General features: G+C 41.3%; 3 protein-coding genes across 6 annotated transcripts; 2 read left to right on the forward strand and 1 right to left on the reverse strand.

The window, feature by feature from the left end:
- Window positions 1-4,897: 4,897 nt before the first annotated feature.
- Window positions 4,898-249,256, forward strand: LOC121514750 (neural-cadherin-like). The gene is made up of 34 exons (XM_041795036.1): window positions 4,898-5,888; window positions 76,328-76,525; window positions 92,220-92,445; window positions 95,114-95,318; window positions 98,325-98,436; window positions 108,774-109,023; window positions 119,248-119,390; window positions 120,874-121,046; window positions 127,228-127,396; window positions 127,981-128,151; window positions 130,584-130,756; window positions 148,540-148,707; window positions 150,794-151,043; window positions 151,378-151,505; window positions 155,623-155,809; window positions 158,365-158,508; window positions 164,563-164,846; window positions 168,349-169,233; window positions 171,223-171,946; window positions 172,648-172,741; window positions 176,627-176,811; window positions 178,861-179,090; window positions 179,569-179,846; window positions 187,754-187,968; window positions 194,638-194,765; window positions 196,913-197,040; window positions 201,951-202,074; window positions 209,794-209,977; window positions 210,261-210,427; window positions 219,756-220,020; window positions 223,485-223,668; window positions 226,889-227,139; window positions 241,167-241,321; window positions 248,672-249,256. The coding sequence occupies exons 1-34, from the start codon at window positions 4,898-4,900 to the stop codon at window positions 249,236-249,238; spliced, it is 8,736 nt and encodes a 2,911-aa protein (XP_041650970.1). The 3' UTR covers window positions 249,239-249,256.
- Window positions 249,257-339,605: 90,349 nt separating this feature from the next.
- On the forward strand, window positions 339,606-392,207 carry LOC121514751 (teashirt homolog 3-like). Its single transcript, XM_041795038.1, has 2 exons — window positions 339,606-339,905; window positions 388,070-392,207. The coding sequence occupies exons 1-2, from the start codon at window positions 339,866-339,868 to the stop codon at window positions 391,363-391,365; spliced, it is 3,336 nt and encodes a 1,111-aa protein (XP_041650972.1). The 5' UTR covers window positions 339,606-339,865; the 3' UTR covers window positions 391,366-392,207.
- Window positions 392,208-476,800: 84,593 nt separating this feature from the next.
- On the reverse strand, window positions 476,801-569,387 carry LOC121514753 (zinc finger protein 536-like). 4 transcript variants are annotated; one of them, XM_041795043.1, is made up of 5 exons: window positions 569,080-569,387; window positions 540,956-541,024; window positions 527,342-529,050; window positions 501,755-502,564; window positions 476,801-477,208 (listed from the first exon to the last, which is right to left on the reverse strand). In XM_041795043.1, the coding sequence occupies exons 3-5, from the start codon at window positions 528,873-528,875 to the stop codon at window positions 476,973-476,975; spliced, it is 2,580 nt and encodes an 859-aa protein (XP_041650977.1). In that variant the 5' UTR covers window positions 528,876-529,050; window positions 540,956-541,024; window positions 569,080-569,387; the 3' UTR covers window positions 476,801-476,972. The 4 variants fall into 4 exon arrangements, with proteins under 4 accessions (XP_041650977.1, XP_041650979.1, XP_041650978.1 ...); XM_041795045.1 differs by lacking the exon at window positions 569,080-569,387 and adding an exon at window positions 550,933-551,015; XM_041795044.1 differs by lacking the exon at window positions 569,080-569,387 and adding an exon at window positions 544,151-544,182.
- Between the last annotated feature and the right edge of the window lie 7,329 nt (window positions 569,388-576,716).

Below are 576,716 nucleotides of genomic sequence, written 5' to 3' on the forward strand. Positions count from 1 at the left end.
ACTATCTAACACTATTTTTGAAAACTAAACACCACTCTCACTCGCTCTCCTTTTACTCTCTTCCTTCACTCTCCTTTCTCACTCGTCTTCTGCCAAAGCTGCCGTTTTCATGGTGCTGTTGGACATTACCGTAATATATATACCACACATCATATATTGCTGGAAAGCACAGATTCTCAGCTCTCTGTCAGCGTTGGAATTTTTAGATGAGCAAACTTTGGAGGAGTTAAAGTGTTGAGAATCTGTGTAGCGGTCTCGTGATACTTCTGGTGTTTTGCTATGAATGCCCACGTCATATGGTTGTGAGTGCCGTAATGAACCATATATGCGCGCATGCCCACAATTCTCAGCTTTCCAACCCCACTGGAATTTTTCTGATCGGACAAACTTTGACAGAGTTACGGTAATAATATAAAACACAGCGCCGGCGCTGGGACAGTAGGTAAAGGGTTAAAAGAAGACGGAGAACAGCAGTGAGTTGTTTTCTTTTCGAAAACGACAACAGTTGTGTACTGACATGCCTACAGTCGCCATGGTGCGTGTAATTCCTCCGTAGCTGCGCATGCGCACCTTGGTCACGGCTATGTCACGTGTTTTATTGCTCTGATTGGCCCGTAGAGATGTGACAGACAGAACGTTCATCCAATCACACTCCAAGTTTTTTTTAAAGGCTCTGCCCTTTCCCAAATGCTTAGTATTGAAGGTTTTCCAGATGGCCTGTCAGGTTATCGGTTTGGGAAACAGGGAGGAAAATACTCATGGAGCTGCACACCTTTTAACCACGTTAAAGTGACCAAATGAAGGTCACAATTCCACTGCCATGCACTGTGGAGACTTGATGAAGAGGAACTGGAAGTAACCCAGCAACGGCTGATATAAGAGGGTCTCTCTGACTGGTCCCACTGATCAAAGGACCCTTTTTTAATTGTCTTGCTGCAGTGCACCCCTGGAAACTAGACCTCGGTGTCAGTGGGCTCACAGCGCTAAAATAAAGGATAAAAATAAAAAACACTGTTGGAAAATCAATGCACAGAGCTCAAAGAAAGTCTTTTTTCTGCTCCTTCGTCTACAATATCAGTAATTGTTGCATCTATTTCCTGATTTATTTATGTCAGCGCTGCCCTCAGAAACCCCTGATTAAGTCCTAACATCACCCTCATACTTCCTGTTTTTCTCCACATTTCAAGGTAGAATATTAGATGACTAGCAGCTCTCAGGACCAGTACTTTACAGGACCTCCTGCCCCTGCAATCCCATCATGCCTTGTCTCCGAAGAGAACAGTAGCAGAGGTGGACTGTTTTGATGCTACAAGGCCTCAACCTTTGCCTTCAGAAGCTCCGTCTGCCCGTGTTTGAGTAAGGCGAATGGATCCAGTCAATTATTCAGTAAGTAAGCATGAAGCTTTCTAATGTTGCTCAACTGCTCTCTCTTCACTCTGTTTTTTTCTTGAATGCCCTGCAGCTCTCAGTTATCTGTTGGAGAAGAGCAATGATGAGACGTTTTCAGGGTTTTTTTTAAAATTCATTACGGCGTGGTTGTTTTTATTTGCTGCAGGTTGGCGTCTCAGATAACTGCTGCAGCCCTCTCACTGTAAACTCTCCTCACACTCCGGCCTCTGCCGCGTGATTGAATTAGCCTTTGCTACAGCTATCTCCCGTGCTGGCAGTCACGGCGAGTTCCAGCTTGTGAGACAACATGATAAAAGACAGAATTTGATTTGCATTCATGAGGCACTTAGGGAGTTCAAAGAGGAGAAGTTACTGAGCAGATTGAGAGCTCAGGGTCCTCTCAGACAGCTTCTATTTTCGATATTTCACCTTAAATGACAATAGCAGGGTGCTATTCGAGGTCAGGCGGCGGTCTGGGGTTGTTTCGGTGCACATGTTTGTTTGCTTTTCCCTCCTCAGGTCAGAGATTGTAGGGACACTAGTGAGCGTGGGATTGCTCGTGTGTCCTGGTGACATCGCCCACAGTTTGTGCCACGTTAAAGACCACAGAGATCAGCCAATATGAGCTGTGTGCTCCAGCTGCAGGCAGGCTGTGATTTAAAATTGTCTCGGGGCTCACTGCCAGTTACCAGACTTATTGCTTGAAAAAGAACAGTTTGCTGCAGAGAGTGGATTCGGCTAAAATTGCAGTGATGGATTGTGGTTTCAAATTGATAAGGATCTTTCAGCGGGAGCTTTGATGAATTTTCAAACTGAATAGCCTACAGATGCAACCCCAAGTACGAGCAGAGGAACATTGCATGGCATCGAATTACTCGTCCAGCATAACATCGCACCCCCTGATGCATATGGATATTGATCCGCGCACATGTGACGGATGGCATGACATGGGAGACGAACTCAATGGAGCGTGCCGCCGTGCTCCGCAGCCCATTATTTCCTTATCTCTGTGACAATTCACAGCCGTCTGCCCATGTAATATTTAGTCCTCTGACTCCACACGTACCAGGGAGAAGTGAGGGGAATGGGAAGTGTGCAGGCCGGGGAATTAAAGACAGCCTGAGTGTCCAGCATAGGGCTGGGCAACGTGGGCTGAAAATCAAACAATTCTATTCGTGAGCTGAGTGATCAGGCTCGATTTATTGCTGCCTCAAATGAGAAATAGAGGATTTAAAAAGAACTGTCATTTGTTTTCTGTGTCTAATTTCCCTAGATAAATGAATAGATGAAAATCAGTTTGTTTTTGGTTTGTGCTAATAATCTGTGTATCATCCTTTCAGTTGATATTTAAATAACAAATAAATGTTTATAAAACCAAATCAAATAATGAAAAATGGTTTGTTTTTTTCATTTATAATCAAGAAACTTTTTAAAAATGTTTATATATTTATGATCAAAGAATGTATTAAGGAAAAAGGACCACAAGCAGACGTTCTGATTTCATTACTCATTTGTTTATCCGGTGCAGGTGTTGCGTTCAGAAAAGCATCCTGAGAATCATGTGCCCATCAGCTCGTCTCCTCGCTGATGGGCACATGATTCTCAGGATGCTGTTCTGAGCTTCCAGGCCCAAGCCTGGTGCCCCAGGGCAGTATGTTTGCATTCACACTGACCAGAACCACTAGACTGTGGGCTCAAGAGTACTTGGATCCAGGACTGGATCCAGTATGAATGCACCCTCAGTGAGACCAAAGCAAACCTCTCCTGGAGAACAGCATGGACACAAAACCTGTTTTCTGCTTGAAGTATGCCTAGAAGGCAAAGAGAATGTTTTGTACGCGTGCATGGAGAAAAAAAAAGCAGAAGTTTTACACAAAACCCCCCAAAAACAACAACAACAAATAAACACTGAATCAACCCGAATGAGAGGAGAATGTTTAGAGCACAAGAACTAAAGACACGAGAGCAGACAGACATTCTAAACATGTGCTCATGTGCTTGATTTTTGCAACAATAATGACTCCATACAAAGTAGAGGCAAAAATCAAAGCCATCCTTTATCCAGATCTTCATTTTTGGTTCCTGTGGTGTCAAACAAGAACCAAAATCATCTGATGTTTGATTTTAGTTTCAATAATCCTTGAAAAAAGTTGTTGTTTCTCAGGGCAACTGAAAAAAGATGCAACCTTTTTGTACTTCTGAGATGAAAAACTGACTTTATTCTCAGAGTTCTTGTTCTAATCTCAGAATTCTTTTTTAAATCTCAGAATTATTTTATTCTCAGAATCCTTTTTTATGCTCAAAATTCTTTTTCTTAATCAAAGAATTTTTTTATTTTCAGAATTCGTTTTTAATCTCAGAATTCTTACTGTGATCTCTAAATTCTGTCATTAATTTCAGAGATTTGACTCTAATCTCAGAATTTTGCCTTCAGAAATGAAATGCTGGATCTAATCTTAGAAATCTCTTTAGAATTTGATAAAAATTAGAATAATGTGTATCTTTTTTTAGTGGCCCTAATCCTCTTGCCTCATACATAGATTTCTACATGAATGTTATAAACTGCCTCTCTGCCCAGCCCTACATCCTCTGACTCCACACATAGATTTCTACATGAATGTTATAAACTGCCTCTCTGCCCAGCCCTACATCCTCTGACTCCACACATACCAGAGTTTAGAGGAGTAGGAAGTGTGCAGGCAGCGGGAATTAACAGAAGCCACCTCCAGATTAGGTTTAGCGCGCCCTGGGTGCTCAGCATGCTGGCAGAGTGGGAGAGAGAGGAGGAGCGACCTGGGTGACGGTGTTCATGTGAACTCTGCTTTGCATACATCAGCTGCAGCAGGCTGTCTTACATCATCATGTTTACACAGTTTAACAGCCCAGATCCCATCATTTGCATTTATATTGAACCATTTTCCAGAGGTTCCCACTTTCTTAGAGCCATATATGACAGCATGATTGTGTGGGCACGCGGCTGCAGGGATGCAGAGCGATGTGGGAACTGTAAGCTAAAGTTTAGAGGGATGCTCGTGAGCAAGGCAGCTGTGTCTGCTGCATGGAGGGGTTTGATTCCCGCCAGATGGAGCCTGAGTGATTTCCTCTCCAACACTTCTTTACGCTCAGAGCGGATTTGGAGGCTGGCAGGAAGAGTCTAGCTGCGTGCGCACAGGCTCAGAGAGACGACCGTGGTCAGGTTTTGAGGCGGGGACCCTCCTGACCATCACGCTGGGTGGGGTTCACCGAGGAGCTCCGTCCCCGCGCGCCGCCACGCCCCCGCGCTTGGCGCTGTCCGGCGCTGTGGTGCTGAACGCTGGGCTACGATCAGAGGCAGCTGCCTGCAGCGCCGCGCGGAGCCAGGAGACGGATGTGTGAGGATGAGGAGGCGTTAAGTTCACAGGGCTCTCCTGGAGGATCAGATCGTGGAGAACTATGACGGGGAAGTGTTTCTCTTTTCTTTCTGATTGATTTTCTCCGAGGCGCGTAGAGGTGCTGAACTTCCACCAACATGATTTGGGTTTGTGTCTTTCTCTGCCTTCTCCCGCCTGCTGCCGCCGGATACCAGAGCCTGGGCCGTCTGCCTTTCTTTCACGGGCATGTTTTTGAGAACTCTCCGTCGGCTTCCAAAGTGAACGGACTGAGCATTCCGCTGAGGCGCATCGACGCGCAAAAATGGTGCCCGTTCTCCGGGATGCACTTCAGACTGCACGGGAACGGCAGCGAGGATTTCCACGCGTTCTCCCACCACAAGAAGGGGAATATTCTGCTGAAAACTTGCAGGGTTTTGGACAGGGAGGCTCGGGCAGAGTACACGCTGAGTCTGGCAGCCTGCTGTCAGAGCTGCGTGTCGGAGTCCGTCGTCTTCGAGGTCGCGTCGATAAAAGTGGACGTTTTGGACACCAATGACCACGAGCCCGCTTTACGCAGTGCAGACAGCGTGCACATAAGTTTAGATGACACGACAGCTCTCAGGAGTGTGGTTTACAGGCTGGAGGCTGTGGATGCTGACAGTGGGAACAACGCAGAGCTCACCTACGTCTGCGTCCCCAAGAACGGAAGCTTCTACGTGGTGCCCAAAACCGGAGAAGTTCTGCTGGTCGACTCCATCCTGGGGCTCCCCTCTGAGGTCTCGTTCTCTGTGTATGCCAGAGACCACGGCTGGCCCCCCCTCACCAGTAAGGCCGTACTGGTCACCGTGTCCCCACAGAGGTGGGAGACGCGTCCTGGGTCAGCTCGGGCAGGGCGCTCGCCCCGGGCGTTGCTGGACCCTGGCACGGTGCTTTCTCTCAACGTGTCCGAGGATGCCGGCGTGGGCTCGGTCATAACCAGCCTGAGTCCCAGCAGGTTCCAGGCAGCCGCCTACGAGCTCATTTCCCCCGAGCCCGAGAGCTCCCCGGTCAGCGTGGGGCGAGAGAGTGGAGATGTGACGATCGGCAGGAGGCTGGACCGAGAGACGGAGCCCGTCCTGGAGCTCACGGTGAAGATCCAGGACAAACGAGGTGTGTGCCGTGTTCCTCCATTAATCCGCATTTAAGCGGGGTCATGAACCCCTCTCATAGCTCCCGGGCATTACTTACTCTGTGATGGTGATGCCCTATTAACATGGGACTCCACATCACTCCACATCACTCCACCATTCACCATGGTGACTCCAGCTGCCATCTGGACTAGGGCTGGGCCATACCGACACTTTTAAGGGTTCCTTTTTTATCACGTCAGACATGATAAGACCATAAAGTTAGATCACTGAGGTTTATAAAGAACAATCCATGTCAGACTGACGCTCAGGTAAAAGTTTACTCCAAGAAAACAGAGATATGTTAGTAAACACGGCTGTCAGTTACACTTTTAATCAGTTAATCTCAAGATTAATCGCATCTCTTTTAACACATTTAAAATTCCTTTATCTTGCATTTAAAATGGTTTTTGTCTCATTTTGGATTTTTTCTACTGTCTGATTAAGGCAGGGGTGTCAAACCCAAGGCCCGGGGGCCAAATCCGGCCCATGGTACAGTTCTACCCGGCCTGCAAGACCGCTAATATTTTTATTATAACTGGCTCACTAGTATGAGGTCTGCAGATTTCTTCAGTAACTCTGACAGAATTATTACTAGCCTTTATTATATATACTATAAATATTATGAATGTAATTAATGTAATATTTTGACCTTTAAGACTCATGATTTTAACATTTTTTCTCATATTTTGGAGTTTGAAATGCATTATTTTGAATTTATATTTTGATGGATAAAACTCTGATTTGATCTCATATTGTGAGATCAAACTCATGATTTTGAATTTCTTAATCATATTTTGACTGATAAAACTCATGATTTCCAGTTTTATCTCATATTCTGACCTTTAAAGTTTATTATTTTGATTTTTATCTCATATTTTGACCTTTAAAACTTATTATTTCAAATTTTATCTCATATTTTGACTGATAAACTCATGATTTTGACATTTTATCTCATATTTTGAAGTTTAAAATGTATTATTTTGAATTTTATCTCATATTTTGACTGGTAAAACTCATGATTTTGACATTTTATCTCATATTTTGAAGTTTAAAATGTATTATTTTGAATTTTATCTCATATTTTGACTGGTAAAACTCATGATTTGCAGTTTTATCTCATATTTTGACGTTTAAAACTTTTTACTTGATCTATCTCATATTTGAGATAACTTTAAACTCATGATTTTGACTTTTTAAATCTCATTTTGAAGTTTCAGCGTATTATTTTTAATTCTTTCTCATATTCGGACTTTTAAAACTTTGTGATTCTGAATTTTTCTCGTGTAATTTCCTTTTAAAGACTTTAAATTTCATGTTCTGAGCTTTTGATCTTAAAAGTTTGACTTCTTATCTCAGATTTTGAGCCTTCAAAATGACCATTTAGACTTTTTTAAATCTCAGAATTTTTCCCATAATTCATTACTGATGACATGATGATGACAGGTTCTGGTTAAAAAGGTGACCCTGTTCGGCCCTCAGGTTAGACCTAAATCCAGAATCCGGCCCCTGCTGTGATTGAGTTTGACACCCCTGGACTAAGGCTAGCTGACTTCCTGCTGGGACACAGGCCTGCTTTTATTTTGAAAGAAAGTAAGGACTTCCAGGTAGACTGAAAAAAATGGAAAAAGGAATTTGTGATGGATTGAAAAGGAAATAAGGGGATAAAAGTAAAACGTTAAATGCTGTAAGGGGTAATAAAGCATGAGAATAAGAGCAGTTATAAAAAATGGACGCCCCATATCTAAGAAAAAGTGTGAAATGTTTAGTCTGAATATGAAGTTATTTAATTTTAGGGCTGTGAAGATTAACTGTATGGTAAAGATCTGCAGTTACTGCATTAATGTAGTCCACATCCACACAGTTAAAAATGACCCACGTCTCTTTTTTTCTGCTCATTTGTGACCGACATCTGATTTTTTCTGAGAGGATGAAGAGTACAAGTCACACAGGATCTGATATTTTCATATCAGATTCATATGTGGTTCTAAATCAGATACTTGTCTGTTTTTATTATTGTAGAAATCAGTAGAAATGACACCAAAGTTTGTGCCGTTAGAAGCAGAATCGATGGATCTTCCTCAGCTGAAGTTCACTGTGTTTCTGCACTCGTACTGTAAACGTGCTGTAAGGGCTACAGCGAGATCTGAGGTTTTTTTCCTCAAGAGAGAATTATTTTTTCTGTTATTTCAAACGTCTTGTCATGATTGTCTCAGGGAAGCACCATAAAAGCTGCCTTTGAATAATAAGAAACTGATTCCAGGAACAGGTCTGTGCAGTCTTAGCATATCTGTTGATTTATAAATATATCTGTCTATATGGACAAAAGTATTCAGCCACCTGCCCATTACACCAACAGGGACTGTAGTGACAGTATAAACAAATCCATGTACTTTGATATGGAGTTGGTGCCTTTTGCAGCTCTGACAGCCTCCACAAGATTCTGGAGTGTTTCTGTGGGAATGTGTGTCCGTTCATTCTGTAGAGCATTTATGAGGTCAGACTCTGATGTTGGACCAGAAGGCCTGGCTCACGATCTCTGATCCAGTTCATCCCAAAGGTGCTGGATGGGGTTGAGATCAGGACTCTGCGTGAACTCATCAAACCATGTCTTTCTAGTCCTTCTTTGTGCTCCGGGCCGAGGTTATTATAGTTCACTAAAACTAAATAACTCAAACTAAAATTCAAAAACCATTATAGTCAACTGAAACTAAATTAAAACTAAGCTTTACCAAAAAAAAAAAAAACTGAAACTAACTAAAACTGTATAGTGCACCTACAAAACTAACTAAAATAAAATAAAAATGGAGACAAAATGTCCTTCATTACCTCCACCAAGGAGGTCATGTGATCAGGTGGGTTTGTTAGTTTGTTAGCAACATAACTCAAAAAGTTGTGGATGGATTTTCATGCAATTTTCAAGAATGTCAGAAATGGCATAAGGAAGAACTGATTAAATTTTGGGACTGATCTGGATCACTGTCTGGATCCAGGAATTTTTTTGAAGGATTCTTTATTATTGGGAGGTAGGGCTAATGGCGGAGGTCTGCGCTGTTACCACTTTACACCAGGAGATGGTGGACATGAGTAACGTCAATCCCAGCAGCATTTTGGATGTTTCTATTCAAAGTTTTGGAGTTTACAGAGTTTGAAAGACGCAGGCCTGGTGGAGGAGACGAGTTGGAGCATAACAGAGAGAAAGACAGCGAATTGTAGCGAGAATACTCTCAATGCTGGGAGGAATAGAGGAATATTCACCCTCTGACATGACTGTAAGTCGTCCAGTGAGACCATGGGTCCACCATGACAGTCCACACGTAGGGAAGCCAATGCTTTGCCTCACCGTGTCTCCACCCCACCGGGGAGAGTAATCGGCAAATTAGATTTTGGGAGTGATCCGGATCACCGTCTGGATTCAGGAATGTTTTTAAAGGATTCTTCACTACTGGGAGAAAGGGCTGATGGCTCTTGCTCTGGGCCACAGTCATGCTGGAATAGAAAAGGCCCTTCCCCGACCTGTTGCCACACAGTTGGAAGCGTAGCATTGTCCTGAAGCATTAAGATCGGCCTTCTCTGGAGATAAGGACCAGACCCTGAAAAACAGACCTGTACCATTATCACAGTCCAGTTTCAGTGTGCTTTATTACACTCCATCCATCTGGGATTTGACTTGCTGATGTTTCAGTGTTTACAGTTGTTTAATTTACTGAAGTTTTTGTCCATTTTAGACAGTTTGCAGGAGTTTGCCTCTCTCCTCACAGTTCCATTCACTTTCCCAAAAGTAGCCAGCATAGTTGTGTAATTAGGCGCTCATTCTTATGGTTAAACATACGGCCATCAATCATGACGTTTCTGTCCTTTTTGATTCCACCAGCTGTGAAACATGTAGATGTGATGTTTGGTCCATATCGCCCAGCCCCCCTGGCCTTGTGACTGTGATGCTCTATTTTAATGGGATGCTCCACTTTGCATGGTAAAACGGAGCTGCCATCTGGACACGGCTCTCATCAGTGGAGCTCCTCAACAGGCTCGACAGCTTCATGCATCCAGAGCTGTCAGAGCGCGTGCAGCACAGGCTCATTCTACAGGTGCCTCATTATCATGTGTCCGTCCGACATATCATGGCTGAAATAATGCAGCTCTCAGGCAGGAGATGCTCCTCTTTTTAGCGCTGTTTAAAACTCCTCCAGTTTATCCTGATGTGCATGAGATGTCTCAGCTGATTGAACATTATGAGCTCATTTGCAGCCGGGAGAAGTTTCTGCGTTTATGTATAAGGACCGTTATGAGCTGCTTGAATTATGTCCTTGATTGACATAGTTTGCAAGTGTGAAGTTGTTTTCAGAGCTAATCCTTGCAGAGTGGCAAACCACTTCGACCCTCTCTCTCTCTGTCTCTCATCTACTGGCATTACCCCTCTAATCCTCCTCTCATTCACTCTCCAGTCCTGGGGATTTGAAGTAGCACCACCACAATCAGGCAACCTCTGCTATCTCGGAGGAAAGGTGAAACTTGTCTGTGTAACTTGTAGGGGTGACCCACGAACAGTCAAATATTTGACGATTCGTTCGAAAGAGCCTCATCATGACCAGTCTCATCACTTATGAAACCAGGATCGCTCCATTCCAACCATAAGGGGGTGTTAGATGTCTAATTTTACACCCATTTGTCTGTTTTCTCTAAATCATGACTCACAGCCTATCTTGGTATAGATATTATTAATACTTTTAGTGCAATTCTGAAAATAACTCATGCACTTTTAATTAATCTCTGTTGCAACATAAGAGATAAACCTCTAAATGCAGTGTTGTTGTTTTGTAGAAGCAGTTTGTCGTATTTATTTTTATATAATCCCAGATGTTGCGGTGCTATTTTCATGTAAATGTGAAGGAACCCAAATTTTAATTCCTCATTTGCTCTAATTTACAGCCTCAGTAAATTAAAGAGATTAAAAACTAAGCATATGTAAGCCTGATTGTTATTTACAGCTTTTTTTGCATTGCTCATACTTGTTTTTCCGTTCTATTGCTGATTGACAACAGCCTTGGTTCAGTTTTTGTCATTTGATCTTCCTGTTCATTTCCATGTGAAGCAAAAACAAAGTTTTGTTCCGAGTTTCTCTCATTTCCTGTATGATTGAGGCTCTGAGCCCTCTGTGTTAGAAATGGGCATGTGTGATATGGTTGTAATGTCACCTTAATGCAGACTTAATGAGTGAGAAAAAAGACAGATCGAGTCCAATCAGAGGATAAATTGTTATTCTGAGTCTAGAAGACAAATAGTTTCATTATGTGGTGTGTCTCTTGTATAATAAATGAGAATAGGAATCAGTAAGGGGTTAGTATTCATTACAAATTGTCTCACTATTAACAGCCAATACAGGCCCATATTTACAGCTGATTAGGCTGAAATCTACAGACAATATTGGCCAACAATTACAGCTGATATAGGCTGATATTTACAGCTGATATAGACTGATATTTACAGCTGATATAGACTGATATTTACAGTTGATATAGACTGATATTTACAGTTGATATAGACTGATATTTACAGCTGATATAGGCTGATATTTACAGCTGATATAGGCTGATATTTACAGTTGATATAGAGTGATATTTACAGTTGATATAGACTGATATTTACAGTTGATATAGAGTGATATTTACAGCTGATAAAGACTGATATTTACAGCTGATATAGACTGATATTTACAGCTGATATAGACTGATATTTACAGCTGATATAGACTGATATTTACAGCTGATATAGACTGATATTTACAGTTGATATAGACTGATATTTACAGCTGATATAGACTGATATTTACAGCTGATATAGACTGATATTTACAGCTGATATAGGCTGATATTTACAGCCAGTTTAGGTTGATTTTTAAATCCAGTTTATCATGAATAGTGACAGAAATTCTCAACATTAAGCTTGACATTTAAGCTTGCTAAACTTTCCCTGTAAAAATGTGAAGTACTCAGATTATCCTAGAAAGGTTGTGGACAGTTGGTGGCTTTCTGCATCCACTTTCTAAGGTCCCTCAGCCGTGCAGACGTGGGTCGCTCAGGTGAGACAGAATGTGTGCTTTCACATTTAAAAGGTCTACAGGCACGTTCTGACCAATCAGATTCTCCTCAGCTGTAGACACCCCTTACTCAACTTTTGTTTTACTCCTGCAGAAGTTCGACTTCAAGCTTGTAAAAATGGCAACAAAAACAAAAGAAAAACAGAGAATCAAGATGATTTGCTTTGTAATTGAGCTGCACAGTGTGCAGGAAACACTGTGTGCTGTTTTCATTTGAATTGCCTGCTGCTGTTACATTGCACAGCATGCTCTGGATTGTAATTGCATGCCTGATTGGGACACATTCTTGCTAAGGGGTGTCTGGAGGTTTTTCAGGGAGAGCAAAAATAGTCTGAATTCTGACGGGCTCCTATTTTTTCCCCACAGATGCATAACAAAAATAAGCTGCTCTACCCCGTCAGATATTCAGATACCTTCCTCCATTTTACCTCTCACCTGCAAAACTCTCCTCTCCTGATCAAAGACGTGGCGTGTCCTTTATCCCGCAACTGCAGATTTCCAGACAGAATCCTGACAGGCGGCGGGGAGGACAGGCCTTTCTTCTGCTCATCTCATCCCCAATCCTCCCATACAGTCCATTTCTGCTGTTTTTTTATTTTTTATTTTTAGAGATTTAACCTAATCTCCCACGTGAATTTGCCTCCTACGTCTGGATGTGTGTCTGCTTTGGTGTTACAATGAATTCCTGGTTTGTCTCTCAGATAAAGGAGTGAGCTCACACACATGAGAGAGGCGGATGAGTGAGCTGCTTTGTATGTGAGTCTTTGGAGGTGTTTGTTTGTATGCATGTGTGAGACTGTGTGGTCGGACTGAAACTGACCCCAGGTACAAAAACAACCCTTCTAATAAGGCCCCATGCGTTTCATCGTCTTAACTTATCTCCGCACCGTGAACTCTCGGTTGCACGGAGCTGTCCGCCGAGCTGACAGTCACCTGCTGAATGTCAAAGAGAAAGCTCTGTCAGCCAGGCAGCAGTCTACCTGCAGTTCAAAGCGGAATCTCTGTTTACCTTACAAATATTTATTCACATGCAAGCGCTCGACAAAATAAAGAGCTCACTCACACAATCCAATGACACAGCATGACAAGCCCCGCTCCAAACACAGACCCAGAGCAGGAATAGTGCTTCTCAAAGACAGGTAAAAAGGTCCAGAGCTACCTGTGCCTTTCCAGGTAGCTTTTACTGCAGAAGCTCTGTGGGGATTCTGCTCTATTGTCGAGTCTTCCTTTCATTATCTCCGCACCTCGTGTGCACTGAGTCACTTTCATTCTGACACCAGCGCTGATGAAAAGTCCTGCCTCTGGTCCTTTTCTTCTAAAACACTAAAACTGCTGCTTCCAACACTTTTACACCACGATTACTAGACCTGCTCCTTATGAGAAGAAATGCAGCGTGCATTTCCATCGATTGAAGCTGCCAGAACTTCAGAAAATAAAATAAGTTAACGAATATTCAAGAGTGCATGTTTACCCAGTGGTTTCATCTCTCTGCTGTTTTATCTTTGTTTGCATCCTGAATCCTTGATTAATACAAAAAAACCTCATTAATCTGCACCAAACAGGGAACGGTGATCATGTTGTGCCCCTTATATGGAGCCTGTAGTCCTCCAAGCAGGTGACCCAGACCTGGCTGGTTTTAGCTTTAGGCAATGGTGGGCACTTGCCTGCGGCTTCCATGAGGCTTTAAGTATTTTCGATATAGGTTTGCATCAAATATGAGGACTTAAATGACTTTCAGTAGTTATGACTCGTATTTGCAATGTAAATGAGGGGCCAAGAATGAATAAAAAAGTCTGAAAATAGAGCTCAATTACCCAGAAAGTTCATGGGGAGGACCCTGGTCCCAAAATCAAGGTTAAAGCCCTGCAAAATGTCTTCATATCAAGCCAAGTACAGGGAGGTAGATTCACACAGGCATGCTAAAACAATGAATTGGTGGATGACTGTGTGGTTTACACAATGGAAAAAAATGTCAGATTGGAACTAATACTGAGATTTAGCCAGATATTTGCAGAAGATACAGGCCAGTATTTACAGTTGATAAAGGTTGGTATTTACAGCTAATATTGAGTTAAATTTACAACCAAAATAGGCTAATAATAGCAGATGAAAAAGGCAGAAATTAAAAACAGATATGGGCCAATAATCACTGCTGATATAGAATAATATTTGCAGAAGATACAGATCAAGATTACAGCTGATATTGGCTGATATTTACTGCCAACAAAGCATATATATTTACAGCAGATATAGACCAATAAATACAGCCAATACAAACTGAAATTTACAGCCAATAGGGCCAATATTAACAGCTGATATAGATTGATAGTTACAGCTGATATATAGCTAAATTTACAAACAAAACAGGTTAATGTTTGGAGATGAAAAAGGCAGAAATTAAAAGCAGATATGGGCCAATAGTCACACCTTATATATAACAATATTTGCAGAAGATAAAGACCAAGATTTACTGCTGATATATGCTGATATCTACAGTCAATAAAGGCTTGTATTTACAGCTGATATAGACTGATATTTAGAGACGATATAGGCCAAGATTTATGCCAATATAGGATGAGATTTTCAGCTGATACAAATTGATATTTAGAGAAGAGGCCAGATATTTACTGCTGATATTGAATGACATATACAGCTATTGTAGGAAAATATTTACAGCCATTACAGGGCAATATTTTCTACTGATACAGGCTGATTTGTACGACAAATTTAGGTTGACATTTACAGCCAGAATGGACTGATGTTTACAGCAGGTTTAGGTAGATATTTAAAATGTCAGATTGGCACCAATATTGAGCATTTTTTTGTTTCATTGGTCCAAGTTCCACCTCGGTTCTCTCTGGACACTCCAGCTTCCTCCCACTGACCACAGACGTGCTCGTTAGTTTTAATTGGTGGCTCTGAATTGCCCAAAGGTGTGAGTGTGAGTGTTGATGGCTGATTGTCAGCCCGGTGATTGTCCAGCCTCAGTGTACCCCACCTCTCGCCCAATGAGAGCTGGGATTGACCCCAGCCCCTGCAGCCCCCTGTAGGACAGCTGATGGATGGATGAGGATGCTTTATTAACCCTTGCCTAATAGTCATTTTACTGACCGGACCTTGAACATTAAAATGGCTGATATGAGTGGAGGATGATGACTGACCTGCAGCAGCAGACGAGGTTTTTAAGCCAACAGCCAAAGAGCAGCAGTTTAATCTGACTCATAGTGCTGATGTGCATTAATCCTGATTAATTAAGGGTCACAATTAGTGCAAGAAGTGACTGCATAAACATTCCCTCCTTCTAGTCAGTATTTAGTAGAGGCTCCTTTGTCTGCAGTCTCAGCTCTGAGTCTGTGTGGATCGGTCTCAGTCAGGCTCAAACATCTGGTCTCTGAGATTTTACTCCATGCTTCTTGTTAAACAGCTCAAGCTCTGTCAGGTTGATCTGGGATCAACCCTTTTCAAGTCCAGCCTCTATTCTTTACTGAATTGAGGTCTGGGCTTTGACTCGGCCACTCCAGAACATTCTCCTTGTTGTCTTTAAACCATTTCTGTGCAGCTTCCTCTGGATGCTTCGGCTGATTTTCTGACTGTAAAATAAATCTTTTCCAAAGCCTTAGTTCTCTGTCAGACTGAAGATTGTTCATTTTACCCTCTACCTTTACAAGCCTTCCAGGGCCGGCTGTTGAGAAGCATCCCCACAGCATGATGCTGCCACCACCGTGCTCTACAGTTGGGATGGTGTGTTTGGTGTTTTGTTTGGTGTCTAAAATCTCCATTTTGGTCTCCTCAGACCAAAGAACTTTCTTCCTCTTGACCATGGAGTCTCCCACAGTCCTTCTGGTGAACTCTAGTCCAGATTGAATCTGAGTTTTCTTCAACATTTTTCTCCATCTCATCTGCTGAAGCTTGGAGCTCCTTCAGAGTAGTCACAGGTGCCTTGGTGGCCTCTCTCACTAGTCTCCTTCTTGCACGCCCACTCAGTTAGTGAGGACGGTCTGATCTAGACAGATTTACACATGTGACATATTCCTTCATTTCTTCATGATGGATTTAACTGAACTCTGGAGGATGTTCAGAGCAGTGTTAATTTTGACAGCACATTTTAATTTAGTTTTAATTTGAGTCTTTTGCCAAAAATATCTTTTAGTTTTAATCATAATTTAGTCATCTAAATTGTTTTAGTTTTAGTCTAGTTTTAGTTGATGAAACTTCCCAACATTTTAGTTGACGAAATTTACAGTAAATTTAGTCGACTGATTGGATCTCTCCCCAACGTACCCCGCCACAACACAGCAAAAGCAGTTGTGATTGGATCTCCCCCGTATCTCATCCCACCTTTCCACACAGTCAGCGTAGCTGTGATTGGATATATGCCTAACTTGCCCCTACTTTCTACATGACGAAATTAGGTCTGATTGGATAAAGTCTCGTTTTTATTTGTTGACTAAAATGTCAATTTCGTTTTAGTTTTTATCCATGTGCACTTGTTTTTATTAGTTACGGTCTAGTTTTCGTCAGGGGATAAAAGGCTATTAACGAAAACTATAATGAAAATAATTAGTCAACAAAATTAACACTGGTTCAGAGACTTGGAAATGTTTCTGTCTTCATCCTCTGACTTAGACTTTTCCATAACACTTTTTCTGAGTTGCTTTGAGTGTTCTTTTGTCTTCATGGTGTAATGGTAGCCATGAATACTGATGAACCAGTGACTTCCAGACACAGGTGTCTTTGTACTAAAATCACTGGAGACACATTCACTGACCTCAGCTGATCCTCATTTCACTAACTGTGACTGCAACATTTTCTCTCTTGCTTTTGGTTAAAATCTGACTGAAGATCTTTTATTGAAACTTTTTAGATTCTATTGATCACAAAATAAAGATTTTATCATTAATATAAAAATAAAGCTAATGTGATCTTAAGCCAGAGTGACAGATTTTCAGTCTCTCTGCTCCTTCATGACTCCACTAACAACCATGTTTGCCCGCGTGTGCATGAAGCGATGTGGTTATCAGCTGGTGAATGCAGATGTACAGTGAATGTGATCATTAACTGGTTAATTTGGCCGTGAAATGCTAATCAGACCGATGCGAGGCTTTCTTATGTTAATACGTTTGCTGTGGTAACACTGTTCTGATTAGAGCCATCAGAGGAGCCGATGTTTGATGGAGATTAAAAAGTCGACTTTGACACGCAGATATCTCAGATTAATTATTCTGGCACGCTGCAGATAAAGAGGGCTGAAACAGGAGAACCGGATTACTCTCAGCGGGGGTCCATCCTCACACAAACACTTACCTGAGAGGAAATATGCCTACCACAAAACTCTTCCTGTGCCCTCTGGATGTGGCGTGTTTGAACTCGGAGCGCTGTTTTTAGTCAGTCTGACGACTTTTATGAGCTTTTGTTTGGGAAAATGTGGAGAAATAAGGTTAAAAATGTGCCAAAAGGAGTGTCAGGTCTCACAAGTCTGAACATATCTGGTAAGAAAAGCTAGTGTGTTATTTATGCATGAATAGAAACAGGTTTACACATGAAACAGATCTAAAAAAAACTGTGGAAAACTGTTTTTCCTGTAATTTAAGTCAAAAAAGTGTCATTACTAATAAACTGAAATATTTCCTGTATTTTTGTTTGAACTTGATGATTCCAGTTCATGAAAATCTAAAATCCAGCACAAGACTCTGTACCCATGGCCCAACCCAACTACATATCTGCAATTCCAAAATAGTTGGGACAGCAACACATCAGTAGGGACAGGGCCGTGTTTACCGTTGTGTAGCATCTCCTCTTGTTTTAACAGCAGTCTGTAAACGTCTGGGAGGTGAGGAGACCAGTTGATGGGAGAGGAATATTGTCCCATTCTTGTCTGATGTAGGATTCTAGCTGGGTCTTCTTCCTTTTCTGGTGCTCCAAATGTTTTCTATTGGTGAAAGGTCTGGACTGCAGGCAGGCCAGTCCAGGACCCGGACTCTTCTCCTGTGAAGCCATGCTGTTGTGATGGATGTGGTATGTGGTTTAGCACAGTCTTGCTGAAATAGTCACAGCCTTCTCTGACAGAGACGTTGTCTGGATGGGAGCAGATGTTGCTCTAAAACCTCTCTCTACTTTCCAGCATTGATAGTTCCTCTCCAGATGTTAGAGCTGCCCACGCCATAGGCACTAATGCAACCCCATACCATCAGAGATGCAGGCTTTAGAGCTGAGCCAGGAGAACAAGCTGGATGCTCCCTCTCCTCTTTGGTCCACAGGACACGGCGTCTGTGGTTTCCTCTGACCACAGAACAGTTTTCCATGTTTCCTCAGTCCATGTTAAATGAGCTTTGGTCCAGAGAAGACGATGGTGTTCCTGGATCCTGTTCACATATTGCTTCTTCTCTCCATGATCCAGCTTTAACTGTCATTAGTGGATGGCACGGCCAACTGTGTTGACAGACGATGATTTCTGGAATGTTCCTGAGCCCATGCAGTGATTTCACTACAGAATCATGCCTGTTTTTAACGCAGTGGCCCCTGAGGGCCCCTTCAGCCTTGCCCCTTGCTCTCAGAGATTTCTCCACATTCTCTGAATCTGTTGATGACATTGTGGACTGTAGATGGAGGGAGATTCAAAGTTTATTTCTGAGAGACTCCGCCTCTCTAAAATGCTCCTTTTATATTCAGTCATGTTTCTGACCTGTTGATCATCAACCTAATTATTTTGAAAATGCTCCTCCAGCTGGTTTTCATTACTATCATTTACTTTTCCAGCCTTTTGTTGCCCTGTCCCTACTTTTTTGAGATATGTTGCTGTCATCAAATTCAAAATGAGCTAATATTTTCATGAAATGCCAAAATGTCTGTTTAAAATCTGATATGTTGTTTTTGTTCTATTCTGAATAAAATATGGGTTTATGAGATTTGACAAGCATTAACTCACTGATTTTTACCCATGATCCTTAGCAGTCGTTGACCCCGCTCCGTGATTTTCCATGGTCCTCTGCTTCGTGGTTGTGTTGTCAAACTCAACCACAGCAGGGGTCAGATTCTGAACTCGGGTCTAACCTGAGGGCCTAACAGCGCGGATATTTAACCATAAAATGTCAACCTTGTTTCCACCAGCAATGAATTATGGGGGTTAAAAGCTTGGCACTGATGATCAATGAGTTAAGTTGAGTAAAGTTAAAAACTCAAAATCTGAGATAAAAAGTCAAACTTAAAATTGTGAAAGGTAAGAACATGACATTTAAAGTCAAAATAATGTTTTTAAAAGGCAAAATATGAGATAGAAAACTGAAACCATGATTTTTAACAGTCAGAAAATGAGGCAAACATCAGAATCATGAGTTTAAAATGTCAAAATATGAGGAAAAAAATGTCAAATTAATGAGTTTTACAAGTTAAAATATGAAATAAAATTTAAAATCATGAGTTGTTAAGGTAAAAAGATGAGATAAAATTCAAAATCATGACTTTAAAACAGGGATGTCAAACTCATACTGAGTCCAGGTCCAGATATGGGAGGTCAAATATATGATAAGGTTAAATATGGGATTAAAAATGTATGATCATGAGTTTAATGGTCAGAATATGGGATTAAAAAATCAAAATCATAAATTTAAAGATTAAGATGCAGGATTAAAAAGCCAAAATCATGAGTTTTAAAATATGACTTAGAATTTCAAATTGTGCATCCAAAAGGTCAAAAAATGATATAAAAGTAAAAATTAATAGATGAAAAGTTTAGAATATGAAATAAAAAGTAAAAATACAAATCAATATCTTTTCCCATCTTCCTGACTTTTAATCTAATCATTTTAAGTCTTAACTTTTCATCTCATTATGATTTACCGATGATATTTTAAATCATCTAGTTGAAGTTTACTCTTTCATTCTCTAGGAAATCTGCAGACTTCATACCTGTGTGCCAGTTATAATAATAAAAATTTGATTTGATCTTGCAGGCCGGGTATAACGGTATAGCAGGCCTGATTTGGCTCCCAGGCCTTGAGTTTGACACCAAAATAGGATTTGAAGTTTATAATTATGAATCTAAAAGGTTAAAATATTAGATAAAAGTCAAAGTAATGAGATGTAAAGGTTAGAATATGAAATAAAACGTCAAAACCATAACCTCTAGTCATAACTGTGAGATGCAAAATTGAAAATATAGAGAAAACACTAATTTCCTCCCCCAGTTTTTTACTGTTTACTTTTTCTAATTCTTTATAAATCAAGGTTAAGTTTACATTCTTATACTGGAGGAAATCTGCAGTCCTCATACTGGTGGGCCAGTTAAAATGAAAATATCATAGGATCTGGTGGGCCGGGTATAACTGCACCATGGGCCGGATTTGGCCCCCGGGCCTTGAGTTTGACACCCCTGTCCCAAACTCTTCCACTAACAGCCGACCGGAATAATTGACAGGTGTGGCCAAATACTTTTGTCCACATAGTGTCCATGCCACGCCTCGGACATGTGAAACAGTCATCAGAGTGGAAAGACTTTCACTTTTGTTTTCCTCTGAATTCATTTAAAGATATTACACATCATCATCATCATCATCATCATCTTCATCACGCTGCTGTGATTCATGACACCACTTAGTTTGTAATTACGGACCCAAAGTTAAGAACGGATTCTCTTCTGCAACAACAAAAACAAACATTTTCTCTTAATTTCTTTCCCTTAAATTAAACTTTTCTCCTTCTTTCTCTGACGTCGCAGGAAAATGATGTTTTGTTGCTCCTCATTAGAGCCGATGTCTGCAAAATGAATCCCATTTGCAGAACTATCACCTTGTTTGCTGAAGAAGTCGGCCGCTCTGGTCCCTGCGGTAGCGTTCCTCCTTTCTCCTCGTGTAGATCCCCCTGATAATGTTGGGGAAATATTTACCTTCTAAACTAGATTCAGTACAACCAAAAGCCCTGGAGGAAACAAAGATTTTTCTGACATTGCGCGTGTGTATCAAACCAGCAGCAGAGGAGAAAAAAAGGTAAAAGCAATGGAAGTAGGCCATGACTCATGAATCACACCAACTGGTGGTGTGGTGTTGTTTGGAGGGGAGGGAGTGAGGGACCTCTGCAGCTCTTCCTGTAAAGGATTTCTGTTGGCCCACAGAGGACGTCACTTTAGATTTGGGTTGGTGGGGAATTTCTGCCTTGGTTTGTCCCGCCTGAAGAATCCTTTTCTCTGCAGCCGAGGAGGAATCTGTTAATGGTATTTGACGTGTTCGGAGGAGTATTGAACGAGTGCTGCAGTCCTTTGTGAGTTGGATGGGGGGGTGTTGGAGTGGTTTTCCCTCCACTTTAGGTGTCTGTGGGCAGGGTGGCATTCAGCTGGTGGTAATCACCTCTTCTCAGCCTGTTTTGTCAGGAAAGCTTCCCCTCCTCTCTCTTCCTGTCTCATAGTCAGCATCTTGCCTCGTGCTCTCTTTAATCCAATTTCCCCTTTCATACTTGCCCCCCCGTGCCCCCCATTATATTTGCATATTCCCCCTTGTGATGTGAAATGAATTGAGAGGAGACCCTATCTCATTGTTGTTTGTAATTTGTGACTGTAGGGCTGTTTGTTTAAGTAAAAAACAATTTCACAAAAAGCTGTCCGCATCTATTCAATTTAGGAACAGAAAATGCCCTTCGGTGCTCGTCTTTTTTTTATTTCGCTGTGTTTTAATCGTTCATTCACGTCTGGTTGTGTAAATGTTTTCGCACATAAGCCACTGAACGTGCTAAACGCCGTGATTGTCCTCTCACTATCCAGATCGCCCCGAGCACAGATTCTCTGATTTGTTGCTTCTGACGGCGAAGCTTCAACACGCCTGCAGCACATGATTCCCGCTCTGTGGTCTCTCTGATATCAAATGGATGTGCGTAAGCTCTGTCCCTGCAGCCTTTTCTTCTCTACAGTCCTAGCATGTTTCTAAAAGCATGTAGGAGGGAAGGGAAGTGCTTTTGCCACAGTTTTATTTTTTTTTTCCTCCACAAAAAATGGGCTTAAGAACAGAGAGAGAGAGAGAGAGAGAGAGAGAGATGGAGACGCAGGAAAGCTGAGAACACTTTATCTTCCGTTTCTTCATGCAGAAGGCACTGACATGTGTGCTGATTTATGCTATTTAAATCACGGTTCATACAGAATGACACATTTAAAAGGATTAGACACGCTGAAACGAATCGAAGCCTAATAAAGACAGAACAGAGCATTCTTAACAGGTGCATTTAGACAGAAAAGAAAGCATCTTAATCCCCACTGTTCTGACTGAGTATGAGATCAACATTATTAGATACACCTCAGTCTGCATGGATTCACAGTCATTCAGCTCATTTGTCATGCTGCATTCAAAGGCAGCGACAACCACCTCAGAAGGGCCACTTTTAGCAGCTTTTCTCCCCCGTTATGAGGAATTCATCCACGAATGAAAGCGGCTCACACTTTCATTATTAAACCGCAGAGTAGCTTTCTTTGGAACAGAATGTTATACTAAACCAAACAAAGGACTCAAATAAAGACTCTGAGAAAAAAGGAGAATTCAACGTCCGTTTAATCAGCCACACAAAAATCAAGAAGCTACATAGATAGCAGAGCTGTGTATCTAATGTAGCTCTCATAGCTACAGCTAAAGCTCACCATGCAGCTGCATAAGCTACATAGATAACAGAGCTATGCGTCTAATGTAGCTATGTAGCTAACATAGCTAAATCTAAGCTCACAAAGTAGCTGCATAAGCTATGTAGATAACAGAGCTATTTATCAAATGTAGCTATGTAGCTAACATAGCTAAAGCAGGAGCTTTACCTTCAGCCTGGACTCAGGTGTGATGCGTGTGGCGGCTGCGTGGCTGTGTTCATTAGACTGATGGACACAGACACAGTAGCACGGTCAAAGACGACCCCAGGCCCTCATCCTGACCCACCGCTGTACTTTAAGTCTCTGACATTTCTATAAATCGCTGAGGCAGAAGACCGCCTTATATTTTAATTTCATTCACTCTTTGTGATGCCTTTTAAGGCTCTGGATAATACTAATGTTTGGAACGGAGGCTCTTTGAACGCCTGTGTACGAGCGGCGCTCTATAAATAGACGGCTGGCGAGATGCTATCCGGAGCACAGAGAGGTCAGGATGGGGCGTAACACTGGAGAGCGGTCACAGAGCGTGGCTGTAAGGTCAGGAAGGTTAAGTAAGGCGAAGTTTAGGAACACGAGTTAGACTGAGACAAAGTTGGAGGCTGAAAAATGAGAGCGAGTGTGTAAATGTACGCCTGTGCCAGATTGTTTTTTCCTCTGTGGCTGTAAGCCTCTCAGAAGATAAGGAAGGGCGGCCGGATCACAGGCAGGGAGTTGTATAGTGCCGACGAGGTCGGCTTGGTGAAACATAATTGTCAGATGTTTAGAGGGCAGAGAGAGAGAGTGCTGGGCTGGCAGGAGGGGAATGAGGTGTGCATGTTCTGCAGCCTGTTGTGGGGAGTGGAGAGAAAAACATAGTACAGTACAGCAGCAAAAAGGGCAGTGTGTGCTAGTGTTTGTCTGGAGATTGTTGGAGGGCAAATGGAGTGTAGACGGGGAGAAAAGTACGCCTTGGCCTTTGGAGCGGCATAAAGAGAGAGAACAGAGATAGAAAGATTATCTGGGAAACAAACAGACGACGGATGCTGCCCTTTGTCTGCTGTCCAGAGAGTGTTGTGGCCGCTCATCACGGCTGGGATCAAATCTTTAAGATACGTCTGTGTATTTTCAAATAAAACCTGCCGACAGTATCAGTTTTATCAGTACAGATGCTTCAGAAATAAACCGATTTAACAGGAACACAAGTCTGAGACAGCCAGTACTTGGTAGTGTAGTGCTTAGATGATCACAACCTGCGGGCAAACGTCTTCATTCTGTGGTAAAAACATTTCTGTCCATTTAGGCTGTCAGCATGCTCGATCCTCTGAAACCCCATGTGATTTTAAATCTCCAGTATATTACTGAAAGGAGGACTCGGACACTTAAAATCTCATTTTCTGTCTTATTTTCACCAGAAATGAGAGAGCACTGTCTGAATTGCTCAAATACATTGGCAACCTTGGGTACAACTGAAGAGGATCATGGGAAACCCTAACACCGTGTCCTAACTAAAAATGAGTGTCAACAACAAAATCGTCTAGATTAGATTCCTATTATAGCATCCTGAAAGCATGTGAGAGAGGAACAGGGTCATGTTTTACCCCCTTGTTGCTCCTATTTTACTCCTGGTTGCAGAGAAGGGTGAGGATCAAGGAAAGAGGGAGATGATAAGGCAACAGGAGTGGAATTCCTCATTCCACGTTTCCCATTCTGGATGTGTAGACACATCCTGTGGTCGTGGAAAAAGATGTTGATGAAACTGCTAAAACTGGGTTAAGAACTGTCCAACACATTTTTAAAAACTGGAAGGATAGTAGGGAAGTATCATCTTTGAGGGAGAAATGTGGTCGGAAAAAAACCTTGAATGATCGTGATCAGTAATCACTCAAATGTTTAGTGAAATCACATCGTAAAAAACAACAGTAGAACCCACAGCTGTGTTTAATAGTGAAAGTAAGTGCATTTCCACACGCACAACATGAAGGAAACTCAAAAGACTGGGACTAAATGGTAGTGATGGGTCATTCATGAATGACCCGGTTCAAGGATCCAACTCTTTTATGTGAATGAGAAGAGCCGGATCCTGTTTGAGAGCCATCTTAAGTCATTATAACTATTACTTTTACTATTTATTTGTATGTGTTTGTGTGTTATGTGATTGATTATCAGGGATGATCTTTTCCACATACACTTCCATGGACACGTCTCGCATTAGAGCAGGGGTTCTCAACCTTTTCAGCCCACGACCCCCAAAATAAAGGTGCCAGAGACCGGGGACCCCCACTGTACCTGAAGGTGGTTGAAAACAGCCATGATCATTCTAGATCATGTGGAGACAAGGCCGTCCATTAGGGAAAAATGGGAGAGCTTTCCCAGCCAAACTGGAGGCCAACAAAATCATGCTCCATTGTGAAGTTAAGCTGTGGTATTTTATATTTAGCCTGAATCATAACCACTCTTATCAAAGAAACAAATACCGGTGAAATTCATTTGTGTAGTAAGTAGCCCTCTTTTAAAACTGTAAAGCCTTTTGTTAAAAACAGAAAAAAAATGGGTTAAAAGTAGCTAAAATTGGTGAATAATGGCAAAAAATGGTGGGAAAGGTGGTGAGATTGGATTTTAAAAGTAGCAGAAATGGGTTAGAAATGCCAAATAGACCACCTGTCATATTTGTCTCAGAGACCATCCAGCATCATGAAGTGCTTTAATGCGGACTCTTTCATTTTCAGTCAGCTCTCCTCGTTTTACCATTTTGAACAGGAATGAGGAATTTCAAACTGAATTCACCCAAATTTGAGCCAGCTCACTGGGCTTCTCTGAGAAGTCAAATGAATCAAGCATAACATTCAACCACTAAAACTCATTTTTCTCTTCAGGAATGACAGTAAATAACTATAATTTGACATATTAATCAAGAAATATTAATGTGTTTTACTATTTTTTCAGGTTTTTTGTAAATCAGTAAATTTGAAAATTCATGGATAACAATAATAATTATATTTTAGCATTAAAAATATCATTTGGGTTAAAGAGCTTCTACATATTGGTGTATTAACCATTGCAGAAACATAAAAAAATGATTTTGGTAATTACCAATGCTGTTAATTTAGGGCAGCTGTGGCATAAACCTTACTTTGGTTAGGGTTAGGGCGGTCTAATACATTTGTTAAGCACTGTAAGCGACAAAAAAATCACCAAAAAAAAGCAAAAATTGGTTAAAGTGGCAAAAAAAGGGCATATATGGTGGTAAAAGGGGATTAAAAAGTGTCTGAAATGATGTTAAAAGTTGCAAAACTAGGTGGAAATTTGGTGAAATGGGATGAAAAATTGATATCAACTGTCTAGAAAGGGTTAGCTGAAGCAGAAATAGGCAGAAATGGGTTAAACTGGCAAAAATGAGCATATCAAACTTTGAAATGTGGCGTAAAAAGAGGTAAAGAGGGGTTAATTGTGGCAATAATGAGTCGACAGAGCCAACAATAGGCTGAGAGTGACAAGATTTGGTTTAGATGTGGCAAAAACAGGCAGAAAAAAGTGGTGGAAAGGGTTTAATATTGACAAAAAAATTGGTTTTTAGTGGCAAAAATGTGTTAAAATTGGCAAAACTGGTGTAAGAGCCAACAGTGTAATTTTTAAAATATTCTTTGTTTTTTTAAGGCATCTGGAGAAATGGGGTCCTGAACCCAACGTTGAGAACCCCTGCATTAGAGAACACAAGCTTGATGATATAACATTAATGTTTTACATCAGGAGTGTCAAACAGCCGAGTGAGCAGATTTCATTTTAACTACAAGGTGTTTGGGGGGGGGGGGCAGTTTATTTAAAAAAAATAATAGCATTATATTTTCTTCAGTTCAAAAATCTGAGCACAGTTGGACTAACATACCAGCACAAATATCAGTCAGAGGTCATGATACTGCTAAATCTGTCGGGTTAAACGAACATAACCGGTTCCTGAATGAAGAGCCATTTGGGAGCAGAAAGAGCCGACTCTTCTTGCTGAGACGAACCACATGATCCGGATCACTGAAAAGAGCTGAAATTCCCATCTCTACTAAACAGCAGTGTAGCCTTAAGGAAAAGCACTTATCAGTGAGGCTAGTTGGAAAACAAGGCTTTATTTTGCTTGGGAGCATCGAGATTGGACTCTGGAGCAAACGAAGAAGGTTCATGTGGTCCGATAAGTCCAGACTGACCCTGTTCCAGATTGACTGGAGCATCAGGGTAAGAGGAGAGGAGGGTGAAGTGATGCTCCCATCATGCCTAGTGCCTACCGTACCAGCCTGTGGGGGCGGAGCTATGATCTGGTGTTGCTACAGTCAGTCAGGTCGAGGTTCAGCAACGTTATGAGCCTAAAGAATGAGGTCAGCTGAGGTCAGCCAGGTTATTCCATCAGTGGCATTTTTCTTCCCTGTATTCCAAGATGACGACGCCAGGATTCATCCGGCTCAGACTGTGAAAGAGTGGTTTTCACACATGGATTGGCCACCTCAGAGTCCAGACCTGAACCCCACTGAGAATCTTTGGGATGTGCTGGAGAAGACTTTGCACAGTGGTCCAACCTCCCCCATCAACACGAGATCTTAGCAAAAAATTAATGTGACTCTGGATGGAAATAAATGTTGTGACATTGCAGAAGCTCATGGAAACGATGCCACAGCCAGTGTAATCAAAGCTAAACCAAATATCAGAGTTTTTTTAGTTTGGAAAGCTGATAAGAGATAGTGAGGAAAGACATGCACCAACCAGTACTGAGACCAGGAGTCGATCCCATGACCAGTGGGATTCTAGGACGCTGCTCTACCCACTGAGCCAGACTGATTAAAAGATGTACCACACATCAGTTAGACTGACATTAGCCGCTGTTTTCCTCACCGTAGCATTGAAAACTTAGCTAAATATTATGCTCTTCTTATTTGTTTTTTTCATCCTGAGAATAAGCACCATGCAGTAATGATTAATAAGACAGAGCTCCTCTCTCTCCTCCTCTGCCCATGTCCTCAGCGTACACCTATGCGCACACACAGAAGCACTCTGAGCCACATGCAGGGATGCTAAATCACGTTATATCCAAATACTGATTCATCTATAGCGATGCAGACTGTCGCTAAATCAAGACCTTGTAAAAAGCTCAAAAGAATATGTTTTTTAAATCACTTGACAGTATTATTAACGATCAAAGATGGAAAGTGTTAGAAACAAATGTGTTTTATAGATTTGTTGTTCTGCTCCATGTTGGTGTCACCCGCTGACGGCTGATAAACTTTACTTTCACCTGACCTGATGAAAACCGTAGTGGTGGGCCTTCAGACATTTAACGGCCATGATGTCTCCCCCGCTGCGTCTTCTACGACCGTCACAGTTTGAACAACAAAGAGGAGAGATGTGTGACTGCAGGCCCAGGGTGAGAGGAGCCATTGTTTTTTGTCTGTTTGTGTTTGTGTGTGCCTCAGTGCATGAGGGCCGCCCTGACAGGAAGCATTAACGAGCTAACGATGGCTTAGCCAATCAGACGGAGATAAAGGCCTGTAGGGCGGGGTTTTCCCTCATGTAGGTCTGTCAAAGGCTGCTTGATTGCATGTATAAATGTATGTTTGACAAACATGGTGAAAAGAATACATTTATATATTTTTAGTGTGCTTTTGTTGAAATCATTCCTAATTTCACTTTATTTTATCATCTCTGAGACGTCTGTGTGCAACTTAGTTAGAAAAGAAATTTAAAAAATTAACCAGAAAAATCAATTATTGGAAAAATTACAGGCTAATAATCGTTATGAAATTAAATGGCCCTTTGAATAGGGCTCAAGTTAGCTTTAGCAAACAACACTGCAGCTAACTTAGATTGACATATAGATAACAGAGTGATACAGAGCGTACGTAGCTGCTTTGTGAACGTAGCTTTAGCTATATTAGCTATGTGAGCTACATTTGATACATAGCTCTGTTATCTATGTAGCTTATGCAGCTGCTTTGTGAGCTTAGCTTTAGCTATGTGAGCTACATTGGATACATAGCTCTGTTATCTATGTAGCTTATGCAGCTGCTTTGTGAGCTTAGCTTTAGCTATGTTAGCTATGTGAGCTACATTGGATACATAGCTCTGTTATCTATGTAGCTTATGCAGCTGCTTTGTGAGCTTAGCTTTAGCTATGTTAGCTATGTGAGCTACATTGGATACATAGCTCTGTTATCTATGTAGCTTTTGCAGCTGCTCTGTGAGCTTCAGCTATGTGAGCTACATATTTACTGTTACCTATTTAGCTTATGTAGCTAACTGAGCTACGGTAGCTTTGCTTGCTGTGTTAGAATGTCTTCATGGACAACAAGTTTTTTTCTCAGACTGTTAAATGAGCTTTATTTTAAGTTTTGTAATCAGGTTCTGCAGATCAGGTTTTCAACTTTTGGTATCCTCACACTTACCCTGACCCCTGAAAGAAGTTTAATCAGGTTTTATTTTTAAAGTTCTAGTGGGTTTCCATTCTGAGATTGGTGGGGGTTTCCATGTTAGGGGGGAGTTTGAACGATTGAACCTGCAACCTATAACAGTCTTTATAAAAAGAAAAGTACCATTACAATTATGAAAAAATAATTTCTCTCTGAAAGTTTTAGGAAATGTTTGAGATACTGTAGAAAGACGTACTTTATCATAGGAATGGACTTTTAAAGATTTTTTAGTGCAGAAATCCTACATACTGTATCTTCATTCATTAACAGAATAGTTCTGCAGATTAATTGATGATGAAAATAGTCGTTAGTTTGGGTTTTCGAAATGTTGCTAAAGTATTTGTGCAATTTAAAGAACTCTCCCTCTCTTTTTAAGTTTGAAATCTGACTAAGAGATGACAAAGTTTCTGTAGCTTTTAATCTGATCGATCATTAAAATAATGAAGATGTGATCATTTTGGTGGGTGTCACCGTGTGTCTAGGGCTTCTTTCTTCTTTCTCAGGTTTGAACTTGGTTGAATTTTAATAGAATCATATCAAAGTTTTTAAATCATCAGAATCAGAGAGTGACTCATGTCTTGCCATTCATCTAAGAAATATGGAGAAGATATTTTAGGTCCATTTTTTTCAGTGGTATCAGTCATCATGACATTGAAAACTTTTAATGCCAACGACAGAAGCGGAGTTCGAACTAGTAGAAAGTGGTGGATGTGAACTTTGAGAACAACTAGCAGAGGGAGGAAGGGAAGATTTGTCTGTCTGCTGATGTCAGAGCAGGATGAGTCGCCCTCAGTTGCCAAAAATGTAATTATAGATTGGCAGACGTGGAATCAGCGAGTATGCATATGTCATTCTGTTTACACCAGCGATGCATATCTCATTAGAGCAACACCTCTGCGCGCGGGAAACACATAAATTACAGGAGTTTGCTGTGCGAGGTGCAGTGGGAGGCGTGAGTGCTGCATATGTCGCAGTGCTGTGAGGACACTGGTGGCGACAGGGAGTTTTTATCTGGCCGAGGGTCTGCATTATTGATGCCCATTACCACAGACATTGTCAACTCCAGGCTGTGCACGGAGGCAGCCGCTGTCAGCTAAATGTCTCGCTGACCTCCAGCAGCACAAACTCACAGAAAGCCTGAGAGCATACCTGGTGTCTACCTGTGTGATAAATGAGCCTTACTCGCACATTGTACGAAGAGCTTATCACCCACTGAGAAGGTTTTCTTTTATTTAATATAATCCACGACTCACCGGCGCCAGCTTTGGGTTGAAGTTTGAGGGTTTTGTAGATGTAATTGAATTTTCTGCTGCTGTGTTTGCTGCGATTGCCTAAATGTGTAATGATTTGTAATGAACAGAGGAGCGGTTTATTTCCCCTCCACACCTGCCACTTTGAAACTTTTGTTTCAGCTGCACCTTTGCATGCTGGATCGCCTCTCTGTGCCATTTCCCCAGAGAGCCGGATTGATTTTGTGCTATTGATTAACCAGGAGCTGTTTTGCTCCCAGTCACAAAACATCACTTTAAACAACAATTTATATGTCGCAGAATAGGCTGTGACAGACTGTTGCTGATAGTTTACAAAGTCGCGGAGGGCTAGGTGTGTGATTGAGTCCACAGGCTGATAGAAGCGTCCTGAAGCACTCTAATGAATCAGCCTTTCCGTCAAGCCCGCCTGTAGGCCTGAATGAGCCGGGGAAAATTGGAGCCAGCGCCGGGCTATGCCATGGGAATTCGATGCTTGTGCTTATTTATCTATTTGGTCTTGAATTTCTCAACCTTTTGTACCCAAAGGTCCAATTAACTGAGCATAACAATGGTTGCAGCTGCGTTCTCTGTGGCCCAAGGAGGCGCTGATAAACACCCAGGACACAGACAAGTTTGAAAGCTTTGCTGGGTGAGCTGTGAGCGAGGAGATTTTTAATGCAGGACAAAAAGATCACATGGCTGGCCAAGTTGCCTAGTGAGATGTTTTGACACGCCATGAACTTTGCTTTAGAGTAAAGTGCACAAATTGCAGAAATTGTAGTAATTGCGCGACACCAATTTGCAGAGTGCGAGCGCAGGCTTTTGTTGAAAAGATGAAAATGACTGCCATGCAGAAAAGAGATGGTAGAATGGAGAGGAAGAGGGCCTTTTTTTTTTAGTCAGACTGCCAAATCAAAAAGACTGTGGAAAAGGGCAGGGGAAGTGCAGCTCGCGTTGGGAAATGTGTTTGAAAATGATGTCCATCTCATGGTTCAGTTATTTAATCAATTCCAGGAAACAAGAAGACGGTCTGCATCTCCATCACAGCCAGAGGGCGGCTGATTACAGAAGCAGGTGTCTTTGATGCAGAGAAAATGTAGTGCCTCTCAGCGCTGATGAGCATCCAGGAGGGAGTGAAGGAACATGGGCTGTTATAAGGATGTTTTCTTACATTTCCTCTGTGTTTTAGAGAGCTCCAGAGGGGAGAAATGCTCTCGTAAGTATGGAGTCATTATGGTTGCAAAACCTGAGAGTGCATTTTAAGGATTTGAGAGCCTGACCTATTCATTTAGGGCTCAGATGTTTCTTCACACTTTGTATTCAAACCTGCCTTTGTGCTCTAAATGTCTGCTTGCTCTTAGATCTGTAGCTGCCTGCTCAGACTTTCCCAGAGAGCCTTGCTGCAGACAACAGTCAGCCATAGCTGCATGGCCATTCATAGACATATGCATGCTTTTCTTCTGTTTTCCTAAACCAACTTTTAATCTTCACGGATAAATTACACATTAGAGAGAGAACGTTTTGTTGAAAGTGCTGACCTATTCCAGCAGTTTCCCAAAATGCTGTGCGTGGGGTTCCCATCCACCGGAAGCACACGCCATAACACGCCAGCGCTATAAAAATAGTTTTTCTTTATAAATATTTGAAATTCCTCCACAAAAACAAAGCATTAGTTTTCTTAATGTTCATCTGAGTCGCATGCTCAGAACAGAAACGCACTCTAAAACATCTGGAATAAAATCAAATTAAACTTCAATTTAGGGTAAAGGTCAAGGGAACAGGATACCAAAAGTTAAAACCCTGATTATAAAATGTTTTATAAAGCTGAGTAAACAATCTGCTTACAGAAAAAACCTCATCCTCCATGAAAACACTCTAACGCAACAAATGTAGCTTACAGAGCCAATGTAGCTAACACTTAGCTCACAAAGCAGCTATGTGTCTACATTATCTATGTAGCTAAGTTAGCTTAAGCTATGTTTAATAAAGCTCACAGTTCACAGTAGGTGACAGAGCTATGTTACAAACATAGCTATGTAGCTAAAGCTGAGCTCACAAAGCCGCTATTCAATATATGAAGATATTTTATCAATGTAGCCTCATAAGATTTAGCTACGTCTGCTAAAGCTCACACTGCTAAAGCCAGCTTTGCTATGTTAATATGTCAACTATGTAGCTAGGTTAGCTTTGGCTATGTGCTAAAGCTCACATTGCCAAAGCAAACTTAGCTAAATATAATTTAGCTGTGTTGCTAATTTAGCTACATGGCTTATTTAGCTTACACTAAGATCACAAAGCAGCTGTTTTAGTTACATAGATATGTTATCTTTGTAATAATTTAGATTAAACAACATTTGCTTAAGATCATGTTACTAAAGCTAGCTTTGCTATGTAGTTATGTTATCTTTTTAGCTAGGTTAGCTTTGGCTCACATTGCTAAAGCTAACTTAGCTAAAGATAATGTAGCTGTGTTGCTAATGTAGCTACATAGCTTATTTAGCTAAAGCTGAGATCACAAAGCCGCTATTCAATATATGAAGATATTTTATCAATGTAGCCTCATAAGATTTAGTTACGTCTGCTAAAGCTCACTTTGCTAAAGCCAGCTTTGCTATGTTAATACATTATCTATGTAGCAATGTTAGCTTTGTACATTGCCAAAGCTAACATAGTTAAAGATAATTTAGCTGTGTTGGTAATGTAGCTACATGGTTTATTTAGCTTACACTAAGATCACAAAGCAGCTGTTTTAGTTACATAGATATTTTATCTTTGTAATAATTTAGATTAAGCAACATTTGCTTAAGATCATGTTACTAAAGCTAGCTTTGCTATGTAGTTATGTTATCTTTTTAGCTAGGTTAGCTTTGGCTGTGTGCTCAGGCTCACATTGCTAAAGCTAACTTAGCTAAAGATAATGTAGCTTATTTAGCTAAAGCTAAGATGACAAACCAGCTGTTTTAGTTACATAGATATGATGTCTTTGTAATTATTAAGATTTAGCTACATTCGCTAAAGACCAGGTTGCTAAAGGCGGCTTTGCTTTATATTGTTATGTTATCTGTGTTGCTAGGTTAGATTTGGCCATGTGCTAAAGCTCACATTACTTAAGCTAACATAGTTAAAGATAATTTAGCTGTGTTGGTAATGTAGCTACATGGTTTATTTAGCTTACACTAAGATCACAGAGCAGCTGTTGAGTTACATAGATATGTTGTCTGTAATTATTTAGATTTGGCAACATTTGCTAAAGATCATGTTGCCAAAGCTAGCTTTGCCACATTGGCTTTTGTCGTAACATTAGTTATAAATAGCATTGCTAGGTTAGCTTAAGCTAAAGCTAACAAAGCTAAAGCAAGCCCCTACTTTTAAAACAGGTCTGTACAGGATATAATCCTGATTTACTAACCTGTTTGAGAAAGTTTCGTACGAAAACTTTTAGTGGACTCTGAGAGCGTTCGTACGCATGCAGAGTGACATTTGAAAGTGTCTGACCCACAAGGGCAAGAAATTAAAGCAAGCAACTAATGATTTCAGACTAAGCAGAAATTTGCACTCAAACAGAAAAAATATAAGCACAAGGAGGCACTTTTGAGCACAACGGCAGGTTTGAATGGAAATCTTGAGGAAAATCAGAACCCCAAATCAATCCGCCATCCTCTTAAAACATTAAAATAAATCTGTAGTCCTGCCACAGTAAAGACTGCATAGATGTGTTATTAAAGGTCCAAAAGCAGGCACAGATAAGAACATGTTTGTTGTTTTCTGATGTGGGTTTGGACTGTCTGCCGTCAGCTTTTGTAGCTTTCTTTCCATCTAGTTTTGGATTTTTTTTCCCCCCTCTCCTTCACCCGGGGGTCATGTGCCTGCACGCGTGTTGAGGGCTTTCTTCCAGCCTCCAATTTGTGTCTGTTCTCGGTGGAACCAGTGAACGTGCATGGCTTTCTCTGTGCCTCGACAGCGTAGGGCTTAATTCCGTGGACTAATCAGACCATATGGTCTCTACAGTCTTATGATGTGCTGAGAAGATGGGGCAGGGATGCTGCTGTGGTGTCGTTAGTGGTGCCAGCCTTTGTGGAAACACACAGACACGCACCAGCGCCGCACATTAAAGATCAAGATCTGGAACTGAGTGTTCAGACGTAGCCCCCGATAACCCCACTCACCTCAAATGAGGCCGAGGCAAAAAGTCTGAAAAATAAGAGACGATTTAGGGTTTTATGTGGTTGGACTGTCAACTCTCTTCTGTTCAGTTCATTTAATCGACTACAACTATGACTGAAAATGTTCAGTGACCAAATTTATCCACGAGAAAGACGAGATTAAAACTAAAAGTAGATCTCTGATGGGTTTAATTTCAATCACGGAGACGAGAAAAGACTAAAATTTTCTTACTAAAATCAGAGACATTTGTCCACTGGGTGTAAAAACCCCAGCAGAGATAGAGTACGGAGCATTCAGCTGTGTTAGGGTTTTCTGCTGCATGTTTAAAAGAATTTCAGCATCAATAGTGTATAGATGTATGACTGTTTTACATCTATATTAACTTTACATTATGAAAAAGAATTATCAGAAATAAAAAAATGCACCATTAATAAGGATATTTTGATTTTGTTTAGTTAAATGTTGATAAAATGTGCTGTCAAAATGTTCGATTAATTCTGATTAACACGTGAAAAATGCGATTAAAAAATATAAGCTGATTAATCGCTCTGAGCAGCTTTGAAACTGACATCGGATCATGTCAGAGTTCTCTGCAGTGTTAACTCTCTTTTTACTCTAACTTTACACTTTAACACGGCACCAAATTGTTGATCAGATAGTATGAGGTACAGACTCCAAATAGTAGAACAATCTAATATTTTACGCGAGTAGGAGTTGAAAAACGGTTTATTTACAACAAAGGCGTAGAACATGGCTGTCAAACTTAAGGCTTGGGGGTCAAATCTGCAGTTTCTCCCCTATAGAAATGTAAATTTAACCCTGATGATGTAAAATGTCCTTGTTAAGTAATAAAAAAATAATAAAAGAAAGAGTGAAAATTTATCAGATAAAAAGTCAGGAATGTGGGGAAAATAATTTGTGTTTTCATTTCATAATTTCAATGTTGCATCTCAGAATCATGACTTAAACATATGAGTTTGACTTTTTATTTCATACCTTAATATTGATTTTTATCAGAAATTTTGACCTTTTGGATTCACAATTTTAAATTTCAAGTCATATTTTTACCTTTTTAACTAAAGATTTCAAATTTCATCACGTGTTTGACCTTCTAATTCTTAACGTTGACTTTTAACCTCATATTTTTACCTGTTAGACTCAAAAGTTATGATTTGAACTCATATTCTGACCTTTAAAACTTATTATTTTGACTTTCTGGTTCATATTTACTTTAAAAAAAACATTATTTTGACTTTTAATAATATATTTTTACCTTTTGAACTCATTCATTTATTTTTTTAATCTCAGAGTTTGAGATCTTAAACTTCTCATTTTGACTTTTTTAAATTTCAAAAGGTTTTTTTTTGCCCGTAATTTATCACGGGTGAAAATGAGTTGACAGTTTATGGTTACATGTTGACAGGGGCGTAGGAAGGGATTTAAGGCCCCCATAAAGAACGTAACAAAGGGCCCCCCTTAATCGCCACGCCACGCCACAAATGTTTTATCATTTTTACAAATTCATGCATTTAATGTATTTTTGAACTATAATCTCTCAATTATTTATATATTCTAAATAAGAATATAACAATACAACAAAAATTTTATATGAATTGATATACAATATTTTTATTTTTTATTTTATTATTATTTTATATTTAATATACAATATTTATTTATATATTTTTATATTCTATTTATTATATATTTTATTTTCTATTATTATTTATATATTTTATTTTCTATTATTTATATATTTTATTTATTTTTATTTTTACTATACAATATTTTTATTTTTTATTTTATTATTCTAATATTAATTAATAGACAATATTTTAGTGATAATATTTTTTGGTTAAATTAAATGTGTTTATATTACTTCGCAGTGCTGGACTATACCATTTGGACATTTTTAAGGGAGGAGCAAGCCCCCCCCAGTATTTAATTTTATTCTATTTGATTCAAACTTTCAGGCTGTTGACTGATTAATTTAGTTGCTTTTGACACTAATTACTAAGAATAAATAGATAAAAACACACTGTCCATTACAGGGGGCCGGGGTAATCAGTACCTTTCTTCCCCCTGTGCTACGCCCATGCATGTTGACCCTGTTAGGCCCTCAGGTTAGACCTGAATCCAGAATCCAGCCCCGGCTGAGATTGAGTTTGACACCCCTGGTGTAGAAGAATTTCTTTTTCTACGGCAAATTTAGGTAGATTGACTGGGATGACACTGCGCATGTCAGAGCAGTTTTATTCAGATGAAATGTCTGATGCACGAGCACACCTCTGAATCAGATCCTATCTTTTAGCGTCTATGTGAACAGAGAAGTTTAAATCTCTGATCAGCATTAATTCAGTTGGATTGTGAAAAACGTGCTCATGTAACCTCAGCTAGTGTGTACTTTTATCGGCCTTACTAATCCAAATAACTAGGAGATATCAGGCATGAATGACAAAAGCAAACTTTGGCCCCAGGAGGTTCAAACCGCTGCAGAACTAACACTGGTTCTGTTTGACATTTTTCTCAAGTTATCGACTCATAATTACGGCCGCCCTTTCTGCCCTGTCACAGCAGCTCCAGTCTAATCGACTCATTTCAATAATTAATTGTTGAAATGTGCTGAACTTGGTGGTGATGGATATCTGCGGTGAGGAATGGCTGCGTCTGTCAAACAGTAAATTGAGGATCAGTCCCTAAATGTTCAGTGATCCCTCATGAATAATCATTCGCTCCAAATTACAAATGAAGTGAAATCACTCAGCCTGTCTTAATATTTGGATTGAGAGCAATCTGACCGTATATTCAAATTAAACCTCACTGATGGAGCGTTTAAAAGTATTAATAAGAGCTCATGTGTGAATATTATCACAGATTACAGTTGATTAACATGCTCTTTACTACATATGTTAGCTATAATCGTAGATATCTGCTGTGGCGCTCCTCTAAGGGCGTCATTGTGATAAATCGTGATGAGGTGGGGGAGTTAACGCTCGGGCTCTCTGGCAGACAGTGGGTGATAAACATTGATCTTGTTTAATCTTGCCGGCCTGCTGTTAATGACGGGAGATGATGGTCCACACAGGACAGACTGCTCTGTGGATTAGATATCTAAATGAGGACTTTATCCTCTCTTCCTCTCTCCATTACCAATAAGCCAAACCGCAGTCACATGCTGGGTTACATTTTAATGCATGTGACTAGCGCTGCGTTAGTGCGTGCGCAGACAATGGTGGTCATGCCCGAGTTTACATTTGAGGAGCCGAGTCCATCCCTCGCTAATCTGCTGTACTTCCAGGGGGAATAAATCTGCAATGTTCAACACGTTATTATAGCTCTGCACAATCCCAGGCAGTGATGGGTCGCTCCCACAATACCACCCTCTCTGGTGAGCCAAACAAACACAGACCCGGGTTCTGGTTTGGGTGATAGATTAATGCTGTCTGCACCCATACACTGTGGCTTGTTTCTTATTAAACCTGTGCAGCTCCCTCTGTTGCTTCTGCCTGGCCCCGCTCTCGCTGTGTGGGTGTGCGTGTTGGCATCGCCGAGCGTGCATGAGCCATGTTTGTTTGTTTATATTCCAGTTCCTATGGAAAGATATCGAAAGGGCTCCAAAGACAACCTCCATCAATCACCAACTCAGAAGCAAATGGAGAGAAGGATGGCGAGAGAGATGGAGGTCGCCACAGGAAGCAGCATTTGTAGAAAAGCAGACAGAGTGGATGAATGGATGGAGCGGCCCGGCTGCCTCTGATTGAGCTGGGTACTGTAGTTTATATCCTTTAGAGATAAGACTGGGGAGCAGTGCTCAGCAGCTTCCTCCCCCTGTAGCTTGAACTGAGCATGATAATAAGAAAGCGTGAATGGGGCAAATTGAATTAATGCTGCAGCACACCATAAAAGCCCTAACTATAATGCATTTTAAAATCCTATAATGAGCAGAGAGCTAAAATAATTTCACACTCCACTGAAGAAGATGGCCCTGTAACAGATTTGGGGCCTGGCTGACACTGCCGGAGCTTTGTCATTTAATGTGACCCTAGGTGCTATGTCAAAGGGATACTTGCTCTTACTCCCAGCAGCAAACTTAGCTGACTGGTGGACTCAGAGGGGAGGGGGCTGATGTCTGAACAAAGGCCACAAAAGAGGGCACTGGTGGATGCTTAAATGGTAGATGACCAGCATGCACTGCTCTCTGGGGTGCCCCGCAAGTAGACGGCGACTGTCGCTCTAGATCGCCTACAGCAGGGGTTCTCAGCCTTTTCAGCCCGCGACCCCTAAAATAAAGGTGCCAGAGACTGGAGACCCTGCTGGACCTGAAGGTGGTTCAACACAGCCATGAACACTCTAGAACAGTCGTGTGCAGACAGGGCTGTCCATTAGGGGGCAAAAATGGGGGAGCTTTCTGGGGCCCAGCTAGACTGGGGGCCAGCAAAACCACGGTCCATTATAAAGTTCAGCTGTGGCGTTTTTATTTCACCTGAATTATAACCACTCTTATCAAAGAAATACATTAAATTCATTTGTGTAGTAAGTATCCCTCTTTTAAAAATGTAAATCCTTTTGTTGAAAACAGAATGGAAACACATTAAATATAGCTGAAATAGGTTAATAATGGCAAGAAATTGTTGGAAAGGTGGTGGAATTGGATTTTAAAAGTAGCAGAAATGGGTTAAAGTGGCAAAAACTAGATAAAAGTGGCAAAATAACAAAAAAAAGGCAAAAGAAGGGTTAAAGTGGCAAAGATGTGCATATTAAGTGGTAAAGGGGATTAAAAAGTGGCTGAAATGGCAATAAAGTGCCAAAAAAAGATGGAAATTTGGTGAAATGGGATGAAAATTGATATAAACTGTCTAAAAAGGCTTAGCTATGAAAGAAAAAGTCAGAAACTGGCATGTCAAATTGTGAAATGTGTCTTAAAAAGTGGTAAAAGAGGTTAATGGTGGCAATAATGTCTCAACAGAGCCAACAAGGGAGAGTGGCAAGATTTGGTTTAGATGTGGCAAAAACAGGCAGAAAAAAAGTGGTGGAAAGGGTTTAAAGTATTAAATAAAAATGGGTTTAAGTTGCAGAAATGTGTTAAAATTAGTAAAATTGCTGCAAAAAAATGATAAAAAAGAGGTTAAAATTTGGCAAAATTGGTATAAGTGGCAACAGTGTCATTTTAAAAAATGGTCTTAGTTTTTTTAAGGCATCTGGAGACCCCCTCTCAGTGTCTTACAACCCTGAATAGGGTCCTGACCCCAATGCTGAGAACCCCTAGCCTACAGGGTTCCCCTTAAACCTGACAAAGTGCCCTCTTCTGTCCTCTGTAGGTGGATGAAATTTGAAAAGTGTTCTCTTATTAGACGGAGTCCCCTCTATTGAGCCCTCTACGTTGGCAAAGGTGGACAAAGTCCCCTCTATGGTGCCCTCTAAGTGGGCAAAGTTGGACAAAGTCCCCTCTATGGAGCCCTCTAAGTGGACAAAGTTGGACAAAGTCCCCTCTATGGTGCCCTCTAAGTGGACAAAGTTGGACAAAGTCCCCTCTATGGAGCCCTCTAAGTGGACAAAGTTGGACAAAGTCCCCTCTATGGTGCCCTCTAAGTGGACAAAGGTGGACAAAGTCCCCTCTATGGAGCCCTCTAAGTGGACAAAGGTGGACAAAGTCCCCTCTATGGAGCCCTCTAAGTGGACAAAGGTGGACAAAGTCCCCTCTATGGTGCCCTCTAAGTGGACAAAGTTGGACAAAGTCCCCTCTATGGTGCCCTCTAAGTGGAAAACGTTGGACAAAGTCCCCTCTATGGTGCCCTCTAAGTGGACAAAGGTGGACAAAGTCCCCTCTATGGAGCCCTCTAAGTGGGCAAAGCTGGACAAAGTCCCCTCTATGGTGCCCTCTAAGTGGACAAAGTTGGACAAAGTCCCCTCTATGGTGCCCTCTAAGTGGACAAAGGTGGACAAAGTCCCCTCGATGGAGCCCTCTAAGTGGGCAAAGTTGGACAAAGTCCCCTCTATGGTGCTCTCTAAGTGGGCAAAGGTGGACATAGTCCCCTCTATGGTGCCCTCTAAGTGGACGAAGTTGGACAAAGTCCCCTCTATGGTGCCCTCTAAGTGGGCAAAGGTGGACATAGTCCCCTCTATGGTGCCCTCTAAGTGGACGAAGTTGGACAAAGTGCCCTCTATGGTGCTCTCTAAGTGGACAAAGTTGGACAAAGTCCCCTCTATGGAGCCCTCTAAGTGGACGAAGTTGGACAAAGTGCCCTCTATGGTGCTCTCTAAGTGGACAAAGTTGGACAAAGTCCCCTCTATGGTGCCCTCTAAGTGGGCAAAGGTGGACATAGTCCCCTCTATGAGGCACTCTAAGTGGACAAAGTTGGACAAAGTGCCCTCTATGGAGCCCTCTAAGTGGACGAAGTTGGACAAAGTGCCCTCTATGGAGCCCTCTAAGTGGACGAAGTTGGACAAAGTGCCCCTTTGGCGCTCTCTTGGTTGTAAAAAATGACAAAGTGCTGTCTACATGCCCCTGTAAGTAGAAAAGAATAGCAAACTTGACTTTTTAGTGCCCGCTTATTAGACAGAATTTCACAAAGTGCCCTCTAGATTGTCCTTAAAGGGACAAAGTTCCCTCTTCAGTGCTTTAAGTAGAAAGAAATGACAAAGTGCCCTTTTCAATGGTAGTTTAGGGACCAAATTTGTCAGTGTCTAGTCTAAAAAGCCCTCTAAGTGGACAAAGGTCGACAGAGAGCCAACAGGGTATCTTCAGAATCGACAAACTGCCCTCTTTTTTTTGCCCTGTCAATAGAAAAATCGACAATGTTCCCTCTGGATCGTGGACAAAGGTGACAAATGCCTCCAGTGTACCCCTTAAATGGAGAAAATTTAACAAATTGCATTCTTTGGTGCACTTTTTGTAGACAAAATTTGACTAATTGCCCCCTTTTGTGTCATAGAAGTTGACAAAATTTGTCCATTTGGCCTCTAAGTGGAAGAATTACAAAAATAATATCAAACACGTTTGATATTTACGATTCTAGGTCGTAGTGCCGCTGACGGAGTACCCACAACAACCAATGACAGCGAGCACACCGGGTAGCCTCACCAGATGAATTATACGTACTTTCTCCACTCACAGCCATAAACACAACGGTACCTTAATTCCAGCCAGGATTTCATCCTGAGTCTTTCCCTTGTTTTATGATTGTTGCTGCATCTGTAACACACGCCAGGACAGCCTGTTGTGGAGAGACAGTAAGATGGTATCGACAGACATCCGTGTTTTGTTTTGTTTTTTTTCTGAAGTCACGTGATCACGTGAGGTCGTAGGCAGGTCGGCAGGTGTGTGGTCTCCAGTGATCTGACAGTCTGGCTGAGTCGTCTAGTGTGTGCATTCAGAGGATTAAAGATGAAAAATCTTTGTAAATTGTCCTGAAGTCCGTGGTCTCCCACTGTTTTAAAATCGTTTCAGATTAAAAAAATCGTCTCGTGTGTGGCCGGCCTAAGAGCTGAAAACATGTCAAAGGAAACTTTAGATCTCTCTCTGTGAGTATAAAAGGTGACAAAGGGCGTCCATGGTGCCCTATAAATAAAGAACCTTTGACCAAATGCACGCTTTGGTTCCCTGTATGTAGACAAATTTGTCAAGTACCCCCTTTGTTCACCTGTAAGTGGACTGATTATCACAAAGTGCCCACTGTGTTACCCTGCAGGTTGAAGAAAGGCTCTAGATTGCTTTCTCAGTAGACTGTAGGCTACTAAATTCCTCTAAATGGACAAAATGCCCCCGATAGCAAACGTCAAATAATGGAGAAAAGAGCAATCAAGCTCCATAAGTTCCTCAGTCTGACAGGTTTTTTTTAACCTACTTTTCTCTTGTGTATTGTTCGAAGTAAGACTCCCCGTCTGTTTAATTACAGTAATTTTGCAGCTTTAATGGAACCATTCCATCCTGACCAGGCTCTCTTGGTTTTCCCCATGAATGCATCACACCTTTTCTTGTTCTGATACAGCAGGCGCCCTTTTTTTAAATCTTATTTTTTATTTTCCCCCAGTCCTCCACTGGCTCTGCTGCTCAGACTCCTTCGACACGTGCATGCAGCGTTGGTATCAAAGCGGGGAGCGGCGGCCGCCTGCCGATGCCTCGCTCCGGTCAGTTTTGCATTCCCGGGGTAAAACAGTTGCAGAGAGGGCACATCTGCCATGAAAGTGCTCCCTCATTACTCTCCATTAACGGCCCATTCGGTGATGGGGACAGTGCTGGGAGTTGGACCCCATCCTGCTTGTGTCCACACGTGTGCGCGCTCAAACACACAGAGGGAGGAAAGGCGCAGTGTGTGCTTGTGTGAGTGCGCACAAAGTATTTTTCACTGTTTCCCGCCCTCACATGCTCTCAGCTCCCCCATTCTCATCATTAGAGTCATACTGTCATAAAGCTGAAATTACCTCTCCATCATCAAACCACGGAGAGAGAGAAAGATGGCTCTCTGACACACACTAACACTAACAGACGGCTGCTGATAGAGACTAATGACCAAATGAAAGCCTCTGCTATGAGCAGTGCCGCGTTCTGACTGGAATGGAGGAGGAGAACAATAACGACTTCCTCCTCTTGTCTCCTTTCTTCTCCCCTCTCTTCTCTCTATTGTCTCTTGAACTCCTTCAGCATCAAACCCAGCCCACTCCCCCCGGATCAAAGTTTTTCTTTTTCTCTGCAGCTCTGTTGGCTTTCTTCGAACTCTGTACTCTTTCCAGTTAACCCAAGGCAAGCGTGAGCTGAGGGCTGCAAAGATGCATCTCTCTCTTCTGCTTCCGACTAGAAAATGCACACAAACACTGGAGTCAAGGCTGCTTTTACACATCGCTACACAAACAACACAAACACTGAAGAGGCCGCGATGACATCACATCAGAAAATACATACACGCCTCATTTTTACTCACATGGAGGACCACAAACATACATGGATGCACAGGGAAGACTCATAAAAGCCTCACGTCATCAGCACTCATGCAGCAGGAGGGAGGGGAAATATGTGAATACCTCAACATGCATTTATTTACTTTAAAAATCAAAGAATTGCAGCTATTCTCTTAATTAAAAAAGGATATTTTCCTCAGTTATTTTCACCAGTGTCTACTTGTAATGCACTATTTCTGCCAGCATGCATGTGCAGAGGGGAAGCTAACCCCTGAATTCCACATACTCTGTATTCAAACAGCAATCCTCATGCAGAGCGCACTATTTGGTCAGTGCTTTTCTACTACAGCGCTCCATCTCGTCTCCCAGCAGCGGCACTCCTCTACGCTCTGCTTGAGGTGCCGGGTCTATTTAGGGTGCAGGCTGCAGCCAATCAGCGTGGAGCAGATCGATCAAAACAGCAAGAAAACCTTGCAAAACAGACGGTTAACTAACAGTGCACGGACCGCTGATAGTAAATCATCACTATATGAACATTACGTCTCATTCTGTTGCACAGACTACAGGTCAGCGGTCAGTCAGTGGGTCCCAGAGCTACCACAGCACCACTGATGAAGGACGGTTAACTTTTGAGGTGCCAAAACTACAGAATTTGACATGAAATCACAAATCCTTTGAAGCAAATAGGATGCACGATAATAGAGTTGGCTGCCCAGTGGCGCTGTTGCCTCAGCTAGAAGCTTCCCGGTTCGGTTCCTGGTCAGGGCCTGTTCTCCCTGTGCATGCGTGGGTTCTCTACGGATACTCCGGCTTCCCTGTTAGGTTAATTGGTCACTCTAAATTGGCCCTAGGTGTGAATTTGAGCATGCCTGGTTGTCTGTCTCTCTGATTGGCTGGCGTCCAGTCCAGGGTGTACCCTGCCTCTCGCCCAATGGGATAGGCTCCAGCCCCGCTGCGACCCCAAATGGGATACGCGGCATAGAAAATGGATGGATGGATGGATATTAGGTTTGTGTTGCTACCAAATCTGCAGATATTTCTAAACTCCTACCAAACATACATGCCATTTTTTAGGAATGTAATGGTTTAAAAATCTCATGGTACTTCAATAACTAGTCCACTGTTTCAGTATTTAAAAAAATGAGGATCTGGAGAAAAGTGACAGAAATTTATTAAACAACAATTCATATATGTGAAATTTGAAGCACACGAGTGAGGGAAGAATGGAGAAGGAGATCAACAGGCGGTTCGTGATGCGGTCTCTGCATCGGTCTGTCGTGGTGAAGAAAGAGCTGAGTCGAAAGACGAAGCTCTCGATTTACAGGTTGATCTACGTTCCTGCCCTCACCTACGGTTACGAGCTGTGGGTAGTGACTGAAAAACTAGATCATGGATACAGGCAGCTGAAATGAGTTTCCTCCGCAGGGTGTCTGGGCTCTCCCTTAGAGATAGGGTGAGAAGCTCGGCCATCTGGGAGGGACTCGGAGTAGAGCCGCTGCTCCTCCGCGTCGAGAGGAGCCAGATGAGGTGGCTCAGCTTTGCCTTAATTACGAATGTGGGCTTGGGGCTCCAGAGAAAAATGGTTGGGAACCACTGCTGTACTCTGTAGAGGATGGTCCCTAGGAACTTTTTTACTACAGGTTCCATAAGGTTCTTGATCTGAGGGTCGGTGCTCGGGCCCTAATTACAATAAGTGCAAAAAAGTTCCGCCCTCTTCTCCTGATCCTCCTCTCAGCTGGCAGCTAAGAGCAGAATCAGGACAGCCACATCTATTAAGCCACACCCATTTCCTGAGAGGGGTGGAGTCAGACAGCTCAGTGACGTTTAAAGCTACTGAAGCAGAGGGGTTTTTAAACATGCAGAAACTTCACAGGCATGTTTTGGGGACCTCTGAGACCGATATAAACTTGTCTTAAAGGGGTCAAATATGTGACCTTTAGGGCTGTCTAACAGGAAGTGGCACAGCCATGGTCTCTCTAAGAAGGGGCCTCTGATTGGTGACCAATTAAAGAGCCAATAAAAGACTGAGGAGTAATTTTCCTTGAAGTGCACACCCCAGGAGGTCGGTATATAACAGACATACATGCTCTCTCTATAGGCTGCTTACATAAAGCAGGGCAGACATCCAGAGCACATGTTCAAGCAGAAACACACGCCCTGAGCCATTTGGAAAGCCAGGCAGAGAGAGGCCAAACAACAATTTATGTATGTTTACCTAAGATCTGAGCGAGAGATTGCTCTGGAACATTCTATCTGGAAAGTCGTTTACGCTAACTCTCCTCGCCACCTTTTCAAATGACTGCTCTCTGCGATGAACCGTGCGGCGGCGGGGCGTGCGTCTGCGCCGCTGCACGTCCATGTCATTTACAGTGCAGTGGGTTGGTGGGTGGAGAGGTGGGTGAGTGCTCTCTGCTCCCCACCGCCCGTATGCCTGAGTGCATATTATTTCTACGCTAAGTGTGTGTTTGGACAGCGGCGACATAGTTCCAGCACAAATCTGAGAATAGAAGCGTACTTCACAGCTCCATCTAATTATGTATGATATCAGTGATAGTGGTGAAGATCATCCCATACTTGACTACTAATGTAGTGCTTATGTAAATGTAATCCTAATACCTGTCTGTGCCGTTATTCCTGCCTCATATGAGACAGAACGAGAGTCCCACACACTGTCACATCACCTGCACCACTTTAATTTCATATTACAACACCCACCACAGAGCCTCATCTCATTTATCTTCTTTGTGTTTCAGACTCAGAGAAGGCAGAGCTGCTGGTATCAGTGAGAAAAAAAGACTTGTTTTGTTCATTTTTATTTCTTCTTCTACATGAACAAAGGGAGTGTCTCTTAAGAGCGCTGCAGCCTACATTAATCCAAGAATTAATCTCATTATGAAATATGTTTTGTAAAGACTGTTTGAAGACGATCAAGCAGCTTCAATCAGGAGCATGAATCTTTGAAGGCACTTACTTTAAAAATGCAAATAATGACACTCTGGATTCAGCTGAAAACATAATCATCTCCTTCCCCGTGCCTGCTCCCGTTCTGCTGTAGGACTCGTATTGATTTGTTCAGAGCTCTGGGTCCTCTCGGTTTGATGCTGTAGTTAGCATTCCTTTACGTGCTGCTTGGACTTTGAAGCCGCTTCATTTGTGTTGGCGGTGCTTTTTATTTTCCACAAGGATGCAATGATACACTCAGAACTTGGTATCATGATTCTGGGCTCCCAGGTAGTGATACTCAACCTGTGGCTCTTTTATGTCTTAATTTGAAACATTATCCCCCAGAAAATCTTAAAAAAGGGAAACTTTTGCCCTTTTTTCACCTTTTTTGGGCCACTTTTCACCCATTTAAGCTACCTTTTGCCATTAAATACCACCTTTTTCTGACTTTTTACCCATTTTGACAAAATTTTTGCAACTTTTTACCCATTTTTGACACTTTTATCCCATTTTGCCCCTTTTCACAATTTTTTCTCCCAATTTTACACATTTAAGCCACATTTTGTCATTAAATACCACTTTTTTCCTAGTTTTTGCCCATTTTAGCCACTTCTTGTTGCCACTTTTATCCCATTTTTGCCCTTTTTCACTATTTTTGTTGCCATTTTTCACCCATTTAAGTATTTAAGCACCCATAATAATAATAATAATAATAATAATAATAATAATAATAATAATAATTAGATCAAAATTACAAATTCAGCTGAAATTACATGGGGATGCTGAGAGGTGAATTGTGGAAGAACTGCTGAAAATAGCCAAAGCACAAAAATAACTGAAAATAGAATAAAAAATGCATAAAATATAAAATGGCATAAAAACAGTTGAAAATGGTATTCAATAGTTAAAAAGGATTAAAAATAGCTGAAATAGCATGAAATGGCATAAAAATAGCGGAAAATATCATAAAAATTGCATAAAATATTATAAAATGGCATAAAAATAGCTGAAAATGGTATTCAATAGTTAAAAAATGATTAAAAATAGCTGAAAATAGCATAAAAATTGCATAAAAATAGCTGAAAATTGCATTCAATAGTTAAAAAAGGATTAAAAATAGCTGAAAATTGCATAAAAATTGTATAGAAAATAGCTGAAAATTGCATTCAATAGTTAAAAAAGATTAAAAATAGCTGAAAATAGCATAAAATTGCATAAAATAGCATGAAAAGGCAAAAAATAGCTGAAAATGGCATTCAATAGTTAAAAAAGGGTTAAAAATACGTGAAAGTAGCCTAAGAAAAAGCTGAAAATAGCCTTAAAATAGATGAAAGTAGCCTAAAATAGCTGAAAGTAGCCTTAAAACAGCTGGCAATAGCCTAAAATTAGCTTAAAGTAGCCTTAAAATAGCTGAAAATAGCATATAAAACGCTCGATGCTCAACATCCCCGCTAATAATAATTATAAAGATATTTACTTTCCTGATGCTCCAAATGTTTTCTAAACGGCAGGTAGGCCAGTTCAGGACCTGGACTCCTCTCCTGTAAGCCATGCTGTTTTGTTTATGAATAAAGTTGAATTAAAAAAAAATCTAAAACTAGAAATAAGCTGTACCATCAAATAACGGGATATCTGGTGTCACAGATGAACTATCTGTGAGAGCAGCCATCAGGATGTATGGTCTACAGCCAGACCCTCTGGAAGGGTAGGGCCCCTTAACACACCTAACACCACAGGAACATCAGGCCAGATGTTCTGTAGAGCCATCAGATCTGAAAGAGAGGAATCTGGATAAAAAAGGGCCGATTACGTTATTGGCTGTCTTTGTCAAGACTACCAATAGGGAAAGAGTTGAGTTAGCTGATTTTTTAAAATCTGTTCATCTTTACATGCTCAGAAATGAAACCAAACTGGTTGTAAAACCTCAGAAATTAATTCTGAGTATAGAAGAGAAAGAAAATAAAGAGATGCTGTAATTAAGAGGCACAGTTTAAAAGCTAAGTGTTTCTTTTGATGCCAGCTTTTGTCTCTGACAGCCGAACTAAACATTACACTCCAGCACTCCAGCCTTGAATGAACAGCTCTGACTGTGTGAGGCAGCAGACAGACTGTACATGCAGCATCTTTCTCCGTATGTCAGGACTCTTTTAGAAGGTGATGTTATCATTAACCTTTAACTGTGAGGAAGTAAAGACACAGCCTGTATGTTAAGTAACTAAAGTCAGACCTTCGAGCTCCACGCGTTTACATGTTTAATGAGTATGACATAAGTCCAAGTGTGAGCGGCTGTTATCACATTAATAAGTCATGGAGCTCACCCTTATTATTTATAGAAGAGACCCACTTCTTTGTTTTGATTCCTACACCAGAGAGACTCATTCATTTATGTTTTTCTAACCAGATATTCCTTCAAATTTATTCAAGTAGTTTCCGTTTGCATCACTGCTTCTGGAGGGAGAGTTTCACTCAAATGATTCAAATGCTACCTACACAACATTTAGTCTGTCTGAAAGATGCAGGCCATGATTTTACTTAAAAGTTAAGTCCTTTTAATAAAAGACTTACTTCAGCAAATAAAACGGTTGTTACCAGTAGTTCCCAGGCTTTATTATCCTCTGTTTCAGACTGGGAGCATGGCGGCCACATAATGGCTGCGTCATGGCCTGATTGTCATTTCAGCGTGCGTGTTCAGTCAGGGCTTTCAGAATGAGCCTGATAATCTTGTCTCACACATGGAGAAATCTTAAGAATATAACTCTCCTGTTATCTCTCAGCCTAAATAGACAGGAAATTGATAAACAGAGGGCCTTACAAGGGCCTGAGCGCTGACCTACGGTCAACGCGGATGCTGTATGTCTATACGTCATTTTTCTGGCAGAAGAGTCGCTAATTTGGGGGCTCCAACACGCACAAAAACTCACCATACTTTACAGAAAATTGTCCCTCAGTGGAAATGTTTGTGTTTAGGTGGAATCATCAAAATCTATGTCGCAGGGTCCCCACAAACAGGCCCCGAAAGTGAGATAAAGGACTGGGTAAGAACTGCAGTACTTGCATGAAAATCAGTACACATATGAATCATGATTAGACAAAAAAAAGTCACTCAGGGCCGTCCTCTAAAATGTACAGGAAGTTCACTACAAATGTCAATTTTTGGCCTTTTTGGGTGATTCACAAGTTTCATGTTTTCACAAACTAGTCTGAGAGATTTCATCCAATCGATTCCTGAATTTTTTTGCTCATACTAGACAACCTGGAGGTTTAAAGCGGTGCAAACCGTGAGTTTCGACCTTAGCTTGTGGTCGCCGCTGGAGCCCAAACTTAAACTTTTTTTCTGTACATTTTTATGCGGTGAAAATACGCCAGTAATGCCTTATAACTTTTTAGTGCTAATATCAAACATCACCAAACTTCACAGGGGTGATCACACACTGATCCAGAATACATTCATACATTAACATCATTACGTCGTCACAGCGCCCCCTTCTGGCAGTTGAACATTTCTGCCTCTGTTTTTTTTTAAAATTTTCCCTTTAAATATTCAGCCCCTGCACACCATTCAACCCAGGCTTATGATTTGTCTGCATATGTGTCATGAGACCTACAAAAAAGCCTCTTGGACCCATGCCCAAATCCAAACAGAAAGTCCACAAGCGTCATCTCAATTTCAAAATAAGGCATTTTTGATGGTGCCAAGTGACTTAAACCTGTTATAACTTCAGTATAAAATATGTGATCTTCTGCTCTTTCCTGCAAGACAACAGTATCACACTGAACACGCCCACATGTAAACATCTCATCATAGCACCCCCTACTGGCAAAAGAAAGTGGCACAAATGGTTAAATCTTCAATCTTCTTATTGTGCTTAACCTATTGAGCTGATATGAAGGAAAGACCTCAATAATTTGCCATGACACAGATGTGTTTCCTTGAAGGATGTCTCACTGCCGATGGCAAGAATTTCAATATCTCGCCAATTTGACAGGAAGTACTGTATGCATGTCCACATCAGTGGAAATGTCACAAGATAAAGATAAAACAGGATAACTTTTTATGGATTCTCATGGGGTCGTTTGATTATTTAACAACTCTGATAGCACCATCCCTGGGGCTACATGTAGCATTTATCCAGCAGCTTTGGCAGAGGTGTGGCATGGGAAAAATGGTATGTAGCATGGTTACACTTCTGGTTTGTGCTTTTCAAAGTAAAAGTCCGGTTTGGTGTGTATGCGGAGATACTCACCTCCTTTTTAGGGAAGGCTTTTACTCTTAAACTTTCCTGGCTTGGTCTGCGATAAATGAAGGTGCTTGTTTAGAGATTTATTGGGTTAGAACTGACAGAGAAAGACAGAGCTAGGAGAGACAGCCAACACGCATACATGATATAAAACGGGCATAACGGACACACCTAAAGGCCGGCTCAGACTACAGGAATTCAGCCAGATTTAAGCCTGACTGCGATGTCGCAGCTCGTCGTCAAAACTCGGGCCCAATTTAGAGCGTCGAGAATGACAAACCATCTTGTAATGTGACATAATTGATGATGTGTCCAAGACTCCTTACAATTCCTCACGACCATGATTCAACAAGACTAGCATGTCAGAATTCTTCATACATCGTTGTCTAGTTTGACACCCTGACCTGACGTTAACGACGTGAATACGTTATCACATGCATACCTTAAGTTCTATCTGAAGAAGAGCCGGTCCTTGTTGTCCTCCTTTTGATACATCTGTAACTGTTATCCATAATCTAATCCACAGCTGTTTCTTATTTTACTTTTTTAAGACCGCTACAAACACACTGAGCGCTTCTGTTGCAGAGTGATTGACACTCTTTGGCCCGCCCCCCATCAACCTGTGAACTCGCACTCAGTCACGGAGACGGTGGTGACGTCAGCATACACTGAGCGGTCAGGATCAATCTCATAGTGTGGCCAGGCTGTCGGCCAAGACGGGATAAGATTTGGTCGGATAGTCTGGCGTGGTGCCATCGTGAACGACCAAAGGAGTCGTGTAGTCTGAGCCGGCCTTAAGGGAATCTGATTGAGCCGCTATTCTGTCATTCTGGTTGTGTTGATTTTTCAAAAGCTTCGGTGCTTTTTGATACAATGATCAAATTAAGAGATTTTATCATTAAAATCAGAAAGTATTGGACAGAAAACTTTGACAGCCCTACAGCAGAGATTAACTCTCTGTGATCTCTTCGTTAGCTTTCATACTTCTGTTTGTCAGTCAAAAACCTGAACCTTTTTTTGTGTTGGTTTATCAAGGCCGCACAGATCCAGTCTCACTCGTCACATACTGCTATGGGTGTCAGATGTTAAACTCGGTAAACGCTCGGTCCATCAGCTCTCGACATTCTCCTGTTGTCTAACAAAGCCGGGCATGGTGGGAGGGCAGAGCGGCTTTTTAACGTACCGGGGGGCAATGTCAAGTACCGGTAAGCAGGAATATTCTCTGTAATGTGGATCAGCGATTAGCTTTCTTTTCTTTGTCCGTCTTTTAATGGAACTGACAGTTTAATGCCGCTGGTTTAGAAAGCGGCGCTTGATTAATCATTTCTCTTTATTGCAGCATGCCACATCCAAGGTAAACGTGGGATGATGTGCAACAAATCGCAGAAGAGAAGGAGAGCTGTAGCCTAAGTGAAGCTGAGTGTTTCTACCTTGAAGCCATGCAGCTGTACACAGATGTGGAGCTCAAACAGCCGTTTGATGAACAGATTCTTTGTAATGAAGCTAAAGTGAAGGCAGGCAGACGTATGAGTCTGTGTGAAATGATGTTATTGTCACTGTGGGCTTTCAGACACAATCAGCCCCTGTTTTAGCGCGGTATCGATCGCGTACAGTCAAAGGCAGGGATCAATTAAGTGTCCTTTGTCTCCAGAGAACATGAGGAGAAGAGGAAATAAACAGCTCCGCTGTAGCCGAGTGAGAACGTCCACCAAATAAGCATGCTTCTCCTCCTGGAACTCAGCTCTTTGTGTTTCAGAGACGTCTCCACCTCACACAAACAACGCGACTAAAAGATCCATGAACGCGTGACGCACATTCCCTTTAAGAGCAGGCCAAAGAGAGGAAACTGGGACTGACTTTGATGACAGCTGCTGACTAAGAAGTCATCTTAGAAGTGTTAAAATGAAAAATACGAGCGTCCAACATCTGAACACACACCAGATTTTTGAGGGGAGGCTGTGTAATTCCCACGTCATGGCAGAGAAACCTCACAGAGAGGTGAGCGTGGGGTTTCAGATCAATCCCAGTGACTCAAATACGTCTGCATCGCTTTATCACCCACTTTTCCATCAGCCCTACGACAATGAGGCTCCACGATGCAGAAAAAAGGAGGAATCCTCCACTGATGCCGATTTAAAAAAGAGACATGAACTGTTTTACTTGATTTACATTTTTAGTTTTTCTTCCTGGAGAGCAGCAGCTTTGCCGAGTCGTGTTGAAGTTATCAAAGGATGGATGTGTGTGATTGTAATAATGATCTAATCTCCAACGCTCCCAGCATCAAAAAGAAATCAGATATTTTACCCAGTTTTTGTTTGATTCTGCTCCGTTTGATCCATTTGATCATGCGGTTTTTCGAAGCACACATTTCCAGAAGCTTCATTTCTTTCTCATCAATCGGCCACTTTAACTGACTTCTACTGGGGATGGAGGGATACCTGACAACTGGCAACCCTAAACAGAGTGATACCTTTGGAGTCAACACTTTCATTGTGAAAGAAAACAGGACGTTTAGCAAGGCCAGCCTTAAGGAGGCAAAAAGACTAAAGCTTTCTGGGGCCCAGGGAAGTCAGCAAAAACAGCCCCTTAATTTAAGCACTGATGAGCCCTTATTTAAAACACAAACACTCAACATGACCTACAAACATCAATTTCTATCAGTTTCCAATATTTTTGCTCATTTTTGTGACATCTTTCTGCCACCTTTTCCCAAGTTTTGCCACTTCTATTCCATTTTTTGACCATTTAAGCTACCTGTTGCCATTAAATACCAGTTGTTTCCTTTATCTAAATTTCTGCCTCTTCTTTTTTTTTTGCCATTTTTACCCATTTGCACAATTTTTTGCCACTTTTTGTCCATTTAAACTACGCTTTGCCGTTAAGTACCACTTGTTTCCTCTTTTTTGCCTATTTTTTCCACTCTTGACTGCCTTTTACCCATTTAAGTCACTTTCCACTCATTTTTTGTCACTTCTCACAATTTTTTGCTTCTTTCTGACCATTTTTCCAATTTTTCTGCCCATTTTCACCCATTTTTTGTTGCTGTTTGACCATTTTTGCCACCTTTAACCTATTTTTATTGCTACTTCAAGTTGTTTTTGCCTCTTTTTACTTCTTAGATTGTGGCTCTTGCAAAGGTATTTTTCAATAATTTGGCTCTTTGGTTGAGTAACACTGCTCTATAACATAGTCCCTATAATAACTATTAGTCTATCCATTTTGCTCCATGCACAGCAGAGGTTAGCAAAGCAAATCACCTTTTTCAGGTTTATCGTTCCCCGCCTCCCCTGAAGCTCTGTGGCGCCCCCCAGGGTAGGCCCGCCTCACACTTTGAAAACCACTGGTCTACTCCAAAGCTGACTGGAGCCAGGCCCAGGAAGTGAATGAAAACCAGGGGCCTAGTCTAAAGAACGAATGTGCAGGTGTTGATATTGTTCAGTGGCGCTGGGATAGGACCCTTACTGAGCCTTCAAAGGCCAAGCCATGTTTGTGTGCAGGCCGGACATCCACCCAGCCAGCCAGCCAGCCAGCCAGCCAGCCAGCCTGTCTTTGGGCCTCATTTGGGTTTTACAGCTACATCTCAAAAAATTAGAATATCATGAAAAGTTAAATATTTTTGTCACTCATTTCTGAAGGGTAAACCCATATATTATATAGACTCATTACACATAGAGTGAAGTATTTCAAACCTTTATTTCTTGAAATGTTGATGATTATGGCTTACAGATAAGAAAACCCAAAATCCAGTGTCTCAGAAAATTTGAAAAGTTCAGTATTGTAAAGTCATGGTGTCACACCCTAATCAGCTAATGAACTCCAAACATCTGCAAAGGTTTCCTGAGTCTTTAGATGGTCTCTCAGTCTGGGTCAGTAGCTACACAATCATGAAGAAGACTGCAGACCTGACAGATGTCCAGAAGACAGTCATTGACACCCTCCACAAGGAAGGTCAGCCACAAAAGGTCATTGCTAAAGAAGCTGGTTGTTCACAGAGAGCTGTATCCAAGCAGATTCAGAGAAAGTTGCCGCAGCCTTGAGAGGATTGTCAAGAAAAATCCATTCAAAAATTTGGGGGAGCTTCACAAGGAGTGGACTGAGGCTGGAGACCAGTCCTAGACATGGACTACAAATGTGGCATTCCTCATGTCAAGCCAGTCCTGAACCAGAGACAACGTCAGAAGCGTCTTACCTGGACTGTTGCTCAGTGGTCCAAAGTCCTCTTTTCAGATGCAAGAAAATTTTTCATGTCATTTGAAAATCAAGGTCCCAGAGTCTGGAGGAAGAGTGGAGAGGACCAGAATCCACGTTGCTTGAAGTCCAGTGTGAAGTTTCCACAGTCAGTGATGATTTGGGCTGCCATGGCATCTGCTGGTGTCGGTCCACTGTGTTTTCTGAAGTCAATGCAGCCATCTACCAGGACATTTTAGAGACCTTCATGAAGCTTTATGGAGATGATGATTTCATTTTTCAGCAGGACTTGGCACCTGCCCACACTGCCGAAGGTACAAAAGCTGCTTCAGTGACCATGGAGTTACTGTGCTTGATTCTGACCTGAACCCCATAGAGAATCTATGGAAGATGAGAGACACCAGACCAAACAATGCAGATGACCTGAAGGCCGCTGTCAAAGCAACCTGGGCTTCCATTACACCTGAGCAGTGCCACAGGCTGATCGCCTCCATGCCATGCCGCATTGATGCAGTAATTCATGTAAAAGGAGGCCCAACTGAGTATTGAAGGCATAGAAATGAACATACTTTTCAGAAGCCTGACATTTCTGTTTAAAACATCTTTTTAATTGATCTTATGTAATATTCTCATTTTCTGAGACACTGGATTTTGGGTTTTCTTATCTGTACGCCATAATCATCAACATTTCAAGAAATAAAGGCTTGAAATATTTCACTCTATGTGTAATGAGTCTATATTTATATGGGTTTACCTTTCGGAAATGATGGACAAAAAATATTGAACTTGTTCATGATATTCTAGTTTTTTGAGATGCACCTATATATGCAGGATCTGAGGAGGTTAAAGGTCAACACTCCATAGGAAGAACAATGCAGCCTCATTACCCAGAATGCATGCTCTAATTTTCATGTATAAATCTAGTGTTTTCCGATGTTTCGGGCCGACATGTCTGAACACTCAGGCTTGGTTTGAGAGTTTCTAATCGAAGCATCTTTTTCCTGTCACTCCTCCTGGTCGTTACAAAGCCCTTGATTGCGTGATTTGCCGGAGGTCTCTGGACTGAAATCTGAATTGATCACACTAGAGAAGGCCGAGGCCTTGTTTTCATTCCAGACATGACAAATTCGTCTCCTCGTCTTCATCGCCAGCAGGGGTTTGATGACTCATTTGTGTAGTGACTAATGTTCATGTCATTGATGTATTTTTGCCTCTTGTCTCCTCTGTCTGTTCAAGTCTAAATGATGTCTGGTCAGCATGTTGTTCCAGCATCTCACAGGCTTTATGTGGCACAATATCCATGTCAGAGGCAAATGATGTGACGCTTGTCCTAATTCGTTTCTCAAGATGCAAATGCTGCAGAACCCAAAATTCCATCCCAGTTTTAAGACAAAAGACTTAATTCTGCTTCTTTAAAGGCCGCTACATTAACTCAGCAAAGCAAGAAGGATTAGGATTCTAGCTGAGTCTTCTTTGCTGGATTTTTCCTTTTCTGATGCTCTGATGTTTTCTATTGGTGCAGGCAGACCAGTTCATGACCCAGATTCTTCTCCTGTGAAGCCATGCTGTTGTGATGGATGTGGTATGTGGTTTAGCATGGTCTTGCTGAAATAGTTGCAGCCTTCCCTGACAGAGACGTTGTCTGGATGGGAGCATATGTGTCTCCAAAAGCTCTCTCTACTTTCCAGCATTGATAGTTCCTTTCCAGATGTTAGAGCTGCCCACGCCATAGGCACTAATGCAACCCCATACCATCAGAGATGCAGGCTTTAGAGCTGAGCCAGGAGAACAAGCTGGACGCTCCCTCTCCTCTTTAGTCCACAGGACACGGCGTCTGTGGTTTCCAAAAAGAATTTCAAATTTTGCTTCATCTGACCACAGAACAGTTTTCCATGTTGCCTCCTTCCTTTTGAACGAGCTTTTTCCCAGACGGTGGCGTTGATGACTTCTTTGGCTTCTTTCAACATCATCCCAACAGAGGTCACTCTTTAAAATGGTTCTAATTAGGTTAATTTTTTTGACATTCATTTTCAATGTACGTTTTTTCATTTATTTTTTTGGTCATTTTATATCGTTTTGTTTTTTTTCATCGTTATCTCAATTGTTTTTTCAATGTTTGTTTGTTTTGTTCATTTTTTCATTCATTTTTTTGACGTTCAGTTTTCTGATGTCTGTTTGTTTTGTTCTGTTTTTGTTTATTTTGTCGACATTTGTATTATTGATGTTCATTTGTTTTGTTCATTTTTCGTTCCTTTTTTTTACTTTTGTTTTTTGTTCATTTTTTAAACGTTCCTTTTTATTGATGTTCATTTGTTCGTTTTTTTTTTGACATTTGTTTTTTTGACATTTGTTTTGTTCGGTTTTTTTTTGACGTTTGTTTTTTTGACGTCCATTTATTTTGTTGGTTTGTTTTGTTTATTCTATTGTTTTCGTGACGTTTGTTTTTTTCGCCTTTCCCAGCAGTGGCATACACAGACTGATTAATTGGCGGTTGATATTAGAATATAAAAATGAACTGAAGCTGTCATAAGTGAGGTGACGTTTGTTCTGTCCAGAATAGTCCTCTGCTCTTCAATCATACCCATCCACATGAATCATAAGTTTGATTGAATGAAAATTATTGTTTAATTCAGTGACGATGACATTTAAAATCCCCCACAGTCTGTTGATTGCTTGTTTTGATGAACATTCAAGAGGTTTTCTGAAAAGGAAGTTGACGTGAAGGATTGTGGGTCATCTTTTCCTCTCTGCTTTGATGAAGGACGGTCCAGTGTTTCCTCTGCTAAAGGAGATAATAAAGGAAGCGATAAAGCCCCTTTCCTTATCGTTTAGAGAGTTTGAACAGCTCTTATCATGGCTGACATTTCAATACTCCCAGGTTGTTTCACTCAGGAACCACAACAGACTATCTGAACAGACCTGCAGTCTTTTCTTGCTCTTGTCCCAACTTTTTTGGAACATATCAAACTCAGACTGTGGGTATATTTGAAAATAAATGACATTGATTGATTTGAGTTTTAAACATCTTGACTGCAGGTTGGAAAGGGTTTTCATGTCAGTGGATTTTTAATTTGACGTCAGAAATCTGAAATTAGAAACGAGCCGTTTCTGAGACGTTCAGACTGGGAATCTAAAAACAAACAAAGATGAAGCGTTTCAGCTTTCATTTTGATCAGATGAAAAGACATTTTTATTTATGGTTTTGTTTTAATGTTCTGAACTTAAAGGGCTGTAACATTCCTTCTTTCTTCTATCTGTGACCTGCTGCTGGTGTTGGGGAAGAGCATGTTACAGCAAAACATAAAAATAAAAATAAATTGTTTTTAGGAATACAAATGAAGAAAAACTAGAAAGAAATACGGGACATAAAATAATTTTTTTTGCCTACCATTTTTTAACCCTGTCTGATGTTGTGGTATACACCAATAAAAGACAGGTTATAAAAAGTCTAATAACTTTTAAACAAGGGGTGTTTTTACTCTATATTTATTTATTTTTCCACTTGTCTTTTAGAAATCCTGAAAGCGTTTTAATTCATGACAACAAATGGGAAAAATCCTCTTTGGACGATGCAGACCTTATATTTTATCATACTACATTTTTTATTTACATACTATACATATAATTTTAATAGATTTTATTAATACAGTAGCTTCATTCCGTTCTATTTTATTCCAGATTAATATTCAAATTACAGTTATTTATTTCTATAAATAAACATATATACACACCCACATATACAAACTAGAAAACATATGGAGTGCAGACCTCCGCCATTAGTTCTACCTCCCAAAAGTGAAGAATCCGTTAAAAACATTCCTGGATCCAGATGGTGATCCAGATCACTTCCAAAATCTAATTGGCCAATTACTCCCTCCCCGGTGTGGACTGTCACAGCGGAAGCACCCATGGTCTCAGCGGACGACTGGAAGTCATGGCAGAGGGTGAATATTCCTCTATTCCTCCCAGCATTGTGAGTATTCTCACTACAATTCGCTGTCTTTCTCTCTGTTACACTCGTCTCCTCGACCAGGTGTGCGTCTTTCAGACTCGATAAACTCCAAAACTTTGAATAGAAACACACCCACAAATACTGCTGGGATTGAAGTTACTCATGTCTGCCATCTCCTGGTGTAAAGTGGTAACAGCTCAGACCTCCACCATTAGTCCTATCTCCCAATGGTACCGAATCCTTCAAAAATTTCCTGGATCCAGACGGTGATCCGGATCAGTCCCAAATCTAATCAGTTCTTCCTTATGCCATTTCTGACATTTCCTGAAAATTTCATGAAAATCCGTCCATGACTTTTTGGGCTCTAATTTTGTGGCGCAGCACAGGGTGGTGGAGCATGGCGCACCCCACGCAGTGGTAATTTCATCCGGCGCACCACCACCACCACCACAATTTGGCAATTTGGTAGACCGGGCTGCGCCGAGATGGGTGTGGCGGTGCACCAGGGGGAGGTGTCGACAGATTCAGCTTGGCGCAGTGACAATTTCGTGCCAAAACACTGCGCGGAAGGTGCGCTGAAAGCCCGTCAGCTCCAACCTGGTCTATTCTCGGCGCAGGCGAAGCGCGCCCGGTGTAGTGGTAATTTGGCTGACAGGCGCGCAGTGCGCACACGTCACCAAAGCCTCACAGGCAGGTTTCCAGAGTGTCAGCCACATTTCAATGCAATAAACAATCACAGCAACCACTATTTAATGGAACCGTCTGAACCAGCATATACATTTGTATCTATACAAACTGTCCCGTCACATCTGATGTCAGATCAAAGATGTTTGTCACACGTAATTGAAACTCAACCTGATGGCAGCTGGGAGTGATAAAAACAAGCGAGTTCACATCTCTCAGCCAACCACAAACAGCCACGGCATCCGATACGGAGTATATATTCAGCTTCTCTCATCTCATGAAATTCCAAAGAAAAGAAAAAAGAGAGAGATGCTCGCTGAATAAATAAGTCAGTCGGTGTCTTAAGGATTTACCTGTGATTGCCCTAAAAAACCAAAGGTTCTCCTATTTGGTGATGACAGAGCAGGAATGCACTGGACTGCGCCATGCATGAAAATTGCAAAATACCCTGGACACACCCCGTTGGTGCAGGGCAGGTGCGCTGCGCCTGCACCTGGTCTATGAAAATAGAGCCCTTTGAGTTATGTTGCTAACTAACAAACAAACAAACCCACCCGATCACATGACCTCCTTGGCAGAGGTGACACATTACAAAAATATCTCAGTATATCGCCTTGCTCATGGTATCACAATATATCAATATCAGCACTCCTGTATCACGATGCGTATCGTATCGCCAGATTCTTGCCAATTTTACACCCCTATTTTAAACCATGAATCATAACTTCTTACTATCTTCCCTCTTGAAGCTAGCCTTTGTGCCGTTCTGATTAAGGAAGAGCATCAAAATCCAGTTCCAACATGGTACCTGGTACCCTGCCTCCCTGAAAACAAAACCCTGATAGAATTTATGTAGTTTATGTGTAAAGTTACACTGTTTTCCTTTTCTTATCCCGTGTTCCACTGGAATCTTAGAACGACATTTCTGAAAATCATTTATGATAGGCAGGCAGCTTTTATTCTCCTGTTTCAACACGCTTTTTTTCTCTCAGAGGTGCCAATTCAGGCCCCATTTAGGCACCGGCAACATAAAAAAAAGTGTTGATTTAGCACCGATATCAGAAAAAAAAACAAATGATACCCAGCCCTATTTCTAATGTTGCTGTCTTCCAGGTGAGCCTGGAACTTGGGCGACTTTTCAGGATCTTTAAAGATTAAATCCACAGCTCTAACGCCAATATTGATTGTCTTTTTATCAATTTTTGAATCAATTTTTGATCTTGTTTTGCTGCTAGCTGCTAAGCTAAACACCAAATAGTTTTCCCAGAATGCTTTGTGAGCAGCTGTCAACACATGATAGGTTGTCCCGTCATACTGTGTCAAAGTGTGCATGTCTTAACTCTCAGATCCTGGAGCAGCTCATAACAGAAAGAAAGAGAGACAGCAAGCCTGTGACGTGTCCCTCTGTGTCTCTGCAGACAGAAACTACTTTGAATAATGGCTAATTAAATGCAAGAACTTTTAAAAAAAATTATGTGAATGTTTTGATTATTTTTTCACTTTTTGGTCCCTAAGAGAGGGCAGAACATGTGCAAAACAGTCTTATTGTTCAGTGTCACATGTGAGTTTAAATTTATATATTTTTTTCTTTATAGTCCGATAACTTTTCTAAAATTTCTAGATGGTTAAATGTGTAGTTAACATGAGCTGTCTGAGCCGAGGACTGTTTTTTTTCCTTCTTTTTTTCTATTTTAAAACCGTAATTGGGAAACAGCTTGTTTCTTGAATTTGGCTGTGCCCACGCTGACCTTTTCAAATTATTGTTTTCTGTTTTGTTCACATTTTACCCAATGCCCCGACTTTTTTGGAATCTAGATTTGTTGTTTGCTGTGACTGTTTCTTGTGATTGAAACCCACAGTTTTAGAAGCAAACAGCCGTGTTTTCTGGTCAACATTTGGGGTCTGTTTCAGACACTGGCAGGTTGAAGAAGAAGTGATGCTTCTTTAATCTTTCTGGAATCAGAAATCTGAAAATGTTATAAATACACATTTTTGGCTTTGCACCACAGAGACGGACACTTTCTCTTTCCGTTCTGCTGTAGCTTCACTGCTTCTGCTTGTATACATGCGGATGTGTGTGCTTTGCATGTGTGTGGGCAGTGCATGCAGACTTACTAACGGCGGTTTGAAGCCTTGGACGGAGAATCTCAGAAAAAGCCGAGTGATGCATGTGAGCCCCTCGCTGATGTGCAGCCTCTTATCTGGCCTTGTGTGTCTGTGGCTCTGCAGAGCAGCAGGAAATGTGGGTTAGGTGGGGGTGGGGGTTAAAACATGCCACTAAATCTTTTCCTTCTTTCTGAAGCATCATGGGAATCAGTCAGGATCAATCACAAACCTACTTTTATAGCCGTTTTCACTTAGTCATAACGGAGGTTCCCGCTCATTATTCATCTCATAGAACATTCAGGACATTTATTATTTAATGTGTGCTAGTTTGGGTGAAAAATTGGATGGAAAATATCTAGTAGATTTTGAAAGCAGGCTCCATGAGTGGAAATGGTATCAAGTAAATTTTAACAGTCCCTCTGAGTATCCAAAAGCACAGTCCTTATAAGACAAAATCCAGTTTTAGGCATATTTCAGAGATAATTCATATTTCCTCTTCCTGAAGGCTTTACCGTTAGAATATATCTCCATCCAACACTTGTTGTCTCTAAATCCTGGGCTGTTATGTAAGTGGATCGACAGGAATGTGGGACATTTTAGTCAGCGGAAAGCTTCAAAACAAAAAACAGGAAAGAAGAAAGTCCATAAACTGATGAAAGTTTGATGAAATAACATCCAACTATTTATCCATGCGTCTGTCCATCCATCTGTTCATCAATCCATCCATCCATGCACTCATCCATCCATCCATGCATCCATCCATGCAAACATCCATCCATCCATCCATGCATCCATCAATCCATGCATCCATCCATCCATGCATCCATCCATCCATGCATCCATCCATCCATGCACGCATCCATCCATGCACTCATCCATCCATGCATCCATCCATCCATCCATCCATGCACGCATCCATCCATGCATCCATCCATCCATCCATCCATACACGCATCCATCCATGCATGCATCCATCCATCCATGCATCCATCCTTCCATGCATCCATCCATCCATCCATCCATGCACGCATCCATCCATGCACTCATCCATCCATGCATCCATCCATCCATCCATGCATCCATCCATGCAAACATCCATCCATCCATCCATGCATCCATCAATCCATGCATCCATCCATCCATGCATCCATCCATCCATGCATCCATCCATCCATGCACGCATCCATCCATGCACTCATCCATCCATGCATCCATCCATCCATCCATCCATGCACGCATCCATCCATGCATCCATCCATCCATCCATCCATACACGCATCCATCCATGCATGCATCCATCCATCCATGCATCCATCCTTCCATGCATCCATCCATCCATCCATCCATGCACGCATCCATCCATGCATCCATCCATCCATCCATCCATGCACGCATCCATCCATGCACTCATCCATCCATCCATGCATCCATCCATCCATCAAATACAAAAATAATCCATATCATATCTTTTGAAGTTGAGTTTAGTTTTACAAATAAAACTTAAAAAAAGTTGAATCAGCACCCTCTTTGTTTCTCTCCTGTCTGCTTTACATCTGTAGATATTATTTGATCTTTACCTGTTAATATAAACGGTAGCGCAGTCACAGCCCTGCTCATTGTTTTCTGTATCTAAGTTCCTATAAGACACATCGGAGCCCCTGTATTGATCTGTGTTTGTGCATTTGTGGCAGAAATGCAGATTTTGGAGTAAAAACTGCAGATCTTGAGGATGTCTACTATTTGTAATTGTTCTGGGACAAAAATGCCTGCTCGGGTGTTTACACGGTTAGTGTGTCAGCCTTTCTGAGCTGTAAAGCCCACAGGGCGTTCGGTGCTGGGATCCCTGAGTTAATAGATTTCTGTCCCTGGTGCTTTTAGTGTGTTGATCTCCTGCTGACGACTTCACACTCTGCTTTAAGCACACAGATTGGTGGGTCGGAGGGGTGGGTGGCTTAGAATAGAGCCTCCTTAACACTGCAAACATTTGGTTAATGTACCTTATTACTCCCCCATTGAGCTGAATTTCACTTTCCATTCACATGCTGCTAAAAAAGCACTCCTGAAATTCCACGTCTCACACGGCCCATTGATATTTTTGCTTGCAGACGCAATTTGTTTAATCCCACAAAGAAATATTTGTTTGTTAATTTCCCCCTCTCTCTGGCCGAGGAGGAGCAGGGGAGCCATGAGGAGAGCCTGGGATATTAATTAAACTGTATGTTCAGAGTTAATTCTCTCCTCTCGTGGCCCCTGCTCTGCTGCTGTATGTTTTCTTTCCAAACATGGATGCTCCCAGCTATCTGTGCTACTCTCTTTGTTGTGCTTCCCTGGTGCGCTTGTTTCTGTTATGTTTCTCCACATTCTGAGCTCAGCATCACAAGGCTCTCCTTCCTCCACGCTGCCGGCTCCTTCCTCCTCTCTGTGTCTTCCTCTCCTCTGTAGATATTTGTGCTTCTCTATCTTTGCCTCTTTACTTCACTCGCTCCCTCTTTTCCCTTCCCACACTCGCTGTCCTTGTACTGTGGACAGCCTACATGTGCACACAAGCACTTGAGACAACTTTTTTTTTCATACCACCAAGCCACTTAGCAGCTTTATATAGCAACTACCCAAGGAGAGGATTAACAGCAGGAAACATCAACAGAATGGCTTGCAGTGATATGAAACGCACTCACACAAACACTCGGCATTCATCGTACTACTCACTGAGCCTTAGCCAACCGACACAGCACCCTGCTATGCACCTTTTTGTGATGCATTATTATGTTAGTCATCCAGCCGATGCTCTCATCCTTACGGGATTGTGGTGTAAAGTGTAGCCCAGCTTTTCATCAGAAAGCAGTTCTGACTTCTAAAATTCCTCTGGAGCCCATAAGTGTGTTCGTTATTTGATCGTCTGTCTCAGTCAGGTGAGGAGGGGCCTGCCGATTGACGTTTACATCGTACATGACTGTGCAGTATTTTTAAAAGTTGGTGCTTGGCAATTCATCGAGTTTCAATATTAATCACAATTTTACCCTCCCATCATCATGAATGCTAGTTAATCCTGATTATCTATTACTGTGCCGCGTATCGATCAATCAATGTTGATGCACCACACTACAGGCAACGCTTCACCTCCTCCACCCCAGCCTCCTCCTTTATAGCACGAACTTGTTTCACCCTCATATTCAGATTCATGCTACTACGGATTCATTGCTTCGCCTTTAAATTCATCTATTCAATATCTCTGTAACAAGGACAGACATGAAATCTGGACGGGCCAAATGCTTTGCAGAGTTTGATTGTTCCACTGTTTTAAAGTAAAGTGTAGCTGACTTCCTGTTTGGTTACAGACCTGCTTTTGTAGGTAGATGGAAGATTTTAAGAGAAAATCCCTCATGAGCAGATTCATTTGTCTGTTATTTGACCTATTGTCTTGGCCAGGACAGGAGGGGGGTCCAAATGTGACCCTTATGGAGAATTGCCAAAAGCAGTTTTGTTGTCGAAGGGATAGTTCAGTAGTATCCATGCATCCATCCGTGAATCCATCCATCCATGCAAACATCCATCTATCAATGCAAACATCCATCCATGCATCCGTCCATCCATGCATCCATCCATGCATCCATCCATCCATGCATCCATCCATGCATCCATCCATCTATCTATCCATCCATGCATCCATCCATCAATCTATACATCCATGCATCCATCGATCCATCTATCCATCCATCCATCCATTAATCCATCCATGCATCCATGCATCCATCCATACATCCATCCATCTATGCATCCATCCATCCATGCATACATTCATGCGTACATCCATCCATGCAAACATCCATCCTTGCAAACATCCATCCATGCATCCACATATCCACCCATCAATGCAAACATCCATCCATGCAAACACTATCCATGCATCCATCCATCCATTCATCCATGCAAACATCCATCTGTCAATGCAAACATCCATTTATGCATACATCCATCCATGCATCCATCCAACCATCCATGCAAACACTATCCATGCATCCATCCATACATCCATCAATGCAAACATCCATCCATGCATCCATCCATCCATGCATCCATCCAACCATCCATGCACGCATCCATCCATGCACTCATCCATACATCCATCCATGCAAACATCCACCCATGCATCCATCCATCCACCCATCCTTGCATCCCTACATCTGTCCATCCATTGACTTGTTCTCCATTAATTCCTTCATCATTCTCAATAAAATGCTTAAGATTTTTAAACATTCCAGCCTTTGATATTTGTTTGATTTTAACTTTAAACTCTCGTAATTAGTTGCAGAAACTTAACCCAAATGTAGCTCTCTATTGCCCAGCTGCCTTGTCAATGCTAAAGGGACAAAACACACTGAAATCTCTGGAGGCTAATGCCACAACTGTATCTGTCTACAACCCAACGTCTAAAATGCTGAATTATCCCTTTAATTCTCATGTCTCATGAGGAATATTGCTCATGTCTGCAGCCACAGATCACGCAGCATGGCTGCTTACATGCATGTGCGTGCAAATGATGTCTCTCCTCACAAACATGCTCGCACTAGTACATTCTTCATTATCATTCCAGAGCTGATAGGCTCTAATTATCTGCCTTGCCTCTGATTAGTCTCTCAGTAACAAGCTAATTAGATGGAGCCTTGTAAAATCATCACCAGCATTACCACAGAGACACGGTTGGGAAAGACACCAACAAGCAGAAGGCAGGAATGTGTCTTGCTCCGCTCCCCGCCAACATTTGATAGTCAACTAAATGTTAAGTGCTGGAGCTCTGATTTCTTTTTGATTAAGAGCCTTTTAAGCCCCTTCTCCTTTGCAGAACAATCTTTATCCTCTCATATTATTCATCACGCTGGGATCGTTCCATCTTACAGTGCAGGATGATCTGGCTTAAACTGCATAAACTGCCGCTGTCGACATTTTCGGAGATAGCATCTGAACATTGATTAGTTTCTCTGCCCCCACGATACAGCGGCTATTTATCCAAAACGATCTATCGTCAGATCCGAGTCAGAACTTTCCTCTCCGCCGAGCAACTTTAAAGCCTGAGCAGAAAGCTAGATTAATTCTCTCCTCCAGCGTCTTCCTCCCTCTCTTATTATCCCTCTAACAATCCTTTTAGGAGCTGTCACACACTTTATAGCTATTGTGTTACAGTTGTGAACACTCCACATCCAGTCTGCAGCGCGGCACATTGTATTTTCCATCAAAATGCATCCTAACTGTAAGCCAGTTAAAAAAGAAATAGGACTTGTGATCCCAGCTTCTGCTTCCTGCCTCGTTTGAGCGAACACGAGGAGCTGTTAAAGATTTATTGGTGTAATTCATGCAGTTTGAAGACTCTATGTGCATGTACTCCTCATTACCAGAGCATAGTTTTCTTTAATAGCCCATAATCATCTTTTTAGAGACATTATGTCACAGAAAATTAAGTAAATCAGCAAATTAGAATGTTTTCTAGCAGCGACAGCACATCTGTTGAGTCAGCCCTCAGCCAGTGAAAGGAGGCAACGCTAACTCCTGCTGCTTTTGTCTGGGATTAAGGGGAACATATATAGCCTGTGGTCACACACAGGGGAGCTTTTACATAATGGGATTTGAAATCCATAGTTACTTTTAGCCCTAAGGTTACAAAGGTGGAGGGTGTTTGTGAGTGGGAGAAGAGGAGGCTGAGACAGACGGAGACATGCTAACGACAGCTCTACGTCATCCGTGCCTGTGCTGTGATGGGATGACTGGTTTGTTTGTCAGATTTCCCGATCATTTCTGTTTGTCCTGGACGGGCTCCTTCTTCTCCGGGGGCGAGGCAGATGGCCTCTGTGGATGGCGGCCTACTGAGCCGGTTGGCAGCTCTTCTGACATTCCTTCATGCCACGTTGACACAAGATCACGGCCAATATTTGCTGAAATAGTGTCTCGGCTCACAATTGGGTGACTTGCTCCACTTTGCAGGAATAGATTGTACACAGAAAGTGCCCTAGATCTGGCCCGTGGCGGTGTCAGGAGTTTTCTGTGCGCATTGTTTCCAGATTTTGTCATTGCGTTTAATGTGGATAACGAACCCCTGCCATCAGTTCCAGCTAAAGGCACAGCGACGGCTTCTCTTTGGGCGCTGCTGTGCACTCTTGCTGTCTGGCCCGGCTCAGGGTGAGCGAGTTGGTAATTGGATTTCTAGAATCTTCTTATTCACTCCAGTGATGCAGTGTGCAGGCGACAAAATGCCCGCAGCCGTGAGGCTTCATCCCGAGGTCCCTGAGGGGGGATCAAGGTAGCCTTACACAGACGTGCTCGATGAGACTGAGGCTGTCTCCTGTGGGAGCTGGATGTCTCGGAGCCTGGTTGGAGCGCCGATGGAGAAGGTCTGATGACATCACTACTACCAACTCCCACCTTGGGCCCAAACAGCCCTCCTGACATCCACTTAAACCAATCTCCCAAACCTGGCAGCTATATTGAAGTGAAAGGAAGAAGGAAGATTGTGAGCAAAGTGTGGTGTTAGAGATAGTGCAGAGAAACTCTGAGCTGAATCCAGATCGTGCTGGTCTCACAGGACTGAGAGATGTGGACCAAAAATCCCAATCTGATATTATTTAGCAACACATAATAAATATAAATATATATATATGGTTGTAGGATTGGGTTCCCTGAGTTTTCTGTATTGATGCATCTGTTTTACCAACAGGTGTTTAAAATCCACATTATGCAGGAAGCATGTCAGACCAAGCACTCCACTGTGTGCCTGCACAAGCACAGCAAGCAGAGTGTGAGCAGCTACAGTGAGGATGTGACAACCGATGTGGGTCGATAGATCCAAAGACATCAATATGTAGATGCTGCCTGAGCCGCTGGCTTCCAGCGGCAAGTATGCATCATTCAGGACGACGTATGCAAGGGGCAAGTCGTGGCTGACAATGAATGCAAGTCATTGACAGAGGGAGGTCTGTCATGATGAAAATGCTTGTAACTCACTGAAATAATGAAAATATTTTAAGGCCGTTTGTTTGGTCAAAGACATCAGACGTGCATTTATGAGTATCCAATGAAAAACACAGGATTTCACAACAAAATTCTTCATCTAATACAATTTTTGTCAAGGCTCTAGGGATGCATGATATTATTGGCAGATATCAAAATTTTCGCCAATATTTAAATCTGATATTTTGGACGTACGTAAAACATATTTAAATATCTGTATCAATATCTGTATCGGCTAAAATGAATCTGTAAATATGGGTATGTCGGATGTCGGCAAAAATCCAATATTGTCCATCCCTAAAAGGCTCATTTACTTTGCAAATGTTAATGCATGGAGACATAGTACATTTAATTGTGAAAATACCAATGCATTTTATACTCTACATGCATATGTATGATATAAATGTATGGTATAAATTGCATGGTTGCATTGTTTTTTCCAGGATCAGATCAAAATGCTTGGCTATGCTTCACACAGACATTATCTTCTATTTTTAACCTTTTTTTGTGATTCTGAGATTTTAATCTTGTTAACTGAGAATATAAACTGAATTGGTATTTTCTCAGTTAAATGTACTATGCTTACATACGTTAACATCTACTCAGTATAATGGCTATTGTAATGCATCCATCCATCTGTAGAGAATCACTGGAACCTTGTGAAGAATGTCAGTATAAAATCCCGTGTTTTTCATTGGATCAGGTATCCTGGATCATGAAGGCACATCTGACGTCTGTGGCCAAACAAACGGCTTGAAATTTGGTTAATTTTTCAGTGAGTTACAAGCATTTTAATCGTGGATAGACCTCCCTCCGTCTCTGACAGTAATGACACACCTTTTTGCATATAGTGCCTCAGTGACACATCTGAGAAGCCTTAGCGCAGGATCTACGTATTCATATCCATTGATATGTTAAAAAGTTATCCAGTCAGATAAAAAGAAAGTTAAAACACTGATCTACACCATTACTTTATTCTGAAATCCCTCACTCACATTGACAGTTTTAGCTGCACATCATCCTGAACTTTCAAACAAGCTGGCAGTAAATGGGCTAACAGTTAGCCCAATCAGCTGTTTGGACTTATTTTGACATAGACAACATCAGATGGGCCTTCAAACTATTTTTCCAATTACGTTTACGGTTTTTAATTCACATACAAGTTAGAACTTGTTGAAGGATTCCCCTTGTTCTCCTCACACACATCAGGGGTTGTCGCCTAACCCCTGGATGTTGAGCAACACATTTCAAATCAGATGCATGAGATGTACGGCTAAATAATTCTGGTATAAGATCCAGATACGTGTTCGGTCCGTCTCCGCTCCAGCACGGTAACGGAGCAGACAGGTTTCAGTTTTAGCCAATGAGAGAGCCTCCACCAGCGCCGCTGCTCTGCATCTCTCCTCCGCCGCAGCAGATGCGTTGGACTTCTATTTCTGCAGGACGTTGAAGCCCTGCACATAAATTCAGCACGGAGCAGATCAAACGGGGCAGGAATTGTTGCCAAAACGAAATTAAAATATCCGGTTAAATTTCAGAATAAAATACTCCGTGTTGACGCCGGACTTATGCCAGACTGTATTTCCTTTCACCGTATGGACAAAAAGTCTTAATGGGGCATAGCAGAGCCCATGATAAACAGGTCAGAGGAGCAAAAAGAAGCACACTTATTTATTTATCAAGTTCATCCTACTCCTGCAGTTCAGAACAATGACTTCACGTGTGTTTATTATGTTTGATGGCACTCCAGGGGTTTCTACTCGCACGGTCAGGTGTGATTCTGTAACTACTGCAAAACTCCTCGGTCTCGCGAGTCTAGCAGTCCAGCGGTGCTGCTCATTACTGCACTGCAAACACAGCCAGACGGTGTTAACGGACGCGGGGAACGCAGTCAAACTTCAGCAGAGATGTATCTGGTGTATTTTAGGGGAAAGAGGTAGAGCAGAAGCCCTGAACGTATGAAGAGAGCAGCGTTGCACACGCATACTTAGACAGCAGAGTTTAAATAAATGTGTAAAGTAAGACCATTTTTATATCTACGTTGAAATTCACTGGAAGAGAAGCAGGGTTTGTATCCTTTATGTGTCATAACTTCAACTATCTCCTACGCTGCCTCTATTACTTTTTTTGATCAGAAAACGGAGCAGGAAAGCCGCACGGACCGTCAAAACACACAATAACCAACCTAAATGACAGAACTGCTGATTCGCACAGGATTAGAAATACCTGTGGACCTCTGTGTGCTGAAATTTGGTCCGCCGTATGCCCTGGAAGTTTTACTCCACAAACTACAGATGGTCGATTTGCATGGGATAAAAGAAAGATGTCCCATGTGATTATTACAAATTACCAGAGGTAGGTAATACTAATCCCATGCAAATAGAGCTTAAGACATGTCTGAGACCGACAGTCCAAGATTTAGTTAGACTTTTGCCCTGCCTTCTACGGTTTGATCCAGCAAAGCTAACATCAAAGCTAACAGTAAAACTAACGGCAAAGCTAACAGCAAAGCTTACGACAAAGCTAACAGCAATGCTAACAGTGAAGCTAACATTAAAGTTAACAGTAAAGCTAACAGTAAAGCTAACAGCAAAGCTAACAGCAATGCTAACAGTGAAGCTAACATTAAAGTTAACAGTAAAGCTAACAGTAAAGCTAACGACAAAGCTAACAGCAAAGCTAACAGCAAAGCTTACGACAAAGCTAACAGCAAAGCTAACAGTGAAGCTAACATTAAAGTTAACAGTATAGCTAACAGTAAAGCTAACAGCAAAGCTAACAGCAATGCTAACAGTGAAGCTAACATTAAAGTTAACAGTAAAGCTAACAGTAAAGCTTACGACAAAGCTAACAGCAAAGCTAACAGTGAAGCTAACATTAAAGTTAACAGTAAAGCTAACAGTAAAGCTAACAGCAAAGCTAACAGCAAAGCTAACAGTGAAGCTAACATTAAAGTTAACAGTAAAGCTAACAGTAAAGCTAACAGCAAAGCTAACAGCAAAGCTAACAGTAAAGCTTACGACAAAGCTAACAGCAAAGCTAACAGTGAAGCTAACATTAAAGTTAACAGTAAAGCTAACAGTAAAGCTAACAGCAAAGCTAACAGTGAAGCTAACATTAAAGTTAACAGTAAAGCTAACAGTAAAGCTAACAGCAAAGCTAACAGCAATGCTAACAGTGAAGCTAACATTAAAGTTAACAGTAAAGCTAACAGTAAAGCTAACATCAAAGCTAACAGTAAAGCTAACAGTGAAGCTAACAGTAAAGTTAACAGTAAAGCTAACAGTAAAGCTAACATCAAAGCTAACAGTAAAGCTAACAGTGAAGCTAACAGCAAAGCTAACATCAAAGCTAACAGTAAAGCTAACGACAAAGCTAACAGCAAAGCTTACGACAAAGCTAACAGCAATGCTAACAGTGAAGCTAACATTAAAGTTAACAGTAAAGCTAACAGTAAAGCTAACAGCAAAGCTAACAGCAATGCTAACAGTGAAGCTAACATTAAAGTTAACAGTAAAGCTAACAGTAAAGCTAACATCAAAGCTAACAGTAAAGCTAACAGTGAAGCTAACATTAAAGTTAACAGTAAAGCTAACAGTAAAGCTAACAGCAAAGCTAACAGCAATGCTAACAGTGAAGCTAACATTAAAGTTAACAGTAAAGCTAACAGTAAAGCTAACATCAAAGCTAACATTAAAGCTAACAGTGAAGCTAACATTAAAGTTAACAGTAAAGCTAACAGTAAAGCTAACATCAAAGCTAACAGTAAAGCTAACAGTGAAGCTAACAGTAAAGTTAACAGTAAAGCTAACAGTAAAGCTAACAGCAAAGCTAACAGCAAAGCTAAAAGTGAAGCTAACATTAAAGTTAACAGTAAAGCTAACGACAAAGCTTACAGCAAAGCTTACGACAAAGCTAACAGCAAAGCTTACGACAAAGCTAACAGCAAAGCTTATGGCAAAGCTAACAGTGAAGCTAACATTAAAGTTAACAGTAACGTTAACAGTAACACTAACAGAAAAGCTAACAGCAAAACTAATGGCAAAGCTAACAGCAAAGCTAACAGTAAAGCTAAAAGCAAAGCTTATGGCATAGCTAACAGCAAAGCTAACAGTATAGTTAAGGGCAAAGATAAAAGCAAATAGTAAAGCTAACAGCAAAGCTAAAAGTAAAGCTAATGGTAAAGCTAATGGTAAAGCTAACAGAAAAGCTAACACTAATACTAACAGCAAAGCTAATGGCAAAGCTAAAAGTAAAGCTAACAACAAAGCTAACAGCAAAGCTAACACTTATGCTAACATCAAAGCTAACAGTAAGCTAACAGCAAAGCTAACGGCAAAGCTAACAGCAAAGCTAACGGTGAAGCTAACAGCAAAGCCTACACTTATGCTAACAGAAAGGCTAATGGCAAAGCTAACAGCAAAGTTAATGGCAAAGCTAACAGCAAACAGGTGAGCTCAATCAGAGAGGAGGGAAACACAAGGGCAGGAAGTAACACCAGACACAACACCCTGGGGGTAAGAAATACGAAACACAGCAGATAACATTAACAGTAGAGTCACGACGAGACGAGGAGGAAATACGCGCAGGAGCAGAGAGACACTCAATGAGAAAACAACAGGAAGAAGGACAATATCAAACTGACAATCATGACGGGCTTATTTCAGAGACGAAGTCTGAGTGACGTCAGTGATTTGGACACTGAAGCAGGCTTTGAGATCTGTCGGTGGTTGCTGTAACTCAGAATAACCGAGAAACAGAAGAAGAGGTGGAGCTGAGGCAGGTCTCTAGGTTTTTATAAATTTATATTTTCATTTAAACCAAAACAGAAGATACCAAACAAAAGTCCACCCCCATAGTGTCGATAAAGACATGGACTCTTCCTGTAGGTATGTTTACTTCTGCTGTAAAGATGGAGGCTTTAACATGGGTGTGTATGGGACTCCTGCCTCTTCAGCAGACTGCCTCTAGTGGACACTTAAGGAACTGCTGGCTTGTGCATTTCTGCATTGGCTTCAACTTTCAACCACAGAGGAAAAGAACTACACTACCCACAATCCTCAAGGCGACCACTCTGGTTGAGCCCGCTGTTATCGCAGCAGAGGAACCATCGCTGCAGCCCTAAAGAGGTTTAGATGCAGGAGCCTGGTTTAACCTCTAGAGGGCAGCCTCTCTGAATATAAGTTAGTCTACGCTGTACGTTTGAAACACAGACTGGTCCGAGGTTTCTCTCCATAATATGCTTCCATTTCATTTGTTTTTCTGTTCTATTGATGTTCTGTTATTCTTGAGCAGTTGTTTTCAACATTTCTTTGCTCAAGCCAGATCTAAGATCAAGCCATAACCATATCGATGCAAAATAAGTTTCTTTAACACGTGCATCAGTATCTTTAGTTGTTGTGTAGCTGTGGCAGTAGTGCATGTTTGAATAAATTCCCTCAGTGCCTACCAGTGTGCCTCGGCTGGGCTCACCATCTCAGAAACACTGTAGACGATGCTCAACAGTCCTGGGTCTTCTGGATTTTTCCTTTTCTGATGCACCAAATGTTTTCTCCTGGTGAAAGGTCTGGACTCAGTTCAGGACCTGGACTCTTTTCCTGTGAAGCCATGCTGTTGTGATGGTTGTGGTATGTGGTTTAGCATGGTCTTGCTGGGAGCATATGCTGCTTTAAAACCTCTCTCTGCTTCAACATTGATAGCTCCTTTCCCTTTCTTCTCTTTAGTCCACAGGACATGTCGTTGGTTTCCAAAAAGAATTTTTAAATTTTTTATTCCTCTGACCACAGAACAGTTTTCCATGTTTCCTCAGTCCATGTTTCTGGATCCTGTTCACATATGGCTTCTTCTCTCCATGATCCAGCTTTAACTGTCATTAGTGGATGGCACGGCCAACTGTGTTGACAGACGATGATTTCTGGAATGTTCCTGAGCCCCTGCAGATATTTCACTACAGAATCATGTCTGTTTTTAATGCAGTGGCCCCTTCAGCCTGTTCCCTTGCTCTCAGAGATTTCTCCAGATTCTCTGAGTCTGTTGATGACATTATGGACTGTAGATGGAGGGAGATTCAGTCTTTATTTTACAGTCTACTGCAGTGATACTCTACCTGTGGCTCCTTTATGTCTTCATTTGAAATATTATTCCCTCAAAGAACCATAAAAAGAGAAACTTTGACCTCAGATATTACGCGTTACAAGTTACATTAATCAGTGTGTTTCCCACTATAATACAGGAGGCTTTAAATGTCACCTTTAATTATTTGTAAATTTTTCCTTTTCCACTTTTTTTTGCTACTTTTGATCAATTTTCACTGCTGTAGGCCTTTGTTGGCGTTTGTTTTCGCCACTTTTTGCCCATTTTTTCCAATGTTATCTCTCTTCTTTGCCCTTTTTCAATATTTTTTTTGCCACTTTTCACCCATTTTAACTGTGTTTTGCTATTAAATGCCACTTTTCCTATTTTTGCCCGCATATTTGCCTGTCTTTGCTGCTTTTTGCCCATTTTAGTCACTTTTCACTCATTTTTTGCAACATTTTGTTGGACCATTTTTGCCACTTGCAACTTCTTTTTTTGTCACGTATCACCCATTTTTCTTATTTACACCCCCTTTTTTTAATGTGTATGTGTGTGTGTGTGTGTGTGTGTGTGTGTGTGTATGTGGGGGGGGGGTTGGAGGATTTGCTTGTATTGCTGATTGTTTTTTTGTTTGTTTTAAATCTTCTGTAAAGAAGATTGACTTACATCTGTATGATATGTGCTATACAAATAATGTTGAATTGAATTTTCCACTTTTCCTTCCCATTCTTGCCACTTTATGCCGATTTTGCTCCTTTTCACCCATTTTTTTCACCAGTTTTTGATCATTTTAACCATGTTTAACTCACTTTTATTGCCACTTTAGCCCATTTAAGCCACTTTTCACCTCTTAGATCGTGGCTCTTGTGGAGGTTTTTTCAACTGTTTGGCTCTTTGGTTGAGGGGGATTGAGTAACACTGCTCTACTATTTTACATTGAGGAACATTTTTCTGAAATTGTTCCAGACAGCTGGAACTGTTTACCAGCTAGAATCCTACATCAGACATGAATGGGACCACATTCCTCCCCCATCAACTGTTCTCCTCACGTCCCAGACATTTACAGACTGTTGTTAAAAGACGAAATGCTGCTCATCTTTACTTCTGAGAGACTCTGCCTCTCTAAATGCTCCTTTTATACCCAGCCATGATTCTGGCCTGTTGATGATTAGCCTGATTAGTTTCAGACCGCTCCTCCAGCGGTGTTTCATTAGTGCCAGCCTTTTTTTTCTCTGTCCATACTTTTTTAAAATGCGTAGCTGCCATCATATTCACTCTGCTCTGTGAGTAGCCAGCTAAGCTAATAATAACAGCTGTTCTTTTTTTTTAATGTGAAACTCATCCATGAAACCAAAACGTCGCTTTACTTTTTAGTAGGTTAACTTTATGTAGAGCTGAACTGAATGACAGAGTCAGTTTGAAACCAAAGGTCAGTGATGGAGGCGGGCTGAGCTGAGCGCTGCAGCTCTGCTCTTCATCCTTTGTTATTGCTTTGATTGGGAGACTTTGACGAGTTTTATGGACTGTATGTTTATGTTGTAGTCAGATGTGAATCCAGACTGATCTCCATCAGTCCTTCATGGCCACATTCATAAGTTTCTTGCTGATGAAGATGTCTGAGGGTTAGCTCCTCTCTCACAGCGGTACCTGTTTCATCCCTGTCGTACCCTCGGTGACTCTCTCCTGTCGCGGCGCTGGCTTCCTCTGGCTGCTTGTCTCCGCTCTACACTCACAGTTACACGACAGCTGTCACTTTCACTAACCGCAGCTCCTCCACTATCTCTGCTCCCCCCCCTCCAGGCCCAGACTGGTACCTGAACAAGGTGAAGCTGAAGATCACTGATGTCAATGACAACGTTCCTGAGTGGAATATGAAGCCGTACCCGTACCTGGCTGTGGTGTCCCCGGAGGCCCCCGTGGGGACGTTCGTCTACCAGCTCCAGGCTCAGGATGGAGACGAGGGCAGGAGCGGGGAGGTGGAGTACTTTCTGTCCGACGGTAAGCTTCCTGCTCTTTGTACACGGAGATGAGAGGTATAGGAAGGAAGTGTATTAAAATAGCGGTAGGCTGTGTTGTTGTTAAAATAGCTTGACAGGCTATAGCGCCTCAAAAATAAATACAACTAGTCAGACACCAGCACAGTGGCTCCCACAGACAGCCACAGGCGCTCACACATCCATTCATGCATTCATACACTCTTTAGGTGTCCATTAGTTTCCGTCTCCCTGTCACCCCGTCTTGCTCTGCGTCTGTATCACCGCCGCTGCCTCTCTCTCTCTCTCTCTCTCTCAGCCAGAGGCCCTCACACATTTGTTTATGCACTTATCATGCGCTCTTGTCTATCTGTCTGCTTCTCTCTGTTTCATGCACGCACAAAATCATGCGAGCACAAACGCACAGACGAGGCAGGCTGCTGGAAATCTGCCAGAGTGGTAGACCCCCCGGTGTTTGTGGGGATAGAGGTTTGTTGGCATGTCAAAGATGGGGGATGTGCTAATCTCGCCAAAGGGGCTTTACGAAACACTAGACTTTGACTCACATTAGTGTGCTGCGCAGCTGAGGTAAACCACATTTACCACAATGCACCCTGTGGTCTGTATGAGCACGATAAGAACTCTTGTAAGCGCCGAGGTTTACCTCTGAAAGCTCAAATTAAATACTAAACAGTTTCCCCTAAAAGTCATCTGGACTGGACTTGAAGATTTCACATGTATTTATTTAACCCTCTTATCTTGTGCTTAAGTTTTAAGTCCTCCCAGGATGATTGTTGGCGGCCTTCTGATGTGCCAGGTCAGCCTGTCTGACCTCGTTTCCCACAGTTTAACTGTACTGAAAATTTGATCTTTTATTTAAAACGTGCCTTGAGGAGTTTACACACGCCGCGTGTTTCTTTGAGGACGTGATGAATGCATTTCCTGTCTCATAAAACATTTGTAAAGCCTATTTTTAAAGATTCAAAAATAGAAAACTGTTTACAGCCATGTAAGCTTGCAAGCAGTCTTCACTTCTTCGCACACCTTCATACAGCGCCTTAAAAATATTCACCCTCTCACGTTTTACCCTTTTGTTGATTTATTTATGAAGTGATTGTAGGATAAAGACACTGAGTCTTGAAGGTCTAGTCACTGGTTCATCAATATTCCTGGCTACCATTACACCATGAAAACAAAAAAACACTTCAAGCAACTCAGAGAAAAGGTTATTGAAAAGTCTAAGTCAGGGGATGGAGACAGAAACATCTCCAAGTCTCTGAACATCCCCCAGAGTTCAGTTAAATCCATCATGAAGAAATGAAGGACTATGTCACATGTGTAAATCTGCCTAGATCAGACCGTCCTCACTAACTGAGTGGGCGTGCAAGAAGGAGACTAGTGAGAGAGGCCACCAAGACACCTATGACTACTCTGAAGGAGCTCCAAGCTTCAGCAGCTGAGATGGAGAGACTCGGCAGACAACAACTGTTGGCCGGGTTCTTCACCAGTCAGAGCTTTATGGGAGAGTGGCAAAGAGAAAGACACTGTTGAAGAAAACTCAGATTCAGTCTGGACTAGAGTTCACCAGAAGGACTGTGGGAGACTCCATGGTCAAGAGGAAGAAAGTTCTTTGGTTTGAGGAGACCAGAATGGGGCTTTTAGACCATCAGACAAAACGCCAAACACACCATCCCCACTGTGGAGGACGGTGGTGGCAGCATCATGCTGTGGGGATGCTTCTCAGCACTGTGTAACTGACACCAATGATTACACCGAGCTCAGTACCAGGGTCTGGAACCACTACTGACACCAAAATTACGTCTTAAATTTTCTGAATTATTTTAAGTCGATTTTTATCTCATTATCTTGACCTCCTTCTTCTTATGAGTTGTCATTGTTTTCAGATGCATTTTTAAAGGTTTCATAGTTGTACAAATCATTTGTAGTTTAACAAATCTTCCCTTCTTAAAACCTTTTCCAATCGTCTATAAGTCAGGTTATTTTTAACTACATATCCCTGATTTTTTGGGCATTTTTCATTCAGATCAGGTCTAAGCTGTACTCTCTGAGCTGTCTCCTAACTCTTGAGTGATGGTTTAAGACCACGCTGGTGTAGCAGTACAGCACTCATTTAGATCATTTAAACATCAACATCAAAAAACATCAATTTGAGGTACGCAGATAGCCTAGCGGTGACCCATGTATGCAGGCGGCCCGGGTTCGATTCTGGCCTGTGGACCTTTTCCACTCTCGTCCCATTTCCAACACTGTCCTTGTCTGTCAAAAAAAGGCACAGAAAGCCCCCCCCCCCAAAAAAAATCATCAATATGACTTCTTCTGATTCATTAATCAACATGCAATCAAAGGTTAATTGCTGAAATATAAGGACTGAATGACTGATTGATTAAGGCTTAATCACCGTTAGCTGAATGTTGTGGGTTCAAGGATTGCATTCCTGCTGATTGTGATTCTCTTCTGTATTTTCATTTTGCAAAAATTCAATGAAAACATGAAAAACAAAGAATTGATTGTGTTCAGTTTATTTCTATGCTCCACGAAGCTTTGTGGATTTCAGATAGATGATGAAGAGCACACATCACTGAGCTACACTTGCAGCTGAAAATAGTCCCAGAAAATTTCACTTCAGTAAAAAGCTGGTTGTAAAAGATGATTGTAACACAGCAGTTTACTCTCCAGCAGGAGAAACGATGAGCGTAAAAAGCATGCGTCACTTTCCAGAGCAGCAGAAAGTTCTCATTCATAGTCATGGGTTTGCAAAGGTGCCAGCAGACTGCAGGCGTACTGGACTGGTCCCATGACAGTTTCCTAAAGGTAGACCAGAATAAAGACTGAAGACCGACATTAAGAGGGTGCTGAGATCTGTTTTGGCCCGAGTCCCTAAGAGCAGAGTGTGGTAATAAAACAACGAGAGGCGCTCGAGGCTGCACAACCACACAAACAATAGCTACATAATAAAAACAGTTCTGTTCATGCATACGTAGACGCTGTAATGGATAATCAATGATTCAAAAGGCCTTTTAAATGATGCATTTTAAAACCCCTGATTGATCGCTGGATCTTGGCCTCTCCCTCCTCTTAGCCATACTCCGGCACAGACTGGACTCTATCTGACGACTGAAGTCCACTTCACTGTGGCTCAGTTGTGGGTTCAATCCCCGGCTCCTGCAGCAGATGTGTCCTTGGGAAAGCCAGCTACTCCAGCTTGCTCTCACTGCTGCATCAGCGCTGTGTGAATGAGCTTGAATGGGATAAGGTAATACTGATGGACACTCTACATAGCAGCCTTCAGTGTGTGGATGTAGAGTGAATGGGCATGAATGGGTGGGGGTGACATGCAGGGCTTTGAGTCATTAAAGCAGGGGTTCTCAACCTTTTCAGCCAGCGAACCCCAAAATAAAGGTGTCAGAGACCATGGACCCCCACTGGACCTGAAGGTGGTTTAACACAGCCGTGCACAATCTAGAACAGTCATGTGGAGACAAGGCCGTCCATTAGGGGGGACGTGGGGTCCTGACCCTAATGTTGAGAACCCCTGCATTAGAGAAGTGATCTCCAAGCTCAGGTCCTGTTAAGATGGAGGGTTTAGATGCAGCAGCAGGATCTGGGACCAGCTCCCCTCACTCCTACTGGAAACAGGGACATCATAGTACTGTCACTGGTCCATTTCCATTGGACTGCCAAACAATAAGAATTTTTAATCACAGTCAATCTCAGAATTTCTGTAGTTAATCCTGATTAATTTCATCCTTTTTGATCAGCTGAGGTCAGGTGAGGGAGCGTATGCCGGTTCGACAGTTTGCCATGCCAGCCTTGGTCCTGTGCTGCTCTTGCCATCATCCAGGCCTACTCCAGGCCCATGCCCCATCTCTCCCGGTAACCTCCCAGCCCCCGACCGCCCCGACGTCTGGTCTAGCCCACAATGTCCCTGACACCCAGTATGTGGTGAACTGGATCAGGCCCAGGTGCCTGGAGAAGCACAGCTGCCACGCCAGTATCGAGCAGCTGACCCTTCCCATCCCCGCTTTCCTGAGCACGCCAGCCTTAGACACACGGTCTTCCCACTGATACCAAAAATGCACCAAAGAGACGTCATAAAGGAGTCCAGCAGGGCCGTCAGTCAACATGCAGGCCTGGCAAGAGGACAGGAAGACCAGGAGGATCTGGGACAGACAGACTCTAGCTTTTGTCTGCCTGCTCAGATACTATGAGCACCACGCCTCATGTTCCATGCCAAGTCTGTTGATCTTTGTCTCACAGTTAGTGGATCAGCGGACTATGCTGCTGGAACAGGGTGGATCGGTCCAGATCAGGACAGCTAACATCGTGGAATTCCACTTTTTTGGATTTAAAACTGTTTTTGAGTCATTTCTGATTTTCCTTTAACTAAGGGAACCGGACTTCCTGTTTGGATTGAGGCCTGCTTTAATAGCTACGGTCAGAGTTTTCTTCGAGCAGAGATGGTGAAAAAAGCTCCACGTCACACTGGCATTATTAACCTTCTCACAGCTGGCAGGATGTAGTTTCATCTTTCCCTGTTATAGCTCCACAGCTAAGTATACATTCATCCCTGCTGGATGCTGAGTGCAGGTTAACTGTCCCAGCGTGAACACATGAGAGGCATTCATGCACAGACAGTTAAAGAGTTCATGCACAGACACAAGCTTCAAATACACGCAAGATAAGGTAACAAAGAAGAAGATTCAACCTGGCATGAACATGACTATTCTGCACAATGGTGTTGATTTTTAGTTATCTTTTTGGAAGATAAACCCATCATTCATTAAGACAGAGGTGTCAAACTCAAGGCCTGGGGTCCAAATCTGGCCCTTGGAATGATTATATCTGGCCCGCTAGATCATATTTGTATTCTAACTGGCCCACCAGTATGAGCTCTGCAGATTTCCTCCAGTATGAGCTGTTGAAGAATGTGGGGACAGAAATTAATTTGTGTTTTTATTTCATATTTTCAATTTTGCATCTCAGGATTACGACTCAAACTTATGATTTTGACTTTTCATTTCATACTTTGACCTTTTCAACTCATAATTTGGACTTTATGTGTCACATTTTTCTTTTAGATTCCCAATTTTAAATTTTTAGTCATATTTTGACCTTTTCAACTCCTAACTTTAGCTTTTTAATCCCATATTTTGACTTTTAAACTCATGATTTAAATTTTTTTCTCATATTTTGACATTTTAAATGAATAATTTTTCATTTTTATATCATATTTTGACCTTTTAGGCTACCAAATTTAAATTTAAGTCATGTTTTTAACTTTTTAAGTCATCATTTTGAATTCTAGCTCGTATTTTGACATTTTCAACTCCCAATTTTGACCTATAATACTCACATTTTCAAATTTTCACATTTCAGAAGTTATATTTTCAATATTAAACTCATGATTTCAAATTTGATCTCATATTTTGACCTTTCTAACTTATGATCTCAACCTTCTCCTCATATATTTGCTCTTTGAAAACAGAATTCTTCTATTTTTAATATCGTGTTCTGATCTTTTGAACTAGTGAGTTGGAATTGTTATCTCAGTTTTGAGCTTTTAAACTTATATTTTTACTTTTTTGAATTTCTAAATGATTTATCATCAGTGCTGTTTTTATATTTTATTCCTGGTGAAAATGAGGTTGACAGTTTGAGGTTGTGTTGACCCTGTTAGGCTCTCAGGTTAGACCTGAATCCAGAATCCGGCCCCTGCATTAACAGATGTTGACTTTAGTGTTTAGGCCACATGCATGGACGCTGGTCTAAAAGAATTCCAGAACGGATGAGAAACAAAGTCATTGACATCTATCAGTCTGGAAAGGCCTTCAAAGACAGCCATGGTGAGAACCATTATCCACAAATGGAGAAAACTGTGAACAGTGGTGAATCTACCCAGGAATGGCCGACCTACCAACATGACTCCAAGAGCGCATGGATGACTCATCTGGGACGTCCCAAAAGAACCCAGAACCACATCTAAAGACCTGCAGGCCTGACTCTAGGCCTGCTCACAGATTTTGGCTGAGCTCCTGACAAACCCAGAGAACGGGCCCTGCCCGGTAGTGATTAATCGATAGTATCGATTATTTAATAGTGCCACTTCTGAACCCCTTTGAACCTCTGTTTCAACTCATTTTTTACAGTTTTGTTTGCCACTTTTTGACATTTTCAACTCCTAACTGTGAATTTTAATCCCAAATATTAACCTTTTCGATTTAAAATCTTAAATTTTGATCTCATCTTTGGACATTTATAATTCAGCATTTTTTTTTTTTTTTCTCATATTTTGACATTAAAAACATAATTTAGAATTTTATCTTATATTTGACCTTTAAAACTCTTGATTTTGAATTTTATCTCATATTTTCACCTTTCTAATGTCTTGATTTAGATTCTATTCTCAAATCTTGACATTCATCTCAATATCACTTTAAATCCCAAATATTGACCTTTTTGATTTAAAATTCTAAATTTTATTGTCTCATCCTTTTACCTTTAAAACTCAAAATTTTAATTTTATTTCATATTTTGATCTTTTTAATCTCTTGATTTTAAATTTTATCTCATATCTTGACCTTTTCAACTCCTTATTTTAACTTTACATCCCAAATATTGACGTTTTGATTCAAATTTCTTTTTTCATTTTCATTTTATCTCATAGTTTGACATTTAAAACTCATGATTTAGAATTTTAAATCATATTTTGACATTTAAAACTCATGATTTAGAATTTTAAATCATATTTTGACATTTAAAACTCATGATTTAGAATTTTAAATCATATTTTGACATTTAAAACTCATGATTTAGAATTTTAAATCATATTTTGGCATTTCAAACTGATGATTTTGAATTTTCTTTAGTAACTGTTAACAATTATGATTTTAACTTTTGACTTTTTTTTTAAAGTCAGAATCATTTATCATCAGTGTTATGGTTTTTTACCTATAATTTATTACTGGTGAAGATGAGGTTGACAGTCTGGGGGAAATTTTAGGCCCTCAGGTTAGACCTAAATCCAGAATCCGGCCCCTGCTGTGACTGAGTCTGACATCCCTGGTCTAAATCATTAAAGTGTGAAAAATATGCAAAAAGAAATAAACCAGGAATGAGGGAAATACTTTTTTTGCAGCGCTGTGCGTGCACAAGCATGCTAACGATGCAGAACACATACCTGACGATGTTTTCCTCACTTCTCCACGAACTGTTGAAATACAGGAAAAAGCACAGATGCATTAACAAGCATCATGACAAGCAGACAGCAGTTACTAAACATAGATACAAACAGCATGTCTGTACCATTTATTTAATCATGTTCTTCTCTGAGATCAAGTTTTAGTGTGCAGGAGAGACCCGAGACAAACATCTGCTCTGAGATAGGAGCAGCTCCACGTGCCTGAGCGGTTTCTACTGTTTGATTTCGTCCTCTCATTATCTTACTTTTGTCGCTGAATTAAAGCAGCATGCTGATGTGTGTTCCTCTGTATTTGAACTCCAAGAGTCTCATTAATGTTCCCAATAGACAGACGGCCTGATATGGCTTTAAGTTCACACTAGTTCAGTAGCGGAGGGCTCTTCAGCTCACTCACCGGGGATAGAAAGAGTTTTTCCTCCACCACTGTGAGCTGAAGTTATAAACAAGTGACGAGATGTGATGTTCTCCATCTTCAGCAGAAGACGCTCATTAAAGAGATAATAGCTGGTTGTTCTGGTCTTGTTGACCGCTCAGGTTTTCAGAGCTGAGGACAGTGTTTGTGTCCTGAACCAGGAGGACAGAGATGAAGAGCACCAGGTAGTTTTAAGGCCAGATTAGCGGTGAGCTGTTAAAGGATATTTCCAAGGATATTTTTCTGTACTCCAGAGAAAAATAAGCTCGACTCTGCCTTTAAACCAATTTTAATTATGAGATTTTGAGCACGTTGCTCCACAGGAGGATTAAAAGTAAGGCTGCTGTCTTCACCACATCTACTTATAGGACTGAAAACTTAAATTGTCGTCCGTTATGTGTTTGGCTGGCGGGGAGATGTGGGCAGAATTTAAAGCTCCTTCAGTATGAAACACCCACTGATTTATTCGTGCTCAGGCCAAGTTTGACGCCACAGCTTGACAACTTACAAAAATAAAGGACACCTGAATCACGTTCTAGGATGCCAGTCCTGCTAATCAATCACTGATGAGTGAGATCTACCAACACAGATCATATATTAATGATTTAGATCTAATGCTGCAAACTGATGTCACACTGTTCTGTTCTCTTAAATCCCATGTGCTCGATCTTCAATCTTCAGTCAGATTTTTAACTCAAACACTCATGCTGTTACCATGGAAACCCATTCATGAAGGTCCTGCTGCAGTTTTAGTGTTTACATTAACCCTATACCTACTGAGCCGGCGCTGGCGCTGTGTTTTATATGTCCGGAGTATTATTACCGTTACTCTGTCAAAGTTTGTCCGATCAGAAAAATTCTAACGGCGTTGGAAAGCTGAGAATTGTGGGCATACGCACATATGTGGTTCATTACGGTACTTGCAACCATATGACGTGGGCATTCATAACAAAACACAAGAAGTATTGCGAGACCGCTACACGGATTCTCAACACTGTAACTCCTCCAAAGTTTGCTCAATCTAAAAAATTCCAACACTGACAGAGAGCCGAGAATCTGTGCTTTACAGCAATGTATGATGTGTGGTTTGTACAGTGCTTAACAAATGTATTAGACCACCCTAACCCTAACCAAAGTCAGGTTTCTGCCACAGCTGCCCTAAATTAACAGCATTGGTAATTACCAAAATCACTTTTTATGTTTCTGCAATGGTTAATACACCAATATGTAGAAGCTCTTTAACCCAAATGGTATTTTTAATGCTAAAATAGAATTATTATTGTTATCCATGAATTTTCAAATTTACTGATTTACAAATAAACTGAAAAAATAGTAAAGCACATTAATATTTCTGATTAATATGTCAAATTATAGTTATTTACTGTCATTCCTGAACAGAAAAATGAGTTTTAGTGGTTGAATGTTATGCTTGATTCATTTCTGACTTCTCGGCTCAAATTTGGGTGAATTCAGTTTGAAATCCCTCATTCCTGTTAAAATGGTAAAACGTGGAGAGCTGACTGAAAATGAAAGAGTCCGCATTAAAGCACTTCATGATGCTGGATGGTCTCTGAGACAAATATGACAGGTGGTCTGATACATTTATTAAGCACTGTATATTACAGTAATGTCCAACAGCACCATGAAAACGGCAGCTTTGGCAGAAGACGAGTGAGAAAGGAGAGTGAAGAAGAGAGTTAAAGGAGAGCGAGTGAGAGTGGTGTTTAGTTTTCTAAAAACAGCGTTAGATAGTGGCATTTGTGCGTGTCTGTCATGTGCAATAACAATATGTTACTGAGAATGTGGAGAATGCATTTTTCAACCTTTATTTGCACTAATTGTCTCCTATGTATATAGTTATCTTTTGCACTGTGTTTTGCACACCCAGAGTCCTAGACTCAAAAATGACTGCTGATTGTTCTAAACATGTATAGATATAGATACATTTCAAATGTCAAATCAAAACTTCATGAGCAATAAGAAAATTTCTTCTCATAAAAGCCATGAAAAACAAATCTGTTTTTGTGTTTTCTTCTTTTAAACTGCTGACAATTCCGTATAATGAGCAATAATCATTAACCAGATGTTGAAAAGTCAAGTTCAAGTACTCCTGGGAAAAGGGACCAAAGCTCTCAGACTTAGGGCATTTCCTGACTATTTTACAGCCATGATAACACAATATGTCCAAGTCAACATTTTTAGGCTCAGGAGGTAAAGGGTTAATGCCAGTGGAAGCCGTCTTACGTCAAAGGTCTGATTTAAACACCTCAGTGTTACTTTTACTTGAAAATGTGCGTCATTGGCCTCCTCTGGCTGCAGCTGTTATTTCCCATTAAATTAAAGAGGTATTGACCAGTGAACGCCTCCATTCTCGCAGCGTTCCTGACAGCTGTCACTGTGATTCTGATGAATATAAAGCTTTAACAAAGAGGAAAGTGTTGATGTGAAGGGAGAATGAAATTCTTTCTGTTCGATAAAAATGACGTACCATCATTCACAGAGTTAATTCGACTTACTTTTCTTTACGCTGTCCAGAAAACGCGTCCAGACACTCCAACAGTTTCTCCAGCTTTGACTTTCCAGCTCCCGTTTGAAACAAAGCGAGCCGGCGTGGGCCGAGGCTGAGATTCCCATCCTGACATCTCAGCCGTCAGTGATAATAACAGCCAGCAGATCTCCAGGAACATGGAGCCCAGTGTTGAGACATTTATTCTCCACGGCTTCTCCTATTGTGGCCTGGATCGTACCTAATTTGTACATCGCTGTGGACAAAAGCCTCTGCCAAATGGATTCATGTAAATGGAAATGCAAATTCAGCTTAAAGTCAGCGTTGAATGTCTGCCATACCGGCTGAATATAAAACAGCAATTAAAGAGTCATTTTGATAAAGCTGCTTTATATATTTTAATCCGTGTGTCATGAAGAGACGATGAGGAACGTTGATGGCTTTAATAAAGGTAAAGGATGTTCAGGCAGTGGAGGACATGTTGGATTGATTTTTCCATATGTCAACACTAATTAGAGGTTCTACTGAAGCCCAGTGTTTTGGCTCAGGTGGATCTGTCCTGGAATTTCTCATTAGCCCGGTTTTTAGCCGCGATCGACAAAAGGAACAGTGACATTTGGAAGACTCCTCCCTTTAGTGTTTTATAATTTCTATTCTAACCCATTTTATTATTATGGAGTCATTATGGTTGCAAAACTTTAAAGCACACAAGATTGGATGTTTAATCCTCATCTATTTATGCATGGAAGAAAAAATCTACAGGCTGAGAAACTGAGAGGACAGAGAGACTGGAGTAAATAAAGAAACAGAAGAAAAATGCAGTTAAAAGAGTTCACAGTGTCATGAAAAAGTGTTTCTGATTCCTGATTTTTCTGCTTGTTTATCACACTTAAATTTTTCAGACCATCAAACCAATTTAATATCTCACAGAGACAACCAGGGTAGATAGAAAATGCAGGTTTAAAATGATAATTTTATTTATTAAGGAAAAAAAAATCCAAACCTATCCGGCCCTGTGTGAAAAGGTAATTGCTCCCCTTGTTAAATCATGAGACACGGCTTCAATAAGAGAAACGCTTCGACTTTAGAGACGCAATCAAAAGGCCAAACGAACTTCAAAAGGGGAAATGCGATGCAACTGACAAAACGCTCTCCAAGCACCAAAAACAAATTCATGAACGACAAACGCACCTCTAATACAGAAATGATTCAACACTCAGAACGATCCTGATCCAAAACAAGCTTCAAAACCAGAAACGCTGGCCTCCAGGGGGCGCTCTATCAGGAAGAGATAGAGACAGACAGATGGAAGAGAGAACGAGCCGAGGACGACTTATGATTGTGTTTTGTGGGAATAATACTCGTTTTGATTCTTGGAGAGCGTTTTGTCAGTTGCATCTCATTTCCCCTTTTGAAGTTTGGACTTTTGGTTGCGTCTCTAAATTTGAAGCGTTTCTCTTACTGAAGCCGTTTTGTTTCATTTAGAGTGCGTCTGGCTTTTGCAGACCATTTGCCCTTACCAGCCACTGTAAAAATCCCAAGAAAATTCCTGAAAAAAACTAACCCAAACTAACAGAAATTTACAAAAAAATTCCACCCCAAAATTCCAAACACATTCCCTCCATAATACACCGCTTTCCACATTCTTATGCAAATGACATTTTTCTCTAATTTTCCTAAATATTAATGCAAATGACAGTCAGAGTATTTTTCAAGTCATCAGCTGTTAGAGCATAATTCAAATGTTTTTGAACAAACTTCATATTGATTAACATTATTGTTTTAAAAATAAGAACCTCAAAATGCACTGTTCCACATTATTAAGCAAACAGAGTTTTAAAACATTTTATAGGTTGTAAAGAACTGAAAATGCTCATTTGTTGAGTTTGCAGCATCAGGAGGTCATATTTACTGAAATCAAAGCTATTTCAATCAAAAACATCTGAACAGGCCAAGTTCCATGTTAACATAGGAGCCCTTCTCTGATATCTCCTTCACTATTCTTGCATCCATTGAACTTGTGAGTTTCTGGAGAGTTTCTGCTTGAATTTCTTTGCAGGATGTCAGAATATCCTCCCAGAGCTGCTGTTCTGATGTGAACTGCCTCCCACCCTCATAGCTCTTTAGCTTGAGGATGCTCCAAAGGTTCTCAGTAGGGTTAAAGGTCAGGGGAGGATGGGGGCCACACCATGAGTTTCTCTCCTTTTATGCCCATAGCAGCCAATGACACAGAGGGATTCTTCGCAGCATGAGATGGAGCATTGTCATGCTTGAAGAAAATTTTGCTACAGAAGTCACGGTTCTTCTTTTTGTACCATGGAAGAAAGTGGTCAGTCAGAAACTCTATAGACTTTGCCGAGGTCATTTTCACACCTTCAGGGACCCTAAAGGGGCCTATCAGCTCTCTCCTCATGAATCCGGCCCAGAACATGACTCCGCCCCCTCCTTGCTGATGTCACAGCCTTGTTGGGACATGGTGGCCATCCACCAACCATCCACTACTCCTCCATCTGGACCATCCAGGGTTGCACGGCACTCATCAGTCAACAAGACTGTTTGAAAATGAGTCTTCATGTATTTCTGGGCCCACTGGAACCGCTTCTGCTTGTGAGCATTGGTTAGGGGGGACTGAATAGTAGGTTTATGCACGACTGCAAGCCTCTGGAGGATCCTACACCTTGAGGTTGGTGGGACTCCAGAGGCACCAGCAGCTTCAGAGACCTGTTTGCTGCTTTGTAATGGCATTTAAGCAGCTGCTCTCTTAATCTGATGAATCTGTCTGTCAGAAACCTTCCTCATTATGCCTTTATCTGCAGGAACCCATCTGTGCTCTGAATCAGCCTCAAATTTCTTCACAGTACGATGATCATGCTTAAGTTTTTGTGAAATATCTCATGTTTTCATTCCTTGTCCAAGGCATTACACCATTTGACACTTTCTGGCAGCTGAGATCCTTTTTCTTTCCCATATTGCTGAAACCTGTGGCCTGCTTAATAATGTGGAACAGTCAATTTTGAGGTTCTTATTTTTAAAAATAATGGTTATCGTTGTGAAGTTTGTTCAAAAACATTTGAATTATGCTCTAACGGCTGATGACTTGAAAAATACTCTGACTGTCATTGGCATTAATATTTAGGAAAATAAGAGAAAAATGTCATTTGCGTAATAATGTGGAAAGCGATGTACAAGCAAATTCCCTAAAAGTTCCATAATAATTCAGGAAAATTTTGAAGAACATCTCCTCCAGACATTTCCAATCAAATCCCCAAGTTTTACAAATGAATTCTTAAATTTCCATAAAAGTACCCAAAATCAATTCTCAAGATATTCCAAGCAAATAACTTTAAACTTCTAAGAAAATTCTGGACAAATACCTGTAAAGTTAATAGCAGAAATCATTAATGTGATTTTTCAACATGCATGTGGTTCTCTGCAACATGTTGGGATGTGGAGATATGAAGGGGAGGTTAATGGAAGGATAACTTCTCTATTTTAACATCTAAATACGTAACGTTTGTGCAGCATCAATGCAGATCTTCTATCATTTAACATCCACGATAATGATGAGAGCTGTAGCAACTTTAGATGCATTTTATTGTCATTGCATGAGTTGGCTTACTTCTACCAAAGATCATCAATGTCTGCAGCCTTTGCTCCAGATTCTCAGTGGACCTCTTCCTCGTTATCTTTCTACCTCGTTATCATCTCATGGCGGTGGTGTGTTTATGAACGGAAGTTACAGCACACTTGTTAACATTAACGCCTATACCTGAAGTCATACAGATACATAATTATGCCAATTAACTTACTTCAAGTTACTCAGTGCTATTTGAAGACACCGAGTTTTTTTCTTTCAGGATATAGATTATAATAACTCTAACACTACGCTCTGCTCACGGTGGGGTGGATGTGAAGAGACGGAGAGAGAGCGCCCCCCACAGACAGCTGGAGCAGACTCTGTTCACCTCAGAGTCCTCAGACACAAAACCAACCAGCTTAGACCAGAGTCCTCAACAAGAAGAAGAAGAACACTGTTTAGAAATGACCCAAACACAGCAAACTGGAATGCTGTTTGTCTTTGCAGAATACTTAGGCACTGTGGCTGATCCATGGCTGAGGAAATGTTTGACCATGACAGACTAAGTGAATCTCGCCACTGAGGCAGGACCCCATAGACAAAGCTGGGTCAGAGACCGTGCACCCGCTGCAGCCACCAGGAGGTGGAAACAGAGCTGGACTTTCTAACCACCTGTCCTTACAAGGACTTCAGAGATGAGTTCTTTACTTTTATCAGCTGCACTCAAAAATAAATCACCAGCATGAACAACCAACAGAAGCTTTCGTATCTGCTGGGAGAAGTGGAACAGCGTCAAATGTTGCAGCACTTTAGAGAGCTGTTGTGACAAAAATGCAGTGAAAATAATAATAAGAATGATATTATTATTATTATTATTATTATTATTATTCCTATTATTATTATTATTATTAGTAGTAGTAGTAGTAGTATTATATTATCATTATTATTATTATTATTATTATTATTGTCATCATATTATTATTATCCTATATTTTACTTTTTTATTTTTATCAGTAGGAATTTGTTGGTATTATTGTTAATTTTAAGATTTCAGTATGCTGATATAATAGAGCCCCTTTAGGAACCCAGGAAAAAAGCACACAACTTCCTCTCATGCCAAATATCACAAATAACTGGTGATGAACAGAAAACACTGCAAATATAAAGCACTGACTCCAGAATGAAAGCCTTACATCATAAAATGTGTTTTTTATGTTTGCTGTGATTCCTTGGATCAACATTGGGGTTCAGTGGGACTGATGTGGACAGAAAGTTAGCATTTTTCTCACCTTTACATGTAAACTGTTGGTTTCTTTCCTAAATCTGACCCCGGCTATATTTCCTTCTTCTTACACTGGAATAGTCCCAGCGTCCTCATATGAGTACTTGCTGTTTAGAGCTGTTGTAGCTTGTTTCTGTTAGTAAACTTGTCCAGTCTGCAGCTAAATCACACTACAGACATTAGCAACCATAAATGAATAAGTTTGAATCACAACATCTGAAGAGTTTTTGTACCTTGACCAGTCTACTGTTCATAGCAGCTGTGTTTTGGTCAGAATGGCGGCCATCTTGAATGGACACTGATGATCGTAATGTGCTTTTGTGACCACAGGAGGTGAGATAAAGTGTCCTTGAACGAGGCTAACAGGTCTAAGCTCAGCAACCTCGAGAGTAACAGTTTGGTGAACCCCAGGTGTAATGTCCTATAAAGATGCTGGGATGTAGGAGGTTAACGCAGATGTAGAGCCCAGTCAGAGCCTTAATGTCTGACTCCATGAAGTTCAGGAGAGTTAAAAAGGCTGGATTTAACATCCAGCTGAGGCTTGTTTGTTTAGTTGCTTCAACACCTTTCTATTTCCAGTGCATGCACTGAGCGAACCCAGCCGACTGAATCACCTGTTTGACAATGTAATTTGGGCAGCATTGGTATTCCAGCCAGCAGAGCTTGGCTTGGATTGGTTTGGATGTGCTTCTGTAAAAATAATATAATTGTGTCTCCCTGCAGGCGGCGACGGCTGTTTTTCCGTGGACAAGAAGACGGGCCAGGTGGTGACCACAGGCCTGCTGCTGCAGAGGGACAGGGAGTACTTGTTAAGCGTGGTGGCTTTGGACGGCCTGGGCAGCCGCAGCGCCCCCGCCATGCTCTCTGTGGTCGCCGGAGCCAGAGCGCCGCAGTTCACCAACAGCAGCTACGCCATCTCCATCCCGGAGAACACGCCGGAAGGACAGCCGTGAGTATCTGCTGTGTTTGTTTTCACTGGGCAGGAAGGAAGCGGTTCTGAGTGAAACATCAAAATGTCTGTTTTTGGCAGCTTGGCGAGACAGCATTTGTCCTTTTCAGGAGAAATTACACTGATGGGACGCCTTTCTTACAGTAAAAGTTTCTTTTATTCAAATGTTGTTTATTCCCATGAGGCTATCACCAAACGCTGTCAGATTCTTTATTGTTGCTGCGAAAGGTTTAATAATCGTCCAATAGTGAGGACAACAATGGAAGAAAGAGGGAAATATAAATAATACTGTCAGTGTGCCTCACATTTGTAAACACTAGTATCATAATTACCCGCCGACAGCAGATTTAGCCCCTGCTTTGTAACAATTAAACTCAAATAAATAAATAAATAATTCTCTGCACAAGCCGGTCCTAAAATAACCGCAGCATGCATGCAGACGCACGCTCGTCTGAAGTGTCAGTTTGCAAACACTACCTGTGAAGATTCCTGATGATGAATATTCATGTGGTCACAGCCGGGCACTGGAGCATGAATGGAGATATTATCACACAGCATTATGGGAAGACAGGCTCCTTTAACCACAAAAACAAACACTGACATCTCCATAACGGTGAGACATTATTACACAGCACTGACAAGTCCTGATTGACCGTGTTTATGGCGCTCAGTCAATGGGCCGTGCATGCATTTATTTCATTACAGCGCTCTGCTGATGCAGGAGAGCAGGATCCATCTGAATCCAACGCTGACGCAACTGAAACCAAAATCATAGATCCTATTTTTGATCTGGATGCCTTATGCATTTATAGATATCTAAATATTTTAATCTCTTACAAGGATCCTCACATAGTTATGTAACCGCTCTCCAGCAGACAGGGAAGGCTTCCTGTTCGCCGTTCCAGACTGGGTGTGTGGCGGTCACATAACAGCTGCATGATGGCGTGATTTCCATTTCTCAGTGTATTTTTTAACAAGTCAGTGCTTTCAGACTGAGGCTCTAGAACAGAGAAGTGTTTTTGTTGCTGGGGTCCCAACCATCATGGCCCAGTCAAAAACTGGCCTGACTGGTTCTCCATTAGGCCGGTTGACGTTGCAGAAATAAACATTTTGATCACTTCATGGCATAAAGGCAAAATGTGAAACAAAAAGAGGACCCTAATGCAAATGTAATTATGTTTTTTTTTTTACCCCTTTAGAGACCAGCGTTGTTATAAACAAGAAGAGACAAAGGTTACAAAAAGTTAAATCCCTTTTGAACCATAAATCTTAGCCTCTTACTTTTCCCCTCTATTCTGCCGCTCTAATGGCGCCGTCCATACCTACAGGTGCATCACAAAAAATGTGAACATGTGTTTTGTTTTAATCTCGATGATAATGGTTTACAGCTCACAAAAATCTAAACTTCACTATCGCTAAATATTAGAATATTGTTGGAAAGTCCAATTAGCCAAGGTTCCCTGAGCCTTCGTTCTCTCATCCTGGTTCAGTTCGCACAATCACAGTCATGGAGAAGACTGCTGACTGGACTACTGTCCAGAAGACAATCACTGACATCCTCCATGAGGAGGGTAAGCCACAGAAGGTCACTGCTAAAGGTCGGCCTGTTCTCAGAGGCTGGATCAGAGCAGATTCATGAACGCTGACTGAAGGGGAAAGGAGATCAACCAGCAGGGATGAGCCCAGCCTTCAGAGGATTGTCAAAGCAGATTCAAGAACTTAGGGGAGCTTCAGGAGGACTGGACTGAGACTGGAGTCAGTGGATCCAGATCCACCTCACAGACGGGTCCAGGAGATGGACTACAAGTGTCGTGGTCTTAGTGTGGAGCCAATCCTGAACCACAGACGTCATTAGAGTCTCACCTGGGATACGGAGAAAAGAACTGGGCCCTTGTGTCTAAATCCAGGTCTCAGAGTCTGAAGGAAGATCAGAGAGGCCCAGAATCCTTCAGGTCTTGTAGTCCAGTGTTTCCAGTCTCCACAATCAGTGATGGTTTGGGGTCCATGTCATCTGCTGCTGGTCCATTGGTCTTTATCAAGACCAGAGTACACACTGTCAGCGTCTACCAGATTTCAGAGCCCTCCAGGCTTCCGTCTGCTGAGAAGCTTCATGGAGATCCTGATTTCCTTTCCACCGTCCCACAGTGAAACCAGAACTACCAGAAACTGGTTTACTAACTGGGTTTGACTGGCCAGCCAACTGGTCTGACCTGGCCCCCATAGAGGATCTCTGGAGGATGAGAGACTCAACAATCCAGACCAGCTGAAGGTGCTATCAGAGCAACCTGGGCTTCATAACCCCCCAGCAGGACCACGGACTGATCGCCTCCATGACATGAGCAGATATGCAGGAATTCATGAGAAAGGAGGTCAGACCAAGTACTGGGAGATAAATGAGGGGGATTTACCAGAAGGTTAATCCATTTTTGGACCGATGTTTGTGAGATTCTAATATTTAGAGATAGTGGGTTTTAGATTTTCATGACATTTAAGCCGTAATCTTCAAGATTAAATCAAAAGTCTTGGAGTATTTTACTTTATAGAGATGAATCTGGAATATATGGAAGAGTCACTTCTTGGATTAAATCACAGGAAAAAACATGAATATGAAATTTTTCCGATACTCCTGTAAGCCCTTTTCTTCTTTCCACCCTTTTTGTCCATGCAGCTTCCTGGTGGTGCTCGCCATTTCCTTCCAAAAGCAGCCAATCAGCTACAGCCTCTTGATCAATCCCAGCAGCCTTTTCAGCATCCGGCAGGACACCGGAGAGATCAGCCTGACCAGAGCGCTAGATTACGAGAGCGACCAGCGGCGCTACCTGCTGATGGTGCGAGCCAGCGAGGAAACCGGCAGCCTGAGCACGGCTACGGAGGTAAATAAAGAGAGAGAGAGAGAAACATGAGTCATAGAGGAGCTCAGGTCAACTGAGCCCAGAGCTGAGGTCCACTGTGATGTTTTATTATCGCAGCTGTCACACAAACCTTTACTCTGACTGCTGAATAGAAGCTAAATAAATAAATCTGCTTTGTTGCCGACAATTGCAGCGCTTTTCTCTCTCACAGGACTCTCACAGAGCTTTCAAGCGGACCTCTTTCACCTTTATGTTGTGGCTCATTTCAAGTGACAGCGCTGCTTTTACCTGCAGTGATCTGATCTCAGAGCTGACCTGTTGACACTGCAGCCACTCAGCAATCATCAGAGAACAAGCAGCAGAGTCTGTTGATGTCTGCATGGCTGAATGGGTTGGAAATGTTAACGAGTGGGCCTGGGGCCAAAGTCAGGACGTTTACATGCACCGTTATGTTGAGCTGGATCAGGATATTTAAAGGAACAATACGTAGAATTTCAGCTCTGGATACTAAAATTCACTTACTTCTCACACAGAAACACAATTACATGACCCCTTTAGAGCTACCAGGGTCTAAATGATGACCCCCTTTAGAGCTACCAGGGTCTAAATGATAACCTCCTTTAGAACTAGCAGGGTCTAAATGATGACCCCCTTTAGAGCTACCAGGGTCTAAATGATAACCTCCTTTAGAACTAGCAGGGTCTAAATGATGACCCCCTTTAGAGCTACCAGAGTCTAAATGATAACCTCCTTTAGAACTAGCAGGGTCTAGATGATGACCCCCTTTAGAACTAGCAGGGTCTTAATGATGACCCCCTTCAGAACTAGCAGGGTCTAAATGATGACCCCCTTTAGAACTAGCAGGGTCTTAATGATGACCCATTTAGAACTAGTAGGGTTTAAATGATGACCCCCTTTAGAACTAGCAGGGTATAAATGATGACCCCCTTTTGAACTAGCAGGGTCTAAATGATGACCCCCTTTAGAACTAGCAGGGTTTAAATGATGACCCCCTTCAGAACTAGCAGAGTCTGAATGATGACCCCCTTTAGAACTACAAGGGTCTAAATGATGACCCCTTTAGAACTAGCAGGGTCAAAATGATGACCCCTTTAGAACTAGCAGAGTCTGAATGATGACCCGTTTAGAACTACCAGGGTCAAAATGATGACCCCCTTTAGAACTACCAGGGTCTAAATGATGACCCCCTTTAGAGCTATTGGGTCTAAATGATGACCCCTTTAGAACTAGCAGAGTCTAAATGATGACCCCTTTAGAACTACCAGGGTCTAAATGATGACCCCCTTTAGAGCTATTGGGTCTAAATGATGACCCCTTTAGAACTAGCAGAGTCTAAATGATGACCCCTTTAGAACTAGCAGAGTCTAAATGATGACCCCTTTAGAACTAGCAGAGTCTAAATGATGACCCCTTTAGAACTACCAGGGTCAAAATGATGACCCCCTTTAGAACTACCAGGGTCTAAATGATGACCCCCTTTAGAGCTATTGGGTCTAAATGATGACCCCCTTCAGAACTAGAAGGGTCTAAATGATGACCCCCTTTAGAACTTGCAGGGTCTTAATGATGACCCCCCTTCAGAACTAGCAGGGTTTAAATGATGACCCCCTTTAGAACTAGCAGGGTCTAAATGATGACCCCCTTCAGAAATAGCAGGGTCTAAATGATGACCCCCTTTAGAACTAGCAGGGTCTTAATGATGACCCCCTTTAGAACTAGCAGAGTCTGAATGATGACCCCCTTTAGAACTAGCAGGGTCTAAATGATGACCCCCTTTAGAACTAGCAGGGTTTAAATGATGACCCCCTTCAGAAATAGCAGGGTCTAAATGATGACCCCCTTTAGAACTAGCAGGGTCTTAATGATGACCCCCTTTAGAACTAGCAGAGTCTGAATGATGACCCCCTTCAGAACTAGCAAGGTCTAAATGATGACCCCCTTTAGAACTAGCAGGGTCTAAATGATGACCCCCTTCAGAACTAGCAGAGTCTGAATGATGACCCATTTAGAACTAGCAGGGTCTAAATGATGACCCCCTTTAGAACTAGCAGGGTCTGAATGATGACCCCCTTTAGAACTAGCAGGGTCTTAATGATGACCCCCTTCAGAACTAGCAGGGTCTGAATGATGACCCCCTTCAGAACTAGCAGAGTCTGAATGATGACCCCCTTCAGAACTAGCAGGGTCTAAATGATGACCCCCTTCAGAACTAGCAGGGTCTAAATGATGACCCCTTTAGCACTTCAACGTTCAGTTTTCGTCAGACTAAGACAGTAATTCAGCTTTTTTAGCTGCATGTAAACACACTGATATTTAGTTCCACATTAGTGTTTTTAATCGGGGTTGTAGTCGAGTGTTTTTGCTAAATGTGTGATCAAAACTTGCCAAAGCAGAGAGAACACGTTGACGCTGTGAGAACCTAAAACTCCATTCACAAATAAATATTGCTAGATAAAGTATGCATGAATTCAGAGCTCCTTAATAATTAATTCACAGACTTTGTTACCCAATTATCACGTCAGCCACTCACTTCACACCACAGATTAGGCAGCAGAAATCTCCCTCTGCTCAGATGCATGTTGTGGAGTCTGAGATGAGGCCTGGGAAAACCTATCCCAGTTATTTCAGGACTATTACTCAGCTGTCACTTCACACTTTACACACAGTGGTGACAGGGAGCTCGTAGGGCGCAGGGCGGCTGAGGGCCTTTGTCGAAAGCACACACATGCTCAGAACGTTTCTATTTTTGACTCGGGAAAATCATGAAGTGGAAGATAAAGAATGTGTTGAACCGGCAACTCCAGAAACTATAAAATGCAATTTAGATTAAATTTCTGGGTCAGCTTCCTGTGCAGAGAATTTCATATGGCTGCCTCCTGGATTTAAAGGTTATTAAAGAGAAGCTAATTTTGCATCTCTTACTCTGATTTCTCCTCTTTTCTCTCCTCTCCTGCCCTCATCTCTCCCTCTTCTCCTTTCCTCTCCCATCACTCCGGCCCTAATAAGGTTCAGGTGCTGATAACGGATGAGAATGATTGTGTTCCTGAGTTCCTCCAATCCATCTACAGTGTGGATGGAGTCCCCGAGACGGTAACCACAGCAACGTCTCTGCTGCAGGGTGAGGCTCCTACGACCCCATATTTCATATCCATCTGTTTCTTTTTGTTCCGTATTTAAAAAAAGCCACTTTTGTGCAGAAAACAACAGATGTATTTCACACTAAAGCCAAAGGTGTGACTCAGATTGGAGATGCCGCATGGAGATGTTAACATTTCCATTTGAGCATACGGACAGAAACTAATAGATCTGTCTCGTCTGAGCCCATGCTCCAATTACACTGCACTAAACAAGCGACAGACGCCATACATTTGTTTTGACTGATTATTTATTACATGAATAAGACACGCCACTTTACCCGTAAGCACCACTCTCCTTCTTTATTATTATAATTAACCTGTGAACAAAGACCACGGCCACTCTTTTCATATTTATAAGACATTTAACTTTGCCGGATTAACACTCACAATACTGCTAGATTATTACTATTCCCTGAAGTGCCTGCATTTTACAACCCATGTTTCAAAAAAGTTGGGGCGCTGTGTGAAATGTAGATAAAAACAGAAGCCAACGATTGTAAAATCTCATAAAACCCATATTTGATGCACAACAGAATAGAAACAACATTTCAGATGTTAACCTGAGACTTTTTACCATTTCAGGAAAAATATTAGCTCATTTTGAATTTTATGGCAGCAATGCATCTCAAAGAAGTTGGGACAGAAAAACAGAAGGCTGGAAAAGTAAGTGGCACTAATGAAAAACAGCTGGAGGAGCATTTTTAAAGATGGGCAGAGGTTCTAACCTGACACACATCCATCTGGGAAAGCTTCAATAGGAAACGTTTGAGAAATGGTAGAGGCTTTGAAAAAACCTCAGACTGCGATTGGATGAACGTTCTGTCTGTCACATCTCTATGGGTCAATCAGAGCAACACAACATGTGATGTAGCCGCTATTGAGCTGCGCATGCACAGCTACTGAGGAATAACTCCAAACATGGTGACTATAGACATGTCAGTACACGACTTTTGTCATTTTTGAAAAGAAACAACTCACTGCTGTTCTTTGTTCTTCTTTTAACAAAGAAATGTCATCAAGTTCTGATAAAACTGGCGCTTTAGCAGCATCCACGCTAATCTCTTCCTCCATAACTGCACCAGCTCTTGCTGCTGCTTGCTTACGTTTCGACTCCGCCGTGCTTGAAAGCACTGCCCCTCGTTGCTGATTGGTCCTGTCACTCTCTAACCGAGAGTCCAAACGGTTCAGACGGGAGCTTTGAAGATGGATTCACCAGTGAGACACACGGAAACGGGTGAATCCATCTGCTTTGCAAGATTACGACGTTTACAGACTGTTGTTAAAAGAAGAGGGGGTGCTACACAACAGTAAACATGGCCCTGTCCCTACTTTTAGAGATGTGTTGCTGCCATCAAATTCAAAATGAGCTAATATTTTCATGAAATGTTAAAATGTCTCAGATTCAACGTGTGGTATGTTGATTTTGTTCTGTTTTGAATCAAATATGGGTTTATGAAATTGGACAATCATTGACCTGTTCTTAAACTTAAAACAAAAAGCAAGGCAATTTGTGTTTGGTAAATGATTTCTTTGTTGTAACAATGCTTCTTGGTAATAAATCTTATACTGTTGGAAAGCCTGTTTACTACCCTTTTAAATGATGCCACATTTGTAAGGATCATGCATTTGTGGGATGAGCAGCAGAGCTGAGTATGTGGGTTGCACCCATGAAAAATGTGCCAAATCTTCTCTGCCAATGCTGAACAGCTGATTCTACTGAACGGTATAAGATTTATTGCCAAGAAGCATTGTTACAACAAAGAAATAATCTACCAAACACAAATTGCCTTACTTTTTGTTTGAAGTTTATTTACATTCTACAGTGTTCCAACTTTTTGGGAATTAGAGTGGTATATATATTTGGTATATATTTTAAAAAGCATGCTATAGACTTTTTTGCCACAGTTCTTTTTTCCAGGCATGTATCGACAACTCGCTGCACATGGCTTTGTGACCAAGCAGTCCAGAACCATTGCTGTAGATCAGTGTTGCTCAATCCTGCTCAACCAAAGAGCCAAACTGTTGAAAAATACCTTTGCAAGAGCCACAATCTAAGAGGGGAACAGTGGAAAAAATGGATTAAAGTGGCAATAAAACTAAGTTAAAGTGGGAAAAATGCCCAAAAAGTGTCAGAACATGGGTGAAAAGGGGGAAATAGACATAAAATTGCAAAAACTGGGTAAAAATGGCAAGAATGGGGAGAAAAAGTGGCAAGATTAATAGAACAATGAGTTACAGGTGGCAAAAATGGTCAATAGGCAGCAAGAGTGGCAAAAATGGGGAAAAGAAGTGGCATTCAATGGCAAAAGGCAGCTAAAAGTAATAGTGAACCCTCGGCTCAGAGCTAACTCCGCCCACCTCCCTTATTCAAAAAATGCACAGAAAGTGAACAGTTTGGTTCTGAGAGGAGGGAGGGGAAAAGGACGGGGCTATCCAGATGAGGCGGGAGTGACAGTGATGTCAGAGACACCTTCAGAGTCCCACAGCACTGCTGCCTCATAGCGATCTTTTAAAGTGCAGGAGTTTTCCCCTCTAGAGTCCCCCTGACTCTAGTGTGGTGGTGGACCGTGGTGGTCCTGAGCACGACCTGTTCGGTCCATCAGCTCCGGCAGCGGCGTTACTACAGCCGGAGCTCTCAGAGCCGAGACGGTGCAGGTGCAGGCAGGAGAGGATGGGAGTGGTCTCTGAATGGTGAGGTCAGTTAGAGGCGGTGACGCTCTACCGTTTATATAGAGTTTGTGACGTAGAAATCAACCAGGTCACATAAGCCCCACCTTTTCAGACAAGATTTTTCAAGGCAGATGTCCGTTTGAGCGAATTAAAAGCCTTAAAATCCAGATTTTTATCAGTTTGGTGCAGATTTCAGCTCTAACACCAACACTGATGTGCTTTATTATAGTTCAGTCAGATACCTCAGTGTACAGATGAAAAAAATGTTAAAGTGTTCACTACCTCTTTCTACGGGAGCGGCGTGGCAAAAAAGGGGGAAAATTTGAAAATATCAAAGAGCAGGATAAAAGAGGTAAAAATGGTTAAAAAAAAGGGCCAAAAATAGGAAGTTGTAAAATGGGCTTAAAGAGTAGAAAAATGTATTAAAAGTGGCAACAAAGGAAAAATAAGGGGGGAAATTACAAATAAGGGCAATAGAAATATACAAACAAAAAATAAAGGTTGACAATTAAAGCTGTAGCTGCACGAGAGAGACTGACTTCTGTTTTTATTGACATTTTACACAGCGCACCAACTTTTTTGAAACGTAGGCTGTAATTAAGATAAGATAAAAATATTACCAGTAATGAATGAAGATACACTGTTTTGTGTCAGGTTTATTTTGCTGTGACTTTAGTGAAACCTTTATGTAGTGAAAGTAATTTTTCTGGATTAATTTACAGCATAAACCTTTAATTCACAGCCAAACTGGGCCAACAGCTCTGTGCTTTTTTAAATAGATGTGCAGCACTCAGTAACGGCTCTCTATCGTCAGAGATAACTGTATTCAAAGATGCGTTTAACTCATCTCATGCCACCTTTGCTGAACTTCTTCACACTTCAATTATAACCATGTGCATCTGGGTTTTGATGTCACTCTGCAATCCCTCTGAGATATCCCATCCTCCTCAGGATCGTAGAAATCCCCCCAGCCTTTTCATATTTCACTCAGTTTACCAGGCTGTCGTTGCCAAAATCAAAGATCCAAACCCCCCCCCAAAAAAAAGAATCCCCTCAGCTTCACCTTCCACCCCTTCGTCGGTTACTTCTTGTCAAATGTTTGCTGCTCGCGGGACGTCCCTCCTCCCCATCACGGCCGACGCGAGATGATTTGTGGGAATCTCAAGCTGCAGGATAGTTCCTAGTGGATTCTGGGTGAGAAAAATGGAACAAATTTAATCTGAAAACATTCGAGCACACAGCCTGGAGCGGTAGAAATTGTTGGCACAGCAGAACCAGCAGTAGGAGAAAAACAGCACCCGATATAAACCGGAGCAACGGGGAGAAAAAAATAAAACAAGCGGTGTGGAAGAAAGAGCCCAGCAGAGGAGAGATCCAAGGTAGAGAAAGCGGAGATAGGACGGCCTGTGAAGGGAAAGTTAGATCTTCTGCTATGAATAGACTGGAGCTCACATTAGAGGCCCAGAATGCTCCACAATTCTGATCAAAGGGCAAAAATCCAGAAAAAAGAGAGCGAGTGGGTTCATTTCTTCATGTGTGGGGCTGCTCGGCTCACTAATGAAACGCCGAAGTATTGAGGAACGGGAAGAGTGAAATCCTTCACACCGCCAGCTGACTGTCTGCTGGGAAAAGGCACAAACCAACGCTTCACTGGGTCGCTGCAACTTTTAATCTAGCTAGGCTTTTCTGTTAAAGAGCTGCCACTGTATGCAGAGATGGACGGCTCTCTGGTGTGTACTAAAGTGAAGCCAAAGCACCTGCACTGACCATAGATGAGCGTTAAATACCTGTGTCAGTGTTACTCAACCCTGCTCAACAAAAGAGCCAAATTATTAATAATAAATTTGCAAGAGCCACAATCTAAGAGGTGAAAAGTGGAAATTAAAATAAGTTAATGATGGCTAAAATGGTCAAAAAGTGGAAAACACTGGGAGAAAAGTGGCAGAAAGGGCAGAACGTGGCAAAAATGGGTGGGAAGTGACAAAAAATAAGTTAAAGGTGGCAAAAAATTATCAAAGGTGGCAAAAAATCTGTACAAAGGTAGAAAAAAGTGGCAAAAATCAGAAAAATGGGTGGGAAAATGGGCAAGAAGTGGCATTTAATTGCAAAAGGAAGCTTAAATGGACAAGAAGTTGTAAAAATAGGCAAATAAGGGGCAAACACTGGGGAGAAAGTGGCAAAAATGGGTGATACTGTGGCCCAGGGCTTCCACCTCCATGGTAGCCTCATACCTGAGAGATGTAAAGTGTGGCTACCAGATAATGCAACAGCGACTCACCAATGGCAGGGCCTGTTATTGACAGCCGCCGAATGGATGGATGGTGGATTCCAGCCACGGAGCGTTCCTCAGTGAGGCGCTTTGGTGAGTTAAATTTATCAGCATCACAAACTCCACCTTCCTCTGACTGTGCTCGGCTCTTATTGCCAGTGTGTAGGAACTGGATGCTTGTTTCAATGACTGATTTACACATAAAGGGAGGATTTTTTTTTTAAATGTTGCCATATGGCCGAGTCTAGCGGTGCGTCCGTCATGGGTATTTGCGCAGACACTTTTGGCTTCATGCCGTCCACACAGCGACGCAAACATTAACGCCACTCACAGACAGACGAACACAAGCTAACGTGTTGGTGGTGCAGAGGAGAAAAGGATTCAACACAAAGCTGAACTTTTCTCCTTTAAAGCTCCTCTGTGACGCACACGTGCTTCTATATGAACAACCGCTCTCTCTCTTTCCTCCCTCTCTCTCCTCAGCGAGCTGCAGACTGTTAAATGATCGTTTTATTAACACTCTACTTCTATATTTTATCACAACGACAAAGACCGATTAAACATTAGTATTGAGCTCATCATCAAAACATTTGATAAAAAAATGATAAAATCTCTTACACCCTAATAACTGATCAGCAGGGCAGTGAGAAACAGGCAGACAGGAGCCAGGCTTAGAAAACTTCTACAGGAGTAAAAAGACTTCAGCTGAGGAGAGTAAAGCAGTAAATTTCTGTTTTTAATCATTTTATTACAGTAATGAGAGTTAAAACAGCTCATTACATCTTTGCCACAAGTTAACTTAATGTTACACATTCAAACACGCTATTATTTTAATAGTTATCTATCATTTTTGTAACATTAAATGGATGTCTATTTTTATGTAAACAAGGTTCCTTTAAAGAATGAAGCTGCTGAAATGATCAGGAAAGAGTTGATCTCCTATAATGGACCTGTTATAAAAGGATTTAAACCCTGATGTTTCTAACAGTGTGACATATTTCATATGATGTGCTGTTAAATTTGTGCTTTAGGAGAGCTGACTCTGATAAGGGCGATAAAGCAAGGGAACAGCGCTAGAGATTTATCTCGTCTAAGATGTTCTGGATTTCTGACTTTATCTATGAAACTACAAACTTTGTAAATGTCTGCTTTAACCTGAGGACAAATGCTTCTAAGTTAGAATCACAGTTTACTTTAACATTTCAAAGGATTGTAAATCATCCAAATGTAAACCTTGATTTAAAAAAGCAGGATTTCCATACATCAGAATTGGGGCTAGCTAAAACTCGAATGTCTGCTCAGTAGTTTTGAAAATTAAAGGAAACGTTGGTGAGAAGTGGTAAAAATAGGCAAAAAGGGGAAAACATTTGCAAAAAGCAGGATAATAGTGTCCAAAATGGGTTAAAAGTGACAAAAAAGTGGCAAAAATGGGCTAAAAGCGGCAAACACAGGGAGAAAAGTGGTAAAAATGGGCGAGAAATGGGAAAAAAATGAGTTACAGGTGGCAAAAATGGTCCAAAAGTGGCAAAAAATGAGTGAAAAGTGATTAAAATGGGCAAAAATCAGCAAAAGGTGTGAAAATGGGCAAAAAACATCAAAGAGTAGCAAAATTGTATTTATTTTATTTAACCTTTACTTATCCAGATAAAAACCCATTGAGATCGAGATCATAATGAATAATACATATTCAAGAGACAGTTAATAAATGTTAGAACACAAAATGAATAAGAAGCAGAGGTAGATCACATTTGAAAGTGCAGCAGTAGAAATCACAATAACAATTTAAAAACACGAGCACTGATCCAGGGTCTCGCACCGTCTGTCAGTTAAGATAGAGCAAAAGTTTTCCAGTGAAATAAGTTTTGAGCTTTTCTGGACTGGAGAGTCCGTGCCGATGGGGCGGCAAAACTGAACGCTCTTTTCCCCTGTTCAGTCCTGACCCGAGGAACGAGCAGATGAATATCACGAGAGCACAAGGCATAGCTTTTAGTTCTTTGCATAAGAGAACATAAATAAGACAGGACTAAGCCACGATGAGCCCTGTAAATCAGAGTCAGCCAGTGGGAAATCAGTGGCATTTAACTGCAAAAAGCAGGATAAAAGAGTCAAACAGAAGTGGCAAAAATGGGAATAATGTTTCAAATTTAGACATAAAAGAGCCACAAATCATCACAAAGAGCCGGATGTGGATCTAGAGCCGCGCGTTGAGTATCAAAGAGCTTGCTGCATCCTGTTTACTCTCTGACCACTTCAGCAGTGTAAAATGCTGGGACATGCTGCCATGACTGCCGGTCACCATCACACATTTCACAAACCTGTACCTCATTCTCACTGCTCAAAGCATGCTGGGATACATACTGCACCTACACAGACCAAGCTGGGGGTTTCCCTTCTTTTTAGCATCTTTTCCTTCTCATCAGAACATGCAGTGACTTCAGAAAGTATTCAGACCCCTTCACTTTTCCAGTTCTGCTATGTTTCCTGATGCTTTTTACAATAATCTCATACACACCTGGAGTGGGGGATTTTTTTGCCAATCTTCTTTTCACATCCTTTCAGTCCAGTTGAAATTGGAGCGTCAATGAACAGGCATTTTCATGACTGTCCAGAGATGTTGGTCAGGTTCCAGTCCAGGCTCTGGCTGGGCCCCTCTAGAACATTCACAGAGTTGTTCCTAGGTCTCTCCTGTGTGGTCTTGGCTGTGGTCTTAGAGTCATTGTCCCGTTGAAGGTGAACCCTCAGCCCAGTCTGAGGTCCTGAGAGTGGGTTTTCATTGAGGATACCTCTGCTCTACCAGTCCCTGCTGCAGAGAAACACCCCCACAGCATGATGCTGCCAACGCCATGCTTCACTGTTGGGAAGCAGCATTGTTCATCCTACAAAAATTATTATATAAATTATTATACAAAAATCACTTTTTCAGGATTTTCTGCCCCTGGCTGTCCACAATCCCCCCAAGAATCAGAAAATCCATTCCTTCCCCGTCTCTTTATCCACCTTTTAGAAAATGTGTGCTGAAACAAGCCGTTCTCAGATTATCCCCTCATGTTGTCATGTGGGGAGTTAGCCCCGCCCCCAGGTTCGGTTGGTCCACCCTGCTTAGAAGAAAGATCAGCCCTCTTCTCCTGATCCTGCTGAGAGGATCAGGTGAGCCACATCCATTAAACCAGCAGCTCTCAACCTTTTCAGCCCGCGGCCCCCAAAATAAAGGTGCCAGAGACTGGGGACCCCACTGGACCCCACCTCAGCCAAACTTGGGGCCAGCAAAATCATGGTCCATTATAAAGTTAACAGTGGTATTTTATATTTAACCTGAATAATAGCCAGTCTTATCAAAGAAACACATTTAAATTCATTTGTGTAGTAAGTAGCCCTCTTTTAAAAATGTAAATGCTTTTGTTGGAAACAGACTAACAATACAATTAAAAAATTAGGTAAAATTGGTCAATAATGGCAAGAAAAGATGGAAAAGGTGGTTAAATTGGGTTTTTAAGGTATCAGAAATGGGTTAGAAATTGCCAAAAATTTGATATAAGTGGCAAAATAACAAAAAAAAAAAAGGAAAAAATGAGTTAAAGTGGCAAAAGTTGGCATATAAAGTGGTAAAGGGGATTCAAAAATGGCTGAAATGGCATTAAAGTGGCAAAAATAGGTGGAAATTGGGTGAAATGGGATGAAAATTGATATAAACTGGCAAAAACAGCTTAGCTGATGCAGAAAAAGTAGGAAACTGGCAAAAATGGACATATCAAATTGTAAAATGTGGCTTAAAACGTGGTAAAAGGGTTAATAGAGTCAATGAGTCCACAGAGCCAACAGTAGGCAGAGAGTGGAAGATTTGGTTTAGAAGTGGCAAAAACAGGCAGAAAAAAGTGGTGGAAAGGGTTTAAAACTGACATTAAACGGGTGTTAAGTTGCAAAAATGTGTTAAAATTGATAAAATTGGTGGGAAAAAGTGATGAAAACGGGTTAAAATTAGCAAAATCGGTGTAAATGGCAACAGTTTAATTTTAAAAATGCTATTATTTTTTTTAAAGCCACCTGGAGACCCCATCTCAGTGTCACGCGACCCTAAATGGGGTCCTGACCCCAAGGCTGAGGACCCCTGCATTAAGCCACATCCATTTCCAGAGAGGGGTGGAGTCAGGGGCGGAGTCAGACAGCTCAGTAACATTTAAAGCCACAGACACAGAAGCGTCTCGTTCTGAGCAGGGCTGAAACAGAGGAGGGTTTTAGACATGCAGAAATCAATATTGGAGTGTTTTTTCAGAAACAAATTTCACGGCCATGTTTTGGGGACCTCTGAGACCGACATAAACTTGTCATAAAGGGGTAAAATATGTCCCCTTTAAACTGTCTGTAATTTTGTTAGTTTAATGGTGGCGGCGGTGTGAGGAGAAGCGTTCTCCTCAACTGTAAACACGACTGATGCTGAGTTCTGGATGTGACTTTTCTGGTTTTAGTGATTTGAATACTGTCCTTTTGCTGTTTAAGGCTCCAGAAGAGTAAAATGTTGGTGCTGCAGCTCCACGTTGTGGTCAACGGTAGCTAAATATTCATGATTACTGATCGCCATCACTGGGCTTCGAACCTCTTTAGAAACCAAAGGTTAGAGTTGCTGATGACTACATCCGTGTTTTTACAGGCTATGGTTTTGGCTTCACTTTTGCAGAGCTGTCTTCTCGTCCATCTTTATATTCAGTACAAATAACAGCTGTAGCGTTAGTGAAATGAGGGAACATTCACCGCGGTATTTCTGTGATGAGTCAGCATCCTGGAACAATCTCCATAAACAGAGAGTGAACAGTCATCATCTATAATAAAAGATGTTTAGAGAAAGAATGAAACATTGAAATGCAAAGGCTGTTCGTGGCGGCGTTTGACACCAAAGAAATAAACACATCAAAGAAGGCAATATAGGGAGTGTTATGAGCTCCAGGGGCTGAGAGAGAGACAGCAAGCTGGAGTAAAATCCAGCAAACTTACACTGAAATTAGCCCGGCAACCAGCAGTGTCAATATTTGTAGCTGTAGTCGAGGAAAGAAATCTCATCACACATTAGAAACTAATCCATAGTGTTTTTCTGTGTAATTACTTCAGTATAAAAAATCATTCCCAAACAGAAGACCCCGTTGTTCATTTCATTTGTTTGTGTTTTTGTCGTCTTTAAGCGGGTTTCTGCCGCCGTGGTTATTATTCCACCGAGGCGCTGTGCTGGTAATTGTGGCTGTCACAGCTTATGATCTATTACATGTTTAGCAAGGCCATAAAAAGATAATGATGTACACAGTTGTCAACATATTCATCAGCTGATGCCGCCTCATCCGCTCATTAAACCTTAAATTGATGGTCTCGCTGTGAATGTCTTCCCTCCTGCAGTTTTGGCCACGGACTGTGATTCGGGGTTAAACGCCGAGCTCACCTATTACACCCTCAGCCCAGACTTCAGCATCTCCCCCCATGGGACCGTTTTCCCCGCGGGCCGGCTGGACTATGAGAGGCCTAACCATCTGTACGAGTTCGTGGTGATGGCGACAGACGGCGGGGATGAGCCTCACTCCGGCACCGCCACGGTCCGTGTGAGGATGGCGAACATCAACGATGAGGCCCCGGAGTTCTCCCAGCCCGTGTGAGTAGATTAGTCCTGACCCGGACCAGTCAGCTGGGCCAAACCCCCTCCTCCTGCTGGACTGGTAATCAGGTTAGATCTATCAGGATTAGATGAACTTAATCACACTGTAGTTATAATATACAGCGTCTAGTACCATATAGTACAACACCAATCCCAAAAAAGCTGGGACAGAAGTCAATGATTGTCAGATTTCATAAACCCATATTTAATTCACAAAAGAACAAAAATCACACATCAGGCATTAAACTGAGACATTTCACCTTTTCATGAAAATATTAACTCACTTAGAATTCGATGGCAGCAACACATCTCAAAAAAGTTTGGACGGTGCAACAAAAAGATGGAAAAGGAAGTGATAAACAGCTGGAGGAGCGTTTTGCAACTAATTAGGCTAATTAGCAACAGGTGAGTCACATGACTGGGTATAAAAGGAGCATTTTAGAGAGGCAGAGTCTCTCAGAAGTAAAGATGAGCAGAAATATGTGTGATTTTAGACCAGAATCATCACAATTATCATCTAAATAAGACATTTCTATGAACTGGGGCTGTCCAGCCTCTGTTTTCATTCATTTCATTCGTTTCTAGTAAATTTTAGAATTCAACAACATGAAATTTCTGAGTTTATCATGACAGAATTTACCACATTTTTAAATTTAAATTTTTTCTTGTATTTTTTCCCAAACATGCTAGTGTTTTATGGATGCCAACATTATTTTACTTTGCAAACAGAAACAAAATTATTTCACAAAAACTACCGAGTCTCAATCAGGAGTTCTTGTTTAGCCTAGACGACCCACCATAACCCCAAACATAAAGTTGTGACCTTAAGTTCCACAAGTTTTCATCCACTACAATACATTTAAAGTTAACAAATAGGTGGAAAGTGGAGAAAATTGGTTAAAAGTGGCAAAAAGGGGTTAACAGAGACAACTAAAGGGTGGAAAGTGGCAAAAATGGGCAATAAAGGTAGGAAAGAAGGAAATGCACCTAAAATGTGGAGAACAGCACTTAAAACTGGCAAAAATGGATTAAAAGAGACAACAATAGGTGTAAAGTGGCAAAAATGGACATAACAATGGTGAGCTTTGGTTTAAAACTGGAAAAATGGTTTTAAATGAAGGGCAGTAAAGGTGATTTAATATGATGAAAGAGTGGTAAAAACTGGTGAAACTTGGCAACAATGGGTTAACAGCAGCAAAAACTGAGCAGAAAGTGGCAAAAATGGATATAACAATAGTGAATCTTGGTTTAAAACTGGAAAAATGGGTTTAAAAATGGAAATAAAGGGCAGTAAAGATGATTTAATATGATAAAAGAGTGTCAAAAATTGGTGAAAAGTGGCAACAATGGCCAGTAAAGTGGTAAAATCTGACTAAAATGTGGAGGACAGCATTTAACATTGGCAACAATGGGATATAAAAGAGACAACAACAGTTGCAAAGTAGCAAAAACGGACACAGAAAACAGTGAAATTTGGTTAAAAATTGGCAATAAAAGGGAATTAAAGCTGATTTAATATGGTGAAAGGGGCAAAAATTGATGAAACTTGGCAACAATGGGTTAACAGCAGCAAAAACTGAGCAGAAAGTGGATAAAATGGGTCAAAAGATGCAAAAAGGGGCACAAGATTGGTGAAAAGGGATTTAAAAAGGGTTAAAACAGGTAAAACAAGGCAAAAATGGGTGGAAAAGGTAGTGAGTGTGATTTTAAAGTCGCTCAAATTGGTTGAAAGTTGCAAAAATGTGTTTAAAGTGGCAAAACGGTAGGAGGAAGTGATGAAACATGGTTAAAATGTAGAAAATATAGAAAAAGGGGCTAAACAGTGCATACAATTGGTTACAAGTGGCAAAAATAGTGGTAAAATGGAAAAAAAAATGGTTTAAAGTGGTTAAAAGTGGCACAAATAAATAATTCAAACATCAGAAACCACTGATGACTTTACATGTTTTCAGCTGCAAAATGAAGAAACTGTTAGCCAGACTGTTAGCACCAGTACTGATCCAACACATACACTGATGCCATCAATGAACCAGAACTAGTGAGGGCCATACTGCAGGTTTTTAGGGCCCAGCCAGGTCTGTGGGCTGCCTGCTTATGAGGAGTCATTTTAATGACTGTTAAACGTCAACATGTTGTACCTTTAAGACTATTACAGAACAAAAGTCCTCTTACTGGATCAATAATGTTTGAAAAGTAGCGGGTGTATGTGGGTGTTTGCTTCATGTAAATGTTGCTTCAGCGACTAAATGATCTGTTTATTTCTATTAAACAAACCGTGAACCGCTCCAGCTGCTCTTGTTCTTCTCTATTCTTTCAAACTAAAAATCTGCTGTATCAAAAATCAAAGGCTGTCTCCCTGAGCAGTCTGATGGTTGCATCACTCATATTTAGGTCGTTACATCACTCATCACAGACCTGCCTTCCTTCAGGCCATTCTTTGCAATAATTTCTGATTCTGGGAGTCCTGCCATGAAGAGTTGGCAACTTGTGTTAACGCTGCTGTTGTTAAAGCAGCAGTGAGAAGACAAACGCATGCTGATTTACGGGGTGTTAATCACAGCAATCTGGCATCACAATCATCCGTGGCTCACTCGTACGTTAACGGCTAACACCCTGCGACCTTGTTGCTTCTTTGTTAAGCTCCTCTGAAAATATCTCATGTTTTAGTCAAACCCAGCATGCACATTGAACTTTCTGTGGTTTATTTTTGGCCTCATGCAAAGGTAGGCAGCAGACTGACAAGTGGATTCAGTCCAGGCCGTCTTCACTGACTTTTTGGCAATCCTGTGTGAGTGCGTGGGCAGAAACTGTCACCGGGCTCTGCTGCATTTATTCCTTAAAAAAGCGAGTGAGCTGCTCGTCCTTTCAGGCATGTCTCTGTGACCTTCACAGCAGTCTGATGTGTGCCCGTGTTTCTGCTGCAATGTCAGCTGTCTATCTGGGTGTGTGGCTAACAGAGGCGTGGAGATGGAGGCGGAGGACCAAAAATCAAACCCTGATATTCTGACGCTGAATGTTGATGCACGGTAGATTAATGTTTTACAGTAAAGAGAGAAAGGCTGTCAAGTACCAGAACCTCAAACAACCAACACATCGCAGACACTGGACAATTTTAACTCTTTAATCATCAAATAATACAGACTAACTCCTACATAGTTGCTAATTAGCACAAATGCATTGGCATTGGCTTTTCCAACAAAAATATGTGCCCCTGCCTGTCCATAAACCCCTCACATACCAGAAAAGCCCCCCCCCAACCCCCCCACCTTTCAGAAAATGTGTGCTGAAACAAGCCTTTCTCAAATTTTCCCCTCATGATGTCATGTGGAGAGTTAGCCCCGCCCCCTGGTTCAGTTTGCCCTCCCCACTTGGAAGAAAGTTCCACCCTCCTCTCCTGATCTTCCTCACAGTTAAGAGGAGAATCAGGAGAGCCACATCCATCCATTAATCCACATACATTTCCTGAGAGGGGCGGGGTCAGACTGCTCATTAACATTTAAAGCCACAGACACAGAAACGGCTCGTTCTGAGCAGGTCTGAAACAGAGAGGGTTTTTAGATATGCAGAAATCCAAGAGACCAATATAAACTTGTCTTAAAGGGTAGAGTATGTCGCCTTTAAAGGTACAATGTGGCATTTTTTGCACTGAAACACCTAGACTTATTTCAGAAATGTCTATTAATACATTTATATCTTTTCAGTTGAATTCTTACATTGCCTGAAATAATTCCAGCAGCTTTAAAACCACTTTTACATTGTTGCCACAGCTCTCATTTATCAAACACAGAAACCAACGCAGATTAGGGTGTAGAAATCATCTTATGACAGGGGCCACATGGTCCACATTAATAAAACGTGTGTATCTGGCCAATCACAGCATATAAAAAAGAAGGTGTTGATATATATGGTGTCTAAAAAACAATGGTCACTTAAAGGGGACATATTTAACTCCTTTAAGACAAGTTCATATCGGTCTCAGAGGTCCCAAAAACATGCCTGAGAAGTTTGTTGCTGAAAAACACACCAGTATTTGATTTCTGCATGTCTACAAAGTTCTCTGTTTCAGCCCTGCTCAGAACGAGCCGTTTCTGTGTCTGTGGCTTTAAATAATACTGGGCTTTCTGACTCCACCCCTGACTCCGCCCCTCTCAGGGAATGGATGTGGCTTAATGGATGTGGCTGTCCTGTTTGGCTGGCAGCTGAGGGGAGGGATCAGGAGAGGTGGGTGGAACTTTCTTCCAAGTAGGGCGGGCCAAGTGAACCTGGGGGCGGGGCGGGAGTGGATTTTTCTGGTACTTGAGGGGTTTGTGGACAGGCAGGGGTTCACATTTTCGTTAGAAAAGCCTGATAAAGTGATTTATGCGTAATACGTCCCCTATTAATGACACGCCCCTGTACAGTAACAGTTCAGCCGGCCTCTCCTCCAGAGTTTTCAACATGGAGGTCCACATGAGATTTATGAAACTTGAGAATCCGGAAAATAACAGCCCATCAGTGAGAGGGTGTTGATAAATATGGCGTCTGAAAACAATAATCACATAAATAACTACTCTCAGTATCAGGGGTGGCAAACTCAAGGCCAAGGGGCAACATCCGACCCTTGGAATGATGATATCCGGCCCGCAAGATCATATTTGTCTTCTAACTGGCCCACCAGTATGAGGTCTGCAGACTTCCTCCAGTTTAAGTTGTTAAGCCATAAATATCTCAAAGTAAAGAGTAAGAAAGATTTCATAAAAAGTCAAGAATGTGGGGACAGAAATTAAATTGTGTTTTTATTTCATATTTTCAATTTTGCATCTCAAGATTATGACTCAAACTTATGATTTTGACTTTTCACTTATACTTTGACCTTTTCAACTCATAATTTGGACTTTATATGTCACATTTTTATCTTTTAGATTCCCAATTTTAAATTTCAAGTCATATTTTTAACTGTTTAAGTCATCATTTTGAGTTCTAGCTCATATTTTGACATTTTAAACTCCAAATTTTGGCTTTAAATCCAATATTTTAACCTATAAAACTCACAATTAAAAATTTTCACATTTCATAAGTCATATTTTGACTTTTCATTTTAAACTTTGACCTTTCAACTCATAACTTGGACTGTAAATGTCACATTTTTTTCTTTAAGATTCCCAATTGTAAATTTTAAGTCATATTTTGACCGTTTCAACTCCTTACTTTGGCTTTTTAATCCCATCTTTTGACTTTTAAACTCATTATTTCAATTTTTTCTCATATTTTGACATTTGAGATTAATCATTTTTACTTTTTATATCATATTTTAACCTTGTAAACTCCAATTTTAAATTTGATATCATATTTTTTAACTGTTTAAGTCATCATTTTGGGTTCTAGCTCATATTTTAACATTTTAAATTTTGGCTTTTAAATCCAATATTTTAACCTATAAAACTCACAATTAAAAAATTTCACACTTCATAAGTCATATTTTGACTTTTAAACTCATGATTTCAGATTTGATCTCATATTTTGACTTTTCAAACATATGATTTCAACTTTCTCCTCATATATTTGCTTTTCAAAAACATTTTTTTTTACCATTTTTAAATTCATTTTTTGGTCTTTTGAACTAATGAATTGGAATTTTCTATCTCAGATTTAAGCCTTTAAACTTAACGATTTATCATCAGTGCTGTTATCTCTGGTGAAAATGAGGTTGACAGTTTATGGTTTGATGTTGACCCTGTTAGGCTCTCAGGTTGGACCTAAATCCAGAATCCGGCCCCTGCTGTGAGTTTGACACCCCTGCTCTGTATGTTTTCAGTTCAGCCGGCCTCTCCTCCAGAGTTCATCCTCTCATAATAACTGCAGTAGATCAGATTGATTATTTAAATCTCCACACATAGAAAGAGATTATGATCCGATGTAAGGTACGCTACACCCAGATTGATGAATGCAGAGTGTAAGATAAATGCTGGTTAAAGACTGCTATGTGAGGAAGCTGCCGTTCTGTTGCTGTATCTCTGCAGTCTCTGCTGCTGTGCTGACTGAACCTCCATGTTTTCTGCACCTCACATCCATGTGCTGTTAATTGTTGACCTATGTACGCATGTGCATCTCCTGCCTAACCCTACATTCAATCAGAAAATGTGTTCCTATACTTTAAAAATTGATTTATTTCCTAGCTCTTGTAGGCAGACAAGCTGAAGAGGAGAAAACAGTTAAACATTGTTTCAGGGCAAAACCAAAACAAACACGGCGAGTAGAGAGGAGACAGGCAGTCAGATATGCAGATAAACAGGGAAGCCTGTCGGCACTCAGACAAATACTCTTGCCAGACCCACACAGAGATCGTTAGAGATGCAGGCAGTTTGCCAGCCAGGGTTTGCTGTGTGCTTCCTCATACTGTGGCTCTCTGAGATGCAGATAAGCGCTGCGAGGGCACCAGAGGACAATGGAGCCAGAAGCGGCCGTAAGACGAGCATGTAGAGGAGGACAGATGGATGCAGAAGTCATCTTCAGCTCCGACTAATTGAGACCCTCCGTGAGCGGACAGGCTGATGTTTCCTGCCATGTCTCGTCACTTCACACGGAGTCTAAAAGTGATTGAAGTGCAGCACGGCGTGGCGCAAAATGCAAATATCAGACATGCAGTCCAGCAGACAGGCGGCAGACTCACACCGCCGGCGTTCACAGTTGAGTGAGACGTGGGGGAAAGCCGGGGGAGTGTATACGTCTCATCCCACAGAGCGGCGGAGAGGTGGCCTCTGAGCTGGGTGACAGATTACAGGTCACTCATGTTGCCACGGAGACTGCAGCGGCTGGCGGAGATGAATCACCCATCAGCGTTCTTCTGTAAACCATCAATCACCCTTGACTTCTCACTTCAGACCCCGACCCCCCCCCCCCCCCCCCCACACACATACATGCTAGGAGAGGATGCTGCTCAGAATCTCACAGAGGAGGAGTTCTGCTGACGAATCAACTCAAACTTAGAGGAAATGCCCCCCCATCCTCTCTGTCTATCAGCCTTCCTCTCCACTCACCCGCTCTCTCACCGCCACATATCACTTCACCTGTCACTTCAGTGCCAGCCTTCTTTTTTGTCACCTGCTCCTCGCTCGCCTTTGCCCTGTTTTCCATTTCTCTTCATCTCTGCGTCCTCCGAGTCACGCAGCTCATCTCCACCCCATCCAGCTTTGTTCCTGCGCCGTATATATCCGTCTCCGGCGTCTGGACTGGCATCTCGCTGCCCAGCACCACACAGCGAGCAAATCACTGTTGACATTTTAAAAGCCACTGGATCAAATGGCCCACAGAGGGCCGGGTATGTGGAAGAACCATTTGTTCAATGACTCCAACATCCCAGTAGACATTCTCATCTGTCTCCGGTCCGGCCGGCTAAGAGGAAAGGTTAAATCATAGTGACAAGCAAAAGCCGCCACCATAAGTCCAATCAGTACGGAAGCCTGCAGGGTCAACTGCAAAAGCATTTCTTTAAAAGGCAAAAAGGGTGGAACACAACAGAATAAGGTGGAACACAAGAACATCAGAAGGAACACAAGAACATCTGGAGGAACACAAGAACATCAGGAGAAACACAAGAACTTTAACATGAGAACATCAGGAGGAACACAAGAACATCTGGAGGAACACAAGAACATCAGGAGGAACACAAGAACATCAGGAGAAACACAAGAACTTTAACATGAGAACATCAGGAGGAACACAAGAACATCTGGAGGAACACAAGAACATCAGGAGGAACACAAGAACATCAGAAGGAACACAAGAACATCAGAAGGAACACAAGAACATCAGGAGAAACACAAGAACATCAGAAGGAACACAAGAACATCAGGAGGAACACAAGAACATCTGGAGGAACACAAGAACATCTGGAGGAACACAAGAACATCTGGAGGAACACAAGAACATCTGGAGGAACACAAGAACATCAGGAGGAACACAAGAACATCTGGAGGAACACATGAACATCAGGAGAAACACAAGAACATCAGAAGGAACACAAGAACATCAGGAGAAACACAAGAACTTTAACATGAGAACATCAGGAGGAACACAAGAACATCTGGAGGAACACAAGAACATCAGGAGAAACACAAGAACTTTAACATGAGAACATCAGGAGGAACACAAGAACATCTGGAGGAACACAAGAACATCAGGAGGAACACAAGAACATCAGGAGGAACACAAGAACATCAGAAGGAACACAAGAACATCAGGAGAAACACAAGAACATCAGAAGGAACACAAGAACATCAGGAGGAACACAAGAACATCTGGAGGAACACAAGAACATCTGGAGGAACACAAGAACATCAGGAGGAACACAAGAACATCTGGAGGAACACATGAACATCAGGAGAAACACAAGAACATCAGAAGGAACACAAGAACATCAGGAGAAACACAAGAACATCAGGAGAAACACAAGAACATCAGGAGGAACACAAGAACTTTAACATGAGAACATCTGGAGGAACACAAGAACATCAGGAGGAACACAAGAACTTTAACATGAGAACATCTGGAGGAACACAAGAACATCAGGAGGAACACAAGAACATCTGGAGGAACACAAGAACATCAGGAGGAACACAAGAACATCTGGAGGAACACAAGAACATCAGGAGAAACACAAGAACATCAGGAGGAACACAAGAACTTTAACATGAGAACATCAGGAGGAACACAAGAACATCTGGAGGAACACAAGAACATCAGGAGGAACACAAGAACATCTGGAGGAACACAAGAACATCAGGAGAAACACAAGAACATCAGGAGGAACACAAGAACATCAGGAGGAACACAAGAACATCAGGAGGAACACAAGAACATCAGAAGGAACACAAGAACATCAGGAGAAACACAAGAACATCAGAAGGAACACAAGAACATCAGGAGGAACACAAGAACATCTGGAGGAACACAAGAACATCTGGAGGAACACAAGAACATCAGGAGGAACACAAGAACATCTGGAGGAACACATGAACATCAGGAGAAACACAAGAACATCAGAAGGAACACAAGAACATCAGGAGAAACACAAGAACATCAGGAGGAACACAAGAACTTTAACATGAGAACATCTGGAGGAACACAAGAACATCAGGAGGAACACAAGAACATCAGGAGGAACACAAGAACTTTAACATGAGAACATCTGGAGGAACACAAGAACATCAGGAGGAACACAAGAACATCTGGAGGAACACAAGAACATCAGGAGGAACACAAGAACATCAGGAGGAACACAAGAACTTAAACACTAGAACATTAGTAAGAAATGAAAACATCAGTCGAAACAGTAGAACGTCAGTGCAACACCAAAACTTGAGTTGAAACTCAAGTCCTTCAGGTGGAACATGAGACCCTTAGGTGGAACACAAACTGTAGGTGAAACAAAACATCATGCAGCACAAGAACGTTAGTATGATCACTGGAACATCAGGAGGAACACAAGAACAGCAAAACATAGCTTTGTAGCTCCATTTAGCTAATTTAGCTGTAGCTATGTTTGCTAAAGCCCATGTTGCTAAAGTGAATTTAGCTACAGGTAGCATACATAGCTACCTAGCCATTGCTAAGCTCACAAAGCAGCAATGTAAACTGCCTATATCTACATCACTTAGTTAGCTTTAGCTGCGTTTGCTAATGCTAACATTGCTAACTTAGCTACACTGACTTATGAAGTTCTGTGTACAGTGTAGCTAGTGTAGCAATGTTAGCTTTAGCTAAAGCTTATGAATCTGCCACTGTTGGGATAACTACTTTTAAACAGGTTATTCATAATTTAATCCCAGATCTGACCTCTGACCTTTTACTTTGTTTTATTCATGAAATATTTCTCAGTCTGGAACGTTTGCTGTGTGGTTATTTCATGAATGTAACTGGAAACTGATGTGTTGTTTTAGTGGCCGTACTCTTCTGAAGTTAATACGAAGAGTTTTATGAGACATAAAACTGTTTAATGTTAAAAAAACATCTTTGATCAAAAACATCACATACATGAACACAAAAACATGAAGAGTTAAAACATTTCATATAACCTGAAAGAATGCCGTTAGATGAAGATGATTTATTTATTCAGTAGACTTCAGGGCCTCTGGACGTCAGACTGCTGATCTTTGGACTGAGGAGCTGATCCGTTTCTCCTGCCTGTGTTTGTGTCGATCATTGACTTCCATTTGTCTCTCCTCTTTTTCTTCTTCTTTGCAGATATCGAACGTTTGTGTCCGAGGACGCGGGCCCGAACACGCTTGTTGCTACGGTTTTAGCCAAAGACCCAGACGGAGACGGGATCATCTACTCGATAACAGCCGGCAACGAGGAAGGAAACTTTGTCATCGACAGTCAGAAAGGTGATACTTCTTCATTCTCCTTCTGGGCTTCGCACCTTCAGTTCTCACTCTAATTGACAGGCTTTTCGTCAAATCACACATTCAATTTCCCCGAACACGTCCCTCTCACAGGCGTGCGTAACGAATGCCCTCCGCTCTCAAAGTCGATACGAGGAGGGATTGAGAGTTTTTATTAAAAGCTATAACTTCAACATGAGTGCTGCTCTTTTACCATTGAGCTCATAAACGATGGCATTATGTGGGAAATTTCCACACTTGGTTTGTCTTTCTGCGCTTTCAGGGAGGAACATTTCCCATCTTTCTAGCCTTGGCGACTGCACAGTTTATCTTTTTTTATTTACGCTTTGATCCGAAACCAGTGGCAATCACTGTGACATTTGTCACCCAACCCTTTCAATTCAATTTCACAACAACTGCTCTATCATGGCTCACAATCTGCAGGCTGCGCTCTGCCGGCTCCTCTTTCTTTTGTGTCATTTTTTTTTTTTTTTTTTTTACACCTTTTCTGTGTATTCTCAGAGCAAAAAAATTGCCAGGTCTGATATCCTCTGGGTGCAGAAGGAGTCACTATATGGCTTCCCACTTACAGCGGCGTATATACCACGAGTGCTGGCTCATTGAATAGCTGCTTGAGCTCATGTCGCATTTGTAAACAAGGTTGACATTTAAGCCCGGAGAATTACCGCGTACATCCCACAGTTCACTTATTTTAATGTAGTGGTGCAGTGCTGTCAGCGTCACGCACTGTCATTAGGAGCCAGGATGCCGCTCTGCTCTCTGGGCAGCGGGGAGCGACAGTAAATTGGGTGAGAGGAAAGTCAGGCACTCGCATCCTCGTGTGTCAGCATGCCGAGCTGTCTTTAATCAAAAGCATTAAAAGAGATGAATCGAAACACGGGGAGAAAATAAAACCCTCACTTCAATGAGTTCCCCCACATCACACGCCGCTTGTTCGTCCTGCAACCTCTGATGTTTTTGTTGTAGTCTTGACGAGGAAGATGTTGACTCAGACGCTGCCTCCTTTTATCCCACCTTTGATCTGCACTGTTACACGAAAGTAGACAAAGAGGGATGGAGGGGGGAGCAGCTAATAGGCATCTGCTGAGCCTGGTTAACTTCTAACCCAGTCACTTACTACTTCATGTTTGTGCTCCACAGCCCGAGCTGGATGGGCATCTTCAGAAGAGAGCGTGCAATTATTAGATTAGAAAAGTGACGAAATCACAGCTGTGAAATTGCTTTTTGGATTTAGTCTGCATATCTGATGTTTTTACCTGAATTTCTGCGACTCGCTATCTCACTTTGAAGAACAACAACATCTAGTTTACATCCTTCGCTTTGTTTTTATTGATAGCATCCTTCAAGAAACAAGGCCGCGGCGGCAGAGACATCCTGCTCAGAGACTAATAGAATGGTTGGACTTCCTGTGTTAGGAAGAGCCTGCTTTATAACGTGTGATTTAATGTGTCTGTTGTCTTCGAAGGCTTGATCCGTCTCCGCTCCACTCCCCTGCCCAAGCTTCAAGGCCTGGAGTACGTCCTGAATGTAACGGCCACAGACGACAATGCATCAGGGGGGCCGCACTCGCTCTCCTCCACCGCGCGGGTCATCGTCGGGGTCGATGATGTCAACAACAACAAACCGGTGTTTGAAGAGGTCAGGACCTGTTCTGTTATGTACTGGGAAACTTTAGCCATAACTCAGGTTTTAGATCACCAGTGTCATCAGGATATATGAGGCTGATTCTCTGGACATTAGGATTTTCTCTGATAACACAAAGTCAGCCATGACACTTAAATCAACATCAGACAAACTTGGTCAAAGATAAAAAAAAAAATCCACTTCTGACTATTTCACTGCTGAAGGGTTTCTGGGTTTTAATGAAAAACAATCCTCTCAACAAAAGACCTTGTTTCATTCACACTGCTGTTTTTATTTTTACATGCAAACGATTCTTCTCCAGGTTTATTTTTGTGCTTTTTTGCTTCTGTTTGTTTGTGAAATGACCGCTCTCTCATTTTCCTCTGTTCATGTATGAAACTTTCTCTGCGCTCCTGCTTTTGGAACTTTTAATGAACCAACAAATAGGAAGTACAGGATTGACCAATCATGCTTTCTCTTCCTGTTGTTGCCGTGCTGTTCTCTACCAAACATTTTAGAGCAGTGTTGTTTGTCGACTAAAAGTTTGACTAAAAATATTCGTTGACAGCCTTTTATTCCATGACAAAGACTAGACTAAAACTAACAAAAATAGATCTGTGATGACTAAAACTGACAGAAACTAAGTTTAGTTTTCATCAGGATGACTAAAACTAGACTAAAATGTAATGTAGTTTTTGTCTGACATTTAAATCCATGATATTTCTCCACTGTGGGTAAATCTGTCGAATTATTTATCATTTATCATTATTTATCATTTAAAGACTAAAACTAAAACTGAAATTATAAACAGCTGCCAAAATTAACACTGTTTGAGAGGGACCTGGATGCAGCCGAGGACCTCCACTTCATATCGGAAGTCGGACTAGCGCTGCCATATCTCATCTTCTAATACTGGAAGTCCCTTGAACTGAATGTCTTCTTTGTTGTTTTCTTCGCCGCCATATTAATAGAGGCAGGTACGCCACATAAAGAGATACAAGTAGACGATAAATGTGTTTTTTTCAGACTAACAAGCACAGTAATAACATAATATTAATTTTGATAAATCCATTTATGATCCAAATTCACTAAGCACAGACATAATATGAGACAGGAAATGTGTTTGTCTTGCAACCATTATTTAAAATAAAGGTAAATTAGATTAAATGTACACACTAAAATAAATGTATCTTTCTTATTTTTTACAAGAAAGATACATAATTTGAACAAGTCATATCCAAGTCAACTGGATATGATTTACCATCCACAAAAATATGTTTTTAGTGTATCTATTTCTTCTCTGTTTAGCTGCAGAGCCTGTATCAGACACCACTCACACTACTTCAGTGATGTTTTTTAATCCATAAAAAATCCTGTAAAGAATTTGTAATTGCTAACATGGTCAGCAAATAAAGCTGGGGGGCTCTCCTGGTGTCATCTGTGTCCAAAGTTGTTTCATCACAGCTAATAGATATCTTTGTTTCAACCACAGCTGCTAACAGCAGAGCCTTTTACTGCTAGCTTGTTTGATGAGCATCTGAGTGGAAACTGTCAACAGGTCTACAGGAGGAATTTCAAAATAAAAGCTTAAACATGACAGTGTAGGTTGATGATCACATCCACGGACTGTCACATCTCTAGTCATAACTATGCAGAGTGATTTAACTGTGAGCATGAACCTGTTGTCAGTCGGTGCATGCTCTCACACCGGCAGCAGCAGTTCGCTGAGAAAAGTTGCAGCTTTTCTTTCTTCAGACGATGGCCGACTTTTCCAGTTTCACTTCCACTCTTCTGTCAGGAGTGAGAGTAACTTCAGGGGACGCCTGGCTGCCATGCTGAGTTTGGAAGCGCCTCATTATTCCCCCTTCTTTGTTTGTGCTAAGCTGAGCTAACCAGCTGTTGGCAGGAGTTTCAAGCTCTCAGTGGTGTAGAATCTGTTTCCCAGAATGTTGAACTGCTCCTTTAAAGCAGTGATACTCAACGCGTGGCTCTGGAGCCACATGTGGCTCTTTTGTGATGGATTGTGGCTCTTTTATGTCTAGTTTTGAAATATTATTCCCCAAAAGACCATAAAAAAGGGAAACTTTGACCTTAAAAATTACCCATTACAAGTCACGTTAATCAGTTTGTTTCCCACAGATATAAGGGAGGCTTTAATTGTCAACCTTAATTAGTTGTCTGTAAATTTCCATTACCCTTATTGGCTTTTTTTCCCCTTTCTTCCTTTTTTTTTTTTTTTTTTTTTTTTTTTGCTACTTTTGATCAATTTTGCTGCTTTAAGCCCTTGTTGGCACTTGTTTTTGCCGCTTTTTGCCCATTTTTGCCACTTTTATCTCTCTTTTTTGCCATTTTTTCACCATTTTCTTTCAGTCGCTCTGCCCCCAAACTCTGGAACTCTCTCCCTGCTGACCGCCGCTCCATTCAGTCCCTCTCCATATTCAAAACCCGGCTCAAAACTCACCTCTTTCGCCTTGCCTACCCCTCCTGATCCGTGTCTTTTATGTGTTCTTAATGTGTCTTTCTTTCTGTATCATGTCTAGTTGTCTGTTTTTAGACTCTTATGCAGTTTTTATTATTACAGCACTGTTTTGCTTGATTGTTGTCTGTAAGGTGACCTTGAGTGTCAGAAAGGCGCCCACAAACAAAATGTATTATTATTATTATTTTTTTTTTTTTTTGCTACTTTTATCTCTCTTTTTGACCCTTTTCACCATTTTTCACCTTTTATCTCTCTTCCTTGCTCTTTTTCACCATTTTTTGCCACTTTTATCACTCTTTTTGCCCTTTTTCACCATTTTTTGACACTTTTCACCTATAAAAACTGATTTTTGCTATAAAATGCCACTTTTTCCTATTTTCGCCTGTAGTGGTACCACTCTTTGCTGCTTTTTGCTCAAAATTTTTTGCCCATTTTTTCGCTAATTTTTTGCTGCTTTTGGACCTTTTTTTTTTTTTTTACCTGTAACTCATTTTTTTTTTACTTATGCCTATTTTACTCCTTTTACGCCAATTTTTTGCCACTTTTTGACCATTTTAACCATGTTTAACCATTTTTACTGCCACGTTAACCTGTTTTTGCCACTTTTCACCACTTAGATTGTGGCTCTTGCGGAGGTATTTTTCAACAATGGCTCTTTGGTTGAGCGGGGTTGAGTAACACTTTACAGCATTGTTGGGTTTTTTCTTTTTCTGCCGTCAACGTGAAGCCGTCTAAACCGCTGACAGTCGGTTCTTCTGACTCAAAGATTGTGTTTACAGAACAGGGCCTACAAAGTTTTCGCCTGTCTGCCTCTTCCTCTCTGTTCATTTCAGTTATTCCTCCGTCTATCACTCCATCCTCTCTCTCTTCATCCTGACTGCCAGGTCTCTTTTTTTTTTTTTTTGGCCGCGGCGTTCTCATTTCCCTGGCCTGCGTCTCTCTGCGCGCTCTATTCCCATGAGTTCTGATTAGCCTGCACACCCACTCTATCTTTAGGCGCTCTGTTGGGATTTCAGCTCATTTATGAAAAAAAGTGCAAAATCATCACAAAGTAGTATACCTGTTTAATTAACTTGCTCTTTAATAAGGAATGACTTGAACTTGGGCAGGAAGTGTACTCATGCACGGCTCCAGAGCTCTTACAGTTCCACTGGAGGACTTGGACTTTGATTGATAAGATCAAACCTCAGAACCATCCAGACCAGTGATTCTGGACCGGTCTGGTATTGGGACCCACCACCATCTCTTCAACAACACATGGCGACACTAATTTCTTCCCATTTTCAGTCATAACTGAATGAGAAATGCGTTTGTTTGGATTTGAGATGGAACTAAAGATGACAGTACAAATCTTTCAAAATAAAAGCACATCCTAGACTTTTTGGCACATATTTTTCCCAGCTGTACCTCAGCTGAACTGAGGATGTAGACCAGTGGTTCTCAGCTGAAAACATCATTTAAACATTTGAATAATTTATCTACTTTTTAAAGCTAAAATAAAGTCTGTAGGAGGAGCTGAGCTGGAGTTTTAGGGTTTAGAAGTGGGCTGAGATGATGTTTGTGTTTGTGGTTTTTTAAAGTTTAAATCATGGTCTGTGACATTTGTGATCAATTTAGATATTTAAATCTGAGTACAAGCAGTTATAACTGATCTTATGAAACTGCTAATTCCGAGTTACATTCTAATTATCTTTAAAGGTCACCAATTATTGAAATGCTTGTATTTTCCCAGCTTTTGTTTGGTCTGTTAAAGAACTAGCTTTATTATTCATGACTGAATCTCACATTTACGCTAAGCAAGGCCTCCTCCTTCCTCTCTCTTTACATCAGCCCCGTCTTTCCTTTTGAAAACTTCTTCTCTGTCTCTTGTGGTCGTTCCTCCTATGGCTGAAAGCAGTGGATGCCGGTAAAGCCAGATTCTGCTGGCATATGAGCCAAAGGAAGACATCTGCATATGCACTTCCCGATATTTCATATGTTCACAGATAATGTTTACAGAGATCCAATGTCATGCAGAAAAAAAATTAAGGGGGGATGCAGAGAAAGAAGATGGAGATGCAGAGAAAAGAGAGGGAGATGCAGAGAAAGGAGAGGGAGATGCAGAGAAAGAAGATGGAGATGCAGAGAAAGAAGGTGGAGATGCAGAGAAAGGAGAGGGAGATGGAGAGAAAGGAGTGGGAGATGCAGAGAAAGAAGATGGAGAAGCAGAGAAAGAAGATGGAGATGCAGAGAAAGAAGATGGAGATGCAGAGAAAGGAGAGGGAGATGGAGAGAAAGGAGTGGGAGATGCAGAGAAAGAAGATGGAGAAGCAGAGAAAGAAGATGGAGATGCAGAGAAAAGAGAGGGAGATGCAGAGAAAGAAGATGGAGATGCAGAGAAAGAAGATGGAGATGCAGAGAAAGAAGATGGAGATGCAGAGAAAGGAGAGGGAGATGGAGAGAAAGGAGTGGGAGATGCAGAGAAAGAAGATGGAGAAGCAGAGAAAGAAGATGGAGATGCAGAGAAAAGAGAGGGAGATGCAGAGAAAGAAGATGGAGATGCAGAGAAAGGAGAGGGAGATGCAGAGAAAGAAGATGGAGATGCAGAGAAAAGAGAGGGAGATGAAGACAGACAGAAGATGTACATATTGACAATGCATGAATTTACAGACGTCGGATGTTTGGGAGCAGATGCCTCTCATTCAAATAAAGATATAAGGTCATGTAGAAGACACAAGCAGGTATATATTTTCTCTAGCTTTAAGAAAGACATGGTTTATTCAGGATCTGAGGCCACAGCACTACATTACCCCCAATCCTAGAGTGCAACAGCACTGTCCCTGATTGGTGGAGCTGCAAATTTAGGCTGTGGGTGAAGCTGACTGTCAGGGAAATAGTATACAGTAAGTGTACGGCACCACAAAATGTAGAATTTAGATAATTTGTTCTGAAATGTTCAGATTTGTACCCTCACTGAGGAATAGCTTCACTAAATCCTCATAAACATAAGTTTACATCAGAATTAAAGGGGTCTGAGGGTTTCGTTACTCTTTAAATTCGAGGATATGGCATCACCGTATTACCGTCTACTTCTATCATGGAGGAATGATGGCGTGTATGCCGCAGACGTCAACGCCACGCCAGTCTGGAAGATGTTCAGCGCTAACCTCTGACTCCAGCAGAATTACAGGGAATTTCATGTCCATCACAGGATGATAGACGATGATTGCTGATGGGCTCTGAGATTGAATATTATGAGAATTTTATGAAAAGCTACCTTGGGGCCACACTGTCTGTGCCATCACGTCCCATTAACCCTGGCTTTATTCCTCTCTCCATCACTCCCTTAAATCCTTTGATCCGTCTCGGTCTACTCTCGCTCCGTCTTGCCTTTTGTTTTTCTTTTTCATGGTCATTCTGTGGAAAGAGGAGCTCGCATTTATGTCTGATTTCAAAAAGAAAGACTCCAGAGAGTAGTTCTTTATCTGGGGCATATGTTCATTAGTGGGAATGGATTGTATTCCCTGTTCAGACAGAGCTGTTCACTGCTGCTCTTCAAAAGCTCAAGTGTTTTCTCTCCATACTGTAGGAGTGTGTATCTATACCTCCCCGTGTAGCATTCTGGCCTATTTCTGTCCCTGGCCTTGTACCATTTCCTCACACTGTACTCTCATTTATACTAAAACTGCTTCTTGTTTTTGTTTGTCTCTCCTTCCTTCTCTCCTCTCTCAATCTCAGTGCCAGCGATATCGTGAGCAGGCTTCAGTGCTGGAAAACCAGCCAACGGGGACTTTTGTGTTGCAAGTGCATGCGGTGGATGCAGATGAGGGAGCAAATGGAAAAGTCAAATATGGCTTAATGCACAGAGACAGCGCTATGCCCGCCTTCAGAATCCATCCAGACACAGGTAGAGCGGACACGGATGTCGGGGCGAAAGAAGCTCTCAATTAGACACAGAGAGAAGAATTCACAGTAGAAAAAGACCAGGCAGCGCTGCTTTTAAATTGTAATTCTTATTTAGTCATTCAGTGTAGAGTGTGACCTTAGCCGAGAGGAAATGTTCACATCATTTAAATTCTACAGAATATGAGTCAAATGCCACAACCTGTCCATCAATCATGGCTTTATTTATCACATTTATTCAATGTGGACGTCTCAGTGTGAGCCCTGGGTGTATGAAAATGAATCTACATAATAACGCTAATACAGACTCCATTTTAAAGTCCTAACACGCCACACTGTCATTTTCTTTAAGGCCTCTCGTCTCCTCTCATCATCTCAAGATTTAATAACAAAGCCAGCGCGCCTTACAGAAATGCTCCACTTACTCGGGTTATAATTGTTGACTTGTTTCCTTGATTTCTGGATGGATGGTGAGTCGGATAAGGAGACGGATGGATGGTTAGATGGACGAATGCGTGCACAGACGGCTGAATGGGTGGCTGACTAAATATGTGCTCATGTGTGATTGTTTTCACTCTGTCTTCGCAGGAGTGATTGTGACAGCCCGGAGGTTCGACAGGGAGCGGCAGAGGGAGTATTCAATTACGGTCACGGCCACAGACTGGGCCGAGGAGCCGCTCATCGGCATCTGTCAGCTCACCATCCAGATTCTGGACCAGAATGATAACAGCCCAAAGTTTGAGAATTTACGCTACGAGTGTAAGTCTTTAACACGCCAGTGCAACGGGAAATAAGAACGACGTTAAAGCAGAGCTGAGCAGAGAGCTTAAATAGGATTGACTGTGTATAAACACTGACAGTGCATATCAATTTCCTCCTGTTTTGCAAAGTGAAGCCAAAATACTCCACAATGGACGCTCACATATTGCACATATGGTCTCAGCAGTAGAGGTCGGCTTTCAACTCACCAAAACATGCATTTAGCTTCCTGATAAATGGCGGGTACGGACCACAGCAGAACAGATTCTTTTGTGCTGGTTTTAATGGACGGATGGCGATATGCTGGTCCAGAAAAAGGGAGTTGAGCAGGATGGCAAATCCTCCACAATGCTCTGAGCTCAGGGTAAGGTATGGAGTCACTGTTGTTGCAAAACTCAAGAGCACATTTAAACGTTCTCTAAAATTTCCTGTGCTCTTGCTTAGTCTATCGTCCTCTCATTCAGGTTGATTCTGCTTGAAAATATCACTCTCTGATTTTTCTCACGTCCAAAACTTTCTCTGTGTGCTCAGAATGAATTTCTAATCTAGACGTATTTCTGCTCTTTCAGTATTTAATGAACTAACAGAGCTCAACACTGCCAAGTCCTCACTTTATCTGTGGCTCTTGTTCCAGAGAGAAAATTTCCCATTCAAATCCCCCGTAGTCATTTCTAAGAGTCCTTATTACAGTGATTCTAATGCATGAACCATGCTAACCAGACACCTGAGTACTCATCAAGGTTATTATCATGAAATAAAAATTACTAAACTACTGAAACTAAAATGTAAAAGTGACTTGAGTTAACAGGAACTAAATAGAAGTAAACCTTACAATAAAAATGGAGCCAATAGTTATAATAATATAGTTAATATCCAGAGCAGAAAAATTACTTTATTTACCCTCAAAGACAAGTAAATCAACCAGCAGAGAAGCAGGAAACATAGAACACACAACCAAAGATCCTCAGTGCCACAATGGCACATAGACAGTCACGCAACACAAGGAAGCAGTACACCTGCATGCACGCAAGCAACATATGTGGTGTGGCAGAAGTTTTACCAGCTTCAGGTTCAGGCGTCTCATCGTGATGCCTCCTGGGAACCTCCCTTTGGAGGTCTTCTAGGCCAGTCCAACCAAAAGGAGACCTCGGGGTGGACCCAGAATTTGCTTGAGGGATTATATAACGTTGAATCCACAGAATCCCCAAGAGGAGGTTGAAAATCGTATTTGGAAATGCGATGTTTGGGTTGACATGCTTAACCTGCTGCCACCATGACCCAGTCCTGAATGCCCATCACAAATCCAGTATCCCTGGTTATTTTGCGTTCCTGTGCGGCTGTTCAGTTAGAGTTTATTTTAGCATATGATTTATGTGTGCATGATTTTTACTCAGTTCTTAAACAGGATCAGCCTCCCAATTTTTGCAGAAAGCAGACTTGGTCACAATCAAAACACTACCTAGTTGGGCTTTGAGTGGAAAACAATGCTAGGCATTATCTTCTGTCTTTAGATATCACCAAGAACCAGGGGTGGGGTTCATCTAATCTGGACTAAAAGTGGGCATGAAGAATGGAATGTAGAGTTTGTAGTGTTTCACTGTTGGACAGAAAACCAGAGTACTGCTTCTTTTGTTGTCAGGGAGGAAGAAGGTCTGGGCTAACTGGTGGAAGGGGGGAATATCGCCACCTGTTATAGCAAAGTCAGGCATATTTCTGTCCATTAATTGATTTTCCTTCAGTGCATGCAGACTGGGACAGCACTCTAAGTGAACTAGAGCTCTTCTTTACCATGCATGTAAACGTACTGACTGTGTAGAAAAGCCAGCTCTTACCTGCATCTGCCTGCACCCTGCACTGTGGAGGTTCTCCTTATCATGAACATGTTTTATTTCCTCTGTTGTCAATGCTCCTGTTTCCTCTGCACATGCCACTGTCTGACTCCGGGACATCTTTGAAGTGCCACTCCAGCACCACTCAGGATACGCTCACAGATGGAGCCTGCTGCCAGCACAGGTCGAGCTGAACCGAGCAGACCCAGTAATTTAAAAATAAATGACATGCACTCTTATCAGACATCACATGGGAAAATGTTGTCAAATCAGGAGCCAGACGAGCAACAAACCAACCTCAGAAAGGCTGAAGTAGCTCCTTTATTCCTGCGTGGTTTGGTGAACTTTCAAATCCTGCCTCAGAAACGGTGCCAGTAGGGTACGGAGAGCGCCGTCAGATGTTGTAAAACCACAGCAGACAGGATGGATGCACATGTTTCTCTCCTTTCTTTAAGAAACTCACTAAAATAAGGATAATTCTACTATATTATGAGTTTTAACTGATCATTCATCATGTTTGACCTTTTCCATGTTTCACACTCAGCCTCTTTCCCTGTTTGACCAGCAAACCCAGTGCTCACTTGTTATTTTTATCCCCTGCAGACTTCCTGCGAGAGGACACACTGGTTGGTACGAGTTTCCTGCGCGTGGCGGCTCACGACGACGATTTTGGCACCAACGCAGCGATCACTTACTCCATGTCACTGGAGCAGCCCGAGTACCTGCGGGTCAACCCCGTCACTGGATGGGTCTACGTTAATCAGCCCATATCGCAGGTCAGTCGGCGTTTATTCCCCTCTATCAGCCCGCACGCCGTCTGACGAGCCTGTGGGTCCGTGTCAACAAAGTTAATGAACGAGCCACCTCAAAGTGAACCGTGGTGTGTGAACTCCCAGAGGCGCTGCATGTGGAAACACCAGTGAGGAAGAAGACGGAGGCAGAGTCATTCAGGCTAGACAAATTATTAAAGAATGAATCTACCAGCTCCTGCTTCCTGCAGTCATGTTTGGTGACTGCACTTCTGCTGCTGAAGAGTGAGGGTGAATGCAGACCGATAAATATCTGATGATTTGTCTGAATGAGCCTCAGTTTGGTGTCACTTCGATTGTTCCATCACAGCTGTAGGAGGGTCCTCAGTGTTTAATTTTACATTGGTTTGTCTGTTTCTTCCAAGTATGAACATCAACCTATCGCTTCTTTTGATGCACAGCTGGTGATCGCCTGTACTTTCAGTCAGTCTCTGTAGTGTATGCATTGATGAGTTACACATTCATATTACCATGTTGGACGGCTATTTGTTCCCGCATTGGCTTGGGGGCTTTTACACCAACAGTTTATTGACTGTTCCATCACTGGTAAAATTCCTGCCAGAGAATGGATTCTTAAAACCCTCTTCACTGGTTTGAATGCATGTGTTGTGCTGCAGAGCTCGTGCTCAGGTTAAACTGCTGGCGTAGCAGAGTGATATGAGACAGACAACAGCTCAGCCTGAGTCCAGCCATCAGCATATTTTACTCCAGTATTATGAGCAGCTTCGGATCTAACCGGACCCACTCATGCCGCTGTAATGAAGTGCATTCACGTAAAACACGTGCTCTGTCCTCTCCAAGCTTGATGTGTGTAATAACAGCAACATACAGCAAGTGTGCTCACTTTGCACAGCGTCTCTGCCCGACTGTCTGGGACTTTAAAGCCCAGCACTGCAGCGATGCATCTTATAATGACTTCAAAACTATTTAAAGAAACAAGAGGATCAGGGCCAGCAAACATTTATTTTTTCCAAGTTTAATCACAGAATTCTGACTTTAAACTCAGAATTGTTTTTTTTTTTAAGGATATTTAAACCCCTGTTAACCTCTTTTGCCACTTTAAATGTCCTATTTCACCAAAACCATCTTCTGCTTCTTTAACTAATTTTCACCTCTTTTAAACCCATTTCCACTACTTTTTCTGCCTGTTTTTGCTATTTTTTTAACCCATTTTTGCCACTTTCTGCCCACTGTTGCCTCTGTTGGCCCATTTTTGCTACAATAAACCTTGTTTCACTACTTTTTCTGCATATTTTTGCCACTTTAAACCAATTTATGCCATTTTTAGAGGCCAATTTAACCACCTTCCTTCCAATTTCTGCAACTTGTTGCCCATTTTTGCTACTTTTAACCCATTTTTGCCATTTTAGAACCCAATTTCATTACCTTTTCCCATTTCTGCAACTTGTAACCCATTATTGCTACTTTTGCCCACTGTTTTCTCTCTTGACCCATTTTTGCTACAATAAACCTTGTTTCACCACTTTTTCTGCACATTTTTGCTACTGTTAACCCATTTTTGCCATTTTAAAACCCAATTTTTGACTACCTTCTTTTCCCATTTCTGTTACTTCAATCCCATTTTTTGCCAGTTGTAAAATCTCATTTTACTACCTTTCTCTCTATTTTTGCAACTTGTAACCCATTTTTGCCATTTTAAAACCCATTTTCACTACCTTCCTTCCCATTTCTGCAACTTGTTATCCATTTCTTGTGATGTTATGCTGATTAGGACCAAGAAGCAGAGCTAGATGATGAAGAGGTTTATTAACAAAGGTGCAAACAAAGGTGAGCTGTCTGGTGGCTGGCAGAAACTAAAAGACAAGAGGATTAGAAAAAAAACAAACTACAAAAAAATCACAGCTGAAATCCCCAGTATAGGCACAGTAGTGGTTGAGAGTCCGGTTACCACTCAGTAGCTGAAGGAATACTCTGACAACTGAAGCTACAATCCAAGGTGGTCCAAAGGAGATCCTGATGTTCAAAAACTAGCTGCAGCTGAGACTGCCAGCTCTGCCCTGCCCGGCCAGCCTGCAGAGAGAAATCAAAAACGCAGAGAGCCTCCTCTCCAACACAAAACAATGTCCAAAAGCACAACTTTTAATTCTGTGGTAAGAAAAGGGTTTTACATTTTTAAGAAGCCTTTATGCTCTGGCATAAATAGATTAAATGTATTTGTTGTTTTGATAAAAGGGGTTTTTTATTCCGGAAAAAAAAAAATCTCATCTCAGCTTAACTTTACACTGGACCATGATTGTCCTGACCTCCGTGGGTCCCCAGTTCGGCTGGACCCCAGCAGGGTCTCCCCTGTACCCCCATAGGTGGCCTTGTTTAGAACTAGGAGTGCAGTGAGGATGAAGTGGCTGCAGAGACTTATGTAATAATTTTCTGTGCTTGTGCGCTCAGACATGGGTTCACGATGCCTGGTAGGCCTGTTTTGGGGGAAAGGGGGTGGTACACCTAAATAAGCATTTAAATGCATTGTCTGTGTTTAATTCATTAATACCGTGATTTAACGCCGTTACCGTAAAGGTGAGAAAAATACAGTGTTATGATATTTAAGCCGTAACACCCAGGCCTGATTCAGATGATGAAGTGGTTCATTGTTGCATGTCTCCCCTGAGCTGTTTTATGTTCACACTGCAATTTTCTAAAGCAGGCCAAAGAACATCATGACGTCACGATGGTTTTCCCAGGACACGGGTACAGGCCTGGAGTGGCTAATCTGGAGAAAACCCTGTGGGCCGGGCTGGTTGGAGGGTCATAAGGGCCAGTGAACTGAAAATAGATCATACAGGCACAAGGGACTGGCATGAGCAGTCATTGTTCAAGTAGTGTTTCCCCTCATATCTGCCCTCTCTGAATCTCCCTCCATCACTGTCTCTCCTGACTGTAAAGCTCTCTGTTCACTAACAAACCAGTCTGTCTGGATCTGGGAGGTCCGTCCCTGTCTGTCCAAGCTTTCTGCGTTTGGTTATTCAGTTCATTCATTGAAAACATTTAATCGTCCCACCCCGGCGCTAGAAGCTAGACTAAAAGCAGCAAAGCTTTAGAGGCTGACACAGCAAGATGCAGCAACTTTCTTCTTCATGTGTTTCTCTGTAAACAGGCCTGAGATGGCACAGGTACGAAACACCAAACCAGCATCCAAGTTTCTGAATCAGGTCCATGGATTAAAGCCATGAAACCCCAGAGCTGAAAACCAGACTTTAGAGCTGAGCCAGGAGAACAAGCTGGATGCTCCTTTCCTCTTTAGTCCACAGGACACGGCGTCTGTGGTTTCCTCTGACCACAGAACAGTTTTCCATGTTTCCTCAGTCCATGTTTCTGGATCCTGTTCACATATGGCTTCTTCTTTCCATGATCCAGCTTTAACTGTCATTGGTGGATGGCACGGCCAACTGTGTTGACAGACAATGAATGTTCCTGAGCCCATGCAGTGATTGAGATTGGTGAACCTCTGCCCATCTGTACTTCTGAGAGACTCTGCCTCTCTAAAATGCTCCTTTTATACCCAGACATTTTACTGGCCTGTTGACAGTTAACCTAGTTAGTGTCAAATAGCTCCTCCAGCTGTTCTTCCTTTGTATCACTTATTTTTCCAGCCTTTTGTTGACCCGTCCCTACATTTTTGAGAAGTATTGCTGCCATCAAATTCAAAATGATCTAATAATTTTATGAAATGGTAAAATGTCTCAGTTTTAACATCTGGTATGTTGTTTATGTTCTATTGTGAATCAAATATGGGTTTATGAGATTTATGAAAACTATTACATTTAGTTTTTGTTGACATTTTACACAGCGCCCCAGCTTTTTTGGAAATGGAGTTGTTTGTTAGTTTAACATTTGGTGGATTGAATCAGTTCAAAGAGAATAAACATTATGAGGAGAGTAAAGACTAAAATGTAAGAACTGGATAGTTGAAAGTTGTTTTAGTTTTCATCGACTATCACTAGAAACGTTAAAAACGCCTCAGATGTGACTAAAACTGGCGGCTGGTGCGTGCATGTGCATGTCTGCCTCCACTCTCTCTCTGCTGTGTTTCTCTCTTCAGGTGTGATGTCTGAAAGGAGGCAGGGAGCTTAAAAATCATCTTTAAAAATGTGACTACAACTACAGGACATTTTAGCCAAAAGATTATGAATATAGTTAGAATAGCCTCCAGAATAAACGCTGGATCAAGTCCTATTATAGCATTTTTTTAATTAAAGATCTTTAAGGTTGCTGCAAAATCCAGACTGTAAGTCACCCTGGTGTAAAGCTACAGCCAACTTGTGGCGTTTTTTTTCCAAACTCCAATCAGGATTCATGTGTTAACACTGAGGAGAGTCTTCATCTCTCCTCCATAAAGACCAGATCAGAGGAGGCTGCAGTGATGGTTGTCCTTCTGGGACTTTGTCCCATCTCCACAGGGTCTCTGGAGCTCAGTCAGAGTGACCACCAGGTTCTCACTAAGGTCCTTCTCCCCCGATGGCGACCAGCTCTAGAAGAGTCCTGGTTGGTCCAAACTTCTTCCATGTGAGAATTCTCTTTGGGAACCTTCAGAGCAGCAGAAATGTTTCTGTATCCTCCCCCAGATCTGTGCCTGTCAACAATCCTGTCTCTGAGCTCTGCAGCTCCTCTGACCTTTGACCCTTGGTTTCTGCTCTAGTGTCAGCTGTGAGGCCTTCTATAGAGAGGTGTGAGGCTTTAGAGCAGGGGTGTCAAACTCAATCACAGCAGGGACCGGATTCTGGATTCAGGACTAAACTGAGGGCCTGACAGGGTCACTGTTTTAACCATAAACTGTCAACCTTGTTTCACCACTAATAAAATATAAAAAACACTTAGCACTGATGATAAATGATTCTGACATTTAAAAAGTTAAAAAGAAAAGTTTAAAGGCTCACAATCTGAGAAAAGTAAATTTATTCATTCAAAAAGGTCGAAACATTAAATTGAAATCAAAAAATAATGTTTTTAAAGGCAAATATATTAGAAAGAAGTTAAAATCATGATTTTAAAAGGTCAGATATGAAATAAAATGTATAATCATGAAATCAAAGTCTAAATATGATTCAAGATTTAAAAGGTCAAACTATGGGATTAACGTCAAAGTTTGGAGTTGAAAATATGAGATATAATACAAAATAATTGCTTAAAAAGGTCAAAATATCACTGAAAAATCAGAATTATGAATCTTAAAGCTCAAAATATGACATTAGAAGTCAAAATAATAAGTTGAAATGCTCAAAGTATGAAATTAAAAGTCAAAATCCAAGTTTGAGTCCTAATTGTGAGATGCAAAATTGAAAATGTGAAATTAAAACACAAATTTATTTCTTTTCCCACATTCCTGACTTCTTATCTAAATATTTCACATTTTTATACTTCAGGAAATCTGCAGACCTCAGACTGAAGGGACAGTTAGAACAGACATATGAGATCGTCTTGCGGGCCGGATTTGGCCCCCGGGCCTTAAGTTTCACACCTGTGCTTTAGAATCACGTCCAATCAGGTAAATTTAGCTCAGGTGGGCTCCAATCAAGGTGTAGAAACATCTCAGCAGGGATCAGAGACATGGAGGCCTGATGTCAGTGTGATATTTCTAAGTTCATGTTTTCGCTTTGTCATGACGAGTACTGAGTGTAGATTAATGAGAATAAAGAAGAATTTATTTGGACTGTAGCGTCAGGCTAAAACATAACGGTCTAAATACTTTCTGTATGCACGATATCTGACCAATCAGATTCAGCTTTGCAAATCATAGAGATGATGCTATAAAAATGTGTAAAAACCCTTTAAATGCAGAAAACGGCGTGCTCTTCTTAAAGGTTCTCTAAGCTCATTATCAGAAGGCAGGACTCTTTGTTTGGCCTTGGTGCACCAGGTTCAAGACTTTAATTTAATTCATGGTATCACACTTTGATAAGGAGACTGACGGCGTGCAGCAGCTTTGGGCGAGCCGTGCACTTTGATGCTATTAGCTGAAACAATTTGAAGGCCGTACCAGCGCTTTAGCATGCAGAGCACGATCACGAACACCTTCTCCAAACCGCTGCTTTTTAAAAAGTGCTGCACAGATCATTTCCTGATGATAAATTAAAGAGTGTTTTATATGACTGGACTGACTGGAGTTCTGAAAGTGATTTTGTTTAGCATGAAAAGCAGCCTCAAAGACGAGACAGCTGTCCTTAAGTGGTTGATGTTTGGTGACTAATTGATGCTCTTTAAGTGGATTACTGTGTCAGAGTGTCCGTGATGTTGCACGTTTAGTTCATTTTGGATCGCTCTCATGTTTTCTGCAGCCTATCGGCGCTCGTCTCTCTGTTTTCCTTTTTCACTTATTCAAAGACTGAAGTTGTTCTGCAGCTACAAACTTGCTATAGCACTATAAAGCTGTGTATTATTTAGCATACTTTTTTAGTGTTGGAAGTCCCTGGCAATTTTGCTGCTGACTTCATGCAAAATTGAAAATGTTCTGCCCCAAACCTCGCTGAACAAAGCTGCTGCATATTTCAGAGTGGTTTCAGAGTCTGTTTGAATCATGCAACAATCTTTGTGCTGTAACTAAGATTGTAAAAGCACTTCATTAAATGTTAAAAGTCTCCGGTGGTCGGAGACATTGTTCCATTTTGATTTTCTCATCAGAGTTTCTCATTACAGGGAACAAGTATTCGGCAAATCTTTCGCATTCTCACAACACAAACTTCACAGGAAAATGCACAGCGCTGCTCCCAGCTGGCCTGCAGCCTTTGTGAAAATATATAAAGGAGGAAGCCCATTGAGTAACAGTTATTATTATTCATGTGCCCGAACACAGAAGAGCCAGCTGGATTCACGCAGGGCCGGCTTGCTGTACGGCGCAGATCTGCAGGGAATTAAGAGCAGCAAAGATGCTCTGGCTGAATCCAAGTTATGTGAAGGATAATTCCAGGTTCAGATGTGCCTCTGTTAATTCAATTCAGTGTTACTCAACCCTGCTCAACCAAAGAGCCAACCTGTTGTAAAATGCCTTAGCAAGAGCCACAATCTAAGTGTTGAAAATGGCAATAAAACTAAGTTTAAGTGGCAAAAATGGGTTAAAGTGGCAATAAAACTAAGTCAAAGTGGCAAAAATGCTCAAAAAGTGGCAAAGAAGTGGCAAAACATGAGGGAAAAGGGGCAAATAGGCATAAAATTGCAAAAACTGGGTAAAAACGGCAAGAATGGGGAGAAAAAGTGGCAAAATGAATAGAAAAATGAGTTACAGGTGGCAAAAATAGGCAAAAAGCAGTAGAAATGTTGCAAAAGATGAGTGAAAAGTAACTAAAATGGTCGAGAAGCAGTAGAAACACTGCAAAAAATTAGTGGAAAGTAACTAAAATGGTCAAGAAGCAGGAGAAACGTTGCCAAAATATGAGTGAAAAGTAAATAAATTTGTCAAAAAGCAGTAAAAACGTTGCATAAAGTGATGAAAAGTAACTAAAATGGTCAAAAAGCAGTAAAAACATGGCCAAAATATGAGTGAAAAGTAAGTAAAATGGTCAAAAAGCAATAAAAACATTGCAAAAAATGAGTGAAAAGTAAAAAAATGTTCATAAAGCATTAGAAACGTTGCAAAAAAATGAGTGAAAAGTAACTGAAATGGTCAAAAAGTAGTAAAAACGTTGCAAAAAAGTGAGTGAAAGTAACAAAAATGAACAATAAGCACTAGAAACATTGACAAAATGTGAGTGAAAAGTAACTAAATTTGCAAATATCAAAAAGTAGGATGAAAGAGGCAAAACTGGTTAAAAAGGGCCAAAAATCGGAGACTAGTGGAGGAAAGAAGTGGCAAAATGGGCTTAAAAAGTAGAAAAATGTATTAAAAGTGGCCAAAAGGAAAAACAAGGGGAGGAAATTGAAAATAAGGGCAATAGAAACATAAAAACAAAAAATAAAGGTTGACAATTAAAGCTATAGCTGCACAAGAGTGTAGTATGCTGAGGTCTGAGGTCAAAGTTGACCTTTTTAAGGTGAAAAATCTTTCAAATAAAGACATAGAAGAGCCACGCGTTGAGTACCACTGACCTCATTTAATAGAAACCTTTGCAGCTACCTCAGAGTCACTCAGACCTTCATCTGGAGCAGCGGCGTGGTCTACGTTGGACATCACAGATTAAAATCTCCGCGTAGCTCCAGCTCTGCACAGAAAGAAGACTTGTTCACAAATACTAATTGGATTGTCCCGGGAACAGAGGATGTAATTCTGGAGTTAAGAGAGATTCCTTTTTATCAGGCTGCAGCAGCACAATAATAGAGTCACTAGGCCTTGATTTGCATTAATACATTCATTACATTTTAACAATTGAATCCTTATTTGACCAATTTTTTATGAACAAAGTGGTTTAACTGTGACTTTTATTATCTTTAACTGTGAGTGGTTAGAATGAAATAAAAAAAAGACTCTTTAGAGAGTTTGAGGGATTTTATTCCCTCTGCTGTTGGTTTAATATTGATGTAGAACATTATCTCATTCAGACAAACAAAATCCAATACTTCAACAACAACATTAGGAATCTCAGCAGTGTCCCAGAATTACCTCCTTATTTCTAAAGCTTTATTTATAACCGCAGGATTCTAAAACCTGAGTGAGACTTAAACCCGCTCTCTCTGTCGATCTACAGCAACAGTTCTGGACTGGTGGGTCACAAAGCCGTGTGCAGCGAGTCTTCAATACATGCCTGGAAAAAAAACTGTGGCAAAAATCTAAAACCTGCTTTTTTAAATATGTACAATTCCAACTCCAAAAAAGTTGGAGCGCTGTGTTTGTAAAATCTCATACACCCTTATTTTATTCACAGTAGAACAGAAACAACACATCAGATTTTAAACTGAGACATTTTACCATTTATGAAAGTATTAGCTCATTTTGAATTTGATGGCAGCAACCCGTCTCAAAAAAGCTGGGACAGGACCATGTCTACAATTGTGTATCATCCCCTCTTCTTTTAACAACAGTCTGTAAATGTCTGGGAAGTGAGGAGACCAGCTGATGGGGGAGGAAAGTTGTCCCATTCTTGACTAATGTAGGATCCAGTCCTGGGTCGTCTTTGCTGGAGGTTTTTTTTTTTTCTTCAAATTTTAAATTTTGACTCATTTGACCACAGAAAATTTTTCCATTTAGCAGAGTGAGCCTCTGCCCATCTTTACCACTGAGTGACTCTGCCTCTCTAAAATGCTGCTTTTATACCCAGTCATGTTACTAATCTGTTGACAATTAACTTTATTAGTTGTAAAATTCTCCTCCAGCTGTTCCGTCCCTGCTTTTATGAGATGTATTACTGCAGTCTACCATCAACAAGACAATTTGACCCTGAGGTTTTACACTCACTGGATATTTTACTCTGTTTTTTACCATTTACTGTCAACCTTAGAGATATTTGTGATGGTCTAAAATTCCACATCAGTTTGGGAAAAACTCAGAGCAACTTTCAATAAATATTTCCTCCCCACTCTGATGCTCAGTTTGAACTCCAGAATATCGCCTTGGCCATGCCGACAGGAACTGTCTGCTTCCCTGTGATTGGCTAACAGAAATTTGCTTTGATAAGCAGGTGAACTGGTGTACCTAATGAAGTGACCAGTGAGTGTAAATTGTTAATGATTTCTATAACAAAAACAAAGCTCATGCAGAAACTGTCATCAGCATCATGGGCCCATCACTCAGTCTGCTTAGTGCTGGAGGATGCAACTTTAGAGAAACCAGCAAGAGAAGGCTAAATATGAAACTTCCATCACAAAAAGGTCAAAGTCCCTCCATCCAAACACAGAATGCATGAACTCATCCATGCTGCAGGATGTATCGAGCTGTCGTCCTCTTCTATTCTTGTGTCTTCTAGAAATCTGCTCATGCAAAATTGATGCATGTGCAGATGCTGTGCAGGTAGATATATGTGTAGGTAGATAGATGTACAGGTAGATATATGTGCAGGTAGATAGATGTACAGGTAGATATATGTGCAGGTAGATATATGTGCAGGTAGATATATGTGCAGGTAGATATATGTGTAGGTAGATAGATGTGTAGGTAGATATATGTGCAGGTAGATAGATGTGTAGGTAGATAGATGTGCAGGTAGATATATGTGCAGGTAGATATATGTGTAGGTAGATATATGTGTAGGTAGATAGATGTACAGGTAGATAGATGTGTAGGTAGATATATGTGCAGGTAGATATATGTGCAGGTAGATATATGTGCAGGTAGATAGATGTGTAGGTAGATAGATGTACAGGTAGATAGATGTGTAGGTAGATATATGTGTAGGTAGATGTGCAGGTAGATAGATGTGTAGGTAGATATATGTGCAGGTAGATATATGTGCAGGTAGATATATGTGTAGGTAGATATATGTGTAGGTAGATATATGTGTAGGTAGATATATGTGTAGGTAGATGTGCAGGTAGATAGATGTGCAGGTAGATATATGTGTAGGTAGATATATGTGCAGGTAGATATATGTGCAGGTAGATATATGTGCAGGTAGATATATGTGCAGGTAGATATATGTGCAGGTAGATATATGTGTAGGTAGATAGATGTGTAGGTAGATATATGTGCAGGTAGATAGATGTGTAGGTAGATATATGTGCAGGTAGATATATGTGTAGGTAGATAGATGTGTAGGTAGATATATGTGCAGGTAGATATATGTGTAGGTAGATATATGTGTAGGTAGATATATGTGTAGGTAGATATATGTGTAGGTAGATGTGCAGGTAGATAGATGTGCAGGTAGATATATGTGTAGGTAGATATATGTGCAGGTAGATATATGTGCAGGTAGATATATGTGCAGGTAGATATATGTGTAGGTAGATAGATGTGTAGGTAGATATATGTGCAGGTAGATATATGTGCAGGTAGATATATGTGCAGGTAGATATATGTGCAGGTAGATATATGTGTAGGTAGATAGATGTGTAGGTAGATAGATGTGCAGGTAGATATATGTGCAGGTAGATATATGTGTAGGTAGATATATGTGCAGGTAGATAGATGTGTAGGTAGATAGATGTACAGGTAGATAGATGTGTAGGTAGATATATGTGTAGGTAGATGTGCAGGTAGATAGATGTACAGGTAGATAGATGTGTAGGTAGATATATGTGCAGGTAGATATATGTGCAGGTAGATATATGTGCAGGTAGATAGATGTGTAGGTAGATAGATGTACAGGTAGATAGATGTGTAGGTAGATATATGTGTAGGTAGATGTGCAGGTAGATAGATGTGTAGGTAGATATATGTGCAGGTAGATAGATGTGTAGGTAGATAGATGTACAGGTAGATAGATGTGTAGGTAGATATATGTGTAGGTAGATGTGCAGGTAGATAGATGTGTAGGTAGATATATGTGTAGGTAGATGTGCAGGTAGATAGATGTGTAGGTAGATATATGTACAGGTAGATAGATGTGTAGGTAGATATATGTGTAGGTAGATGTGCAGGTAGATAGATGTACAGGTAGATAGATGTGTAGGTAGATATATGTGCAGGTAGATATATGTGCAGGTAGATATATGTGCAGGTAGATAGATGTGTAGGTAGATAGATGTACAGGTAGATAGATGTGTAGGTAGATATATGTGTAGGTAGATGTGCAGGTAGATAGATGTGTAGGTAGATATATGTGCAGGTAGATAGATGTGTAGGTAGATAGATGTACAGGTAGATAGATGTGTAGGTAGATATATGTGTAGGTAGATGTGCAGGTAGATAGATGTGTAGGTAGATATATGTGTAGGTAGATGTGCAGGTAGATAGATGTGTAGGTAGATATATGTGCAGGTAGATATATGTGCAGGTAGATATATGTGTAGGTAGATATATGTGTAGGTAGATATATGTGTAGGTAGATATATGTGTAGGTAGATGTGCAGGTAGATAGATGTGCAGGTAGATATATGTGTAGGTAGATATATGTGCAGGTAGATATATGTGCAGGTAGATATATGTGCAGGTAGATATATGTGTAGGTAGATAGATGTGTAGGTAGATATATGTGCAGGTAGATAGATGTGTAGGTAGATATATGTGCAGGTAGATATATGTGTAGGTAGATAGATGTGTAGGTAGATATATGTGCAGGTAGATATATGTGTAGGTAGATATATGTGTAGGTAGATATATGTGTAGGTAGATGTGCAGGTAGATAGATGTGCAGGTAGATATATGTGTAGGTAGATATATGTGCAGGTAGATATATGTGCAGGTAGATATATGTGTAGGTAGATATATGTGTAGGTAGATGTGCAGGTAGATAGATGTGCAGGTAGATATATGTGTAGGTAGATAGATGTGTAGGTAGATAGATGTGTAGGCAGATAGATGTGCAGGTACATAGATGTGTAGGTAGATAGATGTGCAGGCAGATAGATGTGCAGGTACATAGATGTGCAGGTAGATAGATATGTAGGTAGATAGATGTGCAGGCAGATAGATGTGCAGGTACATAGATGTGTAGGTAGATAGATGTGTAGGTAGATAGATGTGCAGGTACATAGATGTGCAGGTAGATATATGTGCAGGTACATAGATGTGCAGGTAGATAGATGTGCAGGCAGATAGATGTGCAGGTAGATATATGTGTAGGTAGATAGATGTGCAGGTAGATAGATGTGCAGGTAGATATATGTGTAGGTAGATAGATGTGCAGGTAGATAGATGTGCAGGTACATAGATGTGCAGGTAGATATATGTGTAGGTAGATAGATGTGTAGGTAGATAGATGTGCAGGTAGATAGATGTGCAGGTACATAGATGTGCAGGTAGATAGATGTGTAGGTAGATAGATGTGTAGGTAGATAGATGTGCAGGTAGATAGATGTGCAGGTAGATAGATGTGTAGGTAGATAGATGTGCAGGTAGATAGATGTGCAGGTACATAGATGTGCAGGTAGATAGATGTGTAGGTAGATAGATGTGTAGGTAGATAGATGTGTAGATAGATGTGCAGGTAGATAGATGTGTAGGTAGATAGATGTGCAGGTAGATAGATGTGCAGGTACATAGATGTGCAGGTAGATATATGTGTAGGTAGATAGATGTGCAGGTAGATAGATGTGCAGGTACATAGATGTGCAGGTAGATAGATGTGCAGGCAGATAGATGTGCAGGCACATAGATGTGTAGGTAGATAGATGTGCAGGTAGATAGATGTGCAGGTACATAGATGTGCAGGTAGATAGATGTGCAGGCAGATAGATGTGCAGGCACATAGATGTGTAGGTAGATAGATGTGTAGGTAGATAGATGTGCAGGTACATAGATGTGCAGGTAGATAGATGTGCAGGTAGATAGATGTGCAGGTAGATATATGTGTAGGTAGATAGATGTGTAGGTAGATAGATGTGCAGGTAGATAGATGTGCAGGTACATAGATGTGCAGGTAGATAGATGTGTAGGTAGATAGATGTGTAGGTAGATAGATGTGCAGGTAGATAGATGTGCAGGTAGATAGATGTGCAGGTAGATAGATGTGCAGGTAGATAGATGTGCAGGTAGATAGATGTGCAGGTAGATAGATGTGTAGGTAGATAGATGTGTAGTTAGATGTGTAGGTAGATAGATGTGCAGGTATGCCATCCATGCGTGTTGCTGGAGTGAGGGGGAAAGTGGGACTGACTTCTTAGGACTGATTTTAGGATTGGGCCCTCGAAATAGATACAAAATTTTTGTTTTCAATTCCTCCTTAGAACTGGTGAAACTACGTCCCCATGCCAGGGTTCATCAAGAATATTTGCACAAGAGCCAGATTTAGTCTTGACAGAGTCTCTGGGGGCCGGACTTACAAATAAAGATAAATTAAATCAATATTTTGTTCTGATAAATATATTATTTTATAAGAACTTTCTTTCAAAACGGAGGACATTTTTAGGCGTTACCAGTGAGATCTATCCTGATCTATAATGCCGTAGACCCACAGAACTGGTCCCAGAGAATGGACCCTCAACAATTATGATTCAGCACCAGCATGAACTCATGTTTCACACTTTCACTACTTCACTGCTTCATTCTGACATTTCTGGAACAATTTGTGCCACTTTTTTCTATTTTATCACTCTTTAACCCACTTTCCTGCATTTTCACTGCTTTGCCGTTGGCTATTTGCATCATTTTGCCACTTTTAACCAATTTTTTATGCTTTTTGCCCTTTTTTGACTCTCTTATAAAATTCTTGCCATTCTTTAACTCCTTTAAACCACTTTTCTTGCCTGTTTTATCCTCTTGTGCCACTCCTTTATCAATTTTGCCACTTTTTGTCTATTTTTGCTGCTTTTCATTACTTTTTATCACCATTTCTGCTACTTTTAAGCAATTTTTGATGTCATTTTCCCCCTTTTTTCCTTTGTTAATAATGATCTGCCTGATTTTAACCTCTTTTCACCACTTTTCCTGCAAGTTTTTCTCCCTTTGTGCTACTCCACAACCCATTTGGACACTTACCGCCCATTTTTGCCACTCTATAACCCCTTTTTTTCACCACTTTATCCAGCCATTTTTACCAGTTTAACACATTTTTAATGTTTACTAATAATGGGTGACAAATGACTTTCTGTAGTCATTCTAAAACTGTTTGACTGTGAATTGTCTGTGGGATGGATTTAACAGCTGCAGACATTTAAGGCCAAAAGATACTCTTAAAAACCACATTTTCTTTTCCTTCTTTTCTGAATTTCATTTCTGGGGGTCAGACAGGGAGCTTTGGGGGGCCTGATTTGGCCCCTGGGCCACCAGTTGATGATCAGTACTCTATGCTCTTCAGTACCTGTATGGACTGGATGATGGGGCGGGCAATGGGGCAGAGAACTGTGGAGTTTGCTGATGCCGTGATCCTGTTGGAGACTGTAGATGTCCTCTTGAAATTTGCAAACCATTTTGCATTTTTTTTTCATTTACATATTACGATCTGTCCCAACTTTTTTGGTATTTGGGTTGCAGAAAAGAGTATGGAAAAGCTTTATTTTGTGCACAAACATCACACTGATCCCTTGTATTGCAGGATGCATAACAGCCAGCTCTCTAAAGAAGTTTCTTGATAATTCCTGCGTTCACACATCAGCTGATCCAGACTTCCTGCTGGACTAGTTTCAGGAAAACGTCAGAGTGGGAAATTCAGCTGCAAACATGCAGCTCACCCAGAAAATCTTTGGAAGTTTCCACCAGTGTTGTGCAGGTGTACCACGAAGCTCTGCAGCATTAGACACTGGTCCTGGCTGAATGGAGTTTCCTTCAGTGATATTTAAACAGACCTTATCTTGGTCTGACCTGGGACTTGGTTAAATGTTCATCAGAGTGACAGCCTGGGGGGAAACTGTTCACGCATCAAATTAGATTAATCAGATATAATGTTCATACAGCTGGATAGTTTTTAATGGAAGGAGAATTTCAGCTCTTGGCTGGTCAGTAAGTTGCTTTGATTTTACTTTTTCATCTCTGTTTTTACTTCTTAATGAAATAAAAGCAGTTTTTTCCTCCCAGACTTCAGGTGGCTTAAAAACACTTCCAGAATGAAAGAGATGAAACTTTATGTTTCTTGCTCTTCCTCCTCTCTTTGTGTGTCTATTTTGATAGTGTATAGTCTCTATAGTCTTTCTTTGGTTACTGATGCACAGTCATGCTGGAATAGAAAAGGGCCTTCCCCAAACTGTTGCAGCACAGTTGGAAGCGTAGCATTGTCCAGAATGTCTCGGTCTGCTGAAGCATTAAGATCGGCCTTCACTGGAGATAAGGGGTCTAGACCAGACCACTATCCCAGCATCCTCCAAACCCAGACTCACCCATCTGACTGCAAACAGAACACGTCTCCACTGCCCCACAATCCAGTGTTGGCGTTGGACTTGGTGATGTGAGGCTTGCATGCAGCTGTTGCCATGGAAACCCATTCATGAAGCTCCTGCTGCAGTTTAAGTGTTTGCATTGATGCCAGAGGAAGTTCAGACCTGGGTGACCCCTCTCTGTGATTTTACGTGGTCTTCTGCTTTGCTGCTGTTGCAGGAAAGGCTTCAGCACTAAAGGACAGCCGTTGTGGGGTGTTCTTTGGCTTGATGTAGAACAGGGGTGTCAAACTCAAGGCCAGGGGGCCAAATCTGGCCCTTGGCACAGTTACACCTGGCCAACCATGATCCTATCATATCACTATTGGGGGGGGTTGCAGTAGCCCATTCTGGAAGGAGCCCTGCTGGAAGGAATCAGGCTGGAGAGCAGAAGGTCGCTGGCTCAAGCCCCGGTGGGAGCTGAGCCCGACCCTGGCCTGGTAGCTGCAGAGGCTCCATCACGTCCTGAGCAACGTCCAAGTGCCCTTGAGCAAGGCGCCAAACCCCCCAACAGCTCACGGCAGTGCTTAGCAATGAGCAGCAACGCCATCACTGTATAAATGTGTAATATGTAAAAAGCAATGAAACAGTGTAAACTATGAATTTCCCTTCGGGGATGAATGAAGTACAACTTTATCATGTTTTTATTTTAACTGGCCCACCAGTGTGACGTCTGCAGATTTCTGCTTTCATTTTGTATTTTCTCATTTGCATCTCACAAATATGATCAAAGTTTTGACTTTTTACATCATATTTGACCTTTTCAAATCATAATTTCGATTTTTGTCTCATATCTTGACCATTAAATTCATGCTTTTTAATTTTTAAGTCAGATTTTGATGTTTTAAATTCATGAATTTGAATTTAATTTTACCTTTTGACATTTTCAACTCCTAACTTTGAGTTTTAATCCCAAATATTAACCTTCTGGATTTAAAATCTTAAATTTTGATCTCATCTTTGGACATTTATAATTCAGTATTCTTAATTGTGTCTCATATTTTGACACGAAAAAACTCATAATTTAGATCTTGATCTTATATTTTGACCTTTAAAACTCTTAATTTTTAATTTTATCCCATATTTTCACTTTTCTAAAATCTTGATTGAGATTTTTTTCTCATATCTTGACATTTTCAACTCAATATCACTTTTAATCCCAAATATTGACCTTTTTGATTCAAAATTTAAAATTATATGATCTCATCTTTCTACCTTTAAAACTCAAAAATTTTTATCTCATATTATGACCTTTAAAACTAAATTTTGAATTTTTTCTCATGTTATGACCTTAAAAACTTTACATTTTGAGTTTTACCATGTATTTTCACCTTTAAATCTTTAAATTTTGAATTTTATTTCATATTATGACCTTTAAAACTTTAAATTTTGAATTTTATTTCATATTATGACCTTTAAAACTTTACATTTTGAATTGTATCTATATTATGACCTTTAAAACTTTAAATATTGAATTTCAATTCATATTTTCACCTTTAAACTTAAAGTTTTGAATTTTATTTAGTAACTGTTAAAAATCCTGATTTTAACTTTTGAATTTTTTATTTTAACTCAGAGTCATTTATCATCAGTTACTTTCTTCCCTATAATTTGCCACCGGTGAAGATGAGGTTGACAGTCTTTGGGAAGTCTCGACCCCGTTAGGCCCTCAGGTTAGACCCAAACTCAGAAGTGGGCCCCTGCTGTGATTGAGTCTGACATCCTGATGTAGAATATTGTGATGATGTGTCCAAAGGGAATTATTCTAACAAAGAGAAATCTGAATTAGGACAAACTAAATGAGCTATAGGTGTGAAATCAAACATTTGGCATGTTCTGGAAACCAGCTAGCCCCTCAGTGAGATTATTTATGCTAGCCCTCTTTGCCATGATCAGACTGTGATGTGATGTGTCGTTGTTCCCTGCAGAGAACGTACATCACACGGGAGATCATAGCGGCTGACGGAGGGAACCGAAGCACCTCTGTGGAGCTGTCCGTCACCATCACCAACGTGAAGAACCAGCCGCCGCAGTGGGAGAAGGAGAGCTACGGCGTGGTCATCCCTGAAAACACGGCCAGAGACACGCCCATCGTGGTACGAGTGACGCTTTCCTGTTTCCTAGTCCCAGATTTGCTGTTGAGACGTTCTCTTCATCTCACGCGGCTTTGGCGTTGCTTTAATTGTCGTTTGTTTGTTTGCTCGTCTGGATTAGAGCTCCGCCTGAGCCGCGTTCAGACACTGTTCTCTTTGTGATCAGAATGTGAAAGCTTGTCAGAGCGCTGAAGAATCAGTGAACGTGTTTGAGCTGGATGAGAAGCTGACACCAGATCGCATGTGTTAAGCAAGTTTCATGACTGCAGGCTAATTAAATCCAATCAGAACGTCTCCTTTGATGTGAAAATATATTCTGTCAATCTGGGGAGGGAAAAAATCCTTTTTTTTTTACAGTCCTCACAAGAGGATTCATTTTGAGATAAGAGGTTATTTCAGGACTCAGATAAAAGATAGGACTGCCACTGGTTTCTCTGTTTCTGCACGGATAATCCATTAGCACGGTTATTGCTATCAACGTTTGACTCCTTCAAACACAAAACATGGCCGACCCACTTCTCCTGTCGCCTGTCACACGTGAACAAACACCAGCATTTAGGACGATTTTATTCTGGTCCAGATTTACGCCGCTTTGATTTCTGGGTGTTTATTGAAGATTTTGATGATTTTCTCAGTTCTGTAGAAAAGTTTCCTCTGCACTGATTTCTTATTCCTTTGCAAATTGATCACACTTTTATTATTATTAGACACTGAGTGAATACAAAAGTCTGTTTTTAAATGATGATTTTATTTATTAAGGGAACAAACGTCCAAACCTACCTGGTCCTATGTGAGAACCGCCCAGTGGTCTAGGGACCACTAGAACCATGAATTCTGCTCTCTAGCAGAGAATGTCCAGCCATCAGTTCATGACCTCAAGCTCAAGCACACTTGGGTTATGGAGCAGGACCATGATCCCAAACACACCAGCAAGTCCACTTCTGAATGGACTAAAACTAAATGAAGGTTCTGGAGTGGTCTAGTCAAAGTCTGGACTTAAGCTCTGACTGAGATGCTGTGGGGTGACCTTAAACAGGCCGTTCATGCTGGAAAACTCTCAGTGTGGCTGAATTAGAACAATTCTGTTCATGCATTTTTGATGAAATTCTGTTAGTTTTACTCCAGAATGGGACACACCTTCCAGAAACTTCCACTTTAGTGTGGTGAATCCTCAGAATATTTTCCCAGAAGTCTTGGGGATCATCAGGATGTTTTTAGTCAAATGTGAGACAAACTTTGTGTTCTTTTTGCTCAGCAGTGGTTCTGGTCTTGAAACTCTCCCATGATGCCATTTTTGTCCAGTGTCTTTCTGATGGGTGAGTCATGAACTCTGACCTTAACTGAGTCAACTGAGGCCTGCACGTCTTTTCATGTTGTCATGTTGGTAGGCTGGCCACACCTGGAAAGGTTCACCCCTTCTCCAAGTTTTCTCCATTTGTGGATAATGGCTCTCACAGTGACCTGCAGGTCTTTTAGATGTTGTTCTGGGTTCTTCTGGGACGTCCTGGATGAGTCGCCCATGTTCTCTTGGAGTTATTTTGGTCCTGGGAAGGTTCACTACTGTTCACAGTTTTCCCTCTTTGTGGATAATGGCTCCCAGTATAGTCCCAAAGCCTTAGAAATGTCTCTGTAACCCTTTCCAGACTGATGGATGTCAGTGACTTCTTGAATTTCTTTAGATGGTTCCATGATGTGTTGGAGATCTTTAGCCTACTTCACTTTGTGTGTTTCCCTTTAATGAGCAAAATCATCATTTAAAAACTCACTTTTGTATTTCCTCAGGTTATCTTTATTTATTATTAGAATAAGTTTGTTGGTTTGAAACATATCAGAGTGACACTAAAGCCTCTTAAACACATCCTCTATAAAGGGATTGGTTGGAAACATCCTCAGCTCTCAGTGAAATCTTAATTTTTCATCTTTTGTCGCAGACAGAGCCCAGGAATCACTTCTGTTAGTTGAGTCAGACCTCTCTCTCCTTTGTTAGAACTTTTGTGTGATGCTTTTTCAGTCCTTCTGACTTTAACAGAACCTGACCTCCAGGCTTTCAGCCGAGCAGAATAAAGATCTCATTTGTCATCCTGCTCAGACGATCAAGGCCACCTCTCATCTGGGTGACCCGCGGGTGACCTACAACCTGGAGGACGGGATGGTCCCTGAAACCAACATGCCAGTTCGCTTCTACCTCTCCCCGAACCGCGAGGACGGATCCGCCTCCATCCTGGTGTCTGAGCCGCTGGACTACGAGACCACGCCGTTTTTCTCGCTGCGGGTCCGAGCGCAGAATGTGGCCGCGGTCCCTCTGGCTGCTTTCACCACCGTCTATGTCAACATTACAGGTAGGGTTCGTTGTTTTTAGCCTTACATTAGCAGGATTTACCCTCTGAGATTTCACAGAGAAAAGATCAGCTAATCACTGATTATCTTCCAACTATTAATAATCATGTTTAGCTAATGTGCAGAGGAAATCTTAGATTAAGTATGCGTGAGTCAGCAGCTGCAGAAACCACCATGTGCTCATGCTTTTTTTTCTGCAGGAGATCGAACCCCTAAATCTTTAATGCACCCAGTTATAGCGACTTCAGCCGGAGATGCAACAGAATTTATTATCTAATTACTCTCTGGAAATTAACAGGTTATTAATGCCCCACTAAATCTCTCCTCTTTCCAAAGACGTCAATGACAACGTGCCGTTTTTCACCTCCTCCATCTATGAGGCCTCGGTAACCGAAGGAGCTCAGATCGGGACGTCGGTGCTACAGGTGTCTGCCCACGACAAAGACCTGGAGCTGAATGGAGAGGTTGGTGTTAGACTTTTCAGACATTTTTAACCAAAGCTGTGGACTTTTTCCTTCCTTATGAGCGACGGCTCCAAGTATTAGTAATACAGTGGCTATAAAACGTATTCACAGTGCTGCTTTTATACCCTGAAAATGCAAAGTGTGTGTGGGTGAGTGAGTTTGGGTGATTGAACATTTGGCAGCCTCCATGTCTAGTTCAGTGGTTTTCAAACCTTTTTTCACCAAGGCACGCCTAAGGTTAAGCCAAAATCTCAAGGCACACCATATTTAAATCGATACAAAATACAATGTTAAATAATGTTACAGTCAAGGTTTCCTATAAGAGGAGAAAGGGGAGAGCTTTCTGGGGCCCAGCCAACTGGGGGATCATGGAGATGGCAAGAGAGAGCAAAAGGTGGCAAAAATGGGTTTAAGGTGATGAAAAACATGGCAAAATTGGGCAAAAAGTGGCAAAACAAAGTCAGAAATGGGCGGAAATTGATAAAAAAAAGTGGCTGAACAATGGGCTGAAATTGGCAAAACTTGTTAAAAGCATCACAATAGTGGCAAAAATGGGTTATACTTGGCCTAAAACGATTAACCATGTAACAAGGTGGTAAAAAGGGGTTAAAAGGGATGGAGAAAATGGCAAAAAATGGCCAAAAGGTTGCAAAAAAATGTGAAAAGTGGCAAAAAAGTCGCAAAAATGGGTAAAATGTTGCAAAAAATTCCAAAAAAGGTAGCAAAAATGGGTTAGATGTGGCAAAAAGTTCCAAAAAAAGGTAGCAAAAATGGGTTAAATGTGGTAAAAAGTTAAAAAAAAGTAGCAAAAATGGTTAAATGTGGGGAAAAAGTTAAAAAAAAGTAGCAAAAATGGGTTCAATGTGGCAAAATAGTTCCAAAAAAAGGTAGCAAAAATGGGTTAAATGTGGTAAAAAGTTCAAAAAAGTAGCAAAAATGGTTAAATGTGGCAAAAAAGTTCCAAAAAAGTAGCAACGTTGTGATAAGGGGTTATAGAGTGGCAAAAATGGGTGGTAGGTGTCCAAATGGGATTGTGGAGTGGCTCAAAGGGAGAAAAACTTGGAGGAAAAGTGGTGAAAAGAGGTTAAAATGTGGCAGACCATTAGTATAAAAGGAAAAAGGGGGAAAATGAGGTCAAAAATGGGTTAAAAGTTGCAAAAATGGTGATGAAAAGTGGCAAAAATGGATAATGTCGCTGCACTAAAGGGATAAGATGTGGTCTAAAGGAGTTCAAGAATGGCAAAAATTGGATTAAGAAGGCAAAAATGGGCAAAAAGTATCAAAAATGGGGGCGCAGGTGGCTGAGTGGTTTAAGGCACGCTCCATGTACGCAGACGGCCCTAGTTTTTATTTATTTTTATTTAACCTTTATTCAACCAGGATTTATTCCCACTGAGATAAAACAATTTAAAAAATTCTTTTTCACAAGGGAGTCCTGGCCAAGACAGCAACATGATGAAGTTCACATATATGACATTAGAACAGGACATAGAACAAAGGTTACATCAATCAACAAATCAGCAGCTTTCAGCAGAAAAACATGTGCACACACTGGTCAAATGTTCCCTAATTCTAGCTTTAAAATCTCCTAAACTGACACAGCGCTCAAGTTTAGGATGACCCTGTAACTCTGACCAAGACGATGGATCAAAAACACTAAAAGCTCTTTGACCAAAGACAGCGCGAGTGCGAGGAATCTCATGCATGATGAGTCCATGAGAACGAAGATTAAAGCTACTGACAGCTTTTGGAGTCAGTAAGGAACCAAGATAAGAAGGTAATTCATGTAACATAGCCTTATAAAGAAAGATATACCAATGTTGCATGCTTCTATTGTATAAGGGCGACCAACCAAGTTTCTCATATAAAACACAATGATGGGTCCTAAAACCCAGATCAGTGATAAATCGCAAGGAAGCATGGTAGACCGAGTCCAACATTTTCAGAGAGGATGAGGTAGCATGCATGTAAAGAACATCACCATAATCCATTACAGACAAATATGTTGCTTGAATGAGTTTCTTTCTTGCAACAAAAGAAAAACAGCGTTTGTTTCTATAGAAGAAACCCAGTTTCACCCTCAGTTTCTTTACAAGGCAATCAGTATGATGGTTAAAAGACAGATTCTCTTCTAACAAAAAGCCGAGGTACTTATATGTTTGAACACATTCAATTGTCTCATTGTTTAAGGTAAGAATCAGAGCACTGCCTTGAACTCGTGATTCAGACCTTGAGAAGCGCATCATTTTGGTCTTGTTGGCATTAAGAGCGGGTCTTAGGTCACAGAGGTTTCTCTGGACAACATTAAAGGCCGCCTGTAGTTTGTCTGTTGCACTTTCTGAGGAAGAGGACAGTGCATACATGACTGTATCCTCTGCATAGAAATTAAACTGTGCCTCAGTAACATTCATACACAACTTGTTTATGTAAATAATAAATCAAATTTACCTGAGGCCCTTTACTGCATGTCTCTCCCCCGCTCTCGTCCTTGTTTCTGAATCTATCCACTATCCTCCTCTATCAAATAAAGGTACAAAAATGCCCAGAATATACCTTCAAAAAAGTAACAAAAATGGGTTAAAGGTGGTTTAAAAAGACGAAAAGTGGCAAAAATGGATAATGTTGTTGCACAAAAGGGATAAGACAGGCAGAAAAGTGGTTTAAAGGAGTTAAAGAATGGCAAAAACCTGGGTTAAAGAGGCAAAAGAAGGCAAAAAGTATCAAAAATGGGTTAAAAGTGGCAAAATGGTGCAAAAATAGCCAATGGCAAAGCAGTGAAAAGGCAGGAAAGTGGGTTAAAGAGTGATAAAATAGCAAAAAGTGGCACAAAATGTTCCAGAAATGTCAGAATGAAGCAGTGAAGTAGTGAAAGTGTGAAACATGAGTTCATGTTGGTGCTGAATCACAGTGGTTGAGGGTCCATTCTCTGGGATTTTCAGGAGCCCGGCCATTTCTGTGGGTCTACGGCATTAAAGATCAGGATAGATCGCACTGGAAATGCCTAAAAATGTCCTTCGTTTTGAAAGAAAATTCTTATAAAATAATATGTTTATCAGAAAAAATTATTGATTTAATTTTTCTTTATTTGAAAGTCCGGCCCCCAGAGACTCTGTCAGGACTGAATCTGGCTCTTGTGCAAATGTTCTTGATGAGCCCTGGTCTGGGTGATCCTGGTGAGACCACAAGCCAGGCAAGCCTGTTCACACATGTGTAGAATATGTCAGAGGTAACACAGTAAGAGCACACTTCTGGTTTCCGCTTTTTTAAAATAAAAGCCTGGTTGGCATTTCCATGGAGTGGCTCACCTCGTTTGTCCAGAATACTTTTATTTTTCCAGCTCAGTTAAAAATGATTCAGGAGATTTATTGCAGAAAAACTGACACGTGCCTGGTGTGAAAGCTGTGACAGTGCAAGCCAGAGCGGATGCCTGCTGCAGCCACACGCAGCAAACACGCACCCCGCCTGAAACAGGACACGTGTGTGAACGCTATGCTCATGCTACAGCTGATCGAGTCAGCTGCAGTGGTTCTGGACTGGTGCAGCCTCAGGACCCACCATGTACTCCTTAGCGAGAAATAGCAGCACAAATTTCTGATATTTTTCAACCAATCAGATTTATTTTTTAAAAATAGTACAGTTTGGAGCACAGACAGCAGAAACAGTGTGATAAATCAAAGAGAGGGAGCAGTCAACCAGGCTTTAGAAGAGGTTTGCAGACTTTAGCACATTTTTTTCTCCAGGTAAACATTTGCAACCCTCTAAAAGGGGTTCAGTGACCCACTATCGGGTCTCAACCTCCAGTTGAGAACCACTCCAGCCTGAGAGTTTGTGTTGTTACTCATCTTCATGTTATATGCTGGGCTTCTCTCTATAAACGTCTGTGGATGTGTAATCGAGGCTGTCAGTAACGGAGCCATCACTCCTGTGTGACTGAGTGTGACCGTACCGTTGGGACGGAGTATCGATCCGTCTTCCCCTGTGATGATGAAGAGACAGTCTGTGGGACGATGATACAGAGCTGCTGACATTTTCAGAGCCTTTAATTCCTGCTGTTTCTACATGTGATAAGTTGTAAAAAACAGTGCAGCTGAGTTTTCTGATTCCCTGTGCTCCTCAGATCACCTACTCCCTGCTGAGCGACAGCAGCGGCGACCACCATCTGTTCCGCATAGACCCGAAACTGGGGATCATCTCCACTGAGGCCGTGTTCGATCGAGAGGCGCGGAGCTCCTATTTACTGGAAGTTCAGTCAGAAGACGGCCAGGAGTCGGCGCGACCCGGCAAGAACAAGCAGCCCAACACAGGTTGGATTTGAATAATGAAAGCAATCTGTTATTTTTCTGCTCATGAATAGTGATACACTTCACCTCATTTCATCCAAGGAATAGCTCTGCATTCTTAGAATGAGTAGTTTGTTTCTCTAAGGGCCTTTGCTCAGAGTCCGTTTATCTGTCTGCATGTTAGAGAGAAATATGAGCTCGTATTGAGTCTGCACACTGACTTTACTCTGCGGTCATTGTTTTTCTTTTTTCTTATCTGCCCACGTCATTTTAGAGCAGCAGCTGCAGCTCCCTCTCTCCTAAACTTCTATTCTATGGATTTCATCCATGCAACATCTTAAATTGAGACCAAAATGTATAAAAAATGATGCTCCAGCATTTTAAAGTGTCAGCTTTTATAATAAATGCATAGTTAAATCAAATCATACTCATTTAAAAATGGCCTCAGATGCCTGATTTAAATAATCGCTCCATTTCTTTTTACAGCCAGATTTATGCCTGATTCTGAACCAGTGATTTCATCAATGAATGTGTTTGTGGCACAAACACTCCCTTCAGAAAGACTTCACAGCCCCTTTACTGTTTCATCTTAGTTATGTTGCTCCTGATGCTACAGTCATTTGAATCCACGGTTTCCCCTCACTAATCTGCTCTCAGGACCCCGTCATGACTGAACAGAATTTTAGAATTTTTGCAAACTTATTGAAAATGTGAAAACTGAAAGATCTCATTGACATAAGTATCCAGACTATGCATATGTAGTTGAAGCACCGTTGGCAGCATGTCCAGCCTTGAGTCTTCCTGAATATGACTCAAAAGCTTTGCACTCCTGGATTTTGAAGTTTTCTGCCATTCTTCTTTACAAATTCTCTCAAGTTCCATCAGGTTGGGTGGGGATCATCGGTGGCTCTGGCTGAGCCCCTCCAGGACGTCCACAGAGTCGTCCCTGAGCACCTTCTGTGTAGTCTTGGCTGTGGTCTTAGAGTCATTGTCATGTTGGAAGAGGAACCTTCAGCCCAGTCGGAGGTCCTGAGTGCTGTAGAACAAGTTTCCATTGAGGATATCTGCTCCATTCAGCTTTCCCTCAACCCTGACTAGTCTCCTAGTCCCTGCTGTTGAAAAGCACCCCCACAGCATGATGCTGCCACCACCATGCTTCATTGTTTGGATGGTATTGGGCAGGTGATGAGCAGTGCCTGGTTTCCTCAAGACACAACATTAAGGGTGCTTTCGCACTACTAAATACGTAAGTGCGCCCGGGCTCAGCTCGATATTGCTAGTGTGAAAGCAAGCTGGGGTCGTGCCGGGGCGCGGTTCGAATCAACTGGGCCTAATGTGAAAGCACTCTTAGACAGCAGGAGGACAGGCTGGGAACCTCTGGGGTTTTTTCTGCACAGCTCTTGATGACTGTTGTAACATTTCAGAAAGTAAGAAAGCATGGCAGAGTTAGCTTTAAAGTGACCTCTATCCTGGTGGAGCAGTGTCCCATTCATAAAGACCTTTGTGGTTCTTCCCCATAAGCTCCTGGGTGTTACTGCAGACTCATCTGTGAGGAGCTGTTCCTGTTCTCTGTGCTTTAAACCACCTACAGGACTTTAACTTCATAAATGCCATGGGACTAACTTTGAGAAATAGTCCTGATTTGATTCATTCCAGTGCAACGAGCAGATAAGCTCGCTTCTTCTTGGAAACACCTCTGAGATTTCCTGGTACTCTTTAATTTTTTTGTCCTCTTTTCCTGCACCTATTTCAATTTTCGTTGTTCAATATTTAACCAGAACGGCCCAAGTTTGTTTACCATCTTCTCTTTGTGACATTTTGGCATTTGTAAAACCTGGCCGTGCATGCAGAGTTACATAATAAGACGTTTGGATTCAGGAGTGGGTCTTTGGTAAATGTTTGTGAAGGAGGTATTAGGGGTAAAGGGTGATGTTTTGGAGCAGTAAAGCCTTCTCTCCAGAGTCGCAGAGGCTGCTTAGCATTTGCAATGAGCCTTATGCTACAAATCTCCTACATCCAGAAGGGCTCATCTCCTCTGCAAACATTACCTGTCTCTCTGCGTCAGATGAAGGGGGAGGAGGGAGACGTAAAAGTGAGTCAAGAAAACAGAGGCACCTTCCACCTCCTCTTCACTGCAGCAGCGTTAAATGAACATGTCAGCCATGTGATATGTGAGCAGATAATTTTCTTAACTAAAGAAATAAACAGCGTAATGAGGGGGAAGCAACAACACTGTCATCATATAAATATTTAACCTTCCCAGTAGAGATTTTTATTCTTCTCTCTGCGATGGAGCGGCTTGTAGAGAAGGTTTAGTCCCATTAGCATTCCTCTCTCTGTTAGAACAATAAACTCTCAACAAAATGAATCATTTCTCTAATTTACTGCACATCTTTGTGAATAATGCTTTTTCTGATCCCCTGTCAATGAGGCGCATGCCGTCGGGTTAAGTGCCTCTTCCACTCTAAACAGTGACAATGAATTGTTAAATCAATAAACAGATGGAGAAAGCAGAGTACAGTGTTAGTGATTGTTTGTGTGCTTCCTCTTAACCGTCTGACTTTCTGTCATTCCTGCAGACACAGCGTATGTGAGGGTTTTCATCAGCGACGTCAATGACAACAAACCGGTCTTCGCTCAGAGGCTGTATGAAGTCGGAGTCGACGAGGACGCAGACGTGGGCCTGGCTGTTGTCACTGTTAGCGCTAACGACGAAGATGAAGGTACGCTTGATGAGGCAGCGGCTCCCACGGAGATTTAAACGGTGCCACTTCCTTGAAATAAAGGTCAAAGGAGCTAGCCAGCCGGAGAGGATGTGAAGGTTGTGAGGCTCTTTGAAACTTCACAGCCCAGTCTCTTTCCTGAAACATTCTGGCAGTTCATCAGTGACTTTTTCCTGCACAAACTTATTTACCACCTCTGTTAATCCTCTTGTTTTCTACTTCTGCGTATGCCGTTCCACTCCTGGGTCAAAGCCTCAAAACTTTGGAACATGCACGGAACGAACGGATCAGTTTGGGTCCATTTAAGGTGTACGAATGAAGAGCGAGGCAGACAAACATGCAGTTTCACCCCACAAAAACCCTCTTTAACCCTTTACCTTCTGAGCCTAAAAATGTTGATTTGGACATATTTTGTTATTGTGGCTGTAAAATAGTCAGGAAATGCCCTAAGTCTGAGAGCTTTGCTCCCTTTTTCCAGGAGTACTTGAACTTGACTTTTCAACATCTGGTTAATGATTATTGCACATTATATGGAATTGTCAGCAGTTTAAAAGGAGAAAACCACAAAAACAGATTTGTTTTTCATGGCTTTTATGAGAAGAAATGTTGTTATTGCTCATGAAGTTTTGATTAGACATTTGAAATGTGAACCTATACATGTTTAGAACAATCAGCAGTCATTTTTGGAGTCTAGGACTCTGGGTGTGCAAAACAGTGCAAAAGATAACTATATACATAGGAGACAGTTAGTGCAAATACAGGTGGAAAAATGCATTCTCCACATTCTCAGTAACATATTGTTATTACACATGACAGACACACACAAATGCCACTATCTAACGCTATTTTTGAAAGTTAAACACCACTCTCGCTCGCTCTCCTTTTACTCTCTTCCTTCACTCTCCTTTCTCACTCGTCTTCTGCCAAAGCTGCCGTTTTCATGGTGCTTTTGGACATTACTGTAATATATATACCACACATCATATATTGCCGGAAAGCACAGATTCTCAGCTCTCTGTCAGCGTTGGAATTTTTTAGATTGAGCAAACTTTGGAGGAGTTACAGTGTTGAGAATCCGTGTAGCGGTCTTGTGATAATTCTGGTGTTTTGCTATGAATGCCCATATCATATGGTTGTGAGTACCGTAATGAACCATATATGTGCGCATGCCCACAATTCTCAGCTTTCTAACGCCATTGGAATTTTTCTGATCGGACAAACTTTGACAGAGTTACGGTAATAATACTCCGGACATATAAAACACAGCGCCAGCGTCGGCTCAGTAGGTAAAGGGTTAATGTCAAAGTGATTTCTAGAGTAATGTCAATCAAAAACAAATCTCTCATGCAAAATAAGTGACTGCTTTGGCTGCAGTCACAGCTCTGAGTCTGTGAGGACAGGTCTCAGTCAGGCTCAATCATCTGGACTGTGTTGGATGTAGGTCTGGGCTTTGGCTCGGCCACTCCAGAACATTCTCCTTGTTGTCTTTAAACCATTTCTGCGTAGCTTTCTCTGGATGCTTCGGCTCATTGTCTTACTGGAAAAGTAAGCTGTAGTTCTCTAGATCAGTGGTTCACAACCTTGGGGTTGGGACCCCCTTCGGGTTGCGAGACACTGAGAGGGGGTCTCCAGATGCCTTTAAAAAACTAAGAATATATTTTTAAAATTATGTTGTTGCCACTTTACACCAATTTTACCAAATGTTAACCCTTTTTCATCACTTTTTAACATCAATTTTGCCAATTTTAGCACATTTTTTCCACTTAAAACCCATTTTTTGGTGATTTGAAACCCTTTCCATCACCTTTTTCTGCCTGTTTTTGTCACTTCTAAACCAATTCTTGCCACTTTCTGCCTGTTGTTGCCCCTGTTTACCCATTATTGCCTCTATCAACCGATTTTTTAAAAAATTTTTTGCCCATTTTAACCACAGTTAACCCATTTTTGCCCATTTATATCAATTTTTCATACCATTCCCCCTAATTTCACAATTTTTTTGCACTTTATAGCCATTTCAGCCAATTTTTTTTACAGCCTATTGCCACTTTTTGTGCACGTTTTTGCTACTTTAACCCATTTATGTTCTTTAAAAATCCAATTTCACTCCCTTGTTACCATTTTTAGCCATTATGAACAAATTTTAGGAATTTTTAACCCATATAAATAATATTTTTAATGGGTTTATACGTTTTCTTTAAGTTTTTTCATCTAAAGAAGTCTAAATGAATAAATAAAGATATTTGTTTGCTTATAAGAGTGGTCGTTATTCAGGTCATATATAAAATATGGTTTAACAGCTTAACTTTACAATGGAGCATGGTTTTGCTGACCTCCATGGACCCCCAGTTTGGCCGGGTCCCAGAAACCTCGCCCTTTATAACTCCTTATTGACAGCCTTGTCTGCACACGACTATTCTTGAATGTTCCTGGCTGTTCAACCACCTTCAGGTCCAGTGGGGTCCCCGGTCTCTGGCACCTTTATTTTGGGGGTCCCGGGCTGAAAAGGTTGAGAACCCCTGCTCTAGATTAGTGGTTCTCAACTGGTAGAGCCATGGTACCCACCATCAACTCCTCAAGGAGAGCTGCGACCAAAATCTTGGGGAGTTTTTTTGGTCAGTTAGATGTAAGTAATAAAAATAGTAGAGCTCAGGCCTAAGAAAGTACAAAAAGTGTGACAAAAACGATCAAATAGGACAAAACATGCATGTTTTATAGAGTCTCATAGACAATTTCGCACAACTTTTTTCCCAGGCACACATCCGCGACCCACTGAAAAGGGCTTTGCGACACACTTTTGGGTCCTGACACACCAGTTAAGAACCACTGCTCTAGATTGTTCTCCAGGATTTTCCTATATTCTGCTGCATTCATTCAACCCTCTCCCTTCCAGGGCCGGCTGCTGAGAAGCATCCCTACAGCATGATGCTGCTGAGAAGCATCCCCACAGCATGATGCTGCTGAGAAGCATCCCCACAGCATGATGCTGCTGAGAAGCATCCCCACAGCATGATGCTGCTGAGAAGCATCCCCACAGCATAATGCTGCCACCACCGTGCTCCACAGTGGAGATGGCCAGAAAGCACCAAAGAACTTTCTTCCTCTTGACCATGGAGTCTCCCACAGTCCTTCTGGTGAACTCTAGTCCAGACTGAATCTGAGTTTTCTTCAGCAGTGTCTTTCTCTTTGCCACTCTCCCATAAAGCTCTGACTGGTGAAGAACCCGGCCAACAGTTGTTGTCTGCAGAGTCTCTCCATCTCAGCTGCTGAAGCTTGGAGCTCCTTCAGAGTAGTCATAGGTGTCTTGGTGTCCTCTCTCACTAGTCTCCTTCTCGCACGCCCACTCAGTTAGTGAGGACGGTCTGATCTAGGCAGATTTTTAGGCAGACATATTCCTTCATTTCTTCATGATGGATTTAACTGAACTCTGGGGGATGTTCAGAGACTTGGGAATGTTTTTGTCTCCATCACCTGACTTAGACTTTTCTATAGCCTTTTCTCTGAGTTGCTTGGAGTGTTCTTTTGTCTTCATAGTGTAATGGTAGCCAGGAATACTGATGAACCAGTGACTGGACCTTCCAGACACAGGTATCTTTATTCTACAATCACTAACTGTGAGACTACTAGCACCAACTGGACCTCTGTTAAATTAGGTCAGTCACTGTAAAGGAGGTGAATATTTATGCCGTCACTTATTTTATTTAATTAACATTACATTGTAGAATTGTGTTTTTCCTGTGAGACAGGTCTTAGTCCTAAGGATAAGGAGTTCATTAATTTTAGTCTGGTTTTAGTCTAAAAATCAAGAGTTTTTCCTTTTTCGTCAGAACTTTTATTCCCTTTGAATCTGAAGCCAAATGATATTTGTGTTTTATTCCCCCTGCCAAACCCTGGGATCCCTGTTTTTCTACAGCTGAGAGGCAGACCAGATACAGACACGTTGTGTTTTGACGGATTTACCCACAGTGGAGAAATATCATGGATTTGAATGTCAGACAAACACTAAATTACATTTTAGCCTCCTTGATGAAAAGTAAATTTACTTTTAGAGTTTTTATCACCGAAGATCTATTTCTAGTTCGTCTCCGTCGGCCGCACTCTGCTGAGCATCACGTCAGAACGGGATCTGATGGCTGAGGGCATCTGTGTCAGTCTGAGCAGTGACGCCAGGACTGAAGCGCAGATACAGCGCCGCAGTAGAGCCCTGCACCGGGGCCTGAATCTGATGTTTACACATCAGATTCAGGCCACTTTCATACGTGGTCCTAAATCAGAGACTGATTCAATCTGGATTAGAGCTCACCCAAAGGCATGTGGGAGACTCCTGGTCAAGAGGAAGAAAGTTCATTGGTCTGATGAGACCAGAATGAAGCTTTTGACAATCAGACAAGACGCCAAACACTGACATCAGCAGAAACACACCATGCATCGTGCATCGAAGCATCATGCTGTGGGGATGCTTCTCAGCAGCATCATGCTGTGGGGATGCTTCTCAGCAGCACCGTGCTGTGGGGATGCTTCTCAGCAGCATCGTGCTGTGGGGATGCTTCTCAGCAGCACCGTGCTGTGGGGATGCTTCTCAGCAGCATCGTGCTGTGGGGATGCTTCTCAGCAGCCGGCCCCTGGAAGGCTTTTAAAGGTAGAGGATAAAATGAATGCAGCAAAATAAAGGAGCACAATCTTATTCAGTCTGGAGTTCAGTCCGAACAGCCAAACAAAAAAACAGACCTGAGCTCAAAGGCCTGCACTTGAGCGTTATCTGAATGAAAGACTAAACCGACCCCTGACCATGCCATCTATCTTTTTTTTTCTGTGAGTCTCTCTAAAACTTCAGAGCTGACTCTCTTCCCTGAAAATCTCTGGCAGTCTATCCGCCTGTTTTTTCCAGCAGAGACTTATTTACCGAGCTGGCACCTTTTTGGAGGATGTCCTGTGTTTGCAGCAGAGTGCATAAAGTGACCCTCTGGGCAGTCTCCCAATCCGGCCTGCTGAAATCATTCAGGCGTGCTAGATTTAGAGGCAGTCATTTAAGTGCTCAGTAATGTTCTGTAGCACATATGTTCCAGAGAGAGTGACACGCTCCCACACAGTGGGTGGGCGGGATTTAACCAATAAAGCAGTTGCTCATCCTTTAGTGGCCATAAGACCCCCTTTATCAAGCATGTTTGGGTGCATTAATCAAGTATTTATGGCGAGCGGGGGTGCAGCTTAGGCCGTCTGCAGCTCGAATGATGAATAGCCGCGGAATAACACCAACCCCCAGCATTAAAGTTGCAGTAGTGTTGCACTTGTGTCTAAGAGGCTACGCTCAATCCGTCTTGTTTAAAAACTCCACCCTGCGGTAAGCCAGTCGGATCCCTGTGGGAGGCAGGGAGCACTTTGTCAGCCAGGGTTGTGTTAATAGTACAGATTAGTGTATTTACATGGGATTGGAGCTACTTTAACCCGACAGCATGATTGAAAGCAAAGACTGTTCATTCCAGGAGATTATTTTATCTATTCCAGTGTTAAACCATTAGGCTGGACGGTCTCCATGGAGACGCAGCAGATAAGTTCAGATACAGACTTCCACTTTACTAAACTACCCCCCCCAACCCTCCGAATCATTCCCCAAAGGGTGCTATCAGAGTGCACTACAGTACGCTGCTTTAACTCTCTGCTCCCTTTTACTTTTTGGTCTCTCTTTTTTAATTAGTATCTGATAAAAGCCGAGGAGACGAGCTACAACGTTTCCATTTAATTAAGTAATCAAAACAAGAAAGGGATACATGAAAACCTACTAATGCTCAGGTCTCTGAGGAAATGAGGTGTAATGCTCCTGTGGTTACGCTGTTCTGTTGTTGGCAAATCAAAGTGCTTCTTTTTAAAGCAAGAAAAGCGACAATTCTGAAGTGTTCACACGCAGATTAAAGGAAATAACGTGGGATGCAGCTGCTGTAAAGTCTGCCGTCTCCTCAGAATGTTTCCACATCTATGATTTATCTTCTAATGTCACTGTTAAACTGAAGGAAGGCCACAGGTTCACATCAGCCACGCCTCCTGTCATCCCCACTGCAGGTGCAAACGCCAAGCTGCGGTACCAGATCACGTCTGGAAACAAAGGAGGCGTCTTCGACATCGAGCCAGAGGTGGGGACCATCTTCATCGCCCAGCCGCTGGACTACGAGGAGCAGAAGAGGTACAAGCTGCTGGTGCTCGCCTCAGACGGGAAGTGGGAGGACTACGCCGCCGTGGTCGTCACTGTGGTGAACAAGAACGACGAGGCGCCGGTGTTCTCCATGAGCGAGTACTACGGATCGGTCACGGAGGAGCTGGATGGCTCGCCTGTGTTTGTGCTGCAGGTGAGAGGGTGGAGTCTTACTGCTGAGTACGGTGGCCCTGGAGGGCAAAACATAATGGCGAATCAGAAGACAGAGCTGGGTGGAGATGGTCTAGTGGTTTAAGGTGTGCGCCAGATTCAAGTCCGGCTTTTTTCCCATGACTCCCATGACTCTCTCATCCAAAAAGAGCCCAAAAAGATGTATCTAAAATAAGAATACACATCAACAAATCACAAAATACAGTCAGAAAGCACAACAAAGAGAAAGAAAAAACATCATCATAAAAGAAAATACCTCAAAGAGATAAAAAAAATCAACTTTAAAGAAAATACGACAGAGAGAAATGAAAAATCTCAACAAAGAAAAACACAACAAAGAGATAAAATACACCAATATAATGGAAAACAGGAGAACAAAATCATGGCAAATCACAAAACACAGCAAATAATCAGAGAAACAAAACCAAGAAGACACAAATCTGCATAGACACGATGACAAATCACAAAAAGGATGAATTTAAAAAATCCCCCCAAAATGTAAACGACCTATCAGCAAAAAAGAAAAACCAGCGACTGATGAAATAAAGCAAAAGACTGTCAAAGAAAATACATATCACAAAATCATGACTTGTCATGAGAACACAACAAAGAATAAAACAGAACTCATCACCAAAAAAGGACTTTAAAAAAAACATCAACTAATAATAAAAATCTAAAAATTCCTTTTAAAAAATGACTAATCACAAAAAAGACTGATTTAAAAAAAATTATCACAAATAAATAAACAATTATCACAGAAGAGACCACCAATCACAAAACTGCAACCAATAAGAAAAGACTCAACACAAAAAGCGACCAATCAAAATTCGGCACCAAAAAATTAAAACATCCAATGACATGTGACAAAAAAAAACGAAAAAAAACTTTACTCATAAAAACACGACTGAAACGCAAAACAAATGACAAGAAAGAAAACAAAGTGACTAATCACAAAAAACTATTATGCTGAAACAGAACTTATCACCACAGATTCACTCATTTAACCCTTTAGAACCCAGAGTAGTACCGGCGCTACGATAAGCATATCCATATCCATAACCCTTTTTCGTTGCAGTGATGGGTTTGTAAAAATACACACTAAAATGCACATAAAATCTTTATAAACGAGACCACGGGTGTTTGCAGCACTTCCTACCTTGAAATAAACATCATCATGTTGTGGGCGTGACCTGCAACATGATTCTTAAGTGTCCCTACCCGATAGGCTCCCCACCCCAACAACAGGAAGTGGCGTATTTGTATTTGTGGTGGAGTTGAATTTTTTCAGGGGAATACATTGAAGAACTTCGCCTGTACACATACTCGCCCTCGCTCTCATTTCAGCCCTACTTTTTTACAAAAACACTCAGACACACAACCCACACACACCAGACATCCATCACACACACCTTTGACACACCCCTACACACATCTGTAGTTATGGATTTGCAAAATCCTCAACAGTTTTAGAGCTGGCACGAAGCTTTCGAACTAATTATAGCGCTGGATGAAGAAGTCAACTACTCATCTGGCTCGTTTTTTTTACAGGCTACATAATTGACTATATCTCAAAAAGCAAGTTATGTACCGACTCCAAATACATTTCCTGTGGTTTAAAAGGATATTGTGCAACTTTTTACGTTTACAAATGTGAGGGATACAGCTGTGCAATTTCTGTATTTTGAAATATATGTGAAAAAAACAAAAACGACTTGCATTTTTTTTAGGTTTATTGGACTTTTAAGCAATTTATTGTAGTAGTAAAGACATAAGTCAATGCATATTAAAACTTGGGATATGAGGGTTATATTGATCTAAAACAAATAAACATACTACCAAAAATGGCACTACAGTATGTAAAAATGTAAGAATATGTCCTGGTGGTCTTGCACAATGGAGGGTTTTAAAGGGTTAAAGAACAAAACAAAAATACAGTGACTTTTCAAAAAAAATGATAAAAAAATACATAAATCCCAAAAAGTGGCTTATCATGAAAACATGATGATCCAGCAAACAAAACACACTGTGATGCTAACAGGTGTGGCTGAATACTTTTGTCCATATAAGTCTATAACAAGACCAGACTAGCAAAACATTTTTGTGTGAATATGTGCCGTGAAATTGCACCGCCATGCTACAATGGCGACCACAAGAAACATGCATGGAGCCTCCAATCAGTGATGAATCATCCCGGTGCAGGAATCCTGCGTTCAGAACGAAAACAGTTCATGTGCAACACCGTCCTTGTAGCAGAAACAGATTTATTGCACAGGAAGTGAAAAAATAAATCACTGAATGGTCAAAACTGCTTTCAGAACGTTGCAGTCGAGGTTTACCTCACCTCTCTGCAAATCTTTGGTCTGAAGTGAGCTTTACAGAGCATCAAATAAACACTAATATAATCACGTCATGATCTGATTTTACTTTCCTTTTACTGACTACTACTGCATCTTTTCAACCCATACATATTTTGACTTTTTTTAGAATCACTGCTGTCTCTTTGCTGTTTTTGTCTCATGCTGCGCTGTTTTAAAAGGAGGCAGACTCACTCAATGTGTACCAAATCTACCTACAGGTATAATTAAAGGTACCTTATCTATCTGTGAAGCAGCTAAGATTGGGCCAGACTCGCCGCTCCGCCTCGGTCCTTATTAGACCTCGATTGATTTCACGATCCACCAAAGTTGCATTTAATTGGAAATACTGGCTCCCCTTTGCCTCTCTTTCTCATCCTCATCTTCGATGGCCTCTGCAGGCTGCCAGGCCTCCTCTTATTCTCATTCTTCTTCTTCCTCTGTGTTCCTGCTGCTCCATCTTGTCTCCTAACACCAGTACAGGCCTCTTATAGACTCAGACACGTGACTGAAGTCTTACTGCACAGGAGCATTGCAGGTTGAAGGCCTGTTATCTAGGTTGGCAAATTTGTGATGCATAGTGATTTCTAATCATATTTGGAGTCAGGTTGTTCATGCATAGCTGTGAGTTTTCTGAACTGCGTGCATAGTTCCACTGTTTTTGGCGTATACTTCTGGGAATAACTTGAATCCAGAAACGTTCAAGGTCAGCATCGACTCAGAATGTGATTTGTGTGGTTCAAGTAGAGCTTTATTTCTTCACATAACATGTTATTTCTCTGATTTAACCGATATCCTTTTAATGTTTTGAAGCTAAGAAGTCCAAAAGACTAAATGATGATTATTTAAATGTGTTAGAGAGGCTGCAGTGATTGATCTTGTGCAGAAGTTAAGCAGCGAGGCTGTCAGACGTACTCGGAGGCCAGATGTAAGAAACGTGGCTGATCAGAGCTCGTTGCTTTAATTTCAGCTGTCAGGGAAAAGTGCAAACACTTACACAGGCTGTCTGAAAAAATCTAAAAGCAAAGAAGACCTGGGTGAGTCTGAGAGGAGATAAGAGGAAGCAGTAATTTGGATTTGGCTGGATGAATAAACGTCCATTTCCTTAAAGAGCCGTCTTTTTCTCTGCAGGTGACGGCTACCGACCCAGACAAAGACGCTGACCAGGGCGCCATACGTTACTCCATCCATGGCCAGGGGGCGGAGTCACACTTCATGATCAATGACATCACAGGGGAGATGTACGCCCAGCGCACCATGGACCGGGAAGAGCGTGCTGTTTGGCGTTTTGTAGTAATGGCAACAGACGAGGGGGGCGAAGGACTCACCGGTTTCACGGATGTTATAATCAACGTGTGGGACATCAACGACAACGCTCCCACCTTCACTTGTGCGCCCGATAACTGCCACAGTAGCGTGGCGGAGAACTCCCCTCCTGGAACGTTTGTGGTGGAAATGACAGCCGTGGACCTGGACGATGCGGCGGTAGGTCAGAACGCGATCCTCACCTACAGGATTACAGAGAACGCTTTTAACAAGGACAAAGAGGAGCTGTTCGCTATTGATTCCAGCACCGGCACCGTCTCTGTGGCGGCAGAAGGCCTGGACCGCGAGTCCGCCGACAGCCACAGGATAGTAGTCGAGGCCAGAGATGGCGGCGGTATGACAGGAACCGCCACGGCCACCATCATGGTCGCAGACGTCAACGATCACGTTCCTAAGTTCAAAGAGGAGTGGTGTGGAGCTCGCGTGCCGGAGAGCACCGGTGAGGATGCTCCGATTCTGGAGCTGAGCGCCGTGGACCTGGACGCCGGCAGGTTTGGACAGCTGGCGTTCAGTGTGGTGGCGGGGGACGAGGAGCAGAGGTTCTACATGGTGAGCCACCGACAGGATCAGACCGGGACGCTGAGGCTGAAGAGGAAGCTGGACTTTGAGAAAGCAGGAGAGCAGCGCTTCAACCTCACTGTCAAAGTGGAGGACTCGGACTTCTCCAGCCTCATCCACTGCGTCATACAGGTCAGTTAAGAATGAGGTCATTTTTCTTTTATCGCATATTTTTATACATTTATTTTCAGTACCTTTTACTCATCTTTTAATGCTCCTGATGCCATAAATGTTAACTCTCTGAAACACTATGAATTGCTTTGAATGCATGGAGATTGCTTCTGCTTGAGTTTTGTCTTCCAGTGTACAAAACTTTCTCTGTGTGCGAAACTTTTTTTGCTCTTGGATTTTCATGTCAACCAAACCACTAGAACACAAGCCCAACATCGACCAATCAGGTTAGCTCTGCCCATTGTTGCTATGCTGTTCTCCAGGAGAGATTTGCTTTGATCTCACTAAGAGAGTCCCAACATTCTGTCACACACACAACCATTGTTAAAGTCTGAGAGCCAAAAGTTATCACCACACTTTAACAGTACTTATTAAAAATCTGTGAAATGATAGCAAAGCAGTGAATCCAGCATAAATAGCTGAATAATTTCTCCTCTTTTAAAAGCAAAATGTGTGTGCTACACTAGGGGCTCGGTCCTGGATCCGAGTGGACTTGAGCCCAAAGTCCGGTTCATTTTGGTAGTGTGAATGCAAACGAACCATGCCCAGGCGCCGGGCCTGGGCCCACTTAGGGAGGTGGTCTCGGGCGCGATTCAAGCGGACTCTGGCTTGGTTCGGATGAGACGTGAATGCAACCGCGTCCGGATGCAGGACAGAGCGCCGTATCAGCTTTATGACGTCATCATAAAAACTAAAGTTCTTTCCATGGAGTGGCAGTTTGTTCACATTTTTCCTCAATAAAGGATGAAAATCATCAGAATCCAGTCAATAAACGGTCTGTTGTGACTCACCTTACAGATGAACACAAGCTGGAGTCAGTGAGAGGAGGTGCAAAGGCAATAAAAGTCTCCTGTCACCTCAAAAACCGCTGTATCTGTGCAGTGCGAGCCCATTTAATCCTCTGAGCTGTAGTCGATGTGCAGATATGAAGAGTGACGCTGCTGGCATCTTAAAAATTGTTTTTAAATCCTCCATGGCTGCAGGATGGACTTTTTGCTGGGTCAAAACAAAAACAATCTTCGCTCAGGTCATGACCCCAGTGGTTGCCATGGTTGTAAACCAGCTACGTGCATACTGCCACCTGCTGTTTCCGACTGAGTAAATACTAAGTGCGCCAGGGCACAGATCGATGTCGCTAGTGTGAAAGCAAGCCAGCGGGGGAAGGGGGAGGGAGAGGAATCGTGCCGTGGCGCGGTTCAAAACAACTCGGCCTAATGTGAAAGCACCCTTAGTGAGATCAAAGCAAATGTCTCCTGGAGAACAGCATAGCAACAGCAGACAAGGACAATTTGATTGGTCGATCCTCAACCTCAGTGTTACTCAACCCAAAGAGCAGGGTTGAGTAGCACTGCAAGAGCCAGAATCTAAGTGGTTAAAAAAGGGAAAAATGGCTTGAAGTAGCAATAAAAATAAATTACAGGGGGCAAAAATGGTTCAAAAGTGGCAAAAACGTGACTAAAATGGGCAAAAAGCAGTCAAGGGTGGCAAAATAGGGTAAAAACAGGAAACGTGGTATTTAATGGTAAAGGGTAGCTGAAATGTGCAAAATGGTGAAAACAGGCAAACATGGGATAAAAGTGGCTAAAAAAAGTTGCAAAAATGGGCGACAAAAGAGGAAACAAGTGGTATATAATGGCAAAAGGTAGCTTAAATGGGTGAAAAGTGGTGCAAAAATGGTGAGAATGGCAAAAATGGTCCAAAAGTAGCAAAAAAATGAGAGAAAAGTGACTAAAATGGGCGAAAAGCAGTAAAGAGTGGCAAAAATGTGTAAAAATAGGAAAGAAGTGCTGTTTAATGGCCAGGTAGCTTAAATGTAAATAGAAAGATGTGTGAGAATTCACGTCTGAATTTTTTGCGTCTTTGTGACGTTTATTTGCGACGCCCTTAAGATGAACTGTGAAGCAGCTGCCACGATTACCACTGTTTACTGATGAACTCTCCTCGCCACAGGTGGAGGACGAGAACGACAACGCTCCCGTCTTCACCCCCAGCTCCCACCTGCTCTCCGCTCTACCCGAGGATGTTACCGTGGGAACCAGCATCGTCCAGGTGGCGGCCTCCGACACCGACTCTGGCCTGAACGGGGAGATTCTGTACAGCATCCTCTCTGACTCTGACCCCTACGGACATTTCTCAGTCAGCCGTGCCGGCGTGGTCACAGTGGCGAGCGCGCTAGACAGAGAGACGGTAGCGGGTTATGAGCTGGTTGTCATGGCGACCGATCGGGGCACCCCAGCGCTGACTGGCAGTGTCACGGTCCACTTGCCGCTCTTAGACGTGAATGACAACGGGCCGGAGCTGGAGACGGCGTACGCTCCTGTGCTGTGGGAGAACAGCCCGCCGCCTCAGGCGGTCTGGCTGAACCGGACGTCCACTCTGCTCCACGTTGTGGACAGAGACTCCCCAGAGCACGGGCCTCCCTTCCTGCTCTCCCTCCCCTCGCTGCACTCTGCAGACTTCCACCTCCAGGATCACGGAAACGGCTCTGCAACTCTCACCGCCCTGCGGAGGTTTGACAGGGAGAGGCAGAGAGAGTTCCGCTTGCCCGTGGTTATGACTGACAGTGGCCATCCTCCAATGACATCCACTCACACGCTCACTATCACCGTCGGTGACCAGAATGACAACGCCCACCAGGCAGGAGAGAAAGATGTCTATGTGCACTGCCGCAAGGGTGAGTGGCCCGCTCCCCCTCATTTCATTCTCTGCGCCCTGTGCCTCCTCCACAGAGCGTTTCTCTGCAGGCAGAGGGAAAGTTTGGCTCCTATACCTGCGCCGTCTAGTCCTGAATTCATAATATTACTTTCCTTTTACATTCTGACGGTGTTTTGTTATGCTAATATCTTTGTCAAATCCTCTCTGCACATCCCTCCCTCGCCAGCCCTCCGCCTAAAGCTCGTCTCAACATCACATTATGATAAGGATCATGATTCTTCCCTTTCTGTAGTTTTTCTACCCTCAAGGCAAGTTAGCAAGGTGTGTTGCTTTGTTAGCATTTGATCACACACTCAGCTACATGGCAGTTTTGGTAATTGTGGAAAACAGGAGCGCTGTGACTCACCCAGGCTGCCATTGTTTACCCAGCTGCAGTACTCTGGCACTGCAGGTCGATAATAACATAATCCATACTGAGATAGCCCTGCTTCCTTAAGCTCCACGCTCTCTGAAGTGAAGCACTGAGAGCCTATTCATTCCAGCAGTGGGGCTCCACAGTTATGAGCATAATAAGTAGAACAGAACACAAGAATGCAAGATAAGGAGAAGAGAGGGACCAAAAGATAAGTGTTGGCATCAGCAGATTCTGTCCAGACTGAATCAATGTGTGTGTGTGTGTGTGTGTGTGTGTGTGTGTGTGTGTGTGTTTACCTTGAACAGGAAGGATGGCAAATGCGGCACTGGGGAGGGTGTATGCCCCAGATCCTGATGACTGGGACAACAAGACCTACACTCTGGAGACAAGTGCAGCCAAGTAAGAGTGCTCTGTTAAATGCATATCATTTTTTTTCTCCTGCTGAGCTTCAAATGTGCAGCACAAGAACAAGAACAAGAGCTAAAGCAGCGGGGAATCAGAGGAAGCGCCTACAGTATGGAGTGTGAAAGATAAAGAGGATGGGGACTGGGTTTCTCTAACACGGCCTCCTTCAATCATGCTTAGCCTCAAACGTGCACTACCTTAGGCTGGAGACACGCTCTCTGTTTACGCAGCGTTTGGTGTGTTTAGATCAGCGAAAATACATATGATAGCGTCCAACGCAAAAAAGTGCAATTTTAGTGCAGTTCCCTGAGGATAGGATCTGCACGTTTTGTCTGTTTTCACTATCCAGAAGTTTGTAATTGGTTTGTCCAGTGTAACTGTGATGTCCACATCAAATAAACAATAAATAAATAATAAGCCTTTTGGTGAACAGCCGCGACAGAAATGACCAATATGAAGGAAAGACGTTGGCCTGCCTGGAACGTGGCACATTTCAGGAAATATCCCTTTAAAACAGGGGTGTCAAACTCATGGCCCAGGGGCCAAGTCCGGTCCATGGAGCGATTATATCCGGCCTGCAAGATCATGTTTGTATTCCAACTGGTCCACCAGTATGAGCTCTGCAGGTTTCCTCCAGTATAAGTTGTTAAGCCATAAAAATCTAAAAGTAAAGAGTAAGAAAGATTTCATTTTTCCAATTTTGCATCTCAAGATTACTCAAACTTATGATTTTGACTTTTCATTTCATACTTTGACCTTTTCAAATCTGAATTTGGACTTTATATGTCACATTTTTATCTTTTAGATTCCCAGTCAAATTTTGACCTTTTCAACTCCTTACTTTGGCTTTTTAACCCCATTTTTAACTTTTAAACTCATGATTTAACATTTTTTCTCATATTTCAACATTTTAAATGAATCATTTATACTTTCTATATCATATGTTGACCTTTTAGAGTCCCAATTTTAAATTTAAGTCATATTTTTAACTTTTTAATTCATCATTTTGCATTCTAGCTCATATTTTTGACATTTTCATCTCCTTACTTTGGCTTTTTAATCCCATATTTTGACTTTTAAACTTTTGATTTCAATTTTTTTCACATATTTTGACATCTTTCATTACTATTTTTTACTTTTTATTTCATATTTTGACCTTTTCGATTCCCAATTTTAAAATTTAAGTCATATTTTGACATTGTCATCTACTTTCTTTGCCTTTTCATCCTGTTTTTTGACTTATAAACTCATGATTTCAATTTTCTCATATTTAGACATTTCAAATGAATAATTTTTACTTTTTATATCATGTTTTGACCTTTTACAATCCCAATTTTAAATTTAAGTCATATTTATAACTTTTTAAGTCATCATTTTGCATTATAGCCCATATTTTGACATTTTCATCTCCTTACTTGGGCTTTTTATTCCCATATTTTGACTTTTAAACTCGTTATTTTAAATTGTTTCTCATGTTATCATATTTTGACCTTTTAGAGTCCCAATTTTAAATTTAAGTCATATTTTTTAACTTTTTAAGTCATCATTTTGAATTCTAGCTCATATTTTGACATTTTCAACTCCTAATTTTGGCTTTTTAATCCAATATTTTAACCTATAAAACTCTCATTTTAAAATGTTCACATTTCATAAGTCATATTTTGTCTTTTAAACTCATAATTTTAAATTTGATCTCATATTTTGACCTTTCAAACTTATGATCTCAACTTTCTCCTCATATATTTTCTCTTTAAAAACATTATTTTTCTATTTTATTATATTGTGTCCTGATCTTTTGAACAATAAGTTGGAATTTTTATCTCAGATTTGAGCCTTTAAATTGATCATTTTTACTTTTTTTTATTTCCTCATGGTTGATCATCAGTTCTGTTTTGTTATATTTTATTACTGGTGAAAATGAGGTTGACAGTTATGGTTAAATGTTGACCCTGCTAGGCTCTCAGGTTAGACATAAATCCAGAATCCGGCCCCTGCTGTGATTGAGTTTGACGCCCCTGCTTTAAAACATGTGGCGTGGCACAGATGGCCCCTTCATGTATGTTGCCATGTCTGTCCTGTGGCTCTCTTCCCATGTGTCATTCCCTGCTCTCTCTTCCCTGCTCTCTTAAAAATGGGATAAAAGCCCATAAATGAATTATAAAACAGACATAGGAACATCTGCACAGGTCATACGACTGCATTCAACAGGAAAGAATGACTTGGGTTGACTTTCCTCCATGAATTTACGTATGAAAATAAGCGGTTACCCAATGTTTCCACTTATGCATGTGGTTGATGTCCACAGATCCAAAAATATACAGCACAAATGATTTCTTATAATATGGGTGAAAACTACCAGCAGACAGTTGGAGAGGCTAATTTTGTCTGCGTTTCACCACCCAGTTGAAGAAGAGGCCTTCTGGAGAATTCTGGACAAAAACAGGTCCGATATAACCTCGCAAAGCAGATGGATTCGCCCGTTTCCGTGCTTCTCACTGGTGAATCCATCTCTCAAAGCTCCCGTCTGAACCGTCTGGGCCCGGTTAGAAAGTGACAGGACCAATCAGCGACGAGGGGCAGTACTTTCAGGCGTGGCCGAGTCGTGACGTAAACAAGCAGCAACAAGAGACCGGTGCAATCATGGCGGAAGGATTAGCGTGGATGCTGCTAAAGCGCCAGTTTCATCAGACCTTGACCACATTTCTACGTAGCAGCAACTCAGCAGTGAGTTGTTTTCTTTTCAAAATGACAAAAGTCGGGTACTGACATGTCGCCGTGGTTCGCGTTTGCTGCACACGCACCTCAGTAGCAGCGACGACGTCATGTGTTTTGTTGAGATGTGACAGAACGTTCATCCAATCACACTCTTATATCGGAGGTTTTCCAGATGCATGTGTGAAACCCATGTTAGGTCTAACATTAAATGGCAACAATGAAGTAGAGAAGTTGGCCTGCCAGGAGCAGAGCATGTTTTGTGAAATATTTCATTAGAGATCCATGATAGATCCTACTTGTAGTAAACACGGCAATAGCAAGGATCTCTAGATGGGGCCTATATGGGTCTCTTGTGGGCCGATCCACCATCACAGGTGGGGCCAACATGGAACCCATGGCCAAACCCTCACATATTATAACCCACATATACAGTAACCCGTGCTGGCTGGGAGGATTGAGCCACAAAGCTAGAAGTAGGACTGTCTCTCCTCCAGTCAGCCATGTTCCCTCTGCGTCTCACATCCAAGTCGTGTTCTTCAGCCACACCGATGCAGCGCTAGTGTAGCAGCCATCATGCAGCTGCGTATGCGTAGTTAACAGCAGAGTATATCACCAACCCTACTGGTGCCTCCACTAATCTCACATCTAATTCCCTGGCCTCTAATATAAGCTGTATTTTCCAGAGGGAGTGCTATCACGGCCGTCAACGGTGATTGCCTCTCCTGAAAATGCAATCAGATTGAAACAAACGAAGCAATCTGGGTCCACCTGTAAGACGAAGCAGGCCGACTTCATCGGGGACCTTGTGCTGCTACTCAGTATTCAAACCCTCAAGATCAGATTAGAAATACCAATCGCATATTTGTTTTATTCACATAACAAATTCTGACAGTTACCATGACAACTATCAAGCTCTTTTGGAGACCAAGATTTTTTTCTTTTCTTCCTGGCTGCTTTTCTTTTTCTATTTTCTTTGTGTTTTTTTGACTGAATTCACATTCTGGAGTTAAACCAGCTACCGCTGACCAATTCTCTTCTTGTCAGGCTGCCATCTGTCAGGTATTTTTCCCTGGAATAAAAAGAAGCCACTTGTCTTTGTTGTTTTCTTTCTCATCTCCCAGCTAAGCCGTCTTCTCCTACTCAACAGCTCCTTTCCTTTCTCAGGTACTTCTCTTTGAACCAGAGCTCAGGAGAGCTCACCGTCCGGCAGAACACCCCGGCGGGCAGCTACTGGCTGAGGGTCGGCGTGTCCGATGGGGTTTGGCCCGATGTGATCTCGGGGATCAGAGTTCATGTCAGGGAGCTGGAGGAAAAGGCCATCCTGTCGTCCGCCTCGCTGCGTCTGACCGGTAACATTAGCAGAGATGCTGACTCATCTGTCGGCTGTGTGTTTCTGAAAGCGTGGTGTGCCCGCAGCTCTGCAGGTGGATAGGTGCTGCTGTGATTTTACCTGATACCTCTCTGCGTGACCTCTAAAGACAATAAACGGCACCGTTCTGAAGGCATAAAGCAATATGTCTGAGGCAGGGGTTCTCAACTGGTGGGTTGAGACCAAATGTGGGTCATGGAGCTGTTTTCAGTTGGCTGTACATGTGTGCCTGAAAAAAAGATGAACAGAAGTCTAAGTAAATACAAAAGTCAGGTTTTAAATGATGATTTCATTTATTAAGGCAAAAAAGCCATCCAAACCCACCTGGCCCTCTGTGAAAAAGTCATCACCCCTCTTGTTAAATCATGAACTCTGATAAAACACATCAGTTTTGATAGCCACACCCAGACCTGATTACTGCCAGACCTGCTGTGTCCAGAATCCCTTAAAAAGAACCTGTCTGACAAAGTGAAGTAGGCTAAAAGATCTCCAACACATCATGGCGCTGTCCAAAGAAATCCGAGAACAGATAGGAAACAAAGTCACTGACATCTAACAGTCTGCAAGGGTTACAAAGACATTTCTAAGGCTTTGGGACCCAGTGAGAGCCATTATCCACAAGTGGAGAAAACTGTGAACAGTGCTGAACCTTCCCAGGAGTGGCCGGCCTACCAGAATGACTCTAAGAGCGCATGGAAGACTCATCCAGGATGTCCCAGAGGAACCCAGAACATCATCTAAAAACCTGCAGGCCTGACTCTTGGCCAGGGCTGTTCAATTACAAATTTAACACAACCAAATTTTAGAATCAAGAAATATAGCCGGGCCGGACATGTTCAGCATCCAGTAAGCAGCTGGTAATGTCAAATTTGGAACCAATACAAATCAATTTGATGAAAATTATGCACTTTTTATTCATAGCCTCCCTTTTAGATTTAATATTAATTTTTGTTAATGTGAAAGTCCGGCCCCCAGAGTTTCTGTCCAGACTAAATCTGGCCCTTGTGCGAATGTGAGTGATGACCACTGGTTTAAAATCTCATAATAACTCTCTAACTAGTCTGCAGCACTAGCTAAGATTTTTTTTCATGGCACCAGTTTCGAACCAGTACACCCAAGAAGTCTTCTGAACGGTATCGAGGACAATGGAGCAACAGTGTGGCGTTTAAATGGAAACGGACAGACGGACAGACAGACCGCCAATTACAGCAGTAAGATATGAGCATTAAAATGACAACAGCATCAGATGGGAAAGACGACTGTGCTACACGTTAAAACCCTGCGTACGTCAGGGCCTTAAATGTTTTCATTTGGATTCCCTCTCTTAGTCAATCTCCACTAAAAAGAAATCTTCCTCTTTCTTGCAGCTGCGTTTGTTTGGTTCTTTTGTGAAGCTGAATCTGAAAGCAGCAGTTTCGAACAAAGTGGCTCTTTTCATTGAACGATGATCAAGTTGTCAATCCAGTTAACTCCGATAATAATAGGCTGTGGGAGAACATTTTTATTCATACATCATTAGACATTTCTCCGTTTGTTAGTTAGACTTTCCCTCTTCGCCTTTTTGTGGAGTTTATGTTGCAGTGTTCATTTTTCTGTCAAGCTCTCAGAACAAATTGGAGAGAGAAAGGTCAATTTGGAAGTGTCAGGGAAAGTCCTTGACATTTAAAAAGCCATTCAGCCTGGGCTTTATGGATGCCTCTGACTCGGGGTCATTATCATTTTTGGAGATTAAGAACGACTGCCCACATGCTCCAGATATTATTGGAAGGTGAAATCTTAAATGTGATTGATTTTCTGGGCGTTTTGTAAAAGGGCCTGACTTTGTTTCAGTGAAGGAATGAGTGATTCTCAGAGACTGGCTCACCTTATGGATGATTCAGTGAGTGAGCGGATCGATACGAGGAGATGTAGGTCTACCTCTGCTCTAATGGAATGGGGAACTCGGTAGACTTTGATCAACTCTGTAGTTGTCATTGACGAGTCGGTAGCTCTTATTTTCATGAACCCTCTTTCTCTTTGTCTCCCGAAGGCACTACAGCAAAAGATTTTATCGACTCGCACGTCGAGGGGAAGAGTCGGCTGGAGATGTTCTGGGACTTCCTGTCTGAAACGCTGTCCGTCAGGCCGGGGAGCATCAACATTTTCAGCATAGCGGACAGGGAGCAGAGGACGGTGGACATCCATTTCTATGTGCTAACAGATAATGGCTACCTGCGCCCTGAGAAGCTGCACGCCATGCTGGCTGCACATAAACAGAAGGTATATATAACGTGGTGTCTGATAGATAGGGATCAATGCTCATATATCAAGTGATACACTTTGGAGCTTGAGGGGAAGAGATAACAGGCCTTTTTATCTGCCCTTTTATTTTCAAACCAACTTTCCGTCTGTTTACCGCCCGGCCCTGTCATGTCTCTTTATCGCTCACATTTATTTCCCCGATTTGGCCTTTTCAGTGCCTGTCTTTCACCCTTGTTTTGATTGTGCATCATTCTGACACATCTGTCATTCCTATTCATGTGTCCTGCTCTTCAGAAATACCCTGTTGTTGCATTTTAAGAGCTTTTATGTAGATCAGGCCTTCCTCTTTTGCTTTCTGCCTCCAAATGTATCACTGTGCACCCCTCGTCGCCAGCGCTGGAGATACAAATCCTTGTATCTGCACTGATAATTGCTGTAATTCCCACGTTTCCCTCCCCTGGTCTCCTCCCGTCCTGCCTCCTCTGACTCTCTGCAGCTGCAGTCACTGCTGCGTGTCGCTGTGAGCCAGGTGCAGATAGACGAGTGTGTGCGTGCAGACTGCAAAACATCCGGCGGCTGCTCAACACGGTTAAGCATCAGCGACTCGCCCACCCTGGTGGACTCGGGAGCTTTATCCCTGGTGTCAGTGAAGGTGGCGTCCTCGGCTGTGTGCGGCTGCGCTGCCCGGGAAATGACCCACCAGCTCTGCTCCTCCTACCCCACCAACCCCTGCCTCAACGGGGGGACCTGCATCGACACTCAGAACGGATACAGGTGAGAGAATATGGAGCAGGGGAGGTAATGAGGCTTTTAAGAAGCATAAAAGTGGAATGGGAGTCCTTTCAGACGGTCAGAAACTCTCCCTGACTGTCCACACTCTCATGGTTTTTAGAATCAATTTTGGTTCTTATCCAACCATCACAGCAACGATCCACCCATCCATCAGACCACTGAACAACAAACTTCAATTAGAGGCTCTAATATTCTCTCCTGATATTACAAACCCAATTCCAAAAAAGTTGGGGCACTCTGTAAAAAGTTTACAAAAACATAAGTCAATGACATCTTGATTCATCTGACCACAGAACAGTTTTCCATGTTTCCTCAGTCCATTTTAAACAAGCTTTGGTCCAGAGAAGACAGCGGTGTTTCTGGATCCTGTTCACACATGGCTCTGTCTTTGAATTATACCCTTGTAACTGGATGGCATGGTGAACTGCCATTTACTTTTCCAGCCCTATTTGCCCCGTCCCTACTTTTTTGAGATATGCTGCTACCATTAAATTCAAAATGAGCAGATATTTGTTTAATTAAATGGTAAAATATTGCAGTTTCAACATCGGTTATGTTGTTTATATTCTATTGTTAATATAAATATGGGTTTATAACATTTACAAACTATTTACTTTAATTTACATTTTACACAGCGTACCAACTTTTATGGAACTGGGTTTGTAGTATCAGATTGAATCCAAACATCACATCCTTAAAGATCAATGGGTTATTCTAAGCTAGAAATAACAGGACTTTTAAAATATGAATATCAGTCTACAGCAGAGATCTAAAAGTCCAACTGATCCAAAAAAAGTTGGGACACTGAAAAATATATGAATAAAAACAATCACAGTGATTTACAAATTCTTTGCAACCTTCGTTTATCTGAACACAGCAAAAAGACAAGACAAGGTTTTCAGGAAAATCCACACATTATGAATTTTATGCTCACGGTGTGCTCCAGAAAAGTTGGGACAGGAACATGATGAACATGAAATAATGGTTAAAAAAAAAGGGCAAAAATTGGATAAAAGTGGAAAAAATGGGGAAAAGTGGCAAAAAAAAGTTGAAAAATGGCCCAAAAATATGAAAAATGGTATTTAATGGCATTATAACTGAATAAGAGGGAGAGGCAGATGTTTAAGGACATTTGCAAACCAAAATATCCAAAATATATTAATGTTAAAAATGTTTAAAGCTTGGACATAAATGTTTGAAATGTCCTTTTTGTGGGTGGGGATCCATGAATAATTTCTTGTTGGGGGGGGGCTCACTGTCACACACTTTGAAAACCTCTGGCATAGAGCATAGAGAACAATCTGGATGGTCTCTTTCTTCTTAAGCCCAGAGGGCTCAACAGCCATTCATTCCACTCAGTATTAACCTCCTGAGACCTGAGCCTTTGTTAGGAGAGCATTTTTATTTTCTCCCACTTATGTGGGATAAATACTGTCTAATACGTTAATACATCAGGCTTGTCGTTGAGCAGGACATTCTTGGAAATTTTCCCTTCTAAAACCCAAACAAATGCCATAAAATTAACCCATATAAACCCAAAATATATCCAAATATTCCTTCAGATAGTCCTCAGATCTTTTAAGGAAACTTCCTCATAAAGCCTTAAAATTCCCCAAAAAATTTCCCTCCAAAATTCAAGCAATACAAAAGCAAATTCCCCCCTAAATTTCTTGTCAGATTCAAGAAATGTTCAAAAACATTCTCCAAAGTACCATGAAAATGATGGAAACATCCAAAAAAAATAAAAGAATAAAAAAACCCTGAAAGTTTTAAAGGACAATCCCAAAACCCAAATTCCCAATCCACTTGCCCCCAATATTTGGTAATAAATTTCCCAAACTCCCCTGAAAATGCAAAACAAACAAACAAACACAGAAACAAAAAAGCAAAAATAAAACTCTCCGAAACATACAATATCCTCTTAATTTCAGTAAGAAAAGCAAATTCCCTAAAACAGGGGTTTTCAAAGTGTGAGGGAGTGAACCTCCCCCAGGAGAAAATAATTTATCCTCTGGACCCCCACCCCCTTCAAAATTTTAGATTTAAACACAATATTTTCAAACATTTATGTCTCATTTTTATTTTTAACATTTTTGTATTTTGATTTTTTTTTGCAAACGTATTTAAACATCAATCTTTCCCATGCAATCAGTTATTTACCATGACTGCCTGATAATTATGCTCTAATTTAGCAGGAACTATGAGTACTCATCTATGCAGATGATGCAGTATTCCATAACTGCAGATCATCCTCCACCTTCAGCCTCTCAGTACTTTCTTTTGATCATTGTTGGTGCCAAAACCTGCATGAACTGTCTCAGTTACCATCATTGAACCATATTTGTTTTAATTCCTGTGAAGAACTCTACAAACAGCAGAAGTAAGCAAAGCAAATCACCTTTTTTCTGGTTTATGGTTCCACGCCTCCCTTGATGTCCTGTGGCGCCCCCCAGGGGAGGTGCGCCTCACACTTTGAAAACCACCGCCCTTCAAGCAAATTCAAGCAAATACCTTAAACTTGAATGGACATTATTTTGTACAACTATCTAATCAAATACCAAAAATGATTACTATAATGTAGCAAAGCCAAAATGTAATGTCCTCATTTGTGAACTCAGGGTCTTAGGAGGTTAATGCTGCCATCACAGATGTACAAGTGACCCATGCCATGGACACTAAAACACCCCACAGCATCATGGATGCTGGCCTTTGAACTTGCCATGGTGACAATCTGGAGGTGGACAACCTGACATGTGGACTCTTCAGACCACAGAACCCTTTTCATATTCAGTCATCCATCTGGTTGGACCCAGAGGATTGGGAGGGGCTTCCAGATGCTCTTGATATAAAGCTTTGCCTTAACTTTCATTTATAGATGCAGTGGTGTACTAGGTTAACGTACAACGGTTGTGCGGAGTCCTTCTGAGCCCACGTTGTGATATCTATCACAGAAAGGTCCAAGGTTTCAGGCACTCAGTGTTGGTTTTCAGCCTTGTCTCTGACATGCAGAGATTTCTCCAGATTCTCTGAATAATTTGATGATATTATGGTCTGTAGATGGTCAAACCTCTAAATTCCTTGTATGTTGACAAATGCTGTCAAGAACACAATGCCAGGCAGAGTTACAACACCATGGCTTCACTGTAAAGGTTGTCTCTTCAGTCCCTTGGCGCTTACAGAGTTCTTTCAGAGAGAAAAAGATGGAACACAGTGGTTATCATGCTCCTGTCCCAACTTTTTTGGAACATGTTGTTTGCATCAAACTCAGAATGTGTATATAATTCCTAAGAGCACCAAAAGTTACCATTTTGAATGTGAAATATCTAGTCCCTGTGCTGTATTCAGTTGAATAAATGCTGAGAAGGATTTGCAAATCACTGTTCTCAGTTTCTATTCTCAGTTGTACAATGTCCCAACTTTTTTAGGAATTTGAGTTTGTGCATAGTTTTGTATAACTGAAGCAGCATGGGGGGATTTTTTCTGGATGTTAATAAGCTCCTGCTTAGAAAAAGGCATTAATGGAAACTGAATTTAACTAAAAGAAAATAAAAAAATAAAAAATACATTAAACCATTAACACTGAAAATAAACAGATTAAGGACGTGTGTCCGGCTCTGCCTCTGCTTTAGGAGATGACTGACGTAACAGCGACGCTCCTTTCCTTACTTTTAGAGGAGTCAAACAGCTCCCATCGTGTCTGACTCTTAAATATTTCCAGGTTGTTTAACTCAGTCGGGAACTTTCCTAACCAAGAAGGACTACTGGAACGTTCCCTCAGAGCTCCCCGGTGTGCTGCTGGTTTCTCTCTCTCTGAGCTCAACTCACTGTAAAAGTGACATCGCACAAAATGAACCCAAAATTACTAACCGCTCCCCACAGTAGAAAAAACTCCTTCACCTGCAGCTTGACCCAACTTTTTGGAGCTGCTGTGCTGTGTTGTCAGCTGAATATAGAGCAGCAGCTTTGGGCTTTTTTTTTTTTGCCATGGAAGCAATATGCATGTTTGTGCATTTCTGAGTGCATCTCGCCAAGATTATTAAATTAGGGCCCCGGATTTTATGGCCTCGTATCGATTCTTTTAAAGCTGTGGTGTGCTGTGTTTTGCAGAAGTTAACTGTAATTAATGAACATAGCCTTTGGATCAGGGTTAGTGGCCTGTGCTTAGATTTTAACCCTCGGTGGTAACAGTTGAATGCACGCTCAGTCTGCATGTGAATGGTGAATGGACCTGAGCTTGGATGGAGCTCTGCTAGCTGTCTGACTACTCAGAGCACTTTTTACACCTCAGATCAGACCTTCCATTCACGCCACATTCCCACACTGATAATGGAGGCTTCTATGTAGAGTGGCCGTCACTATTTAATCGTCCCTTTGAGGGCTTTGATGAGTGTGAACTGTATTAGTGCAGGGAAAATGACTTGATTTACCATGGCAGTCACATACAGCTATAAAGATGAAAGGGAATCACTTTATCAGGTGTGTCCAAACTATGGCCCGGGGGCAAAATGTGGCCCCCCAATAACGTTTTAAATTAAATGAAATATGGCCCTCAATAGACCATGATGCTTGTGCTAGACTGTATTATTCTTAGTTTGGCACAAGGCAGTGCTACCATGCTAATGCTGTAAACAAACATTATGACAAGTTTTAGTGCTGTTTTTAAGGACTAAACTGAGACAACACTATAAATCAGCGATACTCAACGTCTGGCTCTTTTGTGATAATTTGTGGCTCTTTTACGTCCTCATTTGAAATATTATTCTTTTAAACTTTGACCCTTTGAAATGTATCATTGTAAATTACGTTAACCAGTTTGTTTCCCCACATTTATACAGTAGGTTTTAACATTCAAACTCAATTGTCAACCTTTATTTATTTTTTATCATTTCTGCTGCTTTTAGCCCATTTTTACCGCTTGTTTTCACACATTTTTGCCACTTTAATCCCATTTTTGTCCTTTTCCTTCAGTTTTAGCCACTTTTTTCCTGCTTCTTTGTATTTTTTTCCCCATTTCAGCTGCCTTTTGCCATTAAATGCCACTTTTCTCCCATTTTCCCACCTTGTTACAGCTTTTTTGCCCACTTTAGTCACTTTTCACACATTTTTTGGTGCTTTTTTACCAACTGTAGCTCATTTTTTTTGACTTTGCACCCATTTTTGCAACTTTTCACCCAGTTTTCTCCATTGCATGCCTATTTTGCCCCTTTTCCCCCACTTTTTGCCACGTTTAATCCGTTTGTGCTGCATTTAGCCCATTTTAACCCTTTCCCTTAGTCACTTTTCATCCATTTTTGCCACTTTTATCCCACTTTGCTTTTTTTTATTATCAGTTTTAGCCACTTTTGTCCTGCTTCTTTGCATTTTTTTTGCCCATTTCAGCTGCTTTTTGCCATTAAATGCCACTTTCCCCCATTTTTCAGCCTTTTTACTGCTTTTTTGCCCACTTTAGTCACTTTTTACCATTTAGGCTCTTGCGATAGAATTTTTCAACAATTTGCCTTGTCAGCCATCAACTAGCCAGTTAATCAGTCACTGAGGCTATCTTAACCTACATTAGATTGGTTTTATTTACTTTAATATCAAGGAGATTTATGTGACAGGGGCCCTACTATCCCTGTATGTGGCCCCCAATGGAAAAAGTCTGGACACCCCTACACTACATGGACAAAAGTATTCAGACATCTGTCTGTTACACCAACAGGGACTGTAATGGTATTGCCTTCAAATTCGGGAACATGAAGGCGGCCCTCCTTTTGTAGCTGTTGGTTGTTTGCACTCATGAGATCCAGAGTGTCAGAGGAGGCTCAGGAAGTAGGGGACAGGCATTAGTAATGAATGGGAAAAGAGTTGAGTTAGCACTTAACAATAGGCCTGAATCCTGCAATTATGATCCGTACACTTTACAAAACAGTGATTTTGACTGATTTACCTGGCATGGAGGCGATCAATGTCACAAGTAGTCCTGCAGACCTCCTGGTGTCTAGCATTGTCTGTCAAACTAAAGGGAGACCAGAGTCTAGAGGAGTCTGGAACTGAGCTAAGAGGCTAGCTGAGCCCCTTTGACAAATAAAAAAATCCTCTTTTTGTCAGAAACATGCCTTTAAATGATGCGACGGATCATCTTCCAACAGTGATTTAGTTTTCTATCTGCGGTTAATAAGCTGTTCAATGTCAGTGGTTAACTAACAGTCCTCCATCAGTGCTATTTATGAAAATCAAGGCACGTTAATGACGGGTAAATTTGACCCGTTGGCTGTTTCAGGTGTATAGAGATCCACGGTGGTTCTAGTGTTAAGAAGCGATGAATCTACCCTCGATCCTGACATGGTATTATCATTAAGAATTCAGTTATTTGCAGCAGTTCTGTCAAACAAAAGCCTGGAGGGGCGTTTGCTCCTGTTCTGATTATTGTAGGGATGCTGAGGTGAAATTTAGGGCACAAAAACTCCTTTAATAAAGATAAATGCATGTCATCAATATAAAGGCCTTCAAGTGGTCTCAGAGTGTATGGCTGCAGAAGGAGAACATATTTGATTTCATGCACACACTAATGCGCAGATTAAATAAATATAGGGCAAAGGGATTAGTAGAAATGCTCCCCCTCTATGCTCACAACTTCTCAAAAATCTCCTTTAATGCCGTTTACATGAGCGTGAGTTAGTGAGAGCCAGAGAGAGGATGCACAGGAGTGCTTTTCTCCCTCTTTATCTTAAATTGTCTCCGCTGCACACTGCTGCCAGAGGCCTCTTTTCTGTGAGAGCAGTATCTCCTCCTATGTACTATACGTGACCTCATGTGGTTACTCCTCAACCATAAAGAATCCAATTTTTGGTTCTGTGGTCTGTCAGAGGAGCTTAACAGACATCTGGAGAGAGGGCTGATCAGATATTGTCAGTCAGAAGAGAGAAAAACATGCCCTGCTCTCCTTGATTTGGGTTGGCATTGCTCTCTTGAGCCACATGAAAGAGCAGTGAAAGGTGTGCTGCTCGCCGTCTGGATATGTATGCATAAGGCTACGCTCCGCCTAAGCCGTCCCTTTTGCTGCGTTCGGATCAGTATTCCCGACATGTGTTGCCCCTCTGCAGAATAAACAGCAATGGGGAGAAACAGCCCCTAACAGCCTCGGCACACACAGCTCCTCTCACACACTGCATGAAAATAGATGGCTTTGACATTATCAGCAGAGCCAGCTTGTCGCACATGCCTGCAGTGGAGGGGACGGGATGAGATCAAGCGGTCGCCTCCATCCTCGCCGTAACAGTTAAAGAATGAGCTGTTTTTCATCACTGCATGTATCTCCTCCTTTATGCTGCTTTGGTAGGATTGTTCATATTAACCTTTACGCTCTCATACATAAAAGCTTCAAGAGGAAGCATTTCATTTCTGCAGGAGCAGTGATCTTTAACACTCCAGCCCCAATCAAAGCAGATAAGAAGGAGAATGCACAGAAATCAAGCTGGGTGGGATTTTAGTGAGAGATTCCAGGAAATCAGCGTCTGCAAAGCAAAGTGAAATAAGTCGAATTAATTATCCGTTAACAAAGGATGTGTGATGTGCTGAGTCTCCAGAGGGTTCAGCTGTGATAGATAAAGAAGAGAGCCCCGCTCTGTTGTGTTCATCACTAATTGATTTAATGTAGAATTAAATATTCAGGGCTCGCCGCCTAATGCAAACTGTGATTGATAAAAGGTTCTGTCTGCAGAGAGTCAAAGTCAAAACCTTGGCCGGCGGACATCAACACGACTGTCACGTCCGCTGCAGAGAAGTCGCCGCGCTGCGATCCTGAGATTGAACAGCGTGAAGATTTCACACAACACAAAACAAGAATCGAACTGATTGTTTCTCTCTCCTGATTCTTCTCACTTTTGTCTCTCTCCTCGGTGCTACAGGTGCCGCTGCCCGCCGCAGCTGGAGGGGCCAGACTGTCAGCAGACGAGACTCAGTTTCCTTGGTGACGGTTATGCCTGGTTTCCCCCCATAAGGCCGTGCTTTGATAGCCATCTTTCACTGGAGTTTATGACGGAGGAGGACGACGGGCTGCTGCTCTACGCCGGCCCACTGGCCACGCTGCTGCCAGGAGACGCCGAGGACTACATGGCCATCGGTAGGACGGATAATTAGACGGCAGCCTGCGGGCTGTTATTGCTCTGAAACATGGAACTTCATTCTGTGGTTAATTACTGAGTGCTGGCTAATCAGATATACAAGGCACATTTGTACCGCTGAGGGAAATGAGCAAATACTTAATATGGTGCAGCAAAGGCGACCCCATTTTACCGTTTACAGTGTCTGCAGTCCTTCATGGTGAGCTATAAGGAACGCCGTCTTTGTTTACCCTTCCTCAGCGTCAGAGCTGAGCACCGACTCTCACTCAAGGACACATCAGCAGGGATTATTCTTCACAAACCCAAATCCTTCAAGTGAAGGACAGTAGTAAATATTTGATCAAACTGAATCTCTGCTTGGATTTAGAGATGGATTTGGACTTACAATGTGTCTATTATTAGTCTTCACTCTCGTTTAGAGGCCGATTTTAATTCAGCTTCAAATAAACCAAGGCTAGAAGTAAAACAGGATCGTTTCTGTGATTATTCACCGAGGTTGTTGATGCTGTGGGTCGTGATGTTCACTCACAGCTCCTGAGACCAACTTTTGGTTTGTGTGGAAGTTTTTCTACTCAAAATTAAACTCACACATATTCTAGATTCACACACTGTTAAATACAACCCCAGCTCCAAAAAAGTTGGCGCGCTGTGTAAATATAACCGCAAAACAGAATCAGTGATTGTCAAATCTCATAAACCCTTATTTTATTCATGATAGAACTTAAGCAACATATTAGATGTTAAACTGAGAGTTTTCACCTTTTCATGAAAAATATTAGCTCATTTGGAATTTGATGGCAGCAACACATCTCAAAAAAGTAGGGTCAGGACTAGTTACCGTTGTGCAGCATCCCCTCATCTTTTAATGAAACGTCTTGGAAGTGAGGAGCACAGTTGATGGGGAGGAATGTTGTCCCATTCATGCCTGATGTAGAATTCTAACTGCTCGACAGTCCTGGGTCTTCTCTGCTGGATTTTTCCTTTTCCGGTGCTCCAAAGCAGTTTTAATTTTGTTGACCAAAACTATGACTAAAAATATTCATCAACAGCCTTTTTTTCCGTGACAAAACTAGACTAAGACTAACAAAAATAGATCTGTGATGACTAAAACTAGACTGAGACTAACAAAAATAGATCTGTGATGACTAAAACTAGACTGAGACTAACAAAAATAGATCTGTGATGACTAAAACTAGACTGAGACTAACAAAAATAGATCTGTGATGACTAAAACTAGACTAAGACTAACAAAAATAGATCTGTGATGACTAAAACTAGACTGAGACTAACAAAAATAGATCTGTGATGACTAAAACTAGACTAAGACTAACAAAAATAGATCTGTGATGACTAAAACTAGACTGAGACTAACAAAAATAGATCTGTGATGACTAAAACTAGACTAAAATGTAATGTAGTTTTCTTCATACATTTGAAATCCATGATATTTCTCCACTGTGGGTAAATCTGTCAAAAACAACACATCTGTATCTATTCTGCCTCTCAGCTGTAGAAAGCAGGGACCCCAGGTTTGGCAGAGAACACACTACCATGATTCTGTATCAGATTTAGGAAGAGAATAAATGCTTAGACTTAAAGTAAAGACTAAACTGTGAGGACTTTTATGGACTAAAACTAGACTAAAACTAAAAAGGATAGAAATGACTAAAATGTGACTAAAACTAAAATGCATTTCATTTGAAGATTAAAACTTAGACTAAAATTAAAAATAGCTGCCAAAATTAACACTGCTCTAAAGGGGAAAGGTCTGGACTGCAGGCAGACCAGTCCAGGACCCGGACTCTTCTCCTGTGAAGCCATGCTGTTGTGATGGATGTGGTATGTGGTTTAGCATGGTCTTGCTGAAATCGTCAAGGCCGTCCCTGAAAGAGACGTTGTCTGGGGCCCCGTCCACACGGAAACAAATTCAGGAGTATAAACAAAAGTTTTTTTGTCGTATTGGCGTTTCATCCACACGAAACGGCATTTTTGGTGACTGTTATAGATACTTTTTCAAAACGAGTCCTAGAGTGCATAAATCTGTAACTGACTACTGTTTTCGTCTCCATGTGGACAGGGTCTGGATGGGAGCATATGTTGCTTTAAAACCTCTCTCTGCTTCTCAGCATTGATAGTTCCTCTCCAGATGTTAGAGCTGCCCACGCCATAGGCACTAATGCAACCCCATACCATCAGAGATGCAGGCTTTAGAGCTGAGCCAGGAGAGCAAGCTGGATGCTCCCTCTCCTCTTTAGTCCACAGGACACGGCGTCTGTAGTTTCCTCTGACCACAGAACAGTTTTCCATGTTTCCTCAGTCCATGTTAAATGAGCTTTGGTCCAGAGAAGACGGCGCTGTTTCTGGATCCTGTTCACATATGGCTTCTTCTCTCCATGATCCCGCTTTAACTGTCATTGGTGGATGGCACGGCCAACTGTGTTGACAGACGATGATTTCTGGAATGTTCCTGAGCCCATGCAGTGGTTTCACTACAGAATCACACCTGTTATTAATGCAGTGGCCCCTTCAGTTTGTCCCTTGTTCACAGAGATTTCTCCAGATTCTCTGACTCTGTTGGTGATATTATGGACTGTACATGGAGGGAGATTTAAAGTCTTAGCAGTTTACATTGGGGATAATTTTTCTGAAATTGTTCAACAATTTTTAAACAGTTTTTCACAGACTGGTAAACCTCTGCCCATCTTTACTTCTTAGAGACTCTGCCTCTCTAAAATGCTCCTTTTATACCTATTCATGTGACTGACCTGTTGATAATTAAACTAGTTTGTTATAAATACTCATCAGGCTATTTTTCACTAGTGCCACTTACTTTTCCAGCCTTCTGCTGCCTTGTCTCTACTTTTTTGAAATCTGTTGCTGCCATCAAATTAAAAATGAGCTAATATTGTTCCTGAAATGGTAAAATGTCTCAGATTCAAGATGTGATCTGTTGTTTCTGTTCTATTGTTAATGAAATATGGGTTTATGAGGTTAACCCTCTGGTACCCCTTGAGCCAAAAATGCACACTTTGTTGTTATTTTTTAAATAGCACTGCTCTCTTTCACAATTAATATTATCATGTATTGTATTTTTGGTTCATTTTTGCACGATTTTCAAAATTCTGTCCCAGTCACAACAATCAGCCCAACATAAATAAAGTAAACCTTTTTCATGGTGTTAATATCCCTGGTGTACAAAAAGTCCCCATTGAAACCCATTCAAACCACTTCTTTTGATCCATACGCCATTCAGGCATGAATCATGCATTTTCTGCTTTCTGGGCTTCATTTGAGAGTTGGGGCTTTATATTTGCACCTGGACCATTTTTTTACCCAGTGATGTCACTTTTACCATGTATGGGCAAGGGCAGGAAATACATGTTTTTTTTCCACCAGATTTCAGTGTTATACTGCCCTCTGCTCCCCTTCTCACTAACTCTCTGAGGTTTTTTTATGTGCAGATCAGTGTGTGAGTAGTGCAATCATCAAAGAGGAATTAATCTGCTTTCCATGTAGTATATTAAAAAAGAAAAGAGTGTATTTTCTATCTAAAACTGCAGCGACACCAGGATTAGATATGGCAGGCTGCAATAATAAAAAATAAGCTATCATGTAGTATTCATGTAGTATCTTGAAAAAAATCAATTTGTGTGTTTTTGTTCATCAAAAAATGTTTGTTTGTTTGCATTACAAACATGGCATTCAAAGGGTTAAAGATATGACAGTTATTGAGTATTTGGTATTTTTGTTTATGGCACAAGTTGATAAAACAAGGAAAACTTAAAATTGTTGAAAATAGATTAATATAACTTTTTTATTTACAGATATACCCCCTCCCCACCCCACCCCCCACCCTGTGCATTTTTGGCTCACTAGGAGGAAAATGAGGCAGCAATTTTTAGGGATACCCGAGGGTTAAAGGATCATTGCATATTGTTTCTATTTACATTTTACCAAGCGCCCCAACTTTTTTGGAATTTCGGTTGTATCTCGAAGGATTCTTGTTTCAGTCTTGATTATTATGGCTTATGGCTCACAAAAATTAAAAATTCACTACCTCACACAACCACAGCCATGGGGAAGACTGCTGACTTATCCAGTGGACAGTTTTGACACCCTCAGTTAGAGGGTAAGCCACAGAAGGTCACTGGCTAAAGGGCAGGCTGTACTGATGATAATAACATAGCTATAATAATCATAAACCCTCACGAAGGTTTGAGTTAAATGCATGAAGATTTGTGCTCATGCATCAGGCCCAGACTGTCACAGGCCCAGGTCTGTGATTGTCATGGTGAAACTGAACAGGAAGTGAGTTATGTACAGTTAAAGGTCAGATATTCAAGGAGAATCACGGCTGTCACATCTGAAGGCTGACCTGAGGTGTTTCATTTGTCTTTTACCTTTACATTTCCTTCTCGTCTTACTTCTAGTTCAGATTTTTTTGCAGATGATTGAAGCTATCCGTTTCCATTCACCCTGAAAATTTAAAGTTGAATTTAAATTCATTTGTAGGAACTCACATGATTAATTAACGAGCAGTGAGAACGTCCAGCAGCCACATCTGATTCCAGGAACAGTCATAACTGGAAAATCCAGAGCTCTCTGTGAACCGTAATCCAGAGCTTTTAATTGATTTTTGTTCCTGTTTTTTCATCCATGTGTGAATAATTTCCATCTCTGACGCTGATGTGGCTTACAGTCTCTGTCTTATTCTGAACCTGACTTTTCTTCTGAGCACAGGTGTTTATAAACGTCTCCTGTGGTTTTTCAGTGCCTCTACAAACTTCTTGCCTCATTTCTTTGTTTCTTACACATTTAATCGCAGTTTTTATGACCTTGTTTATTTCATCTCTGCTGAGCTGTTTCTCTGTACTTGAACCTTGAAGAGCTGCTTTAGTTTATGATGCTAAAAACATCATTCAGGTTTTATTATGATCTTGATTTACAGGATTTTAGACTCGATCTGAAAAGGAAATTGGTCTTAGATGAAATCCTTTCAGCCCTACTCCGCCTTTTGGATCAACCTGATATGCCACAGACTGTTTCCCATGTCCATTATGGGATGGCCCACATCCATCTGGGCAGCCACGACCCGCGACCCCCAAAATAAAAGTGCCAGTGACCGGAGACCCCCCCCTGTACCTGAAGGTGGCTGAACACAGCCATGCACATTCTAGACCAATCATGTGCAGAGGCCGCCCATTAGGGGGGAAAGATGGGAGAGCTTTCTGGGGGCCGGCCAAACTGGGGGCCAGCAAAATCACGGTCCGTTGTAAAGTGAAGCTGTGGTATTTTATGTTTAACCTGAATAATAACCACTCTTATCAAAGAAACACATTTAAATTCATTTGTGTAGTAAGTAGCCCTCTTAAAATGTAAATCCTTTTGATAAAAACAGAATTAAAATATGTTAAAAACAGCTAAAATGGGTTAATAATGGCAAAAAATGGTGGGAAAGGTGGTGAAAGTAGATTTTAAAAGTAGCAGAAATGGGTTGGAAATGCCAAAAATTACATTAAAGTGGCAAAAAATAACCAAAACATGGCAAAAATTGGTTAAAGTGGCAAAAATGTGCATATTAAATGGTTAAATGGGATTCAAAAGTGGCTGAAATGGCATTAAAGTGGCAAAAATAGGTGGAAATTTGGTGAAATGGTGTGAAAATTGATATAAACTGGCTAAAAAGGATTAGTGGAGGCAGAAATAGTCAGAAAGTGGCAAGAATGGGCATATCAAATTGTAAAATGTGTCTTAAAAAGTGGTAAAAGGGGTTAATAGAGGCAATAATGGGACAGCAGAGCCAACAATAGGCAGAGAGTGGCAAGATTTGGTTTAGAGGTGGCAAAAGCAGGCAGAAAAAGGTGGTGGAAAGGGTTTAAACTTCACAAAAATGGGGTTTCAGTTAGTGTGAAAAAATTGGTGGAAAAAAGTGATAAAAATGGGTTAAAATTAGACAAAACTGGTGTGAAGTGGCAACAGTGTAATTAAAAAATGTTCTTAGTTTTTTAAGGCATCCGGAGACCCCTCTCAGTGTCTCGCGACCCCCACTGGGGTCCCGACCCCAACGTTAAGAACCCCTGATCTAAAGGGGTGATTGGACTAATGTGGTTTCTGGTTCATTCATCATGGGCCAATCAGAGTGATGAAACATTCGACTTAGTGGGAATGTGCAGCTGTGGAGTGAAGCTGCTAACGTTGCTAACTATCAGTGGAGTCAGACGAAGAGAAAAAAAATCATTACTGCCAAGTTTTCTGTTTGATTCTTCACTTGTCATTTATACAGAAACGTCCAGTTACGATCAAACCTGACACTTTTTACCAGCTTTTTACCTTTTTTACCAGGTTGCAGTACAACTAAACCACGCTCCTAGCTACCGCCTCGTTCTCCAAACATGACCCTGATTGGTCCGTCCATGCTCAGACCAGGCAGAAGCGTTTCAGATCAGAGCGTTGCGAAATAGTTCTGCCTGAGGACAGACATTGAATCTATCTAGTCCAGCAGCTTTATTTTGGTAGAAGCCTAGAAAGAAGTCCGATGGCAGGGAGGTGAATTTTCCTGAGATTTTAAGCCAAGTCAGTTCTGACCTGGACCTCCACAGACCCGCAGGACTGATAACCTCCACATACGTGTTCTTTGTAATGCTGATTCAGCGCTGTCTTCTCCTCAGAGCTGATTGGTGGGACGCCCAGTCTGAAAGTGAACCACGGTTCTGGGACCCTGGTGCTCCAGTTAACAAACAACGCCGGCGTGGCTGACCGACGCTGGCATCGCCTGGACGTGAGGAGCAACAGTAAAGTAAGAGGAGCGCTGAGACCGCTACGTTTTAGAGATGACACATTTAAATTACAGCTGTCAAAGCATCAGCTTTTACACTAGAATGAGCTGATGAGTTTTCAGAGTTAATCACAATTAATTTACTTTAATCGCATGTTTAAAATGCCATTATTCTGCATCAAAAACATGGCATTCTGACCTGGTGCATGTTGGCTGGAGACAGAGGTCTGGCTGTAGACCGATCATCTGAGACGCCTTCCTTATCTCAGGAAGGAAGTGCCGTACGTCGTATTTCCAGTTTTTCCTTTATCCATAAACAAAATCTGGTAGTTACATTCATGAGAAAACCACACAGGAAACAAACAGACGAAGAAACATCTAGGCAATCTCTCTTTTTTTTTTAACCTTAAAAACACATGATTTTTAATTTTAACTCAGTTTTTTTTTACCTTTTTAAGTCACATTTTTGACTTTTATCTCATGTTTTGACCCTGTTTAACCCATGATTTTTAATTTTATTTCTTTTTTTTTACCTTTTAAGTCGCGGTTTTGACTTTTATCTCATTTTTTTTTACCTTGAAAACCCATGATTTTTAATTTTATCTCTTTTTTTCACCTTTTTAAGTTGCGGTTTTGACTTTTATCTCATGTTTTGACATTTTCAACTCCTAACTGACTTTTATCTCTCTTACTTTCACCTTTAAAAATTTGTGATTTTAAATTTTATTTCATATTTTGACATTTTAAACTTGTGATTCTAATGTTTACCTCATATTTTGACTGTTAAAAATCATGATTTTGAATTTTATCTCATGTTTTGACTTTTAAAATGTATGGTTTCAGTTTTCTATCTCATATTTTGCCTTTTTTAAAACATTATTTTGACTTTAAATTTCATGTTTTTTCCTTTTAAACTTCTAAGTTTGACTTTTTATCTCAGATTTTGAGTTTTTAACTTTTCATGTCAACTTTTTAATCATAAAATCATTTAAAATGAGTGCCAAACTTTTTCCGCCATAATTCACTGCTGGTGAAAATAATGCTGACATTTTATGGCTAAATATCCACCCTGTTATCTTTATTTATTTATTTAGGCTCAGGTTAGACCCAAGTTCAGAATCCGGCCCCGGCTGTGATTGAGTTTGACTCCCCTGGTTTAGCTGCATAGCTGCTCTGTCAGTTTAGCTATAGCTAGCTTTGTAGCACTGTTATATGCCTAGCTCTGTTATTTATGTAGTTAGCATAGCATTAGCTACTCATGCACTTATAGAGGACGGCTTTGTTCCTGTGAGCAGACTGTTGACCGGGCTGTAGTAAATGTTTAGTAATCAGATTTATCAGGTTTCTTAACCCTCAGCGGACGTTTAACGTGATTTTATTTTGAAAGGTTAAACACGTATTTCCATTCTGACAGAGAGGCGCCTCAGACGAACGGTCTGTGCAACGGCTCGGCTTCATTACATCAGACCGTTTATTCATTTTATTTGTAAATGATAGTTTTAAATGTTTTACAGCATCCTGAATAACAGAAGCTTTGGATCTTGACTGTGCACCACAGGGTTGATGTTAAACACGCTTTGTAAGACAATAAGTCCAGGAGAGACACAGTGGTTCAAACAGCTGAGAGCTCAGAGGGTTAAAGGGTTCATGTTGCATTCTCTGTCTAAATAATCCCTGTTAAAGTTAACGATTAAGAGATTTTCTCTTCTTCTTTACTTTTCCTTTGTAATCTGACATCAACTTTACAGCAGAAAAAGAACTTTCTATGGATATAAAAGTAAAATACTAAAAGTGAGGTATTAACGAGGTAAATGTTTAATATCACAAGGTTCAGGTGAATTCATACTCATCCACTGAGCTGTCTGAGAGCTTTTAAAGTGAAACGAAACGTGAAGAGCAGTGCTTTACATCACTGTGAGAGCAGTATCTAACCACTGCCTCCATTGCATAACTACAGTGTGCTTAAAAGGTCAAAATAGCACAGTTATTGTGATTTAAAAGACTGATCATATTAATTCCTGACCTTTATCCCATCAGGACTATTGCATTAACACTGGCAGCCCTAATTAAGACACATGCTGGCGTTTTTATGAAGTGTCAGGCTGCAGTATGCTTACTGGTCCATGCATGCAGGCGCAGTGACCTCTCCACTCTCTCCTCGTTTAAAGGAGGTGCGCTTCACTCTGGATCGATGCTCCACGGCGATCATCATGGAGACTGAAGGCGTGGACTCCTGGGCAATGACAGAGGACCGCTCATCGTGTGAAATCCGAGGGGTCACGCCCAACAGGGACAAGTAAGATCGATAATTGAGTGGAAAAAGTGTGCAGGTGTCAGGGCAGGGAAGGTGACAGCACACAGTATAAACACAAAGCTGCTCCTCTGAACCTTTAAAGGAGCCGAGCAGCACTTCATTCCTGCAGTGATACGTCACGGATGGAGGGATTAAGTACTGTAGATGTGTTAAAGACGGATTAACATACACGTTAATGAAGTTCATCAAGCTACAGGCTGGTTCAGTGTGGAGTTTGTCAACAATAAGGCTCCATAAATTCTCCAGACACCCTCTAAGGGCTTCCCTGTGGTTTCAAACACCTTTAGGTTATTTTTACTTCTACGGTTTTAAAATGTCAACGGATGGATGGCCCATAGGGACCACCACTAAATGCCCCGTGTCCCTTCAGGGGTAAACAATCCCATATAGAGTGCTGCTTTCGCACTCACAAAAGCTGCAGCCTGAAAGGCGGTGAAAGCTCAAACGTGAAGAAAAACATCTATTATTGTTATTTAAAGATGTGGAAATTAACTGTAGTAGAGCAGTGAGGGCCCAATATGACATCCTTAACCATCAATCACCACTCAAATTTCTGAAATTTTCCATCAGACCAGATGCTTTCAATGATAACAGGGCAGAATGGAGGCAAGAAGAAAGGAGATGGAGATGTATCCTTCAACATAAAAGCACAACATAGACTGTTTAACATCTGCAACCCACTACAGATGGCTTTACAGTCCACTTTTGAGTGTACGTGTTAAGAAGCTTTCGTGAATAGATGATCTCTGGGCTCCCCTCATACAGACATGTAGCAGACGGGCATTTTCACTCATTTTGATTTTCAAGTATTCTCAGCAGAGTTTCACAGTAGGGACCCGGGTACACTTGACCCCAAAGTCTGGCTTGTTAGATTATGGTGGAGTACAGAGTACTCAGCAGAGAGTAAGGTTATAAAGTCTCTTCTAATAGTCTCCTGCCTCTTCAGAAACCATCGTGTCCGTGCAGCACAGGTCCATTTTATCCTCTATCCTCTGGTAGATGTGGAAGTAGGAAGAGGATCGCCATTGGCCTCTTAGAAAGTCATGAAAACGTCCATAGTAGCAGGATGGACTCTAATATACAAACAAAGCCTAAAGACTGTAAGTGCCTGCCATGGTTGCTTCCTCTTCTTTCTTCATTTTAGTGAATTTTTAAACTGTACAGTACGTGCATACAGTCATGGACAAAAGTATTGGCACCCCTAGAATTTTCCAGAAAATACACCATTTCTCCCAGAAATTGTTGAAATTACAAATGTTTTTGGTATACATGTGTTTATTTCCTTCATATGCATTGGAACAACATAAAAAATTTGAAGAAAAAAGACAAAATTTACGTAATTTTACAGAAAACTCAGAAAATGGGCCGGACAAAATTGTTGGCACCCTCAACTTAATATTTGGTTGCACACCCTTGGAAAAAATAACTGAAACCAATCTCTTCCTATAACCAACATCAAACTTCTTACGCCTCTCAGCTGGAATTTTGGACCACTCTTCTTTTCCAAACTGCTCCAGGTCTCTCAGATTTGAAGGGTGCTTCTTCAACAGCAGTTCTGAGATCTCTCCATAGGTGTTCAATGGGATTTAGATCTGGACTCATTGCTGGCCACTTCAGAACTCTCCAGCTTTGTCTCCAACCATTTCTTGGTCTTCTTCAGTCAAGGCACCCAGTGCCAGAGGCAGCAAAATAACCCCAAAACATCCTTGAAGCTCCACCATGTTTGACTGTAGGTACTGTGTTCTTTTCTTTGTAGGCCTCATTCTGTTTTCTGTAAACAGTAGAATGACGTGCTTTTCCAAAAAGCTCTACCTTAGTCTCATCTGTCCAAAAAATGTTCTCCCAGAAGGATTGAGGCTTACTCAGGTACATTTTTGCAAACTCCAGTCTGGCTTTTTTATGTCTCTTTGTCAGCAGTGGGGTTCTCCTCGGTCTCCTGCCATAGCGCTTCATCTCATTCAGATGACCACGTATGGTCCCAGCTGACAATTTTGCACCCTGAGTCTGCAGGACAGCCTGAATTTGTGTGGAAGTTGACTGAGGATGTTTATCCACCATTCCAACTATCCTGCGTTCATTCTTTTGTCAGTTTTTCTCTTCCATCCACGTCCAGGGAGATTAGCCACAGCTCCATGGTTATAAACTTCTTGATTATATTACACACAGTGGACAAAGGAATTTCTAGATCTCTGGAGATGGTCTTGAAACCTTGAGATTGTTCATATTTTTCCACAATTTTGCTTCTTAAGTCCTCAGACAATTCTGGGCTCTTCTTTCTCTCCTCCATGCTTGGTGTGACACACAGACACACAACACAAAGGTTGAGTCAACTTTTAGACATTCTAACTGGCTTCAGGTGTGATTTCTAGATTGCCAGCACCTGTTACTGCCACAGGTGAGTTTAAATGAGCATCACATGCTGGAAATAAAATGATTTACCCACAGTTTTAAAAGGGGGATGATCATTTTCTCTGGACCATTTTTTAGTTTTGTGTAAAATTATGTTATTTTTTTTCTTTTTTATTCTGTTTTTGTGTTGTTCCAATGCACATGAAGGAAATAAACACATGTATACCAAAAACATCTGTAACTGCAACAATTTCTGGGAGAAATGGTGTATTTTCTAGAAAAATTCCAGGGGTGCCAATACTTTTGTCCATGAATGTATCCCCACCTAATGCAGCAGACTGTGCAGATGTGCAAGTGTGGTGCATTAGGTGGCAAATGTTGCTGATGTCACAGCAGACAGTGGCGAGGGGAGGAAGACAGGGGGCGCAATCGCACTCTGACATGGTACGTAACCAACATGCCTGATGTGAAACGCTCTCATTTTGAGTATTTGATTACTCACAAATGCACTTTTTCCCATACCTCCTGCTGTAGAATGAAAGAAATACAAGCACACCCTGCAGAGAGGATTTTTTAAATTAGCTGTAAATCAGGTGTATAACCTGCACTTTTAATACCTGTCGTTTTCATCTGAAAGCTGACTGTGGCTTATAAACCAAGGCGACTTTTATATCAGTATCTGACACAATTGAAAATTAATCTTGGCTCATTGTGAGTTAAGGAGTAGCACTAAAAGGCTCTGAAATTACACTCGGAGGTGGCCCAGTTCATGAATGTGAGTTAAACCAGTTTAACTTCTCGTTCTAGTTTAAAGGTTGGGTTTTACTCAGCTGGAGAAGGCTGGAAGTCTACAAGCTGACCAGACTTCAGAGTAGCATAAAGGGGAGGGGTAAACCCCTGTAGTGACACGCGCTTTCTCCCTCCTCAGTGGACTCGCTACAGGACATACACTGATCCATGGTCAGGTGAAATAACCCGGTGTAAGATCAGATATTGTGAAGATCGTGGTTGTTGTTGTAGTCTTATATAGCAATAAAGTTCTAAATCATGAGCCGAGATCATGAGTTTAAAAGTGAAAATATGGGCTTAAAAAGCCAAAGTTAGGAGTTGAAAAATGTCAAAATATGACTTAAAATTTAAAATTGGGAATCTAAAAGATAAAAATGTGACATAAAGTCAAAACTGAGTTGAAAAGGTCAAAGTATGAAATGAAAGGTCAAAATCATAAGTTTGAGTCATAATCTTGAGATGCAAAATTGAAAATATGAAATAAAACGCACATTAATTTCTGTCCCCACTTTCTTGACTTTTTATGAAATCTTTCTTACTCTTTACTTTTAGGTTTTTATGGCTTAACAGCTTATACTGGAGGAAATCTGCAAACCTCATACTGGTGGGCCAGTTAGAATACAAATATGATCTTGCAGGCCGGACATAATCGTTCCACAGGCCGGATTTGGCCCCCGGGCCTTGAGTTTGCCACCCCTGGTTTAGAGAAATGAATGCAGAGTATAGATATGAAACTTTGTCTGTATCTGTGTGTTTGGGGTGTAGATGAAGAGTCAGCCTTAGTCTTTCAGAGGACAGTGGGGTTGGTTCTATGGGTGTTCCACCAATGAGAGACTCTTGGTGGGCGCCAAAGCACACCAAACCTCATGCTTACATGATGCAGCTTTCATAGTTTGTATTGGCGTCACGCTCTCTAATGTGGCGTTTATATAGAAGCTGCTGGAATCATTTATTTGAATCAAACCAGATCCAGACGGTTTAAGCCTCTCTCTGTTCCATTTCCTCATGTTCCTTTCTGTTCCTCTGGAGGAAAACAGTATCGATAAAGCCCTCAGATATTATCCCTAAAACGCCGGCTAATCTGTCTCCCTGGCCGTGTTTGTGCTGCCTCGGCAGCGCCACAGCAGCGCTTGTTTTCCCCCGCTGTGTCCCGGCCTGCCACTGCGCTCGTTGTTTTGTTGTGTAATTATTCCATGAGTTTAAGAAGTTTAAGATATCCATAAGGGCTTTACTGCTGCTATTAATTGTAATAACTTTCTAAATTACAAGAACCTTTGAGAACCTGCTGTGATCACAGTATTTGAGCGGAAACTTATTACATTGTAGGAAATCTGAGTGTTTATCATTAGGGAATGTGCTAAGTTAACAAATAAAAATGAGCATTAAAGCAGGCCCTGTTTTATCACCTTGTGTCCAATGTTCTGGAAATGTACAGAGCTGCAGCCGTGCGTGATTTGATGGTTTCTGAGAAAAGTAATTTATCCTCCGTGCATTTGTGTCTGCTATAGAAGAAAATCACAGGAATCAGACGTCACATTTGTTGTGATGAAGCATTAAACACGAAGGCAGCCTCTGCAGGAAAAGAATGAAAGCGTAAATTTTAACCTTGACAGATTATATGCTGTGCATGCTCCTTTTCTTCTCTTGGCGTTGACGTTTGGTTTTGTTGAGGTTTGTGCTTTGAATTTCAAAAGTAGAAGCGGTCTTTGTGCACATTCCTCAGCGGTTAACTAATAAATGGCTTTTGTTTGCAGGTATCTGAATGGGACTCATGTTCTGCAGCTCGGAGGCGTCAGTGAAAACGTGTCGTATGAATACCCTCAGCTGCAGCACAAACATTTCACTGGATGTATAAGAAACCTGCATGTGGACAGCCAGGTAAGGCCTTCTTTAACATTGATCCATTAAAGACAAGACACGCTGGGATCAATTAAGAGGGTGAATGCAGAATATTCCTTTCTTCTGTGAAGGCTGGTTCACAGTCGCTGCTGCAGGACTCTGCTGGAATGTTAGCCTCAAGGCTAAACAGGAAATAGGAGCTCGCTCTGTGGCGTTATTCCATACATAATAGGGATCTATCTGAATTTAATGAGAGGGGAAGAGTGTACTTAAAAATGCATGCTGGTTACCGTCACACTATGGCAGGGATGTCAGACTCAATCACAGCAGGGATTTAGGTCTGACCCAAGGGTGTCAAACTCAGGGCCCGGGGGCCAAATCCGGCCCATGGTACAGTTATACCCAGCTCGCAAGATCATATCATATTTTTATTATAACTGGCTCTAAAATGTGAGGTCTGCAGATTTCCTCCAGTATGAAAATGTAAAAAATATAAAGAGTAAAAATAATTAGAAAGATATAAATGCAGAAATTCATTTGTGTTTTCATTTCATATTTTCAATTTTGCATAGCACAGTTTTGACTTCTATCTATTATTTGGACTTTTAGATAATAATTAGGCTTTTTCAATTTATTATTTTGATTTTTTTAATCTCATATTTTGACTTTGTTAATTTATTATTTGACTTTTGGCTAATATTTTGGCTTATTCTATTTATAATTGTCTTTTTATGTCATATTTTGACCTTTAAGGTTCACAATTTTAAGTTTCAAGTCATATTTTTGCCTTGAAAACATGATTGTGACTTTCTTTTTTTTTTATATATATATTTACCTTTTTAAAAGCATCATCTTAACATCTAATTTTGTGTTTTGACCTTTTGCACTACTAAGTTTGACTTTTTTATCTCAGATTTTGAGCGTTTTAACTAATCATTTTAATAATAAAAATAATAATCATAATAACTTTATTTATATAGCACTTTTAAAACAAGGTTTAACAAAGTGCTTTGACACGAAGAAAATCAAAGCAGCAAGACAAAGACAGCAAAACAACAATAACAAGAGCACATTCAAAGCACTAGACAAAATCAAAACTCAAACTATACGTTCAGCCCAAACAACATTATTACTGAGATATTATTAGAATATAAAAATCCATGGAAATCATTAAGGTCATTAAACCAGGACATCATAAGAACTCATGAGTATCCGGCCAACACAGGAACCCAACCACTGAACCTGAGACCAACGGGACTGAAGTTTTTAAAAGGCAAGTAAAAGAGAAGCAATAGGAACTAAAACATCAAGAGAAGTAAAACTGTAAAGGAAGAATAACTGTAACAGAATACGTCTGAGGAGGGAAAACACTAAAATGATACAAGCATCAAGAGGGTGAAAGCTAAAACCAGCAAGAGCTGCCTAAATTAAAAACTCAAGATCATTAATAACCCCGAATTTCCATTTACAGCGTGCACGCCGCGGGTTTGCTCCGACCGAAAGGCGAGCGACCTCGCCCACTGGAAGCGAGTCTACAGCGCTGTGCCACAGCGTGCAAGCCTTGATCAGCAGGAAGAGTAAGGAAAATCAAAACAGTAAGAGGAGCAAGAGATATTAAAACAGGAATAAGAAGAGTAAAAGGTATTAAAATAAGCCAAAAGTAACAATAATAATAACAGAAAAACAGCAAAAATAGCGGAATGTAATATTAAAGTGGAAATAAAAGGTAAAACGATGATTGAAGGAATAAGAAGGAGTAAGACGATGACATCACATTAAAGCCAGTCTATAAAATGAACTTTAAGAAGTGATTTAAAAGCAGAGACTGTTTCTGCACGCCTTATCTCCTCAGGTAGGTCGTTCCAAAGTCGAGGGGTCCTGATGGAGAAGGCCCTGTCACCTTTATTTACAAGTCTCGACTTTGGAATGACCAGGAGGCCCCCACCCGAGGATCTCAGGGTGCGGGCTGGCTCATAGGGGGTGAGAAGTTCTGTTACATACACTGGAGCCAGACCCTTTAAAAGTGTTGAGTAAAATCTTAAATCAGTTCTAAAACTAACAGGAAGCTGATGTAAAGATGCTAAAATTGGGCTGATGTGATGTCGTCTGTTAAAACCAGTTAGAAGCCTAGCTGCTGCATTCTGGACCAGTTGGAGGTGGAAAGAGATTTTTGAGTAATACCAGAAAGAAGTGAGTTGCAGTAATCTAGGCGGGAGAACATGAGGGCGTGGAGGACTTTTCCCATGTCTGACTGGGAGAGGACGGGTTTTCATTTGGAGAAAGAAGCATGACTGTGTGATTTTATTGATGAGCTGCAAAGGTGAGGTTAGAATCAAACTGAACTTCTGGCTGTTGATTTGATATTTGCTGTTATTGATTATGTTTGAGGAATTTTGTAAATTGAAGAGAATTATTTCGGTGTTTAGGTGTTTAGTTGTAGAAAGTTCTGGACCATCCAACAGTTAATATCAAACAGGCAGTCTTCAACAGCAGCTAGGCTTCTGGGGTCCTCAGGTCTCAGGGGCAGGTATATCTGTGTGTCGTCTGTGTAGCAGTGAAAGGAGACTTTATGATTCTGGATTATTTGACCAAGGGGCAGCTTATAAACAGAAAATAAAATGGGACCTAAAACCGAACCTTGCAGTACACCACAGGTAAGGGTAGAGGTAGAGGAGGAGTGGTTACCTATGGTGACTGCAAAGGTTCGCTCTAAAAGATAAGAATAAAACCAGCTAAGAGCAGAGACCCTGATGCCCACCCAGTCTCTAAGATCATCTATTAAAATACTGAGATCAACAGTATCAGAAGCTGCACTGAGATCTAAAAGAATTAAAATGGCTCCCTCCCCTCTATCTGCTGCTAAAAACAAATCATTGGTCACCTTGAGGAGGGCCGGCCCAGTGCTGTGACCCGCTCTAAAACCAGACTGGAATTTCTCAAAGAGATTATTGTGAGACGTAAAAGATAAAAGCTGAGTAGAAACCACCTTCTCTAAAACCTTGGATAAAAACTATTAAAATCAGAGGGGTCAAGGTTCGGTTTCTTTAAAGGAGGCTGGACCACAGCGTGTTTAAAAACAGAGGGAACTACACTTTCTGTTAAAGAACTATTATTTATTGATAAAATACTGGGCCAAACTGTGCTAAAAGAAATTTGGTGGGGATAAAATCGAGACTGCACGTAGCTGTTTTCATGTGAGATAGAATTTCAGATAAAAAAGGCAAGGACACCGGCTCAAAACTACTAAAATAATTAAAAATATTCCTACTTGTGTTTAAAATCTGGGCTGGGGGTCTGATGTTAACCCTGATGTCCTTTACTTTGTTAATAAAATAAAACTAAAAACTTCTCACATAAATCGTTCGAAGCATCACTAAAGTGGGAAGGGGTGGTGGTGGTGATGGACTCTAAAACCTTAAATAAAACTCTAGGGTTTGAATGATTAACTAAAATTAAATTAGAATAAAAAGCTGCCCTTGCATCTTTAACTGCCTTTTGATGGTTCTTCATCGCTTCTTTCCAGAGATCTTTACAAACTTGTAGACCTGTATTTCTCCATTTCCTCTCCTTTCTCCTACAGTCTCTCTTTAATTCATTTAGACTTTAAAATCTCAAAATCATTTATCATCAGTGCTTATTTTTCCCCATGTTGTATTACCGACAGTTCTGTTTGATGTGAACCCTGTTAGTCCCTCAGGTTAGACCTTAATTCAGAATCTGCTGTGATTGAGTTTGACACCCCAGGTCTAACCTGAGGGCCAAACAGGGTCAAGATTTAACTGAAAACTGTCAACCGTGTTTTCACAGGTAATGAAGTATAGGGGAAATTAAACAGCGATGATAAATGATTTTAAGATTTCTAAAAACAAAAAGTCAAAATGATTAAACATCACAACATCAATGTTACTGTGTGCATGTCAAATAAATGATAAATGAATAAATAAATAAATAAATGAGTTTAAAGGCTCAAAATCTGAGATTAAAAGCAAACTTTATAAATCCTAAAGGCCAAAATACAAAATTAAAAGTCAAAATAAGGTTTTTAAAAGGCAAAAAGGCGAGATAGAAAAATAAAATAATGAGTTTAAAGGTCAAGATATAGAAGATAAAATTCAAAATAGTGACTCTAAAATGTCAAAAAATGAGATAAAATATTTGATCAGGAGTATAAAAGGTGCAAATATGGGATTAAAAGTCAGTTATGAGTTTAAAAAGTCAAGATTTGATTTAAAATGAAAATTTGTGAATCTTAAAGGTCACAATATGAGACAAAAGGTCAAAATTATAAATTTAAAAGGTCAAAATATGAAATAAAAAGTCAAAATCCTAAGTTTCAGTCGTATTTTTGGGATGCAAAATGAAAATCTGAAATGAAAACACAGATTAATTTCTTTCCCTCATTCTGACTTTTTATCTAGTTATATCTACTCTCTACTTTTTCAGATTTTTATAACTTAAAAAGGATTTTTTTAATCTTCGAGATTAAATTTCCATTTTTATACCGGAGGAAATCTGCAGACCTCATCTAGTGAGCCAGTTCTAAAAATGATATGATCTTGTGGGCCGGGTAAAACTGCACCATGGGCCGCATTTGGCCCCCGGGCCTTGAGTTTGACACCCATGCACTATATAGACAGAAGTATTCAGACGCCTGACGACTACACCAGCAGGGACTGTGATGACCTTGCATTCAAATCCATGCACTTTAATCTGGAGTTCTGCAGCTCTGACAGCCTCCACTCTTCTCTGAAGGCTTTCTACAACATTCTGGAGTGTTTCTGTGTGAACGTGTCCGTTCATTCTGTAGAGCATTTATGAGTCCTTCTTTGGTCTCTGGGCCACAGTCATGCTGGAATAGAAAAGGGCCTTCCCCAAACTGTTGCCACACAGTTGGAAGCGTAGCATTGTCCAGAATGTCTTGGTCTGCTGAAGCATTAAGATTGGCCTTCACTGGAGATAAGGGGTCTAGCCCAGACCCTGAAGAACAGCCCCATACCATTATCCCTCCTCCACCAAACTTCACAGTCAGACAGGTAACATCCTCCTGTATCAGAAAACCCATGAATGAATATGAATACATTATAAATATCAAGCCAACTAACTGCTCAGCTCTGAGTCTTCTCTAAAGACTGTTTTACTGTTAAAGAGAACAAACCTCATTTGCATGCAGTGAGCAGTGTGTTCAGCAGACATAAACACCTGACTCCATTTATGTAGAGCAGTTATTTACAGCCTCATGTGTCCTTAAGGATATTTGTACGCTATTTCTCTGCATCCTTGTGCCTCCTGCTGGTCAGAGGCGAGGCCAGAGGCGCCACATCTTCAGGTTGTACTTAATTACTCCCGTCTACCTGTCCGGTACGTCTATCCGGGCCATTCTTGTCAGCGTTAAAGCTCAAAAACACTGACAGATTTTCTTCAAACTTTGCACTGATTTACACTCCGACTCTAGGATGAACTCACAAGATTATGGAGGTTATAGTTATAGTATAGGCTATAGTTGAGATTTTTATACCTCATTGCAGCATGTCACAGCAAGGCAGTAGTTCAAACACTTTAATGGCATTTATGGATGTTTGTGTATTTCTGCGAACTCTGTTCCCCAAAGATTGGAGCCGTGTGTCAATAAAAACACTGTCAGTGATGCTCAAAGCTCATGGTTTTGATCTGTAATGCATGATACACTATACTGCCAAAAGTATTCGCTGCCTTGACTGGCATTCTTAATCCATAGGGTTTAATATGACATCGGTCCACCCTTTGCAGCTATAACAGCTTCAACTCTTCTGGGAAGGCTTTCCACAAGGTTTAGGAGTGTGTTTATGGGAATTTTTCACCATTCTTCCGAAAGGGCATTTGTGAAGTCACATACTGATGTTGGACGAGAAGGCCTGGCTCTCAGTCTCTTCTCTAATTCATCCCAAAGGTGTTCTATGGGGTTGAGGTCAGGACTCTGTGCAGGCCAGTCAAGTTGATCCACACCAAACTCTCTCCTCCATGTCTTTATGGACCTTGCTTTGTGCACTGGTGCACAGTCATGTTGGAACAGGAAGGGGTCATCCCCAAACTGTTCACACAAAGTTGGGAGCATGGAATTGTCCAAAATCGCTTGGTATGCTGAAGCATTCAGAGTTCCTTTCACTGGAACTAAGGGGCCAAGCCCAGCTCCTGAAGAACAAGCCCACACCATAATCCCCCCTCCACCAAACTTTACACTTGGCACAATGCAGTCAGACAAGTACCGTTCTCCTGGCAACAGCCAAACCCAGACTGGTCCATGAGATTGCCAGATGGAGAAGCGCGATTCATCACTGCAGAGAAGGCGTCTCCACTGCTCTAGAGTCCAGTGGCGGCGTGCTTTACACCACTGCATCAGATGCTTTGCATTGCACTTGGTGTTGTATGGCTCAGATGCAGCTGCTCAGCCATGGAAACCCATTCCATGAAACTCTCTAACACTGTTCTCGAGCTAATCTGAAGGCCACATGAAGTTTGGAGGTCTGTAGCCACTGACTCTGCAGAAAGTTGGCCACCTCTGCACACTGTGTGCCTCAGCATCTGCTGACCCCACTCCGTCATTTTACGTGGCCTACCACTTGGTGGCTGAGTTGCTGTCCTTCCCAATGGCTTCCACTTTGTTATAATCCCACTGACAGTTGACTGTGGAATATTTAGGAGCCAGGAAATTTCGCCACTGGACTTGCTGCACAGGTGACATCCTATCACAGTACCACGCTGGAATTCACTGAGCTCCTGAGAGCGAGCCATTCTTTCACTAATAGAAACAATCTGCATGCCTAGGTGCTTGATTTTATACACCTGTGGCCATGGAAGTGATTGGAACCCCTGATTTACATTATTTGGATGGTTGAGTGAATACTTTTGGCAATATAGTGTGTCTCTACTGCATCTCTGCTGCAGAAAGAAGTTTTAAAGTGCTATTTTGACAAATTTCAGTTTAATGAAATATTGCACCTTCTGCAATTTAAAAGATTGCAGCAGGCCGTATCATGATTTGATCTCATTTTCAATTAATTGCCCAGCCCTATTATGGACTGTAGATGGTGGGAGAAGTCTTTACATTGAAGATCATTTTTCTGAAATTGTTCCACAATTTTTAATGCAGTTATTTTGTAGATTTGTGCACCTCTGCCCACCTTTACTCCTGAGAGACTCTGCCTCTCTGATAATTAACCTAATTAGTTGCAAAATGCTCTTCCTTTTTCATTAGTACCACTTACTTTTCCAGCCTTTTGTTGCCCTGTCCCTGCTTTTTTGAGATGTGATAAATAAATGTGATTCATAAATGGTAAAATGCCTCAGTTAAACATCTGATATGTTGTTTATGTTCTACTGTGAATCATATATGGGTTGATGAGATTTGACAATCATTGGCTTCTGTTTTTATTCACATCTTACACCGTGCTCTAACCGTTTTGGTATTGGGGTTGTGTATTATTTGACAGCAGAAGTTTCAAATTTTTTTATTCTTATCAGTATATTTCTTGCATCTGTGACACTTTGATATATGTGTTTTTTTTTCCTTGAAGTGATGAATTATGAATAAAAGAAGAGATGAGTCAAGAAGTCATTAAAAAGTAACCTCAGCTCATTTAAAGAATCTAACATTGAATTATCAGATATAGTCTTATTCAGTGGCATTTTCTTTCACTTCTAATGCTACCACAGAAAGAGTTTCTCTTTATTTCACCTTCTGCTTACATTTCTCTTCATTATTTCCTCTTCTTCATCATTCAGCTCTACGACCTTGGCTCTCCTGCTGAATCTGCCAACACTCTGCCAGGCTGCTTTCCTATCGACAGCCACTGCACTGACGTGGAGAGCCTCCGCTCCTGTGGCAGGAGGGGGCGCTGTCATGGCGAGTCGGGCTCCGTCGGCTGCCTGTGTGACCCGGGGTTTACAGGAGCTCAGTGTGAAAAAGGTCAGTATTTTAGATGGTGTCTAACTGACCTGGAGGTTCTCAGGGAGCGTAGAGTGAGACCTCTGTGGAGTCAGGCATTTTGAGCTCCACAAAGCGTACAATCCAGCAGGGAAAAGTGAGAAAGTCTGCGTTCATAAATGTCACTTTGCTGCTGCAGAAAGATAACCTCTCCTCACATAAAGTGCTTGAGCAGAACAGCACGTCCTCGCTGTGATATCCTCATGAATTTCCCACATGACAGCTGAATTAATTAAACAAGCCCTGTGTGTTTTTGATTGACAAGCGGCTCCAGAGTTCTCCTTCGATGGGCGCAGCCACATTCAGTTCCAGCTCCTGTGGTCGCTGCCTGCGCGACAGACGAGGGTCCAGGTCGGGGTGCGGACACGTGCGGCCTCAGGAGTCATCCTCAGCCTGCTCTCTCAGGAGCAGAATGAATACCTGCGTTTGGAGGTGAGTCCCACCTCTGCTTCTTCATAGCTCTGTTTGTCTTGTTTGTGGGCCTTTAAATGATAATTAGGGCCCGCGTGATGATTGCAGCGAGTAGCTGTCAGGCTAAGAGTGAGTAATATCAGGGTTGCAGACATATGGGCGGATTCCGAGGGGGCTGGTGATTGGCATGTGTACGTTCTCAACAAGCGCGTTCAGTAAGTCTGCAGAATGCTGCCAGTGAGAGGCAGCTATCTGAAAAACTACGCCTCGCTTACTAAAGGCAGCATACGCAGAACTCATGCACTGAAATGTCTAAATAATGTCTTACATATTCTTCAGTCCACTATTTACATTACCTTAAATATTTTCCAGGAGTTTCCAAAGCCAGAGAAATCTGCTGTGCTGTGAAAAATGTTTTTTTATGTGCATATTTATCATGTTTCAGATCATCAAACATATTTTGATAATAGACAAAATTAACCAGAGTTAATACAAAAGTCAGGTTTTAAATTATGATGTCATTTATTAAGTGAAAAAAGCCATCCAAACCTACCTGGCCCTATGTGAAAAGCCATTGTTAATCATGAGTTAACTGATTAATCACAGTTTTTTAAAAAGCGGAGTTCAATTCCACGATTCACACCCAGACCTGATCACTGCCAGACCTGTTGAATCCAGAAATCCCTTAAATAGAAGCTGTCTGACAAAGTGAAGTAGGCTAAAAGATCTCAAATACAGTCTGGAAAGAGTTAAAAAGATATTTCTCAGGCTTTGGGACACAGTGAGAGCCATTAACCACAAATGGGGAAAACTCGGAACCGTAGTCAACCTTCACGGGAGTGACCGGCCTACCAAGAAGACTCCAAGAGCACATGGACGACTCATCCAACCAAAAAGACCCAGAACTACATCCGACATGTTGATGATTAAATAACATTTGATTTGATTTGATTTGGTTACACTATACCCCAAAATAGAGCTGAATTATTATTGAGGCCTAGAATCATCTTTTGATCTGGTTGACCCCAATTTTTTTTTTGTTGTGGTTTTTAGATAAGATGGAGCTTTAATGTTGTGTAGACTTTGACTTTTTTGCCGTAGGGCGGGGCTGTGATCAGGACCCAAAGTTGGACTAATTTAAAGTACATTTTTGCAGTGAACCATCCGTTTTCTATACCGCTTATCCTGTTGGGGGTCGCGGGGCCTGGAGCCTATCCCAGCTGTCATTGGGCGAGAGGCGGGGTACACCCTGGACTGGTCACCAGCCAATCACAGGGCTGACATATAGACTGACACCCAGGCACAGTCACATTCACACCTACGGCCAATTTAGATTCACCAATTAACCTAACGAGCATGTCTTTGGTGGTGTGAGGAAGCCGGAGAGAACCCACACATGCACGGCGAGGACATGCATACTCTGGGAAGCGAACAAGAGACCCTCTTGCTGCTAGGCAACAGTGCTAACCCCTGCGCCGCCGTGCAGCTCCTTGCAGCGAACCAACATCAATAATTCCATTTATCTTTTCAGTGCTTATACCGACCGTCATCAAACTTCACAGTGATCACACATTGATCCTAAGTACAGTCATACATTAATTTCATTAGTTTGTCACAGCGCCCCCTTCTGCCAAAAGAAAATTTCTTCATCTGAATTATTAATTTTCCTCTACAGTTATTTAAAACCTTCAGCCCCTGCAGTTCATTCAACATAGGCTTTCATTTTAGGTCTGCTTTTGTATCTTCATCAGACCTACAGAAAAGCCTCTGGGACCTGTACTCACATCCCAACAGGACGTCCACCAGCTTAATTTCAAAATTAAGCCTTTTTGACGGTGCCAAATGGCTTTGACCTGTTGTAACATTTGTGAACAATTTCTGTATGCCTCTACATTTTCTTGGCATGCAGCAGTATCAGGGTGAACTTGCCCACATGCAAACAGCTGATGCTAGCGCCCCCTACTGGCAGCAGGAAGTGTCAAAATTTGGCTGTTTTTTTCTGATTATCAAAAAAGGGCTTCATAATGGTCACAATGACACTGACAAGTTTCATGAAAGGAAGCCTGGGTGGTGATGGCAAGCAATTTGACTTTTCGCCATTTAACAGGAAGTTGTTGTAACTCTCAAACAAAACATCTGATTTGCTTTAAACTTCACATGCATGATCAGGGTCTGCCCCTCAACATATTTACATGTTAAATACATGGATGTAATATAGCGCCACCTACTTCATGTCGCCATGAACTACTCTGACTAAATATGTATGAGTCCTGGCCTTTTCAGTTTTACATATTGCCGTCCCTCATACTGTCACCCAGTGTGAATTAGCACTTAACTCTGTGTGAATGAGTGCTATAGAGACAGTAATGCCTCATAGGAATGAGTCTGCCCTTGCCGCCCTCGACGTCATCTTCTGCTGTTGTTGTGATTGAGAGCCCCCTGGTGGCAGAATTTCCATACAGTGCCTTGAAAGGTTATTTCTGCCCGCATTTCAAACACAATTCACAGCGACAAAGAGCAAAATGTGTGAACTGAGTGTTCTCTAGTGAAGGTCAGATCCCCTGCTCTGCACTTGAGGGTTTTGACACAGCTTGCTTCAAGAGCTGAGCCCAAAGTCACGTCTGCACCCCGGCTGCTGGCTCTGCCACGCCTGGGGCAGAGTGGCGCTCGCACAGAGCGTTGCCTCGGCTTCACCAAAGCAGCGTAATAGCACGGCCGACGCGTCGCTGAATGGATACGAGGCCGGTGTTGGCTTTCAAAGCTTCGTCTGGCTGACTGACGGGCCGAGTGTGAACAGCACCTGGAGTAAATGGCTCTGTTAGGACTGTCGCAGAGGTCAGCCGTGTGCAGTGAACCTGAAGTCCACACCGCTGGTCTTTGAACACACCTCCTCTTTGTGTCCGTGCTTGTTATTTGTTGGACAGCAATGTTTGAAGCAGCACTGCTCAGCCTTGCCCTATTTGGAGGCAACAATGACCCAAATATTTCTGTTAGAGCCACAGTCCAAAAACTCCCCTGGAAATCCTTCACATTTAAAAACAGGGATGAAGAAATAAAAACCTTTATCTGTTTTAACAAGGATCTCACAGTACAAAGATTTTCCTTTAATTATTTTGATATCTGTTTCTTATAACAGTGAGACCCTGAGATGCCTTTAAATGCATTGAAATAGAAGCAGTCACTTCTTTAACATCGTCCAGAATAGATCTATTTCATATCACTGCACAGCAAAATCCTCACTGTTGATTCACCTCTGTAGTTAAATTTAACACCCTTTCCAAGTTTATGCATTTCTCATGAAGTCGGAGTTAAATTTACACTTTGGAAAGTGTTTATTAATATTTTAACTCACTTGTAGTGAGAATTTTTAACACTCAGAGTTGTTGTTACATATTTAATTGTTCTAACACAGCATTGTGTTTTTTCCTTTTATTTCAGGTGTAAATTGGAAGTGTTTACCTGTTTAATTATAAACACGTTACATTGGCTTTTCACACACTGCCATGTTGTATTAAACACGTGTGGGAAAGTCAGGAGTCTTCTGTAAAGATGGAGCAAAGACACGAATGCAGAGCTAGCAAACACCCTTCGATGAAACTCAGCCGGGACTAACGCGTTACAGTAACAACACTACTTCCTGTAACAACATATAGTAGTGTAACTAGGTTACTAACTCAGTAACTTTTTCAGAGCAGCTGCTAGTCAACATGTTTGGTAACTTGGCCGTCACAGCCCTTTACTGTAGACCAGCCTTTGCAGCAGGAGTGACTAACTCAGTGGATGACTTCACTCATGGTGCAGAAGTCAAACATTAAAAACAATCCTGTCTCTGAGCTCGGCAGCTCCTTTGACCTCTGACCTCATGGCTTAGTTTCTGCCCTGATATCATTGTCAGCTGTGAGGCCTTCTATGGAGGCGTGAGTCTTTAGAGCAGGGGTCATCAAGTACATCTGTGCAAGGGCCAGATTTAGTCAGGGCAGAAACTCTGGGGACCAGACTTTCACAAAAACAAAACTTAAATAAATATTTTGGTCTGATTAATATATTAATGCAGTAGTATCTGTATTTTCTTTCAAAACGAAGGACATCTTTAGTCATTACCAGTGAGATCTATCTCTATTATCTACCATGCAGCAGCCTGACAGCAGAGTTGGCTGGGCCCCTGAAAATCCCAAAGAATGGGCCCTCCACATCTGTGATTTAGGACTAGTATTAACTCATTCTTGACACTCTAACCCATTTTTGATACTTTTTGCCCCTTTAACCCAATTATTGCCATTCTTTAACCCACTTCAACCACTTTTCCTGCATGTTTTATCCCCTTTGTGCCACTCTTATCCATTTTTGCTACTTTTCTTCTATTTTTTTTTTCACTTTTTAACCCCTTTACATAACAGTTTTTCAACAATTTTTGCAACTTTAAAACCACTTTTAGCCAATTTTAACCCATTTTGATACTTTTTCCCCTTTAACCCAATTATTGCCATTCTTTAACCCATTTTAAGCACTTTTCCTCATGTTTTATCCCCTTTGTGCCACTCTTATCCATTTTTGCTACTTTTCTTCTATTTTTTTCACTTTTTAACCCCTTTACATTACAGTTTTTCAACAATTTTTGCAACTTTAAAACCACTTTTAGCCAATTTTAACCCATTTTGATACTTTTTCCCCTTTAACCCAATTATTGCCATTCTTTAACCCATTTTAAGCACTTTTCCTCATGTTTTATCCCCTTTTTGCCACTCTTATCCATTTTTGCTACTTTTCTTCTATTTTTTTCACTTTTTAACCCCTTTACATTACAGTTTTTCAACAATTTTTGCAACTTTAAAACCACTTTTAGCCAATTTTAACCCATTTTGATACTTTTTCCCCTTTAACCCAATTATTGCCATTCTTTAACCCATTTTAAGCACTTTTCCTCATGTTTTATCCCCTTTGTGCCACTCTTATCCATTTTTGCTACTTTTCTTCTATTTTTTTCACTTTTTAAACCCTTTACAATAAAGTTTTTAAACAATTTTTGAAACTTTAAAAAAACTTTTAATTTTAACCAATTTTGATACTTTTTCCCCTTTAACCCAATTATTGCCATTCTTTAACCCATTTTAAGCACTTTTCCTCATGTTTTATCCCCTTTGTGCCACTCTTATCCATTTTTGCTACTTTTCTTCTATTTTTTTTCACTTTTTAACCCCTTTACCTTTCCTTTTTTTGCACTTTTTGTCAGTTGTAACCAATTTTTAAAACTTTTTGCCCATTTTTTCCTCTTTTACCATTTTTTTTTATTTTGGCCACATTTTAACCTCTTTTCACCACTTTTTATGCCAATTTTTGTCCCTCTGTGCCACTCCGCAACCCATTTTGATACTTACCACCCATTTTTGCTGCTCTCTAACCCCTTTTCACCACTTTGTCTGGTCATTTTGCAGCATTTCTGCCAACTTTAACCCTTTTTTTTAAATATCTTCTAATTATGACAGTAGATGTCTGTAAAAACAGATCAAATGTTGAGTCATTCTAAAATTGTTTCAATGATAATTATCTGTGGGGTGGATTTAACAGCTGCAGGCATTTAAAACATCTTCTTTTCCTCCTTTTCAGAATTTAATGATCTTTCAGGGGCCAGACAGGAAGCTTTGGGGGCCTGATACGGCCCCGGGCCAGCAGTTGATGTTCAGAGCTTTAGAATTACGTCTAATCAGGTTAATTTAGCACAGGTGGACTCCAGTCAAGGTGTAGCACCATCTCAGCAAAGATAGAGACATGGAGGAAGCTGACATAAATGTTGAAGGTTGATGCAAAGGGTCTAAATACTTTAGTCAATGTGATATTTCAGTTTTTCGTTTTAATACATTTGCAATAATTTCTAAAATTCTGTTTTCACGTTGTCATGATGGGGTAGTGAGTGTAGATTAATGAGGATAAAAATGATTTTTTTCTGCTGTTGCATGAGGCTGAAATAAAATTGAAAAAAGTGAAGGTTGTGTGAATGCACTGTAAATACATCTGTAAATCTCTGAAACACATCTGAACACTCGAGGGCCCAAGGGCATGATGGTAAAACTACACCCCTCCAGATTTGCCTGGTAGAGGCAGAGCTTATATAAAATTGACTCTTTGCAGAGATGGACTAACACTGGCTGGATCAGCGCGGTCTAATAACTCCAACACTGAAGGCTAACTCAGAATGGAGTTCAAATTTTATTTTGGAAGTAAAATCAACCCTGAAATGTTTAACCCTGAGAAAGCAACAGCTTATTCTGTGAGGAAACACAAATTCTCATGACAACAACTGAACTCAGTCAAGTTCACCAAAACTTAGTTTTTCTTTTCCTGATGTTTGCCTGACATGAAAAGATTTGATCTACCTTCACACATCCTCATGTTTCATGATTTTGCTGCCTCATTTACCCGGCTAACTGTGATTATCCTGCCTGTTTCACCACAGATTTAAAGACTGGATCACTGTTTTTTCAGCTTGAAGCTCTGCAAGATGGGATTTCCCAGATGACAGGAAATCAGGACAGTCCTGGTCAGCTTTGTGAGGCTGACAGAGCACATGACCTGGGCTGAATTGTGGCTGGTTGTTTAACACAGCTGAGAGCGGGGCGTAGAGGGTTGATGTGACTTGTAATGCATCATTTGAGCTGACAGTGTTTCCCTTTTATATGTTTTTGGATCTTTTTCAAACATGACTTAAAAGAGCTACAACTACTCAGCAAAGAGGAGCATGCAGCGTGGGAGTGTCAGAGGTTTAAAGCCTCATGTTTTCACACTACATGAGGAAAAACAACGCCGTGGTGTCCTCTGGCTGCAGCAGCGCCACAGTGATGGGGAGAGGAACAGGCTGTAGCCTTTACAGTCCGTGTGCTGTGCAGCTGAATGAAACAAGTGATGTCTGTCTGCAGCTGAAACATTCTCAGTCTAAAGCTCTCAGAAACACTCGAGCACAAGCCTGAAGTGTTTGCCCACAACAAGCCCTAATTTAAAGGGCTGCCTCTCTGCCTTTTCTTTTTAAGGGTAGATACGGGATAGAGTGCACACTGAATAAATAAGCACACTTTCACGCTGAGGTTACCGAGGGCTAGCTGGGTATAAACAGCACGCCGCTCTCCGAGGAATAAAGAGTGTCTGCAAAGAAAACATTTACAGTAGCTAATGCAGTCTGCAGAGTGAGCAGCTCTGACTTCTTCTTTGTCAGGGGGAGAAAACTCCACAATCAGGACCGTATAGAAAAATCAAATCCTCGGTGTGTTCATAGAAACCAGAGTCTGCAGGAAACCTCACAAACATGCACCAACTAAACCGTCTCCATGCTTTCAGTCCTGGAAAAGGAGAGCACGTTCTGGATCAAAAATCACTCCACATGCTTTACAGTTCACCGGTCCTACCTTATTTAAATGACTGTGGAGGTATGAGGAATCTCTAATTAAAGCTCACTACAACCACTCTAAAACTCTGAACTCTGCCGGATCACCGGCGCCACGGCGCCACGGGCTGTAGAACCTTTGCTGTATCTACGGAGCCACAGGAAGAATCTCTATGGCTCCATGGCAGAGTTACTCAACCACGCTCAACCAAAGAGCCAAAATGTGAAAAAATACCTTCCCAAGAGCCACAGTTTTGCCACTTTTATCTCTCTTTTTTGTTCTTTTTTTACCATTTTTGCCACTTTTATCTCTCTTCTTTGTTCTTTTTCACCATTTTTGCCACTTCTATCTGTCCTCTTTGTTCTTTTTCAGCATTGTTTGCCACTTTTTGCCTATTTAAACTGCGTTTTGCTAAAAAAAAAATTCACTTTTCACTCATTTTTGCCTATATTCTTGACACTTTTGGACCGTTTTTACCACTTGTAACTCACTTTTTTCCCTTATCACTCATTTATCCAATTTACGCCCTTTTCCACCTTTTCTCCTCATTTTTGCCACTTTTTCGTCACTTTTCACCACTTAGACCGGGGCTTTTGCGACTGTATTTTTCAACAATTAGGCTTTTTAGTTGAGCGGGGTTGAGTAACTCTGTGCTAAGGCTTCATGCTTTGGTCCAGTCGAGTTTTCCAGCTAAACCCTCCAGCTGCAGTCATCTACAGGCCTCTGTTTTCACCAGAAACATTCATTACTAAAGTAGCACCTTCAGTGAGTCTGACAGTTTGGAGGGAAATTTTAGAGTGTTACTTTTCTAAAGACACCATGTGCTTTTACACAGCAAACACAGCCTGCGGTTTATTTGGGTGTGCCTGGACAGGTGTTTTTGGCTAATTTTACCCAGGTTTTTAAGGGTTCTGTTCCTGAGTTACATACTCCAAATAGATATCAGTCAAAATCAATGAAATCACTGCTGTTCACTCCCATATTTTTGCTCTTTGTGTGGTTTGAAAAGTTTGTGCCTAATGGTGATTGTGCAGATCTCTGCAGGCGCCGGAGAAAGTGTCTGTAATCAGATTTTCCCTGACTATTGATTGGGCCCTTTGTCCTCGGCTCATCTTTGTTGTGGACTCGGGGGCAGGAAGAGGCGGCGGGGGGAGCGCAGTCAGCTTTTACCCCTCGCGAGTGTCCGTTGGGGGAGACTCATTGGAGAAGGCCATGCTGAGGGAGCAATAGCGAATGCAGCCAGGGCTGAATGTGAATTATCTTGCCCCACTGTTTCCAATTAAGCCTTGGACATGTACAAGCCGCAGTTATGGGAGCCCCTCATTGGTTGAGTCCATTGTGTTCGCTCATCCTTAACTGCTGAAGATAATTGTTGTTTCTTGTATACCTCCCCTTCGGGATGACTTGAGCTTTGCCACGCACTGATGTGCACGCCGGCTCTGCGAGGCATCATAGCTGCAGAATTGCTGAATTAATTTTTACCCCTGAAATCTTCATGGCATTTTTTTGCTGGCAGGTTTGCCATGGAGAGTCTTTTCTGGGTAGTTAGATATCACAATTCTTGTTTGGCCCAACCTTTGCTGCCTTTTCCCGCCACGGGAGCTGGCCTACTTCTTATGATGTTGTTATTCACAAGATCTGTTTATGCCCATCATGGCGGCACATTATGGCAGCGGTCCAGGTCTGCTGCTTTAGAATTTGTGTCACCCCATTTACAGCCGTATTCACACATCCCATATAAGCCTTGAAAATCACACTAATTCAGAAAGCAGCGCTGCAGCTGATGACAAAACAAACTAGCTTCTCTTATTCAGTCAGGCAGACGGCCTCCTTCTGTGCTCCTGCTGCAGAGTCTGACGCCTCAAATTTGGAGCCCGTTCAAAAAAATTAAAACTCTTTTTTTATTCCAAGCGTATTATTTTCTTTTGTCTGATTTAATGCCAGAAATATCAGCTAATCTCTGCTGTGTTTCTCAGGTTTTTCAAGGTTTGCTGGCTGTTTTCTACAACCTGGGAGACGGAGACTACAACATCACTCTGCCCCACCACCGCCTCACTGATGGAGAGTGGCACCAGGTCGAGCTGGATCGGTACGGCCGCGAGTTCACCCTCAGACTGGACGGAGGCGGGGGACGGCGGGAGGTCACGACCTCACCTGGGCAGAGTCAGGAGATCATCATCGACCCCTCGGCTGTCATGCTCGGGAACTCTTTTCCCTCAGGACACAACCGAAGCTTCCTCGGTGTGTGACTGCTTACAGCATCTGATCAAATAAATGAATCTGACTATAGATTAGTTTGAATGAAGGCATGCATGAATTCACAGCTTCTTAGTAAACAGGTATGCATGCATTTTCTAATGCAGACACCAAAAGGTGGTGTTGAGGGTAGCAGGGAATCATGGAAGTGATTCCTGAGTCAAGCAGAGAGGCATTGAATAAGGTGAATGTTCCCTTTAAAACCTACCATTGTGCAAGTCTGCCAGGACATATTCTTACATTTTTACATACTGTAGTGCCATTTTTGGGAGTATTTTTATTTGCTTTAAATCAATAAAACCCTTATGTCCCAAGTTTTAATGATATTTAATGAGTTAGGTCTTAACTACTACACTAAATTGCTTAAAAGTGCAATAAACCTAAAAAAAAAAAGAAAGATACTCTTTTTTTTTTCACATACATTTCAAAATACGGAAATTGCACAACTGTATCCCTCAAATTTCTAAATGTAAAAAAGTTGCACAATATCCTTTGGAACCACAGGAAACTTATTTGAAGTCTGTACATAACTTGCTTTTTGAGATATCGTCAATTTTGGAACTGTAAAAAAACCAAGCCGATGAGTAGTTGGACTCTTCATCTGACGATGTAATAGTCTGAAAGCTTCGTGCCAGCTGTAAAACCAGGTTTTTGCGGCTCCATAACTACATATGTGTGGAAGTGTGTCGAAGGTGTGTGTGATGGATGTCTGGTGTGTGTGGGTTGTGTGTCTGAGTGTTTCTGTAAAAAAGTAGGAGTGAAATGAGAGCGAGGGCGAGTATGTGTGCAGGCTAAGTTCTTCGGTGTATTTTGAAAAAAAAAAAACACTAAATTTCGGGGGAAAATATGCCACTTCCTGTTGTTGAAGGAGGGGAGCCTATCAGGTAGAGACACGTCAGAATCATGCGACAAGTCATGACCACAACGTGATGACGTTTATTTCAATGTAGGAAGTTCTGCAAACACCCTTGGTCTCGTTTATAAAGATTTTTGTTATGTGCGCTTTATTGTGTATTTTTACAAACCCATCACTGCAACAAGAAAGCGCTCTGAAACACAGTGAATGTGTGAAATGTTAGTGCAACTCCCCAGATTTTATATGAAAAAAGAATGATCCATCTATATAACCCAGTTTCAAATCTACTGCCAGTCAAAAATGAATATTGTAATCGTAGCGCCGGCTCTACGCTGGGTTCTATAGAGAAAGCGTTAAACATGGCATATGGTTCTTGAACATATTAATGATTTTTGTAGATCAGAGGTCATCACCTGGCAGACCCAGGGGTCATATCTGCCCCAATCTGACCCAAAAGATTATTACAATCAGAAAATGAGGAGGAAAATAAATGTCCAAAGTTTTAAAGGTATCCTTTGTCTTAAATACCTTCATCTAAATTAAATCAACCCATGAAGGTTCAGGATTGCACATTTTTATCAGGAATGGCTTCTTGTTTGATCTTTTTATAAAAATCCCCTCCAGGCTCTTGGAGATCCATTTTCCTGCCAGAGAATCAAAACAAAAGCTCACATATTTTTTTCACCAATCAGCACATTAGCCCTAGAAATATGTGACCAAAGCTGGTAAAAAGTCCTGCAAGTCGTCCGAGGTCATTTTTGAGTTTTTTACACATTGTGAAAGTGTAGATTCCAAGCTTTCTAATGGTGTATCACACACCTTAATCTGAGCTTATTTTACAAAGATGCTCATCTGAATGTTCACTTCTATTTTCTGTTCGTTCTAAGAAAACCAGGCTCAAAGTTTCAGGACTTTTCATACCTTCAGGCAGGCCAGGTAGTGGGCGTGAACAACAGGACCACATTTACATAAAGTCCACCCGAATCGGACTGGTGACGCTCATCAAAATATTCCCATTGGAAATCTGCCGTCATCAAACTTTCACTGTCGAGTGATCCTGAAGTCGTCCCGAGTCTGTTGATAATTCTTGCCGCTTCTTCATCGTCTCTTCTTCTTGTCTTCGCTGCAGGGTGCATCTTGAGGCTTGTTGATAAAGGTGATAACTAGAAACAGCTGTATTTACGTGCCGGGGGAGGGGTGGCGTTTGAGCCATGCGGTGTTTGTTATTGTCCATCTCAATTGGCGAAACTGGGAACAATGGCAGACTGAGAGGCCAATTATCACCCAGCAGTTTCGCTTTCCCCTCCCCTCAATATCCCAGCAGAAACTCCAAAAACAGGGCATTTTAAAACACAACTTAATGCTTTTAAATATCACATTTGTGTTACTTTTTCATCGGATGGGTAGTTTAAATGTCGGACTTGGATAAAATGAGAAAAAAAGAAAAATGATAATTTTGAAGAAAACGTCTTTGTATCCATTTTTCTTAACCACTGGAATACCGACAGGAATGTTATCTGGCTTCGGTCACATATGCGGCCAAAATATTTCAGTCGCCCCCTTGTGGCTGGCTGCAGTGTAGGTGATAGAACTCACAGTCTGGAAAGAAAACAGTAATACAGCAGCATGTTGATTACACTGATTTTCTTAACTTTAGCTGATTTGAAAGTCTCCAAAAGCGTCGATCAAGACAAAATCTGGGCTTGTGCAAATGTAGTCAGTGACCCCTGATGTAGAGAATAATCAAAAGCCCTTTTCCTTTCAAGGAAATCGTAAATTAGATATAAAATATAAGCAACAAACAAAATATTAGTTTACGGTTTAGTGAATACACCTAAAGAGTGCAGTTTTTGTGAATATAAAACCAGTGGAGCACGTTTTACCCTGGTGTCTGTGCTCTCATGGTTATGGAGGACAGCCAACCAGGAGCACATTCATTCTGCTGCCTGCATAGGCTTTTACACAGGCTCAGGGCTACATGAACTTCAGATGTACACTTTGGCATGGATCTGACTCCGAGTATAACAAAGGATTAGTCATGTTTTCAGTCATTTAAGCATTTCAGTGCGAGAACTCGACATCCTCCATCTTTAAAGCAGCTGTCCATGCCTTTACCGCGCTACCCCACGGTATAGATGGGCATAAATGTTTTAGTATTTTTCATTACCTCTTGCTGATGTTTCTACATTTCACCACCTGCCCTAAGGTGTTTGGATCCCTTAGTTAGGCAGATGAGAGGGAGTGAGTGGGTGACACTGATCTGTGTTTAAATGATGTGTTAGTGCTCATGCTTCCCACAGAGAGAGCAAACTAACCAGCTGAGAAAATACCCTGCAAAAGAAGAAGCCCATGCTGACAGCTTAGCCTGGGGCTGTTTGGCTGTTTGCATGCATGAGAGCGTGTGTCTCTCCAGGTGTATCTGTTTATGGATGCATGCCTGTTTGTATATTAGAGCTTACACCTCTGACTGGCTGTAAAGTGTGTCCATAAAAGATTTAGCCCCAGGACTGGTGCCTAAATGTGTCTTTTTGACATTGTAAACTCTGTTTTTTACCACTTCTCCTCGCCCCCTTTTTTTTCGCCTCTCCATCAGGATGTTTACGAGATCTGAGGTTTAACGGCCGCTCCGTCCCCCTGGATGTGGACCAGCCCTCGGAGGGTCTTCAGGTGGTCACTTCACAGGGCGTCTCCGCGGGCTGTTCTTCAGACGCCTGCAGGAAGCATCAGTGCTCTCCTCCGCTGGTCTGCGTGGATCTCTGGAGACATCATGAGTGCAGGTGATGTATATTTACGGAGAAGATAACCACATACCTGCACACGAGGGCTGCATGCAGCAGCCATACTTATGATAATATCAGCTACACCAGCTCTCTCTGCAAATAACATAGCATGTTATTTATATATTATACAGGTAGTGGTGAGAGGACTCATGCACTGATGTGGGAGGGTTTCTCTGCAGCAGTGGAGGGAAAAATGTCAACCTGCAATTCACAAAGACAATTCTGAAAAAGTTGGGACGCCTTTTTTAATTCAAAATAGAACAGAAACAACAAATAAGGTTTTAAACTGAGACATTTTACCATTTCATAAATATTAGCTCCTTTTGAATTCAATGGCAGCAGCACATCTCAAAAAAGAAGGGACAGGGTCATGTTCACCAGTGTGTAGCATCCCCTCTTCTTTTAACAATAGTTTATAAACATCTGGGAAGTGAGTTGATCGGGGAGGAATGTTGTTCCATTCTTGTCTAATATAGGATTCCAGCTGCTTAACAGTCCTTGGTCTTCTTTGCTGGACTTTTCCTTTTATGATGCAGTTTTCTATTGGTGAAAGGTTTAGATTCCTCTGTACATTTCAGTGTTCATTATATGGTTTATCTTTAGTGCCACCTACTGTAAGAAGCCAGTAGCACCGTCAACATAAAACACCCATCTGCTTTAAAATTTACACAAGTATCAGTGCTGCCTAACCTTGCAAAGCAGATGGATACGCCCGTTTCCTTGTTTCTCACTGGTGAATCCATCTTCAAAGCTCCCGTCTGAACCGTGTGGGCCCGGTTAGAAAGTGACAGGACCAATCAGCAACGAGGGGCAGTACTTTCAGCCACGGCAGAGTCGTGACGTAAACAAGCAGCAGCAAGAGCTGGTGCAGTTATGGAGGAAGAGATTAGCGTGGATGCTGCTAAAGCGCCAGTTTTATCAGAACTTGACAACATTTCTTCTTTAAAAGAAGAACAAAGAACAGCAGTGAGCTGTTTTCTTTTCAAATACCACAAAGTTGAGTACTGACATGTCTACAGTCGCCATGTTTTGCGCTATTCCTCAGTAGCTGTGCACTTGAAACTCAATAGCTGCTACGTCATGTGTTTTGTTGCTCTGATTGGCCCGTAGAGATGTGACAGACAGAACGTTCATCCAATCACACTCCAAGGTTTTTTTCAAAGCCTCTGCCTTTTCTCAAACGTTTGCTATTGAAGCTTTCCCAGATGGATGTGTGAAACAAATCCATCTGGCGTGTCAGGTTAAGTCCTGCCCTGATCATCTCTACATATTAGCATCGTGCTTTTATACTGCCACCTACTGTTAACAGCCAGTACTACCTCATATGCATAGAGCTAAGTGCTTGCCAACACCCAACTATTGCATCAGGGCGCAAGGGCCCTTCAGTGCTGCTTGCAGCCCGACTTTGTTTTGATACCATGCACATTATAAAGGATGTGGTGTGTGGTTCAGCACTGTCTTAGTGAAATGGGACAATATGTTTTTCTAAAACCTCTGTCTACTTTTCCTTAGAGATGCAGGCTTTAGAGCTGAGCCAGGAGAATAAGCTGGATGCTCCCTCTCCTCTTTGGTCCACAGGACACGGCGTCTGTGGTTTCCCCTGACCACAGAACAGTTTTCCATGTTTCCTCAGTCCATGTTAAATGAGCTTTGGTCCAGAGAAGACAGCGCTGTTTCTGGATCCTGTTCACATATGGCTTCTTCTCTCCATGATCCAGCTTTAACTGTCATTGGTGGATGGCACGGCCAACTGTGTTGACAGATGAGAATATCTGGAATATTCCTGAGCCCATGCAGTGATTTCACTACAGAATCATGCCTGTTTTTAATGCAGTGGCCCCTGAGGGCCCCTTCAGCCTTGTCCCTTGCTCTCAGAGATTTCTCCAGATTCTCTGTATCTTTGATGATGTTATGGACTGTAGATGGAGGGAGATTCAAATTTGTTGCACATTTACTTTAAGGAACATTTTCTGAAACTTTTCTTTTGATAGGTGAACCTCTGCTCATCTGTACTTCTGAGAGACTGTGTCTGTCTAAAATGCTCCTTTTATACCCAGTCATGTTGTTGGCAGTTACCCTAAATAGCTGCAAAATGCTCCTCCAGCTGTTTTTCATCAGTACCTTTTACTTTTCCAGCCTTTTGTTGCCCTGTTCCTCCTGTTGCTATCAAATACAAAATGAGCTAATATTATTCATAAAATAGTAAAATGTCTCAGTTTAACATCTGTTATGTTGTTTTTTTCCTGTTGTGATTAGAATATGGGTTCATGATATTTGACAATCATTGACTTCTGGTTTTAGCGACATTTTGTACCGCGGCCCAACTTTTTTGGAATTGCTGCTGTCTTAGTTTGTTAGTTTGATATCTTTCTAAGATAAACTGGTGTTTTTGGGAACCCGTAAGTCTGCCGATGTTCAGCTCCAGTGGTCTTCTAAATGAACATTTTAGCCAGTGTTATGATGAATTTGTTGTTTATGTCTTGGTTTGTGTAACATCCTGCTCCATCACAGAGAGGAGATCCAGCTCAGGTGTAAAGTTTTGCTTGAACTCATTATTCAGACCTCTCTTCATAATGCAGATACAGTACGACAGTGCTACCATAAATCGTCCGATGATTCAGGTTCCACCCAGCAGTCTCTGTTTCAGAGAAGCTGCAGAAAATCTGATGAACTGAGCTCAGAGCAGAGCCAGACATCTCCGTCCTCCGTAAACACGGAGCATTAATGAGCTTTTACACTGTGAGCGTCGTGTTGTGTCGGCGTGAGAGAACAGAGTTTAACAGGAGCTACTTTGGGAGTGAAAGCTGTCAGCGGGACGGCTCCTGACTGTGATTTCAAGACACCAAGCCAGTGTGAGACTTCTCACTGGGGCTGGTTTCCTGGTTGTGTGATTGCAGCACAGCCTGAGGATACAGAGGGAGGGGGGCTGGGGGCAGGGGGCTGATATTCAGGGGATATTTTGTACAAATATACTGTGGGAGTACTACCGCAGAGCCAATCTCACTTTCTTGTTTTTTCTCTGTTAAGGTACAGCTGCCTCTGTGTAACGTTCAAAGAGCATATCTTTGAATCTGAAATAAGAGGAGTCCCTCCTGAGGGATTTAGTTTTACACTGTCAGCTTAGGTTTCATAAGTCTGTCGACTCCAGCGCCGCTTTTATCTGACAGCTTCCTGAGTGTCTCTTTGCTTTACACCGCACTGTCTCGTCTCTGCACAGGTGCCCCGCAGGCCACCTGACCAAAGAGAGCTCCGTGGGAAAGGTGTGCGTCTACACGCTGTGCGCCAGCCGGCCCTGCCGCCACGGCACCTGTGTGGCTCACTCTCCGTCCCGCTACACGTGCCTCTGCGGCGAGGGATACCGGGGACGCCACTGCGAGGTGTCGCTCGCCATGTTCCACAACGAGGACGGGAACAGCCTGAGCCTGAGCTCCATGTTCGCCATCAGCATCTGTGTGATGGCGTTTTTAGGTAGCTATGTGGAATATGTGCTCTTCTATCTGTGGTAACAAACACTCAGTATGTTTACATGCACGGTCCAGCTCTGGTGATAGCTCAGTCGGGATATTAACCAGACCGGGGGAGTCTAGTCCAGGTAAAGAGACCAGAGGTGGCGATGTGACCCCCTTTAGATGGTTACTTTGCTAACAGGCTAGCTAGCTGCTAACAGGCTAACAATGAAAACATTGTTCCTCTTCCTGTGGAGCATCATCCTTAAACCTTTCTAATGTTAACTCCACTTCAGTTTTTCTAAAGAGGGACGAAAAAAGAAGCGTCTAAAATGTGGACTGAGATGAGAACAATCCAAAGATGTAGGAAGAAGAACATCACAGAGGTCTGATGAGTTTCTTTGTACAAATTACAAATTAATGAAGGTTGTAGTAAGGTCACTGTGTCTGAATATGCAGGGCTCCCTTTAGATCATAAAAATAAACCCTGTGTTTTACAGAATTAGCACTTTAAAAAAGTCATAATTTTAGAGACAGCCAATCAATAAGCCAACATCATGAATACGTCTTTGACTTGATTTAATTCCCAGACACTGGGAAAGTTGGTCTACATGGTCAATGTGGACTTAAAATTGTGTTTTTAAAATGCAAACCAAAAGAAAGTGAGCTAATCTAGTTGTAGTTTCCTATCAGAATCATACAAATGATTGCACTTAAAACAAATTTGATAGATGTGTCTGTAAAGACCGGGTTTTGTATTTTTAAAAAAATCTTTAACCCTTTGAGGGTGGCGTTGTCATTTACGACAAGAAGAGACGTGTTATTAAAAGTTAAATAACATTTGAACTATAAATTGTAGGCACTTATTTGTTTTTTCCTCTGAAAGCCCTCTGTTGTGCCGTTCTAATGTTTCCATCCACACCTTTGTAGCTCTAACAGAACGATTTCTAGCCAGTCTGGAACTTGACTGACTTTCCAGTGCTTTTAAAGGTTAAATCCACACCAGTAACTCCGATAATGGATGTTTTTTTATCCATTAGTAATCCATTTTTTGATCTGTCCTGCAGTTAGCCCGCCACCATATTGTCTGTTTTATCCCAGAATGCAGTGCGACTGGGCTGTGACAACCAATGGGAAGCTGCTCTGTTGTAACGTCACGCTTTGCTGACTGAACTACAGAAGACAGTCTGAATGACTGATAATAGAGAGAAAGAGACACAGAGAGCCCGTGACGTGTCCCTCAGTCTCTGCACTTCAAATAATGACTCAAATTAATTATATATATATTATTATTATTAATAATTAATAATTTAATTATTATTATTTTTGTCTCAAAGAGATGGGAGAAAAAGTTTGTGCAAACAAACCTTAAACATCAAGGTTAACAGCTAAAACATAAAATTCTTTGATTTTTAATTTCTGTTCATTTCTTTTCTCTTTATACTCCCATATACATATACACACACACATATATATATATATATATATATATATATATATATATATACATACATTCAGTGCGTAACAAATGTATCAGACCACCTGTCATATTTGTCTCAGAGACCATCCAGCATCATGAAGTGTTTTAATGCGGACTCTTTTATTTTCAGTCAGCTCTCCTCATTTTACCATTTGAGCAGGAATGAGGAATTTCAAACTGAATTCATCCAAATTTGAGCCGGCTCACTGGGCTTCTCTGTGAAGTCAGAAATTAATCAAGCATAACATTCAACCACTAAAACTATTTTTTTCTCTTCAGGAATGCAAGTAAATAACTATAATTTGACATATTAATCGAGAAATATTAATGTGCTTTACTATTTTTTCAGTTTTTTTTGTAAATCAGTAAATTTGAAAATTCAAGAATAACAATAATAATTCTATTTTAGCATTAAAAATATCATTTTGGTTAAAGAGCTTCTACATATTGGTGTATTAACCATTGCAGAAACATAAAAAATGATTTTGGTAATTACCAATGCTGTTAATTTAGGGCAGCTGTGGCAGAAACCTGACTTTGGTTAGGGTTAGGATGGTCTCATACATTTGTTAAGCACTGTATATATAATTTTAATATACATTTTTTTTTAAATTCCAGTGACATTACTGCAGCACACATATTCTTAAAGCCCAGGTTGCCCATGAGAAAAGGATGTTTAGAGCTTTTTAAGATTTAGAAGAGGCGATTTTTAAGAAAAAAGTCCAGGAGAGACACAGTAGTTAAAGATAGCTGAGGGCTCAGAGGGTTAAATTTATGATGTTTTAGTTCATCTATTCCTCTATCGAGTCTGACAGGCTCTGTGAGGATTCAATGATTTGGGAAAATAATCTAATTGCGATTTTTTTACCCAATATTGCAATTGCAATTTGAAAAGCAATTATTCCTTAAATTCCTAAGCTTTTGTATTTTCCAACAAACATGAACAATAAAGCATTCTACTTTACAACCGACACACTATTAGACTCAACAAGGGCTGAACAGTTCCTCGAGCTGGATATGAATTGTTGTTTTGCCATTCTCATATTTCATAAGAAATCATAATAAAAATGAAGGTTTTTTTGTAGACTATTCTAAAAAAGGCAACTGAATGATTGCATAATTATGTAATGCATAACATTTCTGCTGCAAAAAAATTTTTAAACAGGTATTTTGGCAGAAACTTCAAGTTAAAGAAATATTGCACCTTTTGCGATTTGAAAATTACAGCAGGCCGTATTACAGTTTAATCACATTTTTGATTAATTGCCCAGCCTTACTGCCAGGTGAGCAACCATCATCCATATGTCGGTATTTTCTAACAACTCACTCAATATTCTGCTAAATTTCCTTAGAAAACACAATGAAGTCCTGCATTTTTCCCCAAATTCTTCTTCGTTGTGTATGCTACTCTGAGTTGAACTGTTGGCTGCATTGCTCAGCACTGCCCCCCGTGGTAGAAGGTGGTGTTGCAGCGTTTTGTCCGTATCTGTAGACAGGAAACAGATGAACTGAAGAGGACAGAAAGGGTCATGTGTTTCTGTTTCACTCATGGAGCATACGTAGATGAGCCTAAACACGTTTCCATGCTTTTTACAGCTCCAGTCTTAGTGGCACTAAGATAATAATTCAGCTGCATGTAAACGTACTGGGTGTCTTCATGTTTTTGTCTTTTAATTTGTTTTTCTCATCTTTGTACATTGATTTTCATCCTTTGTATTTTTGTATTATATTTGTATTTGTGTTTCTTCTCATCTTCTTGTTATAATTCTTTCATTTTGTCTGGTTTTGTCTGTAACTTCCACTCTTTTATCGGCTCTCCACCCCCGCCTGGCTCTGTGAAATCCACATCCACATATCTAGTAGCTGTATTGATCTCTGGAGTTGTACCAGGAAGTGATTTCTCCATGGGAGGTTGTTGAAATCAGAGGAGCAGGAAGGGAAGCATTGAACATGTTAATTTGAGATTTGTAGGGGAGCTGAAGCCCTCTGAGGATGGCTTTCACACTTTCTTTATGTGTGTTTCTCTATTTCTCTCCACCTCTGTGCCCTCCTCATCTCTTTCACTGTTACGCTCTGGAGTCAATTTCACGCTCAGCCTTATTTTTTATCTCTCTAACTTATTTTATATCTCACCATACACTCATTCTGCTCGCTCTGTGTCTTTTTTTTGCCTTACCTTTCACGTTTGTGTGTGCATTCTCTGCTTTTCCCCAGCCGTCCTGAATGTGTCCACGCTGTGTACTCCACTCTTATGTGCTCTGTTTGTTCTGATCATTGTTCACCTGCATCAAAAAACCCTCCATAAAACACGCATCCTTCTCTCTAACTGGTCTCTATTTATTTAACATAATCCCTCTCAATCCAGGAGTCAAGCTTTAGAATAATCTCAGGCTTTTTAGTTAAAATCACAGCGAATAACTCTCAAAGAGATTTTACAAGGAGAAACATGTGGCTGTGCTCTTGTGGTCCGACATTTTGGCAGCAGCTGCAGATACGATTTACAAAAAAAGGTGGCAAGCAGGGTAATCAACAAATGCAAAAACATATTAATTATTCACAGCGTCTTTGTGCCAATTACTCCAAAAAGCACATTTCATTTGGCGGAACTATTTTGTCCATCGGGTATTTAAAAATGTGAAAGCTTCGAGCCGGAGAAAAACACTCCAGCTTGCTGTTTTACATCCTCCAGTGAAAAATAAAACACTTTTAGCTGTCCTTCTCTCTTTTATGATGTTTTTACCATTAAATCGACTATAATCTATTTTATATAGGTTATAAAAGCTGTGATTTGGGCTGCTAATCAGGTACTTTTAGCACATTAAAGCGTGAATGTGGGACTCTTCAGCTTGAAATAGTGATTCCAAGAACATTTAGCTGGGTCTGTCCTTCTCCACAGAGCTCCTCTGTCACCTGCTTTCAGTACTGAGTAACTTTGGCAGCAGGCTGGGATTATCTCTCCCCCAGAGCTTTCTGACACTGGTTCATGCACCAGCCCTCAGCTAAAGCGAAGCCAGTTAGCCCGTCTCTGATTGATGCAGGCTAAAGCAGGGTACACACATGAAGATAATGGGGCTGTTTTTGTCCTGATTTTCCCCCTTCCCGACCAAGGACGGCAAACACCCGATTATCTTAGGTCTTATAAGATTATCCTGTGGTCTGAGGTGTGTTCAGAGTGAATTTGTCCCAATAATTGGCTCCGTAAACAGTCGGGGCCGACAATCGTAAATGTTAAACTTGTTCAATATTTACGACCAAAAATCTTCATGTGTGGGGAAAGCTGACGACTCCCGAGTCATGACTCCGTGAATTGTGACGTGGAACGGAATGTAGCCAATCAAGAAGCGAGCTGACTGACAACAACTCACCTCTAGCTCGCCCAGTAGACTATAAAGTCTGTGTTCACGCTGTTTCCAGGATTTTCTCCACAGTCTTTTCTTTTTTTTGTAGTTCTTGATTTTTCCGTTAAAAATAGTCCCAAGAACAACATCATTCCCTCTTCTTGTGTGTCCTCTTCCATGAGAAGAGGACACAACGAGCAACAGCAAGAGCTGGTGCAGTTATGGAGGAAGAGATTAGCGTGGATGCTGCTAAAGCGCCAGTTTTATCAGAACTTGATGACATTTTTTCATTAGAAGAAGAACAAAGAACAGCAGTGAGTTGTTTTCTTTTAAAAAGCAACAAAAGTCGAGTACTGACATGTCTACAGTCGCCATGTTTCGCGTTTTTCCTCAGTAGCTGCGCACGCACAGCGCGCATTCTGAGTGCGCTCAAGGTGTTTTTGCTCTGTCGGCCACAGTATTGCTTGTGTAGGTAGAGATACTCTGCATGTGAGCGCTGTGAAAGCTCTCGCAAAAGTAATTTGCGTGCACGGATGTTTGATTTGCGCACGGCTCCTCTGCAGCCGTGCATGCGGATCTCATATTTTTTCTCAAGTTTTGACAGTATTATGCCGCCATGTGTCTGGTGTGAGAACACCCTGAGAGAACAATCTTAACATACAACAAGGTTGACATCAATCAATAAGCTTACGACTGTTGGTGGTTCTCACTGTTCTCTCAGCTTCAGGCCTGCAGATGTGTTCTTGAATCACCATGACGACATTGATACAAACACACTGTCTCACCTCGTATCTCTATGAAACAGAATAATCTTAGCATCATTAGTGGAGGGCAGATGTGGTGAAAAAGATAAATGTTGAACTAAGCATGCTCATTTTAATGTCTTTATCATATCCCAGTGTTTTATTTCTTCACGTGTTGTTAATGCAGCGGTTTATGGGTAAAACTAAAAACTTGAAATGATTCAAATCGTGACGAATAAAGCAGAGCAAAAACATGACGTCAGCGTTATGAAGTTCTCATCACAAGCGCTGGCTGGTTAAAGAGGAGGGTATTGTAAAATATTTGAGAGATAATTCCAAACTAGGAGGCCGGGGATGTGAGACTTTAAGAAGTTTTCCTTTGAAGGCTTTGACTTATTAGATGATCTGAGGCTGCTCCCTGACACGTCCCGGGTCAGGAGTTCACAAATGTGTACCATTGACGGCTTTGTACTGAAGGTGAGGAGCAGAATCTTAAAATCCGTACGTATAAGACCGGGGTTATGTTGTCTCTTTGTAGTGCCTGCGGAGAGCCCAGCTGCTGAATTTTTAAGGCCTGACTTTTGTTCGAGAATACATAATCTTTGTTTTTTATAAAATGAGAACAGACAGACAACCTTATGACATTATTTATGGATGTATTTCAAAGATGAGAAAGCCTTTTAACACCCATTTATTTTTCATGGAAACAAACTTCAACTTATTTCAGTGATTTAAAAAGGTAATGTTGTTTTTAGGACAACATTTTGTTTTGTTACAAAACACTTTATTACATTCAGATTTGTCAGGGGTGGGCAACTGGCGGCCCGGGGACCCCTTGCAACCCTCCTTGGTGAAGAGGAGGTCTCTGATTGGCTGATCTGACCTTTCCTTGTAAAACTTCTGCACTCTCCCATTTTTGCAGATACTGATGAATGTAACGGTTGTTTTTCAACAAAAGATGGCGTAAGTGGATTAATGAACAGCGGCGTGCACAAACTTTTTCAAGGGCAGGGGCAAAAATAAAAAAGGGCACATACAGCGCGTTCTCGCCACTGAAGAGGGCACTAAGTTTGGCGTGTTTTCGAGGGCACTTTAGACATGTTTATATGTTCTACAAATGGCACATTATATGGCCTTAAAACAGACTAACTAGACAGACTACTCAAGTTAGTGTGTAGTTAGGATCAGCATCCACAAGAACTGTGAAGATTCAACGTTGGACTGAGAAGAACACACAGAGATAAATAAATAAATCCCTAGGGGGGATTTTCAATTTCAATGAAGTAGATGCCATTTCCTGTATTCTAGTGCATGTTAGTATTTCTTGGTCCTAACGGTCTTCTGGAGTTTAGTGTGTTTTCTGCACTCGGGGGGGGGGGGGGGGGGGTTGCAGCAAGCACACAGTCCAAAAGCCGGGCACGCCAGACCACAGCAGAGATGTGTCCCATGGGAACCAGCCAGCAGCTATGGAGGTGTCCCATGAGGGGATCCCTACACATCGAGTGTCTGTCCCCCTATACCCAGGTTGGAAGACCAATTTGCATGTCAGGAACGCCTCCACAGAATCTCCTCTGGCTTCAGCTTGCCTAGGCATAGATCATCATCTTTCAGGTCCTTTTGCGCACACCCATTGATACTCATAGCTGAGTATTTTGAGGGGTCTGAAGTGTTTGCTTAAAATAGGGTTTTCAAAGCCGGCCGTCTGGTCTGAAATCTGCAGCTAGGAATGACGGAATGGACTCAGGGTCTATTTTTTGGATTTTCTCTCTGATCAGCTCAGAGGGCTAGGGTTTGGCCCTGGACCAGGTGGGTGCAAACTAGCAATCTGATGGCATTATTCCAATGACCCGGCAGAGGCTGCCCAGTTGGACATGGTCCATGGAAGTATTGTCACAAAGCTTCGGTTGCAGCTGACCAGTTAAACCTGCAGAGGGCAGCTGCTATGTCAATTTTCAACATAAAATGTAAAATTTAAATGCTTTTGCAAGATCTGGGCCCTAACAGATCTGGAAAAAAGTGGTCTAAAGGTTTACTTGCTCTTTTAGCTCGTATCTGCTTCAGTGTTGATGACACAAAGCTATGTAAAAAAAATCCCCCGGTTTATGGCTTCATAAAGACGGTTAAAATCTAATAAGATCAAGATTCAATATCTTCCCACATCTGCTGCCAGCAGGCTTTTTTTAAATGCATCTGCATTGATATTCCAACACAAACTGCCACACTATGACAAAAAGATGAAGTATTACTTTGATTTCTTCCTACAGCTGCAGAGAGAGATGGGTTAATTGTGTTAGCATTAGGCGCTGTTGCTAACGAGATGGGATATTTTTACCGGCCCTCTGTCTGTGCGTGTGAGAGAGGCTTGCATGTTGTTGCATTGACTCGACTCTGTAGGGCCACATCACTGTTTATGAGTCTTTCTGTCAGAGACGGGTTTATAAAGCGCCGGGGCCATTCGCTGCACTGTCCCTGCCTCTCTAAGTGACTCAACAGTCCCTGCAGGGCATGAGGCAAGTATTGGGACATCAGTTATTCTGACACTCCAGAGTGAAACGTATAAAGCGCTCTTCAATATTTGATAATGAATTCAAAGATGATAGAGTGTGGCCTTGGCGTCATTCATGAAAATTCATGTGTTGCTTGCATGCTAAGTAAAAGAAGGTGCAGGGCGTTTGAAGCAGCTCGGACAGTATCGCCGGGGAGTCGTTTATATTCAAGACTTTCACCTCAGAGAGGAGCGCCGCTCTTCCTCAATAATTCACACCCAAAAGGGACGTCTTTGCTCGCTTATTACATTTTCACACTGAAAAAAATGAACAAAATGTGCTAAACAATTCTCAAGAAGCAGAATGAAAAAAGCCGAAGCAGCTTGTGTTGAAGAGCCATGAAGGTGGGATTAAAATGAATCCAGTGGTCGGGTTTAATGAACAGCTGGTTCATACGGTCTGCAGTTGTTTAATGACGACCCTCATCACCACAGGAACCACTGCCATAAATACACGCTCACTGCACCGAGCCCGACTGTAGCCTGGCGCTAAATTAAAGGGGGACTCCTTCTCCGTCTCAACGTGCATTAAAAGTTAAAACCATCATCCATTATTAAGTTTTACATAAGCCGTCACAGAGCGGGAAGAGTTCACTACATGTTATTGACAGATGAGCAGATCTGGAGACTCGTTAGACCAACATCAAATCTGATGTTTGTTTTGGACGGACGGGTAGAAATTAGAGCCCCATATGGACTCTGGATTCTAAGTATTCATGTAAAATGCCTGTTCTTCTCATGTCTGACACATTAATAAATAAATCATCCTTCCTCATCTCTCACCTGTCTCATTTCCTTCCACTATTCCTCACTTTTTCTCTCCCAGTCTTTCACTGATGTCTCGTCTGTCCTGCTGTTCTTTTCCACGTTCCCCTCAGACAGGATCTGAGGACAGGAAAAGATCTGAGATCAGGCTGGTGATGGAGCTGTCTACAAGGAAGAGGGATGGATGGATGAATGGATGGATGAAAGAATGGAGGGATGGATGGATGGATGGATGGATGAAAGAATGGAGGGATGGATGGATGGATGGATTGATGGATGAATGGAGGCATGGGGGGAAGGGATGAATTAAAGAACGGATGGATGGAGGGACAGATGCATGGATGGATTGATGCATGGACTGATGGATGAATTGATGGATGGATGATGAATGATGGATGGACAGATGGATGGATGCATGGATGGATGGATGATAGATGGATGGATGGATGGATGGATGGATGGATGGATGGGTGAATTGATGGATGGATGGATAGATGGATGGATGGATGGATGCCTGGATGGATGGATGGATGGATGGATGGACGGATGGATGGATGGATGGATGGATGGGTGAATTGATGGATGGATGGATGGATGGATGCCTGGATGGATGGATGGATGGATGGATGGATGGATGGATGGATGGACGGATGGATGGATGGAAGAATGGAGGGATGGATGGACGGATGGATGAAAGAATGGAGGGATGGATGGATGGATGGATTGATGGATGAATGGAGGCATGGGGGGAAGGGATGAATTAAAGAACGGATGGATGGAGGGACAGATGCATGGATGGATGGATAGATTGATGGATGGGTCGTTGGATGGATGACTAATGGATGGATGGATGCATGGATGGATTGATGCATGGACGGATGGATGAATTGATGGATGGATGATGAATGATGGATGGACGGATGGATGCATGGATGGATGGATGATAGATGCATGCATGGATGGATGGATGGATGGATGGATGGATGCCTGGATGGATGGATGGATGGATGGATGGATGGATGGATGGGTGAATTGATGGATGGATGGATAGATGGATGGATGGATGGACGGATGGATGGATGGATGGATGGATGGATGGATGGACGGATGGATGGATGGGTGAATTGATGGATGGATGGATAGATGGATTGCCCTATATGGTATAAAGTTCCTGTTCTTCTTATCTAGAAAAAAATTATTTTTCCTCGTCTCTGACCTGTCTCATTTCCTCGTCTCTCACCTGTCTCATTTCCTCGTCTCTCACCTGTCTCATTTCCTCGTCTCTCACCTGTCTCATTTCCTCGTCTCTCACCTGTCTCATTTCCTCGTCTCTCACCTGTCTCATTTCCTCATCTCTCACCTGTCTCATTACCTTCCACTCTTCCCTGCTCGTTTCTCTCTAAGCCTTTCATTGATACCTCGTCTTTCCTGCTGTTCTTTTCTCCTCATTACCCTCAGACTGGATCTGGTGAAAGGGTTAAAGATCTGAGATCAGCCCGGTGGTGGAGTTGTTTACTCGATGATAACGTACAGTCCAGTGCGGCCTGACATCATAATACTCCCTTGGTAGTAACGGTTAGAGGGCAAAGAGGCAGCCGCATTATGGATTGATGAATGACTGCGATGTTTGCTCCACAGCCTGATTGATATTGATCTCTCTGGGATGTACCGCACACACACTCAAACACACACACACAAATCCGAGCAGTAGCTCCAGGCGTAGGGGCCACTACTGTGTGTTTACCTGGGCCTAATGCTGAGCGTGTGTATGGGTCCATCTGTGGGCTGGGTATTGAACCCCCTCCCCATAGAGATGTGAGGATCAGCTCAGGTGAAACTGAGGGCTTTGCACACTGCAAAACATCAAATCTAAGAAAGGTATTTTGTCTGATTCCTCTTTAAATAGTCCAGATAAAACAAGTCCGATAGAACTTCATATTTGTGGACATCGTTTCCTAATGCACCCACCGCCAGCCAGGCAGAGGTAGAGTGTTTTAGTCTAAACCAGGCCTAAGAAAACACAGAAGAGTTACAGATCCAGACTACCCCCTCATGATGCTTCCCTCACACTCCTCTGTGACCCGTGGCAGCACACACACCTCTCCTCTGCTGCTATGCTGAAATATCAGGGATTCAGAGTGTCCCACAGTTCATTCCTCACATTTCAGTCTCATCTCCTTGTTAGGGAATGCTTAACATACTTGCATTAGTCTTTGTAATTACTGATCTATTATTAGCTCATCATAGTCTCATCCTCCTTGTGGAAAAAGTCAGTAAAAACATTTTCCTCGTATTTTTGTTGGAGAAATCAGCTGGCTTAGAATAATGATAATAAAACAGAAATGAGACAAATCCACTGGTTCAGATGAGTTTTTGCAGTGCAGCAGCTCCGAGCAGGTAATTCAGGAGGTGAGGAGAGGGGAACCAGACGCCCAGCTTCATCGAGATTCTGGTGTTTTCTGCGAGGGCGAGGAGGCCGGGTCAGCTGATCGATACAGCTCCCAGTCCACCCCACACGGAGGAGAGAGCCGGGAGCTTACCGCCTCCCTCTGTCTGAAGCACTGACTGCAAAGAAATACAAAAGCAGCTGCTGATGTGAGGCGGCGAAGACATGGAGATGATGATTTTAATTGAGATAACATTTTTTTGGAGAGATGGCCTCTGCGGGAGTTGTTTTTCCATCTTTGTTTATGAATACCTGCCTGTTAGTGTGACCCCAAAGAGCCCCCGCTACATTATTCTCCTCCAAAGCAATTACTTTAAAAATCCAGACTAATGTGATTACCTTGCATTTCTCAGAAGATTTCCAATTAAACTGGTACTTAGCACGCACCGTATAACTGTTCTAGTTGAAATGGATCCCATCTAGTGCGAGAGATAAAAGCCGAGGCCAGACGGAGGCCAGAGAGGAGCCGAAAAATAGCAACAGTGAAAGACTTAATGAGTAAGGCGGCGAGGAGGGGAGTTCCACAACAGAGAGACAAAAAGAGAATCAGGGAGATAAAAAAGGAGTGAACTTGTAAAAAACAGGAGAGGAAGAGAGAAAGAGGGATGGCAGATGGGAGAAAAATATTGGTTGAGATTAATGGACTTTAAAGGTCAGTCCAGCATGTTGTATAATTCAGCACACAATAGCTGTGATTGATGTGTGTGCTTTAGGACCTTTTCCTGCTCCACTCCTGCAGTATTCCTCCCCACGTTCAGCCCAGACAGCCGGGCTTTGACTTTAAGCTGCCAGGACTGCAGAATCAGTTAATAGGTTTCCGAGGACCCGGGCTCTTTGTTTAGACAGGAAACAGCTGACAGATCGAGGCGTGGACGCGTGGCGTCTCTGAGCAGGGGCGTCTGCAGGATCTCTGGGCCTCAGGAGGAGTTACACATACGACCCCGGCACCACCAAAGGAAACTTACCGCAATCAGAGTTAGGGATGGGTGACGGATTTGGTATATTCAAATTAGAGGTGTTGAAAGAAATCTGGTCAAGAAGGCGTGAAAATGTGGGTGTAGATGATTCTGCAGCGATGCAGACGCAGATCATAACCAATATGGCCGACATCTTCCTGATATTTGTCTTCAGATTTCTTCCTCTAGTTCCTCGTATTCATGACACGCTCTTAAACTGCTGAATGGCTCTCTCCTGTGTTATTGAGCATGTGCACGTTCCTCATACTCAGCACAGAGATATGTTCTTTTTATGCCCATATAGGGGCATGAGACTGCAGGGCAGTGTGCAAACACAGAAGGCACACAGAAGTAGGAGGAGAGGACAGCAAAGACTTTCTGCCCCAACTTTTCTTGTTCCAAGCACGCACCCATTCGCCTGAACCGTCACTGTTTGGGGGTCAATGTTTGGTGCAGCTAATCACACAATGAATACTCCTGAACCACTAAAAACAAAGAAAACAAAAGTCACAGTATTTACCCACCAGCCTTGGGGGCAGTAATGCTGATTAGTAGTTGCTAACCGCTGTTAAACCACCAACGAAGAAGAGGAAGTAGCCTGCATGTGTGCTCCGCTCAGGCCCCACTACAATGTCCCATCCTGTGTTTACATGAGCTAGTCTGCGGTCCTTCACTCAGGGGTGTAGCTAGGGATTCAGTGCCCCCAGAAAGAATATCACCCAGGGGCCTCCTTAACCAGCTAGCCAAGCAACAAATGCTGCATCAGTTTTACAATATCTCTGCAATTCAGCCAATTAAGCTAGTTCCTTTTGATTCGATAATGACACTAGGTTCTAAGAAAAAATAAATAAAAACACTTTTCATTGCAGGCTTCAGACGGGCCCCTCCCTACCGTGGGCCTGGGTATCAGTCAGAGAGTCTCTATCAGAGTCTCTCCATCTCAGCTGCTGAAGCTTGGAGCTCCTTCAGAGTAGTCATAGGTGTCTTGGTGTCCTCTCTCACTAGTCTCCTTCTTGCACGCCCACTCAGTTAGTGAGGACGGTCTGATCTAGGCAGATTTACACATGTGACATATTCCTTCATTTCTTCATGATGGATCTAACTGAACTCTGGGGGATGTTCAGAGACCTGGAAATGTTTCTATCTCCATCACCTGACTTAGAATTTTCGATAATCTTTACTCTGAGTCACTTGGACTGTTCTTTTGTCTTGATGGTGTAACGGTAGCCATGAATACTGTTGAACCAGTGACTGGACCTTCCAGATACAGGTGTCTTTATCCTGCAATCACTGCCGTCAAGTGGGTGCTAGCACCACTTTGACATTAAAGAGGTTTTATGTCATAAAACTCAAATTATTATATTATCTAGTTAAAACCAAGACAAAGCTAACCGTGGACACTGACCTCATATTTATTTCTGGGCTTCTGTCGGGACCATTCCCATCCCCATCCATCCCCTTCTTCATCGCTTTTTCCGTGTCTTCCAGTAATACATCTTAACTGTGTGATCTTCCAGGGCAGATCAATGTGATGGAAAATCTATTAACAGCCACATAATGTTTGTCTGCTTTGCCCTTTTTTTATTAAGCCTGATGTTATTCTGAATTTGATGGAAACTGCATAAATTCACACACCGTGTCATTTTTTATTTCATCACTTTCCGCTCACGTTGTCGATTTCATTTACACCCGAAGATGTGTTTCTGTGCTCACTGTCTCGTTTTAATTACGAGCGAGTGGCCCCGCTGTGTTAACCCGCTCTCTGGCTCCCCTCAGTGTTGATGCTCGGCCTCTTCCTCTACTCCTGCTGGAGGAGGCACAAGGGCCTGAAGGAGGGCGTGTACCACGTGTCCGCGCACCACGGCGAGTGGGAGGACATCCGGGAAAACGTGCTCAACTACGACGAGGAGGGAGGAGGAGAGCAGGACCAGGTAAACAACCACGCTGCTCTGCACAAACACTCCCTTTCTTTGAGATCTCAGTCTCCTAATGAGCTTTAAATGCCATCAGAGGGTAGGGCCGGGCAATATGAGCCAAAATCCTGATATATTTAACCTGAATGATGCTGCAGGATCTTTATATACGGACGTTTGTTCTGTAAAGAATAACAAACAGATGTGATGATACCAGAATTATAAACTTTATTATGATGCTAGAAAAAAATCGAACTATAATAAACCTGAATGATTCCATAGCAACAGAAATATTGGGCTATTTTTCATAGAAATGATGGGAAATTTCAGGCACACTTGTCTAATTTTTACTGTTGCAAAGCTGAAGAGCACATTTAAATGTAAGAGATTTTGAATTTTGGGCTTTCTTAAGATTTTCCATTCAAACCTGCCTTTGTGCCTCTCTGTACTGACATTTTCTCTGTGCTCTAAATGTCTGCTCAAAATTCCTGCATTCACATGCAAACCAGTTTCCTCTCATTCAGACTGATTCTACATTAGTGAAACTGCTACTGTGATTTTCTCTGTGCACATGAAAACTTTCCCTGTGCATGCTCAAAACTTTTTCTGCATGCTCTGAAGGTGTTTCTGCTTTTGGATTTTCATGTGATCCAAAATCTGCCAATCAGGTTAGTTCTGCCTGTTGTTGCTATGCAGCTCTCCAGGAGATATTTGCTTTGATCTCACTGAGATAGTCCCAACATTCTGTCACACACACACACACACACACACACACACACACACATTTTTAAAGTCTGAGAGCCAAACATGATCATCAAGATTTAACAGTGAATATTAAACTCAGTATAAGATAGTAAAAAGTGAATCCAGCATAAATAGCTGAATGTTATGTCAACCAAACTGAAGTCTGTAGGAGGACGTGAGGTGAAGTTTTAGGGCTTGGAAGTCAACTGAGCTAATGCATGTGTTTGTTATATAGGGCTGTCAATATTTACCTACAGTCCCATTCAAATTTCATTTATTAATTTTTTACAGAATTCGAATTATATTCAAATATTTATGCCAGTTTTGATTTATATGTATGTAAAAAGTTAAGTGCTCCAATCACCGTGTAGTCACACGAGGGGATCCACTTTTTCTGAATCAAGAACAGAGCATTTTTTGTGTTCACTATCGTCCCATCCGAGGAGAAAACCCCCTCCGCCCTGATGGAGGTGCCCGGGATGCACAGGTAATGGCGTGCCAGCCAGGACTGTAGAGCTAACCTGGACCGGACCATTTTCCACCATGACAGCTGGTTACTACGGAGCCCCAGACATGACAGGGTCAAAAAAAAAAAGTTTTGTTGTGGCCACAATATAGCTATAATGTATGCACGAAATACTAATTTATGGCCACAAAATACTAATTCATGGCCACGAAATACTTAATTGTGGCCACAAAATACTAATTAATGGCCACAAAATACTAATTCATGGCCACAAAATACTAAATTGTGGCCACAAAATACTAATTCATGGCCACAAAATACTAATTCATGGCCACGAAATACTTAATTGTGGCCACAAAATACTAATTAATGGCCACAAAATACTTAATTGTGGCCACAAAATACTAATTAATGGCCACAAAATACTAATTCATGGCCACAAAATACTAAATTGTGGCCACAAAATACTAATTCATGGCCACAAAATACTAATTCATGGCCACGAAATACTTAATTGTGGCCACAAAATACTAATTCATGGCCACAAAATACTAAATTGTGGCCACAAAATACTAATTCATGGCCACAGAATACTAAATTGTGGCCACAAAATACTAACTCATGGCCAAGAAGTAGGTATAATGTGCGAATTTAATGCTAACTAATAATATTAATATCATTACTGGACAGCTGGGTAAGCAAATGGAGCGCACCTTCTCTAAGGTCTGGAGGCAGTAGAGGGGCTAAAGCTACACGATGGACAGGGATAGAATGGTTGAATTTTATTTCAGGCGGGGAGTGAGCTACAAAGACATTCTGAAAAGCCTGGCACTGCAAAGAACCATTATTACCCAGAGGCATTTAAACAGAATATCGAGAGCCAGGTTGCTTTACCGGCAGAGGCACGACTTGGACGCTGGGATAGGAAGATGCGCTTTGATTTGCTTACCCAGCTGTCCCGGAATGATATCAATATTAGTAATTAGTATTTCATGCACAAATTATACCTGCTTTGTGGCCCCAAATTAAGGCCCATTTATGCTCAATGTTAAATACGGATATGGACGGAGCCTTCTGTCCGTGCTCCACATTCATTTCGTCCGTATTTCTGCACGTTTCCATAAAGCTTACGGATACGGGCCAAACAGAGCAGTACCACCAGAAACCGTGGGGGCGGTGTTACTGTCACTACCCGATACATAGCTGTAGTGAGACACAAAGAAGAAATAACAATGGCGGAACTTTTTGAGGAAAAGTTGTGTGAGTTGGTTAGAAACGCTGCCTCTGTTTTTGTCTTTTATGCAAGAGGTACATTATCAATACTTCCTCCACGGTCGCCATGTTTGTTTTTGAGTTTGTTGTGGCCATGAATTAGTATTGTGTGCGCACGTTGTAGCTATATTATGTCCACAATTTGATTTTTTTTTTCACCATGTCATGTCTGGGGCTCTGTAGGTCACTGTTGGTGGACAGTGGGCATCGCGGTTTTACTCTCATACATCAGTATTTTTTGATGTAGCGAAGCCTCACTCGCCAAATCACCACCTTGGCAATAAACATCCCCGATGGCCACCATTGCTGCGCCTCTGTGTTTTGGTGTGAAAACTATTGTTCATCATGTCACGTGTCATGTGACGAAACATTTGGTTCCTACACCTACATATGGGTGAAGTAGAGGCCAAGGAGAGAGGGGAGAGACTCGAGAATGATCATAACCAGCAAAAATATTTTAAAAACACACTTGAATAGTAACTTCAGCTTTGGAATATTAATGAGTTTTTAATTAATAAAATTAAATCAAATCAAATTATATTCGAACCTGAAATTCGCAGCAGACTTAATGTGATAGAATGTTGGGACTCTCTCAGTGAGATCAAAGCTAAGATCTCCTAGAAAACTGCACGGCAACAACAGGCAGAGCTCATGTGATTGGTTGACTCTGGACCTGTCCCTGGAGTTTCATCTCAGTCAACTTTGTAGCCTTAAAACTCCAACTCAGTTCCTCCTGCAGACTTTATTTATGTCTGATTCACTTTTTGCTACCTTCGGCTGTTTTTTTAAATTCTGCTGTCAAAGTTTAAGTTTTACTGTGTGTGTGTGTGTGTGACAGAATGTTGGGACTATCTTAGTGAGATTAAAGCTCATGTCTCCTGGAGAACTGCATGGCAACAACAGGCAGAGCAAACACGATTGGTCCATCCTCTACCTGTTTCCTATTGGTTGGTTCATCAAAAAAAATAAAAGATCCAGGAGCAGAGACATGTCTTGAGAAATTTAGAGCACAAACAGAAGAAATCTAAGCACTAAAGCAGGTCTTAGTGGGCAGTTTGGAGAAAACTCTGAGCCCAAACTCATTCAGTCATACTCTTGAAGTGTTAAATTTACTCTTGAGTTTTGAAACAATACTGAATCCATATTAATGCTGCTAGAACAGAGTTTACAGAGTCACACAGTGCTTGTGATGAGAAATATATCAGAAAATAAATAGGCAGTGACTTTGCAGATGCCTGATTGAACAGAAAGGAGACAGTGGAGGCTCATTCATTTAATCTGTGGCTCCACAAATGCTTTCCTAGTAACATTTATGTCTTTGTTATTTCAGCTTCCACACTGGAATTCTCAAAAATATGGAGGTGTACTCTTTGAGTCTCGTTTTGGTTGTAGGGCGTTGGTAGGCCCCAGAACATTCTCTGGGGAGTTTAGGAAAGGAAGCTCTAAAAGGCTTTCAAAATAAAGGTGACTAAAAAATAAGTTTGTTTATCCTGATTTACTTCAAAAAGTTAAACTTTTAAAAATTCCAGATTATTCTCATGCAAAGTGAAACATTTCAAGACTTTTGTTTTAATCTCTATGATACCAGCTTACAAAAATCAAAAACCCACATCTCAAAATATTAGAATATTGTGGAAAAGTCTAGTTTGCAAAGGTTTCCTTTATATCTGTCTGGTTTAGTTCACACAACCACAATCATGGAGAAGACTGTCGACTGGACCACTGACACCCTCCATGAGGGGGGTAAGCCACAGAAGGTCACTGCTGAAGGCCAGACTGGTGCTTTTAGTGTGGAGCTAATCCTGGACCACAGATGTCATCGGAACCTCAGGAGAAAAAGAACTGGACTGCTGTGGTCCCAGTTGTCCAAAGTCCTGTTTTCACATGAAAGTAAATTTTGCATTGCATTTGTAAATCAAGGTCCCAGAGTCTGGAGGAGGATCAGAGAGGGCCAGAATCCTTCAGGTCTTGTAGTCCAGTGTTTCCAGTCTCCAGAGTCAGTAATGGTTTGGGTCCATGTCATCCACTGGTCTTTATCAAGTCCAGAGTCCACGCTGAGAAGCTTTATGGAGATCCTGATTTCCTTTCCACCGTCCCACAGTGAAACCAGAACTACCAGAAACTGGTTTACTGACCCTGGTGTTACTGGGTTTGACTGGTCAGCCAACTGGTCTGATCTGAACCCCATAGAGCCTGAGGGCCATATCAGGCCCACATCTTCCCGTCCAACCCCAGAACATTATTGAATTCAGAAATATGCAGAGGAAAACATAGGTTGACGTAAATGAGGCATCTTTTTAAATTCTGTACAGCTTTTTAAAAACTAAAAAACTGAGATTGATGAAAGTCATCCGTATCGGTTAAATGTTTGATCCTTTTATAGAAATCCACCTGTCATCCACTGTTAGCAAATATGATGCCTGATAGACTCATACTGTATTTTGAGTTCATTCTTGATTGAAATAATAGTTTTCTTTCGACCTCAGGTGTTTTCCTGCCTGAGAATCAAAACTAAAGACCTTGTCTTGCACGGGTTTTTCTCCAATCAGCGCACACCATATTAACACCGGACTCAGTAATGAGAACATAACAGTCCTGATGCATTCAGCTAAAATATCTCAATCGCCCCCTTGTGGCTGGCTATGGTACAGAGACTGGTCTGAGTTTGAGAGGCTAAAAATGGAATACATTTGAAATTAAATATTTAGAAATATGTTAACTAGGCCAGAATTTCTCTTTATTTAAGTTTATTTGAAAGTCCGGCCCCCGAAGCATCCATCAAGAAAAAACCTGGACCTTGTACAAATGTAGCTGAGGACCCCTGCCATAGAGGATCTCTGGAGGATGAGAGACCCCAGACTCAACAATCCAGACCAGCTGAGGACTGCTATCAGAGCAACCTTGGCTTCATAACCCCCAAGCAGGACCACGGACTGATCGCCATGACACGAGCAGAGATGCAGGAATTGATGAGAAAGGAGGTCAGACCAAGCACTGAGAGATAAATGAGGAGGATTTACCAGAAGGTCCACATTTCTGTGTTATTAATCCTGTTTTTGGACTGATGTTTGTGAGATTCTAGTATTCAGAGAAAGTGGGTTTTCATGAGCTGTCAGACGTAATCTTTAAGGTTACAACCAAACAAAAGTCTTCAAATATTTCAGTTTGTTGAGATGAATCTAGAATGTAAGGATAAGTATATCACTGTTAGTGGTTCTAAGTAGGGCTGGGAAATTAATCGAAATAGATTAAATCGCAATATGGCCTGCAGCAATATTTAAATCGCAGAAGGTGCAATTTAATTCAACTTTATTGCAGCAGAGTTGCTATGCATGACATGTCATTCAATCATTAAAGTGCCCAGTCTATAAAAAAATCCTACCTTCATTTATGTAGTTTTTCTCATTAAATATGAGACTGTGAAAAATCATTAAATGCAACAATTCATATCCAATTTGCAAAACGAATCAAAATAATCAGAATTAGATATTCCTAAAGAATTGTTCAGCCCTTGTTTACCTTTTATATCATACTTTGACCTTTTAGGCTACTAATTTTAAATTAAAGTCATATTTCTAACTTTTTAAGTCATCTTTTTGAATTCTAGCTCATATTTTGAAATTTTCAACTCCTAATTTTGGCTTTTTAATCCAATATTTGACCTATAAAACTCCCAAATTTAAATTTTCACATTTTATGTCATATTTTGTCTTTTAAACTCGTGAGTTCAATTTTCCTCTCAAATTTTGACATTTTAAATTAATAATTTTTACTTTTTATATCATATTTTGGCCTTTTAGACTCCCTATTTTAATTTCCAGTCATATTTTTAACTTTTTAAGTCATCATTTTGAATTCTAGCTCGTGTTTTGACATTTTCAACTCCTAATTTTGTCTTTTTAATCCAATATTTTGACCTATAAAACTCACAATGTAAAATTGTCACATTTCATAAGTCATATTTTGTCTTTTAAACCTGTGATTTCAATTTTCCTCTCATATTTTGACATTTTAAATGAATGATTTTTACTTTTGTATCATATTTTGACCTTTTGGACTCCCTATTTTCAATTTAAGTCATATTTTTTAACTTTCTAAGTCATCATTTTGAATTCTAGCTCAGGTTTAGACATTTTCAACTCCTAATTTTGGCTTTTAAATCCAATATTTTGACCTATAAAAAACCCAAAAACCTTAAATGCAACAATTCATATCCAATTTGCAGTACAAGTCAAAATAATCAGGATTAGATATGCCTAAAGAATAGTTCAGCCCTTGTTTAGGAATAAAAGTTTTGAAATAATCAAAATATTGGAGGAAAAAAATTGCAATTAGATTATTTTCCAACATCACTCAGCCCTAGTTCAAACTCTCTTAGTACTAAGGAGACCTGATGGGCAGTTTTCATTTTTAAACCAGCAGTTATATCTGAACTATCACACAGCCCTATCACAGTGACCTTTTAAAACCACACAGAATAAAAAGGTGAGATCAAACTGGGGCTAAAGCAGCACACTCTTTCTAGAGAAGGTGTTAGTCGGTGTTTTGAAGTGAAAACCAAATCCCAGCCCCTGGAGATGCAGGAGTAGGAGCCAATTAAGTGAAATTAAGCAAGTAGACAACAATGGCTGTTTACACCTCTGTTTTAATAGCGCTGCTGGTAATAGCAGCTTTCTCTCCTCTGCAATCAGATAATTAATTACTGGGTTAATCAATGGGGCTGTAGCAGCCAACATCTCTGGCTCTCTGTCTTGGAGTCTCAGGTTCATTTACCGGAGGAGGCATTAGCAGAGCTACACTGCTCTGACTGCAGATTGGTGTCATGTGCCAATGTTGTTTTTAAATTCCAGGAAAAGAGCGTTTATTTCCTCTCCTCTGTCTCTCAGAACGCCTTCAACATGGTGGAGCTGCAGCGCTCCCTCCAGCCCAGCCCGGCCCAGTCACTGCGCTACAGCTACCCCCAGAGCATCATCTCGTACCCGCAGACGAAGCTCCCCCAGGACAACAACAAGAAGGGGATGTCCAACGGGAACGGCAGCGCGGCCATCGCCCTGCGTCTCGCCATCCCGCCCTCGGAGACCGAGTCGCTGCCGTCCCCTCTGACTTTCCGCCGCTCCCAGAAAACCCTCTCCTTCTCCAGCCAGGACTTAGCCCGCTACCTGTGCGAGGTCATCAGGGACATGGAGCACCCGGGGGATCTCGGCAGCATGACCACGCCGCGCCGCCCCAACGGGAAGGAGCGCGGCCTGGCGGCGGTGCGCTCCCTCAGCTCCCTTAGCGCATCTCAGGGTTCAGAGGCGAAGCTTCAAGCGGCTCCGAGCAGCCGGCTGGACAGGTTCAAAACCCTCCGCGCCGTGGTGAGCGATCTGAGAGGAGAGTCCAAGACGGCGGAGGCCCAGAGAGACAGAGCGAAGGAGAGCAGAGGGCAGCTGAACTGTGAGAAGAGCGGCTGAAGCTCGCAGGAACCCAACTGAAGGCTGCAGAGAAGCAATCAGAAGTGCTCGCTGGGAAATCCAAAGGGAGATAATTAAATGTGAAATACTGCAAGACTGGGAGGACGCCCAGGGTGTGTGAAGTCTGCTATACATGTACTGTATCGACGAAACTCTGAGCTCCAGCTCTTTGATATTACAAATGTTTACCAATGAATGACCAGATGTGATGTATTGTTTACTTGGCATTGCACTGTACAGTATTTATCCACAGAGCGCTTTGGGAGCGCCCTGTGTCCAAACTCCTCATGCCATCGTAAAACGTCTGCAAGAACGACACTTAATGAGTTTCCTGCAAGACACGCCGGATCCTTTCGGCTGTTAATGACTCATGAAGCCGTTAATGTGACAAAATCATTTTGGTTCATTTGTACAATCCATTTCTTTTTGAATAAATAATTATCTTTGATAATACTCAGAGCTCCTTCTTCTTCAGACGCCGCTTCATATTTGTCAGGATCCTGGAAAAGTCTTGGACTGGGCTTTTGGAATTCAAGGCCATAAAAATGTTTTTGATTTCAATGATTCTTCTTGTTTGGATGTTTGTCCACTTTATAGTTAACAACAGCGTTTACAGCAGTCTGAGTGTGTCACCCCCACTTCAGTGTCTGAGAGATATGAGCGATATAAAAGAGAAGTAGAAGTCTTCAACCTCAGGGGAAACTCATTTTTAAAGGCTGCCCTAGAAAGTGGAAGACCATGGCATTAACCCAGAAAGGGTTAAAAGTTCTCCGTCTCTGTTCTTTCTGCTTCCTCATGTCTGCATCTCTTTTCTGTCTCAGAGGCAGAGCTGCAGCCGTGCACCTTTATATACCTGTACCAGACTACTGGACTCACGTTAAAGCACAGTTACTCTGGTTAGAATGAGCAAGTACAAGTAAAATTACAGCTGCAAGCAGCGATAACAGGCCCTTGCAACCCGTTGCATGTCGAGGTGTTACGTGAAAGCGGATACGTAGCAACCATTGCGTGCCAGCAACAAGGCGCGCTGCACCCATGGGTTATGTGAGCTTTGCAACACTCACACTGTCACAGAAACAGAGGGTGATACCCGTCATTAATCTCCAGAGCTTGCCATTATTTTGGCAGTAAAACTAATGAGAAGGAGGCATGCGCCCTGAAAATTCTGAATGCAGCTCCAAATTATGAACAATTCACTGTACAGTCATTTTCACAGCTCCTCTTTCTGCTCAGCTTGGCTCAGCCACTGTTTCTCTGTCTCTCTCTCCTGCATGCTTGCAGCCTCACTCCCTCTCCCTCGTGTGCGCGCTCACTCCACAGGAGAAAAAAGACAGAGTGGCTAAAAGCATTCACTGAATGTTCCAGTCATTGGTGATGAAGATCGACCAGAGGAGCAAATAGAGAGCTCAAGACGTGTACAAGTTTGTTTCATCATTTTCATCAATGCTTTTCTATCTATTTCTATCTCCTCTCAAGTATGAAAATGGTCTCCAGCAGCAAAGATTGTGGATGGTAGAGATGTTCTACTCCAGATGTGAAGTCTCAGAGAAGCTGCAGCTAGCTTTAGCCTGTGTTAGCTCAGTTGGACAGGTATGAGGTTGTTGGTTCAAATCTTCGGTGGATTTTTGAAGCTGCTGGTGTAAATCGCTGACTCAGGAGTAAAGAGGACTGCTGGTGTAAATCGCTGACTCAGGAGTAAAGAGGACTGCTGGTGTAAATCGCTGACTCAGGAGTAAAGAGGACTGCTGGTGTAAATTGCTGACTCAGGAGTAAAGAGGACTGCTGGTGTAAATCGCTGACTCAGGAGTAAAGAGGACTGCTGGTGTAAATCGCTGACTCAGGAGTAAAGAGGACTGCTGGTGTAAATCGCTGACTCAGGAGTAAAGAGGACTGCCATAGAGTTGGAGGGTTGTGGGTTTGATTCTTGGTGCATTTTTAAGTCCAGTTCCCAAAAGCAGAGATCAGATCCTCTGAGAAACATGAACAGGTGTGTGTCTCAGTGGATTAGTGGAGAAACCAACTGACTGTGAATCAGGAGGTCACAGGTTCAAATCTTACCATGGGTTCATCTATTTTAAAAGTCTGAGTCCACATCTAGACTTCAGGAGACCTGGACAGGAGCTGGCCTTTCCAATCTAACCAATGTCTTTAAGTTTTCAAGATCTGAGTCCAAATAAAGAAGGAAAAGCCCCTCTGAGGCTCTGCCGCAGGTCTGGCTCTGTAGCCTAAAGAGATAGTGGACTGACTCAGAGTCTGGAGGTTCCAGGTTCAACCCCCATCTTGGTCTCAGTGAATTTTAAAGCCACATCATGAACAAAGAGGAGAAATGCTCCAGGAGAAGAGATGGTAGTGTGAAAGGTATGGTGGCGGTGGCACAGAGGACTGGACTAGACCAGTTCTGCAGGGGATGCTGGGGTTCAAACCCCACTGTGGCCGGTACCTGGATCAAGGCATGCCTGATGGAGAAGGGGGGACGCGGCGCCCCCCTGGGGGGCCATCAGAGATGTAAGTGGGGGGTTATGCAACAAAAACGCAGACACAGCTGGAGCTTTACAGGATGGAGTCTTTATTTGCATGCATGGATGATCACTGAGCCCTCATGGGGACTTCATCTCCTCCGCTGTAGAAACAGGAAATACTCACCACGCTCTCCTCCAGGGTCAGGGTACCAAAGTATCTTTTATTTTGAAAGGGCCTGGAGGGTCAGGGTACCAAAGTATCTTTTATTTTGAAAGGACATCTGAACGTACGGAAATCAAGAAAACAAACAACTTCACTCGTTTTTCGATTCTAGACACAAATCGAAAAACGAGTGAAGTTGTCATTCTCCTCGATTTCCCTTACCTTCAGATGCCCTTTCAAAATAAAAGATACTTTGGTTCCCTGACCCTCCAGGCCCTTCAGGTCCTCTCTGGTTTGCTCCCTCTGCTCATTCAGCAGTCTGCAAACAGAAACCACATGAACTCACATTCCACATAAATAAACGTACGGATGAGTCCTTTACTCACATGAGTTTCTGCAGCTTGGCGTCCTTCTCCTGCTCTTCAGTCTTCAGGTTGTCCTAGTCTGATATCAGCCTCTCCTGCTCCAGCAGCAGACCCTGGTTCAGACTGAGAGGAGACGCTCGCTCAGCTCTGATTGGGCGTTTTTTAACGGCAGAGTAACTGTGTGGACAAATGTCAACAAACCACATCAACATAGATTCATTTTGTTCTCCTGGTGTCTGGAAATTTCTCCAAACAGTTATTTGGCTTCAAAAATGGTAGAAGGCAGAACATTTCTGAAATGATAGAGCTTTACATCAGTGGGTCCCAACCTTTCTTCTTTGGGGTCCCTCTACTCTAAACACTCTAAAGCCCCCCAGGACAATCTCTGAGAAATTAAACTTTATTTTTAATCGTTTCATTGACTAAATCCCAGAAGAACAGGCCTGCATAAACGAGTTCTTCATAAATATCTGCATATAAACTATCCATCATTACAAGGGCATTTAGAGCCACCATAAGAATACCAAAATGAGAAGGTTCAGTCAATTTTTAAATAAAATCTCAAACATTTCTAATTTAACAAGTCATAAGTTTACCAGAAAAAGATAACTTGACGTTTATGTCAACTAAAAGGTAGAATTTTTTGACATTATAAAATCCAAAAGAGCCATGGAAAAAAAAAAGCAAGAGAAGAAGCTGTTTTCCTTTCATAAGTCCTACAGTTGATGGTCTAATCAGGAGAGTTTTCTTAGTAGGATTAATCAGTGAGGAAATGATCCAAGAATGATCACATGATCATTATTCCCCAGACTGTGAAGAGACATTTCTGTTCACTGTTTTCACTTTGGATCCTTGTAAATTCACTAGTTTAGGATGTTTAATTCTGACATTACAAACTTGACATTTTAGAGCATGATGAAATAATTTGGGAATTTTGAACTAGAAAATTCTGAGTTCAGGTTCTTGAAAAAATACGACTTTATCATCTCAAAAATGTACTTTTAAATGTCACCTTTTTCCAAGAAATGTACAGATCCTCTTTATTGTGTTAGACCTTTCAGAAGGCTGTAGTACTTCCTCTTACATCACATTTTCAATCATGACTCTATAAATAAAAGTCCCCCCCCCCCCCAGGGGTGCCTGGACCCCAGCTAGGGAACCTTCACATGACAACAATGTAACAGGTGTGTGTAGACTTTCAGAGCCAGGGTAAAGCCAGACTAATGTAACAGGTGTGTGTAGACTTTTAGAGCCAGGGTAAAGCCAGACTAATGTAACAGGTGTGTGTAGACTTTCAGAGCCAGGGTAAAGCCAGACTAATGTAACAGGTGTGTGTAGACTTTCAGAGCCAGGGTAAAGCCAGACTAATGTAACAGGTGTGTGTAGACTTTTAGAGCCAGGGTAAAGCCAGACTAATGTAACAGGTGTGTGTAGACTTTTAGAGTGTAAAGTCAGACTAATGTAACAGGTGTGTGTAGACTTTCAGAGCCAGGGTAAAGCCAGACTAATGTAACAGGTGTGTGTAGACTTTCAGAGCCAGGGTAAAGCCAGACTAATGTAACAGGTGTGTGTAGACTTTTAGAGCCAGGGTAAAGCCAGACTATAGTCGTATGCAGCTAAAAGTTCCTGGCTCAGTAAAGAGGAGTGGTACGAGGAATTACATCCTTCCTCAATAGGATCACACACAGTAGACAGTCGTAATGACTGTCTCTACTTTGGTTTGAAAAAAACAATAAAAACAATCTTTGGGAACATTTAAACCAGCATAAAGTTGTTCAATGAGAACCAATCAAATCTGTGGAAATATCCTAGATCCAACAAACATGAATAGGTTTGATGATTTTTATACCGCTTCATTCGTCTCTGTGGAGTTGAAGTCTAAATTTTAGACCCGGTTCAGACAGTTTTAGACTAAAATCCTGATCCAGTTCAAGTCTGGTCACAGACAGTTATTAGTCTGAAAGAGTAAAACTCAACGTGTGGCTTCATTGGGATGGTTTGTGGCTCTTTAATGTCTTCATTTCAATATTTTTCCCCAGAAAACCTTAAAAACTTTCACCTCAGGAGTGATCCATAGCAGTCACATTAACCAGTTTGTTTCCTCTCTTCTACAGGAGGCTTTAATCGTCAACCTTTATTTTTTCTCTTAGTTTTTTCATTCTAATTCTTCTCCCTGTTTTCCTTTTTTGACACTATTAATCCATTTTTGCTGCTTTTAGCCCGTTTGTTCCACTTCTTCTTGCCAGTTTTGTAGTTTTGCCACTTTCATCCTGCTTTTTGCTATTTGCAATTCTTTCCCCTTTTTGGCTATTTTTTTGCTACTTTTCACCCAATTTAAGCTGCTTTGAGCCATTAAACGATACTTTTTACGTTTTTGTCACTCTTTGCAACATTTTGCCCACTTAGTCACTTTTCATCAATAATTTACCAGAATTTTTGCCACTTTTTGACTATTTAACTCAATTTTCACCATTATTTTTTTACCACATTTTTGTCGCTTTTTACAATTTGAGTCACTTTTCACATAATTTTTTTAGCCCATTTTGCCACTTTTTGCCCCTTTCAGTCACTTTTCACCATTATTTTACCACATTTTTGCCACTTTCTGACCGTTTTTATCATCTGTAATTCCTTTTTTATGTCACCTCTCACCCATTGTTGCTACTGTTCACAAGTTTTTGCAATTTAATGCCTATTTTTCGCCTATTCACTAATTTTTTTTTATTTGCAGCTTTTTGACCATTTTAGTCACTTGTTACTATTTTTTCACCACTTTTTTGCAGCTTCTGACTATTTTTTATCATCCATAACTCCTTTATTTATATCACTTTCCCCCCATTTTTGCTACTTGTCACCTAGGTTTTGCCATTTAATGCCTATTTTTCACCTTTTCACCAATTCTGTTTATGCTTTTTGGCCATTTTACTCACTTTTTACTATTTTTAGCACATTTCTTTAGGACATTTTTTGCTGCTTTCTGACCATTTTCATTATCTGTAACTCCTTTTTTGACACTTTTCACCCAGTTTTTGCCATTTTATTCCAATTTTGAACCTTTATTTTTCTGCTTTTTGACCATTTATGCCTCTTTTAATCCATTTTTGCCACTTTTCACCACTTTAAATGTGCCTATTGCAAAGGTATTTTTCTACAGTTTGGCTCTTTGGGTGAGCAGTTTTCAGTAACACTGGTCTAAATAATTAGTTTACTTATTTTACTGCAGACTTTGATTCAAATATCTCATGCCATGTGTTTCTTCTTTTGTCTGTGCTCTCTAACATCTTTAAAAATGTAGTTGGATTTAAAACAGTCAGACTTACTCTGTGAGCTGGTCCAGCATCCTCTGCTTGTCTTCGATCTGGTCTCTCAGTGGGCTCAGCTGTTTGTGGTGAGCCTCTCTGTGGTTCTCCAGCTGCTCCTCCAGAGTTTTCTGTGCCACAGACACAAAAACATTCAGCTATTTCACATTTCTGTAACAGAGATTCTCAGTGGCATGTTTCCTCCTCACCTTTATGTCCCGTCCCCATGGTGTCTGTCGATGTCCTCCTTCTCCTCTCCTGACATCTCGTGTCTTTTCTCTGATGAGAAACAAAGAGGAAAATTCCATCAAGATAACCTGTTTTTACTTGAGCTAAGATGTTTTAATGGTTAACATAAATGTGCGAACCGTGAGCCTGCAGCTTAGCGAGCTCCTCTATCAGAGCGTCCTGGCTCTCCTCCAGCTGTCTCTTCTTCTGCTCCATGTTCTGCATGTAGTCCATCAGAGACTGGATCTTGGCCTGGTGCTGCACAGACCACACAAAAATGTGCTGTTTGTTTGTGCTGCTCACTTCCTGCCAACGTTTATATGTTCCCATCTTTTAAATATCTGTTTATTTTGTGGTTGACTGTCACTAGGAGGCAACCCGACTTCATCTGTCCACACAAACATTTGCGTGTCAGCCATGTTTGTCTGTTGACACCAGGAGGAAGGAAAGGTGTGCATGCATGCGTTTCATTGTCAGTCACACTGCCACCTACTGGCCTGGCATGCATACTACAGCAGTTTCAGGCACATTAGTGGATCTGATTGACATTTAAACACCAAACCTTAAAAAAAAAGAAGGGATTCTGTTCTCAGAGGAAAGTTTTTGTGTAAAAATGGCTGTAGTGATAATTATGCTAAATGTGCTGAGATTATCTTTAGACTTTTAACAACGTTAAATGTCTTTTTTCGCTGTTGTATCCATGTTGAAGGTTCATCTATGACTTCTGATTAGGCATTGCTGCAACAGAGAGAAGGTATTTCCATTGTGCCATCTAGTTATTACTGGTGTGAGACCGGGGTTGCACAACTTGAGAATGTTTAAAGTCGACTCGACTTTGACTAGTCATTGATGAAATCATGAATGATTGTAGGAGAAGGGTATAGTTTAAAATAACCAACAATTTATATATTTTGAAAATCATAATCCATATTCTCCTCAGAACAGGCAGCTAACAAACATTTTTTGGTACGAGTGCAAACAACAAAAGGTTAGTATGGTTTATAACATACCAGAATAAAATAGGTCCTAAGATTGAATCTTGAGGCAAGCCTTTAGGACCTCCAGAGAGGAAGAGGGGGATCCAGCCATCTGAACATAATGCCAGTCAAACAGTTGGCAAACCATGATGCTGCTTTTTATGACATGCCAATGTGATGGAGCACATTTATCAGTAAAATGTGGTCTACAGTGTCAAAAACCTTAGATAAATCAATTAAAAAGACTACACTGGCACAGGCACTGTAATTGCCTAATCTTGTGATGAGTGACTAGTCGACTTCAAGCAAAAAGAGTCATCCCACAGCAGTAAAGTTGACTGGTCGACGAGTCGACTAGACCAGTGGTTTTCAAACTTTTTTCGCCCAAGGCCCACCTAAGGTTAAGCCAAAATCTCAAGGCACACCATATTTAAATCAATACAAAATAGACTTTTTAAATAATGTTACAGTCAAGGTGGCCTATAAGGGGAGAAAGGGGAGAGCTTTCTGGGGCCCAGCCAACAGGGGGATCATGGAGATGGCAAGAGTCAGAAAAGGTGGCAAAAATGGGTAAAAGGTGATGACAAAACATGGCAAAATTGGGCAAAAAGTGGCTAAATAAAGTCAGAAATGGGCAAAAATTGGTAAAAGGTGGCCAACCAATAGATTGAAATTGGCCAAAACTTGTTGAAATTTCAAAATAGCAGCAAAAATGAGTTAGACTTGGCCTAAAAGGATTAACTGTGTAAAAATGGGATAAAGGTGATAAGAAAAAAGGGCAAAAGTGGGGAAAAAAAGTGGTCAAAGGCAAAATGGCAAAAAGGTGGGAAAACAGATTACAAGTGACAGAAAAGTTGCAAAAAGGGTTAAAGTTACTACAAGGTGGTAAAAAGGGGTTAAAAGTGATAGAAGAAAATGGCCAAAAATGGCCAGATAATAGCAAAATTGTGCAAAAAGTGGCAAAAAGGTAGTAAAAACTGGTTAAATGTGGGCAAAAAGTGGCAAGAAGGTAGTAAAAATGGGTTAAATGTGGGCAAAAAGTGGCAAGAAGGTAGTAAAAATGGGTTAAATGTGGGCAAAAAGTGGCAAAAGAGGTAGCAAAAATAGGTTAAATGTGGGCAAAAAGTGGCAAAACGGTAGTAAAAATGGGTTAAATGTGGGCAAAAAGTGGCAAAAATTAGTAAAAATGGGTTAAATGTGGGCAAAAAGTGGCAAAAAGGTAGCAAAAATGGGTTAAATGTTGGCAAAAAGTGGCAAAAATTAGTAAAAATGGGTTAAATGTGGGCAAAAAGTGGCAAAAAGGTAGTAAAAATGGGTTAAATGTTGGCAAAAAGTGGCAAAAATTAGTAAAAATGGGTTTAATGTGGGCAAAAAGTGGCAAAAAGGTAGTAAAAATGGGTTAAATGTTGGCAAAAAGTGGCAAAAAGGTAGCAAAAATGGGTTAAATGTTGGCAAAAAGTGGCAAAAAGGTAGCAAAAATGGGTTAAATGTGGGCAAAAATTGGCAAAAAGGTAGTAAAAATGGGTTAAATGTGGGCAAAAATTGGCAAAAATTAGTAAAAATGGGTTAAATGTGGGCAAAAAGTGGCAAAAATTAGTAAAAATGGGTTTAATGTGGGCAAAAAGTGGCAAAAATTAGTAAAAATGGGTTAAATGTGGGCAAAAAGTGGCAAAAATTAGTAAAAATGGGTTAAATGTTGGCAAAAAGTGGCAAAAATTAGTAAAAATGGGTTAAATGTTGGCAAAAAGTGGCAAAAAGGTAGTAAAAATGGGTTAAATGTTGGCAAAAAGTGGCAAAAATTAGTAAAAATGGGTTTAATGTGGGCAAAAAGTGGCAAAAAGGTAGTAAAAATGGGTTAAATGTTGGCAAAAAGTGGCAAAAAGGTAGCAAAAATGGGTTAAATGTTGGCAAAAAGTGGCAAAAAGGTAGCAAAAATGGGTTAAATGTGGGCAAAAATTGGCAAAAAGGTAGTAAAAATGGGTTAAATGTGGGCAAAAATTGGCAAAAATTAGTAAAAATGGGTTAAATGTGGGCAAAAAGTGGCAAAAATTAGTAAAAATGGGTTTAATGTGGGCAAAAAGTGGCAAAAGAGGTAGCAAAAATAGGTTAATGTGGGCAAAAAGTGGCAAAAAGGTAGTAAAAATGGGTTAAATGTAGGCAAAAAGTGGCAAAAATTAGTAAAAATGGGTTTAATGTGGGCAAAAAGTGGCAAAAAGGTAGCAAAAATGGATTAAATGTGGGCAAAAAGTGGCAAAAATTAGTAAAAATGGGTTAAATGTGGGCAAAAAGTGGCAAAAATTAGTAAAAATGGGTTAAAGGTTGGCAAAAAGTGGCAAAAAGGTAGTAAAAATGGGTTAAATGTAGGCAAAAAGTGGCAAAAATTAGTAAAAATGGGTTTAATGTGGGCAAAAAGTGGCAAAAAGGTAGCAAAAATGGATTAAATGTGGGCAAAAAGTGGCAAAAATTAGTAAAAATGGGTTAAATGTGGGCAAAAAGTGGCAAAAATTAGTAAAAATGGGTTAAAGGTTGGCAAAAAGTGGCAAAAAGGTAGTAAAAACTGGTTAAATATTGGCAAAAAGTGGCAAAAATTAGTAAAAATGGGTTTAATGTGGGCAAAAAGTGGCAAAAAGGTAGCAAAAATGGGTTAAAGGTTGGCAAAAAGTGGCAAAAAGGTAGCAAAAATGGGTTCAATGTGGGCAAAAATTGGCAAAAAGGTAGTAAAAATGGGTTAAATGTGGGCAAAAAGTGGCAAAAAGGTAGCAAAAATTGGTTAGATATGGGCAAGAAGTCGCAGTAAGGTAGTAAAAGCCTTCTTCACTTTGTCAGACAGGGTCTATTTCAGGGATTCTGGATTCAGCAGGTCTGGCAGGAATCAGGTCTGGGTGTGGATAGTCAGACTGAACTCAGCGTTACAGAAACACACACACAGGGCCAAGTAGGTTTGGAGGACTTTTTTCCCTTAATAAATGAAATCATTTAGAAACTGACTTATATTTACTCAGATTATCTTGGTCTAGTATCAGAAGTAGTTTGATGATCTGAAACAGCGCTCTGTTTACTGTATGTTGATGGGATAGAGGAATTTATCATGCCTAGACCATCTAAAATGTTTTGTCCCGTACCATCTGAGATTTTATAAGAGCGTATTAAATCTGAAGGTTCAGCCGTGGTCTGTCCACTGAGAAATCTAACATGCCTTTCATTTTTGATTGTTTGATGTGGAAAAAGTGGTATTAATTTTCTCAGCTCAGGTCTTCAAACTCCTACGTTTGATTCTTAAAAGTGTGCAGAAACCCTGACGTGTGATCATCTGCTTTTTGAAGTAGGATCCGGCTTTCATCATCAGATGTTGGTCGAAATGTTCAGCAGACACAAAGTCAACTAAGATGTCTTTATTTCTACCTCTAAATGACTAATCCTCCTAATTTTCCAGCTGATCCGTCTGTTTTTTATTGAAATGGCAATCATCTGCTCTCGTCTTTCTTTCCACGCTCTCTGAAGAGAAGTCAATTTCAGGATTAATCATTCATGTCCACAGCCCGGAGCCTCCTGACCTGAGCTTGTGGGAGTCTGCAGCGTGAACTCAAAGCGTGGCGGTCCCAGCAGGCCGACACACGCTCGCCTAATTAGCCGGCATTACTGGAGTTAAACAGCTGTGAGTGTGGAGGAGCTGCTGATGGTCTGTAACACAGACATGGACACATGACGCCTCACACAGAGACAGGAGAGAGTTATCGCAGCTCTGCATTGATCTGTTTGTCTTTACAGATAGTCAGATCTCTGCGTGAGCCCAGCATCTCTGCATTCATGCTACAGCAACTCTGCCTCTCTTTATGTTTATTGATAATTATTACTAATGATCTCCAGCTTTGCCTCTTTGATGCACATGTTTCATGAATGCACACTGCCACCTACAGGCCAGAATCAGACCCTGCATGTGCTCCAAGAAGCAGCTCATTACCTCCCACATCCCTCGGTGGGATTTCTCCTGTGGATCCGAGGATCCTTGAACGAGTTCACGGTTGTTTCTGGCATCACAGCGCTCAGATAATTACACTTATTAAAAGTTGTCCAAGTGCTGTGTGCTTGATGAGCGTAAATTTAAAATGCAAATTTCACTAACAACACTTGTTTTCCTTATTTACAGTGTAAACAGTTACATAATGGAGTCTGGAGTTGAATTGAAAACAAGATTAAATTGTAAATTGGGCTCTGCTGCTGCATGCATATCTGCATATCTGCAGCTCTTTGGCTTCATAAATGTTGACAGGATGCATTTTCAAATGTAACTGTGGGTAAAAGATGATGAGAGCAGATGGATCAGTCAGAGGAAAGAAAAAAAACACATTATTTAAATAAAATGGCATGTGAGAGAGCTCAGCATTGTTTCTTTTCATAAATGGCTGTAAATCACATTTTAGCCACTAGAGGTCACTGTTACATCACAAGCAGCCTCTGCTGCCTAGCAGGCAGGAGGAAGCAGCACTGAAGGCACCACAGACACTAGAAACTAAAGGAGTAATATCATTTAAAGTGGTTCATTCGACAACTTTTTAAAAGAGCCAATTATCAGGAAAAGTTCCAGAATAGATCTGTTTGAGTAGAAGTCTGGCTGCTTGCATTTAGGCTAAAAAAAACCTTTATAACTGTATAAAGTAGTGTCCATTTTGACAGCTATTTTTAATTTTAGTCTTAGGCCCAATCCCATTTCTCCCCTTAACCCTCAGTCTCGCCCCTCAAGCTCAACTCTCGGGAGAACTGGGACAGCCCTCGCACTGCATTTTGAGACTGAAGGTTAAGATTGAGGGCTAGGGGGAGAAATGGGATTCAGCCTTAGTCTTTAAATCAAGGGTGTCAAACTCAAGGTCCGGGGGCCAGATGCAGCCCACGGTGCATTTTAACCCGGCCCGCAAGATCATGTTATTATTAGAACTGGCCTGCTGCTATGAGGTCTGCAGATTTCCACCAGTATAAAAATGTAAATTTAACTTTGAAGATTAAAAAAAAAAAAAAAAAAAAAACCTTGTTAAAGTATGAAAATCAGAAAAAGTAGAGAGTAGAGTATTAGATAAAAGTCAGGAGTGAGGGAAAGAAATTAATTTGTTTTCATTTCATATTTTCATTTTGCATCCCAAGAATATGACTGAAACGTAGGATTTTATATTTTATTTCATATTTTGACCTTTTAAATTCATAATTTTGACCTTTTCTGTCATACTATGACCTTTCAGATTCACAATTTTTCATTTTAAATTAAATCTTGACCTTTTAACCCTTTACCTGCTGAGTCTAAAAATGGCGATTTGGACATATTTTGTTATTATGGCTGTAAAACAGTCAGGAAATGCCCTAAGTCTGAGAGCTTTGGTCCCTTTTTCCAGGAGTACTTGAACTTGACTTTTCAACATCTGGTTAATGATTATTGCACATTATATGGAATTTTCAGCAGTTTAAAAGAAGAAAAACACAAAAACAGATTTGTTTTTCATGGCTTTTATGAGAAGAATTTTTCTTATTGCTCATGAAGTTTTGATTTGACATTTGAAATGTGAACCTATACATGTTTAGAACAATCAGCAGTCATTTTTGAGTCTAGGACTCTGGGTGTGCAAAACACAGTGCAAAAGATAACTATATACATAGGAGACAATTAGTGCAAATACAGGTGGAAAAATGCATTCTCCACATTCTCAGTAACATGTTGTTATTGCACATGACAGACACACACAAATGCCACTATCTAACGCTGTTTTTAGAAAACAAAACACCACTCTCACTCGTTCTCCTTTTACTCTCTTCCTTCACTCCAGTATGAGGCAATATTTACCCAGAGACAGCGTGTGCTCTGCAGGATCCCTCTCTGATGAGATCTCTGCACACAGAGAGGGGGTGGAGGTGTGGGGGTCCACGGGCGGAGCTACACGGAGCTGAGCGTTTGATGTGACAGCTGGAGATTGTAAGAATGAGGGCTGACACGGAGCTGCAGCATCCTCAGCCCCGGCCGGTCAGCCTGTCACTCAGTCACTCTGTGAGCTCCGGCTCTGTTTACTCGTCTGTTATTAACCAGTGTGACTCTGTCCGTTGTTTATCCTCGGGCACTAGATCTGGGAGAAGTGACAGTGTGGCGTGGCCCTCTGTCAGTCGCCCAGTGAAGTGGCATGCGTGTCAGCTCTCCTGACAGACGCTCTCGTCCTGCTGGCCAGCGATGGCGGCTGCAAATGTGGGACATGTCGTGTGACAGAGCGACACAGCCTACACGACAAGCCGGCACGCAGACAGGACACGAGCAGTCGAGTCTGATGTGAGGGGGTCAGCGCTGAGGGCCCGGCCCCACAGAGAGTGACTGAAGGCTGCAGTGATCTCTGCACAGCTGGAGCCTCTGCTACACCTCACTGACAGCCTTTTGTTTCCACGTGGACGCAGAGAAACCTGCTCGTGTCCCGGCTCGTTAACGCGCCGTGAGGAGCGTGTTCACACCGTGTTTACCACCAATAAATCATTAGCAAACAGCTCAGCAACGACCACGGAGACGACGGCCTGTTTCAGCCTCAACACTGTCGTTAACGTCTCAGTCATGGTGGGATACTTAGAGAAGTCCAACTTCACTGTACAGTTGCAGTCACCCCATTGCAAATCTGGTTTATGTGACAATGTGCAGACTTCTGCTGTTTGCAATGAAGAAATCAACACAACCAACGCTTCAAGTGGTTTCCCCAAATTTTCCATGTTTCTCACTGGTGAATCCATCTTCAAAGCTCCTGTCTGAACCGTTTAGGCCCAGTTAGAACATGACAGGACCAATCAGCATCGAGGGGCAGTACTTTCAGGTGCGGCAGAGTCGTGACGAAAACAAGCAGCAACAAGAGGCCGGTGTAATCATGGCGGAAGAGATTAGCGTGGATGCTGCTAAAGTGCCAGTTTGATCAGAACTTGACGACATTTCTTCATTAAAAGAAGAACAAAGAACAGCAGTGGGCTGTTTTCTTTTCAAAAACCACAAAAGTCGTGTACTGATGTCTCTGCAGTCGCCATGATTCACGTTATTCCTCTGTAGCTGCACACATGCACCTCATTTGCGGCTACGTCACGTGTTTTGTTGCTCTGATTGGCCCGTAGAGATGTGACAGACAGAGCTTTCATCCAATCACACTCCGAGTGTTTTTTTCAAATCCTCTGCCCTTTGCCCTTGATTACCTGCATCAGGTGTGCCTGATTGAACACTGGTTTACATATTTGAGCTGCTGAGAGGGATTCAAGGGTTAAATCGTTCTGAGACTGCTGAAGTCAGAAGTTGCATTTTCAGCTGAACTCGTGTTGATCTAACCTGACCGACAGGTGGATTTGTTTCACACATACATCTGGGAAACCTTCAATACTAAGAGTTTGGGAAAGGGCAGAGGATAAGAAAAAAAACTCAGAGGGTGATTCTGTCATTTATCTTATCAATTCCTTTCTTTTATTTATTTTTTTTAAAGTAGACTTTATAGGTTTTCACTGTTAACTTAAATTTTTACTGAGTCTTTGAAAACAGAAGAAGATGTATGCCACCTTCAGTGAGAGCCAGTGACAAGCAGGCTTAAATTACTGGCTATAATAAACAGTTTGATAAAAACCGTTGAACATTCAGTGTTTGGGAGAACATGCTAAAATACACAAAAATGCTCTTTTTTGTTGAAAATGTCTTAATTAAAGCAAACTGTTCTCTGGACCTTAAATCTCAGAGCTTGAATTAGAATACAACACTGATGCTCATTTCCTTAAAAACGTAAAACCTTAAAGAGGGGGTATTATACTTTTCCGATTTTTAAAACATGAATATAAAGTCACAATGTTGGGTGTCCATACTTCATGTAAAAATTTTCAAATCACAAGATAAACCTTGGAATTAGAGAGAAAACTGATGAAAACGGTTCGTTGGGAATCTCTCCAAGATCTTCCCGAGACGAGATTTCGATGGCACGAACTGATGAGGTCATCGCAATAGGATCTCCTGACTGGTTCGTCCGTGCTGCTGGCAAAGCGGAACAGACCGCCCCCACAAGGCCTTTTAGCCATTTAGCAACACAGTAATTAAACACTTACCAAACAGATACGTCCTGCTCTATCCTTCGCTGCTGCTGGTTTTCTTCCCCCTCTCTATCCAAACTATCAGGATCAGACTCCGGGTCAAACACGTACGGACGTATATCAAAATACGCCATATTTTACTCTGTCAGACCGGTTCATTCAAATTTTACAGCTACTAGCATAACAACATAGCCACATTGGAGGGGGCGGGCACAAAATATTGAGTCCTGCCGCTGGCCAACCTCCGGAAAAATCAGCCAATTGGAGGAAAGCAGGTCCGTGGGGGGGAGGGTGTTAAAGAGGCAGCAGTGAAAACAAAGCGTTTCAGACGGAGGTTAAAATAAGGGTTTTTCAGGACGCCAGTGTGAGAAACTTGAGGAGTTTTTTGAGCTGTAAACCATGTGAAGCTACTACGTGGGTGTCAGAGAGATGCTGTAAAGCCTTGAAAAAAGGCATAATACCCCCACTTTAAAATAAATACAAAGATAATCTCTGGATCCTAGATCTCTGGACAGATATAAATAGAGAAATCTTGTATAAATATAACAGTTCTTGTGCAAAAAGATCAGCATGTCTGCTTTATGTGGGAGGATCCTGGCTCTTTCAGGGCTGATTGTGTCACCAGCTGTGAAAAAACACCCTCTCAGGTGCTGTGGAGGATGCTTGAACACGCAAATACTTGGATGCAAGAGCATGTAGAAGGGGCAGTGTGTCGTTTTTCTGCCACCATCAGAGAGCTGGGTTAGCTGACACAGGTACAGGAGGAAGGCCTCTGTATAACTGGACCTCACGCTCTGGTCGGCAGCTGTTGGACTGTCTGTTGCAGCTGGTGGTCCTCCGCTGCAAATAGTTCCTCCAACGCTGTCTTGGGTTTCTTTGCAGGTGTTATCTGGATTTAAAGGTACCATAAACAAACTAACTTTAGTTTCACATTTTAATCCATCACGCCGAAGATACATTTAGATGTATTTTTCATTGTGGTGCATTTGATTTGATAATCATAAAGAACTGAGCCGACATCCTCCTCTTTTCCCTCCTCCTCATTCTCTTCATCATCACACTGTGGCCAGCTTGGTCCCTCTTCTTGCGCTGGTGGCTTGAGAAGAAAATTACCACAAGTCAGTTTTCCACACGTGAAACAAGAGGCAAGTGAACAGAAAGAAAGGGGCCACAGTCACAATCCATGCCTCTTCATGTTCCTCTACTGGAGTATTTTCTGCTGCAGGTGCTGGCCTTATACGGTATCTTGGGTCCATTGCCGTGGCCTCCTCCAAGAAAACTTGGACATCAACATTCTTTATAGGAAAAAACAACACACATGTTCAACAATGTGAGAAACAGAAGGCACCATGAGATCTTACTTAACGTCTGTGACAAATGTCATGTGTCAGAATACCTGGTGTCTTGATGATAGATCACCCCAAACCTTCTCCTTGATGTTTCGGGAGAATGGAGAGTCTCCCGGCTGGAGCAAGAAGTGGATCTCGAGCTTCTCCAGGATGGGAAGTATCTGCCCACATGTTGGGCTTGTGTCACTTGAGACACACAGAGTAGATGTGTAGAGAACCTGCATTAGCTGCACAAATGCCTCAGCCTTCCTCATCCTGAAGTTATCCCCATCCATTTTCTCCACCAGTCTGTAATAGCAGAACAGTGAATCTGCGTCTGTGTTTACAACCAGATATTCTGGAAGGGGAGTGTTTACAGTCCAAAACGCTACTTCCGAGTTCTGCAGACTGGGACTAAGAAAGGGGGACATTTGGACAATTTCAACTTTGCCCTCACTTCATAGCGAGTGGATGGACATGCATGAGGATGCACGGGTCCTTTCCATCAATAGGAGAGAATATGTCATATCTCAAATATCCAGTAAATTTATATATGAGTGTAATGTTATCGTGTTCACATGTTGATTAGAGGTGGAAATGCGCGTGTTCGTGATTCATATTCTACATATTTCCTCTGATTTTTTATGCCTGTACATAAAATAAACCTAACAAGAACAAATGCATTCGCTCTCATATGATTTGGTAGAGGAGGCTCGAGAAAAGGAGGGTAAAACTGGCGTGTTTTACGCTCTGATAGACTCATCTGTTTAGCATGGACACTGTCTCACTGAATAACTGGCATAAAAAGGCTGTAACATTTAATTTATTTTTTATTTTTTATTTTTTTAGTGGTCAGGGTTGAAGTTGTTGAAGAGATTTGAAGCAGTGAAAGTTAAAAAAAAATGTTGAAAAATGATTGTTTTATTAACAGTTTTCTGTGTGTCCAGAATATGGACAAACAAGGACAGATGGAGCTAGCTTTAACCAACCAGAATGCTGGCTCCTCAACAGTGGTGAAAGGGTGCAAACCTTTCACCACAAATTTTGTTACTGCACGATGACATTCGTCCTCTTTGTCCTGTGTCATTTTACCCTTTGCAGTGTGAATGGGGTTTGCTGCAGGTTAGCTAGCAACATTAGCCTGGGAGCTAATCCTGCCAGTAGAAGCAGCAGAGGTACTCAGTCCACTGATGCTGTCGTCTAAAAATGAATCAAACTGTACAGCATTCACTTCGGTCGGTATTAAGTCAAATACAGAATGCGTAGTTAAGTCTGGCATGCTTTGTGCTTATGTTAACACAGGACATACGTACTTTCCATGCCCTGCTGAGACGGAGCAGCAGCGGATGACGAGCGGCGGAGAGCATCGAACACGTGACTGTTTATGTTTGATCCCATGCTCCGGTGACAAATGCTTCAGCATGTTCATGTTGTTTCCACCCTTGCATGATATCAATGTTCGCCAAACGTTGCACGTCACGCTGTTCTCTTTTTTTTTTTTTTAAATGAAACCACACTTTCGCCTACTTTTCCCACCGTCCGCCATGTTTACTTTCTCAAAGTCTCTGTTCTCCTTCACGTAGACTGGCTCTCGCAGGACTGTGTTTCAAGGCACCCGGAGGAAAGGAATCGTTAAGATTGAATGTTAACGGTGTTGATGGATTGAACCATTTGGAACTGGTTCTCAATTCCCATCCCTAGGGCTAGGCTATACCATTTAGACATTTTTAAGGGAGGAGTTAAGCCCCCCAGTGTTTATTCTACCACTTGTTTTTGATTCAATAATGACACTAATTACTAAGAAAAAATAGATAAAAACACACCCCAGTGTAGCCGCGACCGAGCTGCGCGTGCACAGCTACCGAGGAATAACGGTAACCATGGCGACTGTAGACACGTCAGTACACGACTTTTGTCATTTTTTAAAAGAAAACGACTCACTGCTGTTCTTTGTTCTTCTTTTAACTAAGAAATGTCAAGTTCTGATAAAACTGGCGCTTTAGCAGCATCCACGCTAATCTCTTCCTCCATTACTGCACCGCCTCTTGTTGCTGCTTGTTTACGTCACGACTCCACCGCGCCCGAAAGTACTGCCCCTCATCGCTGATTGGTCCTGTCTCTTTCTAACCGGGCCAAGACGGTTCAGACAGGGGCTTTGAAGGAAGATTCACCAGTGAGAAACACGGAAATGAGCGAATCCATCTGCTTTGCAAGGGCAGTGTTCAGTTCTTTCAGTTTGATTTTTCATTGCAGCAGCAGGAAGTCTGTAAATTTCAGAGCGAAACAACCTGGCTCAGAACTCCTTCTTCAGGTGTCACTGACGTGACTACGACCTCTCACCACCCACAACATGAAAACGCCAATTTACACGACACTGTAGACGCTGGACATGGTGAAAACAGACTTTTGTGAGAAGACTGCACCTTCTTACAGGTAAGGCATGCAGAAATACTTAGAAATGAAGTTAGAGAAATTATATTTCTATAAAGGTTTTCTTTTTTCAGTTTTTTTGCTAAATTCAGAGAGATGTAAACTAGAAAAGCTGCATGCAGCTTCAGAGCGGCAGATTCCCGATAAGCAGAATCAGGATGAAATAAGGTTGGTAGTTTTATTGTTTTTTTGTTTTTTTTTTCCCTCAGTTTTTTTTCCAAAATCATCTGCACCAATCACATATTTACCTTTGTGCATTTCTGTTTGCACATTTTCTTTTGCTTTTTTATGCATGGAAAGTTATTTTTTCCATGGTTAAGCTAACGTTGCATCTTTTTAAGTCTCTGATTTCCTTTCAAAATAAAAGCAACTATTTTTACCTTAATAGAAGCAACGTAGCTATAGTATAGGACAGTTCAAATTCCAAATTAAAGCACAAGAAGATTATGGTGGTAAACCTAAATTAATCCCATGTTAAAAATGACTTTATTTTATTTTTTAAACACAGTTTGATGTCCAGTCAGTCAGCTGAGGTCAAAGTGATGTGGTTAGTTATTTCTTTAGACTTTAAACTGAATCGCTAAACTTCTCCAGAATAACCCCATCATTTCCAGAATAACCCCGTCATTCCCAGAATAACCCCGTCATTCCCAGAATGACCCCGTCATTCCCAGAATGACCCCGTCATTTCCAGAATGACCCCGTCATTCCCAGAATGACCCCGTCATTCCCAGAATAACCCCGTCATTTCCAGAATGACCCATCATTCCCAGAATAACCCCGTCATTTCCAGAATGACCCATCATTCCCAGAATGACCCCATCATTCCCAGAATGACCCATCATTCCCAGAATGACCCCGTCATTCCCAGAATAACCCCGTCATTTCCAGAATGACCCCATCATTTCCATAACCTTCATGAGAAATAAGAGGAAAAACTTTAATAACCAAATATGTAAAAAGCTACAACACAATTTTTAAAAAGAGAAAACCTCAGGAGCAGCTGGGATCACTACAGATAAAAATAGAAATGGGTAAACTTTTTAATATTTCATGTTATCATTACTAAGTTTTTGTGCTGATTTACATTTCTTCTTTTTTTTTATTTCTGTGTGGACTTTTAAAGTGTGACTGTTGAGTAAAGAAAGTTCTCCTTTAATTTAGTTATTTCTATTTTTATGTAATGAGGTTAATTTATGCTTGTATTATGTCATTTTGTTTTTGTCTTCTTTTATTTACTTTTGAACTTTTATATTTAGCTTTACGTTGACATTTTTTGTGACAACCTTACACATCTGTAGTCAAAAGAGTAAATCTTTAGGTTATTTTTTTTCAGATATTTTTAAAATAAAATCTAATTTCATGCTTCAGCTGCATTTTTATTCATTTTTTGTGAACTCTATTTTTAAAATATTTATAAAATTTCTATGTTAAACTTGAACAGTTAAAAATCTAAGGCAAAAATTATTAAAATATCATGTTTTAATTTTTGTTACTTTGTCTTATCTATCATCAAATTGTTTTACACCTTAATTCAAACATTTTGAACATATTTTACATTTTATTGGTATTTAATTTAAATTAACATTTGTCTGACTGAAACACATTTGTTTTTTTTTAAAGTATCCCTTTTTACAGTAGTAAATTAAATTTTATCTTTCAGATTTTACATCTTGTATTAAATCTTTTATGATAAAATATTGAATTTTTAATCCACTGAATGTGATCTATTTTCAATCAAATATTGTAATGTTCTGTTTTTTATTTATTCAGTCAATTTTAACTTTTTCAATTCTATTTATTATATATTTTCATTTTATTCTAATGTAACATTTTGGTAGTTATTCTTTATTCATGTCATCAGACTAATATTGCTATTTAAAATATATTTATATATTTTTATTACATAATCTTTTAAATTATATCAAATTTTATTTTGTATTATTTTATTTAATAATCTGTATTATTTTGTTTCTTGTTAAATTGACCTTTTAAAAACAAGTTTTCATTTTATTTCAAATGAATCTATTTATTATATTTATTTTTAAAATTAACTTTGATTTTTTTTTCTGTTCATCTTATTTTACAAACTATTTTTGAGTTTTAGAAATGTTAATACACAGGTGTTTTCATGCTCATATCTTTTTCATTTTGTTGTGTTTATAATTAAATATTATTTATTTTATATCTTACTTCTTTATTTAATAAATAAAGCAGCAGTAGCCCTGATCTCTAGTCTTTTTTTGAATATTTTTATAAAACATTTCCTTTGATCAGGCCTAAACATGGTTTCATTGATCACTCATTGACTGATATAATATTGATTTAGTTATTGGTTTACTCTTCCTCTCAGTGCTACATTATGAAGACAACAGACAGCTGTATGGTGTCTCTGAGAGCCTGAAAAGCCCTTTATAAATAAAATGTTTTTATTATTATTATTACCAGCAGAATAAAGAATCCAGGCTTTTATTAACACTTTATAAAAATACTTTCTAGCACAGTTAGACGTGTTTAAAAAGCTCAAACATAAATGCATGCTTGTAGGAGTTTCAGCAGGTGGAGAGACGTTGGTGTCTTCAGTTTTAAATGAAGGTTATGACCCCGTTTGACCTCTGAGATAAAGTTTAAACTCCACATATGAAAAGATCCTGCTTTATTTCACACATGCAGTTCCAGTGTTTGGCCTACAGATGGCGCTGTCTGCCACAGCTTGCTCTGCCTCACATCCTGATCCCTGGGTCTTCAGCCGTCTGCTCCTCCTGTTATCATTGACCATGGAGAGCCTGTAGACCTGATCCTGATTGATCCTGTGATTGGTTGAGTTATTGATCACTGCCATAGATAAGCTGAGAATCCTGCAGAGCCTCCTTCAGCGTCTCTTTACAAAGTTATTAATGCTCTCCTGTAACGCCACAGGTGACCGCGCTCTCCCTGACGCCGTGTTTGTGAGGGATGGTGCAGCAGTGGGAGCTGTGGGCTGTTCCTGACGTCCGTCTGAGCCTGTCAGGGACTTTGTGCATCCATCAGGGAGGAAGAGGAGGGCCGATCGGAGCGGTGAGGAAGAAGAGGGCGGCTGACAGATGGGCTTACTGAGTGAATCATTGACAGCAGCCTGCTAACCGATGCTGCTCCATCAATAGCTCAAAGCCTGTGTGATGAATTACTGCAGACAAACAATGCTGAGTAAGCAGACGTGTTTTTAACAAAGCCAGGTGGAAATATCAGCGCTCACACAGTTCAGCTGCTTCCTGTTTTTCTCCTTCTATGGCGGCCTGCAGCACAAGGACTGCCACTCAGAGCTGTTTTAACTTCATTATCTTTGGATTTTAATTCCTTAAAGTCTCTTTTAAGTTTAATTTGACCTTCTTTATCATGCATTGGTGCAGTTTTAATTCCTCAGGCCCCCTAAACTGTTAACTGGTGCAAACTGTTATTCCTTAGTCTTCCCTACTCTGCACATGCGCAAGCAGATGACCAAGCATGCATTCATACATTATATTTCCTGTTTTCCAGAGACATTCGGCACGTTCTGGATGTTTCTCAAGCCCTCAGGTTACTTACCTCACAATCTCAGGGCTACAGTCTTTATTTTCCCACTGTAAGAAGTTGATTCAGCTTTTCCAAGAAATGATGTTGCTATTACGGAAAATCTAGAAGAATATCTTGTTTCATCATATTAACCCTTTAAAGCCTGTTGTGTCATATTTAATACATACTTTTATGATACCTCTATCTCATCAATATGATCATAAATTACTGAAAAAAACTTCTGAATACAATCTGAAAATGATAAAAATGCCCTCAAGTGGATTATCAGTTACCAAAAACACTTAAAGTATCAAACATAAACAAAAAATATAAATGTCACATTTTATGGAAATTTGGATTTTTTTTGGATTTCAGTAGAAAGTGAAATAAACATTTTATTTCCAAAACATTAGAATTTTCTGGCTATAAATTGTGTTTTCAGGCTTTAAGGGGTTAAAACCAAAAAATAAGGCCGTAGCTGCTTGTAAAAATTAAAAGAAAAAGCACCAAGCAAACTTCACTAACTAATAAGAAACTCAAAAAATTACATTTTGTGTCCCCAACTTGCTTTTTTATTATTTGAATAAATTCTTTTTTGAGTTTTACATCTTGCAATAAGAACATTTATCTGGAATTCTTTATCATTTTGGTTTAAAATAGGTATAGCAAAAAATGGGATGAGGTGCTGGATAGAAACATTTTCTCAGATATTTTTTTTTTTTTGTACTGTAGGGCTTCCGTATTTTTGATAAAGGTCATTGAAAAGCAGTTTTACACTGATGCAAGGGTTTAGACAGGAGTTCGCTCAAGAGGTTAACCCCTTAATGCCTAAAAAACTAAAATATTTGCCAGAAAATTCTCATTTTTTGGAACTGAAAAGTTTATTTCACTTTCTACTGAAATTTTTAAAAAATCCAAATTTCCATAAAATTTAACACATTTTTATATTTTTAGTATCTCATTTTATTCATTAGGTGTTTTTGCTAACTGATAATCCACTTGAGGGCATTTTTATCATTTATCAGACTGTATTCATAAGGTTTTTTTTTTGAGTAATTTATTGATCATATTGATTTAAAAAAAGGTATCGTAAAAGTATGTATCAAATATGATACAACAGGCGTTAACGGGTTAAGATAAGGGCCTGTCGCTGTATAACAGTTTTATCTTATGACCATTGTGTTTAAATACAAAACCCAAATTCCAAAAAAGTTGGGACACCATGTAAAAGGTAAATAAATACAGCAGTCAATGATTGTCAAATCTCATAAACCCATATTTAATTCACAATAGAACATAAACATCATTTTACCATTTCAAAAAAAAAATAATAGCTCATTTTGAATTTGATGGCAGCAACACATCTCAAAAAAGTAGGGACAGAGCCATGTCTACCATTGTGTAGCATCCTTTCTTCTTTAACAACAGTCTGTAAGAAAAATGAGGAGAGCAGCTGACAGAGACGTTGTCTGGATGGGAGCATATGTTGCTCTAAAAGCTCTCTCTACTTTCAGCATTGATAGTTCCTTTCCAGATGTTAGAGCTGCCCACGCCATAGGCACTAATGCAACCCCATACCATCAGAGATGCAGGCTTTAGAGCTGAGCCAGGAGAACAAGCTGGATGCTCCCTCTCCTCTTTGGTCCACAGGACACGGAGTCTGTGGTTTCCTCTGACCACAGAACAGTTTTCCATGTTTCCTCAGTCCATGTTAAATGAGCTTTGGTCCAGAGAAGACGGCGCTGTTTCTGGATCCTGTTCACATATGGCTTCTTCTCTCCATGATCCAGCTTTAACTGTCATTGGTGGATGGCACAGCCAACTGTATTGACAGACAGATTTCTGGAATGTTCCTGAGCCCATGCAGTGATTTCACAACAGAACCATGCCTGTTTTTAATGCAGTGGCCCCTGAGGGGCCATTTCTCCACGTTCTCCGAGTCTGCTGATGATATTGTGGACTGTAGATGAAGGAGATTCAAAGTCTATACAATTATACATTGAGGAAGATTATTCTAAAATTGTTCCACAATAAATTGTTGCTTCCATCAAATTTAAAATGAGCTAATCTTTTTATGAAATAGAAAAGTGCCTCAGTTTGAAAATGTCTGCTCTGTTGTCATTTTCATTTTCCACAGCACCCCAGCTTTATTGAAATTTGGATTACACATTTTAACCGCTTCATTTAGACATTTTGCAATATTATTTAGCAAACTGTAATCATTCCATAATTTAAACCTGTATTTGCAATAGATAATTAATCTACAAATAAGTAGGAATGGTTAAACAAAAGGCTAGAAAAGTAAGAGCGTCTGTCTCGATCTACACCTCACACTGTTGCTCCAAACGTTCTAAAACCTCTCAGAGGACCTTCTGGCTGTACCAGGATGAACCTGGTGCCATAAAATCATCATAAACTACACAGATTTTCTATAAAATCCTAAAATATTGCAGCACCTTATCTTTCAGACTTCCCCTTCTTCTTCTCTGAGTTAATGGCAGTTCACAACCAGTTTGTAAAGGTGCATATCTCCACCTACTGTACAGGAATGTGCAACCTCAGGGTGACACACCTCCCCACGTAACGGTCCTTTTTTTCCTTCTGTTCGTCTTTCACCTCCACAGGTGGCCTCTGTGGCTCCGCCCCTTCCCTTCGGATGTTCTAAGTCATCGTCAGGTCGCCTTCAGACACAGCACACAGTTTTATTTGTTTGAAACCACTCCCACTTTGCCACCATGCCTATGAGGAGACGGTGATCGCCCTCAAAGTACAACAAGAACACTACAATGACGCCACAGGTAAGTTTCTTTATTATTGTTCCTGCCATGACAGGTGTGTCATATTAACTCAGGGGTGTCAAACTCAGTCACAGCAGGAGCCGAAATCTGAATTTAGGTCTAACCTGAGGGCCTAACAGGGTCAACATTTAACCATAAACTGTCAGCTGTGTTTTCACAGGTAATGAACTATAGGGGGTAAATTAAACAGAGATGATAAAGGATTTTAAGATTTTACAGCATCAATAAATCTGAGATAAAAAGTCAACTTTGTAAGTCCTAAAGGTCAAAATACAAAAGTATAGTGAAAATAAGGTTTTTAAAAGGCAAATATATGAGATAGAGAATTAAAATCATGAGTTTAAAGGTCAAAATATGAGATAAAATACAAAGAGTTTAAAATATCAAAATAGAAGATAAAATTCAAAATTGTGACTCTAAAAGGTCAAAATATGAGATAAAATTCTCGATTAGGAGTTTAAAAAGTGAAAAAATGGGATAAAGAGTCAAAGTTAGGAGTTTAAAAGGTCAAGATTTGATTTAAAATGAAAAATTATAAATCTGAAAGGTCACAATATGAGAGAGACAAGGTCAAAATTATGAATTTAAAAAGTCAAAATATGAAATAAAAAGTCAAAATCCTACATTTCAGTCGTATTCTGGAGATGCAAAATGAAAATAGAAAATGAAAACAAATTAATTTCTTTCCCTTATTCCTGACTTTTTATCTAATCATTTCTTCCCTCTACTTTTTATGATTTTATAACTTAACAAGGGTTTTTTTAATCTTCAAGGTTAAATTTACATTTTTATACTGGAGGAAATCTGCAGACCTCATAGCAGCAGGCCAGTTCTAATTAAGATATGATCTTGCGGGCCGGGTAAAAATGCACTGTTGGCCGCATTTGGCCCCCAGACCTTCAGTTTGATACCTCGTAATAAAAAAATAAAATTATACAGCGCATGATGGTACGGTGGCGTATTGTATTCACTTGAAAATAAAAACATCCTCCTGTTTTTACGAGATACTACCTCCTCTGTTACCATCAAGCATAAAGAGAACAGGTCAAGCGAACAGTTAGCTGACACAGTTTGGCGTGAAACATTTAACTGTTACCTAAAACACATTAAAAAGCCTACCTTACCTGTATTAACCCTGCACCTCTAATTACTGGCCGATAAATGCAGCAACCAATCACGCAGGAGAGCGTCAGAGGAATCCTGTTTTTACGAGATAGTATCTTGTAAAAACAGGAAAATCAAAAACAAATTTAAAAAATCCTGTTTTTATGAGATAGAGAGGATTTTTTTTCAAGTGAATGCAGTACGCCACCGAATGATAGAGTTTATCTGTATTTATATAGCGCCTAGCGCCCCCTGTTGACCAGCCGCCACTGATTGGGTATAAAAGGAGCCTTTTAGAGAGGCAGAGTCTCTCAGAAGTAAAGATGGGCAGAGATTCACCAATCTGTGAAAAACTGACTCTAAAAATAGTGGAAAAATTTCAGGAAAATGTTCTTTAGTGTAAAATTGCTCACTCACTCTCCCTGATCCGTCAATGCGGGCGTACTGCGATCGTGGACATAGACTCAGTGACATCATCCAATCAGATCTGATGAGCGTTTTTGAGGCCCAGCAGTCATTTTTATAACAGGAGGGAGCACTTGTCTCATTCATATTTACTTCTACTACTAGCTTATATGTTTATGTTCTTTGCAAATGAAACGTGTCACTTTTTAACAGAACTTTTATGAACTTATTGAGAAGATTTGAGCAGATTTTAATAATCTTGTGTTTGGACTTGTTCAGTCTTGCTGTTGTCATGTTTGTGTCTCTGTAAAGATCTCTAACCTGTCCTATCCTGCTCTATAAAAACTCAGGAAGATCAGTACTGGAAATCTAAATCAGAAATTCAAACTTTCATTGAAACTTGTGAAAGTGTCACCTCCCTCCCTCCTCCCTCTCCAAACTAATCCTCCCCCCTCCCTCGGCGTCTCCTCCCCCATTACTGCAGACATAAACTCCGCCAGGTGCCGCTGGAAACAATGGCCGGCCCATACAGGGATCAATGCCAGGCCACTGATGGGCTCTCATTCCTTCAGCAGCAGACGTGATAAATGACACGGCCCATATGTCTGAGCAGCGCAGACTCCAGCCGCCAGCCTCCTTTGTCTCCACATCTAAAGGGAGTTACGCTGTGAGAAATGTAACATGCACGCAGAGCGTCTGTGTTTGTGTCAGAAGCCTGGATCTGCTGCATTAACTGAGCTGTGTTTCTATGTTTAGACATGAAGCATGACAAAGACTGTCTAATTGGAGGAAAAGCTCCTTTGTTTGTAAAAAGAGACGCTACCAACCACACCATGTGATCCTCTCGGTGTTATTCCTGCTCCCTCTCCTCCTGCTCACGTCTTTTTTCTCCTCTCCTTGGCAGCAGTAAATCCTGATGTCTGTACAGGTAGCAGAGCTCTGGCCCCGGCCTGCACAGTCCCAGGTGTCTTGTCAGCTGTCAGAGACGTCCGACGGCAGACAGGGATGGCATGACCAGCGGGCCGGGCCGTGTTGGACGGGTCAGCCGTCAGCGCTGTGGACAGACAGGCATGTGGCAGTGATCTCGCTGTGACGGGCTGTCAGAGCCACCGGAGAGCCACCAACCAGCGCTCGGCCCCTGTCATCCCCGCAGACAGAGGGGAGGCTCTGAATTCTCAACATGGCACCACGAATCCACCGCCGCTTCCTCCCTGTGCTGCTCTACTGTACGCTCGCCATGGCGCCTTTATCTGAGAGAAGCATCCGAGCGCTGGCTCAGTGATATTACAGATTTAAACTGGAAATTCAGGATGTTTTACCTGCTGAAAATGCAGAAATTAAAGGCAAGATTACAGGATTAATACACAACATTATGACTGGTTTTATGTATATTGATGGCATATGATGGCTTCCCTTCTGATGCCTTTTTGTCAGTGGTCTTTTTCCTTAGACCTTTTTTTGTCCAGGTCTGTCCCCTTTTTTTGAGACCTATATGTCTAGGTCTGATGCCTCTTTTCCTGAATCCCCTTGTTGTCTGATTCTGGTGCCTCTCTGTCTGATGCCTATTATTCCTGACACTGTTTTGAGAGTCCAGTACCTTTTTTCAGCTGTGCCTTACTCCTTTTTCATGAGAACATGCCTTTATTCCTGATTTTGTCCTTTTTTTTTAACCTGAGACCTTTGTGTCTGAGATACTTCTTTAAAACATCTTAATCCGAGTCAGATGCCTTTTTTCCTGAGACCTTTTCATCCAAGTCTGATACCTTTTTTCCTGAGAAATAACTTCCTGAAACATTTTTTGTCTATGACACCTTTTTCTTTAACTCCTGTTCATCAGAGTCTGATGCCTTTTTTCCTGAGACCTTTTCATCCAAGTCTGATGCCTTTTTCCCTGAGACCTTTTCATCCAAGTTCCATGCCTTTTTTCTGTCATGAGACATTATTTCCTGAGACTTTTATCTGTCTATGATGCCTTTTTCTTTAACTCCTGTTCATCAGAGTCTGATGTCTTTTTTCAGGGAACTTTATGTCTGAGTCTGATGCCTTTTTGTCTGAGACTTTTTTTCTTTGGGTCTGATCACATTTTTCCTTACAGGAAGTCTGAAGGAAAGGAATTTCTCAGAATCTGTTGCACCTTTTGCTGAGATCCTTATGTCTGATGGCCTTTTTTCCTGAGACTTTTTTTTAAAAATCCAAGTCTGATGCCTTTTTACCTGAGGCCTTTTTGCCAAAGATGCCTTTTTTAGACCTGTTGTGAAAGCCTGACGCCCATAATCCTGAGGCTTTTGTCAAAAGCTAATGCCTTTTTTCCTTTCACCTATCCTTCTTAGTCTTGTGCCTTTTCCCTGAGACCTTTTTATCTGAGTCTTTTTATCTGAGTCTTTTTTGTTTTAGTCCGATCACTATTTTTCTCATCTGAGGCTTTTTTTCCTGTGACATATAAAAGTCTGTTCAACTTCTGGATTCACATGTCTTGCTTTATATTAGGGCTGAGTAGTTTTGTAAAAAAAATATCTAATTTCTCATTTTTGATTTAGAAAAACCAAAGAGTTTGATTTTTTTCTTTAAAAAAAAAGACGCAAATAGTGTTACATGTAAAGCATAGCATCTCTGCAGCAAAAACAAAAAAATAGACTGGTATTTTTGACACATTTCAGCTTAAAGAATTATTCCACCTTCTGTAATTTGTAAATTGCAGAAATATTATGATTTAATTTAAATAAGGATGAGTTGCACAGCCATATATTGTGTCTCCATGTTTCTCTCTGCAGACTCTTGAGTGTTTCTGTGTTCACTTGCCAGCCTGGTCTGAAGAAAGGATTTGATTGGTCAAGAAGGAAAGCTTCAGCAATTACAACTACACCGCTGTTAAAAAGCATCAAAGTCAGCCCTGTGTGAATGGGAACCTGGTTACTGAGTATTAACAGTAGGTCCAGACACACACAGGGAAATCATGGTAATACTTATTCTCAACACCTCTATCTATGACCTCTTTATTCTTCCTCTCTGATCTGGACTAATAACTCCACTTTTTCCAGCTGCATGTAAACGCTCTGAGTGAAGCCGTGAAGTCCTCCAGGAGGAGACACAGACCTGTCACATGACATAATTACCATCTTATAACAGGAACATCCCTCCAGTGTGAGATCCTCCATCCTGATGGGAGTGTTTGCTCTCCTGTGAATGTGTGTTTACCCCAAACCGCTCTCTGCCCCCCGTCCTCTCCCCGTCCCGCTCTGACAGGTGACATTTGGAGCGGTGCTGGAGATGTATGTGCCATTTGTATCCCTGGCAGGGTCAGAGCGTGTTACATGACCTGCAGGACAGAGAGCCAGAGGAAAGATACTAATCTTACCCCAGGATCAATACGGCACAGAGAGCCTCTGATAATTGGCTGTTGTCAATCAATCAGCTCTGTGTTTGTGCTGCTATTAAACGTCTCTTTGTGAGGCGTACTGTAAGGTAGGAGGAGGCCCTTCAAAATAAAGGTGGGGCTTTGCTTCTTATCTGAGGAGTTTCTTTAGTTATAATCTCATTCACTCAAAATGAATGTGAGGATTTTATTTCATATGAATGGTGGCAGCCTCGATTTTCTGTACAACAGCATGAGGGTTATAAAGAAGAATAAAGGTCAACATTTAGAGCAGTGATGCTCAACCTGTGGCTCTTCTATGTCTTAGTCTTAAATATTATTCCCCCAGAAAACCTTATAAAGGGAAACTTTTTGCCCTTTTTTGCCATTTTTGCCACTTTTGATCCATTGAGCTACCTTTCGCCATTAAATACTGCCTCTTTCCCTTACTTTTTTCCCACAATTTTGACACTTTTTTGCAACTTTTTTCACCACTTTTCACCCATTTTTAGCTACTCTTTGCCATTAAATACCACTTATTTCATATTTTTGCCCATTTTTGCCACTGTTGACTGCTTTTTAGTCACTTTTCACTCTTTTTGTTTTGACAATTTTGGACCATTTTTTGCAACCTGTAACTCATTTTTTTGTCACTTCTTTCCCATTTTTCCTACTTTCTGACCCTTTTGCTCCCCATTTTTGCCCATTTTTGTTGCTGTTTGACCATTTTTGACACCTGTTACTCATTGTTATTGCTACTTCAAGCTGTTTTTGCTGCTTTTATTTCCAATTTTTGACACTTTATTCCCATTATTGCCCATTTAAGCTACTTTTTGCTATTAAATACCACCTCTTTCCCTTACTTTTTTCCCAATTTTGTCACTTTTCTGCAACTTTTTTCACCACTTTTCATCCATTTTAGTTACCTTTTGTCACTAAATACCACAGTTTTTCCTGATTTTGCCCATTTTAGTCACTTCTTTTGCCGCTTTTATCACATTTTTGCCCTTAATCACCACTTTTCACCCATTTTTAGCTACTCTTTGCCATTAAATACCATTTATTTCATATTTTTGCCCATTTTTGCCACTGTTGACTGCTTTTTGCCCATTTTAGTCACTTTTCACTCATTTTTTTGCCACTTTTGGACTATTTTTTGCTACTTGTAATTCATTTTTTGTCACTTCTTTCCCATTTTTTTCTACTTTCTGACCCTTTTGCTCCCCATTTTTGCCCATTTTTGTTGCTGTTTGACCATTTTTGCCACCTATTACTCATTTTTATTGCTACTTCAAGCTGTTTTTGCTGCTTTTATTTCCAATTTTTGCCACTTTTATCCCATTTTTGCCCTTTACAGAGTTTTCCCCCCATTTTCACCTACTTAATTTACCTTTTGTCATGAAATACCACTGTTTTTCCAAGTATTTGCCCATTTTAGCTACTTCTTTTGGCCACTTTTATCACATTTTGCCCTTTTCACCATTTCTTCACCATTTTTCAGCCATTTCAGCTATCTTTTACCATTAAATACCATTTGTTTCCTATTTTTTTGCCATTCTTGACTGCTTTTTGCCCATTTCAGTCATTTTTCACTCATTTTTTTGCCACTTTGGAACCATTTCTTGCTACCTGTAACTCATTTTTTGTCACTTCTCACCCATCTTTGCTACTTTCTGACCCTTTTGCTCCCCATTTTTCATCCATTTTTGCTGCCTTTTGACCATTTTTGCCACCTTTAACTTATTGCTATTACTACTCCAAGCTCTTGCAAAGGTGTTTTTCAGTAATTTGTCTCTTTGGTTCAGTAACACTGCTCTAAAGTGTTGAAATAATATTTGATGTTTACATCACATTTGATGCACCTTTGCTGAAGCCTGAAGCTCCTGGGTTTCCGACCTTTGCTTGATGGTAAAGCCAGCACTTCACCACTGACTTCTACCCAGAGCCCAGAGCCGCACTTTGGGGTCCAGTACTCAGATCTAGTTCCCTAACCAGCTGTAGAAATGAACTGGAAAGCTCCATGAGGACTTCCCTGAAAAGTCTGAATGATGTTGAAGACTGTGATTCTCTGTTAAGGCTCTAAAGCAGACAAACACAGGCGGGGGTTTGATCACTGATTATCTGAGCAAAGCCGCTGCACACACACGCCGTGCAGTCATGAAGGCATCAGTAACATAAGCAGGAGTATTCCATAAACACGTCTGAGTGATTGAACAGGCTGACTGTGTTAATGGGAGGTGTAGTTAGCTGTGTCTGGACCGTCGGTGCACCGCAGAGACACCCAGCACACTCACACACACACAAACACACACTCACGCTTCACCAGAGGCGCAGACTACAAACGTCTGTGATGTTCAGAGAGGAGGTGACATCAGAATATGCAAAAAAGACTTTGCCGCAGGCCAGAGATTTTTAATGATGAATCCATTCATTATAGAATAAGGTCATTATGCTTTTGTTGTCATGTAACGTACACATTCATCATCGGTCCACCCCGGACCGAGCGCCTCGTCCCTCTCCAGCGGACGACCTTGGACTGAACGTTTATAAAGAGAGAAATAACAAACACAGGGAGCCCAAACAGGAACAAACATACATGTTCCAGAGCACATTAGCATCCCCAAGGACAACGCAGCAAATATCTCTGTAAAACACGCTCATTTCATCAGACGCAACGTACGACTACGGAGGCCCGTGAGGTCAAACACAAAAACATTTCACTACATTACACGAAAAAGAGGAATATTTGGAACACAAGAACATTTATGAAATGTCAAAATGTTTTATAAAACTGAACATTAACCCTCTGAGCAGCTATTTTTTTTAACTAATGTGTCTCTCCTGGACTTTTGTCTTAAAAAACCTAAAAAATCAACTCTGCGGTGACAGTTGAGCTCTAAACGTCCTTCTCTTCAGGACAGCCCGGGCTTTAAGAATGTGTGAGCTGCAGTAATGCCACTGGAATTAAAGAAAAAAAATGTGTGACGATAAAGACAAAAAATAATAATAATCAAAAATTAAAACTCAAAGATTATAGGGATCAAAAGTGATCAAACTTTGAATATGATGAATGTCTTCTTGTCGTATACGACACGCCGTCTCAGAGGGTTAAAGAAGAAAAAAGAATGTTTAATGAAACTTTTCATGAGTGAGTATACGTGTAAATAATATGAAAATATGCAATAAAACAAAAAATCTGATGAAATTTATAGATATTTCATGTAAAGCAAAACCATACACTAAAGTTTCAATGACCTGCAAACACGATAAAGAAAAAATATTTGATGAAATGTGAAACAAAATGTTTAATGAAACAAAAAAAATCAATAAAACAAAAACATTTAGAGAAAAAAGTATCTTTGATAGAACAATTCATTTAGACTAAAACAGAGTTACAACCAAATACATGCAATAAAACACGAATATTTAGGTAAACTAAAAAAAATACCATTTAATGAAATGAAGCCTGCGAGTTAGTTCTGTCAGGAATCTCGAGCACAATCATTCACACCTGACATGCATCTTAATCAAATCACATGACTCACATCCTCCTAAACTAGAGGGCTATTTACTCGCGAGATTTCCTTTCTCTTCCTCCGCTGCTTCGCTGCGCCTGGATCAACGCTGTGCTCTTGCCTTCAACCTTCCTCCACCCCAGCATCCACCTGTTGGCTCTGACTGGGGGTTAAAGCTGTTATATCATCCTCAAATTCTGTATGTAAAATCTGTGAGGAGTGATTAAGTTGGAGCCTGGTGCAAAATATATTATGTTGCATAATAAATGCTTAAACAACTTCAGTGTGAGATTATTGTCTGAAATGAAACACAAAAAAGCCATCAAATGTAAATCATTCAATAAAACAATAAAAGTTCAGCAAAACAAACATTAAACAAAAAGTCCAACCAAACAACATTTGACAAAACAATATGAACCACAAAACATAAAATGTTTAACGAAACACAAACACATCCAAAAAAAAAGTAAAGTTAAAATGTAATGAAATAATAAAGTCAAACAAAACACAAAACATGAAACACAAAAACGTCCAACAAACCTAAAACATTTAACAAAAAAACGTAAGAACATCCAACAAACAGAATTAAAAAACCTAAATCAGTAAATGAAAAATGTCTGACAAAACATTAGACACAAAAACCCACAACAAAAGATCAACCATTTAACTAAACAAAGTATGGAAATGTAATAAAACGGTAAACATTTAGCAAAACAGTAAAGTCTAGCAAAAATTAAAAACTTTAAAGAAATACAAAAAAAAAAATCATCCAGTAAAAAGTTTACAAATTATTGAAACATTTTTTTAAACGATGACAAACACTGAAAAAAATAACAAAACATTCATCAATGCGTAAAACATTTAATGAAGAAAAAACAAAAATACCAACAACAACAAAAAAAAAACATTTCTCAAAGAAAGATAAAGGTATGACAAAGAAAATACCTAAAACCATAAAACATGAAACACAGAAGCATCCAGTAAAACATGAAATATTAAAACACTTAACACATGTACTGATCTTTTTGTTCGTTCCACTAATGTATTTAAGAAAATGAAATGTTTTTGTGTTTCATTAAATGTTTTTGACTCTCGGGCCACCGTAGAACAGTTGTTCACATATTACCACATTCCTGTGTTTGATTTATTTATTTTTATTATGTCCTTGTTTAATGATCTTTTTGTTTGTTCCGCTAGATGTATTTAAGAAAATTAAATTTTTTGTGTTTCATGAAATATTTTTGACCCTCTGGGCTGCCGTAGAACAGATGATCAAATATAACCACATTCCTGTGTGTGATTTATTTTTATTATGTTCTTGTTTACTGAACTTTTTGTTTGTTCCACAAGATGTGATTTCTTCAGTAAAATTAAATGTTTTTGTGTTTCATGAAATGTTTTTGACCTTTGCAGCCACCATAGAACAGATGATCACAAACAACCACATTCCTGTGTGTGATTTTTTTTTTTTTTAATGTCCTCATGTACTGATCTTTTTGTTCATTCCACTGAATGTCTTTTTTTTTTTTTCTTTTTAGAAAAATGAAATATTTTTATGTTCCCATAAATGTTTTTGACCCTCTGGGCCACCGTAGAACAGTTTATCAAATATAACCACATTCCTGTGTGTGATTTATTTATGTCCTGATGTACTGATCTTTTTTGTTTGTTTCACTACATGTATTTTATTTAGGAAAATGAAATGTTTTTGTGCTTCATGAAATGTTTTTGACCCTCGGGGCCACCATAGAACAGTGGATCAAATACAACCATATTTCTATGTGTGATTTATTTTTTTATGTCCTTATGTACTGATCTTTCTTGTTCGTTCCCCTGGATGTGTTTCTTTTGGAAAATGAAATGTTTTTGTGCTTCATGAAATGTTTTTGACCCTCGGGGCCACCATAGAACAGTGGATCAAATACAACCATATTTCTATGTGTGATTTATTTTTTTATGTCCTTATGTACTGATCTTTCTTGTTCGTTCCCCTGGATGTGTTTCTTTTGGAAAATGAAATGTTTTTGTGCTTCATGAAATGTTTTTGACCCTCAGGGCCGCCGTAGAACAGTTGATCAAATATAACCAAACGCTTCTTCTCCTGTGTACTTTATTTTCATGTCCTCAGCAGAGACCGCGGCAGATATATGAGCCTGTAATGAAACATTTTATGCTAATTGTATTTGTTTATGAGCAAATTAATGGCAGCCGTGCAAAACGGATGATGATGTGAGCACATACACAACACGCTAGGATTCCTGAGGAATTCATTAGCTGTTTGCAGGTAATTAGAGGAAATAATTAAGGTGATTAGAGCGCGTCACGTGCACTCACATTCACACAGTGGTACAGTATACATCAAAAGATCTCGCCGACCGCCCTCCCTGCTTTTCTGCTACTCTTTGTGGAAAGTGCTGACAGTGCCGTCTGGAATAACCCAATCACCGAATACAGACACATTCTGATCCCTCATATTCTCCCTCCTCAGGTCGTCTGTCTGCCACGTCCCCCTGCAGTCACAAATCCCTCACGCCGGCCCGGTCACAATCTGACACATGCAGAGGTGGCATATTGGTGCACCAAAGATACAATCGAGAGCAGAGCCTGGCAACACAATGCAGGAGTGATAAATCAACAAGCTGGAGCTCACCAATATAGACAGACAATAGCCCGCCGTCCGTCCGTCTGAGAGCAGGGCGGGTATTCGCTCACGACTTGTATGTTTATTTCTATGCATGCAGCAGCCAGCCGTGCTCGACCTGCAGAAATCAAACGTTCATGTGTGTAGCAGGAGCAGTAACATGGAGGGTAAAAGCGTCTGATTATCTGAGTGTAATAAGCGAGCAGCCTCTTCTGGCTGTAATTGGTCTGCAGTGGATCTGCAGCCGAAGCTCGTTAGTGTCACAGCAGAAATAATCACGCAGTAAAAACCCCTCCTGTGACTGATCACCATATATCATAGGCATACACACTTACAGATGCATGAATGATCCCCACACACACACACTCACACGCACACAGGCTCTGATAGGTGGAGCTGTAGTGTTTTAATGCACATTTGTGCATTAATGCAGGAGAGAGCGTGATAGGCGGCCGTGTGAATTAGAGGGGGGTTGATTTATTTGGACAAAGCTTTGTTGCTTTCTTACGTTACAGAATTGTTTGAACTGTCTGCTTCACCTCCATCATCACAAACGTACAAAACAGCAACCTTATCTGCAGCGTAGGGCGCCATCCTTCTCACAAAGTAAATTTATCTGATATTCAAACCTGCAAAATCACAGATATAAGCCCTTTCACCAAAACAAGGCTTTCTTCCCCTCACTATTCACTCCATCCTAAACTTTAACCTTCAGATGGCGTTATCAGCGGTGAAAGATGCTCTGCTGCAGGGTTTTAGAGCTTGGTTAAGGGCGCACACAGGCAATCCATCTGTGCCCAAGCCCATCTGAACCCCAAAGTCCAGTTTGTGTTCTTGTGTTACCCTTAAAATCTACCAGTAATTACCATGTAAGTCCCCGGGGTTGCAGGTCGAGCAGTTCTGCAGTGCTGCTCACTGAAAATGCATGGACTATCACTGAATCATGAACTCTGACCTTAACTGAGCCAGTGAGGCCTGCAGGTCTTTAGGGTTCTTCTGGGACCTCCTGGATGAGTCGTCCATGCACTCTTGGAGTCACGTTGGCAGGCCAGCTAGTCCTGGGAGGGTTCACTAGTAGGCCTTTGAGACTGGTAGGGCTTTGTGCTGGTTCACGAATCTAATTTTGAATCAACAAGTGTGTTCATATTGAACGGGGAACACAAAAAGCTGGTTCTCATCCGAAAAAGAGTCGGTTCTTCCTCGAGATCGGTGACATCATCAGTGGGCGTGTCATATTCTAGGTCAGGGGTGTCAAACTCAGTCACAGAGGGGACCAGATTCTGAATCAAGGTCTAACCTGAGGGTCCAATTTTAACCAAACTGCCTACCTCATTTTTCTCCAGCAATAAATTATGGAGGAAAAAATGACCAATGATGATAAATGAGTCTGAGATTTAAAAAAGTCAAAATGATAAGCTAAAAGGCTCAAAATCTGAGATAAAAAGTCTAACTTATTAGTTCAAAAGGTCAAAACCTGAATTTAAATATTAAGATAATGCTTTTTAAAGGTAAATATATAAAAAAGAAAGTCAAAATCATGTTTTTAAGGCAAAAATACAACTAAAAGTTTAAAATGTTGCACCTAAAAGGTCAAAAAATGGGATAAACAGTCAGAATAATGAATGTAAAATGTCAAAATGTCATAAATATGTACAATGAAAAATTAAAAATATGAAATGAAAATGCAAATTAATTTATTTTCTCACATTTCTTTATAGCCAATCATTTTTGCTCTTTATTTATTTATTTTCTTTCCACATTTTGATGACTGAAGGATATTTGATATCATCACAGGTTAAGTTTACATTTGTATACATGAGGAAATCTGCAGACCTCATATTTTAGTGCCAGTTATTATGAGAATATGATTTGATCTTGTAACTTGGTGTAACTGTACAACGGACCGGATTTGGCCCCCCGGCCTTGAGTTTGACACCCCTGTTCTAGATTGCAAAGACGAGCGGTCTGTTGAGGAGATGAAATGATTGGTTGTGATCCGGGTATGGACAGAAATCCAGGTGAAGCTGGAGAGTAGAGAAAGGAAGAGCAGCTTTATGTGGAAGAGATGGCGACGGCTAACCTTGCAAAGCAGATGGATACGCCCGATTCCTTGTGTCTCACTGGCGAATACATCTTGCAAAGCTCCCGTCTGAACCATTTGGGCCCGGTTAGAAAGCGACAGGACCAATCAGCGACGAGGGGCAGTACTTTCAGACGTGGCGGAGTCATGACGTAAACAAGCTGCAGCAAGAGGCCGGTGTGATTGGCGGAAGAGATTAGCGTGGATGCTGCTGAAGCGTTAAAGGAAGAAAAGCAAAATAGGAGCACCCTCCAAGCAAAACACTTTTCTAGGTGCCAGACAAAACACTTTAGTTAAAGGAAGAACAAAGAACAGCAAAACGACAAAAGTTGCATACTTACCTGTCTGTAGTCGCCATGCTTCGCGTTATTTCTCGGTAGCTGCGCACACGCAGCTCAATAGCGGCTACGTCACGTGTTTTGTTGCTCTGATTGGCCCGTAGAGATGTGACAGACAGAACGTTCATCCAATCACACTCCGTGTTTTTTCAAATCCTCTGCCTTTTCCCAAACATCTCCTATTGAAGCTTTCCAGATGGATGTGTGAAACAAATCCATCTGGTGTGTCAGGTTAGGCAAAGGCTTGGTTCACCTGAACGCCAGACCCGATAAATAACTCCAGGAACCCCTGGAGTAACGCGGAGGAACGTCCCCCCTCTATGGTTCCACTTAAACTGGGGCGAATGCATGCTGGTTCTCCAGAGAGCACCAAGGTTCTGAGACTCCAGAATCAGAACTGTGTCTGTCCTGAACCCTGGGTTCTTGGGTCATGGTTTGGTACAGGGTTGGTTTCTCCATAGAATACGAAAATAAAGTCCCAGATTCATAGGCCTGATATTGGTTTCCCCAGTTTAAACTGACAGCAGTGGCAGTAATCAGGTCTCAGTGTGGATAGCCAAAATGAATTCAGATTTCCCTAATAAATGTGGTTAATCAGAGTCAATTCATGATTTAACAAGGAGGGCAATGGCTTTTCTCATAGGGCCAGGTAGGTTTGGATGGCTTTTTTCCCCGTAATAAATGAAATCATCATTTAAAAATGGACATTTGTATTTCCTCAGGTTATCTTGGTCTAATGTTAAAATTAGTTTGATGAGCTGAAACATTTAAGTCTGACAAATTTGCAAAAAAAAAAAAAAATCTGCTAAAAGTCACTTCTTTTCTAAAATGATATAAGAAATAATCGTTTACTAAACTGAAGTCTCTCCTGACTGAAGCGCTCCTGCTGATCCGGGTTTTTGCAGCACGTTCATGAGCTGTCTCGTCTGAATGATGCAGAAACGCATTCAGAGCTTTATCTGCATGTAGAACAAAAAAGAAAATCTCACAGCTTAAGAAAACTCGCGGCTGATGTGCCTCAGAGAGGAGCGGCTGAACAGGAGCTGCAGAAATACTGAGTGGATGGCGCTGGAGCTATTACAGTTTAAAGAGTGCAGACCCTTTCATTGTTTAAGATGAAGGTGAAAGGCAGCCTGTGTTTGCGTGGGCGGTGACTGATGATTCTGATTCAGAGAGGAGACCCACACAGCGTCTGAAACAGAATCAAAGTCCCGACACCAGGTATACAGCACCTGCACCACAAGTCATTTAAATGTCCTGGTGGGCCATCGCAGCATCAGGAAAATTCAATCAGCCTGTCTGCTGTTGGAGGGGGGACAACGTTCTCCGAGATTACTTGCAAAGAAACTTAATAGCTAAGAGCATTAAACGCCGGTTGTTGCTAGCACCGCTGCCAATAGTGAATAAATGATTTTGGCAGAGTATTCAGACAGGGGAATCAATACCAGAGGGTTTTCTGTGGCGTTGGGCTTCTGTATTCATGTAAACATGGGAAGTGGTTTTCTTCACACCTCAGAGCGAGATTACCTCTCACCACTGGAGGCCTGCCCGGCTGCAGAGGAAGATGACGCTCTAAGCTGAAGTCTGCCACCAGCAGGAAGATGATATTTGAATATCGCCTATTCAAATAAGACGTATGCAAATATCAGGCAATTTTTTCTGGTTGCCCACACTACATGTCAATGAAAGCCCCCTCTGCTTTGATAAGAGAGTGTTCGAGCAGAATAACTGTTGCACATTTAGTGGCAGCTGCCTGGGAGGCTTGAAATGGTGTGATGGGTGATAAGCCAGAGCAACATTTCATGAAATGTCTCTGTTATGCTCCGTCTAAGCTGCCGGCGCCGTGCTCCTCTGCCGTCCCGCGACCCCCGCTCTGCCATCCAGACTGGAGTTAGGGGGCAAACGGAGGGACGGAGACGGGAGGCTGAGGAAGAGAGGGGGGCGGCGGCGGAGCGAGGGGGCTACTGCTCAGCCATAGTGACCGGGTGAAAAGGCAGTGCAGATGTAATTTGTCCTCAATGGCTGTTTGGGAAGAGTAATTGTGGTGACATTGGCGGGTCGATAGTATGGATTTTTTGTTTGGAGTGCCCTGTGTGTGTGGTGCTAAGGGGAGGCCAGGAAATATAACACTGCTGCTCAAATACAATAAAAATGGATCGAGGGTGTGGTGGTTGTTTGCAGAGCTGGTAGCCATCGTTTGGCTGTGGATGTCATACTGTAGCTGCTGTGGTTATCAAATACACCCCGCCGTTCTGCCCTATTAACACCAAATGTTCCCGGCTCCCAGCAGGTCTCTGGAACACGTTTAAACGTTGGAACAAAACCATCAGTTACACAGTGTTTTACCGCGTGTCCAAATAAAGCACACGGCTGAAACAAACACTGATGTGTTAAGCCTCTTTTAATGTGCTCAAGAGCAGACCGAGACGTATCGATGACGACAAATGGCGCTCAAAAAGAGGCTAATGTAGGGGGACTGTACGCCCCAGTTTAACGGGATCATCCTGAGTCCTGATGAATATCGGCAAAACACTAATATGTCACGGTTCTGATCAGACCATGTCCTGGTTTTATTTATTCTAATTTACTTTACCAGGAAAACCTCACTGGGATTAAGAACGTTTACACGAGGGTCCTGGCTAGTTCGCTTCTTACCAGTTGATTCTGGGGTGAGGCAGGGGCACGTATTCTAGAAATTCTAAAAATAAATAAATTTCTGTCAAAACCAATAATAATAAACAAATTTCTGTCAAACCCAATAATAGAAAAAAACAAATAATGGCACCCTTTTTCTTTTTTTCATTTTTAACCAAAAACAAAAAAACAAAAAATTTTTTTTCTCTGAACAAAAAACTAAAAAACTAAAAAGAAATAACGGCCTGATATTGGTTTTTGGATTTTTCCCTTTTTCGCCATTTTAGGTCTGGAAATGAAAAAACAGGATCACGTGACCATGAGGTAAATGGACTCCCTTCCAAAGTAAAATCCAAACTTATAAATTTATATTAATATAAAAAGATAAGTTGCGTTAAATAGCGCTTCTAGGTCCACCGTTGGGGTAAAATTTCTTGCACAGGTCCGGTGGACTTTTTTCACAGTGCTTAATAAATTTATTAGACCACCCTAACCCTAACCAAAGTAAGGTTTCTGCCACAGCTGCCCTAAACTAACAGCATTGGTAATTACCAAAATCAATTTTTTTTATGTTTCTGCAATGGTTAATACACCAATATGTAGAAGCTCTTTAACCAAAATGATATTTTTAATGCTAAAACAATAGATTTTTATCCTATTAAAAATAGGATTATTACTGTTATCCATGAATTTTCAAATTTACTGATTTACAAAAAACTGAAAAAATAGTAAAGCGCATTATTATTTCTTGATTAATATGTCAAATTATAGTTATTTACTGTCATTCCTGATCAGAAAAAAAAGTTTTAGTGGTTGTATGTTATGCTTGATTCATTTTTGACTTCTCAGAGAAGCCCAGAGAGCCGGCTCAAATTTAGATGAATTCAGTTTGAAATTCCTCATTCCTGTTCAAAATGGTAAAACGTGGAGAGCTCACTGAAGAGAGTCCGTATTAAAGCACTTCGTGATGCTGGATGGTCTCTGAGATAAATATGACCGGTGGCCTAATAAATTTGTTAAGCACTGTACATCATGACCGATAGTCTATTAAATAGCATCAACCGGAGTGCCACACCACACCAATCGTGAAGGTGAATTCACTCTTAGCCACGTATTAACTATCTCATGTCCAATATTATTTTTTAAATTTTTTTTTTTTATTTCTATTTCCTAAAATTATCATTATAAGCCTAATGGTGTATATAATAAACACTGTAACATTGTTCAAAAATAAAATTGCTATCTAACGTTACTTATCTTTTTATTATTATTATTTTATAAGTTTGGATTTTATTTTGGTAGGGAGTCCATTTTCTCATGGTCACGTGCTTCCATTTCTTTGTTTTCAGACCTAAAACGGCAAAATGAAAAATGGAAAATCCAAAAACCAATTTCGGGCCATTATTTGATTTTATGTTGTTTTTTTTTTTTTTCTTCCGATAGAAAAAAAAGGGTTTTTGTTTTTGCTTGAAAACAAAAAAAAAAAGAAAAAAAAGGGCGCCATTTTTTTTGGTTTTGTTTATAGGTTTTGAAAGACAAACAGATTATACTTTAGTCCCCTGAACAAAAAAGGGGGTCCAATTTTTGTTTTTTTTTCAATTCTGTTTTGTTTTCATCATTCAATGAAATACTTGAGGAAAAGGAAATCATGTGACCACTGGAAAAGGTGAGCATTTCAAAACAAAAGCCTCCATGTCAAACAAGAGCCATCCTTTGTCTTTTAGTATAATTAATCAACGAAATCAACACAGCCCCATTGTAGAGGTCTGCCAAAGATGAGCCCCACCAAAGAGGTCTGCAGCCTGATGCCTCTCCCTGTATTCATCCTCATACTGATGATCTCAACTGTAACCTCCACCAAAATAGTAAGTCCAACCATCGTGGTTTATTTGGATTAGTCCCAAAAAAGACAGGAGTGTCTACTGTGGATCTGTTGGACCTCTCACTGATGGTTCTTCCCACACTGCTTCTGATTAGCCAGGACTACAACCTCGGATATGGAGAGGTGAGATAGCACGCCTTAATGCATGACATTCTTTGTTGAATACAGTTCCACTTTATCTGAGAATTGGTCATGATAGATTTATCCACTTATTGAAGTCTGCTACAACTCCCTGCTCAGAGGGAGGAGAATAATTTCAGCGGAAGGATCATCTGGAACCTGGTGCAGTGGAGTATGTGGAGTTTAGGGGTTTCTGCATTAATCTGATTGTGGAAGTATAACCTATGCTTGTCTCTTCATCTGATAGCGCATCCAATTGTAAACAGCTTTCTTTCCTTGATTTATCAATAAATAAATAAACAAAGTTCACTGGCCACAACAAAATGGCAGCCAAGGTTGTCAACTTGTCTACGCTGTGCAGCAGAAGGAATCCGTTCTTGCCCGCTATGGGGTGGCTCCATGAGCGTGTGACGTGACATAAAAGATATGGTTGATCATGAAAGACATGATTTTTCCGTATTAAAAGGTGAACTGATGAATCATCCAGAATGTGTCGGTTTCCCTGTGGTCAAACTAAAGTGTCTGTTCAGAGGTGTTAAATGTGCTGACCCTACTCTGATGCTCAGGAAACTGTGAAGGTCACAGCTGAATCACAGAGGCTGGTTGTTTGACCCTTGCTCCAGTGATGGTACAGTATCAGCGGGGGGGTCATGATCAGCGGGGGGCCGATGGACGGCAGCTCTGGTGTCCCAGTAAACTCTAACGTGATCAGGCAATGGTGTGTGAGCACAATGTGTTTGTCCAGCCTAAGAAATGTAATGAGGGAGAAGAAAAGGGGTTATGACACAGAGGAGGGACATACACTGTCTGTCCAGCATCAGATGGAGCCTCCTGGGGGGGGGGGGTCAGCATGGACCCCTTTGTGCTTCCAGAAATGCTCCTATAAACAATGTAAAGCCTTGAGGCTGTATGTAATATGCTTTGCCCATCCATTTAAGTTTATGTTCTGAGTGATTTTATTCAAACCCTGATGAAGCTTGGGATCAAAAAAACATCAGCCTTTCCTTGACCCCACAGCTGTTCTTGAAATATTGTCTACCTTGTGTAGGTACAATATATAAGTGCAAGGTATTGTTCTTGTTACTCTTAATCTAACTAGACTAAATAACCTTTAAGACTGAAGTTTTTTGTTGTTTAATTAATGCATCTTAGTGTTTTCCGTTGGGTCTCTTTCCTCTGTCAGTAAAGCAGTCTCCGTTAAAGTACCCTCCACCATGTTGACGCTAAATAGTTGGAGGCCCGTCTTAACAAGACTCATCCCAGTGAGTTGAGGCCACCTCGTCTTGCAGAGCCAGGCCGGCCTGTCCCCGTCACCCTGTCAGCTCACATCAGGCCCCGTCTCACTCCAGAGCAGTGCTCTTTGGGTAAAACCATTAACAGAGTCAACAGACACAAGCAGGACCACATTTTGACACTCTGCCGCCGCGCTGACGTAACCCAGCGCGACACCTGACGTGGGGAAAAGGTCACACGACTCGTCAAAGAGACAGGGGTGCCTCAGAACGAGGACGCCAGGACTCAAAAATGGACGCCCTCCAATGGCGTTGATGGACACATGGCTGAAGCATGGCCTTCTGGGAGCGGTGGGAGGAGTGGACGTCCTGCCGGGAACTGTCCCTTCCGGTTCCTCCGTCCCGCTGACGAGTGGTGTCCTCACTGATCTCACATGACGAGGCTCACACTAAGTAGGCAAATCAGAAGTGGTTAAGTGTGGACACTTTAATGTAGAATCAGGGCGGCGTGAGGGCCGTTAATTAACTCCATGCTCTCATGTTTCTAGAAAACCTCGCCAAGCTTTGGGGAGCTTCTGTCTTTCCATGAAAAACACTGAAACGAACCAGAATGTCTCTTTAAGATCCTCAAAAGTAAAAGTAGATTTACTGCTACTGTCACTCCTTTCTATCTCTACACGGGTAGACCAGCATGAGATCCCTCCTCATAACACACTATATATGCATGCACAGAACTACAGCCACAGTTCCAAAAAAGTTGGGCCGCTGTTTAAAATGTAAGAAAAAAAAAAAAACAGAAGTCAATGATCATCAAATCTCAAACCCAGACATTTCAAATGTTAACCTTAGACATTTTGCATAGATCTGAAGATGGAGTGCCTTAAGATTTTGGCTTGATCTCAGGTGTGCTTTGGGCAAAACATGTTTGAACATCACTGACCTAAAGACCTAGTGGTGCAGGGAAAGAGTCTGATGGTTAAGGAGATGTCAAGCAGTTCCAACCAAACAGTAGATTTGGTAAATGGACTTGAGCTTGGTTAATCGTAGTTGTCTGACTACTCAGAGCACTTTTACTGTGCATTTGCTCCACATTAACACACTGATTGCAAAGGTGAGAGAATTAGCTATCAGTATGAGCTAATCCCATCCACATACATTTACATGCCACTGATGCAGCAGTGGGAGAAAACAGGGTAAGGGTCTTAGGGACTGAACCCACAAGAAAAGTACCACACCTACTGAGCCATGTGAGCAGTAATGCCAGCTGGGGGCCAAAATAAAGTTCACAAAGAACCCCACTGGTGAGAGCTAGCCCAGGGGTGGAGGGTGGATCTAGGATGCTGGAGTCTACTACCTACCCCTCTCCATATCTGGGGTTGTTGTCCTGGCTAATCAGAAGCAGTGTGGGAAGAACCATCAGTGAGAGGACTGTCCTATCCACAGTGGACACTCCTGTCTCTTTTTGGTACTACTCCAAATAAACCATGATGGTTGGACTTACTGTATTGGCGGAGGTTACAGTTGAGATCATCAGTATGAGGACTAATATAAGGAGAGGCATCAGGCTGCAGACCTCTTTGGTGGGGCTCAGGGGTCAGACATGTTTAAAATCCAGGGCTAAGCCCGAAAAAAAGATGGCCGAGGGGTGGGCACTTCCCCAGAATTTATTTGTGTATTGGACAGTTTAGTGCAAAATTTTTGTGCACTTTTAAATAGGAATTTTAATTAAAAATGGCAACAAATCTGCGCATCATTTATGCAAAAATTATGTTGCTCAACCTAAAAAAATACTTAGTTGATATCATTTTTTCTTAACCTAACTGTGCTAAAAGTGTCAATATCATTCTAAAATGATGATACATCATGCTGGAGTCCAGTAATTTTCACTTCTGCCTCCTAAAAATGTCTGGAGTTTATATTTTAAGTAACATTGCATAAGTAGGGTAGGAATTTGGTAAAAAATTAACAATCAAAGCCTTGCATTTTCAAACGAAGAACATAAAAAGCAACATTTTGAGTTAGAGATATTAATTTATTCATGAAAATGATATTTTAAAAGTGTTTTTTACACTGCCATTAAAAAAATTGACATGCATTTTTTTAATTCTAAAAAAAGTCAAAATTCTGTCATGTTTCTTAAGATAAAAAAATGCATACCAAATTTTTTTTGTTGAATGCCCCTAATCCTCCTCTGTACATGCATTCTTAAGAGTTAAAAAAACAATCTGATTATTAAAATTGCTTTAAAAATTACATTTCCACGCTTTGATGAGCAAGGACTTTAGCAACATACTTAAAACCAACTTGAAAGATCGGGGGCTTTTAAGAAAACATTCAGGGCTGAAGCCCCACAAGCCACCCCCTAGCTCCGCCCATGGTGGGGCTCATCTTTGGCAGACCTCTACAATGAGGCAGTGTTAATTTCGTTGACTAGAACTATTTGTCAGCAGCCTTTTTTTCATGACAAAAACTAGACTAACAAAAATAGATCTGTGATGTCTAAATCTGACAAAAACTAAGTTTAATTTTAGTCAAAATGACTTAAACTCACATAAAATGTCTTCGTCAGACATTCAAAATCCATGATATTGCTCTACTGTGGGTAAATCTGTCCAAAAACAATACATCTGTATCTATTCTGCCTCTCAGCTGTAGAAAGCAGGGACCCCAGGTTAGACAGGGTGCAGAGAACACATTAACATGATTTGGTACCAGAGTTATGCAAGAAAATAAATGCTTGGACTAAAAGTAAAGACTAAAATGTGAGGACTTTTATGGACTAAAACTAAAAAGGGCAGAATGACTCAAATGTGACTTAAACTAAAATGCATTTCATTTAACGACTAAAACTAAAATTGAAAATAGCTGCCAGAATTAACACTGCTGGTGTCTTTGAGTCTTGCTGCCCATCGCTCTGAATGGTTGACTTGTAGGGGTCTGTTATAACGGCTGAACTGGGTTCTGGGATTTCTAAGCTTAGAATATCACAAGAAAGCTACTGCCATGGTTTAGTTGAAGCGACTGCAAGCCTGTAAACAATGGCAGCTGGTGAAGAGTTTGTCTGGCTCCTTTGATTTGTTGTTGGTTTGCTTCCTGTGTTTGTGTAGCGTTGAACCCGGTGAGTTATGTTGGAATTGATCAGATGCGTTCCCATGTCTGTTGGATCAATTGGTCACCAGAGACGGATTACTGACGCTGGGAAATGGTACACCTGTCAGACGCCACCTGACCAAGCGCCTTGGTCATAGTAGCAAACAGCTGCAGGCGTGTAAAAGTCAAATATAGTGGCTCTAACGGTGCTGTTCTGCCTGAGCTCTGATGTAGAACATTGAGACGTTTCACTGCCTGGTTCCTGATGCTTCTGGATGATTTTACGCATAGTGTTACACTGGTGCAGGTTTTGATCGTGGACTTTGTATTTCATCAAACATTTGTGATGCACACATGTAAGAAGAGAAGCACAGAGAGCTCTGAGCAGCAGCAGAGAGTCAGAGATTGGCTTCAGAGAGCTGCTGAGGAGGACAGAGAAAGAGGAAGAGTGTGAGAGAGAGATAGAGAGTCCCCGGGGCCCCATTAGAGGCAGTTCTGAGGGCCTGTGACATCTGACTGGATCAGTGTTCTTCAGTCCTCTTATCCACTCCTCTACTGGAGTCAATAAACACATCACCTACGCACAAACACAGACTCACAGTTCCTGAGCCTCTGGGGTGAACGCCAGATTAGTTCATTTAGAGAGGGTTTGATTCTCTCTCCTTTAAGGTACACAGCTTACCAAGGTCTTAATGAGAGTGTCAGCTCTGCTGCATACATGTTCTGCACCTGGAATCGGACTATTTTAAGGACCAGTCATCTTGTAAATTCATCACAGTCTCCCCCCCGGAAACAGAAATGCGTTTGTGTGCCGAGCAGGATGTAAACGTTTGCAGGAATGTGAAAGAAAAGAAGAGGCTGTTAGCAAAAACGCCCAGCTAGCTTGACAGAAAAACCAACTGACGAGCCGTAAACACTTTTCTCTCCACGCTGACAGAGCGGTGGCACCAAGCAGGGCCAAACTTTGAAAGTCAAGCGGTCCTTTATCCATCCCTGCTCTGACCTTTCTGCTAGGCTGCCCTGTATTCACTGGCTGTCAGTGTGAGTTTGTCAGGAGCCATCCGTCTCTGTCCACCTCCACCCCCCTCCCCAAATCCCTGCCGACCCATTAGCCGATAGGATCCGGGGGAGCGGCGGCACAGCCGGCCTATGGGGGCCTCTCCTCCCTCCCCTTCCTCCTCCCCCTCAGCCCAGGTCTCCACGTAGCTCACAGCTCATCCAGGTGCCCCAGAGAGGCAGCACTAGCCGGCTATATATATACAGTATGTTGCAAAAGCATCAACACAGCAGTACAGTGTGACGTGCGGCCCCTGGGAGCTGCAGAGAGGCTGATAGCTGCTGGGACAGAGGGAGAGCTGGTGGCATCACTGCAGGGGGAGATCTGCTGCTGCACACTCCAACAGTCTGCATGTTTGTGGAGCAGAGGCCTCCTGATCTAAGTTCAAACTCAGGTTATTTAAAGGCAGACAGATCAGTCATCTAAAACAGGTTACAGCAGCAAAAAAGGCTGAGCATGCAAAAGAGACTAAAGGAAGGACTGGGAAGAAATTTTTTTAATACTAAAGTCCTAAACACGCTGCTTTAGAGTTTTACTAAGACCTCCAATCTTTAGAGTGGAAAAAACTGGACTATAACCTGATTTATGTGAGGATTATTCCCCATTCACCTCAAGGCAAAATCTCCATAAAGGAGAAACAGACACGACAAAACAGCGACTGCATCATTTAGATCTGCTTTTTCTTCTTTTATGTTCAATCCACTACAGACCGTACAAATAATCCCACAGCCATAACAGCCCCTGCTGCATCCTCAGTATCTGTGTTAGTAACAATGACCCTGTGTTCTTACCATCATAAATGCCCAGGTAATGCGCAAATTATAATTCATCGACTAAAACTCTGACTAAAAATGTTTGTCAGCCTTTTTTCCATGAGAAAGACTTGACTAACCTCCAATTTCCACCTACAGCGACTGCGCCATAACCGAATCGTGCAGCCAAACCGCATCGATGCCCATCGATCAGAGAGCTCCAGACAGGAAGTCACAATCGTAGAATATCTGGTTCTCTCAAAATACAACACAATGCACGGACTCCCGATCGCAAATCATCGCTATATCAACATTACGTCTCATCCTGCAGCAAGAGCAAAGGGTCATGACATGACCCAGTGGGCGAGGTCATTCACCTTCAGTTGGAGCAAACCTGCGGCGCTTCAGTGCACGGTGCAGTCGTAGTGTGTTGACATCGCGGGTAAGACTACTAGATCTTTGATGACTGACTAATACTAAGTTTAGTTTTCGTCAAGATGACTAAAACGAGACTAAACTGTCATTTAGTGTTTGTCAGACATCTAAAATCCGTGATATTTCTCCTCTGTGGGTAAATCTGTCAAAAACAATGCATCTGCAGCTATTCTGCCTCTCAGCCGTAGAAAGCAGGGACCCCAGGTTAGACAGAGTGCAAAGAACAGATGACACCATGATTTGGTACCAGAAACAGGTAAGAGAATAAATGCTTGGACTAAAACTAGACTAAAATGTTTAGAGTTTTTGTCGACTAAAACTCTAAAGTGTAGAAATGACTAAAATGTGAGTAGAACTACAAGGCATTTAGTCTAAAGAATGAGACCAAAATTTAAAACAGCCATCAAAATAACACTACAGTATAAGGCTGCACGCTATAGCCTGACTTCCCGGATGGACTGTTTCATATATTCATATTTGACATTCATCTGGGAAAGCTCCCATAGAAAGTGTTTGGGAAGGGCAGGACTTTTCAAAAATTCTTAAAATGTGATTGGAAAAACGTTCTTTTCTGTCATAATCATTACGGGCCAATCAGAGCGACAAGACAAAATGACGTTGTATACATGCACTCCTCTTTAGCCGACAGCTTACCGCTGCCTTAGATTGTTAATGGCGGAGCTTCTCGGTGAATAAAACTGATGCCAAGGTCGGTTGGAAGACGTGCAAAAATGTCTTCTCTGCCAACACAAGCGTTACGTGTGGGTCTCATAGGCTGTAGAAAGAATTGGACAAAGCCTGTGTGATGTCAGCTGTCTGATTACAAAAGGTCAACTCAAACAGCTTTTAAAACAAATCTGTGGCGGCCTCCATATTGAAATCGCGGTCTCAACCGAGCTTTGGATCAACGTAACGGCAGACAAGAGCCCGCCCACTAAGCTTGACTTCCTGCCTATCAATGCCTATCAGTTCGCAGTGCGGTTTTTCCTAAATATAATCGAAACGTTTGCAGTGCAAAAAATTCATTTTTCAGGACCGGAGGTTGCCGCTTGGTGGCTCTCTGCTCTTGTTTTAATAAAAAGTGTGGCCCAGTTCCATTTAAACTGACACTTTTCTACAGCTACAGCCAAGCTAACAGCAGCCATTGGATACACGGATAAACTCCACCCATAACGATTGCAAAGCCACGCTGAAGCATGTTGAAGCGTTTGTTTTTATTCTTAAGAAACGTGGTCAACATCTGGTAAAACTGATGCTGTACCAGCGCTAAATCTGAACTAATCACCTCATTAGAGGCAGCCATTGCAAATGAATTTGAATAAGACTAAACCCCGCCCACAGCTACAGCTGACTGATTGGTCCAATCAGTGATCGGTTCAGCACAAATGTTGTGGATTGGAGCTTTTCAAGAGGGATCTTCCTGACGACAGCGATGGAATCGGGCAAGTCCATCAGCGTTGCTAGGTTAGCAGCGATACCCGTCTCTGGTTTTCTTGCCGTTCCTCTGCAGCGAGCAGAGAGTTGTCTGAAGCATGCAGGAGCGTGTCAGGAGTCCAGTTAGCGATGTTAGCATCAGCAGAGGTTTGGCTACGTCTGCTGAAATGAAAGTGATGATGGCACACACCAGTGGCATCTGATCGAGGAGAAACCAGCGCACAGTGTTTGCATAGAGTCTTGACTACATGTGGCCTTTGTGCAGATTTATATCAGTTAGAGGCGTCCATTTGCAGAGGTATGAGGTCTTGATGTCAGCACAGTCTGAAATGTTTTCTCCCCCATTCTTTCCTGTCTCTCCTCAGCTGTCCTGAACAATAATGGTGGAAAAGCCTCTAAAAATATCTTAACAGAACAACCGAGTATGTATGTCGGTGAAGATGAGGACGGGGCAAACTAGAGACAGAGAAGGCTTGGTGTGAGGAAGAGAAAGTAGGGGAGGGTTGTGGAAAAAGTGATGGGATAGTGGATGATAGAAGGATGGATGGCTGTCTGGAGGAGGAGTATAAAGGTGGAGGGAGGAGAAATAGACAGAGAGAGAGGGCATAGGAGGAGGAGGAGGAGGCGGCAGTAACCTGTGATTAATGGATGGGTGGTAGTGGGGAGGTTGAGGCAGACTGGGAGAGAGCAGAGTGACAGTAATAAAGTGAACCTGCCTCCCATTCATCTCCCTCAACCCATCTCCCGTCTGACTGGTAGGGCTTTACACTCTCTGACTAATGCCACGCTCCACATGCGGGCACAGGCAGCAGTGCCACACACCGCTATCTGGCTGCTATTCGCCGCCACGTAAATGAACATGCACCTTCTCGTGGCCTCCCATCGCCAGCTCTGAGCCCGGCCCGAGCTCAATCATTCATCAGCAGCGCTGGCTGTCGGAGAGATCAGCGCTACCTCATCGCTTTTTATGGCGTCTAAATCAAAGCGGGTATCGGACTCATCTGGCGTAAAACAATAGCTATCACTGCTTTAACAACAGGTCAAACATGGCGGTCGTGTTCGCCGCGGGACAAACAGACGTGACCTTTTTCAAAAGGAATGGTGTTTTTTTTCTATCTGAGTCATACTGTAGCAGGGTGGTGGTTTTTATACTTTCTGCCCTGGTTTAAATGTAGTGTGTTGACGGCGTGGAAGGTAAACAGTAGAGTTTAGTGACCTTCCCTGCGGCGTTCGTAATGAGATGCAGATCCCAAACGTAGCCTCATTAACCCATCCTGAGCTGTGTGGTCACATGCTCTGCATTGATTCTGCGCTGGGGAAACATAACCTGGGTGTAATAGGGTTATGTTAGGGCCGTTACCTCTGCTCATAACATGCCGCCTTCACTCAGACTTTGTGTAATTATAATAAATTAAACATGGCTCACAGTGCAGGAGATGAACCTAAATATTCATCCTTCTGGGACTGTGTGTTGCATTTAAAGTGAACCTTTCCTGACCTTGCTAGTGAGCCTCGCACTCCCCCTCCTCCTCCTAAATGAATATATTATTAGAGTCTCTGCTGCATCTGTGCAGGTAGAGATAATGGTGAAATTAAGGCTGTCAGAAGATCAGTGTTTACAACTCTGATCAGCACTGAGCTGTAGAAGTTAAAAAGCTGTTCAATGCATTTCAAATAGGGGTTGAAATTAAATTATTTGGCATTTAAGGAATTTCAGGTCCACACTGACAAAGCAAACGAATAATTCTCAATGTGCTGAGTTTGAAATCAAATGGAATCAAAGAGATGGACTTTATGTTGACTTTTAGATTAAATATATGATCTGACCTAACAAATACCCTTAGTCACATGACCACGGCATGATATATATTTGTCAGGTAATGTCAGGGAAAAACAGAATGTTTCCAGAAAATATCTTGGAGGCTGATCAGATGGATGTGGTTGTGTGCCGCTGCAAAGGATGGGCAGCCATAATCATGTTAACTCAGGATTCTTCACTATCAGTGGAGCCAGTCTGTAAATTAAACTATCTATATCCAGACAGGAGAAAAGCAAACACCGTTTCCATCAAGAAAAGCTTCAGTGTGGTTCTTTACTCTTCTTTTATAAAGAAATGTTGTCCAGCTCTGACCAAACTGCTATAACTGTGTCTGAGCTAATCTCTAAACCAACCACCAGTGTTTACAGGCTTGGAGTCACTTTAACTAAACCACACCTGTAGGAAGGATGAGGACAAAACTATTCAGCAAGGGTGCGTCAATATTTGATGCAACGCGATTTCTGATGTTTTCATGCTTGTGGTTCCTTAACTTTAATAAAGTGGCTTCCATAATTTTCACAAAGTAGCTTATGTAGCTTTTACGGTGTGGCTTTTGTAACTTTTGGGTGTGGTTTGGTTACTTTAGTAACAATCGTTAGATGTTTTTTGTAACTTTTGTGGTGTGGCTTTCTTAGCTTTCACGATGTGGCTTTTGTAACTGTTGTGTTGTCACTCTTTGTAACTTTCGTGGGAGAGTTTTGTTTTTTTTAGAATCATTTAGCAACTTAAGCAAACTAAGAGGAAAAAAACAATGATCTGAGGTCAGTCTCTTGAAATCCAATGTGAGGAGTAAGACAGGTAATGCCATAAGTACTTTAGTTTAAATCAGAGGTGTTGTGTAAAATATGTCATAAGTGACGGTAAGAACATGTTTGTAGAATTTGTACTTTCTGATATTTTACTGTACGGTGTGATTCTTATGTAACTATGACAGACAAAGTATGTTTTCATGTTTTTATTTGCAGTTTTCCCATCATGTGAGTGATAGTAAGTCATAGTAAATGAGAGAAGCGTTACCACGACTCTTGTCTTCACTGGCATTAGTTTACAGGTTTGGGTCTTTCTGCTCAGCCAGTCTTTCGGCTCTCAAACGGCTCTACATCTGGTTCTGGTGTGAATTTTTAAATGTGGATTATGGTAAATAACAACAACAATGGGAGAAAGGAAACTGGCTCTGAAACAGGAGCTGGCTCGTTAAACTGGATTGTCCGTAAACAACATCATAACTCAGTCATTTAGTCCACAGGGTTTATTTGGTCATTATTACATCAGCATTTCCATTTAAAGCATTTTTATGATGACATAAGGAATCAAGAGGAAATTTCCTGAGCACGGAGGGTGAATGAGGCCCAGAGTTCTGAGTGAAACGTAAAACTGCACTGGTGTAAATCAGGCTGACACTGACTTGATGAAGGATCCCTGTGTTATTTCAATCATTAGTGCTTTTAATTGCTGCGAGCTTTAATGAACACATTACTAATTGATAAGGAAACCAGAAACGGTAAAACCCCTGCGATGGGCCCCACCTGCAAGGGGTAAATCTGTCTTCATATCAGCCACATGACTTTTGCCCGGGCAGACAATAGATTAAACAATGAATGAATGATTTATTAGCTGTCGTTGTCATGCTATTTAGATGGATGGGTGTACACGCGGCGTGACCTCACTTCCTTGTTCTCTGCCTTGTATTCGAGGGTGTGTGGAGGGGAGGGGGGCGGGCGGGGGGATGTTGGCAGGGCGGGGCGGGTCAGGCTCACCACTGGCCACTGACAGGACCCAGCCACTTGATCAATGATCCCCGGTTTGGATGTAGAGCCGGGTGTGAGGCAGCTGCGTCTGAACTTCGACTACGTATGGAGGGACAGAGGTGTTTGTGTAGAGCCAGAAAAGTAACTACCTTTACTGTGTGCAGCCTCTCCTCCCCTCTCTTCCTCTTCTCCCTCTCTCAAATGGGTTATTCTGGCGATGGCCCTGACAGGCCATGGTTTGGATTTTGATTTATGTTCCTGTGAAGCTCAAATCAAAGATTCCATCTACTGCTGCTTTATGGCAGCTGGGATGATGAATGGTGCAGTCTCTCGGTCAAACCAAGCCTCTGTGTCTTTGCCCCACATTTTAATTGCTAAAGTAGCCAGTCATCGCTCAGCCCTCCTACCCTCTCCCTGCCTCCCGTCCTCATCCTTCCTCTGCTTTTCAGCCCATTGTCTCATCCACGCTCAATAATGTACCTTTATCCCTTCAAGATGTCTGGACGGCAGAGCTGTCCTTAATAAAACTTCAATTTGGCCCTTAAAAGATGTAATATCTCCCAGTGTTTCTGGGTATTTAAGCAGAGACGTGTAACAGACGTCGCCCAACACTGGAAGAGAAGGATTTTCACACCTACTAGAAAGACTGTGAGAGGTCATTTTGACTGAAAGATGACAAAATCTGTTATTTCTACTAATAGAAACAGAAATACATTTCCTGTGTTGGGATAGCTTTTAAAAATGCACAGAAATGAACATTTAAACCAGTTCATGTAGACATTTCATCACAGGAAACCATAATCATTCTGTATAAAACTCCTGTAATAGCAATAGATAATTCATCTATTCCAAAAAAGCTGGGATTGTAAATTAGAATAAAAGCATAAATAAATGATTGTCGAATCTCATAAACTCATATTTTACTCACAATAGAACATAAACAAGGAGAGAGCTTTTAGAGCAACATCTGCTCCCATCCAGACAACGTGTCTGTCAGCAAGACCATGCTAAACCACATACCACATCCTTCACAACAGCATGGCTTCACAGGAGAAGATTCAGAGTCCTGAACTGGCCTGCAGCAAAGAAGACCCAGGACTGCTAAGCAGCTAGAATCCAGCATCAGACAAGAATGGGACAACGTTCCTCCCCTATCAACTGGTCTCCTCACCAGTGTTAATTTTGGCAGCTATTTTTAGTCTTAGTCTTTGGATGAAATGTCTTTTAGTTTTAGTCGAGTTTTAGTCCATAAAAGTCCTCACATTTTAGTCTTTACTTTAGTCCAAGCATTTATTCTCTTGCCTAAATCTGATACCAAATCATGGTAGTGTGTTCTCTGTTAAACCTGGGGTCCCTGCTTTCTACAGCTGAGAGGCAGAATAGATACAGATGTGTTGTTTTTGACAGATTTACCCACAGAGCAGAAATATCCTAACCTGACACACCAGATGGATTTGTTTCACACATACATCTGGGAAACCTCTGATAGCCAGCATTTAGGAAAGGGCAGAGGCTTTGAAAAAATCTTGGAGGGTGATTGGATGAAAGTTCTGTCTGTCACATCTTTACAGGCCAATCAGAGAAACAAAACACGTGACGTAGCCTCTACCGAGGTCCTCAGGAACAAATGTGTCTGTTTTTGTGTAGCTTGGCAATTTTAGGCTTATTTAAGAAACAGACAACAATCCTAAGAAAATAAAAAATAAAAATTTGAGCTATATTCATTCACACAGCCACTGATCTATCTGCTTTGCAAGGTTAGAAATATCATGGATTTGGAATGTCCAACAAAAACTACTTTACGTTTAGTCTAGTTTAGTCATCACAGATCTATTTTTGTTAGTCTCAGTCTAGTTTTAGTCATCACAGATCTATTTTTGTTAGTCTCAGTCTAGTTTTAGTCATCACAGATCTATTTTTGTTAGTCTCAGTCTAGTTTTAGTCATCACAGATCTATTTTTGTTAGTCTCAGTCTAGTTTTAGTCATCACAGATCTATTTTTGTTAGTCTCAGTCTAGTTTTAGTCATCACAGATCTATTTTTGTTAGTCTCAGTCTAGTTTTAGTCATCACAGATCTATTTTTGTTAGTCTTGGTGTAGTTTTAGTCATCACAGATCTATTTTTGTTAGTCTCAGTCTAGTTTTAGTTATCACAGATCTATTTTTGTTAGTCTTAGTCTAGTTTTAGTCATCACAGATCTATTTTTGTTAGTCTTAGTCTAGTTTTAGTCATCACAGATCTATTTTTGTTAGTCTCAGTCTAGTTTTAGTCATCACAGATCTATTTTTGTTATTGTCAGTCTAGTTTTAGTCATCACAGATCTATTTTTGTTAGTCTTAGTCTAGTTTTAGTCATCACAGATCTATTTTTGTTAGTCTTAGTCTAGTTTTAGTCACGGAAAAAAAGGCTGTCGAATTATTGAAGTCATAGTTTTAGTTGACATTAGTAACACTGCTCCTTACTTCCAGACCTTTACAGACTGTTGTTGAAAGGCCCTGTTCCTACTTTTTTGAGATGTGTTGCTTTAAAAGAGTTACGGCTGTTTTTACTGACGTTTTTCACAGTATCGAGGTTGTAGAATATTTTCTTTGCCGTTGGTTCAGAAAGATTTTAAAGTGAAACACACTTTCAGGAACAGCAGCAGTCTTGTACGTTTTAATTGAGCAGAGTTAAATATAATCCACACGTGAAAACAGTCTAAACGTCTGCCACGGTCTCTCCACTGAACACTCAGACGCTGTGTCAGTCTTTTCATCTCGCCGACATTATTTTACACCCGCAGCGTTAGTACGTGATATACAGCAAACAAGTCTGATGAGGGGGAAAATTCATTCCTGCATCAACATAAAAAGCCACTTTATTTGGAGGAAGAATGCGTAGATGTCAGGCTCTGATAGAGTTTATGTTTTCTCACTATTTTTCAAAAGTAAACACATTCTGCGGTACATGACATTACTAAGTAGGTTAAGTATAGCCCGGGGCCGTCATCCATCAGTACAGAATGAAGCGAGCATATTCTGCTCGATGAGAGGTGAAAGTTTTCCACTGTGCCACGATGACATTTAATTTTTCACATCTCCTGCGTGTTCCTGGGATGAATTTTGGCAGACCTGGTGCAATTTAGCTGCTTGGCAGTTTGAAATTGGACGATGAATCACAACGTGGATTCAATGGGAGCCAGTCAGTGTACAATATTTTCTCTGTGTCAGAATGGAAAGAGAGAGGGAGAGAGCTGCCGTGGCTTTAGATTGTGTTCTCCAATCATCTTCCACTCACACAGCCTATCATCCCTGCTCCCCCTTCAAAAAACAAAGTGCAGGAGGCGAGCGTTGTAAGAGGAGCGTGTGTGGCTGCAGATGTCGAGCGATGGCGGAGGTCTTTAAGGTCTGCAGTTGGATGTTTTGACAAAGAGCAGTGAAGAAAGAAATCAATAAAGTCAGGACTTTGCCAGTCACTGAGCAGAGCGGCGGAGAATGCAAAGCTCCTCTCCAACCCCGAGACAAACTCAAAATGAGCAACCAATAGACTGACACTGCCTCTGACACAAGCCATTTATTAGGCTGGCAGCAGAACATGGTGGATTGCACAGCTGATGGTGTGTATCTGGGAGGACCACACCTGAAGAGGAGCTGCCACAGAGCAGTGGCGGCGGCAGCTCCGAGTGTGCAGTCTGCTGTGGTAACAGCGCTGCATGTGATGTTTGTTAAAGCTAAATAACATCTATGACATACATGCGGCACCCCCGTGCACTCTAGTGCGATGTAAAGGACGTGTTCGGCTCCATGTTTGCATCATCCGCTCCGCTGAGTGCCGACAAACAATCACCTCCACCGCAGAGTGTGTGGGTGACTGAACTTTGACCTCTGTGTGCAGAGGGCAAGAGAGCATCAGACTTCCTCTCCAGCACATATGGAGGGTTTCTTCCTGTCTAAGACCGGGATGGAGAAACAAATCACAAATCAGGAAAACGGTTCAAAACAACTGGGATTTTAACGGGATTCTCCAGCCTAAAATCAACATGTCAAGAATTCAGAAGCTTTCAGAATTTACTGCACAGGTCTTTAATTTTAGAAACGTTCTTAGATATTAAGTTTACAAAGAAAAATATAAAGAAAAAAAAATAAAGAAACATCCCAATCATAAACCATACACTTGAGTTTTTACGCCAATTTATAAGCAAGACCACGCCTCCAACAGGATGCAACTTGACCATTATTTATTGACTTTAACTGATTATTTTCAACTTTTGGTCACTGCCGTTGTTTTGGGAAAGCTTTTTTTGGAATCTGCCGTAGTGCCATGGCACAATAAACCCAATCAGCGTCCTACAGAGGGGGGAGAGAGAGAGAGTCTTAGGACTTTAAACCAACCAGCTTAAACCAAATTATCCAACGACATAAAGAAAACTAGAAAAGCACTCAGAGAGCACAGACCTCTGCAATCAGCCCTATCTCCCAATAGTGAAGAATCCTTTATAAGATTCCTGGATCCATCCATGTGCCCCCCTACCACGGCATTCGCCGATTACTCGCTCCCTGGTGGGGTAGAAACACAGTGAGGCAAAGCACTGGCTTCACTATAGGTGGACTGTCATGGCAGAAACATTGCCTGCTGGTGCCAACAGATGCACTGACAGTCTCACCCATGGTCACGGACGACTGGAAGTCATGTCAGAGGGTGAATATTCCTCTATTCCTCCCAGCATTGTGAGTATTCTCGCTACAATTTGCTTTCTCTCTGTTACGCTCCAACTCATCTCCTCCACCAGGCGTGCATCTTTCAAACTCTATAAACTCCAAAACTTTGAATAGAAACACACCCACAAATGCTCCTGGGATTGAAGTTACTCATGTCCACCATCTCCTGGTGTAAAGTGGTAACAGCGCAGACCTTCACCATTAGCCCTATCTCTAAATAGTACAGAATCTTTTAAAACATTCCTGGATCCAGACGGTGATCCGGATCAGTCCCAAAATCTAATCAGTTCTTCCTTATGCCATTTCTGACATTTCCTAAAAAAATTTAATCAAAATCCGTCCACAGCTTTTTGAGTTATGTTGCTAACAAACGAACAAACGAACAAGCCCACCCGATCACATAACCTCCTTGGTGGAGGTAACAATTGAACTCAGTGGCAAGAATCATACAAAAACAAATCAGACCAGAGCGCTTTGTGTCCCTGAACCCTCAAGAGATTCTGACTTTTTACAAAACCAACACATTTGTTCCTGAGGACCAAGATGCCCCATTGAAAACCACTGAAAATGTCATTTTGATCCCACATTTATCTGAACATAAACTAAAGCATTACTTTATGTTGAGATTTCCTTTTGGACTATGAACTCTCATTTTTTAATTTTTATATTTATCCAGTAGATGGCGCTGAAGGTTCCGCTTCAAATCATGCTGCAAAATTTCACACTTTCTCCTGTTTTCTGTAAAGGTGTCTTCTACTGAAATGAAAGTGTGTATTGCTGTTGATCTTGCATGATGGTGTGTGTGGAAAAAAAGTGTGTGTTTGTGCATGTGTGTGTCCACAAAAGTGGAGCTGTGTAAACATACTGGCCTTTAAAAGGTTTAAATCCCAAAAACATAATTAGTATTTTATATGTATATTTCAGGCTGAATTAGTTTAAAATACTGTCTCATTTAAAGTGGAAAAAAAAATAATATATAATATTTTTACAGCTTATTTTAGGAAGCTGACTTTTAAGTTTGTGAGTTTTATTTTTAATCTGAGATTGTAGAAAAAATTATGACTCGTCAAAATCAATATTTTTGCTGATCACTGACCCATCTCAGGCCCTGATAATAATAAGCAAATACTCTGTAATACTTTAGAGTGTAATACAGTACTTTATAATGTATTTTATTGAAATTATAATTTTTTTTTCTTGTTAAAAAATCCTGTGGAATTGTTTAAATATGCTGGCCTTCAAAGGGTTAAAAACCCCCAAATATAATAAATATTTAATATGTATGTTTCAGGCTGCAGTTTTAAAAGACTGACTCATTTAAAGTGGAAAAAAAAGATCCATCCATCCATTCATTTTCTATACTGCTAGTCCTGCTGCGGGGTCACGGGGGGGCTGGAGCCAATCCCAGCTGTCATTGGGTGAGAGGCGGGGTTTACCCTGGGCTGGTTGCCAGCCAACCACAGGGCTGACATAAAGAGACAGACAACTAGGCACGCTCACACTCACACCTACGGTCAATTTTAGAGTCACCAGTTAGCCTAACAAGCTTGTTTTGGTTGGTGGGAGAAAGGCGGAGAACCTGGGACCCTGACCGGGAAGAGAACCAGGAACCTTCTTGCTGTGAGGCAACAGTGCTAACCCCTGCACCACTGTGCAGCCCTTAAAAAAATACTAATATATATATTTTTACAACAGTTTTTGTGAAGTAGACATTTTTGGTCCTTAGGAACAAATGTGTCGGTTTTTGTGAAGCTTAGCCATTTCAGGCTAATTTAAGGAACTGAGATGACGATTCTAATTTTTTCCTAAAATGCATGTCTTCTGGCAATTTTGAGCTAAATTTGTTCAACACAGCTTAATTTTTTATTTTGTTTAATTAAATTGCTTTGGCAGTGAAAGCAGTTGATTCCATACCAATAAAGCTATCCTGTCAGGGACTGTTTTCATGCAGGTCTGTAGCGCCACATTATGTAATAATGTAGTAAATATTCAATTCATTATGTAATAACGCAGGATTTTGTAAGCCACTGAGCGGTTAGGGTTAGGGTAAGGTAATAGGGTATACCCTGGAGCCCACCTTAAGTCCTAGGGTTAAGGTTAGGTGTTTAGTCTAGAGCCCTGAAGGGGGGTTAGGTTTAGACATAAGTCACTAAGCGGTTAGAGCTGGGGCAAGGTAGTTGGGTAGGGCATACCTTGGAGCCCACACTAAGTCCTATGGTTAGGTTATAACATCATGCGGCGGTATTACATAATGTGGCTTTACAAGGTCATTCAGAAAGTATTCAGACTCCCTTCACCATTTTCTGTTTTGTTGTTGCAGTCTGATACACTCAGTCTTTTTTTCCTGTTTAACTAAATGCAGAACCCCATAAAGGCATTAAAAAATTAAAAGTGAATATCACATTGACAGAGGTAAGAAAAGATATTTGTGACCAAAGCTGGTAAAAACTCCTGCAAGTCGTCTGAGGTCATTTTTGAGTTTTTTACACATTATGAAAGCGTAGATTCCAAGCTTTCTAATGGTGTATCACACACCTTAATCTGATCATATTTTACAAAGATGCTCATTTGAATGGTAACTTCTAGTTCCTGTCTGTTCTGAGAAAAACAGGCTCAAAGTTTCAGGACTTCTCCTACCTTCAGGCAGGCCGGGAGATGGGCATGAACAATAGGGCCACATTTACATAAAGTCCACCCAAACCAAGCTTCTGAATCGGACTGGTGACGCTCATCAAAATATTCCCACAGGAAATCCGCTGTCATCAAACTTTCACTGTCGAGTGATCCTGAAGTTGTCCAAATTCTGTTGATAATTCTTGCTGCTTCTTCATCGTCTCTTCTACTTTTCTTCGCTGCAGGGTGCATCTTGAGGCTTGTTGTTAAAGGTGATAACTAGAAACAGCTGTATACGTGCCGATGGGGGTGGCATTTGAGCCATGCGGTGTTTGTTATTGTCCATCTCAATGGGCGAAACTGGGAACAATGGCAGACTGAGTGGCCAATTATCACCCAGCAGTTTCGCTTTCCCCTCCCCTCAATATCCTTGCAGCAACTGCGAGAACAGGGCATTTTAAAACACAAAATTAACGTTTTTAAATATCACATTTGTGTTACTTTTTTCATCGAATGAGTAGTTGAAATGTCGGACTTGCATAAAATGAGAAAAAAAACGAAAAATGATAATTTTGAAGAAAACGACTTTGCATCCATTTTTCTTAACCACCGGAATGCCGACTTGCAGAAACTTTATCTGGCTTTGGTCACATTTGCAACTATTAGCAGTGGTGTATTTTATCAACACTTGTGAAATAAATCCTTAAATTTGTGCACATTTGTACAGGATGGTTGATTCAGCAGTGTAACCACCTCCAGGGATGGTGGGGGTCCTGGGCTCTGGCGCTGTTATTTTGGGGGTCAGAGGCTGAAAAGTTTGTATCTCCTGCATTAAAGGACATCCACTAACATCCAAGAGTGTCTGATGTCTGCATCACGCATCATCATGCATCCTAGCTGCTGGACTTCAGGCGTTGCACAGCCTCTCTCCTCCTCAGCTCTCTGATTCCAGGTTCCAGGTTGGAGCCTCCACCTCTGCTGAATATCTCCACATCCTCCTGAAGAGAAGGACAGGAGAGGATAGGGCTGTGGGACAGCCGTAGACCAGTGAGATGTCAGAGTGGTTTAGTTCAGACGAGAGAGACAGGAAGTGGAGATGGAGAGAGGAGCAGAATTTGTCCTTTTTTTCTCCTCATCTTTCTGATTCTGACACGCACCTGCGTTCACTCCTCTCCTCTGAGTGCTTCCTTATTGATTGATAAACAAGCCAAAGCCACCCCCCCACCCACCCCACCCCACCCCACCCCTCTTTTTGTGACATCAGGCTGGAAAATGTGAAGTGAAATTTCTTTGTGTGTTTGGATGTTTGTGCGTGTCAGTGTGGGGCGTGAGGATGATTCAAAGTGCCATTTGGTTGTGTGAGGACAGCCTTCACAAACGCACACTCGTCATGCAGAAGATGTTGTCATCCTCCGCCTCATTGTTTGTGTAAGTGATGTCTCCAATCACCATCAAACACGTGGATGCTTCACCCTCCCTCCGCCACTCTGCCTTCCCCTCCGATCGGACAAATTGTCCCCTCGTCCTTCTGCTCCTGCGGCTCCACGTCTTTATGTGGCTCCGTGCTCCAGAGGAGGCTCAGACGCCAGCCAGGAGAGGAGGAGAGCGGCCTGGGACCAGGGACTGACCAGCGTTCATGAGACAGGGATGAGGGGAGGGAAACCTGTGGATTTATCATGGAGGGAGGGTTATTAAACTATCTGAGCACAAAAACCACTGTCAGCACCATTTCACTGATGGACAAAGTCGTATCAGCTCACATTTGACTTTAGAGGATGAAACACAGGAAGAGGAATCTAAAGGAACGGCTCCAGTGACCAGCGAGAGCCCGACAACAGCAGGGAAAAAGACAGCAGGGAAATTAGGGAGAGTGAAGACAAGGGGGATAAGGAAAACTACAGGACAAGCAAGGGAGAGTGGAGACAAAGGGGAGTAAGGAAAACTACAGGAGGAGTAAGGGAGAGTGGAGACAAAAGGGAATAAGGAAAACTACAGGAGGAGCAAGGGAGAGTGGAGACAAAGGGGAATAAGGAAAACTACAGGAGGAGCAAGGGAGAGTGGAGACAAAGGGGAATAAGGAAAACTACAGGAGGAGCAAGGGAGAGTGGAGACAAAGGGGAATAAGGAAAACTACAGGAGGAGTAAGGGAGAGTGAAGGGGAGATAAGAGGGAAGAACGGGACATAAGGAAAACTACAGGGGAAATAAGGAGGGGATAAGAGAAATATAAGAGGGGAAGGGGGAAATGAATGAGGAGGAAATAAGGTAGGAATAGTAGGGAATAATGGGAGAAATGAGAGGAGGGGGGCTGGGGAATGGGGGAATGGGGAATGGAAGAAATAAGGAGGGAATAAGGGAAAATATGACAATAGGAAAGAAGGGGGAACAAGGGGGAATAATAAGGAAATAAGGATAAAATAGGGAGAGAATGAGGGGAAATAATGAGGGGAGTGAGGAGGAAATAAGGTAGGAATACAGGAATAATGGGGAAATAAGGGAACATTGGTGGGGGGCATAGGAAATAATGCAGGGAAAGGGGAAACTAAGAATAAGGAGAAATAGGGAGGGAATAAAGTGGGAATTATGTTATTGAAATAAAAAAGTCATATTAGGTGAAACAATGGGGGAATAAAGAGAAATAAGAGAAAACGGAGTGATGAGGGGAAATATGTAGATTGGGGGAGTATGGGAAATAAGGGGGAATTAGAGGGAAAGGGGAAATGAGGAAATAAGGTGAGATTAAGAGGGGATTTGGTGGAAATAAGGGAAATAATGGTAAACTAGAAAAGCGCTCGGAGAGCACAGACCTCCTCCATCAGCCCTATCTCCCAATAGTGAAGAATCCTTTAAAAAATTCCAGGATGCCTCCCCATGTTACCCCCAACACGGCATTCGCCGATTACTCCCTCCCCGGTGGAGTGGAAACACGGTGAGACAAAGCACTGGCTTCACTACAGATGCCAACAGACGCACCCGTGGTCTCACCGGACGACTGGAAGTCATGTCAGAGGGTGAATATTCCTCTATTCCTTCCAGCATTGTGAGAATTCTCGCTACAGTTTGCTGTCTTTCTCTCTGTTACGCTCCGACTCGTCTCTTCGACCGGGCGTGCGTCTTTCAAACTCTATAAACTCCAAAACTTTGAATAGAAACACACCCAAAAATGCTGCTGGGATTGAAGTTACTCATGTCCGCCATCTCCTGGTGTAAAGTGGTAACAGCACAGAGCTCTGCCATTAGCGCCATCTCCCAATAGTACAGAATCCTTTAAAACATTCCTGGATCCAGACGGTGATCCGGATCAGTCCCAAAATCTAATTAGTTCTTTCTTATGCCATTTCTGACATTTCCTGAAAATTTCATGGAAATCCGTTTACAACTTTTTGAGTTATGTTGCTAACAAACGAACAAACGAACAAACCCACCCGATCACATGACCTCCTTGGCGGAGATAACAATGGGAGAAAAAGGGGGAAATTAGGCTGGAATCTGGAGGAGTTAGGGAAAATGTTGGAAAAATAGGGGAAATACTGGTGGAATACATTTAAATAAGGAAGAAAAATGAGGAAATAAAGAGAAATAATGAGGACTGTGGGAAATAAAATGGAAACATGAAAAATAAGACGGTAGTAAGGGGAAATAAGATGGAATCAGGGGGTTTAGGGAAAATGATGCATAAAAATAGTAGAATACGTTGAAATAAGGGCAAATTAAAAGGGAATAAGTACATTTAGGGGGAGGATAAAGCAGAATAAGAGTTTGAAAAGATAAAATTCAGAAAAATATATGCTCACTTTTGGTGACAAATCCATTCCCCTGACACAAATAAGATATTTTGATTAATGCCATTTTACCACACAGTGATCCAGATCCACTGTTAGCCCACAGGGATCAACCTCACTAAGCTTCATTTAGACAATTAGGGGTCTTCTATTTTTGGATAAAAAATCTATTTAGATGCTATTTTATTCACTCTTGGCACCATGCTTTTATTTAAAATACAGGTTTTAATAACTTTAGAGGAATGACTCGTATAGATGCACATTTATAGTGAGTGTATCTTCAAGCCTCTACTAGGCCCAGGCCGTCTCCGACCTCTGACTGACGCTGAAGCTGTTTCTCTGTGTTGGGGAGTTCTCCGTTAGTGCTGTCTCTGTCTGTTATAATGGAGCCACTGAAGGCTTATGGCAGGCCCATTACACCACCAGTGCCCCCTGTAACCCACTCCCACCCACCCAAATCAGTCTCCTCATTACCTGATAGAGCCGTTAGCTTGGTTACCAAACGCCGTATCCGCTCCCCGCTGAGTCCTTCACGTAGATTTCCCGTCTCAGAGCAGAGTGGAGTCGGCTTCGATTGGAGCCGACGTCGGCGGAGTTCTTCAGGGCAAACCAGCTTTGACTGGGCTGATGTGTGGCTGTCACTGAGTGCTGACATGATATAATATGAAATGATATTGAACAACGCCGGTTTGGCACTAAATTGTTAGCAGGGCTTCAGGTCTGACAGCAGCCAGTTTATGGCTTTAATCCCAAGGTCCTTTAAAGCTTGTTTGACATAAATTGAGTTTGGCTTCTTGACGGGAGGAAAAAGAGCAATGACAGAGAAAACACTTTCCACTCTTCTGTCTTGTTTGCTTGGAACGGAAACTTTTTCTGTCTGTGAACTTTCATTTGCTCCTGCTGCAGAAATGGAGATGTTAATGTCAAAGAGAGAGCAGCGCTGCATTCTTCATCCTTACTTCCTGTTTCATCTCTATTAAAGATTAGACTGAAAACACACAATCCATTCTCCTAGGTAGTGTTTTAGACCACATCTGTGGTTTGGTCTGAGAATAATGACAAACCACACTACGATCACTTTATTAGGTACACCTGATCAACGGCTCATTATTGCAAAAATCCAACCAACCAATCACATGGCCTCAATCAGAACCTGTAGGCCTGCAGGCCTGGACGGTTTGAAATCCTGAATACTGTTGCACTTATCATATCCCACAATGCATTGTGAAAGTAAAGAACCAATGGTTAATGGGGCTGATCTCTGAGGGGGGTGGGTCTGCATACAGGAGCTTCAGTAACTTGGCCCTCAACTTCGCCAAGACCAGCGAGCTGATGGCCCACTTCAGGGGGAAAAACAGAAATCCAACTTATGTGTGGAGACGGTCTCAGACTTCTGCTTCTACTTCAACTCCTGCAGAAGTCTGCGTCCTCTACTGCTGGCTTTCTGCAAATATCGCAGCGATGTTTCTGGTTGGTGGGGTCTCCAGTAACTGTGGTTTACAAGCTTGAAAAACTATCCTGAAGAATGAGCAAAATAAAAAGGAATGGACGGGGACGTATGAAGTTCCTTCAGCTTTGTAGAGAAATATGCACACATTCTTGTACCGCTGCCTTTTCCTGTTTTCCAATGCGACATCAAATGTTTCATAGTCATGAGTACTCAGGTAGCTGGTTAGCTTGGTTGGAACCAGAGCTGCCAAAAAATTGGGCTGGAACTGTTGAACCCTGTAAAGATGGCATACAATTTTTGGTACAAACCCCAGAGGATGGGCCCCTGAAAACCCCAGGTAATGGACCCTGATAAACCCAGAGAATTACCCTGATAAACCCAGGTAATGGACCCTGATAAACCCAGAGAATGGCCCTGATAAACCCAGGTAATGGAACCTGATAAACCCAGAGAATGGCCCTGATAAACCCAGAGAATGGCCCTGATAAACCCAGGTAATGGACCCTGATAAACCCAGAGAATGGACCCTGATAAACCCAGAGGATGGCCCTGATAAACCCAGAGGATGAACCCTGATATACCCAGAGGATGGCCCTGATAAACCCAGAGAATGGACCCTGATTAACCCAGAGAATGAACCCTGATAAACCCAGAGAATGAACCCCGATAAACCCAGAGAATGAACCCTGATAAACCCAGAGAATGAACCCCGATAAACCCAGAGACTGGACCCTGATAAACCCAGAGAATGAACCCTGATAACTACAGAGAATGAACCCCGATAAACCCAGAGAATGGACCCTGATAAACCCAGAGAATGGACCCTGATAAACCCAGAGAATGGACCCTGATAAACCCAGAGAATGGACCCTGATAAACCCAGAGAATGGACCCTGATAAACCAGAGAATGGACCCTGATTAACCCAGAGAATGGACCCTGATAGACCCAGAGGATGGACCCTGATAAACCCAGAGAATGGACCCTGATAAACCAGAGAATGGACCCTGATAAACCAGAGAATGGACCCTGATAAACCCAGAGGATGGCCCTGATAAACCCAGAGAATGGACCCTGATAAACCAGAGAATGGACCCTGATAAACCAGAGAATGGACCCTGATAAACCCAGAGGATGACCCTGATAAACCAGAGAATGTCTCCTTCCCAGTTGTGATTTGTTGATGATAGCATGTGTGTTGGATCAGTAGCATTGGTGCTAGCATCCTGGCTAACCGTTACTTTATTTAGGAGCTGAAAAGTGTGTCGAGCATTGATGTGATCTGATGTTCATCATAAATATTCATACCACTTTAAGACCCCCTTGCACCACTGTTTCTGACCATTTTGCCACTTGAAACCAATTTTTTAGCTTTTTGCATATTTTTGCCTCCGTAACCCATTGTTGCTACTTTGCACTTTGTAACCCATTGTCTTTTTTAAACAGCTTTTCCCCATTTCTTCCCACCCATTTTAGCCCTTTTTTGGGGCTAAATGTTGTTGCTGCTTTTTGCCTTTTTTGCCACTTGTTAATTTTAACCCACTGGCACCTTTTAACTGCTTCTCACCATTTTTCCCACCCATCTCTGCCTAAGCTTGCATGCTTAGCCTATTTTTGCTACTGTCATCCATTTTGGTCTCTTTTAACCCATTTCTGCCACTCTGTTGCTACTTTTTTAAGCTGATTTTTTCCACCTGTAACCTAGTTTTGCAAATTATCAAGGGTTTTCTGTCTTTTTGCAATAATTAAATTAATTTCCCCTTGAAGTAATTTCAGTTCCTTCTACTTTATTCTTTGGCATCCTGAAATTTGTGCACATCATTCTTATTCTAGACTGGCATTACTTTCCATATAGTTTAGTTCAATCACATTAACATTATTAACATTACCTAAAAGGTCATTCTGTTTTATGAAAGGGTTTTATTTATTTTGAAATAGGCTATATTGTGCTCCAGCATCAAATGAATAAATACAAGTCATTTTTCTTGCTTTGATAAGAGTGGTTATTATTTAGGTTGGATATAAAATATGGTTACAACAGCTTAACTTTACAATGGACCAGGATTTTCCAGCCCTCCAAAGTGGTCCCCTGTATCCCCCCATTACTGGGGGCCCTGGGTTCTGGTACAGTGACAGTAAAGATTTTCTGTTCAGTAGTGGGCAGACATGCACTAATATTAAAGCACTTTTGTGCAGTGGCGTTAGCACAGTTTCAGTGATGAGAGCCTGCAGCACAAAACAGGAATGACGCCGTGCTGTACACCAACATGCTTTGTGCTGTGAACATGATAGAGCCCATTATCTCTGCACCAGAATTACTGAGACGCCGATCATCACTTCACTCACATATCTTGAAAATGTCTGATGAGCCATCAGAAATCCATGTTCGAGCCCTAAACTGCAGCTTTGACACCTCTTCCCTCCTCTGTGATCCATTATTAAGCAGACCACATGCCTTTACCCACACACTGCATCATCCAGACCTTGAATCACACCAGTGAAGCCAAACAGCTTTAGACGGTCATCTCGTCTCATTGTTAGGACGTTGACATCAGCTAGTCATGTGTGATAAATCTGCTCCGTAGAGCTCAATGAAAACCCCAACACAGTTCTGAGGGACCCGTTACCATGACTAATGCCCCGACTGACAGCAAAAGATAAGACTCATCCTTCACCTCGGCCGAGCCCATTTCTCAGCAATAATGTTCATAATGGAGTGCTCCGGTGTCGTTATTGTGTGAATAATTTAAATGGTGATTTAGGTTATTGGGCGCCGAGGTCACAGCCACAACATCCACCCGGTCTGATCCGGATCAGATCCAGGCTGGCCGTACGAGGAGAAGCAGAATGAAAACAGCACAAACGTCTGCAGATGACCATGAGGCAACGATTTGGTGTGTTGCTTAATTAGATGTTCCGGCGACATCTGTTTTTAAGGGGAAACTGCAACTCTGGCACATTAATTCACTTTGTAATGAATGACTGAATGTCAACGCAGGCCGTGAAATCACCGAGAGGGAAGTGTGTGTGTCTGTGTGAGTGCAACACACTGATGCTTTTCCATCTGTTTGGCAAAAACATTCCCCCTCCAACGCTGGCACCGCGGCTGTGCAGGAGCCAGAACGAGGAGGGATTCAAGATGGCCTAATGCTGATTGGAATGCCTTTTGAATGGGAAAAAATGAAACAAAGATGGAGTGGACATTATGCTGCTGAATCTTAGTTAAGGACGCTTCACAAGTGGGTGACAGTGTCATTAATCTCGTGAAATTACAGACAGAGAAACCAATAGGACAGAATCAGAGGCTGCATAGGGAGACTTCTTTATGCTGCATTCAAATCAGTGCATGCACTGAGTGGTATTTTTCTACCATAGAAACATGTTTTATTCTGGTGCTAAAATCTGGAATAAGTCTCTTTTTCTGCACCCCAGATGGAACTAATGGAACGAGCCTCGCTTTGCTCTCCAGCAGGATAAAAATGGGACGCAGCCGCCTCCCTGTGAGTGACTGACTGCGGTCCAGAGAGACCACTTGGCACCTGGAGTGACAGACTGCCACCGGCGTGTAAAGATGCTAATATGAATTCTGATCACTCACTCTTATAGGCGGGGGAATTACTGCCCATCACCGGCGTCTAGTGATTCTCCACACATGGCGAAGTCAGAGGGCAGGCTGTAGATTCAGGTAAATGGAGCTGGCACGACAGTCAGAGCCGGATTCTGCTCGACACTTCCTTCCTAAGTGATCGAGCTACGAGATGTACTCTTTAATGTAATAAATTGGGAGCTCTGCCCTCAAGATTTCCGACTGATGAGAAATTTGGATGACAAATCCGTTGCTTAAACTATCTCTGTCCTTCAATCTTCACGCCTGCGTGCGCCCGGCGTGGTCAGAGGTTAATTACCAAACAGGATAAGAGGAGCAGGACGACAGAAGATTCACATTTTTAAAAGGTGTAAATTTATGCAGATTATTTCTATGACAAGAGCGTCTTTCAGCCATTATTCAAGAGGAACAGGCACAAATCTCTGCACAGACATGACGTGGAAGATGGGGGAAAGTATCTGCTCCCCTCCTGGTTTTTCCATATATTTAAATCAGGGGTTTTCAAAGTGTGTGAGAGTGAGCCCCCCCTAAGAGAAAACTATTCATTCGATGGACCCCCACCCACATAAAGATTCAGATTAAAAAAAAACGTAACCATATTTTCAAACATTTATGTCTAATTTTAAATATTTTTAACATCTTTATATCTTTGATATTTTGGTCTTAAAATGTTCTAAAACATCCGTCTTTACGGGGTAATCGGTTATTTGGTTTCAGTCATGAATTCATTGCCAATGTTACCTGATTATTCTGCTCTGATAATCCTTAAAGCAGCGTTACTCAACCAAAGAGCCAAACTGTTGAGAAATACCTCTGCAAGAGCCACAATGTAAGAGGTGTAAAGTGGAAAAAATGGCTTAAAGTAGCAAAAACAATAGGTTAAAGATGGCAAAACAGTCAAATAGCAGCAAAAATGGATGAAAATGGGCAAAAATAGGGATAAAAAGTGAAAAAAGAGTAACAGGTGGGATAAAAATGGTCCAAAGGTGGCAAAACAAGGCAAAAAATAAGTAAAAAAACTGGGTGTAAAGCAGTCAAGAGTGGCAAAAATGGGCAAAAAGTAGGAAAAAAGTGGTATTTAATGACAAAAGGATGCTTAAATGGGCAAAAAGTGACCAGGCGTCTGAGGCACCCCCCAGGGCAGGCCCGCCTCACACTTTGAAAACCGCTGATTTAAATGTTTCAGATCATCAAACTCATTCTAGTATTAGACAGAGATAACCTGAGTAAATACAAAAGTCAGTTTTTAAATCATGGTTTCATTAATAAGGGAAAATAAACCGCCCCAGTCGTTAAATTATGAATTAACTGTAATTGACCTAATTTTTAGAAAAACCTGAGTTCAGTTTGACTATCCACACCCAGACCCAGATTACTGCCAGACCTGCTGGATCCAGAAATCCCTGAAATAGAACCCGTCTGACAGTAAAGTAGGCTAAAAGATCTCCAACACATCATGGAACCATCTAAAGACATTTCTAAGGCTTTGGGACTCCAGTGAGAGCCATTATTCACAAAAGGGGAAAACTGTGACCAGTGGTGAACCTTCCCAGGAGTGGCTGGCCTACCAAAATGACTCCAAGAGCGCATAGATGACTCATCCGAACTTTAGATGTTGTTCTGGGTTCTTCTGGGACCTCCTGGATGAGTCATTCATGCACTCTTGGAGTTATTTTGGTAGGCCGGCCACTCCTGGGGGGGTTCACCACTGTTTGCAGTTTTCGCCACTTGTGGATAATGGCTCTCAGCGTGGTTGACTGGAGTCCCAAAGCCTTAGAAATGTCTTTTTAACCTTTCAGACTGACAGATGTACCTCACTTTGTCAGACAGGTTCTATTTCAGGGATTTGTGGATCCAGCAGGTCTGGCAGAGATCAGGTCTGGGTCTGGATAGGGAAACTGAACAGTACTTGACAGTGCTGATCATTAAAATAGCTGAAATTTTACTGGATTTAAACACGTGGTATCAGAAATGAAACAAAGACTCAAATATTTTGACAAGTTAAATTTTTACAGACTGACTAGGAATAAGTAAAATAGTAAAGAAAAGGCCGAATCTGAGACCAGAGCGGTTCCAGCAGAACAGAGACGCCGCCCGCTCTGCTCCACTGTCCCTCCACTCGTCTCCTCCCCGGTGAATTCTGGCTTCACTCTGGAGAGTGATGATACTGTCTGCTCTGCTAAGACTCCCTCCGCCTGACATCTCGACACGAGGAGAAGGATGTTCCTGTCTGTCTCGTCACATCACAGCCGTCCTGATTCTGATCCCTCCCATCCGACACCCTGTGATGCTTCTCTTTAAAAAGCTGCCCGTCCATCATAAACATCCTCCCTTTTATGTTCCCCGCCCGAGAGGGAAGGAGAAAGAGAGGGAATCAGCCCTCTCTCAAACACGAGCTGACAGCACTAAGCAGACTGACGTGACATCAGAGGAGCGATGTGCCAGACGTAGCTTTGAATTTCCATAACAAGGTAACGCCACAATTATTACTCACTCAGTTAGAGCGTACAGCTCCCCAAACTTATGGAAATATTCCTGCATTTACTCCACATCTGCACATCCATTACATCTGATCCTGAACCTCTTCCTCAGAAACGTGTTCATCATATAAATCATCGCTCCTTCATCAGTCTTTGGCTAAATATTCTGCAAGAGTCTTAAATTAAATCCCTCACCTTGACTCCATATAAATGTAATACTGTCAATAAAGGAGATATAAATAGATAGGGGTGTAACCATTCATAATCTACCTGAATATTTTAAAAGGGTCTTTTGGGCAATGAGGCAGAGAGAGAAGAGAGAGATTTGATCAATCGTCTGAGTTCTGCCTCTACAATCAGAAGTGTGCTAATTGAAACGCTGTGGAGTCGTCTGTGGACCCTAAAGGAAGAGTCTGCAGAATCATTCAGCGCAGAATGAGAAAACCTGCAGTCAAGAGTCAGATCGTTCTGCCAGTCCAACTAAAACTGGACTTTAAGAATGGATGTAAAACCCACATAGTTGATCTGTAGACTGTCTACGCTCCAGAGCAAACCACGCTCTTTCTAGCTAGTCTCTTATTTCCAGCGTGCCACGCTCTCTCGCCGTTTCAAAGACGGCTCACGGCGGCCGCATCTCTGCAGCTTAACCCTCAGACGTCACTAGGGACATTTTTGTCCATTTGGGCAAATTTCTCCTCTTTCTCTGCTCACCATTTTGGCTGTTTTAGTGCATATGGTCTCGTTTTTTGTAACGACATTTCTTTCTTGGTAAATTTTCAAATTCAAATTTCAGATGCTCTACTAGTGTTACTCAACCCTGCTCAACAAAGAGCCAAAGTGTTGAAAAATTCCTTTACAGGAGCCACAATCTCAGTGGTGAAAAGTGGAAAAAACAGCTTGAAGTAGCAATACAAATAAGTTAAAGGTGGCAAAAATGGTCAAAAAGCAGCAAAAATGGGTGAAAAGGGGCAAAAATGGGATAAAAGGGGCAGAAAGTAGCAAAAATGGGTGGAAGTGGCAAAAAAAATAGTTAGAAGTGGCATAAAAATGGTCCAAAAGTGGCAAAAAATGGTTACAGGTAGCAGAAAATGGTATAAAAGTGGCAAAAAAATGAGTGAAAAGTGACTAATATGGGCAAAAAATTGGAAACAAGTAGTATTTATTGGCAAAAGGTAGCTTAAATGGATGAAAAGTGGCAAAAAAAGGTGAAAAAGGGCAAAAAGTTTTCCTTTTATACGGTTTACTGGGGAATAATATTTCAAATGAAGACATAAAAGAGCCACAGGTTGAGAATCACTGCTCTAACAGGTCAGGGAAACAGAAACAGATTTACTGCCTTTAAAGCCAATAAGGACTAAAATGTCCACTTCAGAAAAACTGATATAAAAACTTCACAGATTCATAGTTTTCTACTTTTTGCATAAATCTCTTAAACAACTTCAGCTGTGCTCAGAACTACCAAACATTCAATCATTCTGAGGATTTTAACCCTTTAAATGCCACTTTGATTACTTAAAGTTAATGTTCATTTATGAAATAAAAGCAAATAAAAAAAGTGAAATCTTCCTTAAACCAGATGTTGGATGTCTGGGGCGTTATTTCTAAATCCAGCTTGGACATGTCCATGATGGCTGATTTTACAGATGAACAGTTAAAATTACAAATTTGACTGTTTTTCTCAATAATGAAACCATAACATTACAGAATGCATGATTATATCATGCAATGGCTATGAGATCAAAAAATGTGGTTTGAATGGGAGTCAATGGGACGTTTTTGTCCTTAATGACTCTAAAGGGTAGTAAATTTTAGATCAGATGCTACACAAAAACTAAAAATGCATCAAAGTCAGTATTTTGGCTAATCATGGACATGTCCAAGCTGGATTTAGAAATAACGCCCAGACATCCAACATCTGGTTTAAGGAAGATTTCACTTTTTTTTTTTTTTTTTCATAATAACAACATTGACTTTAAGTAATCAAAGTGGCATTTAAAGGCTTAAAATCCTCAGAATGATTGAATGTTTGGTAGTTTTGAGCACAGCTGAAGTTGTTTAAGAGATTTATGCAAAAAAAGCAGGAAAACTATGAATCTGTGAAGTTTTTATAGCAGTTTTTTGGAAGTGGACATTTTAGTCCTTAATGGCTTTAAAGGCAGTAAATCTGTTTCTGTGTTTCCTCTGACCTGTTAGAGCAGTGATACTCAGCCTGTGGTAAACTAAAGTGATGCCTGAGGGTTAATATCAGTTTGCAGGTTAATAAGTCACAGTTTTCAGGCATGAACGTCTCACGGCTGTTTAAAAGTCTCTCACACAGGGTCAGTTTATAGAAGACTTAACTGTTGTTCTGTGAGCTGCATGCATCTCTGGGACAAAATTGACAGAAAAATTAATAAATAGAGACCCATATGTACCCTGTCTTTGCAGATATGCACGTCTACATCTGTAGGATATGTTTTCAATGTGATGATGATCCTGATGAAGGCCAGAGGCCAAAACGTTAACTAATGCTGCAGCTTTTTGCTCCCTCACAGTGGACTGTGTCTCAGAGCTGTGCTAATATTGGCAGCTATGTTAAATCTGGTCTTAATCTAAGGATTCAAAATCCAAATAGTGTGGTCCAGCACTACAAAATAATGCAAGTACATTTAATCTAGCCATAGTAAAAAAAAACTGCTCTTAAATTGGGAAATTATGGTTAAAAATACGTCAAAATGTAAATATATTTGTAAAAATGATGCAACATTTGATGCTTGGCTAGCTAAGGGGAGCCCTGTGTGAGATTCTTTCTAGGGGCCCTAAATCCCGAGCTAGGACCCTGTTTGGGGGTGGTGGGCTGAAAAGTTTGGGGACCTCTGGTCTAGTGGAGTGGTGTGGTCTAACATTTAAGTGTGACAAAAATAACAGAAGAAATCAGAGCGCTGTATCGTACCAGAGTGAGGCATGGATTCTGTCCTGGTCCTGGTGCACTGGGACCGGGTCAGTGGTCCAGTCAGACATCCTAACCCAGTGATACTCAACCTGTGGCTCTTTTATGTCTTCATTTAGAATATCATTCCCCTGGTAAACCCTAAAGAAGGGAAACTCATCCATCTAAGCTACCCTTTGCCAGTAAAAACCACTTGTTTCCTACTTTTTGTCCATTTTTGACACTCGTTTTGCAACGTTACCCATTTTTTAACCACTTTCATCCCATTTTTGCCCTTTTTCATAATTTCTTCTCCCCATTTTCACCCACTTTATTCACCTTTGGCCATTAAATACCACTTTTTCCTAGTTTTTGCCCATTTTTGCCACTCTTGACTGCTTTCTGTCCATTTTAGTCACTTTCCACTCATTTTTTTGCCACTTTTGGACCATTTTTTGCTCCCTGTAACTCATTTTTTTGTCACTTCTCACCCATCTTTTGTTACTTTCTGACCCTTTTGCTCCCCATTTTCACCCATTTTTGTTGCTGTTTGACCATTTTTGCCACCTTTAACTTATTGTTATTGCTACTTCAGTCTGTTTTTGCCACTTTTGACCACTTAGATTGTGGCTCTTGCAAAGGTATTGTCAGTTATTTGGCTCTTTGGTTGAGTAACACCATCCTAGCCGACCATACGACGGCTTTAACTGAGACTGTGAGTGAGACGGAGCTGCCTGTCTGCAGAGGGAAATGTTAAAGAGACCTTTTCTCGCCGCCCTGCTCTGTTAGTGAATGTTAATGTTTTTAATGAAGACATGCACTGAAAACTCAAGCAAACAGCTTGATAACAAGGGAGACTGGAAACTCTCCGCGGCGTGTCAGCGGATTAAAGAAGGATCTGGAGTGTTTAAGGCGGACATGGACGTGTTTTAAAGGTGCTTACTCTCGGAGCACTCGTCACATGTCCACCTTTCCCTGAGCTTTTCTATTTTCAGAGAGAAGCTAATGAATTGTGATGTGGAAAAGGTTTTTCTGCAGGCTTACAATGAGAAATGATAAGAGATTATTTTAGAATGAAGATCAATGGTGAAGTCCAAACGGTGCGAGGAGGAGGAGGAGGAGGAAGAGGAGGAGGAGGAGGAGGGCCCTAATGTAAGATGAGTGTAATGCACCACCCAAGGCCAAAGGCAAGAGCTTCATCTCAGCGATTCTCTTCACAGGAGTGGAAATTACTGCCGTACATAACAGATTTATACAAATTAATGATGGGAGTTATTAATAGGCAGAGATGCATTTATTAAACACAATGAGTAAAGGTAGCTTTAATTATGCATCCTTTATAAAACCTGTTTGACTTCAGCGCCTGGCGTGCAGGTGCTGTTCAAAATTAATCAGATCCATGAAACATGGGAGTTAATATTCTCCATTTTCTGCCTTTTCTATCATTGTTTTCCTCTTATAAATGACTTTAAACAGACACTATGAGTTAGAAAGGCTCCTTCACATGGAGAGAAGGAGTAAAATCATGGCACAGCCTTTTTACTAAACTGCTTCATTGTTCATCTTTGACCACAGAAGCACCTCCATGGCAGTCTTTGTTTTAACGCCTGATAAATAAAACTGACGCAGAGGACCGTCTGCGTTTGTCACTGATGCTCCAGAAGAGGACTTCACCTTCAAACCGCTCTTCTGGTGTCAGACACTGAAACATTTCTGCGTGATTTCACCCCCGAACCGTCCCGACCCACACGGACTGTTGGAACAAACGTACCCCATCCCTGCGGGACAAACGGAGTGGGACGGTCTGAGGAGGCGGGGCTCTTCACCACTTTCACCTATTTAAGTTACCTTTTGCAATTAAAAACCTCTTTTTTCCTGTTTTTTGTCCATTTTAGCCACTTCTTTTTACCACTTGTATCCAATTTTTGCCTCTTTAATCCCATTTTTGCCCTTTTTCTTCCCTCTTTCACCCATTTAAGCTACCTTTTGCAATTAAATACCATTTTTTTCTTCTTTCATGCCCATTTTTGCATCTTCTTTTTGCAACTTTCATCCCATTTTTGCCATTTATCACCATTATTTGCCCATTTAAGCCACCTTTTGCCATTAAGTGCCGTACCTTTACCTACTGTTTTCCCCAATTTTGCCACTTTTTTTTACCTATTTTTGCCCGTTTTAGCTTCCTTTTGCCATTAAATACCACTTGTTTTCTCTTTTTGCCCATTTTTGAAACTCCTTTTTGCCACTTCTATCTCATTTTTGCCCTTATTCACCTTTTTTTTTTACTCTTTGTAGCTACATTTTGCCATTAAATACCACTTGTTTCCTATTTTTGTTTTGCCACTCCTGACTGTTTTTTGCCTTTTTTAGTCAATCTTCTTACATTTTTTGCCACTTTTGGACCATTTTATGCCGCCTCTAACTTGTTCTCACCCATTTTTGCTTCTTTCTGACACTTTTCCACATTTTCTCCCCATTTTCGCCCCTCTTCACCCATTTTTGCTGTTTTTTGACCATTTTAGCCACCTTTAAATTATTTCTATTGCCACTTTAACCCGTTTTTGCCACTTTTCAGCGCTTAGATTGTGGCTCTTGCAAAGGTATTGTCAATAATTTGGCTCTTTGGTTGAGCGGGCTTGAGTAACACTGCTCTGGACCTTATTAATGCTTTATCCAGGTCTCTGGTCACTGTGAGGCCCCCGTACAGGCCAGGGTCTCTACCCTGCCCCTCCTGTTGTCCAGGGGGACCTCCGCACTGACAGTGGTGTCACGTCTCCCCCGGGGGGGACACCTCCGAGTGATTTGTGGCAGTGGAAGACTGATGAACTGCTATTGCCACCCTGTTTCTTTGCTAGATCAATTCTACATGTAGGAGTGCGCTTTATGAATGATGGAGACCTCCTGAAGCCATCCATACAGCTGCCCAAAGACAGAGCCCGGCCCCCGCTGCACCTACAAGGCAGGAATAAAGCAATCACTCTTCCCAACAGGGCCATGCATTACACCCCCACACCCACACATGAACACAGCCACATGAATACACAGATAAGCCTCACGGACAAACACTTGTTCCTGCTAGACCAGGGCTCCTCTGTCTGCTTTTCAGGTTTCTCTGGGAGGATCTGGAGGAGGAAGTTTGCCAAACGGAGCAGATTGGTCCTCAGTTTGGATAAAGCGAAGCTGGATGAGAGGCTCCGGTTAGGCCCATCGCTGGGAGCACGCCAGTAAGAGTGATCTGATGGGTTTGAGGGATCGCTCGCAGCTCACATCAGAGGGCTGAATAGGATTGTGAAAGAGAGCAGCATACATAGATGTCACGAGTCCGGCCTCCCGCAGAGAGAATGAAAGCGAAAAATAGAGCGCAATGAATACTTGAGTGTTCTGGAGGCTATGAAATTGAAAGACCTCGCTCTCTTTTTTTCCCCCTGAAAGATTTCAATAGAAAAATAGAAGCGGCTCCGGCTTTTTAATCACAACTTTGAGATTGATCGGGGTGAACTGGTGTGCAAATCAATGCAGGCTCGACAGACGCTCCTCTTTTATGATAATCCTGATGTCAAGAGCAGGACGAGGGGAATAATGCAGCAGGTACCTGATGTAAAGGAGAAGTACGCTGCGTTTTCATAATAAAAGCAGGCACACTTCCTGTCAGAATCAATGCTGCAAATCTACACATTTTCTTCTGTTCTTTAATGAAGAATCACCGTCTGACATTTTTTCACTGCTGTAAAACATGCAGGAACAAAAGTCACTAATTCTCTGTGACCAGGAGAAACCAGGGCTTGGTTTCTCTGATTTATGTCGTTTCTATAAGACTGACAGCTCTGATTCTTGTCTTTTTATTTCTTTTGGGGCTGGTTTTAGTGATTCAGAGGCCCTCTACCATGAAGCTAAAAACAACAATAAAATATAAAACAGAAGTACCCAAACTGCCATCAGCTCTCAGAGAGCTCCACAACTCAAACTCAGCATGTCATAGGCGTACCACAGGGGGGTGGGGCTGATTACCCGGGCCCACAGCAGGGAGGGGGTCCTGAGGAGACAGCAATGAAAAGTGTGTTTTATCTATTTTTTCTTAGTAATTAGTGTCACTATTGAATCAAAAGTGACCAAATGCATCAGTCAGCTGGCTGAAATTTATATTAAATAAAGTAAAATACGATACTGGGGGTCCCTGCTCCTCCCTTATAAATGTCCAAATACCCAGCACTGCAGAATAATGCAAGAAAATATAATTTTACCATACTAAAATTATTGCTTATAAAAGGGGAGATTACGATTAAAACACACATTAAAATGTAAATATTTATCCATCTGTCTGTTAGCAAATATTTGTTTGTACGCACTTAATGGTGAATTTTGTATATATATATATATATATATATATATATATATATATACATATACATATATACATACATACATGTACATGTATATATATATATATATAAATATATACATATATATACAAATATACATATATATATACAAATATACATATATATATATCTATATATCTATAGATATATAGATATATATATCTACATTAGGGCTGGGACTTTACCTCGTTGATTAAGGTTAATTAATTACAGAAAAAATAACGTGATTAAAAATATAACACATTTAATCGCAATTTATTTTTGTACTCCAAACAGCATGGAACGTTTCTTATTGCAAGAGTTCCCGGTACACCCGTAATACTGATGCACAGGACACAACACGACAAACACCATGGAAACCAATGAGAATATATATATATATATATATATATATATATATATATATATATATATATACGTGTGTGTGTGTGTGTAAATTGGACATAATATCATGGACATATTAGCTCTTAATTGCATAAAAAAGTGTGCAACTATTGGCCAATATTTTATTTCCTACAAGAGAGAAGGCATTTTAAATTGCGTGAAATCATTGGCAATACTTGGTCAACCTTGAGACCATTTTGCCACCTTTAACTCATTTTTATTGCTACTTCAAGCCGTTTTTTGCCACTTTTCACCACTTAGATTGTGGCTCTTGCAAATGCATTTTCAACAGTTTGTCTCTTTGGTTGAGAACACTGGACTAAATAAATCAGTCAACAGACTGAAATCTGTATCAAACAGAGTAAAATAAAATACTGCATCTCCCTTAAAAGTGTCCAAATGGTTTAGTCCAGCGCTGTGAAATAATGCATGTCAACTGAATTTAACCATACTAAAAATGTTGCTGACAAATGGGGAAATTATGTTTCAAAAAACATAAGAATGTAGAGATATTTGTAAAAAAAACTCAACATATGCTGCTTGTCTTGCTGGTTAAGGGGGGTCCTGTGTAAATTATGTCTGGGGGCCCAAAATTCCTAGCTACGGCCCTGCAACAGGGAGCAACTTTAAATTACACTTAAAAAGTTTGCAACATTTGGCCAGTGTTTTTTTTTTTACTGCAAAGAAAAGCACTGTCTAAGTTGCCTAAAATATATTAGCAACAACTGGGCAACATTTTCAACTACAAGACAAAAGGTGCAGTTATTGCATTGCACATAAACTTTGGCAATATTTAAACAGTCTACTGGATTGCACAAACAAGTTGGCAACCTTTTTGATCAAGGTGTAGAAAATGAAAGAGGTACTAGGCACTGTCAAAGTTGCCCATAATAAGTTGGCAACATATCTGTAGCTAGAAGAAAAACCATAGCTTTCCTGCAGCATGGAGCCGTTTCACGCTCTGAGCTGAACAGATGTGGAAGTAGAACGAGGGCCACTGCTTTAAAACTATTAAAACATCCATGGTGGAAAAATAATGTTCACCAGGATGGTTGCCATGGTTGCAGCTTCTTCTTTCTTCTTCTTGGCAGATTCTCAGACCTCGTCCTACCTGCTGAATCGGACTGAGAGCATTTAAAGGTGTTCTCAGGTATGGGTGATGTCCTGATGTGAAAGCAGACCAGTGGAGGAGAGGAGAGCGACCACAGCTGATAAAAGTACCAAACAAACGTGAAAATGCCCCAGAAGAAAAGTACATCAATTCTGAAAATCGTCCAATAAAAAATAGCGATACTTTGGTGTCTCTTGTCCCGCTTTTATGATGAACCCCCAGCAGGTCTGGGTCTCTGGGTCTCTTTAACAGGGCGCAGAGGAAGACAGCTGAAATAACTTCCATTTACAGTGTGAGCCCAGCTGTAGAGGCCATATACTATTTATGGGTTAATCGATACAGTAGCTGGATGACACCATGTCCCCGCTACTTTCTGTCATCATGATGGCTCACTAATTTTGGAACGGCTGCTTTCTCCTCCTGCCTCCAGCAGCCTGCAAGACGCTTTAATTTGGCCGTAAAACCGCCAATCACCCGCTTACTTCTTGTTCCTGGGGGAGGTCATGATGGGGGCAGGTCCATAGGAGGAAATATATTCACATCGTTCTCTGGGAGACACTGCTAACCCTTGACATCCCGTTTGGGCTGTAATTCCACGCAGTTAAACTGACAGGGACCCCGGCTCTGTGCTCTTAGGGATGGAGAGGCAGAGCTGATCAGGGGGGCCTTTAATTCTTCCCAGAGAGAGAGAGAGAGAGAGAGAGAGAGAGGGGGGGGGGGGGGGGGGGGGGAGGAGAGGGAGAAAGAGGGGAGAGAGAGAGAGAGGGGGGAGAGAGAGGGGAGAGAGCGACGGAAGAGAGATAGAGAGAGAGAGGGGGGAGAGAGAGAGAGGAGAGAGAGAGAGAGGGAGAGAGGGGAGAGAGAGAGGGGAGAGAGAGAGAGAGAGAGAAAGGGAAAGAGAGGGGAGAGAGAGAGAGGGGGGAAAGAGAGGGGAGGGGGGGAGAGAGGGGAGAGAGGGGGGAGAGAGAGAGAGAGAGGGAGAGAGAGGAGAGAGAGGATGTGTTCGCTGCCTTTATGTGAGAAAGACTGGTATCAGAGAGAGAGAAAATCCTCGTCTCTGTTTTCTGTGGGCAGCGTGTCCCAATCCAGGGAGTTCATGTTGGACTAACAGCTGATCAGAGGAGAAGAAGAGACCTGATAGAAAACTCTGATCTGTTCTCACATGAGGGAAATATCAGCAGAGCTAGAGGAGACCAGGAAAATGCTTTAAATCAGATAAAAACACTGGCAAAAAGTTTATTGCAAGAGAGAGGAAGCAGGTTTCAAATTGGACAAAGTCACTGGCAACATTTATCCAACAATTTCCCTGAAACAGAGAGGGAGCATTTTTAGAATTGCACAAAAAGGCTGGCAGCATTTTTAACTATAGGAAAAGCACTGACAACAACAGGACATCTTTTGATTGAATCCACTCACACTCAGTTATTCCACCAATATTTTGACGTTAAACAGAGGGGACAGTTTTTTAAATTGCACAAAAACGTTGCCAATATTTGATAACATTTACAACTAAAAGAGAAAGACAGAGAGGGATTCCTTATTCTCAATTTGCACAAAATTGTTGGCAACATTTTCCAACATTTTTAACGCTAATAAAGATAGAGCACTTTGTAAATTGCACTGAAACAATGGCAATGCCTGTGCAACATTTAACTGACTCAGAAAGATTGGGAACTTTTTTAAATTGCAGAAAATCACCTGCATATTAGAGAGAGAACAAAAACCTCGGTAACATTTGTGCAACATTTAACTAAAACATAGAAAGAACATTAAAATCTGCACAAAGAGTTGGCAACTTTTGGACAACTTTTTTTTTTATTATTTCAAGACTGTCTAAGTTGCCCAGAATATGTTGGCAACAATTGGGCAATTTTTTTAACCACAAGGAAGAAGGAGCACTTTTTAAATTGCACGTAAAGATTGTCAACATCTGTACATCTTTGAGAGAGCACAAAATTGCACAAAAATGTTGGCAACCTTTACATTAAGGGAGATAGAGAGCATGGTCTAAATGAGGAGGTTTCTGACTAAAAGACAGAGAGAGCACTTTTTAAATTGCACAAAAATGTTGTTGACATTTTGACAACTACATCTGCTACAACAGAAAGCACAGTCTAAGTTGCACAAGCATGTTGGCAACAATTGAATGACATTCTAAGCTACGAGAGAGAGGGATTGCCTTTTGAATTACACAAAAATGTTGGCATCAAATGTTGTTATCAGAAACACTGTCTCTGTTGCATGAATGCATTGGCACCAGTTTGACTTTTCCTTTTTAATAGGAAGATAAAGCACCGTCTTAGTTGCACACAGAGAGACAGAGAGCTGTCTAAATTGCACAAATATGTTGGCAACATTTGAAAGAGTGAGTGGAGCTTGTAAGGAGTGAGCGTTTCCCTCTTCCAGATAAATCTGCTGTTTTCAGCCGGTGAGTTAAATTGACTTTTTTCATAATAAAAACAAGAAACTCTTCAGGACTTCAGTCATTGTCGCTGTGGTTCTGAAACAGGTTTCTTTATGTTTTACTGGTGTTTTATCACAGTTCTGAGTTCTGGTATCAGACCTGATGTCTGTAGTGGCAGGATTGTTCCTGCTGATGTCAGAGAGAGCGGTAACGCCCACTCTCAGCGTGTTTTTCTGTTTGTTTGTGTGGTTTTGCCAGAAGAGGTCAGCTCACATCAGAAGAACAGGGAAACCCCCCCCGGACCCCCCCGGACCCCCCTCTCTGCTGGCTGGAGAAAAAAGCAAGCAGTGTGGTGAAGAGAAAGTCATTACCTTGGCACTAAGACTAACGCCGCCTCCTTGAAGCAGCTTTGATCTCTGCCTGATGTGGATGTATGGGAGCAGTGATGCTTTCACTGTGATGAAAGCTAACGTTTAACAGCTCACCTTAAATTAGCCAGGAGAAGGCCTCAGTGAGAGCGCTGGATCAACACGGTTCTGCATTAGTGGTTAAATTAAAGCACGTGTTAGCGTATTGACTTCTTTTAAAATGCTGTTTTATAAAGAACAGCGATGCCCTGTGTGTTTACACTCTACAGGCCGTCAGCAGGAAGTGATGTCAGCGGCTGTGTCTGTTGTTTCCAGTCAAGTTAACGCTGATTTAGAACATCTACCTGCTGATCAGAGCAGAGGTTTTCATCAGAAGAAGTCAGCTGCTGGTCAATCTCTGTTTTCATGCTCAAACCTGAGAGACGATGCTGGCACACTCTGGGAGTGTTAGACCTCTTCTGTTTTAACGGTCAATGATTGCAGGATAACAACTACTGCATGTATAACTGTGTTTATTATGGTTGTCAACATTTTAAACACCAAATAATCAAATCTGCATTATTCTAGTAATCAGAGGTAACAAGTACAGGAACAGCTCTGAGAAAACTGCAAAATATGTTGGCAACATTTCCAGATTTTTCTAAAGAAAGGACTTTTAGAATTGTGCAAATATGTTGGCAACACTTAGAACAGAGTCATCATAATCTAAATTGCACAAATGCGACATTTTTACCCAAATGGGAGTGGGAGCTCTTTCTAAACTGCACAAAGATTTGGGCAGCATTTTTAATCAAAGGAGAAAGCCCTTTCTGAGTTGCACAATTATGTTGGCAATGATTGGGTGCCATTCTTAACTAAAGGAAAGAGTTTTTCAGTTGCATACATTTGTTGGCAACAATTAGACACACATTTTGAGAGATAGCAATTTTTAAATTGCACAAAAACTTTTGCAACATTTGGACATCTTTCCCTACAAGAGAGAGAGTTTGGAATAAATTGCACAAATGTGTTGACAATGTTTGGCTGATAATTTAACCAAAAGAAAATGTTTCTGAGTTTCAAAGATATGTTGGCAATGATTGGATGACATTTCTACTAAGGGAAAAAAGCTGTCAAAGTTGCTTACATCTGTTGGCAACCATTAGTCAAAAATTTTAACTACAAGAGAGAGGGAGTGCTTTTCAAATTGCACAATTGCATTGGCAACAATTTGGCCAACAGTTGTAATGAAAAAAGAAAGCACTCTCTGAGTTGCACAATTATGTTGGCAATGATTGGATGAAATTTTCCACTAAGAAAAAGAAAGATGGTTATTTTGAGTTGCACATGTATGTTGGCAACATTTGGACATGTTTAACAACAAGAGAGAGAGCGCTCTAAATTGCACTTGGCCAACCTTTTTAATCAAAACACAGAGCACTTTTTGAGTTGCAAATATATGTTGGCAACAACTGGACTAAATTTCAAAAATGCGTTGGTAACATCTGGATGACTTCGTAGTTGAAAATTAAAAGCACTTTCTAAGTTGCACAAATATGTTGGCAACAGTTAGACATTTTCAATTAAGGGAAATTAAATTACGTGTCTATTTCACACATATGTTGGCAACAACTGAACATTATTCCTGACTAAATTATACAATTATTGGCAACATTTGGACATTTCTTAACAAGATGTTTTCTTAAACCACAAAGCAAGGCACTCTCTGGGTTGCACAGATATGTTGGCAACGACTAGATGGCATTTTAACTGAGGGAAAAAGAGAGCTGTCTGGTTGCATACATATGTTGGCAACAACTTGGTCCAACATTTCTAATCAAAAGAGAAAGTATTTTTTTTAAGTTGCAAAATTATGTTGGTGACAATTGGATGACAATTTTAACGAAGGGAAATAGAGACAGAGCTGTTTAAGTTGCACACATATGTTGGCAACATTTGAATGTTGCATCAGCAACATGCAGCAAACATTTGTTCAGTCAGAAGAGAAATGTACTTTTGATATGTTTGCAACAATGATGACACTTTTAACTAAAGGAAAGAGAGTTTTTGTTGCATACATATGTTGGTAACATTTTAACTACGAGAGAGAGCAATGTCTGAATTGCAGAAATGCATCGGCATCAATTTGATGGTTTTCATTTTTAACAGCAAGATAAAGAAAATGAGCATGGTCTCGATTGCAAAAAAGCATCTGTAACATTGGTGCAACATTTTTAATCAGCACTTTCAAAGTTGCACAAATTTGTTGGCAATGATTGGAGGATGTTTTTAACAAGGGAAATGTGAGATGAAACGGTCTAAATAGCAAAAAAACAATGGCAACATTGGAAAGAGTCGGAACAGTTGCCAGTTCCACCCAGTTTATTATTGGATGTTAGGACCTCTTTATTGTTGCCATGGTAATGAAACAGGTATTTATATCATTTACTAATATACCACAGTTAAAATTCTGCTACCATGACAAACCTGCTGCACATATTAGCAGAAAAGTACCAATAATGATGATGAACTTTTTTATATGTGCTCATGGGCGTAGCACGGGGGAAAAGGGCAGCGATTACCCTCAGAAGGGAGGGGCCCTTCAGAAGGCTGCAATTAAGAGTGGGGTTTGATTTATTTTTGCTCAGTATTTAGTGTCATTATTAAATCAAAAGTGACTAAAGCAGTGATCCTCAATGCCCATTTAAGCTGCCTTTTGCAACTATGTGCCACTTTTTGCCCATTTTTCCTCCAGTATTCTGATTTTTAACCATTTTGGTCACTTTCACTCATTTTTTGCCACGTTTTAACACATTTTTTGGTCACTTTCCACCCATTTTGCCACTTTCTGCCTTTTATTTTTTACCATTTTTTCTCCCAGTGTTTGCCGCTTTTAGCCCATTTTGCCACTTCCTTTTGCCACTTCTCACCTATTTAAGCTGCATTTTGCACTTAAATGCCACTTTTTGCCCATTTGCCCACCTTTTCTCTGATTTTCACCCACTTTTTACACATTTTCCCATTTTTGCCACTTTTTCTCCCAGTGTTTGCCACTAGTGGACCATTTTTGCCACCTTTATCTCATTTTTTTGGTCACTTCCCACCCATTTTGACACTTCTTTTTGCCACTTCTCACCTATTTAAGCTGCCTTTTCAATTAAATGCCACTTTTTGACCATTTTCCCCACCTTATTTTTGATTTCTTCCACTTTTTGCCACTTTTTTTCCCAGTGTTTGCCACTAGTGGACCATTTTTGCCACCTTTAACTTATTTTTGTTGCTACTTCAAGCCTTTTTTGCCACTTTTCACCACTTAGATTGTGGCTTTTGCACATGCATTTTTTAACAATGTGTCTCTTTGGTTGAGCAGGTTTTGACACTTCTATCCTCGTTTTTGCAATTAAATGCCACTTTTTGCCCATTTTTCCCACCTTTATTCTGATTTTTGCCCAGATTACTCACTTTTCACTCATTTTTGCCCCATTTCTGCCAGTTTGAGACCATTTTTGCCACTTTTAACTACTTTTTTCGGTCACTTCCCACCCATTTTTGACACCTTCTGCCATTTTTTGACACTTCTTTTTGCCACTTCTCACCTATTTAAGCTGTGTTTTTCAATTAAATGCCACTTTTTGCCCATTTTTCCCACATTATCTCTCATTTTTTCCCATTTTTGCCCCTTTTTCTTCCAGTGTTAAACAATTGGTACCATTTTTGCAACCTTTAACTAATTTTTTGGTCACTTCCCACCCATTTTTGCCACCCACTGCCTTTTTGTACCATTTTTCTCCCATTGTTCGCCACTTTTAGCCCATTTTTGCCACTTCTCACCTATTTAAGCTTTCCATTAAATGCCACTTTTTGCCCATTTTCCCACTTTTATTCTGATTTTTTCCCATTTTTTCTCTTTTTCTCCCAGTGTTTACCACTATTGGACCATTTTTGCCACCTTTAACTTATTTTTGTTGCTATTTGAAGCTGTTTTTGCCACTTTTCACCACTTAGATTGTGGCTCTTGCAAAGGCATTTTTCAACAGTTTGTCTCTTTGGTTGAGAACACTGGACTAACTGAATCGGTCAACAGACTGAAATCTGTAGCAAACATAGAAAAATAAAATACTGCTCCTCCCTTAAAAGTGTCCAAATGGTTTAGTCCAGCGCTGTGAAATTACACACGTAAATTTAATTTAACCATACTAAAAATGTTGCTCACAATTGGGGAAATTACGTAAAAAAAAAACAAAAAACATAAAAATTCAGAGATATTTGTGAAAATGACTCAACATTTGCTTCCTGTCCTGCTGGTTAAGGGGGGCCCTGTGTAAACTATATCTGGGGGCCTATAATCCCCAGCTACGCCCCTGTATGTGCTGATTATTATCCTGTTTATTCATGCATCCTAAAACTACATTTGAAATATTAATGTGATGCTGTTTAAAGGTCTCCAGAACTCATGTAATCATTAATTATCACCATGGAAACAACCAAACAGCTTTCCAAACGTGTGGGATTGAATTAACCATCATTAGCAGCTGATTGTGTTTGTGTATGAATAAAATCTCATTAGAAATGTTTTTCTCCTCAAATGTCAGTTTTTATTATTCCACAGAGGAATAAATCCTCTCAGTTTTTTTATTTTATTTAGATAAAATTCAGAAATATCAGTGAAAATGTAACGGTCACGTCTGGTGACATTACTGAATATCATCCTGATGTGTGTGTGTGTGTGTGTTGTGCTTGCTAATTATCCTCCCACTGTGTGTAATAACAAGCCCCTAAAAGCTCGTGAGCGCTGAGCTTCTCGTGCACGCGGAGGTGTTAGGACAGTGGCGGCGGTGTCCGCCCCTCTCCTCTCTGAGAGCTAAAGAGTTAACGGAGGGAGGGAGAGGTGGGTTTGTCCATTCTCCTGCTCGCAGTGACGCGATCATCTCTCCTCTCCTCAACTTTGGGAGCAGACAGCCGAGCCGGACCGAGCTGCCGTCCCCGCGATCTCTTCTTCTTCTTCCTCTCCTTCCGCTCACTTTTCCCGCAGGCTCGCGATGATTTTGACTTTCTCTTCCCATCGGACTCCCCGATGTTGTGCAGTCTACTCCGCGAAGGCGTGAATCTCTGTGAGTAGAGGTGGATCTTCCCGGATATCAAATCAAACAGAAGACTTTGACGGAAATCCCCACCAAATCAAAATGCCGAGGAGGAAACAAGAAGCGCCGAAGCGCGCAGCAGGTACGTTTGTCCAACTCTAGCGTGCGTAAAAGCCATCTTTGTGGACGTGAAAGTGCGGATGGCACCTTTTGTTTTGTAAAGCTCACTTTACACTCACCGCATTTCCGTTTCCACTCCGTGTTCTCCGCTCTAACGATGTCACCGTGATTCGCTGAGGGCTTGTTGGGTCTCCGTACAGCAGAGTGGATCCGTGGGTCGCTCCCACGCCGTGCTGCTCCACTTGTAAACTTTCGCTTCCTTTTGTCCCCGCTCCCCCAGCCTCGGGTTCAGCTCTGATACTCTAAATAACGTGTTTTCGTGATGCTGGGTGCCCGAGGCGTGCCATGAGGGGCACACACGGGCTTTGTGCGCATTTGATCCGAGCGCATAACTTCTTTGCACAAGCTCGGAAAAAAGCCCTACCTCCGAGCTTTTCTCTTCTCTCGGGATAAGATAAACAATTTGAGTGCGCACAATGGGGTTTCGTGGGCTGGAAGGAGCCGTAATCGACAGTTGCCATGTCTGATTTGACGGTTGATTGATTGGCTGTCATGCGGCTTTGATCTGATCCTTCCCGATTTGCATCAGAAAATCACTTCCCACCATGTGCTGCGGGCTCTGACGTCACGTTTAACCACTTTGAAAGAGCCAGTGTACTTTTGACTCTCTCTCACTGTGATGGTCAACTGACTCACTGAAAAGTAAAGAAGGGGGGGACGTGGAGGTTTCACTGCACGCACGCACGCACACTTGGAGCATCACACTCACATGTGCACATGCTCACTAGTTCACTTTAAACACAGGCAGACTAGGGCTGGGCGACGTGGACCAATCGTACCTCTCTGTATCTCAGAATAACGGTGTTGTTTTATATGGATGTAGGAGTTTTGGATCATTCACACTAGAGTAAATCCAGTTTGATGCCACAGAAGACCCACATACCCAGGATGGATCCCAGATCTTTGAGACCAGTTTAACAACAGCGTCTTAAGGCCCATTTACACAGAGCCCGGGAGGTGACGTGATTGTGTGGTTTTTTTTGTACGCACATGCAATTTAGTATCTCGCACGTGTTTTATTATCTCGCGCGTACGTTTAATTCATATCTCGTACATGCGATTTCTCAGTATCTCATGCGCGCGTATTATTGGCGTGCGAGACACTGAGAAATCTCACATACGAGATACTAAATCTCACATACGAGATACTAAATCGCACATACGAGATACTAAATCTCACATACGAGATACTAAATCGCACATTCGAGATACTAAATCTCACATACGAGATACTAAATCGCACATTCGAGATACTAAATCTCACATACGAGATACTAAATCGCACATTCGAGATACTAAATCTCACATTCGAGATACTAAATCTCACATACGAGATACTAAATCGCACATTCGAGATACTAAATCGCACATTCGAGATACTAAATCGCATGTGCGTATTAAGAAAAAACGTTCATGTCACCTCCCTGGCTCCATGCATTTATACTCCCTTTACGTACGAAAATGTATACGTCCTTTTCAAACGTTGTTACCGTCACTGCTCACGTACTTCCCTGCATCCTTTACGTTGGCATGGATGTTAACCAATATATCCACGGGGGGGGGGCTCTCGCTTAAAAGACAAAAACAGAGGCAGTGTTTCTAACCAACTCACAACTTTTCCTCAAAAAGTTCCACCTTTGTTATTTCTTTTGTGTCTCACTAGAGCTAAGTGTCGGGTAGTGACAGTAACACCGCCCCCACGGTTTCTGGTGGTACTGCTCTGTTCGGCCCGTATCCGTGAGCTTTATGGAAACGTGCAGAAATACGGACGAAATGAACGTGGAGCACGGACAGGAGGCTCCATCCGTATCTGTATCCGTATTTAATGTTGAGCATAAATGGGCCTTTAGACCGTCTTATCTGCCTTGATAATAGATCTGTATATAATATTATCCACACATATTTGGTGTCTAGGACTTTTCATCCTCTATGCCTGGTATAAACAGGTCATGAAGTTTCATTTTTGCAAGAATCATTTTAAATTTGGCACTTTTGGACGATCTCTTGTTTATAATAATCCACAAATTGCAGACAAACTCATTAGGGATAAATGATAATGGATTTTACTGATATCCAATGTGATAATATTTTTAAATTCCCATTAACTTATACAGGTTTTGATGTAGATATATAGAAATGCAGTTCAGACCTAAACTGATTGGGGATAAAGCTCAAACTTACTGCCAATATTGGCCGATATATTCATCTTATTATGGTTGAGATTTAAAGCCGATACAGGACGATATTTAAAGCCTATATTGACCATAATTCAAGCCAATATAGGCTGATATTTACAGCTGATACAGGCAGATTAATACACTACACAGAATATGCACTATCGGCTAATAAAGGCTGATATTTACAGCTAATTTAGGCTGAAATTTACAGCCAATAAAGGCCAATACTTTAAAATGATACAGACCAGTATTTACAGCCAATAAAAAATGGTACTTACATTTAAGATTGTCTGATATTTAAAGATGATATAGACCAATATTTACAGTGACACTTCCACCCAGTTACGTCGATATTAACAATACCTGTGGGCCAGTATTTACTGCTGATATCATCCAATATTCACGGCCAGTATAGACCAATGATTACAGCCAGTGAGCAAACATTAACAGCTGATATTTAGCTGTTGATACTTGCAGATATTTCAGCCTATTTAAGGTGAATTACAGCTTATTTGGACAGATATCTATAGCTGATTTAGGCCCATATTTACAGCAGATTTGGGGATATTTACTAGGGGTGGGAATCACTGGTGGCCCCATGATACGATATTATCATGATACTTGGGTCACGATTTGATATTATTGCAATTTTAAACATTTTGCATCAGTCAGTGTTCAGTCAGTGTTGCGATACCATATATATATATATTTTTTCAACTGTTTAGCTGATTCAGCATTAGTCTTGTCCTCATGTTTGTCATATTTCTGCAGTATTTTATTCTCATGTAGCACTTCTTGCTAACCTCATGTGTCGTGTTCATCTCATTCGTGCCCTGCTTTCATCCCTAACGCCCTTCCCCTGTTCCCGCCATGTTTGTTACTTTCTCCTGCTCTATAACCGTCACCTCTGCCAACCTCACTGGACAAACAATTTTATTTTATTTTTCCTTTATCATGGACTTCAGTTCATAGCAGCAATTGATTTGAACGAAAAAAATGATACTTGGTGGACGAGACAATTCGATATATCACTAGACAAAATACCCCGATACTATGCTGTATTGACTTTTTCTCCCACCCCTAGTATTTACATGTATTTTAAATCTAAGCGGTAGTTTTCCTACCCTCTAATGGTGCTAATTAACCTCCTAAGATTATACGTACATGTACCGTCCCCATGCTGTTTAGTTATATGCATCCCTAAATCTACTATGCATTGTCTAAATAGTACAAAAACATTGCAGCATATCTGGCAACATGTTTTATCGTCTTAAATCCCCCGTGGTTCAAACTGATCACTTCTGTTATTTTAGTGATTATTCTAGGGGTGTCAAAAAGTACAGAAACGTGATCTTCAGTCAGTTTTTAACCTAAAGAAAAAGGGAAAAAATGTCCTAACTGCACAAATATGTGTCCAAAATATTGAAAGAAGAAACTCACACATATCCACAGTAAGAAAAAGAAATAGCCCAATATTAGGCGTCCAGGACATTAAATCAGCATACATCAGGGTTTTTTTTCTACTTTTTTTTCTATAAATCTCTTTAACAACTTCAGGCTTGCTCAAAACTACCAAAAATTCAATAATTCTCAGAGTTTTAACCCTTTTAATGCTAGTTTGATTATTTGAAATATTTTGTTTTTTTAATTGGTTTTGTTATTTTCCATATAATAAATAGCAGAAAGATGGGGCTTTAGGGGTGATAAGAGTCTTGGATGGGTCAAAGATTAGCAACAAAACTGATTTGATTGCATTGGGGTTTTTTTTACGTAGTGCCAAAAAGTAGTAGTTCCCAAAAAGTTGCCAACACATTTGCACTCTGTAGATGGTGTACAGGAGTTTCCCTGCAATTTTGATTAGTTAAATCAATGAATTGCCGATTACTGGGTGTCTTGGACTTCTCCTCGGTTGCTGTTTTAAGAAACGGGTCTAAACCTGGTTTGATTTTTGCTATCAAAGTTTGGCGATTTTGGTCCATTTCTTGTTTGAAATCATGAAAAACTGCAGACAGAGAGTTGCCTTGCTAGTTTCACCCACTTTCCCAAATGTTGCCAACATGTTTGTGCAATCTAGAGGTTGCACCGGAGTTTCCTTGCACTGCTCTATGTTGGGTGTTTAGGACTGCTGTTTTTGTTGGCATTGTAGTTTGATTTTCTCTAATAAAAATTTATGTTAATAACCCTTTATTAGATCACTAATCCAGTGAACAGCCCTGCCTGTGTTTAGATGATTCTGTGCTCTATTAATGTCTGCTTCTGGCCCTCATAATCATCGGTATCCTGCCGTTATAAACGCTGCTGCCTTCATCTGGCTCGGTTTCTGTCTCTTCTAAAGTGGCGGCGTTGCCCAGCCCTAGCACAGACGCACACAGAGTGGGCAGAGGGGGCGGGAGGAGTGGGTTAGAGGTTGTAAAAGGAGCCGTGTGCTATGTAATGGAGGGGAGGAATGGGTTTGCTCTGTCAGACCGGGCCGTCACAACGGCTTTGTTTCATGTTTGATTTAATTGTCTCTCCCCTGACAGGCCCATTCATCAATGGCTTTAATGGTCAATCAGAGACAGGCTGAGTGAGTGCTCCCATTCTGTTTAGCCATAAGCTGGCCTGGGCTTTTATTTCATCAAAATGCCCCAGCCTAATGTACATGCTCAGTGGCTCAGAGTGGCCGCGGGGAGCACATAAAGAATGACTGAAAGCTTTCTGATTTCAGATCAGCGAGGAGGATGTTTTTTCTCCTCCACACGCCTGTTTCTCTGTTGTCGACGGCGAATAAAGGCTGTAATGTGGATCGTTTAGTGTTTTTAGAAAACAACTTTTTCTCCCTGAAACCACGCTCCTTTGTTCATTCATTCATCTATTCATTTCTTCATTTTTTCATGCTCCCCTTCCAACCCCGTCAGTCAGCCTGTGCAGCTGCAAGTTATAAAGTTGTCAACTGTTCAGTGGCACACAAAGGGTGATGATGAATTGATTGCAGCACAGAGCATGGTGATAGAGAGAGCAAAGAAAAGGATGACAGATGATGGGCCTTGATTAGGGACTTAGGGGGAGAGTCAGCCCACTGCAACCTTGAGACTTGCATGAAAAATCCCCCTCCCGCCCCCTCCACGCTCCACGTTGCTCTCTCATTGTCTCTCCACCACACACTCCCTCTCTCTCCTTCCTTCCTCTGTCTGAGAGGCTTTCTCTCTCCGCAGTCGAAAACTTGTTTTGCCTGCTTCATTAGCGTTGCTCCAATTAGCCGTGAGGCTGATGGAGTCCTGACAGGCCCTGTGATTGGAGATGACAAGCTCGGGGTGCCCAGCCCAATGAGGTTTGCCACCACTTTGATGTAATCAACTTGATATTACACAGAGCCGCTCGCCTTTGGTTGTGCTGTAACTCAATTTTCCGCTGCAGGTGACAAATGGGCCTGCCTACCTGGGTCAGGTCTGAGTGCTCTTAACAACCGAGGGCAGCTGGCCACGTAAACAGCCCAGCAAACATGAGAAAGAGACTCTCCCAGCTGTGGAAATACAGACCTGCTTCCTCTGTGGCTGCTGATTACCTCTGCCACAAACCAGAGGCCGCCAGCTGACGGGCGAAAAACTCCAAACGGAGAGATGACGGCGGCCCGACAACACGGGGGCAATGAGGCTTGAATTTAACTGTTCACCTGGACCGTGCACATCTGCAGGAGTGCTGCATGTGTCCGTGCACGTCTGCAGGAGTGCTGCATGTGTCCGTGCACGTCTGCAGACTCTGCATGTGTCCGTGCACGTCTGCAGACCCTGCGGGACTGCTACATGTGTTCGTGCACAGCCAGGCTTCCCTCTGTCGCTGTTGCCCATGATGCCCAGGTGGATGTGAAATAAATCCCACTCAGTGGACATGTGAAACAGTCCACCTAGGGTGTCAGACTTCCATCAGGCTGATTAAGATCTTGCGTCAGGATGTTTGCAGGTGTCTAGCCACTTCCTGTTGAAGACATCCCACCCTATTTAATAAACTGCTAGCTTGATAAAAGTCTGGGATTTGTTGACTGCCCCTTGCCCTCCAGTCCACCTGTCTTTGAAATGGATGTATGATGCACTTTTTCCAGAGTACAGGCTCAAAATTGGGCCTAAAAATGTCGATTGCAGGGATTCAAGGTCGTGAAATTCTTTCCAAGAATCAAAGACAAATGGAAAACACTTAGGAATTACCCATGGTAAGTTTTTAAGGCTGCTGTGTTCATTGTTTTGCTCTCAGTGTTGGAAAAGGCCTCGTAAGTCTGTGCACAATGCTTGAACATCAGGATGGTGGGGGTGCCCAGTCTGTGGATCCAGGGTTGGAAAAAGTTGGGATGCCTGGGTCAGCCCACATTGAACAGTGTTTCCCATGCATTAACCATACTTGAGTGGGCCATTTGAGCCACCCAAGTATATTTGCTGACCATTTTCTGTCTGTTTTTAAGAATACATAGACAGTCACTGTCTGCACGAGTGAGACAGAAACACCAGAAAGTTTTTAAATGCATCAGTTGAGGTGCATTTAGGGCTGCAGGATATTGGCTTTTGTAGCTATCTGATATTTCCAAACTCATTTTATCCGATATTTACTCTCCGTTTTTATTGTAAAGAACACCAAGTGTGTCTGGTACAAAGAGACTGAGCCAATCAGAGCTGAGAGTGGAAGTAGTTGTTTTACATTTGGGGCTTCGTTAAAAAAATATTCAGTCTCCTGAAGCGTGCATGCCGCCCCAGACAGCCACCTTTACCTGATAGTGCATTTTGATGATATTTGAGGCTATTACTTAATTCATTCTGCTGATTTGTACGGCTAAAGCAGCTCATCAATAAAATCACACAGTCATGTTTCTTTCTCCAAATTAAAACCTGTCCTCTCCCAGTCAGACATAGAAAAAGTCCTCCACGCCCTCATGTTCTCCCGCCTAGATTACTGCAACTCACTTCTTTCCGGTATTACCCAAAAATCTCTTTCTGCCTCCAACTGGTCCAGAATGCAGCCGCTAGGCTTCTGAGTGGTTTTAACAGACGGCATCACATCAGCCCAATTTTAGCGTCTTTACATTGGCTTCCTGTTAGTTTTAGAATTGATTTTAAGATTTTACTCATTATTTTTAAAGCACTGAAGAGTTTGGCTCCAATATATGTAACAGAACTTTTAACCCCCTATGAGCCAGCCCGCACCCTGAGATCCTCAGGTGGGGGCCTCCTGGTCGTTCCAAAGTTGAGACTTGTAACTAAAGGTGACAGGGCCTTCTCCATCAGGACCCCTCAACTTTGGAACAACCTACCTGAGGAGAAAAGGCTTGCAGAAACAGTCACTGCTTTTATATCGCTTCTTAAAGTTCATTTTATAGACTGGCTTTTACGTGATGTCATCTTCTCACTCATTCGTATTCCTTTAATCATCGTTCTGACTTTTTATCTCCACTTTTATTATTACATTACTGCTACTTTTGCTGTTTTACTGTTATTATCATTGTTGCTATTAATTCTCTACCACTTCTAATTTTTAGCTTGTTTTAACACCTTTTACTCTTCTTATTCTTGTTTTAATATCTCTTACACCTCTTAGTGTTTTGATTCTCTGTATCTATGATCTTGACTTTTTATTTAGGTTGATCTTACTGGTTTTTGCTTTTGCCCTCTTGATGCTTGTAATATTTTAGTGTTTTCCTTCCTCTATTCTCTTACATTTATTTTTCCTTTACGATTTCACTTCTTTTAATGTTTTTAGTTCTTATTACCCCCGCCAAGGAGGTTATGTGATCGGATGGGTTTGTTAGTTTGTTTGTTAGCAACATAACTGAAAAAGTTATGGATGGATTTTGATTAAATTTTTTTAGGAAATGTCAGGAATGGCAGAAGGAAGAACTGATTAGATTTTTGGAGTGATCTGGATCACTGCCTGGATCCAGTATTTTTTTAAAGGATTCTGTACTATTGGGAGATAGGGCTAATGGCAAAAGTCTGCACTGTTACCACTTTACACCAGGAGATGGCGGACATGAGAAACTTCAATCCCAGCAGCATTTTTGGGTGTGTTTCTATTCCAAGTTTTGAAGTTTATGGAGTTTGAAAGACGCACCCCCGGTGGAGGAGACGAGTCAGAGCATAACAGAGAGAAAGACAGCGAATTGTAGCGAGAATACTCACAATGCTGGGAGGAATAGAGGAATATTCACCCTCTGCCATGACTTCCAGTCCAGTGAGACCATGGGTGAGACTGTCAGTGCATCTGTTGGCACCAGCAGGCAATGCTTCCACCATGACAGTCCACCCATAGCGAAGCCAATGCTTTGCCTCACCATATTTCCACCCCACCGGGGAGGGAGTATTCAGTGAATGCCATGGTGGGGGGCACATGGGGACGGATCCAGGAATTTTTTGAAGGTTTCTTCACTATTGGGTGATAGGGCTAATGGTGGAGGTCCGCGCTCTCCGAGTTCTTTTCTGGTTATTGCTATTATTAATTCTTTACCACTTTTAATTTTTAGCTAGTTTTAATAACTTTTACTCTTCTTATTCCTGTTTCTATATTCTCTATATCCATGATCTTGACTTTTTATTTAGGCTGATCTTACTGGTGTTTGCTTTCACCCTCTTGATGCTTGTGTAATTTTAGCGTTTTCCTTCCTCAGACTTATTCTCTTACACTTATTTTTCCTTTATGATTTTACTTCTCTTAACGTTTTTAGTTTTTATTGCTTCTCTTTTACTTGCCTTTTAAAACTTCAGTCCTGTTGGTCTCAGGTTTTGCGGTTGGGTTCCTGTGTTGTCCGGGTACTCGTGGGTTCTTATGTATTTGTTTTAGTGGCGTCTCAGGTTGTCTCAGCTTTGGCGATGTGAACTTTTAGCTCTAATAATGTCTCAGTAATGTTGTTGTTGGGCTAAACACGTAGTCTGGGTTTTGATCTTGTCTAGGTTCTCTTCCCTTGAGTGTTCTCTTGTTGTTGTCTTTTTCTCTTGTTGGGTTCTGCTGCGTTGTTTTTCTGCATATCAAAGAACTTTGTAAACTCTTGCTTTTAAAAGGGCTATATATCTAAAATTATTATTAATGTCAGTTTTAGCAGAAATGTATCTTTCCTAAGTTGTGATGTTTCATGTTAAAATGAAGCTTCATGTGCTGTTGGTTCACATTTTTCTGCAGCTTCTTCAGTGTCTCCCACAGATTGACACTTAAGCGGGCCACCCATGTAGATTTAAAGCCCCCCAAGTATATTTGCCCTCCTTCTGTGAACACACCATTTAGGTGCAATGGCAATTAATCAGGTTTAAGTTTCATTGACAGTGTTGTCATCCCAGCATTATAAAACTAAACAAGCTGATTAAACCATCTGTGCTCTGGGCCTTGTTCCACTTGTCTTGGTTTGTAGGAAATCTTTTTTTTTTTCTTATATTTTGACCATAAAAGTATTTTTTGTTTCTTTTTTGTTGTTATATAGCATTGTTTTTATATATTTGTTTTTTCACGCGTTTGTTTTCCTCTGTTGTTTGCAGAAAGGTGTGTCATATAAATGCATGTGATGCAGAAGTTAAAGGATGAACACACAGTCTAAGCAGAATCATGATCCTAGTGCCAATCAGTGTCAGATCTTTGCAGAAGTACATTTATTTTCTTTTTTTCCCCAAAAATATTCATTTATATTAGAAAAACTCACTCCTAAACTCTCATTTTCTCTGCATTTTCCTTGATAACCAAGCAAGCAGACTTATGACTATTTATGTGTTATATTGTAATCCAGGGTGGGACGGCCATCTCTACCACTGGCATGGTTCTGTAGGACCGTCTCACCTGTACAGTCCGTCTGCAGAAACCTGCAGCCTTCCTGTGGTCAGGAGTGCTGCATGTGTCGCTGCCCTGTCAGGCCCTCCTCTGCCATAACTCGTGTCCTGTGTGAATGTAAGAGAGAAGAGTGGAGCACAGGAGGAGAGCGTTGAAGTGGTCTGATCTGGACCGGACTCTGCAGCAACAGTCTCTTCTTTCTGCAGGCTCAGGGTTACAGCTGCCAGACTGGCAGACATCACTCACGTCTATCATTAAGTTTGTGTGCGTGCGTGTGCTAAAATCAGTGAGCATGCACTTTCTGATTCGCCGGGTTGGAGAGTGTGTGTACGTGTGGTTTGGCCAGTGATGACAGGAATTGTAACCGGAGACCACCTGCAGGGGTCAGGCCGTAATTCTCTGAACTCTTTAGGCCTTCTTCGTTACTCTTAGTCTTCCTCTTTCTCCTCTCGGTGTTTGGACGTCACCTCTGCTGCACTTTCAGACTCACAGCAGCCCGGCACGCAAACCTGCTGGGTCAGGAGGAACCCAGGTGTGAAGCAGGAAAGTGGACCAGGTTTTAGGTGGACTGACACTTTAAGTGTGCTTCACTGTGTCCCATTCCATCCCTAACAGCTAAGCCAACCCTGCCAAACCCTCCAGGACTAGAGTGTTCTGGTTCTAGTTGGGGTGGAGCGATTGGGCAGTGTTAGGGCTACGTGGCCCTTAAAAGAGTTTTTCCACTGGAATACTCCAAACGGGGTGTTATCTTTGACTTTTGTGATTGGATGGTTGATAAGATGGCTGCTGTAGTTTCATTTTTAATCAGGGTAATTATTAGGACATCTTAAGTTTAATGTTTTATTGTATTTAAATGAGCACTTAAAAAAACTCCCAGTAGAAATGCCCTGCATGATAGATCCAATTTTAGTCGTGATTTTAGGCTGTGCCTAAAACCGCCTAAGGCTGCAGTTATTCCTGCATTCAGAAGAACTGTAAAGGTTTACTAGAATGCATGCAGAAGGACTTTAAGTTTACAACAGTAGTAGAAGTACCTTTATTTTTGCTAAGTGCAGCCTTTAATGCTGTTTTTATGTAGTTATGTAGTTGCACAGCCAGTGATTGCACTATTGGAAAATATTAAGTTATTTTGAAAGCAGCACAAAAATCACAGTTTTTAAAATATTTCTAATGCTACATAATATTTGCATTAGAGCTGGGCGATTACCTGAAAATTAGATTAAATCACAACACTGCCTGCTGCAGTTTTCTAATCACAAAAGGTGCATTCTTCTTTAAGACAGATAGAAACTTTATTAATCCTTTGCAGGAAATTGCTTTTGTTACAGCATCAGACAGCCCATCATCACAGAAAAACACATCATTGACAAATATTCATAAAACAGATATAGCCGACACACGTGCACACAAATATACTTCTGAAATTTTGGTCAAAATACCAGTTCGACACTTCTTAGCAGCAGAGATGTTCTGCATTACATAATAGTCATAATAGTCGTTTTAGAATAGTCTACAAAAATCCTTCTTTCTTCCTTTATATGAGGGCTGAACGATTCAGGAAAATAATCTGATTTTTTTTTACCCAATATTGCAATTGAGATTATTTCTTAAGTTCCTCATCTCATGCATTTTACAACAAAAAAGCAATAATTCATTCTATACTATAACCAACATAATATTAGATTAAAGTAGGGCTGAACTATTTTTAAAAACATAGCTAAATGTGATTTTTTTTTTTTTTTTTTACTCATTTTGCAAATGTGATATGACCTGTTGTAATTAAGGTAATGATATTTTTTATATATCTCATATTTAAAAGAAAAACATACAAAAATGAAGAAAATATAATTTTTTACACTATTCTAAAACATAAGGAACTAGAATGATTGCATGATTTGTCATGCATAACGTCTCTGCTGCAAAAAACAAGTTTTAAACTGGTATTTTGACACAAATTTCAGGTTAAAGAACTATTGCCCCTTCTGTGATTTGAAAATTGCAGCAGGCCATTTTGTGATTTAATCTAATTTGCGATTATTGCCCAGCCTTAATTTTTATTTAAATATGAGAATGGCAATACAACGATTCATATCCAGTTTGCAGTACGAGTCAAAATCATCAGAAATATATAAGTATTTTTTCAAAATAGTTCAGCCCTTGTTTAGTCTAATAGTGTGTTGGTTTTAAAGAAGAGTGTTTTATTTTTTGTGTTTGTTGGAAAAAAACATAACATGAGGAACTTAAGGAATAACTGCATTTCAAATCACAATTACAATATTGGGTGAAAAAATCACGCAAAAATTCTCCTAAATGGTCCAGCCCTGATGTGCATGCACTAATTCTGGTGTCTGTTTACATATAATGCCACTGAGGACTGTCGCTGATGGATCAGGAACTGGAGGGTCATCTACCGACTACCAGCCTGGCTGATTATCGCTGCAGATATTTGGCATTTATCGATTATTGGTGCCGGCATTTTTCTTCCTCTATAATCGCCCAAACTTAGTCAAATCATCGGCTCCACTGCTGTGTCTCCCCTTCTGGTTTTGTCTTCACTCTCCACTGTCTGATGCCCCGCCCACAACACAGTCTGACTGGCTAATGTCACACAACTAGCAGCCAATCAGCACTGAGGTCTGTGCTGACAGAGGGAGTGTTAGAACTATATCTTTTATTTTTGATCAGAATAGCACATGCACAGCACATAAAGGACAGATCATTTCACCAGTTTCAGGTTGATCTGCTGTCAGCTGCGATATTATTGGGTGGGTTTTTTTATGGTGGCTAAGCACAGGAAGTTAAACAGTTCATGTGTGGTTTCATGTGAAATCTTGTGGTTTCGCGCCTCACTAGTGAACTCTCCTTCATCAGTGGTGCCGTGGTATCTCTGTGACTCACTGACCTCCTCATGACCTGTGACGTGTTCCACATGAGGAGCCGTAGTGTCGATCGTGATGATTTACCATCAGGAGTTTCTGCATGGAGTAGTATTTTGTAGCTGACCGGATGTTTTGCACGTTCTTCCTCCTGTTTGGGTCCCTCTGCTCTACGTGGATTGATGCTTTGTGGCAGAAACCAAAATAAACCTGGCAGGAATCTCAAACAGAGCGGGGCAGAGCGGCGCTATTAGGAAGTGTCAGAGGCAGACGGGAGCAAGAGCAGTGGAGCTGCAGGGCGACTCTGAACATCTCACTGTGATTATTGTGACTCTTACTCCAGAGCTCACATGAGCTGTTGTATCGAAGGGAATTATCATATTTATGTCATTCTCATTATAATATGTAAAACGTCCAAAGTAAGGAAACTAGGAGTATTTTGCAAACTAATTTTAAAAAAGACACAAATGTTTGCATGATGTGTAGAGTGTGAAATCTCTGCAGCTGTAAAAACTGTCAGCACTGTGCAGAACTTTTAGGCAGACTCAGACGAGTACGCTGCCTGAGGACAGGAAGGAGGATTGACACAGCCCAGGTCCTGCTCTGGAGGTCTTAATTATTACCAGGGGCATGGGGAAATAACATAATAAAACACACAGCTTAGGGGCGGAGTTAGGGGTGGATGTGGTGAGGTTAGTTCAGCCTATGGCACCGTCCAGGCAGGTAGTAGGACCGGGGCCCCCGGTCGTGCTGCGGACATCCAGAGGACCAGATAACTGATGCTGGTCTCTGGGTCACCAGGCCCCAACAAAGGAAATGCTGCTTGGGTTTGACCTTGGCAGCCCAGAGGTGGAACATGAGGACCTGTGAGGAACCCTCAGTGACCTGCAGGCCTTAAACGTACACACATGACTGTATGTTTAACTGGTATTCTGACGCACATCTCCGTTTAAAGAAATATTTTAAAATAAAAACTGCAGCAGGACACACTGTAGTTTAGTATAAATTTAGATTAACTGCTCAGTTTTACTAAAAAGGGAGCGATTCGCTCCACATTACTGCAGAAAATGAGTTGGTGCAACCATTATGTTACTGTTTCTAAATGAATAAACACATAAATAAATACTCATTCAACTTAAAGAAGAAGTGGTTTGAAGCAGGCAACAATAAAAAATTAATTTTGTTGTTTTTTAAAGAAGGCCCAACAGTGAATATTTAGATTTTTCTTTTAAAATCTGGTCAGAACTGCTTAAATTTGGGATGGACTTTAATTTACTGCCCTTCTTCTGCTGGCCCTGCCCACATTTCTCCTGTTTCCTCCCTGATCTTCAGCCCAGGATAGGAGTAGGGGTAAGAATTAGAAATGGTACGGGCCGACGTGTGTAAATGATGATTCTAATAACGATTCTTAGATGCATCCTGATGTGGAGGTGGAAGATTCTGAATCATTTTATCGTGTCACAGTAATCGATAATAATTTGAATATTTAATCCTGTGGAATAGCAGGAACAAAAAGGTGAAACTTTGACACACACATAAAAAAAAAGATTTAGATTACCAGCTGTTCATCTGTGAAAAAGACATTTTTATGTTTGTAATATCAGAAATATTTAAAGGAAAGGACGCTGCTACCTCTGCTTCAGTGCGGTTTCCATTAGAAGATGGTGGAAATTCAGTTTATCTCTTTTATTCTAAACACAAATGTAATGCTTTTATTACACAGTGAGAGCAACAGAAAGGTACAAAAAATCCCAAGTGCATCAAAATGCATCAATAATCAAATCTAAACCCTGTGAATTATAATTGAATCGAATTGTGAGGTTCCTAAAGTTTCCCACCTCTAAGTTTAAGTATTTCGTGTTTTCAGTCAGGATGTCAGGCTGTGCAGTTATATACCTGTAAGGCCTTTTAGCTGTCAGCAGTGCCACTGTTTTATTTTGTAGGAGTACTTTTAGTTTCAAAACAGAAATACACATTTTTTTGTTATTTTGGAAGCAGTGCTGTAAAAACTTCAGGTTTTGTATTTTTTTCATATTTCTGTCTTGAGTTGAGATCTTCACACTTCAAACTAGAGCTGAACAATTCTGGGAAATAATCCAGTTGCATTTTTTCCGCCAGTATTGCAGTTGTGATTTGATATGCGATTATTCCTTAACTTTCTTTTATACCTAAACAAGGGCTGAACGATTCTTTAAGTGTCTCATTCTGATGATTTTGACTCGTATTGTAAATTGGACATCAATTGTTGCATTGAAGGGTTTTGGTCATTCTTATGTTTAATAAGAAAAAAGTACAAAAATGAAGAATTGTAGGATTTATTGTAGATTTTTTTTAATGGCATCTGAATGATTGTATGATATGTCATGCATAACATCTGCTGCAAAAAATAGAAATAAAACTGCTATTTTGACACAAATTTCAGGTCAAAGAAATATTGCACCATTTGCGGTTTTAAAATTGCAGCAGGCCATACTGGATTTTATTTAATTTTCCATTAATTTCCCAGCTCTACTTCAAACTCTCAATATTTTCCTCGATAACCAAGCAAGTAGACTCATGATACCATTTATGTATTATATTGCAATTGCAGCTGCATTTTACAATATTGTCCATTATAACTGCACATTTGTACCAAACCGTGCTGCACAAGTATTTGTGAATAACTCTGATATGAAAGCTCGTTGCTAGAGCTCTAAAAATCTGCTGATAGTGAAGTAGATTTAAAAGCACATCTTCTTATATTATTCTTACATGCGGGGATCGTGTGCAGAGAAGGATCCTTTTTAACTCAACTTAAACAAAGAACCTGAGTAAATCTGTTGATCCGTCCTCGTGTTGACGGTCTCAGGGTTGGAGCGTTTCGAGCACGCTCTGCAGAGATGGGAGCACATGTGTCGTTGTAAGAGCAGCAGTGAAAATGAAGTGCGCTGTTGTTCTGTCTGTCTGCTTCCTGTTGTTTGTGTGTGAAAGCTCGTCCTCATGGAAGCAGCAGGCAGAGATTTGGGACTTAATTGTTTAACCGACAGACGGACTGACAGCGTTACTGAGCTCCAACAACAATACGCCTCCGCTGGCGTTGTTTGCAGGTGTGAGCGCGGCAAATGTTTTGGCCTTGCAGGCCCCGTTGCTAATGAAAGTCCTGTTGCTGGATTCCGGTGAGGTTGAGTCACGTCTGTGATCTATGTGTCTGATAAGTGCATACCTAATGAGGCTGCGAGCACACATGGGGGGGGGTCTGACGGAGTGTTTCCCACAGGTATTGACAGATGCCTTTTTGTTTTTGCCATAGGCCCTGACTCCATAAATCCTGCCTGTGTAATGATAACAGTGCCACCCTGAAAGAGAGAGAGACAGAGAGAGGGCACGGGGGGAGGGGGGGAGGAGAGAGGGGGCGAGGAAATGGGCCTTCTCCTCTTTTGAACACACACTTGGCGGATGTCAGGCCGTGGGGCTGGGCGAGCGAGAGAGAGAGAGCGAGAGAGAGGACTGTGAGGGCTGGATGTGTGTCACAAACGGTGTAAACTTTGGCAGCTATTTCAGATTTAGTCTTGGTCTTTAGACCATGACACGGTTTCAGATGAGACCGGTTTAGTCATTTTTACTCTTTATTGTTTTAGTCAGTAAAAACTGCCTTACATTTTAGACACAACTTTTCATCAGAGCAGTTTCAGCAAACTAATTTCATATCTAAATCATTCACATAAAAGAATTTTATTCAAATTTAAACACCAGGAACAATTGCATTAATTTAAAGAAGTGGATGAAATGGCCCTGACCTTACAAAGCAGCTGAATTTTCCAGAATCCATCTCTGTCATCAGACAAACCCTTCTGAAAGCTCCACTCCACATTTGTTAAATAGCACATTGTTCGGACCAATCAGCGTCATCTGAGGAGAATGAGGCGGGAGCTGTGGGCGGGGCTTAGCTGTATTCAAAGCTGTTTGCTATGGCTGCCTATGCTATGGCAGGAAGAAGCCCCGTAGAACGGATTCCCAATTAAACCATTTAAACAGCTATTTACACATCCTTACCTGCCATTGTTGAGTAAACAAGCTAAATGTGGCTAGCTGTTAGCTACCTGCTACCTCCATTATCGAGCATACAAGCTAAATGTGGCTAGCTGTTAGCTACCTGCTAACTCCATTATTGAGTATACAAGCTAAATGTGGCTAGCTGTTAGCTACCTGCTACCTCCATTATTGAGCATACAAGCTAAATGTGGCTAGCTGTTAGCTACCTGCTACCTCCATTATTGAGTATACAAGCTAAATGTGGCTAGCTGTTAGCTACCTGCTACCTCCATTATTGAGCATACAAGCTAAATGTGGCTAGCTGTAAGCTACCTGCTACCTCCATTATTGAGCATACAAGCTAAATGTGGCTAGCTGTTAGCTACCTGCTAACTCCATTATTGAGTATACAAGCTAAATGTGGCTAGCTGTTAGCTACCTGCTACCTCCATTGTGGTGGTGATGTCAGTCCGGCCTCTCCTGGTATATTTGATTCTTTAACAGGGCCATATTTGTATAGACGGGTCTATAGCTATATAAATAAAGTTATTGTATTGTATAAACTCGTGTGTTGTCTCCACACATCTAGAAGTCGCTCCTCCATCGCTGACGTCCATCTATCCTTCTGCTTTACTCTCATTTCCGTGGCTGGGTTTGTTGTGCTTCCTGTTTCAGTCTGGTCAGCCTGCTCCCTGATTGGCTGTCTTCTGTTCCACATAACATTCCCTCTCATGCCTGCTGTACTCCCCTCAGAATAAATACTGAAGTCGGAGCTACTTTGTCTTCTGAGCCGATCAGAGAGGGTAGAATCGCTCTAAACACACTTCACACCAGAGGGAAATCTGTTCAGATAATCTGTAAAACCATCAGGTAATCCGGTCTTTGCTGACTCTGGTCTGAGGGGGGAATCCGACCAGGATCAGCACGTTTGTCTGGTAGTGTGTACTCTGTTTGTGCATCTCAGTGCAGTGCTAAGTCACTTTGTCCAGTTAGCAAATGAGCATTTATCCTGCTGATTTAAACACAGATTGTGTAACGTTCTTACTAAGAAAGTTTCAGTCTTAGACAAAGTGGATGTGTTTATGTTGGATTGGATGATGATGCACTGATTAGCTGGAAATCTCTTTTATGTTGTTGCTTGTTTTTAGCATGCTAGCCTAGTTTTATTAAGGAAAATCAAGCCTACTTTCCATCAGAGTTTTTCTATCAAAGATCTTTTTTTTTGGCTCATTATTATTTCGTCTTCATCCTGGATTAAAGGTTGCTGACGAACATTTTTCATCACATTTTTCTCCTCTGAAACTGTCTGATCACAGACCAGGAAAGCGTTTCCTTTCAGGGTTTCAGCTGAGACTGCCGTCTGAGGCCGAGCTTTGTAAAAATAGTCCCGCCGCTGTTGTGATAGATGCAGCTGTACTGTGGCGACAATTGGGACAGGCTGGATCCCTCCAACCCCACCTCCCACCCACTCACCCACCCTCTCTCTCTCTCTCTCCGTCTCCCACCCCTCCCAGAGGTGGCGAACGTCACGGCGTGGTTGGATGTGTTCTCTTTTCGGGGAAACTGAGCCGCTCCGGTCTTCAGGGGTCCTGAAACCCAATCCAGGAGGAGAATAGCCCGGCCATGCCAGAGAGCCGATTTCCTTTTCAACAGAGTCATTTATCACTGACCCACCCTTCGCTTCTGACACGGTGACGTGTGTCATTTATCAAACGGGCTTTACCAGACACACAGAGCGAGGGGGGAGGAGGAGGGGGGGGCAAAGAGAGAGTGAACGAAGGGAAACAAGACAGAGAGTGGACAGAGAGAGACAAAGAGGAGAGGAATGAGGTGTAGAGTCAGAGGAAGGAGAGGAGATGAGCGTGTGAGAGAGCGTTTCCAGGAGGGAGTTTTCCTGAAGCGTTTGGGAGGGCAGATTTTTTGGAGATGACAGGCCGGATTGAGTTACACTGAGTTGTGTTTTGATGAGTGACAGAATGTTCTTCCATGACATGTTTGTAGACTCTGAATTAGGGCTGGGCAACACAGACCAAAAATCACACCTCCATATGTTTCAGCTAGAAAACCGTGCATGTGTGAATATTACCCACTGATCACATGACGACATCTAAAGTTGTGAGCAACCTCCTGCAGCCTGTGCAGATTTCCCCAAAACATTGGCAACATTGAAGTTGATGAAATTTTCTTTAATCTGAAATATTTAGAAATGCTCAAACCTTCATTATTTTAATGGTCTGTGGTGTCAGAAAGCACAGAAGCACTGTGGGCTTTTGTCAGAGTGGCACCAAAGAGACAGAACACGGTCTAAATCGTGAAAATATGGTGGGAACATTTGGGGAAGTGGGTAAAAGAAGTGCGGGTCAAAGGTTTTCCTCTCCTTTTATTTCTTTCTTAATAATCAAACGTCACAGACTTGTTCCTTCACACTGGCTAATTTGTACCAAAATATTAGCAACTTTGCATTTATCGAGGTTGTTGAAATCGTCTTAAAAACCATTGGAAGTTTTTAACCTCTGTCTAAATTGCACAAATATTTTTGCAACATTCGTAAAAGTGAGTGGAACTGGCAAAGAGACGTACCTGCTCCAGCATTGCCAACTTATTTGCTCAATTTAGACAGTGTGCAGGACTGTGCCCATTAGTTTTGGGATTTTTCTTTTTTTAGCGATCAAAATATTGCAGACAAGCTCCCACATAATGTCTAAATTGTGCAAAAACATTGCCAACATTTCTATATATTATGGTTGTCAAAATAATTTATTCCTAAATCCCAAAGAGCCTCGCCAGTGCCACGTCTGTGTTGTTGCGGGTCATTTGAGTAGTATAATGGATAATGTTATAATAATAATGGAGGTAGCAGATAGCTAACAGCTAGCCATATTTAGTTTGTTTACTCAGCAATGGATGTAGCAAGTAGCTAATAGCTACCCACTTTTAGTTTGTTTACTCAGCAATGGATGTAGCAAGTAGCTAATAGCTACCCACTTTTAGTTTGTTTACTCAGCAATGGAAGTAGCAGGTAGCTAACAGCTAGCCACATTTAGCTTGAGTTTTGCTGCTAATAATCAGAAAATACAAATAAACTCTTACACAATTTCAGATACGTTTAAAACCACCGGACACTTCTCCTAATCTTTTATTGAGGTTGAAACATTTTCTGATGTGTAAAGAAATATAGAGAGAGATTGGGTCCTGATTGCACAGATGTGTTGGCAACATTCAGAAACCGAGTGGAACTTAGAAGGAGCCTCGCCAGTTCAGTCCTCCTTGCGAATGTTGCCAACATATTTGGTCAATTTAGAAAGTGAGCGAGACTTTGCCTGCAGTTTTGCCCAACAATGACTGCCCCATATTGGGTTGTCATGTTGTGGGTAATTTGAGAGAGACACAAGGCTGGATAACGGGAACCAGTTAGCGTGGGAACCAGGCTTCTACCACCATCGGCAACTAAAAGCATACCAGTGGCTTCAGCAGACTAAAGATCTCCTAGTGTCTGTGTTTTAGCGTGTTTGAGAGCGACCACCGTCTCCGACATATTGAAGTCAGGGTAGCAGCAAGCAAATAAGCGAGCAACTACGAAGCATCAGGACTGAAACCCATGCAGATGAAGGCGACCTGACAGCGATGTAGAGCGGCAAAATGGGAAGGGGCAAAAGCCACCCATGGTAGTGACAGAAGAACAGAGAGAGAAAAAGAGCTGCCATCCAGGGGGACGTCCTCTCTAATAAATGTCACCTGAGGTTGCACACTCCTGCACACTAGGTGGCGAAATGCACCCTTAGAAATTGGTTGCAAACTGCAATTAACTCAGAGAAGAAGAGGGGGAAGTGTGTGAATGATAACTTGGTTCAATATTTTATGATATTATAGAACATCTGTACATATTCAGTGTTGTTTTATGGCACCAGTTTCAACCAAGAATACCCAAAAATCCTCTGAGAGTTTTTTTGGGGCAATCAGAGCAAAAATGTGGTGTGCAAATCGAGACAGACATACAGAAACGCCGCCATTTATAGCGGTAAGATGTTGCACTAATGTTGCAAATGTTTTTGAGCAATTTAAAGCGTGCTCCCTATTTGTTTCACTTGAAATGTTGCCAATAATTTTGTGCCTTACCTTACTTGCAGGAAAAGTAAAAGCTGTCCCCCAAACTTTTGCAATTTTTAATCCCGGCAGCATTTTATCACTGACGTGTTTTATCTGGAGAGTATTTGCAGCTTTAGGTTGTTTAATTTGGTTAAACTAAGGAATGCACTCTGCTTATTTGAAGACTTGTCTGGTTGTACAATTGTACCAGTTTAAGCTTAAAAGAAGAATAAATAACAGCAATAAAATCAGAACAGTTTTTGATGTAAACATGAGTTAAGTCAGTCAGAACTGGTTTAAAATATCTTTGCTTTCCACACATTAACCCTTCGTAAGCACATGAAAATTGAACAGTTGAAAGAAAACATGATGTTCCTGTCAGATATCGGTAACAGAAAATGTACCGTGCATCACTAGTCTTTGGTCTCATGTGGTTTAAAAATGCACGGCTAGATCTTAAAATCCCAGGTTTCCCAGCCCTAGCCTGAATGAAGGCAGACTCTGTGTGAGCGTAAAACTCCGACACGTGTGCCGGCGTTCTGTGCGTATAATAAAAGCACAACAAACACACGTAGGCGCTCCGTAGAGGTGCGCGCGTGTGGCCATATGGCGTCAATGTTTAATGGCGTACCCGTGTATGTGTGAGCGTGTGCAGCTCCCTGATGAGCGGGGCTGACAGGTATCACTCACGCTGCCGCCTGGCCTTTAAATGAACCCGAGCTGCTCTGCTCTCCCGTGGCCCTAACAGGCTCTCTCCAAGATGGATGCTTCTTTAAAAATCAGATTAATGATGGATACCAGGCTTATAGTGCCATTTATCATGAAGAATATTATTTAGGCCGGCCGTGTATGGCTGTAACTGGAGAGCCAGGACGAGGAGAAGCAGGGTGGAAAGCCTGAGACAGACACTCACTGTGTGATGGATGGCTGAGCGCTCTCTGAGTGTTACTAGACACCAGCGCCGCAGCAGTAGGCCATAATCAGATAGCCCAGGGATGTTTATCCCGCAACTACACTACCCAGATTGCCTTGCCTGGAGGGTTGCTTTATGAAAGGTACAGTCTATCATTATTATCTTTAAAAAGTTAGTGGAGTGATGAAAAAACTCCGCAGACACTGAAGGGCATGCAATTATACATTATGAGATGATCTATTGGAGCCAATCTAACTGACGTTAATGATTACCTACAAGTTTCCACTCAGCTTTTCCAGAAGATTCTGCCGGGGTTGGAGCGTTCAGGGAGAGGTCAAGGCGAGGCCAGTGCAGAAAAGTGAAAGAAAACAGTTGTTTTGTTTTTTGTCCTCCTGCTCCCTCTCTCCGTCTCATTCTTCCTCCTCCTCCTCCTCCTCCTACACACGGTGATTTATGGAGCCCATCCATCTTCAGGCTGCGTCCATCACCTCCTCGTTGCTAGGCGATCATGGCAGCAGCTGTGCATTGTGAGCGTCCCACTCCCATCCAGGACTTTATTCCCTTCACTCCCCCGACAGTACCCTAAAATCTGACTTTTAAACACCGGCCAAGTTTTTAGTCCTAGCTACTGACGGCAAACTAACCCCCCCCCCCCCCCCATCTGCTAGCCTCATGTGAGCCTGTGAGGCAAACCTTGATCCAGCCATTCAGGTACCATTCAGGAGACCCTTACTGCTTTATGGACCCGTCTCAACAATACTGTAGGGCAGGGGTTCTCAACCTTTACAGCCCACGACCCCCAAAATAAAGGAACCAGAGATCGGGGACCCTCACTGGACCTGAAGGTGGTTCAACACGGACAAGTATACGAACAGTCATGTGCAGACAGGGCCGTCCATAAGGGGGGGATAAAGGGGAGGGCTTTCTGGGGCCCAGCCATGAAGTCAACAAGTAGTATAAAGTCATCTTAATAATTTAAATCCTTTTTTTTTTTAATCAGAAATGAAATGGGTTAAAAATGACAAAAAATAAACTGCAGAAAAGGTGGTGAAATTGGATTTTTACAACCTCAGAAATGGGTTAAAAGTGGCGAAAATTTAATAACAGTAGCAAAAATAGGGAAAAATTGGCATTAAAGGATTAGAGTGGCAAAAATGGGCTTAAAAAGTGATTAAAAGGGTTCAAAGTGTCAATGTTGGCTTAAAAGTGGCAGAAATGGGGGGAAAGATGGTGAAATGGGATTAAAAAATGGGCTTAGTCATAAGTAGAGGCTGAAATGGTCAAATCTGCTGATACCAGTTATTAACTTTATAAACTATTGAGGGATAAATGCTGAGATTTACTCTTGAATGATTTTACTGTATATCCACTCTGGGCTTCTCTACATTTGCTTTTTGCCACATTTTTTCCTTGCACACATTCCTGACTGACTGGGAAGAGCTTCAGGACCCACTTTAGGGTCCTGAACCACCAGTTCAGAACCACTGCTCTATCCCTGTTTGATATCTGACAGCTCAGACCGTGCATGGAGGAGGTCTGGGACGCCTTCCTCTGGACTGGATTGGCTGTGTAGGTGCAACATGTACGGATTAAAACCTACCCTGATCTGCTGTATTCTGCTAGTCCAGCCTCGCTCAGAGAGATGGGAACCGTGGCTCTTCTCTGGATTATCGTCTAAGTTCAGCGGCTCTTTCATCTCCTTAACAGCTCCTCATTTAGCACCATTTTTGCCTTTTTCATGTCTCTAAAATAAAAAACTGGTAGTTCCAGCCAAAGGAGGCAGAACTGCAGCTGGAAGCTGCTGTTCTGTTGCTGTATCTCATTCATGCTAAGCCCCTCCCACCTCTGCTGCTTACTGCTTTTTTTTTAATTTAAGACGATGTTTGTCATGAGCTGTACTCCGTATGTTGTATTAACTAAAGAGTGAACCCATGTTTTTATTTGATTTTGATTTGAAAAAGTGGCCTTTTGATTCATGCTGCAAGCTACTAACAAAGCTTTCTGCAGATGCTTGCAGTGCAAAGCAGGAATGCCAGTTTTAACCGCTTTTCCCCTCATTATGAGACATTTATCCTTTTCTAATCAATCAGACACTGATCAGCAGAGTTGGGCTCAGGTGACTAGTGCATCTCTACTCTACATCTTTTGCCATTGTTTGACTGAGAGCAGCATTCAGCTGAACGGGGCTTTACCATGCTCTAAAGGCACAGGAAGCTGGGTTCTTGACAAAGTCCTGGAGCAGACGAGTATGTGAAACTAAGAAACAGAACTTTAGTCCTCTAAAAACACTGTGTTGTCTTTCGTTAAAGTATTTCATGAGCTTGGTTTCAGCTCCAGCTCAGCTGAACTCTGAGTGTTTAGCCTCAAACACAACACTGGGTGACCTTTTCACAACATTTTTGTATGATACCTAAACAGAGGAAGGAATGAGGAAATAAACAGCAGCCCTGCTTCATGGAGCGTTTCTCTGAGATCAGCCAGAGTACGGCTGAGAAAAGAACTCAGTCACAGGAGATGAAGATCTTTCTTAAACACTTCGATGAAATTAAATGATTATCAGTCAGTACATGTAAAAAATGTTCTTCTTGCATATATGCACCTTGTTCAAGCCTAAACAGGAGTAGGTGTTCCAGAGGTCAAAGCTGGGCTATGACCTGGAAGTACAACAGTGTAAATAAGCAGATGATATAGGCTGATGTGTACAGCTGATATAGACTGATATTTACAGCTGATATAGACTGATATTTACAGCTGATATAGGCTGATATTTACAGCTGATATAGACTGATATTTACAGCTGATATAGACTGATATTTACAGCTGATATAGGGTGATATTTACAGCTGATATAGACTGATATTTACAGCTGATATAGACTGGTATTTACAGCTGATATAGACTGATATTTACAGCTGATATAGGCTGATATTTACAGCTGATATAGACTGATATTTACAGCTGATATAGGCTGATATTTACAGCTGATATAGACTGATATTTACGGCTTATATAGGCTGCTATTTACAGCTGATATAGACTGCTATTTACAGCTGATATAGGCTGATATTTACAGCTGATATAGACTGATATTTACAGCTGATATAGACTGGTATTTACAGCTGATATAGACTGCTATTTACAGCTGATATAGACTGCTATTTACAGCTGATATAGGCTGATATTTACAGCTGATATAGGCTGATATTTACAGCTGATATAGGCTGATATTTACAGCTGATATAGGCTGATATTTACAGCTGATGTAGACTGATATTTACAGCTGATATAGGCTGATATTTACAGCTGATATAGGCTGATATTTACAGCTGATGTAGACTGATATTTACAGCTGATATAGACTGATATTTACAGCTGATATAGACTGATATTTACAGCTGATATAGGCTGATATTTACAGCTGATATAGGCTGATATTTACAGCTGATATAGACTGATATTTACAGCTGATATAGGCTGATATTTACAGCTGATATAGGCTGATATTTACAGCTGATATAGACTGATATTTACAGCTGATATAGGCTGATATTTACAGCTGATATAGGCTGATATTTACAGCTGATATAGGCTGATATTTACAGCTGATATAGACTGCTATTTACAGCTGATATAGACTGCTATTTACAGCTGATATAGGCTGATATTTACAGCTGATATAGGCTGATATTTACAGCTGATATAGGCTGATATTTACAGCTGATGTAGACTGATATTTACAGCTGATATAGGCTGATATTTACAGCTGATATAGGCTGATATTTACAGCTGATGTAGACTGATATTTACAGCTGATATAGACTGATATTTACAGCTGATATAGACTGATATTTACAGCTGATATAGGCTGATATTTACAGCTGATATAGGCTGATATTTACAGCTGATATAGACTGATATTTACAGCTGATATAGGCTGATATTTACAGCTGATATAGGCTGATATTTACAGCTGATATAGACTGATATTTACAGCTGATATAGGCTGATATTTACAGCTGATATAGGCTGATATTTACAGCTGATATAGGCTGATATTTACAGCTGATATAGACTGCTATTTACAGCTGATATAGACTGCTATTTACAGCTGATATAGGCTGATATTTACAGCTGATATAGGCTGATATTTACAGCTGATATAGGCTGATATTTACAGCTGATGTAGACTGATATTTACAGCTGATATAGGCTGATATTTACAGCTGATGTAGACTGATATTTACAGCTGATATAGACTGATATTTACAGCTGATATAGACTGATATTTACAGCTGATATAGGCTGATATTTACAGCTGATATAGACTGATATTTACAGCTGATATAGACTGATATTTACAGCTGATATAGGCTGATATTTACAGCTGATATAGACTGATATTTACAGCTGATATAGGCTGATATTTACAGCTGATATAGGCTGATATTTACAGCTGATATAGGCTGATATTTACAGCTGATATAGGCTGATATTTACAGCCAGTTTAGGTTGATTTTAAAATCCAGTTTATCATGAATAGGGACAGAAATTCTCAAATCTCCCAGTCCAGGTTCCAGACTTTTTAAGCTTTTATCTGCTGTTACTGATACGATGATTATTTATAGTTTTGTTCTTGCTGTCTCGAAATGTTTTACCTCATGTGTAATGTATCTACAAAATATGAAAGTTTCTATTTTGAGATTAAATATGGATAACTGTTCTACCACTTGGTGCTTATTTGACTCTTCAGAGTTTGAAAATGGTCAGCTGGTGAAAGTAGAAAGGAAGCAGTGGGTTTTTTTGTGGTACAGATAATTTAATCTAGAGCCAACAACAGGGCCTAATAACCTTGACCTTTGACCTATGACTCCAAAATCTCTCCAATGCATCTATGAATCAGGGTGAAAATGTGTGCAAAGTTTGATGCAACTCCGTCATAGCCTTATAGAGATATTGCGAATGGGCTGGACAGATGGACAGCCCAAAATGGTCATACCTCCGGCCTCTGCTATCACCGTCACCTAATCATGGAAATAAAACAGACCATTTCTACAATCGTCACATTTTAACATGCATATGCAGGAGAGAAACTCTGTGCCCTCCTCCACTCACTAGCCGGGAATTTTCCAGACTATTACGTGCTTTATTCACGCAGCAACTCATCCCGACTTTGCAGACTTTTTCCAGTAGGCTGCAGGGAGAAGTCTGGCCAAACATTTGTATTTACCATAAAAACGTGTGGACATTTTCAGGCATGCATGGGTCTTTATGACCAGACTGGAGCACAGCATCCTGCAGGATCTGGTTGTGTATTTGTGCCCTTGGTCTGCACCTGTAGAGGCTGTTGTGCTGCTTTATTGTTGGTTTCCACTCTGATTATCTCGTATTGTGGCTGCTGGAGCTCTGAGTTCTCGCCTGTTTTGGAGCAGGAATCAGAAGAACTTAAGGTGTTTGTTTTTGGTCTGGAGTCAGATAAATGAAACAAACGTTCAGGTCTTGAAGGTCTGTGTGCAGCCAGTAAAAATGGGAGGGCTGGATCCATGCAGCGTGTCCCTTCTCTCTCTCTCTTCTCTTCCTATGTGCATTGACGAGGTTCAGCCCTAAGCTTAGCCCGGGGCCAGAATGATCTCTCTGTTTTTCCCATCTCCCATATCACACATCCTGCACTACAATCGGCGGACACAATGTATTCACAAACCCATCAGGGGGTCGAGAACACACACAAATAAAAAGTGACACAGACATCCATGATGGTGAGCGGCGTGGCCTGTGCGAACGTGGGAGCTGAATTTTAAAGACGGAGCAGCCTCCCCTGGCTGAAGAGGGCTATTATGTCAGGACTTGTTCATATTTCAGATGACCACAGATCACCTGTTCCATATTTTCTCGTGGGACTGTGCGGCAGCCTGTTAGGATCAAAGGGAGCGCAGGGAGAGAGCTAAGTTAGATTGAGTGTGCTGCTTTGACAAATGTGTACAACAGAAAGGCATTTTAGGTATGTTACTGATCTGCGGCTGTTTTGACAGAATGGGGCTGTTTTGGGCTGAATTATTCTAATCTATTTAAAGAGTTTAGGGCTGCTGGGAAACTTGAGAGAGGCAGTGGAAGTCTGTGTGTCTTTTTTTTTTTTTTTTTTTTTGATTGAGACGGAGGTGACTTCCTGTCCTGTAGTGTTCTGAGGCTGTTTCCTGTCTGTAAAAGCCCCCCGCTGAGCGCCTGTGTTGGTTTAAGGGCGTCGGGGTCCAGTTCAAATACTGTACACATGTCAAGGAGCACAAGGCATGTTTAACTCTCTCCTCCCTCGGCTCTACAGCACGTCTCCTACGACTCCACATCGTCTTATTTAACCCTCAGGCATCAACAGGGACGTTTTTGTCCATTTGGGCAAATTTTTCCTCTTTCTCCCATTTTGGCTGTTAGTGCATGTAGTCTCATTTTTGTAACATTTCTTTCTTGGTAAAGTTTCAAATTCAAATTTCAATTTCTCTAGTAGGTCAGGGGAACACTGAAACAAATTTACTACCCTTTAAAGTCATTAAGGAAGAAAATGTCCACTTCCCAAAAACTGCTATAAAAACTTCAGCTGTGCTCAAAACTACCAAACATTCAGTCATTCTGGATTCATTCGGATTTTAACCCTTTAAATGCCGTTTTGATTACGTAAAGTCAATGTTGATTTTATGAAAAAAGCAAAAAAGTGAAATCTTCCTGAAACCAGATGTTGGATGTCTGGGGCATTATTCCTAAATCCGGCTTGGACATGTCCATGATGGCTGATTTTAGTGATGAACAGTTAAAATGACAAATTTGACTGTTTTTCTCAATAATGAAACCATAACATTACAGAATGCATGATTATATCATGCAATGGCTATGAGATCAAAAAATGTGGTTTGAATGGGAGTCAATGGGACGTTTTTGTCCTTAATGACTCTAAATGGTAGTAAATTTTAAATCAGATGCTACACAAAAACTAAAAATGCATCAAAGTCAATATTTTGGCTAATCATGGACATGTCCAAGCTGGATTTAGAAATAACGCCCAGACATCCAACATCTGGTTTGAGGAAGATATTACATTTTTTTTATTTATTTATTTATTTATTTATTTATTTTTGCTTTTGTTCATAAAAACAACATTTACTTTAAATAATCAAACTGGCATTTAAAGGGTTAAAATCCTCAGAATGACTGAATGTTTGGTGGTTTTGAGCACAGCTGAAGTTGTTTAAGAGATTTATACAAAAAAGCAGAAAAAAATATTAATCTGTTTAGTTTTTCTAGCAGTTTTTTGGAAGTGGACATTATTGTCCTTAATGGCTATAAAGGTAGTAAATCAAAGTGATGCCTGGAGGTTAACATGTGAGGAAAACCCCAGTGTATGGAGTCATTGCTGTCATAAAACTCAACATTTCTAGCTCATGACTTCTTGATTTTGGGCTCTGATGTTTCCTTAACCTCTCCATTCAAACCTGCCTTTCATGTTCTTAGATTTCCTCTGTGCTCTAAAAGTCTGCTTGTTTAAATTTCCCGCCCTCATCTTCAAACCGTTCTCCTCTAAGTTTTTCTCTAGATTTTACTCTATACGATATATTTTTATTTTAGCCTTTATGATAAATCAGCCAATAGGAAACAGGTACAGATCCACCAATCACGTTAGCTCTGCCTGTTGTTGCTGTGCTGTGATCTCTTAAAGTCCCAACATTCTATCTCACACACACACACACACACACACACACACCATCTTGAAGCCATGTAACTCCAGTTCAGTTCCTCCTACAGACTTCATTTTTATTTTAAAAGTAGACAAAAAAATGAGCTATTTATGCTGGATTCATTTTTTGCTATCTTTTACAGATTCTTGATAATCACTGTTAAGATTGCCAGTCATTTTTGGCTCTATGTGTGTGTATGTGACAGGATGTTGGGACTCTCTTAGCTTGGTTAGCACACGTCGGGCTGTTGTGATGATAGCAGCTCAGCTACTACGGAGCTCTGTGTTCTGTTTTCTTCATGAACTCGGCACAAAAATAAGGAAATTAGTGTTTGGTAGGTCATCTCTCTGTTGTAACAATGCTCCCAATAATATACCATTGGAGAGTTTTTTATTCCCCTTTGAAATGGAGCCACATTTGTGAGGATCATGCATTTGTGGGATGAGCAGCAGAGCTGAGTATGTGGGTTGCACTCATGCTAATTTGCCAGATCTTCTCTGCCAGTGCCAAGCAGCTTATTCTGCTGCTGTTATCGACTTTGTTCTGAGCTTCTGGTATCCGTGGTCCCTGATTGGCTCCTGATTGTCAGCAGCTGTGAGCATGGGCCCTGCTGCAGTGGTCAGAAGGTGTCTGCTCTAAGAATCATCATGGAGGAGGAGCCAGGCTGTTGTGGCTGTGTATGGTTCTTCCACACGCCACTGAGGCTCCTGTTTGTTCAGTGAATTTTTAAATTGTCAACATGTGTTGTTTCTTAAGACTTCAACCATCCAAACGAGAGCCAAGGTAGTCCGTCTGTAGGCTGCAGATAGAGGTGAGAGGTCCTGACATCATAAAGCTGCAAGTTCACGTGGAAATAACGCTTTTGTCCCTCTGAGGTTGTGTGCGGTTTGCTGTTCTGGGATTTTTGTTGCTTCTACCATGGGATGGAAAGAATGTGGGGTGTCTGATAAAATCCTGAGGTTTTTCTCCTCCAAGATGAACTTCTCTTCATCCATGCTGTTGTTTTACCTCTCTGACCTTCTGACCCCCTGATGGCCTGAGGCCGTCCCACTGGTGGGGACGTAACATTGATATAGAGATGAGATTTAAAGCCTGGAGTCTCTTTATGTGTTGTTTTTTTAAAGTTCATCATCATCTGTCTCCTTCCTGTTTGGGTTGATCTGCTCCGTGGTGGCTGATCAATGACCCTAACACTCAAACCTCACCACAGGTAGTCTTAATCCTTCTACTGGCCTCCAGTAGTCTATGAAATTATATTTGTCATCATTATTATCATTTATATATACAGAGCTTAACAAATGTATTAGACCAGCTGTCATCTCTGTCTCAGAGACCATCCAGCATCATGAAGTGCTTTAATGCGGACTCTTTCATTTTCAGTCAGCTCTCCATGTTTTACCATTTTGAACAGGAATGAGGAATTTCAAACTGAATTCACCCAAATTTGAGCTGAGAAGTCAAAAATGAATCAAGCACAACATTCAACCACTGAAACCCATTTTTCTGTCCAGGAAGGCAAGTAAATAACTATAATTTGACACATGAATCAGAAATATTAATGTGCTTTACTATTTTTTTCAGTTTTTTTGTAAATCAGTAAATTTGAAAATTCAAGGATAACAATAATTCTATTTTAGCATTAAAAATATCATTTTGGTTAAAGAGCTTCTACATATTGGTGTATTAACCATTGCAGAAACATCAAAAATGATTTTGGTAATTACCAATGCTGTTAATTTAGGGCAGCTGTGGCAGAAACCTGACTGTGGTTAGGGTTACGATGGTCTCATACATTTGTTAAGCACTGTACATGTTTTTTTTCCCCTCTTCATCTTTTACTCCCTCTCATTGCCTGCTTGCTTGTCACAAATTTTTCCTGTTGTTTCTCACCAATTGGGCTAATACTACTACTACTACTACTACTACTACTACTACTAATAATAATAATAATAATAATGATAATAATAATAATAATAATAATAATAATAATAATAATAATAATAAAAATAATAAAAATAAAAATCATAACAATAACAATCAGAATAATAATGTTAATAATAATAATCATCATCATCATCATCATAATGATAATATAATCAATAATGGTAGTAAAAAAATACTAAAACATAATAAGAAAAATAATAGTAATAATAATTATTATAATAATAACATTAATAAAAATAATAATAATGGTAATAATAATAATAACAATAATAATCATAACAATAATAAAATAACAATAATATTGGTAATAATAGTGTTAATAATAATAATAATAATAATTTTAATAACAGTATTAATAATGACAATAATAAAAATAACAATTATGTTAATAATAATACAAATAATGATAATAAATTCTTTTGCATTTTTTTTATCAAGAATTTGAATTTGTCAAATTATTTTGGGTGGAATTTAACACTTTCAGTGCCAGTTTAAGGGAAAACTCCTGTTTGTAATACAAAATGTATTAAAACAAATATTGTATGTTAAATATTTCATACTTAATATCTATATTATTTTACTATTTTACAATATTTCATTCAGAATCAATAAAATATCTGTCTGTCTGTCTGTCTGTCTGTCTGTCTGTCTAAATGAGAGTTGTGTTTTCACAGGCTTACTTACATTTATAATGAGCAATAACTTTGTTTTTGTGCATTAGAATTTTCTAAATGTTAAGATTAAAATAAATTGTTAAAATAGCGCCCCTATAGGAAATTAGGAATAAACATGCAGTTTTTCCCTCATGGTAAATATGGAAAACTGGCTCACATTTGGTGACGAACAGGAAAAACTGCAAATTTGAAGCAATGACTTTCAGAATAAAAGCCTAATTTCATAAATCCATGTGTTTTTCATTTTACTTTTATTTCACAGCGATGGCTGGAGGATCAAAACTTACAGTTTTAATGAGGCATTTTTGATCAGAAACAGCCTAAAACAGTTTATTATTGACCTGTTAACGGTTCAGTATGAGCGTTTAAAAATCATGTTAAAAATAGAATAATATGGATATAAAAATAAACCCAAAAAAAATGACCAAAAGCTGAAACATGGCCTCAGCAGCCTCTACGGGTGAAACGCTGAATTCACTCTAACGCTGATTCAAGCTTTCTCTGCAGTGAACGGAATATTTGCATTTTTTACGTGTATTTTAATCAAATTTGGATTTTTCTGTCTAATGCATTTAATTATGCTTCATAAGAATGTAAAAGAAAAGTTCTACTTCTATATGACTGAAAGAAATGAACAGAATTCTCACTGCAGGAATACTTCTGAGTTTCCCGCTTTCATGGCAGATTTTCTGTTAGGTTTATTTATATTTACGTTAATTTGTTATTTAGGGACTCTTTGAGTGAGAAGAGGGCCGCATGTGGCCCTCACACCAACAGTTGCCCACCCCTGATCAAGGTCAACGCTCGCCATAGCGCCATCCGCTCCTGTTTACGGCATAAACCTGAGGTCTGTGGGCTCTGTTGTTCTGAAAACGTCATTAAAAACATCACAACCGATGAACTTGAAGTTTAAAAAGGTGAAAATGGCAGGATGAAATAAGAGGGGGGTTTCTGTGGAGGCAGGAAAAGGGACTGTATCATCATTCCTGGCTGCAGAAACTTAAAGCTGCACATTAGACTGTGTGTAAATGTAAATAACTTTAGAAAGTGGAATTAAACAGTTATTTTAGTAAAGAGGGGCTGAGCACTCCCCTAAGTTACTGTAAAGTTTTGTTTCCTAGTCTAATCATTTATAGATAACCAGTTCCTCTATTTTCACAGGCGTTTAGCGTCTGCGTTCTCTTTAAAAACCACTGATGAAGCGTTGTCCACATGATGAGCACAGAGGAGCCGCCTTTTTTATATCACTGAGCCTTTGGCGAGCTTGTCTTCTGTTTTTTTTTATTCTCAGAGACAGAGCAGTCATTGGAGTGTGAGGGTCAGACACAGGTAGAGGTTTTAATGACACATCCTGTTTACTCGCTGCTGTGGGCGTGAGCCAGCGCTCAGACTGTTTTCCCAGCTGTGGAAGACACGCCAAACCATCCTCTGTGGTCATCGAGGGACGGAGCGAGGAAGAGGGAGAGGACTTAGGGCTGTAAATAATTCACTTTAAGATTTACAAATTAAACAGCAACATTTAGGAAGAGATGTTTTAATATTAGTTCTGTTAGGGTGATGACTGTATGAAGATCAGCTGACAGTGAACTATAATAAATCCTTCATAATGTCTGGGTGGGTAAACTAGCAGTCACTTTATTATTTATTCCCTGTAGTCCAGGGTAATAGCGCCTAAATATCTTATCGCTGTGATTTTTGCTCGTCACAGTCATTAAGCTCAGTGTTGGCTCATGCTGGACATGGTAACCATACGCCCAGCTGTGATCAGCTGATCCTAATTATGGCCTCCCAGCTCCCTCAGCCAATCACGGCTCTTTTTTTCCCCAGCACAGCAGTGCATTTGAATACTTCTCACTAATCCTTGCATGCACTAATGCTGATACACCACGCTGCTGCTGCTAACAAAGCTTCCCTTCCTCCACCCCAGCCTCCTCCTTTATAGACTAAAGCTTCCCCTCCTCCACCCCAGCCTCCTCCTTTATAGACTAAAGCTTCCCCTCCTCCACCCCAGCCTCCTCCTTTATAGACTAAAGCTTCCCCTCCTCCACCCCAGCCTCCTCCTTTATAGACTAAAGCTTCCCCTCCTCCACCCCAGCCTCCTCCTTTATAGACTAAAGCTTCCCCTCCTCCACCCCAGCCTCCTCCTTTATAGACTAAAGCTGCATATTCATATTCAGATTCATTCTACGATGGATTAACTGCTTTTGTGCATAAATGTATCCATCCATGGAAGTATCTAGCCATGATTTTTCTGGAAAGACTAAAACAGGAAGCATCTTTTTAGCAGAGCCTTCTCCGCCAAGTAAAATTGTATTTCCATTTTGCAATTAAATGGTGAACTGTACTTAAGTACATTTTCAGGTTAAAAAAAAACATCTCCCCTGAAACATCCCTCTGATGGCATCCTGAGCTCATGAAATGACTGTCTGCGTCTCCCTGTGTTCACTTCTTAACACCTGCTTCTGTAGTTTTAAGTTTTATTTCTCTCCTGCTGCTTCTGCTACTTGACTCTGTGTGCATTTGTTCAGAGGTCTTTATGAAGCATCACGTTGATGTGTTGGGTTCAGCTTGTAAGCAGTTTTGCAGACGTGTGCATGAAGACCAGAGGTTGTTGATTGGTTCTTTCAAACCTCTGAAACCGGCGCTTTCGTATGTGACTTTTGAGCCATAAACCCTATCCACTTTACCCCCTTAAAGCTTGCCGTTTTGCCTTTCCAAGGACACTATCCATGCCTTTGAATTCCTTACTAGACCTTTTCCAGCAAGCCTGGAGCTTGGGGGACTTCCCAGGGCCTTTTAAGAGTAAATCCATGCCTCTATGGCATGGCCCTGATCAATTTTTCAATCATTTCTGCAGCTAGCGGCTAATGCTTAGCACTATTTCAACAACCAATGGTAGGCTGTTCCGTCGTCGTGTCATATTTTGTCAAACTGCACATGCAGTCTCATTGTAGGTGAACTTTCCTTGGTTATTCTGGCATTAACATCTCTTTAGGTTAATAAGCAGTTATCATACTTCACCATAAAGTGTTGAATCTCATTGATAAACCTGCAAAACAAAAAGAGTGCGATGACTTCTACCAGGGAAACAGCACTGATTTTTCAGTCTGTGTTTCATCACTTGTGCATACGTGGTCTATGCTAACCGCAGTATTAAAATCTGAGCATGTGTAGCCCTGAGGAGGACGGAGACATGTGAGCGTCAGCCCCAGCACCTTCCTGCTTCATCAGGGCCGCGTCCCTCCCTGTGTGTTGTTCCTGATCGTCAGAGCAGCACTGCAGTATTTCTATCAGATGATCTCTCCTCCTCGTCTGCAGCCCTTATGTTTATGAAAATGACACTCCACAGGAATGCCTCCTGCATGCCAAGATGTCACTGTCTTTCCTCATCGCTCGCATCTGCTGTGTGTGTGTGTGTGTGTGTGTGTGTTGGGGGGGGTCACAGCTGAATGACTAGCTTTATTTATAATTACGTGTGTTTGTGTTTGAGGTGCTATCTTAAGGTGAAACGTGTTTTCTGCAGCGGTAGGAATGTGTTATGGCTATTTTTGCGTCTGAGACGGTGGTTGTGAGGAAGTGCACCTCCGAACATTTAAAAAAAGCAGAAATCATTCAATGAACTTAATGGTTCTTGTCTTCCCTCCACATGGCATCGGCTCACTTTCTCACCATGCTCTCTCTCTCTCACACAGAAGAAAAACTCCGACATTAGCAGCACCATATGTGTAGATATTAGTTAAGACTGCTTCCCAGAGTATTGTTGTGTTCATAATCCTCTTCTTCTCTCATTCTAAGGGAGCCTCTATACTCCCATCACCTTTTATTAGCTTGATAAATCACCTCTGTTGTCAGTCAAGCCAGGGAGAATAATTGGATGTGGTTGTCGCCCCGTGTGATGGATTATCAGTCATTGGGGATTAAATTAACAGATAGTGCTCAGACATAATGGTTTTTGTTTTGCATTTTAAATTGCCTGGGAGCACGGGTAGACTGTAGGTTTTTATAGCTGCTCCTTTTGGACTTCTCGTCCCCGTCTCGCTGCTTTCTAGGCTCGATGATGAATGAACAATAACCTACAGGGCTGCAGCTCTGTCAGTGCCAAATGTTAAACATTTAGCACCGCGTTCAGATGCAGAGCCAGGCCGCTAAAGATGGTGGAAGTGAGGACAGGGCATGGAGTTTAACGGGTTAATAGTCTGACAAAGAGGCGGACCTGAAATCACAGCTCTACACAATATTTATTCCAGTTAGTGCTGTCATTGCAGTTTTTATTTCTGGTATTCTCAGATGTTTCTAAGTTGATTAAATGCATCCTTTTATAATTTTAAAATCAGACTATCAAGCATTTAAAACTCATTTTTGGATGTTTGAGACCTGAGATTTAGTTTGGCATGCATTTTTGAGATCTCCTAGGAAATTTAGGATTAGTGGGACCTTTTCAGCGTAATACTGAGACGTTTCAAAAACCCTGCATGCACATATGAGGATGGAGCATTTTGGCTTTCCTACAACATGCTAATCTGTTAGTATTTTTTTAGATAGTTGATCAGAACGTGCTTCGAAGTAGGGCTGAACAATTTGGGAAAATAATCTATTTACTATTTTTTTGGCCCAACATTGTGATTGCAATTTAACGTGATTATTCTTCAGGTTCCTTATCATATAAACCAAGGGTGTCAAACTCAATCACAGAGCGGGCCGGATTCTGAATTAAGGTCCAACCTGAGGGCCTAACAGGGTCCACATTAAACCAAACTGTTAACCTCATTTTCACCAGTAATAAACTATGGGAAAAAACACACCGATGATAAATGATTTTGAGATTCAAAAAGTCAACATGATTAGTTAAAAGGCAAACTCATTTTTTTAAAAGGTCAAAACACAAAATAAGATGTTAAAATAATGATTTTAAAAGGCAAATATATTTTTAAAAAAATTACAATCATGTTTTAATGCAAAAATTTGACTTAAAATTTAAAATGGTGCAACTAAAAGTTCAAAATAAGAGATAAAGGTCAAAATAATAAATTGAAAAGGTCAAAATATGAGATAAAAAGAGAAATAATAAATTAAAAATGGTCAAAAATTGACATCAAAGTCAAAATTAAAAATTGAAAAAGCCAAAATGATTGAAAAAGTCAAAATTATTAGTTGAAAAGGTTAAAATACGAGATAAAAAGTCAAAATAATAAATGTAAAAGTTCAAAATATGAAATAAAAGCCCAAATAATCATTTGAAGTTATAATTGTGCAATGCAAAATTGAAAATATGAAATGAAAACACAAATTAATTTCTTTTCCCACATTTCATTTTGTCCATTTTTTTTAAGTCTTTACTTTTTTCACATTTTTATAGCTTAAGGATATTTGATATCATCAAGGTTATGTTTTTATTTTTATACTGGAGGGAATCTGCAGACCTCATATTTTAGGGCCAGTTATAATAAGAGTATGATGTGATCTTGTGGGCCAGGTGTAACTGTGTCACAGGCCGGATTTGGCCCCCGGGCCTTGAGTTTGACACCTGTGATATAAACCATTCTATATTATAACACACAAAACTGTTTCCCCCAGAAATTTATATCCAATCTCCCAAAATCTACAAATAAATGTTCAGAAATTCTGAGAAAATAACTAAAAATTAAAAACCTGCCCCACCACCCAAAAAAAATCAAATCAAATTCCAAAAAGAATTCAAATAAATTCCTAAAAATTTCATAAAAAATACTAAAAACATCAAAGCAACCCCCACCCCCAAAAATCAAATCAACTTCTTAAAAATTTACAAATAAATTTGTCAAATTTTCATGAAATTATCGAAAGTTTTAAAGCTATTTCCCTCAGAAATTTGAATCAAATTTCCCGAAATTTACAAATAAATGTTCAACATTTCCATTAAAGTGCCTAAAATTTTCTAAAGAAATTTCTGAAGAAATTCAAATCAAATTCCCAAAAATGTTCTTATGAATTTATCACATTTTCAGGAAGATACTGTAAATTTTCAAAGCAAATTTCCCCCCAAAATTCAAATCAAATTCCTAAAAATGCCAAAAATAATTTCTCAAATTTCCACAAAAATATCAAAAAATCTCTTAGCAAAAATCCCCCAGAATTCAAATCAATCGAACAAAAATGTCTTATTGCAAATATTTTGTCCTATATTGCAAATTTGATATGAATTGTAATGAAGGCAGCGATGATTTTATGGATTTCTTATTTTGAAGAAGACAAAAACAAGGAAAGCAGGAACTTTTGTCAGTTATTCGAGAAAACATTGGCACTTGAATGTTTGCATCATGTGTAGAGTAAAACACCTCTGCTTAAAAATGTATTAAACCGGTATTTAAAAACAGCCTGCCTGGACGTAGAGCTGAGTTGACTTAAAAACTAAAAGCTACTGGCAGAGGGATGAACTGATACCATCATACCAGGGAAAAGGGAGTTGGGCTGTGTGGTGTTGTTGTTTTTTCTCTTTCATTCTGTTACACTTCTTCTTTTATTCTCTCTTTTTCCTCTCTTTATTTTTATTAATACTATTTTTTAACTGCCTGTTTTATATTGGCTGCTTGCTAATTGTCAGTGGGTAATGATGTAATTGTGTAATGCTAGATACTTAAACCTAATAAAAATACATGAATAAAAAAATAAGAAGAAAAGCTGAACAATTCGCAAAAATAATGTTATTGCGATATTTTTCCTTAATATTGCAATTCTGATTTAATATGCAATTATGTTTAGGTTCCTTATCTGATGTATGTTTCAATAAGTACAAGAAAATCCGTATTCTTTATTATAACCTAAACAACATTAGATAGAACACACCAGGGAAAAAAGATTAAAATAAATTTAGAATTGCAATTATTTTTGCTCATATTTTAAATTTGATATCAATTGCTGTATTTTAGAGAATGATCATTTTTATGATCATTCTCCTTTTAAATAAGAAAAACATATTCATTAGTAAAAAAGGTTGTTTTTTTTTTAACCAAAAACCTTGAATGTTTGCATAATGTGCGTAAAATCTGTGCTGTAAAAAAACTGGTATTCTGACACGTTTCAGGTTGAAGAATTATTGTAACTTTTGCGATAGTGGCAATATTACGATTGAATCTAATTTGTGATTAATTTCCCGGCCCTACTTAGAAGTTTAAGCTTGAAATGTTAGGAGAATTTGCTCTTTGGATATTTTGGGGAAATTTCATGGAAATTTTCAAATATTTTTTCAAGGAAATTTAGGGATTATTTTTGCATATTTTTTAGGGTAATTGCTTTGGACTTTTTTGGCTTCTTCGTGGGGAAACTGGGAAATTTCTTTGTAAATCTTTAGGACTTTGGGCATAGGGGTTGTCGTTTGAAATTTTCAAATCTTTCCTGGACCAAAGATGTATGAACTATCCATAAATATGATGCTGTATTAGATCAACTCTAGAAAAACAGTAAGAAAAAGGAGGATCTGGTGATTTTCAAGAAAAAACCTTAAAATTCTCAAGTTTAAGGTCATTAAATTTAACATTAATTGTCATAAACGTACATGAACCAGAAATTAGAATTTTTGAGATTATAAAGTCAGAAAATTGAAAGTCAAACCTTTTTTTTCAGTTTGGGTTCTTCTAAAATTTTTGACTGTACACTGCTGTGATGTCATGGTGTTAAAAACATTCAATTTAAGAGTTTCTAACGTCAACATTTTAAACTTTTTAAGCTCTGAGTTTTTCTTGTAAGACTTTGTAATCTCAAATATTTAGATTTTAAAACTTTGTCCTTATTTTTGCAATAATTATGGATCCTCTTTATTCTTTTATATTTTAGGGTGGCCCTAATGCACCTTCATTATGTTCCTAATCAGGATTTTAAGAAAGATAAGCACGACTAATGTTGATGCATCAGAGCAGACAGGACCCTGCACCCACCCTGAGGTCTTTGGGACCCCAGACCGGGAACCACTGATCTACTGGACTGAGATCTGGTGACTGTGGAGGCCTCTAGAGTCCAGGGAGCTCACTGTGATGTTTGAGATGATCTGAGCTTTGGTGCATGATCCTGCTGGAAGAATCCATCAGAAAATGGCACTCTGTGGTAATAAAGGGATGGGAACAGTACTCAGGTAGGCTGTGGGGTTTAAACTAGCTCAGTGGGAACTAAGGGGTCCAGAGTGTGCTAAGAACCCCCCCCACACACACACGCACACACACCGTTACACCAGCAGCAGCCCGAAACGTCCATACAAAGCAGGATGAAGCCATGTTTTCATGATGATTACACCAAATTCTGACCCTACAAACAGAACAGCTGAAATCCAGACTCATCAGACCAGGCGAGGGTTTTTGATCTTCTGTTGTGACCTGTAGCCTCAGTTTCCTGTTCCTAGCTGACAGGAGTGGTACCACTGTGTTCTTCTTCTGCTGTAGTCCATCTGCTCCAAGGTTCCAGGTGTTTCAGATATGCTGTTCTGCAGACCTTGGTTCTAACGAGTGCTTATTTGAGTTTCTGATCAGTCTCTGTAAACCTAGAGAGGGTTGTGCATCATGGTCCCAGCAGATCAGCGGCTTCTGAAACACTTTATTTAACGACAACGACTTCCTGTTTGGATACAGAAAGCTTTGGGTAGACTGGACCTAAGCACAGAAAAAGGAACTTATGGACTAGTGGAGGACTTATTTACATCGCTTAATTAACTGTGCAATTAATTAGTGGGGATGCTGAGTAAGCATCCACACGATGGCGTCGGCCATTTTGTTTATTATCCGCTATCACCTCCTTCATACTCTGTTGTATCGACACCGTTTAAACTTTAAAAACTCAGTTTCTTCATCATTCGACTGCTTTGACTTTTCTTGTTTCTAACTTTTATCATTTTTAAAATATAGCAATTTTCAGCTATTTCTATGCCTTTAGCCACTGAATGCAATTTTCAGCTATTTTCAGGCCAAAATCAGCTATTTTAAAGCCATTTACAGCTTTTATAGGCTACTTTCAGCTATTTTAGGCTATTTTTAGCTTATAGGTTACTTTCAGCTATTTTTTATCCTTTTTTGAGCTATTGAATTCCATTTACAGCTACTTTTATGCCATTTAATGCTATTTTTATGCTATTTTTAAGCTGTTTTAAGGCTACTTTCAGCTATTTTTATCCATTTTTGAGCTATTGAATGTCATTTTTTACGGTATGTTTTGTGCCATTTTATGCTATTTTTATGCTATTTTCAACTGTTCTAAGGCTACTTTCAACTATTTTTATCTTTTTTTGAGCTATTGAATGGCATTTTCAGCTACTTTCAGCCATTTTACGCAATGTTTATGCTGTTTTCAGCTGTTTTGGTGCTTTTGGCTATTTTGAGCAGTTCTTCCACAATTCAGCTCTCAGCATCCCCATGCAATTTCAGCTGAAATTGCAATTTTGATCTTGTAGGGATAAAAAAAACTGGTGCACTAATTGCTGACCATAATTGCAACTGTTGCAGTTAATCTTGACAGATCTATTGAAGATCCAAGGAAACTTCAGCTCTTTATTAAATCATGAGCCAAAGCTGCTGCGTGTCAGAGAGAGAGATGATACCTCAGTTGTATAAATGTGAACGTATTTGTGCGTTTAGCCTCTGCGGTGCAGTTAGCGTGCTATATTTGCTTAATAAAATGAAAAACTGACTAACTCTGTTTTAGTAGCAGTGCTACCAGAGCAGATACTGATATGGTCTCAGTTCTGTCATCCTGGTCTTGTGCCCACCCTCGTTTGATGAGAAATCCTGACAATGTGATGAAACCTGTGAATTATTTTCTTGATGAGGAAGAGGAAGGTGACCTGACAACTTGGTCAAGCTTGGTCCTGACCGGCCTGATGCGAGCTGACATCTGTGAGCGGAGAGTGAGGACGGGAACACGTTAACCAGCTCATCCTGGCCGCTCTTCCTCTCCAAATGAGAATCTGACACGTGAAGCTTCGGGAGCAGAGCGAAGAAGAAGAAAGGAGGGCGTGAGCGGGCGTATGAGCTCTGCTAGCAGTCACATATCTCCTCTGTGTGTTTGTTGGAGCGTAAGCCCCCTTCTCCATCCTCCCAGACCCCTCCCTCCCTCCCCTCCACGTCCACATTATCATAATTGTGTCCAGAACATGAGGGGCCGGGGAAGTGATCATGTCATTTTATTTACACCCTGCTTGGCCCTTTTTACAAACGACATGCCACTGACTGCCAAGCGGACTGGGGCTCCACGACATCTTTTGATCAGGGCTGTCGGGGCCTATCAGCGGAGAATGGCAGGTAATGGATACCCAGTGACAAACCAAATCTCCGGGAGGACGGAGAGTGGGCCGCACCTGCCAGGTCTCCATTAGGCCGGCCTCTCAGTGGGGCTGCCTGCTGACTGTGCCCCCAGGGCCCAAATCAGACCAGCGCCAGCCGCGCGGCTGCCGAGAGATTGGCTGTTAGCACTGGAAATGAGAGTTATTTCAGCTATGACATTTTTGTTTAGACTGGACGTGAGTGCGTGGGGTGGAGGGGGGTGAAGGGTTTAGTCACAGTGTGGCTGTGTGTGTAGGTTTGTGTCTGTGTGGCTCTAAAGTAAAGCTTTACCTTCAGTTTTGCTGTTACAGTAGCGTCCACATGGCCCCGGTCGTTTCTACAGTCAGACACTAATTCAGCTTTTTCTGGAGTTTTGTGGTTTTAAGAGTGAGGTGGACAGGAAGTGAGAGGGCAGGACTCAGGGGTGAGTAGTGGGTGAGCTGGCATTTGGCAGGTTGGACGCGGGATAGTGTGGAAAATAAAGACATTTGTTCTTAAACCCTCTCCAGCAGTTTTTAAGAAGATTCTGATAATCACCAGTCTTCCTCTCTGCTATTTGTTCTGAGCCAACAACAAAAAGTTTCATTCACTATTATACTCCAAGATTTTCTCTAAATATGTTCTTAAAGCTTCTCAGAGAAACCTCTGTGGATCATTGAAGTGTCTATCTATGACACGTTCTTCAGCGGCTGAATCGATGAATGCCCGGTGCTTGTAAGAGACATTAAAGCCTGGATGGCTCAGTTTTCTCAAGCTAAGTGAGAGTCAGACTGAAGTTGTCTTTGGACCCCATGGCGGCTCTACCAGCCCCAGAGCAGATCTGTCCACTCTTGAGCCCTTTCTCAAAAACTCTGCAAAAATTTGGGGGTGATCATGGAGGGAGATTTTAACTTTTTAGGCACCAAAGTCTCAAAATTGCAACAAGCAACAATGATTAATCAAACAGGCTCTAGCTGCCATATGGTGCCTAATGTTGTTACTACTTTACACCAGAAGATGGCGGACATGAGTAACTTCAATCCCAGCAGCATTTGTGGGCGTTTCTATTCAAAGTTTTGGAGAGAGAGAGTTTTGAAAGCCACACCCCGGTCGAAGGACGAGGAAGTGATGGCTGCAGTCGGAGCATAATGGAGAGAAAGCAACAAATTGTAGCGAGAATACTCACAATGCTGGGAGGAATAGAGGAATATTCACCCTCTGACATGACGTTCGGTTGTCTGGTGAAACCATGGGTGAGACTGACGGTGCGTCTGTGAGCAGCGACACGGAGTCCGTGCGCCACTACAGTCCACAAGCAGCACATGCCGTGGCCGATGCTTTTCCTCAACGTGGCCGGGGAGGGAGTACCGGCGAATGCTGAGGAGGGGACGTGGCGGGGGAATCGGTGGTCAAAACACCGCGAATAGTGACGGAGGTAGGGAATGAAAAACACCGCGGAGATTGGAGCAGCCATGTTAGAAGCCATGGGAGAAAAGGCACAGCCAATGGCAGTGGAGGCCACATGGTGATGTCAGAATATGCAAATTAGATGAGTGAATTTACTGTCTCACTCGTGATTTCAAAATTGAATGTTTTCTTGAAAAAACTCTGGCGCCCAAAGGGTTAAAATAGATCGACAGATAAATGCAGCTGTGAATGCCAGTTTTTATCACTTCGTCTTTTAACCAAGGTCAGGTCGTTTTTTATCTTTTAATGATTTTGAGAAGGTTATACATGCTTTCATCACATCTCATCTCGATTATTGTAATGCTCTTTATTTTGGTGCCAGCCACACCTCTCTTAATCGTTTACAGCTCGTCTTTTAACTGGTCGACCTAAATGTGACCACATCTCCCCCATTTTACCATCTCTTCACTGGCTCCCCGTCATTTTAGGATTGATTTTAAAGTTTTAATAACTTAAAAGTCTCTAAACAGGCCTTATCCCTATCTTTCTGACCTTTTAAAACCTCATATTTTATCTCGGACTCTCAGATCCTCTGACTGTCCCGAGGTCAAGGTTGAAGCTCCAAAGCTCTGAATGCTCTTCCTCTTCATGTTCGACTGTCCTCCTCGCTGCCTGTCTTTAAATCAAACTTAAAAACGCATTTTTAGTCCCTGGCTTTTGGCTCTGCCTGAGAATTTGGCTTTTAATCCTTTCTGTTTTTATTGATCCATTTATGTCCTCCAGTTTTACTTTGGTCCTGTGTCTGAGTTTTATTGTTTGTGTTTTATTGTGTTTAATTTTTCATTTTGTTGTTTTTAAACGTGCTTTATGAATAAATTTGGATTGGATTGTAAGCTGGAAGGACCTGCACATTTCCCCTAATTAGCATAGGGAAACCCCTTTAATGCCCATATAAGGGCATGAGACTGCAGGGCAGTGTGCAAACACAGAAAGCACACAGGAGCAACAGGAGAAGTAAAGAGATGTCAGTAATATCAAATTAGAATAAAAACAGCAGTAGTGAAATTATACGTCTAACAGGATTTCCTGAGCAGTAAGGCAGAGAAACCTGTGCCGGATTTATGACACGCCCTTAAACTGCTGAATTCTCTCCTATGTTCTTAATTTAAGGAATGCCGTGTCCTTTAGTGTTAGAAGTTTGTACACCTTCATGCTTACTTCACAATTCTGTTTGTCCTCCAGATCAGCCTCTAACATCCATGAGTCCTCTCTCGGTGGCCGACTTCTTTTCTTCTTCTTTTCTTAAATATCTCGCTGATTTCTGTGGAACACTTAAGAGTCCTCGTTAAGCCCCGCTCACACTGAGGGGGCGGGGCTGACTCACGATAGGCAATGCAAAAAAAAGAAAAAAAAAAAAAAAGATCAGAACCCTGAAACGTTGACTGGAAAAAGACGATGGAGATGGACAAGTCTTAGTCTAAGAAAGAAACTGTCAACCTTGCTTCACCGGTAATAAAATATGAAAAAAACCTGATGATAAATGATTTTGACATTTAAAAAGTTAAAAAGAAAAGTTTAAAGTTTAAAGAAAAGTAAATTCATTAGTTCAAAAATGTCAAAACATGAAATTGAAACTGAAAAATAATGTTTTTGAAGACAAATAAATTAGAAATGAAGTCAAAATCATGAGTTTAAAAGGTGAAATATTAAATAAAAGTATAATCATGAAATTAAAAGCCAAAATATGATTCAAAATTTTAAATTGTGAGTCTAAAAGGTCAAACTATAGGATTATGAAGTCAAAGTTTAGAGTTGAAAATATGAGATAAAATACAAAATAATTGGTTTAAAAGGTCAAAATATCACTTAGAAATTAAAATTATGAATCTTAGAGCTCAAAATATTACATGAGAAGTCAAAATTATGAGATGAAATGTTCAAACTATGAATAAAAATTCAGATTCCTAAGTTGGAGTCCTGATTGTGAGATGCTAAATTGAAAATATGAAATTAAAACACAAATTAATTTCTTTTCCCACATTCCTGACTTCTTATCTAAATGTTTTTACTTCTTACTTTTTCAGATTATATGAAATAACAAGGATATCTTAAATCATCAGGATAAGTTCACATTTTTATACTTGAGTAAATCTGCAGACCTCAGACTGATGGGACAGTTTGAACAGAAATATGAGATCATCTTGCGGGCCGGATTTCACTGTTTCACTGGCCGTATTTGGACCCCGGGCCTTGAGTTTGACACCTGTGATGTACCTTCTAAAATCTAAGAGTCTTTAAGACTTTTCAAGGGTCTGCAGGAACCCTTGTTTCTGAAAATGTGCACAATTCTGAAAATTGCATCACATCCTCCTCTATGCTTTAGCGTGGTGTTTATTTGCATGGCTCAGTGTGCAGAGGCCTTACGTGTGAACCTCACTGGCTGGAAGTGGACCGTCTGTTTTTAGCATTTAGTGTTTTTGCTGTTATTATTTCAAAGTAAAATACTCCCTTCAAAATAATATTTACCCATTAAAGCCTGAAAGCACAAATTATTTTTTTGAACTGAAATATTTGTTTCACTTTGTACTGAAATCCAAAGAATCAAATTTCCATAAAATTTAACATATACAGAGCTTAACAAATGTATTAGACCACCTGTCATATCTGTCTCAGAGACCATCCAGCATCATGAAGTGCTTTAATGCGGACTCTTTCATTTTCAGTCAGCTTTCCACGTTTTACCATTTTGAACAGGAATGAGGAATTTCAAACTGAATTCACCCAAATTTGAGCCGGCTCACTGGGCTTCTCTGAAAAGTCAGAAATAAATCACGCATAACATTCAACCACTAAAACTCATTTTTCTGTTCAGGAATGACAGTAAATAACTATAATTTGACATATTAATCAAGAAATATTAATGTGCTTTACTATTTTTTCAGTTTTTTTGTAAATCAGTAAATTTGAAAATTCATGGATAACAATAATAATTCTATTTTAGCATTAAAAATATCATTTGGGTTAAAGAGCTTCTACATATTGGTGTATTAACCATTGCAGAAACATAAAAAAAATGATTTTGGTAATTACCAATGCTGTTAATTTAGGGCAGCTGTGGCAGAAACCTGACTTTGGCTAGGGTTAGGGTGGGCTAATACATTTGTTAAGCACTGTGTGTGTATATATATATGAATATAGATAGATAGATAGATAGATCGATAGATCAGGTGTTTCTGGTAACCGATAATCCACTTGAGGGCATTTTTATCATTTATCAGATTGTATTCAGAAATTTTTTTTCGTCATTTATGATCCTATTGATTAGATAGAGGTATTATAAAAGTATGTATCAAATATGATACGAACGGCTTTAAGGGGTTAATAAGAAGTCAAGTGAGTGACCGAAAAAAGCATCTTAAAGTAAATGAGTAGATTTGATTGCTGGCTTTGATTCCTGGGTTAGCTTGGGCAGACATACACCTTTTACTACCTGACACTGGTTTTAACCCTCTCATTTCCCTCTCCCTTTCAGTTTTTTCTGACTAAAATATGGTTGTTTTATGTTTACCACCTGTTTCAGCTGTTGAGAATTGCTTTTAAACGTGCAGCTTCAGCCCAGAACACCACTCTGTCTCCCACATAAAGAAGCTAATGAACTCTTTTCAGCCTAGATGACACTGCAGGACGTCTGCTCAACACGTCAACATTTCTACAACAAAATTCTGACATCCCCGTCTTTAAAATCTTCAAGATCTGCTCTTTGTCTCTGCATGTGTGTGTGAGAGTGTGTGTAATCAGAGAAGAGGCAGATGAAGAGGCGTCAGACATATTAACTGACAGATGGAGGTTGATCCAACTCATTTATTACCCCAGAGGAGAATGCCACAGTGAGATTGGGCTTCATTAATTTCAGATTTAGTTTTCATTTCAAGCTGTTGCGCCCTGAGATAAATAAAATGGCGCATTATGTTTTTGCCAAGATATTTCTTTTTTGTTTTCCTCCAATAGAAGGAGTGAAAAGAGGGGAGGCATAAGTTCCGTGTGGCTGGGGTAGTATATAAATACAGGCTCGCCTAGAGGAAAATAACACCTCAACGGTTGATGAGGTGAAATGGGATGACTGTAATTTCTCAGCTCAGCTTTAAAGGCTCCCACACAGATGGCTCATTTATCCCTGGGAGTCCTCGGGCACACATAGCAGGGAAACTTTTTCTCCAGTTATTCTAACATTGCGTGTTCACTCCCTGCAATTTAACTCATCTCTTTCTGTCCCTCTTTGTCTCCATTCTCCTCGCAGCTTATTCTCCCGAGGACCTGCCAGAGCCCGCTGTGGAGGAAGAGGAGGCAGAAGCAGATGACCTGCCCTCAGCCCCCCAGGACGAACCTCCCATGACGGATGAGTTTGCGGAGCAGAGCGCCGGGCCCGCCAAGGAGCAGGCGTGCGACCAGGAATCAGCCGGGGCCGCGGAGCTCTCCGGACAAGAGATGGACAGCGAGTCACATGTGAGCGAGACCAGTGACCGCCTCTCAGACTTTGAGAGCCCCTCCAGGAAAGCCGAGAGCGGTTTGGTCACCACGCCTCTGAACGGTGGCACTAAAACCCCTCCTATAGGCATGGACACCCTAGAACAAATGAAGGCCATCTACTCCAGCTTCCTGGGCAGCCCTCTGTGGTCCCCGCTGAACTTTAACTCCACACCGCCGCCGTCATCGGCTTCTACAGAGAAGCCGACTCGCAGCAACAGCACCAGTAGCAGTAGCAGCTGCAGCAGCGGTAGCTACGACTGGCACCAGTCCGCTGTGGCAAAGACGCTTCAACAGCACCCTCCCCAGAGCCGCCACCCCGCTCAGTCTGAGCCCAGCCTCTTCAGTACAGTCCAGCTCCACAGACAGAACCCGAAGCTGTTCGGCTCTATCTTCACTGGGGCCAGCAAGTTTCGCTGTAAGGGCTGTAGCGCCGCTTACGACACCCTCGTGGAGCTGACGGTTCACATGAATGACACAGGTCACTACCGCGATGACAACCAGGACAGGGCGGGTGGCGGTGGGAAGCGCTGGTCTAAACCGCGGAAGCGCTCGCTGTTAGAGATGGAGGGGAAGGAGGATGCTCAGAAAGTTTTGAAGTGTATGTACTGTGGCCACTCGTTTGAATCCCTGCAGGATCTCAGCGTCCACATGATCAAGACCAAACACTACCAGAAAGTGCCTCTGAAGGAGCCCATGGCCCCTGTGGCAGCCAAAATCATGTCCTCAAAGAAAAGAGGACTCGTAGGGTTAGACCTTACAGCGTCTCCCCGTTCTAGAGAGGGCACCCCTAAAACTAAGCATCCACCTACAGACTTGAGCGAACCCTCACAGAAACCCTCCTCCAGCCCCTACAGCACCCCCAATAACCGCTATGGACACCAGAACGGGGCCAGCTATGCTTGGCAGTTCGAGTCCAACAAGTTCCAGATCCTGAAGTGTATGGAGTGTGGTAGCTCCCATAACACACTGCAAGAGCTGAGAACCCACATGATGGTGACAGGACATTTCCTGAGGGTGACTAGCTCTGTGGGAAAGAAAATCAAAACACTTCCTGAAGCCACATCCCCCAACCCCGGCCGAGTCGCCACCCCGACTGAACAGAGGGTTCAGTCAGTCCCACTTGCACCCTCCACTTTCTCTCCTCCACCTCTTCAGACTACCCCGACTCCCCCTGCTGCCAGCCCTCCCCTTAAAGAGATCAAGAAAGAGGAGGTTGAAGAGGAGTGCACGAAGAAGGAGGCGGTTGGAAATGAGAAGCAAACAGTAGGTAAAGAGGAGGATGCAGAGAGGGAGGAAAAGTATGACATCTCCATGTATAACTATCTGACTGAAGACGACTTGAAGGAGAGCCCCAAAGGGGGCTTCGACATCCTCAAATCTCTGGAAAACACTGTGACTTCAGCCATCAACAAGGCGCAGAGTGGGAACCCAAGCTGGGGGGGCTACCCTAGCATTCATGCAGCCTACCAGTTCCCCAGTGCCCTCAAGCTCCAGCAGGGCGGCATGGAAAAGAATTCCCCAATGAAGTTCATGTTTAACGGAGGGGACGTAGCATTATCCTCCCTTCCAAAGAACCAGCCCATTATTTCCCCACCGCTCAGCCAGTCCTCCCCCTTCCCGAGCAACAACTTCCAGGCGATGGAGGACCTGGTGAAAAAGGTGACAGAGAAAGTAGCAAAAGTAGAGCAAAGGGTGAAGCAGATGTCTCCAAAGATGGAGAACCATCTCTCACCGTGTAGTAGTGATGCTGGAGAGTCTCTGAAGGCAGGAGAGGCTGACTCACCTCGGGAATGGAGGGCTGTCACCCCGGCCAATAGCGACAAGGGTAGCGACAGAGCATCCCCGGCAACAGAGCCCAAGAGAGAGGCGGCAGTCAAGTCTCCTCTGGCCTCCACGCTGAAATGCAGCACTGCCATCATTACGGGCCATACTCCTCCAGAGCAGCCCTTTGTCAACCCTCTAAGTGCTCTTCAGTCAGTAATGAACATTCATTTGGGGAAAGCAGCCAAGCCTTCCTTGCCAAACCAAGATCCCCTGAGCCTGCTCTCCAGACTCAGTCAGAGCATGGCTGAGAGGGCTGCTGTGGCCGCCCCTCCCTCACAGACCAAAAAGCAGGAGACTGTGGTTGATAATAGTTTTTGCCAGCCCAGCGACGACCAGCCGATGGACCTCACAAAAGGGAAAAGTGATCGAGGAGGCTCCGTTGGCTCGGCTCCTCTCACTCCATCATCTGCGGCCTCCTCCATCTCCCCTTCCTCCATCATTATTCCCGCCAAGCTAGCAGTGGTCTCGCCCTACACATCAAGCAGCCCGCTACATGAAAATGCTCTGTCAGACATCTCAGACATGCTTAGGAACCTGACACAGTCCCACCATGTCCAAAAGCCTCCTTCAAGGTCCAGGGTCGCAGATAAAGTGGAGATCGTTGGCTCTGCTCATGACGATGACGACGCATCCCTGCATGGTCATAAACGTAAAGGGCGCCACTCCAACTGGAACCCCCAGCACCTTCTCCTCCTGCAGGCCCAGTTTGCCTCCAGCTTGAGGCAAACATCAGAGGGAAAATATATCATCCATGACCTCAGCCCCCAGGAAAGGATGCATGTATCCCGGTTCACAGGCCTCTCTATGACCACCATCAGCCACTGGCTGGCCAACGTCAAGTACCAGCTAAGAAGGACTGGCAGGACGAAGTTCCTCAAAAACCTTGACTCTGGTCAGCCCATATTCTTCTGTAGCGACTGTGCCTCACAGATCCGAACCCCGGCGGCGTACGTATGCCACCTGGAAGCCCACCTGGGATTCAGAATCAGAGACCTGGCCAAGCTGTCCCCCAAACAGACTGTCAGAGACTCCCAGACTCTCACAGAGAAACTTGTGCCCCAGGACTCCTTCCTTTCTGAACAATCGCAAGAGGACTGCAGCAGTAACGGGGCGGTGTACCGCTGCCAGCTCTGTGTCCGTAAATTCGCCACTAAGCACGCCATCAAGCTTCACCTCAGCAAGAGCCATGGGAAGTCTCCGGAGGACCATCTGCTGTACGTGTGCGAACTGGAGAAACATTAAATCGCTCTCAGCAGACGACGAACTGGAAAACACGTGTAAGAACGGCTGTCCGAAACAAAAAATGAGAAGAGAATATCTGAAGGTGTGGCTGTGCATAAAGATGCCATGAACTACTGTTAAAATGTCAGCACAAGGTGTTTACATCCATCAGGCCTGAACCATTTCTGGTTTCTCTGTATTTCAAAAGTCAAAACTTCCTCTAAGTCAAAGAAATTTGGCCCAACTTTGTCGCCAAAAAAAAAAAAAAAGTGGTTTTATCCTGATCAGTGAATCTCCTGACAAAAAGGTTGGCTTATAACTTGAAATGTATTAACTTTATTGTATTTATTTTGTATTTTTGTGAGTTTGGATTTGATTTGCTGATAGACTGCATGTTTTACTGTTACATTTGTACAGTTCAGCCCAGGTTTTTAAATGCCCTCTCAAACTGGTCCTTTCTGAACATCCTCAAACAGCCCCAAAGCCCAGGAGAGCTCTTTCCAGAATCTGCCGCACAGCAGACGTTCATGGTTCGTTTTCATGTTTGTGTCTGTACGGCTTCATGGTTTTCTCGCTGATTGTAAAAGCTGCCTTGTTCTTGATCTTTGAGTAAGGGGCGTTAAAAATCCAGGTCTGTGTAAAAATGTAAATATAGTGTATAAGCTTACAACTCGCTGTTTAAATTATGCATACTTGTTATATTTCCTAATTTAAGAGGACTATGACTATCCACTGGTGCAGAGCCTTTGAAGAAGATTAAAAGGACATTGTTTTGCACAATAGTTTTATAAATGTCATTTGATAAAGAAAAATCAATACGAATATGTTAATGCCTTGTGCTTCTATGATTAAAACTGAATTAACTGCTGCATAAACCTTTGTTCTGTTCATATTTGACACCAAGGAGAAGTGTTAATTGAATCTATTTTTAAAGGTGCCCTTTTTCAGCTTTAAACAGTCCTTTCAGGTCTAAATGAATCATCTGTGCTTTTTCAGGTTTGGAGGTTTTTGACCCGGTATAAACCAGCTTCTACAGACATACAGACAAAGTCTTAGTCATGATCGTTTGACACTCTTAAATTTTTTTTTTGTCTTTATAATCCCCTAATGTTTTTAAATTCTGGTGACATTACTGCAGCACACATGTTCTTAAAGCCCGGGTTGTCCTGAATGGACGGATGTTTAGAGCTTGACTGTGCACCACAGGGTTGATGTTTCACAAGCTTTATAAGTCAGAAGTCCTGCAGATACAAAATAGTTCAAAAAAAAAAAAAACGGTTGTGGGCTCAGAGCGTTAAGATGCACTTCTTTTCGAAGTCCCTCATCTTTTGTTTTTCTTCAACAAAAAAGAAATAAATTACTCCATATTATAACCGAATATTTTCAAAAATATAAACAATTATTTTCATGTCATTCTCATTTAGAAAAACCTGCAAAGACACAATAAGTAGGATGGTTTTGTAAAGAGATTCCAAAGTCCCATGGTGTTCGGTCAGTTTCAGCTAGACGTCATTATTACCACAAAACTTCACACCCCACCTCGGCAGTTTGTTCACATTTCCTAAACGCACAGTGGAAATCATCAAGATCCAGAGGACAATGGTCATGACTCATCTTACAGATAAATGCAAGTTTTAGTCCGCAAGTAAATCCTCTAAACAGTCATATCTACATATTTTCTCCTCTGAGCCCAGGGATGTGTTAATTTTGGCAGCTAGTTTTAGTTTTAGTTTAAGTCTTTAAATGAAATGCATTTTATTTTTAGTCACATTTTAGTCATTTCTACACTTTTTAGTTTAAGTCCATAAAAGTCCTCACAGTTTAGTCTTTACTTTTAGTCTAAGCATTTATTTTCTTGCCTAAATCTGGTACCAAATCATGGTAGTGTGTTCTCTGCCAAACCTGGGGTCCCTGCTTTCTACAGCTGAGAGGCAGAATAGATACAGATGTGTTGTTTTTGGACAGATTTACCCACAGAGGAGAAATATCATGGATTTTGAATCTCCAACAAAAACTAAATTACATTTTAGTCTCGTTTTAGTCATCTTGATGAAAACTTAACTTAATTTTTGTCAGTTTAGTCATCACAGATCTATTTTTGTTAGTCTCAGTCTAGTTTTAGTCATCACAGATCTATTTTTTGTTAGTCTTAGTCTAGTTTTAGTCATCACAGATCTATTTTTGTTAGTCTCAGTCTAGTTTTAGTCATCACAGATCTATTTTTGTTAGTCTTAGTCTAGTTTTAGTCATCACAGATCTATTTTTGTTAGTCTTAGTCTAGTTTTAGTCATCACAGATCTATTTTTGTTAGTCTCAGTCTAGTTTTAGTCATCACAGATCTATTTTTGTTAGTCTCAGTCTAGTTTTAGTCATCACAGATCTATTTTTGTTAGTCTCAGTCTAGTTTTAGTCATCACAGATCTATTTTTTGTTAGTCTTAGTCTAGTTTTAGTCATCACAGATCTATTTTTTGTTAGTCTTAGTCTAGTTTTAGTCATCACAGATCTATTTTTTGTTAGTCTTAGTCTAGTTTTTGTAATGGAAAAAAAAGGCCGTTTTAGTCAGAGTTTTAGTTAACAAAATTAACACTGCCTGGAAAGAATATTACACAGGGGCCCCCTAACCGGCTAGCAAAGCAACAAATGTTGCATAATTTATACAAATATCTCTGCATTTAATGTAGTTTTGATCCATAATTTCTGGACTTATGAGGAGTATTTTTTGCAATGGTTAAATTAAATTTACCTGCATTATTTCGCAGCACTGGACTAAACCATTTGGACATTTTTGAGGGAGGAGCAATTGTGCCGAATGTGAATCACAGGGATTCAGCAGTCAGGTTTGCAGAGTTAAATTCTGACTCCCGTTTTTAGTCTTTAGAGTAAAGTGTTTATTAGTTTAAGTCAGGGGTTCTCTACCTTTTCAGCCTGCGACCCCCAAAATAAAGGTGCCAGAGACCGGGGACCCCTACTGGATCTGAAGGTGGTTGAACACAGCCATGCACATTCAAGAATAGTCAACGCTGCCCATTTTGGGGGGCTTTCTGGGTCCAGCCAAACTGGGGACCAGCAAAATCCCGGTCCATTGTAAAGTGAAGCTGTGTTTTTACGTATATTTAACCTGAATAATAACCACTCTTATCAAAGAAACACATTTTAATTCATTTGTGTAGTAAGTTAAATCAGTAAACTGAAGTAATTGATTTTGGGGGTCCCAGGCTGAAAAGGTGGAGAGCCCCTGCTGTAGAAGAAGGTTTCAGTTAACTCTTGTATCTGATTCAAGGTTAAAGGGAGCAGTCGAAATCAAACCAAGTTGGAATGAAACTTAAAAAAGGGACTAAGCCCAAGTTTTCCCGGCTTGGATGGGACTTTTCCATTAAATATGAGCCTGGCTTCTTCATTTCTAGGTCCTCTGAGGCCGGGGTGCGTTCAAGACTTTCTGTAGGCTGAGCTCTTTGCTCCACATTACTCAAGCTGTTTCTCTGTTTGCAAGGAAAACGATGGCGGAACTTTTCAAAAGTTTGGCTGTTGAGCTGAGAGTAGAGATCAGACGGGTGTCAGACCTCTATCAGAGACCGGGGTCAGGTTATTTCACATGAAGTGAACCTGAAGATGCTCAATTTAGCCAAACGTGTTGAAAAAGTCGTTTATTTCATGTTCAGCTTCTTTTAGAGCAGGGGTGTCAGACTGAATCACAGCAGGGGCCAGATTCTGGATTTGGGTCTAAGCCGAGGGCCTAACAGGGTCAATATTTGACCAGAGAGTATCAACCTAAATGAGTTTGAGATTATAAGGTCAACATGAGAAGTTAAAAACTCAAACTCTGAGATAGAAAGTCAAACATAGAAGTTTTAAGGTAAAAACATGACATTTAAAGTAAAAATAAGGTTTTTAGAAGGCAAAATATGAGATAGAATACTGAAACCATGATTTTTAAAAGTCAAAAAAGAGGTAAAAGTCATGAGTTTAAAAGTGAAAATATGAAATAAAGGTCAAAATCATGAGTTTTAAAGGTAAAAAAATGAGATAGAAGTCAAAGTTAGGAGTTGGAATGGTCAGCAAAATTGAGATAAAATTCAAAATCATAATATTTAACAATCAAAATGTGAGATAAACATCCAAAATCAGTTTAAAATGCCTAAATATGAGATTAAATTTCCAATTCATGAGTTTTAAAAGTCAAACTATGAAACAACACTAAAAATCATTAGTTTTAAAATTAAAAAACAAGATAAAAGTCAAAGTTAGGAGTTGAAAAAGGACAAAACATTAAATAAAAGTCAAAATCGTGACTTTAAAAGGTCAAAATAGGGTTTAAAATTTAAAATGAGTTTTTATCAAATTGTTCTAACTGTTTTCTTCTGGTTTAATTTTTAAGTAAGGATATTTGAAATCATCAAGGTTAAGTTTACATTTTTATTCTGGAGGAAATCTGCAGACCTCATACTGGTGGGCCAGTTCTAATAAAAATACCATATGATCTGATGGGCCGGGTTTAACTGCACCACGGGCCGGATTTGGCCCCTGGGCCTTGAGTTTGACACCCCTGCTTTAGAGCTTTAATTCAACAAGTGAGACTTTGATAAAAAATGGAGAAAGCGATCTCTTCAGTGTTGCATCAGATTACATTTCTTCACCCCTTCGTTGAAAAAACGAGCGTCTCAGAAAGGAACGCCACAGCGCTCCACATTTTAATGACTAAGCTCTTACAAATCAGCTGACAGATTGCTCACTCGACTACATCTGCAGAAACCCTGAGCAGAAGTTTGAAAAGCGCGAGCCTTGTCTTCCCAACTGCAGTTTGTCTGGATATTCCCGCTGATTTCTGTGTCGTCTTGTTGTTGTGGGGCGAGCTGGAGAGGTGCGAGCGGTGCCACTGCCTGCGAGGCGTCTGGCAGGTGGTGTGTGCTGCATGTAAACCACCAGATGTTTCTGAAACGAGCCACTGGAGGAGGAGGAGGCAGGCGGGCGGCAACAGCAGGCAGAGCGGGCTGATTACCACGGGGGCTTGGATGCCATCAGGAGCCCTGGGCACAGACAGCAGATCTGGCACACACCTGGACTCGGAGACTGTCCCTTGGAAAAAATAAAGCGGATCGTATATACGCGCGCTGAGACGAGCTGACAGTGGTGCAGGATGCACAGACAGGTGCTATTCCCTCAAAGCGGGCTTTTGGATCTAACAATATTACTGGCAGGTGTTGACGCTATCAGAGGCGTCACAAGTCAGGCACGGCGCCATGTGATGAGAAAGTTTCTATGCTGTAGAGTTTACGTCTTCTCCATCCACCTTTGTCTCATTGACGGCGCCCGGGGACGCCATGTTCTCTCTGTTTGATGTTCCCAGGCTCCGCTTGTCATGACTGACTGACTGAGTGACTCTGGGCCGGGGAAGTTATCTGGTTACCATGGTGACGGCCATTTGCCCAGCCTCTAACCCCGCTCGCTCACTCAACAGAGGACAGCTCGAGTGCAGCACACCCATTTACTCTCTTAAATCTCATCATCTCGCTTCAGTTCCTCCCACCCGGGAACAGATTAATTAACACACATACACTGTGTCCTGACCCCGTCTTCTCACACAAACTCATTACCGCCTCAGACTCGCTCCCGGCCCTCCGACGTTTAGGATACATTGGTGTAACGTTGTGGGAGAACCCGGTGATGACTCACATCTGACAAGCAGAATAAAGCCTTTAACAAAGGATGATAATTGAAAGATGGGATTCAGACCGGTAGCCATTGATAATGCAAATGAAAAAGGCCCAGCTGCCTTACTGAATATCCTCAGAGTTAGAGCAGGGGCCGGTCCAGAATCAGAGCTTTAGAGGGGTTCGGCTCTTTAAGAGACAGAGGCATGTGAGCGTATTTTGACAGATAACGTACTCTTCTCACGGGGCTTCTACCTGTGGATATGCAAAATCTGTAATGCACTCAGATTTAGACATTTCTGCAGGAAAGCATGAGGGTGATGCATGGCTGCAGCAGTGAATTTTTATTTCTAAAATTCATGCTTAAAAAATGCAATGTTGTGCACATCGAATTATGTGCAGGTGACGTTTCCTTCATGTGTCCTGTACAGACTAACCAGAGTTTACAACAGGCAGCATGTGCAGTGATAAGGTTTTTGTTCCCTCTCTACAGGGGCGTAGCTCTGGATTTAGGCCCCATCCACACGGAGACAAAAACCATATATCATCACAAAACGATTCGTTTTGAAAAGTTTTCCATAAAGACGAGATCATTTTAGGAAATATCCACGTAAGCACTGAACCACTAACCTGACACACCAGATGGATTTGTTTCACACATCCATCTGGGAAAGCTTCAGTACTGAGTACGGAGCGTGATTGGATGAACGTTCTGTCTGTCACATCTCTACGGGCCAATCAGAGCAACAAAACACATGACTAGCCGCTATCGAGGTGCACGTGCGCAGCTACCGAGGAATATAGCGAAACATGACGACTGTAGACATGTCAGTACACGACTTTTGTGGTTTTAAAAAAGAAAACAACTCACTGCTGCTCTTTGTTCTTCTTTTAATGAAGAAATGTCGTCAAGTTCCGATAAAACTGGCGCTTTAGCAGCATCCACGCTAAGCTCTTCTGCCATGACTGCACCGGTCTCTTGCTGCTGCCTGATCACATCACAACTCCGCCATGCTTGAAAGTACCGCCCCTCGTCCCTGATTGGTCCTGTCACTTTCTAACCGGGCCTAAACCATAGACTGTTGAAAGAATTGGACAAACCCCGTGTGACGTCAGTCGTCTGCTTACAACAGGCGGGCCAAAATGGCTTTTGAAGCCCATTCGTGGAGGCTTCCATGTTGAAATCACAGTCTCAGCCGAACGTAACGCCCGCCCACTGAGCGTGACTTCCTGTCAGCCTGCTAGCTAGCATTCCGGTTGACAGAAACTGAGCCTCTGCCTGCCGAGCTATCTGTCAATCAAATGAGACGCGCCAATCAGCTTTCATCCTAAATATCAGCCAAACGATCGTGGTACAAAAAAATTCACCCCCCCGTACAGTGGGAGCACAATAAGACACTAGCTAATGAGACACGTTTGGTGTTTTGAACCAGGCTGTAAACCAGTTTATTTTGTGTCTCAAAACTGGCTGTTTAACACGTGTAGACGGAACTTCCGGTTTTCCTGCAGCCAGCCTCAAGCAGACAGTTGCGGTATAGCAATTTTTGGCACTTCCGCATTGGCTTCATTTTTTAGGACCGGAGGTTGCTGCTTGGCCTAAACGGTTCAGATGGGAGCCTTGAAGATAGATTCACCAGTGAGTTTTACTAACCTTGCTGTGCAAGGTTAGTAAAACTCAATAATCAGCAGAAAAACGACTTCAGGCTCACAGAGATGCTGTACATTATGATTCTATTTGTTGAGCCATGTTCTGATTCAAATTTAAGTCTAAAATAATTTACTAGTCTGCACAGATCAGTACTCGCTATCGGCCAATACCCAACAGCTTTGTATCGGAAACATATCAGGAAAGAAAAAATAATATCGGAACATCCCTAAAGTCGAGCAACCCTCCTGTTAATGTTTGGGAGGTGTCTAATGTTGAATCTGAGCCTCTCCTGTTACTTCAGCAGTTTTTCTACAGGTTGTTCTACTGTTGATGTTTTTCTGCTCTCTATAAATTTCGGATACACCCGCATCAATAACAGCCCTCCTCACAGATCAGCTGTTCAATGTTAAACGACACAGTTCAAGTCATTAACTTTGTTATGCATGAAACGCACGGCTAAATAATCCTGATATCAGATCAGGCACTAGCAAAGAGAAGCTGTAGGAAGCAGAAGAGCTGCGGGTACAAAGAGAGCAGCAGTGCACGCTGCATTTTTACACATAAACTAAAATTAACTGAAAGAGAAGCACTATTTATAACCTTAATGTGACAAAACTTTGACAGTATCATGTGCTGCCCTGATTATTTTTCGAACTGAAAAAGGGCGGGAAAAAAAGCTGCATGGACTGTAAACAAACATAAATACAACCTAAATTACAGAGATGCTGATTAGCATAAAATTAAAAACTCCAAAAAGTTTGCAGATGGATACGCCCGTCTCAGTGTTTCTCTTCTTGCAAAGTTCCCGTCTGAACCGTTTGGGCCCGGTTAGAAAGTGTCAGGACCAATCAGGATGAGGGGCAGTGCTTTCAGGCTCAGCGGAGTCGTGACGTAGACAAGCAGCAACAAAAGGCAATAAATAACAGCAATGAGAGCAAAATTAACTAGAAAAGCACTCAGAGAGCGCAGACCTCCGCCATCAGCCCTACCTCCCAACAGTGAAGAGTCCTTTAAAAACAATCCTGGATCCAGACGGTGATCTGGATCAGTCCCAAAATCTAATTCACCAAGTACTCCCTCCCAGGTGGGGTGGAGTCATGGTGAGGTAAGGCACTGGCTTCCCTACAGGTGGACTGTCATGGTGGAAGCATTGCCTGCCTAGCCAACAGATGCCCTGACAGTCTCACCCATGGTCTCACCAGATGACTGGAAGTCATGTCAGAGGGTGAATATTCCTCTATTCCTCCCAGCATTGTGAGTATTCTCACTACAATTCGCTGTCTTTCTCTCTGTTACGCTCCGACTCATCTCCTCGATTGGGCATGCATCTTTCAAACTCTATAAACTCCAAAACTTTGAATAGAAACACCCAAAATGCTGCGCAGCGCAGACCTCCGCCATCAGCCCTATCTCCCAATAGTAAAGAATCCTTTAAAAAATTCCTGGATCCAGGCAGTGATCTGGATTAGTCCCAAAATCTAATCAGTTCTTCCTTCTGCCATTCCTGATATTTCCTGAAAATTTCATGAAAATCTGTCCATGACTTTTTGCGTTATGTTGCTAACAAACCCACCTGATCACATGACCTCCTTGGCGGAGGTAATAACTGCTAATAGAGAAAAAAAGGTGTGGTCCTGATTGATATAACGTATACTTCCTGTATTCATGGTCACATGACATCACCTATGCACGCCCGCCTAGATAGACGGGTGGCTCATCTTACCCCGCTCTCCCCTAAACGAGCCTCCTTTTTTTAGCCGTGTTGATGAATGCTGCACGCTCAGCGATGGACTCAGGGCGAGGATGGTTGGGGGCGTTAATGAGATAGTTGACACTTTGGGGGTTAATGAGGGGCTGGAGGGAGAGGGCTAAATGATTGGACTTCTGCTTGGATGAGCTTTATGGTCGCTGCTGGAGGAGAGCGGTGTAGGAGCTGCAGATCTGCTGTAGCCAATTATTTAGACACAAAACTCCTCTCAGTTGTATTTTTCTGCGATAATAAAGAGGAGATTAGACGCGTTATCCATTGTTCTTTTGTCTTGAATATCCTTGAGGGCTGGGTAGTTATAGACGCCGATGCGCCTCGATGCTCCTAAAACAAAGTCAGCAGTGAAAGGAGGCGGACAGGACAGGGAGAGGAGAGGAGGAGAATGAGTCCCCCCACTCCTCCACTCCACAGATCTCCCATCAGCTCTTGTCATCCCTCTAATGAATATCAGTTAAATTGCTCTGTGGATCTGAGGAGTTTGGATGTCAATGTGATTTGTGTGAGTGTGGCGGATGGAGGGGCCCAGACTAATGAAAGGCGAGCCCGGCCTGACAGAGTGATGAGCATCAAACCCATCAGACCAATCACACGCGAGAGGCTGACAGCACCGACAGTCAGACAGCTGAGGAGGAGAGGCTATGTATTTAGGAAACAAAATGGCTGCCAAAACAGTGGAGGATGTCTTTAGAGCACGTTGATATATATCCGTCTTGTCTTTGTGAGCGCGTGCAAACGTATCTGGGCAGCCGTGACACGATGACGCTGATCTGTGAATAAATAAACGCTGATTTCAGCTGGATTTATAGCAGCCTGGTGTCTGTGTGTGTTTTAAAGCCTGGTGTTAATCAGAGTCTTAAAAATCAACAGGTTAAAGGGATAAAATCGCTCAAACGTGAATCAATGTTGCTTTGACATCATCATTTGATTAACGACCGTGTCGCTGGCAACAAATAAGCCGCGAGTCTTTGCATGCCAAGACGAAAGACAATGCTCATTCACGCCGACGCCACGGTTAAGCTGACATAATGCGTTCTGACATCAGCGAGGGAGAGCCGAGCGAGCTTCACCTTTGACCAGCCCAGTCTCTGATATGAGAGAAGTCACACGGCTCCGACCGCCAGAAAAAAGGTCAGAGGCCTGTTTCTGTTAGCGCAGTGGAGGTAGGCTGGTCCGGATCGTCCCGGTTAAGCCCTGAGTCTAAACGGTGGCCTTATTGTTGGGGTGAAACACTGAAACTCTGCTCCCTGCTGCTAGCACTCTCTGAAAAGTGATTGCCAAGTCCGTCTGGGTTTTAACCAATAAAGAAATATCGCTAACATACTACGAGACTACACATAACGTCAAAGTCAGCACAAGTCTCTGCTGGTCCATCCAGGGCTGCCAATGAGGGGGGACCAGGGGGAAAGCTATTTGGGGCCCAGCTGCTAAAGGGGGCCAATGAAGGCTAGCAAAAGGCTCAAAGCTAATCTGGAGAACCAGGAGAAAGAGGTGGGCTGGGCTGTTTTTGGGCCAGGTGGGCCGGTGTACAGTGGCGCTGACCAGGCTGCACGCCAGGGGATAAACGCCAAATATTCAAGGTGTGTTTCTCTCACTGCGCTTGAGGACGGCCATCCAGGTCAGCCGGACTGGAAAGCTGCAACGCCGGCAGAGATTTAAAGGCTCACAGGCTAAACGTGCTAATTCAGGGATACTCAAAGCGTGGCTCTTTTATCGCTTTTTTAGAAATATTATTCCCCCAGAAAACCTTAAGAAAGGGAAACTCATTGTAAGTCACATTAATGAGTTTGTTTCCAACAGAAAGGTTTATATGTAAACCAGATTTTTTTTGTCTGTATATTTCCATTGCCCTAATTTTCACCTTTTTTCCATTTTTTGCCACGTTTTATCAGTTTTTAAGGCTCTAAGCCAATTTTTGCACCTTGTTTTGCCACTTTTATCCTGTTTATGACTCTTTTTTTGGTTTTGCTTCCTTAATCCTGCTTTTTGCTATTTTTTTCTCCTTTTGTTGTCAATTTTTGCCACTTTTCACCCATTTAAGCCACCTTTTGGCATTGAATGTCACTTTTTGGTGCTTTTTTACCTGTTTTAGTCACTTTTCACTCTTTTTTTTCACCACATTTTTGTTTCTTTTTGACCATTTTTGCCACCTGTAACTATTTTTTTTTTATTTTTCCACTTTCTTCCCTTTTTTGCCACCTTCTCTCTCCATTTTTGTCATTTAATGCCACTCTTTGACCATATTTGCCACCTTTAATTAATTTTTATTACCACTTTAACCAATCTTTAAGCTGCCTTTTGGAATTGAATGTCACTTTTGTTTTTTTTTACATTTTTGCTACTCTTTGGTGCTTTTTTACCCATTTTAGTCACTTTTCACTCTTTTCACGTAGAGAAGCATGTTACTCTGAGTCGAGTCTCTTTAAGGAGGAGGACGCTGCATGCATGTACAGTATATCACCATAATCAATCATAGATAGAAAAGTGGCTTCCACAGGTTTTTTCTTTGCAGAGAACGTGAAGCGTGATGTGTTCTTAAAGTAAAAGCCGATCTTCAATGTGAGTTTCTAAATCAGATTAGATATATGTACATTAAATGAAAGCTTTTCATCAGTCCATATTCCCAAATATTTGTAGGACACTTTTTGAATCAGTGAATCAGACATAGAAATGTTTAAACTGTCAAAGCTTTGCAAGCAAGCCTTTGATAAAATCATAAACTTTGTTTGATGGGCATTTAAAGCCAATTTTAGACCCTCCAAAGTGCTTTGTAATAGCTGACATGCAGTCTGAAGTTCTTCAGTCACCTGTGCTGCAGAGGGAGCAGATGCAGAGACGATTGTATCATCTGCATATAAATGCAATTTGGCTTGAATGTTTTTGTCACTTCTCAACCATTTTTGCCATTCAATGCCACTCTTTGACCATATTTGCCACTTTTAATTCATTTTTATTACCACTTTAACACATTTTTGCCACTTTTCACCTCTTAGGTTGTGGCTCTTGCAAAGGTATCTTGAAGAATTTCTCTCTTTGGTTGAGCTGGGTTGAGTAACATTGTGCTAATTTGATTGGTCAGCTGGCAGAGCCAGATGTCAACGTCACTGAGTCTGTTTTTGGTGCTAAAGTTTTGCAAGGAAAAAGAAAGATGTCATTTATTTAATTCAAAAGTGAAACAGTCTTAAGACACGAGCGTATGGCGTGAGGAGGAATCGTCCTCTTCTCCAGCCACCTTTGTTTACACGCCTGCAGCTGCGTCACCTAAACCACGCCTGTCGGTACCGCCTCTTTCTCCTGATCTGATTCTGATTGGCTGGTCGTTCTCTGACTGGGAGCATGAGTATCACCTTGAAGCTTTGCAGGACAGATCGTCTGACGTCTGACATTGAATCTGGACGGTCCTTCCCTGTACGGTGATCATACATGTGGGTTTAAGTTTCCCTATCAGGAGGTTTGAGGTTAAGGTCAGCCTGTGTAAAGGAAATACTCCCCTACCTTTAAAAACATCGACTATAGAACGATTTTTGTTGAAGGCACAGAAGATGTAGGCGAGCAGTAACGTGCAAATATTTAGAGGAGGGCGAGTGATGGAGAGAGGAAGAGACAGAGAGTTTAAGACGCTCTGATTTTTAAATTTGCCTTCACTCGTGGATGCAGGTTTTCATGCTGCTGTGTTGCCGAGCGCTGCGCTGCCTCAGATAGCTGTCAGAGGTATTTTGGTGTGATATCTGACAGATTTGCTAAAGACACTCGTCTCAGGGCACTACTCTATATATCGTTAGTTTAATGCACAATGACATGACCAATTATAGCGAGCTACATGCTCAAATAGCATGTCAAAACCTGTGTATCAATCCATTAGATCCTGTCTCCCATCACATTAAGTGGTACCTTTAGCGATCTGCTCGGCACGTAGAGGAAAATGCTGACAGAATGGAAAATGTGCCGTGCTGCTCACAGAGACGGTGTCTTCTGGAGGAGAGGATGCCTCTCTCTCTCTCTGCTTCTTTGTCTCTCTGTATCTCTTTCCTCTCTCACCGCAGCCGCCGAGTGAAAAGTGCATAAACAATACATCTGGATAATGGGCTGCACTGTTTACTTAGCTCTGAAAATGTATTTGTGCAAAACTCCAAAATGCATTTAGGAGGAATCAGTCACAGCGTGTAGAGCCTTGTTGACATTGGGTTGCTCTCAAAAGCAGAGGAAGTGTCATAACAACATCATACATCACCGTAGCAACTGGAATAAGAGGATGTGATGGAGAGGAGACACCAGTACATCTGACCAGTAGCTGCTCCTGCAGCTCAGAGACCTCTCCTCTAGGACCCTCTCACCTGTGACCAGTAAGCTTCAAAAGGTAAAATAAATGTTTATATATAATTTTATTTAATGTTTATTTGAGGAAGGGGAAAAATAGAATTATTTCAATAAAATGTCATGAATATCTGCCTGTAGAAGTCTACGATGGTGGGAGGTCTCTGTCCATAAAACATGGATCTATTTTATTACAGACATGAATAATCCAGGATACTCCATTTAATTCAGGTTTTAAATTATTTTACTGAATTTTGTTTTTGTATTTGAACACAGTAATCATGAGAAGAACATCTGATACAAATACGAAAACATCACAGAATTCCTGACTGTCTAAACCCTTGCATCAATGTAAAACTACATTTCAATGACCTTTATAGAAAGTACGGAAGCCCTAAGGTACTAAAAACATCAACTCTGAGAAAGTGAGTTATCCAATAACTCATCCAGTTTTTCCTACACCTCTTTTAAACCAAAATGACCAGAGGATTCAGGATAAATATTCTTATATCAAGATTTTAAACACAAAAATTAATTTATTATAATAATAAAAAGCAAGTAGGGCACACAAAATATAATTTTTGAATTCTTTATTTAAGTTTACTTGCTGCATGGTAGCTTTTTCTTAATTTTTACAAGCAGCTCAGGCCTTATTTTTGCCACCATCTTCTCTGGACCAAAGCTCATTTAACATGGACTGAGGAAACATGGAAAACTGTTCTGTGGTCAGAGGAAACATGGAAAACTGTTCTGTGGTCAGAGGAAACGTGGAAAACTGTTCTGTGGTCAGAGGAAACTTCATTTGAAATTCTGTATGGAAACTGCCCTGTCCCTACATTTTTGAGATGCGTTGCTGCCATCAAATTCAACTTTTTTTTGTTGTTGTTGTTTTTGGTGATAAAGGGAAAATTCGTACATGGAACAGTAACAAGCAAACATAACAAACACAGAAAAACAACAAACAAAACAGACAAAATCTACTGATTAAGAAAAATAAAAAAAAGACATTATTATGGCCTTGGTGTGGGACAGTCTGAGGTGTGGTAAGGTGTCCTGGCTTATACAGTATATTTTATTCCAGTCTTGTAGGTTAAGGGGAAAGGAGAGGTAAGTACAGTTGCCCTAAAAATAAAATAAAATAAAATAAAATAAAATAAAATAAAATAATTCAAAAACAAAAAAAAGGTTGGGAAATAATGACCGACAGTTAAATAAAAAATAATTAAATAATTTTAAAAAATAATAATAATATTAAAAAATAATAATAATAGTAGTAGTAATGTTTTAAAAATAAAATAATAATATTGACACTACTACTAATGATAAAAACAGGAATAATAATAATAATGATGATACTAATAATATAATACCAATAATAAATAATAACAACATTAATAACAATAATAATAATAATGTTATTAATAATAATAACAATAACAATTATAAAATAACAATAATAATAATGATGATGATAATAATCATAATCCTTATACTAATTCTAACAACAGTGATAGTAGACATTTGAGTCATGTTCAACACCTGATATGTTGTTTCTGTTCTACTGTAAAAGAGTTTATGAGATTACATTTTGCACGCGCCCCAACTTTTTTGGAATAGGAGTTTTATAGCTTCAATTTCTGCAAAATGAATAAAGGAATGACATCACCCACCTATCATAATGATAATCTAAATGATAAACACATAAAATACATAGAATGTTTTTATATACCGGATGTATTCACACCTGAAGACCAGAGGTGAGCTTTTATTTTGAAAATCTTGAGGCTCCAGAGGGCATGGGCGTGGTCTCCAGGCTGCAGCTTTCCACTCTTGGACCACGCTGCCTCTCCCAGCGTTTCTGCATCAACCTGCTTTGTCGGCCATGACAGTCAGAGGAGGAGGAGGAGGAGGAGGAGGAGGTGTGCGTGTGATTTAGTGCGCTTGGTCCTAACGACCTCTCTGTCCTTGTGACGAGGACACACAGCCTCGGGGCGCTGGCATGGAGGATGTGCCTTGGACCGCCTGGCACCTCGCCTGGCACCACGCGTGGCGACACGTCCACACTCTGCAGCCGCGCTGATGGATGGGCCTGTCTCCTGTGCCACCTTCATGAAATCACTTTTTGATTTGTTGTCATGTTTTTCTCCCTTTTTTTCTGCTTCTCGGCTTTTTCTCGGGTAAGAACACCCTCTGGTCAGGTATTACAAGAGCGATTAAATTAACCTTCAATAAATCAGCATAATAGAGCATTACCTGTGAGTGTGGGTGCGTGCCCGGCACTACGGAGGCGTGTGCGGCGAGGAGGTCAGCATCAAATGTCCATCCATGACGACTGTAGGAAACACAGTTGCCCCGTGGCTGGAGCTGCTCTTTCCAATGTGCCATTTCGCAGGAAACACATCAATAAGGCGCGATTACAAGGCTGACAAAATTAATCTGAGCTGTCGTTTCATAGAGCTGCGCTTTGAGAGCGCTCTGATCAAGTTACATTAGAGGGAAGCTACTGAATGATTTGGAGAGAAATCAAAATCCATTTGACTTCCCTTCTGTTTGGCAAGGGCTTATTATCGTCAACGTTCCTTATCAGACACAAATGACATTTATGAGAGCATTTAGCCCGGTTCCTGCAGTTAATACTTCTAATGCTCTAACTGCAGGGCTCTGTTTTATCAGCTCAGAGGAGAGGAAGTGACATTTGAGGCAGAGAGAGAAGTTTGACTTCTGCAAAGGTCTGACAAACTTTACCGTCCTTTAGGCAGAAGTAGAAATATCTAGATGTTTCCTCGAGTCAGTACGGTCAAAATACCTTTGATACCAGATGTTTTAAACAGTTCATTATCAGTGATCAATACGAGGCATGGCTATTAGAGCATGAGACTATGCTAATGAGGATTAAACCGCTGAGAACCTGAGTGTCCCATATTAAAGGTCAGATATTAATGCACAACTGCTGTAAGTTTCTAATCAGTGACGTCTTTACTTCTCAGCTAGCTACCGACTGAAGTTCACGTGTTTTTGCTGAGTCAGCGGAAAATTTAAGTTGAGCATTAACTGTGAATTTTCAGTGAAATTGAACCAAACAGCACCCCATAATTCTGCATGTTACTCACATGTGTCTGAATGGAACTAAAGATTTAGTGAAGGCAGAGAGGATGTGAACGTTCTGGGCGCCCATGACCATCAAAAACTTCTCAAACATCCAACAAAATGAACACATGGTTGGAAATGATCGACCACTCAGGAGAAGAGTGAGAGGGAGAATGGTCTCCAATGATAAAGGGACAGTTCGGCTAATCTAGCATTAAATCTGAATGTGACTAAAGTGTGCCAAAGTTTTCCAAAAACCTCTGACTCCTGATCAAAAGGAAAAACACAAAAGCACGTTAGTGGAGACGATCTGGAACCAACTGAAGAAAACCTAACCTCGTAGAGCAGATGGATACGCCTGTTTCCGTGTTTCTCACTGGTGAATCCATCTTCAAAGCTCCCGTCTGAACTGTTTGGGCCCGGTCAGAAAGTGACAGGACCAATCAGCGACGAGGGGCAGTACTTTCAGGTGCAGCAGAGTCGTGACGTAAACAAGCAGCAGCAAGAGCTGGGGCAGTTATGGAGGAAGAGATTAGCGTGGATACTGCTAAAGTTCCAGTTTCATCAGAACTTGATGACATTTCTTCGTTAAAAGAAGAACTAAGAACAGCAGTGAGTTGTTTTCTTTTCAAAAACCACAAAAGTCGTGAACAGACATGTCTACAGTCGCCATGGTTACCATTATGCAGTTCTCTGTGGAGTTCATTCTTCAGTAGCGGCTACATCACGTGTTTTGTTGCTCTGATTGGCCTGTAAAGATGTGACAAACAGAACATTTATCAAATCTCGTCTATCTGCATTATTTATTTATTTATTTTGATAAGCTTGTGTCTTTAACTCAGATAGTCACTCCCTCTTTAACCTAAGCTGCTGCAGTAATGTCTCTAAATATTGCTCCAAGAGTTTCATCTTCTGCTTATATGTCATTTTTATACAGTTTCCCCATCTCACTACAACTCTGCCTCCGTCTGTCGCCCTTCTGTATACACTCAGCACAGTATGTTACAGTTTATCTTGTACATAGGAATTTCTCTACACTTTGTTCTCCCTGTGTATATGTTGTATATTATTTAAATATCTTTCTGATGTTATACCCCTGTACTTAGCTAAACCAAGTCCCGTTTTGTACATTTTAACACCGAGCTGCAGCAAGTGTTCTTTATTCTTGTTTTGTTACCTATACCCTCTGGAACAGCGGAAACTTAGACAGTGTCTATCTAATCTAATCATCACCCTCTAAGTTTCCCTTTCCCAAACGCCGTCTATGGAAGGTTAACCAGATGGATGTGTAAAACAAATCCATCTTGCGTGCCAGGTTAAAAGCAGAGAGGGTGGAGGACTTTAGCAGCACTGTAGCATTTAAAGGCTACATGCAGATATGCACAAGTAGAGAACAGCGTTGCATTTCAGTGCGCTGCTCAGGCTCCATTACAACGGCCCATCCTGTTCACCTGAGCTGTTCTGCCTTCATTGATGTGCACCAGTCAGGATGTTGTATGAGTAATGAACACTTTAGCCAGTGTTCTCTACCTCTACATAAAATAGCCTTTAGCATGCTGCTAACTAACAATGTGATACCTTTAAAAAGGCTTAAACGTACACTCATTTTATCTCCATGATTACTTTGTGTTAATTTTATCATTCTGAGGAGATATTAGACCATTCATTTCTGAGTTGTTCTATTTTGAATCATTTCTATCAGTTTTTATTATGTTTGATAAATGTTAGGCTGTGCTAACTATCACAGCTTCATTTATGAGAAGGCTCAGACTGTAAGCTACTCTACTTTCAGGTTAATACATGAGGGAAACATCGAAGTAGGCCTCTAAATTCAGAACTCTATCTTCCTTTATTACTGATGAACTCAACCTGTACCGAACCGTGACCTCTGTGAACCGCTACAGCCCTAGAAAACAGGCTAGTTAACATTCAAACATTTGAAGGGCTGAACGAGTTAGCTTAGGCCCCGTCCACACGGAGACGAATTCAGGAGTATACGCAGAAGTTTTTTGTCGTATCGGCGTTTCATCCACACAGAAACGGACGTTTCAGGTGACTGCAAACGATACTTGTTGAAAACGGGTCCCAGAGTGCATAAATCTGTAAACGACTACCGTTTCGTCCGTGTGGACGGCTACCCGCATCTTTGTTGAAACGATTACGTCACACACAGCGTAGCTCCCTTAAGGCGCCTGTGGGGGTCCGACCAAAATAGTAATAGAGGACTACACGGTTGTGTTCGTGCTGTAGAAGCTACTGAGCTTGTTATGAGTTATACAGAAAAATCTGATGCTCCTTTACCACCACTGCGAAACGCACACACCAACGTTCTTAAACCCAACGCTGAGAACAACCAGAAGGGCAACTAGAAAGTTTAAAGAAAGAAAGACTAGAAAGACTAGAAAGAAGACTAGAAAGAAAAAGTTTGTTTCAGTTTTCTGCGATCTTCTTCTTCTCTTTTGGCGCATTTCCATGGCAGCAACACAGCGCCACGTACAGGCTTGGCATATGCACTACAGTGTTTTCAGTGGTTTCCAGTGGTTTCATGCTTACGCGGATATTTCCTGAAGCGATCCCGTCTTTACGGAAAAGTTTTTCAAAATGAAACGTCAATATATCGTTTTTGTCTCCATGTGGACAGGGCTTTAGCTTGTTGAGCCAATGATCTGTCCTTTTAATGAAACATTTCATAAGGCTGTGTTCCTGACAGTCCAGCTTCTTCAACATTAGTTTTGCTAACTCTGCATACATGTTCCAGGCTCTGTGAAAACCAGACGTACTGGTCCTCCCCCAGTGGCTACAGGTAGTTTCTATCATCCATAAAGGTGAGCGCTGTGTTTCACTGGAGGTTTGGAGGCTTCATCTGTACGCAGACACTCAGACATCATGCAGAAGTAGAAATGAGGGGTGTGGTGGGTTAAAACTGTCCTGAGTCTGTAGTCTCCGATGTTTTTAAAATCGGCTAAGACCTGACAACGGTCTGCCGGCTGACGTTGAACTGGCTGATTCTGTGTCAAAGCAAACGAACAGGCCCGTTTTAAAGCCTGAGCACTGAGCTGTGTTTTTAGGATGAATGAACCCCGTATCAGAGAATCCAACACCATTTTGACCACAGAGCCGACTCTTTCCCAGCACAGAGCTCATCTCTGTCAGAGGAGCGGCCTAAACCTCGGACGACTCATTCTTTCCGTCTGCGCCGTCTTTCGTGTCCTTCACCAGAGAATCTTGACAGCTCTGTCCAGAGGAGGAAGGCGAACTCAGGACATCTGCTTCTCTGCTTCACACAGACGTGGCAGCCGGTTTGACACGGGGTGTCAGGGTAATCTGACAAGACAAGCCTCATGTTTTATCGGAGCGTTCAAAAAATGTGCCGCCGTCGCTCTGGCTCGTGTCTTCCGTACATCATTCTGTCTTCTCCTTGACTGTTGGGCGCTGCGTAGGTGGCATTGAAATGAAATGTCCTGTAAAACGGACTAAAGAGGGGCGAGGGCGAGAGAGAGGGAGAGAGAGAGGAAAGAGGAGTCAGACCCGTGACCTCTTCGGCCGTGCGACGTGTCTGGAGCTGGCAGGGGACGCAATTGAGAGTGACACTCCTGGTTGGAGCTGCCAAACTGCCACTTCCTGTCCTCTTTATTCACACATAGCGGGAGTTTAAGCCGGACGTTTGAAGAGCAGCGAACAGACATGTGTCTCCTTGTACGGCCATCGCTTCTGACTGTCATTATCGAGGTTCACGACCACTCCATCAACGTCCTGATTCAACACTCATCTGCCAGACAAGCGGGAAAAACGGGGAACGGAGGGAGAGCTGGATGATGGGCAGGGGTGGGCAAAGTACAAACTTCACTACTGGAGTCAGAGTACGGTTAAATATTCACCCAGTAGCAGGAAAATGTGCTCAGGCAAACAACTCTGTAAGGAGCACCAAAAAAAATCCCTCTTTAATGTGAAAGTGAGAAGAGATTTCTACAAATATTAAAACTAAAAAAACCTGTGATCTAAAATAAGTGACTGCAAAACTATTCACCACGTCAAAGTGACTGAGCTAATTCAGCAGAGGTCTTAATGTAAAGACACCTGGAAGGTCCAGGCAGGGGCATAGCTAGGGATTATGGGCCCCCAGAAATAGTTTACACAGGCCCCCCTTAACCGGCAAGACAAGCAGCATATGTTGATTCTTTTGTATAAATATCTCTGCATTTTCATGGTTTTTTGAAGCATAATTTCCCCATTTGTCAGCAACAGTTTTACTATGGTTAAATTAAATTTACGTGCATTATTTCACAGCGCTGCACTAAACCATCTGGACATTTTTAAGGGAGGAGCAGTATTTTATTTTAGTCTGTTTGATACGGATTTCAGTCTGTTGACCGATTCAGTTAGTCCAGTGTTCTCAACCAAAGAGACAAACTGTTGAAAAACACCTTTGCAAGAGCCACAATCTAAGTTGTGAAAAGTGGCAAAAATGGCTTGAAGTAGCAGTAAACATAAGTTAAAGGTGGCAAAAATGGTCTGATAGTGGCAAACACTGGGAGAAAAAGGGAAAAAATGGGAAGAGAAAGTGAGAAAACTAGCAAAAAATCAGAAAAAAGTTGGGGAAAATTGGCAAAAAGTGGATACAAATTGCAAAAAGCAGCTCAAATAGGTGAGAAGTGGCATAAAGGGGCTAAAAATAGCAAAAAGCAGGATAAAAGTGGCATAAATGGGCAGAAAGCGGCAAACACTGTGAGAAAAAATGGTTAAAAAAAAAAAAGGCGGGAGTGGGAAAAAGCAGGATAAAAATGGCCAAAAAATGAGTAAAATGTGGCAAAAATGGTCCCAAAGTGGTAAAAGCATGGCAAAAAAGGAGTGGAAACAGACTAAACTGGGCAAAAATCAGAAGTAAGGTCGGAAAAATTGGCAGTGAATTGTAAAAGGCAGCTTAAATAGGAGAAAAGTAGCATAAATGAAGAAAGGGGCTAAAAAATGCAAAAAGCAGGATAAAAGTGTCAAAAATGGGCAAGAAATCAGTAGGAGAAAAATGGCAAAAATGGGCAGAAGAAGGCAAAAATTAGCTGAAAGCGACAAAGACTGGGACCAAAAAAATGGTGAAAAGGGCAGGAAATGGCAAAAACAGGTGGGAAGTGACCAAAAAATTAGTCAAAGGGGGCAAAAATGGTCCTAAAGTGACAAAAATGTGGCAAAAAATTGAGAGAAAAGTAACTTAAATGGGTAAAAAGCACCAAAAAGTCGTAAAAAGGGAAATGAGTGGTATTTAATTGCAAAAGGCAGCTTAAATGGGCGTTGAGGATCACTGATTTAGTCACTTTTGATTTAATAATGACACTAATTACTAAGAAAAATAAATCAAATCACACTTTTCATTGCAGGCTTCTGAAGGGCCCCTCCCTTCTGTGGGCCCAGGTATTAACTACCCTTTTCCCCCCTGTGCTACAGCCATGGGTCCAGTCACTGGTTCAACAGTATTCCTGGCTACCATTACACCATGAAGACAAAAGAACACTCCAAGCAACTCAGAGAAAAGGTTATTGGAAAGTCTAAGTCAGGTGATGTAGACAGAAACATCTCCAGGTCTCTGAACATCCACCAGAGTTCGGTTAAATCCATCATGAAGAAATGAAGGAATATGTCACATGTGTAAATCTGCCTAGATCAGACCGTCCTCACTAACTGAGTGGGCGTGCAAGAAGGAGACTAGTGAGAGAGGACACCAAGACACCTATGACTACTCTGAAGGAGCTCAAGCTTCAGCAGCTGAGATGGAGAGACTCTGCAGACAACAACTGTTGGCCGGGTTCTTCACCAGTCAGAGCTTTATGGGAGAGTGGCAAAGAGAAAGACACTGTTGGAGAAAACTCAGATTCAATCTGGACTAGAGTTCAACAGAAGGACTGTGGGAGACTCCATGGTCAAGAGGAAGAAAGTTCTTTGGTCTGATGAGACCAGAATGGAGCTTTTAGACCATCAGACAAGACGCCAAACACACCATCCCACTGTGGAGCACGGTGGTGGCAGCATCATGCTGTGGGGATGCTTCTAGGCAGCCGGCCCTGGAAGGCTTGTAAAGGTAGAGGGGGAAATGAACAATCTTATTTAGTTTGACAGCTCAGGAGAAGATTTATTTCTCCAGCAACTTTAACCCTCCCCATGCATGAAAACACATTTGTGTGTTTAGAACTTTTCAAACATCGTTTCCTTCACACTGACGTGCGTCTATGCTGGAGGTCGCTGTCTCTCACCATGCTACTCTGATGCTGCTCCGTTTGTCCCATAGACTAAGAAAAGAACGGCCCATCCTCCATCTTTGTGTGATTGATTTGTTCGTGTTTTCCAATAACGCATTCATTATTAGTTTATAAACTCTTTCAAATGTTTCTTCTTGGTTGCGTTTGCGACTCTGAACTGTTGCTGCGTTGTTCAATACTCTCCCATGATTGGCGCCGGTATTGCAACGTGCGAGTTACTTGGAGTGTTCTTTTGTCTTCATGGTGTAATGGTAGCCATGCATACTGATTAATCAGTGAGTGGAGCTTCCAGACACAGCTGTCTTTATACTATAATCACTTTGCAGAAATCTGTTTTCATTTTGCTGTTTAAAAGATTTTTGTTAAAGAAAATTCAAAAAGACAGATTATATAAACCAGGAGTGTCAAACTCAGTCACAGAAGGGGCCGGATTCTGGGTTCAGGTCTAACCTGAGGGCCTAACAGGGTCCACATTTAACTGTCAACCCCATTTTAGCCACTAATAAAGTATGGGCTAAAAATTAGCACTAATGATGAATGATTTTGAGATTTAAAAAGTCAAAATGCCAAGTTAAAAAACTCAAACTCTGAGATAAAAAGCCAAACCTATTAGTCCAAAAAACTTTTTAGAGGATTCTTCACTATTGGGAGATAGGGCTGATGGCGGAGGTCTGCGCTCTCCGAGTGCTTTTCTAGTTATTTTTACTTTTAAGTTTTTTTACATTTAATGACTGAAGGATATTTGATACCATCAAGGTTAAGTTTACATTTTTATACTGAAGGAAATCTGCAGACCTCATATTTTAGGGCCAGTTCTAATAAGAATACGATCTGATCTTGAGGGTCGAGTGTAACTGTAACTTGAGTTTGACACCCTGCTATAAACCATGATTAGTTTATAAAACCAGTATTAGAGTAAAACTTAGATATTGCTACGGTGGGTAAATACCTGGACCGTCCACAGCTGATGGGTGGAGATCTGATGTGTATCTACTGAAATCTAGAAGTTTCTCTGCCATCGCTGCTCCCTTTCTTCGACTCTTTACGCCTCTTCTGATGTATCATTGGATTTGGGCGTCCTCTGGGGCTCGCCACCATCAAATTGCTGTAAAATTGGAGAAATTGGCCTCATAATTTTGCTGTTTTGTGTTGAATAAGCCTTTAACTTTGTTAGGATCAAGTTTGTCACTCTTCTTCTCCCGCTCTCTCCTTTAATGGCTTTGTTTTTCTCCTTCCCAGCATCCCTAATAACGCTCGCGCCAGAGATGGGTCACTTTCACCAATACAAATAAGATTCAAAGTCATGTGTCCAGCGCCAGGTTTTCATCGAATCCTGTCCCCGCAGGTCAGCCTTGTTTTATTTCCCTGATATTCTTGTCTTTCCTGCCTCTGTCTTACCACTATATCCATCTCTGTTTCTGCTCTTTCTCCTCCGTGCACGCTCTCCTCCTCACACACACGCACACATTATCCTTGGGCTATTACCAGGATAAGTCAATTTGATCCATCCAAGGCAGTGGATGTCATTTTATTCATATATTTTCAAGCCTGGTGACTTTATTAAAGGCTACTGCTTCAATCTATCCTGAATGGATGAATGCACCCACTGATGAAACACGGGGAAAAATGAGGCCCACACAGCCTGAAATGACCACAGCCAATCAGCCTGTCATTTTCAAACATGTTCTCAAATTCTCTGTTTTATATGCAATCGAAAACAGCTTGGCGATCCGGAGGCTTTTGGCACAATGTTTTCTATTCATCTGTGAGTGAAGAGACAGAGAGCTGCCCGCCCGCCTCCCAATGACAACAGAGAGGCTGTTGAGACTTCCAGCTTTGGGGGAAAAAATGAGATGTTACAGTCGGTGGAGGCACGGAGCAGAGAAAGTTGGAGACGAGTCAAAAATGTGTCTATTCATGCCAACTGGTGTCCCGACCCTCCTCCAGGCTGCCATTGCCTTCTGTCAGGAGAGAATTAAAGGGCCATTCAGCACACATGAACACTTCCACTTCTTTTCTGCCACCCTCCTGACTCCTCTCAGCTCAGATCTGATACCTACCGGCTGCTGAAGGAAGAACTTTCCGGAAGGTAAAAACACGACTCTGTCTCTTTAAGGTGAGCGAGGAGGTGGCGGAGTGCACGCGGCCAACCGGTCCTCCGTAGCGGAGGGGAAGGTCAGGCAGAGTTCAGAGGGAGAGTGATGACTGATGGAGGGGCTCCGGTATCTGCTGCTGCACCTTAAAGTCTCCGGTTTGAACCAGGACAGACCAAGGACAACCAGGACTCTGGCTTTTTTGCAGCTTCAGCGAAAGGTGCTTTCCAGCTGCTGGGAACCTTTTGAGGAACTCCAGGGTCTACATACCGTTCTGGGCCTGCAGGGTCATAAGACCATGCTCATACAAATGGGGGACAGAACCTTACACTTCTAGCTCCAGCCCCAGTCCGTTATAAGGCCGTTTCAGACGGGGTCGGCGGTGACCAGGCATTAGCTGTGTCACGGCTCTGTTTTCCTTTCCGCATGCATGTTAACAAATCCAGGCTTCCAGACTGCATGCTTAACGGCTACATACCATGTACCAACAATCTAAAATAAAAAGCATGGCAATTTTTCCATGAGCCACGTGCAGCTAACTTAGTTTTAAGTAGCATGAGTTGATAATTCAACACATATTTCAACCTAATAATAGCTCGCCATGCTTTTCAGCTCTAAATGAGGGAACTGTTAGCCAGGATGCTAGCAGCAATGCTACTGATCCAACAAACATGCATTGGCACTTTTGTTTGAAAAAGGAATTTGATATAAAGAGTTTTGCCAAACATCCCACTTTGCAAGAACTAGAAAAATGTAGAAAAGTTGATGTAATTCTTGTGGCTGATCTCTTTGAGGTGCATGTGCCGCTGACTGCGAGGAAAGCTGAAATCCGACAACTGGTGGTGGATAGACTGCAGGAGAGGGGCTTTCTCAGAGTTTCCTCCTCCAGAAGGAGCTGCTTCTAAGGCTGACGTGGAAGCGTCAGATACGGTGCCGCCTGTCACACCCTCTCCTAGAACCCTCCCGTTACGCACGGTGCGTCAGCGGAGGAGCTCCAGCTGACTCTCTGCATACGGAAAATGGAGGTACGTAAGCGGGAGTTAGAGGTTCAGGCAGCGCACCTACGTGTGAGAGCCTTAGAGCCGGAGAGCCAGCCCAGTGTTACCAACGAATCACCCTCTCAGCAAGCCCCGCGCTCTCCCCGTGGTACATTTGATGTCAGCAGGCATATTGCACTGGTGCTACCTTTCCAGGAGTCGGAGGTGGATTCGTATTTTCACCATTGAACAGTGTTTGAACTATGACATTGTTAAAGCCACTGTGCTGCGTGCGTATGAACTTGTGCCTGAGGCAAACAGGCAAAAATTTAGAACCTGTGTTAAAAGTGCAAATTAGACGACACAGAAAAATACAAAAAATACTCACCCGAAAAAACACGTTAAATTATATGAGCCCCCAATTTATGTTACACGTAGTATCCCCTAGGCTGAGCGTAACATGATATCATCAGTAAATCCCGACTGGGGAGGTCCCATTCACTGGGGGGGTTTCTGGGGCCCAGATCTGTGGGCAGGCCTGGTTACAGTACCTGCAGTAGAGTTGTAGTAATAATATGTGGTTTCACAAATTCTCATTAGTGTGCCTTGCCACACCATCTAAAAACCACTGCCTTAGACCAGGGGTTCTCAACCTTTTCACCCTGCGACCCCCAAAATAAAGGTGCCAGAGACCGGGGACCCCACTTTCCCTGAAGGTGGTTGAACACAGCCATGAACATTTAAGAACAGATATGGGACCCATAAAGGGGGTAAATGGGAGAGCTTTCTTTGGCCCAGCCAAACTGGGGGCCCATGGAAGTCAGCAAAACCATGGCTGTTTATATCTAACCTGATAAAATTACCACTCTTATCAAAGAAACAAGTATCTTTTAATCATTATTTGTGTAGTAAATAGCTTTCTTAAAAATGTAAATCTCTTTTGTTGGAAAAAAATAATTAAAATGGGTTAATAATGGCAAGAAAAGGTGGAAAAAGTGGTGAAATTGGATTTTAAAAGCAGCAGAAATGGGTCAGAAGTGGCAACAATTACATAAAAAATGCAAAAAAAAAAATCATTGGCAAAAATTGGTTGAAGTGGAAAAAATGGGCATAAATAGTGGTAAAAGGGAGTTCAAAAGTGGCTGAAATGGCTTTAAAATGGGCGAAATGTGTGGAAATTTGGTGACAGTATGTTTAATTGAAAAATTCATATAAACTGGCAAAAAAGTGTTAACTAAGGAAGAGAAAATAGATATCAGCAGAAACTGGTTAAATTAGCAACAACTGGCATTTCAGAAAGTGTAATTTGGTTAAAATGGTAAAAAATTGTGTAAAAAGGGTTAAACAGTAGCAATAATGGGTCAACAGAGGCAACATTAGGCTTAAGTTGCAAGAATTGGTTCAGAAGCAGCAAAAACAGGCAGAAAAAAGTGGTGGAGAGTTTAAAACTGACAAAAATATCTGTTAAATGGCAAAGATGTGTTGAAATTGGTGTAGAGTGGCAACAGTGTCATTTCAAAAATATTTTTAGTTTTTTTTAGGGAATCTGGTGACCCCCTCTCAGTGTCTCACAACCCTCAAGGGGATCCTGACCCATAGGTTGAGAACCACTGCCTTAGACCATACTCCACCTCAGTCAGGAAATGGCCGACTCAGTGGATAACTTCACTCATGGTGCAGACGTGTCTTACATCAAAACAAAAACAGTTCACCAGAAACACTGGCTAAGGACTCCCAGCAGTGATCACTGTACAGCAAACCTATGAAAATACGTTTAAAACATTTAAACAGTTTGAACAAGTGCATGATGGGAAAACTACAGATTTAAAAAGGCAGTGAGCAAAGCTTAAATCAAATGACCATCAACAGCTGGGTTTCCATTACACTTGGAAATGCACAAAATCGTAATAGTGCAATAAAAAACTGGTAATGGAAACACCTGAATTTCCAAAAACCCCTAAAATATCGCTTTTAAGTTTTTACGCTTACATGAGGAGGTTTTTCAGGCGTTTCGATATAGAAATATATCACAATAAGTGCAATGGAAACACTTTTTCCGCATTTACAAGTCACGGGACGTGACGTACGGTGTCACATGACCAGTCACTCCGAGACAGCATGGCGCGGTACAGACAGAAGAAGAGATGAGACTTTTCTTAACATCATACTTCTACCCTTATACGTGGCTTTTGCCGTACATACGGACTTTACCTCTGAATAATCATCTGTTGCCTTCGTCTTTTGTTCAAAATTATCAAGGCAACCGCCGTAGATGTAACCAAAACGAACCAACACGCAACAGGTTGCAGCAGATCCATGAGAGATGAGACTTTACAAGAATTGCAAAACTCCCGTCAATGGAAACGCATTCAAAGCGCAATTATACTTGATCATAATTTAAGAAATATCGCTTTTATTTTGCAAAATACTGTAATGGAAATCAGCTAATGACTCTGCGGGGTTGGACTGAATGCATCAGCAGTGTCAAATACTTTATTTGCCTCAGACATTTACCTCACATCAGACTTTAAGAGTTAAAATCAACTCTGAAACATCTGCAGCCTGCATCACTCCCCCTCCAGAGTTCCCCACCTTACTGAGAAGTGTTTTATGTCCTATTTTAACTTTCTGAACATAAACTGGAGACGGCGACCCCAACCAGAAGAGATGGATGGAAACTTGTCATCCAACTTTATTGCTTTGTTTTTTTTTCCTCTATTGAGACACGCTACAGTCGGCACAATGTCTGTGCTTCATGAAAACAATGTGTCAGCTGTTGAAGAGGAAAACTGAGCTGAAATACAATGTTTGAACTCAGTTTGGTGGTGTTTCTCTGTTGAAGACCCAAACAGCTGATCAGATACGCCGAGGCGGAGGAGTACAGTAGGCGTAGCTCGCTTCGCAAAATAGTGCCAAACACAGGGTGGCAAATGAAGCACCACAAAAATGCTCAATAAAGTTTACAATTGAGCCAGCATTTAGTTTTTTGGTCCATTTTGACCTTAAACTCTCTTAATGACCCAGAGAAATCACCCATCTGTGGCACTGTGTAGCTTCTATAGCGCTGCATCATTCATGGCGAAACAAACCCTGAAATCTCTGGAGGATAACGGCATTACGATCACCAAGTACCTCATACAAGCCAACTTCAAAAACACTGAAATCTCCCTTTATTTAAAAGGTGGGATGTTTTTGTGGCTGACTTGTGGTAGAGGGCTTGGTGGGCCACAGACTTCTGCAGGGGCCCCTGAAACTTGCTGCCCAGGAGCGCGGTGTTGTGTAGCTGCGGCCCTGCTCTCTACTGTATTGTTTCTTTCCCGCCTCCTTGCTCCATGAAGTCGACGTAAAGCGATGGAGTGGAGCTGTCGCCGCACAGTTTGCTGGGAGTGAACACAGAGACGAGAGGTGGAAGTGGAGGGACACGTCTGAGCTTTCACATCCGCGGGATGACAGCAATCACATCGAGCTCTGACGACGTCCCGCGGTCTCGTCAATGCTCTCTGTTTGACTAAACCACACCGAGCGCTGCACCAGAGGCTCCCCCAGCTGTAGGGAGCAGAGATATGTGCGAGAGCATGTGTGTGACAGTTACAGAATCTAAATTCCCCCCCCCCCCGCTATCAGAGCTGTATCGCTTTGCAAACCTCTGCGGTGATGTTGTCAGGCTTCTTTCTGTGAAGTGGCCCCAGCCATAAAACAACAGTGACGTGAGTGATTGATCCAGCAATGAAGATGGCAATACTCCTCTGCATCAATATGAAGGCAGCCTGCGGGACTGGAGCCCTTTCAGACAGCTCTCTGTTTCTCCTCAGAGGAAAAATCCATACACAATTGATGGCAGTTCAAAGAGAGGCTTTATTGTGGGATATCAAATAAAACATCAGAGAACACAGAGAGCCGGGGAGAGACAGAATGAAAGAGTGCATGTGAGTGAGTGAGAGAGTACGGGCGTGAAAGAGGGGGAGACGGAGAGAGTGATCTGCATTTTGCTTTATCTCCTTTTTGCACCTGAATGGTAATGAAGCGGCTCAGATGAAACGCACAGACTTCGCCGTTTGAGGACGACCTGCAAACAGCACGCGGGTGTCAACAGTATCTATGGCACAATTACACTATATGATGGGCCGCCGAGGCGGTATGCAGATACGCCATCCAGGTGATAGCGAGAGAGACGGCGGCGTGGATGGGCCGCTGAAGGCGTGAAGTATTTATGGGGTTATTTCAGGCTAGAAGAGAGGAGCGTTTCCTGTCTGTTCTCTGCAGCCTGGCCTCCGGCAGACCCCGTTATGATTTCATCAGTGCTGCTGCTAATCCACTTACTTAATGAAATACATAATTAACACAGCTTAATTGTGGTAGGGACAGTTTGGACTCCAATCATTTCCTGTGGCCACTGTTGCTCTAATTGAATGTGTTCTTCACACCCCATCAGGACCTTTGGATTCAAACAGATGTTTGTTGGTCTTCACTTCATTTCTTCTCTTATTCGGCTAAATTAAAGGACTCCTGCTCTCGTGGTTGGTATTATTATCCATGTGGTGCATGGCGGTCTGGCTATTTTCCATTGGTAGAACCTTTGAGTAACACAGGTTCACAATCTTCTGATGTTGGACTTGATTCCTTCGTCTAGACAAAGTCAACAAAGTCTCGATTTTCTGAGTCACGCTGATTTTACATCTTAATCAGGGGTGTCAAACTCAATCACAGCAGGGGCCGGATTCTGGACTCAGGTCTAACCTGAAGGCCTAACAGGGTCAACATTTAACCATAATTGTCAAGCTCATTTTCACCAATAATAAAATATAAAAAAAAAAAACACTGATGATAAATCATTTTGGAAATTCAAAAAAGTAAAAAAACTAAGTTTAAAGGCTCAAATCTGAGATAAAAATTCCAATTTATCAGTTTAAAAGATCAGAACAGGATATTAAAAATAGAAAAATAATGTTTTTAAAGAGCAAATATGAGGAGAAAGTTGAAATGATAAGTTTGAAAGGTCAAAATATGAGATCAAAATTGAAATTGTTAGTTTAAAAGACATAATATGACTTAAAATTTTAAATCGTGAGTCTGATTGGTCCAAATATGGATTAAAAAGCCAAAAATTAGAAGTTGAAACTGTCAAAATATGAGCTAGAACTCAAAATGATGACTGATAAAGTTAAACATATGACTTAAATTCAATATCAGGAGTCTCAAAGGTCAAAATATGATATAAAAAGTAAAAATTATTAATTTAAAATGTCAAAATATGAGAAAAAAATTGAAATCATGAAGTCAAATATGGGATTAAAAAGCCAAAGTAAGGAGTTGAAAAGGTCAGTTAAAATTGGGAAGCTAAAAGATAAAAATGTGACATATAAAGTCCAAATTCACAGCTAAAAAAGTGAAAGTATGAAATGAAAAGTTAAAATCAAAAGTTTGAGTCGTAATCTTGAGATAAAAACATAAATTATTCAGATTTTATGGCTTAACAAGAATATTTTTAATAATCAAGTTGAAGTTTAAATTATTATACTGGAGGAAATCTGAAGACCTCAGACTGGAGGGCCAGTTAGAATACAAATATGATATGATCTAGCGGGCCTGATACAATCATTCCAAGGGCCGGATTTGGTCCCCAGCCTTGGGTTTGACACCTGTGTCTTAAATATAAAACTTGTTCAGTATTTACAAGCTGTTGTATGAGGAGCACAGAGGACAGCCGAGCAGGATTGTCACGTAGAACAAACGACTGTCATTCAGGGAGCTAGTTGACTATAAGAGGAAGCACAGCAAACCCAGCCATGTCAGTAGACATGAAGCATTAAGTTAGCCTGACACACCATGGATTTGTTTCACGCATCCATCTGGAGAACCTTCATTACTAAGCGCTTGGGAAAGGGCAGAGGATATGAAAGAAAAACTCAGAGTGTGATTGGATGTCTGTCACATCTTTACGGGCCAATCAGAGCAACAAAACACGTGACGTAGCAGCGAGCGAGGTGTGCGTGTGCAGCTACCGAGGAATAACATGAACCATGGCGACTATAGACATGTCAGTACTCGACTTTTGTTGTTTTTGAAAAGAAAACAACTCACTGCTGCTCTTTGTTCTTATTTTAACGAAGAAATGTCGTCAAGTTCTGATAAAACTGGCGCTTTAGCAGCAGCCACGCAAACCTCCCACCATGATTGCACCGCCTCTTGTTGCTGCTTGCTGATGTCACGACTCCGTGGCGCCTGAAAGTACCGCCCCTCATCGCTGATTGGTCCTGTCACTTTCTAACCGGGCCCAAACGGTTCAGACGGGAGCTTTGAAGATGGATTCACCAGTGAGAAACAAGGAAATAGGCGTACCCATCTGCTTTGCAACTTCTTGTTTTGTGGCGACACCACGAGTTCTTCTACAGCAAGTCCTGTAAAACAAACTTTAAACACAGCGGCATGGAGAGGCGCTGGAATGAAATCACTACCACAATGGAGGTAGTTACAGTGCCTATTTAAAGTACCCCCCCACACACACACACACACATCACACACACACACACACCGCCAATGTTTTACCCTTTTCAAGGTCACATATTATGCAAAATACACTTTATGTGACCCAGGCCTGTCCACAATCCCCCCAGAAATCTGAAAAACATTCCCTCCCCCTCTCTTATCTTTCTCCACTTTTCAGAAAATGTGTGCTGAAACAAGTTCTCAGACTGTCCCCTAATGATGTCATGTGGGGAGTTAGCCCCGCCCCCATGTCCCCTCTCTGCTGGCAGCTGTGCCTGTCAACAATCCTGTCTCTAAAAAAATGAATTCTTCTGAATGAGCTGTAACAGAGCGAGCGACAGAACAAAGACATTTGTGACCCACTAAAAATGTCTCTGCGGCCACTTTTGGGTCCTGACCCGTGTGTTGAGAACCATAGAGGACGCTCGATGAAACTGCAGTGTTTTTAACCTCTGATTTGAGAGGTTTTTCAGGAACAGGTGATTGAATATTAAGAAGAATTGATGCAGCAGAGACGATCTGTTCTACATCTGTTACGTCCTCATGATGGATTCAGAGATGACAAGTCAAACAAGGTAATATAGTGAGTCATAATTGGCTGAGTTTTCTTCACATTCGGTGTTTAATAGTGCTTCAGAGTCTTTGTATTCTGACTCTACCGCCCCGCTCTCTCTCTCCCTCGCTCTTTTCGGCGTGATTGATCGATGTGTCAGGTATGATGGGGCATCACAGCGTTGGAGTGGGGTTTGCAGCTCAGTCATGTGACTGCAGCAGATGGCACAGCTGAGTATTAGAGTGGGTTCACCTGCTGTTTGCTCTCCTGCATCCTGCTTTACTGCTATCAAATACCACCAAGGGAGCGCCGAGGAGGGAGAGAGAGGAGAGAGGGGGGAGGGAAAGTTTCAAGTCAGGGGGGCTGAAGAGAAGGAGCGAGGTGATTCAGAGGGATGCAGGAAGATTAAGGGGGGTTGTGTAAGGTACGTGTCAATAGTAAGTTTATTAGAGGGAGAAGATGTCGATCAGACCGGCTCCTTTAAGCAGAGACAGTCCAGATCACTAGACTGCATGGTAATGCAGATGACACTGTCATGTTCATCAATTTATCAGGATAAAGCCAAGCTGAAAAACAACATGAGAGTGAATGCATGCTGTACTGCATACATGGAGTCATAAACGGAGTAAAGGAAGTGAAAACACCACAACAATAGACCTGCATGCAGCATGTGTTCTTAGATCACTGAGATACACTGGGAATGATTTAGAGAAGTCTAGTCCAGATAATGAGTTCAGTCGTAGCTCTCAGGTTTGCGGATATGAGCTCACAGTTTACACACCTTCACCACCAGGTGACTGAGGATCTCTCCACTTACCACTGAAGTTTCTCTGTTGTTTAGACCTGTTGAGTTTCTCTTGTTCAACATATTTGTCATGCTTCTTTTTATATCAGTGCATCCAGAGGAACAGGCTCTGGTGAAGAAGTTCCAACACAACTGGCTCACTGGTGGAGAAGTAAAGGTCTGAGAATGTCCTAGATGTATCTTCAGCTCTGGTTGCATGGGACTAGTTTTACCTGTGGACCTCTCATAGTTTGTGAAACCCCCTCAGTGTTTGCTGCAGAATAAATGATGTCATACCTGTACTGTCCTCAGATTGATTGTTATTCCTGAAGGAATACATGAAGTTTACATGATAGCAGCAATGGAAACACACAGTGAATTTTTCTTTCTTAGTTTTATACAAAAATGTGATGTTGTGTACAGGCCTGCCTAAAGAATAATCCAGGCCCCTGAAAACCCAGGGAATGGACCCTAATTAACCCAGGGAATGGACCCTGATAAACCCAGGGAATGGGCCCTGATAAACCCGGAGAATGGACCCTGATAAACCCAGGGAATGGGCCCTGATAAACCCGGAGAATGGACCCTGATAAACCCGGAGAATGGGCCCTGAAAACCCAGGGAATGGGCCCTGATAAACCCGGAGAATGGACCCTGATAAACCCGGAGAATGGGCCCTAATTAACCCAGGGAATGGGCCCCTGATAAACCCGGAGAATGGGCCCTGATAAACCCAGGGAATGGGCCCTAATTAACCCAGGGAATGGGCCCTGATAAACCCAGGGAATGGGCCCCTGATAAACCCAGGGAATGGGCCCTGATAAACCCAGGGAATGGGCCCTGATTAACCCAGGGAATGGACCCTGATTAACCCCGGGAATGGACCCTCCCCAGCTTTAATTTATTGGAAGTAAATGTGATCATTAGCATTGGTGCTAGCATCCTGGCTAACAGTTTCCTCACTTTGGATCTGAAGAGTGGTCAAACTTTTATTGGGATCTGATGTTGAAATCATTTATTCGTGCTGATTTAAACCACTTTTCTGCCCCCATTATTTGCCAATTTTTATTCATTTTGTTAGATTTTGGCCCATTTTTGCCACTGAAGACCATTCTACTACTTGTTAACCCTTTCCACCACTTGTTCTGCTCATCTTTGCCACATTCCAGCCATAGTTGCCTCTGTTAACCCACTTTTTACTGCTATTAACCCCTTTTCACCACTCTCTTTATCTTGCTAATTTTAACCACATTTCTCTATTGCTACGTCAAATTTGCCTGGCTGCCTGCCGAGCTCACGCTGTGTAGTTAACACCCTGGACATGTGCACGCCTTTATGTTTTGGTGCAGTGATTGAGAATGAAACCTTCCCTCTTTTAGGGACTTTTATTTTGAAAGGGACTGCCCTTCCCAAACACCGCCTAGGGGAGGTGAAATACTTCCTGCATGTTAGTCTAGCTTCCATGCCAGCACTCAGAGCTGACCAGCATCTCCTGGCTAATAAACTTCATATTAACACGCATACCACTTTAAAATGCTGAACTAGCCCTTTAAAGTGGGAGGAGAAGGTGTGCGTGCAGAGGCAGCACTGGTCGCTGGTTCGAGTCCCAGTTCTGGCCCTGTTTGGCGCATGCCCCCCAGGTCTCCCGTCTCTCCTCAGCTGTCCTGCCTGAAGACAAAATAAAGTGACTAAAGTGGTGAAGGAGAGCTGGGATGAGGAACAACAACTCCACAGCGCTCCTTCTATGATCTTTCTCCTAATTACCCCTGCATTGTTCTCCCGCTTGTCTCTCTCCGTCACGAGACTCAGATCATGAGCTCTTAATGACGGGATGTGGCCGAGGATCCGTTTAACACCCGTTCCAGACCAGTGGATGAGTACAGATAGAGGGGCTTCTGAGACACACAGAGTAACAATGACTGATGGCTGAGCCGCTGACTCCAAGGGACATCCTCTTTGTAATTCTCTTAGAGCTGCATAATATCATTTATCCCACAAATAGACACATGACCCTGCAGTACCCGTGTCACTCAGAGTTCAAGACTGGCAGAGTAGACTCAGAGGACGGGGCTCGTAATTACACACAACGTGGTTACAGCACACACATAAACACATTAGATTCTGCACACATGCCTGTGCTATTCTCTGACGCTGCTGCGTCGTGGATCTGTAGAGGGGATGGGGGGGGGGGGGGGTTGAGAAAGGAGCCTTGGATGTTTTTGTAGTTTCTGTCTGGATTGTTTCAAAGTCAAATCTGTGGGCTGGGAAACCCCAAAATTACACAAATATATTTGCAGCATTCTGAGTTATAATCAGCATTTATTAGCATCTTAAAACCAGCCTTTCCACGTGTCTAATAACACTGGCTAAGCCTATGTATGACCTATGTACATGGTATGTTCCTTTAGCCTAAACAGCATGAGTGTTTTTGCATAGTTATCACACTTAAAAGTTTCACTTAATCTAACCAATTTTACATTTCACAAAGACAGCCCAAGTAAATAAAAATGCAGTGTCTGAATGATTGTTAATTTTTTTAAGGTCACACCACCGCATCTCAGTTGGATTTAAGTCCAGACTTTGACTTGGCCACTCCAGAACCTTCATTTTGTTTATTCTGAGCCATTCAGAAGTGGACTTGCTGGTATGTTTCTGGTCGTTGTCCTGCTGCATAGCCCAAGAGCTCTTGATCTTGAGGTCATGAACTGATGGCCGGATGTTGGCCTTCAGGATTTTCTGGTAGACAGCAGAAATCATGGTTCCATCAGTCACAGCAAGTGGTCCAGGTCCTGAAGCAGCAAAGCATCCCCAGACCATCACACTGCCTCCACCATGTTTGACTGTTGGTATGACGTTCTTTTTATCAAACGCTGTTATTTTTACTCCAGACTTTAAATGACAAAGTCTTGGGGATCATCAAGATGTTTCTTGGTAAATGTGAGACGAGCCTTTGTGTTCTTTATGTCAGCAGTGGTTTTGGCCTTGGAACTCTCCCATGATGCCATTGTTGCCCAGTGTCTTTCTGATGGGTGAGTCATGAACTCTGACCTTAACAGTGAGGCCTGCAGGTCTTTAGATGTGGTTCTGGGTTCTTCTGGGACCTCCTGGATGAGTCGTCGTTGCTCTCTTGGAGTCATTTTGGTTGGCTGACAACTCCTAGGAAGGTTCACCACTGTTCCCAGTTTTCTCCATTTGTGGATAATGGCTCTGACCGTGGTTCTCTGGAGTCCCAAAGCCTTGTAAATGTCCCTGTAACCTTTTCCAGACTGATAGATTTCAGTCACTCTGTTTCTCATCTGTTCTTGAATCTCTTTGGATGGTGGCATGATGCGTTTCTTTCTGAGATCTTGTAGCCTACTTCACTTTGTCTGACAGCTTCTATTTAAGGGATTTCTCCATTCAGCAGATCTGGAGGTAATCAGGCCTGGGTGTGGCCAGTGAAACTGAACTCAGCTTTCCAAAAACTGTGATTAATCACAGTTAACTCCTGATTTTACAAGGGGGGAAATTACTTTTTAACACAGCGCCAGATAGGTTTGGATTTTTTTCCCCTTAATGAATTAAATCATCATTTAAAAACTGCATTTTCTATCTACTCTGGTTGTCTTTGTGAAATATAAAAATTGGTTTGATGATCCGGAACTTTTTAAGTGTGATAAATATGCAAAAACATCAGGAATCAGAAAGGGGGCAAATACTTTTCAACGGCACTGTATATCCTTCTGCGTAAATAAGTTTAATTTTTCTGCCAATCACTTTTTTTTTGCTCTCCTCCTCTACCAAATTCATCCAAATTTAAACCATTTAAACATCGAAGTGCTCATCTCAATGAGGACCATACTGCCATGACTTTTCTCATCAATATCATTTCATTTTTCTGAGATATGCATGAGTTTCCAAAAAACCTGGGACAATTAAGGTGAATAAGCAATATGCTCATTTAACATGGACTGAGGAAACATGGAAAACTGTTCTGTGGTCAGAGGAAAGCACAGACGCCGTGTCCTGTGGACTAAAGAGGAGAGGGAGCATCCAGCTTGTTCTCTTGGCTCAGTTCTAAAGCCTGCATCTCTGATGGTATGGGGTTGCATTAGTGCCTATGGTGTGGGCAGCTCTAACATCTGGAGAGGAACTATCAATGCTGAAAAGTAGAGAGAGCTTTTAGAGACACATCTGCTCCCATCCAGACAACATCTCTGTCAGGGAAGGCTGTGACTATTTCAGTAAGACCATGCTAAACCAGCTGTTGATCATCAGAATAACAGAGATTAAATGGATTTAAATGCTTGTGAACATGAAGTCCTACAGGAGGAAAATACTTCCTGTCTTTATTTAGTTGTTCGTCTGATGGAGGTGTGGTTTTGGTGGATGTGATATCTCTTCATAGACGCCCCTGCTGCTGCACGAGCACATAAACAGAGATAAGAAACACCGTCTGCACACACACAGTCGTTACTACAGGGTCCATTCACCGAGTGGAGGGCCGTGCTGACTAATAGAAGCTCTCTATGCGGCCTGCAAACATGAGCGTGTTATCAGTGATGGATTCCACCACACCTACCCACCTTGACAGCGGTCCAAGCGTCAGCCTCGTCGCCTGCTATCTGCCCTCTGCAGCCCCGCTCCTGGCCTGTTTGGGAATGAGTGGCAGGTGTGTGTAAACGCTGGTGCCGATATGTCACCGGCACCAATCTGCAGTCCCCGGGGAATCTACCGGGAGTTCAGCCTGAGTATCACACCGCGGAGAAAACAATTTCTGCTGCCAATACTCCCGCGCGGATGAGAAATGTTTTAATATTTGCGGCTGCTTTATGGCCGCGGCGGTGACAGTGATGGAGAAAATGTCAGCTTTTTCCACCCTTAAATGCCACTCTTTGTCTCAGTCTGTTTCTTTTCATTGATCTCTGCCTCTGCTCAGAATCAATAAGGTCCACCAAACAGCCGCTTGTCTGAGAATGCATTGCCAGCCCCCCCCCCCCCCCCGAACCTTTCAGCATTGCAGGATTTCACACTTTACTTTCTTTGCCTAATTAGTCATCCAATACAGGCCCAGCTTGTGTGAGGAAACATAGAAAGGAGAAGCAGAACTGTAATTCCTCTGCTTATTTAGCTGTCAGTCAGTGGAAAGAATGTGAGCCCCCCACCATCACCATGGAATAAGCTAAGGCCAGCTACACACAGGACTGTTTAAGGCCCCCTACAACCATTTTAGCCAAATAATCCTCAAATGAGCGGGTCAGCTGGATTATTCCACCAGTCCTGATCAAATCAGAGCCTCCTGATCCTCGAACTGTAAATATAAATATGAGCAATATTTATTTAATTCCAGTTCAGGCTAACATTGACAAAATACTCAACCAATGAGAGCTAGCAGAGGTCAGCATCACCCAGGGTCTAAATGATGACCCCCTTTGGAACTAGCAGGGTCTAAATGATGACCCCTTTAGAACTAGCAGGGTCTAAATGATGACCCCCTTTAGAACTAGCAGGGTCTAAATGATGACCCACTTTAGAACTAGCAGGGTCTTAATGATGACCCCTTTAGAACAAGCAGGGTCTAAATGATGACCCCCTTTAGAACTAGCAGGGTCTAAATGATGACCCCCTTTAGAACTAGCAGGGTCTAAATGATGACCCCCTTTAGAACTAGCAGGGTCTAAATGATGACCCCTTTAGAACTAGCAGGGTCTAAATGATGACCCCCTTCAGAACTAGCAGGGTCTAAATGATGACCCCCTTTAGAACTAGCAGGGTCTAAATGATGACCCCTTTAGAACTAGCAGGGTCTAAATGATGACCCCCTTCAGAACTACCAGGGTCTAAATGATGACCCCCTTTAGAACTAGCAGGGTCTAAATGATGACCCCTTTAGAACTAGCAGGGTCTAAATGATGACCCCCTTCAGAACTACCAGGGTCTAAATGATGACCCCCTTTAGAACTAGCAGGGTCTAAATGATGACCCCTTTAGAACTACCAGGGTCTAAATGATGACCCCCTTTAGAACTACCAGGGTCTAAATGATGACCCCCTTTAGAACTACCAGGGTCTAAATGATGACCCCCTTCAGAACTAGCAGGGTCTCCTTCCATCTACTTTTGCTGGTTGTAGGTCTGATCTGGCCCTCTACCAGTTATTGGGGTGGTGGTCTGATTCAAGGCTTGTTGCTACTGATTATTTTCAAGTGTCATCAGGATTAGACTCTGAAGGCTCTGTGTGTGTTTGGAGTGTTCTAATGTTAACTCAGGTCTAACCATCCTTATTTCTCTGATATCTCAGGTTTAAATCAGTGATTGTTTGTGGATCGTCTCATGTGCAGCTCTTTGTGAGCCCACTCAGCCTTCTTTGTCTCTCATTTGTAGTTTTTTTTTTTTTGTCTTGTGTAACTGCAGAAACATTTATCCTGATAATAGCCGCACAAAAAAAGACAACAATGGCTCCCTTCTTCCCTGCAGCTACTCCAGAGCTTGGCAGAGGCCCGTCGATAGTAAGTGACCCAAACATGCACCCTCTCGGGGTGAAGGGTAATTCAGTCAGCGTGGACACTCAGCTGCAGCTCTCGGCTCTCCCCTCTGGTGCTGCTGCAGAGACGGCCGACAAAAGAGAAGGAGCAGAGAGTTTAAAGCTCGACCCTGACGGTGGATGTTGTCTATCGACCCGGCCCTGAAGGAGCAGACGGCTGCTGGAGTCCATGTCGGTCGTCATCACAGAGCTGTGTTGGCGATGGGGTTGTCAACATTTTTATTTCCTTAATAAAAAAGGAAGAGATTAGCATGGATGCTGCTAAAGTGACAGTTTTATTCTTCGTTAAAAGAAGAACAAAGAACAGCAGTGAGTTCTTCTTCTTCTTTTTTCTTCTCTATGGAGTTTATATTTGGTAGCGGTGACATCGTCACGTGTTTTGTTGCTCTGATTGGCTCGTAAAGATGCGACGGACAGAACGTTCATCCAATCACCCTCCGAGTTTTTTTTTTTCATAGGCTCTGCCCTTTCCCAAACGCCGTCTATGAGAGGTTTTCCAGTAACACCGCCCCCACAGTTTCAGGTGGTACTGCTCCGTTTGGCCCGTATCCGTAAGCTTTATGGAAACGTGCAGAAATACAGATGAAATGAACGCGGAGCACGGACAGGAGGCTCCGTCCGTATCCGGATTCGTATTTAGCGTTGAGCATAAATGGGCCTTTAGTCTGCAACAGCGTGCATGAAAATTCTGTCAAATTGCACAAACATTGTTAACATTTTGTTGTGGAAATGTCACCAATGTTTTTGTGCACTTCTCATGACTTTCTATCTTTATATTCTGCAAAATTGGTCACAAAAATCTGCATAGATATTCCGTCAAACTTCACAAACTTCTATTTTTGTAAAATTTGAATGTTTTTCCTTCTTTATATTTTGCCACATTGGAAAATTATGTCAAAAGGATTCATGAATTTGCAGTCTTCAGTGAAGAAACATGGGCAAAATGAAAAAAAAATCAACGATTTGGGGTATTTCAAATGTTTTTTTCTTCCAAGGATTTTGCAAAACTGCACAAAGACATTGGCAAAATATCGTTATGGAAAATGTCAGTTTAAATGTTTTGTTCAAAATTACTGTTTTCCTGTTGAGAGAGTCTCTTGCGCTTCAACCCCTCCACTCGTGGAGGTCGGTGCTCACAAAAGGACCAGCAACAATCAGAGGTGTTTCAGTGGGTAAGCCAGGTAAACCCAATGAAGAAACTGGAGCACACGAGTCACTTGAGGACGTTTAATAAGGTGCAGAGGACTAACGTTTCGACGCACACTGCGTCTTCATCAGAGTCAAAAGTGTGCGTCGAAACGTTAGTCCTCTGCACCTTATTAAACATCCTCAAGTGATTCGTGTGCTCCAGTTTCTTCATTGGGTTTACCTGGCTTACCCACTGAAACACCTCTGATTACTGTTTTCCTGTCTTTAAAATTTAAAATTATGTACGATTATGGTGTCAAACTGCACAAAATATTCAATTACGATACTGACAGTATTTACAGTTGTTCAGATGTTTTTTTGCCTTTTTGATTCCTGAAAACAGGAAATGTGCTCTATTTGGTGTAAAGGACGTGGGGTTTTTTGCCGTCAAACACCAGGATTATTTTTACTTGTATAATAATGAAGAATGATAAATTCTGGGTTCATGACAACCCTAGATGTCACTTTAAAGGCACAGGAAGAGATTGAAGCAGATTTTAGGAGGTTTTATTCTAAAATATCTAATCCTGGAAATCTTATCCAATGACAGGGAGGTTAAGATTAAAATGTGAGCAACAAAAGGTCCTTTTAGTGAGCGTCTGATTCTGGGGTCATTCAGGGGCCGTCAGAGAGACTGATGATAGAATATAACGCATCACTTCCCTTACATGTCGACAGGGCAGACAATTAAAGGTTTGTTCTTACAACAAATGTCTTCCATTCCTGAGGTTAGAGGAGGAGCGTGAAAGCGATCCCTCAGAGACTCTCAGGACCATCTATTGTCTGTATAGACACGTGTCGATACTCACATGCAGGGATCGTAGTGTACTCTGACAAACAGACGGTCCATCAGCTTACATAAGAATACATGTAAGTCAGTCTGGTGATTCATGAAGAGAGGAAGCAGACGGACAATACCTGGAAGCACCCAACTCCATACGTCCCGCCGGCTGTTTAAGGTTCATGTGTAAAGCTAACACAACACTTAAAGGCCTCACAGCTCCCTCCAACAATCCCGCTGTCCCTCTGGTCCTCTACACAAACATCAATCAGGATTTACAGCTGCCGCACAAATCCTGTTCCTGACCCCGATACCCCGACAGCAAACAGGCTAGTCACCTGCTGGTACTGTAGAAAAGAATGTTAGACATCATATAAGACTGGTTACAGGGGGATGAAGAAGAATGTTAGACATTATATAAAGGCCGGCTCAGATCATATGAATTCAGACAGATTTAAGCCTGACTGCTACGTTGCAGCTTGTTGTCAAAATTTGGGCCCAATTTAGAGCATCGGGGACGACAAACGGTCTTGCTGTGTGACATAATTTACGTCGCGTCCAAGACGGCCCAAGACCACGATTACATGGTCGTCTAGTTTGACACCCTGAGCTGACGCTACTGACGTGTTTGCTCCTTATCTTTGCATCATCATTTACCAGATTTACCACTTTTATACCCTTTTACTCCCTAAAACTAATGAGTACGTTTTATTTTGTTTTATTTACGTCATTAAATGCATACCTTAAGTTCAGCATCTTCCTGTGGCTGCAGGCAGATGCTGACCTGGATTAACCAAAGTGTGTTTAAAGAGAAAATAAAACATGTGCACTTATTGTGGATCATAGTTAATTGTGATTAATGCAATTAATTTTGTCAGCCCTAGTTTTGGCACATCCAGAAACTGAAGTGCATCGTCTTGTTGATGCTACATACCTGCAAACTTAAACGTGTCCTGATAGAGCTGATAGAGGTGTTAAAGATGGCCGCTCAGAGGAGAGTGAAGCCTGGACGCCGTTCCTGCAGGTGTTTACGCGCTAACAGACAGTGACAGCAGCAGGCTGCTGTTTGGACTCAGCTGTGATGGAGGGACAAGCTGCGGCCCCTGGTTCATCCGCTGAGACGTTACTGGGACGTGCGTGTCTGTGAGGAGGCGTGATGTTGTGTCAGCTGACGCTGCTCGGCTGTGACAGGCTGCAGCACCTTCACCGAGGAGACTGAAGACCTCCAGAACAAACACCATCAGTGTGACTGTTGCCCTCCGCAGCATCAGCTTCATCCAGGGCGTCCTTACAGCTTCATGGAGAATATCAACGACTCTTCCTAACATTTTATGCTTGTTCTAAACCAAGACAGGGCTGTGTTCTTCATGATGAATGCTGAGTGGTCACTTTTCAGGAAGCAAAACTTGCTTTAGGGCAGTGATGCTCAACGTGTGGCTCTTTAATGTCTTAATTTAAAATATTGTTCCCCCAGAAGACCATAAAATGGGAAACTTTGACCTCAGAATTATCCGTGATCACATTTTTCCATTTTTTACCATGTTTTTCCCATTTTCCCACATTTTTATCCATTTTAGTCACTTTTACACTCATTTCTTTGCCGTGTTTTTGCTGTTTTTGGCCATTTTTTTGCCACCTTTAACTCATTTTTTGGTAACTTCTCAGCATTTTGCCACTATTTCTCCCTGTTTTTCCACTTTTCACCCACTTTTTGCCATTTAATGCCTGCTTTGCCCCTTTTCGCCCCTCTTTGCCACTTTTTGCTGCTGTTTGACCGTTATTTGCCCGCTTTAACATATTTTTATTCTCACTTTAATCAGTTATTGCCACAGCTCTAGACCAGTGACACTCACTGTGTGGCTCTGTTGTGATTATTTGTGGCTTTTTATGTCTTAATCTTAAATATTATTCCCTCAGAAAACCTTTAAAAAGGGAAAAAAAATTGCCCCTTTTTACCATTTTTCCACTTTTAACCCATTAAAGCTACCATTTGTCATTAGTTAAACCCTTTTTCCTATTTTTTGCCCATTTTTGCCACTTTTTCTAATTCTTGCCCTTTTCACCACTTCCTGCTACCTTTTGCCATCAACCACTTGTTTCCTTTAATCTCCATTTTTTCCTCTTCTTTTTGCAACTCTTCCCCCTTTTGGACCATTTAAAATACCTATTGCTATTAAAAACTCTTCTCAATTTTTTTTTCCCAAATTTTAAACTTCTTTTTTCCACTCTTTTCCCCATTTTTGCCCCTTTTCACCATTTTTTTTTTGCCACGTTTTGTCCATTTAAGCCACCTTTTGCAATGAAATACCAATAGTTTCTATTTTTTTGCCCATTTTTGCCACTCTTGACTGCCTTTTGCCCATTTTAGTTACTTTTCACTCTTTTTTGCCACTTTTGGACCATTTAATCCAGCTGCAACTCATTTTTTTGTCACCTCTCACCAATTTTTGCTATTTCAGACTATAATTCCACCTTTTCCACCTATTTTCACCCATTTTCATCCATCTTTGCTTCTTTTTGACCATTTTTGCCATCTTTAACTTATATTTATTGCCACTTTAATCAGTTTTTGCTGCTCTTCACCTCTTAGATTGTGGCTCTTGCACAGGCATTTTTCAACAGTTTGGCTTTTTGGTTGGGTAACGCTGCTTTAGGGTTAAGATTAACCTGAGCTACATTTACAGTGTTGTAGCAAGAAGTCTGAATTCTTATGTCAATATGATATTTCAGTTTTTATTTTTAATACATTCACAAAAATTTCTAAAACTCTGTTTTCACTTTGACTTGATGGGGTACTGGATGTAGAGTAATGAGAATAAAAATGTCTTTTTTCTACTGTAGCATCAGGATGAAACATAAAAAATAAAAAGTGAGGTGGAGATTTTAATCTCAATAAGGACTTTTTTCCTGTTTAAATAAAAACAGACAATAAATAAAACAGCAGATAAACTTAACTGTGACAGTCTGATTAATGTGAACATCCTGTAAACAGTGAGCACCATATGTCAGGATATGACCATATATGGTCATGCTGTCAGTCTGGTGACGTCTCCATCATCCTCATCCTCTCTGACTATAAAACAACACTCTCCTCTGATTTATGAAGCAGAGACGGAGCAGACAAAAGCTCTGCGGTTGTCTCTGAACCAGCTAACCAATCCCGTAGCAGAGAAAGGGGCCGTACGCCGCGTTTGGCGCTCTAATCCTCTTCTCCACAGTCTGCAGAGAAAAGGCCTTTGACTGGGAGGCCTGAGGACGGAGTAACTGTTGATACAGAGGCTGCTTCAGCTCTGGAACCACACTGGGACAGATGTAGGCCGCTGCATACACACTAACACATTAACCCCGTCGTTCCCTGCCCACTGACTCACTGCTCATATCAGCATAATGGCCGCAGACTGATCCGGCCCACGGGGGCTGAGGGTCGGAGCAACATGAAGTCTGAATAAACAATGAGTGACGCGTGAGAGCGGCTGGATGTGGTCGTAAACCCGGCTGAGTTTCACAACGTGAAAAGATCCTGTGACAGAAGAACCGCAGACACACCGTCTAACAGGCTTTAGAAATCTGATTTTAAAGTTCAAACATGGAGGACTAAGACTAAAAGGTCCTCCTCACTGTTTGACTTTAGAGAAAGCCAGGATCTAAAGTTCCAGTGTAAAAAGGTTCAGCATTAAAGAGCGCCTAAGGCCTCGACCACATGTATGTGGCTGTTTTCAAACATCCATCCAGAGACGTCTCTATCAACAGAAAAACACAAAAACTGAGCTGCTGTAGAGAGCAGACAAAGACAACCTTAGACTGAAGCAGACGATTCACGGACAGACTTTTATTTTGAAATGACAAATCCAAAAATCCAGAACCGACTCCCAGTCACTGTTAAAAACAGGAGTGGTTTATGAGATTTCACAATCACTGACTTCTGCTTTTATTTAAATTCTACACAGCGACCCAACTTCACGTGTTGTCTTCATGTTCCTCTCATGTTGGACTCATGATTTCATACTTCCTGTTTGAACTTAAGCAGGTGAAGTTTAACCCCCAGTCAGAGAATGACACCATCATAGGCTGTATGAGTCTGCTGTACGAAGGTGAAGCCAAAATCCCAGCTGGTCATTCAGCCCTGATCTGTTAGCCACTAAATACTGGTTTTATTGTGTTAATATTTCACTCTGATGAAAATGTCTATCTAAACCTTTACTATCCACTAAAGTAGTGGTTCTCAACCTTGGGGTCAGGACCCCAATGGGGGTCACAAGACACTGAGAGGGGGTCTCCACATGCCCTAAAAAAACATAAATTTCCACTCATTTTTGCCAATTTATAGGAGAGGGACCTGGATGCATCGGAGGACCTCCACTTTACACCTGAAGCTGGAAACTCGCCGCCATATCTCGTCTTCTAATACCGATTCTTCTTCGTGAATCGCCGTCATATTACTAGAGGCAAGTTCACCACATAAGGAAATATAAGTAGACAACAAATACGTGACTTTTCAGACTAACAAGCACAGTGATTATTTTAACATGGATCATTTATTAAATGATTCATTTAAATCCTTGTAATCTCGTCGTTTGAGCTTTTTATCCTGAAAACGTACACAGTCCTCGTCTACTGTATTGAATGACGTAGCGGACTTGCCTCTGGCAAAATGGCGGCGATGTCGGCGTCCAGCCAGCCAATCTCCCGTCACATATTATGTCTGTGCTCAGTGATACGTGAATTTGGATCATAAATTGTTTCATTCAAATTAATGTAACGTTATCGCTGTGCTTGTTAACCCAAAAACTCATATATTTTTTGTCTACTTGTTTTTCCTTACGTGGCAGACTTGCCTCTATTAACATGGCGGCGACACACGGAGAAAACAACGAAGAAGACGTTCAGTTCAAGTGACTTCTGGTATTAGATGACCAGATATGGCGGCGATTTTCTGACTCCCAGTGTGAAGTGGCGGTCCTCGGATGCATCCAGGTCCTCTTGCTATAAATGCCCATTTTGCCACTTTAACCCATTTTAGCTTTTTTTTGTTTTTTGACATTTTTATGTAATTTTTGCCACTTCTAACCCATTTCTGCTACTTCTAAAATTCAACTCCACCACCTTGTCCACCATTTTAAGCCATTATTAAACCATTTTATCAAGTTTTAAAGCCTTTTGGGTTTTTTTCTTTTTTAAACAAAAGGGATTTACGTTTTTATGAAGGCTTTCTACTGCACAAATGATTAAAAAAATATATTTTTCTTTGATAAGAGCGGACTGTTTTTAATAGTGCATGTCTGTGTTCAGCCTCCTTCAGGTCCAGTGGGGGTCCTGGTCAGTGGGGCACCTTTATTTTTGGGGGTCCTGGTCTCTGGAACCTTTATTTTGGGGATCCTGGTCTCTTGAACCTTTATTTTGGGGGTCCAGATCTCTGGAACCTTTATTTTGGGGGTCCTGGCCTCTGAAACTTTTATTTTGGGGGTCCTGGTCTCTGGAACCTCTATTCTGGGGGTCCTGGTTTTTGGAACCTTTATTTTGGTGGTCCTGGTCTCTGGAACCATTATTTTGGGGGTCCTGGTCTCTGGCATCTTTATTTTGGGGGTCCTGGCCTCTAAAACTTTTATTTTTTGGCTCCTGGTCTCTGGAACCTTTATTTTGGGGGTCCTGGTCTCTGGCATCTTTATTTTGGTGGTCCTGGTCTCTGGAACCTTTATTTTGGGGGTCCTGGTCTCTGGCATCTTTATTTTGGGGGTCCTGGCCTCTAAAACTTTTATTTTTTGGGTCCTGGTCTCTGGAACCTTTATTTTGGGGGTCCCGGTCTCTGGAACCTTTATTTTGGGGGCCCCCTGTATCTGGCACCTTTATTTTGGGGGTCCCGGTCTCTGGAACCTATATTTTTGGGGCCCCCTGTATCTGGCACCTTTATTTTGGGGGTCCAGGTCTCTGGAACCTTTATTTTGGAATTCTGGCCACTGAAACCTTCATTTAGGGGCTCCCGGTCTCTGGAACCTTTATTTTGGGGGGCCCCTGTATCTGGCACCTTTATTTTGGGGGTCCTGGTCTCTGGAACCTTTATTTTGGGGGGCCCCTGTATCTGGCACCTTTATTTTGGGGGTCCCGGTCTCTGGAACCTTTATTTTGGGGGGCCCCTGTATCTGGCACCTTTATTTTGGGGGTCCTGGTCTCTGGAACCTTTATTTTGGGGGTCCTGGTCTCTGGCATCTTTATTTTGGGGGTCCTGGCCTCTAAAACTTTTATTTTTTGGGTCCTGGTCTCTGGAACCTTTATTTTGGGGGTCCCGGTCTCTGGAACCTTTATTTTGGGGGCCCCCTGTATCTGGCACCTTTATTTTGGGGGTCCCGGTCTCTGGAACCTATATTTTTGGGGCCCCCTGTATCTGGCACCTTTATTTTGGGGGTCCTGGTCTCTGGAACCTTTATTTTGGGGGCCCCCTGTATCTGGCACCTTTATTTTGGGGGTCCTGGTATCTGGCACCTTTATTTTGGGGGTCCCGGTCTCTGGAACCTTTAATTTGGGGGCCCCCTGTATCTGGCACCTTTATTTTGGGGGTCCCGGTCTCTGGAACCTTTATTTTGGGGGCCCTAGTATCTGGAACCTTTGTTTTTGGGGTCCTGGTCTCTGGAACCTTTATTTTGGGGGGCCCCTGTATCTGGCACCTCTATTTTGGGGGTCCCGGTCTCTGGAACCTTTATTTTGGGGGTCCTGGTCTCTGGAACCTTTATTTTTGGGGCCCTAGTCTCTGGAACCTTTGTTTTGGGGGTCCCGGTCTCTGGAACCTTTATTTTGGGGGTTCCGGTCTCTGGAACCTTTATTTTGGGGGTCCTGGTCTCTGGAACCTTTTGATGGGGGCCCTAGTCTCTGGAACCTTTGTTTTGGGGGTTCCGGTCTCTGGAACCTTCATTTTGGGGGTCCTAGTCTCTGGCACCTTTATTTTGGGGGTCCCGGTCTCTGGAACCTTTATTTTGGGGGTCCCGGTCTCTGGAACCTTTGTTTTGGGGGTCCCGGTCTCTGGCACCTTTATTTTGGGGGTCCCGGTCTCTGGAACCTTTGTTTTGGGGGTCCTGGTCTCTGGAACCTTTATTTTGGGGGTCCTGGTCTCTGGAACCTTTTGATGGGGGCCCTAGTCTCTGGAACCTTTGTTTTGGGGGTTCCGGTCTCTGGAATCTTCATTTTGGGGGTCCTAGTCTCTGGCACCTTTATTTTGGGGGTCCCAGTCTCTGGAACCTTTGTTTTGGGGGTCCCGGTCTCTGGAACCTTTGTTTTGGGGGTCCCGGTCTCTGGAACCTTTGTTTTGGGGGTTCCGGTCTCTGGAACCTTTATTTTGGGGGTCCTAGTCTCTGGCACCTTTGTTTTGGGGGTCCCGGTCTCTGGAACCTTTATTTTGGGGGTCCTGGTCTCTGGAACCTTTTGATGGGGGCCCTAGTCTCTGGAACCTTTATTTTGGGGGTCCCGGTCTCTGGAACCTTTATTTTGGGGGTCCTGGTCTCTGGAACCTTTATTTTGGGGGCCCTAGTCTCTGGAACCTTTATTTTGGGGGTCCCGGTCTCTGGAACCTTTGTTTTGGGGGTCCCGGTCTCTGGCACCTTTATTTTGGGGGTCCCGGTCTCTGGAACCTTTATTTTGGGGGTCCTGGTCTCTGGAACCTTTATTTTGGGGGCCCTAGTCTCTGGAACCTTTGTTTTGGGGGTCCCGGTCTCTGGAACCTTTATTTTGGGGGTCCTGGTCTCTGGAACCTTTTGATGGGGGCCCTAGTCTCTGGAACCTTTATTTTGGGGGTCCCGGTCTCTGGAACCTTTATTTTGGGGGTCCTGGTCTCTGGAACCTTTATTTTGGGGGCCCTAGTCTCTGGAACCTTTGTTTTGGGGGTCCCGGTCTCTGGAACCTTTGTTTTGGGGGTCCCGGTCTCTGGAACCTTTATTTTGGGGGTCCTGGTCTCTGGAACCTTTTGATGGGGGCCCTAGTCTCTGGAACCTTTATTTTGGGGGTCCCGGTCTCTGGAACCTTTATTTTGGGGGTCCTGGTCTCTGGAACCTTTATTTTGGGGGCCCTAGTCTCTGGAACCTTTGTTTTGGGGGTCCCGGTCTCTGGAACCTTCATTTTGGGGGTCCTAGTCTCTGGCACCTTTATTTTGGGGGTCCCGGTCTCTGGAACCTTTGTTTTGGGGGCCCTAGTCTCTGGAACCTTTGTTTTGGGGGTCCTAGTCTCTGGCACCTTTATTTTGGGGGTCCCAGTCTCTGGAACCTTTGTTTTGGGGGTCCCGGTCACTGGAACCTTTATTTTGGGGGCCCTAGTCTCTGGAACCTTTGTTTTGGGGGTCCCGGTCTCTGGAACCTTTGTTTTGGGGGTCCCGGTCTCTGGAACCTTTGTTTTGGGGGTTCCGGTCTCTGGAACCTTTGTTTTGGGGGTCCTAGTCTCTGGCACCTTTGTTTTGGGGGTCCCGGTCTCTGGAACCTTTATTTTGGGGGTCCTGGTCTCTGGAACCTTTTGATGGGGGCCCTAGTCTCTGGAACCTTTATTTTGGGGGTCCCGGTCTCTGGAACCTTTATTTTGGGGGTCCTGGTCTCTGGAACCTTTATTTTGGGGGCCCTAGTCTCTGGAACCTTTATTTTGGGGGTCCCGGTCTCTGGAACCTTTGTTTTGGGGGTCCCGGTCTCTGGCACCTTTATTTTGGGGGTCCCGGTCTCTGGAACCTTTATTTTGGGGGTCCTGGTCTCTGGAACCTTTATTTTGGGGGCCCTAGTCTCTGGAACCTTTGTTTTGGGGGTCCCGGTCTCTGGAACCTTTATTTTGGGGGTCCTGGTCTCTGGAACCTTTTGATGGGGGCCCTAGTCTCTGGAACCTTTATTTTGGGGGTCCCGGTCTCTGGAACCTTTATTTTGGGGGTCCTGGTCTCTGGAACCTTTTGATGGGGGCCCTAGTCTCTGGAACCTTTATTTTGGGGGTCCCGGTCTCTGGAACCTTTATTTTGGGGGTCCTGGTCTCTGGAACCTTTATTTTGGGGGCCCTAGTCTCTGGAACCTTTGTTTTGGGGGTCCCGGTCTCTGGAACCTTCATTTTGGGGGTCCTAGTCTCTGGCACCTTTATTTTGGGGGTCCCGGTCTCTGGAACCTTTATTTTGGGGGCCCTAGTCTCTGGAACCTTTGTTTTGGGGGTCCCGGTCTCTGGAACCTTTGTTTTGGGGGTCCCGGTCTCTGGCACCTTTATTTTGGGGGTCCCGGTCTCTGGAACCTTTGTTTTGGGGGTCCCGGTCTCTGGAACCTTTGTTTTGGGGGCCCTAGTCTCTGGAACCTTTATTTTGGGGGCCCTAGTCTCTGGAACCTTTGTTTTGGGGGCCCTAGTCTCTGGCACCTTTATTTTGGGGGCCCTAGTCTCTGGAACCTTTATTTTGGGGGCCCTAGTCTCTGGAACCTTTGTTTTGGGGGTCCCGGTCTCTGGAACCTTTGTTTTGGGGGTCCCGGTCTCTGGAACCTTTGTTTTGGGGGTCCCGGTCTCCGTTGATGTGCTTCAGGTCTGCTCTTCATCACATGATTCCTCTTCCTCATCACTCTCCCGATGATGTTGTTCCTAGGAAAGGCTCTCTCTCCCAGACACAGCTCTACTCTCTGCTCCTGAAACTTACATTTTTCTGCTATTGCAGGAAATCACGGCTGAGCCACATTTGACCAGATGCAGAACAATAGCTCGGAGCTAACCTTTTGCCCCGTGCTAAGTGGCAGCATCCTGCTATAGATTCAGCCACGATGAAGCCTGAATAGTAATTGTTTACCTGCAGTTGGTACAATGTCAACAGACTAATCCATCACAGGGAGCCCGTCGTCTTATTTATAGACAGGAGGAATAAATCAGGCCTGTGGATGAAAGTTGAAAAGACAAACACAAGGACACAAATAGGAGTCTCATAGATAATCCTTTAAACGTTTTTAATCAAGACGTCAGCAGCAGCAGAGATGAATGAAGCATCCATCCATCTGTAATTAAACTTGTGCATCATCATAATGTAGATATAATGTGATAAACAGCCTGACGCTGATATACTGATACCAATAATGGCGTGACTGATCCCAGCTTCATCACAGCTTCAGGTTGGCTTTGTAGCACTGAAGCTAAATAATGCCGCTCTGATTGGCATTATGGGATTACATTGTTAAACTTCCTGCTGAGTGATATGTTAGCGCTGCCGACTGGATTATTTTAATTCTTCAAAACAAAATTAACTTTCTGATGAAGCTCGAGGAAACGGCGCCGATAAAAATGATTGAAAGTTACAGCTCAGCGTTTGTACTTGGGTGTTTGATTCCGCGCAGACCCAGGACCCTGTCCGTGTGTGGTTCTCTGTTAAATCCTAATGAATCACGCCGTTTTTAAGACATCTGCATCTTTCTTTCCTGGAAAAGCTGATGAATCCAGACTGGTGAATACGCCAGGAAACAGGAAGCAGCATGATTGGACGTTTACACAGCGCTTTAAAAACACAGATGTGAGTTTCCATCCATACACACAAAATATGTGCTGAAAATAGAACACATTTTTCCTGTTCATCTTCCATTTACTTCTTGATCCATAGCAGGTTCTTCTTTCCATATTTGAGCTACCAGAAGCTTCTAATTTTCTCTGTAAATGAAACTGATTTTTATTTTAACAGGAAGTGAAGTAAAACAGGAAGTTGAGTACCTATCTTAAGACAGTACAAATTGCAAAGCATGACAAAGACCGGTTCATTGAGAACATCTCTTATCTCAAGAATAACCTGGTTAAGGCCTTTACAGGGCTGCATGGCGGTGCAGGGGTCAGCGAAGGTCCCTGGTTCTCTTCCTGGTCAGGGCCTTTCTGTGTGGAGTTTGCATGTTCTCCCTGTGCATGCGTGGGTTCTCACCGGTTTCCTCCCACCACCAAAAACATGCCCCTTTGGTTAATAAGAGACTCTAAATTGCCCGTAAGTGTGAGTGAGAGTCTGCCTGGTTGTCTCTGTATGTCAGCCCTGTGATTGACTGGCGACCACTCCAGGGTGTGCCATCCCTCTCGCCCAATGACCGCTGGGACAGGCTCCAGGCCCCCCCCCCCAACAGGATAAGTGGTATAGAAAATGGATGGGTTTTACTTTTTATTCACTTTTTCATCCATAGCACGTTCTTCTTTCCACATTTAAGCTAATGATATTATCTACCAGGAGTTTCTAATTTTCTCTGTAAATTAAACTGATTTTTATCCAAACAGGAAGTTGAGTAAAACAGGAAGTTGAGTAAAACAGGAAGTTAAGTTCTTATAACTTAAGACAGTGCCTATTGCAAAGCATAACACAGGACAGTTTCATGAGAAAATCTCATATTTTAATGGTAAACTTTAAGTCATCAGTGAGTCATTGTGTACATGCCCTCCTCCACATTTCTCCCTCTGTAACAGTGTTAAACAGTTTTGGTTCTTTGCAGTCACATGATTCTGATGACGCTCAAATGTCCGTTAGAAATGAATAAATGAATAAAAGGAGCTGTACGCTGTAGTTACCATCACAACATTTCTACATACAATGAACACGATCCCTACACTTCACATCAAAAGTGACTCTTACCACAGCTTAACTACAGTTAGATAAAGAGTTAAAATCCTTAGACATAAACGGGCCACATGGCCACATGAACTGTAGCCATGTATTGAGAGCAAAAATGGGGAAAAAGTTGCAAAAACAAGTTGCAAAAATGGGCAAAAAACAGGAAAAATTTGGTATTTAATAGCAAAAGGTAGATTAAATGGGCATAAAGTGGTGAAAAAGGGAAAAAATGGGATAAAAGTGGCAAAAAAGGGGGAAAAAAGAAGAAACAATTGGTATTTAATGGTAAAAGGTAGCTGAAATGTCTGAAAATTGGGAAGAAAAAGGGCAAAAATTGGAAAAAAAAGTGGCAAAAAGAGGTGGCAGGAAAAGCGGGAAAAGAAGAAATAAGTGGTCTTTAATGGTAAAAGGTAGCATAAATGGGTTAAAATGGAAAGAAAAAAGGGCAAAAATTGGGGGAAAAGTGGCAAAAACAAGTTGTATAAATGGGCAAAAAACAGGAAAAAAAGGGGGTTTTAATGGCAAAAGGCAGCTTAGATGGGCAAAAAGTGGTGAAAAGTGGCAAAAATGGGATAAAAGTGGCAAAAAGAGTTGGCAAAAAAAAGGAAAAAAGAATAAACAAGTGGTCTTTAGTGGTAAAAGGTAGCTTAAATATGTGAAAATGGGGAGAAAAAGGCAAAAATGGGATAAAAGTGGCAAAAATTGGGGGGAAAAAGTGGCAAAAAGAAGTGGCTAAAATGGGCAAAAAACAGGGAAAAAATGGGTATTTAATCGCAAAAGGTAGCTTAGATGGTCGAAAAGTGGTGAAAAATGTGTCCTTTTTCGGGTTCTGTGGGGGAATAATACTTAAAATTAAGACATACATGAGCCACACATTGAGGAGTTAATTCCTGTCTGTCTACACCTCACCAGGATCTTTTTAGACCGTTTTAAACCCAAATCTACAGCTGTAAACATTCTGGTCATCTTGGTGCTGCTTCTCTATGCTGGCGTGCCAGCGGCGGGCTGTGGAGCTCACGTTGTGTAGTTTACTCCTCAGTGGCGGTGCACACAGACTGGACTTGGACTGGAGTCCACCTGTGCCAGTCAGGTTCATTTAGCACAGGTGGACTCCAGTCAAGGTGTAGAAACATCTCAGCAACCACCAGAGAAGCTGAGCTACATTTACAGAGCTGTTGTAAAAGGTCTGGATACTGATGTCAGTGAGATGTTTCATATTTTTATTTTTAGTAAAGGTGCAAAAAACCTAAAACTGTGTTTTGACTTTGTCATGATGGGCTGATGTGGATTCATGAGAATAAGGATGATCTTTTTTCAGCTGTAGCATCAGGCTGAAACATCAAAACAGAAAAATCAAAGGGGGTCTGAAGACTTCCTGAATGACCCGAATTTCCCATGATGCCTTGGGTATTAGACCAGACTATACGGCGTTCCAGATGTGGTCTTGTCGTTCACTATGACACACTACACTGGAACACTGATTGATGTTTGTGGTTGATGAGTCTTGCTAAATCAGGCTGTATTGTTTTTACTCCGTGTCGACTGACCTTGGCATAAATCCTCTGACTGATTTAGATCATTTCTCCTCTTCTCTGGAAAACAGCCTCATCAGGAGTTTCACAGGAAATTATAAGCTAGTGACACTTCCATGCTTTCATTTGAATCATGTTCTGGGAAAATCCCCTCCTCAGCAGATAAGGAGAGCTTTCTACTTATGAGGAAATCCAGCCTGCACCCATATTTCCCACTCCTGCCCTGTGTTGAAATTTTTGAGAAATGCTGTGTGTCACTCGTCTCCCACACACCCCGGGACGAGCTGTCAGGAGGACGTGTTCTCTCTCTCCGATGTCTTTTTCCGTCAAATTCAGGGCACAGGAGACAGCACAACACCTTGAGACAGTCAGACGTACGGTGTGACGGCTGGAGCAGGAATACAAAGAGAAAAGACAACAAAAAAAAACACTTTTAATCTGTGCCAAGTGTTTTTCCTTCACTCAGGGAGATTTAAGCTGATGGGCCTGATTCTAGCCGCTCCAAAACACTGCAGCAACAGCTCTGATTGGGCCTTATTCACCAGTGGAAAAAGGCGCGGCCATGGTGATTTTTTGTTCACCATGAAACAGGAGGTAGATTTTTCAAATGGTTATAAGACATCTAGAGCAATGAAACTTGCCAAAAGAAAAAATCTCATTGGCATGCTGAGATGATTGGTGTTCATTTTGTAGGTGGGCGTGGCCCATTGGCTCAATGGCGCCCCCTACAACATTTCAAAAATTCAGCCCCTCCAGCAGGTTTAACCTAGGATTTTGAACATCTGTGGGCAGATGCGTCATGTCAGGACGCAAAAAAAAATCCTATTGGACCCATATCATAAGTCAAACAGGAAGTCAGCCATTTTGAACTTTTTAGTAAAACGAGGCATATTTTAGGAGTCATAGTTAAACGAACTCGTCCTAGGGCGTTCATCCAAACTACTTCATCTTTGGTGTAGAGCAAGAAGAGATGCCTTAGGTCCAAAGTTATTCGGGATTTTCTCAGTAGTGGAAAGGCGTGGCCATGGCGGCCCCTTAGATTGAAATGCTTCATCGTGTGGTAAAAGTGGCTGATGCTCACTAAAAAATTTCCATTTATTACAAGATTGGCCAAATCCTGCTAAAAGTAGCCCAGGGACATCCCTCAAGGTTGAGATTACTCAGATTTGAAGGTTAAGAGTCCTTACCTAAAATGGTGTGGTGGTGACAATTTTTCATTCGCCATGTAACAGGAAGTAGAATTATCTAGTGCTTATAAGACTTGTAAAGCCATGAAACTTGGCAGATAACACCCAGTAGCAAAACGAGATGATTGATAGGATGATTGTTGGTGGGTGTGGCTTTTTGACTCAGTAACGCCCCCTACAGTAATTTGAAAATTCAGCCCCTGCAGCAGGATAATCCGAGGATTTTGAAAATTGTTGAGCTTATACATCATTTTAAGTTCTACAAAAAAGCCTGTTGTACCCATGCTGTAAAACAAACGGGAAGTCTGCCATTTGTATTTTTGTGGTCAAAAAGCAGCACATTTAGCATAATTATCGCTACAGCCATTTTTATCCAAAAATTATCCACTGAGAACAGAATCCCCTTTCGTCTTCGTGTTTCTTTTTTTTTTTTTTTTTTTTTTTTTTTTTAAGGTTTGGTGTTTAAATGTCAATCAGATCCACTAAAGTGCCTGAAACTGCTGTAGTATGCATGCCAGGCCAGTAGGTGGCAGTGTGACTGACAATGAAACGCATGCATGCACACCTTTCCTTCCTCCTGGTGTCAACAGACAAACATGGCTGACACGCAAATGTTTGTATGGACAGATGAAGTCAGGTTGCTTCCTAGTGACAGTCAACCAGAAAATAAACAGATATTTAAAAGATGGGAACATATAAACGTTGGCAGGAAGTGAGCAGCAAAAACAAACAGCACATTTTTGTGTGGTCTGTGCAGCACCAGGCCAAGATCCAGTCTCTGATGGACTACATGCAGAACATGGAGCAGAAGAAGAGACAGCTGGAGGAGAGCCAGGACGCTCTGATAGAGGAGCTCGCTAAGCTGCAGGCTCACGGTTCGCACATTTATATTAACCATTCAAACAGCTTAGCTCAAGTAAAAACAGGTTATCTTGATGGAATTTTCCTCTTTGTTTTTCATCAGAGAAAAGACACGAGATGTCAGGAGAGGAGAAGGAGGACATCGACAGACACCATGGGGACGGGGACATAAAGGTGAGGAGGAAACACATCACTAAGGTAAAAAAGGTGCAAAATTGGAATAAAATGGCAAAAAATGGGTGTAAAGTGGCAAAAATGGGTGAGAAGTGACATTAAAAAAGGAGTTAAAGATGACAAAATGGTCAGAAAGCAGCAAAAAATGTGGTAAAAAATAGTGAAAAGTGACTAAAATGGGCAAAAAGATGCAAAAATGAATAAAAAGTGACTAAAACGGCTAAAAGCAGCAAAAAAATGGTGAATAGGCAAAAAAAGGCATTAACTGGCAAAAACTATATGAACAGTAGCAACAATGGGTGAAAGACAACATGAAAAAGGAGTTACAGATGATAAAAACGGTCAAAGTTGCAAAAATGTGGTAAAATAATAGTGAAAAGTGACTGAAAGGGGCAAAAAGTGGCAAAATGTGCTTAAAAAATGTGAAAAGTGAATTAAATTGTAATAAGTGGCAAAAATGTGGTTAAAAAATGGTGAAAATCGAGTTAAATAGTCAAAAAAGTGGCAAAAATGTGGTAAATTATTGGTGGAAAGAGTGCTGCAAAGAGTGACACAAATGTAAAAAGTGTCATTTAATGTCTAAAAGCAGCTTAAATTGGGTAAAAGTGGCCAAAAAAATTGCCAAAAAGGGGAAAGAATTGCAAATAGCAAAAAGCAGGACGAAAGTGGCAAAAACTAGAAAACTGGCAAGAAGAAGTGGAACAAACGGGCTAAAAGCAGCAAAAATGGATTAAAAGTGTCAAAAAAAGGAAAAACAAGGGAGAACAATGAGAAATAAGGGTGATGAAAAAACTAAGAGAAGAAATAAAGGTTGACGATTAAAGCCTCCTGTAGAAGAGAGGAAACAAACTGGTTAATGTGACTGATATGGATCACTCCTGAGGTGAAAGTTTTTAAGGTTTTCTGGGGAAAAATATTGAGATGAAGACATTAAAGAGCCACAAACCATCCCAATGAAGCCACATGTTGAGTTTTACTCATTCAGACTAATAACTGTCTGTGACCAGACTTGAACTGGATCAGGATTTTAGTCTAAAACTGTCTGAACCGGGTCTAAACTTTACACTGGCTCTAAAAGTCTACAAAAAAGTCCATTTGTCTCCAGAATCGAAAAAATGAGTGAAGTTGTCTGTTTTCTTGATTTCCGTACGTTCAGATGCCCTTTCAAAATAAAAGATACTTTGGTACCCTGACCCTCCAGGCCCTTTCAAAATAAAAGATACTTTGGTACCCTGACCCTGGAGGAAAGCGTGGTGAGTATTTCCTGTTTCTACAGCGGAGGAGATGAAGTCCCCATGAGGGCTCAGTGATCATCCATGCATGCAAATAAAGACTCCATCCTGTAAAACTCCAGCTGTGTCTGTGTTTTTGTTGCATAACCCCCCCACTTACATCTCTGATGGCCCCCCAGGGGGGCGCCGCGTCCCCCCTTCTCCATCAGGCATGCCTCGATCCAGGTACCGGCCACAATGGGGTTTGAACCCCAGCATCCCCTGCAAAACTGGTCTAGTCCAGTCCTTTGTGCCACTGCCACCATACCTTTCACACTACCATCTCTTCTCCTGGAGCATTTCTCCTCTTTGTTCATGATGTGGCTTTAAAATTCACTGAGACCAAGATGGGGGTTGAACCTGGAACCTCCAGACTCTGAGTCAGTCCACTATCTCTTTAGGCTACAGAGCCAGACCTGCGGCAGAGCCTCAGAGAGGCTTTTCCTTCTTTATTTGGACTCAGATCTTGAAAACTTAAAGACATTGGTTAGATTGGAAAGGCCAGCTCCTGTCCAGGTCTCCTGAAGTCTAGATGTGGACTCAGACTTTTAAAATAGATGAACCCATGGTAAGATTTGAACCTGTGACCTCCTGATTCACAGTCAGTTGGTTTCTCCACTAATCCACTGAGACACACACCTGTTCATGTTTCTCAGAGGATCTGATCTCTGCTTTTGGGAACTGGACTTAAAAATGCACCAAGAATCAAACCCACAACCCTCCAACTCTATGGCAGTCCTCTTTACTCCTGAGTCAGCGATTTACACCAGCAGTCCTCTTTACTCCTGAGTCAGCAATTTACACCAGCAGTCCTCTTTACTCCTGAGTCAGCGATTTACACCAGCAGTCCTCTTTACTCCTGAGTCAGCGATTTACACCAGCAGTCCTCTTTACTCCTGAGTCAGCGATTTACACCAGCAGCTTCAAAAATCCACCGAAGATTTGAACCAACAACCTCATACCTGTCCAACTGAGCTAACACAGGCTAAAGCTAGCTGCAGCTTCTCTGAGACTTCACATCTGGAGTAGAACATCTCTACCATCCACAATCTTTGCTGCTGGAGACCATTTTCATACTTGAGAGGAGATAGAAATAGATAGAAAAGCATTGATGAAAATGATGAAACAAACTTGTACACGTCTTGAGCTCTCTATTTGCTCCTCTGGTCGATCTTCATCACCAATGACTGGAACATTCAGTGAATGCTTTTAGCCACTCTGTCTTTTTTCTCCTGTGGAGTGAGCGCGCACACGAGGGAGAGGGAGTGAGGCTGCAAGCATGCAGGAGAGAGAGACAGAGAAACAGTGGCTGAGCCAAGCTGAGCAGAAAGAGGAGCTGTGAAAATGACTGTACAGTGAATTGTTCATAATTTGGAGCTGCATTCAGAATTTTCAGGGCGCATGCCTCCTTCTCATTAGTTTTACTGCCAAAATAATGGCAAGCTCTGGAGATTAATGACGGGTATCACCCTCTGTTTCTGTGACAGTGTGAGTGTTGCAAAGCTCACATAACCCATGGGTGCAGCGCGCCTTGTTGCTACGTATCAGCTTTGGCGTAACACCTCGACACGCAACCGGTTGCGAGGGCCCGTTATCGCTGCTTGCAGCTTTAATTTTATTTTCCATTCTTATATTGCCTCATCTTTTTGCTACTTTAGCCCATTTCTGCTTCTTTCTGCTCGTTTTTGTGACTCTTTGCCCATATCTTGCCTATTTTGGTGTTTGTTTTGCCCCTTTTTTGTCACTTTCAGATCCTTTTCTAATGACATTTTTGCAACTTTTAACCCATTTTGCCGTTTTTAACCCATTTTTGCATTAGTTTTTTTTGCCAACTGTTGCTCATTTGTGCCTCCTCACCCCATTTTTGCCACTTTTCATCACTTTGAACCCAAATATTTCTGCTATTTTAGCCCATTCTTACCAGTTTAACCTATTTTTCAGACTCTTTTCACAATTATTCAGTTCTTCACTGTGTTTCCAAAAAAGTTTTCTCAGTTTATTCTATTGGTATCCTGACATGTGTGCACAGCATGGCCTAGTAAAACAGGCAGTTCTACTTTAATAGAAGGGTTAACATTTTTAAAAATGTTTTATTCTTCTGCAGCATACATACATGAAATTCATTGTTTTGTTGTTATAAGAGAGGTCATTAGAAATAGATTATGGTTGTTACAGCTTAACTTTACATTGGACCAGGATTTTCCTGACCTCCATGGGCCCCAGAAAGATCTCCCCTTAACCCCTTAATGGACGGCCTTGTCGAGACTCCTGGGCCAGAAATAAAACCAAATGTGTTTTTGCAGCCGTCTGCATGAATGCTGAGCTTAAAAATAATAAAACTACTATTATGGTGGAGAAACAGACATATAAACTGTGATCTAAATATCATGGTACACTCACATTGATAGAAACACTAACTGTCCTGTTTCCATGTTATTGGCAGCACGTCTGTCCTTATAGGGGTGGGGATGGTGACATCACAAGAGAGGCGGGGACTTCCCTTCTACCCAGGCCCTCATTGGCTGTTTTAGGCTCTAGACAGAGTCAGGGAGGGTCAGGAGGCTGGCAGCCATCTTGCTTTGTAGTAATACTTGAGTGGATTTGGAGGGTGTGGACTTTTTCTGATGGAGTGTTATGATCAGGAGAGCTTCTAGTGAGCTGTGTCACTTTTGTTCTTGTTAGTTAGTCTGATAGATGCATTAGTCATGGCTTCTGTGGTGGTTTCATCCTGGAATGGTTACCATGGTCAGAATCCTGAGAACCAGAGCTTCCTGCTGGTGTCTAACATGTGGTTTACTTAAAAGAGTCATTTTGTAAATTATTAAAAGAACTGCTGTCCCACCAACGACTTAATGCTGTCAGAAATCCCACATAAGTTTCTCTAAGAGAGTCAGAGTTATGGAGTCATTATTGTTGCATAACTAAGAAGCATGTTTTTATGTTTGGAGAGAATGACTCAGGGATTCTGGGCTCAGATTTGTCTTTTCTTTTCTGTTTCTGCTCTGAACATCTGTTTAATCTGAAAACTGCAGCTGCTCATGCTCATTCTCCTCTCACTCGGGTTGGTTGTGCTTGTTTGTGACACTGACGCTCTCTGTGTTCGTACGGAACTTTCTCTATGCCCTAAAAATATTGCTGTGCCAGATTTTTTTTTTTTTTTTAAACAAACCAACCAGGATCGACCAATCAGGTTAGCTCTGCCTGTTGTTGCTATGCTGTTCTTCAGGAGACTTTTGCTTTGATCTCACTGAGAGAGTCCCAACATTCTGTCACACACACACATCATCTCAGTCATCTCAGACTTCCAAGACCTTTAACTCCAATCCAGTTTGTCCTAAAGAGTTTATTTTTGCCTTAAAAAGTAGACAAACTCATCAGGTTTTTATGCTGGATTCACTTTTTTACCATCTTTTACACATTTTTAATAATTTCTGTCAAAGTTTGATGATAATTTTTGGCCTCAGAGTTTTCTCATGGTGTATATGTGACAGAATGTTGGGACTCTCTCAGTGAGATCAAAGCTAATGTCTCCTGGAGAACAGCATAGCAACAACAGGCAGAGTTAACGTGATTGGTCGATTCTGGACCTGTCCCTGTCTCATCTCAGTCGACTTTCTAGCCTTAAAATTCCAACTCAGTTCCTCCTACAGACTTTATTTTTGGTCTAAAAAGTCGGTAAATCATTCAGTTATTTATTTCTTATTCATTTAGTTGGTTGACTGATTTTTGATTTTACTGTAAAAGTTTAACCCCTAAATGCCTATTGTATTATATTTGATAGACACTTTTATGGGAACTCTATCGAATCAAAATTAGCAATAAATTACTTAAAAATATTTTTAATACAGGCAAAAAAAATTATAAAAAAGCACTACAGTGGATTATTGGTTGCTAAAACACCTTACTGTATCAAATGTCATACAAAAAAAATCTCTAATTTTATGGAAACTTTTCTTTTTTGGATTTGGGTAAAAGTTAAATTAATATTTTAAATGCAAAAAAAAAGTACTTTTTGGCTATTATTTGAGTTAACAGGTTTAAAGGGTTAATTTTTGGCCTCAGAGTTTTCTCATGGTGTATATGTGACAGAATGTTGGGACTCTCTCAGTGAGATCAAAGCTAATGTCTCCTGGAGAACAGCATAGCAACAACAGGCAGAGTTAACGTGATTGGTCGATTCTGGACCTGTCCCTGTCTCATCTCAGTCGACTTTCTAGCCTTAAAATTCCAACTCAGTTCCTCAGACTTCATTTTTGCTCTAGAAAGTCGGTAAATCATTCAGTTATTTATTTCTTATTCATTTAGTTGGTTGACTGATTTTTGATTTTACTGTTAAAGTTTAAGTTTTGACTCTTAGAGTTTTATAGTGTGTGTGTGTGTGTGTGTGTGTGTGTGTGTGTGAGATAGAATGTTGGGACTCTCTCAGTGAGATCAAAGCTAATGTCTCCTGGAGAACAGCATAGCAACAACAGGAAGAGCTAACCTGATTGGTCGGTTTATCAAAAATCCAAGAGCAGAGATACGTTAGAGCACAGAGAAAGTTGCGTATGTGTCAGTTTCACATGGAAGCAGAATCAGCTTTAATGACAGTAGAATGTTATGAAATTTGAGCGTGAAGCTAAAGATTGGAGATCAGCAGACAGAGAAAATTTAAGCACAAGGAGGCAGCTTAAACTAGAGTCAGGTTTGAAAGGAGAAATCTGAGCCCAGAATAAGTCCTGCTCTCAAAATGTTTAAATGCACTCTAGGGTTTTGCGGCGAAAATGACTCCATACTTCCTTTAGAACAAATTTATGAAAAATCTCAGGAAGACATTGGCGAAGAGGCCCAATGTCATTGGATTTGTGTTAGGAGAGGGGCGGGTGGAGGTGGAGGTGTGGGTGGGGGCTGAGATTACAGTGAATGTCACCCCAGCTCCTCTCTCAATCATCCACTTTCAATCCATCGCCGTGCCGGGGTTTGTGAGACAGCTTGGCGATGATGCCAGTAAAATGGGATCAATAGCGTAGGGAAAAACGGACCAGACAATCTCTTACCCCCTTGAACTTCTGTACCCGTGATTGATTTGTCCCCCGCCACCACAGAGGAGACATTAGAGACACGAAACATGTGTGGCCGCACATGTGTGAGCGTGCGCACCTGCGTACGTGTGTTTTTGCAAAAGTGTGACGTCTGCTTATATGTGTGTGTGTTTGGTGATTGATGATCTGAAGCACACACACATCATCAGCGAGGCGTTTGTGAGGTGTGTGAGTCAGGAGCTGTCATCCCCTCAGTCTCCCCAAGCAGAGGCCTCGGCTGCTGATTTATAGTAAATCATTAAAATCTGCTTATTATTGCAGCAGCTCATCACCTCCCCTCCCCCCCTCCGTCCCCATAAGCAGCCCCTCCCCACTTTAAAAGAGAAAACTTTGACACCATGGCTGCAGACTGTGGGGCCGGCTCATGCAGCGATGGTCAGCAGCTTCCAGCACATTAAATCCATTTGTGACGAGCGTTTAGGAATAAATACAGCAGATGTCTTGTTTCATAAACATGGTCTGAAGGAGCCAATGAGAGAATCTGGCGGCGTTCCTGCACAGCAGCTGGAGCAGAGTGGGCATATCTCTCCAGCGAGAAAAACAAAAAAGAAACTTTCCTATGGGCACTCATGCTCACATGTGCATAAACACACACACCTCCACACACACCTGCACACCTCGGCTGTCTCCCGCTCTGAAAATGTGATGTGACTTGAACAATGACAGGTGTGTTTGTCAAGGATGTGGCTGTCACTTCAAATCAATGGACGGGAGCATCTTCCCAGGGAGGCTTTCCACTTCTGAGCTTTGACTGGTTACAGCGCGCTTCACTGCAGAACAGTAAGTTGTCAAAGTGGCATTCAGGGAGCTCTGCTTAGGTGTCATCAGATAGAAAAAATACCCCAAAGTTACTCCGCTTGGCCTTAATTCACAGAGAGAGACGGTTTCATCATTTTTATTTCAGCATCCTTCCCAATCACCACACACCGCTCCCCATCAGACTCATGAATCACCAGCTATGAGAAAGTACCTTCCTTCTTCTGAAAATTTCTTATTTTTCCATCCCCCTCCTTGTTCAATCATGAATTAACTCTGATTAACCACAGTTTTTGGAAAGCTGAAGCAAGATTACTGCCAGTCCTGCTCAGGGGAGTAGCTAGAGATTATGGGCCCCCAGAAATAATTTACAAAGGGCCCCCCTTAACCGGCGAGGCAAGCAGCATGTGTTGAGTCTGTTTTACAAACATCTCTGCATTTTCATGTTTTTTTGAAACATAATTTCCCCATTTGAGGGGCCCTGATAAACCCAGAAAATGAACCCTGATAAACCCAGAGAATGGACCCTGATAAACCAGAGAATGGACCCTGATAAACCAGAGAATGGGCCCTGATAAACCCAGAGAATGGCCCCTGATAAACCCAGAGAATGGCCCCTGATAAACCCAGAGAACGGCCCCTGATAAACCCAGAGAATGGACCCTGATAAACCAGAGAATGGACCCTGATAAACCAGAGAATGGCCCCTGATAAACCAGAGAATGGACCCTGATAAACCAGAGAATGGACCCTGATAAACCAGAGAATGGGCCCTGATAAACCAGAGAATGGCCCCTGATAAACCCAGAGAACGGCCCCTGATAAACCCAGAGAATGGACCCTGATAAACCAGAGAATGGCCCCTGATAAACCAGAGAATGGGCCCTGATAAACCCAGAGAACGGCCCCTGATAAACCCAGAGAATGGCCCCTGATAAACCCAGAGAATGGCCCCTGATAAACCCAGAGAATGGCCCCTGATAAACCAGAGAATGGACCCTGATAAACCAGAGAATGGCCCCTGATAAACCAGAGAATGGACCCTGATAAACCAGAGAATGGCCCCTGATAAACCCAGAGAATGGCCCCTGATAAACCCAGAGAATGGCCCCTGATAAACCCAGAGAATGGCCCCTGATAAACCCAGAGAATGGCCCCTGATAAACCCAGAGAATGGACCCTGATAAACCCAGAGAATGGACCCTGATAAACCCAGAGAATGGACCCTGATAAACCCAGAGAATGGCCCCTGATAAACCCAGAGAATGGCCCCTGATAAACCCAGAGAATGGCCCCTGATAAACCCAGAGAATGGCCCCTGATAAACCAGAGAATGGCCCCTGATAAACCAGAGAATGGACCCTGATAAACCAGAGAATGGCCCCTGATAAACCAGAGAATGGCCCCTGATAAACCCAGAGAATGGCCCCTGATAAACCCAGAGAATGGCCCCTGATAAACCAGAGAATGGCCCCTGATAAACCCAGAGAATGGCCCCTGATAAACCCAGAGAATGGCCCCTGATAAACCCAGAGAATGGCCCCTGATAAACCAGAGAATGGACCCTGATAAACCCAGAGAATGGCCCTGATAAACCAGAGAATGGCCCTGATAAACCCAGAGAATGGCCCTGATAAACCCAGAGAATGGCCCTGATAAACCAGAGAATGGCCCCTGATAAACCCAGAGAATGGCCCTGATAAACCAGAGAATGGCCCCTGATAAACCCAGAGAATGGCCCCTGATAAACCCAGAGAATGGCCCCTGATAAACCAGAGAATGGACCCTGATAAACCCAGAGAATGGCCCCTGATAAACCAGAGAATGGACCCTGATAACCCAGAGAATGGCCCCTGATAACCCAGAGAATGGCCCCTGATAAACCCAGAGAATGGCCCCTGATAAACCCAGAGAATGGCCCCTGATAAACCCAGAGAATGGCCCCTGATAAACCCAGAGAATGGCCCCTGATAAACCCAGAGAATGGCCCCTGATAAACCAGAGAATGGCCCCTGATAAACCAGAGAATGGACCCTGATAAACCAGAGAATGGCCCCTGATAAACCCAGAGAATGGCCCCTGATAAACCCAGAGAATGGCCCCTGATAAACCAGAGAATGGCCCCTGATAAACCAGAGAATGGCCCCTGATAAACCCAGAGAATGGACCCTGATAAACCAGAGAATGGACCCTGATAAACCCAGAGACTGGACCCTGATAAACCCAGAGAATGGCCCCTGATAAACCCAGAGAATGGACCCTGATAAACCCAGAGAATGGCCCCTGATAAACCAGAGAATGGCCCCTGATAAACCCAGAGAATGGCCCCTGATAAACCCAGAGAATGACCCCTGATAAACCAGAGAATGGCCCCTGATAAACCAGAGAATGGCCCCTGATAAACCAGAGAATGGCCCCTGATAAACCCAGAGAATGGCCCCTGATAAACCCAGAGAATGACCCCTGATAAACCAGAGAATGGACCCTGATAAACCCAGAGAATGGCCCCTGATAAACCAGAGAATGGCCCCTGATAAACCCAGAGAATGGCCCCTGATAAACCAGAGAATGGCCCCTGATAAACCCAGAGAATGGCCCCTGATAAACCAGAGAATGGACCCTGATAAACCCAGAGAATGGCCCCTGATAAACCAGAGAATGGACCCTGATAAACCCAGAGAATGGCCCCTGATAAACCAGAGAATGGCCCCTGATAAACCAGAGAATGGACCCTGATAAACCCAGAGAATGGCCCCTGATAAACCAGAGAATGGCCCCTGATAAACTGAGAGATTTATGATGATATCAGTGCATGTGTGTTCAGTAGCATTGATGCTAGTAGCATCCTGGCTAACAGTTTCTTTATTTTGGAGCTAAAAAGTGTCCCCAGCTTTTAATGGGTTCTGGTGTGCAGTTATCTATAAAACGTACTTTTTACCACCTCTTTTCTGATTTTTAACCAGTTTTTGCCACTTTCAATCATTTTTTTCCTACTTTTGGCCATATTTATAACTTTAACCTATTATTGCATTTTAACCCATTTTCTGCAGTTTTTCAGCATCTTTCCGTCTACTTCTGCCTCTTTCTTGCCTTTCTGAACCCATATGTGCAATTTTGACCCCATTTTTTGCCTCCTTCTACCTCTTTTTGCCACTGTTATCCCATTTTAACTCATTTTCAACATTAAACTTTTTTCATTGCTTAAACCTCCCATTTTTGCTGCTTTTTTGACATTCCCAATATTTACCACTTTGTGTCCAATTTTCATCTTTGTTTTGCAACCATTCAGTTCTTTTTCTTAAAGTTATTTCAGTTCCTTCTGCTGTACTCCCTGGTATCCTGACATCTGTGTTTTAGTTGAATGTGCATTAGCTAACAACAGAAGGTGATTCTGTTTAAAGAAAAGGGTTTTATATTTTGAAAATTTGTACTGCAGCAAAGAGTTTGCTTTGGTAAGAGTGTTTATTATTTTTCAGGTTGAATATCAAATATGGTTTTCACAGAATAACTTTACAATGGACCATGATGTTCTGGACCTCCACAGGCCCCAGAAAGCTCTCGTCTTTAATCCCTCCTTATGGGCGCTCTTGATACAAACAGTCGAGCGTGCTGTGGCAGCATCATGCTGTGGGGATGCTTCTCAGCAGCCCTGGAAGGCTTGTAAAGGTAGAGGGTTAAATGAATGCAGCAAAATAGAGGAAAATCCTGAAGGACGATCTGACTCAGTCTGACAGGGAACCATGGATATTTTCCAGTCAGACAATGAGCCCCAGCATCCAGAGAAAGCTACGCGGAAACGGTTTAAAGACAACGAGGAGAATGTTCTGGAGTTGCCGAGTCAAAGCCCAGACCTCAATCCAAGAGAGGATTAGTGTCTGGACTTAAAAAGGGCTGTCCACTCCTGATCCCTGTCCAACCGGAGTCCAGATGACTGAGACCTTTCCACACAGACTCAGAGCTGTGACTCTACTAAATACTGACGTGTTTATGCAGGCACTTGTTTTACACGACAGATTTTTATTTCATTGACATTACTTTGTAGAAATCCGTTTTCACTTTGACATTAAAGAGGATTTTTTTGTAGTATTTTTGGTCCAAAAAGCTCAGTTTTATTGACCATGACTGATTTATGAAATCAATAAAAGGGGCTGAATAGACCAATCCTACGGCTGATTTTGATCTGAGCGGCCACCATTACTGCGGTGGAACTGCGGCGTCCACTACCGCTGTTTGTGACGGATGTTTGTAATAAAAACCTTACAGAACCACAAGAGGACTGTAATCAGAGGACTATGACTTCAATTATACTTCACAGATTAAGGATTTTACTGACGTCTAATGTCTATTTTAAAAATAACGTAAAAAATGTGAAATTAGGTCCAGAGTACTAGACTTTCGTAACTGACCAACCTCCAGAATTCAGTCCTGTACCACTATCAGGCGTAACCAGCATTTAACAGCAACAAAACAGACAAAAACACACACACTGATCCAGTATCATGTCTCTTAAGAGCAAGGCTGGAGCCACATAATTCTGTTCAAAATTCCACCTGAGTTCAAGACGATAAAACCCGAACCCAACCTTAGCCTGAGCTGACGATCCTGTTAGTAACACAGATTACACATACAGAACTTAAAATGACTGGTAAAAGACATAATTCCATCTATTTGCTTGTAATTTGAACAGAAAAGATCATAAAGTATGGCGAGCTGCCTCTTATTTGCCTTTTGTTGCATTTCACACATTAACAACCAGTAGCTTCAGTAAACTCCCAGTTACTCACAGCTTATCAGCCACATATCCTCCACACAAAACCGCTCACCAACTGACGATTTTGGTCCTCATAAGCTGATGAATTCAGCTGCAACCACTGGTCACCTTAAACTTTAACATCCAGCCATCGGGCTTTAATTTGAGTAGCCTCGCCGTGGAAAGAAAAATGGCTCCTCTGGTTCAGTAATGGCTAAGTGTAGTCCTCTGCTTGTTGATAGTTGAGTGCCGTCCTTTTGTCGTTAATCCCTCCATCAACTGAAGTTACGTCTTCTCTGCTGAGAGCCTGAATAGCCTTTAGCATGCTAACCAGCTCCTACTTCCTGTTTATCTCCTGAATATTCACAATTAGCCATGTGCTGGCTTCGTAGATCAATAACTCTCCCCTCCGCCAGTCCTGGAATCTGTGTAGTCCATAAAGTGTCTTACAGGGACACGCCTCCCCAAGTTGTGCTCAAAACACTCACTTTTTTTAAAAGCTGTAGTTTCCCACTGCTGTTATGGCAGCCTAAACTGCACATGTTCTCCCAGATCGCCCTGGCATTGTTTTTTATTGTGATAAAACAAAAATATTTCGGTGTATGTTGATTCTACGGACTGCTTTCATGCAAACGTATGCTAGTTAAGGGGCTTTTTCCACCGCAGTAATGGCGGCTCGTCAACTTCTGGTGTTTCTCCGGAGTCATCTATACTTTACTTTATACTGTAAACCTAATATTTTGTCAGTAATGTTAAAATGAAAGTCTGTGTTCAGGAAAGTCATCATTTATATGCAAAACTCACTGATCACTGCAGTCAGGCCTTAATAACCACTAAACTGTACCTTTTTTGTGTTTTAGGCTCTAAAGCCCTCATCTTATTTACTTCCATTCATTCAGACGGGACATTTTCACCCAGAGAGCAGCGGGATGGGTTTCATTTAGTCAAAGTTTTTCTTCTCATCAGGGCCTCGCCATCATTTGGCTTCATAACCAGCAGAGCGTCCTTCAGAAGCGGTGGGTGGCGTCCATGTTTCTACAGCCAGTGTCACCTGTCCCATCACAGCTAATATTTTCATCCTGTGCGCCGGTTCACATTACATTCTGACTCATGATGTAAAAAAAGTCATTATCAGCGTGTCCATCCATCTGCAGGTCGTTAGCGTGAACACGGCCCAGAATCGCTGTTTAGGAGGCGTACTGTTGAGGCGAGCAGAATAAAATGATGATAATCATTTCCACTGAATAACTCAAGTGAGAATCGCAGCTTGTCTTTTGTCGCTTTGCAGTGCGTGGTTTGTCAAATGCTTTTCAATTACAGCCTTTAACTTGAGGCACTATCACATCCCCGTGAAGTGATTTTAATGGAGTTTGGTGCAATTGTTTGTTATGCAAGACAGGTCTGAGAGTGAAAAAAGGGAGCAAGAGGAGGCTTGAAACTCAAATGAACTCTGGGCGATAACACGACACGAGCGGCTGAGCAGGGGAGTAGCTGTGGGCTCGGATCTCGTCGCTTTCTGTCACTGGTATTTAACCGAACATGTGTATTCTACGATATGAGGGGGGGTTACACTTCTAGGTGTGTGCCTAAAGCTCCAAACACGGGCAGCAGCTTACGATTTGGCAGATACAGCATTCTGGGGCCTGATTCCTGTCTCAGTCTGTCCTGTCCCACTTTTCTCTCCCTCCCCGACACATACGGGGAAAAAGCCTCGTCTCTATCTGCCTCTAAAGCTCCTGGATCCTGGAGCACAGGTGCAGGACTGCAGGGCTGCACCCCACGGGCGCAGGATGCTGAAACGGGAGAGGCGAGGCGGCACACATGCAGAATTACAACGCCTCCATTTCTCACACTGACATAATCCCCATGTTTTATTTGTCCCCTTGTAATTCTTTTTATATCTTGAGCTTATGTTCTTTGGCATCCGTTCAATCCCAGCCTCGGGACACAGGGCTCTAGCAGGCCCATATGTGTGCCGTGCTCCAGTTAACGCATATTAGTTCCTTTGTAACTGTGACTAAACTGGCACGTCTCAGCTGGGAGATGTGCCGGCTTTGACTGACAGCCCATGTCTGGATCCTGTACTTTGAGTCTCACGCAGACTTGTCAAACACGGGCTCTGTCAAAGCAGCCCTCACTCTGCTGTCAGACTCAGACACCGCGGAGAGCTGCAGACGCTCCTCACCTCAGACCACATGTCTCTGACGGACCTGAAGCCTGGACCACACTGGAACATTCTAAACCCCGACCCAAAACCCAGACCCAAAACCCAGACCCATGTCTGAAAATGAAAATCTCACACGGCCAAAGGCCTGCAGAGGAAGCAGGATGGATGTGGTCATGTTAGCTGTTGTAGATATCTATCCCTGTTCAGGTGAAGCATGCAGAAGGTGTGCAGTTGCAGCTGATGATGAATGCACAACCCTAAATCCAAAAAAGTTGGGGCGGTGTGCAGAATGTTAATAAAAACATAAATCAATGATGTCAAATCTCATAAAGCCATAATTCACTCACAATAGAACATGAACAACAGATCAGACGTTAAACTGAGACATTTTATCATTTCATTAAAAATATCAGCTCATTATGAATTTGATGGCATCTCAAAAAAGTAGGGACAGGGCAACAAAAGGCTGGAAAAGTAAGTGGTACTATTGAAAAACAGCTAGAGGAGCATTTTTAAAACCAGTTAGATTAACAGGTCAGTAGCATGACTGGGTATAAAAGGAGCATTTTAGAGAGGCAGGAGTAAAGATGGGCAGAGGTTCACCAATCTGAGAAAAACCTCGTGTAAGGCCGGCCACACGTTACAGCACTGATCATCAACTGGCGGCCCGAGGACCATATCAGGCCCCTCAAAGCTTCCTGTCCGGCCCCCGAAAGATCATTAAATTCAGAAAAGGAGGAAAAGAAGATGTTGTGGTTTAAGAGTTTCTTTTGGCTTTAAATGTCTGCAGCTGTTAAATCCATCCCACAAAAAAATGAATATGAAATAGTTTCAGAATGTCTCAACATTCGATCTGTTTTTACAGAAATTTACTTTCAGTCATACTTAAAAGGGGTAAGCTTGGCAAGTGTTACAAAAATAACAGGTGATAAATGGTAAAGTGGGTTGTGGAGCGGCACAAAGGGAAAAACATTGGTGAAAAAGTGGTGAAAACAGGAAAAAGGGTTGAAGATAACAAAAATAGTGCACAAAAAGTAATGAAAAGGGTTAAAAAGTGTCAAAATAGAAGAAAAGTGGAAACAAGAGGATAAAACCTGAAAAAAAAGTATCAAAGATGGGTTAAAAGTGGTAAAAACAGCACAAATAGCCTGGCAAATTTGGAAAAGGGGATTAAAGAGGGGCAAAATGGGTGAAAAGTGGCAAAAATTGATTTAAATGTTGAAAAAAATATAATGAAAAGGGGTTAAAAAGTGGCAAAAATGGATAAAAGTGGGTAAAACATGCAGAAAAAGGGGCTAAGAGGGGTTAAAATCTTACAAAAATTGGTAAATGAGGAAAGTGGCAAAAAGTATTAAAATGGGTTAAAAGTGGCAAAAATAGTGCAAAGAATTAATGACCAGGGGTTAAAAAGTGGAAAATAGAAGTAAAGTGGCAAAAATGGATAAAGGAGTGTCTCAAAGAGAATAAAACATGCAGAAAAAGTGGTTTATAACGGGCTAAGGAATTGAAGATGGGTTAAAAGTGGTAAAAAAAATATCAAACATTGGTTAAAAGGGGCAAAAACAGCAAAAAATAGCCTGGTAAAGTTGCAAAAAGGGGTTAAAGAGTGACAAACATTGATTTAAATGTTGCAACAATTATTGAAAAAAAAATGTGGTGAAAATGGGTAAAAAAGTGGCAAAAATGGATAAAAGAGTGAAGGGGGTAAAACGTGCAGGAAAAGTGATTTAAGAGGGGTTAAAAGCTTGCAAAAAATTGGTAAAAGAGGGAAAAAAGGGGCAAAAAGTATCAAAAAGGTTAAAAGTGTCAAAAATGGGGGCTAAAAAGGGCCCTCAGGGGCCACAGCATTAAAAAAACAGGCATGATTCTGTAGTGAAATCTCTGCATGGGCTCAGGAACATTCCAGAAATCATCGTCTGTCAACACAGTTGGCTGTACCATCCACCAATGACAGTTAAAGCTGGATCATGGAGAGAAGAAGCCATATGTGAACAGGATCGAGGAACACCAAAGCTCATTTAACATGGACTGAGGAAACATGGAAAACTGTTCTGTGGTCAGAGGAGACATGGAAAACTGTTCTGTGGTCAGAGGAAACATGGAAAACTGTTCTGTGGTCAGAGGAAACATGGAAAACTGTTCTGTGGTCAGAGGAAACCACAGACGCCGTGTCCTGTGGACTAAAGAGGAGAGGGAGCATCCAGCTTGTTCTCCTGGCTCAGCTCTAAAGCCTGCATCTCTGATGGTATGGGGTTGCATTAGTGCCTATGGCGTGGGCAGCTCTAACATCTGGAAAGGAACTATCAATGCTGAAAGTAGAGAGAGCTTTTAGAGCAGTCCTACTCAACGTGTGGCTCTTTTAGGTCTTAATTTTAAATATTACTCCCCCAGAAAACCTTACAAAAGGAAAACTTTTTGCACTTTTTCACAATTTTTGCCACTTTCCGTTCATTTAAGCTACCTTTTACCATTAAATACACTTTTTTTCCTATTTTATTGCCATTTTTTGACACATTTTTACAAATTTTGACCTATTTTTTCCCACTTTTTTCCCATTTTTTTCTCCTCATTTTCACCCATTTAAGCTACCTCTGGTCATTAAAGCCCACTTTCTTCCTCGTTTGTGTCCATTTTAGCCACTTCTTTTTGGCAATATTATACAATTTTTGCCCTTTTTAACAATTTTTTGCCATATATACATGCTTTTACCATTAAACACCACTTCTTTCCTATTTTTTGCCCATTTTAGTCACTTATCACTCATTTTTTTTTGCCACTTTGGACCTTTTTTTGCTACCTGTAAATCATTTTTTTTCACTTCTCACCCATTTTTTCTACTTTCTGACCCTTTTCTCACATTTTTCTCCCCATTTTTGCCCCCTTTCACACATTTTTTTTGCTTTTTGATCATTTTTGCCTCCTTTATCTAGTGTTATTGTTACCTCAAGCTGTTTTTTTGCCACTTTTCACCGCTTAGATTGTGGCTCTTCAACATTCGGCTCTTCGGTTGAGTATCACTATTTTAGAGCAACGTCTGCTCCCATCCAGACAACGTCTCTGTCAGGGAAGGCTGCGACTATTTCAGCAAGACCATGCTAAAACGCATACCACATCCATCACAACAGCATGGCTTCACGTAGAGCATCAGAAGAGAGAAGACCAGGACTGTTGAGTAGCTAGAGTCAGACAAGAATGGGACAACATTCCTCTCCCATCAGCTGATCTCCTCACTTCCCAGACATTTACTGACTGTTGTTAAAAGAAGAGAGGATGCTACACATTGATGGTAGCCCCGTCCCTACTTTTTTGAGATGTGTTGCTGCCATCAAATTCAGAATAAGCTGATATTTTAATGAAATGTTTAAAAGTCTCAGTTTCACATGGTGTGTTTTGTTTCTGTTCAATTGTGAATCAAATATGGGTTTATGAGTTTGCTTCTGTTTTATTTACATTTTGCACAGTGTCCCAGCTTTTTTGAAAGTTGCAGGTCTATGACAGCAGGAGGTCTATATCGATCATGACTGATATTATGATACAAGTCGAGCCTTAGGCGGCGGTGACTTCCTGAACAGCAGTAAAATAACGGCACTAACGCCACACAGCTGAGGATTGTCTGACCCGTCATCAGGAGCTGTGACTTCTGATTTAGGCCACGCCCCTGTGATCACTGCGGCTACAAATCAGGCCTAAAACCGTCCAGTTCTTCCATGTGAAGCTGCGTCCGTGTTTTATGCACCTGGGCCTTGGCCGACCTTAACCTGTCTATGAGAAGACATCCTGCTGAACAATCCATCCTCACTCTCTGACACCTATAGATAACGCTCCTGTGGAGGCGGGGCAGACATGTCATCCTCCATACTGTCCCACAGACTCCATGTAACGCTCTCAGATCAACATTAACCCTCAGACATCACCAGGGACGTTTTTGTCCATTTGGGTAAATGTTTCCTCTTTCTCTGCTCACCGTTTTGGCTGTTAGTGCATATGGTCTCGTTTTTGGAACAACGTTTCTTTCCTGATAAATTTTCAAATTCAAATTTCAGTTGCTCTAATAGAGTTACTCAACCCTGCTCAACAAAGAGCCAAATTGTTGAAAAATACCTTTGCAAGAGCCACAAAGTGGTGAAAATTGGCAAAAACAGCTTTAAGTAGCAATACAAAAATGGTGGAAATGGGCAAAAATGGGGACCAAAAGGGTCAAAAAGTAGCAAAAATGGGTGCGAAGTGACAAAAAATGGGTTACAGGTGGGAGAAAATGGTACAAAGTGGCAAAAATATGGCAAAAACATGAGTGAAAAGTGACTAAAATGGGCAAAAAGCAGTCAAGAGTGGCAAAAATAGGCAAAAAATAGTAAACAAGTGGTATTTAATGGCAAAGGTAGCTGAAATGGGGGAAAAGTAGTGATAAAATGGTGAAAAAAGGCAGAAATTGAATAAAAGTGGCAAAAGGAAGAGGCTAAAATGGGCAAAAACTAGGAAAAAAAGTGGTATTTAATGACAAAATGTAAATTACGTGCGTGAAAATGGGGAGAAAAAATGTGAAAAGTGCAAAAATGGGATAAAAGTGGCAAAATGGGCAAAAAAAGTAGGAAAAAAGTGGTATTTAATAGCAACAGGTAGCTGAAATGGATGAAAAGTAGCAAAAAAGGTGAAAAAGGGCAAAAAAAATTTCCCTTTTTTAAGGTTTATCGGGGGAATAATATTTTCAAATGAAGACATAAAAGAGCCACAGGTTGAGAATCACTGCTCTAACAGGTCAGGGAAACACTGAAACAGATTTACTGCCTTTAAAGCCAATAAGGACTAAAATGTCCACTTCAGAAAAACTGATAAAAAAACTTCACAGATTCATATTTTTCTACTTTTTGCATAAATCTCTTAAACAACTTCAGCTGTGCTCAAATCTACCAAACATTCAATCATTCTGAGGATTTTAACCCTTTAAATGCCAGTTTGATCACTTAAAGTTAATGTGGATTTATGAAATCAAAGCAAAGTGAGGGTTAACGTACTTCTACTTGGTTTTAAGATACATTTCCTCCTCAAACATGCTACCTGGTGGTCTTTATTCCTCCTAAATGATAAAAATCTCACCATAATCTACTCTGACCTCATTTTCTCCCCCCCTCCCCCCAGGTGCTTATCTCAGACCATGTTTGAGGTCTCTCTCTCAGCCTCGCTGGGAGAGGCGGGCCATGTACGGCTAATCAGCCTGAATAAGTAAAGGAAACAGTTTGACAGGCCAGGTAATGAGAAGTAATGAATCACTAATCACAGTCTCTTACAACCCTCGGAGCACAGATGAAAAATTAAAGGTAATTAGCTTGCACAGTTGTGAAAACAATATTTAAGACTGTTGGCATCACATGGCACCGACTTAACAGATTTCCTCCTCCGACAACATACATCAGGGCGGCGCTGAAGTCCTAATATCAAGCTGTTATTGGAAAAGCTTTCTGGGTGTAATTTTAGTGACTGATCTGATCAGGGTATACAAGTCTGCCTCCTTCTCTCACAGGCAATCTCGCCTCGACGCAGCCATGACGAATGTTTCACTTAGTTTGTCCCACAGGATCTCTGCGCTGAAGGAACACGCCAACGACATGCTAGTGAGCTGTGGCTGAGAGAAAAGTCTGTCTGTGCCTCAGAACACAGAAGGAACACGCCAACTACATGCTAGTGAGCTGTGGCTGAGAGAAAAGTCTGTCTGTGTCTCACATACAGAAGGAACATGCCAACAACATGCTAGTGAGCTGTGGCCGAGAGAAAAGTCTGTCTGTGTCTCAGAACACAGAAGGAACACGCCAACGACATGCTAGTGAGCTGTGGCTGAGAGAAAAGTCTATCTGTGCCTCACCAACACAGAAGGAACACGCCAACGACATGCTAGTGAGCTGTGGCTGAGAGAAAAGTCCGTCTGTGCATCACTAACACAGACGGGACGTTTACAGTCATGGTTCACCCTCAGAGTAGTTAGTCTGGGTTCATGCTGACCACATTCTGCTTTAAGGTCCATTTTTTTAAAATATAATTTTTCATATCAGAACCCGTGGCATGTAAATAAAAATCTCGGTAGACGTTTTCTACACACTCAGGCTGTCGGGGACCAAAAATGTCCTTTTGCTCGTTAATTATGTATTCAAGGCTCTGCTAGTCCCCTTAAAGGAAATCCAGTTTGCATGTATTATATAAAAATGGGGCAAACTCATTTAAAGGGTTAGCTCCTAAAAATTAAACAGTTTTTGATATTTATGATCGGGTCTGATCTTGATCAAAATGAATTTTTAAAATGGATTTAAAGAATGCTGTATTTTTATTGCTAGGCATCCGTACGTCTTTAGTGTGACAATTTATTAAAATCTTTATATTAAAAGGTTTAAATTTGATATAAAATCAAAGTTATGAATTTACAGGACTAAATATGAGGTACATTTTTCAATTATGAGTGTATGAAGTAAAAAAAAATAAGGGATTAAAAGTCAGAGGTTGGAGTTCAAAGGTCAAAATATATTTAAAATTTAAAGTTGATAACCTGAAAGGTCAAAAAATGAGATAAAATGTCAAAATCATGAATTTAAAAGGTAAAATTGTGAAATAATGAGTTATAAAGGTCAAATTGTGAGATAAAATTCAAAATCATGAATTAAGATGGTTGAAATATGTGGTAGAATTTAAATTATGAGTCTAAAAGGTCAAACTCGGTGATAAAACTCAAAATTCATGAGTTTAAAGGTAAAAAAAAAATAAGATATAATTTGAAATCATGAGTTTTAGAGGTCAAAAATTTGAATTAAAATTTAAAACTGTGAACCTAAAAGGTCAAAATATAAAATAAAAAGTCAAATTTATGAGTTTAAGTTGTAATTGTGGGATGCAAAATTGAATATATGAAATAAAAACCCAAATTAATTTATTTCCCACAGTGCTGACGAATATCTAAATATTTTTAACCTTTATGTTTTCAGAGTTTTCAGAGTTAACAAGGATATTTTAAAATATCAAGGATAAATTTTCATTTTTATACTAGATAAAATCTGCAGAGCTCAGACTGGTGGGCCAGTTAGAATAAAAGTCTGATATGATGTTGAATCTATGACTGTTCCACGGGCCAGATTTGGGCCCTGGGCCTTAAGTTTGACCCCCCTGCTCTAATCTGTGTCTTCAACTCTATTCATTGTCCGATCTCGATGATGAAAGTATAGAAATAAGCTCAAAAATCTGGAATAAAAGTATAGAAATAAGCTCAAACATCTGGAATAAAAGTATAGAAATAAGCTCAAAAATCTGGAATAAAAGTATAGAAATAAGCTCAAAAATCTGTAATAAAAGTATAGAAATAAGCTCAAACATCTGGAATAAAAGTTACAAAATAAGCTCAAACATCTGGAATAAAAGAATAGAAATAAGCTCAAACATCTGGAATAAAAGTATAGAAATAAGCTCAAACATCTGGAATAAAAGTATAGAAATAAGCTCAAACATCTGGAATAAAAGTATAGAAATAAGCTCAAACATCTGGAATAAAAGTTACAAAATAAGCTCAAACATCTGGAATAAAAGAATAGAAATAAGCTCAAACATCTGGAATAAAAGTATAGAAATAAGCTCAAACATCTGGAATAAAAGTATAGAAATAAGCTCAAACATCTGGAATAAAAGTATAGAAATAAGCTCAAACATCTGGAATAAAAGTTACAAAATAAGCTCAAACATCTGGAATAAAAGAATAGAAATGAGCTCAAACATCTGGAATAAAAGTATAGAAATAAGCTCAAACATCTGGAATAAAAGTATAGAAATAAGCTCAAACATCTGGAATAAAAGTATAGAAATAAGCTCAAACATCTGGAATAAAAGTGTAGAAATAAGCTCAAACATCTGGAATAAAAGTATAGAAATAAGCTCAAACATCTGGAATAAAAGAATAGAAATGAGCTCAAACATCTGGAATAAAAGTATAGAAATAAGCTCAAACATTTGGAAAAAAGGAAAGAAATAAGCTCAAACATCTGGAATAAAAAAATAGAAATAAGCTCAAACATCTGGAATAAAAGAATAGAAATAAGCTCAAACATCTGGAATAAAAGTATAGAAATGAGCTCAAACATCTAGAATAAAAGTATAGAAATGAGCTCCAACATCTGGGATAAAAGTATAGAAATAAGCTCAAACATCTGTAATATTAGTATAGAAATGAGCTCAAACATCGGGAATAAAAGTATAGAAATGAGCTCAAACATCTGTAATAAAAGTATAGAAATAAGCTCAAACATCTGGAATAAAAGTGTAGAAATAAGCTCAAACATCTGGGATAAAAGTATAGAAATAAGCTCAAACATCTGTAATATTAGTATAGAAATGAGCTCAAACATCTGGAATAAAAGTGTAGAAATGAGCTCAAACATCTGTAATAAAAGTATAGAAATAAGCTCAAACATCTGGAATAAAAGTATAGAAATAAGCTCATACATCTGGAATAAAAGTATAGAAATAAGCTCAAACATCTGGAATAAAAGTGTAGAAATAAGCTCAAACATCTGGAATAAAAGTGTAGAAATAAGCTCAAACATCTGGAATAAAAGTGTAGAAATGAGCTCAAACATCTGGAATAAAAGTGTAGAAATAAGCTCAAACATCTTCTTAGATATAAGAATTAGCAGTGAAATTGCATAAATGCTTTCGACACAAGCTCTTCTCTTCATTGACCTTCAGGTCAAAGGTCGCTGCACCCAAGACCCCCCACTATAGGATGTTGATCGTGTTCCATGTTTGTTTTTCCTCTGAAGTCACGTTTGATCTCGCGAGATTCTGTGAGATCTGTTGAATCAACCTGCAGTAGGTGGTCTTACAGTCTGAGGGTCCTAATGTTAAAATCCCCTTCTATCTGCTGTCTGCTCTGTTTTTAGACTTGTTTAGGCTCTAAAAGCGTTTCAGTGTGTAGCTGGCCTTGTGTGCATTTTACTGGTGTGTCATGGCGATCAGCCCGTGAGAGTGTGACGAATCCAGATCTCATGCAAACTGCCTCCTTAGATCAAACAATGAGCTTAAAGAATCAGGGTCAGACTCTGAAAGATGAGCCTGAAAAAGCAGAAGAATCTGAAGTATGACATTGACTTTGGTAGTGAGACGTTAACTAAAACATTCATCACCATTAGTCGTGATGAACAAACTTCCCCGCATTAATTAAAGGCCCTGCTTTAAGGGAAAGTGCGCTTAATTAGGAGCTTTGACAGGATGAGGCCTCAGGGACGATCCGTATCCAGAGGGCTGTTGGAGGGGTACGAGTGACAGAGTTTTCCTCAAAGCTGAGAGTTTTTCTCAACATTTCCTCCTCTTTTCACACAAACTCTGCGCCCTGACCTTGGTCCAGTCACGGGATGGCGTGGTCCGGCCTGATCCGGTCTGGCACGGCTCTGAAAATCTATCGACAGGTATGACAGGCCTCCGATTAGCCGGTCAGCTGCAGGCCTGGGCCTTGTCAGCTGTCAGGTGGAGAGATGGAGGGTGAGTGAGCACAGGAGGAAGAGAGGGAGGGAGAGGAGGGGGGGTTGGTGACAGTGGTGTTTTAGTGCTGATGGCGAGGATGACAAACAAGACGCTGTGATCAAAACCACATGTACCAAAACTCTGCTGTCGCAGACGCACTTTTAATACCGACATTTTCATCCAAGAGTTGGCTGTGTCCTTTATACTGGTATACAGATACACCAGTTTAAAACGCTGATGCACTGGTAGCCTGGTGGTAACATCCACGCCTCATCTCTGAGGCCTGCTGACCCCGAGGCAGCAAGTCCAAGGTACAGGTCCGGTCTGTAGCTGGTTTCCCATGTTGCTCTCTCTCCCTGCTGTCCAGTCTCAATGGAGGTATAAGATCAAAAAAGTAAATCTTCATAAGAGTCCGATTAAATCAAATGAATGCGTAGAAATGCTCTGCATTGGACTACAAGCTTCCCAGCTGATGTTGTACGAGGATAGGTTGCGATGCTTTTTTCTAAAACCTCAGGCCTATTTTAAAAACATGAGGCAGTCCTTACTGACAGTTCAGAGTGTTTAAGAAGACAAACCTAGACATGTGCAGCTTCTTGTATGGAGTCATTATTGTTACAAAACTCCAGAGCACATTTAAACATTCTAAGAGTTTAACTTAGTGATTTTAGGCTCAGACTTTTCTTCAAACCTGCCTCTGTCCGCTCTTAAATCCTGTTCCTGTTTTTTTTAGTGCGTACGGAACGTTCTCTGCACTCTGGAAGAATCTCTGCTCTTGGATTTTGATGAACCAGCCAATCAGAAGCAGGTACAGGATGGACCAATCACATTAGCTCTGCCTGTTGTTGTTCTCCAGCCTACGTTTGCTCTGATTTCCCTAAAAGAGTCCCAACATTCTGTCACAAAATTCAATACGCCCTTCAGTTTCGCGGCAATAATGACTCCATACTCCTTTTGCTTTTATTTCTATTGAAAACCACGCGTCTTTACTAACTCAGAATTTTCACTAAAGATTTCACTAAAAGATGAAGAATATCAGGTACAAACGGCGGTTAACGGCTTCATTAGCGCCTAATTATCAGTATCAGCCCCAAAAATAATCCGAGTCAACGCTTCGTGTTTATTCGAGGGATACCAGGACTCTTCGGAGACCCTGGAGACTTTAGACCCGCGTGAGGAAGACCTGCTCCCAGAGTGGTCCCTGAAAAACCCAGAGCATGGTCCCAGAATGGTTTTGTGGTGGATCAGTAGCATTGATGCTAGCATCCTGGCTAACAGCAAAGTGTGCTGAACTGTAACTGGGTCTAATGTGGAAATGATTCATATCTGCTACTTTTTAACACCTCATCATCTTTTTACTCATTTTTTCTACTTTTTGTTGCAAATTTTAACAAATTCTTGTTGCTTTTTACTCATTTGTACAATTTTTCTTTTTGACACTTTTATCCCTTTTTAGTTTTAATCAGTTTTTGCAGCTTTTTGTCATTTGTTGCCTCTTCTTTCTGTCTCTTTAAACCAATATTCAACCATTTTCATCCAGTTTTTTTTTTTTTTTTTTGCCACTTTTAATCAGTTTTCGCAGCTTTTTGCTCCTTGTTGCTGCATTATTTCCCCGTTTTTACTCATATTTATCACGTTTGTCTGCCACTTTTTTCCACTATTTCTACCAATTTTCAGATGTTTAAATCCATTTCTACAGCTTTTATTCTATTGTTGCTACTCGTTTTAACCCCTTTAACCCACATTTAACACTTTCAAACCATTTGGCCACTACTTGCCCATTTATGCCATTTGTAAACACTTGGTTTTACCTCTTTTTTTCCTTCCTAACCCATATTTGGCAAGTTTAAGTATTTTTACTGGGTGGGCCTCTTGTTTTGCCCCTTTTAATCCATATTTATCACTTTTTGCCCTTTGTTGCCACAATATTTGCCCCTTTTTATTCATATTTGACACTTTCAACCCATTTTTGCCACTGCTTTTTCCACTCTTTACCTATTTATTGCCTGTTTGTACTCATTTTGTTTTTTAAATCAATGTTTTCAGATTTTTGCCCTTTGATGCTACCTGTTTTTGCCCCTTTAACCCATATTTGACACTGTAAAATCATTTTTTACTTCTTGCCCATTTATGTCAACTGTTCAAATTTTTTATGACTTTTTTGCCCTTTTTTTACCCCTTTTAATCCATATTTGAAGCTTTTTCCAGTCTTAACCTTTAACAATTTTTGTCATTTTTAATCCTTTTTACAGATTTTTGCACTTTGTTGCTGCTTTTTCTTGGTGCTTTCAACCCATATGTAACGCTTTCAAACTATTTTTGCCATTTTTTGCCTCTTTATGCCAATTTTAATCAGTTTTTAAACCTCTTTTTGCCCTTTTTAACCAAAAATCAAAACGTTTGGGCCTTTTTGGGGGCACTTTTTACTATTTTAACTGTTTGTTACTTGTTTTGCCCCTTCTACATTTTCTGCCCATTTGTCCCACTGCTTTTTCCACTCTTAAGCTATTTATTGCCTTTTTTAACTCATTTTAATCTGTTAAAACCATTTTTACAGATTTTTGCCCTTTGTTGTTTCCTGTTTTTGCCCCTTTAACCCATGTTTAACACTTTAAAATCATTTTTGCTACTTCTTGCACATTTATGCCAATTGTTAAATTTTTTTGTTTACCTCTTTTTGCTCCTTTTAACCCATTTTTTGACACTTTTAACTATTTTTAAAGTCTGTTACTTGTTTTCATCCATAAAAAAACAACATATTGATCACATTTGGCCCATTTTTGCCACTGCTTCTTCCACTCCTATTTATTGCCTCTTTCTACCAGTTTTGTCATTTTAAATCCATTTTGCAGCTTTTTGCCCTTTGTCGCTGCTTCTTTTTGGCCCTTTTAACCCATATTTAACACTTTTAAACTATTTTTGTCCATTTTTGCCTCTTTATGCCAATTTTAATAATTTTCAAACCTCTTTTTGCCCTTTTTAACCAATAATCAAATAAACTATTGGGCCATTTTTGATACTTTTAACTATTTTCACTGTTTGTTGCCACTATTTTTGCCACTTTTAACCCATATTCAACACATTTGGCCCATTTTTGCCAAATGTTTTCATTTTTTATCACTTTTTGTGCTCTCTTGTCACCTATTAAGTTATTTCTCACCCTTTTTTTTACCATTTTTTGCCACTTTTAAACCTTTTTCTTGCCTTATTTTTAACAATTACATAACTATTTTCCATTTAAGTAGTCTCGGTTTCTTTCCTCTTTGTTGTCTGGCATCCTGACGTTAGTGCACATCATGGTTTAGCTCTGAGGTCTGACATTCATTTCCTAAAGGTTTACGTGCTCGTCCACACTGAACGGCTCTAATAAGAAGGGGATTCTGTTTGAAGTAAAGGGGTTTATATTTTGAGTTAAGGCCATGTTTTCCTACAGCATAAATAGATAAGAGTGCTTATTATTCAGGTTAAATTAAATATGATTATCACAGCTTTACTTCAGCAGACCTCCATGGGCCACCAGCTCGGCTGGGCCCCAGAAAGCTCTCCTCTGTGCCCCCCCCCCCAATGGGCAGCCTTGGCATCTGGAGACCCCCACAGACAGACTGCGGTGTAAATCCCCGTATAGATCTGGCTTTAACGGTCTATCAGGTGTTTGTGAAGCTCTCCGTCAGTAAAAGCAGCAGGTTCGAGGAGGAGGAATGTGCCCAAAGAACCAGAGATTGGATCTGGGATTAGGAGGCCGCCGTGTCTCCGAGGGAAGACAGACAGACAGCAGAAGAGGAAGAGATGGAGAGGAAGGAGAGGGTGGCAGGGGGACAGTAAACGAATGTCAGACTGCCCGGGCAGGAGACGGAGTGGCAGAGTGGGTGGGCTTTGACAGACACATCTCACACGGGCTGACAGCTCCGTCAATAGCCCCAGGATGGCCGCTGTGATTGACAGCTAGCAGGTGGCGCATGAATGGAGTTGTCAGGCCGGCTGTCAGTCAAAGTCACATCGCTGTGGCGACGAGGCCCCGGCTGAACAGGCACACAGCTGCCCAAGGTGATCTCCGGGTGCGCGGGCAGACTCTTGGCACGGGAGGGCTCACGTCAAGCTAAAGTGACCGTACACGGCGGCGGCGGGAGCGTGCTAAAGCCGCGGCCTTGTGAGAAGAGAAAAGAATGTACAATCAATGAATGTGTGCCGTTTTTCCATTTCCTTGGTTCCCCTTAATTGAGCATTGTTCCAGCACCAGGGCATGAAGCAGAGGAGTTAATGGGCAATAATTATATGTGAGAGAGCCTTTCTCCCTGGAGTGGAATCCAGAACAAATGGAAGCTCCGATGTGCAGCATTCTACTTCATTACATCTGCCGCGATTAAAGCCCGAACATCTGGCACCACATCCTGACAGATCGACAAGACTCGTGGACTGGAAGGGAAACGGAGCGATATTTACAAAAATGTAACACGGAGTATTTGCTGGATGAGAGAACAGTGCTGTGTGTGTGTCTGTGACGGATGGGAGCGGAAAGGTTTGACCAGAAGAAGGGCAGCGAGGCGGCCGTGGTCACATTCACATCACATGGACTTTATTCTCATTATTATTATAGGCAGATAAATACGCACTGAGGCTCTTCAAGTAGACACTGGAATGTACATCTTAACGTTTTCACAATCATCCTAACCCCGTCGAGGTGAAGCTAAAACAATAATCACAACTGTCTGTTGCCATGACAACATCAAGTCCCGCAGAGTGATGTCATGCCGATCTGGTCCCTGCCCGCCGCTCGGCTCTCTCCCGCGACGCTCTGAGGCGGTCTGGAGGGCCTCTGGGGCGGGTGCGAGCGGCGGAGGCGGCGGTCCGGGTAGAGGGAGTTGTCGAAGGGCTTACGGTGGACGCAGAGGACGTGGGTCTTCAGGTTTCCCTTCTGGGAGGCGCTGTAGGGGCAGTACCGGCACTGGAAGGGCTTCCGAGCTGGAAGAGAGGAGAGGAAAGGCTCAATGAAAGCTCCGTTTAAAAATCAGCCTAGAGGAGATCCTGAGGAGATCCTGAGGAGAACGAGCCCGGTTTGGAACCAAGTCTGACCAGGAAACCAGGCTGACTTTGTCCCCATTCAAACCCTTCAACCGGAAGAAACTTGGGCTCAAGGCGGCTAAATACTTTTGTCCATATAGTGAACTTTCTGTGTGCATTGTTGCCACAATATTTGCCCCTTTTTACTCATTGTTGACTCTTTCGGACCATTTTTGCCAGTTCTTTTTTTTTTTTAAGATTTATTTGGGGGCATTTTTGTGCCTTTGTTAGATAGAGGAGGACAGTGGACAGAGTCGGAAACAGGGTCAAGAGGGGGGGAGAGACGCGGGGGAGGGCCTCAGGCCGGATTCGAACCCCTGTTTAACCTTATTATTGCCTCATTTGCTCATTTTAATCTTTTCAATCCATTTTTACAGATTTTATCCCTTAGTTTCTACTTCTTTTTGCCCCTTTAACCCATATTTAACACTTTCAAAACATTTTTGCCTCTTCTTGCCCATTTCTGCCAATTGTAAACACTTGTTTTTACCCGTTTTTGCCCTTTTTAACCCATATTTGGAGCTTTTAACTATTTTTACTGTTTTTTACTTGTTTTTCCCCTTTTAATCTATATTGTTCACACCAGGACCATCGTTGCCACTGCTTTTTCCACTCTTAACCTAATTATTGCCTCTTTTTTACTAATTTTAATCTTTTAAATCCATTTTTATAGATTTTATCCCTTTGTTTCTACTTTTTTTGCCCCTTTTACCCATATTTAACACTTTCACACATTTATGCCACCTGTAAACACTTGTTTTTACCTGTTTTTGCCCTCTTTAACCCATATTTGGAGCTTTGAACTATTTTTACTGTGTTGCCTCTTGTTTTGCCCCTTTTAATCCATATATTTTGCTTTTTGCCCATTGTTGCCACAATATTTGCCCCTTTTTACTCATATTTGACACTTTTATCTTTTTTTTTTTTTTACTGTTTTTTACTTGTTTTTCCCCTTTAAATCCAAATTGATTACATTTGGACCATTGTTGCCACTGCTTTTTCCACTCTTAACCTATTCATTGCCACTCTTTTACCAATTTTTGTTATTTTTTATCCATTTTGCAGATTTTTGCCTTTCGTTGCTACTTATTTTTGGCCCTTTAAACACATATGTAACACTTTCAAACTATTTTTGTCCATTTTTGTCCCTTTATGACAATTTTAATCATTTTTTTAACCTCTTTTTGCCCTTTTTAACCAAAAATTTAAAAAAAATTTGGGCCGTTTCTTTGACACTTTTAACTATTTTCACTGTTTTTTACTTGTTTTTCCCCTTTTAATCCATATTGTTCACACTAGGACCATTGTTGCCACTGCTTTTTCCACTCTTAACCTATTCATTGCCACTCTTTTACCAATTTTTGTTATTTTTTATCCATTTTGCAGATTTTTGCCCTTCGTTGCTACTTATTTTTGGCCCTTTAAACACATATGTAACACTTTCAAACTATTTTTGTCCATTTTTGTCCCTTTATGACAATTTTAATCATTTTTTTAACCTCTTTTTGCCCTTTTTAACCAAAAATTTTTAAAAAATTTGGGCTGTTTCTTTGACACTTTTAACTATTTTCACTGTTTTTTACTTGTTTTTCCCCTTTTAATCCATATTGTTCACACCAGGACCATGGTTGCCACTGCTTTTTCCACTCTTAACCTAATTATTGCCTCTTTTTTACTAATTTTAATCTTTTAAATCCTTTTTATAGATTTTATCCCTTTGTTTCTACTTTTTTTGCCCCTTTTACCCATATTTAACACTTTCACACATTTATGCCACCTGTAAACACTTGTTTTTACCTGTTTTTGCCCTCTTTAACCCATATTTGGAGCTTTTAACTATTTTTACTGTGTTGCTTCTTGTTTTGCCCCTTTCAATCCATATATTTTGCTTTTTGCCCATTGTTGCCACAATATTTGCCCCTTTTTACTCATATTTGACACTTTTATCTTTTTTTTTTTTTACTGTTTTTTACTTGTTTTTCCCCTTTAAATCCAAATTGATTACATTTGGACCATTGTTGCCACTGCTTTTTCCACTCTTAACCTATTCATTGCCACTCTTTTACCAATTTTTGTTATTTTTTATCCATTTTGCAGATTTTTGCCCTTCGTTGCTACTTATTTTTGGCCCTTTAAACACATATGTAACACTTTCAAACTATTTTTGTCCATTTTGTCCCTTTATGACAATTTTAATCATTTTTTTAACCTCTTTTTGCCCTTTTCAACCAAAAATTTTTAAAAAATTTGGGCCGTTTCTTTGACACTTTTAACTATTTTCACTGTTCTTTACTTGTTTTTCCACTTTTAATCCATATTGTTCACACCAGGACCATTGTTGCCAATGCTTTTTCCACTCTTAACCTATTTATTGCCTCTTTTTTACTAATTTTAATCCTCTTAGTCCATTTTACAGATTTTTGCCATTTTTGGCAGTACCTGGACTGGAAGGGCTTCAGAGCTGGAAGAGAAGAAAGGAGAGGAAAGGCTCAATAAAAGCTCCGTTTATAAATCAGCCTGGAGGAGAACGAGCCCGGTTTAGAAACACGCTCTGACCAGGAAACCAGGCTGATTTTGTCCCCATTAAAACCCTTCAACTGGAAGAAACCTGGGCTCAAGGTGGCTAAATACTTTTGTCCATATAGTGCACTTTCTGTATGCATCCAGCTTTGTAATGATGCATCTTAGAGGAACATAACTATAAAATCAGAAATCTGGTACATAAGCTGCAGTCTGGTTTTAAAATTTCAAAAATGGAAAAAGATTTTAAACGTTCTCCTGTGAGATCAATCATTTTTATTGATTTTTCCTTTATTGATACCCTATGGATCCACCACTGTCTTTACTTCTCTGTTGTTCGGAGCAAAACCTGATGCCTAAATGTGTTCAGTGAAAATGAGAGGAGTGTTTTAAAGCTCAGAAGAAGGATGGGGCTGTCTGCATGTTTCCAGTCTTTTAGTCCAGATCTTTGCAGCTGAGGTTAACTCTGACCCTGAGAGGGAAACAAAATCACACACACAGAAGTTTCAGCAGAAATCAAACAGGTTTTTTTCTACCCTTTATGATAAAAACATGTTAAATTTTCACTGATGTGGCCTCATTATAACAGTTTAGACTTTCTAACTCACTGACTTCAGCTAACGCTGCAACACCTCACAGGCTGACAGGTTTTTATTAAAAGGCCTGAGAGTTCTCAGTCATTGTAGCACATTTCCTGCTCACACACACACACACACACCCACACACACACACACACACACGTAGACGGACAAATAAACACACACACCAGCGCTGAGCTGAGGAATGACAGACGTCTGCAGCTGGGAGGAGAGGCATGCCAAAACTTCCTGCCTGTCCCGCTCCATAACTCCTCTACAAACACTCAGACAAACACACGGGGCTGAGGACGGGGCAGCCCTCTGAAATTTACCATTAGACAGCAAATTATGAGCATTATGAAGAATTCACTGCACTTAAAAACACTCTTTTTACCATAGTTTACTCCTGAGCCTGGCTGTAATGCAGTACGACAGCCAGAGGGGGGCGGCAGCGAGTCTGACTGTTAAACAAGATCAATTAAACAAGATCCTGACAGCAGTGCTGCTGATTAACTGAGTTACAACGTCTGTGAAGCCATGCTGTTGTGATGGATGTGGTATGTGGTTTAGCCTTCCCTGACAGAGACGTTGTCTGGATGGGAGCATACGTTGCTCTAAAACCGGTGTCCCAACTTTTTAGGAGTTTGTGTTCTACATCCGTGTGTGTGCCAGAGCACCTCTGCTGCAAATATCTGTACTAAAAACTCACTAGAAATGGACTGTTGGCACATTTCACCTCAAAGATCCCTTTTGAAAAGTGCGTAAACGTTCTGGACCGCTTCCAGCGTGAACAGGAAGTGCCTTTTTCAGTGCATTTCTGCACATGAGCTGACAGAGACAGGGGCATGGGGGTGCTGTTTCAAACCTTACTGGAAGTGGTTGTGGTGACTTCAGAAGAGTAACTTGTCATGAAATCCCATCCCTAGCACAGACTGTACCTTTAAGAGTCTTGGACTTCACTGAGCTCTAAACCCAGGCCTCTCTGTCTCACTCTCCTCTCCGTCCGTGCGCGTCCTCACTCCCTGCTGCTATTTCGGAGATGTTACCTCATCATGACTGTCTCCTTCTTTCCCCCCGTCCAACACTTCATGTGTTTCTCTGATTCATGCTTACAGTAAACCATTACATGCTGATGTCATTCAACATCACTTCCCAAAAACTGAGCCGGGCCGTCAGAGCCTCCGCCCCTCCCCCCTCTGAAACACATCCTCCTCCTCCTCCTCTTCCTCTGTGTTTGCTCCTCATCAGAGCAGAGACAGCTGTAGGCAGCCTAACACTCGCTCTCACATCTACATAAAAAGGTGGGTTTTTTTGGTGGGGGGAAGTGGGAAAACTCACAGAAGGTGTGAGCAATAAAAGGTAATGCTCCATCTGTCGGTGTATAATAACCTGATGGCCGTAAAGGACACGCACTAACACAGCAGTCAGAGAGAGAGAGGGTGGGGGCCTGAACTGGGCGAGTTTCATCAGCACATTTACATGCAGTCAGAGGAAGTCGATTTATGGAGTCGGACTGTTAAAAATGGACTTTAGGGGTGTCGGCGTAGGGTTATGACCATGTTCAGACTGCCTGGGTTCAAGTCTGCCAGGCTCCACCCTCTCTATGTCTAGTTTACAACTCTTACAACCATCCTGCTCCAGAAAGAGGAAAAGCTATGGAGTCATTATTGTCGCAAAAATCAAGAGTGCATTTTAATGTTTCATGAGTGAGTGTGATGAGTGTGTGTGACAAAATGTTGGGGATCACTTAGTGAGATCAAAGCAAAAGTCTCCCAGAGAACAGCATAGCAACAACAGGCAGAGACGACATGATTGGTTGATTAAAAAATGGAACCAGAAAAGATTAATCAATTTACTGGTAGTACCAGAGCTAAAAATGCCCACTGGCAGTGGCAGATTGGCCATCGGGAGCACCGGGACATTCCCCGTTGCCCTGGGTCCTGAACTGGCCCACTCAGGGAAGCCAAGAGTCGGGACCAAAGGCTCGGATCTGGTCACGCATGAATTTTAATAAACAATCCGTCGTGCGGCTCAGGGTATCTGCCTCAATGGAGCTCACGCAGATTGAGCAGCAACGTCGGGCACAAACACACCCCCTCCTCTCTTTTTCTGAGGCTCTCTACTGCAGGTAGACACACACCAAGTTGCGGCCCCGCCCCCCCTCCTCCCGCGCCCGTAGTTCTACTGTAACGTCCCTCAGTGAGCAGACGGTCAGTCAGTTTCGCTGCAACTTTATTTCGCAGAAGTACAGACTACTGTGGCCGTGACTTCCTAGAATCTCGCCAGTCTCTCATCATGCAGCAAACTCTCGCATCTCTCTAACTGATATGTTCACTGACACTCCGAAAATCTTAGAACCTCGCCAACAGTCACACTCTGAACTGGCTACATTTTCAACATTAACACTGGACAGTGAACCTATCATGAACAGTCCATTACACAACACTGACAAATGGAGCCAGATCGCCAACCCAAGAGGAGAAGTGGAGCAGAAAGGGAGAGGTTCAAAAATGAAAAGCCCTGGCTGCAGATGCAGCGAAGTGCTGTAAAATTACTGACATGTTCGTCAGTACAGGAGCAGGTAATAAACTAGAATGGCCGTCTGAGTCGGCGGACCCACGCCGCTACCATTGATTACTATGGTGTTCCAAAAAAACAAACGGCTGCACGGATCATCACCAAAATCTGATTCTTCCCTCTCACTATCCCAATATTCCCTGAAAGTTTGGTGAAGATCCGACTCTCCGTTCTCGAGTTATCTTGTACACATACAAACAAACAAAGATACGGAGCCCTTTACATAACCCCCTGCTGATTTCATCGGCGTGGGAAATTAAACACTAGCAGTGACAACAGACACACAACCTTAGCCTATCAGCATGACTAGCTCCATGAGGAGGTTAGTCCACTTTGTGGAAGCTGATGAGGCTAAAACTGACTAAATAAAACAAATGTTTTAAGTTTTAATAAAGGATACTGCAAATTTTAGAATATAGTTAACTGACATAGAAACAACCTAATGAACTATATGAATATTGAAATGCTTGTATTATTTTGTTTCATTTAAAGACCCTGTAAAGTAAAAATTAATCTGTATTTAGGTTTGTGGTATGATAGATCACTGTGCTATGAACCCCCAGGTCAAATTTCAGTCACATAAAGCATCTCCAAGTTTATAAAAAGAAGCTTCAAATCATGAAAAATGAGGCCATAAAATCTGCTCCAGGATGGTGTGGGCGTGTCTCTTGAATGAGCTGAAACCACGCCCACTCAGGACACGGGTAGTCTGCAGCATTAACCCCCTCACTCATGGTGTCATACTTGGAAAAATATTTTCCCTAAAAACATGAACCAATAAACAAAACATGCAGAACTATAACTTTGCAATGAAACATGAACATTATAGAGCGGTACAAGAGCACAAGACTGAATTCCTTTGCACAAAATGAACCAGAAGTCCCTGCTCCAGGTGACTGCTTCCTTCCACAATATTGAGGGGCGGGGTCATTCCCTACTGTGGGCTCATGACATATTGGCCCCGCCCACATGAAACCAATCCAGGAAAGAGATTAAATGGCCTAAATCCAGAATTCAGTCCCATGTAGATCTCAGAGTTTTCCCATGTTTACAGCAACCAGATTCCAACATTTCTAGAGTGTTAAGACAAAAACTTTGGATTTCACTTTACAGGGTCTTTAACCTTTATTTAACCAGGTAAAATCCAGTAGTACTGGTTGATATATGAAGATAGCCAATGCATATAAAAAATGTCAATTAGTAAATTTGAATATCGTGGAAATTATGGGAGGCTTTTGGGTTTTTCTTTACAAAGGTGTAGAAGGGAGCAGAGTCAGGGGTCCAATTTTTAACTAGTCTGGTACCTGTTACATTAGAAATAGGATTGGTCTCTAGTTTAGGTGGATGATGGTGTACTGTCACCTATTTTATTTCATCTACTATTACACTGTTAAACGTGCAGCCTGCACATTTAAAGTGTAGAAGCAGATGAAACAGAATCATTTCAGTTTTTGTGACTTGAGTACAGGTTATTGCAACACAAAAGAAACATTGATTTTGTAGGGAAAAGAAACAGAACCAGCTGTGTGTGGGCACATGAGGAGCCTTTGTTTTATTATTTTACACTCTTACATCAGAAGGGGCCCAACCTAACTCACTCTTGGGGTTTTGCGTTAATCGGGTGGTGGTGGCCTGGGATGGTATGAAACTCCTGGCCTGAATTATTGTCCCGGTCCGCCCCTACCCACTAGCAGTACTAGTTAGTTCAAAATTGATCTACTTGTAGTACTAGTGGGCTGAGATAGAGTGCTGGTACTCAGAGGTGTAGTAAACCTAAGCAATGTTTGATTTCACTGATATGTTCACAGGTTCAGGTCTGGCCCGTGGCGACTAACCCAGCTCTGTCCTCCTCTATGAATAAAGGCACTAAAAGCCAAAAGGTTTAGTGAAAAATGCTCCATATTCCTCTGCTTCCCCTCCTCCTTTGTGCCATCAGAGACTTCAGCGCTGCTTCTCCTCACTCCTCTTCCTCGGCGTAACCTCAGAAGATGTAAACAATCCTGCAGCCTGCTCCACGTTCATAAAGTCTGTTAATAAAAAGCCAAAAGGGCTCGTGTCAACATCAGTCGCTTGTTTGCCGCTCTCCCTCCCCCCTCTGCTTCCTCCCCCTCCTCCCTCCAGGTCCACTGTTCCCCCCCCCCACCCCCCCGTCAGAGGAGAGGGGAGGTCCAGGAGAGGGCAACCTCCAAATAAGTTCCATTAATCACAAGCCAGAGTCTAATGTAACTAATATTTTACAATTAGAGGAGACAGCAGCGGGCTCTGAGCCATCCATCTCTTCACCACATGATCCTCCATTCAGAGGCAGCCAGAGCCTCAGATACGGATCAAACACACACCAAAACACACACCTTAACACACACAAATACACACCATAACACACTTGTAGACATGGACACGAGCATGGACGCACAACCTCACAGGAACGGATGGGAAATGAGCAAACGAGAGGGGTGGGATTGTGTTGTGTCGAGGAATGAGTGAGTAGAGACGGAATAAAACTGACATTGGACCGAGTTAAAGGACTATTCCGCTACTTTACAACTTTGATTTAGAGTTTAACTTTCATAAAGCACCTACGACGTCCATGTCAGCATTATGAGGATGTAGCAGCGTTGATGCTAGCCTCCTGGTTAACAGCGCCCTCCTTCTGCAGCTCAAACATGCACTATGGACAAAAGTATTCAGCCGCCTGACCTTTACACTGACAGGGGCTGTGATGACAGAGTGTTTAAACCCATATAGTCATGCTGGAATAGAAAAGGACATTCCCCAAGCTGCTGCCGCACAGTTGGAAGCATAGCATTGTCCGAATGTCTTGGTCTGCTGAAGCTGGAGATAAGGGGTCTAGACCAGACCCTGAAAACCAGCCCCAGACCATGAACCTCCACCGAACTTCACAGTCAGACAAGTAACGTTCTCCCAGCATCCTCCAGACCCAGACTCACCATCTGACTGTAATCAGAGAAGATGATTGGTCGCTCCACAGAACACGTGTCCACTGCTCCACAGTCCAGTGTCGTGTTCTTTACTCCACTCTATCCGGTTTAGCATTGGACTGCTAGGGCTGCTCGCCACGGAAACCCTTTCACGAAGCTCCCACCGCTCACCTTTAGTGCTTATGATAATAACAGGCTTTTGTTTGTTCTGCATTTTTAGTTTCTCATTTAGGATCAGGACCTGATAGAAATAACGGCTAAGCCGTGTCTTTAGACAGGAAGTAGCTTTGACCAAATATGGCTTCTTCATAAAGGACAGCATTTTATTTTATTTGTTTATTTTTTTCTCCAAATTTCAGAGCAAATTCTAATTTACATTTTTAATAAAATTCTTAGAAATTTACAAATAAATTCCAAGGAAAACATCCCCCAAAGAATATCCAAAATATCTGAACAAAATCCCTAAAAAATTAAGGAAATTTCAGGAAAATTAAGTGGGAAATTCATTACCCAAAATCCTAGTCAAATTTCCCAAATTTTGAAAATTGTCCCAAAAAAAAAACAAAAATGTAAGACATTATAAAGTACCCCCCAAGAAAATTCCTGATTTTTTTGGTCAAATTACCCAAAACTTTATAGCATTTGCATTAAAAATGTCAAAGTGAATTCCCAGAACTTTACAAATAAATTCCAAGGAAAACATCCCCCAAAGAACATCCAAAATATCCAAAAAAATCCCCAAAAATTCCAGGAAATTTCAAGAAAATTAAGAGGAAAATTCATTACCCAAATTTCCAGTCAAATATTCCAAACGTTGAAAATTCTCCTAAAATTTAACCCAAAAAAGAAAAAAATTCAAAGTAGCCCCCAAGAAAATTCCTTTTAGGCAAATTCCCTGAAACTCTAAAGCAAATTCCATTAAAATTTCAAAGCAGAAATTAACAAATAATTTAACAAATAAATTCCATTCAAGTTCCATGGAAAATCCCCCCCCAACAATCTCCTAAACATCCAAGCAAAGTCCCCAAAAATTCCAGGAAAATTTAGGAAAACTTCAAAGGAATTTTTCTTCCAAAATTTTCAATCAAATTCCCCAAACTTTGAAAACAAATTTACCAAATTCCCATGAATGTACCAAAAATTAAAAATTTCAAAGCAAATTCTGCAGACATCTCAATAAAATTACCTGACAACCATCTAAAAAAGTCGAAGAACTTAGTTCTACTTGAAGGAAAGCCAAAATTTGACATACATGCATGCAGGGTAGCATTAGCTGCTAGCATTAGCTGCTAGCATTAGGACCGAGGTAAAGGAACGTCCGTGATCTCATCAGAGTTTTTCAAACCAAATAAAGTCATGGGAGCGTATTCATCGGGGTGTTTTACAGTTATGTTACTTTCACAGTTTGGCTGATTAAATAAATAAAAAAGAATAAATGTGGCTAAAGGGAAAGACTCAAATCTCTTGGCTCTTTAATGTCTTAAACTTAAATATTATTCCCCCAGAAAACTTTGAAGGGAACTTTTTTGCCCTTTTCACAATTTTTTGCCACTTTTGGCCCATTAGAGCTACGTTTTTTCATTATATACTACTTGTTTCCTATCTTTTGCCCATTATTGATACTTCTTTTTGCAACTTTTATCCCATTTTTCCCATTTTTTGCAACTTTTTGCCCATTTAAGCTACGTTTAGCCATTAAATACCACTTTTTTTCAATTTTTTGCCCATTTTTGCCACTTATTCTTCCACCTTTTTTTCCAATTTGGCCACTTTTCACCCATTTAAGCTACCTTTAGCCATTAAAATACCACTCTTTCCTATTTTTTTGCCACTTTATGCCTACAGAGATACCTTTTGTCATTCTATACTACTTTCCTATCTTTTGCCCATTATTGCCACTTCTTTTTGCAACTTTTATGCACTTTTTCCCCATTTTTGCCACTTTTCTCAACTTCTCACCCATTTAAGCTACCTTTTGCTATTAAATAACACTTGTTTCCTATTTTTTTTTTTGCCATTTTTGCCACTTGACCACTTTTCGTCCATTTCAGTCAACTTTCACTCATTCTTTGCCAAGTTTTTGCTACTTTTGGACCATTTTTGCCACCTGTAACTCATTTTTTGTCACTTCTCACCCATTTTTGCTATTTTTTAACCTTCTTCCACTTCCTCCCCATTTTTGCCTCTTTTCACACATTTTTGTTGCCTTTTGACCATTTTTGCCACCTTTAATTTATTTTAAATGCTACTTTAGCCATTTTTGCCACTTTCTCCTCTTAGATTGTGGCTCTTGCAGAGATATTTTTCAATGATTTGGCTCTTTGGTTGAGCAGGGTTGAGTAACACTGGTTTAAACCTTTATAGCTTCAGATAAAGATGTCACCGTGTCACTGCTACTGCTCAGCCCTCGTCTATAAGCGGCCTTTTTTATTAAAACTACGGTATCAGACAGGTTGTTAGAGGCTGTCTGATATTTTGGCGTCTCTCTGGAACAAACCGTCCCGCTGCAGATTCGGTCTACGTCTGCAGAAGTGTGCTGGCTCCCTGTTTGCACCTCCATGTGTGTGTCTGTGAGGGTTTTGTTTGTGCGTGTGTCTTTGTGGCCGTGTGATTGTGTGTCGCAGGCTGAGATAATGACCATGATGACAGTGGCGGGGCCGGCGGGGGCCAGAGGAGCTGAATGGTGACGGATGACACAGGCCTGAGCTCTGATGGCACACAGACAGTGAGTGATGACTGCACATCCTTCCCTCAGCTCCACCCTTCATTATCTCTACGGGGAGAAGCTCGGCACAAAGGCAGGCCGCGCTGCCCTCTCGCTGCCCTCGAACGACATCTGCTCACAGAGACCGCCGCTCCGCCGCTCCTCTTTCACCTCGCTGTCGCTCCATCTATCTCCATCTATGGTGATCTCCTTCTCGCTCCTTTTTCTCGCTCCTTTTTCTCTCGCTCCCTCTCTGCGGAGGGTCAAACAATGAGATAATGACTCAGCCCTTTCAACCTTTCAAATCACGACGTTTTCTTTCTCTCCATCCTCTGTTCATTCTTAATCCTTTCTTTATCGATCTTCTCATATTCACTTGTTCTCATGCATCCTGGAGGCCTGATCTGGTCACACGCAGCAGACATGAGAAGCTTTTCTGTTTTTGTTTGGGCTGAAAATCAGAGGGAATTTTAATCAAAGCCACTCCAAAGATATCCCATTTTTCCAAAATTTGACAAAAGCTGTGTCCCAATTCAGGGGACCTTTCCCTTATAGAACTCTGCCTTTGAAGGACCAGACTTTGTAGTCTGCATCAGTTGCTCAGACAGACAATAACATCATCTGGTCCATAGAAGACTTCTATTGGATCTAGAGGCCAGATCTGACTAATATTAAACTATAGCTGTGTCCCAAATCAGGGATAGCGCCCTTAAAGACCACTCAGAAATGAAATAAGAATGTTACAAAATATAATAACATGTAATCTGCCTAGACCACTAAGACCAGACGAAATTAAGATGGTCTAGTCTTCAGAGGACTCCTGTTTGGATTCTAAGTCTGGATCAGATTAACACTTAACATTAGCTGAGTCCCAAATCAGAGATAGCATCCTTCAAGGAGCTTTGCCCTTAAAGATCCAAGCCTTTGCAGCCTAAATAGAAAACTCAGAAATGAAATAAGAGCATCTGGTCAACAGGTGATTCTTGAGTGGAAGGCTGGATCAGAATACAATTTTACAATAGATGCATCCCAAATCAGAGATAGCATCCTTCAGGGACATTTAACCTGTGAAGTACCAAGCCTTCATAGTCTGCCAAGACCGCTTAGACCATTATGATGATCTGGTCTACAGAGGATTCCTGTTTGGTTTTTAAGGCTGGACAAGACTAACATACAACAACTGTGTCCTAAATCAGAAATAGCATCCTTCAAAGAGCCCTGCATGTGAAAGACCAAGCCTTCATAATCTGCATAGACTTCTCAGACCAAACTGAAATAAGACTATCTGGTCTAGAGAGATTTCCTTTTTAGGATTAAGGCTGGGTCAGACTTGAATTAAACAATAGCTGTGTCCCAATTCAGTTAGAGTAACCCTGCTTCTGAAGGACTCAGTCTTTGTAGCCATCCTGGCCTCTATTGACCACCAATACACTCAACAATAGCTGTGTCCCAATAAGAAAAAGCATCCTTCAAAGAGCTCTGCCTGTGAAGGACCAAGCCTCCGTAGTCTGCCTAGACCTCTCAGACCAAACTGAAATTAGATTATCTGGACTACAGAGGATTCATGTTTGGGTTTAAAGGCTGGATCTGAATAAAATTTAACAACAGCTGTGTCCCAAATCAGGGATGGCATCTATGAGAACTCCACTGTGAAGGACTAAACCGAAATATGATGATCTGGTCTACAGAGGAATTCAACATTTCACTGTAGCACCATCAGTCTTGAAATATGCCCATCAAAGGATGCAACCCCTGATTTGGGACACAGCTTAACAAGATATAATTTCAAAGAGTTCATAGGGGGTTTTCTGTTTAACTTTTTCCAGTCTTTTTGAAATTAAACCTAGCTTTCTCTCAGGGGAACCTCCATATTCATAGAAAAGATATAATAGTGGTATTTTTATTAAATGTGATTCTGGATACCAAAATCTTAAGCTTTAATTGTGGTGCAAATTTGTCTTTCTTTAATATACAGCAAAAGTTAATATCTAAGAAAGTCTATTTATCTTATCTCTGCTAAAAATGATCTCACTTTCCTTCCTGATCTACCACATCCAAGTAAACGTCCTATTTCAAGACATAAATCGCATAAATAAGGCCTAATTTGACTGAATAAATGAAGATATTAGCAAACAAAATGTACTTGTTGAGAGACTTGATGAAAAGAAATGAGGCTTATAATCTAAATCAGCAGCATGGTTGATATTTTCCTCACATTACAAGTAATTCTGGCCTTATTATTTACTTTTGTGTTTTGAAAAAAGGTGTACGACTTGTGAATTTTAAGCTGTGACATGTACGAAGGTGGTGGTGTCCTGATTGTTCTGGTGAAACATGGAAGCTGTGAAAGCATCAGCAGGAAGGTGAAGCAGCTCTTCAGAAGCAGACCAGGCTAAGAGTGGTGAATGTTGCCATCTGGTGGTGGAGTCTGAGCAGTGCAGGAAGGAAAGTGTGTTTAAAAACACCGGGGAGGGCTCAGTGAGACTAATGAGCATGCAGACAGGTTCAACCAGAGGTCACCATCTGGCCAATTACCACTGCTGGCACATTGGAGCCGACCTGAACTGTCATCACAAACACATCACTCCATGTCCAAACTGCCCAGCAATATGTCAGCGTGCCACTCGACGTGCCGTACAGTACGGAGAGGACGGGGCGACGGGAGACAGCCCCATGACAAAGCCACCTGGTCAGCTCTGCAGACAGGACGGGCTGCCCGGCCACCTGCTTGGCTTCGCTTTGGAGGACACTCGATGGACTCTCAATGTCAGCGAGTCGTTTCAGTGTCGAGTTTGACAGACAGATGTTTATTCTGTTTGTGACATCTACCTCCACAGGGAAGGAGGGAAAGTTAGAGAGGATCAAGTTCAAGACATGGAACCTTTGAAAGAACTCGTCACAGCATGGATTAAATGCTCAGAGCCAAAAGTTAAAGAAAAAATACTTTTAAAATTCTTGCAGATATTTTGACACAAAACACGACAGTCAACAAATCCTAAACTTCTGACATTCATTAACAGTTAAGGCCTCTATCCTCCTTGGATGTTGGCCTTTTGGTTTTCCTTCTTCACTGCATTTTAATCAAAGCCACTCCATAGATATCACATTTTTCCACAATTTGACAAAAGCTGTGTCCCAATTCAGGGGAACCTCCCCTTAAAGAACTCTGCCTTTGAAGGACCAGACTTTGTAGTCTGCATCAGTTGCTCAGACAGACAATAAAATCATTTGGTCCATAGAAGACATCTACTGGGTCTAAGGGCCAGATAAGACTAACATTTAACTAGAGCTGGATCAATCTCAGATTTAACCATAGCTATGTCCCAATTCAGAGATTGCATCCTTAAAGAACCAAGCCTATGGAAGACAAAGCCACTGTATCCTTTGCAGCCAGCATAGACTGCTACAACAGAACTAAAATGAGATGATCTGGTCTACAGAAGATGAATCACTTGGGTTTTAAGGCTAGATAAGACTAAAATTTGGACTACAGCTGCTTCCCATATCAGGGATAGCACCCTTCAAAGATCTCAGCTTGTGAAGGACCAAGCCTTTTTACTCTGAAAAGACCACTCAGAAATGAAATATGATTGTTAGGTCTACAAAAGATTCCCATTTGGGTCTTAATGATGGATCAATCTCAGATTTAACCATAGCTATGTCCCAATTCAGGGTCTGCATCCTTAAATAACCCGGCCTATGGAAGACAGAGCCATTGTAGCCTTTACAGCCTGCATAGACTGCTAAGACAGAACTAAAATGAGGTCATCTGGTCTACAGAAGATGAATCACTTGGGTTTTAAGGCTGGATAAGACTTAACTTGAACTAGAGCTGTGTCCCAAATCAGGGATAGCACCCTTCAAAGATCTAAGCTTGTGAAGGACCAAGCCTTTTTACTCTGAAAAGACAACTCAGAAATGAAACAAGATTGTTAGGTCTACAAAAGATTTCCATTTGGGTCTTAATGATGGATCAATCTCAGATTTAACAATAGCTATGTCCCAATTCAGAGATTGCATCCTTAAAGAACCAAGCCTATGGAAGACAAAGCCACTGTATCCTTTACAGCCAGCATAGACTGCTCAGACAGAACTAAAATGAGATGATCTGGTCTACAGAAGATTATCTATTTGGATTTTAAGGCTAGATAAGTTTAAAACTGAAGGATAGCTGTGTCCCAACCCTTTAAGGAACTCCACCTATTAAAAACCAAACCTTTGTAGCCTTTATAGCCTGCATAGACCACTCAGATAAAACTGAAGTCAGATTTTCTGGTCTGCAAAAGATCCTACATTTGAGTTTTTAGGCTGGATCAGACTGAAACGTCACGGCCTCTCTGTGTCTCTTTCTCTTCATGAGGAGCTGTGATGATCCAGGTGTTAAAGGAACAGTGTGTAGAAGTTGGCTGCATTTCGACGAACAGAAACGGTGTAAATGGGATATAATGTTTATATATCTATGTTTAGTATGTTAAAATAAATGCACAATCATCCCCTTTAAACTTTGGTTTTCTTTTTACAAAATTAGAAAAAGGCTTTTTAAATTTACATTACCGCGGGTCGCCCTCACGGAGGCTGACATAACAAACCGCCATGTTGTCTACGGCAACATTTTGAAGACAGAAAGAGCGAAATGCGATTTTTAAATACGAACCTGCCCGCCGGTCCTGAAAGCTACCTGGAAGGCGGGCGGAGAGGAAGACTGACCTATAATCTATAAAAATAACGGTTACAAAAATGAATGAATAAACCCTCACCTCGTCACTGCTGTAAATGATGTCCAGCTCATGATCCTTTTTGGTCTTCACAGGCTCCCGTTGCTTAGTGATGTGACGTTTCGGTAACAGATCGGCTCATTCTAAAATCTGAACGCTAGATGTCGCTAAAATGCCAAATTTTACACACTGTACCTTTAAAACATGCACAGTCTAACACAGAATGATCGTGCAACCACACAACAGCCGGCCAGTGGTTGACAGACCCTCACGAAGCATTCTGGGAAAACAAAAATGTCAGTAATGGATTTATTCTTTAAAGACCCTGACCAAGAGTACCTGGATGCAGCCGAGGACCTCCACTTCACACCATATCTCGTCTTCTAATACCAGAAGTCACTTAAACTGAACGTCTTCTTCGTTGTCTTCTCCATGAGTTAATAGAGGCAAGTCTGCCAGATAAGGAAACATAAGTAGACAAAAAATATGTTTGTTTTTGGATTAACAAGCACAGCCCTTACGTTACATTAATTTTAACGAATCGATTTATGATCCAAATTTACGTTACAGACATAATATGCAACGAGAGATTGGTTGGCTGGCCAGACGTCGCCGCCATGTTGCCAGAAGCAAGTCACTACATCATTCAATACAGGAAACAAGGACTGTGCACGTTTTTGGATTAAGACGCTCAAACAATAGATATTTTCTATTTTGAATATATATATATACACTGGGATCAAAATTAGAGAACAATCCACAATTTCCTACATTTCAAGTTCTCTGAATTGCCCTGTTGTAAAATGATCCAGACACGAGTAAAAGAGCAGAATTTTAAGCATATTGCATGTGTTACATATAATGTGAAGCACAGTATAAAAAACTTAAATGAAATATTTAAAAAGAACACTGATCAAAATTAGAGAACACTTTCAGATGCCTCCTAGTAATCACTAATAGCCTGGCACCTGGTGCTAATTTCCTTACTTATCTGACAAACCCTATTTAACTGGCAGTCTAACTTCCAGGTTTCACTGACTTCACAAGAAAGTGAGCCGTTCTAAAGTGACTAAAACCCTCCGGCAGCAGGTTGTCCAGATGAAGGCCAAAGGGATGACCCTGTCAGCCACAGCAAGAGAAGTTGGCTGAAGAAGAATATTACATCTTAAAAAGTCACAAACTCATTCAAGTCCACCAAGAAGGCCGGTCGTCCACAAAAGACAACTAACAGAGAGGACAGAGTAATATGGAGAACCTCAGTGGACAACTGGTTTAACACTGCAGCTGGAACTGCTCACCAGTTCATCACTGAACAGGGACTCTGTCTCATCATACAGTGTCCTGACGTTTAAGAACATTTGGACTGAAAGCCACTCAGCAGTGACCAAACCTCTCAATAGCAGAAAGAACCAAACAGCTAGACTAACCTTTGCTGAGGGACAGAAGAAAACTGGTCCAAAGTTTACTTCAGTGAAGAAAGAAAGTTTAATTTATTTGGATCCAATGGAAAACATTCTGTAAATCGTCAAACTGGGGAAAGACTGAACCCGAGGTGAATAAAGAAGTCAGTGAAAAGCTGAGGAGGAAGTGTCGTGGTTTGGGGGATGTTTCCTGCAGCAGGAGTCGGGCTTCTTGTCCGGCTACATGGCTGAGTGAATGAAAATGTTTATCAGAACCTTCTTTGACAACATGATTCCTTCCCTGCGTTCATAACCTAACCAGACAGTCATTTTCATGCAGGACAATGCCCAGTGTCAACCAGCAAAATGAGTAAAGCAGTTCTTTGAAACTGAAAACACTGAAATATTGAAATGGCCAGCCCAGAGTCCTAATCTAAACGCAAGAGAAAACCTCTGGAAAATCCTTGGCGACAAAGTTACGGCCAATAAACCCACTAGAGTCACTGAACTGTGGAGGAGACTGGAAGAAGAGTGGACCAAAATCACACCAGAGCAGTGTGAGAGACTGGTGACGTCCTGTGGCTGTAGATGTGCTCCAGTCATTCAAAGCGAAGGCCTGTACACTTCCTACTCATTTCTGACTGCCGTAACCTTCAGAAAATTTTGCTATAATCTTTCTTTGTGCTACAGGCATTGCTGGTCTTTAATTTTGATCACTGTGTTTCCCACAAAATAATTATTTTTTGTTGAAGTTCCTTTCTCTGTTTTAAAACAATGTTCCAGTAGCATGGTATTGCCACAACAGAAAATCCTTCAAATGTTGAGCAATGAAGATTACATTATTCTGGAATAAATCAAGTGTTCATAAATTGTTCTCTAATTTTGGTCTCCAGTGTATAAAGTTAACACAAAAAGTAAGGAAATTTGTGTTTGGTAGATTATTTCTTTGTTGTAACAATGCTTCTTGGCAATAAATCTTAAACTGAAAGCATGTTTACTCCCCTTTCTAAATGGAGCCACATTTATAAGGAACATGCATTTACGGGATGAGCAGCAGAGCTGAGAATGTGGGTTGCGCCCATAAGGAATTTGCCAAATTTTCTCTGCCAATGCCAACCTGACACGGCAGATGGATGTGTTTCCCACATCCATCTGGGAAAGCTTCAATAGGAAACGTCTGAGAAAAGGCAGAGGCTTTGAAAAAACGTTGGAGTGTGATTGGATGAACGTTCTGTCACATCTCTACGGGCCAATCAGAGCAACAAAACTCATGACATAGCAGCTACCGAGGAATAACATAAACCATGGCGACTGTTGACACATCAGTACACGACTTTTGTGGTTTTTGAAAAGAAAACAACTCACTGCTGTTCTTTGTTCTTCTTTTAACAAAGAAATGTCGTCAAGTTCTGTTAAAACTGGCGCTTTAGCAGCATCCACGCTAATCTCTTCCTCCATAACTGCACCAGCTCTTGTTGCTGCTTGCTTACGTCAAAACTCCACCACGCCTGAAAGTACCGCCCCTCGTCACTGATTGGTCCTGTCACTTTCTAACCGGGCCCAAACGGCTCAGACGGGAGCTTTGAAGACGGATTCACCAGTGAGAAACAAGGAAACGGGATATAGGATATATATTCATCTGATCTTTGAGCTTTTCTTCCAAAACCTTGTACAATCCTTGTCTACTGAATAACGTAGCGACATGGCGGCAACATCGGTGTCCTGCAAGCCAATCTACTGTGGCATATTATGTCTGTGCAAAGTGATTCTTGAATTTGGATCATAAATTGATTAATTAAAACTAATGTTATATAATCACTGTGCTTGTTAGTCTGGAAAGTCTCGTATTTTTCGTCTACTTGTATTTCCTTATGTGGCGGACTTGCCTCTATTAACATGGTGGCGACACACGGAGAAAACAACGAAGGCGACATTCAGTTCAAGCGAATTCCAGTGTTAGGAGACGAGATATGGAGGTCCTCGGATGCATCCAGGTCCTTCTCGAAAAGTCCCTGAAGAGTCCGGCTCCCCAAAAAAGCCTCCAGATTGGATTCAAAACTACAGTTTATGGTTCAAGAGGGATTAAAATTTAAATTCCCTGTCATTTCCAGCAGCGGTCTGAGAGGGCTTTAACAGCTCTGTTGTTGTCAGAAACTAAATACCCAGTAGGGCACAGATACCTGAAGCGTATTTGTCCTTCCCACGTCTGAACCTCAGCTGTATTTGCAGCGTGTGATCGTTGTGAATGTTGCTGATTGTTTGTAGGTTTTTAGGGATTTAAAGCACGAGTTTTGCTCAAGACAAGTCAAAACTAACAGCTTTTCAACCACAGCAGAATTTCTAAATCTAATCTAAATCTAAGCCTCTAGATGTAATTCTCTAATTCAAGGCACATTTTGCTCACTAACAGTGAGCGGGGAGCGTGCACGGCGTGGCGGCCGTGACAGCGTTAGGTGTTTCTGGCACATAGAACAACCATCTGTACAATCAAACAGAAAACTACATCTCGGCGTTGGAATCATAAAGAAAGGGAACAGATGTTAATCCCTAATGGAGTTGACAGGCACTCTCCTGTCTTTCACATGCACATATTGAGTTTCTGAATAAGAAGGGGATCAGAGGGAAGGTGTATCATGTTGCACTCATAATACATGCATATCAAAGAGCCCAGCTGTTGGATTCCCTCTCCTGAGAGACAGCATTATTAAATCTGCACTCAGCAAGCATATCACACCAGCACAAGAGCTTAAGCCACTCCATCAGTGGGCTCCATCGGCTCGGGCGATTTGTAACCTATCACACTGGGAGATTATATCGTCCTTTAAAGAGCGGGGGTAATCAGTGGCACACACCTGTGTCTTCTTTAGCCCTATTTGAGATCACAGATACCATAAAAAACACCAAAGCCTTATCAGCATAAAGGAAGTGAAGTGTTTGTAATTTTCAGGATTTATTCACACACTCACACTTGCTGCTCGCACCTCTGCTGTGACGAGAGCTGAGAGGCTGAGGAAAACTTTTTTTGGATTTCCAGAGCAGCCGACGCGATCACGCGCTCTTAGATTCAACATATATATATAAATCTGCTCCTCTGCTGAGGCCCTGCACAGTCAGAGACAAAGGAGGGAACAGGACACAAAGACTGGACCGGCCGACGTTCGTCCACTAGGTGGCAGTAGATATCTGCAGATCTCACACAGATCAGCCTGCAGCTTTGATAAACGCCACAGATGTTACAAAATACTGTTGTCAGGATGGAAGATAGAGGATTTAGGAAGACTTGTATGCCTTTATATTGATGAAATAAGCAAAAGGATGTCCCATAATTTCCTACAACTAAACAAAGACAAAACTGAAACAATAGTAGGCCCTCAAAAACAGAGGCAAGAGTTCATCTCCATGTCACCATTCCCTCTACAGCACAGTGAGCATGTCAGAAACCTAGATGTCATCACTGATTCAGATCTAAACTTCCAAAACCACATAAAGGGTATTACAAAAATCGCATTTTACCACCTGAAAAACATTTCTGAATTAAGGCGCTTCATGTCACAATGGGACTCCGGAAAGCTGGTTCATGCATTTACATCCAGCAGGTTGGATTACTGCAACGCCCTTTTTGCTGGACCTCCTAAAAAGTCAATTGGAAGCTCCAGCTCATCCAAAACGCTGCTGGGACAAGAAAAACAGAACACATTACACCTGCACTAAAACACCCTCATCGGCTTCCTGTCCAGTGCAGAACTGATTTCAAAATACTACTTCTAGTTTATAAATCTCTGAATGCTATGGCACCCCGCTATCTTTCTGACCTTCTCACTGACTACCATCCCATCAGGCCTCTCATCATCAGGCATGTGTCTCCTCAGTGTACCTAAAATTAAAACTAAATCTGGCAACGGTGCATTCAGGCACGATGGTGCTGTCCTCTGGAACAAACTGCCCGCTGACCTGAGATCTGCTGAAACACTTCTGTCAAAAGTGGCCTTAAAACGCTGCTTTTCTCGCACGCCTTTGGTTGTTAGGTTATCTTTGTGTGTAAACTTGTCTATGCATTTGAATGTGCTCTGTTTAGATGATCCCAACATTAATATTATGCAAAATGTGTAGATTGTTGCAAAAATTCAGTTTTTCTTGAATCAATCTTTGTTTGTTTGTTTTGCGTCTGTTTTTATCCTCTATAAAGCACATTGAGTTTACATTTGTATGAAATGTGCTATATAAATAAAACTGAATTGAATTGAATTATAGAGGAGCAGGATGGCAAACGGAGCAGGGAACCAGAGTCAGACCTGAACCCTGAGGACCAAAAGAAAAGCCTACGAATGAACCTCTAGACCACCAGAACCCAAACAGGCAAGATTTTAACATAAAAATAATTTTAGTAAATTTAAAAAATATGAAAAAAGCAGACATCAAACCAGAGAGGGCTGAAAGATTTAGAAAAATATTAAATATTTTGACTTACACTGCAGCAGTTTTTATGTTTATGTCCTTTCTTTTCATTAGAAAACATGTTCAATGCTTACTGAATGAGTGTAATCATGATTATTAAGTTGCTGTTTTTTGCAATCACTGCACCAAACCAAGATTTTCTTATTCTTACGACCCCAGTTCCAAAAACATTGGGACACCGTGTAAATAAAATCAAAATGCATTTTTAAAAATCTAAAACCCATATTTTATTCCCCATAGAACAGAAACAACATATCTGATGTTAAACTTCATTTTTCATGAAAAATATTAGCTCAACGCATCTCAAAAAAGTAGGGACAGGGCACCAAAAGGCTGGAGAAGTAAGTGGTATTAATGAAACACAGCTGGAGGAGCATTTTACAACCAATAAGGTTAATATGCAACAGGTCAGTGACATGACTGGGTATAAAAGGAGCATTTTAGAGAGGCAGAGTCTCTCAGTGGTTCTCCTATCTAACAAAAATGCATCTAAAAATTGCAGAATTTCTTCAGAAAAATTTAAAATCTACGTAAAATTGCAAAGACCGACTACAGTCCATAATATCATCAACAGATTCAGAGAATCTGGAGAAATCTCTGAGAGCAAGGGAACAGGCTGAAGGGGCCCTCAGGGGCCACTGCATTAAAAACAGGCATGATTCTGGACTGAAATCTCTGCATGGGCTCAGGAACATTCCAGAAATCATCGTCTGTCAGCACAGTTGGCCGAGCCATCCACCAATGACAGTTAAAGGGATACTTCAACTTTTTGGCAAATTTGCCCATTGCCATAATTCCTATAGTCTTAGTAATAGGTCTGTTTCCTTTAGTTGTTGGTGCAAGCTGTTTCTAGATCTGGGGGGACCGCTAAACCAGCTGCACCGCGAACGCTATGTTAGCAGATGGAATTTTTGCTTTCCCTCATCAAACTCCTCAAATACACAATCCAACAACTCCAAAACGCTCTCGTGGACAAGTTTTGACCTGCACATTCACCACGCTATGAAATAATAACATATAATTATGTAACATTAGGACACATGAAGCAAATACTCAGAACTATTTCTTGAGTGAACCATTGGGCGGAGGGACACAGTGCAGCACCCATGTCTGGAGTGTAGTTCCGGCTTTGCATTTAGCTTTAAAACATCTCCGTCTCGTAATGTTCCATGATTATTTCATAGCGTGGTGAATGTGCAGGTCACAACTTGTCCATGAGAACGTTTTGGAGTTGTTGGATTGTGTATTTGATAAGTTTGATGAGGGAAAGCAAAAAACACTATCTGTCTCCATAGCGTTAGCGGTTCACCTGGTATATCAGTCCCCCCAGATCTAGAAACAGTTTGCACCGACGACTAAAGGAAACGGACCTATTACTAAGACTATAGGAAATTTGGCAATGGGCAAATTTGCCAAAATGTTGAAGTATCTCTTTAAAGCTGGATCATGGAGAGAAGAAGCCATATGTGAACAGGATCCAGGAACACCATCGTCTTCTCTGGACCAAAGCTCATTTAACATGGACTGAGGAAACATGGAAAACTGTTCTGTGGTCAGAGGAATCCACAGACGCCGTGTCCTGTGGACTAAAGAGGAGAGGGAGCATCCAGCTTGTTCTCCTGGCTCAGCTCTAAAGCCTGCATCTCTGATGGTATGGGGTTGCATTAGTGCCTATGGCGTGGGCAGCTCTAACATCTGGAGAGGAACTATCAATGCTGGAAAGTAGAGAGAGCTTTTAGAGACACATATGCTCCCATCCAGACAACATCTCTGTCAGGGAAGGCTGCGACTATTTCAGCAAGACCATGCTAAACCACATACCACATCCATCACAACAGCATGGCTTCACAGGAGGAGAGTCCGGGTCCTGAACTGGATGAGCTAATATTGTTCATGAAATGTTAAAATGTCTCAGTTTAATATCTGATATGTTGTTTCTGTTCTATTGTGAATCAAAGATGGATTTATGAGATTTGACAATCATTGACTTCTGTTTTTATTCACATTTTAACAGCGACCCAACTTTTTTGGAGCTGGGGTTGTACATCTGTATGTTATTTCTACCAGAGCAGAAAATCTTTAATTAGACTGGATGTTTGACACACATTCATCTTTGAAGATAAAATCTGAAAAGTGCATTCTGGGGCTGTGTCCAGCGTGAACATGGAAGTGCCTTTTTCAGCGCTCTTCTCCTCATTATGAGAAAATTAGGATGAAAATAAAACAGTTTTTTTTTGAGTCCTTCATTCAAAACTAGAGTGTTGGAGCTTGTCTGTTCTCATCACGTTCTATTATTGTTTTGGTTGAGCGCCCCCTGGTGGTGTAATTTTACACACTGTGTGTTTCTGGAGGGGGTGGTGGTCCTGAAGAGACCGGGTTAGAATCACTACTATGGGAAGAGTGGGTCGGGGATAAGTGTGCAGTTTCAGACTCAATCATAGACCACTGGAAACCGCCCTATGACCTATGACACAGAACTTTGGGTCTCGACCCACCAGTTGAGAACCGCTTTTTTCAACAACTTTAATGTAAAGACATGATCCACTGACTGAAACTCACCTGATGCCATGTCTCTCTCCACGTCCCCGCCTCCATTCATGCTGGCTTTGTGTGGTCCGCTCAGACCCCCCTGAGGTCTGAGGAAGGAGAGCAGACCGGCCTGCTGCTGGAGCGGATCGGCCTGTCCCGGGGTCAGGTTCTCCAGAGATGAGATCGGCGATCCGGAAACAGCTCGGCTCCAGGCGCTCGGCTCCTCCATCTTCTGGAAATCAGCGCTGGCGTGCCCCGTCTCCTCCGGTGTGAGGACACTGTTCTTCAGCACCTTCCACTTGGCGGCCTCGTCGTTCTCGTCCTCCCGCCCCAGCTCGGGATTCTCAAACTCCCCCTCAGCATCCAGCCCGGTTTTCTGCAGGTCTTCTTTAGTTCCCGGCCCCAGAAGGTCACAGTGGTACGAGGGTTTGGCAGGGTTGGAGAAGCTCTGCAGCCGGCGGGTTATGGAGGAGGACGAGAGTCCGTTGGTGAAAACTGACTCAGGCCGCAGCGACAGATCTAAAGGCTCATACTGGGACTTCCTGCTCCGAGCGGATGAAGAGGCGTCTCCTTCTGCCTCCCTGTCAGAAAGATTGGCCTGCTTGTTCAGGAGCAGGGCGCTCTCGCTCTCCAGACCGTGGTAGAGGCCTGCAGCAGGGCTCCAGTCCTCGCCGGACCGCGGTCTGAGTTTAGGATTAGGGCTGGAGCCGCTGCTGGGCGGCTGCAGCGGAGAGGAGAGGTCTCTGCTGGTCTGCCAGGGGGGGAAGTGGTAGCGGTCCAGGTGGAAGCTGAGGGAGGCGGTCTGAGCAGAGGAGAGCGGACACCTGTAGACTTTCTCCCCTAACAGAGACAACAAGAGAAGAACAGGATCAAATTAGGAAGCGTGTATGGGAGGAGTAGCGAGCATTTTGTGGTGAGAAATGTTGGTACCAACAACTGTTGTCTAAACATGAAAAATGTTGCAATCCTGCAGCCGGCTGAGTTGAATGATTTAAGCGCTGCCCTGCAGTAAATCAAGCTTGTAATCAGCTTTCAGCTCCAGTGATCCATCATTTTACAGTATGGACGCCACCACCGTGTGCAATAAATACACCCAAAGATGTTAACAGCAAACAAGATTCTTCCAGAAATAATAAACAGTGAACATTTAAAACAACTAGAACGAGGCAGATGTCTCAGACGAGGACCTCATTCCATCAAAACCAGTAAGTGGGTTTCCCAGTCAGAAATAACCGAGGCCAACGTGTGAGCTGCTCTGATGAAGCGCCCCGCGCTCTGAAGCGGAGTTTATTTCTGCTTCACTCCTGAAAAATGGCGACTTAGAACCATAATTCACAAAGTACAAAGTGTATTATGGCAGAGAATGACACGGGGCGATTTTTCTCCTGTTAGCAGTGAGAAATATCAGACGTGTGATCGCGCTGGCGTTAACTTTTCCATGAAATAACAACATGGAGAGTTTTAGCATGGAAATGTCTGATTCCATTAAAACAGGACTAAACTGATGCTCCACATATTTTTGACTTAAATACTTAAATGACCTTCAATAAATTTAAGAGACAGTCAGAGAAATCCTTCATTTTTACAGCTGTAAGTCTGTGTTTAATCACAGATGCATCATGGGAACTGTCAGTTATTCTACCCAGCATTCAGAAGTCATCAGACCTCCTCTGCTTTATTCGGCTTTGTTTGATGCAGCCTGATATGTTCAATCTTTGTCTCAATCATCTACACTCAGCTCCCCAACATGGCCGAGTAAAAACAGAATTTTACTCTTTTTTGCAAATGTGTCAAAAATAAAAAAAGCTGAAATCTCACACTGACATCCGTCTCTGTAATTGTAGCTCAGGTTCCTCCATGTCTCTGATCTTTGCTGAGATGTTTCTACACCTGCAGTGATGGCTGTCTTTCTGAACTCTGTCCCATCTCCTCCAGGATCTCTGGAGCTCAGTCAGAGGGACCATCAGGTTCTTGGTCTCCTCTCTCACTAAGGTCCTTCTCCTGATGGTGACCAGCTCTAGAAGAGTCCTGGTTCCTCCAAATGTCTTCCTAGAGAATTCTGGAGGCCGCTGTGCCGCAGAAAGGTTTCTGTATCCTCCCCCAGACCTGTGCTTGTCAACAATCCTGTCTCTGTAGCTCCTTTGACCTTTGACCCTTGGTTTCTGCTCTGATATCATAGTCAGCTGTGAGGCCTTCTATAGAGAGGTGAGCCTTTAGAATCCGGTCCAATCAGGTTAATTTGGCACAGGTGGACTCTGGTCAAGGTGTAGAAACATCTCAGTAAAGACCAGAGAGCCTGAGCCACATTTACAGAGTCGCAGCAAAGCGTCTGAATATTTATGTCAGTGTGAAACTTCAGTTTTTATTTCTAACAGATTCACAAAATTTCTAAAATTCAGTTTTCAGCTTGCTCTGATGAGAGTGAAGATGAATGAGAACAAAAATAAAATATTTTTTACTGTAGAAACAGGTTCAGTTTAAAAAAAGATGGAAATGAGGGGGTCTACTTTCTGAAAGTTAACAAAACAACAAAAAATAAAACAAAAAACCAAAAATAATAAAAACTTAAAATAAAACAAAAAAGACAAAATAACAAAAATCTAAAAATAACAAAACAAAAAATAAAACAGACAAAAAACAAAAAAACTTCAAATAAAAAGAAAAAAAGACAAAATAACAAAAATCTAAAAATAATAAAACAAAAAAATAAAACAGACAAAAAACAAAAACAAAAAACCTAAAATAAAAACAAAGAAGACAATATAAAATAATCTAAAACAAACAAAATAACAAAAACTAACAAAACAACAAAAAGAAAATGAAAAATAAACATAACCAAAAACTACAACAAACAAAAACAAATAAATACAATAACAAAAACTTAAACAAAGCAACAAAAACAGACAAAATAAAACAAAAAAAGACAAAAACTAAAACAAATAAAACTAAAACTAACAAAATAACAAAAACAAAATAAATAAAATGACAAACCAAAAACTACTACAACAAAAAACAAACAAAATAAAAATCAAAACAAAAAAATAACAAAAACTTAAACAAAAACTTAAAAACTTAAACAAAAACAAAACAAACAAAACAAAGACCTAAAATAAACTAAATAAAAACTTGGACAGAATAACAAAAACTAAAACAAAAGAAATAACAAAAACTAAAACAAAAGAAAAAACTAAAACAAACAAAACAATCAAAATAAAAACTAAAATAAACAAAACAAAACAAACAAAACAACAAAAACTAAATAAACAAAAAGCAAAACCTAAAGCAACAAAAACAAACAAAATAAAAACTAAACAAAGAAATAACAAGAACTAAAACAAAAGAAAAAACAATATCTTAAACAAAGCAACAAAAACAAACAAAATAAAAACTAAAATAAACAAAATGACAAAAACTAAAACAAACAAAATGACAAAAATGAAAAACAAAGGACACAATCTAATATAAACAAAATAAAACCAAAAACAAACAAAAAACCAAAAACAAACAAAATAAAATTAAAAAAAAAAAAGAAAACTGATTCAAACTGTGCTGAGTGCTTTCAAAACTAACTAAAACAGAAGAACATTATGGACGAGATCTGGAGGGAGAAAAGCCGTTAAAAGTGCCACCAACCTTTGGGTTGTGTGTCACAGGCGTACTGCACGTTTACTTCACTCTCTGATTGTGGCTCCAGAGAACGTGAACGCACGTGGAGGCGGGGCATCAGCAGTGATTCAAACAGGATCAGCTGATCCCACAAAGACCGTTGGAGGGTGTCAGGAACTACCAGGATCCAGGTCAAATGAACCACCTGATGGAAGCTGCTGCCTCAACGCATCCTGTTGCTCTCAGATTTTTTTTTCGTGACGTTTTAGTCTGGCGAGATCTCGTCACGCCCCTAGCGGACACTCAGTATTAAAAAACTGGCAGAGAGAATTCCAGTTTTTCTTCAGTGTATTTAAAGTGACTGAAGGATGGATGTGGGTGTTTCACCAGAGTGGTAACTCTAGAATCTGGATGATTAAATCATAAGGAGACTAAAATCTCTTTTTATTGACTAGATCTAGACGAAAATGCTTTTATTTTGGTGGATTAATCCAAAGACCGTTAGAGTAGCTGCTAAAAGGACCCCCGGTCCTCAATTTAGAACCAGGATCTCCTGCTCTTCCTGGGTTCTTGCTTTGATTGAGAGCCCTGGAGTTAAAATTTAAGCACTGTTCCTTTAAGTTTTAATTAAAGGTGATCTAAATGTCTCCGTCCCTCTGTTTACCTCCCCTTTAATCCCCGCCGCCATCACAGGCGTGTCTTCAGGGTTAAACACACTCCCTGTGAGCGTTTTGAGTTAGTGACTGTCGGAGACCTCAGCCTTGCTCTGTCTTTAAACAGCCCAGCTGTTTCGCTGCCGTTCCAATTACAGTAAAAGTCATCCGCCGCCATTAAGCCACAAATATTGGCAGTTTATTGCCCAACACTCTCCTGGCATTTGAAGGTCAGGTCATACATTATACTGTGTCTTTTAGGGATGCGTCTGGGATGGGGAGATAAACCCACCACCATTAATTTAATTCTATGCATATTGATGCCTTATTGTTCTTCTTTAATGGACTAATATCTGAGTTACAACAGTGATTCATCCCCGCCAGAGAAATATCAATTTCATACACCTCAGGATCTGACCCTGAGCTCATCCTCAGAGGTAAATCTGGATCTAATGATCTGTACTTCTTTACTTTGTCTCAAACTTTAATGGAGGAGCTGCCTCTGTGAGAGGAACGGCTGTAAAACCGGGCGGATTTTTACTATTTCATACGTACAAAACCGTAAAATAACGGCTGCATGTTAATGAAACAGAGCTGAACCTCCTGAGAGAGAAAAACCACTGCTGAAACAGCAACTCTGTGTCCTCACCAGTCTTTGTACTGTAAATGTGTTCAGAGCAGCGGTACTCAACGCCTGGCTCTTTAATGTCTTACTCTAAACTAATATTCAAACCAGGGCTGTCACGATATCAGAGTTTCACCTCACGATTATCGTGGGCAAAAAATGTCACGATAACGATATTATCACGATATCAAAAAAAATTTAAATTAATAATGGGACAGTTCATCAAATTTGTCTTTAACTTTATTTATGTTGTGTTTCCTTTCAGCAGATGAATTAAACTCAACCTGTCTAAGGAGGTACTGCAGCTGCTGTCATTGCAGACGGTCATATTTCTTAAAAAATGCAGAAATATTAATAGTAAGGTTTTTATTTATTCTGTAGCATGTGCTTTTAAGCTTTTCAAAGTTAAAAAAAAAAACATCTGATTTAGGTTTTTTTCAGTTTGACAATAAGAACGACATTTCCATGTTGTGATCAGCAGGGTCAGTCTGTTATCAAAATCCAAGATATTTCTTTTTACATTCATCAGTTATCAAAGATAATGTACTTCTATCAAAGTTAAAGATTCAGGGCTTTGGAGAAAACATTAGGGGCAAAGACCCCACAAGCCCCCCCATGGCTCCACCTCTGACTGATGAACTTATCCACCACACAGGATTTACACGTCACATCAGCACAGAGTCAGAAACCTAGGGTTATAAACACATTAGCAAATAATTAATTACAGACGTATTTTAAGAGCACCTGCAGCAGTTTTTAACCAGAATGATCCTGTTAGACTCACTAGAAGAACCGAGTCAGAGGGCTGCGTTGGGATCAGGTCTGAATTTAATTTTTTGCACTAAAACTGTTGAAGTCCGTAAACAAGGCACAGTCTCATTTCCTTAAAGACGCACAGAAGCTCTAACGCTCCTCACAGCGCTGCAGACCTGTGAGCCTCTCCACTGCTCTGACACACAGGAAGAGACTGGCACAGAGATACTGAGCCATCATACTGTTATTTGAGGGGAAATTCCTTCTATCCATAAACACTGGCCTCTTTTCATGAAGCGTTTAATTTACAGACAAGGACAGAGACAGAGAGGGGCAAACAGAGTAAAAACGAACTCTCAGAGAGAGCTGACGGAGCGCTGCGCTCTTTGGCACTCGCAAACAATGATCAGGAAAATAATTCTACCTACAGCTTCAAAAACAAAGGATGTAGTCTGTAAATATGACCCTGGTGTTACTCTCATCAATGTTGTCCAGTTAAATTAGTCCAGGCCGTCAGCTGCCGATGTTTTTGGAGCGTTGAAGCTGACGAGGATGTGAGACTTTTCTTTCGTGCTTCATTCAGGGAGAAAACTTTGACTAGAACAATGAAAACCTTATTTGTCAAGGGCAGCGCTTAATGAACGCAATATTATAATTTCTTAAACTGAACACAGCTGCTGTCATCCGTGTTTTACATGGATGGTCAGACTTTAGGAGGAACTAGACGTGCACGTTGTGGGTGCAGGTGGGAGGGATGACACACACGCACCAGCAGGTGTTAAAGGTCAGGAAATCAGGGGGAATGGGGGGGTAGGGTGTTAGCTGTCCAACGCAGGGCTCCATGGCTGCGTTCACACTGCAGTTGAAAGTGACTTGTATCTGATTTTTTTCTGGCAGTGTGAACAGCCCAAGTCACATTGAATCTGACCGTTTCGAATCAGATTCAGGCCACTTTGGTACGTGGTTCTAAATCAGATACGTATCTGATCTTTTGGAAGTTGACTGCAGTGGCAAACAAAAAAATCAGATCTGAGAAAAGATCAGCATTGAGCGTTAAGGCCTGCGGTGTGAACGTAGCCTAAACGTCTTACTGGGCTCCCAGTGAGCGTGTGTGGGCGCACATGGAGAGAGAGACAGCGAACGGCGAGGTGAGGCTGGACAGATTCACGGACGAGGGGCGCAGAGGTTAGAGGAGGAGGAGTTGACCTGTTACACTGGTGGACTTCTTAAAAATGTTCAGGGCTCGTGACGGCGCTGGAGCGGCACTGGATCATTTACACGATATTATCATCTGAACATTTTTAACATGATAATGAAATGTTATTTTTTAATACCACGATTACCATCAATACCGGTTTACCACGACAGCCCTACTTCCAAAAATCATCTCCCCAGAAAACCTTCAAACCCTCAATTAGCTTTTAGCCCATTTCTGCCCTTTTTCACCCCCCCCCCTTTTTTTTCCATTTTTTGCCCATTCACACTGCCTTTTGCCATTAAAAGCCACTTTTTTTCACATTTTTGGCCACTTTTTCACCGCTGAGATTGTGGCTCCTGCAAAGGTATTTTCCATCAGTGTGGCTCTTTGGCTGATCAGGGTTCGGTAACAGAGCTGTAGACTTTTTGTACCTTCTCAGTCTGTTGGAGACCAAAAATGTCCCATTAAACCAGAGGGGTCCAAACTTTTTCCATTGAGGGCCACATACAGAAACATAAATGGATGGGGGGGGGGGGTGTTTTCATATTCCTCTCCTTGTAGATATTTAAAAACAATTAAACCGATCTAATATGCTGAGATATGCTGAGTTATTGAGTATGCCTAAATGGTTAAGGGCTGACAAGGTGAACAGGATTTAGGGAGGCCAATCAGATTCCAGACGGCCCTGTTTGACACTGGTCACCACTGGCTCCGCCCCTGAAATGTCACTGGTAGTGCTATTTGCTATGGTAATCCAGGGGTTCTCAAACTTTTCAGCCGGTGACCCCAAAATAAAGGTGCCAGAGACCAGGGATGCTTTTTTACCAGCTTTAACATATTCTTAGTGCCACTTTAACCCACTTTTCACTACTTTTCACTACTTTTCACTCTTAGATTGGGGCTCCTGCAAAGGTATTTTTTCATAATTTGGCTCTTTGGTTGAGTAACGCTGGTTTAAAGGCCGGGGTTATGGATGGACAGAATGTTCATCCAATCACCTTGCAAGAAATTTGGAAAATGTTCTGTTCTTCCCAGATAAATTTGAAATATTCTATATGGACAAAAGTATTCGGCCACAGGTGTATAAATCCTCACCTGTCCATGCAGTCTCAAACATCTGTGATCCTAAACGGATCGTTCTGAAGAGCTCAGAGACGTTAAGCGTGGTACCGTGATGATGCCACCTTTGCAATAAGACGCTTGGTGAAATATCCCTGCTGGATATTCAGGTCCAAGTGGAAGAGTTTAGGAGCAACAGCAACTCAGCCACAGAGGTTGGCATCATCAAACGGCTGAGGAGCATGGTGTGTGAAAGTGTCCAGCGTTAGGTTTCCATGGCAACAGCTGCATGGAAGCTTCGCATCACCAAGTCCAATGCCAAGCGTCAGACGGAGTGGAGGAAAGCACGCCGAGACTGGACTGCGGAGCGACCAATCATCTTCTCTGTTTGCAGTCAGATGGTGAGTCTGGGTTTGGAGGATGCTAGGAGGACGTTACCTGTCTGACTGTGAAGTTTGGTGGAGGGGGGATAATGGTCTGGGGCTGTTTTTCAGGGTCTGGTCTAGACCCCTTATCTCCAGCTTCAGCAGACCAAGACATTCTGGACAATGCTACGCTTCCAACTGTGAGGCAGCAGTTTGGGGAAGGTCCTTTTCTATTCCAGCAGGACTGTGGCCCAGAGTTTAAAGGCGTGTTGGAGATCTCCTGGAATTTTTGGCTGATATAAATAAGGAATTACCCTCAAGGATACCGAGGGCTTCCGTGGTACTGACACAGGAACACAGGAGTTGTATCGGAGGTTAAAAACCCGCTACCATGACGACCTTAAGCGGCGGTGTGCGTGGGCGTTCCAGAGCGGGAAGTAGCCTTTGACGGTGCCACACCCTCGTCTCCAGTAATAGACAAAAAAAACCCAAACAGCCTAATGGAGCTCCTTCAGACACGCCGTTTATCTGGGTTATTGTGAGGCTTAAATGACGATGACATTAGCTCAGAACGCACGCACGCCTGCCCTCATCTCTCAGCGTGGACCTTCCTAAAGCCATTTCCAGCCTACATGAGAGCAGTAAAACAACACAAAGAGCCAACACTCTGGCTTTTTTCCTCCTGCTTTGGACGGGTGCCATCTTTGTGATTGCCTGGTTCATGCTAACTTAATCAGTTTAAGATTTACTTACACTGCCGAGGCTCACATTATGTGAGGGGAGTAATTTTAGAGCTTAGATTTATCAACCAAAACTCCAATTACTGCATCATTAGGAACCCCAGCCTCTCTCACCTAACACAGAGCATCTAATGAAGTGATGCGTGTGAGTTATCCGCCCTTATTGGATGTGCAAGGAGGAGGAAAGAGGTAAATAAATAAATAAATAAAGCTTCAAGTGAGCCGTGTACGTGTGGGGAAAAAAGGCATGCAGCTGGGCTTGGACAAGTGATTCATTTCATATGGAAATAGGTTTGAAGATTTACAGCCATACATCAGCGTCAGTGCAATCACAGCCTCTGCTTACACAGCCAGTTATACTGTAGGTATCAAACTCCGAATAGATGCTTTGTGTGTTTGTGATGAAGCACCTGAAACGCAGAGATACATGGAGGCTGCTTGGGTTTAAGATGAAACGGAGCGAGAGAGAGGGAGTCACACACAAGACTGGTGAGAAAAACAGGGGCACCAGATGTTCTTTGATGTTTATAATAGCATATATTATTAATATTAATTAGACCACATAGTCAATGACGCATTTGGGACGTTTCCAAGTCAATTAAGCCAAATGGCATTCAGGAGACGGTGGAACAATATTTCAAGGCAGGTGTTCAGAACTCCCTGGGTAAATCTTTTTATCTGCATGCTAGGAAAACAAGCATTTTGAGCTTAATTTGAGCCTCATATCTGCAATAATAATTAAAAAGAGGATTAAAAGACAGAAGTGAGAGGGAGACGGAAAAGCCAACAGGTAATCGGTGTAGACAAACCCGTCTGATCTCAGAGAAAGAGACGAATCTGTTCAGCCCCACTAGAGGTGGGCAATCGATCACGTTTTTAACATACAGCAGCCTATTTCCAACAGGATTATGGGTAAAAACATCAGAATGTTAGAGCTGCAAATAGCTGTCTGACCTGATCCTCAGTAAAGAGATATTTTACAGCAGTGTTACTCAACCAAAGAGGCAAATTATAGAACAATACATTAGCAAGAGCCACAATCTAAGAGGTGAAAAATGGCGATTAAAATCATTAACGGTGGCAAAAGTGGTCAAAAAGCAGCAAACACAGGGAGAAAAGAGGCAGAAGGGGCAGGAAGTGACCGAAAAATTAGTTAAAGGCTGCAAAAAATTGTCAAAAGTGGCAATAATCGGAAAAAAAAGGTAGGAATAATTGGGAAAAAAAACATAAAAAAGGTGGGAAAATGGGCAAAAAGTGGCAGAAATCAGAAAAAAATGTAGGAAAAATTAGAAAAAATAAAAAAAACAGATGGGAAAATGGGCAAAAATCTGAAAAAAGGGTGGGAAAATGGGCAAAAAGTGGCATAAAATCAGAAAAAAGGTAGGAAAAATTGTAATAAATTAGAAAAAAAAGGGGTGAAATGGGCAAAAAGTGGCATTTAATTGCAAAAGGAAGCTTAAATAGACAAGAGGTGGTAAAAACAGGCAAAAAGGGGCAAACACTGAGGGAAAAGTGGCAAAAATGGTCCAAAAGTGCAAACATGCTTCCTGGCGACTTCAGCTGACTAAACAGCAGTTTAACTGTGATTTCTCAGTGAATGTCTCTGACACCACCGTGTGAAACTTCTCCTGTGTTATCTGATTTAATATAAGTGGAAAAGAGCTTTGTAGAGAGCTGACTTTGATGGTGGAGCATCTCATCCAAATCCTTCTGGCCGTGCTTTAACAAAGTCCGACTGGTTTCCAGTTTTTCTAACAAGCTCAGTGGAACACATCCAGCTCAGATGCGATGTCATTTTCTGCTCCAACATCAGACTTCCCAGGTAAATGGGATGCAGCAGAATCTCTGATTGATGACTCAGTGCAACATTTTTGGGCTCAATAGAAAATCTGCTCATATTTATGATTTTTTTCATGGCACCAGCATCAAACCAGAACACCCAAGAAGTCTCCTGAGATGGATCAAGGACCACTGGAGCAGCGGTGTGGCGTGCAAATCAACACAGACACACAGATGTGCTGAAAAGTCCACATCGTTTCCACATAATCAATATACAGAAACACAGCCAGGTTTCTGTAGAGTCCAGAATGTAGGAGCCTGTCTGCAACTTCTGATAGCTAAAGACATAAAAGAGCTCCATATTAAACATCTAAGACTTGATTTTTGTTGCCTTGATATAAAACAGGTCCCACTCTGGCAGGGATGTCAAACTCAATCACAGAAGGGGCTGGATTCAGGATTCTGGATTCAGGTCTCCCCTGAGGGTCTAACAGGGTCCACATTTAACTGTCAACCTCATTTTCACCAGTTATAAATTATGGGGAAAAAATGAGCACTAATGATAAATGATTCTGAGATTTAAAAAGTCAAAATGAGAAGTTAACCCTTTACCTGCTGAGTCTAAAATGTTGACTTGGACATATTTTGTTATTCTGGCTGTAAAATAGTCAGGAAATGCCCTAAGTCTCAGAGCTTTGCTCCCTTTTCCCAGGAGTACTTGAACTTGACTTTCCAACATCTGGTTAATGGTTATTGCTCATTATATGGAATTGTCAGCAGTTTAAAAGGAGAAAAACACAAAAACAGATTTGTTTTTCATGGCTTTTTTGAGAAGAAATGTTGTTATTGCTCATGAAGTTTTGATTTGACATTTGAAATGTGAACCTATACATGTTTAGAACAATCAGCAGTCATTTTTGGAGTCTAGGACTCTGGGTGTGCAGAACACAGTGCAAAAGATAACTATATTCATAGGAGACAATTAGTGCAAATACAGGTGGAAAAATGCATTCTCCACATTCTCAGTAACATGTTGTTATTGCACATGACAGACACACACAAATGCCACTATCTAACGCTGTTTTCAGAAAACTAAACACCACTCTCACTCGCTCTCCTTTTACTCTCTTCCTTCACTCTCCTTTCTCACTCGTCTTCTGCCAAAGCTGCTGTTTTCACGGTGCTGTTCGACATTACCGTAATATATATACCACACATCATACATTGCTGTAAAGCACAGATTCTCAGCTCTCTGTCAGCGTTGGAATTTTTTAGATTGAGCAAACTTTGGAGGAGTTACAGTGTTGAGAATCCGTGTAGTGGTCTCGTGATACTTCTGGTGTTTTGCTATGAACGCCCACATCATATAGTTGTGAGTACCGTAATGAACCATATATGTGCGCATGCCCACAATTCTCAGCTTTCCAACACCACTGGAATTTTTCTGATCATCAAACTTTGACAGAGTTACGGTAATAATACTCCGGATTTATAAAACACAGTGCTGGTGCTGGCTCAGTAGGTAAAGGGTTAAAAAACTCAAATTCTGAGAAAAAAAGTCAAACCTATTTCTCCAAAAGGTCAAAACACAAAATTAGATGTTAAAATAATGCTTCTAAAAGGCAAATATATAAAAAAGAAAGTCACAATCATGTTTTTAAGAAAAAAATATGACTTCAAATTTAAAAATGTGACCCTTTAAGGTAAAAATGTGAGATAAAAGTCCAAATAATAAATTGAAAAGATCAAAATTTGAGAAAAAGCAGCAAAGTTATTAATGCAAAAGGTTAAAACACAAAATAAGATGTTAAAATAATGCTTCTAAAAGGCAAATATATAAAAAAGAAAGTCACAATCATGTCTTTAATGAAAAAATAAGACTTAAAATTTAGAATGGTGCACCTAAAAAGGTAAAATAATAAATGTAAAATGTCAAAATATAAAATAAAATAAAAATAAAAGACTGAAGTCATAATTGTGCAATCAGAAAAATTCAAAATATGAAAAAAACACAAGTGAATTTCTTTTCCCCTATATCTTTTAATCTGATTATTTTTACTTTTTATTTTTTTCACATGTTTATGACTGAAGGATATTTGATATCAAGGTTCAGTTTACATTTTTATACAGGAGGAAATCTGCAGACCTCATAATTTAGAGCCAGTTTAATAAGAGTATGATTTGATCTGTAGGGCCAGATGTAACTGCACCACCGGCCGGATTTGGCCCCTGGGCCTTGAGTTTGACACCCCTGTACTAGGTCTGATTTTCATAGACTCATGTCAGAGTTTGTTACTCTGGATCGTGACCACCGTTGGTTGAGCATGATAAAATAAATATCCAGCTCTCTGTCGTCTGCTGTCATCCAGCTAACAGACCTCCTGGAATGATTTCTGGTGTGTTTGCCCACCCCTAGGCCTCCACAGATGCAGATAAGGACGTGTTTGTTTTAAAGCTGCTTTTACTGTCAGCGATCACAGAGAGGACGCTAATGTAACAGGAAGAGCTGAAGGTAAAGCGATACCGCCTGCAGAGCAGCTTTCTGCGTGTTTCTGGGTAAACCTCGGCTCATGTTTCCATCCAGTCTGCTCATCGCCTCCTCGTCTCCCAGCTGTACGGTTTTTACAGTAAAGACGTGTAAAATCAGCGGATAAAGGAGCAAACACACGCACGGACAACATCATTACATGGTGTCTGCTCGCTGACCTGGAGGTTAAGAGTATTGAATGGGACTAATTAATAACTGTCAGAGCATTTTATGTTTGTTAGGCATGTTTTTAGCCTGAGCCGGGCCGATGTAGGTCAGAGGCCCACAGCGTGCACCCTTCATTAGTTTATCATTTTAAGCAGAGTCGTTATTCTTAATCTCACATCATAATTAAAGTCAGAGTGCATCTTCAAATCTCTCCTGATGACACAGTGAGGGGACGGATTCTTCTATTCAGATCAGAGCCGGGTTTCTAATTTAAGATGGAGTTCAGGAAGAAGTGACAGCCAAGACTGTACTATCACTGCATCCATACTGAGAGCACCAAGAACTTCATGAACACCATCGGCTGATGAGAGGAAAGCAGGCAGTAATTCTGGACCAATCAACGTTGGCGTCTAAAGGCTCGTTTATGCTCTACGGATACGGACGGAGATTTCTGTTCATTTCATCCACCCGTGATCTGAAAGGTGACGGCGCCATGGTTACCGCCGTGTAGCATCCCCGCTTCTTTAACAACAGGCTGTAAATGTAAGTGTAGGAGAGGAAGGTTTTCCCATTCTTGCCTGATTGTAGCTGCTCAACACTCCTGGATCTTCTACTGGTGAAAGGTCTGGACTCAGTTCAGGTCCTGGACTCTTCTCCTGTGAAGCCATGCTGTTGTGATGGATGTGGTATGTGGCGTAGCATGGTCTGACAGAGACGTTGTCTGGATGGGAGCAGATGTGTCTCTAAAAGCTCTCTCTACTTTCCAGCATTGATAGTTCCTTTCCAGATGTTAGAGCTGCCCACGCCATAGGCACTAAGGCAGGGGTGTCAAACTCAGTCACAGGGCTGGATTCTGGATTCAGGACTAACCTGAGGGTCTAACAGGGTCCACATTTAACGGTTAACCTCATCTTCACCAGTGATGAATCATGGGGAAAAATTAGCACTAATGATAAATGATTTTGAAATTTTAAAAATCAAAATAACTTAAAGAAAAAAAACTCAAAATCTGAGATAAAAAGTCAAACCTATTCCTAGTCCTTAAGGTCAAAACACAAAATTAGATGTTAAAATCATGTTTTCAAGGAAAAAATATGACTTCAGATTTAAAAATGTGAACCTCAAAGGTAAAAATGTGAGATAAAAGTCCAAATAAAAAATTGAAAAGGTCAAAATATGAGATAAAGCATCAAAGTTCTTAGTGCAAAAGGTTAAAACATGAAATTAGATGGTAAAGTAATGCTTTTAAAAGGCAATATCTATATGTAAAAAAGGCAGTCACAATCATGGTTTTAAGGAAAAAACATGATTTAAAATTTAGGATGGTGCACCTAAAAAGGCAAAATAATACATTAAAAAAGTCAAAATAAGAGATAAGTAAAAATAACAAACTGACAAAGTCAAAATTATGAATTGAAAAAGCCATAATATTAGATAAAGTCAAAATAATAAACGTAAAATGTCAAAATATGTAATAAAAGTCCAAATAATAGACTGAAATCATAATTGTGCATCAGAAAAATTTTAATTATGAAATAAAAACAAATTTCCCATATATCTTTTTATTCTTTCACATTTTTATGACTGGAGGAAATCTGCAGACCTCATATTTCAGAGCCAGTTAGAATAAGAATATGATATGATATGTAGGGCCAGATGTAACTGTACAACAGGCCGGATTTGGCCCCCGGGCCTTGAGTTTGACACCCCTTGCACTAATGCAGTCCCATACCATCAGAGATGCAGGCTTTAGACCTGAGCCAGGAGAACAAGCTGGATGCTCCCTCTCCTCTTTAGTCCATAGGACACGGCGTCTGTGCTTTCCTCTGACCACAGAACAGTTTTCCATGTTTCCTCAGTCCAATGGCCACAGACATCATTGCTCTAAAACCAGGTAACATCCCCTGCATTTAATTATTGAAAATACAAGTGCTAACGCTGGCATGTAGAGGACCATTTCTGATGGATTTATTATTTCTAACAGGCTGTAATTGGCTGAATAAATCGTTTGGCTGATTATCAGTCAGGCCTTTATAGAAACGGCCCTCATAAGGTGTATTTACCAAACAGAAAACCAACATTTTGTTCTCATTCATAAATTTCTCATAACTGAGGCTCTGAGTGGGACTCCTTTCTTAATCCCGCTCCTGCACCCTGGATTTCTGACCATTCCCACCCGGTCCTGTAGTGTGTTATCCACTTGCATCCGTGCCTGCGACAGGTTTATCACATCCAGCCTGCATCCTGCACAGATTCTGACAATCCATGTTAAATATTCAGATTAAAATACAGTGTGTTTGATTAAAGGCAATACTGATATGCTGTCAAAAAATTAAAATTTTTAATCAGATTTATCACAGAGTTGCTGTGGATTAATATCAATTAATCATGATTAAATATCATTCATTTTTAATCTATATTAATCGCGTTTTATTTTGCATAAGCAAACAGACTCAATCTCTGACAAACGTATGCTTTCCCTTAATGTGGTATTTTAAGCTGGAAGTTCTTAGGTGAAAAGAAAACTCCTTCCTGCAGAATGTGCATAATACTTTATGTCGGTCGAATGTTCCGCCTTGTTTTTGTACTCAAATTTCCCATCCAGAGGGCCAACGTGCTGCTTAGCGTCTTCCATATCGAGTTGGTTGGTCACTACCGGATCAACAGCCCATTTGCACTTGCGCGGCAACATGCTGGTAACCCTACTTGGACAAACTGCCCAAAATGCATTGCCAGAGACGTTACAGGGATTTTGAGTCATTCTGCACTGTAGATGGGTTAATCGCATTGAAATTTTTAATCAATCATGATGATGGATTAATCCGCATTAACACGTCAATTTTGACAGCCCTGATTTACACATCATTTATTTTAAGGTCATACAGAGGAGGAACTGTTTCCTGATCTCTGAAAAGTTCGTCATAAAAACTGCAGCACACTTCCATCAGCTCAGTAGACTAATCCTTTCTCTGTTTATGCCATGCAATTACTGAAATAATGCAATGAGGCTAATTTGCATAGAAAGGGGCGTTTTTTTCCCCTAAATAACTGCATAATGGCTCAGCGTCTCTGCGCAGGTGCGTATGTGCAGTAAGAGGCCAACAGCACAGTCATGAGAGAATTAAAGCTGTGCCTTCTGACTGATTTACAAAGTTTTAGTGCATGCACTTTTATGTGAAGCTTTAACAAAGCATCAGATGGCCCACAGCAGAGACAGACCCGTATTCAAACATACACTGCACTGAGAAACACAGCTGACAAAACAGCAATGAAACTGTGATTTCTGGGTAAACAATTCTAACACAAACCTGTGACACATGTCCTGTGTTAGCTTGTTTGATATAAGTGGGGAGAAATGCTTTAAAGAGAGCTGACTTTGATCAGGGACTGTGGAGCAGGTGTATCACTTCATCCAAATACGTTTCCCTGTGGGCGTGTTTCAACAAAGTCAGGTTGATTTCCGGCTCTGTCCCTGACTCTTATGAGCTCGTAGCAAATGAGATGCATCCAACTTGGGTGTGATGCAGTGTTAATTTTAGCAGCAATTTTTAATTGTAGTCTTAGTTTTAGTCTTTTAATGAAATTTTTTCTAGTTTTAATCTCATTTCCGTCATTTCTATCCTTTTTAGTTTTAGTCTAGTTTTAGTCCATTAAAAAGTTCTCACATTTTAGTCTTTACTTTTAGTCCAAGCATTTATTTTCTTGCCTAAATCTGGTACCAAATCATGGTAGTGTGTTCTCTGCCAAACCTGGGGTCCCTGCTTTCTACAGCTGAGAGGCAGAATAGATACAGATGTGTTGGTTTTTGACAGATTTACCCACAGAGGAGAAATATCACGGATTTTGGATGTCTGACAAAAACTAAACTACATTTAAGTCAAGTTTTAGTCATCTTGATGAAAACTAAACTTAGTTTTTTGGTAGTTGTAGTCACCACAGATTTATTTTTGTTAGTCTCAGTCTAGTTTTAGTCATCACAGATCTATTTTTGTTAGTCTCAGTCTAGTTTTAGTCATCACAGATCTATTTTTGTTAGTCTAGTTTTAGTCACCACAGATCTATTTTTGTTAGTCTCAGTCTAGTTTTAGTCACCACAGATCTATTTTTGTTAGTCTTGGTCTAGTTTTAGTCATCACAGATCTATTTTTGTTAGTCTTGGTCTAGTTTTAGTCATCACAGATCTATTTTTGTTAGTCTTGGTCTAGTTTTAGTCATCACAGATCTATTTTTGTTAGTCTCAGTCTAGTTTTAGTCACCACAGATCTATTTTTGTTAATCAGTCTAGTTTTAGTCATCACAGTTCTATTTTTGTTAGTCTAGTTTTAGTCATCACAGATCTATTTTTGTTAGTCTCAGTCTAGTTTAAGTCATCACAGATCTATTTTTGTTAGTCTCAGTCTAGTTTAAGTCATCACAGATCTATTTTTGTTAGTCTTAGTCTAGTTTTAGTCATCACAGATCTATTTTTGTTAGTCTCAGTCTAGTTTAAGTCATCACAGATCTATTTTTGTTAGTCTTAGTCTAGTTTTAGTCATCACAGATCTATTTTTGTTAGTCTCAGTCTAGTTTAAGTCATCACAGATCTATTTTTGTTAGTCTTAGTCTAGTTTTAGTCATCACAGATCTATTTTTGTTAGTCTCAGTCTAGTTTAAGTCATCACAGATCTATTTTTGTTAGTCTTAGTCTAGTTTTAGTCATCACAGATCTATTTTTGTTAGTCTTAGTCTAGTTTTAGTCATCACAGATCTATTTTTGTTAGTTTTAGTCTAGTTTTAGTCATCACAGATCTATTTTTGTTAGTCTCAGTCTAGTTTAAGTCATCACAGATCTATTTTTGTTAGTCTTAGTCTAGTTTTAGTCATCACAGATCTATTTTTGTTAGTCTTAGTCTAGTTTCAGTCATCACAGATCTATTTTTGTTAGTCTTAGTCTAGTTTCAGTCATCACAGATCTATTTTTGTTAGTCTTAGTCTAGTTTCAGTCATCACAGATCTATTTTTGTTAGTCTCAGTCTAGTTTTAGTCATCACAGATCTATTTTTGTTAGTCTTAGTCTAGTTTTAGTCATCACAGATCTATTTTTGTTAGTCTTAGTCTAGTTTTAGTCATCACAGATCTATTTTTGTTAGTCTCAGTCTACTTTTTGTCATGGAAAAAAGACTGTTGACAAACATTTTCAGTCATAGTTTTAGTTGAAGAAATTAACACTGGTGTGACGTCATTTCCAGCTCCAACCATCCAACTTACGAGGTGAATTAATGCAGCAGAAGTCCACGAATGCATACTCTGTGCAACATTTTGGGATTTCATTGAAAATCTGTTCATATTTATAATTTATTCATGTCTCCAGGTTTGAACCAGTTCACCCAAGAAGTCTCCAAAGAGGAATCAAGGATAAGTGGAGCAGCAGTGTGGCGTGCAAATCAATACAGACACACAGATGTGCTGCAGATTTTAGCAGTAAGATGAGGGGGAAATGCACTGAAAAGTACACTTCCATGATCACGCTGGAAGCGATGCTTGAAAGCATGCACCTACATGTGCATGTGCATTCTATGGCTGCTTCTAGCACAAACATGGAAGTGCTCTTTTCAGTGACTTTCTACCTCGTTATGAGAAAGTTATAAAAAATAAAAAATGTCTGTTTTCTTTTTGGTAAATATGCCGCATGGGGAGACCTTTTCCCTCAGTTTAGAGCAAGTAAAAAGCGGAGATAGCGGTGGTCTGCACTCATCATTAGGGGTGGGACCAATCTGATCCAATATCGGTATCGGGTCTGATATGGACATAATTAATAGATCGGATATCTGACTGATGGCGCCGATCCAAGTGACCGATCCAAATCCATCCTACAGTTTGCGGTAGTCCATGAACGCACCGCAGTCTAACACGAGACAGTCTGTGTGTAACTGAGCTAGCATTAGTTAGGATGTTCTTAGCTGTATAATTACCTAGCCGATTAAACGTAAATCTATATTTAGAATAGTCAAAACTAGTCTAAAGATGAGAGAACACAAAGAAGAGTGGGTCTGACGTTAGCCTGATAACACAGCGTGGCTAGCGCTAGCGCCACCCGCCTTCGTTCCTCTTTGCAGATTAATATCCTGCTTTGATATTTGACCTCGTTTTACTTTGGGTGAGTCGTCACATGTGAGCTTAACCCTCGACAGCCCACATACCAATTTATTTCCATTTACTTCTTTGGAAAACTGTACCACAGTCTTCCTACTATACGCTAACAGCTTAGCCACCGCCGAGCTTCTCATTGGTTACATCCGGCGGTGAAGGGTCAGAGAGGAAGGCTGCGGGCATAAACTGAAGCTACAGCGGTCTCTAGTGGCGGGAGGTTCATTAATAGAGAATTACAGACGGGGATTTCAAGCCTGTGTTCTTAAAAACTGAGAGGTAATTACTTTAACCTACATGAGTTATGCTATTTAGGGTAAGCATTGTTGTTTATAACTTATACTCAGTTGTTGTTTTTTGGATAATGTTGATATTTATTTTTTAGCAGTTGGTCAAATAAATTTGTTTGGAATACATTTAAATTCATTTCATTTTTGTATATTTTTTTTCTTTTGCTTTATTATAAGAGGAGCTGGGTGGTTTACTACAGCCTCATGTAACCTCACACATTATACCAACAACAATAATAACTGTTTAAAATATATATATATTTATATATAAATGTTGTAATCAGTACTGGTATCGGCACATATTTATAGGAATTGGATCGGAACTGAAAAAAAGTGGATCAGTGAATCCCTACTCATCATATAGTGCCATTGTTTTTACTGAGCGCCCCCTGGTGGTGGACTCCTACATACTGTGCATTTCAGTAGAATTGGATGTGTTGAGACCAGAATGGTGTTTCTAAATCAAGGTCAACCTCCAGTCCTGAAAATTGAAGTCAATGCGAAAGTGCAAAAAACTGCAATACAGCGAGTGTCCACTTGAGGCTGGCTGAAACCCCGGACGTCCCGTCTGGACTCCTGTTAAACCGCTGGTTTTCTCACACTAGAAACAAACTGGTTTACAGCCTGGTTCTAAAAACCAAACCGTCTCATTCGCCAGTGTTTTATTGTGCTCTCACTGTATGGGGGGTGAATTTTTTTGTACCACGATCGTTTGGATTATATTTAGGACAAACCTCACTGCAGACTGATTGGCACGTCTGATTTCATGACAGATAGCTCGACAGGCAGAGGCTACGTTTCTGTCTACCAGAATGCTAGCTAGCTAGCTGATAGGAAGTCAAGCTTAGTGGGCGGGCCGTTAGGTTGATCTAAAGTTCAGTTTAGACCGCGATTTCAATATGGAAGCCTCCACGGATTGGCTGCAAAAGCTGTTTGAGTCCGCCCATAAGCAGACGGCTGACATCACACGGGGTTTGTCCAGTTCTTTCGACAGTCTATGTTCTAAACGAAGGCGCTGTTTTTGGGGTTCAGGATCTTGACCCAGAAAGAAGCCGTCTCCCTCTCTGCCATCCATACTGAGAGCATCAATAACTTCATGACCACCATAGGCTGACTATGAATAATGCAGCCAGTAATTCTGGACTAATCAATGTTCCTCAAGCTGAACATCTGGCAGTGCTAATTCTTCCCCAGCATCTCCGCTCTCCTGAATTAGAAAACGCTCGCTCTCTCTCCCTCCTCGTCCGAGCATCCAGACAGACAGACTTGATCAGTTACAACCCCCCAACCTCCAAAAAAACTTATCCCTGTTATTAAACCCTCATCAAGTGGTGCGTGTTCTCCATATGTGTAGGATTTACCTATCTGTCCCGCAGCAGACCTGTGTGTTGAGCCAGGGCCAGCAGCGTGTGATTGTGTTAATTAATCTGTCATTGTGAGCGCGGGGAGCAGCTGCAGAGGTCTCTGGGATATATTGTCAGAGCTAAACAATGCGGTGCTAAGCCCCCAGAGTGAGTCTACCATTACACAAGCCTAAGAACAGAGAGGAGCGGGGGGGAGAGAGGGGGGAGGGGGGAGCGGGAGCCTGCCGGATCCATCATTGACTAAAGCAATGACGCCTGACCTTTACAATGAATTAGTTTCCATGCTTAATATTGACTGAAATTAGAGTCTGATGCTGAATGTAGCATCCCAGAACTGTGTGCACTCAAATCCTGGGCTAGGCAGCCATCATAAATGTTTCTGGAAGTGACACCGTATGGTCTGGGCGATAGGGCAGAGAGGGAAAGTAAAAACAATAGAGCTGGAGTATGTTTCTTAAAGAGCAACCAGAGAGGGATTCAGCCATAAAGACGCAGGATTTACATGTAAATATGCAGATAGCAGAATGTGCGTACAATACGGAAACAAAAACATCTAATGAGATTAGACCTGATCCATTTATCTGGGCTGAACGGCCAACATTTAAGAGGATACTGGATCCCATCCCGCTGCAGCGCATCGCACTCAGATGTACAGAGCAGCGGCGCAATCGCAGACCCGAGCTCTTGGAAAGTTTGTGTTTCTCCTCTTACCAGTGCTGTTAAAGCAGTAATTTAGACTCATGATAGCATGTTAGCAGGATGCCATGACAAGAGAGGCATTTACCCAGAGAGCCGAATCATCCCCATCACCAGGTGGAACAGAAGACTATCAATAAAAATACCAGGTGGTAGATCAAATCATAAAAATCACTGGGTGGTATATATCAAATCATTAAAAACACCAGATGGCATGCATTAACATCTTGTGCCCCCGTAGGCAAGGGGTGGGGATGTGACGGATAAAAAATAGAGGGTACTAATTATCCCGGCTTTCAACATGATGCCATTATCTTTAGAAAGAAGACAAAGTCGTCGGGATGACAGCCATATCTGTGCTGGTGTTACTGACCCGGCGCTGCACGTCCACCTACGTTAACCAGGAAGAGAGACGAGGACGCAGCTGTCAGCGAGTTATTACACCAGGAGGAAATATCAGAGAGACCGGCTCTTTAGCATCATCAGGGCTGTGTCTTCTTCATTTAAAACATCAACACTTTCATAGAATAAAAAATTAACTCAATACAAAATTAAAGGTGCAGATTTGTGAGTGAAATTTACTTTAACCCTTTACCTACTGAGCCAGCACCGGCGCTTTGTTTTATATGTCCGGAGTATTATTACCGTAACTCTGTCAAAGTTTGTCTCATCAGAAAAATTCCAGCGGTGTTGGAAAGCTGAGAATTGTGGGCATGTGCACATATATGGGTCATTACGGTACTCGCAACCATATGAGGCGGGCATTCATAGCAAAACACCAGAAGTATTGTGAGACCGCTACACAGACTCTCAACACCGTAACTCCTCCAAAGTTTGCTCAATCTAAAAAATTCCAACGCTGACAGAGAGCTGAGAATCTGTGCTTTACAGCAATATATGATGTGTGGTATATATATTACAGTAATGTCCAACAGCACCGTGAAAACAGCAGCTTTGGCAAAAGACGAGTGAGAAAGGAGAGTGAAGGAAGAGAGTAAAAGGAGAGCGAGTTAGAGTGGTGTTTAGTTTTCTAAAAATAGCGTTAGATAGTGGCATTTGTGCGTGTCTGTCATGTGCAATAACAACATGTTACTGAGAATGTGGAGAATGCATTTTTCCACCTTTATTTGCACTAACTGTGGCCTATGTATATAGTTATCTTTTGCACTGTGTTTTGCACACCCAGAGTCCTAGACTCCAAAAATGACTGCTGATTGTTCTAAACATGTATAGGTTCACATTTCAAATGTCAAATCAAAACTTCATGAGCAATAACAACATTTCTTCTCATAACAGCCATGAAGAACAAATCTGTTTTTGTGTTTTTCTCCTTTTAAACTGCTGACAATTCCATATGATGAGCAATAATCATTAACCAGATGTTGAAAAGTCAAGTTCAAGTACTCCTGGGAAAAGGGAGCAAAGCTCTCAGACTTAGGGCATTTCCTGACTATTTTACAGCCAGAATAACTAAATATGTCCAAATCAACATTTTAGACTTCGTATGTAAAGGGTTGAAAGGTCAGGGTCTCCTCAGAACTTCTGTTTGACCTTTAATCTAAAGTTAAATGTGTAGAATTTGTTTTCACGCAAATATCCTGATAGGTTTTTATTTATCCAACAGACGATCTCGTCTTCATCAGCTGTGATTCTGCAGTCAGGTGTTCTGGAGTCCAGCCGTAAATTGGTTGAATTCAGCAGACATGTCTACTGATACTGGATCATGCTGACGGCTAATGTTTGTCAACCATCGATGTTACAGCGATGCATTAATGAGTCTCTAACACACACATTTTTTTAATTAATCCGTATTTTAAATCTGTGTTTCTCCACTAAGGACACACCAGCCCCGTCATAAGAACATCACAACCCAGATCTAAAGACAGTAATAGTTTGGTCCACTATGATCTAGGGATGCTCAATGTCTGCTGATTACATTCAGAGTTTAAGGAGAACACCAGCCAAATGCAGGTGGGATTCAGCCACGGCAGCTAGTGCAGGGACTCCCACTGGCCTCTTTGGTGGGCTGAATTATCAGTGACACATCCTACGCCGTATTTGTCCGGTTGTTAGCGCCAGTCTCTATGAATACGTATACATATATATATATATATATTTATATATATATCTATCTATATATAAATATATATACAGTGCCTAACAAATTTATAAGACCACCCTAACCAAAGTCAGGTTTCTGCCACAGCTGCCCTAAATTAACAGCATTGGTAATTACCAAAATCATTTTTTATGTTTCTGCAATGGGTTAATACACCAATATGTAGAAGCTCTTTAACCCAAATGATATTTTTAATGCTAAAATATAATTATTATTGTTATCCATGAATTTTAAAATTTACTGATCTACAAAAAAACTGAAAAAATACCAAAGCACATTATTATTTCTTGATTAATGTGTCAAATTATAGTTATTTACTCATTCCTGAACAGAAAAATTAGCTTTAGTGGTTGAATGTTATGCTTGATTCATTTCTGACTTCTCAGAGAAGCCCAGTGAGCCGGCTCACATTTGGGTATAAAAAGGTGAATTCAGTTTGAAATTCCTCATTCCTGTTCAAAATGGTAAAACGTGGAGAGCTGACTGAAAATGAAAGAGCCCGCATTAAAGCACTTCATGATGCTGGATGGTCTCTGAGACAGATATGACAGGTGGTCTAATACATTTGTTAAGCACTGTACATATACACACACATATATGCACACATATATACTGTGCAGAAGTTTTAGGCATGTAGAGCGCTAATGGTTCTTCACAGGTCCTGATGTTCCACAACACCGGACTGGAGAGAGGAGAGAGGGCGGCCAGAGTCAGTGTCAACACATTTGACACGTGTCACTCAGCAGCCAAGGTCGAGCTTAACAGCATTTCTTTAGTCCGGGCCGTTGCAGCCCTGGTAATACGCCCAGCAACCGCCAACAGTTTTCAGGAGCTTAGAACATACACACGACAACCGGGGGGTTGTAGCAACCCACCTACCCGCCCTAACAGTACCCTAGGCTATGTTCAAGCACCACATCTACCCATAACTCCACCCTAAAGCTGTGGTTTTTGTTTTGTTTCCATCAGATTATTTTCCCATGCTCTTGGTAATGAACAAAGACACCCAGAGCATGACCTGGGTTGTGTCAATCCTCCTTCCCGCCCAGTGGGACCCTCAGGTGGGCGTACTCGCCATTACACGCCTCAAATTTCAGCAGAAACATGCCTAATATAAAATTAAATGTCTGGCCTTCAGCTCTCTGTCCCTGAAATATTTTGGGAAAAAGTAATTGAGGAACCCCATTCTACGGTGGTAACTCCAGAAATAACTCTCTAAACTGAGCGGCTGTGAGAGTCGCTGCTGTGGAGAACCATGCATCGTCCGTCCAGTTGCAGTCGTGTGAGCTGATAGGAGGGAATATTGCAGACTGGCTCATTGTAAGCTGCTGCAGGTTTAAGCTCATCTCATCATGAATCTTTAGTCTAAGCTGAGCTTGTTGCACATGCACTGCTATCCACGTTTTGATCTCTGTATGCCTGAGCAGTGCTGAACTTTTACGTCACCTTCTTGTCATGTTTTCTCCCCAGTAAAGTCAGTATATAAAAATGTAATATCAAAAATAATAAAGGACCAAACAAGAGGTACTAGCCCTCATTATTGGATTACCTGCAGCAGGAGAGGAGGACTTGGGCCGAGGGTCGAGGGGGTTCCCCGTCTCTGTGCTGGTCTCAGCTGGTCCGTGATGAGTCACGCTTCCTGGGCTCCCCGGTGTGCTGACGGGCTTCGTGTCAGCATCAGTGAGGCACACTTTCCCATCATCCACAGGGAGACATCTCTCTGGCAGGTAGGCCGGCTGCTGCTGCTCTTTGTGGCTGAATATCTGCTGATCTACGGGCAGACCGGCCGTCATGATCTGCCAGCTCGGGTAGCTGCTGCCGCCGTCTCTGTTGGATATGACTTTCTGCAGGTAGTCCATGCTGGAGGAGCTCAGGGGAGTGTGGGGGGGGTTCAGACCAAACAAGGAGGAGCTCTCTGCGTCCGTCACACCTGGACCTGCAGAGATCATCCTCCCTAGCATCTCTCTGACCTTCATGTCGAGGCCGGCCTGTGCAAACATCTGGTTGTAGTCCTGGTGTTCGGCCATGTGAAGGCGTGAGATGTACTGGGAGTACAGGCTGCTCTGGTGATCCGCTGTGAGCTGACTCATGTTCACAGGCGGGTCGTGCTCCGAGGGGAGACTCCGCTTCGCAGCTAGCTTGTTGAGGTGCACTTTCATGTGGTTCTTGAGGAACCAGGGCTCTTTGAATCGACGCCCGCAGATCTGACAGCAGTGCTCGAACGAGTCCTTGTGTTTCCTCATGTGACCCTTCAGGAACCAGGCCTGGCTGAAGGTCTGCCCGCACACCTCGCACGGAAACTCCCCCAGCGGCTTCCTCTTCTCTCCGGCCGCCACGGCGGGTCTCTGCCCCGAGCCTGATTCAGCGGTTATATGCGTGGTTTCAACATGGCCGATGAGCTCCTCCTCGTGCGACGCCGCGAACTCACACAGCGTGCATTTGTAGGGTTTGTGAAGGATCCTGATGTGCCGCTCCAGCTCCTGCTGCTTCCTGAACTTGCCCTTGCAGAAGGAGCAGCGGTAGCCGTTGGGTGGGGGTAGGACGGGGTCGTCAGGGACCGTGGCGACAGTGGGCGATGTGGAGGTGTGGGGCTGTGTCTCTGCAGCAGCCGACGGGGTTAAAAACGGAGGCGGGGTCGAGCCCGACAGCTGGAGTTGGGTCAGACTGGACGTCTGCTGTCGGGTCTGTCTATCCCTCAGGATCGCCCTCTCTTCGAGCTCATGAAGCAGCCGGTTTTCCTCCCTTACCCGCCCTCTACCTTTACCCAGAATGCCTTGCTTGTGAGTGCGGAGGTGTATCTTCAGGTTGCCTTTTTGTGCTGCTCTGTGGTCGCAGTACGGGCACTTGAAGGGCTTCTCCCCGGTGTGCGTGCGCATGTGTAGCGACAGGATGCTGTTAAAGCGGAAGCGTTTCCCACACAGCGGGCACGGGTACTTCCTGTTCTTGCGGCTGTCGTCCTGGGTGGAGTTTACCTGGGAGACCATGCTTTGATTGGCCACTCTCAGGAACTGGGAAAGCTCTGCTCTCCCGTTCATACTGCTTAGGATCCGTGCATCCATGATTTGATTGGCCAGGAGTGCCATCTGGCCCCTAATTGGGTGGGTGGACGGGGTAATGAAGCTGTCCTTTCAGGCCCGGGCTGATGTTACAGTACGGTGGTCAGGGCTGCTCAGCGAACTGTGTGCTGACTGTTTGCTCCTCAGACAGGATGTGGATTCATGCTGCTCTCGTCACACGTCTGCTCGCTGAAGCTCAGACCTACAAAGGAAACAACAGAGTCACTAAAAGCTTTAACTCTGCACAAAGAGCAAAGATTCAAGGGCAGAAACAAACCAAAAGAGAACGGTTTAACCCTCAGGCATCACTTTGATTTACGACCCTTTAAAGTCATTAAGGACAAAAATGTCCACTTTAAAAAACTGCTAAAAAACTTAACAGATTCATAGTTTTTCTGCTTTTTTGCATAAATCTCTATAACAACTTCAGCAATGCTTAAAACTACCAAACATTCAATTATTCTGAGGATTTTAACCCTTTAAATGCCAGTTTGATTACTTAAAGTCAATGTTGTTTTTTATTAAAAAAGTGAAAAACTGTGATATCTTCCTTAAACCAGATGTTGGATGTCTGGGGCGTTATTTCTAAATCCAGCTTGGACATGTCCATGATTAGCCAAAATACCGACTCTGATGCATTTTTAGTTTTTGTGTAGCATCTGATTTAAAATTTACTTCCCTTTCAAACCATTAAGGACAAAAACGTCCACTTCCAAAAGCAGCATTAAAAATAGTATACATTCATATTTTTTTCTGCTTTTTTGGGTCAGATCTTTTGATCAGCTTCAGGTCTGATCAAAACAATCAAATATTGCATAATTTTAAGGATTTTAACCCTGTAAATGCCACTTTGATTACAGAATGGTCATATTTTTCTAAAAAAAAAAAACATGAATTATTGTCCAGATAATTAATGTTAGGGGGGTGGGGGGTGTTTTTTTAAATCAGTCCTGGGTATGTCAGACATTAGCCAAAATATTGACTCTGATGCATTATTAGTTTTTGTGTAGCATCCGATTTAGAATTTACTACCCTTTCTAGTCACTCGTGGACAAAAACATCTCATTGACTCCCATCCAAACCACATTTTTTGATCTCATAGCCATTGCATGATATAATCATGCATTCTGTAATGTTATGGTTTCATTATTGAGAAAAACAGTCAAATTTGTCATTTTTACTGTTCATCACTAAAATCAGCCATTATGGACATGTCCAAGCCGGATTTAGAAATAATGCTCGAGCCATCCAAATATGAGCATAAAAAGTGCTGAAATGGGATCAAACAGTGGCAAAAATGTTTTACATGGCAAAAATGGGTGGGAAAAAGTGACGAAAAGTCGTTTGAATTTGCAAAAATGGGTTAAAAAATGAGTAAAATTGAAGAAAGTTGTCACCAATGCTTCTGATCCCACACACATACACTGATAAATCACAGAGGAGGCCCACTCTCAGGGTTAGTCTGGGGTCCAGCCACATCTGTGGGCAGGCCTGAGTGTACCTAATAAAGTGGCTGGTCTGTATCTTAAACGTGATAAGAACTGTGCAGCCCTACTTTAGCACCTTGAGTATAATGCCAGTAATTCACCACAAATAGGTCAGGAAGCAGAGCCGTGACTGTGCTCATCCTGTGATAAGTATACTCGCGGTTTCAGTGATTGTAGGAGACGCTGAAAACGCTGATTAAGTCCAACCACAAAGGCTTCCTCAACAAATATCTCATCTTTACTCAGGTGAACATCTTTGTCTTGATCTCATTTTTGTTCTGACTCACAACACGAGAGAAAGCAGCACAAACATCAAAGAGCGTCTGCTTCCACTCGGCCTTCCTTTGCATTTCACAAATCATGAAACGCTTTAAAGAAAAAGATTAAAGTAAGAGAGTGGAGTTTTTATTCAGCCGGTCTGATGCATATTTGAATAAAACCTTTACCTGAATAATTATGTCACAGGAGCACTAAGGGGAATAAACAACTTGATGATGCAAAAATGCAAAGTGAAGTTGAAGGAAGAAATAGAAAGCTGAGGTCTGCCTCACTTCTCCCCCGTCCTGCTCTCCTTTTTTTATTCATTGAGCTGCAGCAGCAAAACAAAGCTTCAAATTCACATGCTGCTACAATGGTAGAGGTCACATCAGCGAGGCCTGCACGGCTCCGCTGCAGCACCAAAGGGCACAGAACAAAGCCGGCACTGTCCACACCGAGTTAACACAGGCTTACATCATCCTGGACTGAACCTCCGTCCGTCATGAAATGATGTACACAAACACAAAGATTAAGAGCAGCGTCGGCTCACATCACACAGCGATGGAGGCACAGGGCCGCTTCTAATCATATCTGACAGAGAAAGAGAGAGAATTAAAGCCTCAGATCACAGATCGACTCCAGATTCTCAGGTCAGAGCAGAGATGTTTCCTCTGAATCTCCACACGCTCATCGATGAAACAACCGTTATCATGCTGGCTTCTCTAAACCTGGTCTCAGCGGCAGGGCTGTGCTGGTTTATAGCTATGTTCTACATCTGCTAAGCTAGCTTTAGCAACGTGAGCTTTAGTTAATGTAGCTCAAACAAACTTAGCAACATAGATAACAGACCTATCTGGTTTACTACTTTGTCAGCTTAGCTTTAGCTTCATTAGCTTAGTAACTATGTTATCTATAGCTATGTTAGCTTTGGCAATGTGAGCTTTAGCAAATGTAGCTCAAACAAACTTAGCTTCATAGATAACAGACCTATCTGGTTTACTACTTTGTCAGCTTAGCTTTAGCTTCATTAGCTTAGTAACTATGTTATCTATAGCTATGTTAGCTTTGGCAATGTGAGCTTTAGCAAATGTAGCTCAAACTAACTTAGCAGCATAGGTAACAGACCTATCTGGTTTACTACATTGTGAGCTTAGCTTTAGCTTCATTAGCTTAGTAACTATGTTATCTATAGCTATGTTAACTTTAGCAATGTGATCATTAGCAACCATAGCTAGCTCAGCTATGCAGACAACGCAGCTATTTCATTAGCTTTAGCTTAAGCTAACTAAGCTTTGCTCGCTACATAATTAATATTACTACATAAGCCAATAAAGCTAATTTAGCTTTAGCAAATGTAGCTCAAACAAACTTAGCAACATAGATAACAGACCTATCTGGTTTACTACTTTGTCAGCTTAGCTTTAGCTTCATTAGCTTAGTAACTATGTTATCTATAGCTATGTTAGCTTTAGCAATGTGAGCTTTAGCAAATGTAACTCAAGCTAACTTAGAAACATAGATAACAGACCTATATGGTTTACTACTTTGTCAGCTTAGCTTTAGCTTCAATAGCTAAATAGCTATGTTAACTTTAGCAATGTGACCCTTGGCAAACATAGCTACAGCTAGCTCAGCTATGTGGTTAATGCAGATGTGTAGCTTACATAGGTCCTTTATGAGTTTAGCTTTAGCTACATTAACTAAATAGCTATGTTATCCATACTTGCTAGCTACATAATTAATATTGATACTTAAGCCACTGTAGCTAAGTTAGCTGTAGCAACGTAAGCTTCGGGAAATGTATCGCAAACTAGCTTAGCAACATAGATAACATACCCACCTAGTTTACCACTTGGTGAGCTTAGCTTTAGCTACATTAGCTAAATTACCATGTTATCTATAGCTATGTTAGCAAATGCAATGTGATCATTAGCCAACATAGCTACAGCTAGTTCAGCTACACAGACAACACAGATTCTTTGTTAGTTTTAGCTCAAGCTAACAAAGCTTTGTTAGCTACACAATAAGGATCACTCCATAAGCCAATGTAGCTAAGTTAGATTTAGAAATGTGAGCTATAGCAAATGTAGCTCAAACTAACTTAGCTACATAGATAACATACCTATCTAGTTTACTACTTTGTGAGTTTAGCTTTAGCTACGTTAGCTAAATAGCTATGTTATCTATAGCTATGTTAACTCTAGCAATGCGATCATTAGCAACCATAGCTACAGCTACCTCAGCTATGCAGATAACACAGATGCATATCTTACATAGCTGCTTTATGAGTTTAGCTTTAGCTACGTTAGCTAAACTAGCCTGGAGGAGTAGCTTTTGTCCTGTTAGCAGACTGTTTACTCAGCTTTATTGTTGTAATCATGTTTTTAACTCCTGGTATGTTAACCCTTTCCTTACCCTCAGCGCTAGTCTAAAAGTTTAGTTTAACTTTGAAAGTGTTAGCGTGTTTTTCAGCTCAGCTCAGACAGACTTTACCTGAACAGCACTAAGACGGGCTAACTGGCTTCTTTTTAACTGGCTGGTGTGTGAACCAGAGCCACAGAGCCGTTTGAGAAGTGCTAAAGTTAGCTAGTTCTGAAAGCAGTGCTCTGTGGAAACGAGCCTTTTTCCCTGTTGAAAGTGACCGCACTGATGACCTTTGACAGGTTAAAGGTTAAAACGTTAAAGATTGTGTCTATAATGCCTTTAAAGTAAACATCTACGGGGGAGTGGGTGAGCCACAGCTGTCCGTCATGCAGATGTGCATGAACCAAACGGATTAAAATCGTCTGGTGTGAATGAAGAAGGATCTGAATCTGACCTAATCACAGCTGACAGAGGGAAAGTGAGCGAGTGATATTAGCATACACTACATCCACTCCATCCCCGCTAAAGTGGTATTCCTCTGATTAACTACGGGAAGCAAGGAGGCATAAAACCCTGGCCACTCATCCATGTGCGGTTGTGCTTGGCGATGGGGGCCATCAGGTGTTTTCTCTGTCAGACTGGATTAGGCTCTTTTGCAGCAGATTGAGACAGAGCTTGATTGTTATTAAGCATCGTGTCACAGTAGCAGATCTTAGGTGTGGCCGCGCATCCACCGACGAGGAGCAGGTGTGATTTAGCACAAGGCAATAAAGAGACAAAATGTGACAGAAAAACAGTGAGAGCAGACGTGAGCTGAAGATTTCTGATCAGACAGAAATCAAACATCCTTTTTACTGCAGAGAGACTCGGGATGGGAGCAGCCCCGGGAGGGAGCGGGGTGTCTGTACGATGCGGAGCGGCATATTGTCAGCCAGGATGGATGGACAGTATTGTAAATCCATAAAGAGGTGACACTGGAGTGAAACGCACAGCTGAAATTTATAGATCAGAAGGGCATATTTCATATTTCTTTTTAAGAGCAGTTAAGCATTAATAATTTATGTGGATGGTTGGGCTGAAAGCTACAATGAATGCAGCACAAACATTTACATAAGCCTGCAACCAACAAACACAATCAGCCAGCCAATGTACTCTGAAATAAACGCACAATCTCCCAGAGAGGAAAAACCAGAGGAGAGTGTGGAAATAAACGACCGATATGATGATCATCAGACTGAACACATGGCTGATAACAACGCCTTAACATCGGGATTAAATCTGAAGGTTTATCTCAGACGAGGAGGATTTTCAAGTATGGTATTACAAGTAAACTGTCAGTATGACAGGATACTATACAGTCTGTTAAAGTACAACAAGATTAGATACAGGGTGGTGCGGTATGATAAGGTATGATACAACACAGTACGGTAAGATATACCATACGACCCACTGTGATACAATAACAGTATCAGATCACACTGTAAAAACGTCAGATCACACTGTAAAAACGTCAGATCACACTGTAAAAATGTCAGATCACACTGTAAAAATGTCAGATCACACTGTAAAAATGTCAAATCACACTGTAAAAATGTCAGATATCACACTGTAAAACTGTCAAATCACACTGTAAAACTGTCAGATCACACTGTAAAACTGTCAAATCACACTGTAAAACTGTCAGATCACACTGTAAAAATGTCAGATATCACACTGTAAAACTGTCAGATCACACTGTAAAAATGTCAGATCACACTGTAAAAACGTCAGATCACACTGTAAAAATGTCAGATCACACTGTAAAAACGTCAGATCACACTGTAAAAATGTCAGATATCACACTGTAAAACTGTCAGATCACACTGTAAAACTGTCAGATATCACAGTGTAAAAATGTCAGATCACACTGTAAAACTGTCAGATCACACTGTAAAAATGTCAGATCACACTGTAAAAACGTCAGATCACACTGTAAAAACGTCAGATCACACTGTAAAAATGTCAGATCACACTGTAAAAACGTCAGATCACACTGTAAAACTGTCAGATCACACTGTAAAAATGTCAGATCACACTGTAAAAACGTCAGATCACACTGTAAAACTGTCAGATCACACTGTAAAAAAGTCAGATATCACACTGTAAAACTGTCAGATCACACTGTAAAAACGTCAGATCACACTGTAAAAATGTCAGATATCACACTTAAAAATGTCAGATCACACTGTAAAAATGTCAGATCACACTGTAAAAATGTCAGATCACACTGTAAAACTGTCAGATCACACTGTAAAAACGTCAGATATCACACTGTAAAACTGTCAGATCACACTGTAAAAATGTCAGATCACACTGTAAAAATGTCAGATCACACTGTAAAAATGTCAAATCACACTGTAAAAATGTCAGATATCACACTGTAAAACTGTCAAATCACACTGTAAAACTGTCAGATCACACTGTAAAACTGTCAAATCACACTGTAAAACTGTCAGATCACACTGTAAAAATGTCAGATATCACACTGTAAAACTGTCAGATCACACTGTAAAAATGTCAGATCACACTGTAAAAACGTCAGATCACACTGTAAAAACGTCAGATCACACTGTAAAAATGTCAGATATCACACTGTAAAACTGTCAGATCACACTGTAAAACTGTCAGATCACACTGTAAAAATGTCAGATCACACTGTAAAAATGTCAGATCACACTGTAAAAATGTCAAATCACACTGTAAAAATGTCAGATATCACACTGTAAAACTGTCAAATCACACTGTAAAACTGTCAGATCACACTGTAAAACTGTCAAATCACACTGTAAAACTGTCAGATCACACTGTGAAAATGTCAGATATCACACTGTAAAACTGTCAGATCACACTGTAAAAATGTCAGATCACACTGTAAAAACGTCAGATCACACTGTAAAAACGTCAGATCAAACTGTAAAAATGTCAGATATCACACTGTAAAACTGTCAGATCACACTGTAAAACTGTCAGATATCACAGTGTAAAAATGTCAGATCACACTGTAAAACTGTCAGATCACACTGTAAAAATGTCAGATCACACTGTAAAAACGTCAGATCACACTGTAAAAACGTCAGATCACACTGTAAAAATGTCAGATAACACACTGAAAAAATCTCAGATCACACTGTAAAAATGTCAGATCACACTGTAAAACTGTCAGATCACACTGTAAAAAAGTCAGATCACACTGTAAAAAAGTCAGATCACACTGTAAAAATGTCAGATCACACTGTAAAAATGTCAGATCACACTGTAAAAACGTCAGATATCATACTGTAAAACTGTCAGATCACACTGTAAAAGCGTCAGATCACACTGTAAAATGTCAGATATCACACTGTAAAAATGACAGATCACAATGTAAAACTGTCATATCACACTGTAAAATTGTCAGATCACTCTTTAAACACGTCATATCACACTGTAAAAATGTCAGATCACACTGTAAAAATGTCAAATCACACTGTAAAAATGTCAGATATCACACTGTAAAAATGTCAGATATCACACTGTAAAACTGTCAGATCACACTATAAAAATGTCAAATCACACTGTAAAAATGTCAGATATCACACTGTAAAACTGTCAGATCACACTGTAAAAATGTCAAATCACACTGTAAAAATGTCAGATCACACTGTAAAAATGTCAGATCACACTGTAAAAATGTCAAATCACACTGTAAAAATGTCAGATATCACACTGTAAAAATGTCAGATCACACTGTAAAACTGTCAGATCACACTATAAAAATGTCAAATCACACTGTAAAAATGTCAGATCACACTGTAAAACTGTCAGATCACACTGTAAAACTGTCAGATCACACTGTAAAACTGTCAGATCACACTGTAAAAACGTCAGATATCACACTGTAAAACTGTCAGATCACACTGTAAAAACGTCAGATCACACTGTAAAAACGTCAGATCACACTGTAAAAATGTCAGATCACACTGTAAAAACGTCAGATATCACACTGTAAAAATGTCAGATCACACTGTAAAAATGTCAGATCACACTGTAAAAATGTCAAATCACACTGTAAAACTGTCAGATCACACTGTAAAACTGTCAAATCACACTGTAAAACTGTCAGATCACACTGTATAAAAAGTCAGATCACACTGTAAAAATGTCAGATCACACTGTAAAAATGTCAGATCACACTGTAAAAACGTCAGATATCACACTGTAAAAATGTCAGATCACACTGTAAAAATGTCAGATCACACTGTGAAAACGTCAGATCACACTGTAAAAATGTCAGATCACACTGTAAAAATGTCAGATCACACTGTAAAACTGTCAGATCACACTGTAAAAATGTCAGATCACACTGTAAAAATGTCAGATCACACTGTGAAAACTGTCAGATCACACTGTAAAAATGTCAGATAACACTGTAAAAATGTCAGATCACACTGTAAAAACGTCAGATCACACTGTAAAAATGTCAGATCACACTGTAAAAATGTCAGATCACACTGTAAAAATGTCAAATCACACTGTAAAAATGTCAGATATCACACTGTAAAACTGTCAAATCACACTGTAAAACTGTCAGATCACACTGTAAAACTGTCAAATCACACTGTAAAACTGTCAGATCACACTGTAAAAATGTCAGATATCACACTGTAAAACTGTCAGATCACACTGTAAAAATGTCAGATCACACTGTAAAAACGTCAGATCACACTGTAAAAATGTCAGATCACACTGTAAAAACGTCAGATCACACTGTAAAAATGTCAGATATCACACTGTAAAACTGTCAGATCACACTGTAAAACTGTCAGATATCACAGTGTAAAAATGTCAGATCACACTGTAAAACTGTCAGATCACACTGTAAAAATGTCAGATCACACTGTAAAAACGTCAGATCACACTGTAAAAACGTCAGATCACACTGTAAAAATGTCAGATCACACTGTAAAAACGTCAGATCACACTGTAAAACTGTCAGATCACACTGTAAAACTGTCAGATCACACTGTAAAAACGTCAGATCACACTGTAAAACTGTCAGATCACACTGTAAAAACGTCAGATATCACACTGTAAAACTGTCAGATCACACTGTAAAAACGTCAGATCACACTGTAAAAATGTCAGATATCACACTTAAAAATGTCAGATCACACTGTAAAAATGTCAGATCACACTGTAAAAATGTCAGATCACACTGTAAAACTGTCAGATCACACTGTAAAAACGTCAGATATCACACTGTAAAACTGTCAGATCACACTGTAAAAATGTCAGATCACACTGTAAAAATGTCAGATCACACTGTAAAAATGTCAAATCACACTGTAAAAATGTCAGATATCACACTGTAAAACTGTCAAATCACACTGTAAAACTGTCAGATCACACTGTAAAACTGTCAAATCACACTGTAAAACTGTCAGATCACACTGTAAAAATGTCAGATATCACACTGTAAAACTGTCAGATCACACTGTAAAAATGTCAGATCACACTGTAAAAACGTCAGATCACACTGTAAAAACGTCAGATCACACTGTAAAAATGTCAGATATCACACTGTAAAACTGTCAGATCACACTGTAAAACTGTCAGATCACACTGTAAAAATGTCAGATCACACTGTAAAAATGTCAGATCACACTGTAAAAATGTCAAATCACACTGTAAAAATGTCAGATATCACACTGTAAAACTGTCAAATCACACTGTAAAACTGTCAGATCACACTGTAAAACTGTCAAATCACACTGTAAAACTGTCAGATCACACTGTGAAAATGTCAGATATCACACTGTAAAACTGTCAGATCACACTGTAAAAATGTCAGATCACACTGTAAAAACGTCAGATCACACTGTAAAAACGTCAGATCAAACTGTAAAAATGTCAGATATCACACTGTAAAACTGTCAGATCACACTGTAAAACTGTCAGATATCACAGTGTAAAAATGTCAGATCACACTGTAAAACTGTCAGATCACACTGTAAAAATGTCAGATCACACTGTAAAAACGTCAGATCACACTGTAAAAACGTCAGATCACACTGTAAAAATGTCAGATCACACTGTAAAAACGTCAGATCACACTGTAAAAACGTCAGATCACACTGTAAAACTGTCAGATCACACTGTAAAAAAGTTAGATCACACTGTAAAACTGTCAGATCACACTGTAAAAACGTCAGATCACACTGTAAAACTGTCAGATCACACTGTAAAAACGTCAGATATCATACTGTAAAACTGTCAGATCACACTGTAAAAACGTCAGATCACACTGTAAAAATGTCAGATATCACACTGTAAAAATGTCAGATCACACTGTAAAAATGTCAGATCACACTGTAAAACTGTCAGATCACACTGTAAAAACGTCAGATATCACACTGTAAAACTGTCAGATCACACTGTAAAAACGTCAGATCACACTGTAAAAATGTCAGATATCACACTGTAAAAATGTCAGATATCACACTGTAAAACTGTCAGATCACACTATAAAAATGTCAAATCACACTGTAAAAATGTCAGATATCACACTGTAAAACTGTCAGATCACACTGTAAAAATGTCAAATCACACTGTAAAAATGTCAGATCACACTGTAAAAATGTCAGATCACACTGTAAAAATGTCAAATCACACTGTAAAAATGTCAGATATCACACTGTAAAAATGTCAGATCACACTGTAAAACTGTCAGATCACACTATAAAAATGTCAAATCACACTGTAAAAATGTCAGATCACACTGTAAAACTGTCAGATCACACTGTAAAACTGTCAGATCACACTGTAAAACTGTCAGATCACACTGTAAAAACGTCAGATATCACACTGTAAAACTGTCAGATCACACTGTAAAAACGTCAGATCACACTGTAAAAACGTCAGATCACACTGTAAAAATGTCAGATCACACTGTAAAAATGTCAGATCACACTGTAAAAACGTCAGATATCACACTGTAAAAATGTCAGATCACACTGTAAAAATGTCAGATCACACTGTAAAAATGTCAAATCACACTGTAAAACTGTCAGATCACACTGTAAAACTGTCAAATCACACTGTAAAACTGTCAGATCACACTGTATAAAAAGTCAGATCACACTGTAAAAATGTCAGATCACACTGTAAAAATGTCAGATCACACTGTAAAAACGTCAGATATCACACTGTAAAAATGTCAGATCACACTGTAAAAATGTCAGATCACACTGTGAAAACGTCAGATCACACTGTAAAAATGTCAGATCACACTGTAAAAATGTCAGATCACACTGTAAAACTGTCAGATCACACTGTAAAAATGTCAGATCACACTGTAAAAATGTCAGATCACACTGTGAAAACTGTCAGATCACACTGTAAAAATGTCAGATAACACTGTAAAAATGTCAGATCACACTGTAAAAATGTCAGATCACACTGTAAAACTGTGAGATCACACTGTAAAAATGTCAGATATCACAGTGTAAAAATGTCAGATCACACTGTAAAAATGTCAGATCACACTGTAAAAATGTCAGATCACACTGTAAAAATGTCAAATCACACTGTAAAACTGTCAGATCACACTGTAAAAATGTCAGATCACACTGTAAAATGTCAGATCACACACTGTAAAAACGTCAGATCACACTGTAAAACTGTCAGATCACACACTGTAAAAATGTCAGATCACACTGTAAAAATGTCAGATCACACTGTAAAAACATCAGATATCACACTTTAAAAATGGCAGATCACACTGTAAAAATGGCAGATCACACTGTAAAAATGTCAGATCACACTGTAAAAACGTCAGATCACACTGTAAAACTGTCAGATCACACTGTAAAAATGTCAGATCACACTGTAAAAATGGCCCAGCTGGTTTGTACTTTGAGCATTCAGGGAGGCCAATTTTAACAGCTTTTCACCTTCATTAGTGAAAATCATCAAATATACCTTATGAAGTTTTAGTGAACTGAGTCTCCTGTTGGCGCCCCCTGGTGTCAGAATGTCACTTGCTGTGTACTGAAAGCATAGTAAAACAGAAAAAGAACACAGAAGTTTAAAACAAAGAAAAGATGACTGTTAGCCCTCAGCTGTTTTTAACCCTTTAGTCTCTCCTGGACAAAAAGTCCAGGAGAGACTAAAGGGTTAAAAAAGCTCATAGGGTTATAAAGCTCATAAAACATCAACACTGTGGTTCACAGTCAAGCTCTAAACATCCTTTTATCAGGACAACCTGGGCTTTTAGAACATGTGAGCTGAAGTAGTTCACCGGAATTTTAAAACATTACGGGACGGGACATGACGATAAATTTAAAAAACAAAACTGAACAAAAATTAAACTTTTATGTATTTGACACAGTAAACAATAATGACTGAGACGGTTTTGTTTTTTTTGTTTTTGTTTTTTTTTTTTTTTTTTTGGACATCTCTGCGGGACCAGAAAGTGAAAAATTAATCATTATGTGACAAAAGTATCCAAAATATTCACATTTGTACAAAAAAAGTCAGTTTTTTTGTGTTAACTCTGTTTCTGCCATTATTCATAGCTGATCCTGTCTGCGGAGACACAGAGGGACACGTCACAGCCTCTCTGTGTCTCTTTCCCTCCATTCTCTGCTCCAGGATATTCATGCACAGTTTGACAAAGTATGACGCCATGATGGAACAATGTGCCATTGGTCATCACAGCCTAGTCACAATGCATTGTGGGATACAAAACCGGCATATGGCAAACAGCATACATGTGTCTAGATTATTAAACAACTGCATTTAACGGCACATACAAAAGAGTTTTAAGACTGTTGGGGCAAATGATGTCTCTAATCTGACTAACATATACTCATAATCAGAGAGAATTAGAGAATTGTTTCTGTGTTTCATGTTTTCATGGTAGAAGGTGTCATGGTTTCCTCATTATTACTATTTCAAGATATTTGGAATTAATATGAGGGCAACAGAGAGTAAGGGGAGGGCCACCATCTTGCTCTCTATCCCTGCTTTCTTCTCCATCATCTTCACCTTGCCCTCTATCCCTTCTTTCTTCTTCTCCATCATCTTCATCTTGCTCTCTATCCCTTCTTTCTTCTTCTCCATCATCTTCATCTTGCTCTCTATCCCTGCTTTCTTCTTCATCATCTTCATCTTGCTCTCTATCCCTGCTTTCTTCTCCATCATCTTCATCTTGCTCTCTATCCCTGCTTTCTTCTCCATCATCTTCACCTTGCCCTCTATCCCTTCTTTCTTCTTCTCCATCATCTTCATCTTGCTCTCTGTCCCTGCTTTCTTCTCCTCATCATCTTCATCTTGCTCTCTGTCCCTGCCTTCTCCTCCTCCATCATCTTCATCCTGCTCTCTGTCTCTGCCTTCTCCTCCTCCATCATCCTCATCTTGCCCCTTATTCTGGCTTTCTTCTCCTCCAATCATCATGTCTTCTGGTTTATTTTTTACCCTGACATACTGGTCATATTAATGTTGCAATGAGAATAAAGGTGCAGTACGTGAATATTTCTGGTGAAGTGATATCCAATGGTATGTCCATATTATACTGACATACTTTGATGATATGCATATCTGTGGTGTCCCAGATTCTTTGCCACATGCCTCTGCCTACTTCCACATCATAAAACCAGAGATCATGACTCAAAAATTCCTGGAATTCCCTGACATCCCGGCTGCAGATAACAGCCGTTTTATTCATCATTACAGAGCACAGTTATGCTCAGACAGTAACAGCCCCTCGCCGTGGAGAATGCCCCCCGTGCCTCACTTCACCCACGCGCCCACCCACCAGCGGGTTCTGCAGCCCGCCCTGTCAGGGGATGAAGAGGAGCACGAGGAAGGGGTGCCCACCATGACCTGTACAAAAGATAGCAGCTGTATACTTAGTGACAGGCAGATTAATGAAAGCCTATAGGAGCTCCTCTGTAGGCCCCCCAAAAGCCTGACGGAGACAGAATAGTCTAACCAGCTCCATTCATTACAGCGGGAGCAGCCAGCACAGAAAGAGCACACACAGCACTGACAAACCGGCTCCTTGTGAGTAATAGCTAAAGAACTCATAAAGGAATACATACACATTTGTTGTGGATGCAGTAAATCTATGCCACTCCTTTACAACCATCAGAAAATCTGGCTCCTGCCCTGTAAGAATAAATCTGACGTTCACGTGGCGCAGCGGTGACATGCAGATATTTAAGAGTCAGCTTTTCCTCATGATCACTGAGAGGAGGCTTCCATGGTTTTGTAAATGCAGATCAGCTTCATTCAGAGCAAAGAGTGGAGAGAAAGTCCTCGAGAATCGAACTAGAACCTGCAAAACAAAGACTCTCCACAAAAATCTTCACAAATTCTACACCAAAGACAACAATCTGACTAAAGCTGGTCAAACTAGACGATTTTAGGTCGGATTTTTAGGGCCTGTTGACTCCTGTGGTAACAGGCAGGTGTGGCAGATTTGAGGCCTGCTGTGATTGGTTATTTGTCCAGGTAATCCTCAAATATGCAGCGCCAAAAGGAGCATGCACACCAGTAAATGTCACCACTTCTGGACTTTTAGAGTTCACAAAGATGGCAGGAAGCATAAAAATAAAGCAGAACACACAGCAGAACTATGGAGTCATTATCGTTCCATAACTCAAGACCAATTTCTAACTTTCTGAGAGCATGGCTTACTGATTATGGGCTCAGACTTTTCTGCAAACCTTCCCCTTAAACCTGTTTCTGTGCTCTAAACCAGTGGTTCTCAACGTTGGGATCAGGACCCCACTGGGCGTCACAAGACACTGAGGCCCCGTCCACACGGAGACAAATTCAGGCGTATATGCAAAAGTTTTTTGTCGTATCAGCATTTCATCCACACAGAAACAGTGTTTTGGGTGACTGTAAACGATCCTTTTTAAAACGGGTCCCAGAGTGCACGAATCCGTAAACGACTACGTTTCGTCTCCTTGTGGACGGCTATCTGCATCTTTCTTGAAACGATTACGTCACACACAGCGTAGCTCCCTTAAGGCGCCCGCGCGGGTTCGGCCAAAACAATAATGGCGGACTACACGGTTGTGTTCGTGCTGCAGAAATTACTGAGCTTGTTATGGCTTTTACAGAAAAATCTGATGCTCCTTTACCACCACCACAAAACGCACACACCAGATGTTCTTAAATCCAACGCAGAGAACAACCAGAAGGACAACTAGAAGAAAGTCTGTGTCAGTTTTCTGTGATTATCTTCTTCTCTTTTGGTGCATTTCTTTGGCAGCAACACAGCGCCACGTACAGGCGTGGCATATGCACTACAGCGTTTTCAGTCGTTTTCAATGGTTTCATGCTTACGCGGATATTTCCTGAAACAATCCCGTCTTTACAGAAAACTTTTTCAAAACGAAACAGCAATATATCGTTTTTGTCTCCATGTGGACGGGGTGTGAGAGGGGGTCTCCAGATTCCCTAAAAAAACTAAGAATATTTTTTAAACTACACTGTTGACACTTTACACCAATTTTGCCACATTTTAACCTGTTTTTATCACTTTTTCCCACCAATTTGAGCACATTTTTGCAACTTAAAACCCATGTTTTGTCGACTTTAAACCCTTTCCACCACTTTTTTTTGCCTGTTTTTGCCACTTCTAAACCAAATCTTGCCACTCTCTGCCTATTGTTGGCTCTGTTGACCCATTATTGCTACTAGAAACCCCTTTTACCACTTTTTAAGCCACATTTCACAATATAATATGCCAGTTTTTGACTAGTTCTGTCTCGGCTTACCCCTTTTTGCCAGTTCATATCAATTTTCATCCCATTCCGCCAAATTTCCATCTCTTTTTGTCTCTTGAATGCCATGTCAGCCACTTCTGAATCCCCTTTTACTACTTAATATGCACATTTTTGCCACTTTAACCCATTTTTGCCTTTTTGGGGGTTATTTTTTGCCACTTTTCTCTTTTTTTTGGCATTTCTAACCCATTTCTGCTACTTTAAAAATCTAATTTCATGACCTTTCCCACCATTTCTTGCCATTATTAACCCATTTTAGCTATTTTCAACGTATTTGAATTGTGTTTTTAACAAAAGGATTTACATTTTAAAAGAGGGCTACTTACTACATAAATAAATTGAAATTATTTTCTTTGATAAGAGTGGTTATTATTCCGTGCATGCGTGGGTTCTCTCCGGGTGCTCCGGCTTCCTCCCACTACCAAAGACATGCTCGTTAGGTTAACTGGTGATTCTAAATTGCCCGTAGGTGTGATTGGTTGTCTGTCTCTACGTGTAAGCCCTGTGATTGACTGGTGACCAGTCCAGGGTAAACCCCGCCTCTCGCCCAATGACAGTTGGGCTAGGCTCCAGCCCCCCTGCGGCCCCCAACAGGATAAACCGTATAGAAAATGGATGGATAGTTATTTGTAGATGACGTCACGTAGCAGCAGAGATTTCTGCAAAGAGAAACTCTACCTAAAGGCCAAGTTTGGCCTTTCTTAACTCTTAAGCCACCTCTGTGTCCCGTGTCAAAAGGGCTGATACTGGTAGATACTGCTGTTGAAAGGATGCGTCTGCGGCGATGGGACGGTCCGGTTAAATTCATTGTCTGCTCTGGTCTTTGACTAACAGGTGAGATGTGAGGACGCTCTACAGCCAGTGTGAGAGGAGACAAACGTGCAGGATCGGTGTGTCGTCGTCAAAGTTTGCATTCAGGATCTTCCTCTGATGTTTTTCATGGCGCTCACACAGATGAGCTCTGGGAAATATAAACACTGTCTGCTCTGCTCTCACGCACACGCAGACACACTCACATGCTCCCTCTCACACACACGTGTGTATAGAATGTATTTTAAATCACTAATGTGTAAACAGTTGCTCTTGTTTGCACAGACCACCTGTTCTTTCTGGACACAAACAAAGCTGCGGCGTACGGCGGGGAGCGCGAGCAGCGAGGGGTGCTGAGGGGATGCCTCGCACTAGAGAAGCCGATCCACATGGTGCAGGCTGCATCAGATGGTTCAGCCCTGCAGGACGGCAGCCAGCTCTCTCAGAGAACCCGGCTTCTTCACTCACAACATACTGACATGTTTTGCTTTCTTGAAAAGTACAACTTCCTGCGGTGAGAGGAGAGCCGGGTTGCCAATCCAAACCCTTCATCGTTTAAAAAGCACATTCGTCTTCTGCATCGCTCAGTGTTTGCAGGAAAAATGGCAAAAATAGAGATAAAAAGTGTGTCTACTTTGAGTTGCTGAAGCACTCGGAGGCACTAAAACAAAAGTCATTAAACGAGTCATCACAAAATCACAGCAGGACGCTGGTAATGCCACTTACAGTATCTCATTAAGCTATGGCATCTACGGGAAAAACTGACAAACAAAGAGCATAATCCAAGGCACATTAACTGGGCTGATAATTCAATGAACCCTCATTTGGCAGCCATCTTGCCCTTGTGATGGTCTTTTTTCAGCCGCAGCAGCAGAGCACAGACCCCTCCTGAAGTTCCTCTCTCTCTCTGAGACACGCACACACACGCCGCCGTCTCCCTCTCCCTCGCTCTCTAAAACAACAAAACATCCACCATTAGACAACGGGGTACCAGCGTAATTAGAAAATGACTTCCTTTGCAATCCTGGCTAAGTAGTTTACACACTGTAATTACAGGGACAAAATCATCTTTTCATCATTTCACTGATTGAGCTCATCAACCCAGTGGGATCCCAGGACTGTGCTCAGGCAACATCTGGGCTAAGAGAGTTAGCCCTTTAGCTTAGCGGGCCTTCTGCAGTGGCGAGCGGCGCAGCGGGGACGGCGGACACGGCCGTGACACGAACGCTCCTCAGACTCAGAAGGCTTTAATCCTCAGGCATCGCTTTAATTTACTACCCTTTAGAGCCATTAAGGACAAAAATGTCCACTTCTAATGAACTGCTATAAAAACTTAACAGATTCATAGTTTTATGCTTTCTTTTCATAAATCTCATAAACAACTTCAGCTGTGCTCAAAACTAGCAAACATTCAATCACTTTGAGGATTTTAATCCTTTAAATGCCAGTTTGATTACTTAAAGTCAATGTTGTTTTTATGAAAAAAAAAAGTGAAATCTTCCTTAAACCAGATGTTGGATGTCTGGGGCGTTATTTCTAAATCCAGCTTGGACATGTCCATGATGGCTGATTTTAGAGATGAACAGTTAAAATTACAAATTTGACTGTTTTTCTCAATAATGAAACCATAATATTACAGAATGCATGATTATATCATGCAATGGCTATGAGATCAAAAAATGTGGTTTGAATGGGAGTCAATGGGACGTTTTTGTCCTTAATGACTCTAAAGGGTAGTAAATTTTAGATCAGATGCTACACAAAAACTAAAAATGCATCAGAGTCAGTATTTTGGCTAATCATGGACATGTCCAAGCTGGATTTAGAAATAACGCCCCAGACATCCAACATCTGGTTTAAGGAAGATATCACAGTTTTTATTACTTTCCTTTTTCATCATAACAACTTTGACTTTGAGTAATCAAAGTGGCATTTAAAGGGTTAAAATCCTCAGAATGATTGAATGTTTGCTAGTTTTGAGCACAGCTGAAGTTGTTTAAGAGATTTTTGCAAAAAAAGCAGAAAAACTATGAATCTGTGAAGTTTTTATAGCAGTTTTTTGGACGTGGACATTTTAGTCCTTAATGACTTTAAAGGGTAGTAAATTTGTTTCACAGTGTTCCCTGACCTTTAATCGTCCCTCGTGATGCCTGAGGGTTCAGGATCAGCGTCAGAACAACAAAACATTCATCAGAGCAGGAACATTTGTTTTCTATGACTCCAGCTAAATCAGGTCCGAGGCTCTCCAGTGGTCCATCGACACGTCTGTCAGAGAGCTTTTCTCCAGTAACGTCCACTCTGACTGAGGATGGAACTTTTACATGCTGCATCTGGTAGGTCAAAGGTCATGAAAACAAGCTGATCGAGGTTAAAGGTTGACTGTGCTGCTCCTTTCCCCCACAGTGGCTCTGTTATTATGTACCATTACTTTTACATGTTTTCAGGGCTGTAGAGATTAATCACATTAATCATGTCCACATTTAGAGCACCATCTTTGTTCTGTCGTGATTAATCTCACGCTCTATGGTCCCTGCCTGCACACTTTGGTGATCAGGGATGTTCTGATATGTTTTTTCCTTTCTGGTATCAGCCGACCGAGAACTGATCTGATACCGATGTGAACTTTCTGGACTGACTGTGCAGACTGGTAAATTTTTTCAGACCCATATTTGACTCAACAAACAGAATCATAATGTTCAGCATCTCTGTGAGCGTAAAGTTGTTTTTCTGCTGATTATGAGTTTTACTCATGAATATTAAAATAACAATAATACAGGGGGCTGCAGCACAGGCTCTCTCTCTCCCTTATGCTCTATTCAGGCAGCATCACATGATTACAGAACAGCCTGCTATTGGCTGACGGACCCTCAGAAAGAGTAAACAATATGACGGTTAGCATTCAAGCTAGCACTAATAAATGATCCTATTTGGATTAAAATGTCCACAATGTGCACAAATGTCCATTCTGACTTAGGGATGAATTGATTAGATTCTGGAGGTCAAAGGTCAGGGAATAAGGTCTTACCTGTGGTGATGATATCATAAAAAACCTTGAATCATTTTCTTCAAAGGTTTCATAAATATCCACTCTGACTTCAGAATGTACTGTTTACATTTTTTTAAGAGGAAGGTCAAAGGTCAAGGTCACAAGGCCTCACATTCATCCTTTTAATTGAATTTCTCTCAGACATTTGAGAAAAAGCCGAGGCAAACCCCTGACACAGTGAACTAGGGTGTTAGGGGAGACGGCGATCATCATGAGAGGACTCTAGTTCTGGTTTAGGAGGAGGAACTCTCAGAACCTCTGCAGCTCTTCAGTCCACGTGTGTTTTATGGAAGGATGAGCGATTTGGGAAATGTTCAGTCACTGATATTCATCACTTCATGCATTACACAACATCCCTGCAGCGAAGCATCAAACTGGAATTTCTACACATTTCAGGTTAAAGAATTCTGCAGTTTCTGCCGTCCTGCGCTTTAGCCTGAGCTCTAACCATGTCCAGCCCGGGTTCAGCGTCTGTGTACACAAGCTGATGCACAAACCATCCAAATGTTTCTCATTCTGACTCAGGGTGCACAGTAATGCATTTTTGCAGATACATCTGAAGACTGATTTTCACGTGTAGTTTAGATCTGAAACTCCTTAACCCTCAGGAATCACCAGGGACATGTTTGTCTATTTGGGCAAATGTTTCCTCTTCCTCTGCTCACCACTTTGGCTGTTAGTGCGTATGGCCTCATTTGTTGTAACGTTTCTTTCTTGGTAAATTTTCAAATTCAAATTTTAATTTCTCTAACAGGTCAGGGGAACACTGTGAAACAGAGTTACTACCCTTTAAAGCCATCAAGGACTAAATTGTCCACGTCCAAAAAACTGCTATACAAACTTAACGGATTCATATTTTTCTGCTTTTTGCATAAATCTCTTTAACAACTTCAGCTGTGCTCAAAACTACCAAACATTCAATCATTCTGAGGATTTTAACCCTTTAAATGCCAGTTTGATTACTTAGAGTCAATGTTGTTTTGATGAAAAAAGCAATAAAAACTGTGACACCTTCCTTAAACCAGATGTTGGATTGCTGGGGCGTTATTTCTGGGACAGAACTTTCCTCTAAGAGGAGCATAAATGAGGGTAAAAGTGACTAAAATGGGCAAAGTAGAAGGAAAAATGGGGGGAAAGGAGAAAAGAGTAAAAAAAATTAGGAAAAGAGTGGCATTTAATGGTAATCCAGCTCAAATAGGAGAGAGTGGCAAAAAAGGCATATAGCAAGATAAAAGAGGCAAAAAAAACTGGTGAAAAGGGGCAAATGTGGGATAAAAAGTGGCAAAAAGAATTGAAAAAAAGCACTTAAAGCAATGAAAATGGATTAAAAGTGGCAAAAAATGAAAATAAACTGGTAAAAATTGCAAATAAGGGCAATGAACACACAGACAAGGAAATGAAGGCTGGCTATTAAAGCTGACTGTAAGTGTGTGAAACACACTGATCAGTGGAGAATTTCTGAGGTCAAAGTTCACCTTTATTTAGGGTTTTCTGGGCGAATAACGTTTCAAATGAGCGTGGTCAAAAAGAAGCACCTGTGGCTCTTTTATGTCTAAATCTGAAATATTATTACCCAGAAATGATCCAGTAATCGTCACATTAATCAGTTTGTTTCTCACACTGACACAGCAGCTTTATTGTCAACCTCTGTTTTTGTCTGCATATTTCCATCGCCCTTATTTGCAATTTTTGCTACTTTAGTTCCATTTTTACTGCTTTAAACCCATTTTTGACACTTTTATTCAGCTTTTTGCAACTTTTTTGCCACTTTTTGCCCATTTTAGCTGCCTTTTGCAATTAAACACCACTAATTTCCCATTTTGCCACTCTGATGCTTTTTGCCCATTTAGATCACATTATTTCTGATTTTTGCCCATTTTAGTGACTTTTTGCTCATTTTTCTCCATGTTTTTGCCACTCTACTGTTCTTTTTTGCAACCTTTCTCCCAGTGTTACCGCTTAAAGTCCATTTTTGCCACTTCTTTTCACTTTTTTACCCTTTTTGCCCATTTTTCTCACCTTTTGTTCTGATTTTGCCCATTTTAGTCACTTTTCATTAATTTTTTGCACCATTTTTGCCACTTTTAACTCATTATTTGCTCACTTCCCACCCATTTTTGCCACTTTCCTCCCAGTGTTTGCCGCTGTTTTGACCATTTTTGCCACCTTTAACTTATTTTAATTGCCACTTCTCTCCACTTATACTGTGGTTCTTGCATTTTTATTTTTTAACACTTTGAGTAACACTGACCTGATCATAGAGTGATAAAGCAGTGAAATAGACATAATTTTATAATTACCCTATCATGTTTGAGGGCTAAATCAAACTTCCTATCCTGTGGTATCGGCTCTCAGGTGGCAGTCAGGGTGATCTTAGATTTTGTTCTTAGCTAAGAAAACTTTGGTGAGTGTCAGAATCTTAGAAACGGCGTGGAGGAGCAGACTTCTCCTCCTGATTGGTGGATGAGGCCCAGTCTTGTCTGATTAGTCTGATCTGGTCTAGAGCCACAGTTAAACTGTGATCACACCCCTCTCCCATCACAGAGACCCTCAGTCCAACCACCAGACCCCTCCTCCTCTCCGTGAATGGAAGCGTCGAAGACTGACCTCGCTCTTCACGCGGAGCCCTGTTTACTCTAATTCCCGGCGTGCCCCGGGCCTCGACTTTCTAACAAACACATGTGTTCCCTGACTTGAAGGTGAAGTGCTTTCTCTTTGTCTCTGTCCTGTGGAAGGGCTCTGACTCCGTGTGTTGGCAACAGAGGCAAGTGTTTAATGTGGCAGCTGTTAGCCTGGTGGATTTTCACTAATCACTCTCTCCTGATTACTCTGATGAGTGTATGATGCTCTTAAATAATCAACCCGCAATGAAAAAAAGGAAAAATAATTATCATCATCTCCCTAAGTAGTGCAGCTGCACCCGCCTGCAATAATTACAACTAGAACAGGGCGCCTTCTCTCGTCACTTACAACCACTTATTATTAGAGATAACGCTAATTGGTGCGGTGGTGGGCGACAATTCTTCACGGGGTTCATCGTAAAAAGGCAAACCTTCAAAGTTATGGCACATTAGAGGTCTTAAAGCCAAGGTAGGGCACTAAACACGGCGTGCTGAGAAACGCCAATAATCGGAGCCGGGGGAGCACTGCTCGTCCTATCAGTAGCCCCTCGCTTGCCTCGCCGCCGTGCCCTCTCTCCGCCCTTCCCCCACTCGTGGTATCAGCCTGGCAGACACAATTAACATTTTCATAAAAACAATTCCCTGCCTCCAATAGTCCAATGTAATTTGTTTTCCATCTCTGTTCATTAATCATTGTTTAAATCGGTGAGCCATCCCCTCCACTCTGCCATCTGCACTCAGCTGTGCTACAGATATGACACCTTCCCCCTTAATGGGAGCTGACAGCCAGGAGACGAGGCCTGTGGAAAATAGCTTCCTGCATGTGCACTTCCACCTCACATACTGCCAGCAGGTGAGAAGAGACGGCGGTTTAATGGTTCCTGATTCATCTGCAAGGCAAACAACGCTGTACCACACCGGGCTGCAGCACCAAGGCTCCATGAGAACCAGAGCACCTTCAAATCAGACAGAACCATCGATATCAGAGGTGAGGATCAATAACTGATCTTTACACTAAAGCAGGGTCTGCAGAGTCCTGGATCAGGACTACCCTGACCAACTTTAACGGCAGGAATCACTGAAACTCTGACGGCTGCTGTCCTGCATGCTCCGGGTCAGGGTCTTCACTCTAAAGAGGTTTTAGCTGACCTACCTTTCCTACAGGGGTGGACCATTTCTGAGGTTTTCGGACATGCCGGTGCTTATAAACACATTTTAGCAGGTCCTGCTGCTGATAGAAAGACATAAATGTGGTTCAGAGGGAAAACCTCAGTCCTTCAAACACGCTTTAACCTCTGAGAATGAGGACGTAAAAGAAAACACCCAGCCGATGTTGGTCTGACAACTCCACAGACGTGTTCATACACACAGACTGATATTTATTTATTTATGTAGGCTGATATTTAATCCTACAGCTACTGCAGATAAAGGAGGTTATTATAGCTGATATAGGCTGTTTCTATTTATATTTACATCCAATACTGGCAGATAGAAGCCTCAATATACCGCCAATATACTCATACATGGGCCAATATTTACAGCTGATATAGGCCAGCATTAAAAGATTATTTATGACAATATTAGAGCAGATGTAGGCTTCCATTCAAAGCCAATATAGGCCCATATTTACACAAATATGGGCAGATATATACAGCTGATACAGGCCAGTATTTAAGGCTAATATAGGTCAGCATTTAAAAACGATTTAGGACAGTATTGACAGCAGATTTAGGCTGTCATTCAAGGCCAATATAGGCCGATATTTAGACAAATATAAGCTGATATTTACCTCTGATATGAGCCGCTATCTAAATACAACAAAGGCCGATATTTAGACTAATATAAGCTGATATTTACCTCTGATATGAGCCGCTATCTAAATACAACAAAGGCTGATATTTAGACAAATATAAGCTGATATTTACCTCTGATATGAGCCGCTATCTAAATACAACAAAGGCCGATATTTAGACTAATATAAGCTGATATTTACCTCTGATATGAGCCGCTATCTAAATACAACAAAGGCTGATATTTAGACAAATATAAGCTGATATTTACAGCTGATATAGGCCAATATCTGAAGGTGATACAGGTCCACATTTAAAGCTGACCAATATAAGAGCAGATGTAGGCTTTCATTCAAAACCAGTATAGGCCCATATTTAAACCACTGTGGGCCGATGTGCACAGCTGTTAAAGGGCATCATTTAAAACTGATTATTTAAGGCTGATATTTACATCTGATATTGGCCTACATTTAACGATAATTTAGAACAGTATTTACAGCAGATAGAGGCTTGATGTTATAGGATATTTAAAACAGATGTTAGTTGATGAAGTTCAACATTAGAGCTGATATCTGATATTTACAGATGTTATATTTTGGTATTTAGAGGCTAATATTTAAAGTAAATATAGTCTGATATTAACAGCTGGTATTGGTCCATTTCTAAAGCCAGTAAAGGCTGATATCACACCAGAATCCTACAGCTACTGCTGATATAGTAGATAGTTACATTTTGAGCCATTTAGGCAGCATGTAGGAGTTTGTCTACAGTTTTTAGAAACAAAGACGTTAAATGAATAAATATTTGGTGTGTAGATCTTCTGTTTTTCTCAAACAGGTTTCAGTGTGTTTGGATTTTTACTGGATTTAAACCAAGGTTTATCCTTCTGGGATGTGATGGCTGTTTGTTGTGTTTTAAAAACATCAACTCTAAATTTCATATTGATATTCAGCACAAATGTCCATGTTTCCCAGCCCTACTGCAGACTGTTGAAACTGCACGAATATCTGAGCACCATGAAGGATCAGGTCTTCCCCTGCTCCAGGTTTCTAAATGTTTCTGCACTTTTAGAAGCTCAGACCTCTATGAACGGGTTTGCTGGAATATTTGTGAGCCGTTTACAGACTGTAGGAGTTTATCTGCAGATCAAGGATGTAAAGCTGCCCAGTACTGGGTGTTTAGTTGTTGCTGTGGTATCAGACCAGTTTAAACATGGTCAGATTTTTACAGCAGTTATCAGTCTGCTATTGTGACAACCTTTTATTATGCCTTTGCAAAAATTGCATATAAATTGTGGATAGATTCAGCCTAAACATATAAAAATCTGATTTTGGGTCCATATCAGGGCTGAACGTTTTAGGAAAATTATCGAATTGCTATTTTTCCCCAGTACTGCAAATGTGATTTTATATGTGGTTATTTCTTTAGTTTCTTATATTATTTTTTTTTACTAACAAACACAAGCAAAAAATCATTCTATATTATAACCAACACAATATTAGATAAAACTAGAGCTGAACAATTTGGAAAAATATCTGATTGTGATGATCTTGACTCATAATGCATTTAAATAAAAAACATACAAAACATACAAAAAAGTAGGATTTTTGTAGACTACTCTAAAACAAATGCCTGTGGATGATCTGTGATGAAGAACATCACTGCTGCAAAAATAAGTTTTAAGCTGCAATTTTCACACAAATTTCAGGTTAAGACAGATTGCACCTTCTGCAGACTGAAAACTGCAGCATGCCATGCTGTGATTTAATCTCATTTTCAAATACTTTCCCAGCCCTAGTCCATATCACCCAGCCCTGTGGTTTACTGAAAGTCAGGGGTGTCAAACTCAGTCAAATCTGAGTTTAGGTCTGACCTGAGGACCTAACAGGGTCAACATTGAACCAAAAACTGTAAACCTCATTTTCACAGATAACTAAATAAGGGGGAGAAAAACTGATGATAAGGGTTTTGAGATTGTTTTAAAAAAGTCAAAATGATACGCTTAAAGGCTCAAATTCTGAGAAAGAAGTCCAAATATTCGTTCAAAAGGTCAGAACACAAAATCCAAAGTCAAAACAAGTGGTATTTAACGGTTAAAGTTTGGTTAAAAAAAGTGGTGAAAAAATGGTGAAAAGGGCAAAAAGTTTCCCTTTTCTAAGGTTTTCTGAGGGAATAATATTTCAAACTAGAGAAGCACTCAGAGAGCGCAGACCATCAGCCTTCTCTCCCAATAATGAAGAATCCTTTAAAAACATTCCTGGATCCAGACAGTGATCCGGATCACTCCCAGAATTTAATTCGCCGATTACTCCCCCCTCGGTGGGGTGGAGACACGGTGAAGCAAAGCATTGGCTTCGCTACGTGTGGACTGTCATGGCGGAAGCACCCGTGGTCTCACCAGAAGACTGGAAGTCATGTCAGAGGGTGAATATTCCTCTGTTCCTCCCAGCGTTGTGAGTATTCTCGCTACAGTTCGCTGTCTTTCTCTCTGTTACGCTCCGACTCGTCTCCTCGACCGGGCGTGCGTCTTTCAAACTCTGTAAACTCCAAAACTTTGAATAAGTTACTCATGTCTGCCATCTTCTGGTGTAAAGTGGTAATAGCGCAGACCTCCACCACTGGCTCTATCTCCCAATAGAACAGAATCCTTTAAAAAAATTCCTGGATCCAGACGGTTGCTAACAAACTAACAAACAAACAAAGTAACTAACTAACAAACTAACCTGATCACATAACCTCCCTGGTGGAGGTAATCATGTTCTCAAAAGGGAAACGTGTGAGATAGAAAGCAAATATGATGAGTTTAAACATCAAAATATGAAATAAAATCAAAAATCATGGGCTTGGATTCAAGACTGTGAATCTAAAAGGTCAAAATATGAGATAAAATTTTAAATCGTGAGTTTAAAAAGTCAAAATAGGGGATCAAATTTAAAATAATGATCTTGAAATTTAAACTTGAAAACTAAACGTTCACAATATGAGATAAAAAGTTAAAATCCTAAGATTAAATCATAATTTTAAGATCCAAATTAAAAATATTAAATAAAAACACAAATTCACTCCTTACTTTCTATCTCATTTTTTTTACTCTTTAGTTTTTATGACATAACGAAGGACATTTTAAATCTTCAAGGTTAAATTTACATTTCTATACTAGAAGAAACCTGCAGACCTCAGACCTGTGGGCCAGTTCTGATTAAAATATGGTATGATCTTGGGGGCCGGGTAAAACTGTGCCACGGTTCGGATTTGGCCCCCGGGCCTTGAGTTTGACACCCCTGCTGTAAATGTTGGCATCATTGAAAGCTGTGAGGAGCAGGTGTTTCCCTCGCTCCTTGCTCCCACATTTCCAAATGTTTCTGCACTTTTTGCACCAAATATCTGCAACCATTAAAAACCAAAGATGTCAAACTGCAGTTGTTGGTCTTTCAGAGCTGTCCAGGTCAGTACAGTTTGATTTTTACTAGAATCTGTTATCACTCTGGTATGGTGTTTAGATAAAAGTCCTGTACTGGTGCTCAGACAGGTCTGATTCTGGTCCATGTTTCCCGGCCCTGTGTGATGCCCCAGTGTGCAGAGCTGCAGCCTTAAACAGGAGCAAAGATAGCAGATTAAGGAGCTTCAAACAAAGGCCATGTACTCCAGATTTAGTCGAAGTCGTCTGCGTTGTTTTTTTCTTCCTCTAGTTAAATTAGCGCTCTGTTCCTACAATATGCTATTGTTTTCCTGGAATTGGGAGCAAGGTTATTAATTATTCACTGTTGTGTTCTCATATGAGGGGGCTATGCTTTTCACTGTATTGCCTCATAGCTCAAATACTTAGGGCCATGGTACTCAGGCTAATTTCACCAGGCAACATCACAGAGATATTATTATCACGCAGCGGCACACACACTCACAGACTCAAAGTTTCCTGAAGAGTTTGGACGACTGGAGCCTCACTCTGAAGCTGGAGCAAAGACAAATCAAATAACTGTTGTCTCCTTCCTTCTTTCTTTCAAGTGATTTTAAGCCTAAGTCTAGGTTAGCTAGGCTTTCTGTGTGTGGGGGGGGGGGGCGGAGAAAATCCGTCTCAATGTGGTTATAAGAGGGTGCCAAAAAGTTCATCTGGCCTGTTGATTTCAGCGTGGATTAGAGATATTCAAATCATGTGCCTCGTGTTCAAACAAGTGCTTCTATCAGGGGAGAAAGTTGCCAAGCAGAGCTTTGTCATGTAAGCTGTATGAATTCACTGCAGCATAATGAGGAAACTGGCGGTGGAGCTACATTTAATACTGTTTCATCCACTCCCCCTCCCTCTGATCCATCAGCGCTCACTGATAGTCATCATTTTAAACATACAGACATCCCCTAAATGTACTGATACTGATCATTTAAACACTTAAACATCCTCTATATGTACTGATACTGATCATTTAAACACTTAAACATCCTCTATATGTACTGATACTGATCATTTAAACACATAAACATCCTCTATATGTACTGATACTGATCATTTAAACACTTAAACATCCTCTATATGTACTGATACTGATCATTTAAACACTTAAACATCCTCTATATGTACTGATACTGATCATTTAAACACATAAACATCCTCTATATGTACTGATACTGATCATTTAAACACTTAAACATCCTCTATATGTACTGATACTGATCATTTAAACATATAAACATCCTCTATATGTACTGATACTGATCATTTAAACACATAAACATCCTCTATATGTACTGATACTGATCATTTAAACATAAACATCCTCTATATGTACTGATACTGATCATTTAAACACTTAAACATCCTCTATATGTACTGATACTGATCATTTAAACACTTAAACATCCTCTATATGTACTGATACTGATCATTTAAACACATAAACATCCTCTATATGTACTGATACTGATCATTTAAACACATAAACATCCTCTATATGTACTGATACTGATCATTTAAACACTTAAACATCCTCTATATGTACTGATACTGATCATTTAAACACTTAAACATCCTCTATATGTACTGATACTGATCATTTAAACACATAAACATCCTCTATATGTACTGATACTGATCATTTAAACACATAAACATCCTCTATATGTACTGATACTGATCATTTAAACACATAAACATCCTCTATATGTACTGATACTGATCATTTAAACACTTAAACATCCTCTATATGTACTGATACTGATCATTTAAACACATAAACATCCTCTATATGTACTGATACTGATCATTTAAACACTTAAACATCCTCTATATGTACTGATACTGATCATTTAAACACTTAAACATTAAACACTCAAACAAACAATAGTCGGCGATTCAAGGATTCAATTCGGAGGAGTAGGATTCGACTATGAACCTCATAGTCGAATGTTGTTACGTAACCAAGATCGTACCATTCTGACTACTTGGGGGTGCCCACGGCTGCTAAGCCTGAGTTTCCGTTAGCCGGCATTTGCCGGTCATTGGCTGGTAAAAAGGGCGGATGTCCAGCAGATAAAAATATAACCAGTCAAAATGTCTGGCAGAAAACATGCCAGTGACCAGATAAGTAAATACTGAATACTTGCGTATTATATTTTGTGTAACCTAGAAGATATGTTGTGAGAATATGTTAATATAAACTAAAAGTTGCCCAATCTTACTATATCTACTGTCCTGTGGTGCTGGAGTTGTTTATCTCCTCAGACAGCAAGCACATGGCTAATTATGTGTGCACGATGACGTCAAAGCAAATCTATCTCTCTGAGCGTGCTCAGTACTGCTGGGGACTATCATGGGGAAATTTTGACCAGAGCTTTCTCGTAAAGCAGAATTTTAATCTAAGTGAGGTTTTCCTGGTTAACCAAAGGCTTAATATCAGCGGTATGGAGGAATTTTATGCCATCGCTGTGAGGGAATAAGCCGTTAATGAGAGGACTGGACCGGACTATCTGTTGTGGAGCTTTTGTCTTTTCGGGACTAGTCCAAATAAACCAGGATGGTTGGATGTCCAGCTTTAGCAGAGGTTACAGTGATATCATCATGAGGACTGATATTAGCAGCTGACGGTAAGACTCATTTTCATTTGAAATGTAGAGTTCTAACGCAGTGTCCAGTTAACAGAGCACTTTTGTGATGTGTTTAGATGCTTCGTTGTTGGTGGAGGATGGTATTTGGCTGTTGTAAGCTGCTACGTTGTGATAGCGGCCAAAGTGCTAAACAGGCTAACGGTGCTGATGTGAAGCTAACCGTTGTTGTTGATGAGTTTAACGTGGGTGTGTGTTGTGAATCTGACTTTGTAAGGAAAAGCGCGCAGCTTTCATTTTGATACTTCAAACTTATCACACAAAGAATAATAAGAGAAAGTCTTTGTGCAGTCATTTCAGAATATCAGATTTACACGTTTTGCTGCTGTTAATGCAGCAAAATAGTTTTAAAGCAAATGTTCGGTAGTTGTTCTAAATGGTCGGAATTCTTGAGGACTGCTGGTCATTTTGACCGGGGACAGAAAAGTCTAGCGGAAACGCTGTTCGACTATCGTCAACTAAAGGCAAAATCTGACGAATCAGATTTGACCATGAAAATCCTTAGTCGAAAACACCTCTATTATGTACTGATACTAGGGGTGTGATGAAACTCTTATCTCACAAGACGAGACGAGATTTTACACTTTTTTTTATTTTGGAAAAAATAGATGGGTGGATGATATGTCCTTCATACAACTGAAAGTCATTGCAAAGCATTCAGGTTTATTCAGAAATGTTTAAACTAACTTCTCTTGTACTGAATAGGCTATCAATGCGTACACACAGTTTGTCTTGTTGAACTGACTCAAACTGTACATTTTAATGCTCTTCAAATCAAACCTTTCATTTTAATAGTCTACCAAATTTTTACTTTACTACACTATACACTCATTGCCACAATTGCAATAATTATAATAAAAGCATTTAGATTATTTTGAAAGTACTTTAAACACTGTTTACAACAGACTGAGATATAAAGAGCTGCATCAGTAAAATCAAACTATTTCTCATCCTCTTTAAGGACATCCATATTTAAAACACTCAAAAGAAACATTCCTGTCAATAACACGTTTGCCGTAATGTAGAGAAATAGATTATTTGATCCTTTTTGTGCGCTTTTTCTCATATGAGCTTTGACAGCGTTGGACATGACTCACAGATGAGCGTGTGTGTTAATGTGTGTGCGTTGGTGAGCGAGTGTGTGTGTCTCTGCTCTGCCTGTCAGACAACAAGCAGGGCACGTTTAAATGGGGCTAAAACTGCGGTTTTTTGAGCCAACAATGGACTCTATGGCACTGAAAGAGTTTGTTTCGCTAAGTTTACCGCTGAAGTATACAACCGCCTGTTAATCTTCTGACTGATGGTACGCGCAGCCAACAGCTGATGGATGTGTGGCTGACAGACGGTGAGACGAGAAGGAGACATGACGATGCAGCGTGGAAACAAAGTTACAAACTCACAGATACCGGCACTAAGATTGAGTCGTGCATACACGAACTAACGTAACACTCTATTCTCCTTACAGAGCCTGCACAGCAGCAACATTTCATCATTTTGGACCGTTATGATGGACTTATTACGCATTGGCGGATCATGTGCACAAGCGGAGGAGGGGTTGGGGAAGGAGCCTGATCTGAATAGGTCACAGATCAGCTCCGTCTCTTCTTTAGCTCTCCCACCAACAGTTTTAAAGTGTCCAGGGCAAATTTGAGATCTTTTATGACTTCCAGTTAGGTATTGTTTTCTGTAAGGAGAGCTGCTGCTCCAAGTGTCTGCGCAATCTTGATCTCGCGAGATGGATTTTTTCGCAACAAGAAATCTCATGACGTTTTGATCTTGCGAGATCTCGTGGCATGAGATCTCGTCACACCCCTAACTGATACTGATCATTTCAAACACACAGGCCTTAAACATCCTCCGTACATAAAGGCATAAAAGTTTTACATTTGAAAGTAAAGATTGTGAGTAGAGAACCTTTCAAGTACCTAATTCCAAAAAAGTTGGGGCGTGTGAAAAATGTAATGAAAATAAAGGTTAATGATTGACCAATCTAATAAAACCATATATGAGTCAGAGTAGAACAGAAACAACAGATCAGATGTTAAACTGAGACATTTAAACATTTCATTAAAATAGTAGCTCATTCTGAATCTGATGGCAGCAACACATTTCAGAAAAGTAGGGACAGATGTTTACCACTGTGTAGCGTCCTCTCTTCTTTTAACAACACTCTAAACATGATGGGGGAGGAATGTTGTATCATTCTTGTCTAATTCTAGCTGCCCAACAGTCCTGGGTCTTTTTCTGGATTTTTCCTTCTCTAATGCTCCAAATGTTTTCTATTGGTGAAAGGTCTGGTCTCAGTTCAGGACCTGGACTCTTCTCCTGTGAAGCCATGCTGTTGTGATGGATGTGGTTTAGCATCGTCTGGATGGGAGCATATGCTGCTTTAAAAGCTCTCTCTACTTTCAGCATGGATAGTTCCTTTCCAGATGTTAGAGCTGCCCACGCCATAGGCACTAATGCAACCCCATACCATCAGAGATGCAGGCTTTAGAGCTGAGCCAGGAGAGCAAGCTGGATGCTCCCTCTCCTCTTTAGTCCACAGGACACGGCGTCTGTGCTTTCCTCTGACCACAGAACAGTTTTCCATGTTTCCTCAGTCCATGTTAAATGAGCTTTGGTCCAGAGAAGACGACGGTGTTGCCTCGTCCCTACTTTTTTGAGATGTGTTGCTGCCATCAGATTGAGAATAAGCTCATATTTTGTTAAAATGTCTGAGTTTAACATCTGATCTGTTGTTTCTGTTCTACTGTGAATCAAATCTGGTTTATGAGGTTTGACAATCATTGACTTCTTTATTTATTTACATTTCACTCAGCGCCCCAGCTTTTTTGGTATCAGGGTTGTAGGGCTTTAGTCATTCTGTGATGCTGGCAGTAAAGGGGACCATCAGACTAGGGGGTCCCTCAGTCTGCCTGACTGTAAAGCGTCCACACTTTTTTGGGAGGTTTCTAACAAGGCCAGCAGCAGCAGCAGCAGTAAATGATGTGTATATTCAAAGCTGAATATTTCATGTTGATTGATCGCACTGACTGCCACCCACCTGCTCCTCCTCCTGTCCCGGCGGAGCTGGCATGAGGAGAATCCAGTAATTGAGAAGAGCAGAGCATGGTCTCTCTCTGCTCACATGTGACAGATGGGGCATCATCGCTTCAAAGGAGAGTGTTGGGGGCTCAGAGAAGAAGCTGTGCTGCTGTACAGGTGAAAAAAAGAGGAGGGGAATATCTGAAACACGGCCTCTCCTTAGGGCTGGGCAACAATTCAGTTATTAGGACAGAGGATCTGTGTTCAGATGAGATATAGGGTTAAAGTCCCTATGATGATGATGATGATGGTGATGATGATGATGATGATGGTGGTGATGATGATGATGATGGTGGTGATGATGATGATGATGGTGGTGATGATGATGATGATGATGATGGTGATGATGATGGTGATGATGATGATGATGGTGATGATGATGGTGATGGTGATGATGATGATGATGGTGATGATGATGATGATGATGATGGTGATGGTGATGATGATGGTGATGATGATGATGATGATGATGGTGGTGATGATGATGATGGTGGTGATGGTGATGATGATGATGATGATGATGATGATGATGGTGATGATGATGATGATGGTGATGATGATGATGGTGATGGTGGTGATGATGATGGTGATGATGATGATGATGATGATGATGATGGTGATGGTGATGATGATGGTGATGATGATGGTGATGATGATGATGATGATGATGGTGATGATGATGATGGTGGTGATGGTGATGATGGTGATGAAGGTGGTGATGATGGTGATGATGATGATGATGGTGAGGATGATGATGATGATGATGGTGATGATGATGATGATGATGGTGATGATGGTGATGATGGTGGTGATGGTGGTGATGATGATGATGATGATGATGATGGTGATGAAGATGGTGGTGATGGTGACGATGGTGATTATGGTGATGATGATGGTGGTGATGGTGATGATGGTGATGATGATGATGATGGTGAGGATGATGATGATGATGATGGTGATGATGATGATGATGATGGTGATGATGGTGATGATGGTGGTGATGATGGTGGTGATGATGATGATGATGATGATGGTGATGAAGATGGTGGTGATGGTGACGATGGTGATTATGGTGATGATGATGGTGGTGATGGTGATGATGATGGTGATGATGGTGGTGATGATGATGGTGATGATGGTGGTGATGATGATGATGATGATGATAATGATGGTGATGATGGTGATGAAGGTGGTGATGATGGTGATGATGATGATGGTGATGGTGATGATGGTGATGATGATGGTGGTGATGGTGATGATGGTGATGATGATGGTGGTGATGGTGATGATGGTGATGAAGGTGGTTATGATGGTGATGATGATGGTGGTGATGGTGATGATGGTGATGATGATGGTGGTGATGGTGATGATGGTGATGATGGTGATGATGATGATGGTGATGATGATGGTGGTGATGATGATGGTGGTGATGGTGATGATGGTGATGATGATGGTGGTGATGATGATGGTGATGATGGTGATGATGGTGATGATGGTGATGATGATGGTGGTGATGGTGATGATGGTGATGATGGTGATGATGATGATGGTGATGATGATGGTGGTGATGATGATGGTGGTGATGGTGATGATGGTGATGATGATGGTGGTGATGGTGATGATGGTGATGATGATGGTGGTGATGATGATGGTGGTGATGGTGATGATGGTGATGATGGTGATGATGATGATGGTGATGATGATGGTGGTGATGATGATGGTGGTGATGGTGATGATGATGATGGTGATGATGATGGTGGTGATGATGGTGATGATGGTGGTGATGGTGATGATGGTGATGATGATGATGATGATGGTGATGATGGTGATGATGATTTTAACAGCAGGGGCCATGGACAGAAACTCCTGCTTTAACTCTATACAGCAGTGATCCTGAACGTGTGGTTCTCTCCTGATGATTTGTGGCTCTTCATGTCTAAATCTGAAATTTTATTCCCCAGAAAACCTTAAAAAGGAAACTCTGACCTCAGAGATGATCCACTGTAAGTCACATTAATCAGTTTGTTTCTCACACTTACACAGTAGGCTTTAATCGTCAGACTTTATTGTCAACCTCTTTTTTTGCCATATATTGCCATTATTGTTTCAATTTGTTCTGCTTTTAGCCCATTTTGACAGTTTTTGGTCACTTTTAGCCCATTAATGATACTTATCCAGCTTTGTGAAATTTTTGGCCCCTTCTGCCTTTTATTTCCACTTCTTGCCCATTTAAGCTGCCTTTTACATTTAAATGCCTCTTTTTGCCTATTTTTCCCACCTTTTTTCTGATTTTTGCCCAGTTTATTCATATTCCATCATTTTTTGCCACTTTGGAACCATTTTTGCCACCTTTAACTCATTTTTTGGTCTCTATCCACCCATTTTGATCACATCACGCCCATTTTTGCCCCTTTCTCCCAGTGTTCGTCACTTTTAGCCCTTTTTTGACACTTCTTTTCGTCACTTTTCACACATTTTTGACATTTTTTTTGTCACTTTTCACATATTTTTGACACTTTTTTTGTCACTTTTAGCCCATTTTTGACACTTCTTTGTCACTTTTAGCCCATTTTGTAAACTTTTTAGTCACTTTTCACACATTTCAAGACATTTTTATCCAGCTTTTTGCCATTTTTTGCCCCTTTTTTGCCACTTCTCACTCATTGAAGCTGCCCTTTTGCAATCAAATGCCACTTATTTCCCATTTTGCCACTCTTTAATGCTTTTTGCTCATTTTAGTCCCATTTCACACATTTTTGACACTTATATCCTGCTCTTTGCAAATTTTTGCCGCCTTTTGCTATTTTTTTATTACTTCTCACCCATTTAAGCTGCCTTTTATGATTAAAAGCCACTTTTTTGCCCATTTTCCCCACCTTTTATCTGATTTTGCCCAGTTTAGTCATTTTCCATAATTTTTTGTTGCGTTTTTGCCACATTAACTCATTTTTTGGTCACTTCCCACTTATTTTAGCATCTTCCTTCCTTTTTTGCCACTTTTTCACAGTTTTCCTACCTCTAACCTATTTCATTGCTGCTTCTCTCCACTTCGATTGTGCTTTTTTCAACAGTTGGCTCTGTGGTTGAGCAGGGTTGAGTAACACTGATTTAAAGGGTTTAGTCTAAATGGGGAAACATACATTTTATTTAAACGCATTTATGTTGTTTGTTAGAACAAAAAATATTAGCAACACAAATGCAAGTCTTAGATGCACTTTTCTTTAGCTAATCTTATGTCTCTGATTATCAAAAATTGCAGACAACGTTCTACACTCTGTGAAAAAATTGTCCAAAAAAAAAAAATCGGTTTAGATAGTTGCTGCAAAAAGTGCAGAAATGTTCAGAAAAATTGGAGGCAAGGAGCCAAGAAACATCTGATCTGATCCACTCAGGCTCCAAATATTGCCAACATATTTGTGCAATTTTGACCCTGCAGCAGGACTGAGATATAGATAGGCTATATATACCATGGCAACTAAAATAGAAATCATAAACAGCCTATATTGGGCAATTTCACATCTTTGATTTCCAAAAGTTACAGACAAACTCGTACATGTGGCCCAAAGTGCCCAAAAATGTGGCAAGAATTCCATTCATAAAGATTGTTGCTGCAAAAGTGGAGGCAAGGAGCGAGGAAACGCCTGTTCTACTCAGTTTTTCAAATATTGCAAAGAAGAATTGTACACTGATGCTGTCAGAAATATTCTGAACCCTCAGCTGTTCCTCTAGTGTTTTCACATATTGCCAACACATTTGTGCAATTTTGACACAAGTAAAGCAATAATAAATGGTCGTCACAACTCTAGAATGCTTCCTTTTAACGTGACTCCAGAAAAAATCTCAACATAGTGAAACCTGTTTGAAACCACAGCAACCAATCAGACGTCCTCGTCCTCCTGTGAAGGAAAATTCTACATCACTGATTCTCAAAAGTTACAGACAAACTCCAACAAACAGCTTCAGCGTAAATATTTAAATATTCCAGAAATATAAATATTGTAGAGAATTCAGATGGAGGAGGTCCAAGCTGAAAGTTCAGACCCGTTTGGAAAAGAGGAGGAAAGAAGCAAAGAGCGAAACACCTGATCCTCACCTGATCCACACCTGATCCTCACCTGATCCACACCTGATCCTCACCTGATCCTCACCTGATCCACACCTGATCCTCACCTGATCCACACCTGATCCACACCTGATCCTCACCTGATCCTCACCTGATCCACACCTGATCCACACCTGATCCTCACCTGATCCACACCTGATCCTCACCTGATCCACACCTGATCCACACCTTCTCTGTGTAGTTTAGACAGCTCTGATAGGAACCTAAATTCATATTCTGATATTTTGTAGCTGAATGGCAGAACATGACTGAGGATAGACTGATCCAGTAAAGAAATAAAAATCAGTCATGAAAACACCAGAACAAACCGTGGTTTAAAACACACTGAAACCTCTGTGACAGGAGAAATGGAGTCATTGACTGAATATTGTGAAATTTTATGTCTCTGTAAAAACCTGCAGACCAACTTTAACCGCTTTGACCCCCTTTAGCACCTTTTTACCTTTTTTGCCATTCTTTCCCATGTCGCCACTTCGTTTTGCCTCTTTAGACCCATCTTTACCACTTTTGCCCATATTTTCTCTTTCCACAGTTATTAAATAATGTTCCATTACAGTGGTCTCAGTTTCCTCTGTTATTTTCTGGCATTCTGACATTTGAGCACATCATGGCAGAGCTATGGAGTCTAACATTATTTTCCTAATGGTCGCCTTCAGTGCCCATCTATCACATCAATAATAAAAAAGTTTACTGTTTTAAGAAAAAAGGATTCAATATTGTAAGGTCTATATAAATAAATGCATTAATTAATTAATTAATTAATTAATTAATTAACTAATTAAAAAATTGCAGAAATATGGTTGTTATTATTATTATTATTGTTATTATTATTATTAATAATAACAATAATAATAATAATAATAATAACAATAACAATTATAATACTCGTAAAAATAATAATAATAGTTATTATTATTATTATTATTATAAATTAATAATGATAATAATGATTATGAAATAATAATAATAATAATAATAATAATAATAATAATAATAATAAAATAATAACAATAATAACAATAACAATTATAATACTTCTAAAAATAATAATAATAGTTATTAATATTATTATTATTATAAATCAATAATGATAATAATGATAATTAAATAATAATAATTATTATTATCATTACTATTATAAAATTATTAATAATAATAAGAATGATAACAACAACAATAATAATAATAATAAATTCATTGTTGTTGCTCTGATAAGAGCGGCTATTATGCACGAATGGAAGCACAAAGAAGAAGAAATGTCATCAAGTTCTGATCAAACTGGCGCTTTAGCAGCATCCACGCTAATCTCTTCCTCCATAACTGCACCAGCTCTTGCTGCTGCTTGTTAACGTCACGACTCTGCCGCGCCTGAAAGCTCTGCCCCTCGTCACTGATTGGTCCTGTCACTTTCTAACCGGGCCCAAACGGTTCAGACGGGAGCTTTGAAGACGGATTCACCAGAGACAAACACAGAAACCGGCGGATCCTTCTGCTCATGGAAGGTCATGGAAGTGATCACATGTTCTTAGACTTTGGTGAAATTTATTAAAACGACATTTTAAATGAAAACTCTGGACCAGCATCACCGCTCTGATAGTCTGGGGTCTCTGCTCCTCCAGAGATCCTCTATGGGGGTTCAGGCCAGACTCAAACCCAGTACCACCAGGGTCAGTAAACCAGTTTCTGGTAGTTCTGGTTTCACTGTGGGGCGGTGAAGAGGTGACCAGGATCTCCATGAAGCTTCTCATGAAGGTCTCTGAAATCTCCTGGTAGACCGCTGACAGCGTGGACTCTGGACTTGATAAAGACCAGTGGACCCTAAACCATCACTGACTGTGGGGACTGGAAACACTGGACTTCAAGACCTGAAGGATTCTGGGACTCTGATCCTCCTCCAGACTCTGGGACCTTTTTGCAAATGACTTTCAAAATTTAGAGTCCTCTGAAAACGGCACTTTGGACCACTGAGACCACAACAGTCCAGATCTCTTCTCTGTAGTCCAGGTGAGACTCTGATGATGTCTGCAGTTCAGGATTGGCTCCACACTAAGACCAAGACACTTGTAGTCCACTTCCTGTACCTGTCTGTGAGGTGGATCTTAATCCACTGACTCCAGTCTGAGTCCGGTCCTCGTGAAGCCCCCCTAACCCACAGGACTCTGATATTTAGAGAGAGTGGATTTTAGGTTTCTGTGTGGATCATTGAGATGAAATTTAAAGAGTGGTTCAGTATTTCACTGTGGATGAGGTAAATCTGGATCATGTGGAGCTTTGTGAGGTAAATCTCAGAGAAAATTAACTTTAACATGAATATTTTCAGGTTTTGGTCCGTGTGGCCCAGCCCTAGCTCCTGTCAGAAAAGGACAAACTTTCAAACCTGGCCAACATAAGCATGAAGGATCCTCCAGAGCCCTCATTCATGAAGAGTCCAGGTTCTCTGATCAGGTTTCAGCGTTAAATTCTCGTGAATCCTCGTGATAGCGGCACATAGCGCGTAAAGACAGAGTGGTACGGAGATGATTCTGGATCAGGTCTCGCCTTCTGTACACGGAGCATGCAGAGAAAGGAAACTAACGCTGTCAACAGTACTCCTAACACGTCCTCGTTTCCTCTCAGCTCTCCTAAACTCTCACTTTCTAACACAAAAGCACCAAAGCAGCAGTGACAGCGTCCATCAGAGCCCGGCTCGCCTCAAACTTCTCCACTCTCTCAGTAAAGCAGGATTGTTCTTACCTGAGGGGCACGAGGATGACAGCTGGAGTTCAGCTCAGACCGGATGGATGACTGACGGCGCTGGCTGCCGTCTTTTCTCTCTGTATCACCGTCACACTCCGGCTTCCTCTCCAAACTGCTGCTTCCTCTCTGTCAAACACGCTCTCGCGCTCTCCGCAGCGCTACGCCTCGCGCTCTGCTGTTTCCACTTTGGTTGAGGAGCGGATGAAATCTTGTAAAAATGACTGGAGATACTTCGACATGTCCCGAAGCCGTATGTCTCCCTCATCTGGCCGCTGGTGTGTAAGTGTAACACTCTGGCACCGTGCGTAAAGACGCACGCCTCATCGATCCTCCTCAGGTGTGTTCGTTTGACGTTAATCTGCTGATTTTGACGCGTGCTGACCGGAAGGACATTGTCCCAGAGCATTTAGGTTTCAGTTTACCAGACTGCAGACTTTACAGGCAGAGAAAGGATTTTTAAAATCACTGATTCCGCGTTTTTCTCTGACAGATATCTGTAAGGTTGTTATTTAGATATATCAGGACAAAAACGGCTTTAAAATGGAACATGTTTTACGCAGAGTTACTGACTTGGTGCGTAAAAAGGAGCACGCCTCGTCAGTCCCTCCCGGGCTGCGTGTGTTTGAAGCATTATGTTGAATTATTTATGTCCGACTGAAAAGGTGATCACCTGAAAGAATCAAAACTTTTTATTCTGTAGAAACTTCAGAGAAAGTCTGATAGGCTGACCTCAGCCTGTGGCAGAGTTTTTAAACTTTACATTTTTTAACGTAAAAAAAATCCACAGATTTAGACTCACGCTGTCTGAAACATTGCCTACGTATGTGATCAGTACGGTGGCCCTGAAGGGCAACTGAAAAAATTCATTGATGACATAAAAAAAACTTTCATAATATGAAAATAAGAGTTCTCAAATGCAAAAGTTGAAATAATTCACCTAATCAAAAATATTTATAATAAAGCAGAAAACATTTAACAAGTAGCAGAAAATGTTTTTAATGGAAGTCAAAAATATTTTCAAATCATTAAATTAAATGTAAAATCACACTAAATGTTTGTGTTTGATACATTTAAAAAGAAATGTCATGAAACACAAACATTTCAGGAAACAAGAATTTTTCATGAAACACACAAACATTTTTCACAATACAGAAACATTTTATTAATATTAAATTAATTTGTCCCAATGCCTTTTTGCATGAATTTTTTTTTTTTAGATCTTAGCTTTTTTTTGTGAAATATTTTAATACTAGAATTTTTGTTGTTGTTTTTTTTTTCATATGTTTTAGCAATTGACCTTGAAGGCCGCCATAGTTTCAGCTTGGGTCAGCTTTAGAACAGAGACAGTTATCTAGTCTGGCCCATTTCATTAAAATATTTCATTTGTTGTTAAATGTTTTTGCATTTCGTTTAATAATATATGCATTAAACCAAGATTTAGACTCATGCTGATGTCTGGAACCATGTGATCAGTACGGTGGCCCTGAAGGGCAACTAAAAAAATTCATTAATGACATTAAAAAAAAAGTTTCATAATATGAATAAAAGAGTTCTCAAATGCAAAAGTGATCGTCTGAAAGTTAAATATATTATATGTAAATTTGAAATAATTCACCTAATCAAAAATATTTATAATAAAGCAGAAAACACTTAACAAGTAGCAGAAAATATTTTTAATGGAACACAGAAGTTTTTTTCAAAACATTTCATTAAATGTAAAATCACAATAAACGTTTGTGTTTTATAAATTTAAAAAGAATGTTTCAGGAAACAGGAACAAGAATTTTTCCATAAACACATAAACATTATTACAGTGCAGAAACATTTTATAATAAAGATAATAATAATAATAATAATACATTTTATTTATAAAGCACTTTTCATAAAACTCGAAGACACTGTACAATGCAGAGAAAGATTAAATTACATGAAGAGCACCATAAAAGCCACCATATCAATATTATTTATTTTAATTTTTTTGTCTTATACATATTAATATTTTCATTTTCATTTTCATTTTTTTTCATTTTTTATGGAATTAACCTTGAAGGCCGCCATAGTTTCAGCTTGGTTCGGCTTTAGAAGAGAGATTGTTATCTGGTCTGTTCCATTTCAGGAAACTTAAAAATGTATGAGTCATTAAAATATTTTATTTTTAATGTTTTTGTATGCCATTTAATAAATAATATATTAAACTAAGGGTCTCCTAATTTAAAACTGAATGTTTTTACAGCTGGAACGTTTTTTAGTAATAAAATGGTTTTGTTAGTTGACCCTCAGGGCCACCGTAGTTTCAGCTTTGTTTGACTTTAGCTAGTAGCTCCTTATCTGGACTTTTCTGGTTAATGTGTATTAAAATTGCTGAAATGCAACAACATTTCACAAACACAAAAACAATTCCTGAAATATAAAAACTGTTTGTGAAAGGCAAAAAATGTCACATTGAATATTTTAGATAAAATATTTTTGTGTTTGATTAAATGACTGAAGCTTTATTTCCTTCAATGTTTACTGTGTTTGATTTTAAAAAAAGTACTTAACTGTTTTTGCAGTTGACCTTCAGGGCCACCGTAGTTTCGGCTAGGTTTGGTTTTAAGAAGTCAACTCTTATTTATGTTCATCAAGTTGATGTTGATTAAAATAATAGAAATGCAAAAACACTGAATATGGGAAAAGCCATTTCCTGAAACACACAAAAACTACGATGTAAAAACATCTGAAAAATTTAAATCATTATATATATATATATATATATATATATATATATATATATATATATATTTGCATTACATTTTTAGGTTAGATCTTTTTAATTTTGCATTACAATATTTATCCTTAACTAAGAAGTATTTTTTCAATCATTTAAATTTATCATCTATTTAGTGAATGATTTTAAAAATCAAATTAAATGTTTTTGCCTTCAGAGGCACCATATATTTTTCTTTTTGGGGGGAAGGTTGTTTTTTGGTCATGTAAGAATGGATTAAAATCAGTGCAACACAAAAATTTACTAAATATTTAAACTATTTAGTGAAACAACAAATGTAATAATTTTAATTTATCACGTCGTTTTGTTGCATTAAATGTGTTTCATAAAATCTTTTTGTATTTTTAATAATTATTTGATTAAAATCAGTGTGACACAAAAAACTAAACAGAAAAATGTTTTGTGAAACACAGTAACCTTTTGTGAATTTTTATTAAATGTTTTCTCTTGTTAATTTTTTTCTTTGTGTGAAATATTTTTGTTTCATCACAGTTTTCAGCAGCTCGTTGAATGTCTTGCATTGACTTTAAATATTTTTGTGTTACGGGAAGATTTTTGCTTTGAAGACCTGGAAGTAAAAGTATCTGCAGTTTTAAATCAAATATCATTTTTAAAAAATATTCATTTTTCCATCAACATCTGATTTCAAAACTCTGGAATTTTCGGGCCTGATTGGCAGATTTTACTCGCTATCGTTAGGGAGGAAAATATCCTGAAATAAGACGTGATCTGAGGTGCTGATGGTCTTGTGGTCGACCCCGTCAGTAGGGTCAAGTCCGATCTGTGTCTCCCTCACTGCATGCCCCCCCCCCCCGTCCCGTTCTCTCTCAGTGAAAGGAAAAGCCCCAAATAGACACTTATTTGAAATAATAAAATCCTATATCCACACGCCACATGTTGGACTTGGTGATGTGAGGCTTGCATGCAGCTGTTACCATGGAAACCCATTCATGAAGCTCCTGCTGCAGTTTTAGTGTTTGCATGAATGTCAGAGGAAGTTCAGAACTTCCTGACCCTGCTCTGTGATTGTGGCTGAGCTGCTGTTGTTCCTGAACTCTTCCACTTTCCAATATCACTGACAGCTGAGTGGAAAATCCAGCAGGGACAAAGTTTCACCGTCACATTGCAAAGGTGGCATCACCACAGAGCATGCTGGGAGTCTCTGAGCTCTTCAGAACCACCCGTTTAGGATCACAGATGTTTGTAAGAGTAACACGTGACGGTTCTTGAGTACACATGATTATATATGAGCCTCAGCTCCGCCTCTCTGTGTCTCTAGGTCAGTGTTACTCAACCCTGCTCAACCAAAGAGCCAAATACCTTTGCAAGAGACACAATCTAAGCGGTGAGAAGTGGCAATAACAGCTTGAACTAGCAATAAAAATAACTTAAAGGGGGCAAAAATGGTCCAGTAGTGGCAAAAAAATTAAAGAAAAGTGACAAAAAAAGTCAAAAGTGGGAAAGTAAGGCAAAATGGGATCAACGTGGCAAAAAGAAGCTTCAAAAATGGGAAAAAAATGAAGGCACGGGTGATATTTAATGGCAAAAGGTAGCTTGAATGGGCTAAAAGTGGCAAAAAAATGTTAAAACATGGCAAAAAAATGATTAAAAAAGTGACTAAAATGGGCAAAAAGCAGTCAAGAGTAGTAAAAAAGGGCAAAAATAGGAAACAAGAGGTATTTAATGGCAAAAGGTGGCTTAACGGGCAAAAAGTGGTGAAAAATGGTGAAAAGGGGCAAAAACATGGCAAAAAATTAGAGAAAAGAGACTAAAATGAAAAAGAAAGCAGTCAAGAGTAGCAAAATAGGGCAAAAAAGTGGAAACAAGTAGTATTCGATGGCAAAAGGTAGCTTAAATGGGCGAAAAGTGGTGAAAAATGGTGAAAATGGGAAAAAATGGGATTAAAATGGCAAAAAGAAGCGGCAAAAATGAGCATAAAACTGGGAAACAATGGTATTTATTGGAAAAAGGTATCTTAAATGGGCAAAAAGTGGGGAAAAAATGGTGATTAAGGGCAAAAATGTGGAAAAAAGTAGTTTTTAATGGTTAAGGTAGCTCGATTGAATCAAAAGTAGCACAAAATCGGGAGAAAGGGCAAAAATGGGGAATAAATAGCAAAAAGAATGGGCAAAAAAAAGGCAAAAATGTGGGGAGACATGTTTTTTAACTGAAAAGTAGCTTAATTGGATGAAAAGTGACTAAAATGGGCAAAAAGCAGTCAAGAGTGGCAAAATAGGGCAAAAAAGAGGAAACAAGTGTTATTTACTGGCAAAAGGTAGCTTAAACAGGCCAAAAGTAGCAAAAAAAAAAGGTAAAAACGGGCACAAACGGGGAAAAGTGGCATTAAGAATTGGCATAACATAAGAGAAAAGTGAGTAAAATGGACAAAAAGCAGTCAAGAGTGGCAAAATAGGGCAAAAAAGAGGAAACAACTGGTATTTAACGGCCAAAGGTAGCTAAAATGGAAAAAAGTGGTTAAAAAAAATAGTGAAAATGGGCAAAAATGGGACAAAAGTGGCAAAAAGAGGTGGTAAAAATGGGCAAAAAAGTAGGGAGAAAGTGGTATTTAATGGCAAAGGTTTTTCAGTTGGGTGAAAACTGGCACAAAATTGTGAAAAAGGGCAAAAATGGTGAAAAGTGTCAGAAAGAAGTGGCAAAAATGGAAATTGGAAAAAAGGGGTACTTAACAACAAAATGTAGCTTAAACGGGCAAAAAGTGGTGAAAAAATGGTGAAAAAGGGCAGAAATGGGGGAAAAGTAGGAAAAGTGGTTTTTAACATCAAATGTAGCTCAATTGTGTGACAAGTGGCACAAAATGGTGAAAAATGGCAAAAATGGGACAATTATGTTTGACAATTAAAGCCTTCTGTAGAAGTCTGGGAAACAAACTGATTCATGTGACTAACTTCTGAGGTCAAAGTTCTCTTTTTAAGGTTTTCTGAGGAATAATGTTTCAAATTTAGACATAAAAGGGCCACATGTGGCTCCAGAGCCACAGGTTGACCACCACTGCTCTAGGTTGATCTAGAGTCAGTCTTTCTGACGTGCTGACCCCCACAGACTGGCTTCAGTAAGCCTCCAGCTGCCTCGCTGCCATCCCCCGTTTTCTCATCTTTAGCCTGTTAAAGTTGCCATCTAATAAAACGCCCCGTCTGATAAAACGTCCCGTCTGATAAAACGTCCCGTCTGATAAAACGTCCCGTCTGATAAAACGCCCCGTCTGATAAAACGCCCCGTCTGATAAAACGTCCCGTCTGATAAAACGCCCCGTCTGATAAAACGCCCCGTCTGATAAAACGTCCCGTCTGATAAAACGCCCCGTCTGATAAAACGCCCCGTCTGATAAAACGCCCCGTCTGATAAAACGTGCCATCTGATAAAACGTCCCGTCTGATAAAACGCGCCGTCTGATAAAACGTGCTGTCTGATAAAACGTCCCGTCTGATAAAACGCCCCGTCTGATAAAACGCCCCGTCTGATAAAACGTGCCATCTGATAAAATGTGCCGCCTGATAAAATGTGCCGCCTGATAAAACGCCCCGTCTCATAAAACGCCCCGTCTGATAAAATGTGCCGCCTGATAAAACGTCCCGTCTGATAAAACCCCCTCTGATAAAACGCCCTGTCTGATAAAACGTCCCGTCTGATAAAACCCCCTCTGATAAAACGCCCCGTCTGATAAAACGTCCCGTCTGATAAAACGTGCTGTCTGATAAAACGTCCCGTCTGATAAAACCCCCTCTGATAAAACGCCCCGTCTGATAAAACCCCCTCTGATAAAACGCCCCGTCTGATAAAACGTCCCCTCTGATAAAACGCCCTGTCTGATAAAACGTCCCGTCTGATAAAACCCCCTCTGATAAAACGCCCCGTCTGATAAAACGTCCCGTCTGATAAAACGCGCCGTCTGATAAAACGTGCTGTCTGATAAAACGTCCCGTCTGATAAAACGCCCCGTCTGATAAAACGTGCCACCTGCTTAAACGTCCCGTCTGATAAAACGTGCCACCTGCTTAAACGTCCCGTCTGATAAAACGTGCCACCTGCTTAAACGTCCCGTCTGATAAAACGTGCCCCCTGTCTGCGGCCGACTCTCACTGGAGCCTGAATCCCAGCGAGGCTCTCCTGCTGACATAAATAAACAGTCTGAGCATGTGCACATGAGTGTGAGGATGACGGCGTGATGAAGCTGTGACTTCAGCCTCATCACATGAACAGTTGTTTCTATGCTGTGAATCTCAGCCCGCCTCATTAGCAGAGGTGTTAACGATGGAGGCTGGATCTACCTGCTGCTCTTTAATCCAACCGCTCTGACGTGAGGAGCCGAGTGCAGCTCTTCGGCTCCTCCTCTTCGGTCCGAGCTGCTGTCTGAAAACAATAGCTGCTCCGTTCCTTCATCACACAACTACCCACAAATCCCTGCTAATCCCTGAAATGTAGATCTGTGTGCGTTCATAGTTTGACTTCTTTGTCATGTAGCTCTGCAGCATATACCTTCACAGCTTAACCTACATAAGACCAAGGAGCCGTGTCCACGCTAGCATGTTGAGCATCGCCTAATCTGGCTCATGCTACCTGGATTTTCATATTGGAGAAATAATCCTGATGAAGAGGAGGGGGGGCAAAGTCACCTAAGGACCTGTTTAAAAGCTCCTTATCAGAGACCTGCACTCCCACCATTTAGCTAAAAGGGGACTGATAGCCTTTCAACTCACAAGCCTCAGCTTTAATTAAAGCGGCTTGTGAGGGACGGCGCGTATGAGTCGGCCCGCTGCAGAAAAAACCTAAACTACATCAAACAATGCAGCTCGGTGAGGCCATGGAGGCTCCGATGTCAAAGGAGAAGGTCCTCAGGGGTCCTCAGGGG

The sequence above is a fragment of the Cheilinus undulatus genome, linkage group 9 (assembly GCF_018320785.1).
Source record: "Cheilinus undulatus linkage group 9, ASM1832078v1, whole genome shotgun sequence".
Classification (NCBI taxonomy): Eukaryota; Metazoa; Chordata; class Actinopteri; order Labriformes; family Labridae; genus Cheilinus; species Cheilinus undulatus.

Bases quoted from the DNA above. Each gene is read 5' to 3' on its own strand.
- LOC121514750 (XM_041795036.1), top strand. From the start codon at position 4,898: ATGATTTGGGTTTGTGTCTTTCTCTGCCTTCTCCCGCCTGCTGCCGCC. The intron at 128,152-130,583 runs GTAAGTCTTTAA...TATCCCCTGCAG, and splicing joins TGAGAATTTACGCTACGAGT to ACTTCCTGCGAGAGGACACA. The intron at 227,140-241,166 runs GTAGCTATGTGG...GGCTCCCCTCAG, and splicing joins CTGTGTGATGGCGTTTTTAG to TGTTGATGCTCGGCCTCTTC.
- LOC121514751 (XM_041795038.1), top strand. From the start codon at position 339,866: ATGCCGAGGAGGAAACAAGAAGCGCCGAAGCGCGCAGCAG. The intron at 339,906-388,069 runs GTACGTTTGTCC...TTCTCCTCGCAG, and splicing joins AGCGCCGAAGCGCGCAGCAG to CTTATTCTCCCGAGGACCTG.
- LOC121514753 (XM_041795046.1), bottom strand. From the start codon at position 528,875: ATGGCACTCCTGGCCAATCAAATCATGGATGCACGGATCCTAAGCAGT. The intron at 502,565-527,341 runs GTAATCCAATAA...TGTCTCTGTTAG, and splicing joins GTCCTCCTCTCCTGCTGCAG to GGGAGAAAGTCTACAGGTGT. The intron at 477,209-501,754 runs GTGAGTTTCAGT...CCTCTCTTCCAG, and splicing joins GGAGAGAGACATGGCATCAG to CTCGGAAGCCCTTCCAGTGC.